This window comes from Emydura macquarii, unplaced genomic scaffold, assembly GCF_026122565.2.
Source record: "Emydura macquarii macquarii isolate MOO-44397 ecotype Brisbane River unplaced genomic scaffold, CSIRO-AGI_Emac_v2 contig_1363, whole genome shotgun sequence".
In the NCBI taxonomy this organism is placed as follows: Eukaryota; Metazoa; Chordata; order Testudines; family Chelidae; genus Emydura; species Emydura macquarii.
The window spans coordinates 13,842,168-14,418,883 of NW_027131500.1; the positions used below are offsets into that span (position 1 = coordinate 13,842,168).

Below are 576,716 nucleotides of genomic sequence, written 5' to 3' on the forward strand. Positions count from 1 at the left end.
GCACTGCTTAGCTGAAAAATAAAAGCAAGCACATGATGGTATGCTCTAATATTCAAAGCAAAAAATTCCACCACAGTATGTGCATGTGTTCTTGGCAACTTTAAATTGTTTTAAAATACTGCCTGCTATTGCTTTGTGTGAACTCCTTGGATAAAATCTTCCAGAAATATACATTTTCCATATACTCCACCAGGTTATATATTTTTGTTATTAGGGTTGTCCTGAAGAAATCAACTTAATAGAGAGACATAAAAAAAACCAGGCTTTATTCCTGTTGTTGGTCCTAGGACCAAGTTCTAAGTTCTAGGAGATGAACAGAAAAAAGAGCACTGTGGTAGAGAAGGATAGGAAATGCAAAAGTTGAATCTAGATTTCAACCCTCTCAAAGTTTTGGGAGTATGGCTCTCTCTGAGTCAATATAAACACATAGATTTAATCAGTATAGTACCTAGGTGCCACTGGGGTTCTATATCAACCCATTACAAAATTAAGGAGCAGTCACAAATTGAGGATGAAGGTATTGCTTCTGATTATAAACCCTGCGAAGTTTGAGGATGTTTTGATCCAAAGTATGGGTTCATGTTTATATGTAATTATAATTAAGGATAGGTAAGTTGATTTGGGTAAAAACTTCTAAATGATTTTTAACCGTAAAGTTGTGTACTGTGGTAGTGGAAATTTCACATGAAAGAAAAATGTTTTAATTGCACCTCCAGGCAATAATAGTTCAAATATGTAAAATACTCTGGAGTATGTATGGAATATTGTACATATTATAGGATTTATTTTAGGACAGAGAACTTGAGGCTTGCTGGCAATCCATGATGATTTGTTTGCCATTCTCCAAATGTCCAACTTCCTGGAGAAGTACTAAGTAGTATCATCATTAGAATTACAACTAGAGGGCATTCAAAAATACTATAGACTTAGCTATGCAATTTGCACAGAGCCCTAGTGAGAGAGTCTAGTGCGGGGGAAGACAGGGGAAGAGCCAAAAGCTCTTTGGCTTCCCAAAGCTATGTAAGTTGGGGCTGTGCGTTTCCTGTAACTCAAGAGAGAAGCCCATCTACCTTGTCTGTAGTGAAGTGAAGGATTAGATGAGACCAAATATGCATGTAGACTGTTTATTGTTTTGAAGTCTTTTTCTCTAATGCTTCTTTACTGTTTGATAATAAACATACTTGTTTTAAGAAAGTTGTTCATCAGAATATGACTAGTCAGATGCTAGTGAAGGGAAGAAATTATCCAGAGAAGTAATAAGTGGTTGACATAGATGGCGTGATGGTGTCCGGGATTTCCACTCTCAGAGTTGAGAGTTGTGAAATTCCATCCTCAAACATCTAAGGATGTAAAGCCTAATATCTGAGACCTTGTCTATACTAGAAAGCTTTGTTGAGGCAAGTTACATCGGTGATCAAATAGCGCTGTAATTATAGTGCTTTTGCCTGTCTACACAGCACTATCATTGTTTGCCAAAGTGTGTCCACACTTGGTGCTCTTGAATCAACAGTGAGAGCAGTGCACTGTGGGCAACTATCCCACTGTGCAACTCATCACCTTGTGACGCTAGCAGTTGTAGGAAGGAAGAGAAGAGTGCAGTGCATCATAGGTGCAGGCTCAACTTCTCGTAATACATTAATTTTCATCCCATCATTCCTTGCACTCCCGACTGCATTTTGCAGCATTTTGCAAAGGCCAACATTGCCTGAGTACCCGCCATTTCTATTTGAAAGGATGGATCTTGCACTGCTCTCCACTGTTGCTGTCAGTGTTCTGAACACATCATGGATGATCGTGCAGTATACCATGAGCTCACAATCAGAACAGGAATCTAAGGCGCATGACCTGCTATGTGCCATGCAAACAAATAGCACTGGATTACTGCTTGCATTCATGTATCTTCTGCACATGATGCACCGCTGCTTTTGGTCGCATGAAACAAATACTGAGTGGTGGGATCACATCATTATGTGGGTCTGGGACGATGAGCAGTGGCTGCAGAACTTTCAAATGAGCAAAGACACCTTCATGGAACTCTGTGTGGAGCTCACCATTGCCCTGTGGCACAAGGACACATGAATGAGAACTGCCTTCTCGGTGGAGAAGCGTGTGGCGATCGCCGTGTGGAAGCTGGCAACTCTAGACGGCTACCAGTTGGTTACTAATCAGTTTGAAATTGGGAAGTCCACCATTGGACTTGTGTTCTCGCAAATGGGCAGGGCCATTAACTGATAGATGGCATGCATATCCCAATTTGAACCCGGACCATCTTGCGACAGAGTACATCAATAGAAAGGGGTACTTCTCTATAGTACTTCAGGTGCTTGTAGATCACCATGGGTGTTTCACTGGCATCAACGCGGGTTGGTCAGGGAAGGTGCATGATGCACACATCTTCAGGAAAACTGGCCTGTACAGGAAGCTACAAGCAGGAATTTTCTTTCCAGATCAAAAGATTTTAATGTGGGATGTTAAGATGCCCATAGTGATACTAGGAGACCCAGCCTACCCACTAATGCCATGGCTCATGAAGCCTTACACGGGCAACCTGGATAGCAGCAAGGAGTGCTTTAATAGGCTTATCAGGTGCCGAATGACCATTGACTGTGCATTTGGCAGATTAAAGACTCACTGAAGATGCCTTTATGGCAGGCTAGACCTAAATGAGGACAATATTCCCATGGTTATAGCTGCCTGCTGTGTGCTTCATAATTTATGTGAAGCTAAGGGTGAAACGTTTGCCCCTAGGTGGACCACAGAGGCAGATCGCCTTGCATTTGAATATTAACAGCCAGATGCTAGGGGTATTAAAGGAGCATAACGGGGAGCCATTTGGTTCAGGGAGGCATTGAGGATCCATTTTAAGAATGAGAACCAATAAGGTGTTTTTGTGAATAGCACTGTGCCATGCTAAAACTGCTATCCAATTTGAACTGTGTATCAGTGACAGGTGAAAACACCGTGTGCAACACAGAAATAAAGAGTACTTATTGTTCTTACAGCTTGTCTTTATTAAATGAAAACAGCTTACAACACAAACAAAACACCAGGCTGGAGGGGAGAAAACAGTGAGGGACAGCGTGAGCTATGAGAGCTGGGTGTAAGTCCAGCTGTCGCTGTCGTAGCTGTCTGAAGAGGTGGAGTGAAAGGGGTAACGAGATGGGCCGGGTGTTTGGTAGGAATGGGGGGAATTTTCTGGAGTGCATGGAAAGCAGTTCTGTAGTGGCTGCAAGAGGGAGTGAGCATGCATGAACTCTGTCTGCAGTGTCATGATCGTCTTTAGCAGCTCCATCTAGTCCTCCATGGCCTTGATCGCATGCTTACGACCTGCTAGCACCTAGTCGTGGTTTTCCCTTCTTTCCTGTCTATCAGTTTTCTGACATTCGGACACAGATTGTCTCCATGACCTTTTTTTCTCTTTTTTCTGCCTGGAGGTGTTTTTGAAACATTTCCTCTTTGCATCTCCGAGGTCACGTCCTTATCAGCTGGAGGGGGGTTTTGCTGTGAAGGCACATCTGTAGAAGCACAGGAAACAATGCATTATTGTGGGTGCCCTAACACTATAGATGCATTACAGTTAAATACACCTCTTTCTCACTGTCCCCTGGGAAGAGCACAGGTCCATGATCAGCCTGGGCATGGTGAGTTTTGCCAGGGGGGCATTTTACTGGGGAAGAGGTTCTGGGTGGGTGGTTGCTTGGGACATAAATGCAAGTACATAGGGATAAAATTTCAAATTGTATCACTATTTTCCACAGGCAGGGGCCATAGAAGCCGATATCTCACTCCTGAGAGTAAACAGGGATGCTAGGGTGCATCTCCTCCATGTGAGCAACTTCAAACCAGTTCCCTATGCCTCTCGCCTGTGTGCTGCTTTGGTCCCTGCACAAGTGATTGCCGATTGGTGCAGGAAAGTGTCCTACAACGGGGGAAGAAACAAAGCAGTCAGGATGGGCATTGTGGGACATTTCCGGAGGCTGTTTACCATGACATAAACAACCGCGGTGTCTACACTGATGCTTTTTCAATTTAAGTTGTGCGAAGAAAGCTCTACACCTCTCGTCAAGGTGGTTTTATTTTGTTGAAAAAACAGGGCAGTTTTGTCAGTGGGGCGGGCAGTGCGGGGAGAGGGGGAGGAAGATGATTGCACTGTGTACACCCATTCTGTTTTGTCAAAAAAAGCTGACTTTGGTTGACAAAACGGATTAATGTAGAGCAGGCCTGAGAGGGTACATTCAGGGAGACCAGAAAGGCGACATGAATAATGATATTTTGTAAATAAAGAGGAGAATAAGTTTAATTTACCTACAGTAGTTAAATAAAAATCACAATTCCCTCTCTGACACTTGTGAGTATGTGGGGAAAGCAACAAGAGGCAGATACAGAAAGGAAGAGTGTGAAGGGTAGAGGTTGTTATGGTATTTCCCCACATAGATACCAGATACGTAGAACAAGGCCTGATACTTTCAAAGCATTAAGCTGAAATTTAAGCTGCGTGTATTTCTTTATTAAACATGGTAAATCAACTCTTCCTGATTAAACAAAACACTACTAACATAATTAGTCACTTTAATATAGGAGAATTAGTTTAATCACGAGTGTCAGCAGCCAAAAATCTGGCTTTGGTAACTGTTGTAAATGCATAGTTACCAATTTCATGGCAATTGATAAACTATTCTGCCTATGAACAGAAGAGATCTGATTCATTTGTGTCTCTGCAATGTTAACCTTCTGAATATGAGAAACCTTACAACCCACATTTTTATTTTATTTAGATTAAGCAGTTTAACTAAAATTGTGCTAATTACAAAATGCATGCTGTGTAAAAAAAGGTAATGTGATTTTTTTAGGTAGAAAGATAAGGCTAGTTGTAGCTTCAGCTGAACACCTGCAGAGTACTTAGTGAATTTAACAGTTGGAGACTTAGCACACATTTCTCTTCTTTGAGTTTTTGATCCTTTCTTCCTGGTCACAGACTGGCATAATGTTGAAGCAAGACCATATCATACTACATATATACTTATTCTCAGGCCTCCAGCTTCAGTTTAAATTTTAGGGTCAACATTTATAAAAAGAAACAAGGCAACCAATAGGTTCAACATGTTTGAGCTGGGACAACTGATCTTATTTTCTCAAAAATTAAAAAAAAAAAAAAAAAAAAAGGCTGTAAATATAATACCAGTTCCTTTAATATCCCAAGTAACTCCATCTTTTTGCAGTGTATCACTACAGATAATTAACAATGGGATACTCTAATTTCATATTATCTAATTACTTAACTCCATGTCCTGAAAGACTAACTCCTGTGAGATTATCCTAGACAATTAAACTATCACCTATATAAGATCCCAAAAATTCCATGGTATGCCAGACTTAGGTTCTGCCTCAAGTTCCTTAAAACCTTAACAGTGACTTCAGCTGTGTAAAGGTAGAATATCTTCCCAAACCTGGAATGTGGGAGAGTCAGATATGCTGATCAGTTGAGATAATTGATATAAAAGTACATGACATCATTGTTAAGGTTTTGCACATTTGATGAAGCTGTGGTATGTATTGTTTTGGGGATCCACTGTAGATGGAAATGAAAGCCTTGTAGAAAGTTGGAGTGAACTATCAACAGTGTTGTATGCAGTATAAAAGTGGAAAGGAATGCACAAGTCTTTCCCCATATACTTAATTTCATGCTTTTAAGATTTTGGGTGGATGGGGTTTGCCCTGCCAAACCCTTGATGTTCATTAAATGCTAACGTTTGTTTGATAATATATGTATATGTATAATTAGCAATGTGAGACACACTGTGTTCATATAATAAAACCAGAAAATATTAGCCTATATACAAAATCAGAAGAACACTTTTAGCTAATATATTAAATGACAGTTAGACTGCTGAGTGCAGTTCAAGAGAAAACATATAATTGAAAACATCTTTTCAAAATAAAACCAAACAACCATCTAGAAAAACTTCAAGCTGTGGAAAACAAGACAAGGTCACATAAACAATTTTGACAACAACCTTAATTCAGTTTATACATATGTTCATGCATGTGAGTAGTTTTTATCATTAATAAGTGAAAAATATGAATCCTAGAGTTAAAAATCTTTAAAAAGAAACCTTCTAACTTACTTTACTGACATTTCCAAACAAATCCATTACACAGAACAAGAATTACTGGTGAAGGGCAGGGACCTCAAAAAAAAAAAAAAGGATACAATGGAACTCTTACTGCCATCTTAACCATATTAGTCACCCCTTGTCTCCAACATAGGAATCTATGTATTTATTTAGCAAAATGGCTGTAAATCCTCCAGGCTCCTGTCACACAATTTCAATATGTGCTGGGCTCTCATCAGAGTAAAAAAAAAAACCAATGGGCTGTTATATATTAAGGATGTGGAGAGAAGATCCTGAGGAACACAAACCGTATATTGCTAGCTCAATTCTTCACCCCTGTTCAGAAAGTGACTTGCCAGATTGACAGGCAACATGGTAGTAGATGGCTGAATACTTCCTAGAAAGAAGTCAAGGAAAAGACCTGAAAGATAATTCTAATAAAAAAAAATCTCAAAGTGCTGGAAAAGGTCATCTCTCTGTAGTCACCCAAGAACAGATCTCTGTATTTAGCAAAAACTTACTATACATCGGATCCGAATATCCTGATCTGCAATGAATGAGGAAGTTGTTTCACATACAATGCCAATATACAAGGAAGATGGATGTGTCACTTAAAAATTCTATCAAATAAACCACCAAGAACAACATTATCTGACCCTGAGGGTGCTGTTGATTCTGCTACACAGAGCAGCAAGTATGATCTCGACTCCAAATCAATCAGTGAGATTGATGATAGCCATAAGAGGCAGTCAGCAGAAAATGCACTAAGCACCTGTGGCATCAGCAACGAAGACCTTATATAAAAGGAACACCAGAAATGACTGTATTTATTTTAGCTCTGTGCTATAATACAGGAAAATATCTGAAAATGAGAAATGCAAAAGCTTCCTGCCAACCTAGAATGGCAATGAAAATTGGCAAGAAAGTTTCATAGTCATTATGCTGTTTCCACCCATTATGTTCTCCATAATGATCATGAACAGCTCCCTTAACATTCCATAGTCCAGAAGAAGGCCTGAGTAGGCTGGATTTCTACATTATCATTTTATGGTTGACCAGATTTTGATGCGTTATAACAGCCAATGGAGAAGCACTGCGAACTCTTCCAGTAGCTATATCCATGCTTCATTAGTTTTAAGGCTACCTTCAGCTACATAGAAAATGCTTGCTTGTGAAAAATTCTTATCCTCTGCGCACAAATGAAGAAACTCTTAGATCTTCAAGCATTTGTATTCAGTTCCAACAATATATCCCGTTTCTCAGTTGCAACATAGACATTTGTGATTTGCCTCTGGAGTCCAACAAGGTTGGTTTGTGGCACACAAACTTCTAATATAAAAGTAATTTATATAATTAGAAAAGTGGCAATGAAACTACCGGAGGTAAACACACAATTTACAGCCAGAAATTTCAGTGATTAAATAGATAGCATTATCATTGTCACTTTTAGTGAAAGCACAGTTGTGATAATGAAATTAGTCAGATCTTCATGAAGAAACATCCATGTTTGGGTTGTGATTGTCTAGTGGCAGTATATGCACATCAGGGGGATAACTAATAAAGCCTCAACAACAAAAAAACCCACCTAGGATTTTTGCATTTTAGTAGAGCTCTGTTAATTAACAAAAACAGTCTTCAAACTGAGGTGGCCAACAAAGTGTAAAAGCCATCTGTGTAGCTGATCATCAAGTTTCCCACATGACCTGTAGGAACCACTTTTATGACAGAGAATGAAATTCAATCCAATGCACATTCAAACACTGGCCTCTCTACAAATCCTTTCAACAAAGATGTCAGTTACTTTAAGTTGTCATGATATTTTTGTGCTGTGGATATTGATCTATGAGCAACTAGCCTGAAACCGCAAATTCATTTCACACAGGCCATCAGAAGGTCACAGTATTCCTGGACTGTATCTGAATCTCTTATCTGGCCGTGAAGGTCTCTATAATCTCAATACCTCTGGAGTCATCCAGTCTCTCCTAAACAATTTTCTGAGGAATTTTATTTTTAAGCTAACCAATGACATATTGCTTTAATGAAACCAAAAGACGTAGCTCCTATTTTACCACAATCTGTTTTGTTTATTTTGGTTTTCATTACTCTATAAAAAGCACCTGCCCACCTACACATTATTCAAAATGAAAAGCTGAGTTCTGTGCTGGAAGGAATAAATCTTTATCCTGATGAAAATGCATGATATTCCAGGTCCAATAATTTACCTTAGTTACCACTGTATGTAGGTGATGGTTTGTTTAACCACTTCGGCTGCTATTTCAATCTTGAGGAGCTATAGGGAGAACTGGTAGCCACCCCCTATATTTAGGTTATAAAAGTTCTTCTGACCTTTTCTTTGAGAAATTGTGCCCACCTGCTCATTGAAGCAGGCCTTTTATGTGTGTCAAGGGGAATCCTATTAGGCTAGAGAATTGCCTTTTTTTTTGTCCAATGATTTGTCCGAGATATAAAGTGTTAACAATTGCCACTTGCCTTCTCTTGTGTGTGTTAATTAGGAAGATGTTTTCAGCATGCCAAAAATTGCTGAACATTCTCAGGTTTGTGCTGTTACCAGAGCAACAGCAGGAGCAGCCTGCACTGGGCGTGGCCAGAGTTTAGGTGGAGGGACAGAGAGGGGTCATCGAGTCAGAATGGCCTGCCAACTCCTGTAAACCTCTGGATCCAACACGTGGCTCAGTGGTCCATATAATACCCCCTTCCAGAGGGTCCCCACATGAGGCAGGAGAAGAGAGAGACAGATGCGTGCTGAACTTTCCCCAGCTACACCCTGGACCCAGCAACCCATCCTGTCACAGGAAAAACAGACATTTTATGCTGGCAGCCAATGTTGTTATTCCTTATGGGGAAGCTATTACATTTGTATATTATAAAAAATATACAAACAATCTTTAAGAGAGTTACACACACAAAGAAAGTTAGACTACAAGAATGATATTCAGGTTGCCATGGATATTTGTCATGGGTTGCCATAAATGTGGCATTTCTAACTTTCAAATGCTTGACTTTGCTAATTAAATAACATTCTTTTAAGGGTGTGTGTGTGCGTGTGTGTAATTTAATATTTAGACTGACAAAATCTGGTCTCTGCTTCAGCATGTGCATGCACATTTCAAGCATTAGTAAATTCTAACACCTATGCACAGGTGTTTAAAATTTGCAGGCACAAAACAAATTTTTATAGCCTTAGTAGGTTACAGATTGTTGTAATAAGCTATAAATCCAGTGTTGGTTCACTCTATGATTTTTAGGGTCTAGCAGAGTAATGAATTTAAGTGCCCAGGCTCATATTTTGAAAGCGTTGTGCAGGTTTCCTTTGAGGATGAGGACTGATAGGTCAGATATAGAGAGATGGCTTTGTGAAAAGTGTTCACACACAGGTGATAGGGTGTTCTTGTCTTTTATCATTTTCCCACGTGCGTTCATTCGAGACCATAGTGATTCATTACTCTGATAGACATTAAAATCATGGCCTGAACAGAGACACTGGATTTATGGCTTATTACAACAATCTGTAACCCACTAACACCCCCTTTTTGTCCTATGACTGCAGAGGTGTTAACAAGCCACTCTATCTTGAACATTCACTTAGAATGCTCACTACTTATGCTAAACAACCTGTTCCACCTTGCATTTTGCTGTGATGCTGGGAGTATTTTTCTCACACCTAAAGAAGAGCTCTGTGTAAGATCGAAAGCTTGTCTCTCTCACCTGTACACACTGGATCAATAAAATATATGAAGTCACCCACATTGTCTCTCTAAGGATAGAATATGAAGTAACTGAACTGTAAGGAATAGATCCTTTTGGTTTTGTTGGGTTTTTTTGTTTTACGTTATTTACTTAGGAAGTTTTAACAGGTTTATAAATTCTTGCCATGTAAATACCAGAAATAAAACAATCATTACAATAGTGAACTTTTGTTTTAAGAGACATTATACAGTAATATAGTCTTCTGGATGTTTGTTTTAAGTACACCTCTAAACAAAGGCACCATCCATGAGTAGCCTTTGGAGGCAGTGTGCCTCAGAGACTTATCTCTGAATCCTATTTTCCTCCCTTGTTTCCTCTTTGCTCCCACGGGTTAGTAATTTACTGCTAGCATATGTTGGCTATAATATGTCATACATATATGTATATAGTGTGTGTATATATATATATACATATATATATATGTATATATAATATATAAGATAGTCAATAAATGCCTAATCCATGCCCTGACTCAGCTCCTTTAGTCAATGAGTGGAGGAATACAGCAAAAGCTTAGCCCTGTCCATGCCTCTCACCCTGCCCTGCTGTTTCTGGGAGAAAGTAGGTGAGTAGCCCCATTTACTTTTAGGTACCCTGCCCATGTAGACTTGTACAGGGATATCCTTGCTTCCAGTTCCTCCCATGCAGGTGTGTAGACTGATTCATAATCTGGCATTAAGTTAGCAATGTCACCATTTTATTCACCATTACTCAATGGGAAAATTTAGGACCAGTGCTAATTTTTCCTGTATTCAATATGGTCATTTTTATGTACACATTCCATTGTAATAGTACAAATTGGGTGCATAATTAAGCACCTAAACTGTTTGAAAATCTTCCTCTTGAACTATCATTATTAGGTTTAAGAATAACAGCACACTAAGAATAGGACAGCATGAACTTCTCAAAGCTGTGCTTTCAGGCTGCCTGCAGACTCAGGAAGACAGCTATATCAGTTTGGCATTAACTACACTTGATTCATAACTGGAAGGTTTCTTCACAACCAAAAGGACTAGAAACTTTTAAAAATTAAGATGATGTTGATACCTAGCTCTGCATCTGTAGCTCTCGGGAAGATAGACTGCATTCTGAAGGGACTAAATCTGTCATGGGGTTGAATAATTAACATTGATTTCCAGCATGCAAGGCAAGAGTTTCACACCACTCTATTAATATCTATTAACAACAAGCGTGAGAGCAGGAAAATGATAATTTTTAAGACTATCTTTCCTTACTCTCTTTTGTGGTACTCAGTGCAACAAGAAATAACAACGTGGCCAACCATTTCAATTGATCCTAGAGAAAATTTTAAAAACCCAGATAGTGTGTTTCATGAATATGAAGGCACTTACAGTCGAATGCTTCATTGGAATTCTGGGTTCACAGTATAAGGAGAAAAGTATAGCAATTATACCAGCTGCATGTCTAGCATTCTGTTGACTGTAAGGTTTAGCCTTCTTAGTTTTGCATGTTTAATTGTTTTAAGTGGTTCTATATCTATGAAAAACCCACTGTTTATATTTTTGCTGATGCTTTCTAGAGTTAAAATGACATGATATGCTGAAATATTTCAACAAGGGGAATAAATGCTTTGACACCTGCCTCACTGCACATTCTGCCAAAGAGCAAACCATAATCACAATGATTAGACTAAATTTTTCCTGTCTGGGTTGTACAGATTTCCTTTCACTAATTGTGTCAGAAGTATTATCTGATGACATTGAACATAACTGCAACTGTTATTTCCATTTTGTTTAATGCATCAAGCTATAAAACAAGATTTTAGCAATCCCAATATACTCTAGTCCAGAAATCTAATTACATTTATATAGAGGATCCCTTATGGATAGCAAGAGGTTTTAAATCACCAGTTACTTTGCATCTTTGCATCCACACACTACAGATCAGAGTGGCTTCATTCTGATATTTTTTTGGTCCCCAAAGTTCCTGGTAGTACATCTTTGATTGCACTGAAATTTGTTTCCTTGACAGAGTGTGGCTCTGTTAGCAAAAAAGGATGAAGTATGAAACTCTAGTGAGCAGGTCAACACAATGGGTATCTATTGCTTTTGAGTCAACTTTGGCCTCTTTTCGCCAATATATGGAAGGATGTAACCTACCTCGTTGTTGGGTTTTTTAGCCATTCCAGTACAGACTTTTCCTCCCATGCCCCATACTATTTTATTGCTCCGATGGGGCCCCATTCCCCTTCTGTTGATGCTGGTGACAAAAATTCCATTGATTCCAGTAGTGCAATATCAAGCCTTTAGTGATCTCTACATTCGTATTGGTGTATAGTCTGATTCTCCACTTGCTTGCACTGTATTGTCATTTCCACCTGTGCAAAGTGAGTGTAAAATACTATTGTTCTGATCGGTTACTATCTCACACCTACTTTGAGCAATGGTAAACATCCACATAATGTCCAAGGCAGCTGAGAATGCCCTCAGCCAGTAGTAGTCCCACATCTCAGCTAGGAGATCAAGTCCTTAAAGTGAATCATAGAGTCATAGAATATTAGGGTTGGAAGGGACCTCAAGAGGTCATCTAGTCCAACCCGCAGCTTAAAGCAGGACCAACCCCAACTAAATCATCCCAGCCAGGGCTTTGTCAAGTCGCACCTTAAAAACCTCTAAGGATGGAGATTCCACCACCTCCCTAGCTAACCCATTCCAGAGAGAACCTCTCTATCCATTATTGTGGCTCTCTACGTGGAAGATAAACATCTTATGGCATTGTTTGAAAGAGTAGACGTTCTGGTCAATATTCCCTTTCTCAACAAAACAGGTTCTATTTTCCCCACGACGGTGTGCTCCACTGAGTGCATAATGATGAGTGCTCCTGCCTACATAATCTCTGCATTGCCAAAATCTAACTATTTTATAAAGTGCTTTAAGAAGCTATCGTAATTATGAAAGGTGCTATATAAAACAAAATCTGTTATGATCTGTATACTATAATCCTAGATTCTGCCACATGCTGTTTAAAAGTCCCCATTAACATCATGCAAAATGGCTGTATAGTAAACCAAAATCCAACTAAAATGGGGACTAGTCACATGACTTCGCTTGTTTCCTGACCCAGCACATCCCTTCTCCCATTCCTCAATCTCTCGGATTTCATCTTTATCATTAGACTTTTAAAATGGGGTCCCATGCTGCCTTTGGGGCCTTCTAACAATTGCACACTGGAAATTGTGGGTCTGTAATGGGGTCATACCTGGTCTGGTTTCAGACCCAACTGCTGCCTCAGTTTCCCATCTCAGCCAGAAACCATCAGCTCCCATGCTGGGTAGGTGACTGAGGTGACTTAGCTCTCCAGCTATATCACAAAAGTTCACTCCTTCCCTATTTAATCAGAGCCAAAAAAGTACACACAACCCAGTCTTCCACCCCAAATTCTTGCCAGGAACAGCCCGTCATCTGAGGGTCTGTCCTCTTCTACCACAGCCATTACCCCTTCTCTTAGGTTCATCTTCCAGTCTTTCTAGGCTCCAGTCAGTCCCTTCATCTTCTCCTTTACTGGCAAAGTTAGCTCGACCATTTCACAAAGTGGCAGCATAGAGGGAACCTGCCCCCACCTTTGGTTACCATCCCTTGGACCCTAAATTATTGGGTTAGCTGCTCTATAACTCAAATTGACCTGTTTTTCCTTCCCAAGACTTCTTCTCTTCTCTTTTGCTGAGCACACACTTTCCTGATATCCCCAACAGGCCTGGCACATGCTCCCACTTGTCACATGACCCCTCTCCTCATTCCCCTCATGTAGGGAGGAGGCTAAACTTGGCACAGATGGAACAGAGTCCTAACATCCTTAACTAGCCAACTCACTCTGTGACAGGGCTGCTTCTCCAAAAATGTTCTGCACATGCCACCTGTCCGTATTTAGATGAGACAGTGTCTACATTTTAACCAAATACGCAGATTTTTTCCTACTTTGGCCATCCAGAAAACTACACCTACTCCAGTGCATTTTAGTGTTGATACAAGGCATGTCTCTATTCATCTCCTTGAGTGCTTGAATTAAGGCTGTAAATTGAAATACGTGCCTTGTGTAGAGTAGCACAGAGGTACAGTGAAGTGACACATGCTAATTTCATACCCTTCATGAAATATAATTTGTCACCAGCTCTCAAGCAGCAAGTCGTCATTTGCATTGGGAATAATGGGTTGAAGCCACAGTAACCAGTGGTAATTCACAATATAAACTCTGCAAAATTTCATGGCAGGAGTGAAATTAATAAACTCTTGTCACCACTGTGTGCTACAGTATCAAGACATAGCAGACAGTATCGGCTTTACAGGGGGGGAAAGCTTTTTATAGCAATACCATCATGTCCATGTAATCAAACAAAAATGCAATAACAAAGGGCCTTAGAACAAAGATGATGCTTTTTACATCCAGAATATTTAATTCAGATCTTTAGGATGTTAAGAGTTGATTTTTAATTAAATATGGGTCACTCTAAATCCCTTCTTAGAAAACAGGCATGCTACAGTGATTATTTAAATAGGCAAAAAGGAGGTCTGTTTCTTCTATAATGGAATAAATATAACTTTTATTAATTATCATACCTCTTATCTGTCCTCTTTTAAAAGACATTTTCAAGTAATTAAAAATCAAGAGGCAGATTTTCAAAACCTCTATTTATGCACTTTCTAATTTGCATGTGCTTTCACTTAATTAAGCCATTTTATGCAGCTGATTGTCTGTGCAAATGATAGTTTACATACACATACAAAGCAATATGAGATTTACACATATACATTCTGTCATTTGTGCTCACTAGATAGTGTGCAAAAAACCCCAAAAGCATGTGCTAACAATTACAGGAAGAAGGATATACACATACATAGACCCCAGGCCTCTTTGAAAAGTTGCCCCTAATAAGGTGATCTGATCAATTGTTATTATGCAGTTAGTGTTCACACTAGTAGATTTTCAGATCATCTAACTGATAGTATTGGTGATGTTTATGAAGTATAGAAATGTGACTGATACAAATAAGATATGATTTTATTTCTGAGGATTCTCATTTGTTCTTATGTGGAAAGGTTTTCTCAAGGAGAGAAAGATATATTTTTACATATACTGGATTTATATTAAAGACCCAAATTAACTGGTTTAGCATCATACCTCTTTAATATTCATACTTGTATTATGTTTTTCTAATTGCAGAAAATTCATTAGTAAATAATACAGATTCCCCAGAAATCTGTTACAGCATAAGGCAGTACCATTTGGAATCCCAGTTCATTAGACTGTAGACTCACTCGTCAGCTGGAAGTGGCCATTGGGAGGAAGACTGATTGAGCTTCATGTCCCTAAGCAGTGACATCTCTAGCTGATCCAAAGGCAGTGTTGATGGGACCTAGAGACTGTTTCCTCCATTCCTCCTTGACAAGAAAGAGTCTCCACCATGTAGGACCCTAAGTGGGGGGGATTCTTGAGATTCTTTAAAAGGATCCCTTCCTGTAAATTAATCAAACTGGTCCATAAACACTTGATAGACCTCCAAACAGTTCAGAAATTCAAGTTGGTTAAAGTTCAGATGACTGGCTCAACAATCTGAGCCTCATCAGCCTTAGGGTGACCAGATGTCCCATTATTTTTGGGACCATGCCGATATTAGGGGCTTTGTTTTATATAAACAACTATACTCCCATGTCCCCCGGAAAAAAAAAAGTGTCCTGATTTTTCACACTTGCTATCTGGTCACCCTAATCAGCCTACAAAATAGGGCTGGAAATATTATAAAGAAAGATATTCTTATGAGGTTTCTAGCACTCCTGTTTGTGCTTGAAATACTATGAGATCAGGTCTCTTGGCATCTCAGTTCTGGTCTTGGCAGGAACTAGGAAGTGCAGATGAACAAGAAAATGAACAATAATTATAATAGTAATAGCATCAACAACAGCATTAATCATTCTTGTTCAAGCTTAAATAACAGGAGGTTGGACAAGATGACCTCCTGAGGTCTCTTCTAACCCTAATTTTCTATGATTCTGATATTAATTTTGAGTGGAGACTGGGGTACTTATGTTTTCTAAACAACTTTTCCCATCCCTACCAATACAATTGTACATGTTCTTTTAAAGCAATAGTAGATGTGATGGGATCTGTTCCCCCTCTCTGTCCACTCTTAATAGGCATGTACAAAATCCCCTTTATCGTTAATGGAGTTTGGAACAAATTAAGGGGAAAATATTCCATTAAAAATCATCCACTCATTTTCAAATCAGCATTCAGAATGATGCCAGAAGTGGATAGTAATAAACAGAGAGTGCTTCTCATCTTACCCATGAAAGTATTAATTCATCTTAGCAGTTAGATATATCAAGGGCAGCTTAGCTTGTATATTTAAGATAGATTTAATTAAATATAAAAATACTTTTATCTTCATCCAACCAATTTAAACTGATTTCCTTCCCCACCCCCGTTATCTCCCTCATTCATCCTCCAATAAGTACAGTGAAAATAGGGATAGCTTTATTTATTTTGGTGAGCAGAGTTGAGAGATGGCATATGGATGTGACTCCAAAATGCCCAACTGCCCAGGCATCCAAAGCCATACTCTAATTTAGCATAACAAGATACAAAAAGCATTCACAATATCTGAAAAACCAGTAGAATATTAAACTTCACAGGATTTACATCAGCTGAGGATCTGGCTCTAGATGCGCTGCTCAGAACTCTTTTAGAGAGATCTTATCAACACAATTTGAAGACCTCTGGTTTAGACTTAAATACATGCAAAAGACAATTGGAAATGTATTTCACAAACAAGAGGACAAGAAACAAATGCTCAGATGTATTTTGGCACTGAGTATGCAAGGAGACTTTGGAGGGGGAGTTAATATAAAGGATTATATAACACTAAGTACTCTGAAAAGTAAAGTCCTAGGCTTCTCAGATTGGGCACCCAAAATTAGAGAATATTTCTGACAGTTTGACTATAATCTCGGTGCCTCAGTTTCCCATGTGTAAAATGGGGATAATAACACCCCCTCATCTCAGACAGTTGTCATGAACATTAATTCATTAATGTTTGTAGAGAACTATGAAGCTGTGATGAGAGCACCACAGCAAAGCCCATGAGAAAAGTAATACCTCTGTATTCAGTGTAATGTCTGGATGGTATGCAGTAAATAATGCATGGGCCACAGTGATTGAGCATAGAAAGAAATATTTAATAGCTACCCATTCGTTGTGCACCATCCATTCAGTGCACTGAATGAATCAGGGGCCTTCTGGCAAAAATTAATGTGATCACGTAACTAAAAATTGTATCAAAATGCATACACACAGGAGGGGAAAACTAAGATTTCATGATGAAATTTAATTCTGACATTTCTTAATTTTAAGTTCTTTACCTTTAATATTCTTCTAACATAGCTTTTTAAGATGTAATATACATTAAACTAAGCTGCTGGTAACTGAAGAAAAGTAGAGGGTTAATGGCAGCAATGCAGTGGACTTATGACACTACAGGTGCTTGGCTTAATTGGCAAACAGGTGCATATAACTAAAATTCTAATGGAAACAAAGGATTCAGGCACACAACTTAAACTGAATATACAGGTGAATAAAATAATTCACCCTTATTACAGCTAGTGTTGCAGTTGGTGGGAATGGATGGTGGTGGCTTATATTATGTGAAGAAAGCTGAAGGAGAGCCCAGTGAAGTGTAAGCAAGACTATTGTTTAGTGGTTTATTTAACAGCAACTGTTTTTTCTTATGGTGCTGCACTGATAAATAGTCAGTACTAGACATTGCTGTCTTTTGTGTGGAGGAAAATCTGAGGAGAATGTGGGGTAATGGCTGTGCTAAGCTTGGGAATCTTTTGCTTCCAAGTAACAGAAAAGTAGATAGTAATGTAAGTCAGTGCTGCTTTAGAGGACCTGTGTTACAATGGTGTTAGCAGTGGAGAACAAGGGCTTCTGTAAGGAGCCTTTCAAGGGCACTGTTTTACCAGATTTGCCTGCCTGTCACCTTGGGGGTTACTTTCCTTGGGGTGGGGGTGGTGATGGTGATTGTAATTCTATTAATGTACTACTTGTGTTTTCATATGCAGCTTTATTTCTCCCTTCTGGAAGTCCCCTCCTAATGGAGAGACCCTGCAGAACCTAAGTTTCCCAGGGCTGGGTTCCTCCAGTCCCAGACTCAAATAATCACCTACATTCACACACACATTCACAGATTAACAGAGCATGTCTGAGTGAACTGGGTCAAAAACAGCACTTTCCAGCTGTCACCCTTATATGCCCGTGGACTCCACAGGTTGGGCAGAGCAGCAATTTCAAGCTGCCACCATTTTATGCCACAGGTTTAGCACATCACTAGCCCCACTTTCATTCTACAATTATTGTGGTAGTAACCCCCTTAATGAGCAAACCACACAGGATTTTTGGGCATTACAGAGATCTTTGGCTTAGGTAAAAGAAGTGTTGCTGCAGAGCAGGATAGGGAAGCTGAGAACACAGAGTAAATGAAGTTTGGAAAGAATTAACCAGCTTGATTATAAATGTTAGTTTATTGCCAGATATATATAAAGTAATAGCCATACAAGTAGAGACCAATAAACAAAACAGTTACTCTATTACACAGTTTCAATTGGGGTATTGAGGAAATCGACCAAGTTTGATTACAAGTCAGATTTAGAAAGTTATACTTGCAGTGAGTGAGAGAGAGAGATCAAATAAGGTCTGAGGGGGAAAAGTGGGCTTAACTGGAGAGATAGGGAGCTGGAGTCTCACCACTCAGTGCAGCTTGAACCAGTCAAAGGTTCCCAGGAGACAGGCTATTCAGCTTAGGGTCCGGAGTGGTTGAGACAGGCAGAGCCGCCACATGATCAGTCAAGAAAAGGTGAAGTCCCAGTGGAATTGAGTGGAACTTTTGGATCCAGGTATCAGAACTGAGTTTTGAACTTGGGTAGGAGTTTTTGTGGGGAAGAAACAATGGTTCAAGGGAGAACACTAGATTTGTTTATGGGTAAATGATAGCTCAAAGGAGTGTATCAGAGTGGTTTTGTTTAGGCTGGACAATAGGAACTGATCATTCCTGATTATGGGCAATGTTATTTCAAGGGAGCTCACAATGCAATCAGGCAGATTCAGTATTTTGGATATCAATAAAGGATCTATAACTAGAATAGGTCTGATAACTGCTGAGCTGGGTGTGTGCAGGCAAGGGTTCATTAACACCTGGAGAAGAGATCTCCCATCATGCCATGCTTCCCTGCTTCTCTGATCCCAGAGTTCAGTGAGGTTTCTGCTTTGGATCGTGGTTCTCCATTTGGTATGCTAATGGAGATGCCCCTCTCGTTCCATCTTTGTACAAATGAGGCTCTCTGTTTTCCATTCGGTGTGCTAATGGAGATGCCTCCTTGTCACATCTTCGATGAGGCTATGGGAGTTAACTTAATCCTGTCACCCTTGTCCAGAGGGATTTAGATGTCTCCTACTGGCTTTTCATTGCTTTTGGTGTCTTTCTTCTGATCAGTTCTGGTTCAAGCAGAGGCTGGGGGCAGGGGTCCTTCGTGAGTCAGACAGGTTGGGTACTGTGCCCTGGTTTCTCAAGAACATAGAGCTGACAGGTAACAACTGCTCTGCACAGAAAACAGTAAGGCATTTGAACCACTATACTCAATTTGTGCTAGAATAAAGGCTTTTAAACGTTGAACTAATAGCTGCTGTTCATGAGGATGTTTATCTGTTATTGTGGTAAGCAGAAGCTGTTTGAAGAAGTGGCATATTTCTTGGCTCTCTTGTGTCCTATACTCAAGCTTTGATTAAAGTGCCTTGCTCTGCTCTGTCATCTCTGGGAAGAAAGACTCTGTGTTTTAGCTAATAATGATGATACTTAGCACTTATATAGTGTTTTTATCCACACCAGCAAGAAGGACATATTGTGAGAAACTACTGGCAAAAAATACAGAAAACTTCTTAAACTATAAAGCAAGGAAGAGCCTTTCTGGACCCAAGAACAGTCCAAGCAGGCGCTTTTGCCTAATGTTACCTTTTAATCGGGTTGATTTGGGATGGGTGGTATCACATTAGTGACTTGGCACTCTTCATTTAAAAAACAAAACAAACTCTCTCAATCTTTTGGTTGAAAAATATCTGCAGGGAGCCTGAAATAAAAATTCTGGGAAGTGTGAACTCCCCATTCACCTCAGTGGAATGTCAGTTCAATACCAAAGATGATGACTAAAATGTCAACGTTAACTTTTTTTTCACTACTCAAAAAGTGTGCAGAACTGTGATTTTTCCCCCCCCCACCCCCCAACCTTTCCACAACCCCTAATCTACTGTAAGTGCTATCTAAATGTGGTGATGTGACCGGATGCTATTTGGAAGACACCTCTGGCTCCCCTCCCACCCTCAACTGAGCTGTGAAACCTAAAAGGCCAATCCCACAAAACTTAATAGTTCGCTTATTCCCTGCCGAAGGGAGTTAAATCTATAGATCTTCCATGACCAATTCACCTACACTTTCTGAAAGTATTGGGGTTCAGGTCTGCTCTGGGGAGGAGCTGTGGGGCCAAGCATTTTCTCCCTTACTTTAACAGCTGCTGCTCCTCCTTCTGTTAGAAGCTCTTTGCAGGCTCTGACAGATGTGACCATACTGAAAGGTGTCCTGGGTATAACCAAACTGTTTCTCTTTGTAACTATGATGGCTAGAAGTGTATAGCTGTATAATGCTTTAAATTAAAACTGATTCTGGAACCTTACTTATTTTGGATGTGTGGATAATGATGTGAGTAGTGTCTTATTTAGCATTGCAACTGGGAGTGTGGCTTTGTGGATGGGGTTTGGGAGAGAATAGCACTCTTTTGCCTAGACTATCCCCATGCTAGTTTGAGACCTGCCTCCCATCATACTGATTGCACTGTTGACTCCTGAGTCTCTGACCTGTCAATAGATGAGTAGGAAGCTTTGTAGGTGTGGAGTTACAAATACAAACAAACTTGGTTTTGGTGACTTCACAGTTTCCACCATGAAGTGAATTAAGTGAGTAAATGTACAGAAAACTTTCTTGATGACCCTGTGAAGAGTCACAGAAACAGTGACTGGGCTTCTTTCTGTTAAAACTGAGCACTTCCCATGTAGTACTTTGAAAAACATGACACAACTAGCAATAGGCAAAAGTGAGTGTCTGAGCAAAGCTGTCCAACTGTGTACTGTGGTGAATTATTATGAGGTGGGAGTCATTCAACGTAACAAATGCTGCAGTAGTACACCAAAATTCTCTTTGAACAAGTGGTGAAATAGGAAAATATTTTTATAAAACACTATTAATACATCTGCAGTAGCTGTTCTGTGAAACTTGACATGGATACTCTACTCCAGCATCAGGACCTTAGTTAAATATACACTTTTCTACTGACCTGCCTGTGAGTTGCATCTCAATGCCCCATAAATAATGCTTGTGAAGTCTGACCTATTAGTTTCTCCCACCCCCCACCTTTTTTTTTTCACAGAATGAGTTAGAGTTCTGTGGACTTTGTATTTAACTTAAAAGAAACTGATCTGGTCACTCTTTGTTTCACATACTATTTGTGCAAAGAGGAGGTCCAGTGAGGTGTTCCATCCAGTATAATAGGGTAAGGGATGGAGAAAATCTATTGGTTCATCTCCCTGACTTTTTTTAGCCACTTTATATTTCCTAGTGTTTTGTCTCTACCCAGTGTTAGGTCCTGCTATGTCTCTATTCTAGAATTGTCTATTGCTAGCCTCTGAGTTGACTGGAACAGTCATGCATCAGTCCTGGACAGATGACTGTAGATTATTTCACCTTGATATCCACTTTATTTCTGAGTCTGTTCCTCTAATCATATGAAACAATAGTACTGGGAATGTGGGTTTTGTTTTGTTGTTTTTGTTTTTGTTCTTTTTTTAAATCAGCTGTCTCAGACCTAAAGTTTAGCTATTAACTAATGAAATTCCATTGTTGGAAATGACAGTCACGGGATTTCCTTCCGCAGGGCTTGTGTAGATGGTCTTAAAGTCGGCACTCTACAGTAAGCTGTATTGCTGGGCAGCAATTGTTAATGTAGCTCTGTCTGGTCTGTTCAGAAACCACGATCATATGCTTCTAATGGCATGTATTTAAACAAAAAAATCAAGGGCCAAATTATTGGTGTAAACCATGTCACTAATGGAGTTATACCGGGGATTGATTTGCTTCCATGCCTGTATCTTAGACCTTGTGAGAGAATGTGTCTATGCTGAAGTTTCCCTGTTGGCTCTTCTAGGCAGTTGTGTGTGTCTGAGTGCATTCCAATCCTGGTTAGTTCTCCATAATAATTACTCTGCTTCAGTCTATACAGCAAAAAAAAGATCTATGGCAACAAGTCTGAGTCCGGGTCAATGAACTCAGGCTTGTGCTATGTGGCTGAAAATAGCAGTGTAGATGTTCCTGGCATGGGCTGAAGCCTGGGCTCTGAAACCTCGTGAGGGTCTTGGAGATGAGGCACCGGTCTGGGAGAGATGGGCTACAGAGCTAAACGTAGTAGTTTAGACAAAGTTAGCTGACCCGTGCTCTGAGACTTGCTGCAATGTGTGTGTTTTTGTTTGTGTAGGCAGTGAGCAACAACAAGTTCATCTTCCACTATGCTAGTGCGAACATTGGCTTGGAATAGTCCGGAATGCAAAGCACCTAATTGCTAACTTGAATAGAATGTTGATTATTAAAATAATTGTGGTAATATCACCCTTTCCAGCTGCAATGGCAGATTGTTACAAAGTGATAATATTAGCCTGGAGTCCTTGAGAGCAGACATTCTCTGTGTAGGTAAAAATGTTGTGTATGTGTTACACTGTAAAGCTTAACTTTTTCTTCTGGGCTCTTCCATCGGAGGCAAAAGGAAAAGACTGCACTGAGGGTCAAATGGGCTTCCTTTTTCCCTACTGAGAGTTTCTCCCTCAAAAAAACATGATATATTGAAAATAATTACACGTATATTGCAATCAGTATTTTCAGAAATAGATCCCTAAAGTTAAGCTTTTCAGTCCATGTTTAGATACCTTGAACTTTGAGTATCTAAACCCTTGGTCTTGCTTATCTGCAATTTTCAGAGGATTTGTGTATCCCTGATTAGGTGCTAATTTTAGTAGCCTATATTTCAGAAGTGACAAGTGATTTTGAGTACCATTGTGTGTGTGCGCCGAAGTCTTGAGATGACATAAAAGGGACTGATTTTCAGAAGCCTGTTGGTGAGTCCCATCAAGATGTCTGAAGTTCAAACCCTGCCCTCTCCCCCCACAACAAAAAAATCATTTTTTAAAGTCTATCACCATGATTCATAACTTTGCTGTTCTTAAAAAAAATCCTCAGTCATAAATGCAATGTGCTCTACTTAGGTCTTACCATGTCCCACATGCTGATGCAGTGTTGGGCTTGGATTGTTTCTAAGGGCTTGGATTGACCCAGGTTTTTGTTTAGCATGATGTGTATTTCACTTGCTGATTCCTATTGTTCCCCTTCTTTAGAATTAGAAAATCTGAATCTCCCACTGGGTTTTAGTGAACAATCAAGGGTCTTGGTCTCCCTGTTTTGCATCTTGTGCAGTCATTTACCTGGTCAAAGATGGTGAAAAAGCATTAATCTGATTTTTATGCACAGAAATCCGTTCTTCAGACTAACAAAATGTTAGAATGTTTTTAGACATCAGCTGGTCGAGTTAGAGAGAGTCTATTTATGTGGCATATTTTATTAATTTCTCTTCCATGTGATTTTTTTATTATGGACATTTTTCAGGAAAACAATGTCTTTCTTTCTTAAGCATTTATCTGTTCCTGCTGCTTATTTCTGATGGAGAATTATGTCTTCAAGTGATGAATAAGCAGCAGAAAACAGATAAACTCCTCAGAGAAAAGGCTCCAGTTCTTAGATAAATATTTTTCTATATTTCTCGTGTGTGTGTGTGTGTGTGTGTGTTTTTAAATATTGTGAGGAGATCTGCTATTGCACAGAGCATTGCTTTTCAGTAGACTTTATTTCAAAGTTTCCCATGAGGTGTTAGTGGGCCTTTCAGATCTTTGCTCTTTCATCTTTAAAACTGGAGTTTTAAATGTAACATCAAGCCTGTCTTTCAAAACCACAAGAAAAGTGTGTGGAGTTTTACCATGTTCCCGTGACTGTTTTGGGTAGATGCCTATTTCACCTTTCTATTAAAAACTCATTAAAATAGTACTTGTGAACTGGATGTGTGTTTTGGTGTCTTTTTTGTTTGAAAGGAGATCTTAAGACTAAAATAGCTAGTGGCCCCCTGGGCTAAATTCTGGCCTGTGTATTTCACAGATGTGTAAACAAGAAGATAAGTATAGTTGTAAGAAATACATTTATCCAGCTATGCAACTGAAAACATTGCCCTTCCTGATCCAGCAGAAAGTCCTCACCAATGACATTGCACAAGTGAGAGCACTTAGTATGCCAGGAAAATCCAATAGCACCCCACTCCCAAGTCCCACAACCTATTTTGGGTCAAGTGGTATGGTATATGCAAACCATCGTGGCAAGTACATCATGGCTCAGACCCTAGGACTAACCTATACAGTCCATGAAAATGATCTGCCTCAGAGTGAATCAATTCTATTAGTTGGTCTACTTGTATGCTATGTGTGGGTGTTAAGCTATTGTTACCCCTTCTGACCTGAGCGGCTAGGCAGAAATTTGGGGTCTAGTGAGTGGGTTGTTCCAGTTAAGGAGTAGAAATCCATGATGGCTGGGTATTTCTTTGGTGTAATCTTGTTTATTTACTAGAAATGCACAGTACTGTGACTCTGAACACAGAAGGAATCAAATAGCAGAAAACAGTTTTTGCTCATAGCACCAAGAAGATGCAGTGTGTGTGTAGTTTTTGTTTGTTTTTTTCAGGCCTGAATCCCTGACCCAAAAACCTCTCCCCAGGTTTCTTCCAGGGTCATGCACCAGACTTTCAGTAGCTCTTTCAGGCTGTCTTTGTTTCTCTGGTCCTCCAGTTCTGCCTTTCCTCAGATACACCTCTACCCAAAACAATACACAGCAAAAGTTGCTGAGTGGGTGTATATATTCCTTTTATCTTAGATGGAGCTTATGCTTAAATTTTGTTAGGTAAGAACATGCTCTTGAATTATCAGTCTCAATGCAGGGTCAACTCTTCTGATAACAAGGTTTCATCCAGCTCATAACACGATCTTTGGAGCTACATCTCCTCTTACCAGTTTTTACGAGACAGAGAGACAGGTTCTTACATCCATGCAATCTCTACTAAAATCCCACTGAAGTGAGGGAGATTGCCTGTGTACAACTGAGAGTACAATATGCATGATTCTGAGCTTCATTAATAACTTCATACTTCGCATCTTTTTTTTATATGCATATTTTCACAGTGGGAAGCAAGAATTTGGCTTAAAACCCGATCTCTAGAATTTTCTGCAGATGAAGGGAACTATATACCAGATGCTTTTCAAAGTTTTTGGTGATTGCTGCCTGGCTCAGCGTGAGAGAGTATTTATTTGTTTGTTGTTTAATTAATAGCAAGTAACTAGATGGGGAAAGTTGGGATATAAAAGCTAGAGATGGATGAGGTCAGTATTTGGCCAGCTCTCACTATGCATGCTCAACTCCTGTTGAACTCAAGCCCTTTAGATGGGTACATCTTTGATTCCATATTTGTGTCCCATTTACTGAATGTCTGATGCTTAAATAAAGGGTGACTTGTTTTATGTGTGCCCTCTCTCTTCTTTCCTCCAAGATGTGGGTATTCACCAAGTATTATAGGGTCAGATCTTCAGCTGGTGTAAACTGCTGTAGCTCTATTGACTTAGACTGGCAGAGAGTCTGTTGGATAAAGGTTTCATTTGGTATGCTATATGGCTATGTATTACGCTGTATTTCTAAAATTGTTTTTTAACAAAACTTCAGAGTGACAATTTTCTATAGTATTTTTGGTAGTCTCTTCCCATGGAGTCAGTCTGTGGTAGTTTACTAGCAAAGTGGTTTATTTTGGGTTCTGGGACTTTGGGAGGCCTGCAGGGGTGGTGGGGGTGGTACTTCTGGGTGAAGGAAGTGACCTTGAGCAAGGAAGTCATGCATACAAGAAGCCAGAGTTAGCCATCTGCTTCCTTTTAAGGGCTCAAGGTTGTAGCTTCTGCCCAACTTCTACTAGAAGATTCCTGTAACCGAGTGCCTTTGCTCTGAACTGCCAGGGGTTCTGGAGCCAGCCAGACCTGTTTGATTATCAGACACAGCTGGGAAGAGGTCAGGTGGTTCCTATCAAAGGCTGAGAGCGCTCAGGTGAAGAAGAAACTGTTGAAAGCAGTCTGCTTGGGTTAGTAGAACAGTTTTTTTGCATTTGTGCTTTAAAGACTAAGCTCTGCCCTGAAGGAAGGGCCTGATCAGACTTTAGAGAGGTGGTGTTTAGTCTTTCCTGGGCTGGGAAGATAGGCCCTTCACTGTAGCAGAGCAAGAGTTAATTGTATACCTCATTGGAGAGCCTCTGACTGAATACTGGACCAGGTATTTATTCAGCCTCTCTGTCTTGAATTCTTACTTTGCTTGGAGTAGGTGGAAAGGTTTTTTTCAGCAGAGTCAGAGAATTAAACCAACCAAGTTATCAGGGAAAACTTAGGCAGGGCAGAGCCGAGCACTTGGGAGGCAAGCAAACTATTAGTGTTTGGTAATATCTGGTAACTTACTTTGGCTAAAACCACTTTGCTGTACTATTTAGAGAAAGAGATTCCCAACTTCTTAATGGTATATAGCAGGGTTAGAAACAGTAGCTGGGTTATGAGATGTCAGTCTTTTAAACCTGTCACTGATTGAGGACTTAATGGTGCTTGTTCTGAGCTTCTAGCCAGTGTAACTTTAGGGAGAAATTTTGCATGTTTGGAGTGGTTAAGGAGGGAAACCTTTATCTGATGCTATTTACCCCTGCCCCTCCAAAAAAGGCCAGTGTGAAATTGAGGTTCTGAATGTTAAAAGTAGTCCTTGGAAGATGAATCGGTGGATAAGTCAAACCTTAGTATTTTGGTTGTGAAACACAGATGGGAAAATTATTTCCTGCTTCTCAGAGATCTTAGAGCTTAGAGTGAGTAAAAAAACTGCTTCCTCTCTCACTATCACATGAACAACAGCAGGGGACATAATCACTCTTCTTACTCTGCCCTGGCAGGATCTGCTTCTCCAGGTGCTTTTCCTAACTCTTGGGTAATCCATGCATTGCACAAAACATGGGCCCACGTTGGCTACTGAGAGCAGTTGGTGTTTGTATGACCATCACCTCAGCTGTATATCTATATAAACAATACACATCCTTACATGTAAAGTTACTCTTTTTTACAGACTTGTATGTAATCAGCAGTGCTTAATTTGTGCTGGGGCTTGCCCGGCTTGGCAGTTCATTGCCCGAGCACCTCTGGACTTGCGGCATCAGTTATTAAAGTAAAAAAAATTGCTTGAGCCTCAATACCTCTTTTATTACAAGTTAAACACCAATGATCGGGAAACAATGCCCCCATGGGTAGCACTCCAGTGAAACTTCCAGTTTACATGTGCTTAAACAGATGTGCTTCAGGGATGAGTGCTCTTAATGCTACGTTGTGATCACAGTAGTGTCACACAATAGATGATACACAAAGAACAAAAACAGACTCAGACTTCTTGAGGGCATAAAGATCTAGAGTTTCCTGCTGCTTCACAAATGACTAGAATGGAGCTCCCATTTTACTAAATGAGGCTTCAAATGTGATCTAGTCAGACAGCTCCTCCACTTAAAAGTAAATACAGCATTCTCTAACTGTCTAAAACACTACAGCTTATAATACTGTTCCAGTCACAGTCTGGGCTGTTACTGTAGTTACCCTCTGCTTCTCTATGACTCCACAAGATTAGCAGACCGTGCTCATTTTATGTCCATGAGCACTTCCTATGGAGGGCAGCATGGGGGGATAAAGTCCTCAAAGAAAACCTCTTTTTTGGAGGGGGTAGGGGAGAAGGAAAACATTTGCTGCCACTTGGTTTATCTATTTGAATGCCCTGATCTGTGTGGCATAGTCTGTCATCAAAATATGCATCAGCCCCAGGAATACTAAGTGCAAGCTGTTCCCTCTAAAAATACAGTGGTTTTCAGTTGCATTGTGGAACAGATTTCATTCTCTAGAGGTAAAAATTGTAGCTGGAATATGTAGTTCAATTGATATCCAGTATTCCCTGCACTTGGTTAAAATAATAAGAGTTGTTTTAGGAACAAAGTGAAAGAGAAAACAAGGTTTGCAGTGTGTGAAACTCGATTCTTCTGGAGTTTGGCTCTTTCAGGTAAAAGTGATTAGTAAATATATAGCATTCATGCTTCCATTTTACAAAGCTTGCACAGTAACACCTTGAGCATGCAATAGGACTTCCCCAAAAGGACTGCAGTGGTATAAAGTATTAGTCAAGAGGAGTATGGGTGTTAGAAAAAAAGTCCTTAATCACTTGCACCTGTACCTCCTCTGCTACACCCCAAAAGTCTTTGCACAGGTTATTATAGTGTTTCAACGGACATAGAAGTCCCCCATGCTACTAAATGTTTGGGGCAGTAGTTATAGTGAACTTGTGCTAGTGATATGTTCTCCCTTCCTACCTGGAAATTGCTGGGAATCTTTTTGGGGTGCAGAGGGCAGAATGTCCAATAGCTGACAATTGATATAGATAAACTCGGTTTATATTGTGAGAGAGCACGAGACCAATTAGAAGAGGGATTTGTTTGCTGCTTGTGTTTGGTAGTTTGGTTGCTTTTGTTTTTGGTTTGGTTTTAAAGTAGACAGCAAAGCTCACTTTTTTGGAGGCTTATATATGCGACAATATCTAGGATTCAGAAGGAAGTACAAAGCCTTCATGTTGCAATAGACGCTAGAGATTAAAGTCCTCACTTCAGTTATTGAAAGTGTTTCATTTTTAGAAAATAATGAGCAAACTGCTTTGAGGAATGTCTCCTAAACTCTATTTCAATAACAATATAATAAAATCTCATAACTTCATACACAATTATATGCATATTTTAGCAGAACAATGAGTTTCAGCAGATCATGACTTTTTCATATGGTACCTTACAAGGCATGCTTTGTATGAAATATCACACCCATATACAAATGATGAATATGGGGCTCACAGGGTGCTATTTTGAGGTATAGCATGTCAGTGTGGGTGGGATAAGAACTCAATTGGCCCCCATTAGCCTAGGGCTGATTAAAAGAAGCACAGGCAAGAAACAAAAGGAGGAGAGAGAGGGATAGTCACATAGAGGGCTCAGAGTAGGAAGACCTCTGTTCCCCTGGGGTCCTACTGAGAGCCCAAAGCCTCTTTCAAATTGTAAATAGATGGTGTTGCACAGGGACTGTGGTGATTATTGGTGAAGGGAACTAGAAATAAAAGGTCAGTAAGTGCACACCTGGTGGAGCTTGTGTAGTTTCTGCAGGGAAGAAGATGGGTGGAGTGGGTCCCTGTTCCATGCTCCAAGACAGTGATTCAAAGACACTGAATATTTAACCTGATTTGAAAACCTGAAACTAATTATGGCTCTTTCACCATTCCTTTATTTGTTGCCCCTTCTGAACTCTTGGGGCCTCACAAGTCAATTTCCCATTTGGAGGAGAAATTAGTCATGTAGGGTTGTGTTTCCTATTGTAATTTTTATTTATTTAAATACAAATTCTGTTTCCTTGAATACTTTCAAAAAATAGATCTCGAAGGCATTGCTGCATTGTCCCATGAAGCAGCTGCTTGGGAGTGGGAGAAGTCTCTCTCTAGTACATATCCAACGGCTTAAACTGTCTTATGCCCCTCTTCACTTCTCACTTTACACCTGGGAAACATCAAGTCCAAGGCTGTCCTATCAGACTGCAAGACCTGGAAAAAGGTGATCTAGCCATTAACCCTCCTTTTTGCAGATACTCTGACACACAAAGGCAGATCAGAGGTCTAATAACTCAGACAAAGAAGTGTGCTCTAACCTACTCAACACACTTAACAATAATGATCACTGGGAGTCTGAAAATACAACTTGTCAGAAAATGTGTATTTATCAAATCCAAAACTTTTCATGGAAACAGATCTGTTTTGATAAAGCTTCCTCATCTGAGGGAAACCCCATTATAATTTAGGGCACTTCTTGGGGTATTAAACCACCCACATTCAAGTCTCAGCTCTGCTAATTTATAGCAGAGACTTCAACCTGACTCTCCCACATTCCAGCCAAGTGCCTATCTGGGTTATGCACTCAGTCTCTTCTGACTCAATGAATATGTCATTATTTAGGCTATGTCTAAACTACCACTTATGTCTGTATAACGTATGTTGCTCAGGGGTGTGAATAAGCCATCCCCTAGAGGGATATGAATTACACCGTCCTAAGCGCTGTCCACACCAGTGCTTATGTTGGTGGGAGATGCTCTCCTGCTGACATAACTACCACCACTCGTTGGAGGTGGATTAAATAAATTGACGGGAGAGTTCTCTCTCCTCAGTTTAGAGCAGCTATACTCAGAACTTACAGTGGTGCAGCTACAGCTGTGCTGCTGAAAGCTCTCTAGTGTAGTCATAGTCTTATACAAAGTGGAACAGCCTCAACATGGAAGAGACCTACCCTAGCATATCCCATTGCATGGCAGTTAGGTTTCCCACCCAGAATGTGAGAGGCCCTGCAATCATTGCTCCAAATCAGGCAGTCTAGGGACTTAAACTTAAGTCTCCCACATCCCAGTGAATGCCGCAGCCACTGTGGTGTTGGTGACCGTCTCATGTCATTTCATGGAAAAACTTCAAAAGGTCATCTTGTTCCAGTGCAGAACAAAAACACACTTCGACATCAATTTTTTTTCAAAATAGTAATCTTGTTTTCCTGACAGCCCTACTTAACAGTGCACTCTCTAACTTTTTTTAAAAAGGAGAGTCTCCTCTGGCGTGCTTGTATGTCCATTATTCCTAACATGCAAACCATTAAGACCTTTCTCCATAACACTGTTAATGAGTCGTGCCCTGTCTCCACCATACAGTTGTTTGCAGTGCTGTGGCCGTCTTGGTCTCAGGATGTTAGAGAGACCAGGTGGGTGAAGTGCTATCTTTTCTTGGACCAACATCTGTTGGTGAGGGAGACAAGCTTTCAAGCTGTTTCTTTTGAAAAGCTCTGTGTAGCTTGAAAACTTCTCTATCACCAACAGAAGCTGGTCCAAGAAAAGATATCACCTCACCCACCATGTGTCTCCACCATCTAGTTCATTTCCTTCTTTCTTTCTTCCTTCCTTCCATTAAGCTGCCAAGATGAAACTGTTCTTTGGTCAGGAGGCCATATGACTTAAGTTCAGAAGAAGTGGCTTCTGGTCAAACGCTGTCCTGACAGAATCGGATTACTTTATTTCCTCCCTGGGTAGCTACAAGTCTTAGAGTTTCACCTGTTCTTCAGGAAAACAGTGGTAGTCAATGGTATTAAGTATATAGGACTGAGGCCCCTGCAGGACAATGGACATCTAAGGCTTGAGAACTGTGGCAGTAACATGCCTCATTCAATGAAGCATCATGGTTGCTGTTAGTCCATTGACCTCCAATTTTGAAATGAGTGGGGTTCATGAAGGAATCATTAGTGTGTGTATATATAATAATCCATAAAGCTGTATAGTTAAACCCATGTCTTGGAAACTAAAACAATAGTTTATTATACATCCCTATCAGTAAGAGGGAACTGGGCTGCTTCCAGTTTATCTAGTGGATAATCCTCTCATCCAGATGGTTAAATATTCTCTAAAACTGATACCAAGACCACTGCTACCAGCTCTGTTCAGGGGGGAGGAAGAGCTGTGGAAGGTTAGATAATGCCTTTGCTGCAGGAACCACCAAAAGCCTGCACCATTTTATTTCACCAGTTGAGCCAGAGGGCAGGAAAATACACCATGGGCATTACAATAATAATAATGATATCTTTAAGTATCATTGTAATATAGTTGTGTTCTGTAGTGCCTGTAGAAGGGAAAAGTAGAGAAGATGGGCCAAATGTAAGTCTTGATTACACTACTTTGCATCAAGGGAAATGAGTCCAAATTTACACTGCAGTAACTGCATTCATAATTTGGCACCATTTCAGGGCAATCCCTGCCTGGCACACATACAAGGGGCCACAAAGGAGATCTGACTAGCTGAATCTGAGGTCTGGTCTATGCTACAGACTTAGGTTGATGTAAACTGCCTTGCATTGACCTAATTATGTAGGTGTCTACTCTAAAGTCTTGCTCCTGCTGATATAATTGGCCCGCAATGCTGACTTTAACTCTATGCCTCTCGTGGGGGTGGAGTTATGTTGATAGGTCGATGCAGTGTCAATGTTGACATTGCATTATTTACATTGACTGTTACTGGCTTTCAGAAGCTGTGCCACAATGCTCTGCACCGACAGTAATGTCTGTACAAGCACTCCTGTTGAGGATGCGCACCCCTGACCCAAAGAGCGTAGTGTGAACACGCAAAAGTGGTTTAAAAGGGCAGTAGCTGTATGCTGACATAACTTAGGTTGACATAATTTTTTAATGTAGACATGCCCCGAGTCAGAGAGAGAGGTGTTACTGAAAGTCTGTTCACAAATAATATTCTTTGGGAAAGAAGATTGGAGACCCTAGAGACTTGAAATGTTTTAAGTGCTCTGGCTCCTCCAAAGGACTTGTCTGGATAGGTAAAAGGCTTAACTCAAAAGCTTTTGCAATTAACTTTCTGTGTACAAAATCAATCCTACGTTAGTCAGGTACATGGCATTGTTTGCAGGATCAGAGCAATTGACTGTAAACTCTTTTGCCCAGTGGCCAGCACACTGGAACCCAATTCTGAACGGACCCTTCAGGTGCTGTCAGAATACAGTAGTAAAATACCTACAGCCAAGCTTGGTTGGGGTGATCCTTCCTCCAAATGAAACTTAAAAAAAGCAGCAGCATTCAGCTTTCTCAAGTCCTTTATCAAAGAGACCCAGTTTGAAAAACTGGACAAAACCTTAATAAAGTCTTTCCTTGTTCCCCACCTCATTGAATAGCATGTGGCTTTAGCAATGCTCCTATTCACCGCTAGCTTTGGGACTTATACCCCAGGCATGAAATCTTATTGTGGTATCATTAAATCAAGTCTGGATATTGCTTTCAATTTTTACAGTTGGGAAACCTTTAGAAGACATTAAAAATGTAAGAACAAATCTTCCTGGCTAGACTCCAAGTTCTAGAAAGCGTAAGAGGCTAGGAGGGCTACTTTGTGCAAACTTGCAAGATGTGAAATAGATTAATTTGCACAGACTTGCTGTTAAATCACCCATTCTGCCACCTACTGTGCACCATCCCTTGCCACATCATTAATCTCAACTACAGTATGGGAGCTGGAATCTGTAAACAGACTGCCTACCAAAGAGCTGTCCCTGGGCAAATGCATAAAGAGAAGAGCTCTCATGTATTCCACTACCCTGTTTGGTTGGAAAACAAACTTTCTACAAAGCAACAAAAATATAGATTATGGGGGAAAACCCATTAGCCAGCCATGGGTATCTAGATGAAAAAACCCAGTACCACTGGGTATATACTATTAAAGTCCTGACAGATAACTGCATACACAAAGTGCAGGCTTGATGCTTGGTATTACAGAAAACATTACTACCTGTGTTTAAACCACTTCACCTTCAATGATGCCTTAGTTTAGCATAAGTAGGTAAAATATATTCTATCTGTTGATCTTGTATTTAACTGTGACACCGAGTACCTTTCCCAGACCTGAAGAAGAGCTCTGTGCTGTTTGAAAGCTTCTCTTTCACCAACAGAAGTTGGTCCAATTAAAATATATTGCCTCACCCACCTCATCTCTGTACTTAAACCAGACATTCAGTACCCCTGCAATAACGTGTTAGAGCAGTTTTGTGTCTGCAAACTAAGACCAATGGGAGGTCCAAAACCTACCTTATTCTGATCAGAGCTTTCCAAAAGGTATTTCCTAGCTGGTGGGTAGAGTTTTCTTTTGGAATGCAATAGCCTGTCTAATCTATTTTAGTTTTTATACGCTTCCAATTGCCATCTTATCTCTAAAGCTAACTCAGTCTGCTATTATGCCTAATGTAAAGAATGGGCCACAAGTATAAATCCTGCAGGTCAGCAAACATGAGCCCCAGGCTTAATTTGTGCCAGGGCTTGTCATGTCAGTTATAAAAATAAATTGCTTGCACCCTGGCACCTCTTTCCTTACAAATTAAGCACTTCATGAGCTGAGGCTATATCATAACTGGACAAGGTCTTCATTGCGACACCTCATGTTGTGATGCCAGCCTTTAAGATCTGTGTTCTAAAAGCCCATTTTCCCAGTTTAGATGTTAATAGAGGGATGACTATATGGGAGAGAATGGCCACCCATTTCCTGCCATCCTGCTGTTCAGTCGAATTCTACAAGTAAAAATATTAGGAGCTGGCTTCGTAATGTGATGTAAATACACTATTTTACCAGAAGCTAGAGCTTGTCTTTCAGACTTGTACCAGATCAATCTGGTTAGTGTCAGAATGTTTTTTCTCGGAGTTCATCCATTACAAGTTCACTGCCAATTTAATTTATAATTCTATCCCAGGTCAGTATTCTAGTCAATCTTGTAAGTTAGGTGCTTGAATACCATGCTGATAGCTAGAATGTCTAGTCACTCTTCCCAGTTACTCCCATCACCCAGCTATGGAGTCAGGTAGAAAATTTGATAGTATTTGGAGGAACCGCAGTCTGGGACAGTGTATCTTTAATCTAAAATTAAGTGCTGGAGAAGAATTTAGGGTTGGGAAGAATGCAGCTCAGTAAAAGAAAAGAAGGGTTATAGAGTAATTGGTGACTGGGTATGGAGGTAATGGAAAGGACAGCTGTGAGTAGCAAGAAAGTGGGGGCCCTGCTGGGAGCCAGTTGTTGAGAAGATGCTTGTGAGGATACATATGATGGGATGGGGTGGAATTGTTCCTTGAGCATTAATGTTGAGAGGTGTTCAGGGAGGAGGTAAAGAGAAGGATATGATGACATTTTTGAAAAGGCTTGGATAGGTGTGTATATACAAATCTTCCTGAGCTATCTCCAGTTTAGGCTGAGATTGGCCCATCTACAGAGAGAGGGGGTGGGTGGGGGTGGGTGTGTGGCTACTGCTTTCATTGTATCTGAAAATGGTATTGCCTCTGGATTCAGTATGGGGAGCTGTAAACGATGTATATGGAGGAATGAATTAATTTAGCTGAGGTTAGTTTATTTAGCTGAGGTTAGTCCTGGTTAGCCCTGCTTTGAGCAGGGGGTTGGACTAGATGACCTCCTGAGGTCCCTTCCAACTCTATGATTCTATGAACCCCCCCCATCCAATTGACGTTCATTCACTCTCGTGCAGAGGGCCTTCGTAAGGTGGCCCTAATCACCAATGAAACCCTTAACATGGGATTTAAAAGGGGTAAAACGGTGCGTATGGCCTTGTGCAGGTTCTCTGCACTGGAGTAAATTTTTGCATGTAGCATTTTATTGGAATAAAAAAAGTACAAAGCTGACGTGTGTTCTTACTACATGATAAATGATGTGTTCTGTGGCTGTCATATGGTCATAAGTTAAGACAGGGGAAGATTCAATTACACTGGGTGATTCAGAACTCTATAGTAGTTGCTTTGGAATAAAGACCTGTGAAGAGTTAATCCTTTGCTATTGGTAGCTTTTATGAAACTACATAATTGGACACCATAGCATACTTGTCTTTGATACTCACAAGTACTTTTTTCCCTGTTCAGCTGCCTTCCGTTCCTCCTGCTGGATAAATTATAGAATTTGGGGATGGCTCCTTCACCCTCTGTTCAACTCCCTCTCTCTCACTCACCTGGGGGAAAAACTTGCCTCCCTCCAATTCCCATGACCAAGCTTGCTAAAAGTAGCCGAATCTAAGGCATGAAATCTTTCAGTCCTGAACTTTAATCCCCTTGTGGGGAAGTAGGGGAGATAAACAAAACCACAAAGCTTTCTACTTCCCACCACAACTCACAAAGACTTTCCCACCTCACAATGCGAAACCAACTGAAATAGCTGCTCAGAGCTATCAGGGAGTTTAAAAATAAAATCTATAACCCCAGACTTCCCTATAGTATAATTGACTTTTTGTGGAGTTCAGATTTTTGAGCAAAAAGCACATTGAGTGTAAAGTATTACTGGTTATGTGCTATGTGACCTATGTAAGACGTAAGGTAAATTCCTCCTAGTCCAAACAAATATTAGCTAAAGTCACCTAATATTGCATGGAGGGTAAGATACTTACACTGCCTAAAGGTGGGGAAAGGCTGCTAATTTCAGTATTTTGAAAGTGCTAGAAATTTTGGGGGGGGGAGGTTTCGCCGAACTGTCTTGATCATCTTTTATCAAAATGATTATTATGTATGAGCCATATTATACAAGAAATGTAGTTTATGGCATTCATTCTAACGGTTGTCTATGTGAACAACTGATTATCAAACTAAAATGATGGAGTATCTTGGCAGCAAATTCTACTGTTCCCAAGAATTTCAACAACAATGGATTAGAGAAGGCAGAGATGTTAGGCATTTCCTAGCCTAAAAAATAGACTATTGGAGATTATCATGTTTGGAATTTGGTTGAACCCCCTGAAAATTTGAGTATGTGCCTATTAAAATGTCTGTCAGGGATGGCTGAAATGTCTTTCCTTAATTGGAACATGCAGTTTCATTAAAATTAAAATATTTCACAGAAATGTATATTTCGAAGGGCCTCTTTTTGGGAAGGCTTCTCAGAGAAGAGACAACCCGCAACCCAGAATAGCTAATAGCCTACATCAGCCTGATATGGAGGAGTGATCTGCACCAGGGTCTCCCACATCCCAGGTGAGTGCTCGGGCCACTGGAGTGGTGGGGGTCTCGCTGTTTTTCACTTTTGAAAGTCTAGTTTTTTTCCAATGCAGAACAAAATAAATAAAATTGAAAACTGCTTCCTCCCCCATGGAATTCTTGTTTTTAGGCTATCCCTACCAACTTTAAATGACTTCACAATGATGGTATAACTTAGCCATGCATGTAAGTGAAATTCTTAATTCCCCGTGAATGCTCGTTCTCTCTCCATAATAGCATAGATGTTAACTAAATCTTCTGTAACAGTCTACCTGAAGCCAGAGAATGAATGTGTTTTTTAGTTCCTGTATATTATCTTGTGTATCTCACAGATCTGTTTCTATTTGAACTTGACCAGTATGTGATGCTTTCAGAAACAGCTGGGCAAGGTTTGTGCTGATGCTTTCTGATGATTCATATTGAATTTAGCAGCCTTCAAAATTTTTCTGTGGTAGGATGATGTATTGATTGAACACTGGGTTTCAGCATAACATTTGTTACCTTTTGTACATAAAAAAACTTAATTTTCCCTGCAGGCAATGTGATTTAAGTGTTTTAGGATTTTCTGGTCACTCAAGTAAGAGTAATTATTGTAATTGCAAGCAGTAACTGTGTAAGCATGAGAACTTAATCAGGTTACTTGATTGATTTGGGGACAAGATTTCATATGTCAGGTGGCTTTGTAATGACCTGTGATTTGGTGCGGAGGAGGTGTCAGAAATCCAATGCAAAGCCCTGCTAAACTGCCTTGCTGCAAATATTCTAAGTATGTGTGTGGCTTTTTTGTTTTAAAATTCATTCAGTCAGCACAGGATTTCTGGGAAAACTTTGTTCTAGTTAAAACTGCATCTGTCTAGGTAACATTTAGCTGATGCTGATCTCTTGAAGCCAACTATACCCAATGGGCTTTGGAGTGACTCCATGCTGTTTCACACTTTGGGCAAAGGGGAAAGATTCATTTCCTTCCTCCCCATTCGAGATATCCAGCACCCCACTGAGTCACTCAGGATTTGTCTTAATTTAAGGCAGGACCCTTCCAGCACACAGTGGTGAGTAGTTGCTCTCCTAAGTAGTCTCGCAGAAGTCAATGAGGTGAATTGGAGTCACAATCTAGCCCCAAACAAAAAAGCCTGCTCAACATTTGGCTCAGTTTGTCTTAGTCTTATTTTGAAAGTGAACACTGGGTTTTCTTTTTTTTGAATTTGTATTTGAGAGGATGAGACTAGCTGTGCCTCAGAATAGAAAATTCATCCAAGAGCACAGGTTGCAACAGGGGTGGCCAAACTTGTGGCTCATGAGCCACATGTGGCTCTTCTACAGTTAAAGTGCAGCTTGTGGAACCCCCTTCCCCACCCTCTCACCCCCCATTCTCTGCTTAAGAGATTGGGGTGGGGAGCTCGGAGCTTCTGCTCTGCAGCAGGGTCATGGGGCTAGAGAATTCTGCCCAGCAGAGAGGGGGACCTCGGTGAGTCAGTAAATTTGGCCATCCCGCTACAGAACCTACTACAAAATTGCTTGAATATACTTAATTTACTGAGTGATTTCCTTCCTTCCTCTGTATTGTGCATACATTGACTAATATATTCCTTCTGTGTGTTTCTATATTGTATGCTTTGACAACACTTTTATCTGCAAGCAAAAGTCTTCATAATTTGTGTATGATGCCATGCACTTAGCTGAGCATAGACTTGCACAAGGGGAGACCTTTTGTCCCAGGCTGGAAAATGCATTGAAAGAAAACCAGTGTAGGAGCAGTGCATTTCTTCAAATAGCCCTTCCCATTTTGTGCACTGTGGTAGTACCAAAATTAAAATATGCAATATAGTGTTAAAATCTGAGAAAAGAACAAAATACTTAGTACAGCAGTCTCTTTTTTTTTTTTTTTTTTTGGTGAATTACACTGAGTGCAGACAGCAAATCAGGAGCAGAAACAAAATGAGAGATGCACAAGTAATATTGCAGAGTATAATCAGTTCATTGAATAGGTGCATTCCATGAATTACCTCTAATGTGAATAATAACCTAAAACACTTGTTACTAGAAGCCAGTGTAATGTCCTGAGAACAGGTGCTGAACAGGAAGCCATGTAAATCTGAGTTTAAAATCCTAGCAGATATAATATGAAGTACCTGAAACTGAATTAAGGCTCCCTGTTGTAAAACTTCCACAGAGAGTTGTTCTATAGCTTTATGGGTTTTTAATAGTGCATTCACCCCCAAGCTCATTTTTGTATCTTTATTACTGATTTAGGAACTCTTCAAAGTACTATCTTCACCTAAACAACTAAATATGAAAGAGTGGGCCTGTTTCAACATGACAAAGATGACTTGCTCTTCTGCAAAACAAAACTCACTGCAGTGTAAAGCAAATATTTCCTAACAACCAGATACTTGTAGTCCCTTAGTCTTTTGCAGCTTCATTTCATATCAGATGAAAGTTCCAATGTTTTTGCCCTGGGTCTTTTACTGAGAGATAACTTTGTATATGCAGGGCTTTTGTTTTTCTGTTTCTGTAAGCTAACAAAAACAGATGGTAAAACAACACAATGTGTCCCTATCCCATACTTCAGTAGAGCCATTGTGGGATTTTTTTTAAATATGGGGAATTTTGTAGACTGGATAAACACTACATTTAAAAGTAAGGTGACTTTCTATATAAATTGCCTCTTTGAAAGTAATCCTTTAAAAAGCTGCTTTTTTTAAAAATTTGTGATCTTGTTTAATCAATATATTGATCATTACGATTTTATAGAAAGGCCCTCTTCGCCCCACACAATTTTTTAAGCATAATGTCTAGGTAATTGGGCATTAGATATGCAAACTCCTAGTCCTATTATCATTGATGATCATGTGTAGAAAGGACGGTATAGTGGGTATCTCTAGGTTTAGTTCCCAGCTCAGCCACAAACTTCCCCTGTGATCTTAAACAAGTCAATTTTCTTTGTTTCTCAGTCCATAAAATGGGATTAGTAGCTGACTACCAGTGTCACATTTGGCACTAATTGGCATTCTCAGCAGAGGGGCCAAGGATTATCTGAGAATGAAGACTTGATCATTTTCTAGAGGTGGATTTCCCAAAAAAGGGTTGAAGTTTGCAGGAGGAAGTGTGTACTGTTGCTTCACTTGTGCTGTGGACAAATGGAAGCCTTCATTTTTACCAGGTTTGTCAATCTGGCACTGTTAATAAACACTACATTTACAAAAACAAGTCAAAAATGGGGATCTAGGCAGCATGTTCATAAGTAGTCCTTTGATTGTTTAATTTCTTTTATCAAACTTGTCCCAACAGGTAAATGATGATCCCCCAGAGTCAATAATGAATAGATTGAAAAGTTAAGGATTTTATTAAAACAGGAATATAAAAACTAATTACTTTTTACTTATACAGTTGGAGGGGGGGGAGGAGAACGATTGCTTTCAGAGCAAGTTTAAAACTGAAACTAAAAGAGAGAGAGGGTTAGCATCTTACCAGTTGCAGAAGGAAGAGTTGCAACATGACAGCCAGAAGCTAAACAGCAGTAACACAGAGTAGGCTTACACATTCACGCTCAGAGTCGGGAGTGGGAGAGACAGGGACAGGCCAGCTGATCAGTCTAGTGGACAGTGAGTTCTCTCTATCGGAGCCTGCGGCGTGCCCCAGCTTTATACTAATGGCTTCAGGTGGCCGTGGTTACTCCTGATTGGAGGGGAGACATTTGAACCAGGACAAACCTTTGGCTGGGTGATGAGCCGACCGTTAGGGTGGCTGTGCTACAGGTCACCTGGTCAGTTTCAGGAGGGGCAAGGAAATGGCCTAATAAGGTCAGGTCGAGGTTTTACTGATGCACCAGGTGTTTAGGTGGGGGCGAGAGGTGGACATATCAGGTACTGTGTTGCAACAAAACTATGGAGATCTTTTTCTTTAAAGATGAGTTAATGCCTGTATGACACTGCTGTTTTTCATGAGTTCTCATATGACACATGGTTGATGTGTGTTAATAGTCCCTGTGGAAATTTTTTTTGAGGTTATCATTTGCTTTTTGCATTTTGTCTATTGCTTTGTAGATCTTTATTTTAGGTCTTGTAAATAATAATTTTAAATAACTCTACTGGAGTGCTCAGATTGTGTCACTTGTGATGTTACCTAACCTGTTTAACCTTATAAACTCATTATCAGTCAGAGCAGAGCATGGACATGAGGAGAATTCTGTAACCAAATCTCTCATACTCTTAGCCAATCTAGTTCTTGTTGAAGGGAATGCAAGAGAAAGTAGTCTTAAATATAATTGGTTGCAACATGACCAATTTTTGGGGGGGAGGGGAGTGAATTAGTTGTTTTCGTAAGTCTTGGAATCATAGAGATGTAGGGCTGGAAGGGACCTTGAGAGGTCTTCTAGTTCACTCCCCTGCAGTCAAGGCAGGAATAAATATTATCTAGACTATCCCTGACAGGTGTTTGTTTAACATGCTCTTAAAAATATCCAGTAACACAAATTCCACAACCTCCCTGGGCAATTTATTTCAGAGCTTAACTACTGGAATTAGGAAGTTTTTCCTAATATCCTTCCTAAATCTTTTGCTGCAATTTAAGCCCATTGTTTCTTGTCCTGTCCTCCGAGGTTAGTGAAAACCATTTTTATCCCGTCTCCTTGTTACAATATTTTATGTTCATGAACACTTCCAGATTTTCAATAAAAAAAGAAAAAACTGAAATCTCCCAAAAGTGTTTTTTTTTTTTTTTCAAAACTGTTTTCAGTTAAAGTATTTTGGATTTTAGTTTTTACCAAAAAGAAAATTTAGCTGGGAGAAGAATTGGGTGTAAAAGAGAATTTTTCTATTTTAACATTTTCCTTTTTGACTAAAATGTTCTGAAGAAAAGTTTTTGAGCAACTTTGGTTATGTCACAAATGCCCAGAGGAAGGGGAAAAGGATGAAGATAATACGCACTGGCTGAGTCTAATATGATCAAATAGCGAGGAAAAACTGAATGCGTAGGGTGGCTTGATGTGTCCTGCTGTGGAAAAATTATCTCCAATGTGTGATGATGCTCCATTTCCTTATCTCCTGTTCACCATTAAAATCATGCCAGTTGTGTTCGTCTCAATGAGCATTTTTTCCAAACCATATCAGCCTGTAAGTTTTGAAAACGTTGCCCCTGGCAATCGTGTGGGGTTAATGTGCCTATTGCAAAAATAGTTCTGTCTTTCTGGAGTGGGCCTAGGCACCAGCTGGGTGAGGGCAGCTCCTTTGCAGGAGTGCTGCCTTGTGCATATAGGGACAGGTGATCTACCCTTTTTTTTTTTTTTTTGAATGCAAGCCCTAGTTTCTCTGCAGCCCACGTCTACCCCCTACAGCTCCCTCAGTAACTTTGGTTGCCTCCAGGTGCGCTGCTTGTGTCTGACATTTACCGCAGGAGGCTGCTGCTTCTGCTCTGGATTATTCCAGCCTTTGAGCGTGGCAGATTGTTTTCCCCCCCCCGGTGGATGACATCATGGGAGCAGTGTGAGAGCCGGCCCAGAGAGGGGGACGCGGCGAGGGGAGGGGGAGAGCCGGGCTGCCTGCCACTCGGCTGCTCAGCGGCGAGCTCTGGAGGAGCGCCTGGCAAGCGGCGGGCAGAAAGGGGAAGATGCCAGAGCCCCGGCGTGCTGGCTGCGAACTGAGACACTTACACCTCCGCTGGTGAGTGCTTTCTGCTGGCGCGCCAGTCACCCAGGCGGCGACGGCGAATGCACATGGCCCTGCACGGGGCAAAGTAACCAGCCTCGGCGTCCTCGTGCTGGGTCCCTGCTCCCCCTCCCCCCGCGTGCGTGGGGAGCCCCCGGCACCCGGGCTAGTGAGAGGTGCCCCACGCTGGGCCCTAGCGGGGCGGGGGTGTGCACTGGGAGGCTTCGCTCGGGCCAGTTGCTCCTTCCTAGCGCGACTCTCCCGTGCAGAGGGCGGCTTGTTTGGTGTTAGTTGCTGAAGCTCGTTTTTCTTAGGCCCGGGCTGGTCAGTTAACGCTACTGGTGCAAACTGGGGGCACCCGGCTCAGCAGGGGTACGGCACCCGGCTCAGCCGTCTGGCAGAACGTGAGGTGGCTTCAAGGACCGGTCTCAGCGCCTGCGAACCGTGCCGCTGCGCCGTTTAAACTCCCTGCGGCGGCTGGGGAGATCAGACTTAACAAGCATCTCGCTTTCCCTCTCTCATTCTTGCTGCCCATTTTTCTTGATCTTGCAAAGCCGGTCAGCGCGCCCGCAGAGACAAGATCTTGCAGCTTCAGTGAATGGCAAGGGAGGGTGGGGTGCAAACACAATCCCTGCCTGCAAAATTGGAGTGTTCTGGGTTTATTCTGTACTTGCCACAACAAACGTGCCTGATGGTTTGTATTGAGTCGTCTTCAGCTGCCTCCTGCCCCACTCCTGCAAGCTATTTGTGTTTGCACTTTTGTTTAGAAACTCTCTTCTCTGATTCTTGTTTCACAAGATGGAGCCCACTGAATTCACACTTGAAAATTTTGTTATTTTGCTCCCATATGAATTCTGTTTTCAAAATGAAAAAACAGGTTATGAGGGAAGAGGTTCTGTTTGGCTTACATTGTACTTGAGTTTTCAGATATGCTTTTTTTTGTAAGGCTTTTTTCCCACTCTAATTTCAAACACATTTATAACTAGTGAGGGACAATTTCATATGCCTCAGTTTTTACGATATACGTGGCTCTTGAATGTTATGGGGTTTTTGAAAAAGGGTAGTAGTCTGGCAACAAAAATGAGCCTGGTAACTTGAGAGGAAAAAGATGGATTACTAGATACCAGTCTCTTGTTTTCATAACTTCTTTTCGTGTGTGTGTGTGTGAGAGAGAGAGAGAATTTGATTACTTGGTGCTTGCAAAAGTATGACTGAAAGTTATGGGTACTGAAGAGAGGTATTCCGCTTAGCTCACTCAGGTCTGTCAATGAACCTTATTGTAGTAATCATTACCTAGCTATTTTAGTTCTGGATCTCTCTTGAGATATCAGAATTCATGTGGGAGCAAAATATGTGACATGTAACCGATGATATCCTACGGAACTCGATCTCCTTTGCCCTCTGTCTTTTGTTGACATTTGAGCATTCAGGGAGTACAAGGTGCAAACTCGGCCACACTTTCCCATTTGTTTTCTCTGTCACCTTGCAGCCATGGATGAGATGAAAAGAAGGGAAACCTAACTGGCTAATTCTCTAAATTGCTTTTAAGATTATATGGATTTATTAGAGAGTCTCTCCTACGTTGGGAGTATGGGCAATATAGTATACACATTTAAGCTACTGCGAAGACCAGCCTTCAGGCCTGTAGACTGATGTCTGGAAACCTGATAGCTATTTTGACTTTCTTCCTTACATCCCTAATTACCTCAATTTTAAGTGAAGCATCTCCAGTGCAGCTGAAAAATAGTCTACTCTAATGTACTGTCTAAGAATGAGCTTCCTGTGCAGAAAACTTCACTTTTAGTTCTGAACAGCGACAGTTGACCGTGGCATGATAGCCAATTAGCTCTCAACTATTTAATTAAGTGTTTTTTACCGTTAGCATCCAGTTTATAATTAGGGTTTCCGGATTAAAGCTGCACCAAAGCCACTTCTCTTACTTCATTTAACCAAAACAAAAAAACTATCACTTCTGATTGGGTTATGCACCTAGATCTATTGCTGTGCAGCTTCTTGGTTTTTTACCTACAAATAAGAGGGAGCTGAATAGTGTTGAAATGTATAGCTCTTCCTGTGTTAAGCTATTCCCACGCTCTGTAACATGACACTTAAATGTCACTCCTAAATAGCATGTTCTGCAAGACTTATTTGCAGGACACTAGAAGTACCAAATATATTTGAGGCAAAATATTGTGTTCTGAGCCTGATATAGCAGGACATGAGGAAGTTTGAATCATGAGGTTATGCCATGTATTTTTGTCCTGCAATGTGTGTCCAAAGCTAGCAATCTCATAGCCATGCTCAACCAATGAAGAGGAGGAAAGACCAGATGTCCATTTAGGAAAAAAAAAGCCTCCTGATTTCTACTTCAAAGAAGATATACCTACACAGGAGGTTAATACCTGAACAGTTGCTGTTTTTGAGAGGTTTTTTTAGGTATTGGGTGTAGTCCAGTGATGGGAAGAGGCCTCTGATAGCCGGCATGTGGGCAGGTTGGGACTCCTTCTGGATCTTTTCCTGTTCCACTCTGCCTTCCTACTGTTGGATCACTCCCTAATTCATGGACATGCATTTCGCATACAACCCATCTTTTTGTTGATTCTGCTTGACTGTTGAGAGGTTTATTGGCTGTGAGCATGTGTATATATGGACAGGAAAGGTGGTGGCAGGATGATGGAATGGACAAGTTTGGAGAAGCAGGTGGGGAAAGGGAGGAAAGTGGTGGTTGGGAGAAGTGCTTGGTTGTCATGACTTTTGAGGGGGTGGGATTACAGGACAGTAGGGAAGCTCGGTGGGGATCTGGTCTCATGGGGAATGAGATGGAGGGATCAATAACTGCAGGGGGGGTTGGAACTGGAGCAGGTCAACTTTTTCAACAAAGTTTCTTCTATTAAAAATGGGGGGGGGGAGGGTTGAAAATGAAACTTTTTCACCAAAAACCTTCCATTTCATTTAGTATACTTGGGTTTTCATTTAATAATAATAAAATAAAAAATAATAATAAAAAAACCCCACTTAGCTCTTTTGGCAACCCCAAACAAATTTTGAAAGCTAAAAACAACCCACAAAAATTTTCACAGAAAAATTCCCACTTTCTTCAAATTTTCACTGGGAGCATCAGGATTCTTGACTAGCTGTGGGTAGAATGCTTTAGGGGAGAGGGCATGGCGAACTGCAAAAGTGATTCTCTCCTTCACTTCACAGCAATTTACTGAGGTCCTTGGAGCTCTTAGTACTCATGCTGTATTATAGAGGAGGGTGATTGATGGCTGCCAGCTAGCAAGTCTTTGATCTTTAGACAATTGCAGACCTCACTGAAGCTTAAGGGCATGCTACCCACCTTTCATTCAGGCTAAAAAAGAGCGCAATTATATGCCCCTTTGTTTCTGCTACCACTAAACAAGAGAAGCTGCTGTCTGAGGCATGGACCAGCATGGCAAAGCCTGAGTAGTTGACCCATGTGGCCTGAAAGGTTTCCTTGGAGGCTGATTGCAAATGTAGGGACTGGGGCATTGATTTGGTTGTGGGTGAGTGTTTGTTTGTGAAAGGAACCAGAAAGCCAGGAAAAAGCTGGTAGCGGGGTCATGAGAGAGAGCAGACATAGCTCTTTTGGGCACAGGACTTGCTGGAAAGTGGGCTAAGATTTCTGAACAAGGAAACTGCCTCGGGTTTGTTCCTACTGTGTACAGGGAAGCAGGGCTTTGTGTACATCCTTTTATAAATCAGCAGGATTGCTTCAGAGATGTCGACTCAATCAATTTTTTCTTCTAATGGAAACAACTTAGAAGAGCCACAAATATTGGCTAACTGCTCAGGCCAACAAACAACTCTTTGTGAATCTGTAAAGATATGCATCGTGCGTGTGTGTGTATGTGTGCACACGTGCGCAATGAAAATAAGGAGCATAAAGAGAGTCTTCATTGATCCAAATGTCTTTTCCTATCTCCATGATTTCTTATGTTTTGAGAAAATAATCAACTGGTAGTCCCAGTTGTTTCTAGAGGCAGTAAAAACTGAGATTAAAGCAGGGCTCGACAAACCCCGGGCGCCAGGTCGCCATGGCGCCTAGAAATTTAATTCTGGCACCTAGTATTTCTCCTGGGGGGGAATGGCTGCCGCTCTTCAGCCAGGGTGCCACTGCATCCATGTGGCAGGGCCGGGAGGGGGAGTGCTGCAGCTGCCTTGCTCCAGCCAGGGCGCCCTGCCGCTGGGCCCATGTTGTGCGAGAGGTGTGGGGGGGGGGGGAAGAGCGCTGCTGCACTCCTGCCAGGGTGCCCTGCCGCTGGGCCCACGTTGTCTGGCTCCTTAATTTTAGGGCTGGCTCCAAAGCAAATTTGTTGAGCCTGGATTAAAGAACTTTCTGTTCAATGTAAACTTTTAAATGGCGCATGCTAGCCACTCAGTCTCAAATGAAACTTTTATTTATGAAACGTGAAACTAGAAGAATAGTGTGAGAGGAAACATGGAACTTGACTGCATATTGGCTCCACGGAATCCGATGTAGCTTGACATTTCTATCTGATTTGTAGCATCCCGTGTTAAAGGACTGTACAGAATGGGCACTGCTACTTTAGTTTAATAGAGAGAGAATTGAGTTGTAATTCATATTGGGGGTAGTCAACCCAATTAGCGCTCGGCTTTGCGGAAATGTGCATGTCCTTCCCTGAGTCTGTCATATTACTGTGGCTCTGTTACTAAAATGTAAGTCTGGAGCTACAAATTTACTGAAAGTATAAAGAAGATGGCTGGCCGCAGTGGTGCTAATTGTGGGGAGCAGACAGTCTACCAAGGTTTTTGCATTTGCTCAAAGTTCCATGAGCCTCAGAGCTGAGGGTGGCGCATGACCAGCCGGTTATTTTTAAGCAGTGGTTTTATGCTAAATCTGTAGGGGTGCTGCTGGAGCAATCTGGAGCATCGCTCCAGCTGCATGGTCTCAATGCCACTGAAATTTGACAGAAGAAGGGGCTGCCAGGCCAAACTTCAGTGAGTGGTTTGTGATCAGATGCATTTGGTTGCAATGCGACCCAAATTTGGCCTGGCTGCCCCTCTGTCCTGATGGAGGGTGGCTGGGCCAAATAGTGCTGTGATCTGGAGTATGGGAAGTCTATTCCTGTACAGCGGCATGCAGGAGAGCCCCCTTTTTTTGGGGGGGGGGGGGGGTCAAAAACTGACTTTTGTCGACAAAACAGTGGAGGTATACATGCTATAATGTTCCTCCCACCGATGTAACTCCGTTGATACGCTGACAAAAAACTACCTCAGTGAGAGGTGTAGGGTTTATGTTGGCATAGATAGGGTGACGCAGTGTTCCCTTACATTGTTAGTTATCTGTAGTTCTTGTCAATTTGGGGCCCTGAAATTGACAAGGAAATCGACTGGGAGCCAGGATGGGAAAGCGCAGGACCCCAGCTCCTGGCTGGGAGCTGAGAGGGGAAAAGCTCCAGGCAGTCTTGTTTAATTTCAGGGCTGAGCAGTGAAATTGATAAGGCTGCCCCAGCTCCTGGTGGGGAGCAGGTTTGGGGGGGGGCAAGAAGCAGCCCCTGGGGCTCTAGCAGGTAGCTGAGAGCCCAGTCTCTCATCTGCCCTCACTGCCCCTCTTAGATCGGTGGAAGTGCTCCTGGTGAACATGTTAGGTCAACTTATTTTTTGAATATAGATGAGGCCTTAGATTCTCCGCTGAAGTTAAGTTAAAAGGCTGTTGTCACATTTTTCGTGCCCTTGAGTTGACTTCCTTTAAACACAGTTAAATGCCACACAGTCAATATGTAATATTTATTTGCACTGATACGCTGGATTGCTGGGGACCCAAACAAATGAGAATTGTGGCTGCTCAGCACCTCTGAAAAACAAAAGATTTTATTTAGGGCCATAAATAAGAATTTACAAGTCTAGCTTCAGGTTCTGGAGTTTGAGCATCTTGGCCTTTAATGTTTTGGGTATACCTTGATATCCATATATGCTTCTTAATGATACCCTAGCAACTTGATATATTTTTTTAAATTAGAAAACTACTAATATCCTCAAATTGTAGCCACATGACATTTAACTTCCGTATTAAGGAAGGTATATTTTGGAGCCCAAGCATATTCATTGTCCCTATATGAGAATTAGAATTAAACACTCCTTTTGGCTAGGTAATGTGAAGGGGCACAAAGCGGTGCTGAATGAGTGGGAAAAAACAAAATCAGAGGAAGAGAGCTGGCAGGGGCAGTGAATCTACAACGCACCCCTCCCTTTCTCCAGTATACTGTGGAAGTCCAGTTGTGTTGATGCCATGTGATGGGGGAAGTAATTGCTGCATGTGGCATAATCCCTTTGAGATACTTTGGATTTCTGATAGGAAGTCTGCGTTGGAATTGGTGGGGCATTAAGTCCCATTTCTGTTCTTCGTGGGGTACCAAGAATGGAAGAGAGAACAGTGGCAAAAGGTTGGAGATTCAGGACAAGAGAGGAATGAAAAGAAAGCAGGTCACTTCCAGGGATGACTCCAGTGCTTATGATTGGGAGCAGCATTCTTTGTGTATTCTCAGGACTATGCCAGCTGTAGGTAGCTAGTTGTGGCTCCCTGATTTAAGGCTGCCAACTGGTCCTGGTCTAGGAGCAGGACTTCTACTGCTCTAAATGGCTGCAGGCAAAAAGACCCTCACACTAATGCAGGAGCATGCCGCAAGGCTTAGTTCTGCTACATGCCTTTTCTTGATCCTAACACATTGCATCAGCTCTCTTTATACTGCAGCTGGCAGGGGTGACTGCTACTTTCACCAAACAAGACGTTCCCTTACAGCAGCCTAAGTTTGAAGCTGGCTGAAGCTTCCATGCCTGCAGTTAGTGAACATTTAAGGCATTTGTCTTGGACAGGAAGCTGAATAGCTGCATAGGCTTAACTTGCTAGAAGAGCATTTCTGAGGTCAGCTGGCAATGGAGCTAGTCCGAGGTCTTGTCTGTAGTACAGATGTCTGAGGAGAGGGAGTGGTGCAGGGGATGGAATAAGCCATATTAGTATAAGAGCAGCTTCTCTGGTATAATTTGCATCCATTGCCAATATAGCATGCCTATATTGATAAAACATTCCTACTGTAGACATGACCTGAATGGTGATGAACCAAGTTCTGCTCAGTGACCACGTGCAACTGAATTGAAGTTGATAAGGCAGCACGTGTAATTGAAAATAAAATATCAGCTGATCCTTTTTTTGGTTTAATAATAACGTGAATTGTGTGAAAACAGATCCTTTTTTGCAAAAACACTGAAGAAAGCATCCAGCAGTTGGAGACTGAAGTTTCAGTAGCACGCCTCTCTAGTGGTTCTCTATTATTGAGCCGTTTCTGTACATAGTTTATCGGGAAATGTAGTCCTCTGAGCTCATACTCCTCCCTTCCCCCCCCACACTCTCTTCTGAGTTGCTGGTATAATGGTAGTCTGCAGTTTTATTCTGTCACTTCATCAGAAAAAGTAACAAAAGCTGTGCTTGTCAGTAAAAGTTGAAAACAGGATAATCTAAAACTGTGGTGTTTGTTTTTAGGGTGCGGAGGGGAAATTAACTTTTTAAAAAGAAGCAAAGACTGAATGGAGATAAGCAGAGAAAGAAAGATGAGAAACAGCAGTGAAGAATAAGGGGATAAAGACTGTCCAAATGAAAGAGTGGGTGAAGAATTTTGAGAGAAAACATAAAGGAATTGCTTGAAGAGGAGGAAGCGTGAAAGATTTAGAAAATGGAAAAAGGCCTCAGGAGATTAAAGGGAACAAGAACCAGCAGAATAGGGAGGAAGAAATGTCTTGGGGAAAGCTGATGAGATGAAAATTGGAATAAAGAGTAGATTTAAGAGTGAAAAAGAGCAGTAGAATAGTATATCAAAATCAAGATCCAAAATATGGAAGAAAGATGACTGTGTGGATGTAGGATGAAAGAAAACACAGAAAACTTGGTGTAATTGGTGAGTGAATACCTTAACAATTATTCATGAGACTTTGTTCAATTTTAAAAGAAATTTTGCTTCAACTATTTGCAACCCCTTTGTTCGTTTTCCATGAATAGTCTAAAGAACTACTTTACTGGCAGGAACGGTTGCTGAAGTAGCAAATTTGAAGTATACAGTATTCAGGAATGGTGAATGTCAGTTTGGCACTTTCAAGTATTTATACAGAAAACCTTATTTTACAGTCATCCTGCAATGGAACATAAAATGTCACATGACTTCAGTGTCCAAGTAAGTCTGAATTTTGATAGCAACATTGAAAGAGAATTCCTATAAAAAGGGTAGTAAATAATCAATAGATTGCAATGCGTTCAAATGCTTGTTAAATATTTTTGAATAATCAATAAATTTAGTGGTAATTTTATTCTGTTCATGGGGCATAGGGTGGGGAGGAAGGGATTGGGGTAAATTTGACTAATGGTTCACTGATTACTCCGCAGTTCAGCTCCTAGAACTGCATTCCAGAACTTGTTTGAGGGAAAAAGACTAGCAGTTTGTGTCTTTTGTTGTTTCTGTTTTGCTCCTTTAAAATACTCATTTTTCATCATTAATACAATATCTATATACTCTAACAAGCTCTCATACAGGCAAGCTTGAATCATGGAAGAAGGATGTGTGGTCTTATCCATCAGCATAGTCTTTCCAAAGTTGTGAGGGCACCAAAGACCAAGAGACCAATGACAACAACATACTGCTTCTAGAGTTCCACTGGTTCCTGAGATGATGAATGTGGTATAGTGCTTGACCAGAGGTAACCTTTTAAATTTTTTAAAGGACCACACACTGAAAACCTGAAGTCAAGCAAATGTGAAACTATCAAAAAATGAATCTTGTGTGAAATATGGTGTGATACACAGCCAGAAGTAAAATAAGCTTCATGTGATGCTGATGAGTAAAGACTGCATGCTATGCCATGAGAAAAATGCTCTGTGATAGGGTACACTTACAACTTTCTCTATAAGAAGATGGGGAGCTGATTTTAGAAGTCTTTAAAATAGTGGCAATAGTTTAAAGAGTTGAGAACAAAACAGTCAATAATATTAAGGACACTATGAAACTTGGAGAACCTGAAAAGTCTAGATTTTTAAAAAGAAATGGCAGCCGGAGGGGCGGGTTGGAATGAGAAGTTTGTTGGTATGCTCATATAAAGGACTGAGATGAAGGATTTAGGGCTGGTCTACACTACAGAGTTTTTTGTCAGCAAAGGTTAGCTTTTGTTGACAAAACAATGGGGATGTACACGCTGAAATGCCCCCCCCCCGGTAACTCCTCCTGCTGTGCCGACATAATAAACCCTACATCTCTCGTTGGGGTGCTTTTGTGTTGGTGTATAGTTAGGGTGACAATGTCAGAGTAGACCTTGTGTTCCTTACATCAGCTGTTGCCTGTCATTCTTGTCAATTTCATGGTTCTGCTGCAGCTCTGAAATTGATGAGAAAGCTGGGCAGCTAGAGCCCAGCTGTCCCCCCCACTCTCCTGGAGAGCTGAGCAGCAAGGAGTGGGACAGGGAAGCCCCGGGGGACTAGAACCTGCTCCTGCTTGAGAGCAGGGCAGGAGGGGAGGGGGCAGCCCACCGGAAGCCTGTGGGGCAGCCGGGCTCCTGGTAGGGAGCTGCCAGCAGAGCTGCAAGTCTGGTCTCTTAGCTCCTCACACTGCCCCTCTTAGATCGATGGAAGTGCTCCTGGTGAGGATGCACTCCATCGACCCGAGGAGGGTAGTGTAGACATCGGCCACTGCAGTAGTATAAACAAGGCCTTTGATGCCTTGGAGAAACAAGTATGTTTCAGTATCAGGAAGATGGAATTAAAAAAATATAGTGACAAGTTGAAGTACAAGAGTGGATGAAATTTGTCCCTGGACAGAGGGCTAATGCAAGGCCTATGTGCCTCTTAAGTCCTACTTCAACCTTGTTTTGGTGGCTTAAATTTGTGTTAGACTTCTGCCCAAGAGTGAATTTCACCAAAAATGAATGAGCTGCCTAGCACTGTATTATAATGGCAAACAGAGGATTTCTGATTCCGATCAGATGAGAAGTTTGGAAGGGATGGGGCAGAAGAGTCTGTACCCATTACAGCTCATTCCCTGCCATAGGTTAGAATAGGAACCCAAGCTCCTTGGGTCCTCTGCTGTCTGCAAATATATGTGGAAATCCATTGGCAAAGTTTGTCCCACCCAACGCAGTGCTGGTCCAAATAGATGACAACCTGCTACTGTTATCTATTACTCTGCTAGCTGAGGTGGCAGAAGTCTATGTGGTGAATCTAAAGACCTTGTGTGTATGCATTATGATGGAATCTTTAATTATGTGATCACATACTATTTCCCCCACCTCCACCACCACACACACACAACCTCTGCCTCATTTAGTGGAAATAGTTTGTTTGTGAAGCACTTGGATACTATCGAGGTAAGTGCCATAGAAAAAGCCATGAAGAAACTAATAATTCTGCCTTCAGAGCAGGTTTTGAATATTGTGCAGTAGATGGTCAGCGTGTGACCACAAGCCTTAATCAGAAAACAAAATATTGAATTAAATGAAGATCAAATCAGTGCATTGAATGGTGCAGGGATTCTGGGGAGAAAATAGTAGATGATCATATACATACAAGACTGAATTAAGGTTACACAGACGACATTAGTTATAGCACTTAACTTTTGTGTTTGACTTTGCAACCTGAATATTCTTTTTAACAGATTTTGTGTGTAACGTCACTAATATGATGTAGCTCTTGCCCCCAAATAACATAGTGTATGTCCCTGAGCTTACAACTTGAATTCATGTTGGTGTACCCCACAAAAAAAACCACATAGTTGAATCATATTGCTTGATGTCTTACCGGATAGTATTCTAATCGATTTGCCAGATCAGCTTTATGAACTGCCTGAACTTTTACTTGTCTAAGTTGATTTGTGTATTATTAGATTAGTAGAGTCTGTGAAAACATTATTTTTCTAGTGGTGAGATATATCAATATATACTTCTACACCAATGCTCCTGTACCCTTGATACCTGTATATCATCTAGGAGATCTATCCAAGTAACATGCAGATTGTCTTGGAACAGAATACCAAGAGACCTCAGAGAGAACTGGGTGAAAGATCTTGAAAACTGTTGTCTTACTAGGATCTGTTGATATGGTGCTAGAACTGGAGTGACACAAGAAATCAGTTTTGTCTTAACTTGTTTGTGTTCTAAAGACAGCTACGCAAATTCATTCTGTGACTAAATTGAAATTGTGAGCATCTTTTGGTGAAATCTTACCCTGCTTGTGCAGTTGCATCTCTTCCTGTGTAAGACCTCATGCTCCCCCCCTTCCCCCCTTCGAAATTAGTGACATAATCCCATTGCCTTAAGTGGCATAGGATCAAGTCCATAGTGCACCTGCATAACGCAGGGTAGGAATATTCCTCAAATGTGTATAGCTGGATCCTTCAGTGGTACATCTTGTTCTTTCAGTGTTTTCTGTTGTGAAAATATGGATATTAGAGCACTTATCTCTTGATTCCACTCACTACGTCACCTCATGTGCTAATCTACTAGTTTCTGTCATAGAATACATTCCATATTGCAGAGAATAAATTCCTCTAGTTAAACCTATCTGGAGATAAATAAATGCCTGTATTGTCTTCAAGGGTGCTTTCATTTCTTCAGCTATAGTTAACATTTTTCAGTGGGTCCTACATGCTTCTGTTGGCTTCCTAGCATGAAGAAACTGAGTTGTGTTCTCCATCTTAACCACTTCAGCAGTGGAGTCACCTTGTTTAATTTACAGAAATCAGGTTCCTTCCCAGGGAGGTGAAATATTGTTACTTTTCAGGGGGGAAATGTCATTAGGGAAAAAAATCGAACAAGGAACTGTTTTCAGGCAGATTGTCTGTCTTAAGCCCGAGGGAAGGAATTTTGAAAAAAGTGTGTTTTATGCTTCAACCCACAAGCACCAGCATTCACGGGAGTCTTGCCTTAGTAATGACTTCATAGGAATTACAGAACTGGATCATATATGTGTGTTTCTGGTATTCTTAACTGTGACTTTCCCACTTACCCTTAACACAACTGCTGAAAGAAGAGGGTGCTTCAACTGCAGAGGAAAGAATACTCTAATTCCAGTTTGCCACCTTTTTTGTAGGATTAAATAGCCACGGCTGTGTGTATGAGTCATGTACATTGATAGTCTTTCTTGGTTAGTTTAGTGATGCTCTTCCACGTCTTGTGGGAAGATATTTTAGTCATACAAACTAATTATTCTGGTAATTTAAAAAAAAAAAAAAAAAAAAAAATTCCCTGATGGTGGTGGTTGTACCATATGAGAATTAACTAGTGTTAATTTATTCCCAGTAGCCTTAAATTAAGGAAAGGAAAATATAGACATATATAGCCAAGAGCTTTTGGAAAATCTTTAATAAGATGGGCTTTCATAACAGGTATACTATAATACAAAAAATTTACTCTCCTTAATTAGCAGCTATATTGTGACTACAGTGTGCTGTTTTAGCTCAAGATGCAAATGCTCATGCTTCCACCAATGGATGTGGTAGATTTTCCATCACTTGAAGTACTTTTCAAATAAAGACAACTTTTAGAAAGCTAGCCATTGTTCCCGCTCAACCAGATATTATGGGCTCATGCGTCAATTACTGGATAAAATTCTATGGCCTCATTTTATGCAGGAAGTCAGACTAGATGATCATAATGGTCCCTTTTGGCTTTAAAATTTTATGAACATATGAAAATCAAGAATGATATCGAGAATTCTACTCATTCTAACTTTTCCTTTAGTGCCAAATAATGCTCTTGTTTGTATCCTTGTAATACTGTTCAAGTCTCTGTGGATGTTACTCAGAGTAGTTTCACTCTTAGATTGAAACTCCATCCCACTGCAAAGGGCCTGTGAAAGTGCCCTTGCACCACTGCAATCCTTAATGCTGTGCAAACCATGTACGGTACATCTGCAGTGGTGTAAGTTTCACCTTTACCGCTTTAAAAGTGAGATTGTAGGGTTTGGAAAGTGCAGTATACGTGAATGCTATTCCTCACTGTTGAACGTAAGGGTGATTTGAGAGGAAAAAAGTATATTCTACTTGGCAATGAACATTTTCTTTTTTTTTTAATTTCCCAGAGTATCTTTTGGCTGTCTGAATTATTCCAGTGCATCTCACCCTCTCTATAGTAATGTTTGTGAAGTGTAGAAAACTTTTCCTTGTGACTGCAGGACCAATAAATTATATTCTTCCATTGTACTATAGTTGGCTAACTAGCTATTAAGGATTTCAGCAGACAGTTCTGCCTTTGGGGCTAATAATTAGAGGGTTTCTTGTTTCCACCAAAGAGCAAATGGGAACACAGCAGAGATCTATTTCTCAGAAGAGTCTAATTATTTTATTCTTAGAAAATTCTGCTCATTGGTGTAAACAAAAAGAAAATTAGTAATAAAAATGCTCAGCGCTGTTAAAGTGAATGCACTTGCTATCATGAATTTACCCTGGGGAGGAAATGACTTACATCACTCAACTCGTATGTGGGGCGGTATGTGTGACAGGAATTAAAAGGAGATAACAATTTGCATAGAGAGTGAGGGAGTAACTGGCTAATTTATGGCAGTTATTCCTGATTTGAAAAACAATTGGAATGACCCCTTCAACTCTCCAAAAATGGCAAATGTGTAACTGTTAACCATGACAAATCTTTAGAATGTCAAGTCATTTTTAGTTCTATCACTTTCAGCACAACAGATAACTCATCTTTTGACAACAAAATCTGATGTACTGCAAGGAGTAAACATATTCGAGGGAGGATGGAGTGTATGAGCTTTATTGCATCCTTCCTCAAACTCCTCTAAAAAGGCTTTGAGAAATCTTTCATACTCTTCCTAGCCTTGAATAAGATTAGTGTACAGTACACAACTTTCCTGAAGATGGCGCTCAAATGTTCACACTTGTGTATGATTGGCATGTGGGGAGGTGAGATTAAATGGAATGCAATTTAAAAAAAAAATTCTACTTGTTTAAAGATTCAGTGCCAAGTTCTGTCTCTGAAATCAATGCATTTGTATTAGGTGACAGTCTCTATGAAACTTAGTTTTTCCGAGATGGAAAGCTGAAGTGACCCATGTCACATACAAAGGAAAATAAATGTTATAGCCACTCCTCCTGAATAAGCTGAAAAGTTTAAAAGAGCTAACTGTAGCAATAAATGTCTTACTGAGCAAAGATATTTGTTTAATTCCCTAAATTGTGTTTAATAGCCATATGTAAAGTGCTTCATTTAGTGTAAGATTACAAATTTGTAATCTTAAAGTGAACAAACCCCCACTTAGCATCTAAAATGGAGTAGTATTTGCAAAATCAGAACAGTTATTTAAAATAGAATATCTTGAGACAAAGCTCGGGGTAAGCACTGTGATCTTCACTGAGACAAAATTCCAATTTAAGTGAGTTGGCATTTTGCCTGAGTGTAAGACTGGACCATTACATAGTCATAGGCTCGAGTAAGCAGGGGCAGTACGCAATTTAAAGATGAAATGTAAAAAGGGAAAAATCTTGGTGGTTGGTGTTGCAATCCGTAATTTTCCTTTGCAGTGTACAAAGATGGATTCAGTTCGTTTTTTCTTTTCAAAATCTTTAGGGTTTTTTAAAATATTTTTGCAGGGAAACTGGCATGTGGTGATGAGATCATCAAACTGAAAGCTGAGCTGCAATTTTCCTTGCCCTTAATAAATAGGTTAAATAATCATTATGGCAAAAGTAAGGCATGTTATTAATCTGTTTTGTAAGTATTTAGTATTGCCAACCCCAAATGTTAAAAAAATCATGATTCAGTTAAATACAGAGCCTTGCCCAAAATCCCCCACAAACTTTGCTCCAGTAAGTATACGTGGACTGCTGTCAAGTGAATTGTGTAGACTGATCATACTTTATTTCAATGGAGGTCTGCAGAGAAGCTAGCTTTGAAGGTCAGCAGGTATAGTCAGATCTTGCAGAGAGTTTTTTTGTGTTGCAAAGCAGCTCAGCAGAAGAGAGGGGTTTTAATGCTATGGCTCATCTGACCTAGCCTAAGCTTTTCATTGAGAACATTAAGGGCAATATGACTTGTGGCTGAGAGATTTCCCAAGTGAGGGTCAGAGAGCCTGAAATGTGGCCCTGTGTTAGCTGCTTTTTGGACTACTGGGCTGGTCCCAAGTGGTATCTTAGCTGGGGCTATGTGTGTAGCCTTGCCATTGATACTAAAGTTAAACAAGACTGTACATCTTGTGAATAAAATAAACTAGGACCCTGAGTGATTACATTTAATCATCCAATGGAAAATTGACCAGATGCAAAACCTGCTATCCTTTTTGGAAAAGGGAAAACAGACTATTAAATCTAAAATTCCCCATCCCCTTTGTGATGGGGTATACTTCCCAGCTGGGTCCCAGAAAAGATAAGAAACTGATGAGATCAGACTGTCCCAGGGCTTTGTACCAGGTTCTTGGCAGGGAGGCAAGAGTTAGCTAGCTGGACCATAAAACAACAAGAAACCACTAGTTTCCTAGAAAGCCAGTCTGGAGAACATAACTGTAAACAGGCCTGCTCCTTACAGATAAAGAACAAAAGTAAAGGACTTGTGTATAGATAACGCAGGTCCAGAATAAGGTAGGACATAACAGCTATTCTGGAATAACTCCATGTGTGAACACTTTCATTCCACAGTTTTCTAGTTTAGTTTCATCCATTCTGGAAACGGATTAAATTAATTGGGAATAAGCAGTTTTATTTTGGAATAAGAGTGTCTACACACTGAGTTATTCTGGAAGAGCTGTTCCAAAATAACTCTCTATATAAACAACCCATATTCCAATTTTTGGGTTGAATGTTGGAGACTTTCTTTAGTAGACTGTCTAATGTCATTACTGTGCATGTTTGTTTGCCTGTTGGAAGACTTTTACTTTTCTCTTGCTCAGAAGAGGGAAGAGCATGCTTTGTTTTCAGCTTCTTTGAAGGCTTCGCTCTTGGTCTGTCCCAAAGAGCAAAAGAGAGAAGTGAAGACCTTGTACACTGCAGGGGAAGCAAGGGCCACATGGAACAGGTTCCAGCCATAAAACAAGCTCTGTCCATGTAAACTGCCAGAATGATATACTGATCGCAATAGATTGCAGATGTTCAAAATACAGATGTGCAAGCTCACTTAGCTCCCCATTAATGGGGCTTCAATAGATCTCTTGCCGTTTATTCTGACTCCAGTGTCACCCTTTGACAAGCAATTGAAGATGTTGGGGCCTTCCAGGTTTGGTTCCTAGTGCAGGAGAAATCTGAGAGACAATCTGGGCACATTCTAAAGGTAACTTGTTTTATTTACAGACTCTCCTCAGTCCTGGAATAGAGATGTAGGAAACCCCTTCTTCCGGGAACTTCAGCCCAGTGCTAGGTTCCTAGGGAGTAAATGCCTCAAGAATTCTCTTTAATTAGAGACCAATGCAGAGAGCAAACCCTTTTATGCTCCTGCAGCTCCATGTACCTAGAACACTTACAGCAGCACAAACATTTCTTCCAGGACTGAAAATTCACTTTGAATAATATCTGTAAAAGTGCCACCGAATGACTCCTGCTATACCAATGCCCATGGAATCTGCTAGGTTTCTTGGGCGTTATCCTCTTTGCGTGGGGAATAAAAATAAGTGGTGGGGTGTCTCAAATACCACAAACTTCTTGTACAAAATAAGATGTCATTCAAAGTAAATTCTGCAGATCTGACTCCCTTTTCTTTCTTACGTGAGATATGAGATAGTTAGAAATGATATTTAAGTGTTAATATTATCACTGGGTATCTAGTGAATCTTCTGTTGGGATGAATGGGGAACCTCAAATCTCTGAGAGCTATTGTTCCAGGCTCTCTGAAGTCTCCTATGTACATCTCTGCATCAGTTATCCCAACATTTTGATGTCACCTATGCAACTGTAACAATTAGAAACTTTTTTTTAAACATAAACTGAGACTTTAGAGAACAAGACAGCAGCTGAAGAGAGAGAGAGATTGGAGCCATAATGAACATAGTCTTGCAAAGGTATGAGAGTTTGGGATGCAGACCCAAACTACTTGCTTGAATTCCAAGCTGAGAACTCCAAAGGTCATGGTGAGTTATAGTTCCCTTTTATCCTCAGCACAAAGTAACTCTAGGGAGACTACAAAGTGGTACCCCTGAATTTGAAGACTGGAAATGTACCAGCTCAGGCTTCAGGCTTGTGATAATATCACTATCCTGCTCCTGTCCAACAAGTAGGGGATGTGGGGGGAAGGGGACAGGAAGGGTTTGACTCTAGTCTAAAAGCGTTCTTGTTTTTGTTTAATACAGAAATAAACCCTGTGGCTCTTATGTATTGTGAAGAAGCAATAAAGGGTACAACTACAGCTGGTCAAATTTTCCAATGGGACAGTTTTCCACTGGAAAGTGCTGATTGGACAATCTCGACATTTCATGGGAATTGTTGATTCTGTCAAAGCTTCCTTTGGAAATAAGGCAGGTGGGCTGGCTGGTCGGTCAGCGTGCTTACTTGACTTTTTGTCAGCTAGCCAGCCTGACTTTCCCTCTGCCTGCCACCTGGGCTGACTGGCAGGCTGCCCAGCTTCTCTTCAGGCTGCCCAGCTTCTCTTCCACCTACCTGATAAGCTGCCCTGAGGAATGGGGTAGTATGACAGCCAAGCAAGAAGGCAGCTGGGGAGTTGGGTCAGCCTGCTAAGAGGGGAGGGAGGGAGGGAGTGAGTGAGTGAAGTGTCTCACTCCATCTTTTCTGGGTCAGAAATTTTGTTTCCTGGCCAGCTGTAGTACAAACATGACAGTTTCACTTTGTAACTTACCCTTTAGACAAAAACAGTTGTTTTGAAAACACTTTCCCTCCCCCGGTGCCCCCTCCCCCCCCAAATAGTCTTGATAGCAAAAACAAATTTGATGAGACAACTGATTTACATGATCAATGCTGGTAGGGAGCTGTGCATCCTTTGAGGATATGCTGATTTCTTAGAGCAGCTACTGAAATTCTTCCTCCACACCAATATAGCTGTAATGTACACGCATCAATTCACTCATTACTTGTTTTGATACACTGCTACTAAGGTTGATCTGTGTCTTTCTGCACGTGTATCATCAAAAGAGTGAGATGCCATTTTTTTATTTTATTTTTTTTAGCTATTGTCCACACACCTATGGAACTTTTATTTGTGGAGTTGGTTAGTGTGTTCTGCTTCCTTTTTTGTGGATCTGACTTGTAAGTGTTAGTTTCTGGTTATGTGACACTGCTTTCAATTACAGTTCTGGACCATAGGTCTGATAACTAATAGTACTGCTGCATGTAATGGCTGCAGCCCTTTAGTTCTAATTATTTCTACAGTAGCTATTCCTTTACAGCCATTCAGTACTGGAGGAAAAAGGGGGAAACTTAAATGGTCGGTATATCACTGGTGTCACTGCAGTGGTCGTTTGACATTTTTGAAACACACAGACATATTTAAATAATGTCTAGGTATTCACATGCCAGTTGGGGTTCTGTGGCATGTCACAATAGTTACACACTTGGATATTGTATATCTAAGTATATACAACAGTAGGTACAGGTAACACGTTACCTTCTAAGGTTTGTAGACTCTTCTTTCTCTTGTAGTATGTCTACTCAGCAAAAGCTGTGCACTGGCTAGCTTACTTGAGCTAGCTTGAATCCAGAAGCAGTCATGACAGTGCAGTGTGGGCTCATGAGCCAAATAGGGACCATACCAGGTTTTTGCTCTCTATGCTGAAGCCCGCACTAAGTTACCTTAGCTGCTACTGTTATCTGCACTAGCTGGATTCAAGCTAGCTCAGGTAGACTGGCTCAAGCACAGCTTTTGCTGCGTAGACAGACTGTTAGTCTGGGAGCAGGAGGAAGCACTAAAAGGTACATTTTAAAAATTTACATCTTTCCTCATTCCTTTTGACTTCGCCACCAACCCACGCTCATTCATAGGCTGTCCTTGATCATTTGTGGTTACAGTGAGGTGGTGAGATCAGTTCATCAGTTGAATAAATACCATTTGCTCATGTCATTCCATCAGCTCGAATGTTGTACATACACATTGTTTCATATAGATAACACTTCAAGTTTGCAACAGTGAGACACTACCTACTGTGTGGATAACGCTCTAGAGCATCAGCACTCAGCTTTGAAAGCTAAAGAGCCACTTTGCCACTCCGTTAAATGACAAAGAACCCAAAGAACTAGACACACATTTAAACATGGTTTAACAAAGGTACTACTAAAGAGTTGTGGTCTGCAAACAGAACTAAGCCAGGATTTCCTGAATTCTAATTCTGACTAATATTACTGGCTGCTACCTCTGTGGCTGTGGATAAGTCATCTGCCCACTTTGCCTCAATTACCCGATTTGAAAAATCTTGAAGGGATGCTGAGAGCTTTGACTGATGGTTTGTAAAGCTCTCTGCATATGACAAATGCTAAGTTATTATCTTCCCCATTAGACCAATCTTAATGCAGACAAGCAGACATTTTCACTCAGTATTTCTGATCTTGTGCCTACCTTAGTTGGCCATCATTGTGAATAGAGCTTTAACTCGTCTCTGTGTGACTATGCCTGTCTTGGTTGTTTTTAAATTGCAACTTTTCCCCTAGGGCAATTGCAGCATCCTTGCTAGGTCACCACACAATGTCTTCTTCAAGCTTGAGAAGAGAGACACGTAGGCTATAAAAAGCCCCACACAGATTGGGAGCCATGGGTCAAGTGCCCTATAACTTTTTTCGAGGGGTTTTGAAAGTGGGGTGAATGCCTTGCCATAGCTCTTGTTACTGCAATGTCAATCACTATCCTTGTTTGAAGCGCTGAAATTCGGAAAACATTCTTCCCACCGCAGTCCTTAACTCATAATGCTAGGAATCGTACCACAGCCTCTGTCAAATTTTTAAGCTCTGACTTGATGTTTTCCCTTGTAAACACTATAAAGACATCAGAAATGGCAGGCACTGTGTGTGCTGTGAAATACATTCCAGTTTAGCCAGTGAAATATTTGACAGCCATTAGAGGTTCTGCCAGGAGGAATCCTTAATTGGAAGTTGTTCTGTGACAAGAACCCTCTGAATAGTTTTTTTTACTCCAGTGTGGGGAAATGACTGTGATTCTGACACCATACTTCACAAATAATGTGACCATGAACACATTATGATAACTTACATTAATTAAAACGGTCCCGCTGGAATCGAAGAGCTAGTTGCTACTCTGGACACCAATGTTGCTGTATATTCAAGAAGATCTGAGGAACGGATTGGTGTTCAGTGTGAGAGCGCACGTACCTTCTTGGCCTGAAGAGTTTGTGGTTTTAAAAATGAATCTTCTTTAACAACTATATCAGAATGCTTAAATACAGGTTAGTGGAAAAGAGAATTTTAAGGAGAAGAGGAATTTAATTTGAGCAGCATTACCCAGGTTGGAGGACTGGGCCTTAATACTCTTCAGACTTCATTTTCTTGAGGTAAGGGCTACCTGTGAGTAAAGGTTGTATGGTCAGACCCTTAGACTATCCCTTTGGAAGGGGGTGATAAAACCCAACATAAAACAAAAACTGGATTTAGCTACTCATTGCTCCCACTGTTTGGTAAGTAATGCTGAATATAGTAACAGGAATCCGGTTAGCTGCGAAGGACTATCTGATCCAGCTTTGCTAAGTGTCCCGGACAGTAATGGAGAACACCGCAATCTGCATTTGTGATCTCTGTATATTTCTTGATAAATAGCGAGCTTATGCTATGTCTGCGCTTTTCATAGTTTTGAAGTAAAAAATGAGCAAGTATTCTATGCCTGTGAAAAACAGCCAATTAGAAGTCTGTTGGTGCACTCAGCTTGTCTAGGTTGCTCAGATAAACACCCACCTTACTTCCTCACTCCATGCTGCCTCCTATCAAATTCTTTACAGTATATGTGCATAGTGTCACTGGCAATTGTATAATCTGTAGCATTGGCTATAATGCTTTTAGGAAGCCCTTAGAGATGTGCATGCATGGAAAGGTAAATGCACCTAATCTGTATGTATTAGGATTGTGCCTGGAGGCCCCAAAGAGTATTTGGGCCTTGGCCATTGTAGGCATACATAGTTAATTGACAGTCACTGCCCTTAGGCGCTTAGTCTTACCCCTTGATCCTGTAAAAACAGCCGCCTAGTCAGGTACCCACACTTCTGAGCAGCTCCATTGACTTCAGCGCAGGGATCCACCAATGCAGTTGTCTTTGCAGGATCAGGGCCCAACTAAAGATAGAAGAAATATGTAATCATCAGGCTATATTTAAAAAAAAACAAAAACCCAACACATTCTGAGAGAAGCAAGTGTTGTCTGTTATAAAATCAGCCACTATCATGACAGATACAGTGCTTTGGCATTTTGTTAGTTGTTGGAAGCATGTCTTGTGATGTCTGCATCATATCATGCTATTCTGATGACTAGTTGGATATACAGCGAAACATCAAGAACTGTATCCGATGCCTGTCATTATGAGAGCTGCTATTGGTGTCCAATGGGGCAAAACACAGCAGAATTAAAAAAAAATTCAGGATACACAAACTGACATCCCTCTGGGTGGCTACAGATCAGGGTTTTCTGAATCTTCATTACCAGGCACTGACATGGGAGAAATGGATTTCAGGGCTGAAGATCCCCTTTATGTTAGAAGCAGAGAGAGCCCCATCCTTTCCCATCTGCTGGCTTGGGAAAGCAGCTCTCTGCTCCTCCTTGCTGATAAGAGCTCCCTCTACAGTTTCGATCCACTCTAAATTGATTACTGATTACCATGTGAAAAGAATATTTTACAGAGCCCTGTATGCTTTGTAGTTATGTCACAAATTGGCATACTGTGGCAGTGAAGTTCCTGTTTCCTTTTCTAAGTCAAAAGGTGCTAGAGAGACTCTTCTGTGCTACTTCAACATTTTCCATAAGATGTCATTGTTGTTGAAAGTTAGAGACCCATGGAAATACTACTTACTTTTGTTCAATGACTCCACTCCAGTGCAAAGCTGCAGTTTGGCTTCAGATACTTATTGGCATTGTTCACCCTGTTTTTAATGAGATCTGAAGTGTTTTATGGAGCTGTTACAAGCCTACAGCTCAATGCATAAAAGTTCTTTGGCCATTTTCCAGAGGAACCTGGCATACTTATGTAGATTGTAGAATACATTTTCCTTTGTTGGCTTTATCCACGTTTAATATTTTTAAACTGAATTTCAGCTGTTGTGAAAGGGACCAGATTGGCAGAAACCAGAGTCTTCTATTCATCCATAGAACTAGCACAGTGTGGGCAGCATCAGTGTGAGCTGCCCCTCCTGTGGACCTCAATTGTGTAGGGACCATCTGTAGACGTGAAAGGGTAACACTCTCCATGGCCATCAGTCCTTGTTTCTGCTGAGACTGTTAGGAATGCCAATTGGTTCTGTTTGTGATGACTGGACTTTTCCTATTAACTAATTTTGTACCACACTGACCTGAGGTCACAGAAGAACCAGCAGAAAGGGATGGTGAAGGTTGTTTCCATCACTTTGTTTCATATTCAAACCTGTAACCAGGAGGTGAAATGCTTTGTATGTGGGTTATTTCTTTAAAATGCCACAATTGGAGCCCATCCAGGCTTTTTGCCCAAACAAAGTGACACCCTCTCCCATATATGCAGAATGCTCATTTGTAAAGATGGGAAAAGAAGGGATTCAGCTGGAAAAAAGTGTGCCCCTGAGCATGTAATGTAAATTCTGTGTGTTAAAAGAAGCACAGAATGTTATCAGAATAGAAGTGGGTGATGGTGTTACATTTGAAGGGCAATTATTCCTACCTTTGCGGCTGTCTTAATTTGTATGGTCTGAAGCTTTGAGTTTTGACATTTTCCCCCCCAATACGTGAAACGTTGCATGATAGCTTTAAATAAGTAATGAACTAGTACAAACATCTTATATGTGCTACCACATATTGGAAATAAAATTTATATAGTGCTGTCATGGTGACACAGCTAGCTGCGCTTCACACCCTTTCAATCCCTCAGAAGTGCACCCCTCAGATGACAAGCCTGGGTTTCTGCACCTCTCTCTAAAATGGAACCATGCGGTCCCACTGTTTTTAAGCTGGATATATGGGTAACAGCACCCTTGCTTCCCAACAATGTTAACATGGGAGGCCCAGCTGGTTTGGAACCTATAAGTCTGTTTTTCTGAGGTGTGGTGGATTAAAGTGACTCAAAAACAGCTTTTTTAAAAAAAAACAAAATACTGTTTGTTCATTCACCCAAAAGTACATAGGAAAAAGGGTGAAATCAAGAAAGGCCTATACACCTATTTCCTCTTACCTAAACATTAATCTTTTCATGAAAGCTTTACTAAGTTTAATTTAGCTCGGCTACCTCCATTTCTGGGTTGGGGGAGAGAGCCTGCCTACTGCAGTTTCTTTCTCTCTCCCATCCAGTTGCTACTGGCTATCCACTCAACCCTCCTTCTCTAGGCCAGAATTTTTAAGGTATTAGTATCCCCTTTGAATCCTAGGCTCAGCTCTGGGATGAAAAACCCATGCCAGCTTAGTTGGAGTGAGGCAGGGACATTCCCCAAGTCATAGCTCATTTCCTCAAGGACCCCAGTATTCTCCAGATTGTACCTTTATTTTTACCATTATTTCATTTCCTGTTTGTTTCCCCCACCTGCAACAAAGTCCTTTGATTTAACACCTGGCAGTCAGGCAGGATAATATCAAGCAGGTGAATGGAGGTGCATGTGATTTTATGTGGGGGTTTTTAATAACTCCCTAACTTCTCCACAAGCTCTTTCTTTGTACTGTGCTTTGAATCACCAAAGGGAAAAAGATCTCCATTTTCAGATGGGGGAAGTGAGACACAGAACTTAAGTCACTTTATCCTAGGTCTCGCAACAGATCTGTGATAGATTTCATGACAAAGCCCAGGTATTTTGACTGTTTGTCCTGTATATTAGCTTCAAGGCAACTTTGCTTTTTTTTTTTTTTTCCCCCCAAAATGCCGCCTTGAAAAATATAGTGTTCACTACAGTAATCTGATATATTTTCAGGTTTTGAGACTAATCATAGAACCGTGTTTTAACTATTTTTTTATTATAGTAGTTTTTCAACTTCATTGGAAAATGAGAGAAAAATGAGATTTTTAGCATTATCTAAGGAGGCCTTTTGTGCCTTATTTTATTAGGGGGACTCCTTGTACATAGAATGGGGCGGAAGAAGTTACAAATTCTGCTGTGTGTGTGTATGTGCTCACATGCTTCACCTACAAATCTAAAAATATTTAATCTTCTAGTATTAATTTAAAGAAAAGGTAGGAAGAATATTTAAACTGGAGTGGGGAGGAGTAAAATAAATGTAGAGCTTTGAAGTTGTGACAGTCACTCCATATTTAATGTTAAGAGATTCATAGAATTTAAGGCCGGATCATTTAGTTCATTGGTTCTGAAACGGGGTACATGTACCCCTGGGGGCACGCAGAGGTCTGCTGAGGGTACGTCAACTCTAGATATTTGTCTAGTTTTATAACTGGCTACATGAAAAGCACGACTGAAGTCAAACTAAAATTTCACACAGACAATGACTTGTTTATACTGCTATATTTACTGTACCAATGTTTCTCATCCTGGGGTTACAATTTATTTCATAATTATGGTAAAAATGAGAAAGTGAGCAATTTTTCAGTAATAATGTGTTGTGACACTTTTTTTTTTGTATTTTTGTCTGATTTTTGTAAGCTAGTTTTTAAGTGAGGTGAAACTTGGGGTACTCAAGACAGTTCAGCCTCTTGAAAGGGATACAGTAATCTGGAAAGGTTGGGAACCACTGGTCTAGTCTGACCTGTAATAACACAGGCCATTTAATTTCACCTAAATATCCCTATGTTTAGCCCGATAACTTGTATTTGGATTAAACATATGTTCCAGAAGACATCAAGAAATGTGGGAAACCCATCACTTCTCTCAGAAGTGGTCAATCAACCTAGTTTGGTGGGGTTTTTTTGTTTTTGTTTGTTTGAAGTGCAGTTTTCTAATTTGAATGTCTGGCTTCAGCTTCCAGCCATTTGTTCTTGTGATCCCTTTCTGCTCTAGATTAAAAAACCCTTTAATACCTGATATTTTCTTTCCATGAAGTCACTACTTAATCAGTATGCAGCTGGGCTTCCATTATAAACCTGACTTTAGAGGGAACATTGTCAAAAACTGTTGGATCATCCTTTAGTTGGGTATAGGGGCAAGAGGAAGGGGTCTGCTGAGTGCATCTCCCCATGATGGGACTAATTTGATTTGTGTTCCACCTTTGTTCCCCAGAAGACTGGTTCCACTGTGAAGAAGCTTAGGTGTGCATTAGTAAGGCCCTTCTCTTCACACCTTGGAAAGAGTCAAAAAGGAGTTAAGTGAATTTGCCCCTCCACCCCCCAGGACTGCCCCCTGCATCTCACTTGGGCCCCATTCCCATTGCAGGACTTCCTTTAAAATTCCCAGACAAAGATTTGTTAAGGTGGCTCTAGGGTTGCAAGCACTGTGGTATGAGTATACTACCTTCAAGATCCTAAACTGAGGCACTAACTCTTGAATATTGTGCTCAGTCTTTGGCTGTATGTTTTATTCAAAAATTTAAAAGAAAAGAAACAAATTCAAAATGGTGCTTTTCTCAGAAAAAATCATAACTTCCTTTTAACTATCCCATTATCCAGGAGGATTCTGTAAATAAAATGAATGGAAAAAGGTTGTAAAATGTATGTAATCTACTCCATGACTTAAGAAAAATAAGTGCCTGCATGGCAGGCTTGTGGCATGTTTTGGGACTATGTACTTTTAAATGAAGGCCCATAAACTTGGAATGCAACACCACAGCCCCACTGTATTAGTGCTCCTTGGATGAAGTTTGACTGTATAATGTGTAGAGGCACTCCAGATTTTGTTCGGTGCTCATCAGCATGCTCAAAAACAGTGAAATGTGAACCAGTTATGCCGGGGGTAACAAGAAAATTAATGCCATCTTTCATGTCTGTGAAAGTGATGCCCCAGGTGAAACTGCCTTTTAACTTGCTTGCTTGCTGAGCCAAGTGATGTGATACAGATGCCAACCTTAGAATTAAGCTTGGGATCAAAGGTTAGTGGATGGAAAATCCTTCAGAAATGAAGGGCTATAGGATAGTGAGCAGTGGTTCAAAATGTTAACAAGAGTCTGTTAGCCCCTTTGGGAAGAGGTTCCACATGTTTGATTTTCTGTTGACATGTCTAAACAGTGTATACAAGATTCTCATCATTTCCCTCACCCTGTGCTGCATATATGATTAAGCTCTTATTGAGAATCTCCTTGCAATAAGGTGCACCTGACGTAGAGCACTTCACTCTCACACACGTGCACGCGCACACACACTTTACAAATGGGATCTTGGATTCCTTATGAAATACATCTAATCGGTTCAAGAATCATCTCCCTGAATCAATTCAATTCCATCTGAACTTGGATTATTATTCTCATTCCTGTTTCTTAGCAACCAGAAATTTTTCTGCAAGATCACTACTTGAAATCACTTATTCCATCTAAAGCTCCAATACCTAATGAGGAATAGATGGTCAGAGAAAATGTTTTCTGTAGGATATATAGGGAATGTCGATTAATCTTTCCATTTTTTTTACTGTAATGCTCTCTGGCTATGTATATACAATTCCACCATGGCAACAGGCAACAACGTGCATAAAGAATAGAAAGAATCTTCTGCTCCCAAAACATTGGCTTCTGTACTACCTGGGCAACCGATTAATCCAGTAAGGCTATGTCTATGCTACAGTTTGTTGGCATAATTTGAATAAGCCACACTCCTGAGCAACACAAATTACACCAACATAAGCGCCACTGTGGACAGTACTATGCTGCCGGGAATGCTGCTCCCATCAACATAGCTATTACTGCTTGCGGGAGATGGTTTTATTATGCTGATTGGAGAGCTCTGTCCTATCGGCATAGAGCATCTTCACCAGGTGCACTCCAACGGCGCAGCTGCATTGATAGACAAGCCCTAAGTTATGCATCCTCTTTCTGGATTAGAGTGTAGATGGCAAAATCATTATGACCTAGCATACAGTAGAAATTTTCTAATTCTCACTTTACCAATAAGAAAAGGTGATCACTTTTCGAGCATTCCGCCTCTCACCAAAATATCATTCCACCACTCAGGACAGATATATCTAATGAGAGAAAATATTCAAATATAGACTTGTATTACTCATTACTTTTACAAAATATTCCAGAATACATTTACTAGTATTAAACTACACTTATCAAAATAAATGAAGAAAATACCTTCTGTGATGGTGTAAGTAGGATTGTTTTGTTCATCGGGTTTTACTTGGATTTTTTGTTTACTGCCTAATTTCCAATCTACACTGGTCTCCAAGACATCTAATGTGAATGTTAGATTCCTGTATACTTCAGCAGACCTAATCTTTTAAATAAATATTTTATGTGAATTTAGTGTTTGTGAAAAGTGCTGGGTACAAAGCTCAGGATATTTAAATCTAGTAAACATGTGTCTCAGGGAATGGCAATTCAAGTCTCCCCTCTAGCGTGCCCCCAAGATTAGGGCGGATAGAGCTGCATGGATGGAGAGGAAAGACCTGCAAAATGAAGTGGTAGGATTTATGCATGACCTGGATGTGAGCAAGGTAAGGGAAATGCTCAACATTTCCCAGGGGTTCACTGCTGATGACAATTTGTGGGAGAAGGGGGGAAACTTATGTTGGGGCAGGCTTGTGGAGCAATTAAGTCTTCCCAATATTGAGGGAGAGTCCCAGGCTCTGATAGGTGCCTGAGAAGAGATCTAGGGTGGATTGCAAGTCAGTCTCAGTGTGTGTGAGGATAGCACAGTAGTCAGCATACTGAAGGTCAATGATAACAATCCTGGTGACTTTTTAGTTTTAGAATGGAGGCACCACAGATTGAGTGTCTCATGGGTGGCTAGTTTTTCAATTCCAGAGGAAAGGCGGTCATGAATAGAAATCGAAATTATGGCAAGGTAGATGGAGAAAAGGGTTGGGTCAATAACACAGCCCTGTGTAACACCAGTACAGATGGTGAATGGGTCTGTCTCTAACCCATTACAGAGGACAGTGGTGGTCATTCCGTCATGAAGTAACCTGAGAACGTGAATTAACTTCAAGGGACAACCAAACCTAGATAGCACCTTCCATAACACTTCCTAATTGATGGAATCAAAGGCTTTAGTTAAGTCAACAAATGCCGTAAACAATGGCTGGTGTTATTCTCTACACTTCTCTTGGATCTTTCATGCAACAAAAATATTGGCGGTACCCCAAGATGGTTTGAAACCACATTGGGGTTCTGGAAGGATGTCTTCGACAGTTCCAAAGGATGCAAGCAAGGATCCTCTTGGCAATGGAGAGGAGGGCAATACCTCAGTAATTCCCATACATTGGCTTGTTCCTTTTATTAAAAATGGTCACAATGTTAACATTCTCTAGGTCAGATAGAATTTGGGTTAATGAAGAAATTCCAACTAGAAATTGATGAAGTTTTTGCACGAGTGCTATTCCACCACCTTTAACGCATGAATCTGTACTCCTCAGAAAAATCTGCAGAGCATGAATTGGACTCCTCAGCCATCTTAAGTCTCATCAATGATTTTCCCCTGGCAGATACCATCCTCATATCGAGAAATAGCTGATGATGACTGATATGTTTGAATACAAAGCACACATTTAAAATAGCAATAGTCCAGAGGACCCCAGAATATAATTACCCAAAGTCTGAGGTGGTGTTGAGTGGCAGCGGGAGATTAATATCACTGTCGTCTTGCTCATAGAAAATCCAAACTTCTCCAAAGCAAATGCTCTCACTAACCTCTCTATCGTTTTCTCCAAACAAAGCACATAACTCAAAATAACTTCTGGTAGGCTGACCATTTCCCTACGAACAGTAAAGCAAATCTAGCAAGAAACTTACACGCAGGCTCCCAGACCAAGATCCCTTTGCTTTTTCGTGAATCTGTAACACTGCAGCTGTGCAGTTATTTTCGTCTGCCTTAGCAACGGGAAATTCTTATGTCATGTCCTCGCTTCCAGCTTATGGTGGCTAGATTCACGAGATGGCTGTGGGTTATGTCAAGTCCGGTTTTCTCATAACCGTGGTTCCAGAGTGGAGGAGTCTTCCCAAAGAAATTCAAGGTTCCTGAAAAGAACCTGGATAACTGAGTCACAAAATTAATACATGCTCCTGAAGGCATAAGTTACCTGGCAAGTTCCCTGAGAAATGGCATCACTAGAAATATGGAAGCTAATTGTTTATAATGTTCAAGGCAAAACAACAAATTGCTTATGTGACCAGCCTATCATAAAAGAACAAATACATTTTTTAGTATGTGACACGTCTCATACTTACACGTAATGGCATTTGAGTGCCATTTACATCCTATATCTCATCTATGCCTCATTATGAAGGAAATCATTAATTTCAGATAACTTTGTCTAACAAAATTAGCAAAATAGTATCATGTGAATAGTCACATTAGGCCAAATTCTCCATTGATGTAACTCAACTAAGTTACATCCAGAATTACTTTAGTCAGCTGAATCTTAGAGAGAGGAGATTAGAGCTTTTACTTTTAACTCCTTCCGTTAGGGTTTTGTACAGTTTTTAAATGTTAACTTCACCCCCTCGGGGTTTCTGTAACTTGAGAGTGGGTTATGCTTGTCACAACTTAGCATCATAGTTGGCACCATTCTACAGATGGGGTGCATATTAATTTCTAAAGAATTCTTTTATGAAGAACCATTTGAAACAGTCATGATTATACTGTGCAAACAAAGTCCATAAACTTAGATCAATTCGCAGATCCTAATATTTAAAACGGCTTTATTCAGTACATTTTCACTTGGCTTAGTCCAGAACAGTTCCCATAACTGACTGTTCTTCCATCAGGATAGTAAAATTGTAGATGTTTTGTACTAATGGATGAAATAAACCTACAATAGTTGGGATCTGAAGTTGTTAGCCAGGAATGTGTTAGTACATGTGCTACCCTATTGTGGAATAACTTGAGAATTAATTCACAGACTGAAATAAGATAAGGACACCTTGGATAAATTACATTTGATTTTTGCCTCTAAAACAATACAGGTCCTTTTGGATAGTGTTTGTTCTGTATGCGAAAAAAGGGGTTGGAACACTAGTTTTGGTGGTTATCTATTGTACTATGTAATACATTGACTTGTTACGGTTACGTGAAATCACCAGTTTTGGTTTGAATGGGTGTTTGAAAGCAGGACGTACACCCCTGAGAGTCACTTGGAGATGGCCTATCAAGTTTGTGATTAAGGACAACACCAGCGTGTATTAGAATCCCTTCTCATTTTGCAAACAGCACTGACCCCACCCAGAAATCTGGGAAAAAACGTTTATATGGGTGCCCTCATCTAAAACAAGTAAAGGCTTTATTAGGGGACAAGAAGATAGCAGAAAAATTGGCCCAAACTACATCTGCCATAACTACATCTGACAGGGAAATGGAGTTTAATATCTTAATGAACTGTTTCATAACAACATTTCAGGTCAGTTCCACAAAAGGCTATATTGTATTTTGGGTCTAATAAACCCAAAATGAACTTTTATTTTTATTTCCCCACCCCCCCAAATTTCTTAGAAAACTCAGATTTTTTTCATATAGAAAACCTTGATTTTTGCAGAAACTGTTTTCTGTTGAAAAATCATTCCAGTGAAAAATTCTAAAGCTGCTGTTAGCAACTTGTGAAGCAACTTTAGCAGCTCCTTCCCCTGTTCACTAGTGGATGGTGGCAGAGAACTCCTTTTATTATGGAGCTTCTGTCTGCTTCCCTCCCTTCCCCTGGTTCACCAACCAATGGTGATAGGGAGCTCCTTATCTTCGGTAGCCTTTCAGGCCACAGGGCTTACACTTAGATTGTGAGTTCCTTGAGTCAGGGACCTTTGCTGCATCTTTACTGTGCTAAAACAATGAAACCCTGATCTATGACTGGGGACCCAGTAGAAACTACTGCAACACAATTAAGTCAAACTTGGGCCCACGTCTGACAGTTGCATATGCCCTTTTTATGGCCAGCTTTGGTTCAGACCATCCAGATTATTTTAAATATCCAAAATGATTGGGACCTTCTCAGATTTGTCATGGAGAAAGTGTTCAAGGCTCAAGCCACTTTTTATACTAGTCTGCTCAGTCTGGCTACTCAGAACATGCTCTGGCTCTGGTTTTACTACTGAAGGCATACACCTTGCTGAGCTCAGACTCTCTCCACCTGAGAGCACATGGATGAACTCGTTACATTGGTATTAACAGCACAATTATTTTCCAGTAGTTCTAAAGAACTGTCCAAGCTACTTTGAAGAAAAATGTATGTAAAAGGAAAGTCTACGTATACTGCAAGCTGCCAACTAATTCATCATCGAACTTGCTGCCTATGGTTTGTTTTAGGCAGTCAGGAGGATTGCCATAATCATAGTTGCCTTCCTGAAGCTTACTTCACAAACTATAAATGAGAACCTGTCAAGTACTTTTTCCTCTAGTTGCTCATTCCCCTTGCTCTCTATTGTGTGGATTTTAAGGGCAGGTTGGGAAAGGTCTTTTTCTGTAGTGACACAAGGTGCAAAGGTCAATTTCTTGGAGTTGTCACTGATTTTTCTGCTCCATTCCTGTTGTTCATTAGTGTACAGTTGCTCTGTCTGGCACAGATAACAATGGAGCTCTATAATAGTTTTAAGGAATTGATGTTGGTAGACTCTAAGGCTTCTACTATGATGGAAACTAGTATAGGGCAGTGATTTTTTACATTAAAAATCATTTTAAAAGAGGACCCCATGCATGGTTTCAGATTGGCTATTGCTACAGATATCCAGCCATCTCAGGATTATAGTTTTTTTGTTTTGTTTTTTACTTTTAAATTAAGACTAAATTAAATTTTATTCTGCAATAAAAAGTACTCGTGAATGTTGGCCCAGAAAATCTTGTAGGCTTCCTCATAGGGTCTTTGGTTACTTAATGTGCTATTAGGCATGCCACTCAAACACCTCTTCCTCAGTGGAATTTGCTAATTCTGTGTCCAGAACTATATCTGATGATTGGATGTCTGCTAGTGATGTTAGGGAACCTCAGAGCATTGCCAGGTTTGAACATACCGTACTTTGTATAGAACCATCAGTGTACATGTTCTGCAGTTATATCCCCTCTAAAAGTGTAAGATGGTTCTGTGGGAGACGAACATGTGCCTTTCCTTGGTTGGCATTGAGAATGGATTACAGTCATCCAACTCTGCCTATCCTGCTAATACGGTACAGTACTTGGTTTTATGGTATTGGTGTCATTCCTTCACCTCTACCCCCCTGCAGAGTTATTAGGTATAGTAATAAGTGTACTAATTAAGTGCTGTAAATCAGTACTGTCTTCTAATATTAGACCCAATCTAAACTACTTGTTCTTCCACTTTTGCAGTTGAAATCAGTAGGTCTGAATCTGATCTTCCTTACACCAGTGTGTATCAGGAGTTGCATCTAGTGAGGTCAGTGGAGTTAGACTGATTTTAAAACAGATTCAAGGGCTGGTCTACGTTAGAAAATTAAATGTACCCAATTATGTCACTCCAGGATGTGAAAAACCCACACCCCTGAGCAGTAGTTAAGCTGACCTAAATTTTCCATTGACCTAGCTCCCACCTCTCAGGGAGGTGAATTACCTTACACTGATGGGAGAACTCATCCAATCAGCATAAGTACTGTTTTCATTGAAGCACTACAGAGATGCAGCTGCAGCTGTGTTGCTGTAGTGTTTTAAGTGTACTCAAGCCTAAGTAATATCGGAATCAGTCCCACTATTTGTTAAGCACAAATGATCAGATAGATATCACTATGTACTGACTTGCATTATTGTGTCTGTCACTGTGAACTGAGACGTTCTCATTCTTTTGTTACACTATACACAAGAACATCCTGCTTAAGAATGTTTTTTACTCTTGCAGGCAGCAGATAGGCAATGCACTTAATTAGCTGTGTCTGACCCAGTAAAGAAACAAATGGAGAACACATGTAGAGGTAGCCAGCCTTCCATTTAATGATGGCAGAATGATGAGTCAACTTAGTAGAAGCTACTCTGGTATTCAACAATGTTTAATATTGCAAAATTACTATTAAAAAATAAAGCATGGTTCTTTTCTCAAATAATTGATAATCTGGGTATAGACATAACATAACAGATGATAACAAAAAACAGGTAATCAGTAAAGAAAAGGAATTGACAATGCCTTCAGTTTTGCACATGTCATGGTTCTGTTTTTATAAAAGAAAAACACTTTTTTTGGTATGTAGTTGTAAATTAAAGTGATCTGATAAGATACTTTTAAAAAAAGACACTTTAATAAAGTCCCACTTTATTGTCTTAATGATTTCTATATGAAATTAGTTCAGCTTATGTGTTAGATGACTTCTGTCAACTCTACACACTGAACTTGAGACCTGAGAGTCAAGCTGGGATATTTTCTTCGAATGCACCAGGTAATAGAGTCTCTACATTCCAAATGGTGCCCTTAGTTACATCTGTGCAATCCCATTGCCTTCAAGAGCTTGTTTGCCTGACAAAGGATATTGGAAATGTGGATTTGTTGTTGTTGAGAGAACGGGAATGGTTAGACCAAGCATGTCATTGCAGTAGGAGATGAGCGAATCCCTTAATTGTGAAGGTGGTTTGCAGTGGGTTGAGAGAAGATACTTGGGCTAAAGCTGATCAGGAATACTTAAATGAAACATTTCTTTTGCCAGAAAATGTTGATTTGTTAAAACAAACTGTTTGTGAAAGGGAGTCCGTTTTGAGGAATTTCAAAATGTTTTTCAAAAAACTTTTGCTGGTTGGGGATGTAGTTTTTTGTTTTTGTTTAGTTTTTGACACTTTCAAACTGAAAAGCTTCATTTGCTTTTGAGGCAAAACAACTTTTTGTTTAGAAATTTTAGTGTAGTTCGACTGAGTGGCAGGTTGAAATCTAAATGTTTTGATTGACTCAAACAAAATTTGTTTAGGTTTGTTGGTTTGTGACGATTAAACTTTGAATTTTTTTGGTCCTGATTTGGAATGGGGGAAGAATTTGAGATCTCCTCCAAATACTCTTTGGGGATAGACAGGAAATGTGTTTTCTGTCTCTCCCTCATCTCTAAACGGGACTGATGTAGAAAGAGGAACAAATGGTGAGTGTCACAGGGCATCTCTCATGACCAACTGTATTCCACTACCTGCCCAGTTGATGTGGCCTTGAAGTTGCAACCACACCAGGTTATCTTTTTCATTAAGGTGTTTGTTCTTTTCTTGTAAAGTAACACAGTATATTGCAGGCTAACAGCAAACGGAGACTGCCCTGCAGCCTTCACTCCTCAAGCCCACTTTCTGAGCTTTCCTTTGCTTCCTGTTCCTCCCACTTATACCTTCCAAATTACCTTGTTAGCCCCGTGATTACCACTCAGGTGCTTACAATCCCCTAAAAAGTATGATTGGCTTCAGTTAACCATGCACTCTTCCCAGTGCTGCCCCAAACCTGGTGACCAGGAGCTACGAATAGTGTCCTGTCACAGTAGGAGAGAAGCTTCTTGTGTTTAGTTGGTGTTCATCCTATTTTAATGTTAGGACAGTTTTACTTCTAGAATTTATGGTGGCTCTTTAAGTACCTAAATACACAAATTGCTTATTACACACTCCTAGCCTCAGCATGCTTCTCCTAGCTTTGAGAGAGAGCTCCCTCAGTAAGAGTGCAGCTCACAATTCTCTAGGCTGCCAGCTACACAAAAATGTTTGTGTCTTTGTTACTCAAATGATAAACTCTTACGATTAAGTACCAAACTGTCTTCAGTTTAGATGGGTAGAAAGTTGAAGAGAGTGGAACAGTTGCTTTTGGAGCAGAGACTGCGAGGTTCCCTAGACAATGTCTTCCACAATGGAGTACACAGAGAATGTTCTGGGCCTTTGAAAATAGGCCTTTTTTTTTTAAGGTTGTGTGAATTGAGCAGTGTTTGAGTTCCCCCTACTCCCTCCCCTCCCCATTTCTCTTCAATATCTGCAAGATAAATTTCACTTTCCTTCATATCCAATCTTACCAGAAAACGTCTATATTTTTAACAGTAAACTGTTTAAATAGAACACGGCAATTTCATTCTCTGCCTCTTTTCTGAGTTTGTGTGTGTGTGGTGGTTCCATTTGCATGTTGCTATAAAGGTTTAGACTGACAGTTAATTAGTGCCCCAGTGCTAGCTTCTTACCAAAACCTCTCAAACAAAAGGCTCAGTTCTTTTAGTGAATATTGTGACAAAACACCTATTTAACACAGTGGGTGTTCCTGCCTGAATAAAAGCTGCAGGAGTGGAAGTAAAAATGTCATCATTCTAAAACTGGTTGTAGCTTGAGTTATGATTCCTTCATTGACATAGTTTATAAACCAGATTTGGCTGGAACCACGTGACTTGCAGGGCACAGTTGACCTGTATTATAACAGAGCCAAAAACATAAGTACACAAGTGTTGTGTGTTTGGTATGCGGCTTATTTAAATTATCAGTGTGAGGTGTGGTTTTTTTTTTTTTTTCCTGAGTAAAGGAAGCAAGTTTGGGTATTTAGGAAAGTATGTGCACTTGCATGCAGGCGGAAGGGAGTGGATGGGTTATAGAAAAGAGGAGGAAGAGAGTGTTGGAACATAATTTCCCATTAGTTTAAGATGCTTCAACCACAATTAAAAATCTGATGGATGGATTACTGATTTATAGTTCATGCTTTAGTTTATTTTGGCTTTCTCCCTTAGATTGTATAGATGTTTTTATGGTCTCATTATTTGAACATCTCTTTTGAGGCTTGTAAAGTTCGTTGATTTCTCTTGAGGGCCCCCCCCCCTTGTAGTAAAAGCAAACACTACAACAGTATATTAGAATATTTCCCCCCCCCCCCCCCCCCATTTTTGCTAATGAATGAGCTTAACTACATGGCTTATCATGTGTTATGATTTAAACTCCTTTCACCTGTATATTGTGCTAGAGCTTTATTATAAATTCGTCTAGATTGAAATATTTCAAAGATAAAGTTTTTTTTTGTCTTACTACAGTGCTAACAGTACCATATTATCTCTCTGGCTCTTCTGTTTTTTCCTGAGGTTTCTTGAATTATGATGGCATTTTACTTGTTGAAGAAGCTGCATAAATTAAGTTGACACCTTTTATTTTAACGAAGCTGTGCTTTGGTGTTAATCTTTTTACGTCTTAATCAGAGTTGTAAAATTAACTTTAGGATAACTGATCTATTTTATGTGGTGGTTCAAAATATTTCATGTTGGAAAACTGAATAGCTTATCATGCTATCTCTGTCTCTCCTGTTCACTTTCACTAATATACCTGGACATCATTTGGATGTTGCTGTGATAATTTACTGAGTGTGAGCTCAACTGTAAAAGTATGTGCCAATAAAATGTCCCAACCTATAATGTTGATTGGAAGAGGTACAAAAGGCACAAGGACTGTGTTAAACTCGTAGTTGGTAGACAAGAAAATATAGATTCGAAATATCTGTAAACCAAAACAGGCGTGTTTAAAAATTAGGCCTCATTGGTGAGCAAAATAAGGGGATGGCTATTCCATCCATACTATTCCATCCTCCCTTTTTTAAGCCCTTAAAAATATTTTTGGGGAAAAGTATGGAAAAACAGCAGGAGGCTACTGGAGCAATCTTCATCATCATGGGTGACACCCACATTGTCTCCTGGGATCTCAGACCTCCTTTGCCCTAAGCCTGAGGGATGTCCTGACCAGATCGGGCCAGAGAAAGGGATCCACATGACATTACTACCCTGACCAACTCTAGCTGATTCCCAACCACCTGAAATGAAACAGGATTGGACTTTAACAGCAGCAGCAGCAATAGCTCCAACCTATCTCAACTAACTTCTTTTACCCAAAAGGACAATTATTACTATATTTGGTACCATCTAATAGACTGTCAAGCAAGGGGACTTTTCCTTCTGAAATGTGCTCTAACGAAAGGGAACAAGGGATGCTTTTAAAATAAACGGTTTATCTAATACCTTGCTTTAAGGCGGGTGGCTGTCCCTCCCTGTCAGTTTCTGAGGGAGGCCACACCCACTTCCTACCCAGTTCCAGCAGGTATTGGCCTAGTCCGGGGCAGGGAAATAGTCCAGTGCCCCTGGTGGGGCAACAAATAATCCAGGCACTCCCGGGATGGTCAGGGAAAGGGGGAGGAGGGACGCAGGCCCACCCGACTCCACTGCGTCCCAGTCCGGGGCCCTGTCAGTGACAAAGTGTTCTGCCACTGAGTCAGCGGGGATTCAGCTGCAACACGCTGACTCATCTTCTGGTCCTATAGTCCCTGGCCCGGGTTTCCCCTCCCCTGGGCTACTTCCTGACCCCTTTCCCTTGCGTATCTGGTGGGTTACACCCCAGTCAGCCTCGTTGGGGTAGTCACCCAGGGGTTGGTTACAGAACTCCTATCTCATTGGGGGGTGGTAGATCAGGCAGCTCTTCGGGGAAGCCGGTGTAGGGCAGTTCCTCCAGTTCCAGCCCCGTCAGGGCCCTCGCCCCATCATCAGCCTCTGGCACCTCCTCCAAGGGAAACTCTTCCAAGTCCAGCCCAGTTAGGACCCCCTCCTCGTCGTCCACATCCAGCAACTCCTCCAGGTCCTGGCCCATGTGGATCACCAGGTCCTGTGGGGTGCTCGGCTCCGGGGGTACCTCTGGGCCCCAGGCCACCTGCCTGCCCACCATTCACATGCCAGCACCTAGACCCAGGCCCTGGTCTGTTCACCCTGGTACCAGGCAGCTCTGGAGAGTGGGGAGAGACATCCTTCCCTGCTGGGAGCTGGCTGCTGACTGAGCTCCTGGACCTTTCTTTTATACTTCCCGTCTCTCTCTCTTTCCCCCCCCTTACTATCTTGCCAGTTGGTATTAAGGAGTTGTTGGATCTCAGTACATTTGCCTTTTCACTCCTTAGTGTGCTCTCACACACCTTGTTTGAGACTTGTCAGTACAATTCTGTGCGCTTGTGGCAATTCACTTTGCTTCTTAGCGGAAACATCAAAACTTCTGTTCTCTTCTACTTTGAATAAAAAGACAATCACCTCAGAATAAGTTTTGTGGTTTTGTTTTGTTGTTTTTTTTTTTCTTTTGCCCCAATTATTTGGCTTGGTGATTTTTTGATTTTTTTTTTAAACATATTTTTTAAGTTCAAATGTAGTGCTGTCTGGTGATTTTTGTTTGGCTGCTGCTAGACCATAACTGTTTCTTGGCTCACTTTCTGTGAACACTCACAATAATCAACTTGTACTTGATTTTTTTAAGATTGGAGAAGGTTTGAGCTAGATTATTTGTAATTTTTTGAACATGTCGGAATACTCACGGGCGCTCTCACAGCCTTAAAAATGTGGTGACAACTAATCAGCCTGCTCAGGTTTTACTTCCATCTACTTCAGGATCTCAGTTATTTTTCTGTTTTTTCACTCTCTCATGTTCCAGTGAATATTGATAGAAGGGGACTTAAGATGAATTTATAGCAGACAGCCTGATTTTTCTGATAATAGTTAGATTCTGGGCTCCTGAGTTCTGGCTCTGCAACTAACTCATGTGGTCTTTAGGTAAGTCTCTGCTATAATTTCTTCCTGGTTTTAGTTTTATCCATCTTCAAAACAGGCATTTGCAAGATAGATGTTCCTATACCTATGTCAAACTTAAGTATTTAATGATCTCTGAGGTGCCCAGATGAAAAGTGCCAGTAGACACAGTTGATAAACCTTAATTTGCTACTCTGAAAGTAATATAGCTACTAAAAATTTCCAAAGCCAAAATGAAGAAGGAAAATAAATCCTTAATTCTGGATTTTCATGAGTGTTCATTTCTCAATATTTGGACACTTTTTTTTTTTTTTTTTTCATGGGGTGTTGGCCTCCTTTTATGATGTTTTTGGTTGAGCTTCAAAAACCACTAGTCAGTTTTGAAACTCTTGGATTAAGCACCTACTCATTTATTGCTTCTATTTCAGATAGTGAGGATGTAAATAATCAATGAATTTTTGCCTCTTGCAGGTACTACATAGAATTGTAGGCCTTGAAGGAACCTTGGGAGGTCATTTAGTCCAATCCTCTACACTTATTGCAGGATTAAGTATTATTTCTAGACCATCCCTGACAGGTGTTTGTTTAACCTTCTCTTAAAAGTCTCTATGATGGAGATTCCACAACCTCTTTAGGTAATTTACATACACATAAAAATACCAGAATTTACATGAAGATGTAAATTACCCATGATCTTTCTTTAAACATACTAGTTATTTTAAAGGTGACATACTGTATATGCTTCATGATTTCAGTGATAAATATTCTTACAGTGTAGTGTAAATACTGAGAATAAGTGCACACCCCCTAGTGGGCTGTAGGTTGGTGATCTTTGATAGGTTTGTGAGAGTGGGAAGGAGAGCTTCTGATAGGCTGTGAATTGGTCGCAGGACTGCTCTAAGGTTGCTATTAGAGTGTTGAGGCTGTGGTAACTTTGAATTGCCTGCAGCCCTGGTTGGCTGGAAGATTGAATTAACCTTGTCATGCCCTAGAGTTAACTTGCATGGCCATGCAGGTGTGTCTGAAGAGCTGAGATTCAGTGTGTAGTGGTGTGCCTGGACAGTGATACCAGGCTGCATCTGTTGCTTGCTGTGGTTGCTGTAGTACTGAGGAGGGAGTCAGATTTGCCCTTCGCTGATTTAATGCATTGGACTAGTTTGTTGACAAGATGAATAATGGGCCTGGCACTTGATTTTTTTTTTTTTGCCTATTAAGTTATGTTGTTGCATGTGTGATATTTTCTATTCTGCCGTATGCCATGGTCTATTTTCAGTGGGTTCTCATATGCATGCCCGGCTTCCATACTGTATACCTGCTGTAGTGATTATTGCTTGTAAACCCATTTTTATAAATTATGTCTGCTAACATCTGGTATGAGTCTTCTGATCTGACCCCTGTCAAAATAAATTAAGCCAAACAATCTTTGACAAGGCCTTCTAGTCAATGCGTTAAACTGTTGCATTTTATGCACCACAATTTCCTGTATTTGTCTGTACTTGCTTTATACTAGTTTGTGTATGCTAATTAAAATGTTGATTCAGTAGTTACTTTTTATCATTGTATAAAATGATACATATTCATTTGACAATCAAACTTATTATAATGAGCCAACATTTGGCCTTGTGGCAGATTTGAACTCAATGCCAACTTAGAATTTTCCCTGAGCTATAAATATTTTTTATCATTATCTATCAAGCCCTGTAAGTTGACATGTTTTGATAGCAGTGTCTTTCCTCTTACCAGATCTGACTTTAAAAATGGAATTTAAAATTAGGGTAATTGAATATAGATTGAGACATTTTCATTTACCTTGGATTTTTATACAGAGACCTTAGTACTATATCTTGTAACATATAGCCTATTGTATTCTCTGTAGTGTTTCGTAATCTGGAATTCTCTTTGAACTACTACAAAAATATTGCTTCCCCCTTCCCCTCCTCCCCCCAATGTCTCTGCTCTGCCTGCAGGTACTCAGAGCTACTTAAATCAAGGCGCCAAAGGTGGGATTTTCTAAAGCAACCAAGTTACTTAGAAGCATGTATCTGGTTCAAAGTCTCTGGGATTTATCCTCCTAAATTAGTCACGTTGGCTTCCAGTTTGATTTAGGTACTTTTTGAAAATCCAACGCTGAAACTCCGTAGGTGTGTAACTACAGTATAAGCTATTTAAAAAAAAAAAATCATGTGTGAACTGTATCAATGTCTGTGAAGCATCCATGAAACTCAGTCCTGTCCCACTATGGATTAGGCCAAATTTTAAAGCCTGGTGAGGAATCTGGTGGGGATGTTCCTAAGACACTATCTAACGTTATTGATGGACTTGGCATCTGAAAAATTATTAATTTTTTTTGCTAATTGTAATATCAATTTGCTGAAAGACCAATAAGCTTTCAATTTTGGACATGGTAATAGCATACTCTGTTTGCTTTCTCAGATAATAGCCATTACATCTAACACACTATCCAATCTTGTTTTCCCCAAATCCGTTTTGTTTTCCATATAAATGGCTTCTGCTCCTAAACAGTGTCCAACCCTAAAGATGGAGCAGCTGAGCCAGTGGCTGGCATCCTCGTGGTGAGAGGAACAGTAGGTGCCACATTTTAGCCTCTCTCCTCTGATGTCTGCTGGTTTGAAAGCTGGTGGGATACCGTGGTGTGATGGAAGGTGCAGGTCTCACTTAGGAATGATGTCAATGGGGGACTGGGCTGGAAAACAATGGTAGCAATAGTTTCTTGTAGGATAATTGTTTTTTATATCTGGTCCCACTCTAGTTGAAGTTATATCAATGTGGGGGACCAGACTGGAGGTGAGCAGCCATGTTTGTAATTAATTTTAGATAGATCTGGCTCAGGGAATTATTATGCTAACAAATGTTATCACTGAATGATGCTGAGGGTCAGGAAACTTCCTTTTTTCACCTGCATTTGAAACAGCACAATAAATATCTTCTCACTGGTCCATCTGCTTGCTGAGAGAGTGCTGAATGTGTGTCTGGATTGATATATGCAATTAGCAGAAACCCAGTTAGCAGATAAGGATATAGTATCCTCTTAGTTTTCATCTATCTATTTGACTTAGACTCAAAATACTGGCAACTTTTCTAAAATCTATAGTTCTTTTTTTTTTAAGTTATTGATTTCAAGAAACCTGTCACTTGCATTTTAATGAGCAGTTTCCCGGTCTATCTCTATTTGTATACCAGCATCTGAAAAAATAGATATTTTTGTCAAGTCTAGTTTGACAGTTTTGTGTTGATTTCCTTTCCTCCTTTCCTGTGCTTATTTTTCATTCTAGGCTTTCACTAGTGAAAACTATCACACTTCCTTTTTTTCTTCCTCTCTCTCCCGTCACTTTCTCTTCTCAGCAGTCTGTACAATGACATGGCACAAGCTCCATCTATTTCTTTCTCCACCCTCTCTTCTCTGCAGTCTGCATAATGACGCAACCTAAGCCTGTTTTCCCAGATTGCTAAAGTCCTTTCCCTGTTGATTTTATATGGCTGAGACTGTTACTATTAATACCGGACAGACTTCGATTTTCTTCTGTTTTCATTCCTCCGAATTAATACCTTGAGTGGTTATTTTTGAGATGTTAAAGTTAGTTAGCATCTTAAATGGAGTCTAAACATATTTTGCTTTATGGATTTTTTTTACCTCTTTGGAGATGTGTATACTAATATTCTGGTTTCATTGCTGCTAAGAAATTGTTCCGTGTCTCTCCCATCTCCCTGCCTTCCCATGTCCTTTGTGCAGCAATATAACTACTCCTGCTGTATCTTTTTAGCTTTCCAAACCATTGGGCAAAAATCTACAGTCCCTTATTGTGAATACTGCAATTTGGCTATGCAGAGTGGTCGAACATACGGCTCATGGATTTAATCGTTTTCTGTGACATTTTATGTTCCGTTCTTCCACCCACATAGCACTCCTTTTTTAGACACTCTTTTAAACCTTCTATAACATAGTTAGCTTAAATTGCAACTTTGTTTCTGGACTAGTTTGAATTTGTCAATTATACAATTCATGTCACAGTTCTCTAATTTTCTGCTTACGGATAGGCACGGTAATACTGCAATACTAGCTAACTTGATCATGTTTAATCCCAAAATTCTATGAAATTTTATCTGATAATCCATAGAGAGGCTTTAATTCTGTTTGTTTTTATTCAAATGGCTTCAAAGTCAGTCACAGGAACAATGGTATAAATTATGACAACTCAAGAGTATCTGCTACAATGGTTTCAGTGGAAAGGGGTTTTGTAGGGAGCTGTTTGTCTCTTGAGATGCCAAACGTAAGGGGAGATGCAAATCCAAAGTTCAGATAAGTGGAAGTAATGTATTCTCAAATGAAAAATTGTTGCTTGTACTGTTCTTCAGCATGTTCATACTCTTTGTCAGGAAATGAATATTAATACAAAAAATCATATATGATCTGCTAGCCTTCTGACTTCTTAACAAATGGCAGAAATTCTTTAGTTGGCTTTGGCCACTTCTTTATTCAGTACCCATCTCCCTATCATTCCTTTAGTATCTTTTGGAAGCCACTTCCTTGGAGGATTTCAAAGGTTCAGGTCCTCAAATTATCTGCAGGACAAGGCATTCTATCCCTTATCCCTTTCCCACTAAAATTACACCTAGGACAATTTCTGCCTTTGGTGTATGCATATTTCCTATTGAGCTCAATGCGAGTCATATGCATCCAAGGGCAAAATTTGGCTCCTACTTGCTACCAAGCATGAGAATCCTGAATTGGGCTCACAACCCAGTTTTCTCATGTGTAAGCATGCTTATTTCTGTCAGGCTACTAGTTTAGTTTGCTTGGCTTTCCTATCCCTGCTTTGGTGTGCTTAATTATTTCATAGTAATGATAAATTAAACCTAGTTCACTTTTGGGATTCTGATCCTAGACATGGTTAGATTTATTTGAAAGATTTTCTTTTCTTAAGGACAGATTATTTTAAAGAAGCAAATTATTATTCATTATAATAAAATGCTGACAGAACCACAGGCAACGATGCCTCCATCCTCACCACAATTGACTGGCTACTGGAATTCAATCACTTGTTTACAAATGCAGTAAATCAATGGGCTTCATCTATAGCATCAGCAATAATCATAACCTTAGAGGGATGTTTGTTTGTTTGTTTGTTGACATTTTAAGGTTAAACTTGAAGGCTAAAGGGAAGTTTCTTCACAAGGTATATGTACCTTTGAACAACATTCTACATACCCTTTCCAAATGATTTTTTCAACCCTCTAGTGTTGAATTACATGAGCAGCTTTTCCAATGAACAGATTCTGTGGCATTATCATTTTAACCAATATTTAAAATTCTAAATACTCGCTTCTTTGTAGTCTTCATTATAAATAATATTGTGGTTAGCAGATATGACTTGAATATAACTTGGGTGTTAGAATCGAAGTGGTGGTCAATTAGCTTATCATTTAGGACAAGACAGTAACTTGTCCTATGTGCTTGTACAGAGAAGGAATGGGGTTGTGTACAACACCCCCTACTCCCCGTGTATGGGCTGCCTAGACTGCCTGTGTAGGGATAGTAGGCTCTATGGAGCTGCTATTTAATCTATAACCATGCGGGGGGTAGGAAGTGGGAAGAGGCTTAGTTTTGCTTCCCTCTATACCCCCTAAAATGTGCTGTCCAATGGAGCTGAGCTGGTGCTGGTGGGAGAAATATCTGTGCTTGATAAAGGAATGGCACAGATGACTTCTACCTTCAAACAAAGGGGTGGGGATGTGAAACTAGGGAAAATTTGTCATGAGCTATGGGTCACAAAGCTAGATCCACAGGTTCCTGGGTCATCGTGGTCCAAAGCTCCACCCAATGGCTTATGGACATCAGCTAGAACTGGGACTTCTCGAAGCCCAGCTCAGATGGAAAGTTTCATCCCTGGACCCCTGGCCAGAGCTTCTGACTCATCTGCTTCCCATACATTAAGCCAGAATGAGGAACAAGAAGTCATCCATGCAACTGGGGTCCATCCTGCTTTGGACTACTCACCCAGTGCTACTTCCTCCTGTCTCCTGATCCTGACCTTGTGGTCCCCTGACTTGGCCTGATTTCTGGTATCTAATTCTTGGCTATGTGAGGACCCAGACCTCTGCCCTATGCTAACTACTAGGCCTGGCTACCTATGTCCTGGCCCTGACAGAATTGTGTCCTATAGACTCTCAGACTAAGGCCAGAAGAGACCATCATTATAATTTAGCCTGACCTGTACATCACTGGCTACAGGAGCACACCCATTCTCTTCTGTAATAGATCCATAACTTCTGGCTGAGTTACTGAAGTCCTCTAATCTTGATTTAAAGACTTCAAGTTCCAGAGAATCCATCATTTTGTCTAGTTCAAATCAGCAAGTGACATGTACCCACACTGCAGAGGAAGGTGAAAAAACCTCAGGGTCTCTGCCAACCCGACCTGGGGGGGAAATTCCTTCCAGATCTCAAATATGATAATCAGTTAGACTCTGAGCATGTGGGAGAGACCCACTAGCTAGATATCTGGCAAAGAATTGTCTGTAGTAACTTATTGCCGGCCCCATCATTGCTAAAACGATCATGGATGGGCCATATGCCACTGGAAGCTCTTTCATCATACTATCCCTTCCATAAACTCATTAAGCTCAGTCTTGAAACAAGTTGCGTTTTTTGCTCTTCGTCTCCTCCACTACTCCCCTTGGAAGGCTATTCCAGAACTTCACTCCTCTGATGGTTAGAAACCTTTGTCTAATTTCTAGCCTAAACTTATTGATGGTCAGTTTTTATTTTATTTTTTTTCTTGTGCCAACATTGACCTTGAACTTAAATCACTCCTCTCACTCTTTGCTGGTTATCCCTCTGATGTATTTAAAGTGAGCAAGACTGATCCTTAAGGAACTCTACCAGTAGCCTCCCCCAGCTTGACAGCCCCTTTCAGTATGACCCATTGTAGTTTTCCCTTTTATCAGTACCTTACCCACCTTTTGATTCTTCAATTTAACTTATAATTTCCGAAGTGGAACTGTATCACATGCCTTACTGAAATCCAGGTAGATTAAATTTACTGCATTTCCTTTTGTCTAGAATGCATTTTCTTCTCACAGAAAGAGATCAGGTTGGTATGGCATGATTTATCTTTTGTACAACCAGGTTGTACTTTATCCCAATTATTGTTTACCTCTGTGACGTTGTAGCAAGGCGCTGTGTACTTCCTCAAAGCCTGGGCCCGAGGAAGGGCTGTGACACCCCTATTGTACCTATCAGGGAACTGCAGTCCTCAGACCCTGGGAGCAGAGGGGTGGGGCCAAAACAGGAAGAGGAAGTGCAAAAGGCTGGCTTAGTAGCTCAGTTGGGGGAAGCTGCTGCCAGAGAAGGACACTGCTTCCCTGGGGCTGTGTCTGAGCCCGACTCAGACCCCGCGGCTGGGGAGTGCGAGCTATACGCTGACCGGAGCCTCAAGGGCTTGCCAGGGCTAGCAGGCCCTAGTGACTGGGGAGAGCCACTGGACACAATTGACTGGGAGGGGCCTTCCGAGGACAGCCATGACCTAGAGGAGCTGCCTGTCATGTGGGAGCTGCCTGAGCCCTGTGAGTTGGAGAAGCTGCCATTTGCTGACTGCCCTGAGGGAGTTTCTTAACCTGTTGCCGGCCACTGGCGAGGGACTGGTGAGACTCCTTCTAGCCATCTACCCCGGAGAATCTGAGGAAGACCCCTGGCTCCAGGTACCTAGGTTCAGGGTGGGAGGAAGTAGCCCAGGGGCAGCCGACTAGTCTGACTGAGCTTGCACTCGCACCAGTGTCAGTGCATTACAGCTGGAGCCCCGCTGATCCAGTGGCAGAACACCTTGCCACTTGTAGGGCCCTGGGCTGGGATGCAGTGGAGTCGGGTGCGCTTGTGTTTCCCTCCCCTCTTCCCTAGCCACCCCGGGAGTGCTTGTCTCCTCTGGACCTGCAGCCACAGAGGATACCAAGTGTTGTGTCTACAGATTCCTTGCCAGCCCCACTCTGCCTGGGAGCCAGGGGCTACAGAAGCCTTTCCAGCCTGCCCCGCCTGGGGGCTACAGACTCCTTGCCAACCTGTTAACTTTCCCCTTGTAGCAAGGCGCTGTGGCCTTCCTTGAAGTCTGGGCCCGAGGAAGGGCCATGATGCTCATACTGAGTGGATTTGCCAGCCTACAGTCCTTAACTACTTTCTCTTGTAAAATTTGTCTCTCCATATGTGAAACCTGAAGATCCAGAGACTTAACTAAAAGAGAGACTCTTTTTCTGTCCTATACTTATGTGAAGAAAAACAAAGAAACCTTCTATTATGACACTTTCAGCTGTTTAAGGTAGTCTCTGACATCATATGCCATACGGTAATGTAGGCTTTGTGCTACAGCCAGTAGATTTAGGATTAGATGTTTTGCCCACAATAGACATTCCACTCTGTACTCTTAAGTTAATGCCAGACTTGGTCCCATGGTTCAACTCCCAGAACACACAATAAAGGGTTAAACATCATAGCCACTGACAAGTTGAAATGTGTGAAATGGTAAATTGATAAACGGGTGTATTTATGTCATAGGCCATGTAGAATTAGGAGTGATTGATAATTGCATTAGAAAATTTTAAATGATAGTTCTAGAGTTTTGTTCAAAATTGAAGAATACTGAAGTTTTTGCGGCATAAAGTACTTCTTTAGCTTTTGTGTTGCAAATGTAGACTTCAGCTGGCTGTTCAAGTGCCCCTCAGCCTTCAATTTTTGCTTAAAAGGAATTTTAAGATTTTAGTGTAGAATATGCAGTATGAACGTTTCTGGATGAAGTTGTACAATAAAGAGTAGATTATTTAAGTTTAGGCCACAGTCTGCAAATTTGTTTGAACACATTAATTCTTAGTTGTAGAATGGGTTCTCTAGGGACCATGTCTAGGAATTGTTTAATTTGTAGATTAATTTATAAAATAGCCATTGAAGTGGCTTAAATGCTAATCTAAGCTGTTCAAAATTTGGTAGTGGTTGTACTTTGGAGATTTACCAGTGGTAGACAGTGTTTTGACATCCCATCTTTGAAAGCTGCCATCCTCCTGTGCTGAAGGAGAATTTAGTAGCCCACATATTCAATAATTCAATTTGAATTTTGGAACTATATCAAGCTACCTGATTGCCTTTTCCCATTTTTGTAGACAGTTGCCAAAAATAGGATGTTGTCTGATCTCCTGTGGGAGCAAAAGTGGCTTTGCTATAAATCCGGTTGGAATGGAGAAAAAGATTAATATGATGCTTCAGTGCTCTTCCATGTGGGGTGTTTTGGAGTTTCTCTAAAATGTAATCAGTTCCAAAAATGTCAATTACAGTTGTTCATTTATGAAACTTCCAGGAAGAGAGGCACTTTCTATTTAGGTTCCTTCCCCTCACCCTTCCAATGCTAAATAGGTATGAATAGGAAAATTTGAAGAAATTACAGCATTTGGGGATGGATTGTTAATGTTGTGCCAGTAGACTCGGTTAAGTGTAGGGTAAGGGTAAGCTGTCACCTTTTGAAAGTCTTGAGATAAGGTGTGCAGAAGAGGTTGCATATTTAGTGTTGGTTTAGCTCAATCAAGTGAGAATTGTATCCTCATATTCCCAAATGGAAAAAATCTTACTAGAGATTCTCACTGGATGCATACTTAAGGGCATTACCTCTGACTTGGTCATATTTACACAAAAGCTAGACGTAGTACTGTATGTCCCTATGATTTCTTTCAGCTTTTGAAAGAAGGCTTCTTTTTCAATGAGAGAAAGCTGGTGTCATCATCTGCATAAAGAGTAGTTTTGGTTTTTATAACTGATTGTGATTCTCCATGCTCTCCGCAACATCTCTGATAGCAGTTTGCAAGCAGTTCAATGGGTCGGGCAAACAGAAAAGATGATAAAGAACACTTACCCTGTGCCACAATTTAGGAAGAAAGTCTCTGATCACAAACCACTTTAAATGAAGGATTGGATATGTGGAATTGTGGAGTAGTTCGGAGTTTGTGACCTGAAGTCTGAAATTTAATTTCTTCAGTATTCCTAAAGGATCCCTAAAGAGCACCCTCTCTGCAGCTATTGCTGGAAGAAAGCCGCTTGTATTAGTTTATTTAACGTGAGACTGATGATGATCACTGAATGTCATAATTTTTGGCTTTCCCTTGAATAAAGGCAGACTGGTCAGTATTGGAAAGAACGGCTCAGGCTGAAGAGGAGCCTGTTTGCCAAGCTTCTTGGGGCAGTATTTAATTGTGCAAACTGATGATACTGGTCAGCATGATTTACATTCTCCAGGATTTTTATCTTTTTGCATTTTGTCAGTTCAGATCTGTTTCAAATTACACTTTCTTTGGTAAGGTATGGGATTTTTAGGCTTCAGAAAACTGTTGTAGTTTTGGGAGTTCCTGAGGCCATGTCAGATTTATATTGGTATAATACATTGCTCAGGAGTGTGGAAAAATCCACACCCCTGAGCCATGTAATTATACCAGCCTAGGCCCTGGCATAGAGAGTGCCATGTCAGCAGGAGATCTTCTCCTGTCAACACAGCTATCACCTCTCATGGAGGTGGATTAATTACGCCAACAGGAGATGCTGTCTCATCGGCATAGGAGCACCTTCACTTAAGTGCTACAGCGATGCAACGTGTTTTAAATGTAAACCTGCCCTGAGTCTGCAAGGTGGTTGGTTTGTTTTACTTTCTGTTTTTTCTTTTTTAATGATTTGTTTTATTTTCTTCGATCAGTTAAGGATGTATTAGTTGGAGCATTGGTTTGAAAACCTATATATTTTTAAAACATTCAGCTGCCTTTATTTCCCAATTTAAAAAAAATAAAGGTGTGGCGCTTATGAGTGCTGTTTGTGGTGTAGAAGCAATGCTGGCAAGTTGTCCATGAATTTCTTGTACGTCACCTTTTGTTTCTCATGAAGCACCAATGCTTAGCTGTTTGAAGACATCAAAATCAATTGCTCTTAGTTTGTATCGTATTTTTAGATAAAGGTCTCCATTTTATCTATATCTAAGAGGCCTCAGCAGTGATTAGTGAAGTTCAAATTAATGAGTGCTTGCTCAGGCAAAGCCTGTGCAAATATGGCTCCATTACCATCTATTTTTATGTACACTATGTTCACCGATTGAACAGTTTTTTTTTAATGTATTATAGGAGAATCTTCATCTGCGTTTCTGGTTTCTGACCAGATATAAATTGGTGTGTGATTTGTAATAGATATCATACCTCTTTTTAAAAGTGAAGACCACTGCAGCAAAGATCTTTAGCCAAAATCAAATTAATATACTGGAGGGATCATGAAGTTTGGAAGGGGAAGCGAGGAGCAGTGATTTTTAAATAAATCTTGCATCAAAAACACTGTAAGGTGGTTGATCTTTTTTTGCCAGAGATATTTAGCATGGAAATTTTAAGCATGCTTTTTTAAAAAAGTCTTTAAGTTAAAGATTTTCCTTCCTACAGAGATCTTTCAGCAGTAAAAGCCAAATTCTGACTCTTTTTTTGTGCCGAAAGTATGTGTTTCTCAAATAACAGTGGAATTCAGTGCACATTAATGTCTGTTCGCTGAGCTGTAGGTACAATAAACTATAGCACATGTGGAACCCAATGAATTTGGAGCCTAACAGTATGTTTGTTTTCTTCCTCCAGGAATGATTGTTTGTTTGAGACATTGTCTCAAAACCTTTTTTCCAGCTCATGATCTTCGTATTCCAAAACTCCCACTTTTCATCTCTGCCATGATGTATTTCACTTATGCCAGCTCTAAGCTCAAAAAAATAGTCTCAATAATGCCAAATCCTCTGGCTCAAGTAATGCCAGAGAAAGTTGTGGATACTGAACCTGGGACAGGTTTGCTTTGTGGGGCAGAGCAGGTTGTGTGGTATGTTTACATAACATAGTGATGGGTGTGGTATGAGTGCCAAGACACAAAAGTAGATAGTTTTCTTGGGGGTCTTTAAACTCACTGAAGTCTATTGTGTCCTCAACAAGAAGGCCATGTAGGGATGAGGAGCAGGAGCATGACCAGTGGAACTGCAACTACATGAATCAGCAAAACAAACCTATTCTCTGAGTGGGAACAGCACTGGCTACAAGAAGACTGCTGTTGTCATCTGCTGTCTGGTGGGGAGGACTTTGTCCCACTGACCCTACAAAAGAACTTTGTGCATCTATTTGGGTTTCGTGCAGGAACCATCATGACCCATTGTGACCCATCTTGAGTTTTGTGCATATTTTGACACTACCCTACATGGCTAGTGATGTTATGCTTTTTATCCTGCCTAGTCAAACATAAAAGGTTTTTGCTTGTTTTACTGCTTACTAAGATTCAGGAATAACTGTGCATGTCGGGGACTGGGTAATGTAATCATCATAGGTCAGACTGTGTGTTTTGGTCTTCTGTTTCGGCATAAGGTAACTAAATTTGGCCCTATATGTGCAATTGAATTCAGAATGAAAATTGACTTGATACCAACTGAGGACTTACGATACCCAAGGAAAAAAAAATGTTCAAATGCTAGGTATCCATATATGAATGCACAAGTATCACCTTTCCCTTTTTATACTGTGATTCTACATACAAAACATGACTTTGTACGTTTTGAGTCCTTTGCTATGGGACTGTCAGGTTGTGACAGAGAGCACGAAGCTTAGCTCTGTTAATTTACACTACTAATTAATAATGTTCATGTGTAACGAATATATACCAATTGCATGTCTCTTTTGATTATTTGTTCTTCAAGTTATTTGATTCCTAACCAGGGATAGGACCCCAGGGGCACTGTTAGCATTTTATTTTAACATATGCCTATCGTGGGGAGGGAGGGTGTGTGTGTGTGTGTGTGTGTGTGTGTGTGTGTGTGTGTGTGTGTGTGTGTGTGTGTGTGTGTGTGTGTGTAATATATTTCCCAGACATGATTGGGTACATTTACAAAAATGATTTAACTTCATGCACAAACCTGAATTTGTTTGTTGGCATAGATTAATTCTGCATGAGTGTTCATTTAAGATGTTCTATTCTTAAAACATTAACATTTTTTATGCTCTTACCATGAAGGTGGGAAGATGAGAACAGTATATCGGAGGGCTATCTTAACTGCATTTCCATGCTTTCAAAGATTCAGGTTTCTTATACATTTAATTGTAACTGAATTTTCTGGGTTTCTGACTTATTTGAAAGAGTTTTTGAAAGAGTCTTCTAGCGCAAAATCTTAGCTTCACATTCAGAGAGACTTTTGTCTGGAAATTAGAGAGAGGCAAAACATTTTGTCTAAAATTTTTTCATTGAAAAATGTTAGTTCAGGTCAACCAAAACATTTCATGAATTTGTCGGTTTTGGCAAATTGTTTTGATTTGAAACAAAAAATTATTCATTTTGACACTATGAGAACAAAACATTTTTTTTTTTTGGTCAGGCTATATTCACACGGGGACTTAAGTGACATTCACAAAATTGAAGAGGAGGTGCCACCCCCCTCCATATAATCATTAGCCCAGTGGTTAGAGCACTCACCTAGGATGTGAGAAATCAAAGATCAAATCTTGAAACCAGGTCTCTCTCCCACCCCCCAGGTGAGTGCCCTAAACTACCAGGCTACATGCTATTCTGGGTGGGACTCCATCTGTGGAAGCTGTTCCACTCTGTATAAATACTTAAATATTCATTGGAGCAGAGTCTTGAGCTTGGGTCTCCCCCATTCCGGCTGAGTGTCCTAACCTCCAGATTCTAGAGTAATTCTCTTTCTCTGACCCAATGACTGTTCAAATATTTTATGCAGGGTAGATCAGCTTCAACAACTCTTCAATTCCTTAGATTTTATTTAAAAGGTTGAACATGCCTCAAAGAAATGTTTTAGTTCAACCCCAAACAACCTTTTTCCCCCCCCCCCCAATTTCACCAAAAATTACAAGTTTGGTTTGACCTGAACCCAAATATTTTCTTTCATTTCATTTTATTTTAAGAACAGCCATCAAAACAAAGTATTCCATGTAGTTGTAGCCTTGTCAATATCAGGATATTAGAAAGACATGGTCGGTGAGGTAATATCTTTTGTTGGACCAACTTCTGTTGGTGAGAAACTTGTCTCGAAAGCTTCTCTGTCTAACCAACAGAAGTTGATCCAGTAAAAGATATACTCTCAGCCAACTTGTGTCTTAGCAGACAAAAGAACGGTTATTTACACAGCTTTATAGAGGATCAACATAGATAACATTGACTCAGCAAAGTGTAATATGTGAAGGCCGAAAACTATCTCAGTCACCCCTCCCAACCCACCATTCACTTCAAGTTCTTTGCCTGAACACTTAGGAATCAAGAATAATGCAGCATGGAAGGCTAGGAGCTAATTTGCAGGTGCTAGTTATGCTGCTAATATATTCCAGAATTGCAGAGTTCTACTTGTCCACTTCACTGAGTCATGTTTATGTTAAATACATTGTATATATAAATTGTTGAGATGAGTAAAACTTTTTTCCCCCCACTATTTTTTAAATGATGGGCATGATACAAAATTCCCCAGAGAATACCTAAGAGCGACTTAACTTATAATCATGTTATGTACGTGTGTGCATACACTTATCTTTTCCCTTTATTACACCTGTTTTACACTATTGCAAATCTACTCATTTCTATTATTTTATGTATTATTTGGATTACTTTATTACCTAAAGTCCTAAACTGCCATTGGAGACCCATTGTGTTATGCACTGTGAGAACAAATACAGTAGCTTCTGTTTATCTGAATAGCCTGGAAGTGCTGTTAACTAATATAGGCCTGCATAAGAGATACTAGGGGTGGAAGAATGAAAGTAGTAGTATTCTCATTTTGTAGATCGGGGACTCAGGCACAAAGAGAGAACATAACTCTTCCAAGGTCATGCAGGAAGTGTATGATACTCTCAAGATTTGAACCTAGATCTCCTGAATTCCAGTTCAGTTCCTTAATCCCAATACCATGCTTTGTCTCTGACAGTGGGGTTACTTCAGTTTTACATCACTGTAAGCAGAAGGGAAATCAGGTCCACAATGTCTTACATTCTGATATTGGATAACTAAATATGTTGCCTTGACTTTAAAAGAGAGTGTTGCAGGTGCTCTCCAGTGTTACAAGGGGAAATTTGAAACCTAGGGCATTAAGTGCTTGTAATGTGCTCTCTGCCTCCTCATTGAAATATATTTTAAAGGAATTGTTGCACAAAATGGGAGATAAACCATTAATAACAGCTGGTCTAATTTAAAACAAAAACCCATTTATCTTCAACCTGGAATGTTTTTCAGAAGGAGCTGCTTTTAGCGTTGTTGCATTCCTTTTGCATTATCATGTAAATGATCAAATTCAGATTCTTTTTCAAGTTGCCAGGCCTTGTTCTGAGAAAATAAGAATGATGACTTGGAGGTAGTACCAGAAACACTGAACCAGGTGCTTCAGTTTGCTGTTTTTCCTGTTCAGAAACAGAAAACAGAATAAACATTTTGCAGCTTAAACTCTAGCTAGCCCAGCTAAAAATAGCAGTGAAGACATGGCACCAGACCATGGTATAGGGTGAGTACACAAGTTCATGCCCTGAGTTCCAGGCTGCCTTATCCAGCCTGTGCTGAAGATCATGCTGCATGCATCTTCTTTGCTATTTTTAGCCATGGTAAGTACATTAAAGCTATCACCAGACTGCAGTTACACCTCTGATTGCCTTGTAGACACACATGAAGCTGGTGATTGGTTGTCTCTTCCTAATTTTTTAGAATACTGAAAATGCTAAATGGAAGAATACCTGTCTCCATACAACTGCCTTAAATTGCCCTAATCACACTTACTACACATGCCTAAGTATTATATTTATATTACATGGTCGATTACTCTTAATTTCTTGTTATGGTAAATGCAACAGAACTTGCTGGGAGGAAGCTTTTATTGTGTGACTAGTTCGGTGAATTTAAATACAGTTATTGAGCATTTAACAGCTGTGGGTGTTGAAGTTGAGTCTGTTTACGTGTGTGTGTGTGTGTGTGTGTGTGTGTGTGTGTGTGTGTGTGTGTTCCTGTTGAGAACAATAAAAGGCAGCAAAAGTTATCTTCATGTGATTGTAGAGGAGCCACTAAATATGTGTGAGCCCAGCTATTTGCAGAGATAAAACTTCATTTAACAACCTGTCAACTGACAATGGAACACTCCAAATGCTCAGCATCTCTAAATTGATTAAAGACTCTTCTAATAAACAGGGATGATATTTATTTCAGTTCAGATCTATTCCCCTGTTATTAACTCTAGTTGTTTACCTAGAAAACTGAGCATTTCTATCCATTTACTAAGACATCCGTGTCACTTTATTTAAATAGAAAAGAGTGTTAACTTTTCAAGGCAGCATATGCTCTCCAGCAAATCGCTTGCAATTGTATATTTTAGATCTGAATGTATTTTTTAAGCCACCATATAATAGTGACAATTGAGGAAAAATGGACTCTTTTCTGTTTATCATTCATGGGAACCTGTTATATTCATTGATCCATTTTTGCTTTGTAAAAGCTTTATTTCCCATTTCCCTGGTATTTTATAACACTTGTAGTTGTGTAAGGCTGAAGGTCTGGCTTGTCTACATGCAAACCATTGAATCTTTGGAAGTTCTTTGATAGAAGCCCTGCCAGGGGAACATCATTAAATTTTAATTGCTAGGAGTACTGAAACATTACCTTGATTCTTACTGAGAAGTTTGCTTTTTATGAGAAACACTGGATCAATTTTCAGGATCAACGGGGTAAACCTTTCTTAAGGTTCTGTAGGCACTTGGAGTTATTAGTTATTTTCAGGTCAACATCTCATTTAAATCTTAGGATGTTTCTAAATTAATAAATTTGGTGTACCAGAGAATTGTATAGTCTACTTGTATGTGAACCTGCAAAACAAGTTGTTAAAGCATTCTCGGTAAGGGAATGATTTACCGTTACTTTTACACTCTTTCATATGAAAGACACTTTCATTAATGTTGTTTTGTCTGGTGTGTGAAATTGAAAATCCAATTATTTAAAACAAATAACCCAACTAAAAATCATAGTTCTGTTTGAAAATCTCTTAACTAATTTTCCAAGGAACCTACCACTTCTGTAACTGAAAGGGAGAACCCAGGGGGGAACTAGTGAAGCTTATTTTTCAGTTTTACTTTCCACGTTTGACAGCATTTTATGTATAGTCAGTCTTAGGTTTTTTTTTTTTTTTTTTTTTTTAATACAAATTTTTTAATTTTTTCCCCCCATATTCTTTTTCTTACACAGTAACAAGGGGGTGGGGGGGAGAATCATTACTTTGTTTCTCCCCCCTCCAAGGAAAATGTGACTTAAAAGAAATTCCCAGGGAACTCAGAGGCAGGGTTAGTATCCATAACTGTGTCTTTTTAAATTTTTTTTTCTAGATTCCAAGTTGATAGTAGCTCTTCTTCAAATTTAATAGATTTCAATAAGAGTGATTATTTCTAATGAGAACAAAGGCAAATATTCCCAACACTTTCCCTCCATTATTGTGTCTTTTTAAGTTCATGAAGTGTTCATGAACAGTTAAGATGACTTTTTTTCTTCTTGAAAATATTCAGCCTACAGTTTTGGAGGAATGCATGCAAGAAGTTTGCAGGAAATAATACATGTTCAGGAAGAGGACAATGGTTATGTCTAACAGGCAGTGGTAGTCTTGAGTACCTCAGGGTCTCTACCATTAAGCTACCAAACGTGCCTACATCCCTGCAGTAACAAGAATCCAAATTCCCAACCCAATATCAAAATTCTCTACATGTACCTTTTAGCCTCCTCCCACCCATCTGACTTTGGTTACAGACATCCCTATTGTTACAAAATTGTCATTGATCCAGTACAGGGGTAAATCTTGATAATTCATCATATAGAGTGTTTGTTTATTAAAAGTTCCAGTGCTTTTCAAAAATTTCAGATTTCTTTGTGTTCTTCTAATAAATACCAGTGTGTGTGGAATATTCCTAGGAACTCTATACTGCTGATTTTGGGAAAGGACACATTAAAATGCAGATCAGTTTTCTAACAATGTCTAATCCATTTGACTGTGCTACAGAATAATATATGGGTGAGAATCTTACAGGGAAACTTTATGAAGAGACTAAGTTTTGAATTACTGCCATGTTGCAAGAGCAGCAGAGCACAGCTGAGACCGCACAAGAGAACTCCCAGAAGGAATGATACCTCAATACCCCTCCTGGTTCCTGTGAATTTGTCTTTTGACAGTGTAGGGGGGAGTGCTGTTTTTCCCCGACTACAAGATGTAACATATTCACCCTCTAAAGAGGGTAAAGAAAGAAATGAGTGGAACTAATGGAAGCATTGCATACAGAGGAAGAAAGAGCCATAATCAAAGATGACCCACAGGCTGTGAGGTTGGGTGACGCTGACGGGAAGGATACTGGGATTGTTCACAGTGACAGAGGAGAAGGAAGAGCTTAGATGGAAATATTTAAGATCCCAAATAAATATTTCATGGTTACATAGGGAAGATAACTCTCTGGATTTTATTTTTGGCATTCTTGCCTGAGGGGAAAACTGTTCTGGAAAAATTAATACTACACAGTTCTCTAGATAACTTGTGGTGCAGAAAGACAAGTAACAGTTGTGAAGGGTTGTGATTCATTACAGTATAATGGAGTGGATTTGCTCTTTTAAACTTATTTTCAGACCACTCAATCCGTGGGCAACCTGGGTTCTGCTACCAATTTGTCTTGAAATAACGATATTGGCCTATTAGTAGTAAATGTATGTGTCCTACAGAATAAGAGCTCAGGTCTAAATCTGAGAGAATAGTGGTTCACGTACAATACAGTGAGAACTACAGTGTCTTGAACTAGCAAAGCTGGGCCGTTAGTGCTCTGCAGATCACTATTCTGTGAAGCCAGAAACTGTTTCCACTTCATCATTGACTCTTCTCTATACCAGGTTTCATTTGATTACTGCGCACTAGCCCTCAAGCTGTATGTAAATGTATATACAAATCCTTGTGAAGCTGCTTCTTTCATGTGTTAGTTACATCACTTTCAACACCAGCACATCGATCACATTAACAATAGCTTGCTGACTTGTGTAAGGGACAGGATTATCAATCAGAATGCATAATCTTGGATCAAAACTTTAAACACTTCTCCCTCCAGTGGCTGAAGCCTGGATGCTTGGGTAGAGCCATGTTATGGCCAAAAAAGAGAGCCAAAAGAAGCATTGTTTTTAAGTAAATGAAAAGCATCCTCTTAAGTTCCCATCAGCCTAGTTAAATGCATTATATTTTTCCACATTAATCACTTAATGTTCTCATGTTTTGATTTATCTTGCGTCTGAAGCCAAGGAGCACAATGTCTGTCTGTCTTACTCAGGCAAAGGTTGGGAGTGCTACTTTATGTAAAGGACATGCTACATTTGTTTGAGACCCAGTTAAGAAGTGGCAACATACTAATATTTGATGTAAAATATCTAGATTAAAAGTAGAAAGTTTAAAACCTATGAAAATGAGTGTGGTGCCCTCTGTGAGATAAGTGTTGGCAGTTGTAGGGTCTCTAAATCTGCTAGAATATACTAGAAACTGTAAAACAAGACAATAAAACTTTAACAATAAAAATGGAAAACATCTAAGAACTTTAGAGGTTCAAAACGAGAGAAAATATCAGCTTTGAAAGAAATCTGTATATGGTGGAAAATAACATCAGGGCTAAGAACTGGAGGATGCTGGGTTTGCAGTGAAGGAATGGACAATTTGGATGGATTAATTAGGGTTAAATTCTGTAACCCTTACTCATGCTGAACAATGCATATTCACATGCTAGCTGGGTTGGGAGGTCAGTATTATAGTGTCAGGTTTTTAATTTTCTGTTCTGCCAAAAAGTTCTCATGGCCTAATTCAATATAAATGGCATAATAGGGATAGGCCTACATGTCCTTAGTAATAGCTTACAGATATTTAGATGATGGACAATTTATAATACTTAGAAGCAACAATTTAAACTAAAATAAGAAAAGGAGACAAGTGTTAATAGGCTTCAAGACTGATTTAGGTACAATAATCTTAATGTTACCTCAGCCACTTTATCTATGTCAGTTAACACATACAGGGAATAAAGAACAAAAGAAAGCATAACCAAAATCACAAACCAGCAGTTCCAAAGCTAATGGAGTGTTCATAACCCCCTCAGTATACTACTGGCTACTGAAATATAGTGTATACACAGCAATAGGAAACTCTATTTATTGGGCATTAAGCAACTGAAGTGACAACTAGAATAAGGCAAAAGTGTATTATGTCTGCACTATTGTATGCATTGGTCCTTGACCATGTCATGAGGAAAGTAATCTCAGAAGGCAACACAGGAGTTGTATGGACAAATGGATAAAACACAATTGAGTTTTTGCTGATGACACATTCCTGCTTAGTTCAACACATCACTTAATGGAAGAAAAGACCCAGCGTTTGGCAGACACAGCAAAACAAATTCAATTGTTTTTCAACAAGGGGAAGACAAAAGACAGCCATCAGTGTCCAATAGAGGAGAAAAACATGAGGAAGTAAGTAATTTTTCCTCTCTAAAGAGTGACATACGCAATGATGGTGAAACCATGCTAGATGTCAAACAACAAATATCGAAAGGGGCAAACAACTTTTCATAAGCTTGAAAATATTTGGAAACGTAATGTGATTCAAAACTGACACAATTTTGAATTTTTAACATCACTATCAGTCCTTTTATGGAATAGAGCTCTGGAAATCTGGACCTGAAATTGATAATGATCAGCTCATTCGAAAGCAAATGCCTGTGAAAGATCTTCAGTGTGGAAAGAGGTTTTTGCAACATCAGAAATTGTAAGTAAAGCAAACTAGCCTAACGCATCAAACATGATAAAATGACTATGGGCATGTTAGGTTATGCTTTAAGGCTGCCACCAACACGACTTCCCATAATAGGGATACTAATTGGAAAGAAAGAGAGTGACCAAGAGAAACATTATACAGAACAATAGAAGAAGCCTAATACATCATGACACTCAGAAACCTGAACAGATCAGCACAAGACTGAAATAAATGGCAGAAACTGGTGGACACTCTACTACCCGAGGGTGCATGAAGATAAAGGAAGAATAAGCATCTAGAACCAAGGTATCTAATCAATAAAAGTGAGTTTTATGATGAAAAATACCTCCAAGCAAATAATGAATTAATAATCCTTATGTAACCTAGACCAATTAGTCAGTTTTCAGGCAACTCTAATTCAAAATGTCATATTATTATTATAATGGATGTTGTGTTAGTTATTAATTAGGATATGCTTTGAAGTGAGAAACTAGAAGTGTGTACGTTTTTTGTTTTTGTTTTTTTTGTGTTTGTGTTTTTTTTTTTTTCTCCCCCCTCCTCCCCTTTCCCCTTTATTTATTATCCACATCCTGGACTGGAATAAAAGAAGACATTGAAGATGATAGATCATACCTGTAAAGCAAGCTTACAAACACAGCCAAAATAAGCAGCATTTACTGTAAGGTCATCTTAGACTTGACTGCAGTGTAATTTTTTTCAAATGATGCCATCAATATTAGGTTTTAAGTACTATTTTTCTTCTTAAAGGCCAAAATTTTGCTTTTGAAAATAGGATAAGAAAAGACTTTTGGGCCCCCTCTATCAAATGAAACTCTTGAATGAACTGGAGTATAACTTGGATAATTACATGCCATTTTCAGGACAATATATTTTTGTGGAAAAAACATTTTGATCGGTGTTTGAAATAAATGTCTTGTTTTTAGCAACAAATAATGCCCCAAAGCAGCGAACTTCAGCAAATTTTAAGAGCCAAAAGTACTATGCTTACTGCACTTCTTATGCTATGGGTTTCTATTTTTGGGAGGGGCAATTCAATACAAAATTAAAATAAGTACTTGTTGGTAATCTCATAAATGCATGCTGTGCAACTGATGAACTTCTACATTTGTGTTCTAGAAATGATTTGTAAAATCTAAGTTTGCTCTACCCAATCAAAAAGAGAGAGATCTATTCAAGACATCTAAATTATTTTTCTAGACTCCCAGTGAAAGGGTAAAATACATAAACTGAGTTTCTCTTCATAATGTATATTGTACACTTTATAGTTTCCATTTCTGTTTGTTGCCACCACTTTTAGGCTCTGACTTCAGTTCTACCTTTTGAGCAAGCTTCATGTAGGTAATCTGTCCAACTGACTAGGTAAAATGGCTCTTCAGAACTTGTCAAATTGATAGTTAAATGGAAGGTTTGATCTAGTTAATGCTGGTACAGTAGATATCTCATTCATTCCGGATAGTAGAGTGTCTCTGTGTTAAGTAAGTTCTAGAAAGTATATAAAATATTGCTTCAAGGATTTATCTCTTTCTGCTTAGACTTATATAGTCTAACCTGCACCTGTTTGAGCAACCTAAATGCAATACAGGAAAGATAATTACTTTTGACTTAATTCCTATTTCAAATGTGCATTAGTCCCCTTCAAACATGGTCCTTTTTACCCTGTGTGACATGGGGTGAACTGCTTAATCTCTCTCTGCCTCTGTTTTTACTTGTAAAATAGTACTTTATAATGGTGGGGTCAGGATAAATTAATATTTGTGATATCCTCTGACACTGCAGTGATGGGAGCCGTGCAATGATTTGGGTAACACAGTTCAAATTTAACAACATGGAAAAATACAGTGGAACAATTATAATTTCACTGCTTCTACCATTCTGGATATATATTAGTTACTTTAAAAAAAATACTTTTATTGGTGGTCTGGTGGAAGTGAAGGACATGGGTAGGGAACTAGGAATCCTCCTTTTAAGAGTAGGAACCCTTGCCTATATAAGAGTTTTAGTTCGGTGTTAACTTCTACAATCAATCTCACAGATGTGTTCCTTGGAGCACATGGACAGTTGGTGATATAATTTTACAATCAAAAGTTCCAACTATAGACCGTAAACTCTACAGAGTCCATGAAACAAGCATAATACCACATTAATGGTTTCACTGCTCAGGATCATACAATGCTTTTAAATAAAGAATAAATACAGGAGGTGATAAATGGCCATCAGTGGAACAAGGTCCCTTTCCACAATAATATTTAATACTGAAAAGGTTTATTTTTAACGTGCCTGTAAATGTATGTATGTAAACTTTTTCTTGAATAATATTACATAATTTTGAATGTGGCCTATGGAGAAACTTTAATGAAAGACTTTTGAATGATGGAAATACATTCTTACTGACAGGAATACTGGTATATTGTTTTTTTTTTAAAGGTCAGAATCTGGTCCTCCTGAAGTCCATGGGAATCTTGACATTCATGTCCATAGGTTATTTCATCCTGAGTAGACACATTAAGCATTCGTTACTGCTTTTTTTTTATATTGTTTTTAATGTGCTGCTTTTTTCTTGAAATAAATCGCTACTTTCAACTGAATTAAAACAATAAACATTTCAAAGCACCAGTAAAGCCAGAGTCTGCTGTTTACACAGATGCTTGAAGCCAATAAAGTTGCTCTGGATTTACAGCAATGTAACCAAGGGTCCATGGAATTTTAAGAAAATTACTATAAAAAGGAGATATGTAGAGTTGTTCCAACTCTCCTCTTCCATTTCCCCCTCCCCCCCCCCCCAAACAAAAAACCCAAGAAACAAAAACAAGACCCTGACTAATTGCATGAAGTTTATATGGATTGCTCTATAACTGTTTTCACATTCTGGGCCAGATCTTCAGCTGAGTAATTTGGCATCTTTCTATTCTAGTAAATGGAGCCATGTTAATTGACACTAGCAGAGCATCTGACTCTATATCTGCTGTATTTAATATTATAAGGTAATATAAGGTTACTAGAATTTCACCTTAGCCTTTGAGGCCACATTTTAATAGTACTAAGTATCATAATTTAGGGTGATCAATTTTTAAACCGCTTCTGAAGGAAAAGCTGTATTATATAAAAGGAAGCATTTTGACATCTGATTTTCATGTTTTCATGGGGAGGACAATTTTTCCCTTTTTAATGATCATTTCAGAGCAAGTTGGCTCCACTGTGTGCATAACTTTCTTCATGCAAAGTCTTGCATTTGCGGTGCTATAAACTACTAGGCAAGCTTTTGACTAAGCCTCATCTTTTGACTATGTTCTGTAAGGGTACCAATAACCACTTGGCAGCACGAGGCCTCTGCACCACTTTGAGTTCTCACCTATATCCTCAAAAAAGGGCTTTGTGCTGTCCTCTTGCACAGGGGTGAATGTTGCCCAATGGGAATAGTGAAAAGATTTCAAAATGGGTACATCTTACACCATTTTTGTCCAAACAGAAGCTGCTTCTCCTCTGTGAAGTAACCAAGAGCAGTTTGGTTAGCATTGGGAAAGTTTAAAAGAATAGATACCTACTTTTGCTTTAATATTTTCTCCTTTCTCATGCTTTATGATATTTGTGGCTAAGGTCAAAGGACTCTGAAGAGCATCCTATCACCAGAAATGAGAGCTTAACATTCAGTGCACCAGAAACAACAGTGCTGACTCAATAAGGGCCTGTTCTAAAGCCCATTAAAGCCAATAGGAGTCAGGCCCTAGGTTAGCCATGGCTGCTTTGTGGCTCAAAGTCTTTGAAGACAAATCCTAAAACATCAGTAGAACAGAAAAGCAGGCCTGTATGTGACAGTTCCCTATGATAGCTGCGGTGCCATAAGTGAGTCACTGAGGAACTCAAACACAAGTAGGGAGTGAAATTTTTTATTCATGGATCTATTTCTTTTGGGAAACTAAAATAAGAAAAAACCACAGTATTTTTCCTGATGTTAGAGGAATGCCTGTTAGTGCACTGTAGGACATTTTATAAAGTACATAAGATGATTGCTAGCTGGGGAAAGGGAACACAAAATGCACGCCAGTATAAGAGTCTTAATTTTCCACTGTTTTTTGTCTTACAAGTAGATCTTGTATTTCAGTGCGGCTTAAATATATATTTGATAAGTTTGTTGTTATACCGTACATCAGTAAAAACATGTTGGCTAACATCAGTTTTATGTAACTTATTCTGGAAAAGCGTGTTACTGTTTTCAAACACATAAATGAACTATTTTTGACTCATTCTGAAAACACGAGGTGATGGCTCTAATAGTGATATTCCACAACCCTGATATTTTAGAATCATCTCTCAATTTAAGTTCCAAATTTAGCCATGATACCACATTTTTATTGTAAATTATTTTATCTCAGAAGTACTGAATTAGAAGAGTGATCGTAGAAGTTTTTAAGCTAAAGATATGAGTTGCATATAACTAGAAATTTTTTTTATTTTTGTGCTTCTAATTCTGTTACTCCCACATAGCATTCCATATTTGTTCTCTGATATGTTGAGAATTACCATGCAATTAGGAACACTAATACTTTAACAAAATAATGTATCCACTTCAGCAAATTGATCTGTATTTTGAACATCGTGGCTGTTAAAAGCCTGATGAGATTCGTAGTCACTGCTTTCAAACAGCAGCCTCATATCATTTGTCTCAGCAGAGTCATGTTAGTGCCAGAGAAATGAACCAAGCAAGGAGCACTTCTCTTCTTCTCCCCATCCCTCCATTATTGGAAAACTATATTAAGTGGCTTTTGAGATAAATAGGAGCAGATTTAAAAAACAAATGAGACACTCTATTGAAAGGGCATCTAAATATGTATAAAGCATTGATCATATTAAGATTTCTGCCACTACTTTAGAACATTTTGATAATGCATCATCATTTAAATGCCGTTAAGAGATTTAAAAATATATATATATCTTTAGCTCTCTCAAGTTCTGACACTCCAGACAGTAGGATAAATTAAAAAGAAGAGAGAGAGAACAGAAAGCTAATTATTCACAATGTAGTAATATATTTTTAAATGCCAAATGTTTTATCTAGTTGTCAAAAAGACTTTCATCGGTGTAAAGTCAGTATTAAGTCATGACAAATTGTTAGAGGTTGGAGAATTGGAAAGAAGACAGAGCATGAATCACAAACATTTTATACAGTTAAGTTCAGGAGACTGTCTATTTTAGCATCAAAGATGGCCTACTTAAGAGGTCACTGACTCACCCCCTCCAAAATCCTGATATGTATCTGAAATCAGTGGGTTTAAGTCAATGGCTATATAGATCCTGTACTTTGAAACTTTGTCAAAACACTTATTTTAATTCTGGGAAGGAACATAGAATGATCAAAGTGTGCATAGCATATTGCTGTCAACAAAGAATTGTTACTCATGAATAGAAAGAAGCAAAAGTGTTAACACATTCCACCATACTTAAGATCTTTATTGCAGTGTTTTCCCTGACCAGTATACAGCTACTGAATTTGGCTCCAAATATATTCTCCTAATAATTACTGATGTTGAACATAGCCCCCTAAGCGCTTGCCTCGTTTACCTAGCAGATAGATATTCTTGTTACAGAAACACCTCTTACAACATGTAGCATGTTTTCCCTTAAAGGACAGAGTTGCAAAGAGGCAGGCTAAAATTTAAAGTGACTGACAAATTTGAAAATAAGGCCCCTTTTTGAGGTGTTTCAAGTTTGGAATCTGAAGGCTGAGTGCTCAGCGTGTTGTGAAAATCAAGCTCCAGCAAACAGGTATGTCATGTCAGTAGTCTTCGTAGGCATATTTATGATTATTGAAAGCAGGGGGAGAGAATCTGAACACAGGATTATGAAACAAATTCCTGAGTTCTCATTCTGCTCTGAGTCTTGGGCAGCTAATTTAGGGCTTGATTAGACTTCCACAGCAGTCTATCAGATTAACTCTGTTTCATTCACAGTCTGCAGATTAAGTTGAATAAATGGGTGTATCCCTGTCAGTTTTACAGGACCCTGCTGGTATATATGACCAACTGCTCCTGCCAAAGTGCTACACCCAGTTCTTTCTTCAATGCATTACACTGGAGTGTCAATGGCTCTCCCGGCTTGTAGTACTTCAGGACGGGGGCATCAATTATCATTTTTTTTCAGCATAGGATCATGCCCAATCTCACTCTCCCTTGTGAGTTGGTATATGGGTTCTGCTATTGCAGCCAGTTATGGACAGAACTTAGACAGAACGTTTAGCATTCCCATAAAGCACTGAACCTCAGCGGGTGGCTGGGTGCTGGCTTCGAGCCAGGACTGAGGAAGCCGCAGGTGGCCTTGTCAGTTTCATAGCTCAGTGATCAAATGTACAAGGCTGCTGATTCCTTATGCAGAGCAGGTGGGGGAGGGGCGGGCCGGGGACGAGAAGCTGGGGCACCTAGACCCCACTCTCCGGGGTGAGAAGGCCTGGGCTGCTTTCCCTTGGGAACGGGGGGGGGGAGGGGGTTCCCCTGGCTCCCGGTGGGGAAGGTGGATGGAAGAAGCCCGGGGCTGGCTCCTGGCAGGAAGGGAAAGGAGGGACAACCAAGGCTGTCAGCTTCCACACTGCCCCTCTTAGGTTGGTGAAAGTGCTCCTTGTGAGGATGCACTGCACTGCTGACCTAAGAAGCGTAGTGTGGACATCAGGCACCACAGTAATTACTATGGTGGCTGTAAGTTCACATGTTATGTTGACTTATTTTTGTTTTTTAGTGTAGACAAGGCCTGAGTTGCATTTTTTTTTTCTGAGCTAAGTTATTCTTGTCCCTGCATTGCTGTAGAAAAGCTTGTACCTTCCTTTCATGGTCTCCTTCAGATTTTACATCATTGCTCCCTTCACCTACGGTGAGGATGATGATTGCAATTATTTTCACCCCAGGCAGTCCTTCCAGCACTTTGGCGAGTCTGCTCTGGAACACCTCTGATGCACACCCATTATCATGCACATCTATCTGTAGTGACCAAATGGAGTTGCAAAGATAGTCAGCATGCTGGACACTCTTTATCCAGACTTGTGTCAAAACCCATTCATCTAGCAGACCTGTAAAAATTTTAGCTTTGTAAAGTTCTGGCAAGATATTATCAGTTATGAGCAGCTGATAATAGTATCTTTTTAATGCCTAATGCAGAAGCTTTGATTCTGTGCAGATGCATAACATGCCTAATGGCTTCTTTACAACCACCATGCTTACTCAGGCTGTACTGGCCTCTGTAGGTGCTATGATACCCCTACTCTGTAGATTTTGTAATCCAGTACACAAGGAGTTCAGTAGTGCCAATGGAATTTTACTTTGTAGCAAGCACACAGGTTCCACATGGGATATATTTCCAGTCACAGTTTTTCTTTGAGGCACCGGTTGCCTTTGAAAACATCCCCATGTGCTTTTAAAATAGTCTCCAGTATCCATGGGAGTCCTGTTTTTTGCACTGCAGCTATAAAATTCTGATGCTTCACCCTGATCAGATCCATGGCTTGCATGGCTGTATTCCCCAAGAGGGGTCTGTGGTGCTTATCCACCACCACAAACTGCAGTTGGTATAATCTGTTACTTCTAAAATTAGTTACATGTTTTCCTCTGGGCTGCATTGTGCTCTCCTATATTATTAGAGCATGCCTACTTTTGTAATGGGTGTGGCTGGGTCCAGTTCATCCCAACAAATCCCATTGCAGCAGGTTCAGCTAACCAGCTTGAAATTGCACAGGGCATTTCCCTGTTAACATTGTTGGCATTGTCCCTTGTTGCTTTCCTTCAGTCCTAGAGCATATTAGGTTCAGACTTTTGGGACAGGAGAGTCATGAAGTCATCACTGCTGTCTAACTTGCCATCTTTCTCTTGTTCATGGCAGACTAAATCTTTCTGGGAACTTTCTCTACTCTTGCATACACTGCTAATGTAGTTAAACTTGCCACATTCCTTGCAGTGGTATCCTAGTGTGGGGCACTTCTCCTTTATCTGCTCATGCTGTCTCCCATAGTAAATACATCTCACTAGGGGGCTGGAACCCCAGCGTTTCTAGGACTGCTGTGAGGCCTGATGCAGTGATGAGCTTCAGAGTGCTGCTGCCTTGTTCATTGCTAAGGTAAAATAACAGTTTCACTTTCCTGCCGCTGTTGTCCTACCGCAGAGCGTACAGCTCAAGCTCCCTTTCCAACCAGGTCCATTGCTGGGCTAGGTTTGTGTCCACAAAATCCAGGGCAGCTTCAGACAGTTCCATGGCTCACGCTGCCAGCTGCCAATAGTGAGAGAACTCACAGTTTAAGACACTGCCGCCATTCACAAGGAGTTCAGTAGAATGCAGGTTAAGTTGAACAAGTGAAACTTTATCAAACCCTCAGCACTGCTCTGTCCATGTGGCTGGGTTGCTTCCAGCCTTACTCTGTTTCCCTGTTCCACGGTTGTGCTGTCAGTCATAGTCCCTTCAGGGTTGGAACCTTTTACATACACTGCACAAACCTCTATCACTTGAGCTAATGGAGTAACCAGTAGCAGTGATGTGTTATCCTCTCTGTGGATCCGTGCTAGAGGTGGATGGAAGTCTTTGCCAGTGGATTTTGCTGATAGCAAAAGAATAGGGAAATGCAGGAATTTTGGGTTCCATTCCAAGCTCTTGAGGGGAGGCTGCTCTGGTGGGCACAGATTCTTCTGACTTCTCCTTTCCCTTTAATCCCTTTAATTTGTGCTAGTCCTGTCTCTTCCGTCCCATTCTCTTCACCTAGTCTGTCCTAGTCTCCAGGTTTCAAATCCCAGTCTGTCTCCTTTCTGGATGTTAGTCTCACCTCTGCAGACTCCTCATGCAGTCCCAATCTTCCATCTCCAGCTCCCATTCCTTGTCTGTGTTCACGTGCGCGCTTGCTCTCCCCCTTCCCTCCCACCCCCCGGTGCAATGTTCCCCATTCCAGTCTTCCTTCATGGACTCCTTGTCCAGTGTGTCATGCTTCACTCCCCCCACTTTTTGTCCTGGTCTCTTTGACTAGCCAGTCTCAGTTCTTCCTCCTATATCATAGCTCCTTGTCCGATCAGTCTCCCTCCCCCGCAGCCCCAAGGATCACAGTGTCACTCTCCATTGCTCCTCGCCAAAACTCCGTTTCCTTACAACCACTAGTCCCTGCTTCCCCTCTTACTTTGTGGGTCCATTTCTCTCCCTAGGCTTCTTGTCCAAATCCAGTGCTCTTTCTCTTCCCTGAGCTCTTGTCCCTTCTGCATCTGAATCAGGCTGTTTCTTCCTCCATGCTGCCTGGGACAAACAAAAGAGAGTCATTTGAGTGCCCAGGAGAGACGGGCTCACTGTTGTCCATTCCAATGCACAGCCAGGGCCTCAGCCCAGACCTTAGTAGCCTAGAGCAGCAATTTCAAGGAAAATCATAATCAACCCACAGCTAGAGAATGCCCAGTGTGGATGGAATCTTCCTAGAATTTTAACTTTCATGCTGTAGCAAGTCTGTACTGAGCTTGAGTGACATGTGATGTTTTAAAAAAAGACTTGTTGAAAATCCAATGACATTTCACAGGGCTGGCAAACAGCACATCACTGACACAAGTACCAACCCCCTGCCAAATTACAAGTCTCTGCTCCAAAGCATTGGGGAGCAAGCACTAATCAAAGAAAAGGCTTTTGGAACGTTTTAACATGGGCAAACCAACATATTTCCACCTCATCTTGTTCTCTGATTCCACTGAACCATTTTGGTTGAAACAAACAAAAAAATCCAGTCTGAGTCCAACATCCAGCACGCACAATTTCAGCCCAACCAGTTTAATTTGGCAAAGTTATAAACAACTGAAAACAGGGTTTTATGGGAAGTGTCAGGCAACCTTAATAATAGGCAGTGTTACCAACCCACCTAAAGTATCTTGTTACTTTTTCCTTGTCCCTGGACAGGGAGCCAGCATTGAAGTTGGACCATAGTTTTTCTGTCATTTATGGATAAATGTTAATGCTAATTAAATTCATGAATCTAAATTCTCACAACTCATTGAAAACTCCGTATCAATCAGGGCACAATCTAACCCCTAGATTTAACCTAGATTTAAGTTAATGTTTATGTATCATATTACATATGTAATATTACAAAGTAATACACAGTCCTATTAGGAGTTGTATTTTGACTGCGAAGCTTTTTAATTATTTATGCAGTGCTGACAACAATGAAATATATAATCTAATTGAGAAATTGTCATAGAGTTTACAATCTATTTTATGTTCAGTTAATGTTTTATTAGCAAAACTAGATAGTTTTCCAGAATAAAACACAAAATGACACGGATTCCTTTATTAAGTGAAAATACTTGATTGCCTTCCTTTGTTACAAATTTTGTACAATGTTAAACTCGTGTGGAACATAAGTAAATATTTGTCTGCAGTGGTGATCAGTTCAATATCCATAGAAACCCAGGGCTGGATCCCCGATGTAGATGTTTGACATTCCGGGGTGCAATCCAGACCAGTGAAGGGTTGTCACCTTTTCTCTGCAACCTGAGGTGCTTCACATTGCTTTGCTTCTGTAGGTCTCAACCTGGGCTTCTCACAAACAGCATGCACATCACAGCCTGAAAGTGTGTGTGTACCCTTGGTTACCGCTTGCAGGGTGACCCCAACACATTCCCAGTCCTGAATTTTCCTCCAAAACGTGTTCTGTGCTGTCCAGCCCTTTCTTGGACGTTTCAGATATTTTAGGTCCATTAGAGAGGCTCAGTATCCAACAATTTACAACTTTAAATGGAGTTGCCCATATAACTTCAATTTAAACACAGCCCTGGATTAGTTCTGATTAAAGAATAAAACAAGTTTATTTAACTGCAAAGAGAGGTTTTAAGTGAGTACAAGTATAAGGAATTAAAATTAGAAATGGTTACAAGAGAAATAAAGATAAAATGCTTTCTAGTACTAGAACGTAACAAACTAGATTTGGTTCAAAATGAAGTCCCTTACCGCGTGTTCCCAGTAACATTGCTGACAAAATTCTCTGAAAGGCTGTTTCTTTTGTCATCTTAGGTAAGAGAGAAAGAGACCTTGCTCCTCACTTCATAGTCCACCTTCATTTGAAATGCATTTTCCCAAGGGTTACCACTCAATAAAGTTCATTGCTGCTGTGAGGATAGAAACAAGAAGTCTTGGGGTGAAAGAGATTCTATGCTGTTGTTTATGAACATGTAGATAAGTTTTGTTCCTGCCCCTTTTTAATGCCAAAGAATAGCCACTTGACAGGTGATTGCCCATTAACTTTGACACCTGGCTAGAGGCATCAGCTTGTTCTTGGTCTTTGAGAAACTGGTTTATTCAGAGGTGTCGGGTTTAAACCAATTCAGACCTAATTTCAGCTTGTGTTTAACGTCACATATGATGTTCCTACATATATTTCACCATCATATACTGATCAGTGATTTATTAGTTTTCAAATACTATCTCACAAGGCCTATTTTATACAAAGATGATTACAATAGCATGTAGGGGGTGCATTTGGGAATGCTGTGTAATACTCAGCATTACAATGCCTACCTTTTTAGATGCCTAGAATATCACTGGGATACACAGTTTAAGTGCCTAAGGTACCTATACAATGCATGGGGAGAAATAGGCACTTGAGAATGTGACCCACAAAAGTCAGCATGCTGGGCAGCATGCTGGGCAGGGTCATAGAATCATAGCTGAAGGTCATCTTACCCCTGCTCAAAGCAGGACTAACCTCAGCTATATCATCCCAACCAGGGCTTTGTCAAGCCGCAGCTTAAAAACCTCTAAGGATGGGGAGATGTTGATATGAGGTGAGTCCTAAGCCCCATCTCTCTTGTGGAGTTAGGTGCCTCTCTGTAGCCTAAATTTAGGCACCTAACTCCACTTGTAATAAATAACTGGGAGTCCTGCTTCTGGAGCACAGTGGCTTAAGCAGCTTGAGTGGTTTCTTGGGTGAATGAGTCAGGTGGCAGCCTAACTCCATACAAGTGGGGAGGGGGAAGAGGAGGTGGTGCTGTTACTACTGCCGCCCACCTTAAACTTGTAGCCCACTGGTTAGAGCACTCAGGTGGCATTTGGGAGATCTGGGTTCAATTATCCCCTCTCCTTAAAGGGGAGAAGGGATTTGAAACTAAATACCCTAACCACTGGCTGTAAGATATTCTGTTGTGGGACTCTATCAGTATATCCTGTTGAAGCCATTCCACTGTATGGAAATATTTATGTAATCTTTGGGCCAGAGAGGATGAGTGAGAATGACTCTCTAATCCAGTGGGTAGGGCACTTGCCTGGAAGGTGGGAGACCCGCTGTCCAATCCCCCTGCCATAATGACTATTTCATGTATCCAAAGTGGAACATCTTCAACAGGAGAGATTGAGGGAGCCCAACAACAAATATCCCATAGCTCAGTAGTAGGAGAGCACTTTTCTGAGAGTAGGAGAGATTCTTGTTCAAATACTTTCTCCCCAGCAGGCAGAGGGGGGAATTGAACTTGGGTCTCCAACATCCTGGGTGAGTGCTCTAACCACTGGGTAAAAGTCCTCATCCTCCAAGGGGGGGCACACCCCCACCCTCTGATATTGATTGTGGCCTGATCTGAGCACTCTGCTGGACGTGGCCCTGCAGGTGAAATAGGCTCTACTCTACCTATCTTCCCCCAGTCTGTGGATTGTGCAGGGGGTTAGATGGGAGATGAGCATCTGGATGCCTAGAGTGAGACAGCAGTGCATATGCTTAGAGGCAGAAACTTAAGTGCTCAGGGAAGTTTTACCCTGCAAATGTAGGTGTTGAGTTAAAGTAGGTGTCTACAGGTTCTGCAGTCAATGGGTTTTGCCTGAACAGTAATGAAGTCTAACATTGAGACTTAGGCACCGGAATCTGGATTTTAAGAATCTAAATACTTCTGTGGATCTGAGCCTCAGTTATTAGCAGTCAGTAGTGATCATTTATTGGCAGATAGCAGAACATTATCACTTGTTGAAAATCACCTGTGCGTTTTCTGATATGCAGTGTAGTGGTATCTGTATCCATAGCTGATATGCAGTGTAGTTGTATCAGTCCCAGGATATTAGAGAGACAAGCTGGGTGAGGTAATACTAACTTAAAGTGGCACCAGACCCTGCCAGAACAACAACAGATGCAGAACAGATCAAAACCAGGAGACCTACGTCCACTATTACAGTGATCAACCTACCCTCCTCCTCCTCCTCCCATAGCATTGACATCTTTCAAGATCCCTGGATCCTACGCATGCCTATCACAACATGTGGTATATTTCATCCAGTGCACTAACTGCCCCAACAACAACCCAATGTGGATGAAACCAGACAATCACTATGCTCTCAAACACACACGAAAATAATCCGACAGAAACACCCTATCACGTGTGAGTGAACACTTTTCTTCCAGGAGAAATGCACTTACATCTGACCTCTCAGTCCTCATCCTCCAAGGAAACTTGCACAACACTTTCAAAGGATGAGCCTAGGAGCTTAAATTCAGAATGCTGCTAGACCCTGAAAAATCATGGAGTGAACAGAGACCCTGGATTTATAGCTTATTACAACAATTTGTAACCCACTTCCCTGCTTCACAGACCTGAGAACTCTGTGTAGTAAAAGCATAATTGTCTTTTTCACCAACAGATATTGGTCCAATACAAGATATTACCTAACCCACCTTGTCTTTCTAGTTTACTGATAAATTATTTTATGCATCTGACTAAATGGGTTGCAGCCCATGAAAGCTTATGCCTGCAGAAATTTGTTAGTCTTTAAAGTGCTACAGGACTGTGTGTGTGTGTGTGTGTGTGTGTGTGTGTGTGTGTGTGAACTGAGCACTGTAATGTGATTTGTATGTTCCTGGTATATAACACCTTTCATCCCAAAGAACTCCAGTGCACTTCATGAACTAATAATTACATATATAGACAGGAATTCTTCTCTTCCAACCAGATACCTTTACTTACTTGGGGTTTGTTCAGCATCTAGTATATTATCGGCACTATTAGCAACATTTCATAATCTATCACTGAAATGCAACATGTCAGACTTTTCAAAATGTCATGCCATCTACGGCACACAGCCGGGCTTTGCTCATAGATCACATTCCAGCTACAGCAGCTACCAAACTCTGTCCACCTTTCCCATAGCATTGACTCTGTGATTCCATCTTCTGGGTCTTTTTAGGGATGAAACTAATGGACAATTTCTTCCTAGCTCTTCATGAGCAGGATTCAGGAAGCTGTGCCTCATGATTAATGTAAAGCATGAGCTGCACATTCACTAACCTTCATTCTTGGTTGATCATTCTGAAGTGGATCTGGCAGCTGAACAAGGGATTGGGGCCATTGAGCCAGCGTTCTTGCTTCCAGGAGAAATGCCTTATTGCTTGGTGTGGTGAAATGATTTGATATCACTCCAATCCAACAGCTATCCTAGCTTCCCAGACTTTTTTTTCTGGGAGAAAACATAGCTACAGCCTCTTTGACTGTCTTCCCCCATTCCCTGAACATATTTTGTTCGGCTGGAGATGGTTTTCCTCTACCGTTGCTGATGAAACAGTGGGTTCCCTCTTCCATGCTATGAGCAAGGAGTTGGAATGGTCTTCCTGTAACAGGAAGTAAAGATGCCCCATAATATATCAGGGATTTTTAAAGTTAAATAAAGGAAAGGAAGTCAATATATATCTAATATTCTACTCTAATCCCTTGACTAATATCAAGTGTATTGCATTAAAGTACAGTCATTCTTTCAAACACTTAAAAGAAATGCTCAGTTAAGCAGTGACGTATAGAGATAATGTATAGATGCAAGGTGAGCATTTGTGTGTGTGTGTGTGTGTATCTAAAATATATACACACACACACCTGTTTAGGTATGGGGAGACTTTGGCTGAAACTTTTGCCAATAAAAGAAATGTACTAAAAGATTAAGAAATCACTCAGATTGTGCTTCACAGTATCCAAAGCCCTGAGTCTGTGGAGCACTAGTGCTTCTAACACTTGCTGTGACAGTTAATTATTTTGCATTATAGTTTCAGGAAGGTGGAACCCTATCTAACAGCACATTCTCATCTGTTTTCTTCATGAGAATGCGGAGAGCATGATTAATGTAGCTTGATTCAGATCCACAAACTGTTTATTATGTTTCAAACATGCAAATTATTTGTGTGTGGCATACTTTCTCTTATTGTGCTTGTGTATCTGGAATCTGATTTGAACTTCAATTTAGTCAGCACAGCATTTCAATTTAGAGAAAATTGGACACTCTTATAAAATAAAATGGCAACAGGATTATAGATTTCTGGAAATGTATATAATTTATTTTCTTGTCATGCAACAAATTGTAGAGTAACATTTTGACTTTGTCCCTCAGAATTGCTTTGGAACTCTAAAAAAATAAAATAAAATTACTCAAATTTTTCAAAAATATTCAGGAAGGTATTCAGTGGATAATGTCTGACTCACAGGGATGGCATTTTGAAAGAGGCTTTTGTATATTTGACAAATGGACAAGTGACATGACATTCCAAGTAAAGACAGAAATTTCCCCCCAACTAATGGGTTGAAAGTGACCTTAGTTAAGTTAAAGATGAAGTTTCAGCCTTCGTTTTGAATTTCTTGGCTTTGAATTTTATCAGGTTTTTTTCCTGAATTCGAGAGGTCTTAGGTATAAGGTAAGTAGGCAGCTGCGGGAGGCGCTACATGCAAGTGGCATCAAAACCACCCTGGTGCGGCAGAGATTCCTGTCCTGAGTGGTTTTTTCCTCCTTCTCTGGCAGTGGTATTGGAACTGGGGAGGCTGCCGCACCCTCTGGCTTGAAGTAGTAATAACAAACACCAGATACAGAGTTTCCAAGGTTTCCATCATCTGCACCCCGACTATAAAAATTATTCCAGCACTCCTGCTCTGTGGACAATATATTCACCAGGCTAAGTGATTCTAGAAGCTTGTATTTGTGCATAATAGTTAATTTCTTCTCAAATGGGCTCCAAGGGAATTGTCTGTATTAGCGTCCTTTCCCTGATGAGGGGGGTGAAGATGCGTAGTGGTTTGCCTGCTATAAGGAGGGTGTAAAAATGTGAATGTGGGAGAAGAAATTATTGTTTGTAATCTTTTAGATGTTACCGCAAATATTCAAATTAAAGCAGAAAAAAAAAATCATTCCCCTGAAACAGTGCTTAAATAAGGTCTGATTCTACTTCTATCAACATACAACCCTTGTACTAGGGGGGCTTGTATTGAAACCTTGAATCCAAATTCACCTAACTGTGCTGGGGTGGGAAGATGATGGGTCAGAATCTAATACACTTTTGGATCTAGAATTCACCGTTGGGTCCCTATGTCTATAAACCATTCCATCCTCCAGTAGAACACCCTGAACTTTTTAATTGGTGGGGAAGGGCTAGGAGCTCATTGAAAGTGACTCAAGCCCATTTTGACATTTCATGCAGGTATATATGGGTTCCATGACTTGAGCTTTGTAAATATTGCTGGTTTATGAAACATCTAGGTGAAGACAGTGATTAGAACCAAAGGATGTTGAACTGAAATGCTAATGATGCTGAACGATTAAAATTAGGTTATATTAAAAATTGTTTTGACTTTGCTCTTTCTGAATTAATTAAGCTTGTCATGTTGCTGGTTGTGTATTTTTTCATTAGCAGAAAGTCTGCACGAATCTGATAGGAATGAATATATTTTCCAAAGTTTACTACTGGTCATCTGTTCAATCTATAATAGTCTCACTATAATAACTACATTATTATCACAGTACATTAAAAAGGAAGCGAGTGAGTGAGTGGAAAAATATCTTTGACTGTTTCTTTATGCCAGGCAAAACTTGTATTTAATTTATACACATGAAAAAATAATTACAATTAGCAAATTGAAGTAATATACATTTGCTTCATAATTAGCCAAAAGAGTTGTGAAATATACCGTGCCATATAGCAACTTAGAAGTCTTCAAAGTATATTGCAATAATGTGTGGAAAGCAGCAAGATATACTGGACTGATGACTGATAGATTCCAGGTTTTCAGATCTCCCTAAAGAATATTTAAAGCATTTTCCAACATCCTTTCAACAAGGAGGATGTTTTCGACCTCTTTGTAAACCTGGGCTCATGAGCTCCCTGCACATGAGAAGCTAAAAACTCCGTGTAGTAAAGGAGTTGCATCAATACAGTGTGTTTGTTGAAGAGTTTAAGGGACACAAGTGTGCAGTTAGAACGATGATCTGGCTGTGGTTTCACTACCTAGGTAATTCATGTCTGTTCACAGTAAATCCTTTCCTCAGTGATGGTTTAGCTGTACAGATGTGACTTCTATGAGCCTTTTAAGATGAGCTTTAAGTAAATCAAAGGGGTCATTTAGAAGGCCTGAAAAGAGAGAAATATAAGGCTTCTAAATACGTGTTTTTAGGAGAACATCTTACTAGCCAGTAGCACATTATTTCCATCCCAGTGGGGTAAAGCAGTGTGCTATTCTCAGCTCTGCCAGTGGCCTGCTGGTGAACTTGAGCAAGTTGCGTCACCTTGCTTTGTCTCCTTTTATCCTCATTTTACAGATTGGGGGGGGGGGGGGGGAAAGATATTGACCTCCTTTATAAAGCGTAATTTTTGTAATTAGTATTATATTGTCTGATAAGTTGAGGTTTTTGTTGCATCTATCTAAGATTTTGTTTTTTCAAATTCAACTCCCTACCAGTAACGGAGGGTAGAATTTGAACATAAAAACTAAAAGGATCTTCCATATGCAATGCTACAAGAAATCTGCAATTGGAAGTAGTTGCATAAGATTTTATATGCAAATCTTGTATATGGCTGAAATGTTCATTATGGGACAGCTGTTTTTGTAGTGGCCATATAATAGCATCGGTATCTGTTTTGTAATACAGTAAATGGGAATATTTATGTGTTTAAAGTTTCATGCTGCTCTAGGGTCCTATATTAGGACTGTAACCATGCTTAGGAATTGGACTGACTAGTTTACATACATGCACACCTGTTCAGGCAGGTGTTTAAGTGCAGTGAATGTCAGATCGTATGAGATGGTAGGTGTTTGTTACCTCCCAGTTGAGGATGGTTAACACTTTCTAGGAGGCATTCAGCATATTCCAGTACTGGATCCTAATGATACACATGATGCACAGGTGCTATGATGATGGGGAGGCCACATAAATGCATGTGCATGTGTGTGTACACGTACATAGTGAGTGAGGTGTCTGTTTTTTGCTTAATTCTGTATAATTATTTCATCCACCCCTATGGCATTTGTCTGCTTTGTCCCTTTGTGTCCTTTCTGATGACTAGACAGAAACTGTCTCTGTTGTTTGTACAATGTCTAGCACAACAGGGCTGTGATCCTTGATTGTGAATCAGATGTCCCACCATAATAAAAATATTAACACTGAATTTGTCTTTGTAAATTAAGAAGCCAGGTGGAGATCCTGTAGACGCTTGCCTCTCTATGTGCTATTACAAGTTTTTATTTTAAATTGTGTAACTTTATTGTGGGAGATAACCTTAAATTGCCTCCTTATGTGCCACTTAAAAATCCCCAAAGTTCCGAAGAGCGGTAGAAATTAATTAATATGGTGATCCCTGAAAACTTTTGCCTCTGCCCTATGTAAAACTGGGGAGTGGGGGGGAGAGAAAAAGAAAACTTTATGGACAACAAATAGCAGGTAAGAGAAATTTTAGAATATTTAAAAAAAAGATTTATCTCTAATTCATTTCACCTTTGTAGACACTTCAGTCCATGTCTGGAGTTGCCATTGCCATTTGCAGAGTTCTGCACATTGATGGAGGGTAGTACATGGCCCTTAATGAATAAATTATTTAAAAAAAAAATGCAGCTTTCTTTAATCATACACAAGAAAATACATGTTGGTGACAAAGTATCCATTTGTTTGAACGGAAGAGTAATTTCAATCTTACAAAGTATTGCTAGCAAGACTCCTACAGACAAGTCTCATTTGTCAGAAAAGCAACCTCTGGCGTGGCAGTTGTCTTGCGAAGATGGGGAGCTCAGACAGCAGGTTACTTGCTTGAGGGAATTGTAGCTTGATGGAAACATTGCAGATTGAGACCGTAGCGTCTCAGGAGAATTGGTTGTCAAGGCATTTTTTATGTTGACATGGTGTGTAACATTTGACAGTGAAAAGAGAATTGATTCTTAGAAAAGCTTTTATTTTCTTCATCTGAAAGATTAAACTTTTGAATTCAGGCTTAGTCTATTGTCTAACTTTTCTTAATGCTCATATTTCAGAAGGCAATTCCTCTACAACACTTGTGTTTCAGACCCAAGATCCAGATTTGAAAGATGGTTTTTCCCTATACTTATGACCTCCAAATGCTCCTGTTTACACTGCAGTTTATCTTTCAGTTAATCATGACAGTCCCTTCCTGATTTAAGAATATTATCCTCTGTAATGCATCACATTAAATTGTGTTTTCATGCAAAGTGCTGCTTCTGCCTAGCTATAAAATAAATGGACATCAGGCCTGAGATGCTTGGCCAGATAGCTACAGTTAATTTTCTAATGACAGAAGAGAACCACAGAATGCATGCTTATGTATGATCATGAAGTATTTGGATAATGAAAGTAAAGGCCATTTCTTGATCAGTACAGTAATTAACCTAATCCCAGACTCTGTTCCCTCAGATGAAAGACTGACAGAGAATTTCAGTTTTTCTTTTATTTGGTTTAACTTTCCAATTAACTAAAATTTATACTGTTTGTTTTATTCAGATCCTTTTTTTTTTTTGGTAAGGCAAATTATTGACTCCCTCACTGCATTGCATTTTTTTTTCTGTTGTGGATGCTTTTTTCACTCCAAATCAGAGGATCTAACCAAAGCGCTAATAGCATCTTTACATTTAATGGATTTTTTTTTTAAATAGTGTTCTGCAGAAATTGGTATAAGCAAGGTTATAATTCCATGTGTCATTTTTCTTTGCTTATTTAATGACAGCTTTTTCTGCAGAATAGACAAGTCACCCTTTGTCTCTCTACAGCTGTATCATGACTGTTTTGGTACTTAGAGCATATTTTTTAACACAAACTCAATAGTAGGCACAAATGGAAATGACTTGTTTAAAATTTGGCTCAGTCTAAATAAATGACTCTCTTGTCTGACTCAAGATGTTCTCTGTATCATAAACATCCACCCCCTCTCCACTCGAGTTTATTGCTTACCATATTCTTAGTGTGATTTTACCAGTTCTGACCGTCTGTTCTGCCCCAGCTGAGATTGCAAAATCATGCATGATATACAAGTATTCCAAAGCAAGAAGCTCCAGTAAAATGGAGAAGTCTAGTGAAGCCACAAACTGGGGGAAAAGGTGCCAGTCCAAAAGAGGACTCTAGCACTATGATAACTAAGGTGGGCCATAAACAAAAATTCCTGTTTGTGAAATATTTTGCAGTTTTGATATTTGTTTTCCTTCGGCAGGGGAACAAAAGGAGACCTCTTTTGAACACTTTCACGCACAAAAAGAGCATCACTGCAGAATAGCCAATAGCCTGGTGGTTAGGACATTCACCTGGAATGTGGGGTCTACTTGGCCTGATTTAGAGCAGGGACTTGAACCTGGGTCTCCCACACACCTGGGAGTGCCTGAACCACTGGGCTATTGGCTATTCTGGCATGGGTGTCTGTCACACTGACCAGAAATTTCATTCTGGACCTGAGAAACCTTCCTAATGAGAGTTTAAATGAAACTAGTATATTTCCAGTGGAAGTATCAGCATCAAGAAATCAGCATTTTCCAACAAATGTTTTGTCAAAATCCTGCTCAGCTCAACTGGTGACTCTAAAATGGTTTCTGTATATCTGCAAAAGGAAGGAAACCTGGGAGTAGAATTTGATACTGAGCAGACTGAGGCGAAAGAGAATCATGGGGAGCTAAGAAATGAAAGGTGGAGTTGCTCAGAGCTGATCTTACTCAATAGCAGAATGAAGAGAATAGTGAAGCTGGAGAAAGGAATAGAAAGGAAGGGCAGAAAAGGAAGGAAAAAGGGAGAAGACTTGAAAAAGATTAAAATACCCCTCAGTTACATTTCATGGCCAATTCTGCTCTCTGTTGCATGTGGGTAACTCATACTGAAATTAAAGGGAGTTGTGAGCACATAAACAGACAGCAGAACTTGGCACCCAACGTATGGGGGTCTATCCAGTCTGAGACTTCAAATATTTTGGGGATTCCTGATCACTAATTACTCTCAAGGTTTTATGTTTTTTTAATAATTTGAGACCCCAGCAAATGATTATTCACTTGGTTTCTTAATTTTGTGAAGTCCAGTTAATTAATGGTAAACAGCCAAATACTGCTGTTTATCCTGCTCTAAACCGAAGTAATGGAGCCCGGATTTCATCCAATGAGTTCAATGATAAAATATATGAATGTAGTGGAATCAAGATTTCATCTACTGACTGTGTTATACCGGTATAAATTCAGAGTCGCTTAATTGAATACAATGGACTTATTCCAGTTTTACACCAATGTAACTGAGATAATTTATCACCGAGGCAGGTGTTGATGTATCCAGATTCTTCAGTAATTTCCTTGTCACTAATCTTAATTATACCAATGTTTCACCATTTCCTGCCCAAAGCTGTGAATTCCAACTCTCATCATTGTCTTTTCATGTACCTGGCAATAAATTTAATCATTTAGAATATTGTACTGTGATGGGGGTCATGTAACTACCTAGATAGGACCAAAATGACCACCTCGAAAAACTGCCTTAAAAAAAAAAATTTAAATGTTCGTGAGTTTCAGAGAACTTATGTTAAGAATTGTAGAAATTATGCAGGGATAAAGAATCTTCTGTCTCTTAGGGAGAAGATTTTTTATTTAAAATGAAGGGTTTAAATCATAGCCTGTGGTGGGCTGATTCTTTCTCTTTTGTCATTTCTGGACTCAGATGCCTGCTTTTGCATAGCATTTTAAAATTTTAAGAAAAATTTTGGAAAATTAAAAATTAAGAACATTTTTTGACTTTGTAAAGCGCCAAAAATCTCAAAACAAAAAACTCGGAATATGGCCACAACAGAATGAACTGAAAAATTGAAGTGAATTACACTGTTGCACAAGTGTTTGGTCAACATTTTTCACGTTTCTCTCTCTCTCTCTCTCTCTTCTCTCTCTCTCTCTCTCTCTCTCTCTCTCTCTCTCTCTCTCACACACACACACACACACACACACACACACACACACACACACACGTACGTTTCACATCAAAGCTATATTTTCTGCTCATCCATCTCATGAGAAGCATCAGCAGCAAGGCATTGGACATGGTGCCCGTTGCCTTGAACTGAGTGATTAAAAAGATTCTGGTTTCAAACTTGATTTATAACAAAAAGTAAAAACAACTTCATGTTTTTTCAACTTAATAGGTATTGATGCTGAATGAATGAATTCTGTCTCCTCTGGCTGAAGGGGAGAGGTAGTCACATCTAAGTGCATCTTGCATATCGTACCACATCGTTCAGAAATGTGGAAATTTAAAACCTAGTCAGTCTCCAAATTCCATTTAGGCTTCTCTATACAGATGGACTGATGTTATAGTGTTCTTTCTACTACAGCTGTCTTCATGTATATTTTGTACACCAGATAATATAATGGGATTCTGATCCTTATCAGAGCCCCTTGTTGCGTCTGCATTACAAATGTTAATTAAAGCCAAAACCCCTATGTTAAAAGAAATTTAAGGTTGAAAAGTTGAGCACTGAAAAGTATAGCTGGTCAGGAATCTTTCAGCAAAACACTTTTTCACTGGAAAATGCTGAATGACTGAAATTGAACCTTTTCACAGGAATGTAGCAATTTCAGTGAAAAGTTTGTCAAAATGTTTCTCAGATCCAGGGTTGAATTTCTCAAAGGGAGGGTGTGTGTGAGAGAGAGACCACCATGACAGAACAATCCATTTACCATCAGTCTGTGGGCTATTTTGGGGTGGGTCCCTCAGTTCTTCCTGTTGGAGTTATTCCACTTTGTAGAAGTAACGTTCTTTAGGACGGAGAGTTGGACTCTTTCTAGCCCGGTGCCTAGACAGTCTGCTAGGCCATGGAATACTCAGCTTCAAGTCTCTGCTTTTAATTAATATTTAATTATTTCTACAAGGAGGAACAGTTACAACCGGGGACACTGAGCGAGGCCTACATCAGAAGAAATAGCCAACAGCATTGTGATTAGTGCTCTCCCTGGGATGTGGGAGTATGACAGATCAAGGACTTGAATCTCAATCTCCCACATCTCAGTTGAGTTCCCTGACCCTAAGGCTATTTGGACATGTGGCTTTTTGTGAAAAACTTCAAAAGGTCTCCATTTTGTACTGCTGCGGAATGGATAAACCTCGGAAATCTCAAAGGTTTGTGGGACAGGATTACAGTTTCCCACCCAGCTTTATTAAAAAGTCAGAACATGCCAGAGTTAAGGTTGCCTTGCAACCTTAATTTGGCTCCCTCAGGCATATAAATGCCAAGTTTTAAATACATGATCAGATACTATATTTTCCACAGGATCCCTGTCTTATTCAGTGAATTGGTAGCTATTCAATATTTCTTTTTATTCTAACCATTCAATGTGTGGCCCCACTGAACACAGCATTATTAATTTCCTCTGGGATTTTAGTTTTTTGTTTTTTTTTCTTCCTGAAAGATAAAATCATAAATCTTCACAACACCTCTATGAGGCAAGATGCTAGTATTATCCCCATTTTACACATGGAGACTTGAGAGAGGTTAAAGCCAAAACTGTTAGAAATGTCAGTTGTTTTTTTGGGAGCCCAATTTGAGACATTTAGGGCCTAATTTTTCAGATTACTTAACATTTTAATAGCACGTGGCATGTTGAGCTGAGTTGCAGCTGTGAACATTTAGCAATTCTGCAAATTGGACCACAGGTGTCTGAAATTGGGCACCTAGAAAATGAGGAAAACTGTGTCCCCTTGTGAAAGCTTTGATTTATGTGATTTGCCCAGCAGCACATATGAATTCTGTGCCAGATTCAGGAATAGGATCCAGTTCTCCAGGGCAGCAGTGAACTGTCTTAACCGGGAGACCGTGCTTTCCGTTCCTGCAGTTCCCATCTTCATTCGCTACACACCTGCCAACTTCTGCCATGAATGAGGGTGGGATCCTGCTGACAACCTTCTTTAACACACAGCCCAGATTTATCCCCAGATCACATCCCATACTGGGCACTGAATGAGGTAGGGGTCGTGTGGGAAAAATAGCATGTGATCATTTAATTAAAGACTGTATCGTCATAACACATAGGTTCAAAAGGGCCTAATTGAACTTGCATGGGCAACCTTAGTTGAGTCATTTTCTAATTTGATTTCTTGACTTAGCAGCCTTAATGTTCTTTTAACAGTTTTTAAATGTAATTTACCACTTTTTAAAAAAAATGTAATAATTGTAAATACAAATTCCATCATGTGGATCCACATTGACTCCTCAGACCGTTTAGTAACAGAGTTTGGATCTTTAGATCTAGAGCACAGTCTTCTACCACTTGAGCTAAGGGAGTACCAGGCAGCAACACAAAACTGTTCTCTTCTCTGTGGATATGCTACTAGAGGAGGATGAAGACACATGCTTTGCCAGTGTTTTATAGCTATCTGCTAGACAGCAAAGGAATGTTAAAACTCAAGAATGATGGTCTTAATTCCAGGTTCTTGAGAGGACTGTGCGCTAGTGATTACAAGCCATTCTGCCCTGTTCATCCGCGCACAACCTCATCCATCCTCTCTGCCTCTCCCTTTCTGCTCTCATGGTCCCACCTGCTGGGATGCTGCCTTTCAAATAAGGCATCTGTAGGCTAGGGGAATAGAGTGGAGGGAAATGGTCAGAGCAGTTAAGTAGAATATCCCCTTTGCAAAAGGCCTATCCAAATATTGAGGGCCTTTCTTTTTGATAGAATTACAGCAAAATGTAGGTATGCAAATCATGATTCCCACCACACAATCTGAAACACAAAAATGATTAGTATTTAAATATAATGAATGTGTGTGTGTAATATATTTTGGTTTTTGAATTAAAAACATTCAGATAGAATGAGATCATGTGAAACCTTATCCTTACCTTATCCACCAGTTCATAAACATAGCAGTTAGAGGTGTTATGTTAGTCTGATTCACATACATTAAAATCTTGACATCTTATAGCAGAAATAATTCCAAGATGTGGATTTAGAATTCTGATTCATTTCGAAATCTGAACTTTCCAAAACTAGGAAGAGTTACAGTATGATCTCATCTTTATGTAGCCTAAACCTATTCTTTGACTGGTGGTGGTAGTGGTACAGTATTTGACTTGTTAATGACCCACTTAACACATTTCAGGTTTTCAACTTGTATTTGTGTAAGCAGGATCTGAGTGTCTGAGTGGCACTCTCCCTGCTCAGCCGCTGAAAGGGGGGCACGTTATTTGCATGGGTTTTGTATTTGCATGAGTACAATTAATTATTCAGCATATTGCATAAGCACACTAGGTGTTGAGCATGATGGGAAATGGTCAATGTGTCTGGTATTGTGTTACAAGTCACTTTTGTGTTAGCTGCAGGGGTAATGAAATTTTGTCCTTCGATTGTATGAACAAATGGCATCAGATCTGTGTTTAGCCTGTTATGATGATAAATTCACCCTCACCCAAACAGAGCCAAAAAGGGTGGCGGACGGATGTTTCAGCACTGCAAGGGGGAGGGAGGGGTGAGAAGCCTCCTGGTGAGATTGCACTACCTCAGGCATGGATTGACAATCTCCTCCCACTGTTAAAAGGTAGAATGAATGGTTCCTCTCAGAGTCTTTTGTTTGTTAAAAGCAGGGACATTGCTTCTGTATCAGCAGAAGGTTTTCCCATGAGCTGAAATTCACTAAGAGCTGAATCACTAGAGAGACTGGGAAAACTTGACTGACAACAATCAGAGAGGTGCCAGCAGTGGGCAGCACCTGCAAACAGCGGATCAGTCAGCGCCAGTAGATGGTGGGATTGGTTGGCGCCAGCAGACAGCGGGAGCCAGGAGCGGTCAGTGCCTGCAGATGCCAGGATTGATTAGCATCTGTAGACAGAGGGGCTCCAGCAGATGGCGGAAGTCAGGAGCAGTTGGTGGGAGCCAGGAACGGGGACTCAGTGAAGCCCAGAAGTGGTAGTAGGCAGCAGTGGAGAAGGCCTGGTCAAGCCTGCATTCGGCAGGAGTTTGCAGAGGGGGACTGGCTGAGCCCCAACCGAAAGGTGGACATGGCAACTACGATGGTCAGTACAGGGGAAAGCAAGAAGGGAGAGATGAAGGACACGCCCCATACTCTGGCGTGGGTTTGGCTCATTGAGTTCATTAATTCTCTTTGCACTGTTTCCCAAACCAGTGCTGTGTTACTTCTCTTCTGTTATTAAAGGGTTTACTTTCAACACTCAGATTCTGTGCTTGTGAGAGGAAGTGTTGCCCCTTGGGGCACCCAGGGGATAGTGTGTGATTTCCCAGGTGACTGGGTGGGGTCTCGAGCCAGTTTGGTGAGGTATCATTGCCAGGGACCCCTAGATATAGAACCCGGCCCTTGCTGCTGCCGACTCTGTCTGGCAAAAGGGTTACATTTGAAAACCCTTTAAAAGTCTCTTACTATCTGCTTCCTGCTTTTTCTGGATTTTTAAAAAGGCATTTTAGAGAAAAATATATTCAAGTTCCTCCTTTCAGACATACCTTTCCCAGCCTCAGTGCTGGGGTAAGGGAGGATGCCTGAGATAAGAGGGGCTGTCATTGGGCGTATAGCTTCTATGCTCCCATTGGATGTTTAGCAGAGGAGGATCATGGAGCATGAGTCTGGGAAATAGCCTTCAAAAGAGGTATAGTAGGAAGCAGTCATAGAAAGCAGTAAGGGATTGGGAGAAACTGGTCCCAACTGCTTCGTACAGGGTCCCTGGAGGGGGACCCTGAGCAGTCGGCAGGTCTGGGTTTCCCTACCAACTTCAGCAGAGGGCTGGAAACTGTTGACCCTTCACTGAGGTTTCTAGTTCTCTGACTCGCTAGACTCTGAACCCCCCGGAGAAGAGAGAGACTATTGATCGCCTCTCCAGAGGCCTAAAATCATAGCAAGAAACTTCCAGGCAGGCAATTCAACAGTGATTGGCCAAAACAAAGGGGGAAACTGAGGCAGACTTTCCCTAACTACCTGTTTAACTGTAGGGCAACACCAGTAGCTGAAAGCAGCTCCAGACAGAGGCCTTCCTGAACTTGGAAGGAACAGCTAATGTTTAGGTAAGACAATGTGTGTAGACCTGTTGGTATTTTAAGCCTTTTCTTCTGTTACATTCCTATGGATAAATACATAATACGTTGTTTTAAAAAAGCTCTTCTTTGTTGTTTTACTTTAATCTTTCTCATCAGTCCAAGGTAGAAGTCTATAATCAGGGCCAAAATCCAGTTTGATCTGCTGAGTAGATGGTTTGTGAACAGGAGTGCTGAGATGTGAGAACCCAGTGTAAAAGTGGGCTTAATTGCAGGATTCCACCCTGAGGGAAGTACAGCTGCCATTTGGATAGGGTGTCTAAATACCAACTGTGAAAAATTGGGACAGTGTGGACGGTAATAGGAACTTTATATAAGATAAATCCCCAAATATTGGGACTGTCCTTATAAATCGGGACATCCGATCACCCTACATTTGAAAAGGGTACCCATGGAAGAGACTGAGGGAGTCAAAGGTACATCACACCCTTAACCATAACAGCATACAGAGTTACAAACATCTCTGGAATAGAGATTGTTCATAACTCTGAAACGTTTGTAACTCTGAATGAAATGTTGTGATTGTTCTTTCAAAAGTTTACAATGAACATTGACTTAATACAGCTTTGAAAGTTTAGTATGCTACTTTTAGCCATCTGAATTAAAATGAAACAAGCATAGAAAAAGTTTCCTTACCTTGTCAACTTTTTTTTTAAAAAAAGCTCTTTATTCTTTTAGTAGTTTACGTTTAACACAATACTATATTGTATTTGCTTTGTTTTGTCTCTGCTGCTGCCTGTGTACTTCTGGTTCCAAATGAGGCTTGTGGTTGACCGAACAAGTCATAACTCTGGTGTTCATAACTCTGAGGTTCTACTGTACTTTCTGTCCCTTTCTTTCTCCCCTTCTAAGGGCTTATGACAAGGAATAGGGACAGTATGTGCCAAATTTTTCTTTGAGCTTCAATTCCTGGAACTCTGCAGGGAACTACCACTCTACTACCACTCTCTGTTTTGCTAAGTGAAAAGCAGTACTTCTGTGGCAAAAATTGCTGACTGCCTATGGCCAAAAAAAGGTGTGATTTTTTGGTGACATTTTTCATTCAGGTCTACTGTACAGGATGCTTTTCATTAATTTCCCTGACAAAGCAATGAAATGGTTCTTGGTACCAAGTCATTTTTACGGCTCAAACTTGAAGTCAATGGACCTTTTCTACTGACTCTTTTTAGTGGAAACCTAAGGATTGAGGCCCTTAGGTTAGTGATTGGTGATGGCTTTATATGGTGGAAGCACTCCAGTTGACTAGTTTGTTCCCAAATTCTAACCATCATAGGATTTAGAATCCCCTACTCACCTTTTAGTAGTCCAGAGTGTCTCAGGGAATGTCTACACTGCGGAGTGAAGTCGATTTATTTTAAATTGACGTTCACCCTTTGAATTTTAGAAGTTGCGGGAGCACGATCACACCATGCTCATTGCGTCGGGTCTTGCATCCGCATTAGCTGTGCTTGGGTCGACAGTCAAAGCAGTGCATTATGGGCAGCTACCCCACAGTGCAATTAGATGCAGTGGCTTTTGGGAAGGTTGTGGTCCTAACATGATGCAACATGTTCCCTCCCCCTCCCTTCTTGTCCCAAAAAAACGGCAAATGCTTTTTTGTGCTGTTTTTTTTTCTGCCACACTCATGCTGTTGCTGGAGAGGCATAGAGCCCCCTCATTGTGAGCGTCACAAATACCTCTCGACTTATCCTGCAGTATTTTCAAGGGTGAGACAGGAGCCGCAGCAGGTTGAGTCGTGGAGGCTGATAGGCTGGCTGCAAATTTTGAGCAGCCAGATTCCAGTGCTATGCTGAGAGCCAACCGCGGAGCGCTGCGCCTCAGGGAAGTATTGAAAAACTGTTTTTGGAATGAACCACAATAATGTATATCTCTGTCAGTGCTGTGCCTTTCTTTCCTATTCCCCACCCTCGCACCATCAGCCCCCTCCCCTTCATTCCCCATCGACATTCCCCAAACTATGAATGAATAAAGACAGATGTTTTTTTTTAAAGCAGTACAGTTTATTTGTGATCTGTTTCAGTTGGCGGGGAGAGGGGGGGAGGAAGGAAGATAAGTTAACATGGTCATCAGGCTGCTTGGTTATCCAGAGCAAAGTGTGACTGTACAAACAGCAATGGTTGCATGCAGTACTTAAAGGGGCCGTCGCCTCTCTCTGCTTGCCTTCACTGACATGGAGTGGAGCATGTACTGCATCCTGCTCAACCTCCTCCTACAGCGCTTGGGGGTGGGGGATGATAAGAAACTGCTTGTTGGTTGAGCGTTTTGGAGGGGCTGCAGAGAGAGTCTGTCTTGCCGCTCCTCTTCCTGGAGCTCTGCCAGACTCCTCAGAATGTCAGACTGGTCCCTCATAATTCGCAACATCTCCTGTTGCATTGCATGCTCCTGCGCTGATTTTCTGTGCTCCGTGTCCATGTCTAGTTTTTCTGACAAGGACATCCTCCAGGCTCTGAGCTCTGTGTCAGCAACCATGGAGGCATTCATTAGTTCGTTGAACATGTCATCCCGAGGTCTTTTTCCCCCCACTTCCTAATCTGGGAAAGGCGCTTTGCGGGAGAACAAGATGTGGTGAAGGCCGAGGTGTCTACTGTAAGGCAAGCAAAGCACAAAGTTGCCATTGTTAGCTGATCCCATGGAGTAAAAGAAACGTTACAATGTGAAAAGAACTCCCTTTCATATTCACAAGGCGAAGCCAGACCCACATTCCAATCTGTATGTATCGCACGGGTCAGAGTTGTGTTCCCGACATGGTAAATAAGGGACCCTTGCATCCACTATAGCGAGGTCTCAGTAGCACTAAATTCCCCAATCCACAGTTAAGGAAGGAGAAGGATCATTGAGCTCCACTTTACCATCCCAAAGACCGGGTTGGTAAGAGGTAGTCAAAATGGATTAGAACAGGCTGTGTGTGAAGTGTAGTTGGAGAAAAGATAGGGCAACCAGTTCGCCATAACGCCCAGGACTCATAACGCCCATATTAACAATACCATGACTAGGAATTGTCGGTGTAGGGGCCCAGGGATACCGTCCTCGGCAGGGGAATAAGACATAGTGACTATATTGGTCGGATACTGTAAACTTGCGCCATCTTCCCTAGGTGACCATATGTGATATCAGTCTCCTGAGGGTAATGCAGGTGGAAAGGGAAGATTTACTGCAAGCATCAAAGTACAGGCCCAACCCTTATGCTGCTATGTGCTGTTCTGCGATGATGCCTGCTCATTTAATAGCAGAGTGGAGGGGTAAATTTTCCTACCATGGCGGAAGAAATAAGGTTGCCCTCCCCAGAAACCTTCTGCAAAGGATTGCAGAGTACCTACATGAAAGTTTTCCTCGAGATATCCACAGAGGATTCTTGGAGCATCCCTTTGCACATAAATAGTCTGTTCCAGGGATAATCCTCTGCTGAAGTTTACCAACACCCAGGAAGCCCATCCCATCAAAAACACAAATGCCTTTTTTCCCAAAAATAAGAAGCTGGACTGGGGACATAACCACATAAATGAGATTTGTTATACACACACTCACCAGATGTGCCTTCCCCGGCATCTCAGTCAGTACCGCTGTCCTGTGTCCGGCTGGGCTGCTATGGGGTAATGAAGAAGTCCTGGCTCTCAGGGAGAATGGATACCCCGCTCTCCTGCCTCCTGTTCTCCTCCTCCTTCCCCTCCTCTTCATCCACAGAGTCCTCTTCATTCATCCTTGACTGGGATTCTGCAGAGGTATTGATGCTGCATGGTGGGGTCACCGCCAAGAATCTCATGCAGTTCCTCATAAAACTGGAACATGTTCGGTGACGAGCCAGAATGACTGTTCGGCTCCATAATTTTCTGATATGCCTGCCTCAGCTCTTCGATTTTAACGCAGCACTGCTGCGCGTCCCCTTTGTGGCCCTTCTCCACCATACCACACGATGGCTTCTTGTAGATATCTAAATTTCTTTTGCTGGCTCAGAGCTGAGCCAGAACAGACTCTTCACCCCATAGGCTGATGAAATCCAAGACCTCAGCTTGACTCCATGCTGGAGTGCGTTTGGGGTGTGTAATCACCATGAGCAGTTCAGCTATGAAGCTCTCTCCACGCTGACCAAACAGGAAATAGGAATTCAGAATTTCCAGGGGCTTGAGGGAAGGAGCTATTTCCTCTTTATGTGGCCACAGTGCAGCAGAGTGCGAATGTCCAGAGCAGTCACAACAGAGCATTATGGGATATCTCCTGGAGGCCAATGACGTCAATTTACCTTGCACTCTGCCTAAAGTGGTGCTGATTCGACCCATAGAATTCGACTTTAGCGCTACGCCACTTGCGGAGGTGGTTTTATCAAGTCAAATTTTATCATGATTTCGGTCGGCGGAACTGACATGCCAGTGGAGACGCATACTTTAGGGAGTCGCCGTAAACGGTGTCACATCGACCTCCTTTGACAATGTAGACCAGGCCTCTGTTGCCTTCAACAAACTTTGGGGAGAGATGTATTTACCCAAAATGATTGCAGCACCCAATAACTTTACCAGTGATATTGTGGATGCGACGGGAGAGAACCCCATTAATTAAAAGCATTAAATGATACTGTGGAAACACTAAAGCCTAGCTGTTTAAATAACAAAAGAAAATTAACTTAAACAATAAGCAGGCAATATTATACTATCCCTGTGACTTTAGTCCTTCAGCCTCTGATTAGGATTACCTTCACATGGACTATTCCCTCTATCTGTGCTAGATCCTATGACTTTTATGGAATTTAATATTGCAGCTAAGGGCCCAGTCCTCCAACTCTAATTTTGAACCTACAACAAATTGTAGGTAGCAAGTGGACAATTAACTAATTAGCTGTGAAGAGCATAGTTATTTTTCATCTTCATTTAATCCTTGATCATAATTTTTTATGTACATTTTTCTCCTGTAAGATCTGGGCAAGATCACCAAATAGTTCATGTAGTTGTATTTGGACCAGAAATATAGAAGTGAAAAACTCTGTGTCCCATTACAAGTGCTCTCAGCCATCCAGTTCTAAATGTGGGGGAAAAGGTCTTTACTTACCAGATAAGTAGAAGTGTAAGCCAGCACTGGTTGCAATAACTCTAAATGAACAATCTTACATCTTTGATTGACTGCTTTGTTGAATAACATGTCTTTACTTAAAACAAACACAACCAAAGAACTCCTTATAGGACATTTAAAAGAGCATTTTCACTTGTGATAAACAGAGATTGTAGTGTAAAGGTGAGGTAGTTAATCACTTTATTACCCATCAGGAGTTTGAAATGACACAATTCATTTCTGTTTTCTTTGGACTTATTAACTGGTCAGAAATTATTTAAGAACTATTTACATTTTATCTCCTATTATAATATATTGAAAAAGTCATATGGAACACATGAATTATTTGATAAGATGGTGATTCAGTTGCGTTCTAGTAGGATTTATTTTAGGTTGACAGCAGATAATTAAAAGGTGCAAGCCATGGGTGTGTGCAGTTAATTAGCTGAAATGTAGTTTGACAGACACCGCGTATTAAATTTAAAATCTTTTTTGCATTTTAATTAGGTTTTATTTAATTCTTTGCTATCAGCTAATAAAGAGATTCTTGGTATATAGGAATCTTTGTTCCTGAATTCTTTTCAGAGATGTACATCAAAACTCTCTATGTACTTCCACCTGCAGTGCTCTTAATATGTTTCTAAAGTGATCTCAGAGATTAGGATGCTATTGCTGAATTAAAATATAATAAGTCTTTGCATGAGTCAGTGTAGACAACAAAGAGAAAGAAGCCCAGATTACAGATACAGTTATATTGCTTTTATTCTTGTTTTTACTCTGTGGGTTAGGAGTGTGAATGGTGTATTAGTGAAATATAGCTATAGTAGCTGTGGTTTCTTTATCTGTGCCCTTAGGTAGGTCCACCCTTCTGGACTGAAGAGTAATACTTCTCCCCAGTACCGTTATTTGGATGGATAGCAGTAACAGTAAGGGGGAGAAAAATGGAGCACTTGTCTCCCTTAATCTTTTATTTTTCCTTTCCCCTACCAAATGCCCAGTCTAAGTCTCTGCTGTGCTTGAAGCTTTTCAGTTACAGCAATTAAATATTTTCCCATATATTCTCAAAGTGCAGAAATATTTCATTAAAAAGAAAATGAACATCCTACTGGGGACTCATAACTCCTAGTCTGTCTGGAGCCCTGCAAATGTTTGAGCATCAGATTTCCAATTCTGAGGGAGCTAATGGATAGGAAGGCTAATGAATTAGGTTGTCTTTCCTAGAGAAATTGTTGTAAGGTGAGCAACACTGAGAAATAAATTCCTCTCAAGACATTATAGAGGTGATGAAAAGATATCCTTTAATGGTCTTCTCCCCCATACTATCCGATTCACTTTTGTGTGTAGCGTTCGCCACACACAATTGGCAAAATTGGCTGAAGGAGAACAGTAAAGCTACAAAGGATGGAGGGGAAGGCTATAGTAAGAAGAGGTGGACAGGCACAGAGATCTGTCAAAGATCAAGAGGATGAATGGGTGACGTACTGAGATGGGGAAATATTGATGGTATTAATAAAAACTATGTTCAGTGAAGCAGGTGGTGGTAAAGGCAATTGATGATTGGAATCCTGCAGTTGCTAAAGGAAGAGTGGGCTGGAGCAGGGGCTGTGATCACCAGGCAGCTCAGATGGAGTTTTTGTGGTGAGGAAGAGACGGGTAATTGACTAAACCTCTTGGCAGGGCTGTATATAGGAGGCTTGAGATGTGAGCCACTGTTTAGGGATGGTGGGGAAGGGAAGGCTTCTCAGTTCTCTGAGCAGTACTTGAAAAATGGGTCTGGAAATTGTAGCCTTTGTACTGGGCTGGTGCTATGATTGAAGGTGGTGAGAGGGGGAGCAAAACTGGAAGAAGAGGTGACCCTGGAGGCTCTGAAAGTATATTTCCCTTTTTCTGGCTGGGCTAGTGCCACTGGAAGGTATTGCTGAGGGAAACGGGGGCTTTACAAAAATCTGCTGTTGGAAAAGCCAGCCCTATTGGTGCTGGGAGGGTGCCCATGTGGAGTTTGTAAGAGGAGCAGGTCTCCTGAGTCTTGTGTTCCTGAATGGCTCCTCTGGATCGTTCCTGGATTTCACACTCCTCTCTCTTCATGATGTCCTAGTTACAGTGGTTCCACATACTAGTACTCCTCTTACAGCGGAGAACAAGGTTTTTGTTGGGACCCAAAATAACCTCAGTGCTCACATTTATTTTTCCAATCCAGTATTGTGAAGTTGCTTTGTATTACAGCTACCCTGTATCTATCTAGACACAGAAGCATCACAGCACTAAGATTGTGATCTGGGATTTAGGAATGAATAGTTTCAACTTTGTTTATTGATCTATCATCTTGCTCCAATATGGATGGATTGCTAGAAAAATATTAATTCTACGCTGGACATACAGAAGCAGTTATCTGATCATGTGCTCAGAAATCCATGGCACCTTCGTTGAAAACTACTGGGTTTGTAGAAAACAAAATAATATGGATTGCTAAGGGTAGTGTATCTCAAACAAAATCTCTGTATAGGGGAATTAAAGAGATTAGCATGCAAAAGTCTTCCATACAGAAAGTTGCACTTACCACCAGCAAAGAGGAGATTTATTTCCCATATATATGTTTGTGGTGAAGAAAACTCTATGGTCTGCAAGAGAGTGGGTTTCCTGGCTAAGAGGAAAAAGTAATACTACTGCTGGCTTGCTCGCTTTATTTGCTCTGAGGTTTCTAACAGAGTGATCCCTCTGCAAGTAAGTAGAAGAAACTCAGAAGTACAGAATATAATTTTAAAAAGCAAAGCAAACAAATGAAAACAGGGCCTCTACAAGGAAGTGTGTTCCGCTATTTATTTGTATTTTTACATTATATACTTTTCTAGTAGTTGAGCTTTTTACCAACTTAGTAGCAACAGGTCAACTGTGATTTGAAGAGAGATGCATGCAGTCATACAATCTCCATTCTCAGCACCTTCTATAGCTATTACATTCTGAATTCTGTCCTAACATGCACCTCATATTGCATGATTGACATTAATGGAATCAAGTAAGTTTGATTGGAGCTACGGGGAATGTAAGGTAATGGCAGAATAGTGTAGTGCAATGGCAATTTAGGAGAGAAAATATGGTCATGTGGCTACAGAGATGGAATTATGGCTACAATTAACATCTCTAAAACAATATTTTAATCTTCAAACAGAGGGATCTAACAAGAGTTAGTGTAGGGAGGCTTTTGTTTATAACATCCAGGGTCTGAAATTCTGATGCTAGATCAGGCTGTAACATACAGACTTCATGTGTATGAATGACTGTGACATTGCCTTATAAGTCCACCGAGATATTATGAGACTTGCTCTTAGGTAATGGCTTTCTTCTTAAGTTAAGGAAATAGAGGTCTGTAAGTCTGGAGTGAAAGGATGGTGGTTCTAATCCCAGCTCTCTTTGCATGTATGAGAGAGAACTTTATTTAGTAATTCTGTTTGTTGACCTGGATTTGGTACAGGGCCACTATTCTTATGAAATACACCATCTAGTATTGGTAATAGAAACAATTATTACAATGTAGCTGCTAAAAGTGTAGAGATTGTTGCTCATGAGACCTTCTGTATATCTTCAAATTGTGATTCAGAGAATGTTAGCTTGCACAGATTAATGCTGGCATTTGGGAGCTGGGAAAATGAAGATCTCAATATTGTTGGTTTAGAGAATGACAAAAAATCCAACACCCTGGGCATATTTAGTTACTAGAATACTTGTTTTTCTTTTATCCTAGAAGTGCAATTAAGAAAAATGTAGTGTATATAAGAAGGGCAATGAGACATTAGCATCTCATCTGTGGGGGCCATGGTAAGAAAATAACTGTTTTGCATGTGGGTGGATGGATGGATGGGATGCTAACTTAATTTTTTGCCTCCGTATCTTATGATGTTGCATTTTTCATACAACTGACTTCTGTATTTATGATGAGACAGTCCAAGAGATCAGAGTAGCTGTCATCCACCTGCTTTCCAGAATTTATCTGCTTGAAACTACTTACCTAGAAAGATATTTAACTCCATATTTGATACATAAATTCATCTTTTTAACATACAGGTTTTGCATGGCTATGTAGTTTCAATAAGGGCATCAGTGATGAGAGTGCTAGCTTATTCCAGTCTAACCACCATGTCATATCTTGCTTTGAGTAGGAGCATGGTGAGATGACAAGGTGGCTAGAATGCTGGCAACCAATGGTGGCCTATCTACATTAGCATTCCCACTAGCACGCGTGGAAGTGCAACACTGGGAAATTTTAAGGAAAATACAGGCACGGGCAATATTACATCAGTTCTTTCCTTATAACAGGCTTATTTTTGTACACCAATCTGGGCAATTTCTCACTTTAATGTCTGAAAAAATACTATTAAAATAAGCCATGTTTTTTCATTAAATGTTAGAATCTAGATCTTTGCCAGCCATTCTTTCTTCATTTGAGCTATATTTCACACTCAGCAACACAAGGACTGTCTGAATGTTAAAGTTTTGGTTGACAAATGCTGTTTTTTCAAGCCTAAAAGTCCCCAAAGACTAAAACATAGACTTTTAGACTTTTTAAAATAGAGCACATATTAGTAACAGCTAAATTCCATGCTAACACTTCAAAATGTGGATAAAGCAAAAATGCCTTAAAAAGCTCTACGTTGTTTTTTTTGGGGTTTTTTTTTCCTAAAGGACATTATGTACAATACGTATAACAGACATACCACTTCATGCGGTTGGCATTCAAGTTTTGGCCTGCTGGGTGAACAATCAGTTTTTCAAATTGGATTTGGATATTAGGAAAATGTTTTTCACTAGGAGGGTGGTGAAGCACTGGAATGGCTTACCTAGGAAGGTGGTGGAATCTCCACCTTTAGAGGTTTTTAAGCTGCGGCTTGATGGGGCCCTGACTGGGATGATTTAGTTAAGGTTAGTCCTGCTTTGAGCAGGGGGTTGGACTAGATGACCTCCTGAGGTCCCTTCCAACTCTAATATTCTATGATTCTATGATTGCTGGCTGTGCTGAAAAAAAGAAATAAAATTGGTGTGGGTTGAACCAAACCCCAAACTTTTTTTTTGCTTTAGCGATTTGTTTTGGAGTTTGACAAAAATTTGTTTCAGATCAATCAACACATTTCTTTTCCAGCCATTTTTAATATAAAAAACAAAGGAAATTATTCACAAAATGTTTAGCTCAGTGGTGAGGGCACTCATCTGGGATATTGGGGTCCTGGGTTCAGTTGCCCCCCCCATGCCCCATCTACTGTGGATCAGGGATTTGAACTTGTATCTCCCACTTCCTGGGTGAGTTCCGTAACCACTGGTTTGTATGGTAGTTTGAGCTGAAGTTGGTGTCTATTTCCATCCTGCAGAAGCTGTTCTACTTTGTATAAAATACGTAACTAATATGATGGGATCCCCAAGATACAACCGGGAAATGTGGGACTGCTGTGCCCCCTTAACTCTCTAGCCTGGGCTGTCTCTTTCCATGCTTTGCCAGTGACAAGCAGCAAACCCCTCTAAACACTGTTGTCACTCAGCCACCAGCCTGTAGAAACGCATCCAGCTAAGTTTCATGAAGGCTCCCCAAACCACTCATGAACCCTACACAAGGAAACACCAGCAGCTGTTCAAGTTCAATTCCTGATTCAAGTTCAATTCCTGCTCCATGGACTAATTAATAACTTATATACAGTGGGACAGCTTGAACATGGGAGACTGAAAGATAGATAGATAATTATACTCTAGAATATTCTAGAGAATATGACTACAGCACTCACCTACAATGTAGTAGATTCAAAATTCAAAGCCCTGCTTCACATCAGTCAGAGGAGGGAACTGAACTCAGGTCTCCCACATCCTAGGTGAGTGTCCCAAGCGCTGGGCTAAAGGTTATAAGGGAGGTGCTGTGGTTTTGTGAATTCATCTTGAAATATGTTTGTTATTTTGGCTTAAACTATTCAGTGAATTTGTGTTAAATTCTTGCACAGTTTTTGAGTCGACCAAAACTGCATTTTTCAACAAATAAACTTTTTGTCATAAAAATTTCACCCAGCTCTTCAGAAGACTATATACTGAGAAGTTAGTCATCACCAAAATGGGTTAAATTGTATCTCCCCCTTGTTGTTGTGATGTTCTATGAAATATGGGTGACCATTTATTATAATATTGACACCAATATTACAAGATATGCCATGTAAGGTATCAGTGAAAAAGCTATGATTTGCTAAGTATAATGATCTTGTTTATATATATATCATCTTTGTATCATTATAAATGTGTGATATATCTGCATCTCATACCCGTGCTGTGTTTCTGGGTGACACCCCCAGACAGATTGGCATCAGCACTATCTAAGCTCTTTGATGGCCCATCGGGGCATTCAACTGTATAATGAACCAGCTGAGGGAAGCTGGGGCTATGCCTATGAGTCAGCGGGACATGCCTGTGAACAGGGGGCCAAGAGCTTTTCCATTGCCCATGTGCTGTGAGCTTGTGTTTGGGACAAAGGATGTGATGCACAAGCCACATGGCAAAGGATATAAAAAGGCAGCTGCATCTTCTCTATTTTGCTTTCAATCCTGCTTATGACCTCTGGAGTAACTTCTGTACAAACTGAAGCTTTGAACAAAGGACTGACAAACCCATCCAAGTTTTGGATGTGCTCCAGGGGGACATTGCAAGCCAGCAAACTCACCAATGGCTGCTAAGAACCTGATATATAGACTCTGAAGTTCTATGTATATGTCTGATTGTTTTGACCATTTAACCACTCTTTTCTCATTCTTTTCTTTTATTATAAACCTTTAGTTTTAGATACTAAAGAATTGGCTGGCAGTGTGGTATTTTGGGTAAAACCCAAACTAGTATTGATCTGGTAATGTGGCTTGCCCTTTGGGGATCAGAAGAACATTTTGTATAGTGAATAGAGTGTTAAATAACTTCTCACTTTACTGGACCTATTTGCTGATTGGAAGCCAGAGACTGGAATGCAATAAAGGGAGCAATGTGATTTATTTTTTTTAATTTCTTGATAACCACCATCAGGGATCAGGAGCACAGTTTGTGACTGATTGGTGAATCTAACTACAGTGTTAACTACTGGTTTTGGAAGAATCAACTCTTTTTTGCAGCCTGCCCTGATCTTGGCTTTTCAGTATGGGCTACCCTAAGCACCTCAGGTCACAGTTATCTTCCTTGACATAATAATAGGTCAATACTGTGTAATTAGTTAGCACAATAGAGAGCTTTTTATGCTTTCTGTAATGCTATCTATACATCGTGACTTGTAGATTTAGCATGTCTATTTCTGTTCTTCCATTGTTGCAGAATATTTGTTTTGAAAAAAGCCCTTTTCATCAATAGATTTAAAGAGCAGTAATGTTAAACACAAAGTTGAAATGAGTAATATAACAAAAGTCTTTGACATAATCATGATATATAATAGTGTTGTTTTCAAACTGAGACTCAATGGCTCCTAGATGGCGGGTATGGCTCCTAGAGTGGATGGAAGCAAGAGCCAGCTAGAGGGCTGGATGGGGATGGATCCTGTGATGGGTTTTCCCACTATAAATGGGTTGAAAGGGAGGTAGGGCCACTAACAGATATCTTGGTTGCAGTAATCTGGTAGCTCATAGCACCTCTGGGTGTAACTTTCCCCCTACCCCACCTAATTTCTATCCTATTTCTCTGTCACGTGCGACATAAGAACGACAGTTAGAGAATTTGAATTTTGTGTGTTTTTGATCTGGTATGGCTTGATAGTTCTTTGACTTTTTTTCCAATATATGTTTTAATTAGGTGGTGATAATATTACTCCTGTTGGAACCTCAGTGATATGAAGGACAACAAATTAAAAACTGAAGTAGAATAGAAAGGTTATTACTACAGCAAAACATTAAGCTGGCTGAGGATGTTCCCTCTGACCATTAACAATACCAGTTACTCATATAAATGATGTCTTGGGGGGAAAAACAACCCTACAAGGAGAAAAATTCTTTATGGGATACAGCAATGCAAGATATGTTTAGTACTAAGAATGGGAGTCAAAAAGGATTAATTTAGCAATCTTCTAATTGTCCCATATGAAAGCAGTAAGCAACTGCAAGGAATTTTTAATGGTCTCTCATTCTTTTTCCTCATCTGTGCCACCAAGTAGCTTCATGTGCTGATGACCAGGTTTTCCTTATACCTATGGATAAGTTGGTAGTGTTGGTGTGGTACAGTGCACACAGTTCCTGTGTGCAGCTGGCAAAGAAGTTATGTCCTAAATTAACTGCAGTTATTTGGATAAAACATGATAACATTAATACAAGTTATTGTTCAATTATTATTGGCTCAATGAGGTTACCATAGGTTTCATTAATATAATGAAATAACATGCATTATTTAATGAGAACTATGCAATTTAAAATCATGACAATGCAATAATTAGAATCAGATCATTAGATGGATCTTAAAGGGAATAGGCAGTTCAAACATAACTAGCCTGTGTGATTTCTGGAAGCCTATCAAGTTTGTATAACAGGTTAACAAACCTCAATATTTTCCCAAAACTAAAAATCTTCCCCTTGAGACAACAGGCTTTTTAAAAATGCTGTATCACCCCAATCATTTCCTTCTAGAAACAAAGAATAATGAAATTGCCAAAATATACCTCTTTAACAAAGTAAAATAAAGTATTGTTTTAGTCAGTCAAGCGTTACAGTATGTAAAGAATTGTAATTGGAAACCACTATTTTCTAGTCTTAAATTATCCTGAGAAAACAGTGTCAGAATTTTATTGCACCTTTTATATGTACTGTGAAAATACAGTCAGATACCACAGCAACCTTTTCATTGTTCTATATTTGGATTGGCTGATAACCATCCTGCTGCTTACCAATGTGTCAATGAGACTCTAATCTAGGAAAGGCTTGAAAACTCTGTCACATACAAGGTATTTGCAGAGCTTACAAACCTTCCTAAGTTGCCAATGTCAGATCTGCATTTTAGCACAGAGTTCTGAATATAGGACTGTGCAGTTGGCCGATTCTGTACAACTGACACTTAGAGTTGCGTATTTTTATGTTGTAATAAAGAAGTATTGTCTAGCAGTTGCATGGCCAACTCTGAAGCACAAGCACAGCAAGTACGATTTGTAGGCTCATGCACTAAGCAAGCCCTGCAATTTTCAGACTTTCTCTCCAGGAGCAGCACTGAAGAGGAAGCAACTTTCTGCTGATTTTCCACCCTTGGGGTCTTACTCTTGCTCTGGAGCTTCCCAAATGGCAAAACTTCCTCTCACTAGTTGCTTCTATAGCTCTGTTTTTTAATTATTATTTATAGATGTCATTTGACATTCTCTTGTAGCAGAACCATACTGGTCAGATCTATGTCTAATTTGCACAATATTATGGGTATCCTAAATGCAACCAAAGGCATAAAAACTCACAAATTATGCAACAAATTTTGCAATGATTGTATTCTCCCTCTTGTCTTGTGGCATGCCAAGAGTTGTGTGTTAGCTTTTTATCACCTGTGAGAATTTATTGTGAAGTTTAGCATTAGGTCTCAAAACTGGATCTCATATTGGACAGGGAACCAGTTCAGAGCATAAAGCACTGGGGAGTGATTTATTCAACATTGAGTATTGGATGTAGATGGTTGCTGCACATTGTACAATACCGTCTGCCTCTCTCAAAGGGCATAGATTGTTGCCTAGCCAAGGTGGTGGGGCTATTTCACATTGCTAAGTCCATTTTGGAGGTGCAGGATCAAGAAGGATTCCAGAAAACCCCCTAGACTGAAAATGAGGGAAGAAGCTCACAATTTGATAGGGAGGTATACATTTGGTAGTTCTCCATGCATCATATACTACCCACAAACATCAGTCCTATCTTCCTTGAATTAAATTCAGCAAGCTACTTTTCTTTCCCAGAAAGAAAAGTAGTTACAGGTGCTAATCTCTGTCACCTTCAGAGCTCAGTCTCTAGCCTTCCACCCGCCCCCCATCTATTTACCTATTTTTCATTATAGGTTTTATTTCAATTGTCTAAAGAGGAGGATTTTTTTCACCAATCAGTAAATGAGAGGTTCTTTCAGGATGATATTTTTCTAAAATTGTAATACATCACTGTAATCCACTACTCTAAAGAGTAATCAGATGGTATTATATCGTATGCATTACTCTCAGCTCCTTTAACGATCATGGTCTGCTATTTTAAAATATTCACACTTTAATCTATGGCCAATTATCACACACTTGGATCTTCCAGTTACAGGGCTAAAAGGATACATAGAACGTCATGATATGCAGGATGTAAGCAAATTACAGGTGTGATAAAGGTAATACCAGTCACACAATCTTCTTGAAATAGCTGGTTAGCATCCACATTCAGACTCATTCACATGTTAAATCAATATGTTCACAGATAGTATCCTATGAATGTGTCCATTCGTTCAAGGTATTGAAGTACAGCTAGTGATAACTGGCTGATATTTGGTACTAAGCCCTATAGTTCGGCTCTTGGGTTCTGTTTCTTACTTGAGAGTGTATGAGGGGATATTGGTTTTTTTTCTAGGTTTACCATAGAATTTACCAGATTACATAGTATACTGGACTGCTTAAAATTTATATTGGCATTTTCTAACCAAGAAATACAAAACTATTTCTGTGGTGTTGGCTATTTATTTTCACTCAGTTTTGCAGTGAATTAACCAGCTACATTCTTGAGCAGTCAGCCTTTTCTTTGCTTGTATTGTTGCTCCTTAACGGATGCAAACAAAAGGTTAATTAAGTAAGAAACACTTTAGTGCAATGAATTAAAACTCATCAAAAGTTAATGGCAAAATTCTTTCTTCTATTAAAGAGGAGCTCTCGTATTTCAGATAGACTATACCTATTTATAATATATCTTTTGAATATAAGTGACGCACGTAAATATATTGGGTCCTCTACAGAAGACAATATTAACCTCAGCTACAACAAATTCAATCCATAATTTATAGTAATTGCTCTCTTACACAATTTATATTTTTCAGCGGGCTCAATCTCAATCCAAAGACATTATTCAGCCCAGACTTTAGTGGAAGATTTGCGCAAGTAGCGACTGATGGAAAAACTTCAGGATTGGATCCACTGAATTAGTTTTATGTATCACTGAGAAATTTAATACCACTTATTGATCCAAGCTTGTGGCATCAAGTAGTAAGAATGTTTTGCATTCTCAGATAAAGAAAAACCAACTTTTAAAAAATTAAGATACGAGGAGAAAGGGAATTTTAACTAATTTAGGAACTTGCATTTAGTAACGAGAGATTCGTCAGTGCTTGCTGTATGGTAAACGAAAAGAGTAATAATACTTAGGGATCATTTAACATTAGAGCTATTTCATATATCTGAAAATCATCAACATTTTAAATAAGGTTTGTTTGTAAATGTAACTAAACTTCTGTCTCATGTACCCACTGTGAGTAACCTGTCTAGGCACTGGAATTTCACAGGGGCAAAGGGAGGAAGACTAATCTTACCACCTCAAGGAGGTGGAGCCAGCATCTGAATTAGCCTTAGTGTCTAGGAGCTGCATGGCATGAAAAACCGTCGAATCAGTGGTGTGGCAGGCTTTTTGCCCTGCCCTAACCCTTTCCACTTCACCTGTCTAGCCTCCAAAATGAGGCTGAGCACAGAATGTTTAGGATTGCTCATGGAGTTGTATGCTGCAATGTGGAAGGGATGTGGACTCCCTTCAGACTTCTGCTGTCCTGCCCTCCTCCTCCTTCCCCACACCTCCAGTAGCCTGCAGTGGTTCTGCTATGTCTGAGCCTTCGACATCTGTGGAATTGGCGTATGATAACTCATTTTTACCCCATTATGGATTTTATCTGTGTGTACAGTCCATGTGTAAAGGGTCAGTTGGGCATTTTTCATTTGAAAGACAGCATATATGGAGAAAAATCTGGTAAATGTGGTCATCTAGTACTGCCCATAATCAGAGAGATTGTACATTCTCTTTTGACAAAGTCTGACATCTTTTTAGCTGTTTAGACCTCAGATCTGCCCTGCTGATAGACACCTACCCCCTTAGTAGTATCTTAGAAGATGATCATTCTTGTGTACCATCTTGTGAATACTGTTTCTTTTTTGTTCTTGGCATCTCCAGCAATAGGCAGATGTTTGTTTTATGATGCATCTTTGTGAGTATGGGTGGAACGGGACTTCCAGCTGTCAAGCTTTTCCTAATAATATTTATTCTATCTCAATACCTAACACTAATCTTACACTGTATCCCCGTATTTTATCTGGCCTAATAGCCTTTCCTGCATATTTGAAACACTGAGTGTGATTTGATCCTAGCTTAATTGATACAGGGACGAATGGAAAAAACTACTGGACCAAATGTATCCCTGCTTGTGACGTTCCCTTTTTGCAACCTGGACTGGTGTGTAGCTGTGTCACCCCAATTCTTCACTCCTGGCACCCGACTTACCCCGCTTTGCTGTGTGAACTACCCACTCCTGGACTGGCCCATGCCCAGCCTCTTGCATGTAATCGGTCCCTCACCTAGTGAAGGAGTGCTCTGGCTAGCCATTCATGAACTGCCATCTTGCAGGGTTCCATTCAGGAACTGCCATCTTGCAGGGTTCAGCCTGGAAGCTCATTTATGTTTGTCTGTCAGTTTATCAAAGAAATTGATATGCACCAGCTCTGTCATTCTAAGTGAGGTCTCTGCACACACTCAATCCACAGGCATTGTTTTAGATGTGACAAACAAATACATTTATTGATTACAGTAAGATTTTAAGTGATTCCAAGTCAGATTAATATAAACCAAAAGATTAATAAATGAGTCAAGGAGTTAATCACAATTAACTAAAAGATAACTCATATTCTAAACTATGATTAATATTCCAGTCTCTTTTAATCCAGGACGTTAGCTCCTATGATGTCAGCTTACCACACAGGCTAGTTGCGATACGTCTTGCAACCAGGCCCCCCCCTCCCTGTGGATAGGTGCCAGTCCTTGATGTTGCTTGGAAGGTAGATTCCAGGGGAGATGCTGAGACGAAGAGGCCTCAGCTTTTAACAAGTTTCCCGAACACCCCCTGGGGTCAGGTGATTGGCCCTGTTCGGCAATGGGCGTGATTTCTTCCACTTGAGCCAGAGTGCTCACAGGTGCTTAGGCCAGTCCATTGTCCCTGTATGCATGCCTCTGCTTGCTGTGGAAACACAGCTTTGTGTTCTTATTCAAGCCATGTGAGACACATTTGGGGATATGACACAGCAGAGTTTCATATCTGTACATGTGTGTGACATTGCAGGAAACATGCTACCATAACAATAATGTTCAGTATGCCAAAAACACCTTACATGACGTACTTTGTATCAGACAATTACACTGTAAGGGTGTACATGGGGTACAGCATGTCACACTGCTGTAACGACATTTCTATCATTGGAGTTACAGCAGGGATGTATTTGGCACTAACTAATATCTACAGGCTTCTCAGTGAAAATCAGAACCTTATGGGATGTTAATAGAAGAAAGACTGTTACAACAGTGTGGTATAATTAGTCTTGGCAAAATTTTATTTATTTAAATTGATGGATAATATCAGTGTTTGTTTTTTTAAGCATTTTAAATTTTCATAGTTGTGGGACTACTTGTGGACGATTATTTAATGACAGTAGATGTTGAGGTTCAAAAAATTAAAACTTCAGAAACTATTAAAACACAAACTGTCAACATCACGTCAAAATATACAAAGTAAATATCTTTAAATCAACAAAGTATACCTGTTACTATTTATTTACTAGTCCATTTGTAACAAGCCTAATTCAAAAGTTTAAATAATTTTTTGCCTCTAGGTTTTCAAGCAGCGTTTTTCTTATTTTGCCTATTTGTAAATTTTGATTATTATTGATGGAAATAGTTCTTGTTACTGTGTATACCGTGAAATCAATATTTACTGACATTTACTGATGATCTAAATCCTTCCAAATCTAGGTATAATCTTAAACAATAACAACAGAATCAAGTGTACCAGCATACAAACAGAATTCAACCTGATGTATTATGCCTGCTTACAATAGGTTGGCATTTGGCCTTAAAATTTTACAGTGTGTATTTGACCTCACAACTAAAGAGAATTTGAAGAAGGAGTGATGTGCTAAGCCAACAATAAGTTCTGGTATAATACAGCCTCTTTGCATGTTTATATTCATGCTTATGTTACTGAAAGGTTGAGAAATGCTGATGAAATTTTAAAAATAATTTTAAATTGGAACTGAATTTATCTGAAGTTAATGAACACCTGAATTGGCTCAGGGAGAAAACTGAACAGAGTGAACTTGAACTTCCAACAGAATGAGTGACTAATTTTGCTTGATGTAATTGCTTGAAGTCATATATGTTGTTGGTTATCTGAGTGATGCACCTGGAATTGGTGCAAACTCCAAGACAAGTATTTATGCCATGTAAAAGGGACTGTTCCCATTCGATCTTTAATTATTTTGCTAATTGTCCCAACAAGTGTAATTGGAAGTTGTCGCACACAGTCTTTGTCCTAGCAGTCAGGGTGAAAGCAAAATGCCACATAACTTACATACATACCCTCTTTTCCCAGCTAGGCATACAGATATTCTAGGAATTTTTTTGCCACTGTGACACAAATATAGTAACTTAATATCCTTCTCCTATAGCTTTAGACTTCTACTAGCAAAGCAGGCTTTTTAGTCACCAAATGTAAACAATGAAGCAATACTATACAGCTCCTATAGTGTGAATAAATAACCATAGTTCCTGAAAACATTACCTCTCATTTAAAGCAAAAAGCAGTTTGTGCACAAAATTGTTAGTTTGATCATATGAATAATTTAAACCATGTGCAGGTTTAAAAGTCTACATTTATATAAAATATCTATGTTTTTGTCCTTGGGGGTGAGCACAGGCATCGACTTAAAGCCAATGGGAATCATGCATGTTCATTTAAGGGAAAGCTTGGTAGTTCCTAGAATTTGAAGTCCAGGGTTGTGAAGACCCAGGTGAAGAGGGTTTGGACACTTTCTAGAAATGGCTGTATAGTACAATTCATCTCACTGTCAGAGAGTTCTTTTTCTGATATATCTCTCCCCTCCCCCCCCCCCCGGGCTTAATTTCATCCTGTCACTCCTAGTTATACCCTCTTGTACAGGTCTATATTATTTCTCTTTCAGGTGAAATCCTGACATCACCACCACCCCTCCCGCCCAAGTAAATGGTAAAACCCCTTTGATTTCATCAAAACCAGGATTCACCATTGGTGTTATGCTCTTCAAATATCTGTAATTTAGCATTTCTCCCTTAGTTGTCACTTAGCCTAGTGATGCACAGTCAGTGCTTTATTTACCCAACTTGCACGATTTTAAAATGTATGTAACATTAGAGAACAACCTATTTTACAGTAACCCTATGATTTATTTTTTCTGTGCTTATTCATAATGCGTCACATGACCCAGCATATCACAAGATCTAGCTTTCAAAAAGAAATGCTGTGGCTTCATTTTTTAAAGGTTGACAATCTTTTCTTTCCAAACTATAGTTGCTTATATTTTAGTAGCAAATTAGTAGCAAAGAATTTTTCTTTAAAGTTCTCTTTAAGCCATTTTGAATTTTACGTTTTTACAGCAAAGATCGAGGTTAACAACAATTGCATTACCTGAACACTAAACCCTACATTTTCCAGGTGTCTATGTGGAGTTGTGATGCTAAATCCCCATGAACTACTTTGAAATCTTAGGAGTAAACAATGAGATTCATTATTTTGTGGGGGTGAGGAAAACTAAATCTTGTTTGTTCTGTCAGAATATTCACTATAATAGAAAATGGAAAAAACTCTATTAAATTGGACATTCCACTCCCCCTCACAGATAGGATTATTTTTTATGCTTTCTTTGCTTTTACGTTTTAACATCAGCTATTTCAGTTTCTACCACTTCCCTTGAGACTGTTTTCGCAGACATTTAGCCTATTTTTTCTTCTTAATTTCAGCCCATTATTCTTAGGTATGCAATTTTGAAACATCCTAAATAATGACTTTCTCCCTACTTGCTGTGTACTCTTCAAGCATATGTAGAAGGCTATTATATCCTTCTTTAATCATTCTATTTCCTGAGATTCTCTTGGTATGTCACTCCCTCAGGCTTCCTCATAATTTTTGTTACTCTTCTAACTGAACAGAGTACTGAGCCATCATTGAAGTATTTCATCAAGATGCAACATTTCTGACATTCATTTACTAAGTTAAAGCATAGGCAATAGTTATATTCAGCAGCCACTGTCTTGCTAACAATTGAGGATTGTTCCTTTGAAACAAAAAATGATCATATGAGTGTGTTGTCACCTACATTTTATAGGTACATTGTTTAGAGCTTGGAGGACATACGTTGAAGCTGTGATGCCTGGAGAAAATTATATAGTTTCTTGAAAGCACCAGAATTTTGATTAGAGCAGTTTTTGGATGATTGGATTATAGAATTGAAAATTAAAGCTTTTAACTGAGCTTTACGCTTGATTTGGGCTTTGGCAAAATTTTATTAGACAGAAAGAGCTCCTTCAACATGGGAATACATTGTTATAATTTTCTGTATGAAATAAAGATATCAATAGAAAAAGCTTGGAAGACAAACATAAACACTTCAAAGGGTAGAATTGGGACTGTTATGACAGGTCTATCTATTCAGTGATTTTTTTTTAAATGCATAATATAAAATGTCTTTATTTTAAACCCTTGCTGAATATTTTTTGTGTGTGAGGGTAATTTAACAATTGGAACAATTTACCAAGGGTTGTGGTAATTCTTAAATCAAGATTGGATTTTTTTTATAAAAGATGGGCTCTAGGAATTTGTTTTGGAGGAGTACAATAGCTTGTGTTATAAAGGAGGTTGGACTAAGCCCTGGAGGATCACAATGGTTCCTTCTGGCCTTGAAATATATGATTTACTCAACTTAGTCAACTAAGCTGTGTTTCTTCGTAGAATTCAGATTGCTTAATACTGTGTAAAACAGATGCTTATGATTCACCAAAAATGTACAGTTTAATGTGTTTGTGCTTGGAAATTCAATGTTGGGGGAATAGAATAGTTTTATTCCACTCAGTATGATTCTCATAAGTTGGGCATGGTTCCGTATAGAAACTAGCTAGCATGAATATCTCTTTTAGGCTGGCTAGGCACTTGGAGCCTGATCCAAAGCCCATTGAAGTCAATTAAGATTCCTACTAACTTCAGTAGGCTTTGGATCTGACCCATGTTAGCTCGGAAAAAGTTACAATGGGGAAGTTCTTTAAAAATTATTGATTTTTTTTTTTTTTTTTTTTTGGTTGCCCTTTTCTTTGGGTGCTTGGCACTTTATGAAAATCAGGCCCCTTTTGACATACTCAGCTTGGGGACCCAAAAATTGTGGTACCCAAAGTTCCTATTGACAGAAAAACAAAGCTGTTAATCATTTAGAGGATCCTGCAGAAATGAGAAATGATCTGAAGATGTCTGACCTAACCATTAATGTCAGGCTTGCTATGAAAAACTGCCTAAACCTGTTGAATATATGCCCAACCATAATAAAATATCTTCATAGTAATTGAATCTCTCTTGGCTTCTTGCAGAAGTTGGTTCCTCTGTGTATTCACTATCAAGCACAGCTTGGCATTTGAGGTTTGCGTGTAGTTTGGGCAATTTTTTGTTTTGCCGTTTTGTTTGCAAGGGCTCGTGCTCCTTGAATTTTGCTTTTTACTTTTAAGAACCCCAAAATAAAACTGAAATGAAAACAACATATTCTTCGTTTTAGTCACCATAGACGATACTAGAACAGAAGAAATATTGCAGCAAAAATACCAAATAGTCATTCCATTGCAAGTAGGAGCAGGAATTAAATTTCAAATAATGTGCTAGGCAACCTGCTGAGGTAATAGCTATATGATATACACAAATTGGTTGCATATCATCCCACCTATGAAGGTCAAACCTACAGGCAGAACAGAAGACGGCCAAATGAAACCCAGGATGATACTGAATCTTAGTTTCTTGAGAACGTGGATGATTCTCTTGGTAGTGCACCTCTGTTGACAGCAGAGACGTGCCGACCCATTCATGAGAAGTAAACGCGGCCTCCAGGTAGTGGGTGTATCCCAACAGCTGAACAGAACACTGCACAAGAAACCTGTGAGAACAGGAAGAGATTACGATCAGAAAAGCCTTGAGATTTTGGGTGTGGTTATTGACAAATTATCTAGAAAAGGGAGAATAAAAATGTTAAGTGGTTCAGATCATCTTACGCCAAACAGCCAGTGGAGTTGGTATATACAAGCTTCTTTGATGTGATGGTAGTAGTAAGTTTTTGTAACCTTGACCCATGTCATGTGATTAGGGCCAGGAAATAAAGATCTGTCACTTATTGACATTTGTGTGACACCTTCATTTCAAGCTCCTCTGCATAAAACACACTGCCACTGCAGGCAGCAAAAAACTAATAATAGAAATAGAAGAGCTTTTCACTCTGCTTAATGCTGACTAGCATTACTTCTCTGATCCATGCTTGGCTTCATGCTGTGGCCTTGTTTTTAAGGCAATGTAAAGAGCTGATGATTGCAAGAGTGACTGAGACAGAAGAGCATGCATGCTGCTGACAGAGTTGAGATGAGGGCAATGGGGAGAATTGGAAAGAGACACACACACAGGATGAAGTAAAGGCAGTGTGAGACAGAGTGCTGGAAGCTAACAGATGAGCCAGCATGCTAATTGCTTAGGAACCAATGAGATTGCCTAGGGAAGGCTGACTGGTGATATGCAGTTAAGTAGCTCATCAGGCTGGGAGAGCTGATGAACCAATTAGCCATCAGCTGAGGGATATAAGACACAGGAAGGAAGTGAAGAAGGAGGACCTGGGCTAGCTGAATCTAGTATGTGCTAAGATCTCAAGAAAGGGAGAGCTCTGTTCCTCCCTGGTCCTGTGGAAAGGGCTAACGGGCAAGAAACACTGTAAATACTTGGCTGCATGAGATTGTAATGATGACACTAAGGTGCCACTTACTGGGGAGCAAGAGATTTCTGGGGCATCAAAAGATAGGGATGGAGCCTGCCCTCTTACAGGCAAAAATAGGAATAAAGGGAGTGGAAAATTCTAATCTACATCTTGCCTTTGAGTTCAACTTTGCAGATAGAGCTGGCTGGAATTTGGGATTCTTGTTCTCTGGGAAATTCCAAAATCTCATTATTCTTCCTGTTCTGAATTGGAACAGAAATAGAAATTTCTCAGGGAATGAAATTCCAGAATTTCATTTTGAAAAACTCAAAATGACACTTTGTTTTGATAAGGTCAAAATAGTTTCACTCTGAATGTATAGCCTTGACTAAATTCTAATTAATTGAAATGTTTCGATTATTGTATTATCATGTCTTTTACCAATTAGAATAACAGTTTCAAATGACCAGTTAGAATACCAGTTGAGCAAACCAAGTACCAGTTGCCACCTACCTCCCACTATTATGATGGGGTATTCATTTAGTGTACTATGATGCCTTGCATTCAATTCAGACAAGTAAGGGATTTTGTCACCCTCTGCCCTTTAACCCTCTGTGTCTCTTTGCTGTACAGCTTTGGTTCAGAGCCCTGATACCAACAGCATTGTCAGAGCACAATAGCTTCATCTTGGCTTCCACCAACCTTGTTACTCCTTGCAGGATGACACCAACAGTCCTTCCAGTTCCAAGGTCTCCCCAAAAACATTTTTCTCTTCAGTGCTCAGCCCTTCTTACTGTCTCTTTAAAGAGACAGCATACAGTACCAGCCTGTCAGGCTGAGGATTTTACTCTTTGGTTTGAAATACTGCACTGAGGTGTGTAATAAAACAAGATTAAGTTTATTAACCAAGAGCAGATATTTAGGTGATCCTAAATAGCAGGGATTGGGCTAGAAATGAATACAAACAATCAAAAGTAAAAATAGACTTCAGTCATAGAAACATATCTTAAAAAACTAGAGTCTTTTGTTCAAGCAGGTTTCTCACCTATATTCAGTTTCCAAAGACTTTTTGGTTGAAAGGTTCCACTCTTCTCAGATGTACAAGAGCTTTGGCCTCTTGTATCTGCCCAGTAAAGGATGCCAGAATGGCTTTTGGTCCTTGCTTATATCTTCCAAAGTTCAATGACCTCACTGTGGGAGATAGGAAGGTTTCCTGGAGCTGTAGCTTCCATCCCGTACTGAGTGTGTTAAGTGGTCATCCTCCATTCTCGTTTGGCTGATGACTTTGTCTACCTTGCATGTAAATGTAACTTCATTATCTCTCCTTGTTGATTTATATTGGAGATGCATTCAAGCAGGCGGTACCACATTCCTTTGTTAACATGGGATGACTTAAGCCCTGTCTGTCAAACATCTTTTAGGAATATATTTCTGACACCTATTTAATTCTTCATGTAACACTGATATGGACATTACACAATAATATGAACTAGTGTTTTACCAGTTTGCATTTGATACCTCACATGATACCTTTTTAGTTACAGATTATGACAACAATTGAGTTGCGTAACACTGAGCTGCTCAGTTCAGCTGAGACTCACTGATAAATACCAGGGAACCTCTTCCCCTCTGGCCCTGGGATGCTCTTAGGTTCATACATGCATGTTGAATTTCCTACAGGGCTTATTGTAGCACCTAGTTTTTCCTAATGGAGTCTCATCTAAAGAATGAGGTTGACCTGACTCTTATCACTCTAAGCTTGTGAGACCTGATCCGATCAAGCACAAGGTGACATGGCTGCAGGCTACAGATTGACCAAACTGAGGAAAATAAATGCAAACCTTCCAAACTGTCCTTAACTCACTGATATGATACAAACAGCACAGAAGACACAGATGTGAGTTAAGTATGAAACGTTGTCCTTTGTTTTATTATGCTCTAACATTTTATAATGTCATTCGTTCTTGCCAAAATAAGCCTGTTTTTCAAATTTGGTCAAGCTTTGGTTTGTGAAAGGAAAAGCCATTTAAAATAAGTTGGTTTTTGTGTTTTGTGGTTTTTTTTCAGTTAATGATGTTTGTGAGATGCTAGGTAGACTCTAGAGTTCTGTGAAATGTTCTGTATCTGAATGTGGAGCTGCTAACAAAATGTTGTATCCAATCCCAGTGTCCACTGATGTGACCCAAAGCTCTGATTCCCCTGAAGTGGAAAGCTCTGATAGCATGATGAGTTGTGGTGTCAAAGGTTCTTGTAAAACCCCTGCTATATTTAGTGAATGGAAGAGCACAGCCAAGGAGCGTGGCCAAAGTTCCAGGAAGATATGCTAATTCAGCCTTGTCCTGAATTTAAAGCCATCCTTCCCAAAGTGGGACCCCTTGGAAGAGTCAGTCCCTACTGGGACCTATGTGCAGGTTACAGCCACTTGTGTACTGCAGGAAGGCCAAATTCATCTGTCATTCTACTGCAGTTCTCAAAACTGAAATAAATGGAGTGACAACAGGGATAAATTTGGTCCTGAATTTTTGTGCTGAATCAGCTGCCTGCAGTGGTTTGGATTACTAATACAATAGCATCTACTAAAGAGTTACAATTAAAGGTGACAGTTTTTCTTTACCTTTATGTGGAACATCATTTTTTCATTATTTTAAAAATAAACAAAGGACTTTCTGTGTTGGACGTGCTCCTTGTCACAGATGCTTTCTGTAAAAGTTTAGAGCGTAGGCAAGGGGAAAAGAGTAAAAAGAAACATGTATTTCCAAATTACTGAAAAAAGAAACGTAACATGGCACCTTTTTGTGGCATTGCTGTCTGCCCATTGTGGGAACCAGTGGTTGGATTGCATCAAGATATTGTGTTGTTCTACATAATACTATGACAATATTATGAACAATTTGAGCTTAAAAATAAACATTGGGTCAACTTGGGCCAGCTTCCAGCAAGGGAGCAGGATTTTTCTATACATTAGGCCCTCAACTGTTTTTATTTTAAATCCTTCTAGTGATGATCCTTCAATTCACCTGCGTAAGCAGATCATTCTATTGCCTAATTGTCTTTTCTGTTAAGAAATTTTCCCTAAGGTCTTGTCTACACTAGCACTTATGCCAGCAAAATTTTGTCACTCAGAGGTGTGAAAAAACAGACCCTCGATTGACATGAGTTTTGCTGGCATAAATGTTTGTGTATCCGTTTCAAGTCAATGGGAGAGAACTCTCCCGCCGATGTAACAAAACCACCTAATTGAGTGGTGGTAGCTTCCTGAGCAACAAAAGTTTTGCATAAGTGCTGGTATAGACAAGGCCTAATTCTAACTTCATTTCTTTTTAAATTTCAAGTCAGAACCCACATAACCAAACTTTAAGAACTTTTCACTGTCTAGACCTTCAAGGTTTTTATTTTTATAGCTACTAAATGAGATTTTCCTTTATGATGTTTTTAAGCATCAAAATGAGTGCAGGGATGTGAGTGTATATGTGTGTGTTTCTGGGGTTTTTTTGGTCGTCTTATTGTGTTTGGTGTGCTGAAAAATTAAGGACTTATTTATTAATATAAATTTTAATACTGAAGAAAACTTAAAGATTTTTCTTTTTAAATATTGTACAAGAGAAAAGCATAATTATTTTTTAAAAACCACATAAGATATCAGATTATTCTGAGTATTACTGATTCTAAGGTTCATGAGAAGGTTTTGTAATCAACATAGTAATTTAACTTCTTAATGAGACTAGTCCTTTGAGACTTCGGCTCATATATAGTATGTTTCTGAATCTAATCAACCAGATGTTATCAGAAACAATTAAAGATAACCTCTTTTTTTTTAAACCCACAAGAGAGCAAGAACTGAAATATTGGAGGTTTGTTTATCTGATAATTAAAATGTGGATTTGACTGAACTGAAATAAAGATGTACAGTGACAAAATCAAACACCCACAAAATGAGCTTCTTAAACAAATCTCTGAGCCAAAACCATTGATATAGCAAAAGCTCTGGAGCTGTGCTTAAGGCTAAGTGACAATCATATTCCATATGTGTTTTTTATAGGGATTTATTAAGCCACAACAGGATTTTCATTAATTGCTTCAGTTGCATTATGAGACATGAGAATGAAAGTGGAGTGCCTTCGCAACCCAAGAGGTACATCAATACTCTACTAATGTTCTCTCCGCCATGGCTTATTACCATTGCGATATGGCTCACTAACTTTAATTTTTCATAAAATCATTATTTTTCCACTATGAATAATAGTTTCTGGTGGAAGTACATGAGGAAATTGGTGGGGGAAAAGTTAACAAAAAAAATCCTGTTTTGTATTTATTTATTGTTTTTAATGTTTTACTAAACTTTTTGGGAAAAAGAATTGCTTGGGCCATATAGAGCGATTCTTACTCCTCCTAGTCTTCAATAACCCAGTTGCTCTTCTTTTAGCAGGGATTTGTGGCCTAACAGCCATTAACAGCTCACTTTTACTATTAAAACCTTAGGCCCCAGTCCTGCAATGATCTGTTCTATTCTATAGAAGTTCTCATATAACCCGCCTTGCCATAGTATCTGAGTTCTTTCCAGTGGTGCATTAAGGAATGTGGCCAACATCTGTCTTGTTATTCATTCTTCCTCTCATCCTCTCTTTGGGGAGAATTGTGTATACAGTGGAGTGTTTTGCTTTTACAGGGTCGTTTTTGTTTTTTCATTGTTGCTATAGGTTTATTTTAGAGAAGGCAGGTTAAAGAAGTGTGCCTTATATTAGGGATGGAAACTGGTGAGGTTTATGATGGGCCTTAAATCCTGTGAGTTCATTCCATGGCTTTGGACTGGCCTATGAGAAAGCACTGCCTCCTTCACAGATGAGCTGCATGCACCCTTGTGATAGAAAATTCCATTGTGGAGCGGGGTTGCTGACCCCATTTCTTCTCCTGGAGTTTTAGGCAGTCTTTTAGATGTGCTGAACACCGATTGAGTGCCTTGATGTTATGGGCTGAAACCTTGAACTTGACTTGACTTCTATGGGAGGCCAGTGTAGAGTGAAGGACAACTCTGATGAACTTGAGGGAGTCAGTGACTTCTATGAAGCTATGACAACTTACACCATGTGGGATTGCCTTTGAACATTTCCCAACTTAGATTTTACACTGGAAATTGATTGAGAGTGGCTAGAGCTCCACATACTGTACTGCTAAAAGGGCAGCTGAAAGGAGAGAAGTCCTTTAAAACTGTCACTTTTCTTCCAGCCTTTCCCTAAAATTTCCTCTCTCTAACCTCTTATGCCCTGAGGTTGTCTCTATTATCTTTGTTCTCCCATTAACTCCTCCTATTGAATGTAATGAGCATAGGGATTTTGTGAGGCTGGGACCTCACAACTGTGCACCATCCAAAAGAAAAAAAAAAAAAGCCCAACTCACCAATCATGATATGCCTTTGGATGAGATGTGTCCTCTGCCATGTCTAATCAGTTTCATTACATAGTGTACTATAGTACCATTAATCAGCTGTGAGAGTCATGAAAATTTCCCAGCCAAAGCAAAAAATCCCAAAAATCCTGTCCTGCACCTTACTACGATGAGACTGATGGTGTTGAAAAAACAAACGATATTTGATTGATATGGGGGGGATGGTTAAAGTTACTTGCACTGGGTGTGTAGAAGGATAACATTTGGCAAGTCTGCCTTGAACAACAAACTCTGCCTCATGTAAAGAGAGTACAGTAGAAACTCAGTTACGAACACCTGAGGAATGGAGGTTGTTCATAACCCTGAACAAAGTTTTATGATGGTTATTTCAAAAGTTTGCAACTGAACATTCATTTAATGTGCTTTGAAACTTTACTATGAAGAAGAAAAAATCCTCTTTTAATCATTTAATTTAAATGAAACAAGCAGAGAAAAGTTTCCTTCCCTGGTCTAATCTTTTTTTAAACTTTCCCTTTATTTTTAGTAGTTTTCATTCAACACAGTACTCTACTGTATTTGCTTTATTTTTGGTCTCTGCTGCTGCCTGATTTTGTGTATTTCTGGTTCCAAATGAGGCGTGCGGTTGACCAGTCAGTTTGTAACTCTGGTATTCATAACTGTGAGGTTATACTGTACTTTTTAAAAACCCTACAGTCCTTTTTTTTTTAAAACAGAAATTTATTGCACAGGACAGGTGCCAGACTGACCGTCTCAGAGACTGAAATCTTCTCTTCTATCAATATTACAGAACTGAAGGAATGGACTTAGAGGGAAGGGGATGTAAGGGGATGTTCAGTCTTTATGCACATTGAGCCCTTGGACTCTGTACTAAGAGAGCTGATAGGTTTGCCTGTCAGTGGCAATTACAGTGGTTGCTTTTGTGATGTTTCATGTAGGAACCGGAATGAGATAATCAGCTCTCTTTTTAAATAGTTCAGATTTAATTCATGTGTGCCAAAATAGGAAGACAACTTGCAGCCTTTACAAATGACATAGAAAGAGTTTGTTCAAACATCTCTGTGTCACATTATCAAAGTGCTGCACAATGTTTGAGTTGTTACATGTAGGAATTGATGCTGAAGTAATTATTAATGTAGTAATCTCAGACCTGTCAAGCCTGACTACAGCGTTCTTAAGGACGTGGCTAGATAGCATACAGTACTGCAGTACTGCGATTCTGGAAAGAGGATACCGGAACCTCTTTGGAGGGTTATGAGCAGGCACTATTAGAGGATTATGGGTCGGTATCGAGGCTCAAACATTTGGATAAGCTTCTTACAACAGCCAAACCCACCTTTAAAAAGCTACCTATTTCTAGAGGTAACATCCTCCTTTTATATAAAGTGTTACTATGCGCTAATGAATTTATATGGGAGGAAATTCACTATTTTAGTTCCACTGAAGAACTCATTTCCATTGATCTCAGTTGACACAGTAAAGTTACTTCAGCTGAAATCCTTGATTGCTTTCACAAATCAGTCCCAGGAAAACTTTGAAAAAAGAAACCAGATGATAGCATCATATGTCTTCAGTGGCTGAACAAAACTTTAGTTTAGAAACTTCAGAATATATATATATATAGTACTGTCACGTAATGATAGTTTGAGGTGTTTGCTTTACTAGCAAAATCTGTGTCCCTGGAAAGGATGAACAGTATCTCAAGATGAGTAATGTACATCTGTGCTGCACTATATCAATATGCCCTTTGCATAAGTACAGTGTTGTTGTGAGATCATGTGTGAAATAGAAGCAGGTGCTAAATGCTGTCTTTTTCATGGTGATTTTCTTGAATTTATTCTGAATTCTCTATATGGATGACATTTGATGTTTAAGACACGCATGGTAGCTGGCTAATTTACTACAGCAAATTATATAATCTATATAGCAGCGATTTAATATATTACTTACAGGTGTTTGTAAGAGGCTGGCGGTGTTTACCTGAAACACCCTATGCTGTTAACCCTTTCCTATAAGGATCAATACTTATTAAACTGATTCTACTGCCTGAAGGAGTCAGGTGCCTTAGTATCCCACTTGGGGTTTATGAGACGTGGGAGTGGCTTTCTGGAGGAGAGAGGATTGAGGATGGGCTAAGAAATACAGAGGGCAAACCCTAGGTTCAGCCACGCCTGGAGAGAAGGTTTGAGTGGGTCATTATGCTCTTACTGTTGCTTTAAAACATAAAATAAAAATAAACCCAACCCCCAGGAAAGGGCTGAATTTGGACTTTTTCAACTGTATGGATTAGGTGTGTAGAACAGATTGGGAAAGGCACCTGGTGAACCAAAACTTCATTTTGCCATCTGTAGCAGTTTAGGTTGTAATTTGAATTCTGCAGTTTGGGCCCATCTCTGCTATCATTTAGACCCTCTCCTTTATCATTAAAACAAGACACCGATTGACTGAGCAGAAGTCTCATTCGGTTGTTTTGTGTAGATATGATTTAAAAAATGGTCACAACTGATCCACACCGCAGCAATAGCAGAAACTTGAGACAAGTTCATTTCAGCACTGAAGTACAATACAGTACTGAGAATATACAGTAAAAAGACAGCTAACAGTTACCACCACACCACACCCCCCACCTCTCCCGCTGATGATCTCACTGGCTGTGACTTCAGGGGAGATTAAATCATTGGGAAGTGAGAGAGGAGAAAAAAACCTTAAGAATTGAAAAGAACGGTGACACTCATCTCTCAACCAACTTGAGCAATGAAAGCTCAGTAAGCTAAAAGATCAGTGAACCTTCTTAGTAGTTTTTTTCAGTTACTTACAAGACCACTCCTAGCACATTTACAAAGTATTGGTAGGTTGATGCTGGCTATTGAACTATGTTTATGGAGTTTAATACTACCAAGAGAGAACTGCTTTTTTGCTCTTTTGGAAAACAAATCCCCCCCCCCCCCCCGCCCCCGGGCAGGTGAATTACAGCCCAGCCATAACTATACTTACCTTTTCAGAACTTTTTAAAATCAGAGTGCTTGACATCCATAGCTTTGTTCTTGTTTTTGTTTTGTATGTTAATGGTATTCTTCCAAGTAATGGAGGTATTCAAATAGATGTGAAATAAAAATTCATATCCTAGATTCCAAAAATGAGCACTTCATTATGATTCCTGTTAAAGGAGATACCTGATTCATTCTGTAACCCATGTTTCTGGACATTGACTATAATAATATTTAATTCTGCATCACTTAGGTACAATTAGTAATCTTTACACAGTTGAGTAGTTGCTACACTTGTGAAAAAGGATTGCAGGCCTGGATCTTTTGTCAATTATATCTTATAAAAATGGACATAAGGATTAATTATGGTAATTTTCTTATAAAGTTCCTTCAGTTTCAGTATGCTACCCACTAGCTCAGTATCCAAGCGCTGATGGTTACTGTTAATGATGGTATTATAGATATTTTTAGGTGATCGCATTTGTTCGTTTCTCTTCAGTTTATGAACAATTACCAGGCCTGCTGATTGGGAGAGGGTGGGAGGGGCAGAGAGGACAATTGCCATGGGGCCTGGTGATTTTTAAGGAGGTCTGGTGATTTTAAAAGGAGCCTGGACCAAGGGTGGCGGGGTGAAAGCTTACCCTTGGGGAGGCTAGCTCCCTGTCCCACCTCTTCCGCCTCAGGCCCTGATCACTGCTGCGTCCCTCCCCACCACCAGCCCACCTCCTCACTTGACCCTCCCTTCTCTTCCACACCCCTCTTTGCCTGCTTCACCTCCCCGCAGCTGAATCTCCCCGCTCAGCCCCCCCCACCATTGCTCGCCATGTGCATCCCTGCTCTCCTCTCCCCGTTTGCTCCCTGCCGCAGCTCACTGTGTCCCTCCTTCTCCACTCAGTGCCCCCAGCTGTCGCTCGCTGCATGGGGAAAAGGGGGTGTGGAAGAGAGGAGGGGGACAGTGATGTGGGAGGGGAGGATGCAGCGGTGAGCGGGGGAGAGGGGATCTGGGGTGGGATAGTGAGGGGCCTGGGGCAGACTCTGGGCAGGGGGAAGAGGCTGGGCAGGACTGTTCTGTCCTGAGGCCCAAAATTCCTGTCGGTGGGCCTGACAGTTACACTAAACTCAATAAAATGTGCCCAACTACTCTTTTGAAAGGGCTTTATTGTAATATTACATCCATTTATAGGTGCCTTTGCCCAAATTGTTTTAGGGAGAACTCTAGGGTACATCAACCAAGCAAAAGGCATTGTAATGCATCCATGCAAAGAGAGAGGTTGTAGTTAATAGAAATTAGTTGACACTTTTAGATCTATTTCTCTAGTGTGGACAAGCATAGACAAAAGGATGTGCTCTTTCAGGCTCTAAATGACTCCATATAATAGGTACCAAAAAGGGAAACCATTCACTGGCTTGAACACAATGATTCACTAAAATCTCAGTTAACTGTTCCTTCCATGGATAACGAATGAATTCCAGTCATGACAGTTAATGTCTGTTGTTGTTTTCATAAATAAATAAACTAGGAAAAACATGATTAGTCTTACCCCAGAGGGAAAATCAACTTCTTTTCTGCGTGAAGCAAAGTTTCCTGTTTCTTATTTGCACTGCCCATCAAGGGGGAGGTGAACACTAAGATTTACATGGTTAAACTGGATTAGACAAAATGGAATCTGCTCCCAGAAATATCCTTATTCATAAATCAGTTTGATGGGCTGGTGATTGACCTCTTTCCATCTGGAAACAGCAATAGAGTGCCCAGGGGCTGTTCTTGTGTCAGGACCTGGGATGGGAGATAGTGAATAACATCTTGCTAGTCTGGGCAATGTCTCATTTATATCCCTGGCCATATTTTCCACTGCTTCCCAGAACAATACAAAAGATAGGAAGAAGAAAGCAGCTGTGATACTGTTTGCTTTCTGACTGAAGAGGCTATGGCTCTCAGGCCTCATTAATCTAGCATTGGATCGTCAGATGCCTCTATTTCATAGAGGAGCTGGCTGTTGCTTTTTACCTCTTCTTATTTTGTTTTAAAATGAAATAACACAACTCTTCCTCTCTCTCCTTTTTATCCTCCAAAACGCTGCTCTTGAATTTCAAGGGTTTTGTTTGTTTTAAACGGGACTTCAGTAGAATAAGGTGCCAGAATTTAGTAGTTTGATATCGGGATTAGAGATTCACCACCTCATATTTTACAAAAAATCTATGTTGGTGGCTGTGGAGACATTAAACTGAATATCTTTTATGAATCACTTTTCAAATGTTTTTTCCCAAAAATGACTCTCTTAAAATTGAAACCATCTCTAGGTTTAAAAAAAAATGACATGCAAATATCTCAAAAGGATGTGTACATTTTTGATACTTGGAAATATTTCTGTCCATATTATTTTTTAATATTAAACATACATTGAATTTACCAAGTTGCCTTTGTGCGGGCACAGTATGTGGATTTATTCACATAGGACTTAACATTGTAATGCTGCCTAAGGGCGACAAGCCTTTTGTTGTTGTTTGTTCTAGAAACATGCCCTCAATGGAACAAATTTCATGGAAGGTATAATTGCAAAAATGCAATCCTACAATGATGGTTCACTTTTTTTTTTCCTGTTTAAAATCATGATTTACATTACTTGAATGGAGAGCAAATTCAACTGTTAAATCAAATTAGCAAGAGCCAGACAAGGCTAACTGTGAAAATGACTTTGTTGTTTGATTGCTAGGAAGTCAGTGAAAGTTTTACCTGCTTGAGGAATATGGCATCAGGCCAAAAAGAGCATGATTATTTCTGTATTTTTATATTGGTGGTGGTTAAAAATCCTATTCCCAGATTTTAGACTCATCTGAAATTGTTAACCCTATAACAGTTAATTAGGGTGAGGGGTCTTTATCTGGACGCATCTATCAACGGCATACGATGAATGACAGGACAGATGGTCTCTTCCAAAACAAAACCAGGTCAATTTATTGGGTGACAAACAAATAAAGGCACGAGGATCTATACAAAGGGGATGAACCCCGGACCCAAGTTCCACAACTTAACCCTGGGATAACCCCCAATAGTCTCTAGGCACTGGATATTATAGGCTCACGGTATGTATTCGCCTCTCCTGGCGTTGTTATTACAATCTGGTCTCGTATACTTCGGCTCCAGGTCCGATGCTTGTCTTCTTCTGCTCCAGGTCCGAAGAGGCCTACCCTTAGCAACCACAACAGATATACCCACACACACTGCCATTGGAATGGACAGCAACTGTCACTGGGTGCTCTGGACTTGTATAGCTTTTGACCGATGTTAAAGGTCCAATCCTAGGGCTGGAAATTCCCGCCCTGGGAGGGTGTGCACATGGCACTACCCTTTGCACCCGGCACCATACCATGGTGCACACGGCACTCTTCAGTGGTCCACCCGGCATCATGACCTACTTAGAGATGGCTTTCCCGCCTTTACTGATGTTGTCAGGCAGATTAAGGGACTTGGCTCTGTGCCAAGGATCTGCTGGTGACAGTGACTGCAGCTGGAGACAGAAACTCCATTTTGTTTACCCTAAAGTCCAGGCAGCCTGACTTCAACTATATACACATAGGGATACCTATACCCTATACAACTATGTACATGATCACTTTGGGGTTATCCAGGCTTACAAAATCACTGAGTGTCCAGGGTTGGAAGAAACAATGTAGGTAAAAGGTCAATTGGGCAGATGATTATGTCAAGATGCAAGGTTCAATCTTGCATTAAAGTCAATGAGAGTTGAAGGCATTCAGCAAACTAAGGAGGCACTCAGAACCTCCCAGTATTGTGTTGTGGATTCTTTCAAGGACAAGTTGTCTTCTACAATGAATTTCAAATTTGTGGACACTGGGGGAAATACCGGATAAGTATATTGGCCTGTGTATCAAATGTTCTAAGCAGTCTCTGTGGAATATATATTTTTCATCTATCACCAATATAATTTTATATAGTAATGCCAGAATAAAGGTCAGACTATAGTCAACATCTGCAGAGATGTACAAAAGAGGATATATGGCCCAAGGAGTTTCCCTTTGCCTCTTGTACCCCCTGTGCAGAGGCTGGTCAGAATCCCACTAAAGATTACAGTCTACTCCTCTCTAGTATTCACATGTCTACTAGCTGTCTGAAAGGGAGTGGAATCTGGTGGGGTCAGGGTCTGGCTATGGTCCTATTCCCATCCATGCCAACTAGTGGTGGTGGCCTGGTTTAGAGAGGAGAGCATGCTGCATCTCTCCAAGGTTGTTGAAGATACCACTCTGGCATTGACACCACAGGAACCCGTAGGAGGAATTTTGACTAAAATTCTTGCTCAGTGGAGGTGGCACTGGGTTTCAGCCACCATCTGTCTCCTTTGCACCACTCTCTAGCGCAGGTCCAGCATCAAGGGCAGAATGTTGCTGCAACTAAATTTGAAAATAAATAAATGCACATCGGTTATTGGAGGAGATGGTTATTTTTCCCCTAGTTTTCAATATACTATACTTTATATACTTAAGGTGACTTGCAGCTTAGTATGTGCATAGATTATATTTTCAAACATTTGTACCTACAGTCTAGTAATCCCAAATTTTGCATTGACAAAATGCAGAATCTAAGTGGACAGATGGTATTTGTACATGCAAATGTGGTAGTTAGATGCTCTGGTTCTGTCTAATGTAACTGTAAATGATTGTGCATGCAGAATTGTGGCAGAAGCTTTAGGGGACAGTTTAAACCTCCTTTCAGTTTGGCCCAATATGTGCTGTTTGAATGGAAAAGAAATATATCTGTGGTGAACAGGTAACTGTCTCTTTGGGAACTGAAAGAATGATATACAAACTTGTTTTAGAAAAAGTAAAGGTGGAATTTCAACCCTGCTCTGAACACCACAAATGTACATGTTCAGTATACAAAGTCCAAATTTAGCCCTGGCCTGGGGCTGGGCTTAATTGGTAATTGAAATAAGAACACAATATAAACTACAGTTTAAACTTTCTCCCCAAGCTTAGCTATTGCAGGTCTTCTCCAGATAACTAGGGTCTAGAACTAGTTGTTCTCCAGACAGATGTTGAACTTCTCTTTGACCTTATTGGAGAACCCTTAATCTGTTAGTATAATTCAGAAATAATTACAGCATACCTTCATCTAAGGCTCATGTACCTGACAACACAAACATTCAACTAAGACCTTTGCATAAGGATGCAGAATACTAGAGCTTGCCTTCTTGTTAGAGTGCTTTCTTCTAACAGGAGTTGATCCAGCAGTCCTTCCATATGTAAATTCCTGTTAATTAAAGTCGGGATTACACATTGATCAGAGTTGAACTCAGGTATGTACCTGATTCAAATACAGCATACACTTCTGGAAAGTGCTATCCACTAGTTTGTATTACTTTAATGTGTAGTACGGACTAGATTTTCAAAACTTTGTCTAGTGAAAACCATGTTTTCAAATTTAGTCTTGATTTGGCTTTTTATGCCATTTAACCTTCTGGTTGCTGTTGCTTACAAAAGAAGCGTTAGGATAGATGGATGGATGGATAGATAGATAGATAAAGAAATGCTTTTCTTCAGCAATCTTTGTTACCATTTTTAAAAACTTTTTTTTTTAATCTCTGGCTTTGATTTTTATGGTAGTATTGAAGCCAGCTAATGGATTTCAGAGCAAAAAGACTGAGTTACTATGGCTACACAGCAGCCTGAAAGCTTAAAAGGACAAAAGGATAAATGAATACGGTACCGGTTGCTTAGCCATTCCCTGAATGGCTTCTAATAACTTGAGAATTTTAGTCTTTGACTGAAACAATGTAAAAAAACAAAACCAAAAACAAAACCCCCAAGGGTGTTAGTCCTTTTAACAATTTATTTTTCATTTTCGGTTCAAACCATTGCTTTTGGAATTTTATTCAGTTAATATTTTGATTTGAATATATTTTTAATATAAAATAAGCACAATACTACCAATTTTCTAGATGCCAGTCATTAATTTTAGCAATGTAATTAACTTGCAATAGAAAATAAAATACCCCTCCTCAAATATTTATGCAGTAGTTATGGATTGTTAGAAATACTTAATTACATGTTTCAATGCATTTTCATAACCCTTCTTACATTTCATTTGACTGAGATATGCATGTAAAGATGTGTTACGGAATCATTTTACAAACAAAGTGCTAAAATGTATAGTGCCTATTATAAAGGTAGCCAGACAAACATCCTTTTCAACTCAAGAACATATTTTGATAGCATGTATATAAAAACTAGCTCAATTCTAAAATATTAAGAATATGAAATAGTATGACTATAGACCATTATCATGTATCTGTTTTTATACATTATATTTACTATGAGTTACAGGACCGGATTTCTTACTTTGATCCAGCACCCTTTTACCACTCTGGTGGCATAAAGGGGCCAGGAAGCCTGTGGATCTCCTCTGCTGGGGATTCCCACACATTGGGGGGAGACTAAGCTGTGAGATGTAGTGGGAAGGAGAATGTCCGAGTAGAGTGCTATTATGCTCCAGCTATTCTCAGTTCATGTATCAGCCCTGAAAAACCATAACAGCTGGTGTACTTTAGAGTAGCCCTCAGGCAGCTCTGAACTATATTGGGGCTGGTGTAGAAATGGGCTCAGAGTAGAGGAGTTACAACTAGCTCCTTCTGAATCACTCCCTCCACCTGCTCCCAACAGATATTGGGTGCATCTGAGAATCTGGCCCGTATTCTCTACTACTCATTATTTTGGGTTTACCAGGGCAATTCTTCTCGAACTCTCACATGTGCAACACCATTGAAGGTGCTCCAATGTCAAAGTGGTGAATGTAATACTGAACACACAGGTCAATATGTTCAAAACTAATCAGTGATGTTCAGGTGTTTCAATTTTGGGTGCTTACCTTTTGACTGATTTTTTTGAAGTACTTCGCATTCCCATTGAGTTAAGAAGGAATTGCACATGTGCAATGCTTCTGAAAGTCAAGGTCCAAGGTTTCTCAAGTTAGGCTCCCAGAAATAGGGGCACTCAAAATTGCTGCTGGCTTTGGGAATTTTAGATGACATGAACAGAACAAAGTCAGTGGGGTTGTGTGGCGTATACCTCAATGCATAATGCTCACTATTATAAAAAATAAAATCTCGCCAATATATTATATATATTGTGAATTTCCCTCTAGAACAATAATGGGCAGTCATGTGAATATGAAGGCAGAGAACTGGGATGGTCTGTATGCAGTTTAAATAATGCTATACTAGGAAATAATTACAGGTTTTAATTCTGGACCCTGTTATTCACAGCTTAATAGACTTTTTTTTCTGTATAGCTCTTTGTTTTGCCAAATATGTATTACTACATGTATAGTTAATATTTTGAGTGGTTTAATGAAGTGAAATCTACCAACATAGCCACAGTTGTTTATAATATAACCCTGCTAATCCTGCTTTACAGTATTTACATATGATTCTCTCACAATACTTTTCTAAAATGAAACCATTTAATTAAAAAAACAAAAAACAGAAAAAATTTAACAACTAAGACTCCCATTTTCCATACTGTTATTGATCCTTTATGGAATACAATGTCTTATACTAGACTGTTTAAAACAACAACAACAAAAAAGCAAAACTACTACAGAAACGAGACTACTTAAAATTCTGAAGTGGATCAGTCAGGAGGAAAGTGCTTCAACAGAAGATAGGGAACTGCATGATATTTAGTGTTGCCATGGGAGACTGCTTTACAAGAACATTTGCAGAGCAGATGGACTGAGGCTAAATAAAACAGACACAGGTATTGAATAAGAGTTATGTAATTTTCTGTCAAACAACAAGAAAACATGATCACTGAGCAATGCAACAAAATTGATTGGATAATACTGTGCACATTTTGGATGGAGATGTCTGTAGTTTAAATTTGAATGGTGATACTTTGCTATAAAGTTGTTTGCCTGCCTTTAACTTTAGTAATAAATTTTTAATTTAATAATTTAAGATAAAACTACTGTATGTTGAAGGTTTAGTAGGGGAAGAGCCAACTAATTCTTTGGCTTTCAAAAAGTCAGTGATCTTCAGGGTTTATCCTATTTCTTCTTCTGTACACATGGGAAAACAAGTGTCCTTGATTCCTCTGTCTGTAAACTATCTTTTCTGTAGCTCTTAAGGCTGCAAATTTATCCATCTAATGAAAGGAATGGAAAATCCTTTTAATTTCAGATTTTCTGGTCCTGTTTGCTTAACTTGTTCTTTGTTGCTAAAAGCTCTTCCGTAGCTTTACAAATAGGTTTTATTGAGAAAAAAACCCCCAGTCATTTTGAAAATTAGTTACCCCCTAAGACTATGACCAACTCATTTTCTGCATAAAGTCTACCAATGTGAAAGTGAAGATATATGCAACCCACAATTCAATAGTGAGTATTTATAGGCAAAATACACATAGAATATCTATATTATGGTATATCTATAGTGAGATATAATACTGTGTGTGTGTGTTTCTATTTCAATGTTGAATACACTCTCTGTTCAGTGGTTGGGATCTCTAAGACAGTTACGGCTGTAGAAGGTGTTAATATTCTTCTTTCTCCCTTGGGAAATATTTTGTTGGAGTATGAAAAGTGTGTTTTGCCCCTGTGTGTTTCTGAAAAATTTGAATTCTTAAGTGTAAACTTGTAAATTCTTTTCAGAAATTCTGATCCCTTTTTGAAGAAGTATAAATTATAATGCTGAAAGAATTTTTTGAGTCTAAAAGATTTCTTTATATTGTGTCTTTTGTTGGGTCTGTTTCCATGCCTCTGGTCTCATTAAGATATTCAAAATTCACTACATAAACATTTTCCATGGACCTATTCCAAGGAATGTCCTCTGAATGGTGGGCCAGATCTTCAGTTAATGTAAACCGGCATACTCCACTGATGTAAATGGAGTTATGCTTTGAAGGACAATTCACAAACACTGTGTGAGAGCTGCGGGTATGCATGTTCTTTTGTTATCATACAGTAGTTTAGTCATTAATTGATTTCTGTTGTTTTTAGGAAATGTACCCAGGAAGAACCTTGACGGGACAGACAGACCTCTGCCGTAGCAGCACTTTGCTAAGATATTGGTTTATTCGTAAGTTCCTTGTTGTCATAATTTAATAGGAAAATAGATTGTCACAAGTAGAGGGTTTATTTACCTTAGGAACATCTGCATTTTTACTGAGTATAAAGGAAACATCAATAAGTCATTTTTTCCTCCACACTCTTCTTATTCTTACATTGATGAATCATAGTTATTTTGTTTCTCTATTAAGGCTCTATGTTGACAATGCATTTTGTCCACCAGTTTTATATGTTACATCAAGACAGACTTTTATATGTCTCATGATGTGCTAAATTGTAGTTACTCTTTGTACAATGAAATAATCTTTTTTTTAAAAAGTGAATTTAGTGCTTGGAAAAAGTGATAAACACCAGTCTTTATTTTCCAAAGGTGTTAATGCACCAAAAGCTTTTGTAATATAAACTAGCAATGCAGCTTCTAGTGTGCCTTAGTCCTCTTCTGGAGTGGCTGCCTCTCTTCTGTGGCAGCCAATAAAAGTATCGATGATGGTACAACTGGCTGAATCCGCAGGATGGTTCCATCTGGCTCCTGAGTCATCTGTTCCCCTAACAGCAGTTACCTGGAACAGAGATCATTGCAATGAGTGAAATGAGTCCACATGTGGAGACAAAATGATGTCCTCTGCTTAACGTGACCTGGTTGTGTGTGTGTGTGAGGTCGCACTGCATTGAGGACACCGTGCATTGAGGAATGCACCATGGAAGATGCCATGTTGTAGAGCTGGTCTTCTTCTGCCCATATGCAGCACAACACTTCGTTATAGCAGCGGAGGGTGAAGGTAGTTGGTGAGCACTGATAATCTTCAGAATCACTCAGCTATCAAGGTAGGGGAATCCTTATTAAGAGGGAACTGCCCTAACCAGCCCTGCACTCTGTTCTTCTCCAATCCTCACACCTAGAGCCCAGTCTCCTGTAGCACTCAGTCTGAGAGAGAGGACTGACTAGTTTCTCTCAAGTGCAAGGGAGCAAGTAACTAGTAAGAAGAGAAGTTGGTGTGGAGAAGAACAGAGCATTTCAAAGTTAATTGGAAGAAGATGACTTGTTCCCTGAAAGCAATGGATAAATACAATGCCTTGTGTGCTTTTAATATCTTTACATATGGCTAAATTCTAACTTTAAAAGTCTGATTCTAGAATCTGAGTGTGTATTTTTGTATGTGGCCCTCAGAGGTACCCCAAAACTAGCATCTGGCCAACAGCATTAAAAAGATGTGGACAGCCAATAATGCTGTTTGTGTTGACTTTCTTTCAACTAGAGTGAAACCAACTAACTTCATATAGACCACAAAACAAACATTGGTTAGAAATTATTTGGACTTTAATACTCTACCCAAATCTATCTCTATAGACATTTATATTGCCCCCATCACTGAAGTATCTAAGCATTTCAGAAATATGAATTTTGTCCTCATAACATGTCCATGGAGGAAGGATTAGTAGCCTTATTTTACAGATAGATGAATTGGATTGCCCATGGTCACCTGGTTTGTGGCAGAGCTGCCAACTGAACCCAGATTGTCTTAGTCTTAGTTCAATGTTTTAACTGCAAAACAAACTCTAAAACATAGAGATGAAAGGGGCTTCATATCCTCTTACCAATCACTTGATTTGCCCAGATCTTATATAATCAAATATCAAATCAAATCACATCATGGGGGAAATAATGAACTCTCTCTCTGTTACTTATAGAGTATAGAAAGCTAGCTGGCCAGTAAACGTTATCTATTGAATAGCCTACAACAAACATGTAAATCTATTTAATGCATTGAGACTTTCATGGTGTCTCCATTTATATTGTGCTTCCCCTTCAATATAGTGTTAAGTTTTAAACTGCTGACTTACTAGCTAGACAAATTGATTTCTTAACACACAGTGGTTTCCATGACATTGTTGGCATTTAACATTTTAAAGTAATTAGCATTACTGCAGGATCAGAGGTATTCCCTGTACTAAATACTTTCAAATGGAAAATACCACTGTACCTGATATCTTTAGATAATTTGGAGAAATTGATGACTTAGATTAAAAAAAACCAAACCCCTACCTTGAACTTGTGAAGGCTCGTCAATCTTCCATATCAAACCTTTATGGAGTTTATTTATGCTTTTTTGTGTTCTTTATATTTTTTGTAGTAGCACTTACTGGTTTTATGTAAGGCTAGGCAATACTGAAATAACCCCAGAAACAGTTTTCATGGTATTTCCAACCTCCTGGCACAGAAACCATCACAAAGTGATAGAAATTTCATAATCAATTTTTTTTTATATTTTGAAACTTCAACTCCATATGTGGTGGTTTGTCCCAAGCCAGTGAGATTTCACAGTAAGTCACGCAAACTGTGAGCTCTGTTATCATATCTTCACTGTATTAATATTCACACATAACTGACTAAATGCCGAAAGCCTTGTTCCATGTCACCCGAGACTAAGTGTAAATCTTTGCCTCCATATAATGCCATCTCCTGTTTGATTGTGCCAAAATCGTGGTTAGGAAATTACAGATGTTCCAAGCCACTTCATGCAGTCTTTCATATCTAGCCAGGAAAGGAGAAGGGGAGAGTGTTGCTTGGTATTTCAATATGTTATGTTTTTAATATTGCTTGGTGAGTTTAATTACTTAATGCAAATTGGGTAAGTATAGCTCCAACAACATACTACTAGCCTAAAAAAGAAATAAGGTTGAAGTTAGAATCAGCTGGTCTATTCCAACTCCCCTACCATCTGTTATAATATAATTGCACTCTTCTACTGAGGGCAACAAATTAAGGAAAACATATTTTGTAATTGATAAGAATAAAAATAGAGAAAACTAGGACAGACCAAGGGATGCCTTCAGAAAAATCTATATGGTGTGGGGCAAAAACCATGAAACCCATTTTGTGCAAAATACCTTTATGGCATATCAGACAACAAATACACAGCAGTTGCAATATCTGGAGTACTAGAGATTGGTGGTCTTGTCTAATTTTTAAATAGCTTGGTCCATGTTTGAGGGTGAGCAGAAAATGTTTGACATGTTCCAGCTGGATTTTTGTGAGAACAGTTTTCTCCCAATGAAATATAAGCAAAATCCTTCAGAAACACAGCACATATTATATGAGAACTGCACATGGCGTTTTCCACATTCCAGGTGAATGTCTGAACTACTGGGCTTTTCTGGAGTGTCTTTGGCTCTGGTTTTGACCATCAATTCAATTCTGGACCTGAGACACTTTCCCAAATAAATTTGTGTCAAAATTGGATATGTTCCACAAAAAGCTTAGATGAATTGGCATTTTCCAACAAAAGTTTCATCAAAAAGTTCCCAACCAGCTATGTTTCCAATCTCCCTGCTAAGTGGGCTACTTGAGAGTCTGGGGAACCAAGCTGGCAGGAAACTAGGTAGGCTGGCAAGCTTTCAGATCAATTGACACATTCTTGTGGTAAGATTAGATTATTCAGATCAGCATTTTTCAGCTGAAAACTCTTCTGTTGGATATTTTTTACCATTTCTATTCATTACACTCCCCCCAAAAATAATCTCAACATCTAGGGACTCTTAATTTATGTGTTTATGGCAAAAGTCATTTTAGCATTTAAGTTCCTTTAAGGATGACCTGAAAAGGTTTGGAAGAAAAAAATCAGACAGTGGAAGCCCATATTGTCAAGCTCTTTATTGCTAGATAGGGCTTTGTCAAGCCCTTTAGTTACTCATTTTAAGGGTTATTTTTTATCCTTAGAAGTATCAGAGGTGTCACTTAGTCTTCACTGGTTTGGAGCATGTGTGCTGTGAGATTTCTTTTCTTGTTTTGGAGAGGCAAGTGGTGTCCAAATGCCATGATGGAGAAAGATTGTAGTTAAACAGGTATTAACACAGACAAAGGAAAATCAGGAGTTGTAAACAGTTTAATTAAAAGCCTATACCTTTGCAATTACTCAACTTGTGTTCTCTTGATTGGATGTCATAGTTTGACTAATTCTTCATTCACCATTGTCTTATATCTTATGCAAGTCCTGAATTATTAATGGAATATCACTACCTGGCTTGATGCCCACAGAAAACTAGGAATCTTTAAAACAGCAAAGTATGTCTTGTATGGTTGTGAACAATTTCCTGTGGATTTTAATAATTATGGCTGCTTGTTGTTGGTTACTGAATACATTGAAGTCCATGGCATCTTATGACTGGTCGGTTGAGGAGTAGCAAGTGCCCACTGGGCCACTGACTTTCTCAGAGAAACATGTGGAGCCAAAGAAGTGATGCTCTGTTCATTCCAGCTGCATCTTGCATTCATGTTATTAGCATGTAAACTTAGATGGTGCTGAAGGATGATTAGGGAGCTAGCAGTATGGAGGCTGTTTTCTTTATAAGACCAAGATGAAGAAGAACATGCACCCGTGCAGCAGGGCTGTGCTCTGACCTGATCTGAAGCCTGATTGTAAATGGTCCAGGATGTTGACAGAGGACAGATATTTGTCAATAAATTACAAAGTTGCATACCACAATCCTAAATGTTGTTGCCCATTACTAGTCCTTTCAGAGCACACACTTCCATCCGTGCTCAAGTGTATGAAAACATGTGGTGTTCTGCTGTGTTGCGTGTGCACCAACATACATTTAAAAACATGGTACCTGATTCTGCAACTCTTACTTCCATGAAAGAAGCAGTTCCACTTAAAATCAAAAGTCCACAGCAAAAGTGTAATCCCCATACAATCAACAATCCTACTCACGTGGATTGCTAATGTGAGTAAACAAGCATTTTTGTATCAAAATCTTGGTGAGAACTCTCAAACTGTTGAATCCCGTGCCAATGACATCGGCACCAAATACTTTCATGCCATTAGCATACCACTTGCTTTGCCTCTCTCTCTTCCTGATTCCACAGTTATTCAGGAGCATTCAACTTCCAGGTCCTCATCAGTATTGATGGCACCATCTGGAATGATTGCAGTTCCAGTTGTCGGTACTGTCTTTGGCACTGACTAATTCTGAGTGGACAGTTGAGGTCGGCCGCCTTCTTATCGGTACCATCAGCAGTAGCGAACTTCAGTCCTGACAAGGATTGCAATATAGACTACATCTTCAGGATCAGTACTGACCCTGGCGGTGGTGCTGTCCTTGGTATTGGTACCGAGTGGGAGTCCTCAGGGTGCTAACTCCTCTACTGTCTACGTTGCCAATGCAGCTGCCATTTTGGATGAGGCTGGACACTTGTTCGCTTCCTCTGGGGTGGCTCCCCTGTTCCTTTCCGATGACTTTGGGGGTTCATCAGGATCGAGCTCAGGGTCGCCTTTCCCCTCTACCTCGCCATCCAGACACTGTTTTAGGTGATGGTCGAGACCTCCTTATGGACCATGATCAGTGCCAGGATCGGCACTGTTCCAGCAGTAGAGACAGGAGCGGTTGGCCCAGTGCCTACTGGCCACCAATCCCATATCTTAATAGCCTCCGTGTAACCCATGGGATGTTTCATGTTTAGTAAAGTCCCAATTCTCGACACACTCCAGGGTGAGATTGCCTGACCAACCTTTGATGCTACCTGCTCAGCTGCCTGTGTTACAGACTGACACAGAGGCTTCTTCCTCAGAGCAAGTTCAGATGGAGCCATTTATACAGGAACTTGTACGGCAGCAGGCAATTCCAGTGGTTCCACTTCTGTCATCATGCTTATCACTTGGTGACTCCTTGGAACTGGAGTCTTCCTCCCCAGTGCTTGAAGATTTTAAGGAGTACCAGGAGCTGCCTAGCCTAATGGCTTCACCTTGGGTATTCATGCTGAACAAGAAAATATGCTTAAGCTGGTAGATATTCTTGTCCTTGGCCCGGGGGACGATAGCTTCCCCCATCAATGAAACATTGTTAGAACCTGACAAGACTTTGTGGAGTATCTCAATTTCATTGTTGCTTACAGCAAAACATGCAGACAAGCATTACTATGTTCCTATTCAGGGGCTTGAATGATTTTACTTGCATCCTGTGTCTGTATAGTCCCAAAGCTTGATCCCGTTATATTTGATTTTGTTATTAAGGGCATTGAATTGCCAGGCCCTTTTTGGTACTTGATAAACCACTACAGCAGTTTTTCTGAGGCCTTGCATTTTAGCCTGGCCTTCCAGTTTGTGAGACAGGAATCTGCTAGCTATTGATAACTTTGTTTTTGAAACCACCGTCTGATCATTGATTATCCTGTTTGTGAAGTTACCAAAGATCCTGGTTGTAAAACTGTTGCTGAGTACATGTTCTAAAGTTGGTTGTGAAATTAACATCAGCATATGTCCTGGAATTGAGAAATACTCTTGTTATAGTAGAAAATGTTTTAGATAAGGGAAAGATGTTATTGTTTCTGAAGGACATCTGAGTCTTTCAGCCATAAGTTTTAGTTGAATGTTAAGAGATTAGTGTATGAATGGATGAGTGAGTGATGTGTGTATGTGAGACTAGGGAGTGACGGAGAAAGGCGCCAGCCTCAAATGATTAAGGGAAAAAGAAGAGAGTGAAGATAACTACTTTTACGACCCATCTGGCCGAAGAATGCCCACCCCGATAACCTTGGGGTCCACCTCGAAGAACAAAAATAAGATGGACTGTAATAGATTAAAAAAAAAAAATGGTCATGCTTACAAAATATGGGTGATTGACAATCACACCAGGATGCAGTTACAGCATGACAAAGCAAAGCCCATAGAGTGGCATAAAAGCTTACCCCTATAAAAAGGGGATGAAAAGATGAGGACTTTGGGTTTGGTTCTACAATTATCCTCTAGGAGCATCGGTGCACACCGGCAGACCCCTGCTCCCTCCTTCGTACCTTAACCACCTGGTCAGTGGACTAACACAAGCAACTGAGGCTGATAACTATACTCCATCTCTGTAGAACCGTGTGTGTGTGTGTGTGTGTGTGTGTGTGTGTGTGAATTTATTAGAAGAAATGCATTTTAGAAATAGATGAAAGGACAACAAAAATTTTCATCAATTTTGTTCCGAGGTGGGACTCAGCCCAAGGTTTCTTCCATCCAAACTGGGTAGAAGACCTAATGTATGCCTTTCCCCGTCCCCCTTGTTCCTCAGGTTATCCTCAAATTAGACCATGCCAAACTGACACTTATTGTGCTGGCCTGGTTGAGGCAATGATGGTTCTCCAACCTTATTAGTCTGTCAGCTTGACTTCCCAAATATCTTCTTCTCTTTCCCAACCTGCTGACTCAACACCATGGCCAGATTGTTCATCCAACAGTCTTCACCTCATGACATAATTGGTAAGTGGCTACATGAAAACAGTGAGCGGTGCGTGGAAGCAGTTCAGAACATCCTACTTAGTAGTAGAAAACCATTTCCTAGGTCTATTTATTTGGCTAGGTGGAAGTGTTTTTTGATTTGGTAAACATAGAAGGGAATCCAACCCGTGTCTGCTTGTGTTTAGGACATTTTGGGCTACCTGCTACTTTTCAAGTCTTTGGGTTTAGCTTTTAGCTCATTGGAGGGTTCACTTGACAGCGATCTTGGCATTCCATCTTCCCATCCAAGGAAAGTCAGTTTCTTAAGCTCCATGGTGTTACCGACAGGTAAAGGGATCCCCTGATTACCAAGCACAACACTGAGAAAACAGTTTCTTAACTATTTACAAGTTTATTTGGGGCCAAGGGGATGTGGGGTTTTACGAGGGTAAAAAGAATAATACATATAACATAACTATCTACTTTCCTTAACGGGGGGATTTAAGCCGATTAGAAGAAGAACAATAGACACACAGTACATTAAATAACGATTATATGTATTTCAAAATTATAATCAACTTAATATTACTAATACCTGAGAACTATAACAAGAGTACTATTTAAAATCTTACCACCACGAGGAACAGGGTCATGACGCCTGACCAATGGGGGACACGAGAAAAGCTCGGGTTCAAAACTCGGACCGGTTACACTCGACTCGACTCTCGCCCAGCAGAGGACTCGGGGGCGGGAAGAGGTAGCAGCTCCAGCTGATCAGTCTGGTGGGCCGACAGCTCTTCTGCCAGACCCGCCAAAATGCAGCAGTATTATACACTTGGGCTATGCTTTGTTCATGAGAGGTGTTCAATATTCGGAACAGCGGATGGCTACTCTAGTTCGTGAGAGATGTGCAGTATTCGGAATGGCCAATGGCTGCCCTTGGCTTTTAGCAACATCCCATTGTTTGCTGTTTCAGATGTGCTATCTTAGGTGTGTCAGTAAAGGTCCCGATAAGGTCAAGCCTTGGGTTTACTGTAATTGCTGAGCGGGAGGGGGAAGGGACGAGCAGGGGCGAGTGCCAGTCACTAGATGTTATATTGTTGCCACACATGGTAATGAGATTTCTGAAAGGTATTGTTTGCCTGTTTCTTCCTGTAAAGGAAGTAGTTCTACTGTGAGACCTTAATACTGTACTGGCCACACTCATGTGGCCTCAGTTATAGCTGAAAGCATCCTTCCTGTGGTCTTTCCTTTCCCAGAAGACAGCCTTCGTTGTGGCTGTAACTTTCAGAGGAAGAGTCAGCAAATTACAAGCCTCAATGGTAGAACATACATATACCCAGGTCTTCAAAGACAAAGTGTCCTTAAGATGACATCCACAGTTTTTGTCCAACATTCTTGCTTATCTTCTTTCCTAAGACATACCCAAATATAGATGAGCAGCATCTCCATACTGTAGATGTCAGGTGATGCTTAGCATTTTATTTAGAAAGGACTGAATCATCCCATTCATCTCCTCATCTTTTTGTCTCCTATGCAATTGGATGAAAGGTCAACCAGTCTCCACATAGATGATTTCCAAGTGGATAATTTCCTGTATTACTATGGCTTATGGAGTAACTTAAACTACACCCCTACAGATGTTATGGGCTCATTTGACAAGCTCACAAATGAGATTGATCACAGTTCTCAGCAATTTTTCAGTATGGGACATTCACAGGGCAGCTGCATGCTCTTCCATGTATACTTTTGCTATACATTATGCTATCACATTGACATCTAGATCAGATGCAAACTTTGAGAAGGCTGTTATGCAGTCATTATTGAAGTAAACTCCGAGTGCCACTGCCTATTCCAAGCCCCAGAACTGCTTGTGAGTCACCTGAGTGGAATTCACATCTACCACATCTTGAAGAAGACAGTTACTTATATCTGTTCTGAAAATGTTGTTCTTCAAGATGTGGGTGCCAAACTGTATTCCATAATGCACCCACCATTTCACTGCATTAGTCTCCAGCCTTTGATTTTAATGCGAAGGAACTGAGTGGAGTCAGGGAGGGCATAATATTGTTATGGGAGGGGCTAGGCGGGCCAGAGGGCATAAGCACCACCTTGATGGGTACTGCTAAACAGCTTTGGTGCGCTGGGCATGTGCACACCTGACTAGAATTAATGCAGCACCCACATCTTGAAGAACAACCATTACAATATAGGTAAGTAGCCATCTTATACATGCAATAATGACAACTTTCTGGATTTTCATGAGACCAGTATTGTGAAGCTGTGACCTTACCCAGGATACAAGCTGGACTGTTGGCTGTGTCCCCTCAACTCTTTAACCTAGGGTGCCCTTTACACTGCTTTGCTGTGAGAACAACCACTCCTGCTCGGTTCACACACAGCCCCCAGCATGTAATTCACTCCCAGCTATGTTGTATGAGTGTTATAGCCAGTCACTCAAGAATTATATTGCAGAGTGACACTAGCAAAATCCCAGTCCCAGACTTGTCCCCAGAAATGTGTGCTTTGTACTGCTCAGCCCTTTCCTTCTGGACAGTACAAGCTCATAGAAAATCTGTCATTTCATTTATAGAAAATGATATGCACAAACTGTTACCTCAAATGGAGGTATCCAAGCACATCAACCAAACACATTGGTTTAGATAAAACAATAAAACAAGTGTATTAACTACAGAAAAAAATATTTTAAGTAATTACAAGTAATGAGGCATAAAAGTCAGATTTGGTTACAAGAAAATAAAAGAGAAAAATGCAACTATCATCTAATTTAGTAACTTTGAAATGATTTCAAAGGAAAGTATCTTTCTCACCACACATTTTTTCAGTCTTGCTGACTATCTGCATTTCAGCCAGAACCCTTCCCCCAGTTCAAAGCTGTTTCCTTCTTCAAGTGGTGTTAATGTTGCGAGCAGAGCGAAGGGAGGAAGAGTGATGCATGTTCTCTATTTTCACTTCTTATAGCTATTTTACTCTGAAGATCATCTCCAGCTGGGGATCAGAAGACAGGAGATCTGGGAAATGGGAACCCCCAGCTGTTTCTTTGCCAATATGTACATTTCTCACTCACACCCTTCTTCCTTCCAAAGGATGGCCACTTAACTGGGTGATAGTCTATTTGATTATGTTGATACCTGGCTGAGACGTCAGTTTGCCTTTTGTTTCTGAACTGGTTTGTGCCTGCTTTTCTAACTTTAGTAATGCCATACAGTATAATTTTATAACTTCACATACAATGTTGCCACACACATTTTACCAGGACAATAATGTTCAGCAGATATACAAAATTTGTCATAGTCTTGTAAAAAGGATGAACATAATGGTACAGATTGTCACAGAAGCCTGCCCAGTTACAAATCTTTAATTTGTATTCATTTCACAGAATAAAGTCAAAAGGTTCTTACAAATTATAGGAATGATATTTGCTTCTGCTTCTCTAGTTATAAATACTATCATTTTGGCCACATGTTTAAAACTGCCCTTAGACATGTGAATTAGTGATTTTTGTAAACCTCCTACATTTAAGCTTTTTACTTGATAAAGTGCATTTAATTCTCATGTACTCTAAATCTTAATTTTAATTTAGGTTTCCAGTATTGTAGGAGATGTTTGTGAATATGCTCCTTACGTTTTAGAAAACCTCAAAGGACAAAAAATTTTAATTAGCTATCTCAGTAGTAACCTTGTTTTCCTTTACATTGGTTTAAGATTGTGCCAGATTCTGCTAATCAGATTACTCCAAAGTCTCTGAATTCATTTGGACTGTGGACTATAATTTGAGCAAGGGTGGCAGAATTTGGGCCATAATCATTAAATAGATGTACAGTGAGATGTATATGTGGGACTGTATTGAGCCAGGAGCAGAGCTGTTAAGGAATTATTTCTCCCCACTCCAATTCTTCAAAGACGTGTTAATCTGTCACTTACTTTACCAATAGCAGATTACTAGTCTCTTCTCACCCACAAACACTGCACCTCCTCATTTGTACTCCCTCATCCATTGGTGGAGTTGAGCCTTCTCTGAGAAGTATATAGGAAGTTGTTTGATTTGATTTGAGACATTTGATTTTGGACATATTTTTGAATTTGTTCAACTGCTTGACTATTGGAATTCCATCAGCTTTTGACAACTACCTTTCGTAAAGTATTTTGCGTAGGTGTTTTTATTTCATGTATATTTTGTGAAAAATCACTCAGTGCTTCTTGGGAAATATCCTGTGTTATGCAAGTCCAGTTGACCAGTTAGATTTTCCAGGGTCCCTTTGATATTTTTGGTACTCGTACTCTAGAATTTAACAAAAGAATTGTGGTTCTAGGGTGTTTTGCTTAGTGTAGACCGCAGAGCTATTACCAAGTACCATATTCAGGCTATAGAATTCTTAGAACACAGATGGATCCATTGTTTCAGATGGAAATGGTAGTGCTTCCTATTATTAAGGGTGCCTGACATATCCCATTATAAGACCCTGAATTCAGTTAGTTAAAGTTAGAGAAATTTATAAGCATTTCTTTGGGTTGAAATTTTACATGCTGTGTGTCTGCTTCAGGCTGAATTTTCTTGGAAATCTTCACCTGAAACAGTTCAGCTGTTCGAGAATAGGGTTAGGGAAAAATCTTTTTTAGTCATTTAAAAAAAAAAATCTGAGGACCTTTTCTTTTGAGAAGCTGTATCTTGAATCTGGGAGTTAAAATTTTTCATAAATGTGCCTTTTGTTGTTCCTGTGAAAACCTGTCCAAAAGTGCCAAGTTTTAAGCCTTTGAAAAATTGCAGTTCACACATACACAGCAGAGACTTCCTAGAGTTCAGCAGGTGAAATCTCTGAGGATTCCATCCTCACTAAGCATGCTCCAGCACCTTATGTGTGACCAGATTGCATTTGTACAATCCCTACAGAGCCCCTGGCTACAGGAACGAACCAGGACTTTCCATTCAAGTGCGTCTCCTGGCTGCTTTGGGTTGGGGTTGAAGGTGAGCATGAGAACTGTGAGCAGGGAGCCTGTCTTTCCTGTGCTTTCATTAACTCCCTGCTGATGCCCAGATTTGACTGCAGAGAGGACAAAAGCTGTGGGGAGGGGCAAAGGGTAAAGGAATAGATTGAAATTAGGTGAGATTGGGAGCTGAGGGAGGGAGGGAAGGCTAAAACTCCTTTGTAAAGGAGACTAGAGCTGGGAGCAAGTGAGGAGAGACTGGGAGCAGGTAAAGGAAACTTTGGGGGGATAATGACTGGGAGTCATTTAGGGAGCATCACTGAGATTAAATGATGAGCTGGGAGTAGAGCGGGAGACTGGCAATGGCTAAGCAAGGAAACTGGCATTGGGAACTAGTAGCTGTAGGAAGGGTGCGAGGAGAGGCAGATCTGATGAAGGGGTGGAAGGAGAACTAGGGCTGGCTGGATAAAGGGACTGGGACAAGGAGCTAGGGACAGGGTGAAGATGGAGACAGAGGTTGGATGAGAAGCCCAAAGAGGAAGACTGAGGTTGGAAGATGTGTGGGGGAGGAGGGAGGAAACAGGAATGAAAAGGGGACAACTGGATGATGCGGGGGGGAGGGAGGGAGTGATTGGACAAGGAGCCAAGAGTGGGGAGCTGGGCTTGGCTGACAAGGTGACTGGGGACATAGAGTCAGGGCAGGGGGACTGGGAAAGTAAGTGGGGATGGGGGAGAGCCTGGGAGTTGGGGCTGAACATGGAACTTGGAGAGGGAGCTAGGAGGGGAAGAGTAGGACTGATGAAAAGCCTGAGGATTGGAGAGTGGGATGGGGAATGGGGAGACAAAGGTGTGGAAGAGACAGGACTGGGAGAGATTGGAAGAGGTGGGGCAGAAGGAGTTAACTGGGGGGCAACAGCCACAGGATCTGTGATTACTAGACCACATTTCCCTCGAGGGCATGAAAATGGAACCCAAGATTTCTGAGCCTGGCTATTCCTCTGCTGTCAGTAAATATGTGTAAAACCCACCAGGAAAGTGTGTTTTTCATACTCCTCTATTGACTGGTTCAATGAAAGAAATAAAAGATGACAACACGTTATTGCTCTCAGCTACTCCATTACCTCAAAAGGCAAAGGACGGTGTAGTGGATCTAAAGGTTTCAGTCCTGCTGATGTCCTGTGTTGGTGTCAATGGGATGTAAGGTGATGAAATTCTGGCAGAGTTTTTTTTTTCCAGTTTGCTTTAAAAAAAAACTAGGGAATTATGAAGACACAAAACTACATTAAAATAACATTATGAAGGTTGCAATTTCAAGCACTCGAAATTTAGACTATGACAGAATTAAGGTTGCCTGTACATTCTTAATTCTTCCCTCTTGCATGTATACAATCTTTAATTACATGAGCTCATCATATTTTATTTTTCCGCCATCCCCTTGTCTCATTCAGTGCAAAGAATGGACTTGCTCTAGGGATGGAGGAGGACTGTGCGGCAAAGGAGTCTGTTGTCTGTAGGACCCCTGCTTCATTTGTTGCAGAAGCTAGAAGATGTGTAGTGAATGAGGCACTGGGAATTCTGGTATGGGTCGTTCTCAATCTGTCTTGTTGAAGTTGTTCCACTTTTAATTAATAAAAAATTAAATAGTCATTGGAGAAGGGATTTAAACTTGAATCTCCCACCTACTGACTGAGTGCCCTAACCACCAGGCTACAGAGTCATTCTCATGCTTACTCTGGCCCAATAATTATTCATTACCATTCATAGTCATTCATAAACCATTCACCAAATTTTTTTTGCCCTTGTGAACTCAACATGGGGTGAAAACTAATCAACCCAGCTGAAAATTCACCGATGTACCCTAAAAACAGAACTGAAATTTTAACTGACACAGAGAGATTGGGGAAAAAATAGTATTTTTGCATTTCTGTAGAAGTACTGCAAACTCAAAAAGCACAGATGCATTCTGTTTAATTTTATGACAAATATTTTGCAAAGCTCTAGATGGAAGGTTTTGTTGTCTCAGTAGAGATGATGTTGGGATCTTGCATCCAATTTTTATGTCTTCATGTCCTGTTAAAATTAGATGTAGAATTAAACTTTCAGATGACATAATATTTAGCCCAGGGATCTTATGTTGGATATTGTAAATGAATTCAAGGGGAGACAAGTCTTAATTTTGCCCTTTTTTGCATACAGTAAGCATCTTCCTGATCATAAGCTAGTACAAAGCTGTCTTCCAGACCAAGAAAAAAAATGAATGATTGCAAAGGTCTTTCATCTATTGCTTCATTACTTATTATGTAGATTTTTTTTAATAAAGGGATATAATGGGGAATATAAATTGATATATCTAAACTGATGACACTAAGAAATGCAACATCTGTCCCCGGTGTTCCTGAGGATAATTTACTTCACTCGGGCATAATTTCATGCTTTGTTAAAATGAGAGAACACTATGACTTGCTGAAGGTGAAATAAGGGGACAAGCTCCACTAAAGAAAGATAAAGTTTTGTGGTGTTTAGAGGAGTTGATGATAACAAAATGTCTACATAAGTAGGGGGAGAGGAAATATCTCTTGCATGTTAGCTCTTTTAGTTACTTTTTTGGGAAAAAAGTATTGACATATCTCATTCACTTTTCAATATGCTGATAATCATTGCTGTTAACTCAATGCTTGTGAATTTATGTGCACTATATAGGCCACTTTTTATAGGCCACCCTTTGTCTCTCCATTAGACTCATACATATGGAAATTTCAGAGACTGCCCCCGGAATTAGAGTTGTGTTATGCGCATATTAAACTGTAAAAAGTGTGAAGAGGTACCAATGGAAAGGGAGCAGCAGGAGGTGAGAAAGGATGGTTACAAGGAACTGCACAGCAAGTGGTGATGAGTGGGCTGCTGTTTTGATGAATGAGCTAATGTTTTGAGCTCCTCTGAGGGGAGGGGTAGGGTATGATATATAAGTGATGAATACTAATGTGTGTTTACTCCTAATTTTTAATGTTGACAGTTTCTTAGCCGCCTCAGTAAAATGGAAGAGGATTTCTTGATTTGTATTTTCAATATTTTATCCTTTGTTTGTTTTTAAAAGGTCATTGGTAGATCGTTGGATGTACCTGCTGCACATGTCATTGCTGCGCTTGGTGAATGACACTTGGCAGTTGATCTGGATGGCAGGGAAGGCCGGTTAGAAATAACAGCCAGCAACAAGATGCGTTTCACTGTTTCTGGAAGTGCAATGCTTGGCTGATACTGCATACCATTAATTATAGCCTGGCCTGCAAAGCTTTGGGAACTAGGCATACTTTAGCAACATTAGTCCCAATGGACCTAGAGAATATTGCAGAGGGAATTTGTTTAGCCTAGACCATATAACTTTAAGAACTCCAGGTGTGATTGTTTTGTTCAGTACTTAGTTTTAAATTGGTGCATCATTTGGAGGTTTGAGAGATGGGAGAACATAGAAATGGAGATGATGATGTATATGTTGTAAGAGACACACAAATATCACCTAGGGCTTTGTAGAGAGAGGATTCGATTATTCCACACACGAGAAAGGGAAGGGAAAGTTCCTTAAATCAGATGTATCTCTTTTGCCAAGAATGCAGCTGAATTCTTCTAGACAAGGAGATAGATGAGCTGAGGCCAGCAATGAGTGAAGCATCAGAGATCAATTAAAAACAATTGACTCATTAAGATGAGCAAGGAGACAAGAATATTTCCACAGATTTCCTTTTAAGAAGTCTGCTACATTCTGCTTTACCTGAAAGAAACAAAGCCTGAACTGTCCTGTAAAGCTTAATGTAGGTCAAGTTTGGATCAACCTCTGCATCAACAGATAAAGTAGTTTTATCATAAGGTAAAACTCTGAAAGTTGCTAGGAGATAAAATAATGCAATTTGGTATGGGGAAGATATTAATTTACACTATGTAAACTTGAATTGCTTTGAAATGTTATATGGGATGATGTAATATGGTCCATCATTGGAAAGTTCTTGCAACTTTGGGCTAGATGTTGGCCCCCATTTCATCTCCTTATAGAATCATAGAAGATTAGGGTTGGAAGGGACCTCAGGAGGTCATCTAGTTCAACCCCCTGTTCAAAGCAGGACCTTATAAGCTGCTTTGGAGGAGCAGTTGGAACAGAATGATGATAGCAGGGAGGTCAAAAGGCAAAAAGCTAGCTCCTTCTATTTCAGGTGCAATGATCGTAACTCAGGTACAACTGAAAACTCTGGCCTTTTGGGTTGAAATCTGGTGACTTTTGCCCCATTAATGTGCACCTATTTGGGGGCCATTTCCATAATGTTTCAGGATTTGGTTCTTAGTTTGATTACAGCATTTTTATTTGTGCTTCCAAACATCGTTATTTTTTATTTATAAGGCCAGAAGTGAAACAACTGTCTGTGAGAGAAGCTCTGACGTCATCACTCAGTTTTACTCAAGCAAAACTCCTATAGAGTCCTGAGTAATGACCTCTGGATTTGGCCCTATTATTTTACAGCAAAAACTTTGCTGGGATGTAGAACTTTGAAAAGTTCTGCTCCTTTTTAACTCTAGGCTATAAAGTATATTTATAATATATCTTATTTCAGTTACTTTGTTACATACAAGTTCTGACTAATGTCTCAGCTCCCTTTGGAGTCAGATTCCATTATTCTAATGGTTTTCCAAATATATATATTTGACTTTTGACATTTCTTGGGCTATTCTGTGGGGGCAGATGGGATAGGAAATGATGAAACACACCACTGAAAATGTGGAGAACAACAAAGTTAAGTTCTGGCTGCCTGTTAAGCTGGTAAAGAAAAGGAGCTTAACAACAAAACTAAGGCTACATTTTTCCAAAGCACCTGATTCCCATTTTAAAGTTTATTTAGGCTTTTAAGAGCGTAAGGTGTGGTCTAGGAATTTACATCGGTCTAGCTATTTCACTCAGGTATGAAAAATCCACACCCCTGAGGGACGTAGCTATACAGACCTAATGCCTAGTGTAGAAAGCACTAGTTTGATGGGAGAATTTGTCCATCAACCTAGCTACTGCCTCTTGGGGAGATGGATTATCTAAGCCAGCAGGAGAACCCCAACCGGCATAGATAGTGTCTACACTGAAGTGCTGCAGTGACACCGTTGTTGTATTTTAGATATAGACATACTGTATTAAAGAGGAATGGATCTTAATCCCAAATATAATTTTGGATAATATAGTAATTTAGGAATTGCTGTACAGGATCTGATCCATATAATCCAGTATCTTGTTTTTGACAAGGACAAGCACTAGATGCTTCAAAGGAAAATACCTTGCAGTAGGAAGACGTGGGGTAATCTAAGGAAGTCTCTTAGGCTGCGTCTACATTTACTGCAGTGTAGGGTACAGACACTGCAACCCCACTCACATGGGTATAAATAGCAGTGTAGATGAGGAGACTTGTCTTAGGTGAGTAGAGTGTCTGACATGCCTGAATCCCCAGGGTATGTACCCTACATGTCTCTGTACATCCCCAAGCAGTGCCTCCCACAAGAACACTGCTATTTTTAGTAGCGTAAAGTCTTGCTGCTTCCTGCTGCAGTGACAGGCTCTGGCAGCAGGGAGGAAAGGTTCCATCAGTTTGTTGAGCCTTTCCTGCTGCTGCCTCCCCACTACCAGAGCCTTTCCTCACTGCAGTGAAAGGCTCGAGCAGCAGGGAACTACCAGAGTCTTTCCTCACTGCCTCCCTGCCTATAACCCAAGAACCCCTCATTGTCATCTGGCAAGGGGGTCATAGGAAGGTCCTGATTCTGGCATGTATTTTGTGCTTCACCAAAGAATGTCATGTGAGGTATTATATGAAAGCTGGGGTCACACTGGTCATTAATATCATTTGTGAAATGTCTGTGCAGGTATGAAGTAAGGAGTTATGTAAATACACGCAGAAAATACGTCCTTGGAGGCTGTATCAAGGTATGAGTCACCAAAAGCACTAAGCATTGTCAGCTAACTCTGTGGATAGCCATTTCACTGTGAAGTTATTGAAGACGTGAAGTCAACAGGGCAGCCACACACAGGGAAAATAAGCCACAAGTTGTTTTGCTGTCTGAGAGTACAGATTATAAACTCTGAGGGGGTTTAAGTAGAGGCAAAGAAGACATCACCTTGTCCTGCAGTAGGGAAACAAAAAGGGAGTGCATTTACATTCATGAAAACAGTATCTCAGCCAACTTTGGCTGAAACACTGCAGAGGACTTCAGGGGGTGAGAAACTTCTTTAGACAGGAGGTTAACCAGTTGTTAAAGTTTAGTCTATCGAAGAATTTTAAAATGCTTTTTTATATATGTAACAATTTGTTTCCAGTAATCTTACACACTGTTCCTATCATTTGAATCTTGAGTCTTTGATAATAAATGTATTTGCCATAAATATATCTCGGTGCTGTGATATTAAGCAAGGTGCTGATCCTGAGTTCAATCACACAAGTTCTTTGGGGACAGCAGACCTGGTGTTTCTGTGAGTGTAAGTGAGTTCTGTGAGTGTTCAGTGGAGAAGGGGCTGGACACTAAAGAGAGGGGAATGCTTTAAAGGGACTTGGGACTGGGGTGCATCTACTGTTAACCTGAAAAACAAAATAAGGGTCGGCAGAGCCCAGCGGGGAGAGCTTGGGTAGTTAATAGCTGACACCCAGTTAGGCATAGCAAAGACTCCTTCATGCTGGAAGCAAGGGATAACAAGGTGACACTATCCTGGGTACCCTGAGAACTGTCACTACTGCCGGAGCCTTTCACTGCAGCATGTAGCTAGCTACACACTACACGATAAGTGTGGAGGCAGCCTTCCTTTCACTGTGGCGTGTAGCTACACATCTAATGCCTGTACTCTACACATCTCTATAAGTGTAGATGTAGCCTTCCTAACTACTGTTAGACATAAACTTAAGCCTTGAACAATCCCATCCAAAGTCCACCCAAAACTCTATTTTTAGACTTTGTATCTATAATCCAATTAATATACAAGTCCAATTTCTCTTTGAATCTTACTAAATTCTTGCTCTCAGAGACATCCTGTGGCAATAAGTGACACAGTCTACTTGTATGTTATGGGAAAAAGGATTTCCTTTCATCGGTGTGGCGACAGTATAATATCTAGTGACCGGCACTTGCCCCCGCTCACCCCCTCCCGCTCGGCAATTACAGTAGACCTGAGACCTGACCTTATCGGGACCTTTACTGACACCTAAGATAGCACGTCTGAAATGGCAAACAATGGGACGTTGCAAAAAGCCCAGGGGCAGCCATCGGTTGTTATGAATACTGCACACCTCTCACGAACAGGGGCAGCCATCGGCTGTCACGAATATTGCACACCACTCATGCACCAAGCATAGCCCGAGTGCATAATAACTGCTGCATTTCGGTGGGTCTGGCAGAAGAGCTGCCGGCCCGCCAGACTGATCCCCTCTTCCCGCCCCCGAGTCCCTACTGGGCGAGAGTCGAGTCGAGTGTAACCGGTCCGAGTTTTGAACCCGAGCTTTTCTCGTGTCCCCCATTAGTCAGGCGTCATGACCCTGTTCCTCGGGGTGGTAAGATTTTAAATAGTATTCTTGTTATAGTTTTCGGGTATTAGTAACATTAATTTGATTATACTTTTGAAACTCATATAATCGTTATCTAGTGTACTCTGTGTCTTGTTCTCCTTCTAATCTGCTTAAATCCCCCCGTTAAAGATAGTAGATAGTTCTGTTATACGTATTGTTCCTTCCTTTTTCCCTTGTAAAACCCCACATCCCCTTTGCCCCATATAAACTTGTAAATAGTTAAGAAACTGTTTTCTCAGCGTGGTGCTTGGTAATCGGGATCCCTTTACCTGTCTGCAACAATCGGTTTTGAATTTGCCAACTTCAAGTTATACTGAACTTTCCCTTGTTCTTGTAATCTCTCTCAATATAAGTTTCCAGTCTACCTTCTGTATACCATCAATTATTTTATATCCTTTTATTCTTATGCATCTCTTCTCGAAGGCAAACAATCCTGATCTTTTTAATATCTCTTCATATAGAAGTTTTTGTAAAGATTTCAAACTGGTCAATGAGACAAAAAGGGTTGAAGTGTTCACCATGACCATCACAATCCCCTGCCAGCCATCTCTACTACAAATCATTGTGCAAGATTCCAAAAAAATGAAAGGGAAATTATGACTTTTTCCCCAAAAATTGTTTAATTTTTGCCATAAACATTTTGGACTTTTCACGGCTTTCTGATGAGCTCATTCTTTATAGCAATTGTATAACTCATCAGATTTAGTGTATTAGATTGGGTAGGTAATATGCTTCCTTCATTTGTGTTTAAATGATCCATGGTAACAGTCTGCATGGGTTGTTATAATAAATATACCCCAAGACCTGCCTGTTCAGTGTTGTTTCACTGGAACACCACCACCACTCTCCTTTCAGATCATGTTTTCAAAATTATTCTTGTGCAGAGAGTGGGAAACAGGAATGGCATGAGGCATCAATCTTCTAGTTATATCCTTTGAAATCAGTGTATTCACTTTCCTACTTTGTAATACTTACAGAATATGATTTTATTTGTATTATGGTACTACTTAAAAGTTCCAATCGAGAATGGGATTTCATTATGCTAGTCGTAGCATATATGCATCAAAAGAGACAGTCCCTGCCTAGAAGTGCCTACAGTCTACAAGACACACAGAGGGTGGGAACAAAGAAAATGAATGCCATTTACATAAAATCTAAATTCTGTTGGAATAGGTCACTTTCAATCTGACTCTTTTTTTCTCCTTTGTGCTCCAGGTTAAATTGGTGTAAGTGGGAGCCAGGGTCAGTTATCTGATGTAATCTTCATTATATCTGCAGACTCCAGCTTGTTTTGGGAAAGCAACTGTGTTGTATCTTGAAGTCTTTTCCTGCAGGCGCCTATTACAGCAAAATGAATCATCTAATACAATAGTAATTACAGCTCATTTTGCAAAAGCATGACAAATCTGACTACTTGACATAAGAGAAAGGAAGAAGTAGGGAAACAGGAAATCGTGCGAACAGATGTTGCCAACAGTTTGTGCTACACACTATTTAGATAACTTGCCACTTGTGCCTCATCACCATGGTAACCCACCTATTAGGCCTTTCATAATTTTTCCTTGCCTCCTATGAACCTTTGAGTAGGCTCTCATCTACTTAAGTAGCTATAAATTACATTCAATTAAATACTCAAATATACAGAAGTTGCACATGTACATCTTGAGGATGATTGGAGTTTGGACAAACCTTCATTTTTAGGTTTGGTTTGTATATAAATACAGTGCCTTAGAAGATACTAGATATGGTCAAACAGTGTCCTCCAAACTGTGCTGAACACTGGGTGTGTCAGATAATAGGTCAGCACAGGCACAAGTTTTATAATTGGACAGCCAACACCGAAAACAGCTGGTCATGCATGTGCACTGTGTATAATCTAAATGACAGCCATAGTGCTGAATAAATTTGGATATTTAATCTAAAGGATAGGGCTTTTCACAATTGCAGTACGGATTTAGCACCTGCAGTGCTGGCAATGGGAATGAGTTCAGTGGCTGGTGAGGAAGCTCACCATTCTCTTCTAATGCAAAGAGCTCCAGCAATGTATCACTGGGACTGGGAGGCACCCATATAGTAGCTGCAAGGTATACAATTGGAATATGGATTCAAACCCAACTATTAATGGGACCCAAATGTGATCTTCACGTTGAACAAATGACCAGGAAAAATCTTACTTTGTCATTACGAGTATAATGAATCTTTCTGACCCGAAGTCAATAATAGCTGTGCTTGGTTGTTATCATCTTTCTAAGCTAGTAAGCCAGTGATGTCTTATGGATTTAGAAAGTAACTACTTTATTTCAGACTTAGATGAGGTATAGCACAAAGCAAACCTGCTTCATTCATTTCATTGGGCCTTGTAGATATGAGATTTCTAATCTTCCTTATAAACATGTGTTACTGTATTGTTATCAGTGGTCTTCTCAGGTGTATGTATCACTTCAGTTCTTTTTGACACTGGTAAAAAAAAATTGTTGCTAGGAGTTATTTTTTAGCTGAGAGATTTCTGTTTCAGATCAGAGAGTTGCAGTGGAACAGGAATATGTGTGAATTTTCCTGGCTGTTGGAGTGTGTTTATACAGCATGCTAGAAAAAGCCAGTAGCATAAGAAATTTAAAAAGCAGTGTGTACCTTTAGGAAGCTGAGGACTGTCAAAGATGCAAGAAAGACAACAAGAAGAGAGATATAAAAGCAGGAAAATCTATTTTTGAGTGGTGAGGGAAATATATTTTTAAGCAAAATAATTTTCAACAAGAATTATAATTTACCAAAATATTTGTCCTCTAAAAATATTATTATTGCAAAATGTGATAATTAATGAAGATGAAGTGAAACCAGAGCGTGTCTTTTAAGCCTCTCTGTAAATATTTACTGTTTTAATTTCAGTCCCCTCCTGAAAACTATTTCTTATGACATGGTTAGTCTGTGAATATTGAAGCATGTAGTTAACAGTAATCAGATATTTCTTTTCATTTATTTTTTTTCAGTGACTAAATGTGTTTGCCAAATATATGTGATAGGAGAGCAAAGACCAATGTTTATATCCAATCCTGTAAACTTCTATCACACAGAACTTCAGGGAAGATATCAATTGAAAGCTAGGTCCAGAGGGGAAAGGGTATGCTTTTTTCATTAATGTTACGTATTTCTTAATTTTTAAAAAGTTTTCTCAAAAGACATTTAGTGATGGGCCAGACTCAGGACGTTCAGGAATTTAGTTTGCGTAAGCACCTGGGAGGTATCCAAACTTCAAGTCCAGAAACATGGACTTGTAATGTCATGGAAATATCCTTTTTGTAATGTTTTTGGATATCCTGCTTCCGGTCAGGCTGGAAATGCAATGTACATATTCTTTCTTTGCAGTAATTTAGCATTTCCACTTTCAGATCTTTCAGGAGCTAGAAAGTACAGATGTACGCATGAATATGAAAATGAGTAGGAGCGAGTAGAGGAGCTAACCAAGCTTTTGCAAACCTCAAAAAAGATTGTTTGAGTTTTGAAAAAGGTTTTGGTTACTTACTGCATTTGAATTGGTTCTTTCCATCACCAATACAAAAAAAAATTTCAAACCAGGCAAGCTGCATCTTATCTGTCTTTCCGTATTGTTGAGAAAGCAAGATTTCACTTACCTACCTTTAGAGAAAGCAAGCTGGCAAAGGAGCTATTGAGGATAACACTTTAGCCATATCCAATATACAGGGCTTAAATTCTACTGCAGTATTTCCTGGATGGGCCCTTCCCCTAACATGCTATAAAAAATGTCCTCCCACATGCCACCTCCCCAACATGCTATGAAAACTCCAGGGGGTTAGAAAATATTTACTGGAACTCGGCTCCAGACAGCTCCAGCTGAATTGAGCCCTGCCAATATATATTTAATCCTGCAGCAAGTAAATGTAAGTGTCAACATTTTCCAGTTTGGGGGGAAATTAGGCACAATGGATTTTCAACGGGGTTTAAAAAACTTAGGCACCTGTGACATTTGACGAGGGTTCCCAGCTTTGGGGATTCTATCTTCGAGTGATTGCTCATATGCATTCCAATGTAGGGTGTGTGCGCGCCCCGTGCACAGATTCCCGGAACTTTTTTCCCTAGCAAGCCCCGCATGGCCAGCCTAGGCGCGTCCTGGAGTGCCGCGTTCATATCGCGGTATAAAGGGCGCTGCTGTCTCCGCGGGTCCCCAGTTCCTTCTTTCCGCCTGTGACGGTTTGCTCGAACTATCGCCTCTTGCTGCGTGCAAGTAGCTCATTCCCTAGTTATTTACTGGTTTCAAGTTTGTTGTATATAGTTGTTATAGAGTTAGTTTAGTGTAGTTATAGTGTTAAGTTAGAACCCCGGACGGGGTTCCTTCTAAGAACTTGTGGAGTCATGCCGGGCTTCACAGGCTTTAAGAACTGTGTCTTGTGCACTAAAGCCTTTCCTATCAGTGACCCGCATGACCGCTGTCTCCGGTGCCTTGGAGAAGAACACGGTCGAGACAAATGCAGAATCTGCAAGTCCTTTAAGCCTCGCACTCAAAAGGAGCGGGACGCGAGGCTAAAGGCGATTCTTATGGAGTCGGCGCTCCGTCCAGCCTCTGGACAATGTCATGAAGATTGCAAGGAAGCTCTGGCAGCTCTCGGTCCCGAGGGGGTAAGCGGCATCACAAGTCCTCTCGCCGCCAGGTCCTCCTCTCTGCCCTCCATTTCCAACCGGGGGTGGAACGTTGGGAAGTATTATGTTCCCAAGGAACCATTTGAGTTCCTCTATAAACACCCCACGCCGAGCTCCCTCAAGAACGTGGTCGATGCACCCTTACCTTTCTCTTCCTCCTCACCCGGCCAACCAGAGGGACCGTCAGGTGAACCAAGGTAGCACTCCCAAGGATAAGGAGGGTCGTAAGCTGGATTTATTTGGGAGGAAAATCTACTCTACTGCGGCGCTGCAGTTTAGAGTAGCCAACCACCAGGCCCTGTTTGGGAAGTACAATAAGAACCTGTGGGCCTCAATGCAGAGGTTCGCCTCCCAGCTGCCCCCCGACCAGGAGGCGGATTTCTCCACTATCCTCCAGGAGGGGGCCGCGGTGGCTACCGCTGCGCTACAATCGGCCAGTGACGCGGCGGACACCGCCAGTAGAGCGATGGCCTCGGCGGTCGTGATGCGCCGCTGTTCGTGGCTTCAGGCTTCTGGCCTCACCCAAGATGTTCAGCAGGCCATTCAGGACTTGCCGTTTGATGGCCTGGGTCTGTTTTCTGAGAAGACAGACGACAAACTCCACGCACTCAAGGACTCTCGGGCCACCCTGAAGTCCCTCGGGTTGTATACCCCCCAGGCCTCCAGACAGCAGTCCAGACCTCAGGCCCAGAGGCAACCACCACCCCCGCCCAGGCCGGCTCCTCGACCCGCCCAGCAGAGAAGGGGTCGTGAGCGCTACCGTGGTCCCAGCAGAGGAGGCCGCCAGGGGTCCTCTGCGGGGGGCCAGCAGGGGCCCGCTAAAGGGGGTAATTCTAATAAACGTTTTTGACCCAGAGCAGGAGGGTGGTACTCTTCCTTCTATCTGGGATCTTGACCGGCCGTTTGCGGATAGGCTTCGCCCTTTTCTTATAGAATGGGAAGCCATTACTACGGACCGGTGGGTCCTGGAGGTGATTGCTAAGGGGTACACCCTCCAGCTCACAGCCTTCCCCCCCCAACACCCCTCCGAGGCTGTCCCCCATTGGGGATCCGGCCTCGGTTCAACTCCTAGTACAGGAGATCAAGTCACTCCTGATGCTGGGGGCGGTGGAGGAAGTCACAGTGGCCGAAGAGGGCCGGGGATTTTATTCTAAATATTTCTTAATCCCCAAGGCGAAGGGAGGCCTTAGACCCATTCTGGACCTACGTCGCCTAAATAAGTATATTAGGCGTATTAAGTTTCGTATGGTCTCACTGGCCACAATCATTCCGGTCCTTGACCCAGGGGATTGGTATGCCGCCCTTGACTTGAAGGATGCATACTTCCACATCTCAATATTGCCTGCCCATAGGCGGTTTTTGAGGTTTGTGGTAGCGGGACGCCATTATCAATTTCGGTCCCTACCCTTTGGGCTCTCCTCAGCACCTAGGGTTTTTACTAAATGTATGGCCGTGGTGGTAACCCACCTGCGCCGTAGCAGCGTTCAAATCTTCCCCTACTTGGATGATTGGTTGATCAGGGGGAAGTCGAGTTCTCATGTGAGACATAGTCTGCTCCTCACACGCGAATTGGGCACTAGACTGGGGTTGCTTGTTAATGAGCAAAAGTCCACACTCATTCCGGTGCAATGTATAGAGTTTATTGGAGCCAGGTTGGATGCGGTACAAGCCAGAGCCTTCCTGCCTCAAACGAGGTTTGAGGTGATGGCAGCCATCATATCTGATCTCCACCTGTCCCCCATGACGACAGCCAGGCACTGCCTGCAGCTGTTGGGACATATGGCGGCTTCTACATATGTAGTAAGACTGGCACGATTGAGGCTTAGACCTCTCCAGAGGTGGCTGGCTTCGGTGTACGTACCGCACAGGCATTCTCTAACTAGAATGGTCCTGGTTCCCCCACAGGTGCTGTCGTCCCTCGATTGGTGGAGGGACCCGAGGGAAGTGATGATGGGCGTCCCCTTCAGAGAGTTTACCCCATCTGTGACGCTCATCACAGACGCATCCGATCGGGGATGGGGAGCCCACATTTCTCACGACCAGGGCACCCAAGGGCTGTGGTCACAGGAGGAGAGAGCTCTGCACATCAACGTACGCGAGATCAGAGCGGTCCGATTGGCCTGCAAGGCCTTCCTCCAATTCCTGAGGGGCAGGGTAGTCCAAGTCCTCACAGACAATATGGCAGCCATGTTCTATGTGAACAGGCAGGGAGGGGCACGCTCCTCGGCACTCTGCCAGGAAGCTATTCGCCTATGGGACTTCGCGGTGAGGCACGGGTTTCATTTATCTGCCTCTCACCTCCCGGGGGTACGAAACAGCGAGGCGGACCGCCTCAGCAGATCTTTTTCTCCCCGCCACGAATGGTCCTTACACCAGGACATAGTGGCTTTCATCTTCCAACAGTGGGGTACTCCCCGTCTGGACCTGTTCGCTACAGCGGGGAACAGGAAATGCCCGAGGTTCTGCTCGCTCAGGGGTCGCGAGCCGGGCTCTCTGTCCGATGCCTTCTTAGTTCCCTGGACAGGGGATTTAATGTATGCATTCCCCCCATCCCGCTCCTGCCCCAAGTCCTCCTCAAAATCAAGAGGGACAGGGCGAACATCATCCTGATCGCCCCAGCGTGGCCGAGACAGCAATGGTACAGCATGCTGCTCGACCTCTCCATCACTGAACCGATTCCGCTACCCAGACGATGCGACCTGATCTCCCAGGACCATGGGAGATTGTTGCACCCCAACCTGGACTCCCTCCACCTCACCGTCTGGAGACTCTGTGGCTGACGGAGGAAGAGAGAGCCTGTTCCATTCAGGTTCAGCAGGTCCTCCTGGGCAGCAGGAAGTCGTCCATGCAAGTAACATATAGAGCTAAGTGGCGGAGGTTTTCGGGGTGGGCAGAAGCGAGAGGGTTGCACCCAAGCATCTCACCTATACAGGCTATCCTGGAGTACTTACTGCAGCTTAAACTGCAGGGCCTGGCTTTGGCCTCCCTCAAGGTACACCTAGCGGCCATCTCGGCCTTCAACCAACCCATGGAGGGCCGCTCCCTATTCTCTCACCCCATGTCGGTGAGGTTCCTTAAAGGTGTGGAGAGGACTTTCCCTCAGGTGCGGGACCCGGTGCCACCCTGGGACCTCAACTTGGTCCTCAACGGGCTAATGGGTCACCCCTTTGAGCCCCTGGCCACGTGCTCCCTTCTCCTTTTATCATGGAAGGTAGCCTTCCTGGTGGCTATCACCTCAGCCAGAAGGGTCTCTGAACTAAGGGCGTTGACCTCAGAGCCCCCCTACACAGTGTTTTATAAGGATAAGGTTCGGCTGAGACCTCACCCGGCTTTTATGCCTAAGGTGGTGTCTCAGTTCCACTGTAACCAGGACATTTTCCTCCCTGTGTTCTTTCCAAAACCCCATGGGTCGGAGGAGGAAAGGAGAGGACATTCGCTGGATGTCAGGCGAGCCTTGGCCTTCTACATCGAGAGGACCAAACCTTTCCGGAAGTCGACACAGCTCTTCGTAGCTGTGGCGGATAGGATGAAGGGCTCACCTGTCTCCACCCAGCGCATCTCCAATTGGATTACTGCCTGCATTAAAGCATGCTATGAGCAGGCAGGAGTACCCCTCCCAGGTGCGGTGAGAGCACACTCCACTAGGGCCCAGGCCTCTTCCGCAGCCTTTCTGGAGCGGGTTCCCCTGCAGGACATCTGCAGGGCAGCGACCTGGTCGTCAGTCCATACGTTCACGTCGCATTACGCCATCGTGGAACAGGCGAGGGAAGATGCAGGGTGCGGCAGAGCCGTGCTTTCAAGAGCAGGTCACCGATAACTCCTACCCTCCTCCAAGGTATGGCTACTCAATCACCTACATTGGAATGCATATGAGCAATCACTCGAAGAGAGAAAACAAGGTTACTTACCAGTAACTGTTGTTCTTCGAGATGTGTTGCTCATATCCATTCCAAACCCAGCCCCCGTCCCCACTGTCGGAGTTGGCAGAAAGAAGGGACTGGGGACCCGCGGAGCCAGCAGCACCCTTTATACGGCGATATGAGCGCAGCACTCCAGGGGGCGCCTAGGCTGGCCATGCGGGGCTTGCTAGGGAAAAAAGTTCCTGGAATCTGTGCACGGGGCGCGCACACACCCTACATTGGAATGGATATGAGCAACACATCTCGAAGAACAACAGTTACTGGTAAGTAACCTTGTTTTTTTAGTGTGAGCTTGCCTTGTCTGTGTCTGCTGTGGATCCAGCTCCTTGAAACCACCAGTCTCTGTCCAAACAGGTACTGAGATATATTTATAATGCAAACATTCATACAATCAAAGGCTAAGATTTCAGAGTGTGTGAATAAGGATAATAATGAAAAAGAATGGTTACATATGAAACAAAGTATAACACTCTTCTTAGAATCTAAACTCAATTTAAACAGGCTAAAAGTTCTAAAGGAGCTTATCTAAAGCATTCTCCTAGCGATTCCAACCCACTTGGCTGGGATCCTCCTTTCATGAATGCAAAAAGCACTGTTCTTTTTGTTTCCTCGGTGAAGCATAAAATGGTGTGCTGCTGCCCTTCCTCTTAAACTCCCCCAAATTCATTATTTTGCCCCAAACTCAGGATTACCCTCCCCTCCCTTTATTTTCCAGTGTCTTGTCTGTTGTTGACTTTCCTTGCCCCTGTTGACTAATATGTAAATAGGGCTTCTATTATGTTGGCCTACAAAGTTTAATCTACATGACCAACTGAGAGAGAGGTGAATCAACAGCCTTTGTCTGACCCAAAACCTGTTTGTCAACTCTGCCTTGGACACAGACTTCAAAACTTTTTCAGTACATGTACACAGCTCCTTAAATATCATCCACTCATGCATCTCTCAGAAATTATGACATAAGCTTTTATTAGATACGTCATTTGACCCTCTTTGGATAGTTTCTTTGAAATCAATGTGTTTGGTGCAGTGACTTTGTCAGGCCTCTCACAAGTTACTGTTACAAAACAGTAGACCCTTTGCCAATTAGCATTGAGAGGTTCTTAGGGTCACAATATCCAACTCCCACTAATATTTAATAAGACACGGGCATCTAACTCCCTTAGTTCTGTTTGAAAATCCAACCTCTAATTCCTTACCCAGGCACTTAATAAGTGGCCTGATTTTCACAGGTATTGAGCATCCTCAGCTACTGAATTGAAAGGGACTACTCGCATGAATAAGGACTAGAGAAACAGAAGTTAGACCCACATGGACATTTTTGACATTTGACTTATTTGGCTGTTTCTGTTGAGTTACTAAACTTATTTTTCCTGCTTTTATAAATGTGTTAGTGTTGGTGGTGTCCTAAGGCATCATTTTCCCTTTGAACAATTTTCATTTCAGTTGGTGTTCAACTGTCTTGTGATTTCCTTGTCTGAAAAAATAGCTGACATTTTGTATAGTAAGTTGGTTTGCCTTTTTTTTTTTTTTTTTTTTTAGCAGAAGATTATGCCATTGATACGTTTTCAGAAGTCTGCACATCAAAGTGCCTGCTAGTTTCTCCAGGCAGTTTGAAATGATTTTCAGCTGGTATATTTGATCGCCTTAAAGCAGCACCTATGTACATCTCTAATTGCTTAAGACTACACAGTATGTTGAGGGAAAATATAAACAAACCTCTTCTTCCAGAGATGAGCTCTATCAATACAGAGTTCTTGAAATTTGGTCCCTTAGATGATCTATTTTAGGTAAATGTCACTGGTATTACGTCTCATGTTGTACATCTTGGTGATGACTACTAGCTTCTGGATGCAATGTTTATTACTGCTAATAGTAATTGTCTATAAATTGAAGCAGGATATAGAATAATAGAAATCATAGACTATTAGGGTTGGAGTGGACCTTAGGAGGTCATCTAGTCCAATCCCTGTTCAAGCAGGTCCAATCCCAACTGATATGATACGATCCTGAAGTGCGCAGCTAGTTGTATATCCAAATTAGGTACTGCATACACAAACTGTAGCTTTCACTTGACCCCACATTAACCATGCAGCTTGTACAAAATGGATGTCACATTTTTAGATAGTGGAGCCCTTCATTAAAGAAACTCACTATCTATATGCTCCTATAACATGATTTTGCCATGATGTGTGGTTTTTTTTTTTAGTTGTAAATTTTTAAAAATAATTGAGAACTAAATAGATCATAATTACTTGGAGTCTGAGAAAGAAAGTGAGGGTCCTAGCTTCCCAAGAGAAAAACTATTTTGGCGAAACTCATGCAGATACAGGAAGAGATCAAAACTACAGTCTCACTGTCTTTTGCTCAGAATGTAAAATCAAAGTCTTCACTTTGCAAACAAACAAAAATGTTCTGATTGGTGGATGGAGATACAAAAAGACTTAACATTTTCCAGTTACCATATTACTTAGCTACTTACCATCTTTTAGCCCAGATACCATGGTGATAAGTACAGCCTAAATAACTGGATGGAAAAGAAAAGTAGTATTTTATCCTTGTTTTTGTAAAGCTGAGTTGAAAGTTTCATGTCAAAGGCAGACTGTGGACTTGTGAGTGTAAATAAAGTCATTCCAATAAGTATATCTAAATCACTCTTGAAATTCATCCCTGTGCAATGGGCCAGCGCACGGCTACTCACTACTTAAGTCCCACTCAAACTGTGTATTGAGGAGTCAGTGGCTCATATGCTTTTGTGCAGGCCTCTGCACAGAGGTAAACTTTACCCTAAAGTGAAGAGTGATGATAATATGAAGTAAAGAACCTCTAGTAAGTCCAGGATCTACTTCTCATCTGGTGACCTCCTCTAGGAATTTATTTATAATTTTTTAATATTATCAAGTGATATTCCATATATGCTGACTATAAATACACTGCAACAAATATTTTCATGATAGCTAAACTTGGTGAGATATTCAACAACAAAAAGGAATCTTAACTAGTACACAGTGTGTAGCAAAAGGCTGAGTTCATGGCATAGTATGAAGTAACAGTCTTAACATATTCCACTCCTTCTAATGATCCTGGTTTACCCCTTCTAATTATCTAAAAGATGCTGCTTTCATTTTATGTTGTATTTTGAGTATTCATGAATACTCTCAGGAAAAATGGAATGGGACCTATTAATGCTAGAATATTCTTTTAAAGGTCAACTTTTGTTTTTTCTAGATCATTTTGGATTGACCTGAACAATAGATTCTGAGTTCTGCTCGCCAAAGGTGAAGCTTCTGTTTAGAGAGTTGGTGCAAGCCTTTTCAGCTGGGCTTTAAATGAGACTTAAAGGATACATAAATCCTGATATGAGTGCTCTGCTTAGGGTGAATTTCACTACCTATCTTTAAGTTTTTATGTTAGCTATATGCCAAGATATTTTATATTGTCTTTAAGCAAAAAACATTCCAATAAACAAAAATTGTTTGTGAGTAGCGTTTGAAATCCTCAGAGCAAATTACTGTCAGATTTGTACACACGTAATTCATTCAGCCAAACAAAAGCAATGTTCTTGTATGTCGTCATTTCTAAAAAGGCATTGCTCCAGTTTATGATGTATAGATAGATTTCAGTATTCCAAGCACTCTATTTTTTGAGCACAAAGAATGGCTGCTGGGAGCCAGTTTTATGCAAAATCAGATTTGTGAGCCACTTGTCAGCCCAGTATCTGTTGTAAAATTGGGCTTAAATTGGGTTTTACAGCCATTTTGAAAGTATTTATCTTTAGGGCATACTCACAGGAGATATGCTAGGAATTCTATTTCCAGCATATGTAACTGAACTGGAGTTCAATGTGCTTGATGTACATATTTGAACTATATACCTCTAGATTTCAGATTCAGAGATCTCTTTTGGATAGTTTTGAGGGTTATAGTCTAATATAGCTCAAAATATCCCATATGACATAATGCTCCCAAACAATTCTCAATTCAAAATTTAGGAAGGGACATGGGAAGTTTCTGTAATCAATCTTTTTATACATGCTGGAAACTGGCTGACTATTAAAGTGCATCATTGTCCTTGACAAATATATATAGTACACTAGATTCTAGTTGGCTAGAGGGTTGTTTAGATAAATATGTCATTAAACTGGGGATGTAAAATCCTATGAGTAACTGTTGACTAAATTCAGATTCTCTCACTTTGTTCTCAAACAAAATTTGAAGATATGAAACTGGTGTTCAGACTTCTCAGAATAGGACTTTGAAAGGTTTGTTTCCTAATCCTGACTGTGCTTCCACTACATTTTTAGATGATATAATGATTCTGTGAAAACTACTGAAATTTAACATTGCAACATCCCTGTATAGGCAGTGTTTGCATAAGAATGTGGAGCTGTTGATGAACATTAACAATAGGAATTGTGGCAGTGGTGGAAAGAAACTGAATAAATACAGCTGGGTTGGTTGCCAGGGTGTTGGGGAAAAATTGAGGGAAATAAGGAAGAGATTATAGTGACATGAGGTAACTGAAGTAGGGAGATAATGAGACAGAAATCTTGTGGGCAGAAAAGAGACCAGAAGCAGATTCAATTTAATTGCCTCCTTCCTTTCCCCTATCTGAATGTCTTGTACATTTTTGTCATCTGGAAATTCTGGTATACAGGCTTTTGTTCAGGTGATATCAGAAGTCTATTTCTTGCTGTTCAATTTACGTTTAGAAGTTAAACGTGTGCTTAAGTGCTTGCTGGATTGGGACCTTTTGATATTCATGTAAAACAAGACATTACAATACTGTAATGAACAGTTATAAAATGCAATAAAAATTGTAGCTATGAGACAGTAATCTAGATAAGAATAGTTTTTCTTAGTAGCTATGTAGGTTTGAACATGATGGGGAAATCACACAGTAAACATTGGAGTGGTGTTTACCATTATTGTATTAAATATCAGACCAGAAATGATTTGCTAGTTCTGCTAGTCATGGAGAATATGTAGTCAAAAGTAGGAACACTTTTTCCCTTATGGTTCCCCTCCCCGCCCCCAGTTTAGTTCTCAGAAGATGCTGTGGAAATCTGAATTTGGAGTCAGGGATTGCATCTTGTTTATGCTCTAATTCTTGCAGTAGCGGGGGGAAGGGTCTTGTTTTTGTTTTTCATCAATATTCTTCTATCAAATTCATAATTTTTTTTGGTGAGCTTCCACTGATGGCTTATTTAAAAACCTATAAACTTCATTTGGAGAGACAAGGTGAGTGAGGTAATATCCTTTAGTGGACCAACTTCTGAGACAATGTTTCAAGCCACACAGAGCTCTTCTTCAGGTCTAGGAAATGTACTCCCAATAAAATGCAAAGTAGAACAGATTGTTTAGCATAAGTAGTTAGTACATATTCTAAGGGACCATTCAAAGTAGAGGTAGTCTGTTAATGCCTCTGCACATATAGAACAAAAAGGGAGGGGATAGGGTTACAGACTGTTGTAATAAGCCATAAATCCAGTCCCTTTGTTTAGTCCATGGTTTTTGATGTCCAACAGTGTAATGAATTTTAGCTTCCAGGCTCATCTTTTGAATGTATTGTGCAGGTTTACTTTGAGAATGAGGACTGATAGGTCAGGTTTAGAGTGGTTGCTTTTTGAAAAATGTTCACCCACAGGTGATGTGGTGTTTTTGTCTTTTATCATTTTCCTGTGAGTTGATTTGAAAGCATAATGATTGTCTGGCTTCACCCATATAGTTGTTGTTGGGGCATTTAGTGCACTGGATGAGGTATATCACATGTTTTGATAGGCATGTGTAGGATCCATGGCTCTTGAAATGTGTGTTGTGAGAGATGTTGATCATTGTAGCAGGGAATATATCTGCAGGTTTTGCATCTGTTGTTCTGGCAGGGTCTAGTGCTGCTTTGTGCTGGTGTGTCCTAGTGTGTGGGGAGCTTGCTTCTGATCATGAGTTCGGAGGGATTGGGAATTGTTTGAAAACTAGAAGTGTGGGGTCATCCTAGAAATGATATGGCTACAGCTACATTGCATATAAACTTCTGTAGCTGTTAGGCAAAACTATATAAACTTCAAAAATATTTAGGCATTTAGCAATTTAGAATCTTTTAGGAACCGTATCTTCATTTTTAAAAAGTGTGTATCATTTTTTGTGTGGTATAAATCACAAATGTCTCAACTTAATTATCACCCCAAAACATGTTTCACTTGACTCAAACATTTTTCAACAATTCCTTTTGTTAAAGAAACAAAACATTAGGAATTGGATCTGTATATAGCGTTTGCTAAGAGCTAGGGAATGTGCTTTGAACTCAGTTAATAGCCCTTATAACAAATGTCTAATCAACTTTTTGCTATTGTCAATGTTTCTATTACACTCATGCGGCTATATGAGCTCCCTCTGGTGGCTTACTTACATTAAAGTTCTTCGCTTTCTTTTAGTTAAGTATCTGTGTAACAGCGTGAATAAGGTTGCTGACCCTCATGTAGAAGACCACAGTCAATACCTTGTGGACTTGTGTTTTCATTGAAAAACATCATTATTTCTCTTTTTAAAATTGCTATGGATTCATTTAAATTCTCAGCTCTTTATTTGCTTGGAGAAATAATAAGGAAATGGTAGTGGATTGACAAAAGTCTGACCACCTTTGGACTTCTGTATAAATAGACACAGGTGTCTATTGCAATCACTGGAGTGCACCCATTTCCTCTAGGTCAAAATTTGTCCCTAAATATTTTTGAAGTATCCAAGCTGTTTTTAAGGAAGGGAAATCAAAAAGTTTTGAAAAAGATTGTGCCATTTCTTTGGATTAGTTATAGAAATGTTAATTTGAGGTAATTTGGCTTTGGTTCCTAGGATTAATTTTCCCGGTTAATAGATCTACAAGGAAGGGTTATGTAGGCTCAAGTTGTATCTTGTTTTTCTTGACCCAGAGATTGAGTTTGTTTTGGCTCAATAGCACCAAATTGTGTTTAAAAAATAAAATAAAATGTGTATTCTATATTGCATATCTTATTCCCTGATATTTAGAATAAGATGGACAATTCCTTTCAATCCCAGTCCCATTTTAATTCGCTCCTAACCAAGTCAGTGGTCACAGACTGACCTTTGAAGGGATAGCGGAGGCTGCAAATCCAAAAATGATCATTATTCAGTCTCTCCTGATGATTAAATAGTGTTCTTTGCAGCTGTGTAGTCTTTGTGAGGTGCCCAGCTACTAAAGTGATCTTGGTCCAAATTAGAACCAATACTGTATAAGTATGTCATGTAAGTTAGAAAAAGTTTAACCCTTTGGCTACGGATTTCTGTTTTTGCTGAATTATTTGGACCATGGGGCCAAATTCTTTCTGAGATACAACTGCCACTGAAGATTATGAATATTATGCACCATATCTGAGGACAGAATTTGGCTCTTAATTCTTTTGTGTTTTAGTATATAACATACTGTGTATTCAGATCAGATGTAGCCAGAAGGAAAGTGAGCATTTACTGTTCCTGCTGTGAAGTAAGAAATTATCTACAGACCTAAATTTATTCTTAAACTAATAATATAATTATAATTAGCAAGATCTACAGTAAGTGAGTTACTGAATATTATCTTCTCTTTGTCCAAAGTGTTCAGAACAGCATCCATCATAGTAATATTTGCCATCACTTGTGCATTAACAATGAGAACTATAATAGGCTAGTGGCCTAATTTTCTTTCCTACTTTCTATGAGACAACTGGAGATGATGCTTGTTTAGGATTTATTTTCTTCTTCACTTTTGCCTTTCTCATCTTACTGATCTTTTTCTTCCGGCCCTCAGATCTTTCTCCTCCTCTCCTTTGCTGATTTTGGTTGAAACTATAGGAAAGCTAAATTGAAGAGGCATGTTCTGCACTTGGGTCTGAAGGCAGTGAGATATGTGATCATTCTAATCTCGCACAAATCATCAAGAATACACATGCATATTTCAGTTCTGTAATTCGTATAGAAATTATTACCACAGTTACAATAAGCACAAATCACTTATTCACATAACTTTTCTTCAGTGTTACAGAGTATTTTGCAACCACTATATTCAATTGGACAACATACCTCATAGACTTATAGTAATAAAAATCAGGTACAGAATTACATACAATATAATTTTATGAAAGACACATACACTATGTATTTATCAAGATTGCAACAAATCAACAAAGTGGGAGTTAATGTTGTTCAGGATGAGGATGGAAATATGTGAACTGGAGGTGATAGAAAGGATGCAACACAGATTGAAATGGGGAAATGATGAGCCCAGTATACTTATACTATATACACAGTGGGGCAAAGACTGACTTTGTTGTTATGAATTTGTACAGTGTCTAGTAAAATGGTGTCCTAGTCAGTAATACATAATAATGTGGAGATGTTTGAATGATTTAACTGCATATTTGCTTGCTTGTTGTGGCTTGAGTTGGTATGATATGTAGTCAAAGTTGACAGTTTTGGATTTTTTTCTGAGATATATATGTGTATACCGTTACAGATCATGTGGATCACCAGTTGTAATTCCTCTCATAATATATTATGAGTAGAAAAAATATTATTTAATTTAAAGACAATTAGTACAATTTCTACCTAATACCTCTCATTTATAAATAGTATTAGAAATCTCGTCCGTCATTCTCTCACTCCTTTTTGGGGACTATGGTACAAAAGGGGTCAAAGGGTACAGTACAGTAGATGATAAACACATACTTGTTTAGTTGCATCAGCAACCTATAAAATGTGTAAGTTAGGACAGAATTTCACATGACAGCAAATTTGGTGCTGTTACTGGATTGTATGTGTTCATCATCATTTACATGAGTGAACTCCTAATAGTGAACTTGAAAGGTGCTGTTAACATATGCAATTTTTGTTAATGTTTTTAAACTCTGTTGGGCAGTCAACTGATTTAACACCTACTGCTTATGTTTTATATGATTTTAGCACTGTTTCATCATTAACATTACTATCACATCAAGGCCAAACTACAGCGAAGTAAAGGTTTGTTAGACTTTTTATTATTATTATTATAATTTTGATTCAATGTTTTTACAGGAAGTTTAGCTTTTTTGTAGATTAACTTGTAATGCATATAATTGCTGGACACATGTCCTTCAAGTAGTCTAATTTTATTCTTTTAATTACATGATATGTTTTAATTAACTATTGGTGTTAACTTCAAATATTTCTGGCTTGCTTCATTTGGAAAGATAACACTGATTTCCCAGGAGGCCACTGGATTTGCAGGTATTCCAAGACCCCTCCAAGCAGTTGCAGGTTAGGCACAGATTTGATTTGTGGATCTAGTTCCTGGTAGATGGGGACTGGAGGCTGAGGGCTCAATGGAACTTAGATCCATCTGTGGTGAGGCCCTCATCACTGGAAATAGCACAGGAGTTGAGGCAATCTCAGAATGTCCTCTGTTGCCTCTGGTGTTTGAATTTAGAATCTTGTGATATTCGTTATTGACCTGAGACACAGCATTTGGTAGGAGGGCAGTGAATGTGGCAGGTCAAGCACTGAGGCAGCTGGGTCTGCCAGAGAATCACAAGTTTAAATGCAGCAGTGGCATTTCCAACCCCACCCACGCTGGAAGGTGAAAAGAAAATCCCTATCCACCCGTGCCAGAGCAATGATGGTGGATAAACACAACCGCTACTGCATGAGTGGAGGCCCTTCATTGTTCCTTTTCTACAACTCTTTGCCACTCCAGTGTGCCATTGTTTAAAGTAAACAATGGCTGCCAGTTTTTTTGCTTTGTATATAAGGCACCAAATGAGCCTATAATTTGTTCAAAATACTTCCTTGTCACAACAGCTTAAATGTAGATAAAGGGAGTCAGTCTAGACATTGTGTGGTACAGTTTAAACAATCATCCTGCACTCCCAGAGCTGCATTAAAGTAGATATGATCCTTTTAAAAGTCAGAGGATGGCCTCTTCCTCCCCAAAAAATTGTTTCTTAGGGAAGTTCTAATGAAAGTTTTGTCAGTGGTTTCCTAGCATGATGCCCAGACTGACTGAAAGACATAATGTGCCATTGAAGTTTTATTGTTTCATTGCTGAAAATTACATCAGGGAGCTTTTATCCTGAATCAGTCCACTCTCATCTTTCTTTGGAGATACAGTTTTGAACTGTATAGTACTTAAACTTGTAGATAATATAATGGGCCATTATATCATGCAACACATCTCACAAGTGGCAAGTGTATCCTTCTTCTCTGTAATTGCATTGATTTCCTTTTTAGCCGCTGTTGAAGAAGGGAAAGGAAGAACTGTAAATAAATTGGTAATGAATTGATGTGGTAGTAACATACAGTACATTATGACTGCACAACAGAGAAAACGGGAAAAAAAGCCTTTCCAGACATTCATCTCAGTTGATTCCCTCATTTGTGTCCATGTTTTCAAACACCCCCCCCCCCCCTCCATACTGTTCTCATTCTTAGTGGAAGTAAATAATCCTAATAAACACAAGTCAAGTTTGGTTGACCTGATGTTGGGAACATTGATGATATGCTTGGACCACACCAATCTCTGATGTCATTTGGTGGCAGCAGTGACAATGTACATAAGCGAATTATGTGGATAGTAGCTGTGAAGATATTTTAAAAACCCAAACAAAACACAGTGTACACTGGCCATACAATTTTTCCTCTGAGGAGAATATGAGAGAGGGAAGAAACCATACATGACAGATGTTAGGCCTGGTCTACATTGTTGCTGGCGGTCAACAGGAGATACGCAAGCTACATAACATAGATAATGTAGCTTGCATATCTCCCATAGATATACTTACGTTGCTGTACCATGGTGTCTTCATGATGTTGCATCAAAGGGAAACACCCTCCTGTCAATGCAGCCTTACTACTTTGGGGGACATGGATTACTGGCATTGGCCAGAGAGCCTGTTTGGATCCCGCTGAATCAATCACTACGGAGCTGGCACTGAAGACATACTCTTATACATTTTGCTTAATGCCTTACTGGGTGGCACTAAAATACCATGTTGATGAGAGTGGTACAAGAACCTATCTAGCACAATCTCTTTAGACCAGTTTAGAAGATTGTGTATGTTGCCGTGGGAGTTGAGAATTCTGCAAAGGCTAGGACCACAAAGACGATGGACCAAACCCTTCAGACACTTCTGTTGTCTGCCAATAAATAACTGAGGAATTTGAAGCCTCTGATGCTTTAAGTAGCTATGCTTTATGAAGTTGTCCATCATCTAGCACGAGTGTTTAGTTCAACAGCTCCTGCAGTGTCCATCATGCAGACTTGCTTCTCCACACATGCTGCACAAATGTGAGAGATGCTACAGCGCACAGCAGATAGTTTGTGCTCTGGCATACACGGAGATACCTAGGTTTCTCTCTTGTTCTCCCCCTTTCTCCTTTTTGTTTTATGTAGCTGAGTAAGAGTTGTGTCCTCTTTTTCCCTTTAGATACAAAAATCATCTGTGTTTGAGAGTAATCTTTCTTTGCTTTGATTCTCATTACTTTAATTTAACATATAGGTGACATAATCAGTTGTGGTCTTAGTCAGGCAAGTTTTACTATTTAGAACCAAGCAATAACAACTGTGGGTAGGAGTCTCTTTTGGAGAACCTGGCTGGGAATTCTTTCTAAATCTGCTGCCACTAATGTGGGCGAAGCTTATTTTCTTATACAGTATTATTATTGGTTTATATGTGATCCTGTGGACAGTGTCCTTGTCTGATTTGCCAGAGGTTTAGTGCACCCATTATTAAAATGAGTGTGGAGCAAGCTGGGAATCCTCTATAACTTGCTTTTTTTTTTTTTTTTTTGCTGTAACTGGTATTAGTTCTTGATATTCTACAATTTACTCCTTTGTAATTTTGAAACTGCTATTTGTACAGATCGCAGGTTAAGATCAGTATTACCTTGATACACACACTATGGGACAGAGGTACAGTGGCTGCTTTTTATACAAATTGCTATTTTGCATGCATATTACTTTACACATAGCACAAGGGATATCTTGGTGATCTCACCCTTCAAAGAGAATGTACTGATTTGGAAAATAAGATTCCAGCTACAAAATTCTGAGGGCACTGCTTTTTTTTCTCCTGCTGTCCAGTCAGAGTAATGCCCTAGTTTCACTGGTCTGAGCTGCACTCTCCCTCTGTTGGTAGGTTAGTCAGCCTTCTGGGTTAAACTTTAGAAAGTCCTTCCCTGCATGATTAATTGAAAGCCCAAATGTTGTGGGGATCGGGGTGTGGGGAATCTCTCTTATAGTAGGAATTCTGAAAGATCCTTTCACCTGCTTGGGCCTTAGCCTTCTCCCTGGAGTTGATATGTCCTCAGACCTAGCAGGGAAGCAGTTATTTCTTCCAGTATTCCACTTCACTCTTTCCCTGGGCTGCCTCCAACCCTGGCTCACCTGCCTTTCTCTTAGGTCACCCTCTCCATATCTACTGTACATCTGAGAGTCTCTTAGGCTCCTTTCTCCAGATCCCTTACAGTCTGGAACCAGGCTGATCTGTAAACCCAGACTACTTGTCATGGGAAAGACACAGTAGCAAGCTGCTGCTCTTTCCAGGTTCATTTCTTCTACTGAGGACCAGGGTCTACCTTTTGATTTCCTGCTTTCCTCTTCCCAGAAGTTATAGCCCACAGTCTCCTGACTTGGGATAAAACCAAACACAGGTGAGCTCTTCTTGAATGCTCAGTTCATCCCCAGATAAAACATTATATTTCTTGTTGATATTATTCAATAAATTTATGAAGACAAGTGTTAAAGGCATGATAGATCATGAGTTATGCTGTTTCTTCATACATATCTTGTTCATTCCATATTAATTACTTTGTTTTTACTGAGTTTTTTAGGTCAGTGTTCAAGGCTAGATGGAAGAAGTGTCTCTTGAGGAAACTTGAGGGCAAAGATTAGGAGTCAGGAAGGATATTTGAGTATGTGAGGGAGCAGCATAATAAAAGGTCTGGAGTCACTTATGAGAGAACAAGAAGATCAGGGGAGCACCAGTTCACAGTAAGCTGGAAGAACAAAGGATATAAGTAGCAAAGGAGAAATGATTATGAGATTAAGCCTGGGCAGAGAGAGCTGTGCCTAGTCGTGAAGATGAGGATAAAGAATTTGAATCTGATGCTTATAGAAAATGGAAACCAGTTCAGGAAATGAAGTATGAATAGAAAGGGGAATTAAGGGGTGTTACGGTCAGAGCAGTGAGAAAAGAATATTACTTTAGCTACAGCACACTGAATAGGTTTGAAGGAAACAATTGAGGAGGCTAGTGAAGGAATGAATTGAGGAGGCCAGTGAAGGAGATGCTGCAGTAGCTGAAGGAAGAAGTGACTAAGGCACTGACCCAGGGTTTTAGTGGTAGAGATGAAGAGAAAGGAATGGATTTGGAGATGTTATAAAAGAAGTACTGCTGTGATTTAATGAATGCCTGAATTGCAGGGAATAGGAAAAAGGAAGAGAGAGCAGTGTTTTTAACATGATTTCAAAGTCTCTCTCTACTTATCTAACCACCCCCCTCCTGCCCAAACAGAATGCCCAAACTGGTTGGTTTGGCACTTTCAAGTGAAATTTTGGACTTAGCTTTTTTCACATGGAAAAAGAAGTGATGTTGCCAAAGTCTCATAGAAAAGCAGCATTTAAGGGAGATAAAATAGTAGAGAGCAAAATGAGGAGAGTTTTGGTAGTTGTGCATAACTTCTATTTTGCAAGTAGAACCTGGGTATTTATGGAGCATCCACAGATTCCCTGGAACACAGAGCTCAGCAGGTGTTTGCTATAAAATTTTGGCAGCAGGTTTTCCAGTCAAACCCTGGAAACATCATCTGGGCTACATTTATCCAATGCCTGTAGAGATGTTACTTAGTTATTACAGAGGTTTTAATAAAGAGAAGTGAATGTGAATAAAGTTTTCTGGCATTTGTGAAATTTGCCTAAAAAAACCTAAAAATAAACAAAACCCAACAACCCTGAGAATTTATGCAGCCCTTCTGTGCAGTTTTTGAGGGAGATGAAACTCATTCCAACTCAGGAGCACAGGCTGTAAGGCTGCACTACAGCCTTTTCATGTGTCATATTCTTGTCTCATTACCATTGTTCCCTTCCTGGAAAAAGTTTCAGATATATTGCAGAGTCCATGTCCTTGGGACACAGTAAATGTCTAGGCCTCTGTACCTGTGTGCTAATCTCAGCGTTAAACATTACATGGTTTCTGTGGTGTGTAAGCTGTTATGAAGAACTTCTTCTGACTATAAATTAATTTAACTACTATTAACAAAAGAGGCCAGATCCTCCTGTGATGTAAATCAATGTAGCAACAGAGCTGTGCTGATTTTCACCACCTGAGCATCTAGCCCCAAATCTGCAAATCCAGTACATCGTACCTAGCTTTTACAAAAAAAAAAAAAAAAAAAAAAAAAAAAAAAGCAAGGAAGTAGAGGAAAATAAAATTGTTTTATTTATTACTACTATAATTTACTTAGTTCTGAAATCTTTTATTTACATGCAAACCTAAGCTGTTTTATAAATAATAGTAATTAGATAAAGCAAGAAAATAACCTTTCAGGAAAGCAATAGTTGTAATGTTACCTTGCAAATTACGTTTTAACTAATTTAAAAAAGCTATTAGTTTAGATTTTGTAATTTTTCATTGACATTTAATATCTTGATCATCATGAAAGATAATAGGCTTAATTCTCCTCTTATTTCACCAAAGTTATTCTTGATGTAAAGGGGTGTGAGAAGAAAATGTGTTTTTTACAATATAAAATAGAAACAGTGAGAGAACATAGTTATTAGAATTCTAGCACCTTCTTTTGTGCTCTCCAACCAGGTGTAAATTAACACTGAAAAATATTCAGGCCACCCAAGAGTTCCTATAAATCTGCCCATGCAGATTACTTGTACTAAGAATGTAGTTGATCCAAGCATGGAAGTATAAGTAGTTGCCAAAGGAGTATCAGTCACATCTAATCATATGAATCTCAATCATATGAATCATACTTCTTCTCCATAAGCCCTGACTTGGCATTCACCTTCCAAGGCTCAATGTGCAGAGGAATGAAGCAGACCCTCTGGACGGTGAACCATACTGGTTTCCAGGGAGCTAGGATTGAGGTTGTGATCATTTCTCGTGATTTTTGGTTCCCTTTCTGTTTTAAGGTTTTGTCCCGTGGTGACTGGTCAGTTTAACAAGTATATACCCCAGCATACTCTTGAGAGCATTGGACAACTGGAAATTCTAAAGCAGATACTTTGGTCCATCAGAACTAGGCATAGAACAAGTTGAGGGAGGAATGTTGTATTTACCTGCTTCTTAGGCTACTGAGTGCAGGGCTGGTCAAACCCAGCTACAAAAGGTTTCAAGAAACTGCTACCCCAGCAGAAGCTTGGAGAAATATAAGAGCACCCTAGTCATGCCCCTCTCCTCTAACTACACCTTCTTTGGCAGCTCCATCCTCTTGCACTAGCATGGCCCTTTAAGTCTGGTTATGGTGACTAAGCAGCCAGAATCTCCCAGACGGTACGGCACAACCCACAAAGTGGTGTGTTCTTTTTTTGTAAAAGACATGTTGTTAATTCCAACCTTCTAGCCTAGTTCCAAGATGGGAAACTAAGGACCAAATTCTGATAATCATACTAACATCATCTTTCTCTCAATGACTTCAGTGGGCCTGTTCATGGCATAAGGATCTATTCAGGATGGGGAAAGGTTTCAAAATCTGCCACACAGGTTACATACCATCTAACTAATAATTCCCTTGTAATTGCACTTCCTATCCTGCACTCCTCTTGTGTAGTATTTAACCCCACATGAAACTATGTTTCGGTGAGATGTGAAATGATTCTTGGGTGTATCTGTAAGTCTGTAAATCACTTCAGAAAATTTGGGACGTTCTGGCTAAAATATGCTATAAATGCAAACCAATATTCTCTTTCTAAGGGAATGTTTCAATAGGGTATTGGTGTTCAGAGATCAAGGAGTGTTTTCAGAAATAAATATTTGATGTATTTTAAAATATTACATTTTCAAACTGTGAAGAAATACTGTACATAATGAGAAAGCCAGGTTGGACCAAAGGATTGTGATTTGGGATAGAACCTCAGCTCTATATCCCACAACAGCACACATGGCAAAGAAGTCACAATAGTCTTCCTCTTATTAATGGGACAGTCACTGAAAGGGTATGATATCACATCCTAAAATCTGTCATTTACATTTCAGGAAAAGAGGAGGATGTGGTGTATTGTAGTTGCAGTAAAGCAACTAACCTGTGCCTATAAAAGGTATCTGCCTTGATTTAGAATGACTTTCTGTTTTAGAATAAACTGGGGATTAATAAACTAAATAGGTTGACTTGAGGGGGGGAAAAAAAGTAGTCAAGCTTATAAAGAACTGCTTGTCATGACCTGTAAGCTCTTTTTTCTGGCTAACTAGAGAGACCTGGATGGGCTTAAATGGATTATTGGTTAACCTAGCAATCTCTGACTTGAATCTCAATACAGATTCTTTAAAATGAAGAATTAATGGTACTGCATCAAAGGTGAAGCTGGCATTTTTTACTTTAAGAAGCAGATGTGGACTCTGCTCTTTACTGGAAAGTTCATTTTCAGATCCCTCATCCAAATAATAAAGTTCTGCCATTGCTTTAAGAAAGAGGTGAATGACTATCATGACAAAGCAGACCTAGATTCAGAGCTTTCTAATCCTGTAGATTTTAAGAGCAGGAAGATAGTTTAAGGCTTAAAACTTTCGACAGGCTAATAAGGATTTTGTTAACCTTAGATAACACTATTACTTAATATGAATAAACTAAGCACAACAATATGGTATACAGTATTGTCTCAGAATGCCATTGAAGTACTTGATCAGCTTATAGAACTGTTTTGGTAAACTGTTTCTAGTTGTGCTTTGCTTAAACCCCAGCATTTTTCTAGTTTATGTTCAAAGTTCAGAAAAAATCCCGCTTTGATGATGTATGTATTTTGCTGTCAAAGTTTTTCAAATTAATTTTAAAATGTCAGATATGTGAAGTGGATGTAAATAGAAGTGGAAAATCCAATAAAGGAATTAAAAGTTTAAAGGAAATATGTGAGAGCAAATAGACTTTGTTTGTAATTAGTATAAATCTGTCTCCCCTGCACATGCAGTTGCCGCAGAAAGGATGTAACAGATATGTATGCCTTCCAATCGGACTGCTATAAGAGCCTTTTATCTTCATGTTGTTCCAGTTTTATGCCAGTTGTTTCTTATACCTTAAGAAGTTTAAAAAAAAAGTTTAAAAATAAATATGTGCAACAAAACACTCTTAAAACGGAAACATTTTGAAGAACAGCTTTACTTTCCATACCCTTTTGTGTAATATGGCACCTGTGATGGCGTCTATTGTTTTGTAGTTTAAAGAGGGGGGGGAAAACAGTTCCTTAGGTTTTGTTTCTTGAACTTGAGGGGCGGCAGCTATTGGATGTGATAAACTTAGGCAAATTATAGTTCAGAATGCATGTGAAATTGTAAAACGCTCATGTGTGTTTTGCTCTGTGCCTTTGACTTATCCTGCTGAGCTTGCTTCTGGTACTGCCTCTGAGAAAGCAAGGTGTAGGAAAGGGTTAACTACTTACTACCAGCCATTGAAAGGCACATTTGCAATTGCTCCCAGTCTTGTCTTCCTTTTTACACCTCATTCGCTCACTGCTACTCTTCATTTCAAGGTAGATTCTTTGACCTAAGCAGATTATTGTAGACGCTTGAAGGACACAGCAAGCTATCCGTGCTTTTCAAGGAGGAGATTTGGCTCCAAAATAAGACACTAAGCCTTTCAGACTTATGCTTATTTAGCTAGTCAGCTCGATGCAGTGTCTCTGGGTGCTTTGTGGACTCCTGTGGAATCAGTCGGGAAACAAAAACAGAAGTGGCAGCCGCTGCAAATGTGGGAGTCTGTGCCATTAAAGGGAGGCAGTTGCTAATAAGGGCCTGTGAGACTGGTTTCCATGACAGTTATTAGGTAGCATAGAAATTGAATTGTCTCCCACAATGCTCTAGAGGGGAAAAAGGGGTGCTCCAGTGACAAGGCAGAATAGTTATTACTTGCAGTAACTCGTCTGTCTGAGAATGCAAAACTCTCTGGATTATTATGTGGTGCAGTTTTTTTTTCTTTCCCAAATGTGGTTTGCTTTACTTTTTTGCTTTACTTTTTACTCTGGCTTGTGCTACAGTGTCTCTAATATTTTCCCCTTTTTATTTAGAAACTGAGCTTGGCAAAGCAAGGATATGAACAATTATACAGGTGGGCTACTCAGGGGGAGTGAAGATATAAGGCATCCAATCAGGTATTGGCAACCTGCAGCATTGTCAAAATGCCCCTCCAACAGATTTCTGTAGTCCCAGCGCGGGAGACTGCCAGCAATGGGAGAAGTTCAATGGGCAGAAACAAAGAGAAGAACAAGGAAGTCGAGGTAAGAGGAAGGTTTGATTTTCTACAATAAGAAAAGCCAAGTCCATGGTAGCTAGTATTGCTGTCTGCTCAGCAGGATGTACTGTGCCGTAGCTTTAGACCAGCACTGTCCATGGTCACAGCATGCTTAGTAGACTGAAATGGAATTCCTATGATAATTAGTAATATCATACTCAAATGCATCTTTAAATTATGAGGGAAAAAGGATGATAAATGTTTAGGAATTATTGCTGAAAGAGGAGCTTGCGAATTGCAGTGCCAATAGCATTTTTTTTGTTGCATTTCATTTAAATACCTCTGTGTTTAAATCTTTTATGAGAGAGATATAGCCCACTAGCACTGAAAGACAATTCATATTATTCCTTATACATGTTCAGATTTTCAGATGTTAAGGCAGTTTGAACATTTGAGTTTCTTGTTCATGGTTTTTGGACAACAAAGAATAGCTTAGAAAAATTCTTTCTTTCAAGGAAAACACAGTAAATAGGTTAATGCTAAAAGTCTGTCTCACTAATATGCACATACTCCCTGTATTAAATATAGGCACAAGTTCTATAGTCTACAAACTAGTCTACATTTTCATTTAAAATGCATCAGTTTGTTTTGTTTTTCATCCATTGTCCCCTGCCTTTCATGAAAAAGATGATTAAAAAGCAGCAAATATTATTTCACCAGTATTAATAATCAGGTTTCACCTATTTAAGAGAAAATTCTTGGTATAATGAAAAAATGCACAAAAAATGTAAAAATCTACAGAATTGTTTCTAAGTTTTGAAAAGTGTTTTGTGGGTGGGCAGCAGAAATTCTAGCTTAAAATAGCTAGACACCTTACAAAACAAAGAGAAGCTGAGAGGGTATCAGAAGTAAATACTGTAGCAGCTAAGGCTGCCCAGCCCTCTTAAACATTTTTTGCCTGGTATATATTCCCAATTAATCTTTAACAAACATTTTTCTGTTCTGGATGTTAATCTTTCTATCTGGAAAACAAGTGTGGCTGTGGAGAAAACAAATGAGAATATTTTAAGCATTAACTGGGAGAAGAGTAATAAAGTTCACTGCCTTTCTAAAGAGCAGTGGTGTTTACAACCTCTTTTTTAGTCATTTTGTATGACTTAGTTTTCAATAAATCATTTTAGAGACCAACAGACGATTGACGTTTCTACAGTTCCTGTGTGATGGTGGAAAATATTGGTTGATTTATTGGCTGATTTTAGACTGAGACACTCTTTCAGTCTGGTAATTGGGTTAAGACAAATGTAGTAGTCATTGTTTTCTGATTTTCGGCTAAGAATATCCTTGACAATGTCCTTCCCTAGAAGTGAAGAAAATATATATTTTTTCTAAATGCACTGTGCTAATCAGATTTGATAATGCCTAGTGTTTCGTGCACTTGGAATAAATTTTAAATTTTTCCATAAGAGTGATAAAGATTCAAGTGTAAAGTGTTCAAATTAAGACTTTATATATGAAAATGTAAAATGATACCTAGAATAAAATGGCTTTCTCTAATTTTGATTTAAATTATTTTTGACAGAATAACACATTTGTTTAATATCCCACACAGAGTTTATTAGAATCAGTGGAATTGTCTTATACTCCACCATGGGTGTTTTTTTGTCTTGTAAAGGAGTAAATCAAATCATTTTTGGAAAGAATCAGATACCTCTGAATACAAACATTTGCAGGATTTTCATACAGATGCATAGTTGGGAAGAGCAGACTGGTTTGGAGAATTTATTAGGTTAAAAAAAGTTGGATTAGTTTTTACTTTTTTTTTTTTTTTTAAATTGTGCCTGTTGCAGATTACTTATTAAAATGCATATGCAAAACTGCCCTCTGGTGGACAACATATCTGATCTGTTCCAGTGTGTGGTCATCTCTCTATCCCATGGTCGCAATTTACACAGGATAAAAGACCTAATACTACTAACAGTTAATGGAGATTTTCCTTTAGATCAAGTGATAGAGATGTGTCTTTCCAGAGCTGAAGGCCCTGGAACAGGGCAATTCAAACTGTTCACATGGATGCTTCTGTGTTTGTGTTTATCTGACGAGGTTCACCAGCATTGTGCCAAAGTGTTCTGATGTGTGGGCTCACAGAAACAGTCCTTTATCCTCATAGCTGTTCTCTCTCTTTATCCTCTGTTCTCTCCCACTCTCACCTGTAGAAACCTTCCTCCATCTCATCCCACCCCACATCTTATTTCTGTCTCCAGAAGCAGCCTTCCCCTCCTGCTAGGCTCATGAGGTACACTGATACCCTCTGTTTCCCCTGGATCTTTAGAGGCCTCTAAGTAGCTGCTTCCCCTCCTTTTCCACAAGCAGGTTGTGTTTTTTATTTGAGGGGAAAGTTTCTTATGAGAGCTATTTTCCTCAAGCCATTAGAAAGATCTTTTGGGGTGGAAAAAGCATAATGCTAGTACAGTAGAACGGAGAAATGCTCCCTCTCCTTCCCTGAGTAAGATCTGAAAGATGCTCCATAGTCCCTAGCTACCATGTGGAGGTAAAAGGTGTATGTCCTCTAACAAATGGTTAGTAGGGAACTCCCTTGGTTTCCCCAATGGGCAGCATTGGAGATTACAGAGAGATTTTTCAATCCCTGTCTATTCACATAGCTGGCTGCAGTGAAGGAGTGTTACTAGCCTCACGTTGTGGTGTAGTATGAAGGTAGGTGTATACTGCTTGAGTCAACAGAATGACCTCAAAACTATGCTAAGTTCAAGACCCGGCACTGCTTAGTGTTTTTAGACACTCTCCTGGGAGCCCTTCCCCCAAATGGTTTATTTCGGTAAAGACTTTTGCACTTTTAAGACAGATGATTGACTAATACTAAGACACATTCTCAAAAATATCATTAAGTGCAGGATTATTTAAATCCCTAAAACACATAGATATTCTAGAAATGTTGGGAGTACCAACACAGTATGCACATATAAGGGTATGTTTGCAAAGTGGCCTGCCTCTTGAGAGTGCAATGTGCAATTTCTTTGTGGGAGTAAAAATGTGGGTGCAATTCAAAGATGCTCAACTTTTTTTTAACTACATAACACATTTTCTGACCAGCTTGTCTCACTGTGTATTATTGTAAGTCATGGATAAAAGTAAGGTTCTACATAAAATATAATCACAAAAAGCTAGGTCCATTCTTTATACACACTGCAGTTCAGGAGGAAAGTGGAGGACAGACATGGCTTTGGACCACTTTTGCGCTCCTATCCCGATCCTGAGGCCATGGGGCACTGATATTGTTATGAGAAGCAATTTGAGAAGCAAGTAGTCTGAAGACTCCTCAAAGGGACCGTTCTGTCAGCCAGGGATTTTCACATCCTCTTTCTGATGGCCAATCCCATGCACTTAAGGCATGGAGAAATAGCTGTTACAGGAGCTACTACAACAGCTGTGCACTACATTTCCCAAGGCCAGGAGAATCTTCCAGCTTTATGTGCTATATGTGCGTCCACATGTATAAGCACCATATCTCTTCCATGGTTTATTATGGAATATATCAGCACATACATTCTGTGGTGCAAAGGGGATGTTGAGTCCCCATTTGTGTCCCATCAATGCCTCTCCCCTCTCCCACGCCATATAATCTTGTATGTAGGAGCAGGTGACAGATCTGCAGCTTTTTAGGCCTTGCACATTAGCAGGGGTAGAGTTGGCCCATAGTGAGCCAGACACAGTATGGTGTTTGGATTTGACTAGGTTATGTTTTCTATAAAGTCTATATCAGTATAGTAAAAGAGAATTGTATTCTAATAAGTCTGTTATTGAAATGTTTTTCATCAGTTTAGTGTAAAAGCATATACTATTTTTCTAAATTGATCTCTTCTGTTCAAGTGAGAAATCAAGATGACATCTAATGGTGATTGCAAATGCCAACCTAGAGTAACTGCTAACATTTATTTGAAATGCCAAGCTAGAGTAACTGCTAACATTTACCTTAAAGCTCATAAATAGCTTAGACATTATTGACCTGCTTTGCGAAGAGCATGCTGGTAGCTGAATGTTCTTCATAGACATAAATCGGGTTACCTTTACATAAGCTACAATTACACAAATAAACAGGAAGATTTCTTAAAATAAATACAATGATAAAGTTTGAAAAGTTGCATATATTTAGCTGCAAGTGACATGGTGATGTGCATCTGTATAGTATTTTCACTGTTAATTGTGAACAACATACAGAACTATTTCGTACCTGAAACCTGTCAAATGCTATTTACAGCATTAATGAAAACAAGTACAGTAGTAAAAATAAAATCATACATATATATACTGAGAAAAAAATCCATATTTTTGTCTCATTTGCAATATTAAAATGATGTTTAAATGTATTTTTTTAAGATGAGAAGGAGCACAGTTTTACTTACATATGTAATTAAGTGTAACAGCTATTTTAATCACTACGAAAGGGGAAAATCAGAGCAACTGCTAATATGCATAAGTGAACTTATTGAGAATTGTGGATGCAGTTAAGCAGATGCTAATAAAAATATGAGATATCAGAGTACCATGGTCTTCCCCTCTGCTGGATGGAATCAGGCCTGCTTAATTGTTAATGATTGTCATCTTGTATCATGTGGGCAAGAAGACAAAAGACCTACTACTACTAAAAGTTAATGAAATTATTTTTCAGTTCAGATGGCAGATGCTTGTGTTGTTGTTGACGTTCTTAAATTCTGTTCCCAGTGCTGGTATCTGTGTAATTCACAGGCAGTCTTGTTGCCTTCCTACATTTATTGCCTGCTAACCCATACAAATTAGTTACCAGAAGCATTGGGGTTTTTATGGTCTTTGTAGACCAGCTGTTCGAGGGTTACAAAATCACAAACACCTGAAAAGATAGTGATATTTATCTAACAGAAGATAGAGCAAAAGTCCTCAAACATACCAACTAGGCTTGCAGAAAATGGTGTTGGCAACTTTAGGTAACACTATTTCTTTTTAGTCTGTAGTGAGCAAAGGCTCCAGCCTGGTGTAGAACATTCTATACTGCTGGAGGTGCCATTTTTTGGATAAGATATAGAACCGATGATCTGACATCTACTGTTGTTGTATGGTACTTCTCCCAAGAGTCAGAGTTAGCTCAATTTTCTTGGCCAAATTCCAATTTCAATAATTATATTGTTACATTGAATTCCACCTGTAGCTACAATTGTAAGCTATTCTCCATTTCTTAACCAAAATTTTATGTAGTTTTATGTAGCTAAGTTACAGTCACTTCTTGTATTTAAAATGATCCCTATGTATAATTTATAAATTAGTTTGTGAAGTACTTGGGGATTTATCTTTACAAAGCATCTTAATTCTAGAAGAAACCTATCATTTAAACGGTCTGACTCATGTCCTGCAATCTTAGTATTAGTACAGTGTTGGTCAGTTCTGTGGGCCTGGATGTCAGCAAATTTCATGAAACCAAAAAAAAGAAAACGTTGCTCTTTTTTCTTCTAACCCCTTTTTAGGCTCCTTGTTGCTGTGTGATATTCCTTTGAATAGCAAATAGTTCCCCAGCTAGCAGCAAGGAAATAGGAGATTGCTTGCTGTGCTTTTATTAGCTTGCTGTAGAACTATAACAATTCCTCACTGGCTGCTTTGCCTGATAAGACTACATAAATGCCAGGTACAGTGGCTGCCAGGTATGACAGTCAAGCTCCTTATGAAAAAGAAGGTGATAGTAGCACATTTCAGCAATTTGAGTTACCATGTATTGGCTCTGTCAAATAAGAGTTTTGATTTTAAAATTGCACGTCTCACTGATACACAATTTGAAGCTCTAGATCCCATATCTTACTAGCCTTCTTCTTTCTTACCTTCATAGCCAGTGTTTAAAATCTGCTGAGGCATATTTCTTGCTACTGCAAGCCTTGTGGAGTAAGCCTGTAGTTATAACTCCCGATAGCTCTGGAACTCCCAGTAGCACTTGCTTGAAGTGGGTTTGTTCAGTCTGAGTTAAAAAATTAGGAAGAAAGCTTTACTTTGGATTTACTTTCATTTAGATTTCACTTTAACATTTATCTGATATTTTAAATAGTTTTAAGATCAACTGGTATTTTCATGTTTAGTTGGAGATATAGTGTACTTCAGTGTTTTGCCTGAAAAACACTATAAATTGGTCAATGGTAGGAACAACAATAAAAGGAAAAGTTTGCTTGTCCAAATATGTACAACAAATACTTGTTTTGCTAATAAATGGTGGGAACTTTTCCCCCTCTTTAGCTAATAAATATGTTTTTGTTTGTATTGGACCATGCACTTTCATTCACTTGAGCTTCAGAGAGGTGCTTGATTATGGCCTGAACAAGGTCTAGGCAAGGGCATAGTTGAGGTCTCCACCAAACACTGTTTTAGTTCATAAATCTGGTTCTTGAGTGGAGCTGGTTTGATTGGGTTCAGTTCTAGTCATTGGAAGGCTTGTCATCTGCTGTCTATGCTATCTACAGTGCTTCCCCATTGTAAACAGCTGTGTTATGGAAACAATAGACTTGAGCTTTGGGAATAAACTGAAAGGTTTGAGTCCAGGTGTTTGTTTGCTACAGAAATGGTGAAAGGCTTTTCATGACTTTAGCAAGAATATCACTTTAAAGTCTTTTCTATTATTTAATTGCATAAATTGAAGCTTTCCCATTAGAAGTGGGAAATTATATAGATAGCAATTATGTATGTATTTTTTTTTAACCTCTTCAGTGTTGAATGATGTACCAACAATATAAGGGATTCTTGAAGTAACGACTCAAACCTAGTACATCCTGATATTTTGTGAGGGTGGAAAGTGTAGCTAGAACACAGGAATGTCCCAGAGAAACCAGAGTAAAGGGGGGGAGGGGTAAAAGAGGTTTTTCAAATTAAGGACTGGCTCGCTGGTAAGATTATTTCTGGTGGCTTTCACTCTGTTCAATCCCTTCTCCATTTTCTGCCAGCCCCATTCCCTATGTTTGCAGGTGCTTTTTCTAGAAAGGGTAGGCACAGCCTTATCTTCATTGTAATGTTCAGTCAGCACCAACCCCTGCATTCGAAGACTCACTTTGGGATTGGTCTCAGATCTGGGGCTCTTACCAAGAAGCAACTGCCTGCTTCAGTGGCAGGTTTAGTAAATCCCAAAATCCAGTTCTGGTTAAAGGCAACTGTTTCAGCACTGGCAAAGTGGCTAATTTCAATCACGCAATTAATTAAATATCAGCTTCTGAGAATCCCACAAGGTGCACATTTATAAATAATTTAAAAAATACCCACAACCCCTCAAAACATACTACATGATCCTCACTTCTGGATCTTCCAGAGTGTCCCTTCTTCTATGTAGCTATTTCCTAGACTGTAAGATATTTCAGTCAGGAGAAGACTTTATTTTGTGTACTATATAGTGCTGAGCACATTATCAGCACTAAACAAATTGATAATGATAATGTACTAAAAGCATTTTAAGACTTACAGAAAAATATCTGTAAGTGAAAAATTTGCAAGGCAAACAATTAATTGATCACATTTTATTAAACACCTTACCATATGTAAATGAAAGGGAAAATCACACTCTCTTGTTTTGTCGTCTGGGGTTCTATCCTCTCCACTGTAGAAATCAGATCTGATTCTTTACTGCCTTGCACCTTGTCATCATTTACACCTATCCAAGTGTGTGTGAAACACCATAATTTGATTTGGTAGGATTGAATACCTCTTTGCACAGATGTTGATGACTATATAAGGTGCAAGACAGTTTTGAATCAGGTCCCTTTTGCCTAAGGGGACACAGACTTTTCCAGCTTAGTGTTTCTCTTACAGTTAATTTACAATTCTTCAAAGATCCCTTGAGTGGAGCTCATCTGGGATATTTATTCTTAGAGCAGAAGAAATCTCTGGAGTAAACTTCCACTTCTATACACTGCAGTTTAGAACTGCAACTTCTATTACTAATAATGGGAGGTACAGGTCTAGTCCCCTGAGCTTGGAATTGAAAAGTTTGTCTATATATCTAATGCATTATCTCTTTCAAGTACAATGATTTAAACACAGAAGTGTGGTATGTGCGTTTTTTTTGCAGTGGAAGCTACCAATATGACCTGCAGCTTCCTATCACTTAGTTGGTGATTTTGTTGTGGGTATTTTTTTCCTGCCTATTTTATGAAGCTTCATTTATTGTAAATCTGCCAAATTCTAAACTAACATTTACTATTGTATGAATAATTTCAGCACATTGGACAGCAATCAAGGTTTATCATAGTCAACCTCCAATTCCCCCAGCCCTAGTCTATTCTTATCTGTACACTTTGAAAAATGGTATTTGTAAAATTATCTGTTGGCACATTTCATACTTGCTATTTAAAATTTCAAGTATATTTGCTGTTTTTATTAAAAGCTAATATTTTGTGGTTTCAGCTTAAATATTTCACATTTACACTGTCTTCCATGGGCAACAAAGAAAGGAGCTAAAAGTAGAAGGGCAACAGGGATGAGGTGAGGAGGAGAAGAGAAGAGAGAAACTGCCATTTTTCAGTGATAATAGCAATATTTTGCCTGAGACTTTGAACTTTGTTTTGACCCAGTGATCCAAATCAGAAAACCTAATGGTGATATATTAGAACATTATTTTTTCAATTATGGAAAAATTTGTGTGATATTAAAAGAAGCTTGGGAAAAAAGCAAAGGGAAAAAAAGTTCAGACTTTCAACAGGAGGTGAATATAACTTAGATATCAGAAGCAACAAGAAAGGAATCTCCTTATACTTAGCGGCATGAGATTACACTGCAAGGGCACATAAAGTAATGCTGTTCAGTTGAAATCTAATCATTTTCAAAACATGAATTAAAGAGCTACTCCTTTCCCTGGGCACCTGCTAAATGATGTGGCTTGATGATTTCAGTTCCCTGTTTTTAAAAATATTTTTTCTTTTTCCTGTTGCCACGTGACAGGGCCACACAAAAAAGAGGAGATAAAAACTATACAGAAAAAACATTGAAACTGCTGACTGTGTACAGAATGTTGGCAGGTTCACAAAGTAAACACATTTTTAAGAAGGGGAAATATTTTCCTCTAATTTTTTCATTTACAGTAATATTAGTGTTACTTGTAACTGTAAGGATGTTTTCCGGCCCATAGGTTACCTTACAAACCAAGCAAAGCAGAGAGTAACTGCTTGTTCTACCAGACAAAAAATCACTGCTAACTCCAGAGCTCAGATCCAAGGAACAGGTTTATTTCAGCATAAGTACGAAGAGCCCCACCAAGTTATCAGTAGAGGGTGATCAGCCAATAATCTAGCTGAGTATATACAGTCAAGGCTGTACTCAAACACAGGCAAAGACTTAAGTCTCAGTACACTGTTTGTTTTATACAAAAGTATCCATCTTAATATTTGACAGGGACTATTTGGGCTTTGGGAACTTTATTTATTTATCCTGATTGTATTTGGCTGGCTCATCAGAATCTCTCATTGTTACCTCATCCTCATCTTTGGAACCTCATTCCCTAATCAGGGATGTTCCAAGAAGTGAAATAACAGGATACTTAGTAAGCCAAAAATGTTGTTAGGCACTCTTTCCAAAACAGGGTTATTCAAAGGTTTGATGAACCAAACTAAACTAGGCCTACATTTATATTGATTATGCACTTGCTTATGTATATTACTAGCTAGTATGTAATAGATGTGTCTATATATGATCCATTAAATACATGATTAAGTACACTTAGGCCTTTTCCATTTTATATGAGGTACATTCACCAAATCATTGTCTCACCTCTTTACAATACTAAGTAACCTTTTTTGACAGAGGTGTGATTCTTTTTTTTTAAAGTTAAATGTGTCACTTTAACTTTGACAGTAATATGGGCAAAATAATAGTAACTATCCTAGGGTAATAATGCTGAAGAACAATACAATTGTTGGAGTATGTGATAGGATGTATAAAGCTCTCACTGGGAGAGAAGGAGTTGAGAAGCAGTTCTGGGCCCAGGTGGCTCCATCCTGCCACACCTGCAGAGCCTGCTCCAGTTGGAGTAGGAGCTTTAAAGAGAGACCGACAGCTCAGAAGGGAGGGTGGGGCAGACAAGATGGGACCTATCTTGGAAGCTCCTAAATAAGGTACAGTAGGAGTCCTGGCTGAAGGCAAGAAGTCTGCAAGTGGAGCTACCCCAGGCCCTAGCCTTTCCCTAGGACTAGGAAATGCTTCAGTCTAACTTCTGGTGGATCATTCTGCAGGGTAAAAAAGGAGGAGGTTTTGCATTATACATCAAGAATACATACATCTGTTCTAAGGTCCAGAAGTAGGTGAGAGACAGGCCAGTTTAAAATCTCTGGACTGGGAAAGTAAGTAGTAGGAAGTGGCCCATGGAGGCAGCCCCAAAGTACCCAGGGTGTTTGACCTCCGTGCCTCTTATAAGGCCCCAAGTTGGAGCCCAGTGGTGAAGGAAGGCTTGGGCACCCTTACCAACTGTCCTTGTGGGAAGGTGACAAAAATGCCTTCTCCCATCCCACCCCAGAGATCAGGGGGAACAGAGACACTGTAAGCCATGAGGTAAGGGTCTGCAACCCACAGGGGCCTGTAGCTGGGCTAAAGAATTTTCTTTTGTGGGGATGTTAGATTCTACTATTTCAGAAGAGGGCGGAGTCAATTGGTGACATGGTCAAAGAGCCAAGTCACTATCTACCAAAAGGGGGACCTCCACAATAACTGTGTAATTGCTAGTAAGGGATGTTGGAGGGGAGGAACAACTGGGACCCAGTGACCTAACTTGTAGGTGGCACCACTAGTAAGTCCAGCCTTGTAATAAGAAAATTATATATCAAAACAAGAATAGACAAGTCAAAGGACAATGATGGCTCATTTAGAGCCATTGACTTTTAGGAACTGAGATGTAGTTGGTCTGGCCTAAGGGTTGGAGCAGTGACTGTCAGGTCTAGTAGTTAGGGCAGTACCGAAGACCCAGAGTCAGAAGTCGAGCCAAGGGTGAGAGCTGCAGCCAAGAGTCAGAGCCAAAACTGGAGCTGATGGTTAGGCGCAAGGTGTAGAGCAAGAACCAGAGATGAGGCAAGGATCCGGCACAGAGCCAGAAGCAGGGCAGAAACTGGAAACAAGCCGAGAAAGCAGGAACCGAGAACAGGATGGGAGTGGAGCAGGAACAGGGTTGGCTGTGATCATAGGAGATGGGCAAAGAATGGGGCCCGATGCAGCAACAGATAATCTGCACAATTGCTTGAACCATCCACCTGGGTCACTGTCTGGCTCAAGTTGTGGGGTGTGAGACAAACTGGCAACCCCAAGCCAGTAGGATTTCCGGTGGGGCCTGACCTTCCAGGATTAGTGTGGTGCTGCTTCGTCTGTCTCCCTTGGTGACAGTGAAAGAGTGTTGAAGATCAGGGTCCTCCAGAGCCTTGGGTTCTGGACTTGCACCCTCAGATCGTTACATTGACATGGGGATATAAGAATATCTAAGGTGCCTCTGTGATTACAGCCATGTCATATATTGGATGAAGGGACTATATTTGACCCCTCAACTAAGGCAGGATATCTTTCGGATACTTGTGACAGCAGTGCAATTTAGAGATTTCATTGCTTGGTATTAATTATGTGAAGAGACATTGTGCCTCTAGCTCCTGCCCTAGCTAAGGGGTAATATATAATTGCATGCCTTCTGCCCCAGCAGGAGCTCCAGGAAGCATTATGGCTTAGGCACACCCCTCAGAGACCCAATTCCCTTTGCTCTCGGGGGTAATAATTTGCTGCTGGCCCATACCATATCTATCATGTCAACTCTCTCTCTCTCTGTGTGTGTGTGTGAGTGTGTGAGTGTGTGAGAGAGAGAGAGAGAAAACAAGAATGGAGTCAAGGCTCCACCCATCCCTCCACCACTCCTGCTTCAGTAGTATGTGCCTGCTTATTCCTGCATAGCCAGACCCAAATTCCAGGCAGTGTGCACAGGGGCATAAAGGAAGGGGGTCTTTATTCCCTCACGTGAACATACTTCCAGTCACAGAGTAGCCAACAGATACGCTCTTAGTATTACAGTATTTGCTGTATTAGATACACCAATCTTTTTTTTTTTTTTTTTTTTTTTTACCAATACCTACAAAAGTGAAACAAGATGTTGTTTGGTGGTTTTCATATTTGATGGACATTTCTTGATTGGAAAACAAAACTAGTCTGAAGGTGCATTGACTGAGTCCCAGGGGAAAAGCAGCATGCTCTGTTAATTAAGGCCCTGATCCCACAACGTGTTGCTTGGAGGCATGATCCTGCATCTCCAGTGAGCCAATTGGGCAGTATGCAGAAATAAGGATCCACCTTCACCAAGTTGGTCACAAGGTTGCGTCCAGATATGAATTCTTCTTGAGATACAATTGTCATCTGATATGGTAAATTGTAATATTCTACGCGTTGACCAGACAATGCATAGACATTTTTTTTTCCATTTCTCTTTTTCAAAGTTCATAGGCCTGTTCTCTAGATTAGTCCCTGGAAGACCTGGGTTCTGAGCTGTGCCACTCACCTGGTACCTGACATTGGGCAAAATACTTCCCTTCTCTTCACCTGATCTGTATAAAGGGATAATGATACCGACATCTTTGTACAGTGCCTTGATATATACTGATTGAGAGCTATAGAAGAGCTAAGTAGTGTTCCTGTGATTTAAATGGACAGCTGAGATGAATGAGGGTTTACAGGAGCAGATTCTTAAATTTTAAAAATCTTCGCACAGTGATGGATTTTTAATGCATTCATCACAAATCAGCTTCATTTATTTTCTTTTGTTGTACAGGCTAATTGGTGTTACCACTGTCATCTTTAGTTTATCTCTTTATCCAGGAATTACTTTTCTTTGTGGCTGGTTTGTCCTGCCAAGCATGGCAAAGGACTCTCATTTGTGCTGCCTTTGTTTATTTAAAATTTGTGAATGCATAGAAGGCTCAGCAAAATTTTAGATTTTGCTCTTGGGTTTGTGCGGGAAATCTAATGTGTTATTGTAGGACTTGCAGCATGAGGCTACTCCCTTGAGTTAGCATTAGCTTGCAGAGTCCACAAAGTTCATGGAATTTGACACCAAGTAGCCATGGAGAAAGCTGGTAAGTCAATTGAATCTTAGTAAAGAATTCCTCATTCCTATAGAATTGCTATAACACAGATGTCATAGGAAAAAAATGTGACAATCAGTTTTGTCTTTGAAATTAATATAATCTTTGTCAAGATATCGAAACTCAAAGAAATACAATATGACATAGGTGGAAAAAATTACCCTGCTGTAGCTGGGTATAACTGTAATACAGTACACAACACCGCAAAGTATACATTGGCTGGCTGCACACCTCACTTGCTGTTATAAAGATTTCAGTTATCCCCTTCATTTCAATTTTAAAGGTTAATATACCTTTACTGTCAGTAAAATATGATTAATCCACGTCAGTTTACAAAACTTTTTTTTCTGGATTTATTAAAAAAAACAACTTCAGGTTACTAAATCAGTGGTGCAGAGAGTGGATTTTGTAAGACTGATTACCATATATAGTACATATTCAAGTACACTAACCTAATGTGCAGATAAATCAAGTACAAATCAAACAGGACTGACTACAACATAATTGAACCTTTATATCCTCTGTATGACGCTCTATTTTTTTCTCTATGGACAGCATTGTATGGAACCTGACAATGCTCTGAGTCATAAATGCTTTATAATGAACTTCATTGTTTCCTGTTCCAAATAATTTTATCATGTAAAATGTACATTTTATTTTTATCTAGGTACATGAAAGAGATACATGGGAAAATTGTTTATACGCGTCTCTAAATGTCACCTCATTAGATTTCACTCATTCTGATTATGTATTTTTAATGATTGCATAGAATCTGTACCCTACTTCCCAATACTCTGTTTTAGAAGTGGAACTTCAAAATACTGACTAAACTCTAGATATAGGTTGCAGATTTGGAAACAAATGGTTCAGGAAAAATAAGTAATGTATATTTATTTCATATTACTAGTCTCATAATATCTTCTCTTATATAACAATGTGGTAATTGTAAATATGTTCATCATATTAAGTAATTGCTGGCTTTGAGTTTTGGATACTGTGATAAATTTATATATGTATTTAACTGTACTAATTACAGTGAGAAATTTATAGAGGATGTAATGTACAGGGACAAATAAGGAAAAAGAACAAGATTGGGGGTTAAGAGATCTGGGTTCTATTATTCTAAAGTTTGCCATGGAATTTCTGTATAGCCAGAGGCAAGTCACTTTACATCTCTGTGCCTCAGTTTTCTCATCTATACAATGGGAATAGTAATCTTTTCCTATCCCAGAGGACCTTTTAAAGCTAAATTCCCTGGTCTTCATGAAGTGCACTGTTGTCCTCGGATGGAAGGGAAAAGTTAGTTATTAAGTGTAAAAGTTATTGCTCGTATAGTAAGGTGAGAACGTTTCTGCACAGAAGTGAACAGTGCCTCTAAAAGAGAAAATACAATTTTTTTACAGAAGCCAGAAAATTCACACACAGGCAGTGCAGCTAGCAATGCCTATTGTTAAGGCTGCCCACATGTTCCATTATAAAGATCCTGTTTTTAGTCGCTAATAACTTTGCCAACTTTAATTGTTTGGTCTGAAATTTTTCACGCTAAGTGTCTGCCTCAGGCTGAGTTTTTTTGGGGGGGGGGACGGGGGTAAAAAGTCAGCTAAAATGGTTTAGCTGTTTCTCAGATTGAGGCGAAGCAGAAATATGATGTTTTGTCCACATTAAAACAAAACAAAAAAAACAAACAAAAATGTACAACTGTTTTGTTGAGAAGCTCTAGCAACTCTATGCTTTTGAGTACGGGAAACATGGACAGGAGCAGATGTAGGGGGATGAGGCAAGAGCCTGGGAGAGTGGTGGACAGTCAGAAGCTTGGGGTGGGGCTAGCAGCAGGGCTCATCATATGTTTAATTTTTTAAAAATCTTAGAAAATTACATTACAAAATACCTTAAAGGACTTACGGTTGCCGAAGTCAAGCGTTCAAAAGTTTGGAAATGCTTGAATAAGGATTACCTGTGCGACCTTAATTTAGTCCCTTTGTGAGTGTGCATTATGATACAGACTGAATTCATGATCAAGTGCTGTTTTTTCTACAGGACCACTGACTGATTCAGTGCAAAGGATGGACTGGGCTCTGATGTGATTCAAATTAATGTAGTGAAGGAGGCTGTTGTCTGTAGGACCCCATCTGTTGCAGAGGTTAGAAGGTGTATAGTGAATTAATCTGGGAAATATAGGAAGAGAAAAGATGGTTAAAACAGTTGTGATGCTCTGGAGAATTGGATTCTATCCCAGCCTCTGCCACAGAGTTCCTATGGGATGCTGGGCAAGTCATTTAAGCCAAAATTTTCAAGGTGACCTTGGTGTGTGCTTCCTTTTCCAGGCACCCTATTTGAGACCTCTGGCATCTGATTTGCAGAAGTGTTGAGCACTCACAATTGCAATTGAACTCAGTGGGAGCTCAGCTCTGATTAAAATGCTGACTACTCAGAAAAATGAAGCCTTAGATATCTCAAAGCGGACACCTAAAATTAGTTGCCACTTTTGACAAATTTGGCTTTAATTTGTGCCAATTTCCCATGTGTAAATGGAGGTAACATCACCTTGCCTTAAATGGATGTAGTGAAGCTAAATTAAGTGTTTGTAGAGAACTAAAATGAGTACCATAGAAAATGAGGAAATTAATAATTCTATATTCAGTGCAGTGTTTGGATGGTGTGCAATATATAAGGCATGAATCCATACATTGACTGAAGATAGAAAGATATACTGATTACGTACCCATTCATTGAGCGCTGTCCATACCGTGCACTGAATGAGGCTGAGATCTTGTGAAAACATGGTTATCATGAAATTAGACTCTCTCATAATGCATATTCACAAAGGGGCCAAATTAAGGTTGCATGGACAACCTTAATACTGGCATTTCATTACTTTTTAGTGCTGTACTTTGCATCCCTAATGCGGGGGGGGGGAGGGGGGCGCGGTGAGAGCGTGTGTATAATATGCTATAGAATACCAGAGACTTGAAGCTGAGTTGGTATAGACTTTTTCATTCTAGCCTTTTCTGAGTTTGTGAATGTATCATATAGTTAAGCATGGCTGTTTAGCTTTCCATTGTAATATTAGTTGGATATGACAGCAGCTGAACACCAAGAGCCAAAAGACCTGAAAGATTTGTTAGGATCCATTTCCATATTTAAGAAGCTTTCTTAAAATTTCTTATAGAAGAAAAACTGGTGGACTGCTGCCTCCCTGGGGCAAAATTTGGCTTTGTTCCTAACTTTTTAAATACTCTCCTGAAGCAAAATGCTCATTCTTCAACAGATTTGCATTCTGTTTTTTCACATGCTGATATTTTTAAAGTGGATTTTCTTAACTTTAACAGCAACAAAAAGTCTCACACACATTGTGCAGTTCCAAAGTAAATTGATGACAGAAGCAAGCTATAGACAAACAAATGATTGAGCTGTTGATTCAGGATTTCAAAAACCTCTTTATTCAAATCTGACATACTATTGGTAGTCCACTTAAATGTGTTTTTGTTTGTTTCTTTTGTTTTGTTTTTGGTTATATTTTTAAAAGGTTAATTAACATAGCATCTTCATATGACCTATTAGTCTCGGGGAAGCAGCTGTTAGGTGACCACGCCATGCATTTGCCACTTTTGGTGCATATTTTGGCATCAGTTTGTTGATTTTACAGACGTTGTTGGGGGGGGGGGGGGGAACATGCTGATTGTAGACAGTTTTGGCTTATTTCAAGTATTTCTTCTACCATTTTCAATAATGGGAATATTCAGGAGCATACTCTTTACCAGATGTGGTTAAAAACATATGAAACCAAATGCATTATAGATTGTAAACCTTCACTAACTTGTAATGTTTTATGCAGATCTCAAAAAAAACCAACCCACCACCAGAACACATCCTACAGTTAAATAACTCCTCACTTCACAACACATTATCTAATGTTAATTATATGGACACTTCTATAGCATAAGATATGATACCAAACAATCTCTGAACTGCTTGAACTGGCTTCAGATGTCCTGGAGATGAATACTACTGTCTAGTCCTTCAGTGCTAAAAAACTGATATTAATTGGGCATTAACTTATTCCTCCAGCAAACCCTCATTCTGTACCTTTTGTAATGTGATTTCTGTAGCTTCAGCTGCTGCTTCTCCAGTATCCATGTACTGTATAATCACTAAGTCTGAAGCCTAACAACATTTATTTGGTTGAGGAAAAAAAGGATAGGACCCGTCTTAATGGACTTGGAGTTCTGTGCCTGGTGTAAACCTAAAAGGTAAACACAGGATCTGTTGCTGCACAGTGTTTTTCTCCTAGCTTATCGGCATGTTGCTGATGGGTTTTTTTTTTTACATTTAGCATTAAAATGTAGACACCCTGTGCTGCCTCAAAACTAGAAATGGGGATAACGGACACCGAAGGTATGAAATGAAGGGAAAAATAATCAAGCTCAGCTCAATCAGCCAGATGCATAACAAGAACTTATTATACATCCAGCTGCGAAACCCCATTCTGAGATGGACTCTTGAATGACAGTATTGTTATGTCATAACCTCTAGGGAAAGGATCTTTTGCATAGAAGAATAAGTGTGATTCATGTATTAATATTTTACTTGATTCCTCAAGTTTAAGGAAGTCTACTAAAACTTTACACAATTGTAGCATAAAAGAGTATTTTGTGTTGTCAGTGGTTTTAATCCAACCTGTATGATATATGTTTCTTGCTTATAACCTCCAGATTTCTTTTGGATCACAGTTATTTGAAGTCATAATTGGCAGAGGGGGAGCTGAGGATGGATGATGATGATTTGGTAACCTGCACTTCAACCCTGTAAAGGCCCAAGATCGGGGGGGGGTAACTTTAACCGTGATTCCAGGGGCTACTTAGGCACCTGAAAACTAGGGGTTTTTTTACAGATAACTTAGAAAATAACTGACATGAGCACTGTATCTAATTCCTATATAAAGAAAGAAAATTTAATTAATGTTAGACCCACTCAACTCTAATACTAACATGTTCTGACATCTTGTGTTAAATCACTTAAGAGACACTGGTTAGGTTTAAAATTTAAATGCATGTTCTTACTTTGTTACAAACTCTTCAGTATAACAATTGAAACAATTGTAGAAAAATCTAGATTACTTTTGATCATTTAGGCTACTTACTCTTTGCAGTTCACTAAGCCTGGAATAGCTCTTTTAACTTTTGGAAACATCCTACTAAGACAAGGCCCCGTGAGTTTATGCTGCACTTACCTGGGGCTCTAGGGGTGATACCATATTACGAATAATAGACTAGAAACTGACTTTAAACGAGTGAAACTGACTCTTTCAAATCACTTTCACAGTATTGCCAACCCCAAATGTTCAAAAATCCTGAGTCAGGCTCCACAGAAATCATCAGATTGGCTTAAAAATCATGAGATTATATGAAAAATGATAGACTTGGTGTTTTTTATTTCCCTTCTGCTTTTTGAGCCTTTAGGGTGCACTGGGGTCACATTTTAAAGCTTTCTGCACAGCCACGAGGGCTAGAAACTTCATTTTGTTTAAGAATGAAGGCTGAAATCATCACATAGCCACTTAACTCCAGGCTTTCAGGAAAACAATAATTATCGTGAGACTCATGACAAAATCATGAGAGTGGGCAACGCTGCTTTTCACTTCTGTTTTAAGGCTAGTTTCTTTCCATAAACTCTTAAACACAACACTACGGTGATTGAGTTGTGCTTCTCACAGGAGAATATTTAAAATCAAACACTCGGAAAATTCCACTTTTTAAAGCTGAGAAAAAATTGAATTTTCTGAGGTATATCAGGGCCACTGCAGGCAGGAAAGGAAAATAAACAAGCACAGGAGTTCTGGGCAGCTGTCCCTCTTGAGAAAAGTTGGAGGGTCAAATCTTGCAGTGCTTAATCCGGTAAAACTTCTATTGCCGTCAGCACTTCCGTTCATAGATATTAACGTGCTCAAGAACTATACGCTTCATAGTTAAATATCTGAACCATCTTATTCAGAGGTACATATTTTATACTTGTTGGCTCAGGGGCTATGTTTTCTGGTATGTTGTGAACAGAGCTGAGCACACAGATGGTGCCAGCAAATAATAAAAATCATGACAATTGTCAATTTTATGGACTCTGTGGATGCAGTTTCTATTCTTTGTTCTGGAATTGGCCTGAATACAGCTGGAACCCTAAGAAGTTGAGGCATAAAAACATCTGATACTCCTACGGCACTTTCTCATGCCTTCCTTTTCTAAAACTCAGAACGAAAAATGACAAATGAAAATGGTTTTCAGTTCAAATGTAAGATTGCACAGCAGCTATTGCTCTACAACCCAGCAGGAGGCAGAAACTACCACCCTGGGGGGTTAAGTGATCTCCTCTCATCTGACTCTTGTCCCTCTCTTTCTTCATCCTTCCTGACCTCTGTGCCGCTTTTCATGCTGTCAACCATGACATCCTTCCCAATTGCCTGGGGCCGTTTGCTAGACTTTCAGAGAGAACTGGCCTTCTTGGTTTTGCTCCCATCTGTCAGAGTCCCCCTTTTTTTGCAGCATGAAGCAGAGAGAGAGGCTGTACCAGTGGATAGGGAGCTAGACCTGAGAGTCCTGTGTTTTATGTCCCCATGGACTTCCTGTAGGACCTCAGGCCAGTGCCTTAGGGACAAAGTTTAAAAGATTTTTAGGCACCCAAAGATGCAGCTAGGCATCTAATGGGGTTCACAAAGCACCTAACCTTCTAAGCACTTTTGAACATCTCACTAGGTGCCTAAATACCTTTGGAAATGTGGCCTTTAGTTGCCCTGTGCTTCAATGTTGCATCTGTACAATGGGGATAACAGAAGGGCTGTGAGGAGAAATAAATTCAACAGTGTGAGGCGCTCTGATGGTGATGGGGCCACATAAGTACCACAGGTAGAGTGGGAACTTCTCTATACCATTGCTATCCCTTCCCTTGGTTTTGGCCCCTTCTTTTCACCTATCCTCATATCTCCCTTTCTTTTGAATGTAACCTTTGCTGCATTTTTTCTCAGTGTGCTGTGTTCTCTCTTCAACACCACCAGTCCACCCTCCGCAGAGGATTCCTGTTTTACAGGCTCACCTAGCAACTTCCAGATCCTTAATTTGGTCACCGGCTCTTTCTTTTCTTAATCTCTCTGCCTCTGTCTGTAAACAAAATACTGACTCCCTGCCCCAGGGGCATGAGCTGGGAGCAGCACTTCTCCTCTGCAGAACTCACATTCATTCCACACACAGGCCATGCTGCAGCTAAAAGCTTTTCTTGGGGTTAGGATGAAAAGATCTCCTGTACAAAACATGGGGTGGGGGGGGAGGACAGGGGCGAAGCCTCCCTGCTCCCCCTAAATGGTGCCCCCTGCTAAGAGGCCAGGGGAAGGTGGGACAGGTTTTATGCACCCTCAGGTATAGCTGAGGCCTGGCCTGACATGAGTGATTAACACATGGAGGGAGGTCCCATTTCTTGAAAGAGAGAATTTGGGAGGAAAACAAATCATTTGTCTAAAAAGACAGAATGTCTGGACTAGCTAAGATAAAAGGGAGAACAACCAGGGAACCATTTACTACAAATAAGGTAATGAACAAGATAAGGTAGGAATGTAGAAAGGTGGTAGAGAGGTGGTCAAGCATGGACAATGCTTGGACAGAGCATGCTGCACAACGATTGGTCTGATGCAATGTATATTAAATGCAATGAGATATGTAATATATAAAGGAAGAGGGTTTCTTTCATGGTAACTTTGGAGCTGTGATGTACCCTGCATCCACCTCTCCTGCGTTTGAGCCTGATCAACTCAGTGAAGCATTAGTGTTTGCCAAATAAAGATAAATAAATAAATCAAGTGACAAAGTCTAGAGTCTGAGTGCTTGGGAAGCCTAGTGGAGAAAATCCCAATATCAGGACATGAGAAAATCCACGGGAACTGGAGTATAGTAGTATGAGCTGGGAATACAGAGGTTGGAGAGAGGTTGCTTCCATGAGTTTGGGGCCCTCGATCGCTTGTGATGGCAGAAGTAAACAAGTCAGGAACAGATTATTTATGGGATGGAGACCAGTTTGTGGCATTCACCACTGGTCCCATCATTCAGACACACAACGTATTTGGTAATCATAGAATTACAGTACATAACATTTACCTACAGTCTAGAGCATACATCTAAAATAAGTGTACAGTTTCACAACTCATCTTCTATAGTATTTGGAAGGACAATAATTTCTAAATTAATACATCATTTGTGACTTTCTTCATCCACACACAATTTTGCGTTTTTAAGTTTCATGTTATAAAACTTTTAAATCACCTATACAACATTAATCACTTTTCAATCTAGTGCTGTTTTTACTTCACCATTTTTTTCTGTGATTTAGACTCTCTATGGAGGTATTTATTTTCCTTAAACATCCTTGAAGTCCAAGTATTCACTTACTGTTCATCCTTGGGATTCACCAATGCATCCCACTGTAACAAAACATTATGTTCTGTCTTAGCTGTTAATTGTTTTTCACTCTTCCAGCATGTGTATAAACAAACATTGCCAATGGATAATGCACAGAGTAGGGCTTAATGGTCCTTTGGCTTCACTGTATAGTGACAAATGTTAATTCCATAATGAATTATACTGTGATTATTCCAGTGATTTTAAGTTTGCTAAATGCTTAAATCATCAGAGATTGTTTAGATAGTAAACCTAGTTAAAGAAAAGTAAAGAGAGTACCCAGGGAGTCATCTCCATTACTACCAAGAATACTTGGTTTTCTGTTTCTCCTAAAAAACATTCAAACTTTATTGTTGTCCCTCCATAATTAAAAATTAATCCTGAAGTAATCCTAAATCATGTTTGACACATGTTTAAAAATAAAAAAAATCCAGAGACAATGTAGTTATTTGTTAAAATCCAGATAAAGTCCATCTCTTTAATTTGTCTTTTTTCAGCAAAATTCCACAATGTCCAATGTACATTTTTTGCTGAATATGGCAGTGTTGGTATATCCATATTCAACTGAATGCTAGTTATACTTCGTGCATTTTTCTAGTGAGTAGTAGTTTAATTTTGTTCTCATGCCCGAATTTTCTAAGTCTAACCAAATTTCCATAATCTTCCAGCTTTGGTTATTTCCACATTGGTGTCTCACGTCACATGTATTGAGTGTTATCTTCTAAAGATAAGTTCATGAATTGTGGCAGGATTTCATGATTTGCCTGAGTGAGAATATAAGCTAAACGCTGTTGGACTTTGGGAATATTGGGAGATGTGGATCTGAACTTCATGTTTTAGACCTATTTGTAATGTAGATACATTTTAAATGACTAAAACAATAGGGCTTCCATTCTTGAGAAACTATTGCAATTCAATGATATGAAGTTTAAATTCAGTAGCTACTGAATGTGCACAGAATTTCACATTTCCATTATGAATGCCTTCCTTGAGGGACAGCCTGTGATTATAACAGCAGCTGGACACCTTGAACTATGGACAGTGGGATGAAAAAAGTTGGAAGTAATTCCCAGCCAGTGTTCTGCTGCTGTTGTCTCTCTTGGCTGTTGATTTGGTGCCAGAGGAATTTCCAGATGGTGAAATGTCTTCTCTGAGTGACTGTGCCAGTTTAAGTTGGCATTCCCTTTAGGAAGTAGAAGCAGTTCTTAGCAGCCAGTGAGCTCCTTGTGGCTACTGCTGGTGATAGATTTTACGTGGCTTTGATCCTTCTGGGTTTTTTTCTCTTAAAAAAACTGATATCCCTGACAAAGGAGCTAGCTGGACAAGCATATTCTATCAGACTGTAGGCGTTGGAGAGAATCCGTCTCTAGATTTCCTCATGCCAAACTTGTTTGACCTTGGAACATAGTTGGTGAAGACAGTGGGTCTGGATTACAGAGACTTGCTTGGGGAAATGAACTGTAAACCATTCATGTTAAAATTCCATGTGCATAGAGTAATGTAGAGTGTGTAAGCATGCATCATTGCTTTCATTAAAGACAACGTCCTTTTACACAAAAGTTTCAAATGTTGGGAAACTCTTTTTCAAACGCTGCTGCCTTCAAATTTTAGGGTTATCTATGTGAGCAGAAGGAGTTAATTCTAATGAAACATTTCAATCTTTTTTGGAATGCATTTGGATACATTTGAATACAAATTGCAACTTATACAAATTTTTTGTCCCCCTCTAAAATGTCATAGAGTTTAACTTGTTGAAGCACACATTCTTCTTCTGAAATACTTGTGATTAAATTCACTCCACTGGCTCCATCAGTACAAAATGCTCAATTAATTGAACTGGGAATGGGGGTCTTTGCAAGGAAGGTAGTCACACAACCTAGAAGTCACACCACAAGGCATCAGTGAAAGCTATACATGGTTGCTTTACCAACCCCTCGCTGGAATAGAGAGAGCCTACTGTCACTTCATATACATGTAGGTGTGCACATGCCCACTCGAGCTTTATTCTATTTTTCATTTTTTTCCCTTTGGTTTAAAAAGAAAAACTCAAAAGGCAATTATATGAGTGACATGTAATAGTCCAAATTTAATCCCAGGAACACAAGTCGGAAATGTATGGCTTCCACACGCAGTGAATTTCAGTCACTTTGCACTTGAATATGCCCACGTACATATACATGTATATGTATAAAAATAGTGTACAATAATTAATCATATAAGTATTTATAATTTGGAAATAAAATGTAAATATGTTAATATAATGTAATACTTCAGGTTTCCATGTACTGTTTCTGATGTAAGCACATAGAAGTTGATCTGCATTGCATAAGATACAAAATGGACATTCTCCAAATTGCTCATCATCAGAATGCTCAGTCATGCAAACTCTTACTTTCCATGGGTAGACCTATTGACCTCAGTTCATTGGAAGCTTGAATCACTAAGGCTAATAGGACTACAGAGATAGTAAGCATTACCATTGTTAGTAAGTGTAATGAAAGATGGAACTCCAGTCTCAGTCTCTCTCTTATAAGTTAGAGTTCGTTGAAGTTAATGGGATTTCTTTGCATGGCACAGCTGCATATTCAGGTCCATAAATTATAACCCAGTCATATTGCTTAATACTCTTTTTTTTTTTTTCCTCACATCAGTTAATTATGTAAGTCTCCGAGACGTATTTACTTTGGCAGGCCCAAAAGTAGCCTCCCCAGCCTCTGATATTCTGAAGGTGCTTCATACATTCATTGTATAAATAAAATAAAAAGAAGAATGCATATTCATAGATTCTAAAGCCAGAAGGGACCATTGTGATCCCCTTGTATGTAATCTGAAATGTAACTTAATTCATCTTTTATAGGCTCAGTTGTGTGATCATTTCATATGAAGAACACCTATTGCCTTAAATGATTCCTCACTCCATAGATAAATTATAGAATTGGGCTATATTTGGAATCCTAATTTAGATTTCTTGGGTGAAAATCCTGGCCCCTGTGAAGTCGATTAAACATGGTTGCTATTGACATCAATGATACCAGGATTTTGCCCGTTGACTTTTGTGTTTGGAATCTGTGAATCACTACCCTTAAAAAAAAAAAAAAAAAAAAAAAAAATCCCCCCACCAACTCAAACAGAACAGAGAAAAAGGTGTATTCATTTAGCAGTATACAATCAAAAATACATTTAGATAGGTGATCTTGCAAGATTTACAGATATAAACCTACTGAAAATAGTTTAATAGACTGACATAGCTTTTACTTTATTATTGGAATCATTGAAAATATGATACTGTAAACTGTTGTAGTTTCTAATCTTTAATCAGAACTGCAAAGAAAGACAGAGAGATGATATTTCTTGATAAATTTGCTTCCTTGAAATGACCAAAAGGTGGACCCTTGGAAAAAGATAGCTTTTAAATTGTGGATATAATTTTTAAGGGTAATGTAATTATGTTATAATAGATCTGACAGTCAGTAGATACATATTTACCAGCTAATTTATTACGGCTGTATAGGGAAAACAGTATGTGTAGCAAAAGTTCTAAGTTACTGTTTCAAGGAAGCAAGTGCTGAATTATGGAAGTAGCTATTGAGAAAAAGAAGTTAAAATGGGAGGTTTTATATCTTCATGTATTATTGAAACAAAAAAAATATACCCTCTGACTTCATCTGACTGATACCAGAATCAAATTAAAACCTGTAATTTTGTGATATGTACATTAGTAAAGGTTATACAAGTAAAATTTCTTAAAACTCAATGCAACCACCAGGTTACTCTGTAAAATAACCAGTGAAAAGTAAGACTGTGGTGACAAGGCCCAGCAGTGATGTGATATAGATATTTCTCCACCTTTACTTCTTCTCAAAACCTCCTTCAGTTGTCAGTCGGCATAGCCAGAGTGTTTCTGCCTCCTGACCAACAGTGTCACTATGCACATCCCTCGGTGCAAATTGCTGTAGTATGCGACTACTCTCAATCAGAATGTGGACATGTACAAATTCTGCTTTTGCAGCTAAATTGTGCACCCATTTGGGGAACACAAACCTGTAAAGATAGAATTTTGCCTATTGTTTGTAAAGTGATCTGATATCTTTTTGGATAAAAGTTGATATATAGATGTCAGATTATTAAAAATAATTTTGGAATCTAAAATATATGTATTGAGGATATACTTGTGATTTTCCTGTCTTGTCTGTTTATACTGCAATAGTGTCTTATGGCTCCAGTCAGGATCAGGGCCCCACTGTTATATGCTCTGCATACAGTTAAGCAGACATCTTCTCCTGCCTTGAGCTTAGTGTAAAATAAAGGTGTGGAAAAGGGGTACAACATACAAACAAAGTAACCAGATAGCAATAGGCACACATCATATTACTTCTATGATTTAACAAAATATTATACATCTTAGTTATTACAAAATAAATATTCTTTTCTGCTCAAATACAAATGTGCAGTTTCATTAATAGGATGTGAAAACTGCTTCTGCTATTATTTTATGAAACTTGATATTCTCTCTAGTCTGTTTTAAAATTGAAATGTTCTCAAGCAACATGACCCGACTCATGACTACAGTTACTACTGTCATATTATTTCAAGACCAACTAAAATATGAAATCTCACTGGCAGTTGAGACTGGCACTATTTAAGCGGAGAAAACTAATGGTGTCAAGTTCAAGAGTGCCAGCTTACTTCGCAAAAGATTGAAGCGTACTCAAAAAATCTGCTTGAAAATGTGAATATTTCATTTACTTAGAAAAAAATTAACCCTAGTTATTGCTTCCTTGAATTATTATTCAAATGCTTCCTTTCTTTTTCACCACCAGTTAAAGATGTAGATGTGTACCAATCAACATCTCCAGGAGAAAACAATAGCAATATAACTTTCTCAGCCCATCCTTGAATATCAGTATGAATTTACTGAGGATGTCTTCCTCTAAGTGAGCGAACCCACGGAAGCAAAAGAGCAGGGAATGCACAGAATTTGGAATAGATTACCTAACAAAAAAAAAATCATTCATTTCATGGAAGAATAGAAATTCTGGAAATTATTCCCTTCGTTTTACATTAGCAATTGTACTCTGCAATATTTTTTTCCAACTCACTCTCTAACCTCTAAACTATAATGTATATTATTTGTTCCCAATTGCTATCTTCTTTGGCAAATTCTATAGACTACAAATAGTGGTTACGTTTCCTTTTCTGTTAGCAACTCGTATGCTGTGCCATGGACATGCATGGCACTTACAAAATACATTCTTAGATAAGATCCATGCTTTGTGGTAAGGTACTCCTTACTTCCCTGCAAAGGCTAGTTATAGCACAGAGTGTACCACAAGAGGAAGCAGCCTTCATGGCACCACTATTCCCCATGTCCGGCAAGAAGGGCTAGGGAGTGAGTGAAGCTTGGACTGCACACATACAAGGCACTAGCCAGTACAGTTGAACTGGCATGGAAGTGAGAAAGGGGGTATAAGGCTAACACAGATTACTATCCCACTTCCCCTTGTGGCAGGGATAGCACCAATGTCCAGATTGTGACTCAAATGTTTGTAGATACACTGCCCCTTACTCTTTGTGTGGGTGGTGAAACCACAATTTATCCCTAAATTGGACAGGTAAAATACAAACCAATTAAAGTAAGAGATGTATTATTGAGAGTAGACAGAGTTTTAATCAACAAGCAAGAAAGGTGGGTTTTTGTGATTGGGGTTCCATGGTGTTAAGCGCTCTACAGAACAAAAAATAATTCCTGCCTCAAAGAGTTTGCAGGGTAAATTTTTTTAACATGCCGAAGTCCCATTTTCAAAAGCGGCTTAGGCATTTAAGCCTGGATTTTTGATGGTATATAGATGTTACTTCGCTCACTTCGCTTACAAGGTCCAAGTGATTTACGATCCGAAGTCTCATTTTTAAAAGTAGCTAAAGATTGTTAGAAATAACCAAACAGGGTTGTTCCTGGGGCAGATTGGGGAGACGGAACCCTTTATTGCTTGCTCGTTCCACTTTGATGCCGCGAGTGAGCAACCGGGGGGGGGGGGGGTGGAGGGGGTTACTTTACAATTCTTTTATCCATGATGGTATGTAAATGTATACATTTCCAGCAACTCCCCATAGACCCTTATTTGGTTACATTCACCCCTATAAAATGAATATTAACAACTACATGATGAATATAATTATACCCGGTCCTGTTTGTTGTTTACAGGATTACCATACAGAGGGCAGGCACATCACCTTAAAACCTATTAATTTTACACTAACATTCTTTGAAGTAAAGGCATACCAGGGGGTGGGGGGAAGGAAGATAATGCCTTGTTCCCACCAAAGGCCTTGTGCGGGAGTGGCAATAGTTAGCCTCAGTCTCATCCCCTGTGCAAATGGCCAGGAAGAGAGAGAACAGACTCTAACTAGAATTCATACCAATTAGCAGAAACAAGGTTTGCCTGTGCCTTGACCCCATTCCCTGTAATTTAGGCCTGACCATTTGTCCAGTTTTTAACTCTTTATTCTCCTACAAAGGTCCTAGGACCCAGATCCCCAAAGGTATCTAGACACCTAAATCCCACTGATTGAAATAGGAATTAGGTGCCTTAGTGGGAATCTGGGTTTTATGCACCTAAGTCCCCTTGACTTTCAGTGAGACTTAGGCTCCTAAGGGCCATATTTTTAAAAGTTATTAGATACCTAAAGATATAGCTAGGTGCCTAAGTGCTTTTGAAAATCACAGTAGGCAGCTATGTGTATCCTTTGGTGCCTAGATACCTTTAAAATCTGTCTTTAAGTGCCTAAGGATATGTCTGCAATGCAGCTGGGAAGTGCGATTCCCAGTGCAGGTAGACAGATTCACATTTGCTCTGCTTAAACTAGCATACAAAAAGAGCCGTGTGGACATTGCTGCTTGGGTAGTGGCTCAGGCTATTTACCCAAGCTTCAACCCATGGGCTTAGACTTGGGTGGCTAGCCCGAGCCACTGCTGATGTCAAAACATCTACACTGGTATTTTTAGAACAGTAGTGTGAGCAGAACTAGCATGAGTCTCTCTACCTGGTGTGGGAATCACACCTCCCAGCTTCAGGATAGATATATCCAAAGTCACTTTCACATCATAGTTGTGGGGGTTAGCCCTAAGGATTTGGGAAGAGTCAATACTCCTGGGTAGTGAATATTTAGACTTCAGTTCTGCTTTGATTGTAACAGAGAAGCAAATATTTTCATAAAGAACTGTCCTACTGAATTAATTTGTTCAGTACACAAGATATTAAGTACATTCCTATTTTCAAAATCTTTTAAACAAACAAATATATAGTATTATAGTAACTGTGGTCAAGATTTTTCTGTCATCATTTCAAGGGAGCAAGCTATGTTAAAATGCTTTCTGTAGGATCTATGCTGGGGAAGAAATTATAATAAATGAGAATGTACAAGCTGAAAAAGTAAAACGAAACAAACATAAACAAAAAACTCCACATCCCAATTTGATTCTATTTCTAATTGGTTCACAGTAATGTATTTCCAAGAAATTAGATTAGATGTCATTATCCTAGGAGGTTAAGCAACTCTATATCCCCATTACTATACTTATATAATACACACTTTAATGCCATCTCTCAGTAAGACTAACTTTAAGTCTTTGAGATTTGAGGACACCAGGCATCACCTTTGCCTACTATAATACCCTGAGGAGATATTAGTTGCCATAGCTGCAAATATAGTTATCCTTCCATTTCCTATTTTTTCTCCAGGGCTTTTTATGAGCAGTTATAATTTCCCCATTGGTTTAGTTTTACTCTGCATCTGATCTACAGATGAGTACTGAAGGAAGGAGGGGAAATGTTTTTTATTTTGGAGGGAGCGGAATGAGGAGGAAGGTGCACTTGGTGGTAGCTAGAAAATGTATCCCAGTAATACAAAGAAATTGACTTTGAACTTTGTGCAGTAAAGGAAGGCTTCTGAAGATTTCATGGGGTTAAAGGCTGTATGAACAAATTGCTGGTGTAGGTACATTCCCTCGCTGGGTCTCAAGAATCTCTGTATGATGTTATCCTGTAAATATTATTAGAGAAATGCATAGAGGAATTCCAGCTGATGTTAAAAAACCCTGCAGTAATTCCATAGCTCAGCTATCAGTCATTCACCGCATTACAGATTTGAATAGCTGTGTATGTAAAGAATAAAAGAAGGCTTATTACCATCCTCTCAGCACAGTACTCAGTAGACTATACTCAGTGGCATGTTGTCAAAAACATGTGAGCTATGTGAAACGCACCCTATAAAAAGCTCAACCGAAATATTTTCTTTTTTCTTTCAACTGAATGAAAATCCCAAAATTTAGTTCAGGTAGTTTTCTCTAATTTGACACACCCAGGATTTTTTCAGGCATCTCCTTTTTCATATCATGTTGGTCACAGACCCGAGCTGTCTGAGTTGTGGGTTTTTTCCCCCTTTCCCTTTATTTCTCATCCTAATGATAAAAGAGATGGGTGACACCTTTTGGATAAAATAAGAATTGACTAGAACCACTGCCCCAAATGCAAATTAAATGTTTTGTTGAGACTGGAAAAGTTTGATTAACTTTTTATCTTTATTTTCCATTGCTGTGCTGCCTTATGCTTCCTGGTTATGGATGAGGCCAAAATACCCAAAGTAAGACTATTCATACGGTATTTGCAGCCTGTCCAGGGAGTACCAGAATTTTTGAAGTAAACCTGTTCTCATGAAATTTCCAGATACAATTTACTGATTCTCATGTAGATTCAGATGGATTGATAACTTCCAGATAACCTTCTAAAATCTTTGGCTGTTTGTCCAAAGCTAGGATACACACAAGCAGCTGTTCAACATGTGGCCTTCTAAGACAGATTTTCCCAGTGTGAACTCAAAATCTTAAGAACACTCTCATGTCCTGCTGTATTATCAGTATCCTACTATGAGCTGCAGACAATTCCAACAATCTTCTGTAACAAAAATAAATAGATAAGTGTCTAAACAATTGTTCTGTTCCAACTTTCATAGTTCTAAGATTCCAAAACACCTTCAACTTCACAGAATTAGTCCATCAGGGAGTACTGTGATCATGCATAGATAACATGAGTGGGTGATTGATAACTGTCGAGAATGAGAGACTATGACCACCACTGGAATATTATGCTTATTTAGGGTCCAGTCCATCTCCCATTAACTTCACTGGTCCCTTAAACCCAGTTCTTTCTCAACATCTATGAAGTATCATAAAGTATAGACAGTTTCTTTTAATAATATCTCAGCTGCTCGCTGCTCGAGAATTATTTCATGGGTCCTACTTTGCTAATATATCCATCAAGTTGTTTTGCACAGATAAATACAAGTCAACATAATTTAACCTGGAGATAACATGATTGTCTCATCACAAATACGTTAGCTTGAATGACACTGGTGGAGATTGCTTGTTTTTTCAATCTGTCTCTTTGTCTGATTTTATCATAAGGTGCCTGGGACTATTTGTATGACAAAACATAATATTTCATATTGAATTGCTAGTAGTAGAGGAAAAATAATATTCTGTTCTATTGTTTGCGAGTGAGTAGCATATTACAGTTGGTCTTTGGGCAGAGCTGGCCCTAGACCAATTGCACTCCAGGCGAGACACATCTTCTGCCCCCCTCACCCTCCGCTCCATTTGTTTAATTTTTGACTACCTTATTTTTATTGCATTTGTAGCCCATTTCATGACTTCAGTGCGTGATTTGCATGCACGATCTATCCCCATCATATAAGACAATACATTTGCATGCTAGGATCTGTATTCTGTTTTCCCTTTTGTCACTAACAACAAAAACAGCACTCTGAACCCCGCACACCAGGCAGTCGCCTGCCCCTAAATCCGGCCCTGTCTTTGATACTCCCATATTTGGAGCTACAGTATTCAAAACTTCACAGAGGAATACTTTTTTTTTTACCATCACTAAGCTTAACACTACAGTGTTCTTCTAATTTAACCTGGAGATAACATGATTGTCTCATCACAAATACGTTAGCTTGAATGACACTGGTGGAGATTGCTTGTTTTTTCAATCTGTCTCTTTGTCTGATTTTATCATAAGGTGCCTGGGACTATTTGTATGACAAAACATAATATTTCATATTGAATTGCTAGTAGTAGAGGAAAAATAATATTCTGTTCTATTGTTTGCGAGTGAGTAGCATATTACAGTTGGTCTTTGGGCAGAGCTGGCCCTAGACCAATTGCACTCCAGGCGAGACACATCTTCTGCCCCCCTCACCCTCCGCTCCATTTGTTTAATTTTTGACTACCTTATTTTTATTGCATTTGTAGCCCATTTCATGACTTCAGTGCGTGATTTGCATGCACGATCTATCCCCATCATATAAGACAATACATTTGCATGCTAGGATCTGTATTCTGTTTTCCCTTTTGTCACTAACAACAAAAACAGCACTCTGAACCCCGCACACCAGGCAGTCGCCTGCCCCTAAATCCGGCCCTGTCTTTGATACTCCCATATTTGGAGCTACAGTATTCAAAACTTCACAGAGGAATACTTTTTTTTTTACCATCACTAAGCTTAACACTACAGTGTTCTTCTACTGATGAATGAGTAACTCATTAAAATTTGAAAGTTATGAATCATACACTCTGAGCAACTGGAAGTGTATCTTACTCTAGTTTATGAATCTATAGTTCTGATATGTCATGCCCCACATCCTGCAATGTCTTTCAGCCATTTTGGTAAATTTATATCTGCTATCTGCTATCCCAAAAAGTAAGTAGCACGTACTTTGGTATATTTTATCTGCTCAATTTCTTATTTTGAATTCAGCAGATTCCCATAGTGCTGCTGATAATGAACAGCAGAGCTTTGGTACAGAAGCTGCTGCAGATAAACACATAGCATTGCCCATATAGCAATTTGATATGAAACACTATATTGCTGCATTTTTCACCTTTGATAAATTTGGTTTGCAGGTATTATGCAAGTTAAACAAAGTAAAAACCTATAATCCTCTCAACCCAAATGTATGTTGTTTTAGTGAATAATCCTCCTGCTTCTTAAAGAGAAAAAATGTTCATTGTGATTGTATTTATAGGGAGAAAATATAGTTTCCTCAAAATCATGTCTTACTAAGATATTTACTGCTTTTTTTCTTTGAAAAGGTGAAAAAATAGTTGCCTTGAGAAAACAATTTAGGTGGTGTTTGAAGTGCCTTTAATAAGCCATTTTAAAATAAATTATTTTAATTTTTGAGATCAACATTTTTTTAATAGAAAAATATCATAAAAGCTGCCACAGCAGGTCTAACTTACAAGAGACCTTTTGGATAATGATTCCAGGGGGGGGGGAAATAATTTGTTTCTAGTAATACATTTTTACAAACAAGAGTGTGGCAATCACTCTGGTACGTTTTACTGTTATCACTAAATTCTTTTTAACAGTCATGACTAATAATGACAGGCTATCTCAAAATGACAAAGTCTCATAGCTCTGAAATACAAAAGTAAGTTAGAGGGTGCACCGAAATATTTGAGGAGGACATCCTGTGTTGTTAAATATTTACCACAGGAATCCCTGCTTAGCATTTCATTTAATTATTTACCCACTACTATGATACCTGGGTGCTGTCTGAGGCTACCTTCTATGTACATATGCAGATATGTGCATATACACAGTATGAATACAAACTCAATGATTATCTAAGGTTGTTCATTATGCATATATAAAGAAGGATGCAACAATTTTTATTTCATACTAAAAACTGTGTTATGAAAACGTTAATGTTACATAAGTAAGCATTGAAGAACAAGGAAATGCCAAAATCAAGATTACAAATTCAACATTAATTCTGCCCCCTTGAGCATATAAAGTTTAGAGGTTTATTAATATAGTGTATTAGCCATACACCATTGTGCATAATACAATATTTTTTTAATTGACACAACTCCAAAAAAATTTAAAAAACAAGATTAACACTTCCCTAAAATCAGTTATATCTGTCAAATCACATCTATAACAATATGCAAAAATAAGATTAAAAAATATAAGGAGTATATTATTCCATTTATGTCAAAAGTATCCTCTCTTTATGGCCAACCAGGCAAATAGGATGACAGGCTGTATACCTGAAAAGTTTTCACAATGCAGCAAGTATTCTGATTTCTGAGGTGATGTGGTAAAAGGCATCTGGGCCAGGAATAATTTCTTTGGTGGCAGTACAGATTACAAAAAAATAAGTAGTGTGGTAACTCTAGCCAGACCCACATGGGCAAAGTCAATTACGACTCTCAGTACTGGCTCACCTCCTTTCCAAATAGGCTGTCTGCATAGTTTGGAAATGGAGATCTGTAAAGGCCCTCCTTAACACACTGCTGTTAAAAATATACATATATTTCTCAGAACTGTGGATATTCTTTAAGTGAGAAAGCAGAAGAGATACTTGTTATATGAACAGGTGCCCTATTGAGTTTTTTGCATGTATCTTCTGCAGTGAACTTAATTCAGGTTTTCATACTTTTGCCTACAGTCCTAAATCAAGTTCCAAAAAGCCCAAAGAATGGAGGGAACACTGAACTTGCAAAAGCCAAGGGAACTTTATGGTATATATATCGTTGTTCTGTTATTCCAAACATAATCTTGGAATGTGATGTTGATTCATATGCGGAATATAGAGCCAGTAATTAATATAAAGGCATTGGAGTTTGGTTAAAATAGCACATTCCCCTACCTCCACCCTGAGTAAAGGAGCTGGCATACAATTTGGGAGGCCAAGTAGTCTCCTTAAAAATTTGTTGTGCACAATCTCTACTCACTAAGATTCTTCTAGCCCCAAATTTCCACACCATAGCTTTGAAAGCTCTTGGAGCTGGAGTGATTAAATTGCACTCATGGACCCAAATAAAATACAGAAAAGCTTGCATAGAATTTAAGGCTTTCTGATTTACTACCTCTCTATGTTTATCCTATTAGCCATTATATGTAAAAACAAATACCAGAATAGGAGAAAAACATAACCTGTTCAATAAAATGTCCATCAATCATCCATTTAGGCAGGCTGGGTCTGTGACCAAAGATAGTTACTTTAGTTTTCTGATAGTTTATGGTCAGGCACTCCTTCTGGCACTAAGATCTAAAGTCCTTTAATATTTGCTGCAAGCCTAGTGGAATTTGGGACAGCAAAGCCATGTTGCCTGCAAAAAGTAGGACTGATTCAAATTGGTTCAGAATTTTGGGAGGGAGATATTGCACCCTTTCTGAAGCCCTCATCTCCTCAATAATGTAAAAATTGATAAGAAAGGGGGCCAATAAGCAACTCTTATGGACACCTTTTTTATGATGGATATAGGGTTAACTAGCCTTACTGCCTGTCCTTGGCCACTATTTGCCTTTGAAGAGCTCTCAGGAGGTAAAGTAGCCTAGAGTAGCTAGCCTTTTCAAGTTTATCTCAGAGATGACCTCTGTCAATAGAATTAAAGCTGATTTCAGATAGACAAAGCTTGCATACAAATTTTCCCACTTGGGGGAATGATATTTATTAATCAGATAAGTGGACAAAGCAGTTATCAATGGTAGATTGGCCATTCTGGAAATTGGCTTCTTCCTCTGCACGTAAATTATAATCCTCTACCTAATCATTTATATCATGTATTTGGTGTAAATTTTAAAATCTACATTTAACAGGTTCCCTTTGAGCATATGAATTGTGACAAATTTCTGTCACATAATCATTTAATAGTATTACCTCATTTAGGTCCTGATTCTACAAAGCGCGTAACTTTAAGCATACGTGAAGTGACACCAATGGAGTTACTCTGAATTTACATTTATGTAATTACGCACAACATTTTGCAGAATTGTCTGGACCCCTTGTCTGTTTCCTTACATACTGTCAAATCTTCTAATTGAATGATGCATGTTTCTTTCAATATAATAGTATGTGATCGTGTAATTAAAGGTTATATCATAATTTGCATGCACAAGAGAGAAGAATGATTCTATTCTGAAACATGATTTACAGTGGGATCCTCTTACTCCTCAGAGGTGCTCTCTGCATGCATTCAGAGTCGCATCCATTGTCTTTAGTGACAAAAATACATTTTACTCCTGTTTAAAGTCACCAGGAGCTAAAAACACGAGGGGCGGAGCTGGTTTCTATTCCTTATTGTAGATTATTAATGTACAGGTATCACTAGGGGAAAAAATTCCAGCACCCGTGCATGTGGCACACGCACACCTAATTGGGAATAGACACGAGCAACACATCTGGAAGAACAACAGTTACAAAGTAACCAACCATTCTTTCAGCGCTGAGTTTGAATTTGCAGGGTTAGCAGTTAGAAGAGCGGTCACATGGAAACTGAACACATTGCATGGCAAGTCATTCTGAAATAAGAAGCATAGAATCCCACAATGGAACTTCACTGAGTCACAGTTCAGAAGAGAATCACAGGCTAACTTTGGCATTTCTTAACTTTTGGTCACTTAATCTTGCAGCTTTTGTGGTCATTTAATATATATTCAGTATGGAATATCATAGGTTTTTTTCTTTTTAAGGAAAGAGACAGAAAATCAAAAAGATTGTCCATTTGCTTATACATTTTGACTTGACACCACCACCATGCCAGAAGTGAAACCACGAGGACATGTCACTGTGAAAGATATAGACCACGCACCATTTTCAATAGCACTAGGCACCCATGTGAAGTAGCTCATAGAATGCCTGACCCTGCACCATTGAAATCAGTGGGCCAGTGACTTGGATGGATGCAGGATTAGGCCCTGGATGAAAGAGTGCATGCTAAATTGTGTAGTGAATTAGTCTATTTTTCTGTCTCTCTTTCAGAAACAGGCCATGTAACCATATCTTGAATTAAATGGAATTTACTACAATTTTTACTATGGTTTAAAATTAGCTGTGCTTGAACACAGTGAAAGCTCTTCCATTTATAATGTTGAGTGGTCATTGATCAAAGATATTATTGTTAGAACTAGCTGGAAAACAAATATAGTTAGTGAAATTACATTTTAATTCTACTCAAAATTTAATTTTTGTCAACATTTTCTTCTCCCCCTGCTCTAGCTATAATAGTAAAAAAAGAAACTAAATAAATTGTCCTGTGCAGTCACTAAGAAACCATAAATCGGCCATTTCAAGACTAACATTTCCTCAACAAAGAAGCATTCTCCTGCCAAACTTTAAGTTTATTTCATTGTGTGTTCTAAAAAATGCCATTTTCTGCAGACTTAAAAAAAAAAATCTGTCAGAAACTTTGAATAATATCACCTCAAAAGGTAAACATTTGAGATAATTATGTGCAACTGAAAATAGGTGTTTATAATTACTTAGGCAGTCTCAATTATAGCTGTAGCTAAAAGTTCGGCTACAATAATATGGATGTAGAGAGCAGGAGTGTGTGTGTGTTTTAAATGTCTGTTTACAGATGTCAGAGCATTGACCTCTGATCTTATATGTTTCTCAAAAGCTATCAGAAAGACAATGTTTTTAAACTTACATTACCAGAGATACTCCAACATATCTTCTACTAGTGTATATTTTATTTTATTTTCTTAAGGACTGGAAGTGTGAAAGTAATTTTGTAAGCAGACCCATATCATGCTCTATGTAAAAATAGAGGCTGGCTTTATCTTCTATCTGTAACAGAGATTTCACAAGACGATGCCCAGAAATGTATTAATGGTGGCAATTTAATCTTGTCCCACTGTGGCACAAGCTTCTTTGAAGTGATTTAATCTGAATTATACATACACAATTTTATACTTTGTTAGAAGTCCTTAATTTTTCAAATGCTTTTCAATGAGTCAATGATCTAATGAATTACATTACAGAGAGAGGCCAACACAAATCTTTTTATCTGAGTTATGTGATTCCAACATCTGATCAAATACATACATAATGTGAAAGAACTGAGATTGGGGAGCTGTGCTAAGTTAGATGCTACTACGTGGGGCCAATTCACTTCTAATTAATACAAGAAAAAATGCTAATTTATACAAGAACTAAATGTAACTGTTCCCCCTGGAAAACACTTTATTGTTTGAAGATATGCTTTCTTACTCATGTACAAGGATGTAAGTGTATTAACAAAGGAAATATTATTTGCATTGATTAGTGGGATGCAGCTCTTGGATGTGCCATAACAAAAATATTTATATTGTCCACATGAAATCTGTATTAAAGTTAAAGCTCTAAAAAGGTGATTGTGTGCAGATAGAGGTTTTATTATTTCCTCAAGATTAAATACTTATATTGTTGCTAGGACCACTGTGTTTTTAAATGTAGCAGTTACCAGAAAAGTACACAATACAGTGGAGTTATTTTACTTAAATCTGTTTTGTGTTTTTATAGAAGGGTTATGTGATCAATTAGGGTTTTCCCCTTTGCATTACAGAATTAGAAGTTCTATCAGAAATTATCTGTGATGCTCTAATCCTAAACAGAAAGTTGTTGAAGTTAGAGAGAAAATAATGAATGGGTTATAGAATTTATTTTTCTCCTGCTATACTAAGAAGATTCTTGCTAAACTCCACTGAACCATATCTTAATTGTAGAAGCAGATGTTCTTGTCTTCTGTGGGGGAGTTTGGCATAATTTATAGGATGTGCTGGAAGTGGTGAAGTATACACTTTGTTAGAGCTTGTAAAAATTGTCATAAAATCACCTAAGTAAAGTGTGTGTGTGTGTGTGTGTGTGTGTGTGAGTGAGAGAGACAGATTTCATCAGAGTCAATTCTCAGATTGGATAACATAGATTCCCCTTATTTGGCCTAATGTGATAATAAAATATGACGTTAAATAACCTTTTGCTATTTCAAACCTATAGAGACCTTTACTTAAATACATAGGCCCATATGTTCTCTCCTTTTCCATGGAAAAAATGCATGGAGGGGAAAAACCTAATTAAAACCTCAGAAAAGGCGTGGAGCCACAGAAATACTGCTTCCTTCCCCAGCGTCTCTGTGACTGGTGAGGGTGCAGAATAATCAGGGGCAGGACCAAGAACTTCAGTATAGGGCCAAAGATCCATCGGTATTTAAGCCCACAAATTTGTACTTCCTAGACAGTCATAAGAAAGGATGCACACATTACCAAGCATGACGGCACGGATAGAATTGTAGTCATTCTTAATGGAAGTCGCTTGTCTGATCTATCGCTGTGGTATCTAAGCATTGCTAATCCTTTTGGAGTCTAGAGATATTTATATTTTGAAGATACCTTTAATACCAAAGAGGGATTCTCTCCATCCTGGCCTAACACCTGGGCACTGCTGCAGCAGCAAAAAGGGACCAAGAAAGCCCCTTTGTTAATCAGGGGAATAATTCCTCAGACCAGACACTGGCAGCCTTACACAGGTCACCTCATGGGGTATGTCTACACTGGAGCTGGAAATTCCAGCTTGGGGAGATGTGTCCACGCTAGCTCTGATAGAGCTAGTGCATTAAAAATAGAACCGTAGAACTCTTTAGAGCATCACAGCTAATATCTCTGAAAATTCCATTCATACTGAGCATGCTCCAGCTCAGGATTGAAAAGGACTTTCCCAGCAATTGTGGTTCCCTGATGTTGTGTGCTGGGCTCTGGAACTGGGAACATGGAGTCTGTCTCAACTGTGTTCTCAATGTGCTCCCTCTGGTCCCAGACAGCATGAAGGGGAAAGCTGTCTGATTTGAATGTAGAGGGAACAAGAGCCAAACCTCTGGGGATGACTGGAACTGAGGGCTGGTAACAAGGAGAGAAGAGGGGAACTGGAAGTGGGAGTTGGAATAAGAGGGGAGACTGGGACTGACTGGGCAATGCAACTGGGACTGGAAACCAATAGAGTAGGGGTAAAGATGTTGAGGGGCAACAAATCTGACAAGGAGCCAAGGTGCAAAGGGAGAACAGGAATAGCTGGGAAGAGAGATTGGAAGGAGCCAAGTGCATGTGTGGGAAGAGTGACGTTGCAAAAGGAACCTGGGAAGGGAGCACTTTGGGACTGGGAACCAGTGCAGAGGAGAATATGAGCCAGTGTGTGACTGGAGGCGGAGTAAGTGTGAAGAACGTCAGCTCAAATGAGGAGCCAGGGTGAGGAAAGGGGCTGCCTGTGTAATGAGACTGGAGACAAGGAGCTGGAGATGGAAGAGGAGTATCAGGGCAAGAAAAGTGAGATTGTAAAGTGAAGCACTCAGAAGTTAGGAATTGATAGAATTAAGGTTACTTGTGTGCATATATTATAATTATGATAGAATCTTTAATTACGTGTTCACATACTATTTTTTTTCAACAGCATCCCTGCTGCTTTCAGTGCACAGAATGGACCTCTCAGGGGATCAGTCAGGGTTGTATAGTAAAGGAGACTGTGGTTTGTAGGACCTCTGCTTCATTTATTACAGAAGTTGGAAGGTGTGTAATGAAAGAGACAGGATTACATGAAGAAAAAGGATGATCTCATCGCTAAGGCAGTTGAATGCTGCACTAGGGAATTGGATTCTATCCCTGCTTCCACCACAGAGCTCCTGTATGATGCTGGGCAAGTCACTTAAACCAAACATTTCATAAGCGGTAATGAATTCTGTGTTCATTTTCTGGGTGACTGACCTGAGACTCAGGTCTGATTTACAAAAGTGCTGAGCATTCACAGCTACAACTGAAGTCAATGGGAGTTGTGGTTTGAACATATTAACAACAAAGCAATGCTACATGCTCTGAAAAATCAGATCCTAGGCATCTCAAATTGAGCACACAAAATTAGTGGATATTTTTTTAATATCTTAATCTCTCTGTGCCTCAGATCCTCATCTGCAAAATGGGGACAGTATCATGCTCTTCTCTCACAGGAGTGTCGTGAAAATAAATGAATTCATGTTTGTGAAATATCCAGTTACTATACTGATGACTGCCATGTAAAGCCCCTGAAAAATTAATAATTCTGTCTTCACAGCAGAGTTTGAATAGTATTCAGTAAATAAGGTTCAGGGCCACACACCAAAGAATGTGGGGAAAACAAAATATTGAATAGCTGCTCGTTCAGTGGGTCTTGTGGGGAAAAAAGGGTGTTATGTAATTAAAGATTTATTATAATGCATACACAAAAAGAAGTTGAATTAAGGTTGCATGTTAATGTTCTATTAACATAGTTATTCCCCCCCCCCCCCCCCCAATGTAACATACTGAATAACAAATACACAAATAAAATTGTCCTAGTAAAAATTCTTTATGCACCCCTTGGTTAACCTTCTTTCATACTGGAAATTGACCATCTGTTCCTATTTATTGTTGCCTGTCTCTTAAAAGTTTTCTATCCATGACAGAACTACTTCTGTCACCCATGACTACTTGCTTCAATAGCCACTTGAGGAGGATTTTATCAAAGGCTTTATGAAAGCACAAAGATCTCCCCTTCTTAATCCATTATTTTCTTGATTTCGTCAAAGAATGCTAGGTTGGAGAAGCAAGTTTTGCCTTTATAGAACTGTGGTAGTTTGTCCCTATCATATTGTGGTCTATTGTATAGCTGTCTTGAATTATTTTTTCAGATAGTTTACCTCCGATTGAAGTAAGGTTCACTGATATGTAATTCCAAGGTTTACCGTTAGCACCTTTTCTTAAGGATAGGTACAACAATAGCTGTCCTCTAGGATGTAGTACATTGTTTTAATGATAGATTACTGTTCCTGTTTGATGAAATTCCTACTTCTGTGAATATTTTCGAACACTGAAGTCAAAGTTAAACATGGGCTTAAATTCTTTGCTGGGCTGATGCCTAAGGCACCTAAATAAGTAGCTTGATTTTCGGTGGCCAACTACACTACTCACTGACAACATGTAGGTGCGCAGCACTTCTGAAAAATGAGCCATTAGTGGTCTAACGTTCATTTTCCAACTGTTGGACACAGTACTTGTATACTCAGCTTCCTCTTGTGAAGCAGGCTGATTTTGTTTTAGTTTAACTAAATGCTGTTCTTCAAAATCAGAATGCAAAAATCTTTATCATTCAGTGTAATAGAAATAACCAGCATCTGTGTTTGTAGCAACAGCACTTCTTTATTTAATCTCTATTTAACCAACAATGCAAAGGGAAGTATCACATATAATTAGACATGAGGAGAAAATATTCCCCACAAGCCCTATATAATGCACTCAGGCATCCAAAGGTGGAGGAATAAGCAACAGCCTATGTAATGTCTAGACTTAACAAAATATAAAAAGGAGGCAAAACAGCTTAGTAAGGTATAAAAAGAAACACTGAATACCATGTTCATTTTTATCCACAGTGATCAGAAAAGTGGATAAAAAGAATGAAGAATATGTTTTGGTCACTTACCTTTCTGGGTAGCAGAGCAGTTATTCTCCTGGTCCCATATCTGCTGAGTCCACAACAACTTGGCTTGAGATGAAAAATGTATGGTGAAATTTATAATATGAACTATATATGATAAATATTTCTGTAGCAAGGCACATACATGTAATTAATTCTGAATCCAGGCTTCCTTAAAGTTACGCCTGGGAGGCATTTGGCCAGTTATCTCAGTGAAACTGAAAAATTGAATGGCTTTATACCATGTATTTTTTTAAACCTTTAAGTGAATTTAGTACTTATTAAAGGTGCTAGATTGGCAGCCTTTGGAGAATAAAGTTCTCTCTCAATCCACAGAACAGATACAGCAGAGAAACTGGTAGAGCAAGCTTCCTCACGCAGCCTGAGTGCTTCAGCTCTGTCTGCAAAAACACCTCTAGTAGCAAGAGTCGATCATTCTCCAGTAACTGAGCTTTCTACTGAGACTAGTTCCTTTTGTGGGGTTGATTTTTGTTAGTTGCTCCCCAAAAGAGGCAACATAACTGCTCCTTAGTGCTCAGATACCATGATGATGTCCATAGTATAGGAAACCAGGTAGATAGAGACTACTATGTATCTCCTAAGTCACTGGAAAGCCTTTAAGTACTAATGACATTTAGTCACTACAGTCCTGGGACAGATTTTAACTTAGAAGTAAAAACCTCTGTGTGCCATTACCAGTTTTTTAAGCTATTCCGCTCCCCTCTTAAAATGCATTAAACAGTATACTACCGTTAATTTGCAATCAGTTATTAAATCAAATGTAGATGATTCAAATTAGCTTTGTACTGTGGTGAACTGGAATTTATCTCTGCCCCTTCTGTCTCGGAGCTTTGCACAGAATGATGTGGAAACAGTAGAATAGCCGTGATGCATTGTGATCAATTAGAGCTGCTGTTGGGGAATCAACCTACCTGCATCTATCAGATCCCATGTCGTTTCTAGCTAGCTAGTTCAGACCAATCAGAAACTAGACAGAGTGCTTCATTTTGAGAAGGCTATTTCAGCAGCATGACCTGGTGTTTCACTGAGGAAACAAGGTAATTCTTGCAAATAAAAAGACCCAGCAGTCAGTCTGAACCATCAGCAGGGGGTTTCAAACCATCTGCAAGTTGTGAGAATGCCGCTGTGGGCTGTTACCTGGTAGTTATCCCTCTTGTTAGAGGGAGATTAGTAATTCAAGAGGTGCTTTTACAAATGCATGCAAATTGCTTTATGGTGGAAATTGTATTTCAGAGATTTTCTCATTGAGAAGGGCCAAAAATTAGTAAGCATAAATCACTTCAAGTCCCAGCTGATACATTTACCACTACTAATGCCATGTACAGTGCTTTGCAAGCCCATGATAACATTCTGCTGGCCTGTTAAATTGACTGCCCCAATAAAGATTGTCAGTAAAGTGGCTATATGCTGCTGTCTTAATATTTCATTAGATTTATATAATCAGCATCCTCTGGCTTTAATGTAATTATTGTATAGCTGTTGAGCCTAATTGGTGAACCCCCATCGTGTCTGAAGTTGTGCTTGACATTAATCTTGTATGTTTTGATGTTTGTTTCGTTAATCTCTGAACATTTCAGACACACATGCTAATACTTCTGAGAAATGTCTCCATTAATTTTAATGGACTCTGTTGTCTCCCTTTTTTTTTTTAGCTGGGGGCTGTTACTGGCACTAGCAATGAGAATTACATGTTCTTTTATCACTTGTGATACTATGCCTCTTTGTGCTTGCATTGCCTTTACAGAATAAGTTTCCGCTCTCCTTAAGTGAAGCAGGGCATAGTCCATTATACAGTGTGGCTAGTATTTTAGCACTTGTTTTTAATCCTTTTAAAATGTGTTTTATTATAAGGAACATCTGCTGCCTTGTGGAAAACTCTGAAAAAAAGTATCGTTCTTTTAATAGAGCAGTAGCTGCATGTAGATAAGGTTGAGATAGCATGTCATTCTAAGCCCCCTTTTTCTGGCTCTTATAACTCAGTGAAACTTTCTGGGCTGAAGTTTGGCATGCATGGACTCAACTTAGAGGTGGTTCTCTCCCTCTTCTTTAGTCAGACATATTTTTGGGGATGAAAAGGTTGGTTGTTGAACTATAAGAACTACGAATTATGATGAAACAACCTGATAGGGAATATCTGTGAAAATTTAACTATATTCTGATAACTTACTTTAAACATATTAATCACCATAAAATATCAATATAAGAAATGTTTTATAACTTTTTATTCTAGCTAACTCATATAGTTAAGGTTTTATATTTTCCCATTAATCTTCCCTATTGCCTAATGTAATTACATCCTCAATCACAATATTTATGTGCATAGGAGATAGAGGAAAGAATGCAAAGATATGGTTGGTTTGACATGGGAGTTGGAAAAAAGGATATGAAATGAGGGGTGTAAACATGTTGCTCTCACATGTTAGTGAATTGCTGTTTGGATGAAGAAGAAACTAAGACAAAGTGCCTATTCAAGAAGACAATGTTTTTTACTTTCTACAGTTTATAAATTGGGTGGAAAATCCAAAGCATAAAGTTTAGAGCCTCTGCTGTTACAGGTCCCAATCAAATTTGAGGCCAGTATTTCCATTGATTAAATTGAGAAATGGATCCACCTATTTCCATATGGTTTGAGGATCCTGATCTGGACTTGTTATTTTTTAGGCAACAAGACACATAGAAACAGGAATAGGGACTAAAAATATTTTTTCCTATCTCTAAGCTTTTTTAAAAGTAAATACTTTAGCAGCCAGGAACTATATACGTTATTTTAACCCATGCATCCCTTCTCCCCCTCACTCGTCATGAAATGTTGTGTTTTCCAGGTGGCTGGGCTGCAGTTAAATTTACCTTTTACTTTAAAAATTCAAATCTCTCAGTTTAGTTTTTAAAATACATGTTAAAATTGAATGCAGTCCAGCCACCTACAGATATGGTGATTTTTAATCCAAAATTTTGCTTCAGGTCCATTTTGCAATAGTTCATGTTCCCAAATGTAAATTTGATTTTAATGGGGCTTCTCACTGAGTAAAGGCCGTTTTCGGCAATTTATAATTTAGCTGATTTTTTTCCTTTTCAGACAAATATTTAGCAAGTTGGTTCTCAGCCCATTGGCTCAGCCATTTTTAAAAAAATGAAAGCAGTGAAGAAAAAATAAGATTTTGGTTTTCTCATTTTATTTATATATGTATGTGTGTGTTTGCAATGTTTCCTTGAATAGCTCCAGTGCCTCACTGGTATGTGACAGAGGCTTGAAATGTGGTGGATATTCCTAGGTTGCTCATGTGCCTTTTGGTGGTCTGGTGAAAATGGGTTGAAATTTGTCCGTTAAGGGTTTAAAAGTATGCTTTGTGTGTGCTCACTTAGATTTTGCAGTGTGGTCTCAATAGTCTAACAGTGTGTATGTTCATGTGTATCTCTCTTAGGAAAGTTTGTTGGAAGCATTGTGTATTTCTCTGCATAGTCTGAAAGAAACAGGGCTTGAAAGACATGCCCTCTTGCCTTAGATGAGAGAAGTTTTCAGACAAAAGTTTTTTATTGAGTGAATGTTTCAAAAAATAACAAACAGGTAACCCATAGAGTTAAAGGGGCAAAGTTATAAAACATCCAGGGACAATATGCAGGTTATCGGGGGGCACGGGGAGTGATTGGAAGTCTGGGGAGAATAACAAGCGATAAGCTGCGGGGTCCTGGATGGGGGGTGATGGTGTGTGCGCTAAGAGATACAAGGGGATATATGGGATGGGGGAACGTTACTAAGTATGCCTATGGGTTACTTTTGGGGGTGTTTAACAAAGAGAGCAAATAAGTCCATATAAAGTGGTGCGTCCCTCATTAGGTCCGATGCTTTAGCACTCGCTGCGTCCGTTGGTGTGTCCCCCGCCGCGTCCGTCGTGGTGCTGGTGGGTTGGGTCCGTCGGTTAGGAAGAAGGGTCCTGTGGTGGCGCTCCGTCCCTCTCCTCGTGGTATTGTTGGTGGCCGGTGATGTGCTCGATGTAGATGTCCCGAGACCACCGGATGGAGTCTGAGACCATGAGGCGACGCATGAGCTTGGCGTAGCGCCGACCCACACCACAGGCCCAGAGCATGGACTCGTTGCGGGGGTCCCAGGCGCCCAGGGCCCCGATGATCAAGGCGTGGATCTGGACCTCGTAGCCCTGATCCCTCAGGGTGTCGGCCAAGGGGGAGTATTTCTCCTCCTTGTGGGCTCGGGCGGCGTGGAAGGCCGGGCTGCGGTTCTCGAAGGGGACCGTGACGTCCACCATGACGATCTTCTTGTGGTCCTCGTCGGTGATGACGACGTCGGGTCTCAGCTGGCTGTCGGTCCCGGGGATGGCGGAGTTCATGGTCACCGTGCCTCAGTGGGCCGGGATGGCCTTCGCCAGACGGTCCTGGATGGCGTTGTGCCTCAGCTGCCAGGCTCGGGAGTGGGGCTTGCAGCCGCAGAGGACGTGGGGCAGGGTCTTGTTGATGTACCCACACCTCCTGCAGCGCTTGTCCCGGTTCCCGTGGCGGACGGCCCTGTTCAGCGGGAGGCAGTTGCGACGGGCCCGGTGGATGAACCGCCAGTCCGCGAATCGGATGTAGCCGCCGCCCGCCAGGAAGTGATAAAATACTACATTGAGATGGAATCCTCTGAGGACCTGGCCAGTGCCTCTCCCACAGGCCGGCATCTGGGGGCATGGCCCTCTCCCAACCTTCCTTCGGTATGCCACTGTAGCTGATGATTTACGCCTTTACACCTCAGCAAGGTTCTTAAGCACAGGGCTAATTTCAAGCGTCTGAGTAGTCCTACTTCAGTCTTTTTGCTGAATTGTAGCTTTAAAGAGGGAGGTAACTTGATCAGAATGACAGGTGAGGAGGCTGAGCTTAGCAGCCACATCCTGTATGCACCAATGGATAGCAGGGAGGCTAGAGAAGAGAAGATTGCAACTGCACTACCCCTGGGCAGATTGCCAGCAGTGGGGATGGAAACCAGGGCCTCTGGATCTAAAAGCATGAGACCTCCACTGCCTGATGTATTAGATTAAGGCTGTAATATGTTCATAAACCTGTGTGCGTAGCCAGTCACTAATGGGAAACAGAGTTCCATGCCGTGTAAGTGTGGCTTACACAATAATCAGGCATTAAAGTTGTTAAACCATGGTCTAAACTTTATGGTTTCTGTTATTGCTAGTATGACTAATGTCACTTTTACTGAAATGGTCATTGTGAGATGTTGCATGGGTTTAAAATTATTAGCTGTAATTTAAAACTTCATTTTCAAATGTGTTGATGTCAGACATATTGGAACTTCTGAGAGGTTTGTCTTGCTTGTGCTTAATTTAGATTTTAGGAGGACTGTCCAATATGAATGGCTCAAAGACCATTCTATACCTTATTTTTGGGCTTCAGTTGGCAATAGCAAGTAGTCATCTTGCTATGTGTTTTTCCCCCCACCCAAAAAGTAAAAATATTTTACAAAAACATTGCTTGTTTGGTTGATATTGTAAAATGATTTATGCAAGGAATGGCACATGCTAGGGCATTCTGGTAAATGTGAGGCCTGCCCACACACCTCAGATGGTTTATGACTAAGGAGTATGCTACTCTTACAACAGCCACATGCTGTGGCTTGTTTTAATCTGTCAAAACAAAAAGGTAAAATTGACATTTAAAGTGGAAAATATTTAGTAAAGCATAATAGGCTGGAGCTATGCTGTTTTTGTTGCTTAATTACATGGATTGGAATATTAGATATTCAGATTGCTCCCTCATCCCTTCAGTCTATTTCATAAACCATTATCATGGCAATAAATAATGGCTACTTAGCAGTTCTTTTATCCATAGTAATTAGTAGCTGCAATGAACTTGCCCCTAAAAATGAGCAATACTGAGGTTGTGCGCTAGACATTTTGTGGGGCATGTATGCTAGTGAAATACTTTATTTGAATGTTCATAGACAAAAAATTCAGAGAGACAAGCGTAGGACTCAGCAGATATAAACACCTTTTACAAATTATTAACAACAACAAAACATGTGAAGTTAGTGAGAAGAAAGCAATGCTGTTTGCAATCCTGCTGAGTTCTGGTGTTTATCACATTTATCATCTTTACACAACATATTTAATATCCAGAAACACCTCCATAAGGAATTTTGGAAAAAAGGTCTTATCGTATTGCCATCAAGGATTAACTGGATACATCAATTAGCTGCTAATAAATAGAGTGTTGAGCCAAGTTCTCTGCTGGTGTAAATTGATGCAGATCCACTGAAGCCATCGGAGACTTTGGTTCTACATGTCTAAAGTTATGTATTAATTCAACTCAAATAACAGATGTTAAATAATGTTACTATTTACTGTAAAATGGCAAAATGACTTCCGGTTAATATTACAAATGATATGTTTTCCCACATCTTAAGTTTGAACTTTAAGTGTATGCCATGCCATATGCAATGTAAAGGTCACTGCTCAAAACCTGATCACCCCTAGCAGGAAATCATGCCAGATGGTGAAGTCTACGTTTTTTCCAGGATAAACGGATTCCTGTTATTTAAGCTGTTACAGGCAATTACTGTGTTAGCCCAGTAGCCCACAGTTCCCTTACATAATAACTGGGTTCCCTTACATAAGTAAACTGTTTGTTTACATAATTGTTGTTTTTAGGTTAACTTCTGAATAATGTGATCATGATTATTTTCAACCACAGTATGTAGAAAACCAAATGCATGAATTTTACAAATACTAGACAGGAAAAAGAAATATTAGGGAGAAAGTAGGCCAGTTAATGGGTGAGAAGGGACAAGGGTTATATGTGATTCTAATGGCTGAGGTATTGACAGTTACTTTCAAATTGGTCTTAATTAGAGAAAAATAAAAGGGGTATGGACAACTTGAAAGTAATAAGGTCTTGTCACTTAGCTGTTGTTAAAAAGCAGGCCAGGGAATACTCTGAAAAATGAGTGTGAACAATCGGGTAGATTTGGATGCTTAGTCAGCATCTCTGGGTCTCACAAACTTACCAAACCACTGGCAATTATTTCTGAATAGCCATGGAGAACTAAAAAGGTACCGGAGGATTGGAAAAATGCAAATATGAAACTAATTTTTAAAGGGCTTATCCAAAACCCACTGAAGACAATGGGAGTCTTTTGAATGACTTCCCGAAGACTATGGGTCAGTCATTAAGCCTTTCATTATGGTACTGATCTTCTAAAAACAAGCAAAACACTCAAAATGAAACTCCAAATCAATCAACCAACCAACCAAACCTGTAAAATAATTGTCCTGGGTGGCATATAGATACCTGTATACTGTAAATAGTTTCAAGTGAAATAATGGAACAAATATTGAGAACTATGAACACCTAACTGAAAATAGTAAACAGCATAGTCTTTTCTTTTAGAAAAAAATGATTAGAGAAATGCATAGAAGGAATATGGTGGATGTAAAATAATCAACAGTGTCCTGATTAAGGGAAAAAGGTGACTGTCACTTAGAAAAGACCATCATTCCAGAATCCTAGCCCTTCAAAAATACATTCCAGTTCTAGGTGAACAGCAAAACTGGTACATTCCCAGATCTGCCATTTTTCAGATTTCACTTATCCTAGACAGAAAAAAGGAATGAACATAGGAATTATTGATACATTAAAACCTTTCAGCTCCTTCCAGCCTTCTCAGTTCATAACTTATTCCAGCTATCAATTGAAATTAGCAAGTGTAACAGCAGACCCAGTGTCACAGAGTCCAACCTTTGCGCATCTTGGCTTGCCAGTATGGGAAACAGTATGTGAAGAGATCCTTCACCAGGATTTAGCAAGGGTGCTAAAGAGAGGCCCTTAAAGGAAGAGAAGTGTGAGGCTGAGAAACGGCACATTCTGGTGCACAGTCCATAACCCAACATTGTTCCTGTTCTTCATCCACAGCTCCACCAGATTCAGATATCCATTACCATTGACCCATAATATGGACTCTTTTGCACGCTCTTTGTTTTGAAGGGTTCCACTTCTGCCAAAATTAATTTATAAGCACCTGGGAATGTGGGCCACAATATTGATGCATTTCACACTGTGCCTCACAAAATCTTAATTCAAATTATTGACACTGTCAAATGGATTGAAACTGGCTGAAGGACACTTAAGAAAGACTAGTGATAAGTGGCCATGTACCAAATTGTAGGAGGTATCTAGTACCACATCTTTATTAATGATCGGCAAGAAAGGTAATAACTCTTAATCTGTGAAAACAAGAATTAGAATATAACAAGAATAATTAACGATAAATTCCTTTTTACTTTCTTCTCCAAAATGCAATCAAAATTGCATTTAACAACACACAATTTTTAATACTCCAGGATTACTTGCAGCTGTGTATGTCTTGGGGGGAAAGAGCAAAACGGAAAGGGAATTACTAAGCAATTTTTTACTGTGAGATGTTCAACTGATTCTGTGCAGTTCCCAAATAGATAATTTTGTTTAAACTAAAAAGTTCAGACTCGCAGTTGCTTACTATCTTTAGCTTTCAAAATTCACACTGCGCAATTCAAAATACCCCTTCCTTACAGACTTAGTGTCATCTAGATAACACCTGAGGAGGGGACATCAGTTTACTCTCTGCCTTTCTTCAGATGGGATGTGGCAAAACATTACCAGCTGTTGAGAATTACCTATCAAAACTGACACAATTATATCATCTGGGAGGGAAATTCTTTGGAGGTAGCTAGGCCTCTGCAAAGGAGCTTAGTGCTTCTGCTGCGTGGCCTCCAGCTCAAAATCAGCCAACACCTCGAGTCAGAAGGAGCACAAAGTTCATTGTCAAGTCTAGTTGCATGCACAAATGTATCATGTCACAGGCCAGGGTAATGTCCTCCTTGATACATCACTGATCAAACCTAGACTATTGCAAGCTCTAGACACTTCAGTGTCAGAAATATGTTGGTAAACTTGAAACAATCTAAAGGAGAGCAAAAACAGTGAATATGGGGCTAGGGTGATTTGTTTAGTTCTTGACACTGTACAAAATAAAAATAGACTAACCCTGTCTATAAGCCCATCTAGTTAGCTTGCCTGAGTGTATAGTATTTATAAGTCTATAAGTATTTATAATTTCCATGATCTTTCAGAATTTAGTAGTTTACAGTGATTGATAAAGATTCATATTCTCAGAAAATCCACATTCCTTTTCTTGTTTAAAATCTAATTGCGGAAGTCATATGAACTTGTTATGCCCTGATTTGCAACTGACTTTGCACATATTGACTTTGTACAGTCAGTGAGTTTCTTCACAGGCTGATCCCTGCACCTCCATAGTGCCCCATTGAATTCAAGGAGTCCATCTATGTAGAGCTATCTGCAGAAGCAGGGCCTAAGCACTGATTTTAGAGCAATACGCTGTTTCTCCACCTCTTTTGAGGAAAAAATACAAGAATATTTAACAACAAATTCTCATCTATTATAACCAAGTTTTGATCTCATCTGAAATGTCTTAAAATGAAATATTATCTGCAAGAAAATTAAGTTCAGTCTCTATAGGTTTTTCAGCTTGTGACAAATACGTTTTTGAAACATCCATTCATTGGACCTGAGAGGTGCAGAGCAGCTAGGTCTTCCTATTAACTTCAGAGGAATGGACTCAGCATCTGTTAAGTCAGGCAAATTATGAATGAACACAATATTATGTCCAAAGAATGGGCATTAAGCAGGAAGTTCTGTCTGATGGCTTATTCCAGAATAGTTATTCCTGATTAATTCTATGTGTGAACACTCTTTTTTTTTTTTTTTTGGTTCTGGAATAAGAGTGTCCTCTGATGGAGTTAATCAGGAATAGTTAATCCACTTTAAATTTACACTTACCTTACGCTGGATCAATTTTCATGTGTAGACAAGCCCTAAGAAATTTAGTTTTCTGTACTTAGTCTATGAGTTTCAATTAGATGAACAGAAAAGAAAAATTGTATCTGTTATTGTTAGATACATTGAAGTGAGTAGGAACAATGACTGTGAGAAGGTTTTGTAACATATTCTTAATTTGCCAATAGTGTTTCACCCACATCCATCCCCAAGTTCATCCATATATGGATTACAACTATCACATTTGCACATACTAATTGGATAAATGTGCACCCATACAGCCAATAAGAACCTAACTAACAATTTCATGGGCAATTGTGATAATTTTACGCATAATTGCAGGTTAACTTTGTATACATATTTGTACATGCAATAATTGTACCTTGAAAATAAAATTGGACTTGGAATGACCATTTTTCAAACTCTTTTGTCTCACTGCTGAAATGATTGTCCTTCCTGAGGGTAAGCAAGTCATCTGAAGATAAGGGGATCATGAGATATAAACTTACCTCCTGGAAAAGGAACTGCTGACTTGGGTACAGTACAGAGGTTGATAAGTGGCACAGGGGAAATGAGTTGTTGGTAGTTTTAATTCCTTTTCCATCAGGCGATGATTTGAAAAATTAGCCTTGAAGATTATCAGAAAAACAATGTAGAAATAGGCAAATAACCCACCCGCATTATATATGTTTCTATTGAGAGAGAGAGAGAGAGTGTGAGTGTGTGTGTGTGTGTTTTAGTAGCTGCTTAAATTTAGCATAATGGGCTAAAATCAGCTCTGCCATAATCAGATACATCTCTCATTGGTTTCAGAGGTGCAGCATCCATATACATTAGGGAAGAATTTGGTCTGAAACCCATAGCCATTAGGTTGTCAATATTAATTTTTCTCCTTTTAGCTAGGCAACATTTCATTCTGGGGGTTTGCAGTAAAGTTAAGAGTGAAATAATGATGCTAGAGGCTTTACTGGGAAAGGGAAAAAACCTGAATAGTTTTTATTAAGTGTCACATGTTTTGAAACGGACACCACATTCTAATTTAGAATTTATTTGTCATTATATAAAGAAATATGTGTTTAAGAAATCTGAAGACAAACATGCCCACATTTTAATGTCCCCATGCCTTCATTTTACTGGGTTACATAAACTCAGAAGTAAAGGCTATTTCTCTCTGAATAAGATTGCAAGAAGACTTATAAGAATCTCTTTTCTTTTCTGATACAGTGATTTAAACATATTTTAGAATGTAGGAAGGTAAGGAAACAAATGAGAATTAGCTCTATATGTTAAATAATTCTAACTGCACTAGTCCCTCTGTGTATCGCTGCGGTTCTGCTATGTGTGTTTTTGCATGCAGTATTCCTCCTATACAGACCAGTTTTAAAAATCTATTTTAGTATGTGTTTAAATGTATGTACACACTTGTTGGCATGTTTGGTTTGAACCAGAGTACCACTGATTGTGTCCTTGGCATGAAGGAGCCACTCATTTTCACTTCAAGGTGACACTTGTGATCAGAAAAAAAGACATTGAAACAAACAAGAGGTAGAGCCAAAGAAAATCAGAAGAATCCTGAGATTATTTTTAACCATAATAAATATAATAATTCTTTCCTCAAAGTTTTTATTTTGATTTTGGTTTCACCAAATGAACTGTGTCAAGTAATTAATAGATTTCGTCCTGTCCTTAGCCAGGTCTCGCTCAACAATTTTTTTCTTTCTTCCCATCTTCTTATGAAGTTGTTTTGCCAAAACACTAATGTTAGACTGTGAAGATAAGGAATTAAAAGTATTTTGATTAGGCTATTGTTTTGCTCAGTATGGTACTATATAGCGTGCATATACTTTGTAAGGAAAGACAAATATAGGGTAAGATTATGCCTCATTGACACGTATTTGAAGCAGCAGTAATTCCATAGATTTCTGTATAATGTAATTGGAATCAAAATGTACCTGATAGTCTGATTAATCAGACACAAGCCTTATTATTTTAAGATGTGAGATAACGCTGACAGTGTCATGAATTGGAGTCTTTAGATAGTGACCCTCCCAACCTATTTCTTATGATCTGATCCCAGGAAAACCCCTGCCAAAATTTTCATCTTGTCTTAGTAATAAGAAAATGTATTAGATAAATCTATACTTATACTTTGGTTTGAAAAATGGTATCAGACTGACATCCTAAGACAGACCAGGATAAGTTTAACATTAAGTTTCTTAGTATAGCTTATTAAAAATAAGTCCTGTTAAAGCTTAATTTCTGCGATCACTACTTATGAGTCTCAGTGCTGCTTTTCCCAACCCACTTTATCGAGGTCATTGGCAAGATAGTAATTAACTTCAATGTTTAGATACTAGCCTTGTAGTCTACCTTTGAGAGGGTGACTAATGTATTTAAACTGTGTGCTTTCTTGGCTGTTATAAATTTCTGCACCCAATGCTGCAACCATGAATCTATCAAGCACGTAGGGTAAGATCATGAACCCTGGCAAGCAGCTACTTATTTGGGTAGTTCTATTAATTTCAGTGGGACCATTAATATGAGTAACTCTTCTCCGCTGGGAATAAGGGATTCATGATCTGACATACAGTGAGGGAAGGCTAGTGCGACCAGTCATTTTATTGCTTTTAAACTTTTTTCAACTAATTAAAGCAGATCATATAAGATCTACTTACTGAGCTCTCTCACCACTATGTAAATATGTTCATTTTCAATAGCTCACTTTTTTGTTTCAGCTTTTCAGGATATCACCATGCACTCAAGACTTCTTTAGAGGCATTGCTATTGCACACACAGCTCAGTACACATGGCCTTTTATTATTTGAAATCATGAGTAACTTTAAAGTAAGATCTTGATGGAATGGCTATGGGAATGAACAGCTTTGCAATTTCCTTTCTACTAGTCAGATAATTTAATTACTCAAGTTGTATATGAAGTCAGTGGAGTAAAGCTTTTCTTCTTTTTAAGTGGCCATTTAAACTTCTGCAAAAGGTCAAATGCTATTTAGACACTTGGTAAATAGGGCTTTATGGATACAAATCTTGCTTCAAGTTTTCAATTACACAAAATAAGTGGAACAGTGAACATTTTGGAACTGTTGAAAACGTTAAAAAGAATTGGGCTAGCTGGAACGTAAAATGTCTATGTACAAGTAATTAGGAGACCATATATCTTCAGTGATTGTAAATGGAAAGTGGAGATTTCTATCACTATCAGTCACTCAAATCCAGTACAAGTCTGTAGTGACTAGTTCAGATTAAAAAGGAATATTGAAAAATTCTGAATTTTTAAATCATTTTTGTCACGAAATAAAATATTTAAATTTACATTTACTTCTTCCACAAAAAAGGAAAAATTTCAACAATTTCAAATTGAAAACTGTCAAAAGCAAAAGTTTTGATATTTCTAAATGAAACAATGAAGTAATTTGAGGAGCAGATGCTACATTTCAGCCTAGAAGAGGAATTTTAAGAAAGGCCACTTTGTTTATTTTTTCAGTGCATCTCAGTGGGTAGGGGAAGGAAAGGTAGTTCCTAGGCTCCAAGCATGCATGCATGCACATGAGCACACAGACACAAAACAGTTAATCAGCCAAACAAACAAAATCCATATTCTTGTTAGGAGGAGTATGGCCCAGAAGACCTACATGGGAACCTCACTAGCAAATCCCACAGTGTGTAAGATTTGCCCAGAATCCCAGAAAGACTAGCCAAGGAGCAACAAATGTTAATGATCAGAGGAAGAAAAAACAGCCCCAAATCCATTCGCTCTCTCCAGAGATTGAGGTGGAAGGGAGCTACAGCTCAGCATCCGTATCGGAAACACCACAAGCAATGATCAGTGACACCATGCACCCCAGGCCAGCCCCAAGCAACATCTCACAGAGAGCACCGATTTATCTTCTGGGATTTGTTGGTCAACGGAGTTAATCTCACTGTCATCCAGTTTTTATATGTAAACTCATGCAATCATGTGACAGCTCGGTCATTAATCACAGGGAACAAAATGGCAAAACACGTTTTTAATTACATTTTTTTAAAACAAATCTTAAAAATTATACTGAAAAAACAGAAAATGTCAAAGAAATCAAAATGTTTTCATAAAGCAATTTTACTTTCTTCAAAACAGCATTTTTTGACTAAATTATTATTTGTCTGGAAATTTTTGACCAGCTCTAGTAGTGATAAAAATTTGCTGCCATTCCAAAGTTGCTTGGTGGGCTGTGAGACAAATACCTAGAACACCAGAAAATGCCATCACAGTTAGCAAAAATTATTAGCCTTATTCAGTGAAGGCTGCAGAATGAACATGAACATAACGGATGGTCTTCTCATATCTAGAGATAATTTTCCCAGACTACAGTTTGGGGCATATTGACAGGGTACTATGGGGATATTTTCATTATTACTGCTCATCCCAAACCTTTTCTGTATATGAATCATTCAATTTGGTCTTTGAATGGGCACTGAAAATAATTTTTTTTTTAAACATGGAACTTATTTTTTTTAACTATCTAATGCTTGAAGGACAGTAGCTGTTTATGCACTCGTAAACTGTTTTGTTTGTTACATATTTTATCCTTTGGATTTTGTAATAGTTTGGGTAAATTGCTGTATGTTTGCATGTTACTTTAAAGACACAAAACTGTGCCTATTTCATGTTACATTTGACATAGTTCAAGAAACATTATTAAAAACTGCTAGTTTTGGTTATAAAACTCAATCCTGCAAGATGCTGAGCACTCTGACCCAACAAAACTCTTAAGTAATACTAAACTATAAGCATGTGAGATTAACCAGTGCTTATATTTAAACAAATGAGTAAATCATTTGCTGGATTAGGCTGCTTGTACTATGAAGGATTAAACTCTAAAGGAGTCTACAAGACAGATTTTTCTCACTAAGGTTAAAATGGATTTGACTAAATGTAAGTTACATTGATTAGATGAATATTTTATACTATTAATACTTTGCATTTCATATGATGATCTCAAGACATTTATCAAAGATGGGTAAGTATTAATCAAAGAGATTAAGTGATCATTTACCCCATCACAAGTAGGATAGAACTGCAACTATTACCCAGGTGTCTTGACTTAATTCCATACTCTAACCAATAGGAGAATGCTGCCTCATTCATTTAATTCTTTTAATTAAACATTAAATAAGGCAAGAGTTTGGGAATGGTAATATCAGGATATGTGAATGTCCATCAACATATTAGGTCTTGAGATTTCTTCTTGGATTACTGTACATCTGATTTACTTATTCATCACTTAGATAGTATAGTGAGTAACATTATACGGAAACCTAAAATGAATGGAATTACACCCAGACAGAGCTTTCTATGTTGTTAAGGAAGTGCGGTTCTTTTAAACTTGATTTTCATGAAAGGTCTTTATCACTTCCCTATTTACATTGTTCAGATCCATTTAATTCAAATCTTTTTTTATTTAGAGTAGTAGTAACTCATCAATCTGTTAGCAAAACCTTTTATGTTACATTTCATAATGCTATAGAATGGACTAATTTAAATCCTGAAACGTTATAAACCACAGATTGTTAATTGCTTCAGATGCTGTGAAAAATAATTACTGCCAACTATTTTTTATATTTAATTGGCAGTGTAATGCATTTAACTAAAGACTTACACTATACCATTTCAAATTATGTAGTATGGTGGAAAAGTAGATTGTAAATTTTTCCAAGAGGATATATTACATTTCCTGTAGACTTTGCACATTGAATAGAAAACTACCACTGATGAATCTCCAAGATAGTGCCAAGATAAAAATACAATGTTTAATCAAACAGCTCCTAGCTAGCTAAAACAAACATGAGGTACAATTTCTGCTTCATACAGGTTATGTATTATATGTAGCTAATGTATCTAAAAGAACATGTGTGTTGAATTTTTTGCTATTTGCAATGAAAATTCCCCTCCCTGTCTGATGCCAGTAGTTCAGGCTGAGAAAGCGCATGCATGTATGTGTGGGTGTGTGTTTTCACACAGTGGATCTGAATTCGCTTTGTTTCACACCTTTAGGGCTTCTGGATGAAATTTGATATCTATTGATTGTTTCAGGCAATGTGGGAGCTATTATAAGTAGCTGTAGGGGTAATACCATTCTCGCAGCTAGGCTATAATGTAATTTCTGAAAACAACCTCTTTTATAAGGTGGCATGTTTTAGCAAGAAATATTTTTAATTTTGGGTGAGGGAATTTGCCGGCACTGAAATAGCATTAGTGCATGCAATACATACTATAAGTATAGAGCTCTCTTTCTGTCTGCATGTTTTATTTCAACTACACTTTTTTCTGTAAGAATGTTTATTAACTTGTTTAGATAGTTTAAAGTGCTGTTTAAAGGCATGCACGCAACAAACTTAAAGTGTCAATGTTTCAGGGAATTTAAATTATTTTCAGAATTTCAGAAATTGAGAAGGGATAAGTGGAAGGAGAAAATGTTGGGCTGGTGTCAAGCGATAGCTCGTAACCCTCACAGACTCCCAAACATCACAAGAACACCCGAGGTCTCAGGTGATGCTTCACATACCTCTACCTTGGTGAGTGAAAAGTTACATTTCATGATGGTGTTCAGATGAACCTTGAAGCTGCTAAAATAAATTTGAAGAAAAGTAGTGTTTGCCCTTCCTCTTTCTGTATTTGAACCACTTTGGCATCATGTGCTATTTTCTGTTTTTCATTTGCCAGTTTTCCCTCTATTCTGTCATGCCTTGTCCATTCCATTTTTCATGCCACAATTTTCATCTTGTCTTATAATAAGAAAATGTATGAAATAAATCTGTACTTTTACTGTCTTTGGTTTGAAAAATGGTATCAGACTGTCAATCTGCCCTCTGTGACTTGATTAAGGCCTGTGTTGCAACTGTTACTCATACAAGTAGACCCATTTAGGTCAGTGGACTAGTCACATAGTAAGGACAGCGTGTATAGGTTGCAGCGTGTATAGGACAGCGTCTATAGTCCGATGGCTCTAGCACCAATAAGAATAGTTTCTATATTCAGTTCTTTAAAACTGTACTGAATATTGTCTGTCTAATAGAAGCATGTCAAGTTGAATATGCTGTTTGATGCAATTTGGATGAAATTTCAGAAGTGCTTTCTCTTTGCTAAAGTGGAAAGAGGACACTTACTGTAAACCCAGTTCCTGATGTAAAACAAGACCTGGCTCGTGCCGGATATGAATGGTGTTCTTTGCTGACAATGACATCTGTTAACCCATCTTATTTTTCCTCTTGTTTATTTTATGAACTGTGGTTGTTGGCTTATTATTCAAAAACTCTGTAACAGTTAATTAAGTTTAAAATGAACATTTTAAGACTTACAATTGTGACTCTCTCTCTCTCTCTCCAAGGTGTTACAGTATGGTAAATACATTTGCGACATGAAACTGAGTGTTAAATAAGCCTCCTTTAAAGTTTCAGTCAGTCTTTGTCACTTGTTTTGACTGGGGCATTTATTCTGTGAAGACACTTTTTTCTTTGTATTGAAATTCCTATTATAACTTTTGTATTAAGGTGATGGAGAATTGCTACTTAAGCAAAAACAAATGATCTGTCAGTTTTCTCACTTATTTTTCCCCTTCATGAATATTTAACACGAGATAGGCATATCAAGTCAAGCATTACTAAAAAGTTGTCAAGAACAAACGTTAGAATAGGGAACCTGAAAGAAGGGACAGTTGTCAAAACATGTACCTGACATCAAAACAGAAAAGCAAATAATTGTTTAAAACCACATTCCTTTGTAAAGAAACCTGGTAGTATGGAGAGATGCTGGAGAAGGAAAGGTAACATACAGAGCTGCAGAAGCTAAATAACAGAGGTTCAAACTCTGATGAAAAAGCCCCTCTAGTGTTACTTAACACGGCAAACCTCATTAGTTTCTTGGCATTCATGTACTGTATTCTGTTGTGAAGAAAAGCAAGCCAGATAATTTCAGATTGTTATACTTAATGTTTATATAATTCCAAAGAATTTCAGATAGTTATATTTGGAGATGAAATCTACTTTATCTGGAAGAAAAAGGAGAGAGGAAGTGATAGTGAGATAAAAAACAACAAAACTTATGAACCCAAAATCCTATTTAAGCGTGTTACCCCTTCACTTTGGTGGCAGTAATGTTTGGTGAACTCCAAGACCTAAAGAGAATTTACTCACCACATAACTTAAATGCATGAAAATCTGTATTTAGAACCAAATTGTGTCCTTAATTCCTGTTACAATTCTCATCAATTTGAGTGTCTCAGAGCAAAGCACTGTGGTCAAGCAGATGGGTTGGAACTTGTAATTGGGAAGTCTTGACTATATTTTTAGCTGAGCCAATTAATGATAGCTTGAAGGGCTGTTGAGGCTAGCTGGCACTTATTTATTCTATGTATCTATTTATAATTATAACAAATTACAGTTGATTATATCTATGTGAGAAATGTATGTATCTGTAGATCTAATTGTATCCTAACCTTCCCCATCCTTTTGTGGCCCTAGGCACCCTATACTCACATCCTACACACTGCTGCAATGATCTCTGTACAAAATATGCCTTGTGCATCTGAAAACCAATAACACACTGGTCAATAATATTGTTGTAAAATATGTGTAACAATGCTGTGTGAAATTATGGATCCTCACTAATAGGTGACTAAAAGGTGTTTAGACCAGACATGTCAGGGGGAATTGGTAAACAGGCTTCTCCAAAAAAAGAAAAGAGGCCGACATCTCAAATTGGGGGTCCAAATTCAGTGGGCTATTCATTTGATTCAGAGATTCCAGTAGGCAGAGTTAATTTGCATAATAGTAGCTACCAGCAAGGAAGGAACCTACATGGAGACTTATCTTCCAGATCTTCTTTACTGAGCATGGACTTATCTGAGAGTACCCTTCAGAAGAACATATTTCAAAGATCCACTGAACTGAAAAAGAGGTGGGGGAAGCAAATCCCTAAGTTATCCTTCACTTTGAGACAAAGAAACCCAGCAATTTGATCTCTATGAGGTGTCCTGGTCAGGTCAGCCAGTAAAAAACTGGAGGGAAGACCGTGGCTGAGAGAGAACCTCTTGAACAAAGACTGTATTTTACTATATTAATTTTTAGTGTTTTCACTTTTATTTGCTTGGAACTAACCCTACTTTTATTTCTTTAACTTGGTATAGACTCATAGACTTTAAGGCCAGAAGGGAGCATCATGATCATCTAGTCTGACTGCCTGCCTGCACACTGCAGGCCACAGAACCTCTCCCACCACTCTTGTAACAGACCCATAACCTCTGGCTGAATTACTGAAGACTTCAAGTTACAGGGAATCCACCATTTATATTAGTTTAAACCTGCAAGTGACCCATACCCCCATGCTGCAGAGGAAGGTGAAACATGCCTCCCGCACTTTCTCTGCCAGTCTGACGCGGGGGGGAAATTCCTTCCTGACCCCAAATATGGTGATCAATTAAACCTGAGCATTAGGACAAGACCCACCAGCCAGACACCTAGGAAAGAATTCTCTTTCGTAAATCAGAGCCCTTCCTGTCTAGTGTCCCATCACTGGCTGATGGAGATATTTGCTGCTAGCAGTCTCAGGTCGGCTACATACTATTGTAGAAAGTCTCATTATACCATTCCCTCCATAATCAAGCTCAGTCTTGAAGCCAGTTAGGCTTTTTGTCCCTACACACTCCCCTTGGAATGCTGTTCCAGATCTTCATTTCTCTGGTGGTTAGAAATCTTCATCTAATTACTTAATCCAGGCTCTTTTGTCAATAAGCTAGTTTTGCTTTCATTATAAATAATCAGGGTGAGATAAGTTCAGTAACGTGTGTGCTTCTAATAAGCTGACACTGGGGCATGTTTTACTGTCTCTGTAGAAGCAACAAATCTAATGGTTTTTCTGTGAGGGCCCGGTGAGAGGGTCTGGACACTACAGGAGGGCAAATTCAGAGCTGGAAGGGTAAAAAGGTCAGCCTGCAAGGAGTATCCAAGTTGAGCAAAGCCAGGGTGAGACTTGTGGGCAGCTGGCAGGCTGCTGGGGTCAGAGCTCTGAATCGCAGCTGCACACTCACAAGACACCAGGGTTACAAGGCCAGACATTCACTAAATCCCTTACTGGCCTGGGTGGAACCCCATGGTATCACAGTGGTGTATTCAGCAGGATTTACATACAGTGTGTTGGCTAACTGTGTCTCACGCTTCCAACACCGATAAACTGGATTTAAGTGATTCACAAGTTAGAAGGTTGGAAACAGGTTAGAGAGATTACAGTTTTGTTATTTTTTGTTTTTGGGCGAGGGAATTAGAACAAGAGTAAAGCATAAATATGAGCATCTGTGAAGCAACCGCAAAGTTAGAGCTGACTAGGATGGATAATAAAAGAAGAATGTAAACACCAAGAATGGTTAGCTGAGCAAAAGGTCAAAGCGCATGAACACCAAAGATGGGAAGCTGCCTGGAGAACTAAAGAACAAGCAGCAGCACATAGGTGAGCCTTGGACGCTGAGAGGCGGAGAAGGAAGCAGCTGCGCACCAACAAGCCATGGAGCTGAAAGTGAAGGAAACCCAAGAAATAGAGAAGGAAAGCCTGCATGCCCAGAGCATAATGGATATGCAGGGTTAGATCCCACAATCCCCAGGTCCTCCCACCATCCAGGGAATGCTCAGCTGAGACAAGCTGTGCCCTGCATACAGAGAAGCAGATTGTGAAGGTCATGAAGTTCCAGAGGACAAGAAAGCTCCAGCATTGATTAGTAAAAATAAAAAATTAGGACCCCTGAAGTGCATAGATTGAAATGTAGAGCTCTCAAAATGTAAGACAATAGGAGTCATAGCGAATATGTGTATAAATTGGGTGATTTGACCAAAAAAAGAAAATGGGCCACATGAAAAGGAACAGGGAATTATGAACAGTTGCTTGATCTTTGTGCACAGGAGCAGTTCCTGAGCATATGTTCTGAAGAAGTCAGATACAATGTTTGGGTTAAATCTCTGGACTCTGTCCAAAACGCAGCAGATTTGGCTGATTCCTATGTACAAGCCAAAATATCACACTTCTGTAAATTACTTGTTTTGCTAGATTGTAGCATTCCCAGGTTAGAGACTGTGTATTTGCTTGTATTCATATAGTGGAGTTCCACTCTGGAGAGGGGCCCTTGGGTGTTACTAAAAAATAACTATTAAATAATCTGCCAAGGATTTCCTTTAACCTCTCTGCCCCTCTATTTCCTATCTGTAAAAGGAGGCAATTGATCCTTACAACACCTTTTAAAGATCGAAAAATGATGACAAGTGCTAGTTATTATTACTTATTTCATTCTACTATTTTGAATCTTGGGGTGACATCCTAGCTCCCCTGAAGGCCATGTAAACTTTGCTAAAATCAACTCAGTGGTGCCAGAATTTCACTCTTGTTTTGTAACTGATAGTATAGTTGTTCCTTTGCGAGCTCCTTCTCTACCTTTTGTCGGAGAATGTTTAATTTTTCTACTTTCGTGGCAAAGCTATATAATGTGGGCTCTATGCAAGGGATGGGTTCCCCCCTGGAGTCTGACACCTATGGAGACAGTCTGGACCATACCACCCAGATACAACTGCAAAATGGGAAAGGATAATCCATCAGGAGAAAGATAATTCTCAGCAGCTAGGGAAGGGAGATGGGGTCCAGCATTTCCCACAAACCCTTTGGGACCCATCTCCAGTTACACTCCTCACCTACATTTCCCAGATATTCTTCAGGTGTTCATGCAACTCTAAGGCTGCAATATCTTGGGGTCCCAGTGGGTTAGATAGAGCAAGGCCCATTGAAGAGCTTTTGGTGAGTCATGAGCCTCATATCTAAATGGGCTCTGTTCATTCTTCAGCAGTGTGAATCACCTGCATGTGCCCATTCCCTGCTGTATGTAGTAGACTTTGCTATTTGTAGTGTGTGTTTTTTTTTTTTTTTTTTTTTTGGGGGGGGGGGGGGAGGTGTGGCTGGTGTGGGGGCAGGTTTTGTGGCAGTAAGAGCCATTGTTCCCTTTCATGTACAGTAGGGAATGATCTTGCTTTGGAAGGGGGATTGGATTAGATGAATCATATGAATCATATGATGATTGGATTAGATGAATCATATGAATCATTAGATGATCCAGTGCGTCTTTTCCATCTCTAATTCATATGATTTTGTGATTCTGGTGTGCACATGTGGCCCTCTGTATTTAAAGCCAATGTACCTAAAAGCTCCTAGCATTTTCTCTTTTAGAATTTCAGGATTGTGACCATGCTGAGAGCCAGCACTCTGGTCACTGTAAATCCAATTAGCTCCCCTGAAGAGGGCCTGATTGAGGGAAGGAGTGGCTAATTACTAGATCAGCCTGGGCTGTGGAGAGAGAAGGAGATAATTAGTCCATTAACTGCAAGAATAGAAAAGAAGCACAGGAAGGAAGTGCATGGGAGAGAGAAAGAGAGGTCAGCAGGGCCCAGGTAAAGGCAGATCTCTGCATGTAGAGATTTCTTTCCTCTCCTGTCTCTGGTAAAAAAAAAAAAAAAGAAAAAAAGAAATGGGATGATGAATATATGTCATTGTAAATAAAATTGTTGCACGGAGCTGTAAAGGGTGGTAGTGGTTGGTATAACAAAACACAAATAAACTACATGGCGGTGATTACAAACTGGAGGTGTGAGAGCCATTTGTGCAGGAATACAGGAGCGGAAGACCCACACCCTATCACAATGATCATGATAAACATTCATTCCTATGCCTTGTTTGAGGAATTACTACAAAGTGGGAAGGTCTGATTAAGAGCGTTATATCTTTACGAAAATGAATTGCTCCAGCCCAGCTTTTCTTCTCCGGTGCCTCATCACCACCATTACCCAGCTAAATGCTTCTTCAGTTGGGAACTGGACCACTGGTGGTTTACTGAATTTCCATCCAGTTCAACAAATCCTGTAAATCCATTCATCTCTCTGTACTTTCACTGCTCTGAGTGTTATGGATTTTCTTCCATCCTGCAAAAGATCGAGTATGCTTTAAATTGCTGATAGCAGCTGTAAGTACTCTCCCCAGAGACAACTATGGTACCGTGCTCTGTGTGTGTGTGTATGTGTGTGTTTGTATCCACCTATATGTGTGTGTGTGTGTGCATCTATGTTTGTATATTACGGAGTGGCAGTTGTTTCATACAAATTAAATGTAGCTTCCATTTTTAGCCCTATTTTAAATCCCCCAAATTAATGGTTCCACAAAAATTCTGCAAGCAAAATTTCATCACAGGAACTTGCTAAAATTCAGAAAGTTACTATATTTTGAAATAATATACTAGTCCTTCCCTTTTTAAACAAATCTTGAATTTATTTCCCCAAAAAGGATTGGCCTTGAAATTCCAGATATGTTCTGTTGGCCTTTCTAAGTAGAAATACCTTTTAGTATTTTGAAAGGGGTTCATGTGGAAATTACAAATATATAATAAACATAAAACACCTGTGATACTTTTTGTGACAGTCTGGTCCAGGTTCAAGGGTGCAATCTGGACCAGTGTGAGGTTGTCATCACTTGCCCTGCAACCGCAGGTGCCTTACAATGCCTTGCTACTGTAGCTCCCGTCCTGAGACTTTCACAGTCAGCAAGCAGCATGCAGGTTACAGCCTGAGAGTTTGTGTGCTTAGACAGCCCAGGTTCAGCAGCTGTGACCCTGTTGTTGCCAGGTGTCCGGTGTTCGACCAGAAAGTCCAATCAAAAAGGGGACCTGGCAGGGTCCAGTCAGTTGTACTCACCAGACACCAGAAGTCCAGTTACTGCAAGAGGAGGAGTACTGGGTCATCAACCTGCATCAGCCTCTGCTTAGCTGGGGCTGCCTCCTAACTGCATCTTGTGGGCAGACAGGCTGGCAGGTGGGCAAGCAAACTCTGTTGTTAGGCTGCAGCTCCTGTCTCAGCCCAGAGCAGAGGAAGCCCAGCTGGACAGTGGAGAGGATTGAGCGATGGGGTATGGGGAGGGGGCATGAGGAGCAAGCGGGGGGGCAGGGAAGAGGTGGGGCAGGGGGGGGGTGAGGCCTCGGAGGGGTGGGGGGCAAGAGGCCAGTTAGAAAGTTGGCAACCCTAGCCCACTCCGGCTTCCATCAGCCTTGTTACTGTTGATACTAGACACTTAATGGTCAGTGTGGATACCAGTGAGACATGGTACGTCCAATTTGCAGCTCAATAAGGTTTAATGTGCAAGGTTTTCTATAGATATACTAGTTAAATACCTAAAATTAACTACAATATATCAAACTCACTAAGCCTAGAGAGCTAAGCGGTTACTCAGAAGGCTGTATACAGGAATGACTTTCTTCAGGTTCCCCACCAGGGAGTCAGTGACTTCTGTTTCGACCGGCAGCACCTCCTGTGAGTCAGGTGTTGATGGAGCGCACCCCTTTGTCTAAGTTGTAACTTCTTATACCCTTCCATAAACAGCTTTCACCTAATTACCTCTCTACTCATTATCATATGTGCTAATTGCCTACATTGGGTTTTCACCCTTAATTACATTCCATTCTCAGCATGATAATTGGGGTCGTCAAAACAACATCTGGTGATAGGAGGGGCGGTGTAAAAATATGCCCCTTGGTAATAAAAAAGTGTACCCCCAGACGTTCAAGGATAACTTGTTGTTCCCATCACCGTTATCTATGTGCAGCTGCAAGCATACATGTTGTGTATTTTGTCTTGTTATGTGCTGTGATATGCAGAAACTGAGACATCTATAAGGTTACTCAGTAGTCCTATTCATCTCTGCCAACTGGAAGATGTCATACTACAATGGTTATCCCCCACCCCGCTGTCAGGCTGGGAATTGTTCCTTCCTTTGATCGACCACACACTTGAAAACGTAATATCAGTGAGTATCCATAATTCTTCCTGTAGTGTTAATATACCCATTTTACAATTATATTAATCACCACTGTGTTAGAGGCATTTGTAAAAGACCTTACATGATACACTAATATTGTATTCAATCAATTGACTCAGTTGGTTATTTGAGGTTTAGATCATTCTGTCTTGGTAGCTCAGATAAAATTTCTCTTCCCTGCTGAGGTGTAGCCAAGCTTTCTCTTCCCCCTACTTCTTAATCTGATAACTTTGTTTATCTTGTGCGTAAATGTATTCTCATTACCTTTCAAAGTAGTCTGAAAGTAACTGTCCAGTGGCAAAACCACATTTCTTTGTTTAGGGTGGGGTAACTCCTCTTCGAGTGGCAAACATATTTTAAGAATTATAATTTCAGTTCATGTCCATACCTTTGCATCAGTTGCTTGCACCTATATTACACAATGATACCAATAACTGGTGAATTAAGAGCTTTCCAGTGACATATTAGTGACATAGATTTGATTTTGATGAATAGGGAGGAACTGGTTGAGAATTTGAAAGTGGAAGGCAGCTTGGGTGGAAGTGATCATGAAATGATTCATGATTCTAATTAATGGTGGGAGGGAAACAGCACAATAAAGATAATGGATTTAAAAAAGGCAGACTTGAGCAAACTTAGGGAGTTGATAGATAAAATCCTTTGAGAAGCAAGTCAAAGGGGAAAAACAGTTCAAGAGAGTTGGCAGTTTTTCAGAGAGACATTATTAAGGGCACAAGAGCAAACTATCCCACTGCATAGGAAAGATAGGAAGTATGGCAAGAGACCACCCTGGCTTAAGCAGGAGTTCTTCAGTGGTTTGAAACAAAAAAGAGTCCTACAAAAAGTGGAAAATATGTCAAATTACAAAGGATGAATATAAAATATGGAGCTAGGTTGTTCTCAGTGGTGGCAGAAAATACAGAACAAGGAGCAATGGCCTCAAGTTGCAGTGGGGGAGGTCTAGGTTGGATAGTAGGAAAAACTTTTTAAGTAAGTGGGTGGTGAAGCACTGGAATGGGTTACCTACGAAGGTGGTGGAATCTCCATCCTTAGAGGTCTTTAAGGCCTGGCTTGACAAAGCCCTGGCTGGGATGATTTAGTTGGGATTTGGTCCTGCTAGGAGGTTAGACTAGATGGCCTCCTGAGGTCCCTTCCATCCATAATGATGATTATGATTCTATGATAAACAAATAACACAAATATGTAGGGACAAAATTAGAAAGGCCAAGGCACAAAATGAGATTAAATTATCTAGAGACATAAAGGGTAACAAGAAAACATTCTACAAATACATTAGAAGCAAGAGGAAGACCAAGGACAGGGTCGGCCCGTCAAGGAGGGGGGTAAAATCTATAACAGAAAATGTGGAAATGGCAGAAGCACTAAATTACTTTTTTGCTTCAGTTTTCACCAAAAGGTTAAGTTGCGTTTGGACATCTAACTTAATAAATGCCAGTGAAAATTAGGTAAGATCTGAAAATAAGATAGGGAAAGAACAAGTTAAAAATTACTCACCCAAGTTAGATGTCTTCAAGTCACCATTGCATCATGAAACACATCATTGAATACTCAAGGATCTGACTGATTTGATATTTGAGCCATTAGCGATTATCTTTGAAAAGTCATGGAAGACGGGAGAGATTCTAGAAGACTGTAAAAGGGCAAATATAATGCCCATCTATAAAAAGGGAAATAAGGACAACCCTGGGGAATTACAGACCAGTCATCTTAACTTCAGTACCCAGAAAGATAATGAAGCAAATAATTAAGCAATCAATATGCAAAAACCTACAAGAAAATAAGGTAAAAAATAAGTCAGCATGGAATTATCAAGAACAAATCAGACCAAACCAACCTAGTAGCTTTCTTTGACAGGATAACAAGCCTTGTGAATGGGAGGATGCAGTAGATATGGTATATCTTGATTTTTAGTAAGGCTTTTGATACTCTTAAAGGACCTTCTCATAAAGGACCTTCTCATAAACAAACAAGGGAAATATAACCTCGATGGAGCTACTATAAGGTGGATGCATAACTGGTTGGAAAACCATTCCCAAAAAGCCGTTATCAGTGGTTCACAGTCAAACTGGAAGGGCATATCAGGCGGGGTCTCTGAGGGATCAGTTCTGGGTCTGATTGTGATCAATGGCAGAGAAGTACACTTAGAAAGTTTGTGGATGATAACAAGCTAGGAAGGGTTGCAAGTGCTTTGTAAGATAGGATTAAAATTCAAAATGATCTGGACAAACTGGAGATACGGTCTGAAGTAAATAGGATGAAATTCAGTAAAAACACTTACGAAGTACTCCACTTAGGATGGAACAATCAATTGCACGCATACCAAATGGCAAGTGACTGCCTAGGAAGGAGTACTGTGGAAAGGGGATCCCAGAGGGTCATGGTGGATCACAAGCTAAATATGAGTTAACAATGTAACACTGTTGCCAAAAAAAACAAAAACCAAACATCATTCTGGGATATTTTAACAGGAATGTTGTAAGCAAGACACAAGAAGTAATTCTACTTCCCACTGATTAGGCTTCAACTGGAGTATTCTGTCCAGTTCTGGGCACCACATTTCAGGAAAGATGTGGACAAATGGGAAACAGTCCAGAGAAGAGCATAAAAAATTATTAGAGGTCTAGAAAACATAATCAGTGAGAAAAGATTGAAAAAATTAGCTTTGTTTATCTGGGGAAGAGAAGACTGAGGGGGGACATAGAAAATTTCTAATACAAGGAGGAGGGAGGAAAATTGTTCTCTTTAACTTCTGAGCATAGGACAAGAAGAAATGGACCTAAATTGCAGGAAGGACAGTTTAGCTTGGACATTAGGAAAACTTCCCAACTGTCAGGGTAGATAAGCACTGAAATAAAATGCGTAGGGAAAATCTCTGTCACTGGAGATTTTTAAGAGCAGGTTGGACAGACACTTGTCAAGGATAGTCTAACTCTATATAATTTTGGTCCTGCCTTGAGTGCATGGGACTGGACTAGAAGATATCTTGAGGTCCCTTCCAGTCCTACGATTCTACAATTCTATGATTACATGACACCTTTTAGATGCAGATTATAACAATAGTGAGTTGGGGTACACTGGGCTGGTCATGTCAGCTGAAACACGCTGCTAGATATCAGGGTGTCCTTTGCTTTCTACCCTTGCGCTGTTCTTAATGTCAGAACTTCACACTAAGTTAGGCAGGAAAGAGATTTACTAATGGCCATTAAAACAAGTCTAGGAAAAGAAGAGTGGAATACTGCAGAGGGAGCTTAGAGGGGAAAAGGCAGAGAAAGAGTTTACCCAGCCAAGAGGTAAAGAAGTATGGGGGAAGTGTGAAAATACTGCTTAGAAAAGATTTTTAATTATGTTAACGACTGTTTTTACCATTAAGTGAAGTAACATTAAGCTCTGCATTAGTTGCTTGGTTTGTTTGGACCAGGCTGCAGAAAGCCCTGACTCCATGTAAATTAAACCAAATTAGTCAAACGCTTTCCAAGAGCTGTATGTGTGTTAAAATGGCAGGATGCAGTATTTTGTTTCTTTTTGTCCTTGTTTTCCCCGTCTTTCTGTTTACAATTATTTTTAAACATTTTATTGGGGGAAATGGCAGCTTTGGTTGCCTATCACTCTCCACTATATATATATAATATATATAATATATATAAAATCTTATGACCTTTTTTGAACATCATTAAGGCCTCCATGATTTGCAGGATGACTTTGAAATTTAGCAGACGGATAGATCTGGGGTCAGGGAGGTGCCTTTGCTGGCCTTGTGGAAATCCATTCTAATATGGCAACATCATATGCTGTTGAAAATTGCCAGTTCCTGTCTGCAATCCATAAAGCGAAACTTGTTTCTGCCTGCATATCAAAATCTCTCAATATTCCGTTAGCACTTCACATCTGCCATTCTCACATATCACTTCACCAGTCCTCACACAGAGTGGAACCTCCAGACAAAACAGACAAAAGAGGCTGATGCTACCACCTCCCAGTCAAAATACCTTTTTGGCCTAGGGGAAAGTACACTGCACTGAGTATCAGGAGCCCATGAGTTCGAAACTTTTTTTTTTAACACTATAAGTCTGTGGCCTGTACAACCCTTATTATTCAGCAAAATCTCATACACTGCTGAGAGGCTACACCAACGGGGAGCACAACCCAGATTTCTAAGATGGCAGGCCCACCTCCCAGCCACTTACCTAGGGTGACCAGATGTTCTGATTTTATAAGGACAGTCCCAATATTTGTAATATATAAGTGCCTATTACCTCCCAGTCCCAATTTTTCACACTTGCTGTCTGGTCACCCTACCACTAACCCACATTACCTCTTGAAAGAATATGCTAAATTCTTCTCCATGGCTATGCAGGCTGAAAAATGTGTCTACTCATATAATGGATAGGTCACAGAAAATAACAGCTCTCTCTGTTGCTAACTAATGTGCTTGTACCTTTTGTTCAAGTGGAAGAAAACTGTGCTGAAGTTTTAGTTTTCAAATCCTGCCAGAGGAAGAGGGCATTGCTAAGTGGCTTATGAAGAAATAGAACCCAGGATTCCTGAATTCTAGAAATCTACTAGACTATGAAGTACCTCCCCCAAACCCTCAGGAGGCACAGTCCACATCCTACATAGGTGTAGGTGCCACATATTTGTCTTCTGGATCTGGGCTCCTCTGGGGGCTGGTGTGGACCCTGGTGTAAGTGACAGCCTCTTTGGGGGCCCAGACTTTATCCCATGCCACCTGTTTGCCCACAGCACATCCTCCGAGTGTGCCTGTGTTGGAGGCTGTAGTGGAGATTGAGGACAATGTGCTTTCTGTATTGCTTTTTACTGGGGGTTCTTTGCAACATCGTGACCCCTTTATACCATCAGAACAGCATAAAGGGGCAACAACAGGGTCTGTAATCCAGCTATCTGTGTATGTGAGTAATAATATGTTACTGTGTATTTCTCAATCCTTGAAAAATCCAATGGCCATATATCCTTTCATTTATTTGCTACGTAAGAGACTTCAGGACTGTGTAGCTATATAGGTGCATCTCTTTAAATAATTTAAAACTAAATAATTTCTAAAAGAATCCAGCAACATTTTGTCTTTGCAAGGGACCCCGAGTCTTCCTCCTCGCTCCTGTACATGATCTTATCATGTAGGACTAGCAGAATAGTTAGGAAAGAACAGTGTGATCTTTACACAATAAAACACGTCATGATTATCGTGTGCTGTGGGAATTACATGAAAGTGGGGAGGAAGTTGAGATAGAACTGGAGTGGGGGTGAGGTAGTATGAAGAAGAAAGGCTTTCAGATTAAAGATTTGCACAACAGTTCAGTTGGTTTTTTGCCAAACTTGTAAATAGGTCTATGAAGAGATAATTAATGTAAAGATAACTGTTGAGCAGATGTGACATGCAGGCTGCGCAATGCACTGTGCCGTGGGAGACCGATGGAGGACAGGTGCAACATTAAACTACTCCAGAAACCCCACAAAGACCAGGGACAGATGATATAAAGCAGTACTTTAACATGGAATAAAATGGTGAGTTATTCGAAATGCATCAAAAAGCTTTGTTCTAAGTAAATGGATCGTATAAAATCTTATGGTTGGTATAAAAATTTAAACTAAAACTATGTCTAAACAACATAGTGAGAAATGGAGACTATTAAGTATAGGTCACTGGCACAATGTAGCCCAAATTCGTAGTAACTGCCCAAAGTAATCCATCAGCTGTCTGTCCATTCAGCGGTTCTTAGTTGTCACAGAAAGCACCTCCATACTTAGAACCCTTCTGTAATACACTTGTCAGAGATCACAAGAATCCAGTGACTCTGGACCCCAGTGTGGACTCTTTATGTTGGGATACAGGCACCCTGTTTATGCAAAAGGTTACAAAGTAGCTGCCTGCCCTGGAATTAGGGTGAAAATATGGGGAGGATTTCAGTCTTAAAGAAGTTAATATTTCAAATAAGGAAAAAGTAGCATTAAGGGAGTGACCGCAAAGAACTGATAGGAAATTCAAATGAAGGTTAAAATTTCCTTTAACTAATACTGTTATAAAAATACTAGACTGAATAGTGCAAGTTAAAAATAATGCCTCAGCCCTATCATCAAGTTCACTGAATTGTGTTATAATTGTAATGTTGTTCTTTTAAAAACCACATTGAGAATGTTACATTTACATGGCCAAACACTCAAATGCCAGGAACCCTCATGCACATGCATTATGATTCATGTTATAATTACAGGATTGCATACAGTTTCTCAAAGAATACAATTATAATAGCCTACAATTAATTTTTATAAAACTCAGAACAATACTGTCTTAAAGTGGGAGAGAGGGTGGGGCAAATGTTTGCAAAGCCAGCAAAAAATAAAAAAAAAGTTGAGACACTGAGGTTGCAGTTTAAGCACTCTTTTACCAAAGCAGCTGCTCCCATATTACAAGAGATTGTTGTTTTTCACCCCCCCTTAAGCACTGGATATATATTTGGTATATCTTGTACTTACACTAATCTCATTGTTAGAATGGTCCATTAACTGTATTGATTTAGCGTAAAATTTTCTGAAGTGCCCAAATGACTTAAAACCTTAAGCCTCTTTTCAAAAGGGATTTAGGCCTTTGGGAGCCTAATTCTCATTGAAAGTCTATGGGACCAAAGTTCCTAAGTCACTTAGGTGCTTAAACAGCAAGTACTGCGGTGGGCCAAAGGAAGCCATGAGGTCTTCAGATTCCTCCAGTAACTCTAACAGAGACAGCATCTGATTAGCTACTTCATTTTCTTATCTTCACCTCTCCCATCCCTTCACACACTGAGCGTGAGTCTATTTCTGTGAGGCGGAAAAGGTGGAAGAAGGGCAGAACGTGTCACCATTGTTGGAGCATGTTGGCAGAGCCACCTGGACAGACATGTAGGGTGTGGAGTAGAGCTGGTCAGAAAAAAAAGGGACAACATTTTTTGTTGTTGAAATTTGCCAGTTCATCAAAATCAAAATGTTCTGTGGGACTGTGTGAGTTTGAACAAAACTCCTTCAGAAATGATCCCACCTGCCCAGCTCCATGGCAACCTGCTTGGGAAGCTGGGAGCCTAGGAGACCCAGTTCTCAGGGTTGCATCTCCTTCACAGCTCAGCTCCCAGGGATTTAGAGCACCCAGCTCCTTGACAGCCCAGGCTCCTAAAGTTTCCAGGATCCCTGGTTCCAGTGCTTCTTCCCAGAGTAATGTCTCCCAGCAGAGCTGGGTGGAGAACAGTAACTCTGTTCTGTGGAGTATTTTTAAATTTGGGGGGTTTGTTCCAAATCAGAATGAAACCAAATTTTGAAATCTCAAAATCCTCCATGAAATTAGTGCTCTCTGCCCAGCTTTTGTCTGGAGGGTGCTTTGAGAATAAACTTTAAAAATGTAATTGACAAGATATAAACCATTGACATTTTGCTTATATACTGTCTGTCCTCTGTCTTGTCTATTTAGACCCTGATTCTGTAAGCACTTGTGTGTGTGAGTGGTCCAATTGATTTAAATGGGAATATTCAGATTTGTAAAGTTACTTGTGTAAGTTTCTGCAGTAAGTTCTTGGGGCCAAAAGAGGCGGCACCATGTCTTCAGGTGTATTTGCAAAGCACGTAACACAGCTGGGTTCCGGATTCTGATTCAGGCCTTTGAGCATTTTCACAATAAAACACTAAATAATAATATATGATAAGTTCTCTTCCCTCTAAGGTATGTAGTCTAATAGTCTGGGTCTTGATTCAATAGGGCAATTACACATATGCTGCCATCCCATTCCCATCAAGTTCAATGGGACATAAATCTTAATTGTTTTGATGAGCTGAGCCTTTGGATCCGTGACCTATATATATATTTTTTTTTTCTACCAGTAGCACAGTCTTTCACATACATAATTCAGGGGATGAGCCAGTTGATATCTAACTTATCTATGCAGGCCAGCCTTCCTTCAGTGCAACTGGGGATATTCTATACTATCCACCCCAATTCTGATGCTTAGTGTATAAGCAACAAAGATGGATACATGCGTGAACTGAAAGGTCAGATGAGGGTAGTTTAAAGTACAGGTCACACATCACCATGCAAGCTGCAGAGCTTTTTTCAATGTATTAAGTGTGATCTAATAAATGATTCAAGAAACACTGAGGGAAACAACACAGAACCATTTTTTTTCAGTAGGATTAGAATAGCAGGCATGCTGTAAACTGTTTTGTTTTAATATGTTAATTTGCTCAGCCTAGTTGTTTGATTAGTGTAACAGTGATTCGGGTTTACAAAAAGTATAAAATTTAATTTCAGAATAAAAAAAAATTCTCTTGGTCTGTACGTGAAATAATTGGCTTACTGATTTCTATCAGGCATATTGTAATTACTTCCTGACTTTCCTGTAGAATAGGCTGATGTTAAGAGACTATAGCTGTTCAAGACTGCTTTAACTCTTTTTAAAACTCTTTTTAGCATAATACCATGAATACTGAGTGTGCTTTGATATAAGGAAATTCTGTAGGCTAAAGCCGAAAGGTAGTGCTTAGATGCTACTGTTAGGAAGGCCGTATAATTACCTGGACAGATAGAAATGTTTTGTGTTAATTACTTTCTCATTTACATAATTAATTGGTGAATGTAATTAGGTTAATTAGGCAGCAAAACAAGCTTATGATTCCACTCTATTAGGAGATCCACAAAATTTCATGCAGAGACTGCTGCTTGAAATCCAATATGGGCAGTGCACTGATGGTGTGTAGGAGCTTTCCTACAGTACATGCCAATTTATCCTAGGGAAATAAAATTGAATTTAACAATTCAGTAAATCTCTAAGGATAAGAAAACAAATACCTTTCATACCCCACACTTTCCAGCTTGCCAATTCCCACACAACTTGCCATTCACTCTGAATCACATTTTCCCTATTGCTGTATACAAATAACAAATAAAATATGTCTTATTATCAAGGGCTGAATGATTCCACCTATGGAAATCAAACAAAACAGCATTATTCAACAGACATAATAAATTGGACACTGTTTATCACTTCTCACCATCTGTATGTCTGAAAAATGCAAAATTCAGTTGAGTGCATATGCATAATTGGGTATTTTAGAAACCTTGGAGCCACCCTATATTATATAGTTACTGCATGTTCCTAAGGTCAGCATCATTATTGCTGGCTTATGTTAGGTAGCTTTTAGAATAATATGTGGAGCATACATATACACATAAGACTAAGAAAGGAGATAATTTAACTTATTCTGAATGCCTCATGTTCTCTGGAACTACAGGTTCACACCTCAGCGGGGTTGATTCACCCTTCGCTTTTCTGAGTCTGGTAAACTGAGTTTCATGCAGTTTACTGTATGTGAGTTTTGCAGAGAGGATCTTAAAATTGAGTGCTCTCAGCTTTACAGACACATTAAAAATTGTTGCCTGATCTTTCAGTTAGATATTAGCTGGAGTTTCCAATTAACATGACGTGGTTTGACAGGGTTCAGCTGCCTTGAGATCAGCCACAGTATTACAGTTAGGTTGGGAGCGAGGACCCCAGTGTATGCAGGGGAGACACTCACACTTAGGGAAGACCGTCTGAATTTGTAATAGTTTATTAGCACAATCAGCAATATCACAAACACTACAATGTAGTAAAGTAGACAGAGAGAATAGAGGAATCAAGAACTTGCATACTCATGTCATCCTTTGCAGAGAACCTCCTACTAGGTGAGATGACCCAGGAGCAATCTTTGACCTAACAGGTTCCAGGAAATCTCCTAGGAGTGCATTGGTCTAGTGCCACCTTTTAGCAGAGGTTATGCTGATAGTTATGCCTAATGCTTATTCAGAAGTGGTTTCAGCCCCTTTTCGTTATGTGTATTTTCTGATTTCAGCCCCTTTTCCTTGTGTGTGTTTTCTCACGCTTCTAATGTTGGGGTGCTCTTCCATAAGTTACTAGGCCTTTTACTTCAATCTTATTAGCATATATGTCAGTAATTATCAAGGCATTCTCGTGGTCAAACATCTGCTGATGTTCCTAACTTAAAATATCTAAAGCTGGTATAAATTGGTATCTTGTGGTTACATGTCAGCACTTTAGCAACACTTGCCTATATCAGCACTCTATCTTGTGACACCTTGTGATATAAGGTCACTTATTGGTTAGTTGCTTATGTCACGTCTTTAGACCTTAGGCTTTAGTTGGTTTGGCTAAGCTATTGTTTTATATGCTCGAGACCTGTGTGCTTTTGCATTATTACCTTAGTCTAGACTGTACCTCATTTAGCATAATAACTGGATACAAAACCCACACCATGTCTCAGTAAAAATAAGAGTTTGTCCTGGTACCCTTGGCCAAAATTTTCCTCTCTTCACTGTTGTATATTTTGATTCACATTGCTGCCAGGTCCACCCCTACGTGATTTTGTCAGTATATAGGACCCAGTCTTGGAAACCTTATTCAGATGGTTGATAAAGGTTTCAGTTCCTCCTTTCTTTATTTGTAAAATTCTTTACCACTTATCAGTGATACATTACAGGCACTTTGGGCTTTGGAAATGTGGGTGGAGTCAAATAAGAATCCAGCCCTACTGTGCAGTGTAACTTTCTTCAGAAGATGTATTTTTGTGTGCCAGCTAAGTTTGCAGCATTAAGTAATATCTAAATCTATAAACAATAAAATCCGTAAGGTTTCAGCCAGTTTTACTTCACTCATGAAAAGGAACACATCTCTGCTGTCTGAAAACAAGTGTGTGGCTCAGAAAAGAATGCTGTTACTTTATCTTTGTGCAGGTAACAATGACCAAAAGGATTATAGGTGTCGTCTTAGCTAGAACGTTGAGGGAATAAAACAAGGCATTCCCAAGTGGCTCTTCCTTGCTGCTCAGCTTACAAAGAACTGATGATGTTACTGTAGTACACTGTGTACTTTTACTAATCCATTTATATTACTACAGTGAGCTCACGTTAAACAGAGATATCCCTTTCGTGTCAGATATTACATTTTAATCAAGTTGAAAAACCAGACTAAAGAAGCAATGAAGTTTTGTTCAGCTCTACAACCTTCCAAAGTACTTGTGTGCATTTGACCTAATTAAATATATATTTTTAAACAGGCTTTTGCAGTCTGGAGTATTCTTAAGGAAATGTATTCATTGAATCTGGCTGCATACAGTTAGTTACAGTTACAGGAAAAGTGTTGTCAAATGTTTGTTTGATTTCCATAGGGCTGTTTGGTTAGACCATGTTTGACCATTTTTCATTTCCTATTCACAAATGTTCACATGAATCGCTATTTGAGGAGTGGCTATTCCTCACGTGAACACTTGTATTCACATGCAAACAAGGGTATTTGAGCGCAAACCAAAATATTTGTTATGTATTATTTTCTGTTTGTTATCTACTACTCATCATTTGTTTTCCTTATTCTCTTGTTTAGCAGGGACTATAAACACTATGTCACTTAAATAGATACAGCTAACATCTTTGTTTGTATATTGTTTTAAATGTGTTATCGTAGTTTTGTCAAAGAGAAAAAGGCTAGGCCATCTCAGCAGAGTTTAAACATTCTCACACTGAACCTTCAGGGCTTAAATTAATTTTTGAACATATCCATAAAAATCCTGGGTTCTTTTGAAAGCCGAGTAATTGAAAGCACACACAGCTCCAGGTTATTCAGTATAGGATTATAAATGATGAAACAAAGAGGGGGTTACCAGATCGCAGTCTACCTGCTATCTGTGAAAATGAGTTCTAGAAAATTAGGAAGTCAGGCAGGGCCAAGCAATTAACCTGCCTGTTTGAAAAGGTGAATGAGGTTATTCTCATTTTAGCTCTGTGAAATCTTTTGTCCCATTGTATACAATTAATTTGAACACATGTATTGTCTTCAAAGCTCCCCTATTATAAAGAGCCATAAAGAAGCAATTTGAATTCACATTTTACATTTACACTCCCAGAAGTAATTCCAGCAGGCAAATTTGCTAAGGTATAGCATTCAAGTAAAGGGGGCAGGTACTATATTTATGAAATCTTGTAAAATATCTCAGATCATCCTGAATGCTTCCATTTAAATCAGAAACTTCCCAAGTTACTCTGTCCTTCACTCATCCTATTGTGCGTAGGTATGAGAGAACATTCTATTATATTTTTGTGTTATAGCACTTTTTCTACTGCAGTAGCACCTAGAGGCTGCAATCAGGATCAGGTCCTCATCGTGCTAGGTGCTGTAGAAAAACACATAAGAAGATAGTCTTCATCACAATCCATGGTCCCAACCAGTCCTGCTAGCGTGTATGCATATGTTTACATTGATTTCACTGGACTACTCACGTGTTTAAAGTTAAGCATTTCAGGGCTTAAGATATGGCAGAGCATGTAAAAGGTTACACAGCATTTGAAGGCAAGGGTCTGAGTCTCATCTTACTTATTGCAATTTTACACCAAGTTTACTCCATAAGCTTCGGTTCAGTTACTTCAAACTTGCAACAGAAGTACTGGCTATAGTACTTATTTTGCTAATGCAAGAGGATTCACTCTCTGTTAATCACATTTTACAAAATAGTTATTACTGTTTCCAAAAAGTATTTGTATGCATTTAGCAGAAGGAAATTTAGCTAGTCAACAAAGCAGAGAGGCCGTTTTATGCGCTATAATAATTGAGTATGTAAGGGCTTATTCATGCAAACACTTAGTTTGTGGCAAGCTTTGGTGTACATCTACCTTGCACTAGCCTATTGGGCACCAAAAGTTCCTTAGTGTGCTTTAATCTACTTCCATTTCAAAGCGAGATAGATCAAAGCACACTATGGAACTTTTAGCGCATTGAAACAGGGTCCACATTGACAGTTAATATGTGGCAGGCTACTGCAAGGTAGATTTACATCCCAGCTTGCCTCAAACTACATGACTGTATAGACAAGCCCTCTATTTGGCTATTGATGGTAATGGAAGTGTAAGGAAGAAGAAAATCTCAGAGAGAACAATATTGTAAAGTACAGAGGGTCATCCTATTGGCATTTGGCAATTACCTGATCTTTGACTACTAGCTGTAAATATGCCCAATGGCCTGTGATGGGATGTTAGATAGGGTGGGTTCTGAGTTACTACAGATAATTCTTTCCAGGTGTCTGGCTGGTGAGTCTTGCCCACATGCTCAGGTTTAGCTGATCACCGTATTTGGGGTCAGGAAAGAACTTTCCTCCAGGGCAGATTGGCAGAGACCTTGGGGGTTTTTCTGCATCATGGGGCATGGGGTCACTTGCTGGTGGATTCTCTGTACCTTGAAGTGTTTAAACCATGATTTGAGGACTTCAATAACTCAGTCATAGGTTGGGGTCTATTACAGGAGTGGGTGGGTGAGGTTCTGTGGCCTGCGTTGTGTAGGAGGTCAAACTAGATGATCATAATGGTCCCTTCTGACCTTAAAGTCTTGAGTGTATTGATAGTGCTTAAATTACAACAGTATAGAGTACACTTTCCCTTCAAGCTCTCCACAAAAATAATCAGTAGTCCACATGCTCCCTGATGTTGCATCTCTTTTGAACTGTTCCAGCCACACACAGAGGCTATAAATGGGTTGGGGATTCCTCTGATGTGGTGGAGTCCCCAGCTGACCTTGACCTGCACAGCCAGCCCATAGAAAACCTCTTGTCATACTCTAGTGAGTCCCAGCTGGTAGATTGCACTTTGCAGGCCATTGCCAGTCTGCATAAATAAGAGTAGCCCCAAAGATGCTTTAAACTATGCCACACTTAGTACAGATCATGGAACTACAATCAGGATCAGGGGACTGCAATCAGCTTCTTTGCAGTTCCTTCCTGTGTGCAGTGGAGACTGGGAGAAGCAGGCCTAGGGTTTGTAGACATCTGCAGAATGGCTGGGCCCATTTAGTGAAAGCTTCTGGTGGAATCCAGAGCAAAAACGCGAGAGTTTAGGAGCAATAGAATGTTTTGAGGATAGGGGAGAGAACAGGCCATCACAGTCCTTCCTCTTTCAAAACTACTGCCTCAACAAACCCTGAAAAGCAATCAAAAGCTAACGGTTAGCTTTTCTGAAATCATTGGTTACTATCAGTGGGGGATTCTACAACCTGATTAGTATCCTTGGGCTGTTTTCTCATCTACAGCATTACACAGTGCTATAATCACTTATATTAAATAGACTTGGCCAAGTTGGGGCCCTGGTACTGACTGAGTTTTTTAAATATTACCTCAATAGAAATAATTTTAAAAATTAGGAATGAGTTTACCATGCAAAGTGGTTGCAAAAAAAAGCCAGTGTAACTTTGGGATGCATATACAAAAGCATTCAGCGAGGAAGGTGGTAGCTGAGGTATTCGTAGCTGTGGTGTAAATGCAGCTGAAATAATGTCTTCGGTTCCGGATACCCCGTTCCCAAAAAGACTGAGTAAAAACTACAGGCAGTTGAGAGAAGAGCAACAGAAAATATAAAGCAGAAGAGAGAGTAACCGAAGAGAAGGAAGGATTATCTTGTATTTAAGGCTCTTGACTGGGGTTTGGTAGAACTCTGTTCAATTCCCAGCTTTGCCATTGACTTCAATCCTGTGAAACCTTGGAAAAGTTACCTGATCTAACTTGTGCCTCAGTTTCCCATCTGTAAGATAGAAAGAATACAATTGTGAGCATAAAATCCATTCATGACTGTGAGGAGTTCAGATACTACAGCGGTAAGGACTATAAAATTACCTGGATAGATGATGGACAGATAAAAAGAACTAATGTATAGCTTAGCTAAGTGACTAAGGGGGTTGAAAAAGAAACACGATAAAAGTCTAAAGCTTCAAAGGTATAAACAGTAGTGATGGAGTAGAATTATGTAGTGCTTTACATGAAGTAAAAAAGGAAGAAGTAACAGTAAAACTAAGAAAAGAAAAATTAAGCTGAATATCAAGAAAATGTATTTGGCTGTGGAAAATGTACAGCAAAGCATATTATGCTATGGAAATAGTGAAAGCTCCATTACTTGGCAGTCTGAAAACTAAACTAGACAAAATGTCAGAAAAGCAATGACGGGAACAGTTGTGCATTGGATTTCCTAATTCAGTGTTTCTCAACCTTTAGCAAGTACCCCTAACTTCTGAAGATTTTAATAAGTACCCCAACACTCAATTTTCCATGGGATTTTATATTTACAGACTAATGTGAGCCATATGTAGGAAGAAGGGCTGAGTATATAAGGCTGTGATAGGACAGATGTCAGATCTAGTGTGGGTAGGGTTACCACCTTTACACCAGGGGTGCACAACTCAAGTATGTACCTGGGCTAGAGGTGATGTTGGCCAAAGCCAGGAGGCTTTGAGCGGCATGCCAATGCTGGGAAATATAAAGTGCCACACCAAATTTTTTGCCATAGATTTGAGAGGAGGAAGGTGTGTGAGAGAGAGACAGGAAAGAGGGTAACTGGTGAAATCTGGGACTGTCATAGTTGTCAATTTCACTGCTTAGCTAGAGCAGTGAAATTGGCAAGTTTTCTGGGCACTGGGCTTTGAACCAGGGAAGGGGGGCTGCCACCTGGGCAAGTTGCAGGCATCTGCCACCTGGCTGCCAGCCTGGGAAGTGGGCGACTGCCACCCAATCCGAGCTGAGGAAGAGGAGGCATCCACGCCGGCTGGGACCCGAGGATGTGGGCAAGTAGCTACTGCCCATCTTTAAGCCAGGGCGCTGGAGGATGTCCCTCAGCTCAGAGCCGGGGAGCAGGTGGCTGCCACCCAGCTGTGAGCCCAGCTCGGAATACGCAGGCCTGCCACCGGGCTCCCACCTGGGGACTGGGACCCGGCAGGAAGCAGGGGGCTGCTGTCCGCCTCCCCCAGAAGCTAGTGACTGCCACCTGACTTCCAGCTGGGAGCTGTGACCGGGTGGGAAGTGGGTTGCTGCCGCCCACCTCCCCTTCACTCTGTTTTTCCCCAGGTACCCCCTGCCTGTGTTTCACGTACCCGCAGAGATACACGTACCAGAGGTTGAGAAACTATGTTCTAATAGATCTCGAACTTAGAAGGGCAGCCTTTTAAAAAGGAATAAAATGGGTATTTGGCATTGTTTAATACTGAATGGACTTATTAGGATTTAGCCAAGTGCTTAATTATTGGTTGATAGGTTCAACAAGCAAATACACTCTAACCTCACTGTTCTTTTGTGAACGGGTGTGTGTGCATGTGCGCACACCTTCCTTCCTTCCTTCCTCCATTTTTGAAATTCCTTCCCCTGGGTCACCCAAACTCTCCTCAACAATATGCAGTTTAATGCAGTTTTGGAAGTGGGCTAGAATGTGAAGGATGTAATGCCAATTTTTCACAGGATACTTCAAACAGGAGTTGTATCTTGGGCTCCATTACTCCAAGTAAGGATAAACCCAACTGTAATTATGATTTCACATTTTTACATCTAAAGAATAACGGTGGAAGCTTTCCTTTTATACTGAGAGAATACTAAGGATGTTTAGCAAGGCACTCCTGAATTGTGAACAGTCATTTTTTAAATGTATTTTGGATTTAGTAAACACTGATTAACATGAATTTTTGGAAATTAAGAAAAGATTTTATCTAAGAATTAATTTATTCTTTTCTTTAGATGGTGTCATGAATATAGAGTAGGGCTATATTTTTAATCACAGTAAGATATCCTAAGACACAGCAGATTGCCACTTGTCAGGCAGTTGTGCCTTGTCCTAACATACCTAAGGGTATTGTGAGATCCCAGACTGACATAAAACCTAATTTAAGTATTACTGGTAAATTAGAATATCTAACCTATTTCTTTTTTTAATCTCATTGTTGCTTTTCTTTAGGAAGCCATAGAAATCCCCTCCACAAACTTAGTGCAACTTTGTTCTGTTTTCATTATTTACTCTTTGTCCAGCAGTAGTGCTTCAAGCCCTGTTTTGCTAGGAGCTGTCCAAGCAAACAAATAAGAGAGTCCCTGCCCCTAAAAGCTCACAGTCAGATTTGATCGTTAGACACAACCTGTGAATGAAACATACCAGTGGGGGAGTGGAGGGGTGCGAAAAGAGGTAACAGTGGAATAAGCGCATTTTATGTATAAGGTATTAGTCTCAGCTTGCCACCTACCTAGCCAATAAGAACTGAAGGGGTTGCAGATTCTATGGCCCCTGTATATAATAAAGCTTGGCTGTACATAGGCCTCTGTAGCAGAGGTTTAGCTATAGGTTGGGGGAGGGGAGCAGAGTAGGGAGGCAGTGATGTGGCCAGTGAGTCTGTGGTCAAACAGAGGCAATGGCTCTCAAAACCAAATTATGAGATGGGTGGGAGGGAAGATTTAATCCACTATCAAATGAGGACTATACTCTTCTTGGCAAATTTGACTAATTTAGAGCACAATATTTCCTTAAAATGAAATAATATGATTGATGTTTTATTACGAAAACCTGAGTTTACGTAATCATGTTTGACATTTGTTTTCTCCGTAATATTATTTCAAAATGTGCTAATTGCTCCATGTAATCTCTATAATCTATAAATATTAATGTTCAGGCAATGTTAATAACAGCTGATAAAACAAAATGCAGAAGAACAAGCAATTTAATTAATCAATTTAAATTGATTTCATGACTGCATAGAGAATTACCAAATTGTCAAAACATCAATAATGATTCATGTTGAAATATAATATAGAGTAGATGCAATATTTTGTGTAATATAAATAAGATCTTCATGTGATTTATTTAATGAAATAGTTTAAGGCCATTTTATTTGAATTCTGGGAGATAATAAAAGTAAAGAAACACTTCAATTAAAAGCAATATTAGAGGTCCAAGATGATTGGCAGACCCCAAATATGACCAACCTTTTAATCATCTTTCTTTGTAAATCACATGCAATTATTCATATACATTTGCTTTTTCTTAAAACAAATGCTAATTTGTTTATATTAAAAAAATTAAAATCAATGTCTGCATCCTAGTACTCTTGAGCAATCTTATAGAAATGAAAATGTAGGGCTGGAAGGGACCTTAAGAAGTTACTTAGTCCAGCCCCAGGCAAACTTAGACCATCCCTAACAGCTGTTTGTCTAATGTGTTCTTAAAAATCTTCAATATGATGTGGATTCCACAGCCTCCCTTGGAAGCTGTTCCAGAATTTAACTATCATTACAGTTAAGAAAGTTTTTCTTAATACCTAGTCTATATCTTCCTTGCTATAGATTAAGCCCATTACTACTTGTACTTCCAGTGGCATGGAGAACAATTGACCACAGTCCTCTTTATAAGATACCCTTAACATATTTGAAGTCTGTTATCAGATCCCCGCTCAGTTTTCTTTTCTCAAGACTAAACATGCCCAGTGTTTTTAGCCTTTCCTTGTAGTTCAGGTTTCCTAAATCTTTTATCATTTTTGTCACTCTCCTCTGGTCTCACTCCAATTTGTCAACATCTTTCCTAAAATGTGGCACTCAGAAATGGACACGGTACTTGAGCTGAGGTCTCACCACTCACCAATACATTGGGTCAATTACCTCCTGTTTCTTATGTAAAACCCTCCTGATAATACACCCCAGAATATTAGCTTTTTCTGCGACTGTATCACATTGTGGACTCCTTCAGTTTGTGATTCACTATAACCCTCCGGTCCTTTTGAGCAGTACTACCACCTACCCAGTTATTTCCTATTTTGTAGTTGAGCACTTGGTTTTTTCCCATCCTAGTTGTCATACTTTGTACTAATACATATTAAAGTTTACCATCATGATTTCAGAGCAATTGTCTAAAATTGTTAAGGTTGTTCTGAATAATAATCCTGTCCTCTAAAATGCTTGCAATTCCTCCAACGTTGGCATCACCTGTACATTTTATAAGTATACTCTCTGCTCCATTATCCAAGTCATTAATGTGAATAGAGAATAATAGCAGACCCCAGACTGACCCCTGAGTCACCCTCCCAGTCTGAAAGCAAACCATTGAGTATGGTCTTTGAACCAGTTGTGCACCCACCTTATAGTAATTTCATCTAAACCACATGAGAATGTCATGTGGGACTGTGTTAAAAGCACTAAAATGAAGATAGATCATGTCTACTGTCTTTCCTCTATGCACTAGCCTTGTCAAAGAAGGAAATTAGATTTATTTGGCATGATTTGTTCTTGAGAAATCCATTCCGACTATTCCTTATTGACCCTATTATCTTCTAGACACTTACAAAGTGTTTAAATGATTTGTTCCAGTATCTTTTCAGGTATCAAAGTTACACAGACTGGTCTATAGTTCCCTGGGTTCTGTTTGTTCCCCTTTTAAATATGGATACTATGTCTGCCCTTCTCCAGTCCTCTGGAATCTCATCTGAACTCAATGAGTATTCAAAGATAATTACTGTCGGTTTCAAGATTGCTTCAGCCAGTTCCATTAAATACCCTAGGATTCATTTTATCAGGTCCTGCCAACTTGAGAGATCTAACTTATCTATAAATATTCTTTAACCTGGTCTTTCCCTATTTTGGCTTGTGTTCCTTCCGCCTTGTTGTTAATAGTAATTGTGATGAATATCTCATCACAATTAACCTTTTAAATGAAGACTGAAGCCAAGGAGCATTAAACACCTCAGCTTTTGTGATGTCATCAGTTATTAGCTCTCCTTCCTCACTAAGTTGAGTACCTACACTTTTCTTCATCTTTCTCTTGCTTCTAATGTATTTAAAAAGCCTTTTCTTATTGCCTTTTATGTTCTTTTCTAGGTGTAACTTATACTGTGTTTTACCTTCTCTTAATTTGTCCCTACATGCTTGTACTTGTAATATAACCGTGTGTGAGTACACATTTTAAATATAGGAGTCAGATATCATTTTCAAGCTTCCAGAAGGTGACGTTATAATTGATGTAATCTAAAGGATATCTGAAAATAATTGAACCTATATTTTGAAGAGCGAAGAACGTATTTAATTTGTCAGTTGGACATTGTATAGCACGTAGGACCTCCTTTTTGCAGAGCAGTATAATTTGTAATTAAGTTCCCACAGACCTTCACTGTGGAGCACAGGGGAGTAATCTTGTGCCTATTAATCACCTTCTTCAGGTGTTATACTCTATTCTACGGTGATTTTTTTAGTCAGTTTCTAACAGTTTATATGTAACTACTAACATCTACTCCCACTGATTTTTACATCTCTTTTCCTTGTACTTACAGTGGTATCATTCATGTTCCAGACATTCGGTTTAAAACTTGAATTTTATTGCTCATTTAGTAGAAATGAGATGAACCTGATGCAATTTGGTTACTTGAGAACAAAAGGTATCTCCAAGCTGCCTAAAGATAGAATGGGCATGGTGATGATACCCACACACATTTCTACTTATAATGGGGCTCAGGTAGAGAACAACTTGCAGATAGACTTTTGGGGTGCAGAGAGAGAGAGTGGTTTCAGCTTTCAGGTTTACAGGGTTATTGCTAAGGTACAGATGTTCCTTTTTAATATTCTGGTTTCTAATTTTGTTCCTGGATTAATTATTAAGAAACAGAATTCCAAGGTCTTTTCTGTGAGCCATGTCCTTTCATAGTTGTGTAATGAAGTTGTAATGTGCAGGTGCTTTTCTAGTATACCACATGCAGATATCCCTATTGTCATTCCAGTTAATAGTATGTGTTACAAATCATAGAGAAGAGAACTCTATGCACAAACTAGCACAACTAACCTTTTGCATATCTCCTTAGAGATGCCCTAAATTCTGTGAATTAGTAGAGAGCTTGAAGAGCATTCTGGGTATTTAAATATAAATGGGCATGCAAAGCATCCAACTACTGCATCAGAGTAGCTCTTAAGATTCAGTAGCATGATGCATTCTGAAAAGCAGTTAGACCCTTTTGAATAGTACCTTCAGCTCTCAAATACTTCATAAACAGGAATGAATTGAGCCTTTCAATACCCTGTGAGGTAGGTGACTTTTATGCTCTCCCCGTTACAGATGAACAGAGTCACAGAAAGTTTAAGGCCCATATTCTCCGATATGACCTCCTACTTTGGGTGCTCCATTTTGCATATATAAGACCTGATTTCTTTTCAGAGATGCTGAGCCCCCACAACTCTCAGTGACAGCAAATGACTGTTGATGCTCAGTATCTCTTAAAATCAGGCTCTGGGGCCTAAATTTTCAAACTTGGATGCCTAAAGATAGACACTTAAATCCATAGCTAGTCCATTTTTATGTAGGTGCCGGATTTCCTGTGGAATTTGGGAACTAGTGCTTAGCACCTCCAAAAATCAGAAGTCTTTGATGTAGGTGCCCAAATATCAATTTAGGTGCACATATTTGGTTCAGACCAGGACACCAAACCTGCAGCTGCTGGAAACTTTCAGGCCACTGGCATTCAGCCCCACCGGGGATAGGCTGAAATAACAGTGGGATATATGATCATTCATGATCCAGTGTTGCCCAATCTGGGTTAGAAACTACTCTGTGCTCACTGAGAATGCTGCGGAGATTGTGTGTTCCCCTGAAAAATAACACATACAAGTTTAGACACATTCCTTATCGAATTAAAATCTCCCACCTAGAGCTCATTAAAAAACTTTCATCAACATTTTTCACCAAAAAATTATTAGAAATTTTTTCTTTTTTCATTGAGGTGAAAATTTTGTTACAATTCAAATGATTTTTTTTTTTTTTTACAATTCAGTTTGATTCAAATTGAAACAACTTTTGTTTATTTGTTTGTTTGTCCCCCCCTCCCTACCTGTCCCAGAGAAGAAAAAGGAAGAGAGGAGAGGAAGAGAAGGCGAAAAATACCCAAAGCAAATAAATGAGATTCATTTTTAATCTAAACAAAACAAATGTTTTCATTTTGATGAAAATTCAGAAAACTGTTTGATTTCCTTCAAAGTTTTTTCACATAAAGTAATAGAATTTTTTTTTCAACTAAGTCTACATGTCCACCATCTACCTTGGCATAATTGTGTAAGGAAGTTGTGTGGGAGAAGACTGTACAGTGAATCTCTTGGGCCATGCTAATGGGGTCGGGGGCCCTCCCAAATGGATTTCTTGAAAAGGCTCTTGTAAGCGTGCAAGTTTTAGAATTTTTAAAATTGTGTGACTAGAGCTGAGGGGCCAAAATTTGAGACGCCCAAAATTAGTGGCCACTTTTAAAAACGTGCTGAAGGTTCCCCAGGAAGTCTATAGCAGGGCCATAATTAGCACAAAGGTCTTCTGATTTCCAGACTCTGTGCTTTAATTACAATCAACCCTTTTCTCAGCTTCACTTGCTCTCTGATCCTACTTTGTTTCTAAACATGAACATTATTTATATATATTGTAATATAACTAATATAAATGTATTTCTTGGAAAAACTGTCTCTTTCTTATGGATCATAATCAATTATTTAAACCCAATGAACTCTACAAAGTGCAGTAGCAAAGCTTTCCTTTAGTAAAGAAAGTGGTCAGCATGAATTTTTGTGCACACCTACAAAAAGCAGTTATATAACACTTGACTCTGGGCAGGAATAAACCAAGAGGTGCTAATTAAAGCAACCTAAGATCTATTTTTAAATAATGATCTGTTATATCGCAAGTAGTCTGGGTATCAGGGGATGTAACCTAATGCAGTGTTTGAAAGAGACCCTGGCAAAATTTTAAAAAGTAAAGGAAGATTACTTTAACATCCACTTCTTCCACTGTCCTTTTGCATTCCTCTCACAGCTTTCCCCCTCACATACACCATGCTCCCAAGAGTTATAACAACACATTAGATAAATTCTTCCCTCAGATACACACATTTCACTGTCCTAGATTTCAGTGGAACTTGGGAGATTGCATCCCTTATCCAGGACAGAGTTAGGACCAAAACTCGTATTTTCAAATAACTGTATAAAATATTATTGTTATCTTCAGTATTGCCTGTAAAAGTACTCTTATCTGGGGCAAAACCTGCCTCCCATCTCTCAACTCCTCCTGGCAAGGGCCAAAAAGTAGCATTTCTGAATGGATGGGAGGAAGGAACACCCCCATCACCCCGGGACCTTGCATCCTTCTTTCATATTCCAGAGTCAAATTCTGTATGTTAACTCCACACAGGAGTGTTGAACAGGGATGTGATAGGGTTGGACTGTGGCCATTCTGTCACTGAATAGTGCAGAGGTCGTGGTCTGAAACAGTATATTGGGCTAAGAGGAGAGATTTGGGATGAGAGATATTGGGCTGCTACTGTTCTCTGTGAGCTGTAATTGCAGCCACTGTATGGCATCATGAGTGCTTTGTGCCACAGTTTTGGACTGGTAGCAAAGATTTTGGCCACTTCAGCAACTGTCCCCCTGCCCGCCTACCCACCCACCCCTGCAGTTCATGTGGGTGTTGCTCACAAGATGAGGATTTGGCTTATTTTAATGGAATGACATTTAAATAGTGTAATTCTATAAATGCTTCATATTTAGCCCAAATTAATCTTTTGCAAAGAGATACTTCTTAAATAATGCAGTAGGTAGTGTTACATGAGTCAACACTGTATTCAACTTGTGGCTGGCATTGGAAATAAATTATTTATTGGCTTCTAGGATGTATGAGGTTTTCAATTAGTTTAGTCATTTTATGTTTATTTTCCATTCCACTGGTGCAGTAGATTTGAAAAAAAAATTAAGTGACTGGAAGCAACTTCTGTTTTCGTACATGAGAAAATTCAAGACAATTTGGTTTTCTGTTATTTTATCTACGTGTATTTTTTTAATGTAACTGACTGCAGAGAGGCCAGTAAAAGTTGAATACATATTGGTTCATCAGCATTCAGAGGTGATTAATAATGTGGCTATATTTAATCATCAAGGTTGGTGTCTAGAATGTATTGTGAATTTAAAAAAAAAGTGTGTTGCTATTCAAATATTCTACACTCTTTATAACTTCCCTTCGGTTTTTGTTTGTTTGGTTGGTTTAAGGTCCAACTGTCCAACCCTTTTTTTATGATGCATGATATGTTACTATTCCACAAATTTAGTTGTACTGCTCCCAGAGTAAAGATCAGTATACAGATAGAACAAAGTTCCAAACTTGACTCTCTCCTACACCAGTGTAGACCTGATTAACACCACTAAATTCAGTGCAGTTATTTTATATTATTACAGCAGTGTAATCAGAAAAAGAATCTGGTTTCATGTGCAGGTTTTTTTATTCTGCTGTAAAGAATTATGAATTTATCACTTGCATTTTCTTAGCAATATACTTATATTTTATTAGAATACAGATTTTTTCCCCAGAATAAAAACACTCAGATCAACTTTCAGACAGTTCTCTTCCTATCAGCTCTTGGCACAGCTTTCTCTTTGTATAAATGAGACATCATTTCCAACTTGAATTCTATTTTATAGATGCTTGAAAAAAATAAAACAGGTGAAAAATATCACTAACATTTCCTCCTTATTTGGTTAATATTTCAATTTTTTGAAAATGTTCAGTATGCTCTCAATATTTGTAAGAATGTATGTCACTGGGACTCCTAGTTGATTGGAACAGAAGATAAAGGAAACAAACTCTGTGAATTAGTCCTAGTGTTGGATTAAAATAATCTGTGAAACATATAATTTTATTGCTCCTCTTTCTACATGATGGCATTGTTTTGGATATGGGAAGACTGTCAAACCTAAAAGCTACTTTTATTTTCTGTATTTTTTTCCCTAAAACAATTCCGTGCTAAATTTGAGTGTACTGTATTTCATTTTCTTCTAAATACCTACAACAACTCACTTGCAAAATAATAACTCTGTCATATGTTATGATCACCTCATTCAACTAAGGTCATTGAGACCCCTCCCCATTCCTCCAAAGGCCTTTGTTACTCTTTCTTTGTTGCAGCTCCAGAAGTCAACATCTCGGAAAGGCTGCCCACCATCACAGTCTATATATATGAGTGCTTTAGATTTCTTCTCTTTTAAAACTGTCTACATTAGAACTGTGCCAAACTTTTGTAATGAGAGCTGAAAATTGATGAAACTCCCTATGTCATTCTGCAGCATGAGTTTGGCAGAGACTTCACTAATGATCAGCTCCATGGACCACTTGGAATTGCTCCAGAGACCACAGTTTGCTTGACATGAACACAAGGGATTACACAGTTCCCATTTTTTATCTGCTTGTTTATAGAAGTAATCCAAAAAGATCAGTATCTACGTGCCACATATAAAGGTTTAGTTGTTTTTGAGGTTTCTGTGTTGCAATAAAAATATTGGGGGGGAGAGAAGATGATGTTTTTGTTTTGCTTTTTAACCAATAGGAAAAATTTATTATTTTTCAGCTTCACATAACTGAAAAATAGAATAGATTTTTTTCACATGTTCTCTTTGCCCTCTCCCCCAAGTTAAGGCCATGATTTGAACATTTCAGATCCCAAAAGGAATTAAGAAAGTTGTGTGTGTGGAAACATGGAGGTATAATTGAAATTTCTTTGCATAGGTATTGTACAGGTATTGTAGATACCAACAACAATATCAAAGAGTAGGAGGCAGAATTAACTGTCCTATTTTGGCAAATACCATGGTTTTCTAGAACCCATGTGCAGTGCCTAGAAACTACGGTGGTAGGCAAATGAGAAATGCTGATAAAGAGATTAGATGCAGAATGCTACTTTATTATGCTGGGATTTAGCCCTTCAAGAGTATAATAGAAGCATACAACCTTCTAGAAGTATACAGTGTGTCAGTAATGAAAGTTTGTCAGTAATTCTAGGGATGTGGCAACAGATTGTCATAGACTAGAGACTGATAAAATAGCCCAGCTTCTTTAGCAGTAGGCTGTGGGAAGTTTAGAATATGTTGACGGCAAAATATATTGTATCTGCTGAAGATTATTAGGATAGTGTGTTGTGAAAGAATGCAAATTTGTTTTGAACTGTCAGAGTGCTGAATGTAAGATGTTGTCTCAAGACTGAAGACTAAAGTTGTTTCTATGAATGCAGAATATCTCAGATATACACAGATGCTAAATATTAAGTCTAAAAGCAATTGATATTCCATGCTAAGCCTGATCGGTTGTTTCTAAGTGTTAGTGTTTATAGTATACTGTAAAATTACCTGGAATGAAATGCTACATTCTAATGTAAATGAAATTATTAATCTCTTGACTCAATGGGGCTGCATAGGTGTAATAGAGAATTGAATTTGACCTGTAATGCATGCAGATCCCTTTGCAATGGGCTAAGGGCTGATGGGGGCAGAAAGTGAGGTGAGGGTTGGGGAGAGGGACAGAAGGACAGTTGTACTGGGGGCCCCAAAATCAGCCCCCCCTCAAAAAAAAATTCTGAGACTGTGGTAAAATGGGGGTGAAATGAGTGGAGGTGGGCTCCCAGGGAATATGATGTACTGGGCCCCCAAATTTCTCTAACTATTGCTAACTAAGGACCAACTTTAAGTTTTAACTCTGAATTTCTTGATGTTTGTTGATCTAAATCTGACCCTTGCTATTATTTCAAAGTAGTTATTTGTCTGCGTGGAATATTTACAGGGGAAGCAGACAGTTCATCTGCCTTCATGAATTATTCAGATAGCTGAGTTATGATACAAAGATGGAAAAGGCTTTATGTTCAAAGGCTTAACTAGAGTCACTTAACATCGTTAGAAGCAGTGTCACTGGAAAATAATAATTACAATTTCCAATGTGATTTTAATGTGATGAAAGGCAAAGAGGGAGAAGAGTGAGGCATGCAGCTGTAAAGGAGGACAGGACTGGATACAGGCTAAAAGTGAAAGCAGCAAAGTAGTACTGTTAGGTAGAAATAAAGCCCTGAAGATGACCTATTTATTTTTACACTTTAGATTCTTTATCAATCAACTTGCAGGCATGGTATTCCTTATTCGTTATTAAAAGTACATAAGCATCTTCACATGGCACATTACTTTACAATCAATAGTATTACCAATTATTAATTTTGGTCCTATGCTCTTCTAACTATACAGTACAATCCATTAGTTCCTGCGTTATGTTTTCATTAATATATATGAGGTTCTATCTTCGAGTGATTGCTCATATCCATTCCATTATAGGTGTGTGCGCGCCCCGTGCACAGATTCCCGGAACTTTTTCCCCTTAGCAGGCCCCGTAGGGTCGGCTCAGGCGTCCCCTGGAGTACCGCGCTCATGCCGTGGTACATAGGGGGCTGCCGACCCCGCGGGCCCTCAGTTCCTTCTTTCCGCCCGTTGACGGTTGCTGGAACATTGCCTCTTGCTTTGCAAGTCGCAGCCCTTTAGTTCTTAGTTGTTTAAGCAAATCTTCAGTAGTTAGATAGTTAGGAAACCCTCAAGGGTTTTTTTCCTTGCGTTGGGCCATGCCTGGCTCAACGGGTTTCAAGCCCTGCACCGAGTGTGCTAAGCCTGTCCCTGTGAGTGATCCTCACTCTCGCTGCCTCCGATGCCTCGGGGAGCAGCACCACAGGGACAAATGTAAAATCTGTAGAGCCTTCAAGCCACGCACCCAAAAGGAGAGAGAAGCGCGGCTGAAGGCTATCCTGATGGAGTCCGCCCTCCATCTGGACTCCGAACCTGCGCAGTCACCTGCGGCACCGAGCGTCTCCTCGGTGCGGAGCGCTCCACCGGCACCAGCATCGTCGACAAAGGGCCCGGCACCGAAGTGCCGCAAGGACTCCGCGCATCAAGACTCCCCGGCACCGACCCGACCCCGGGGGAGTCAGGAGATGCCCCAGCCATGTGCCGTCGAGATTACTCCGGCACTGGCATCTCCACGCAGGGAGCCTTCCCCGACTCTGCGGAGTGGGGTAGTGCCCTTGCAAGGACTGTCGACGCCGGAGGCGTTCGCCGCGGCACGCGCCCTCATGGGCCTGCCCACGCCTCCATCCCCCCTCGGCCGAGGGCTAGGGGATCTGCGTCCCGGGGTAAACCCGCGCTGGGTGGACCTGGTGGGTGGTTGAGACAGGAATCCAAGTCTCCCCCCAGACGGCCAAGGAGGGTGGAGAGTGCGGGCTCCCCTCCCAGCTCCGGCACCGAGTCCAGCTCCTCGACACCGCGGCACCGAGGGAGGTCGAGGAGTTCACGAAGGACTACCTCTCAGTCCTCCATGGAGAGCCCGGCTCAGCACCACAGCACACGGCACTGGTCCCGATCCCCGGCACCCAGCCCGGCGCGGATCCCGGTGCCCTACATGGCGGCACCGGCACCGCCATCGGCTCCGGAACCCACACCGGTAACGACACCGCTGCCTCCGGCACCGAAGACGTGGGGTGGGGAGCTCACATCACGGGCAACCTAAGCACCCAAGGGTGCTGGTCACCAAGCGCGATGTCCCTACACATCAATGTCAGGGAACTCAGGGCAGTCCGTCTGGCATGCAAGGTCTTCCTCCGGTTCCTCAAGGGCAGAGTGGTACAGATCCTAACGGACAATACAGCAGCCATGTTCTATATGAACAGGCAGGGGGGAACGCACTCCTCGGCCCTATGCCAGGAGGCCATACGACTTTGGGACCCGGCGGTGAAATACAATTTTCATATATCTGCCTCTTACCTCCCGGGGATCAGGAACGATGAGGCGGACCCCCTCAGCAGATCGTTCCTTACCCAGCATGACTGGTCACTGCACCCAGAGGTGGTAGCCTCCATCTTCCGCAAGTGGGGTGTTCCCCAACTGGACCTGTTCGCATCATCCTGGAACAGGAAATGCCCGAGGTTCTGCTCGCTCCGAGGTCGCGAGCCGGGCTCCATCTCTGACGCGTTCCTTTTGGATTGGACGGGGGCCCTCATGTATGCGTTTACCCCGATTCCCGTGATTCCCAGAGTCCTCTTGAAGATCAAGAGAGACAAGGTAGACATCATATTGATCGCCCCAGCTTGGCCGAGAGTACTGGTTCAGCATGTTGCTGGACCTGTCCATAGTCACGCCCCTGCCGCTCCCGAGGCATTACGACCTGCTCTCCCAGGACCAAGGTCGCCTACTCTACCCGGACCTGGACTCCCTCCACCTGACAGCGTGGCTGATGGAGGGAGGGAGAGAGAGTCTGCTCCATGCAGGTACAGCAGGTCCTGCTTAGCAGCAGGAAACCTTCCACCCAGGTGGTGTACCAAGCCAAGTGGAAGCGGTTTACCTGTTGGGCCCAGTCCCGGGGCATCCTACCATGCTCCTCGCCAATACAGGCGATTTTGGAGTATCTCCTACACTTGAAGCTGCAGGGCTTAGCCCTGGCCTCCCTGCGGGTGCACCTGGCAGTCATCTCGGCCTTCCACCAGCCGATGGAGGGTAGATCCTTGTTTTCACACCCCATGTCACCTAGGTTCCTTAAGGGGGTGGAGAGGCTATATCCCCAGGTCCGCGACCCGGTGCCTCCCTGGGACTTAAATCTGGTCCTCACCATGCTGACAGGACCCCCTTTCAAGCCCATGGCGACATGCCTGTTGCTCGTCCTCTCCTGGAAGGTGTCCTTCCTAGTGGCCATTACATCAGCCAGGAGGGTCTCTGAGATAAGGGCTTTAACCTCAGAGCCACCCTACACGGTTTTTTATAAGGATAAGGTGCGACTGAGACCCCACCCGGCCTTCCTGCCGAAGATGGTGTCTCAGTTTCATTATAACCAGGATATCTTCCTCCCCGTGTTTTTTCCCAAACCACACGGTTCGGAGGAGGAGCAGAGATGGCAGTCCCTGGATGTCAGACGAGCCTTGGCCTTCTACATTGAGAGAACCAAGCCGTTCCGGAAATCAACGCAGCTGTTCGTGGCAGTGGCAGACCGGATGAAGGGCTCACCTGTCTCCACCCAGTGCATCTCCACCTGGATCACCGCCTGCATCAAGACCTGTTACGAGCAGGCAAAGGTGCCGCTTCCAGGAGCTGTAACAGCGCACTCAACCAGAGCCCAGGCCTCATCAGTGGCTTTCCTGGGAGGAGTGCCCCTGCAAGACATCTGCAGAGCAGCGACCTGGTCGTCGGTTCACACCTTTATGTCCCACTACGCCATCGTGCAGCAGGTGAGAGAGGACGCGGGGTTCGGCAGAGCCATCCTGGTAAGGGCGGCGCAATGCTAACTCCTACCCACCTCCAAGGTATGGCTTTTTTAATCACCTATAATGGAATGGATATGAGCAATCACTCGAAGATAGAAAACAGGGTTACTTACCAGTAACTGTTGTTCTTCGAGATGTGTTGCTCATATCCATTCCAAACCCACCCTCCGTCTCCACTGTCGGAGTCGGCAGAAAGAAGGGACTGAGGGCCCGCGGGGTCGGCATGTACCACGGCATGAGCGCAGCACTCCAGGGGGCGCCTGAGCCGACCCTACGGGGCCTGCTAAGGGGAAAAAGTTCCGGGAATCTGTGCACGGGGCGCGCACACACCTATAATGGAATGCATATGAGCAACACATCTCGAAGAACAACAGTTACTGGTAAGTAACCCTGTTTTATGGTTCTGCACAGTGATGTAAATATATAACTATTTCTTTTTTATCTTTTTGTGCTATTGACCTTAGAGTACTTTCAAAGGCAGATTTCTCTGGAGGGTTTGTATACTTCAAAAGATGTATCGTATATTTTGCTTTTGGAATGTTCTTCCAAGAATCATGTATTGAGAGGACTGTGTTAAATCCGCTTTTGCTGATTAGTGCTTTGTTGCCCTACCACTGAAAAGCACTTGGATATACAAATGCTGCATGTAACTGGTTAATAATAATTACATGTAGTTATTTGTCTGGATTGTTCTGCTATACATTCTTTGGTAATAATTGCATTTTAATTTTTATCAGACAAATAATAGGCAGTATAATTCAATATGAATTAGGATTTGTCAGGGTTTTCTTTTCCTATAACTGTAATTTGATTAGGTGATACATCTCAACAAGATATGGAATTACATTTGTTTTAAAAAGCTTGACAGATGAAGCATAATTTAATTAATTATAATGAGCATTTCCAATTAAGATCAATGATGGACTTCAGGCAGGCACCTAGTTACTGTATATCAACATAAGTTGATTAGTTAGTTGTATCTGAATATGGGTTTAATGTGACTTTTAACATGAGTAAAGTTACTTGTGTGTTTACAGGATCAAACCCCTAATTTTAAGGTCAAGAAAAGCTATAATCCTTGTCAATAAATAAAAAAAAACAACAAACCAATAAACAAACAAGCCACCTTTTAAGGTTGCTAAGTAACCTATTGCATGATTTATAAAATTCTGAATTTGAAAATCAAGAAATGAATAGTTAGGGCAACCATGGGTTTTACATTGCCCACATAATAAATAAAAACACAATGTCTCTGTAAAATACAGAGGCATAAATATTATATCACAAGAGAGGTCAAATAAGCCTAAAATGTGGAATGGCTACCAACTCTCAGTAATAAATCATACAACTCCATAGGCAGGATAGAATAATAGTGTCACAGTTCCAAGCCTGCAGTTGATCTTATGTTCTTTCTGCAAGCCAACAGAGAGCATCATGCTTGCACAAATATATTGGCACCTGATCTTGCTCTCATGATAATACATGAATAATACTCCTTTTGACATCAGCAAGAGCCATAGCACAATCCACGACAAAAGCCATAACTTTGATTGATTGAACACAATTTTGTTAGAAAGCCAATGCAGGAGTGTGCAAAGAGATTCAAGGATATGGAAAGTTTGAAGGGGCAGTAACAAGCCATTTTTGAACAAGTACAAGACTAATTTTAACCAAAGGTTAAAATTTCAAATTGAGATACATTTTTAATGGCCTTTTATTTCAAATTGTGCCTACAAAATAAAACTGACCATTTCCAGCCCAAATTGGTTTTCCGCGCTTAAGTTACTGTGGGGTTGAAATAGGGCTTGTAATAAAAATTGGTTGCAAGTTTGTCAGTGAAGGCTGCTGTCTCTTATATTGTCTTGATGAAAACACGTGCTTGCTGTTAAGTCACATATTTCCATTAGTATTGTGCTATAGTTTCAGATACTTAAATCAAGTCTAGATTGTAGCCCTTTATTTACAAATGGAAGAAATGGAACACAAATAATAGATCAGTCAGACTGTGCAAGCTGAGCCTTTGCATTTCAAGCATAGACCTCTCCACATGCAAACTGTTCTTTAAAGCTTTTCTTTGTGTTCCTACCAAATGGGCTATGGTTCCTGGCTTTATTTTTTAACCTGCACATCAGGTGTAAATGATATGGCCAGTAACACCACACTACTGATGTCAACATCAAGTAAATATTGCGACTTTAAGTTTTGTATATTGCCCCCCTTCTAATGTAGCATTGTTATCTAGCAGGATAAGTCTGTAATAAAACATGAAAGTGGATACATTTTTAGTGTTACATGCATTTGAACAAGTCTCCCAGAAAAAGAAGGAATTTACCCACTGTCAGTCTGTCACTAAACTTCTTTCGCTCCTTCTTCCCCTCCCCAAAGAAAAGTATTACTGTCTGCATATGGGTAACCTAAAGAAGAAACATGGTCAAAATAAAATAGGACACTGTTTTTTTTAAGGCACTGGCTGTCCTTTAATCTAACAATCTTCCTGCTCTGGCCAATTTATAGAAGCATAAATCATTGCTCAGTTCTTCAGAGTCTACTGCAAAACCCCAGAAAGTTCACTTCAGCTGTGGGAAGTCAAATTAAGGAAAAATTACTAAACTTAACTGAGAGTCTCTGACAAGTACTACAGTCCTATAGCAGCTTGAATCAGTCTGTGTCCCAGGTTTTACACGCCACCTGGTCGGAGGATGGTTTGGAAATTTCTTTTGATTGTTAGAATTCTGCCCTTCTGTCTCTCATGGAGCCAGGAACAAGAGGTGGATTTAGTCACATTGGCAGGGGATAGAAAAATCTTTGGGTCCTGCTGGGAGGGTGGGGAGAAGAGGCATTTGTGTTCTTGTCTCTGGCCAACAAGAAGTGGATGGGGGCAGCTCATCCCTCTCCTCATGAGACTGCCTGAGTACATGCAAGGGTTGGCTATCCCTCTTTGAGTAGTGCTCTGATTGGTTAATTTGAGGAGAGTCACTAGAGCTAATTGGCTTGGCTCCAGCATTATCCCCCTCTGGGCAAAGAAGACTTCTCCCCACAGTGGGCAGCCATTCGGCCCCCGCTGAGTTGCACCTACTCTTTGCACTATTACTGCGTGTCGTACCCTGGCTAGATCTCCAGCTATGCTATTGGCCTTGCTATATCACCTTGTCAGAGATTTGAAAGAGATTTTCCAACTGGAGAAAATAGGCTCATGGAAAGGAAAAAGGGAAAAAAACAAAAAAAAAACTTAATTGCAACCTGCACCTGAGGTCCAGTATAATAGACAGAGTTAAGTGGGTGACCAGATCCTGGGGTAAACCTGAACATGGCACCATCCTGGACTGGTTGCAGATGAGTGGTTTTAAGTCTCATGTAGACTATCATTCTTGTGGGCACCCTCATCTCTTTGAGGGGATTGTGTAAGGGATCCCAGCATGAGCTGAATCCCAGGTACTGAGCATAAGACTGACTTTTGTCTCTCCTCCCTCTTGGTTAAATTGGATTGTCTAGTCACTGTGGACCCAAATAATTGCTTGATAGTTAAAGGGATTGAGGGAATGGGGAGTTGGCACACGTTTCCCCCTCCCCACTATTTTGGGATTAGTTTAATAACATTGCAGCATGCTGAATGTAACCCATTCCTATTCTAGCTTAAATTTCCTGCATGTCAAAATCAAAGACTCAAACCCCAGTGCAACTTTCTGTGAAGATTACCATGTTCCAGCAAATTGAGTTCTCTACATCATGCCAGATATAATATTTCCTGATAATCATCTATATTGCTTCTTCAATTAAAAATTATATAAATAAATAGGGTAAAGTATAAGAAGTCCTCTTCTTAAATGGTTTTAGAATACTGAGTGGACATGGAACTCCCTGGCTAGCTATACATGCAGCTGAATATTCATTTCCTTTCCCCCTCTTTCACTGAAGTAAGCAATTGAGGCTGAGTAATGATAAAATGTCCTGGCATCCAATCGGTGCCATGATTTAACTTTTGACATGAATGCTTATTGTGTTTTAAAAATTCTCCTTGCATTTTGGACTGCTTTTACCAACTTGTAAATTTCATTTTGGAGGAAATGCTAGTGATAAAGAGTTTATGGATTACATAATTACAGGTTTAATTCTTCTAAAAATAAGTTCTGGAGAAAACTTACTCAAAGCTCAGTCTTGTATGTTCTGCAGTGTTAATTAGTACACAGAAGATGTTTACAGGGACAGAAATAACTTCTTGGGTTCCTATACATATTTTGCCAACAGAATTTTTAAACTGATGACTATTGTGCACAGCATAACTCTCAATTTAACTGCACCTTGACGTATATATTACCTTTTGAAATGTGTGTTGAAGACTAAATTGAGGGGTCACAGAAACAGCAAATAGCAGAAGGCAATGTTTGAATTAATATGAAACTCTTTTCTTTGATACATGCAAAGTGTTTTATATCCTCGATTATCATGTTAGCCATTTCTGATGTCAGTAATAAAAAGGGAATATATAAACATACATCTTGCTGAGCTAATTCCAGCCAATGGTTTTCCAAGGGCTGTATTCTGCTTCTAATGTTTTCCTGATGCTTCAGAGGAAAACAAGCACTTCTCCTCACCAGGCAAATCATGAACATTAGTGATGTAAAGGTTCTAATGTATTAGGGTATTTAATATTTTCTCCCTCCCCCTGCCAGTGCAAGATTGCTTTTTACAGCACATTTTCTAATGCTTTGTCCAATCTATTTTTTTAAAAGTCCCAAGCAAAAGGGACTTCCTCCTCCTTTTGGGAAACTACTCCACCATCTAGTGAATCTCATTTATTGAGTGTCTCCTGATATTTGACCTAATACTTTTCCTTTCTTAATTTTTACCCCATGCTATAGTCTTTCATACTATCTTAAATAATCCTTTGCCCTTCTTGGGGTCTATGCCTTTAAAGTTTGATTGTAATCTGAAAAGTGACTCAGTTGACTGGTTTCCTGGAATTCCATTCGTATTGTGTCTATATGACTCCAGATTAAATATGCTCAGTTTTACTCATTGCAGGTAAAAGTATTTTTTCAGTAACTGCCAGCACTGCAAACTGAAAGTGTGATCTGAAAGTCAAAATGGATTCTTTCTAGCTTGTGCATCATCTCCTCAGTTGCAGCCTCATTATCTTCAAATTATTCAAGGTAGTTGCACAAGTGTAACTGAAGACAAAATTTAACCCTGTAATTGAAACTTAATTAAGAATTCTGTTGATAATACAGGAATAAAATCCAGTTAATTCCCTTTTAGTTACTTTGGCCACACATGGGCTTACTGGAGCAAACTCATTCTTCTCTCCCTCCCCTCCTGCCCCCCAAATTGTTGATGAAGTTAATGGATCTGACTCTGAATACAAACAGGTAGCTAACATCCTCCATAAATAGTAAACTGCAGTTTAAAGTATCTGTAGAGTTGGTCCAAGAATGTTTTCTTCTGTCTTCCTGTTTGGAAGCTCTTTAGCAGATGTGCATTGTAATTAATTTTACCACTCTAGTTATGCATCTTACTATTTGTACAGTGTTGTAACTGGGGAAAAGGTGGCTATTTCCTGTCTCATGTGACAATCCCATGATGCCCTGACATGATGTTTCATTCACACATATAACTGCAGAAGTTGTTATTGACCATAAAATGATTCCATATCTTCAAAAAGAAAAGTTAAGCCCTCTGTGAAGATTAACCTGCCCCCAAATAAAATCAACTTGGGTTTAAAATGAATAAAATGCTTTTTAATTAAGGACAGGTTCATAAATTGATAGAATCGAAGGTCAGAAGGGACCATTGTGATCATATAGCCAGACCACCTATATAACACAGGCCACAGAACTTTCCCAAAATAATTCCATTAGCATAACTTTTAGAAAACATCCAAGTTTGATTTACAAATTGCCATTGATGGAGAATCCACCACAACCCTGGGTAAATTGTTCCAATGGTTAATTAACCTTACTGTTAAAAGTTTATGCCTCATTTCCAGTCTGAATGTATATCGTTTTAACTTTCAGCAATTTGACTGTGTTATATCTTTCTGTGCTAGATTAAAGAATCCATTATCAAATATTTGTTCCCCATGTAGGTATCTGTAGATTGTATTCAAGTCACCTCTTAACCTTCTCTTTGTTAAGATAATAGATTGAGCTCCCTAAATCTATTATTATAAGGCATGTTTTCTAATCCTTCATTTGTTCTCTGAACCCTCTTCAATTTTCATTTGTTCTCTGAACCCTCTGCAAGATTCTTCTTGAATTGCGGACACCAGAACTGTTTGCAACATTCCAGCAACCTAATACAGAGATAAAATAACCTCTCTACTCCTACTCAAGATTCCTCTGCTTTTGCATCCTAGAATATTATTAGCCCTTTTCCCAATCTCATAAAGGGAGCTCTGGTTCAGCTGATTATCCATCTTGACACCCAAATTTTTTTCATAGTCATTGCTTCCCAGAATAGTGTGTCCCATCTAGTGAGTACGACCTACATTCTTTGTTCCTAGATGTATATATTTACGTTTAGCCATATTAAAACACGTATTGTCTGCTTGTGCCCAGCTACCCAAGTGATTCAGATCACTCTGAATCAGTGTCCTGTCCTCTTCATTATTGACTACTCCACCAATTGTTGTGTCTTATGCAAACTTTCAGTGATGGTTTTATGTTTTCTTTCAGATCATTGATAAAAATGTGGAATACCTTAGAGCCAAGAACCAATCCTTATGAGACCCTACTAAAATCACACCAGATTGATGATGATAACCTGTTTACAATTACATTTTGAGACCTATCCGTTAGCCAGCTTTTAATCCATTTAATGTGTGTCTTGTTAATTTTATATCATTTTAGTTTTTTAATTAAAACATCACATTTTACCCGTTCAAACACCTTACAGAAGTCTACTTATATTATGTCAACACTATTACCTTTATCAACCAAACTTGTAATCTCATTTGAATATCAAGTTAATTTAACAGGATCTATCTGACACGATCCCATGTTGATTGGTATTAATTGTATTACCCTCCTTTTAATTCTTTATTAATCAAATCCAGTATCAGCCACCCCATTATATTGTTCAGGATTGATGTCAGACTCACAGGCCTCTACCTGGGTCATCCTCTTTACCATTTTAAATATTGGCACATTAGCTTTCTTCTAGTCTTCTGGAACTTCCCCAGTGTTCCAAGACTTTGAAAATCAACATTAACGGTACAGTGAGCTCCTCAACCAGTTTATTGAAAACTCTTGGATGCAAACGATCCACATCTGCTGATTTAAAAATGTCTAGCTTTAGTAACTTCTGTTTAACATCCCCCTGAGATACTAGTTGTCACGGGCAATGGCCTCGGGTGTTATTGGGATGTTAAACGAAGGGCCCCTGAGTTGCCGTGCAGAGAGGACTACCTAATGAAGGGTGGGTCCTGTGTAGTGTGACCGACTCCCCTCGCTCAGTTCGCCGTGGTCCTGACCGTGTTACAGTGACCAATGGTTTCAAGCCCTTCAATCAGTACCAATACTCAATGTCTTTGTTACAATCCGAGTCTGTATTCAATACACAATTCCGATGAAAATATAAGAGAGATAGAAAGAGAAGAAATCCTGAGCAATTCAGGATGTAAGCGATAGGAATGCGTGCCTAAACTGTCACGAGTCCCCCGATAGTACCTCAGTACCCCTATCGTGGCTCCAAGCGAGACCTCTACAATAGCTGGTCCTCTGTTACCTCACTTGCCATGTTCAACAGCGACCAGTAACAGTCCCTAACTATACTTCTCGTGCCTTAGGCCTGCTATGCCTGCTTCCTGGAGATAGCCCCCAGCCTCACGGTAACCCTTAACCGTGTCCTCAGGATGTTTCAGTCTCACCTAGTTTCTGAGCGAAAGACTTTTCCCCTTGAAGCAATCTTAACCTAATCTTCTGTTACTTGTCTAAAAGTATCAGAGATTCCCTACTTCCACGAATGGCTATGCCACTCGGCAAAGAGCCCTTTTGTCAGGAAGGCCACTCCTACTAGGCCTAATACCTAATCACCATACTCAATCGCAGTATACTTACTCAATCTTTGATTCTTAATCTGTTCTGCTCTGGTTCAAGCTGTTTCTCTTTCGGGTGAAGTCCAGAAGTCAAGGGGTCAAGAAGGGGGATGTGTTGACTATCAGCCTCTGCTGTGCTGATTACATCTGAACATATCACATTCCTGACCCGTTGGACTCTGTCTTTTATCTGATGTGGACCTTAGTCAAGCCAATGCTTGGTGTTACTGGTTGGTTAGAATTTTGGTCTAATTAGACTGGCACTTGATGGTTCGTTAGAATTTTGGTCTAATTAGACTGGCACTTGATAGTTGGAACCAACAATTGGCTTCCATTGGTGCATTTAGCATACTGGTTTGGTGATAGGCTTCTCATCTGGTTTATTTTGCTAGTCTAAATAAGCTGGTAATATTTGCTTAATTTCCCCCTATTTATGCTAATTATATCCTATACACAAAATCAAAATTTAACTCTATCCAAGGAAACGAAACTTATCTGAAGACGCGTGCTGAGAGGGTGATGCTCACACATCTCTCATCCGTTACACTCGGACGCAACACATTCTATTATTCTACTCTACAAGCAGCCATTTGGCTGCATGTGAGCCGGGCGCACAGCGCCGGGCCTCACACTAGTGGAATGAAAAGAGTGTTATCTTACAATGAGACTATATCATCTGTTTTTCCCCATATACACAACAGAAATGCTTACTGAATACTTCTCTGTTCTGCATTATTATTGATAATTCTACCATTTCCATCTAGCAATGGACCAATACCATTGTTAGGGTTTTTTTATTTCTTAATATACTTCAAAAAATCCTTATTGTCATTAACTTTGCTGGCCATAGATTTCTCCTTGTGTCCATTTGCTTCCCTCATCAATTTTCTACAATTTTCTGCAATTCCTAGCTTCTGATTTATATTCATTACTAGGTGAGGTGCTGCAAGAGCAAAGCAAAAGTGTAGTTGATAGTACTTTCTCTGGGTGTTGCAATATCTTTAAGTATTTAAATATAACTTATCTTGGGCTACTAAAAGGTGGAAGTTGTTGTAAGTTTGTTTTCTCAGTGGTTCCACAGCAACTTTATTGTCATCTGGCTGTTGAATCCTCTGTGCACTTTTTTTTTTTTTTTTTTTTTTTTTTAAAGGGTGGGGGTATGTGGAGGACGTAAAATAAATCCTCTGACTTCTTACAAAGTAAAACCATCATGTTTCACATTGGATGGACAATCTCTGTTCAAGTCCACTTTCAAAAGCTTTTTACTAATTTGTCCCTTCCAAGAAGGCATGGATGAAATGGGACACAGTGCCCCCTTTAGGAGCTTTTCAATGGTATTGTTTTTCCCCTTCTCTAGTTATACAGTCCACTGTCCAAAATGGTGTCAGTATCGCATAGTCAGATTGGCTGGAAGGATGGTCTTAAAAGATAAATACTTAAATAAACAAGCTCTGGTCAGTCATAAACCATCCAATTCATAAAAAGTCCAGAATAATATTAAAATTTGGATGGCAAAATAAGCTGAGAAAGAGAAAGATTGTTGTTTGTATTTCGAAGTACTTACAGTTCGGTATTACAGTGGTGGAGACAATAGCTATAACCAGATAAGTGTTCAGGAAATCTTGCTATATATTGATGTCATGCCATTGGTAGGAATAACACACTTTCCCAACACTGATTATATTTTGTCAATTTCTTGCACAAAAACGGTTATATTGGCAGACTATCCAGAAAGAAAACCTCAATATGCAAATGTTTCCAGAATTTGAAGAATAAATAGAAAACCCGTTTAAAAAGAAATGAATTTATTTCATTTATTATATTGAATGACAAGTATACCAAAAATACAATACAAGCAGAATACATTTTAGAATATTAGTAATAAACCTACACTCCACTCCAGTGTTGTGATTTTACCAAAACCAAAAGAAGCAATGTAGAAGTAGAAGTACTGTAATGAATTATTAGATTTATGTGTACAACTGGAGTGCTAATTGTACAGTGTAGCTGCCCTGAGTACATATTTGTCCCAGACCCTGGGCACATATTTGGTGCTGCTAAGTCCTCGTGCCACTTGCTCAGCTGTGTCTAGCTCTATTTTTAGCAAGCTAGCTGGATCTGACTTAGTGTGGAAATCACACCCCCTGCTCAAAATATAGACATACCCTATGTCATAGTCACTGTATTGCTAAAAGCCAATGAAGATATTGTAGCTCAAGTAATAGGAGTCAACAGTACTTAGCAAAGAGTGTTGACATGTAGGACCAGATTGACAGATGTACATTTTTGTAGCTCCACTGACTTAAATAAATTTACACCCTCCAATCATCTGACCCTGGACAAGGATACCAATATGACTTGGAGGCTTTGTACCTTACATAGCCCATTTTGCAGGCTATCCCATTTTAACTGAATTACTGAGGAGTGTTCATGCTTTTATAGCATAATATGTGGCTTTGTTTTGTAATATTGGGGACAAATGCCTCTTTCTATCAGTTGATATATTAAAATATAAGTCACTGTATTAGTATGCTTCAAATTCAGCGTCTCCCAATTTGAAATAACCTCAGTACCAGGTTCACACTGACTTTTTTCCTGCAGAAGAAGACCACTCTTCTGTGACAAACTGTATCCTATTTATGTTATATATTTAGTTTTTCTTTAGTCAGTGTAACCGGCGTGAATGATATATGGAGATTTTATGATTAATTGTGTAATGTTGCTTTACAGTGTTGCCACTGAATACTGGCGCATAAAGCTGTTGGGAGAGAATTGGTTTTCCAGGTCAAGTCCTGGTTGTATAAACCTGTTGGCATGCTTTTAACTACGCAGCAGAATCAAACATCCAGAATCTGTGAGTTTGCCATTTCTAGCAAAAATTTGCCACAATTTACACCATATTATTTACCCACATTTAAATACATTGAATAGGTTAATAAATCCAATTTAGAATCCTAATCCGGCCACAAAAATTCAAGTTGACGGCATATTCCTGAATGTTATTGACCTTCTGAGTAGTTAGAAAAAATATTGATTAAGAACAGGAAATATTTCATGGATAAGACCATGACCTCAGATTTAGAATCGAAGTCTGATCATTAAGGATTTGAATTACTCAGATAATTGTAATAAACATGTAGCACGCTGAGATGCTGGTAAGAAACTTAACTTTTTTTCTGGCTCCAGTCACTTTACCCCAGGTCAGAGTTGCAAAGGCTAATTCCTCTGTCACCAGACAAGAGTCAGTACCCACTGACTCCAGGGATTGCAGTTACAGTAATGAATCAGGTGGAAACTGAGATGGGCAATACTTTGTGAGGAAGCAGTGAAGGATTTTGTTTGGAGCCTAATCCTGCTCCCACTGAACTCAATGGGAATTTTGCCATTCATTTTAAAGGGAGTAGAACTGACCCTTACTTAAGATACTATGTAGAAAAGTTGAGTGAATAATTCACAGTAAATATTTTATTTGGCAAGTTAGCCTTTTTTTCTGTTCATGAGTTGTCTGTAAAGACTGATTATTTTCCAATTTGTTTCATAATTTAAAATTATTTTCCAAATAATGTTGGTGAATAATCCTTGGTCAATCTATTATTCAGCATGAAGTTCAGTAGAAGTTCAATATGGATATTCAAAATTCAAGCTGTATTGGTTACTTTTGACTGGACACACAGTGATATGGTTCTGTTCCCGGATTTGGACATAATTGTTTTTGGATCAAATTGTTTATGCAAATACCAGATTCCAAATTAGAAATTAACTTTCCAAAAATTTCATGCAATTCACTGCCTACATACCTGCTGAACATATTTGTTAGAATATTTAAAGAAAGTGGACATCATTCAGCACAGCTGAAGTGAATTACATGTTTTTTTGTTGGAATGAATAATCATGAACACTTTTTCAAGTCATTTGCACAGCTTTCCTGTACCATAAGAAGCTTTCTAGGAAATGAGTTTTGATGTGCAAACTTCTAAAATGTTATAGTCTGCTCATTCAAAAATTCCAGTGCTTATCTACTCAAACTGTTTCAAAGAGTCCCAGATGCAGGCTCTCGCAACATTTACCTGATCTTGCTTCTAATCCTGACTGAAAATACTGTAAAAACAACATTTTTCATCAATCCTATTTTCTGTCATAGTAGTAACATAGAGATGAAAAGGCAAGCACAAATGAAATTAAAAGCCTGCACAGACACTGCAGAAACTCCAAACATTGGGTTTTAAAATGGGAGAAGTTTGGATTGTGAGGGAAGTTAGGGTTCCTGCTATTTCTGATGAACCAGTTTGATCATTTCTAAAAGTCAGTCCATGTAAGTATAGATGTGATATATGATGATAATGATAGTAAAACTTAGCGTGTGTATAGTGCTTTCAGAACACTTTCTAAAACTTTTAATTACTACTTAGAAAAAGAATTGCATTTGAGGAAGTATGAGACCTAGTAATAACACCAGAAATAAGTTTGGATAGTATAGGAAATATAAACTATCTAGTAATATGAAAGTACCCATCTGAATGGACATTTCAGTAACCGGACTTATCCCTCAATAGCTGTGGCAACATTTTCAGTACCATCATTAATGAAACCTCATATGTGGTACTTCCAGAACTGATTTTGCACCTCTGTGAATGTTCGGTGACTATCGTTGCTCCTAGAATTCTATAGGTATCTCTTTCTAGAAGTGACATCATAGAATAGAGAAGCCTGAGGATATTAAACATAACAGCAGATGAGCTGGAGATCAGTGACTTGGTTCTATTCCACATAGAATCATAGAATATTAGAGTTGGAAGGGACCTCAGGAGGACATCTAGTCCAACCCCCTGCTCAAAGCAGGACTAACCTCAGCTATATCATCCCAGCCAGGGCTTTGTCTGGCCTATTTCTCAATAACATAATTAAATTTGAGAGATTCCCAAGAAGAAGCAATGGAAACACTTATGACCATATGAGAGTTCACATTAAGGGAATAAGAAATGGCTTAATGCATTTTATTTAGAAATTTTTGTTTGAGGGAGCTATGGCAGTAAAGTTAAACATGTCTAAAACAGTTGGAGAGATTCCAAATGCAAATTGTTCCAGTTAAGTTTTCAGTACAAAAAGCCATGCAGTCAAATAGGCTATAAAGAGTTGTACAAGTAATAAGTAAAAGCATGTTAAAATATAACTCAGGTAGTATGGAATGTTAGGAAATGTATATATATATATTTAAGTATAAGTGAGTAAAAATGATAATTAGATGAGCAAAGAGAAATACTCAATATAAAATAGCATAAATATTTCAGCTAACAGTAATAGGGTCTTCAATTATATTTTCATAAATTGATTATTAAAAAAGTTATAATGAGGACACTGGAAATGGGGATTATGCAAACAGTGTTTAATTGGTTTGCTTCTGTCTGAATAAAGGAGGGAAAGAAAACTGTCTAAAACAATTATAACTTTTCCAAATATCATATTAGAATTTGTGAGTTAAAAAAAAAATTGGGTATGGAAAGTCTTGATCCTAGTCTAAATTTGAGACATAGTACTAACTCCAGACCCCAAAAAGGACATCTTTACAAGTAACACAACCTATACAGTGTTTTTCATAAAAAATACAGCTAATTTGGGTGGTGGAGAAAGTGCAGGGGAGGGAAAGGTGGGGAATTCCTCAGGGAAAAATGTTGATTTTTTTGGTGAAAAAATGAAAACTGAAAATTATTGCCCCCAAACTGAACAATTTTGGCCAAAAACTTTCAGTTGAAAAAAAACATTTGGATTTGGAAGTGTCATCATGGTACCTAATAAGAGTTGTAGTTCATGTGTCTGATAGCCTGATTCTCCTGTATGGGCTGGACATAGAGTAAAATTAAATGGTCAGTTTTTTTCATCATGGCAAAAGTTTACGAAGGATCAGTATTTAAAATATTTATTAATGAGCTACAAAAGGACAGAAACAATAGGGTAGTAAAATTTTTAAATGATACCAAATTTTTTAGATTAGTAAAGATTACACTAAAAGTAATGAGGGAATTTCCAAATGATTTAACAAATAAAGATAAATGGACAACACAAAAGCAGTTGAAATTCATTGTTGACAAATGCAAGGTAATGCAAATTGGAAAGAATTATATAAACAACTCATGCTCTGCTGACTTCTAAATTAATTGTCAGTACTCAAGAAATTGACCAAAGTGTAATTGTGGACAACTCAGTGGAAACTTTTGATCAATGCATAATTGTGGCCAATAAAGCTAACAAAATGTAAGTATATATAATGAATGGGATTGAAAATAATACTGAAAACATGATGACACTGTCAAGGTATGCAGACCACCTGGGATATGTCTGGGAGCCGTGGAACCACATGGTACTATTATCAACTATTTAGCTTGAGGTGGGCTCCCCACCATGCTCTTGCTGATGATACACAGTGTCTCCAGAACCTGTAAGCACCCAACATGACAGCAGGTGGCGCCACACTTACCACTAAATTACTCCCTAGAATGTTCTTCCTGAGCAAATATGGATGCAAACCCCAGCCAGTTCACCCCAGCTCTCCAAGCCGAACCAAACAGGAATGCACCCTAAGATAATACCATTTTGTGCAGGACAAAGATTTGTTCAGAACAAGCTCATTAATGAGTCCACTTCCCCCTCAGTGTGAGGAAGGCATGCATCACTGTTAACAGAGAAAAGATTGCCTACACATTTCACTGAAAATCACACTGGTTAAGATAAAATATTAAAAAAGTTTATTAGCTACAGGAAAATAGATTTTAAGTGATTATAAGTTGTAAATGTAAAGAGAATACAAATAGTTACAAAAGAAACAAAAATAAGAACACAATCTAAACTGTAACAGGATTTGAATCTAGAAATGTCTCACCTTGAGAGCTGGTACAAGCAGCCTACAGATCTTCAGTTCACAGCCAGAGACTGCTTTCCCCGCTTCAGAGTTCCCTTCCCACAATCCAAAGTTCTTTGTCTTTCAGTTGTTTCTTCAGGCGTTGAGCTGTGGGGGAGTCAAGTAAAATGATGATGTCACTCCCCTTCTTTTATAGTCCGTTCCAGCTTGCTGGAACAATTGATGTTTGTGACCTGGAAAGTTGTCCTCATTGGTCAGTCAGTATCTGTTGTGTATGTGCTCCTCTCTGTAGCTCCACTGTAAATAATCCATGTTAGTGGACTCGATCCTTGAATGTCTGAGAGAGCGTCATCAGTGTTGTCTGGCCACTCCATTGTTGTGCCTGAAAGACTGTTTGTGGGAGTTTCCCACCTTGCAACTTGTTCTAGTAGCATTTTCAGCAATATTTTATAACTTCACATATTGGTAGCACATACAATCCCACAGATATTAATTTTCAGCAGATCAAGACTTTTAAAATAATATCACACAAGGCATACTTTGCACAGAACATATCAGAATTATATGACAGTGGTAGATATGGAGCTCTGGGGTGTTCAGACACAGTGTGTCACAGACACTATATAAATCAATTGTAAGTCTCTCATATAGAATATTGTGTTCATTTTTGGGCATGTTATCTCAAAAATTATATACCAGAAATAGAGGGTTTAGAGCAAGGCAAAAAAAAAATCATCTGAGTCACTGAAAAACTTCAGTATTAATAGAGATTGAAAAAACTGGCACTGTTTAGTTCATAGAAAAGACAAATATTAAATAATGAATGGTATAGAAAAGGTAAATAGGGAATTCATATTTAGTAAGGCTGTCAATTAATCAAGTAACTCAAAACAAATTAACTTGATTTAAAAAATTAGTCGTGATTAATTGCAGTTTTAATCGCACTGTTGAGCAATAATAGAATACCAATTTAAATTTATTATAAATATTTTGGATGTTTTTCTACATTTTAAAATATATTGATTTCAGTTACAACATGGAATACAAAGTGTACAGTGCTCACTTTATATTATTTTTATTACAAATATTTGCATTGTAAAAATGATAAACAAATGAAATAGTATTTTGCAATTCACCTCATACAAGTACTGTAGTGCAATCTCTTTATCATGAAAGTACAACTTACAAATCACTGCGCTCAAAAACAAAGCAATATAAAATTTTAGAGCCTACAAGTCCACTCAGTCTTACCTCTCGTACAGCCAATCACTAAGACAAACAAGTTTGCTTACATTTACAGGAGATAATGCTGCCCGCTTCTTATTTACAATGTTACCTGAAAGAGAATAGGTGTTCACCTGCCACTGTTGTAGCCAGAGTTGCAAGGTATTTACGTGCCAGATATATTAAACATTCACATGCCCCTTCCTGTTCCGATGTGTAGATTGCACTATCTTTTGTTTATCTCTTTACAGTGCAAATATTTGTAATAAGAAATAATAATATAAAGTGAGCACTCCACACTTTGTATTCTGCATTGTAATTGAAATCTATATATTTGAAAATATAGAAAAAATCCATAAATATTTATAATGAATTTAAATTGGTATACTATTCTTTTTAACAGTGGATTAAAATGATGATTAATTGTGACTACTTTTACCTCACGATTAATTGCGATTTTTTAAAATCAAATTTAAACCAAATAGTTTAGGTTTTTTATATTTTTTTTCAATTAAAATCCAACATTTTCTACAGGAAAAATAATAATTTCCTGACCTCCTCTAGAAACTAATGCTGGATAAACAGCTGGTGAAACAGTATTCTGGAGCAAGCCCATGGAGGATTTTAGTATCAAGGAGAGCAACTGGACTTGAAATAACCATTTTTCATGTACCCACTGTTTTTCATCCAGTCTCTCTCTACTCTGCCTCTTGTCATACGTTTACATGCCAGCTTACTTAGTCCACTTTGCAGGCTCTATGTTCTCTCATCAGCACTCCACATATTGAAGACTCTGTTCTGCCAGAGCTGCTGAAGGCCGGGATGGCAAAGGGGGCAACTGCCCAGGGGCCTGGTGATTTTAAAAGGGCCTGGGTCACATGCGGTGGGTGAAGCTTCCCCTCAGAGAGGCTAGCTCCCCATCCTGCCTCTTCTGCCTGAGACCCTGCCCACAGTCAATCCACACTCCACCCTAGAGCTCCCCTGCTTGGCCCGCTCGCCGCTGCATCTATTCCTCCCTCCCAATTTGGACCCCCTCCTCTCTTCCACACACCTCCTTCCCAATATGCCTCCCCACTCAGCCTTCCTGCTGTCACTCGCTGCTTGCCATGTGTGTCCCTCCTGTCCTCCCCCACTCATCCCCCCCCCCCACATCCCCCATTCTCCCTCAACGCTCAGCCCTGCCGCCGTTGCTCATTGCATGGAAGAGAGGGGGTGGGGAAGAGAGAAGTGGGAGGGGGGAGGGACGCGGCAGTGAATAGGGGAAGGGTGGGGTCTGGGGTGGTGTGGGGGTGCAGTGTTGACGGGACAGTGGGCGGAAGAGGTGGGACGAGGAGCTAGCCTCCCCAAGAGGAAAAAGGTGCCAGGACCTGGAGTATGGGTGGGCCCAGGTCCCTCCACCCCTCACCATAGGGGAAGTGGCAGGACAATTGGCTGCAGTAGCGACTGAGGCAAGTGGCTACACTGCAGCCAGCAAATCTCCCGGAAAGGAAGGGAAGAGAGTGTGGCACAGCTGGAGAGCTGTGTCACTGAAGAGGATGCCACAGTCCCAGGAGTGACATGGGTCCCGGAGAAGAAGTGATGGTGGAGAGGCACCACCAGCAGGGGCTGCACTTGCAAGCAAAGCTACTCTCCATGACAGCCCACAGGAGGCGCCAAAGTGGTGAGTTCACCCCATTGCAATATGGAACAAGAATATGTCCATTTTCTCTATCAGCTGAGACTCCACAGTGGTACTAACAGCAGATGTTACAGAGATCTTGTAGCTTTCGAGCAGGGCTTTCAAACCTCCAGCCTACCGGCTGGATACGGCCCACCAACCTTTTTGTTCCGGCCCTGGCGGCAGCGCGCGCTGCCATGACATCTCGCAGGGTTGTACTCTCTGGCAGCGTCTCGCACTGCTGTGAGATGTCACGGTGTCGCACGCTGCCACCAGAGAGTACAACGCCGTGAGATTTCATGGCAGCGCATGCTGCCACCAGAGAGTACAACGTTGCGAGATCTTGCGACAGCGCATGCTGCCGCCAGAGAGCACCACACCGCGAGATGTTGCGGCATCATGCGCTGCCACGAGATCTGTGTACTCTGGCGGCAGTGCATGGAGCGCTGAGTGCACGAGACACAGTGCTCCAAAAGGCAGGAGGGGGACAGTGTGGTCATGAGGCATTGCGTAGTACTATAATTCTTAATCATTGATCGATTCTTTTAATCGTAAAATAGTAGTAGTTGTAGAAGTGAATTTACTGCAGTTTTTATGTCACTGATATCTAGCAAATAAAATATAATACTACATAAAAATGGTTGTGCCTAGTATTTCGATTTATGGTATGTATGGCCCACTTGAAATACATTTAATTCAACTCTGGCCCACCACAGCAACTGAGTTTGACACCCCTGCTTTAGAGTGTCAACAATAGAAGCACTTGGAACTTTAATAAAATTAAGAGAAGGTTCTCCACCCTGATTCCCTGTGATTCTGTCAAACCATTCCTGCATTACCTGTTCACTGATAACTACCTGTTCTTTGTTAAATTCCTTATACTTACTCCTTTGGCATTAAAATAGTCACAGTCTATTTAAATTAATGCAAAAAGAGGATTCCTGTGACAAGATTTAAAATATCACCAAGCTGTGTCCTTCCAAACCTTCTCCTTTTCTGCATGACCTTTTCTCAAGTGCTGAATAAATAAAGTAGAGACATCCTCACCTACAAAATATCCTTGCTGTAAAAAAGTCTTAATTAGAGCCTTGTTCACATAAAACATATGTTCACAAATGATATTGGTTTCTTTATAGTTTGTTAAATTCTGTGTGGTTTACTATGAATTCTACTGTGCCAGTCCAATAATTGAAACAGATCTTGTTATCAGATACTCAGTAATGGATCACATTGTCAGAGATGAAGATCTCCCATGCAAATCCATGTAATGCATGTTTGATGGCAGAGAAAGAAAGATAATAGTCTGCTGAAAGCTTATACTCAAGATTTGACTCAATGGAAGACTGTAATCTAAATGACAATTAATCAACTAGTCTGGGGTTAAATCTGATCTCTTGTTTTCACTTTTTATTTTAGAACAAAGTACTCTACTTCATGCTTAAAGTATAGTAGTCAGCAATGACAATTTATGAATCATTCTGTGGGATTCAATACCCTCCTACGTGGATTTTTTTTTTTTTTTTGGCACAGCTATTGTAAATCAGAGGGTTTTGTTTCAGTAGAAATGGTAGCATGGGTTGTAACACTTTATTCAGCATAAAGTAAGGTCTAGTTGTGTAATAGTTATGTATTTTTTCGTGGGGAGTAAAAGATGACTTGCAAAAGCCATTTTACGAGGAGACCATTTCTGATTGTGTCTGATTTAAAGAGTAAACTGGATCAAGCACCAAACCCTGAAGTCCTTATTCAGTTTTTACTCAGACAAAACTACTATTTACTCAATGGGAGCATTGCCTAAATAATAACTGAGTTAAGACTTCAGGATTTCGCCATGAATTTAGAGCAGGAATTTAGAGGAACTCAAAATGAATATTTTACATCAGGGAGATCAAACTTCCAGGCACCTAAATCCATGACAGACTCAGATTCTGTAGCATGCTAGATTTCACATTTTAAAGAAATTAGGGACTTATAATTTGCAGAAGTGATGAGTTTCTAAAATTCCCCTTGATGACAATGGGAGCTGTGGATGTTGAGTTCTTCTAAAAATCAGACTCTGAAGATAATCTTCCATTAATGAACTAATGTGATGCTGTTTAAAAATGCCCTGAAACAATAGTGTTAAGGTAGATGCGAACTGTCTCCATTCACCCTAATGGGGAGCTAACTCAACCTCAGTGATACTTTAAAATGACGGTTTTTCAGAATGCAATTGTTTTTGTACTTTGTGTGCACAATTTTGCATGCAAAGTGAAAAACTATAGATACAAGTAAAAGGGCTGAAATTTTGAAGTGTCTTGCATCATTTTTCCCTACTGAGTGATGCTGAATGAAGCAACAATATTATCTTAAAAAAATTGGCCCAAGATTATGGAAGTCAGGTTCCTAAGATCAAATTAATATGTCCTCAGGCCATAAGGCACTGTTATGATGATCTAGTTTGACCTTCTGAGTAACACAAGCAATAGAACCTCACCCCGTAGTTCGGCATAGTAAGCCTTGAGAGCTAAGGAGGCTAAAGTAGCACAGAAACCTTGTGATGGCTCTTTGCACAGCAGTGAATTTTACTTTTCATCTACAAGTCTTTGAACATGCAAACATGTTTGAACATACGTCAAGCATAGTATTCTTATATCTGAGAAATGTGAATCCCAGGCCCAGGATGGGTGAGGTAATATTTTTTATTGGCCTAACTTCTGTTGGTGAGAGAGACAAGCTTTTGAGCTTACACAGAGCTGTTCAGGTCAATCCCAGGGCCAGAAAGAGCATGGAGAGGCATAGAGGTAGCACACTTCTCTCTAGCCAGGAATGAGTGCTTTCCTGAATAAACACCCCTCCAGCAAAATAGTGTGTCTACACTGCCGTCAAAGAGGTAATTTGCAGCTCACATAGGCATACCTGCACCTAGCTTTATCTAGCTAGTGAAACTAAAAACTACAGTGAAGACACAGCAATGCAGGCTGTTATAAGCCTGCCTGAAACCCGGGCATATGCTCATAGTGCTAGCGTGTGCCAGGGTCTGTCTCACTGACTACTGTGGCCAAGTGAGTTAGCCTGATAAAGACATCTGGCAGTGGATTAAATCTATCTCTTCATTGTAATGCAGACATCACAGACATTTGCTTCCTTCATTTAATTTCTTTTACAATTTGCAGACATGGTAGCAAAATAATTGGAATTTGTTCATTAAAAAGGGCCATGTTAGACACATTATCACACAGTCTGCCTTGCTGTTTTATTTTTAGCTGTGCTACTTAGAATAAAGCTAACATGGCATGCCTACCCAAACTGCAATCACATCTTTGAGGACGGTGTGGGTATACCCTTAGAGAACATGGATAGGCCACACAATATTCTAATTTTGTCCACTGCCGCTGGGAAGATGGTGGCCATAGTGTGATATCTCAAAAGTGACTGGATGGTAAAATGGAGAGAAAGAGGATAGGTGTGCAGTGGTCATTAGGGAAACACAAGTTTCTGGGGAAACTTAAATGTATTTGCTAAGGCATGGTGTGATCCTCTGCAGAGAGAAGTGTTCTCACTTCAGTGGGCAACTGTAGCTGCTCTGTGGGAATGATTCATTCTTCACAGGGTGGCATTGCTGTATCACAGAATAGATTTTCTAGGCACACATCATCATTACAGGCCTGGTTGTTAATGCTACATTACAGAAGGATTCCAGTGGCACTCCTGCTTATGCTCGTATGAATAGCAAGAGTCCCTTCATAATTAATGTAATTGCAATGACTATATCATAGAAATGAATAAGCACCTTAATACTATTTTTGTTGATGTTGGTTTTATCCATTTCATGATTAAAGCTGACCATAAAATAAATAGTCCATTACCATTTTTCAGTTCCTTTTTATATTGTTCCAAATTCTTGTGAACAGGAGAGAGAAAAGGAGGAATAACCTTGACTTACCAGTTTTCTATTTGCAGAGTTTATAACCCCGTTGCCATGGAGATCAGCATTTTACTTGCAGACGTGACTCATTGCTGCCAAAGCTCCTGTAAAGGCAGCACCTTAATGGAGAGTCAGGCAGATGTTTGATTATAATAAATAGCTTAATAAACTATGGGGGTAAAATCTTGATTTGCATTTACCATTCAGATGTTCACTTTGCGAGTAGGGGCTAGAAGAGGGAAGAAAAAGGAGAAGTTAAAAATATCCTGTCTCAAATTCCAGGTTAAAGCTTACAAAGAGTTGCATCTTTTCAGAGACACTTTTTGCCTGTTTTATCCCAGATTTCTATTTTTAGAGGATTTTGGTGGAGAAGAGATCCAATGCGTGCCACTGATCACTTAGTAAGACTAAGAAACATAAAACAATTATAGCCGTTGGAGGAGTGCTTTGGAACTCTGATCAGCAAAAGCTAATGTGCTATAGAACTTAAAGAACAGGAACTTCGTTCTGAGTACCCTGTAGAAATGAGTTGCTAACTATCCTGGAGTTAGTGATGGAATTTAAATGCTAGTGCTTATGTTCACTTGCCTAAAGTAGAGGGCTAGATTTTCTGCTGCCCATAGTAGCTGCTGGGCACCTGAGGTTGGAACAGGGAGAAACTGATTGAAACTTCCTGATCTGTTGGCAGCTCTTATGCCAGCCCAGTAGATTAGTGGAACATTGCAGCCCCGGTGCTGAACTTTTCTAGGGCAGAAGTGACGGTTTGACTTTAAAGGCTTGCTTTTGTTTCGAAAACAATGTTCCATAACTACGTGAGCTACTTACAAGGGGCTCATCTGGCTTTTATTTACATAAGCAAGAGTGTATGCATGTGCAAATACATGCACACTCTCTTTCTCTTGGCGCTGGAGTCCCGCTAACCAACAGCCATTCTGCAAACCTGAGCAGGGAAAAAGTCGCTAGCTGCTCCACTTCTTTCTTCCAGTTAGTTGCAGGAGCCAGTCATTTGGACCATATAGGAAAATTAAGGCAATGGGGCTTGGCCCCTGGATATAGAGTTTTAATGTACAGGAGATCTCCTTCCCACAAGCATAACCTGATTAATAGCCACTGTATTTAGCCTTCTGAATAATAGAGGGACTAGAATACTGACTATTGAATTGTCTCCAGCCCCTTGTCTTTGTCTAGTCTCTCTAGGAATAATTTAACCTGAGTTCACCAGCATGTATGTGGTGGAGAAGAAAGGTTGTGCACTCTGTGCCAGCCATGAATGGTGCAGATTGGGTTAGCTCCAGAGTGGGGCTCAGAGCATGGGACCTTGGTCCCATCTTCTCCAAGCCCTTTCGGGCAGTTTGCTCACTGGGGGAGGAAGGGGTGAGCAGTTCATGTTCATAGGGACTGTAATAGTAGTTAGACCTGTTATAGGCTAGGCAAGGAAATAAACTTCTTGCACTATTTTAAACCATCTGTCCCCAAAAGATACACCCAAGTACTGGGCTTAATCTAGTACTGAAGTGACCTTCTTGCAAGCCGACAAAACCGGCACTAGAATAATGAAAAATATTATCATATTCCTGCTTGTTGAAAGGACAACAATTGTCTGTCGAGTGTTCCTGTCAATCAAGCTCAGATGAGTAAGCGTGTAAATTTCAAAAGAGAAAATATGTTAGTCCTGCCATTATTGGGGATTATTTTATTTCTTCTTTCATTGTGCATAGAATGTATCCATCAAACCATAGGGCAAGAGTACCTTTTTCACTGGGTTAATTTGTGTCATAAGCATAAGATTTGTGGAAGTTTCTATCCTCATCTCTCCTCCTCCCCCTAACCCTGGTAGTTCTTACATGGGTGAGCAAGCTGATTGGAATAACGTGCAGTACTGCTTTGGCTGCAGTACAGTTCCACAGCTACATTTCATTGTCATCTTTGATTGTGAAAGGTTCATTTCACTGTAGATTATTAAATCAGGACACTAGATCACCAAATGGAACCACACTTCAGTTAACTTCCCAAGCAGTGTACAAATACGTTACTCTTGAAAGTTACCAAGAAACTATTTGTTGTAAATATAACACGGAAACATAGTTGGAGATTCTAAAACAGGGAGAATTATTAGATCACTTATACCAACTGTCATATATTGGCATAGCATAAGATTAGATTAAAGGGAAAGTGAATGTTGAAATGACTGAGCATATAATTACATTTTAAAGGGCTGGTAAACATCATGGAGTATTGAAATTAAATCTTCATACATCTTCTTAATTGTGAAATGGGATCATCAAAGAAAGGGCACACGGGAGTCACCAACCTCTCTTGTGATATATAACTCTTTCCCCTGTGTCTTCTGTATTCTTGACATTTTCTGTAAAGCGTCTAATGTGGCCCTTCTTAATAAATAATAAATTCCAATTGTTTTGCTACTATGTCTGCAAATTGTAAAAGAAATTAAATGAAGGAAGCAAGTGTCTGTGATGTCTGCATTACAACGAAGTGATCGATTTAATCAACTACCAGATGTCTTTATCTGAGTAACTCACTTGGCCACAGTAGTCAGTGGGACACCTCGCATAATTAAGGCCTGAATACTGGGCCCATAGTTCCATATCTTTATAGCCCACTTCTGAATTATGTTTCTCTCTATTACCTCACTCTTCCTGTGAAAGTCTGATAAAGTTATCTCTATGTAACAAACATAGTAAAATATGAAATTAGGGAAATGGATGTTCTTGTATAAGGGAGGAAGAAAACCCTCTTGTGTATGAATTCTAGACAAAAGTAAATGGTACAGCTGTGCAGAGGACAGAAATTCCATGTAGTCAAGCATTTTAATGCTTTGAAATTTGACTTTATTCCAAATCAGAAAAAAAAACTTTCGTTTCAATTTTGACTTTTTTATTTTGTATTATTATTAATTCATTATTTATAATATAATACAGAAAAAAAAGAAAGAAAGAAAGTGAAGTAACAATTTGTTTCAAAACAAAAAATCAAAATATTCCATTCCAAAAATGTCGAAACAGGATGCTTTTATCAGAAAACATTTTTTTTCTGATTTTCTTCCAAAACAAAATTCTGGCACAATCAACCTGGTTTTGTAAAGACGTTTGATGGAATAGAATATTCTGACAGAATTTGGTTCCATCAAAGTTTCTCCATTAAGCTGTAGTAAAAGACTTAAAAAAAAAAAAAAAAAAAAAAGTTGGATTGATTTTTCCATGTAACACAGAGCTGGCTGTGCAGGTTGCCAATTGTGACAGCAATCTACATTTGATCTATAGTGTATATCAATAAAAATAACACTGAGCAAGAAAACAATTGACTGTGCTAATGATGGCAGGAAATAGGGTTTTATGCTAGGATTTAGGGAATGTTCTTATGGTTGCACACAAAAAAGATGAAAGCCCTTATCCAAGGATCTAGGCACCCTTAAATAAAAATATTTAAAATATTTTTAAAATATCATTTTTATGACTTTAAGTTTATCAACTAATCTAACCAAAAATGGTCAGGAAAAAAAAAATCCAAATCCTCTCACCACTCTCATACCTCTCCTCCCTAATCATTTCCTAAGAGCCAGGAAACGTTAGACGGGCTTTACAGCATGCTCTAATGGTCAGCAGTTTGGGGCTGTGCAGACCCCAGTGTGAGGAGTGAGTTCCAAGGCTCAGGGAAACTGACAGAAAACTATGTAGGTAGCTGCCTTTTCTAAAAAGCTCCAGCATGAGCACCTCTGCTGACTTGAGCTGTGATGGTATGGTATGGTATGTTGCAAGCAGGCAGACCCTTGGGCATTTAAGGCTGTATAGATTAAGACAAGCATTTAAAACTCAACCTGGAAACCAACAGCACCAGTGCTGATCATAGATCACTGGTGTAATATGCTCATGGGAAAATGCCCTGCTTAACAAATGAGCTACTGTGTTCTTCACTAGTTCCATTAACACCATCAATTTATTACGTAGCTTCATGTGGGGTGTATTGCTATAACCTAATCTCAAGGTGACAAAGACATGGATGACATCATATGAGATAAAGGACCAGGAAGCTTTGATGGTAAGTAAATAGAAAAAACCTGCCCTGGCAATTGCTGCTGGCTGATTACCTAGCATTAGCTGGGAAACCAACCATAGATTATGAACTCAAACAGCAACAAAATGCAGACATATCTTTAATCAGACGCAGATATTATCTTCACCTCATATCCCAGTTGTTTCCCCTAATCAACTAACATCACTTCAGTTTTATCCTGATGAAGCCTCAGCTAGCTGTCATTCATGGTCCAGTCTTGGACAGACACTAGGTAAGACAAGATGAATGAGGTAATATCTATTGGACCAACTTCTGTAGGTGAGGGAGATAAGATTTTGAGTATATGCAGAGCTCTCTTCCATGACAACACTGCAGCCACTAGATAAGGCATTCAACAGGTTTGACTGGATCAAATGAGATGGAAATATGCAATTAGGTATCAGTACTGCACTGAATGCACTGCAATGCATGGGGTCATCCCTAATTCTCCAAGAGGCCCATATACTTCTTAAACAAGAGAGGAGATGAGAGTGACACCCTGCAGAACCGCACATAAGAACTCCCTCTTAAAGGAAAGGGCAATTTTCCATCACCTCTCTTGGGGAATATGCAGCAAGAAAGAAATGGAGCCAACCAAAAGCAAGCCCTGTTCATCCCTCCTGTGGCCTGCAAGTCAGTCACAACCTTTTAACTAGTTTTAACCCAGAATGGAAGATTATGAGATACAGAGAAGTACTTATGATTGCTTGAGCAGCAGCTGCATATATGGTTCTTTAAGAGAAGCTGGCCACCTGTCTTCAATCAAGAAGGCACTGCCAGTCTCAGTAATGAGCCCAGTTCTTCCCAGTGGCCTTCAAAAAACTGTGAAAAATGATAGTTATTTCACAGGGATCCAAGTAGACTCTTCATTCACATTTTAGTGGCATTTCTATTAAAAACATTATTGCAATTGTTATCAAAATGGTTCGAAAAAAGTTTCATTTATCAAAAAGCCAGTTTTCGGTAAACACAAATGTTAGTATTGGTTTTGATTTTTAAAAAGTTGTTTAAAATGATGACTAAGCTTTTTGGGTTAAAAAAAAAAAGTGGACAAAGTAATTTTGTTTTCTGAAAAGATCCTTTGCTCATCAAAAATTTGTCTGAAAGTTTTTGTCCAGAACTAGTTGTCGCACAAAGTGCTCCCAGCACATGCTGTATTTTAGAGTGACAGTGACTGAAACTCTAAGGAGAGAAAACTTGTTTCTGTATGATCCTGCTCTGCCATATGGAAGCAGAGAGCTCTTCCCAAATAGGCACAATTTTATCTACAAAGTAGGAAGAGATTTCCTTACAATGGAAGACATTTGATTTGGTAGCCCAGTGTAGACAGCTCAGGTGAATCAAGCCATGTCCACCGTCGTGTATTATGCAATGGGGGTTCTCAAACTTTTTTTTGCTGAGATCCCCTTTGCAAATATTTCAGGCTGTGATGACCCCCCTCCCCAAGAGTGATAACCCCCCTCCCAATGTCATGCCACCCTCACTGCATGTGCAGGGGTTGACAGCTTGTGACCCTCCTCTTCCATTATAACCTCATGATCCCCTGAGTTCGAGAACCCCTGTGCTATGCATTGGTTGACTGATACATTATATTCCATGAATCAGTCACTTTGAACATCCTCTGCATTTTGATTACAACTTGAGTCACATTTTCATGGTGTTTATGTAGGTATTGCGGCCAAATTCCCACTAATCCATTCGCCCATCTCACTGAAGATATGCTCCAACCCACATATTGCACAGTGTAAATTGTCTCATACCAATTGGCTGAGCCAGATCTACAGTTCATGTAAATTGAAGTAGTTTCGTTGATGTCATCAGCTGGGGATCTGGCTGGCTCAGCTACTGTAGGTGGAGCATTGCCCAACGTCTTATATTATTTCTGGACGCTAGAAAGCATACGTGAAGAAATCTGGTGTTAAACTGCAGATTAAAAACCTGGAGAATCTATCCCTTTAAGGTTGCCCTCTAATAAAAAGAAGAAAAATGTGATATCTATTCAGAATGGGAATGCTAATTAGAATACAATTTTATTGCTACTTGAGGGGATACAGGTTTCCTAAGTGAGGCAGCAGAGAAAGATAAAACGGAGCCAGCCAGACTATATGGTTGTCTACAGCAACGGAAAGGGGCAAAACATAGCATATTAACTGCTATTTAAAGTACTAATTAAAATGGTCCATGAATGAGTAAATAAATAATTTCAATGGTAATTTTTAACAGCTAGTGCCCAGAAAAACCAACAAAAATAAATCTATTGGTCAGCTAGATCCTGTAATTTAAATGCATAGCATACAGTGGGCAAATATTCAAGTGAATCAGTGTCAGGATGTTATTCCCATTACATTACTCAAAATTCTGTGCACTAATTAAGAGAGATGAATAAAATAAATATATTCTGTGCTAAAGATCACAACATCTGGTAAGTCACTATTTGTAGCCACTCAGAGAAAGGTTGTATGCTGTTCTGTTCTGATCATGCCAAGGACAATTTTCTCAAGCATGAAGGTGTGGTTAGATGGAATTAAGAATTGCCTGCAAGGCAATTATAGTCAACCAGTCACCTTGGCAGTGCCACTCTTTTACATGCTCTTTGGTTTCATGCTTCCATTAAAACTATTAGTCAGGTCCTGACTAAGAAATTGTACACGTACAAACGACTCTTTCCTTTGTTGAGGGTGGCTGTCTTCTCGTTCTACCAAATCATCCCCTCTTTTCTTTTCCCTAATATTCCATGTTTCATCATTCTTTCTTTGAACACAGAAGATGTCTCCAATATTGCTCCTAGGAGCTGGGGTAGAGGGAGGTCACTAAAGGGCAATTTGTAGTTTTCAGCTAGCAGTCCTTCTCTAACCCCATTCCCAAGACCAAATATGCAGCATTCCCATCCACGTCAACCTGGGCAGCAGTTACCATGAGATGGTAGAGTTTGGGATCCTGACAAAAGGAAGAAAGGAGAATAGGAAAATACAGACCATGGACTTCAGAAAAGCAGACTTTGACTTCTTCAGGGAGCTAATCCCCTGGGTGGTTAATATGAGAGAGAAGAGCATCCAAAAGAGCTGGCTATATTTTAAAGAAACCTTACTGAGGGCACAGGAACAAACCATCCCAATGTGCAGAAAGAATAGCAAATATGACAGGTGACCAGCTTGACTTAACAAGGAATTCTTTAGTGAGCTTAAACACAGAAAGGAAGATTACAAGAAGTGGAAGTTTGGTCAAATGACTAGGGAGAAGTATAAAATACTGCTTGAACATGCAGGAGTGAAATCAGGAAGGTCAAAGCACAATTGGAGATGCAGCTAGCAAGGGACATGAAGGGTAACAACTGTTTCTACAGATATGTTACTACAAGAAGAAGGTCAGGGAAAGTGTGGGCCCCTTATTGAACAGGGGAAGCAATCTAGTGACAAATGATGTGGAAAAAGACGAAGTACTCAATGCTTTTTTTGCCTCTGTCTTCACAGGCAAGGTCTGCTCCCAGACTACTGCACTGGGTAGCATAGAATGGGGAGGAGGTGAGAAGCACTCAGTGATGAAAGAACAAATTCAGGATTATTTAGAAAAGTTGGACATGTATAAATCCATGAGGTCGGATGCAATACATCCAAGGGTGCTGATGGAGTTGGCTGATATAATAGCCGATGACTCTGCAATCATCTTTAAAAACTCATGCTGATTGAGGGAGGTCACGTATGATTGGAAAAGGGCAAATGTAGTGCCCATCTTCAAAAAAGGGAAGGAAGAGGATCTGGGAAACTACAAACCAGTCAGCCCCACCTTAGTCCCTGCAAAAATCATGGAGCACGTTCTCAAGGGATCCATTTTTGGTGGTGAGCAGGAACAGTCAGCATGGATTCACTAAGGGCAAATCCATGCCTGACCAACCTGGTTGTCTTTTATGATGAGATGACCGACTGTGTGGATGAGGGAAAAGTGGTGGACATGATATATCTTGACTTTAGCAAAGCTTTTGATATGGGCTCCCACAGTATTTTTCCAGCAAGTTAAAGAAGTATGAGTGGGATGAATGGACTATAAGGTGGATAGAAAGCTGGCTAGATCATCATGCTCAATGGGTAGTGATCAATGGCTCGATGTCTAATTGGCAGCTGGTAACAAGCGGAGAGCCCCAGGGGTCGGTCCTGGGGCTTGTTTTGTTCAACATCTTCATTAATGATCTGGAGGATGGAGTGGATTGCATCCTCAGCAAGTTTGCAGATTACACTAACCTGGGGGGAGTGGTTGATACTCTATAGGATAGGGATAGGATACAGAATGACCTAGACAAATTGGAGGATTGGGCTAAAAGAAATCTGATAAGGTTCAACAAGGACAAGTGCAGAGTCCTGTACTTAGGATGAAAGAATTCCATGCACTGCTACAGACTGGGGACCAACTGGCTAAGCAGCAGTTCTGCAGAACAGGACCTAGGGTTTACAGTGGACAAGAAGCTAGATTTGAGTCAACAGTGTGGAATCTCCCTCCGTAGAGGTTTTTAAGGCCTGGCTTGACAAAGCCCTGTCTGGGATGATTTAGTTGAGGTTGGTTCTACTTTGAGCAGGGGATTGGACTAGATGACCTCCTGAGATCCCTTCCAGATCAGGATCTGTCCCATACTGGTGTAAATCTAGAGTAATTCCAGTGAAGTTACTTCAGGTTTACACTGGTGTAACTGAGATCTGGATCTGATCATTGGCTGTTTATACACTTATTTTGTATCTGCAGTGCTTAAGGTGCAGGGTTTAACAAGTCATTTGTGGTCTTGGTACATTTTTTTTATTTTGTAGTATCATGCTTATCTGTTAATAAATCTGACTTCATCATAATAGTCACCAGTGCTTTTAGAGGTATATGTAGTCTTGTTGTAGCTGTGATGGTCCCAGGATACTGGGGATGGGTAAAATATCTTTTATTGGACCAACTTCTGTTGGTGAGAGAGACAAGCTTTAGAGCTTACACTGATCTTCTTCAGGTCTGGGAAAGGTATTCAGAGTGTCTCAAATCAATATAAGGTGGAACAGATTATTTAGCCTAAGTATGAATATGAATATGAATTTTAAAGGACCTTTCAAGGTGAAGTGGTCAGTTAACAACCTTCCAGTCATGGGTGGGGGAGTTGATTGTGGGGGTTATTGTTAGTGGAGTGTCTTATCCAGTGTCTTATTCAGTCCATGATTTTTAGTGTTTAGCAATGTTATGAATTTAAACTCCCAGGTTCATCTTTTGAAAGTGTTGTGTAGGTTTACTTTGAGAATGAGGACCGATAGGTCCGGTTTAGGGTGGTCACTTCATTGAAGTGTTCACCCACAGATGATGTGGTGGTTTTGTCTTTTATCATTTTTCTGTGAGTTGATTAGAAAGCATAGTGATTGTCTGGCTTCACCCATATAGTTGTTGTTGGGGCATTTACTGCACTGGATGAGGTACACCATGTGTTGTGATAAGCATGTATAGGACCAGGGATTTTGAAAGGTGTGTTGTGAAGGGTGTGGCTCATTGTAGCAGTGGAGATATGCCTGCAGGTTTTCCATCTGTCATGTTATGATAGGCATGTGTAGGACCCGTGGATCCCGAAATGGGTGTTTCGGGGTACACACAGGGTATTGATCATTGTAGCAGCCCTCGCTCTCACCCCATCCCTTGTCCTCGCTCTCACCCCATCCCTTGTCCTCGCTCTCACCCCATCCCTTGTCCTCGCTCTCACCCCATCCCTCGACCTCGACCTAACCCCATCCCTCGCCCTCGACCTAACCCTAAACCTCGCCCTCGACCTAACCCTAAACCTCGCCCTCACCCTAATCCTAGCCCTCGATCTCACCCCATCCCTCGCCCTCGCCCACAACCTAACCTTAAACCTCGCCCTCACCCTAATCCTAGCCCTCGCCCTCACCCTAAACCCTAACCGTAAACCCTCACCCTAGTCTATGGATTAAGAGTTCAAAAGGAGCATGTGAACATTTTGATGGAACTTTGAATGTAGGTATACTTTTCTTTCTAGTGTTCTTTGAAGTTTAGGTATTAAATACCTGTGAATGGTTGTAAATGACCAATTATTTTCTACTAATATAACTAGTTACCAATGTGCTTAGGACATAGGAGATGATACTTCAGAGTTACAAGTAATCATCTATTCATTGTCCCTAAACCCTAATCCTAGCCCTAACCCCTCGCCATAACTCTCGCCCTCGCCCTGATCTTCACCCTCTCATTCACCCTCACCCTAATCTTTGCACTCAACCGAATCCTCGCCCCAACCCTCGCCCCTGCCGTAGCCCTATCCCTCGCCCCTGCCGTAGCCCTATCCCTCGCCCTCGCTCTCACCCTATCCCTCGCCCTCGCTCTCACCCTATCCCCCGCCCTCACTCTAACCCTATCCCTCGCCGTCGACCTAACTCTTGTTCTCGCCCTCGACCTAACCCTAAACCTCACCCTCACTCTAATCCTAGCCCTCGCCCTCACCCTAAACCCTAACCCTAAACCCTCACCCTATTATAATCTTCGCCCTCGCCTTCGCCCTCACCTTAAATCTCGCCCTCGGCTTCGCCCTCACCTTAAATCTCGCCCTCGCCTTCGCCCTCACTTGAAATCTCGCCCTCGCCTTCGCCCTTACCTTAAATCTCGCCCTCGGCTTCGCCCTCACTTGAAATCTCGCCCTCGCCTTCGCCCTCACTTGAAATCTCGCCCTCGCCTTCGCCCTCACCTAAAATCTCGCCCTCGGCTTCGCCCTCACTTGAAATCTCGCCCTCGGCTTCGCCCTCACTTGAAATCTCGCCCTCGGCTTCGCCCTCACCTTAAATCTCGCCCTCGGATTCGCCCTCACTTGAAATCTCGCCCTCTGCTTCGCCCTCACCTTAAACCACGTCCTAGCCTTCGCCCTCACCCTATTCTTCGCCCTCGCCTTCACCCTTACTCTAATCTTCGCCCTCACCCTAATCTTCGCACTCAACTGAATGCTCGCCCCAACCTTCGCCCTAGCCCCAACCCTCGCCCCCACCCATGCTCTCACCCTATCCCTCGCCTTCGCTCTCACCCTATCCCTCGCCCTTGCCCTCACCCTATCCCTCGCCCTCGCTCTCACCCTATCCCTCGACGTCGACATAACTCTTGTTCTCGCTCTCAACCTCACCCTAAACCTCACCCTCACCCTAATCCTAGCCCTCGCCCTCACCCTAAACCTTAACACTAAACCCTCACCCTATTCTAATCTACGCCCTCGGCTTTGCCCTCACTTGAAATCTCGCCCTCGCCTTCTCCCTCACTTGAAATCTCGCCCTCGGCTTCGCCCTCACTTGAAATCTGGCCCTCGCCTTCACCCTTACCTGAAATCTCGCCCTCGCCTTCGCCCTCACCTTAAACCACGCCCTCGCCTTCGCCCTCACCCTAGTCTTCGCCCTCGCCTTCGCCTTCACCCTATCCCTCGCCCTCGCTCTCACCCTATCCCTCACCCTTGCCCTCACCCTAACTCTTGTCCTCGCCCTCGACCTAACCCTAAACCTCACCCTCGCCCTCACCCTAGTCCTAGCCCTTGCCCTCACTCTATACACTCAAGCTCACCCTAAACCCAACTCTAACCTTCACCCTAACCCTAAACCCTCACCCTATTCTATTGATTCAGAGTTCAAAAGGAGCATCTGACCATTCTGATGGAACTTTGAATGTAAGAATACTTTTGTTTGTAGTGCTCTTTGAAGTTTAGGTAGTAAATACCTGTGAATGGTTGTAAATGGCCAATTATCTTCTGCTAATATAACTAATTACCGATGTGCTTAGGATATAGGAGTTGATACTTCAGAGTTACAAGTAATCATCTATTCATTGTCCCTAAACCCTAATCCTAGCCCTAACCCCTCGCCCTAACTCTTGCCCTCGCCCTAATCTTCACCCTCGCATTCACCCTCACCCTAATCTTTGCACTCAACCGAATCCTTGCCCCAACCCTCGCCCTCGCCCCAACCCTCGCCCTCGCTCTCACTCTCACTCTATCCCTCGCCCTCGACCTATCCCTCGCTCTCGACCTAAGCCTAAACCTCACCCTCCCACTAATCCTAACCCTCAAGCTCACCCTAAACCCTAACCCTAAACCCTCACCCTATTCTAATCTTTGCCGTCGGCTTCGCCCTCACTTGAAATCTCGCCCTCGGCTTCGCCCTCACCTGAAATCTCGCCCTCGGCTTCGCCCTCACTTTAAATCTCGCCCTCGCCTTCGCCCTCACTTGAAACCACGCCCTCGCCTTCGCTCTCACCTGAAACCACGCCCTCGCCCTCACCCTAGTCTTCGCCCTCGCCTTCGCCCTCACCCTAATCTTCGCACTCAACCAAATCCTCACCCCAACTTTCGCCCTAGCCCCAACCCTCGCCCCCGCCCGAACCCTATCCCTCACCCTCACCCTCACTCTCATCCTATCCCTCGCCCTCGCTCTCACCCTCTCCCTCACCCTTGCCCTCACCCTAACTCTTGTCCTCGCCCTCGACCTAACCCTAAACCTCTCCCTCACCCTAGTCCTAGCCCTTGCCCTCACTCTATACACTCAAGCTCACCCTAAACCCAACTCTAACCTTCACCCTAACCCTAAACCCTCACCCTATTCTATTGATTCAGAGTTCAAAAGGAGCATCTGACCATTTTGATGGAACTATGAATGTAAGAATACTTTTGTTTGTAGTGCTCTTTGAAGTTTAGGTAGTAAATCCGTGTGAATGGTTGTAAATGGCCAATTATCTTCTGCTAATATAACTAATTACCGATGTGCTTAGGACATAGGAGATACTTCAGAGTTACAAGTAATCATCTATTCATTGTCCCTAAACCCTAATCCTAGCCCTAACCCCTCGCCCTAACTCTCGCCCTCGCCCTAATCTTCACCCTCGCATTCGCCCTCACCCTAATCTTTGCACTCAACCGAATCCTCGCCCCAACCCTCGCACTCGCCCTACCCCCAACCCTCGCCCTCACCCTCGACCTATCCCTAGCTCTCGAGCGAACCCTAAACCTCGCCCTCCCCCTAATCCTAGCCCTCGCCCTCACCGTAAACCCTCACGCTCACCCTAAACCCTAACCCTAAACCCTCACCCTATTCTAATCTTTGCCCTCGGCTTCGCCCTCACTTGAAATCTCGCCCTCGCCTTCCCCCTCACCTTAAATCTCGCCCTCGGCTTCACCCTCACTTGAAATCTCGCCCTCGGCTTCGCCCTTACCTGAAATCTCGCCCTCGGCTTCGCCCTCACTTGAAATCTCGCCCTCGGCTTCGCCCTTATCTGAAATCTCGCCCTCGGCTTCGCTCTCACTTGAAATCTCGCCCTCACCTTCGCCCTCACTTGAAACCTCGCCCTCGCCTACGCCCTCACTTGAAACCTCGCCCTCGCCTTCGCCCTCACTTGAAATCTCGCCCTCGGCTTCGCCCTTATCTGAAATCTCGCCCTCGGCTTCGCTCTCACTTGAAACCTCGCCCTCGCCTTCGCCCTCACTTGAAACCTCGGCCTCGCCTTCGCCCTCACTTTAAACCTCGCCCTCTCCTTCGCCCTCACCTTAAACCACGCCCTCGCCTTCGCCCTCACCCTAGTCTTCGCCTTCACTTTCGCCCTCACCCTAATCTTCGCACTCAACCGAATCCTCACCCCAACCTTCGCCCTAGCCCCAAGCCTCGCCCCCGCCCTAACCCTATCCCTCACCCTCACCCTCGCTCTCATCCTATCCCTCGCCCTCGCTCTCACCCTATCCTTCACCCTTGCCCTCACCTTAACTCTTGTCCTCGCCCTCGACCTAACCCTAAACTGCGCCCTCACCCTAGTCCTAGCCCTTGCCCTCACTTTATACACTCAAGCTCACCCTAAACCCAACTCTAACCTTCACCCTAACCCTAAACCCTCACCCTATTCTATTGATTCAGAGTTCAAGAGGAGCATCTGACCATTTTGATGGAACTTTGAATGTAAGAATACTTTTGTTTGTAGTGCTCTTTGAAGTTTAGGTAGTAAATACGTGTGAATGGTTTTAAATGGCCAATTATCTTCTGCTAATATAACTAGTTACCAATGTGCTTAGGACATAGGAGATGATACTTCAGAGTTACAAGTAATCATCTATTCATTGTCCCTAAACCCTAATCCTAGCCCTAACCCCTCGCCCTAACTCTCGCCCTCGCCCTAATCTTCACCCTCGCATTCGCCCTCACCCTAATCTTTGCACTCAACCGAATCCTCGCCCCAACCCTCGCACTCGCCCTAGCCCCAATCCTCGCCCCTGCCGTAACCCTATCCCTCGCCCTCACTCTCACCCTATCCCTCGCCCTCGCTCTCACCCTATCCCTCGCCCTCGCTCTCACCCTGTCCCTCGCCGTCGATCTAAGTCTTGTACTCGCCCTCGACCTAACCCTAAACCTCGCCCTCACCCTCACCCTAAACCCTCACACTCACCCTAAACCCTAACCCTAAACCCTCACCCTATTCTAATCTTTGCCCTCGGCTTCGCCCTCACTTAAAATCTCGCCCTCGGCTTCCCCCTCACCTGAAATCTCGCCCTCGGCTTCGCCCTTACCTGAAATCTCGCCCTCGGCTTCGCCCTTACCTGAAATCTCGCCCTCGGCTTCTCCCTCACTTGAAATTTCGCCCTCGCCTTCGCCTTCACTTGAAACCACGCCCTCGCCTTCACCCTCACCCTAGTCTTCGCCCTCGCCTTCGCCCTCACCCTAGTCTTCGCCCTCGCCTTCTCCCTCACCCTAATCTTTGCACTCAACCGAAATCTCACCCCAACCTTCGCCTTAACCCTATCCCTCACCCTCACCCTCGCTCTCATCCTATCCCTCGCCCTCACCCTATCCCTCACCCTTGTCCTCACCCTAACTCTTGTCTTCGCCCTCGACCTAACCCTAAACCTCGCCCTCACCCTCGCCCTCACCCTAGTCCTAGCCCTTGCCCTCACTCTATACACTCAAGCTCACCCTAAACCCAACTCTAACCTTCACCCTAACCCTAAACCCTCACCCTATTCTATTGATTCAGAGTTCAAAAGGAGCATCTGACCATTTTGATGGAACTATGAATGTAAGAATACTTTTGTTTGTAGTGCTCTTTGAAGTTTAGGTAGTAAATCCGTGTGAATGGTTGTAAATGGCCAATTATCTTCTGCTAATATAACTAATTACCGATGTGCTTAGGACATAGGAGATACTTCAGAGTTACAAGTAATCATCTATTCATTGTCCCTAAACCCTAATCCTAGCCCTAACCCCTCGCCCTAACTCTCGCCCTCGCCCTAATCTTCACCCTCGCATTCGCCCTCACCCTAATCTTTGCACTCAACCGAATCCTCGCCCCAACCCTCGCACTCGCCCTACCCCCAACCCTCGCCCTCACCCTCGACCTATCCCTAGCTCTCGAGCGAACCCTAAACCTCGCCCTCCCCCTAATCCTAGCCCTCGCCCTCACCGTAAACCCTCACGCTCACCCTAAACCCTAACCCTAAGTCCTCACCCTATTCTAATCTTTGCCCTCGGCTTCGCCCTCACTTGAAATCTCGCCCTCGCCTTCCCCCTCACCTTAAATCTCGCCCTCGGCTTCACCCTCACTTGAAATCTCGCCCTCGGCTTCGCCCTTACCTGAAATCTCACCCTCGGCTTCGCCCTCACTTGAAATCTCGCCCTCGGCTTCGCCCTTATCTGAAATCTCGCCCTCGCCTTCGCCCTCACTTGAAATCTCGCCCTCCCTTCGCCCTCACTTGAAACCTCGCCCTCGCCTACGCCCTCACTTGAAACCTCGCCCTCGCCTTCGCCCTCACTTGAAATCTCGCCCTCGGCTTCGCCCTCACCTGAAATCTCGCCCTCGCTCTCCTTCGCCCTCACTTGAAACCTCGCCCTCGCCTTCGCCCTCACCTTAAACCACGCCCTCCCTCGCCTTCGCCCTCACCCTAGTCTTCGCCCTCGCCTTCGCCCTCACCCTAATCTTCGCACTCAACCAAATCCTCACCCCAACTTTTGCCCTAGCCCCAACCCTCGCCCCAGCCCTAACCCTATCCCTCACCCTCACCCTCGTTCTCATCCTATCCCTCGCCCTCGCTCTCACCCTATCTCTCACCCTTGCCCTCACCCTAACTCTTGTCCTCACCCTCCACCTAACCCTAAACCTCGCCCTCACCCTAGTCCTAGCCCTTGCCCTCACTCTATACACTCAAGCTCACCCTAAACCCAACTCTAACCTTCACCCTAACCCTAAACCCTCACCCTATTCTATTGATTCAGAGTTCAAAAGGAGCATCTGACCATTTTGATGGAACTTTGAATGTAAGAATACTTTTGTTTGTAGTGCTCTTTGAAGTTTAGGTAGTAAATACGTGTGAATGGTTGTAAATGGCCAATTATCTTCTGCTAATATAACTAGTTACCGATGTGCTTAGGACATAGGAGATGATACTTCAGAGTTACAAGTAATCATCTATTCATTGTCCCTAAACCCTAATCCTAGCCCTAACCCCTCGCCCTAACTCTCGCCCTCGCCCTAATCTTCACCCTCGCATTCGCCCTCACCCTAATCTTTGCACTCAACCGAATCCTCGCCCCAACCCTCGCACTCGCCCTAGCCCCAACCCTCGCCCCTGCCGTAACCCTATCCCTCGCCCCTGCCGTAACCCTATCCCTCGCCCTCGCTCTCACCCTATCCCTCGCCCTCGCTCTCACCCTATCCCTCGCCCTCAACCTAACTCTTGTCCCTCGCCCTCGACCTAACCCTAAACCTCGCCCTCGACCTAACCCTAAACCTCGCCCTCACCCTCACCCTAAACACTCACGCTCACCCTAAACCCTAACCCTAAGCGGTCACCCTATTCTAATCTTTGCCCTCGGCTTCGCCCTCACTTGAAATCTCGCCCTCGGCTTCGCCCTCACTTGAAATCTCGCCCTCGGCTTCGCCCTCACTTGAAATCTCGCCCTCGCCTTCGCCCTCACTTGAAATCTCGCCCTCGCCTTCGCCCTCACTTGAAATCTCGCCCTCGCCTTCGCCCTCACTTGAAACCTCGCCTTCGCCCTCACATGAAACCTCGCCTTCGCCCTCACCTTAAACCACGCCCTCGCCTTCGCCCTCACCCTAGTCTTCGCCCTCGCCTTCGCCCTCACCCTAATCTTCGCACTCAACCGAATCCTCACCCCAACCTTCGCCCTAGCCCCAACCCTCGCCCCCACCCTAACCCTATCCCTCACCCTCATCCTATCCCTCACCTTCGCTCTCACTCTATCCTTCACCCTTGCCCTCACCCTAACTCTTGTCCTCGCCCTCGACCTAACCCTAAACTTCGCCCTCACCCTAGTCCTAGCCCTTGCCCTCATTCTATACACTCAAGCTCACCCTAAACCCAACTCTAACCTTCACCCTAACCCGAAACCCTCACCCTATTCTATTGATTCAGAGTTAAAAAGGAGCATCTGACCATTTTGATGGAACTTTGAATGTAAGAACACTTTTGTTTGTAGTGCTCTTTGAAGTTTAGGTAGTAAATACGTGTGGATGGTCGTAAATGGCCAATTATCTTCTGCTAATATAACTAGTTACCGATGTGCTTAGGACATAGGAGATGATACTTCAGTGTTACAAGTAATCATCTATTCATTGTCCCTAAACCCTAATCCTAACCCTAACCCCTCGCCCTAACTCTCGCCCTCGCCCTAATCTTCACCCTCCCATTCGCCCTCACCCTAATCTTTGCACTCAACCGATTCCTTGCCCCAACCCTAGCCCCTGCCGTAACCCTATCCCTCGCCCCTGCCGTAACCCTATCACTCGCCCTCGCTCTCACCCTATCCCTCACCCTCGCTCTCACCCTATCCCTCACCCTCGCTCTCACCCTATCCTTCGCCTTCGACCTAACTGTTGTTCTCGCCCTCGTCCTAACCCTAAACCCTCACGCTCACCCTAAACCCTAACCCTAAACCCTCACCCTATTCTAATCCTTGCCCTCGGCTTCGCCCTCACTTGAAATCTCACCCTCGGGTTCCCCCTCACCTTAAATCTCGCCCTCGGCTTCGCCCTTACCTGAAATCTCGCCCTCGGCTTCGCCCTTACCTGAAATCTCGCCCTCGGCTTCGCCCTCACTTGAAATCTCGCCCTCGGCTTCGCCCTTACCTGAAATCTCGCCCTCGGCTTCCCCCTCACTTGAAATCTCGCCCTCGCCTTCGCCCTCACTTGAAACCACGCCTTCGCCTTCACCTTAAACCACGCCCTCACCTTCTCCCTCACCCTAGTCTTCGTCCTCGCCTTCGCCCTCACCCTAATCTTCGCACTCAACCAAATCCTCACCCCATCTTTCGCCCTAGCCCCAACCCTCGCCCCCTCCTAACCCTATCCCTCACCCTCACCCTCGCTCTCATCCTATCCCTTGCCCTCGCTCTCACCCTATCCCTCACTCTTGCCCTCGCCCTAACTCTCGCCCTCGCCCTAATCTTCACCCTCGCATTCGCCCTCACCCTAATCTTTGCACTCAACCGAATCCTCGCCCCAACCCTCACACTCGCCCTAGTCCCAACCCTCGCCCCTGCCCTATCCCTCGCCCCTGCCATAATCCCTCGCCCCTGCCATAACCCTATCCCTCGCCCCTGCCATAACCCTATCCCTCGCCCTCGCTCTCACCCTATCCCTCGCCCTCGCTCTCACCCTATCCCTCGCCCTCGACCTAACTCTTGTACTCGCCCTCGACCTAACCCCAACCCTCGCCCCCGCCCTAACCCTATCCCTCACCCTCACCCTCATTCTCATCCTATCCCTCGCTCTCTCTCTCACCCTATCCCTCACCCTTGCCCTCACCCTAACTCTTCTCCTCACCCTCGACCTAACCCTAAACCTCGCCCTCATCCTCACCCTCACCCTAGTCCTAGCCCTTGCCCTCACTCTATACACTCAAGCTCACCCTAAACCCAACTCTAACCTTCACCCTAACCCTAAAACCTCACCCTATTCTATTGATTCAGAGTTCAAAAGTTGCATCTGACCATTTTGTTGGAACTTTGAATGTAAGAATACTTTTGTTTGTAGTGCTCTTTGAAGTTTAGGTAGTAAATACCTGTGAATGGTTGTAAATGGCCAATTATCTTCTGCTAATATAACTAATTACCGATGTGCATAGGACATAGGAGATGATACTTCAGAGTTACAAGTAATCATCTATTCATTGTCCCTAAACCCTAATCCTAGCCCTAACCCCTCGCCCTAACTCTCGCCCTCGCCCTAATCTTCACCCTCGCATTCGCCCTCACCCTAATCTTTGCACTCAACCGAATCCTCGCCCCAACCCTCGCCCTCGCCCTAGCCCCAACCCTCGCCCTCACCCTCGACCTATCCCTCGCTCTCGACCGAACCGTAAACCTCGCCCTCCCCCTAATCCTAGCCCTCGCCCTCACCGTAAACCCTCACGCTCACCCTAAACCCTAACCCTAAACCCTCACCCTATTCTAATATTTGCCCTCCACTTCGCCCTCACTTTAAATCTCGCCCCTTCGCCCTCAATCTCGCCCTCGGCTTTGCCCTTACCTGAAATCTCGCCCTCGGCTTCGCCCTCCTTGAAATACCTGAAATCTCGCCCTCGCCCTCGGCTTCGCCCTCACTTGAAACCACGCCCTCGCCTTCGCCCTCACCCTAGTCTTTGCCCTCGCCTTCGCCCTCACCCTAATCTTCGCACTCAACCAAATTCTCACCCCAACTTTCGCCCTAGCCCCAACCCTCGCCCCCGACCTAACCCTATCCCTCACCCTCACCCTCGCTCTCATCCTATCCCTCGCCCTCGCTCTCACCCTATCCCTCACCCTTTCCCTCACCCTAACTCTTGTCCTCGCCCTCGACCTAACCCTAAACCTCGCCCTCCCCCTAATCCTAGCCCTCGCCCTCACCCTAAACCCTCACCCTCACCCTAAACCCTAATCCTAAACCCTCACCCTATTCTAATCTTTGCCCTCGGCTTTGCCCTCACTTGAAATCTCACCCTCGGGTTCCCCCTCACCTTAAATCTCGCCCTCGGCTTCGCCCTTACCTGAAATCTCGCCCTCGGCTTCACCCTCACTTTAAATCTCGCCCTCGGCTTCGCCCTCACCTGAAATCTCGCCCTCGGCTTCGCCCTCACCTGAAATCTCGCCCTCGGCTTCGCCCTCACTTGAAATCTCACCCTCGGCTTCTCCCTTACCTGAAACCTCGCCCTCGCCTTCGCCCTTACCTGAAATCTCTCCCTCGCCCTCACCTTAAACCACGCCCTCGCCTTCGCCCTCACCCTCACCCTAAACCCAACTCTAACCTTCACCCTAACCCTAAAGCCTCACCCTATTCTATTGATTCAGAGTTCAAAAGGAGCATCTGACCATTTTGATGGAACTTTGAATGTAAGAATACTTTTGTTTGTAGTGCTCTTTGAAGTTTAGGTAGTATATACGTGTGAATGGTTGTAAATGGCCAATTATCTTTTGCTAATATAACTAGTTACCGATGTGCTTAGGACATAGGGAGATACTTCAGAGTTACAAGTAATCATCTATTCATTGTCCCTAAACCCTAATCCTAGCCCTAACCCCTCGCCCTAACTCTCGCCCTCGCCCTAATCTTCACCCTCGCATTCGCCCTCACCCTAATCTTTGCACTCAACCGAATCCTCGCCCCAACCCTCGCACTCGCCCTAGCCCCAACCCTCGCCCCTGCCGTAACCCTATCCCTCGCCCCTGCCGTAACCCTATCCCTCGCCCCTGCCGTAACCCTATCCCTCGCCCTCGCTCTCACCCTATCCCTCGCCCTCGACCTAACTGTTGTACTCGCCCTCGTCCTAACCCTAAACCTCGCCCTCACCCTGATCCTAGCCCTCGCCCTCACCCTAAACCCTCACGCTCACCCTAAACCCTAACCCTAAGCCCTCACCCTATTCTAATCTTTGCCCTCAGCTTTGCCCTCACTTGAAATCTCGCCCTCGGCTTCGCCCTTACCTGAAATCTCTCCCTCGGCTTCGCCCTCACTTGAAATTTCGCCCTCGGCTTCGCCCTTACTTGAAATCTCGCCCTCGGCTTCGCCCTCACTTGAAATCTCGCCCTCGCCTTCGCCCTCACTTGAAACCACGCCCTCGCCTTCGCCCTCACCCTAGTCTTCGCCCTCGCCCCCGCCCTAATCCTATCCTTCACCCTCTCCCTCGCTCTCATCCTATCCCTCGCCCTCTCTCTCACCCTAACCTTAACCCTTCCCCTCACCCTAACTCTTGTCCTCGCCCTCGACCTAACCCTAAACCTCGCCCTCACCCTAGTCCTAGCCCTTGCCCTCACTCTATACACTCAAGCTCACCCTAAACCCAACTCTAACCTTCACCCTAACCCTAAACCCTCACCCTATTCTATTGATTCAGAGTTCAAAAGGAGTATCTGACCATTTTGATGGAACTTTGAATGTAAGAATACTTTTGTTTGTAGTGCTCTTTGAAGTTTAGGTAGTAAATACCTGTGAATGGTTGTAAATGGCCAATTATCTTCTGCTAATATAACTAGTTACTGATGTGCTTAGGACATAGGAGATGATACTTCAGAGTTACAAGTAATCATCTATTCATTGTCCCTAAACCCTAATCCTAGCCCTAACCCCTTGCCCTAACTCTCGCCCTCACCCTAATCTTCACCCTCGCATTCGCCCTCACCCTAATCTTTGCACTCAACCGAATCCTCGCCCCAACCCTCGCACTCGCCCTAGCCCCAACCCTCGCCCCTGCCGTAACCCTATCCCTCGCCCCTGCCGTAACCCTATCCCTCGCCCTCGCTCTCACCCTATCCCTCGCCCTCGCTCTCACCCTATCCCTCGCCCTCAACCTAACTCTTGTACTCGCCCTCGACCTAACCCTAAACCTCGCCTTCGACCTAACCCTAAACCTCGCCCACACACTCACCCTAAACCTCGCCCTCACGCTCACCCTAAACCCTAACCCTAAACCCTCACCCTATTCTAATCTTTGCTCTTGGCTTCGCCCTCACTTAAAATCTCGCCCTCGGCTTCGCCCTTACCTGAAATCTCGCCCTCGGCTTCGCCCTCACTTGAAATCTCGCCCTCGGCTTCGCCCATACCTGAAATCTCGCCCTCGGCTTCGCCCTCACTTGAAATCTCGCCCTCGGCTTCGCCCTTACCTGAAATCTCGCCCTCGGCTTCACCCTCACTTGAAATCCCTCGGCTTCGCCCTCACTTGAAATCTCGCCCTCGGCTTCGCCCTCACTTGAAATCTCGCCCTCGGCTTCGCCCTCACTTGAAATCTCGCCCTCGGCTTCGCCCTCACTTGAAATCTCGCCCTCGGCTTCGCCCATACCTGAAATCTCGCCCTCGGCTTCGCCCTTACCTGAAATCTCGCCCTCGGCTTCGCCCTCACTTGAAATTTCGCCCTCGGCTTCGCCCTCACCTTAAACCACGCCCTCGCCTTCGCCCTCACCCTAGTCTTTGCCCTCGCCTTCGCCCTCACCCTAATCTTCGCACTCAACCGAATCCTCACCCCAGCTTTCGCCCTAGCCCCAACCCTCGCCTCCGCCCTAATCCTATCCCTCACCCCTGCCGTAACCCTATCCCTCGCCCCTGCCGTAACCCTATCCCTCGCCCTCGCTCTCACTCTATCCCTCGCTCTCACCCTATCCCTCGTCCTTGACCTAACTCTTGTACTCGCCCTCGACCTAACCCTAAACCTCGCCCTCGACCTAACCCTAAACCTCGCCCTCGACCTCACCCTAAACCCTAACCCTAAACCCTCACCCTTTTCTAATCTTTGCCCTCGGCTTCGCCCTCACTTGAAATCTCGCCCTCGGCTTCGCCCTCACCTGAAATCTCGCCCTCGGCTTCGCCCTCACTTGAAATCTCGCCCTCGGCTTCGCCCTCACTTGAAATCTCGCCCTCGGCTTCGCCCTCACTTGAAATCTCGCCCTCGGCTTCGCCCTCACCTGAAACCTCGCCCTCGCCTTCGCCCTCACTTGAAATTTCGCCCTCGCCTTCGCCCTTTCCTGAAATCTCGCCCTTGCCTTCGCCCTCACTTGAAATCTCGCCCTTGCCTTCGCCCTCACTTGAAACCTCGCCCTCGCCTTCGCCCTCACCTTAAACCACACCCTTGCCTTCGCCCTCACCCTAATCTTCGCACTCAGCCAAATCCTCACCCCAACTTTCGCCCTAGCCCCAACCCTCGCCTCCGCCCTAACCCTATCCCTCACCCTCGCCCTCATTCTCATCCTATCCCTCGCCCTCGCTCTCACCCTATCCCTCAACCTTGCCCTCACCCTAACTCTTGTCCTCACCCTCGACCTAACCCTAAACCTCGCCCTCACCCTAGTCCTAGCTCTTGCCCTCACTCTATACACTCAAGCTCACCCTAAACCCAACTCTAACCTTCACCCTAACCCGAAACCCTCACCCTATTCTATTGATTCAGAGTTCAAAAGGAGCATCTGACCATTTTGATGGAACTTTGAATGTAAGAATACTTTTGTTTGTAGTGCTCTTTGAAGTTTAGGTAGTAAATAGGTGTGAATGGTTGTAACTGGCCAATTATCTTCTGCTAATATAACTAGTTACTGATGTCCTTAGGACATAGGAGATGATACTTTAGAGTTACAAGTAATCATCTATTCATTGTCCCTAAACCCTAATCCTAGCCCTAACCCCTCGCCCTAACTCTCGCCCTCGCCCTAATCTTCACCCTCGCATTCGCCCTCACCCTAATCTTTGCACTCAACCGAATCCTCGCCCCAACCCTCGCACTCGCCCTAGCCCTATCCCTCGCCCCTGCCGTAACCCTATCCCTCGCCCCTGCCGTAACCCTATCTCTCGCCCCTGCCGTAACCCTATCCCTCGCCCCTGCCGTAACCCTATCTCTCGCCCCTGCCGTAACCCTATCCCTCGCCCTCGCTCTCACCCTATCCCTCGCCCTCGATCTAACTGTTGTACTCGCCCTCGAACTAACCCTAAACCTCGCCCTCGACCTAACCCTAAACCTCGCCCTCACGCTCACCCTAAACACTCACGCTCACCCTAAACCCTAACCCTAAGCCGTCATCCTATTCTAATCTTTGCCCTCGGCTTCGCCCTCACTTGAAATCTTGCCCTCGCCTTCCCCCTCACCTTAAATCTCGCCCTCGGCTTCGCCCTCACTTGAAATCTCGCCCTCGGCTTCGCCCTTACCTGAAATCTCGCCCTCGGCTTTGCCCTCACCTGAAATCTCGCCCTTGTCTTCGCCCTCACTTGAAACCTCGCCCTCGCCTTCGCCCTCACCTTAAACCACGCCCTTGCCTTCGCTCTCACCCTAGTCTTCGCACTCAGCCAAATCCTCACCCCAACTTTCGCCCTAGCCCCAACCCTCGCCTCCGCCCTAACCCTATCCCTCACCCTCATTCTCATCCTATCCCTCGCCCTCGCTCTCACCCTATCCCTCAACCTTGCCCTCACCCTAACTCTTGTCCTCACCCTCGACCTAACCCTAAACCTCGCCCTCACCCTAGTCCTAGCTCTTGCCCTCACTCTATACACTCAAGCTCACCCTAAACCCAACTCTAACCTTCACCCTAACCCGAAACCCTCACCCTATTCTATTGATTCAGAGTTCAAAAGGAGCATCTGACCATTTTGATGGAACTTTGAATGTAAGAATACTTTTGTTTTTAGTGCTCTTTGAAGTTTAGGTAGTAAATACGTGTGGATGGTTGTAAATGGCCAATTATCTTCTGCTAATATAACTAGTTACTGATGTGCTTAGGACATAGGAGATGATACTTCAGAGTTACAAGTAATCATCTATTCATTGTCCCTAAACCCTAATCCTAGCCCTAACCCCTCGCCCTAACTCTCGCCCTCGCCCTAATCTTCACCCTCGCATTCGCCCTCACCCTAATCTTTGCACTCAACCGAATCCTCTCCCCCACCCTCACACTCGCCCTAGCCCCAACCCTCGCCCCTGCCATAACCCTATCCCTCGCCCCTGCCGTAACCCTATCCCTCGCCCCTGCCATAACCCTATCCCTCGACCCTGCCGTAACCCTATCCCTCGCCCTCGCTCTCACCCTATCCCTCGCCCTCGCTCTCACCCTATCCCTCACCCTCGACCTAACTCTTGTACTCGCCCTCGACCTAACCCTAAACCTCGCCCTCACGCTCACCCTAAACCCTAACCCCAAGCCCTCATCCTGTTCTAATCTTTGCCCTCGGCTTCGCCCTCACTTGAAATCTCGCCCTCTGCTTCGCCCATACCTGAAATCTCGCCCTCGGCTTCGCCCTCACTTGAAATCTCGCCCTCGCCTTCGCCCTCACCTTAAACCACGCCCTCGCCTTCGCCCTCACCCTAGTCTTCGCCCTCGCCTTCGCCCTCACCCTAATCTTCGCACTCAACCGAATCCTCACCCCAACCTTCGCCCTAGCCCCAACCCTTGCCCCCGCCCTAACCGTATCCCTCACCCTCACCCTCATCCTATCCCTCGCCCTCGCTCTCACCCTATCCTTCACCCTTGCCCTCACCCTAACTCTTGTCCTCGCCCTCGACCTAACCCTAAACTTCGCCCTCACCCTAGTCCTAGCCCTTGCCCTCACTCTATACACTCAAGCTCACCCTAAACCCTCACCCTATTCTATTGATTCAGAGTTCAAAAGGAGCATCTGACCATTTTGATGGAACTTTGAATGTAAGAATACTTTTGTTTGTAGTGCTCTTTGAAGTTTAGGTAGTAAATCCGTGTGAATGGTTGTAAATGGCCAATTATCTTCTGCTAATATAACTAGTTACCGATGTGCTTAGGACATAGGAGATGATACTTCAGAGTTACAAGTAATCATCTATTCATTGTCCCTAAACCCTAATCCTAGCCCTAACCCCTCGCCCTAACTCTCGCCCTCGCCCTAATCTTCACCCTCGCATTCGCCCTCACCCTAATCTTTGCACTCAACCGAATCCTCTCCCCCACCCTCACACTCGCCCTAGCCCCAACCCTCGCCCCTGCCATAACCCTATCCCTCGCCCCTGCCGTAACCCTATCCCTCGCCCCTGCCATAACCCTATCCCTCGCCCTTGATCTAACTCTTGTACTCGCCCTCGACCTAACCCTAAACCTCGCCCTCGACCTAACCCTAAACCTCGCCCTCACGCTCACCCTAAACACTCACGCTCACCCTAAACCCTAACCCTAAGCGGTCACCCTATTCTAATCTTTGCCCTCGGCTTCGCCCTCACTTGAAATCTCGCCCTCGGCTTCGCCCTTCCCTCCTCGCCCTCACTTGAAATCTCGCCCTCGGCTTCGCCCTCACTTGAAATCTCGCCCTTGCCTTCGCCCTCACTTGAAATCTCGCCCTCGCCTTCGCCCTCACTTGAAACCTCGCCCTCACCTTCGCCCTCACATGAAACCTCGCCTTCGCCCTCACCTTAAACCACGCCCTCGCCTTCGCCCTCACCCTAGTCTTCGCCCTCGCCTTCGCCCTCACCCTAATCTTCGCACTCAACCGAATCCTCACCCCAACCTTCGCCCTAGCCCCAACCCTCGCCCCCACCCTAACCCTATCCCTCACCCTCATCCTATCCCTCACCCTCGCTCTCACTCTATCCTTCACCCTTGCCCTCACCCTAACACTTGTCCTCGCCCTCGACCTAACCCTAAACTTCGCCCTCACCCTAGTCCTAGCCCTTGCCCTCATTCTATACACTCAAGCTCACCCTAAACCCAACTCTAACCTTCACCCTAACCCTAAACCCTCACCCTATTCTATTGATTCAGAGTTAAAAAGGAGCATCTGACCATTTTGATGGAACTTTGAATGTAAGAACACTTTTGTTTGTAGTGCTCTTTGAAGTTTAGGTAGTAAATACGTGTGGATGGTTGTAAATGGCCAATTATCTTCTGCTAATATAACTAGTTACCGATGTGCTTAGGACATAGGAGATGATACTTCAGTGTTACAAGTAATCATCTATTCATTGTCCCTAAACCCTAATCCTAGCCCTAACCCCTCGCCCTAACTCTCGCCCTCGCCCTAATCTTCACCCTCGCATTCGCCCTCACCCTAATCTTTGCACTCAACCGATTCCTTGCCCCAACCCTAGCCCCTGCCGCCCCAACCCTATCCCTCGCCCCTGCCGTAACCCTATCCCTCGCCCTCGCTCTCACCCTATCCCTCACCCTCGCTCTCACCCTCGCCTCACCCTAACTCTTGTCCTCGCCCTCGACCTAACCCTAAACCTCGCCCTCCCCCTAATCCTAGCCCTCGCCCTCACCCTAAACCCTCACCCTCACCCTAAACCCTAATCCTAAACCCTCACCCTATTCTAATCTTTGCCCTCGGCTTTGCCCTCACTTGAAATCTCACCCTCGGGTTCCCCCTCACCTTAAATCTCGCCCTCGGCTTCGCCCTTACCTGAAATCTCGCCCTCGGCTTCGCCCTTACCTGAAATCTCGCCCTCGGCTTCGCCCTCACCTGAAATCTCGCCCTCGGCTTCGCCCTCACCTGAAATCTCGCCCTCGGCTTCGCCCTCACTTGAAATCTCACCCTCGGCTCCTTCCTTACCTGAAACCTCGCCCTCGCCTTCGCCCTTACCTGAAATCCCTCGCTCTCTCTCTCTCCCTCGCCCTCACCCTCACCTTAAACCACGCCCTCGCCTTCGCCCTCACCCTCACCCTAAACCCAACTCAACCTTCACCCTAACCCTAAAGCCTCACCCTATTCTATTGATTCAGAGTTCAAAAGGAGCATCTGACCATTTTGATGGAACTTTGAATGTAAGAATACTTTTGTTTGTAGTGCTCTTTAAAGTTTAGGTAGTAAATAACTGTGAATGGTTGTAAATGGCCAATTATCTCTTGCTAATATATCTAGTTACCGATGTGCTTAGGACATAGGAGATGATACTTCAGAGTTACAAGTAATCATCTATTCATTGTCCCTAAACCCTAATCCTAGCCCTAACCCCTCGCCCTAACTCTCGCCCTCACCCTAATCTTCACCCTCGCATTCGCCCTCACCCTAATCTTTGCACTCAACCAATCCTCGCCCCAACCCTCCTCGCCCCAACCCTCGCCCCTGCCGTAACCCTATCCCTCGCCCTCGCTCTCACCCTATCCCTCACCCTCGCTCTCACCCTATCCCTCACCCTCGCTCTCACCCTATCCCTCGCCCTCGACTTAACTCTTGTTCTCGCCCTCGACCTAACCCTAAACCTCACCCTCACCCTAATCCTAGCCCTCACCCTCACCCTAAACCCTCACGCTCACCCTAAACTCTAACCCTAAACCTTCACCCTATTCTAATCTTCGCCCTTGGCTTTTCCGTCACCTTAAATCTCGCCCTCGCCTTCGCCCTCACTTGAAATCTCACCTTCGCCTTCTCCCTTACCTTAAATCTCACCCTCGCTTTCGCCCTCACTTGAAATCTCGCCCTCGCCTTCGCCCTTAATCTAATTTTCGCCCTCACCTTCGCCCTCACTTGGAATCTCGCCCTCGGCTTCGCCCTCACTTGAAATCTCGCCCTGGACTTCGCCCTCACTTGAAATCTCGCCCTTGCCTTCGCCCACACCTTAAACCACGCCCTCGCCTACTCCCTCACCCTATTCTTCGCCCTTGCCTTCACCCTTACTCTAATCTTCGCCCTCGCCTTCGCCCTCACCCTAATCTTCGCACTCAACTGCATCCTCGCCCCAACCTTCACCCTAGCCCCAGCCCTCGCCCCCGCCCTTGCTCTCACCCTGTCCCTTGCCCTCGCTCTCACCCTATCCCTCACCCTCGCCCTCACCCTAGTCCTAGCCCTCACTCTAAACACTCAAGCTCACCCTAAACCCAATCCTAACCCTAACCCCTCAACCTTTTCTATTGATTCAGAGTTCAAAAGGAGCATCTGACCTTTTTGATGGAACTTTGAATGTAAGAATACTTTTGTTTGTAGTGCTCTTTGAAGTTTAGGTAGTAAATCCGTGTGAATGGTTGTAAATGGCCAGATATCTCCTGGTAATATATCTAGTTACCGATGTGCTTAGGACATAGGAGATGATACTTCAGAGTTACAAGTAATCATCTATTCATTGTTCCTAAACCCTAATCCTAGCCCTAACCCCTCGCCCTAACTCTCGCCCTCGCCCTAATCTTCACCCTCGCATTCGCCCTCACCCTAATCTTTGCACTCAACCGAATCCTCGCCCCAACCCTCGCCCCTTCCGTAACCCTATCCCTCACCCTCGCTCTCACCCTATCCCTCGCCCTTGCTCTTACCCTATCCCTCGCCCTCGCTCTCACCCTATCCCTCGCCCTCAACCTAACTCTTGTTCTCGCCCTCGCCTTCACCCTAAACCTCTCCCTCACCCTAATCCTAGCCCTCGCCCTCACCCTAAACCCTCACGCTCACCCTAAACCCTAACCCTAAACCCTCATCCTATTCTGCTAATATAACTAGTTACCGATGTGCTTAGGACATAGGAGATGATACTTCAGAGTTACAAGTAATCATCTATTCATTGTCCCTAAACCCTAATCCTAGCCCTAACCCCTAGCCCTCGGCTTTGCCCTTACCTGAAATCTCGCCCTCGCCTTCGCCCTCACTTGAAAGCTCGCCCTCGCCTTCGCCCTCACCTTAATGCTCACCCTCGCCTTCGCCCTCACCTTAATGCTCTCCCTCGCCTTCGCCCTCACTTGAAATCTCGCCCTCGCCTTCGCCCTCACTTGAAATCTCGCCCTCGCCTTCGCCCTCACTTGAAATCTCGCCCTCGCCTTCGCTCTTACCTTAAATCTCACCCTCGCCTTCGCCCTCACTTGAAATCTCGCCCTCGGCTTCGCCCTCACTTGAAATCTCGCCCTCGCCTTCGCCCTTACCTGAAATCTCGCCCTCGCCTTCGCCCTCACTTGAAATCTCGCCCTCGCCTTCGCCCTCACCCTAATCTTCGCACTCAACCGAATCCTCACCCCAACCTTCGCCCTAGCCCCAACCCTCGCCCCTGCTCTACTCCTATCCCTCACCCTCGCTCTCATCCTATCCCTCGCCCTCGCTCTCGCCCTATCCCTCACCCTTGCCCTCACCCTAACTCTTGTCCTCGCCCTCGACCTAACCCTAAACCTCACCCTCGCCCTCGCCCTAGTCCTAGCCCTTGCCCTCACTCTATACACTCAAGTTCACCCTAAACCCAACTCTAACCTTCACCCTAACCCTAAACCCTCACCCTATTCTATTGATTCAGACTTCAAAAGGAGCATCTGACCTTTTTGATGGAACTTTGAATGTAAGAATACTTTTGTTTGTAGTGCTCTTTGAAGTTTAGGTAGTAAATACCTGTGAATGGTTGTAAATGGCCAATTATCTCTTGCTAATATATCTAATTACCGATGTCCTTAGGACATAGGAGATGATATTTCAGAGTTACGAGTAATCATCTATTCATTGTCCCTAACCCCTAATCCTAGCCCTAACCCCTCACCCTAACTCTCGCCCTCGCCCTAATCTTCACCCTCGCATTCGCCCTCACCCTAATCTTTGCACTCAACCGAATCCTCGCCCCAACCCTCGCCCCTGCCATAACCCTATCCCCCGCCCTTGCTCTCACCCTATCCCTCGCCCTCGACTTAACTCTTGTTCTCGCCCTCGACCTAACCCTAAACCTCACCCTAATCCTAGCCCTCACCCTCACCCTAAACCCTCACGCTCACCCTAAACCCTAACCCTAAACCCTCACCATATTCTAATCTTTGCCCTTGGCTTTGCTGTCACCTTAAATCTCGCCCTCGGCTTCGCCCTCACTTTAAATCTCACCCTCGCCTTCGCCCTCACTTGAAATCTCACCCTCGCTTTCGCCCTCACCTTAAATCTCGCCCTCGCGTTCGCTCTTACCTTTAATTCGCCCTCATCTTCGCCCTCACTTGAAATCTCGCCCTTGCCTTCGCCCTTACTCTAATTTTCACGCTCGCCTTCGCCCTCACTTGAAAGCTCGCCCTCGCCTTCGCCCTCACTTGAAATCTCGCCCTCGCCTTCGCCCTCACTTGAAATCTCACCTTCGCCTTCTCCCTTACCTGAAATCTCACCCTCGCTTTTGCCCTCACTTGATATCTCGCCCTCGCCTTCGCCCTTAATCTAATTTTCGCCCTCACCTTCGCCCTCACTTGGAATCTCGCCCTCGGCTTCGCCCTCACCTTAAATCTCACCCTCACCTTTGCCCTCACTTTAAATCTCACCCTCGCCTTCGCCCTCACTTGAAATCTTGCCCTCGCTTTTGCACTCAGTTGAAATCTCGCCCTCGCCTTCGCCCTTACCTTTAATTCGCCCTCGTCTTCGCCGTCACTTGAAATCTCGCCCTCGCCCTTACTCTAATTTTCGCCTTCGCCTTCGCCCTCACTTGAAAGCTCGCCCTCGCCTTCGCCCTCACCTTAAATCTCGCCTTCGCCCTCACTTGAAATCTCGCCCTCGCCTTCACCCTTACCTTAAATTCGCCCTCGCCTTCGCCCTCACTTGAAATCTCGCCCTCGCCTTCGCCCTCACTTGAAATCTCGCCCTCGCCTTCGCCCTCACTTGAAATCTCGCCCTCGCCTTTGCCCTTACTCTAATTTTCGCCCTCGCCTTCGCCCTCACTTGAAATCTCGCCCTCGCCTTCGCCCTCACCTTAATCCTCACCTTCACCTTAATCCTCGCCCTCGCCTTTACCCTTCCTCCTATCTTTGCTCTCATCTTCGCCCTTACTCTAATTTTCGCCCTCGCCTTCGCCCTCACCTGAAATTTCGTCCTCGGCTTCGCCCTCACTTGAAATCTCGCCCACGCCTTCTCCCTCACCTTAAACCTCGCCTTCGCCCTCACCCTAATCTTTGCCTTCGCCCTTACTCTAATATTCGCCCTCACCCTAATCTTCACACTCAACTGAATCCTCGCCCCAACCCTCGCCCTCGCTCCAACCCTCGCCCCCGCCCTAACTGTATCCCTCGGCCTCACCCTCACTCTCACCCTATCCCTGGCCCTCGCTCTCACCCTATCCCTCACCCTATCCCTCACCCTAACTCTTGTCCTCTCCCTAGACCTAACCCTAAACCTCGCCCTCACCCTTGCCCTCACCCTAATCCTAGCCCTCATGCTCACCCTAAACCCTAACCCCAAACCTAACCCTCACCCTTACCCAAATCCTTACCCTAAACCCTCACCCTATTCTATTGATTCAGAGTTCAAAAGGAGCATCTGACCATTTTGATGGAACTTTAAATGTAAGAATACTTTTGTTTGTAGTGCTCTTTGAAGTTTAGGTAGTAAATACCTGTGAATGGTTGTAAATGGCCAATTATCTTCTGCAAATATAACTAGTTACCAATGTGCTTAGGACGTAGGAGATGATACTTCAGAGTTACAAGTAATCATCTATTCATTGTCCCTAAACCCTAATCCTAGCCCTAACCCCTCGCCCTAACTCTCGCCCTCGCCCTAATCTTCACCCTCACCTTCGCCCTCGCCCTTATCTTCACCCTCACCTTCGCCCTCGCCCTTATCTTCACCCTCACCTTCACCCTCGCCCTTATCTTCACCCTCGCCTTCGCCCTCGCCCTTATCTTCACCCTCGCCTTCCCTCGCCCTTATCTTCACCCTCGCCTTCGCCCTCGCCCTTATCTTCACCCTCGCCTTCGCCCTCGCCCTAATCTTCACCCTCGCCTTCGCCCTCGCCCTAATCTTCACCCTCGCCTTCGCCCTCGCCCTAATTTTCACCCTCGCCTCAGCCCTCAACCAAATCCTAGCCCCAACCCTCACCCCTGCCCTAACCCGATCCCTCGCCTTCACCCTCGCTCTAACCCTGTCCCTCACCCTTGCCCTCACGCTAACTCTTGTCCTCGCCCTCGACATAACCCTAAACCTCGCCATAACCCTCGCCCTCACCCTATTCCTAGCCCTTGCCCTCACCCTAAACCCTCACGCTAATATTAAATTAGCTGTTACCACTCAAGAAAGAGATCTTTGAGTAATTGTGCAGTTGCAGTCAAAAAAGTTAACAAAATATTGGGAATCATTAGGAAAGGAATAGATAATAAGAGAGACAATATTGCATTGCCTCTTTATAAATCCATGGTGCACCCACATCTTGAATACTGCATGCAAGTCTGGTTACCCCATCTTAAAAAAAAAGATATATTAGAATGGGAAAAAGTACAGAAAAGGGCAACTAAAATGCTTAAGGATATGGAAAAGCTCCCATATGAGGAGAGATTAATAAGACTGGGCCTTTTCAGTTTGGGAATAAGGGGGGACATGATATAAGTCTATAAAATCATGACTGATGTGAAGAAAGTAAATGAGGAAATGTTATTTACTTCTTCTCATAACACAAAGACTAGGGTCACCAAATGAAATTAATAGGCAGCACGTTTAAAATGAAAAAAAGGAAATATTTCTTCACACCACACACAGTCCATCCTTGCCCAGAGGATGTTGTGAAGGCCAAGACTATAACGGGGTTTAAGAAAGAACTAGATAAGTTCATGGAGGAGAGGTCCATCAATGACTGTTAGCCAGGATGGGCAGGATTGCTGTTTGCTAGAGGCTGTGAATGGCCAATGGAATGGATCACTTGATGACTACCTGTTCTATTCATTCCCTCTGAAGCACCTAGCATTGGCCTCTGTTGGAAGACAGGGTACTGGGCTATATGGACCATTGGTCTGACACATTATGGCTGTTCTTATGTTCACATATGGAATACCTGAAACATTTTACTTCAAACATTCCATTTTCCCTTTTGTTGCAAACAACAAAAACAGCATCCCAAGTCCGGCACCCCTGGTTCACCTGCTCCTAAAGCCAGCCCTGTCTCCATGAGCTGCAATCACACCCTCTGACTACAATGAAGACCTACCCCCCTCTCTAGTCTATACAAGCATTTGTTCATGCAAGCATATGATTGACTGTATCAGGCTTCCTCATAAACTCAAGCATTCTGCATACAAACATAGTTCATAGGTTTCTTTCATGTAAGCAGGACTTCTGGAGAGAATTAAATGAGTGCTGTATGCATGACACTTTGCCTACCTAGTTCTTGGGTCAGACAATTAAGGGCCCAGTTCTGTCACCATTACACAATGAGTAGTATCTAACTCCATGAATAGTCCCAATGAAACCAATAGAATACTTGTAAGGTACTACTAACATGAGTAAGGATGGTAAAATTGAGTCCTCTGGGAATGCCCTTTATCTATATCCACCTTAGTTCGTGATTAGATCAAATTCATTTATATCTGTTAAATATTAATTTATTTACAGATTTGGGGCCAAATTCTGCTCTTATTTCTACCAATGAAAGTTCAGAGTAACTCCACTCAAGTAATCCCCTATTTTTTTAATCTCTCTGAGGAAAACTGAAAGCTTCTCATAACATGGGAACTTCAATCCTCCTAAGTGTTTACTCAGCTTGAGAACAGCATTGGCATGCTTCAGGGCTCCTGCAAGTTAGGTGAGAGGCTAGTGAATGTGACAATTTGCACGGTCTGCAGGGAATGCTGTGCTCTATGTTAACACAAAGATAGACACTGAAGTCAGTAGAGGTCCCCTGATTTATACCACCTGTGGACCATTGTACTGCTGTTTATGAAGCCTGTATAACAAATTACTTTTCTCTGGAACTATGATCTTACCACACTCTTATACCTTTCGTGTGTGTGTGTGTATTTTTATTACCTCTCACATTTTTCCTCCCTCTCTTCTGGGGCAAAAAAAAGGAAAGGACTTCAGTCCTATAAAAGAATGAGAAACCTCCCCCTAAACTCCATTAATGTTAGAGAAGTATAAGGTATTCTGAGATAATTCCCAGGATAACTCATCTAGCTCAGGTCAGCTATTTTTAAAGTTCTCTCAGGTAGCAAGTTTGGAAATGGTCTCCAAACCTCATAAGAACTGTCAGATTCATTTTTCATTCTTGCAGGGTTTTTTCTGCATGAACAGGATTTCTAAAAGTGGTGATATCCAATATGATAATGATGATGGGGAAATCTTTTATCTTGCTCATCGGTATCACCTTCCATGCTACAAGTGACAGCCTCAGGGAGGCCTTGCTTGGAGAAGAGAACACACTCAGCAATTATTAATTATGGGAAGTAGTGCACCCAGTAGATTAAACACTGGCTTAGGTAATAGGAGTTCTGGGTTCTATAACTAGCTGCCACAGAACTGTTGCATAGTCTTAAACGAGTCACTTAATCGCTCTTCCCTCAGTTTCCCCATGAGTAAAACAGAGGTAATGATACCTACCAACTTTAATAAAGTGCTTTGAAATATATAGATGAAGAGTACCCTCTTAGGTTATCTGTGGTATTATTTTAATTGTTGTTATTTTAATCAAGACAGAGGTTTTACTAGAAATTGTGTTTGAATCCTGTTTTTGGTGCCTTGGGTGGGGATGCTTAATTAAAATATATCCTTATAATTATAACAACATGTTTTACAGTTGTACATATCTTCAGCTTAATTTATACTGAAAGGAACATTGTTAAAGATAGAAAAGATTAAGAAAACATAAAACAGGCATCAAGCTTCTTAGGTAAAAGTTTCACCCTCATGAGTGATCCCCTGGAAACAACACGTGCCATATTGGACAATTCAAGGCAGGTAAGAGGTGCAGCCCTCTATCAGGTCTCTCTGCTTAAAAATAGGGAATTCTATGTAATAAAGCAATGTTTCTCTCACTTTCCCTTCTACATAAGAGAAACTTGATTTCATCATTTTCCCTTTAAAGAAAACTCTAGTCAGTCAATATGGCATGAAGAATGGCTTGATGCTACAGTACATAAATAATCAAATAAGATATTTTATAGCTCTATTGTAATTGAGCCACCTAGACTTGGTGTATTTAATTAATGTTCTTTCCTTTGAAATGTATTTTGGCTGTTAGACAAGTACGAGGCCACCCAGAGTCTTTCATCTCTGATGTTAATTGACTATTGTATGCCAATTACTATAGCGTGCTGGAATTCAAAGTAAATTTATTCTGGCTTCCAAAACAAAGTAATGTGTCTTCCAAATTAAAGAATGCAAATATACTGATAGTTCATAAAGAAAAGATGGATGTGTATCACACTCAGAATTAAAAGTTGGAAAGACGTGGAAAGACAATGAAAAAGATAACCTCTTTTCCTATGATTCCCTTTACTGTTGATCATGGATGGCAATTTGCTAAAGCTTATTTGTGGACCATCAGGAATAAATACAGGACAAGGTCAATACAGTGCGGTAATTATGAGGAGGGAGAAAAAAATCCATCAACTGCTGGGTTTTATGTGAGCCTTAAAATACATTAGACAGTGGAAGTGCACACTTCAAATAAGAGAAAACTAAGGAGAAAATACACTCCAGTGTGCAAAATAAATTGAGTACATGGCTGCATCCCAGAATATCTAGGGAACAAAGAGTTTAGAAGCCTTAGACAACTAGCTCAAGATTCAGCATAGTCATTTACATTTATTTTAATCAGAGTTCAGGATGCGGATGTAAAGGAGAGAGGACAGTCTGACAGCCAAAACTGAATCCTGTGGGACCCTGTGGCTATGTCTACACTGCAGCGCTAATTCGAATTAGCTTAATTTGACTTTCAGAAACCCATTTCTAGAAAGCGCTGCAGACTGTCCACACTACGGAGTTTTTGCTGTTTGTTTGCGTCCCCACTGGCCAGCCTTAATTCAAATTAGAAAGCAGTGCAATGTGGGAAGTGCAACTAACCACAGAGGCTGTTGTGACGAGTGTCATCGTCTCAGGATGCAGCGCTGCTTCCCCCCCTTTCCCCCACCACAAACAAACAGGAAAAGGATTTTCGCAGTGTTTTTTTACTTCCCCTGATCGCCATTGTTGCAGAAACATGGAGCCAGCTGACCTGTGCTCTCATTTTGACCATGACAAATACATCACATCTTATCCTGAATTACTTTAGAACTCGAGCAAGAATGCGAAGAAGAATGATCTATGCCTCCGTGGATGCCATGATACAAGAGATCCAGCAGAACAATGACCCTGTATATTGCTTGCCTTTGATTTTTCCCTCCACCAACCCACACACTGTATGTTGTTTGTTAATAATCATCCCACCACCCAAGCCCATTCGATATCTGTGCCCAAGAATTCCTGACCTACATATGATTTAATAAAGAAATGTTGTGGAATGATGCAAACCTTTATTTCTTTACATTCAAGTAAATGGAGGAAGGAAGGGGGTTCTTTCACTGTCTCCAGGCGTAGGGTGGTAGCTTGCTGGCCAGCACTCAGCATGGCCGCTGCAGCTTTCTGCTCACATCCGGGGTGGAGGTAAGCACGTAATGCCTCCTGGACAATCTCCTCTGAGACCTATTGGGGGCTGGGGAGGGGGAAGGCAGCATAGCCATCTGTTGAGGAGCATTATTGAGGGGCTGCAGGGGGACTCTGTCTACGAGATGCCATAGAATGTCTGACTGGTCCCACATGAGTTGCAGCATCTCCAGCGTGGTGCTGCGATCATTATCCTGCATTTGTCCCATGTTATGGGACAAGGTCAGCTACCTGTCTCTTTGCTCTGTGTGTGCGGCTGCTGAGGTGTTCACAAGGTCTGCAAACAGGTCATCTCTGATTTATTTTTTATTTTTTTCCTTTTTCTAATCTGAGACAGTTTGTCAGCAGCACTTCTTAATGGTGGGTCCACTGCCGACGTGTCTGTAGAATAAAAGATAAATAACAAGGGAGCCACAGTTAGCATATTAATACAGTGAAACAAATGTTTCCATTTCACTGATGGAAAGCATGATATAATGTATCCACATTTAGCTCTGAATAAACTCTTAAGAAAGTATCAATTTCCATGATTGGCCATTGAAACAATGTAGCAAAAAATGTCCTCTCACTTTTGGCATTTAAAAGGCATTCACCACGCGGGGAGGGGGTGTGTGTCAAATCTTTCAAACCCTTAAAGGGACAAACTGCAAAGGGTTTGCTTGGCATTTAAAACCCATTCACCACATGGGGGGAAGGGGTGGTGAAATCTTTCAAACCTTTAAAAGAGATGAACTGCAAAAGGCTTTGTGTGTGTGTGTGTGTCCGCAGCTTGGATTTTAAACCCATTCACCGCGTGGTGAGTGGGGGGGATGCTGGCTGCCTTGCCTGCAGAGAAGAATCCTACAGTGCAGTGAGGGACAAGGCAGCCTTCCCCTGAACACTTTTTTCAAGCGAGGGAGGAATAACAGATTACATACATTAAATTTTCAATGTGATATCAACAGATGATAAACATAATGTTTTTTAACACACAAAACAAACATTGAGCCCTGCATAAGCACCCATGGCAGTCAACGAAATGCGTGAGATTCCCCTCGTGCCCCTCCCCCCAAACTGTGCCAAGGACAGAAATGCTAATAAGAAAGAAAACTCACCAGATGTGCCTTCCACAGGACCATTTGTGCTGTCCTGTGTGCTGATGGACTGCTCACGGGTCAGGAATAACTGCCAAGACCTCAGCTCGACTCCATGCTGGAGCACGTTTGGGCTTTGCAGTAGCCATGATGAGAACAGTGGGAAAGCTCTCTCCATGCTGGCAGCAAACACAGGAAATGAAGATTCAAATTTCCCCGGGGCTGCTTGAGGGGAGGGGACTTTGAAATGCGGCATTATGGGATAGCTTCCCGAGGCCTATTAATTTGCATTAAGACCAATCGCGTCTACACTGACACTAATTTGAATTAACAAATTCGAATTAGGCGCTACGCCACTTGCAGAGGTGGTCTTATTAATTCGATTTTAAAGACTCCTTAATTTGAATTAACAATGTGCAAGTGTAGACATGGGAGTAATTAATTCAAATTAAGGGACTTTAATTCGACATAAGCTGCCAGTGTAGACCAGGCCTGTGTGAGAGAGTTCTGTGGAAGGACAGAGCAGCTATCCAACATGACACTTGGACTGCCTGGAAAGAAATGAGCAGAGCCATTTTATTGAGGTTGTATCAGTTCATGACAGGATGACTAGGTGGGTCTCTACTCAACAGGGACAAAAGCAGCTGACAAATAAGGTGTGTGGCAGAGTTAGGATAGTTGTTTCATCTCTCTGAATTGCTGTGAGGTCATCCTTCATCTCCAGCAACATTAATAGTATTCTGATGTTGCCCGAAGCCATAATGTGAGGGCGGCAGGTTATAGGTGGAGATAACATGTTGCTAAAACTGATTTGTGATCACCTATCCAATAACCTTGCCTTGGAATGAGGGTTTCTTTCTTGCCTTTATGCTTTGTATTCTCCACAATGCAATAGCCCTTGTATTTTTTCTCTACTGAAGACTTTATTTCACAACCTCTAGAATATTTGACTTTGCAAAGTTACTGCCTAAATCTTTGAATAATTCTTCTTGATAACAAGATCATCTTAGATCTGCCATAAAAATGTATTTTTGAGATATTAGATTTATATGGAATCTGTTAGTTTATATAATGTTTTGGCATCATGTCATGTTTTGTTTGCTTATGTGGTAAATCATGTAAGCAGCAGCTGCACATAATAACAATAATAATAATTTAGACAGGAACTAAAGCCCGCTAAAGTCAATGAAAAGATTAATTGATTGACTTCAGTGTGCTCTGGATCTATCCTGTAAGGCAATGGATAGAATTTACTGATGGTGTGCATAACTACCGAATACAGAATTCTACCAGAACTAAAATTCTCCAAGATTTAACTATACAGGAAAGACCTCTATAACACTATCTGTAATAGCTCCATTTGGTGATCCTCAACAATGTAACTGTGCAGTGTGCTTTATTACATTTCTGTTCAGCAGAGCAAGGAGAAAAATGGGACCTGAAATTTGATACCATAGTTGAGAAGATTCATTCAATTTGTTGTGCCATATATCAGGTCTAATTAGGAGGTGAGGTATTGTAGGCACAGCAAAGTCCTTCATACATAAAAATAAGAAGTAACTAGCTGCTTTACTTTACTGAATCAGCCTACTAATGCTTGATCCAGAATAGGGATGTGCAATGACACAAAGGCACAGCTTTTATGCTGCAGAGGACAAAATGAGGTTGAAGAGATGGTAATAAATTAGGAAAGTAGATTTAAGCCCGCAAACTATTTGTTACAGTTGCTACATTTTACTGAGCAATTGAATGTTTTTGTGCCTTCCAAGGTGTTGGTCTTGATTTTCTGTAGATGAGCAATGAAAAAAAGATAAAAAAACCCAGCAGTTGCAGTTTCATCAGCTATCAACAGACACCAAGCACCGAAGCTCCCCTAGCAGGTCTCCAATAATAAATGAATGTAAATCAAGTATTAGTGCAATCATGCAGGTCGTTTATAATTGCCAGGAATTTAGACATTAGCAAGCAAGTAGCAGAAGGTGGTTTTGACATGCAGAAATCTATCACAAATTATATTGCTACCTATTATAATAACTACAGTGCTTTGATTAATGTGAAGGGGATGCCATAGAGAAATAAAAGCAACTGTAGTTGGATGAATAATGAAGAAAGCTTATTCTTGTTGCAGAGAAATACTTTGGCAAATAGTGCTGTATAGGAAGACCAGACCATTGCTGCAGTATAATAAAAATGATGATGATCCACTTATTTAAATATCACTGTGATCATTTCTTGTGTGCCGTTTCCTTCTGTTAACCACTTTGAAAACTAAAATTAATGTATTGGTATCCTTCCTCATTTCCCTACAGTTCACTCCTTGTCTTAAGGAATTGTGTATACTACAAACTTTTAAAGATAGGTTTATATTCAAGAATGATCTGTGACTTCACATGTGGTTCTGCCTTTTGACATGGCATCTTCTGAAGGCAGTACAAACAGCTGTGATATTTAATAAGTTTGCTTTCACTTTCTCTTTCTTTCCTTCTCTCTTCAATTCCTGTTTTTGCTTTTCTTTGTCTACTCAAATCTATTCATCTAATCTTCTCTCTACTGTATTTCTCCATCTAATCAGCCTTTTCTGAAGTATCTTCTATTTATCTTCATCATCTTTTGAATATGTCCCATATGTTCAATCTGATAATTATCTTTTCGTTTATGCTTATTTATACTCTTCCTCTGTTTTTTCCCTTTTGAAATTATTATAGAAAAATGATGACAAAGCATTCTCTCTCTCTCTCTCTCTCTCCACTTACAATTTATAACCACCCACAATGCACATATCCAATTCCTCAACTTCACACTCCAGTGCACAACCTTAACTCTGACCTATAATACGTTATTAATGTCTTTAAAAATACTGAGGTTAGAGTAGAAACTGAGTTTTCATGAGACTGGGAGGAATTAAGTGTATGGTGAGAGGAAATCTTCGGTGAGCTTAAACACAAAAAGGAAGCTTATAAGAAGTGGAAGCTTGGACAGATGACTAGCGAGGAGTCTAAAAATACTGCTCAGGCATGGAGGGGTGAAATCAGGGAGGCCAAAGCACAATTGGAGTTGCAGCTAGTAAGGAATGTGAAGGGTAACAACAAGTGTTTCTACATGTAGGTTGGCAACAAGAAGAAGGTCAGGGAGAGTGTGGGCTCCTTGCTGAATAGGGGAAACAACCTAGTGACAAATGATATGGAAAAAAGTTGAAGTATTCAATGCTTTTTTTTTTTTTGCCTGTCTTCACAGACAAGGTCAGCTCTCAGACTATTGCACTGAGTAGCACAGAATGGGGAGGAGGTGAGCAGCCCTAAGTGCTGAAGGAACAGGTTCAGGACTATTTAGAAAAGCTGGAAATGCACAAGTCCATGAGGCCAGATCCAATGTATCCGAGGGTGCTAAGGGAGTTGGCTGATATGATTTCAGAGTCATTGGCTATTGTCTTTGAAAACTTGTGGCAGTCGGGGGAGGTCCCGGATGATTGGGAAAAGGAAAATATAGTGCCCAACTTCAAAAAAGGGAAGAAGAAGGATCCGGAAAACAGCCTCACCTTAGTCCCTGCAAAAATTATGGAGCAGGTTCTCAATGGATCCATTTTGAAGCACTTGGAGGAGAGGAAGGTGATCAGGAACAGTCAGCATGGATTCACAAAGGGCTAGTCTTGCCCAGCCAAATTGATTGCCTTCTATTAAGAGATGACTGGCTCTGTAGATGTGGGGAAAGCAGTGGACGTGATATACCTTGACTTTAGCAAAGCTTTTCATATGGTCTCCCACAGTATTTTTGCCAGCAAGTTAAAGAAGTATGGGTTGGATGAATGGACTATAAGATGGATAGAAAGCTGGCTAGATCATTGAGCTCAACAGGTGGTAATCAATGGCTCGATGTCTAGTTGGTAACCGGTATCAAGAGGGGTGTCCCAGAAGTTGGTCCTGGGGTGGGTTTTGTTCAACATCTTCATTAATGATCTGGATGATGGGGTGGATTGCACCCTCAGCAAGTTTGCGGATGACATTAAACTGGGGGAGTGGTAGATATGCTGGAGGGTAGGGATAGGATACAGAGTGACCTAGACAAATTAGAGGATTGGACCAAAAGAAATCTGATGTGGTTCAACAAGGACAAGTGCAGAATCCCATACACTGCTACAACCTGGAGACCAACTGGCTAAGCAGCAGTTCTGCAGAAAAGAACCTGGGGGTTACAGTGGAGGAGAAGCTGGATATGAGTCTACTGTGTGCCCTTGTTGTCAAGAAGGGTAAAGGCAAATAGGCCTACATTAGTAAGAGCATTGCCAGCAGATCGAGGGAAGTGATTATTTCCCTCTATTCGGCACTGGTGAGGCCACAGCTGGAGTATTGTGTCCAGTTTTTGGGCCCCCCACTACAGGAAGGATGTAGACAAATTGGAGAGAGTCCAGTGGAGGGGCAATGAAAATGATTAAGGGGCTGGGGCACATGATTTATGAGGAGGGGCTGAGGGAACTGGGATTATTTAGTCTGCGGAAGAGAAGAGTAAGGGGGGATTTGATAGCAGCCTTCAACTACCTGAAGGAAGCGTTCCAAAGAGGAGCTAGGTTGTTCTCAATGGTGGCAGATGACCGAATAAGGAGCAATGGTTTCAAGTCGCAGTGGGGGAGGTCTAGGTTGTATATTAAGAAAAACGTTTTCACTAGGAGGGTGGTGAAGCACTAGAATGGGTTACCTAGGGAGGTGGTGGGATCTCCATCCTTAGAGGTTTTTAAATCCCAGCTCGATAAAGCCCTGGCTGGGATGATTTAGTTGGGATTGGTCCTGATTTGAGCAGGGGATTGGACTAGATGACCTCCTGTGGTCCCTTCCACCCTAATGTTCTATGATGGTGGAAGTGATAGGACGCATCCTTTGGTGGTGGTGGTGTCTCTGAATTTGTTTGGATATTATAATGTGTAGGTGTTAAGGAATGGTGGTGATAATGCCCTAATTGGTGATTTCCTTGATTTTTCAGTCGCAGTCCTGGTAGTTGAGTAACTACCTGTAAGTTAACTAAGTTTTGTGTCCAACATATTTACTAACAGTATTAAGATATTGCAGTCCATTTGTTTCATGCAATAATGATTCAGTGACAGCAAATGGCTGTTATGTACCATTACACAACAACATGCTTTCCATCACACTTAACCTTTAAATTGGGGCATATGAGAGCTAGATAAATGTGGCTACGAATCCTTTCTGCTGTCATTGAACACACACTGGACCTGTGGCATAACATTTATCTGTGCCACAGCTGTCAAAGCTGTCTAAAGCTCAGAATGTAGATAACATTCCATGTAGTGTGGAACAGAGATTGTCATCACTAGGTGAAAAAATGTTCTGTTGTATTAGTTTAATCCTGAGATTTGAGGGTGTTGTGGTAGATGGTGACATTTGGGAATGAGGTGGAAGATACGAAGCTGCTTTACTTTTTGGAAAAGGACAACAGTACTAGTTAATCCCCATCTTTAGTTGCAATTACCAGTGCTGGCCTGTATCAAAGAAGGTAGAAGATACGCTGCTATCAGATTACTACCATGCAGCAGTGTGTTTAGATCTATCCTGAGCACATTGGAATTTTTGCATCCAAGGGACAAAAGGGGGGGAGGAGGGGATTTGTTAGGGATGCAGCAAATTGCATTTGAAAAATACTGAATATTGCTGCTGTTGTAATGTTTACTTTTTGTACATATTACATGTCCCCTGAATTCCCTTTTCTGGTGTTACTGATCTCAGTCGTTGGGGGTGGAGCTATAGCACTTTCACTACTGTCCTGAGTAGAGGAGGCTGCAGAGCTTCACTGGATCAGGAGGAGGAGCAGAGAGATAATTTTTCAGATATGCACAATCTCTCCTCAGGTTTTAACTTGTGCACCGTGGAGAGGGTGTGATGTGCTTCATCTGCTAGATCAGATTGTGTGCTGCTCCTACTCCACAAGCTAGTGCAGTGGGGGATAAGGGCCATGATTTCCGTACCCCTTCTTGGCATCCTGACCCTGTAGTAGCAGGAGCAAACTGTCCCTGCACTCCTCAGAATGGAAGAGAGAGGCCCAAGCACAGCTATGCAAGGTGTGTGTGTGTGGGGGGGGAGATTGTTGCTCGCCCTTCCACATCCATGCATGGGTCTCTTGCAATCCTGGCCCTTGGTATTTTCCCTTGGCTTTGTTCCTATAGTCTCACACCTGTAAGCAATGTGCATCGCTAGAAATTATTTTCCAATAAAAGCTTCTAACAGGCTTTGTATCTTGGGATGAGTCAAAAATACTTAGTTACATGGCATGTAACTAGTATCATGTTGATGTATCAAACTGTAGTAATTCTCCATGAAACATAATATTTATTTAGTTTGTAGTTTTGATAAGGACTGCTACAAAATTCCCATGAGGATAAAATACAACAAAACAAAGATGGTTCTTGTGCAGAAATGGCACATCTGATTTTTTTTTTTTTTTGGGGGGGGGGGGGGGAGACAATCATGTCTATTTCATGTCAGTGCATATCTGAAACTTCCTTATGTGCTGTATGTGATTTTTTTTTACCTGATTATATCATATAAAAGTATCTACTATGGTTAGATTTTTTTTTTTAATTTAAAAATATATTTATTCTGTTTTGAATGAAGTTTCTGACCTTGCGCATCAGAGTAATGCAGGGATAGTAACTGAATATTGTAGCATGAAAATTGTACTTGTAATTGCAGGTGAAGGATTACTGTGAAACCCTCACATAATCCATTGTAACAGTAAGTATACTAATGACTCAGCTTGGCCTGTGAAGTAAATTGTTCTGAGTCTCATTACATTGTAATTAGCAGCTTCAAATCAGAAAAATACTGGGTGTCACATTATGATCATCTTTGTTGATTGGTACCCCACTTTACAAATATGTCTCCTTTCACTAGAACTGTTTGTGAAGTAAGATATTATTCAATGTAAGATGATCAGGATCTGGCCCACTATTTGGGTTGTTGTAATGATAAATAAAATCAAGTGATGCGCTATTAATTTGGCACTAGTTTTCCCTTCAATGAAATACAACACTGTAGGTGTGAAATAAGATCTGCTTGGTAATGTGTTGGTTATGGTTGTCTTCCTTTACACGGTGACAAATCCTGTGGCTTCAAGAGAAGAGTGATGAGGGACTGGGGAATCTTTTCATGTCTCTCACAACCACAACAAAGCCCATATTTACTGCATATTTACTGCATTTGTTGGAAATGCTGTCACAGGCTGCTGGCTGAGAACTGAAGGTTAAGCCAGTCCTCTGCTCCTGGAACCCTAATCAAAGGGGGAGTGGAGCCAGCTGAGCAAGCCTGTGGGACTGGGCTAACAGGGAGCAGCTGTTACACTCATTAGACTGGCCCTATAAAGGCTCACAGGAAGGAGCTGGGAGGACGTAGGGAAGGCTGGTGCTGAGTCTGTGTGGCCCCTGAGCCTGGACTATATTTGTAAATGGTGGTGGGAAAAGCCTGTAAAAAAGAGCATTAGTGGGAGCGAGAAGCTGTAATCTGTGTGTGGTTTGTGGGGCAGAGTGAACCTGCTACAGTGCAGCTTGTTTCATACCAAAAGAAAAAATATTTACTCTTCAATCTCTATGAGCACCAACTGATAACACTACACAAGGGGTAAGCTCCCTCAGTGGTAGGGAAACCACCCATTTGCTCCTGGGGTTTTGTTAAATTTCTAACACATGGGGATCCCCTGTGAGCTCATCCCTGAATCTACCAACTTTATTTAGATTCATGGGAATGCATGTCATGCAAACCATGCACACTGGGCCATCTGTTTCATGTTGTGTGCAAACTGGAAGAGTGCACCAGAAAAGTGTTGTAGGTGTATTCTTCTCATACATGAATGGAGCTGGCAGGTTAAAGTGGATGATCTAAATTGTATCAAGTAAGTCACTGTGAGCTAAAGTAAAGCAATTTTGATTTTTTGTGTTCCAAGTTGTAATTTTATCTGCATTGTCGTTTTCATTTTGGATGGCAAATAGTTCCTATACGTAAATGGGACCTCAAGAGTTATCTTAGGCAGTTACCATCATTATATGTTATTTTTGGTGCTGATAATTTGCTGAATGCTGTACAGAGCAAAATAAGCAAATAGCCTTATACAGAAGACAGTATTTTAGAGTTGTAGCCCAATGACTATTGTAAGCTGTAGTGCTTTGAGATATTATTATTGAATACTGTATTATTTTTATAAGACACTTCAGATAAAATGACTAACCCAAACTTCACCCACAATTTGAACCGACCTATGAGATTTGAAAAAGCTTAGTTTTAAAAAGAAACCCAACTTTTTTTTACTATTTTTATTGGATTTCAAAGCGAAAATACCAAACAACCTTTTGTGAAAGGTTATCCTTAGACAAATCTTGTTGCCGCTGTAAATCTCCCATGAAGGCCTGTTCTTTTGAGATTTTCAACATCAGTTCTAGGTCCGTTTTAAATAAGTTCAGGTTTCAGATAAACGTCAAACAGTTAGATGTTTATATCCAAACTGAATTTCTTAAAATGTAGGTGGTAATTAGTGCTGAATGAACCCATAAAATTTTGAAGTCAGCAAATTGTGTGTTTGTGTCGTTTATGAAAAAGTAAAAGAGAACTTTTCTGTTTCCACTTCTGTTAAGATTTATTGAGGTGTAAATGATTTTGAAATGGTGCATAGTGATTTAGGGTCCTGGTGCATGTGAAGAATAGATAATTATAGGACTTAGTATGATGTACTTGATGTAGAGATACTGAAGTAAAATACTGAATAGCCACAGAAAATACTTCCTTGAAGAACTAGCAGAGTGAATTTGACATTTTTTATGGTCTTTTCCTTCCTACTCTTCACCTGCTTGGTCTCTCATCATTATTGTAGGATTAAACTCTGCCTCTCGTGCATTCCCGGGCCAAAGTTCCCCACTTCAGAGCTTTCTAGACATCTCTGTTCACTTCGGCATTCTTCAGTGTGAGACACTCTGGTGCTCCTGCTGGCAGGTCTGCCATCATTCTCAGTTTCTTCTTTAATGCAGATGCCTTTGACTCTGACTTCTTTTCCTACAGTCCTACACTGTTAACTAGAAAGGAGCTAAGGTCATGACAGACATAAACCAGCTTATGACCTAGCCAGCTCAGACTTAGAGGAGACACACAACTTTGAAAATATATTCTGCTTTATTTTTATCTACTGATGAGAAGTCCTCAAACATCTAGAAAGTTCTTTTTTACTATCATGCCTTCTATTTACAAAAGAATGAGTCTAAGGGGAGTCTTCAACTTTTTCCCACTGTTTAAAATTTTCCTTAATTATCTTTATTATCTGGTGTATCATGGTGAAGAATGCAAGTTTCCCACTTGGAAGTCCTATTTATTTGTGGTGGTAACAAAATCCTGGACACTGCCACTGTCAAGGGGTTATGGATGTTACCGAGCCCATTCAGAGTTTTTGTGAATACTGCTGTGTGAATTTCCTAGCAGAAATACTGAATCGTTGCCCCAATTTGACCATCCCAGAGAGCAATCATTTTTAGGGTATTTTTCAATGAAGGTCTGTGGCACTGAAGCTCAGCTTGTTGCCACTAGAATGATCTCACTAAGAGTTCCTTAAGCTAATATTTGCTTTAATAATTCAGGTTTGTACATGTTAGAAATTAATAATTATTTGAGCTATTGTATTTTAAAGTCTCAATTTTTATTTTTAATTGGAGCAAATGTTGCCAAATACTCATAAAGTATACATTATTTTACCTTGTAGTCAAAGATCTGTTAATTTTTTTGGACTCAAGATACTGAAAGAGGATATCCAGAAGATATGCTCAGCCTTATTTTATTACTTTTGCCTTAGTAGGTTATTTCAAATGTAAGAATTATTCAGAAGAGTTTAAAGAATATTCATGAATAATTCCTGTTCCTTGTGTTAAGACCTTTGTGTTTCTCAGGTCTAAGTAGTTTCTACTATGAATAAATTTCAGTATGTTCAGATTTCTGCAACTGAAAAGTTAGAAAATCACATTAATCCCTTCAAAGCCTTGGGACTTACTATACTCCACTGCAAAATCGTATTTTTCCCTTTTTGAGATGGCATCAACCTTCCTTTCTGTCCTCTCCTTTGAAGAAGGAACATATTAGGTAAAAACAAAAACCAGCCATGCTAAACAGCTTTTTTTTCTGGTGTGGGCAGTTGGGAGGGTGTTCTCCAGTAATATAATAACTACATTTAACATAAAATAATTTAAACAATGCTTAATGAGAAAGTGTCCTTGAGAGACAACAAAGCTATATATTCAGATTATATAGTTTTTACATCTACATAATCAACATCAAACATGCATAGTCTACTAAGGATTCTTGTGCCAGCCAGAGTAACTACAGTTGATGGCATTTCACCAGGCATTATGTAGTGAAATTCCCAGATCTGGCTCAATCCTACAAAACCACAATCTCTGGGGTGGCCCTGTGGGTGGCCCCCAGATAGGGTCAGGGTGTGCACCCCTGCACATGTTGATGGAAAGTTTGAGAGCACAGTGTCCTGGGGTGTTTTAGTTCATCCTGGCACAATGGCTGAAGAGCATGCAATGCCTCAACTGAAGGAAGGCCAGATCTTTATGAGATTGTCATACTTTGCATGAAGTCAAACCACTTTATGCCTAGGATATGGCTCTGACAGTGGATATGAAATGCCTTTAGCCACTCCAAATCTTCCTCTAAGAGAGTCTGGGTCTCTGCCCCATCTAGCAAAACAGGTAATTCACAGGTTTAATACATCCTGAACTTGGTCTCAATGCAAAAACGTCTTGTGCATCCATAAGTGAACATGGACTTCAGGCAGGGGGGGTAGCAAGATCTAGTCATTAAAGAACATCCTGTTTGCTGCAACTGTTTGGCCTGCTTGCAGCCTAGGTAGATGAACTTGTCAATGCTTACCACTGTACTTGTCCCCACCTGATCTGGGGGGGCGGGGTTCTGGACCTTGGTCTTCTGCCATGAGATGTTCAACCCCATAGTGTGGGTGGTATCTTGGAGACCTTGGAGGGCAGGGCTGAAGTTCTCTGACTTCTCCACAAGCAAGGCAGCATTGTCAGTAAAGTCTTGGTTAGTACACACTTCTTGATCAACCTTGTTTCTGGCATGTGGAGTGGCAAGTCCTAAAGTTCAGTTGATGGCTCGAAAGAATAGTGCCAGGGTGTGAATGCATCTCTGCCGCATACCTAAGGTTGTGTAGAAACATGGCAAACACTGTGAACAAACTTGCACTCTTGCACTGGTACCAGTGAAGTTCACTCACCATATTTAGCAGAACATCTGGAACACCAACTCTTTTCAGTGCTAGCCAGATCAAAAACCTATTATAATCTGATACATGCCACAGGAGGCAGGGGGTTAAATTCTTGGTGCAGTTCAGTCAAGAGCCAGAGGGGAAGGACGGCATCTATTGTTGACTACCCCACAATGAAACCATATGAGGATTTATAATTGGAAATAACTCAGTACAAGTAACCAGATACATGGCTCTAAAATTGAATCTATTATTTAGAAATTACTAAAACTAATGCAGGGGACTGCAGATAAATATAGTTCAGCTAAATGATGTGCTGGTCTAATGCCTTAGCAGAGCATGAGAGGGCCTTTTAGGCAGTAAGGTAAGAGCAACAGAGCAAAAGCATAGTAGAAAGTTGTATTCAGTTTTATGTTCTTCAGGCACAGGCTGCATGTAGTGTTAACTAGCTGAGATGGAAAGCCTATGTGAGGCAGACAGTCAGGCATATAAAATTGCACTTTTTCTGGCCAAATTTCATACTGAACCAAATCTTAAAAACTTCATCAAAATCTCTGATTTTGCAGGGGGAAAAAAGCACAATGTGAGTTTTTGGATTCTTTGCATCACTTCCAGAGCAGAACTGGATCTGTTCTTTTGCATATCTTCCAGTGTCACCTGGACATAATGAAATTCCTCATGTCACATGATATTTTATCATGGACACGTCTCCAGAATTATTTACAGGCCTGGATAAGTAAAAAGTGGCTTTTGTATACATAAATATCATACTGCTACTTAGCTTTTAAGAGTTGGACTTTACATAGTCAGAGTTATTTCACCAAGACTAATTAATTATCACAATGCCCCTCTGAAATAATAAAAATAGTTAAGTACATGTTATCATCCTATTTTTAAGGTGATTTAATTAATTAATAAGTTAACTGACTGAGACAATGAGGTGAATAAATAGCATGGCTGGAATATTCATGGCTCTTATCCCCACATTCAGCCCACTGGACCATGACATAAGATGGAAAAAGTGAGATGTCAGTGTCCTCAAATGTATGCAAGAGAGGAAATATTGCATAGTTCTTCGGATTGTGCTGTACAGTATGGCATGACCAGAGCTGGCTGAAAACTTTCCAGTGGAGCATCATTCTGTCAGAAAATGCCATTTTCTTACTGAAACATGAAAATGTGTCCATTTAGAGTTTTCATTTAGAAAAAATGCTGGGGGCAGGGAGGAGAAGCTTTTTGATAAGGTTGAATCATTTGCCCTCGACACATTTGGAAGGGAACACTTTGATTTTTTGTTTCAAAAAATTTTATACAATAAAGATTTTAAAATGTCTAAATCAAAACAAAACATTTTAATTTCAATCTAGATGAAATGTTCTGATTGACCCAAACCAATTTTTTTCAAAAATCGTTGTTTTGCAGGAAATGTCTAAATTCTTTGTTTTTGTTCTAATTCAGAATTAAAACAAATTTCAAAACCATCGAATTTCCTTCAAAATGGAAATTCCAGTCCCCCCCCCAGCTCTAATCTTGGCACTCATTTCATTAATTTTTAAATAATCCTATCGATGAAGATTGTGGCAACAAATTCTGTTTATGTGTACTGTTATGCCAGGGATTGGGTGACTGTAATAGCTACCCTTCATTAAAGGTAAGTGTTCGAATCAGTTAAGCTGGTTTTGGAGTAAGATAGTTGAAACAATAGGAGCCATCACCCGAAACACAGCTCAACACCTAACTGGCCTTGCATGTGGCCTATGTGGGCAGAGGGTGTTCACTAAGGGCTGAATGCAAACACAGAGCTGAGTATTGTTTTTGGTGGAGCTGTGTGTGAGAGAGCAGATGCAGCCCAAAACACCACAAAAGTGGACAGAGAAGGCAGCTGAAAGCCAGAGAAGCACTTGTGGAGTGTGGAGAGAAAGCTGAGAGAGCCTCTTGAGTAGATTGTTGGCTCGAAAAAGAGGCTTGAAATGTTGAGTAAGGAAACTGTCTCCTGTTGGGTTCCTGCTGTGTTCAGGGAAACAGGATTTTATTTACATCCTTTGTAAATAAACAGCATTGAATCAAAGCAATTATATCATCAGTTTCTCTTCCTATGGGAAGCAAGCTGCAAGGCCCTGAATGTTCACTCACTGCTCAGGTCAAAGGGGATATTATTATTGTTTATTTTACTGATATTGCCATAGTGTTGAGGTGCCCTAGTCATGGATCAGGGCCTCATTATGTACAAACATAGAACAAAAAGATGATCCCAAAGATCTTACAATCCAAATATAAAACAAAAAACAACAGCTCAGTACAGCCAGACACCAGGGGAGTACAAGGAAACAATGAGAGAATATCAGTAGTAGGCAAAACAGCAGCCTGACTGTTGCTGAGTTATTGGTAGGCATCATGGCAAATGAAAGTTTTGGGGAGAGAACTGAATGAGGACAATGAGAGAACCTTGCACATACTTACGGGAAGCACCTCCAAAACAGAGGGGGCAGCATGGGAGAAAGCATGAAGGTGTTTGAAGACATAACAGGTGGGTGATAGAGACTGGCATCATGCACTGATTGGAGGCAAGCAGTGACTGATAGTGTGAGAAATGATAGCTGGGGATAGACCTTGAAAAGTGAAGATGAGTAGCTTATGTTTTATGTGATAGTGAAGGGGAGAGCCAGAAGAGGGATGCAAACAGGGGGGTAATGTGGTCAAATCAATGGGCTAGGAAAATGATCTTTACAGCACTATTCTGAATGGATATGAGCAGTGCAATATTGCATTCGTTTAAGGACAGAGAGAAAGATGTTGCAGTAATCAAGATGCAAAGTGATGAGAGCCTGGGCAAGAGTTTTAGTCTTGTGGATTAATAAAAAAGTAAATTAGAAATTATGCAAAAAGAATCTTCATGATTTAAACATAGTCTGGATGAGAGAACCCAGAGAGAGTTCAAAGTCAAAGATGATACCCAAAATGATACCCAGAATGGTGGAGGAGTCCATAGCAGTAGAGTAAAGAGGTAATGAAGATTTGTGGGGGAAGGTTTGGAGATCTATATTAACCGTGCTGAACTTGAATGGATGGCTAGACATCTACGAGAAGATGTCTGACAGACAGACTGAGATTTCAGTTTGGACAGGAGACAGGTCTGGAGTAGAGAAGCAAATCTGTGATTCATGGAGATGGTAGTTGAATTTGTGTTTGTGAATGAGATGACCCAGTGATGAGATGTAGAGAGAGAGACCAAGGACAGAGCCCTGTGGAACCCCAACAGAAAGCCGGAGGGGGCATAAGGAGGATCCTCTGAAGGACATGTTGAAGAAGTGATTAAAAAGAGAGGTAGGAGGAGAATCAGGAGAGGACTGAAGCCATGGGAGGACAAGAATTTCAAGAGGATGAGCATGGTCAGTGGTGTGAAAGATGGTTGATATCTCAAGGAGAATGAGGATGGAGTACTGGTTTTTAGCTTTAGCTAGGAAGACATCATTAGGGACTTTGGGGAGAGTGGTTTCACTGGAGTGAAAAGGGGAAGAAGCTGGATTGGAGAGGGTCTAGAATGAAATTGGAGGAGTGGAACTCAAAGAAGTAACATAGGATCACACTTTCCTTAAAACTTGTTGACTGGCTTACTGTATAAAATACCACTCTGTAAATGCTTACTATTGAATTGCCACTAAAGGAAATTCAGTATAATTTACCATTGATGTTATGGAATAATAAAACATCTTAAGTGGTGCTGTATGGAACTTTTTATTGTAGCTACCTCCAGAACTAATGTTGCAGTTTTGTAATTGGATATAATATGCTTTTAAAGCCTTTTGTTTTGAATTTTTAAAAAAGAGAATGAATAAGTTTACACCTTTTAAAGCATTTTACAGACATTAACTAATTCATGCTATGAAGTCTTATAAAATTGTCAAATATTAATGCTGTTTTTATCACAGGAGACATATTAGGAAGAACATAACACACTTTCTTGATGTATGAAAATAATAAAAATTGATGCTTGAACATATGGTTGTTTCGTTTACTATAGCTTTTAAATGTAAAATGGTATCCAGTGTGCAGAGAAAAACAGCCTGTTTTTCAGCAAAAACAGCCCTTCCATTTTTGACTTATTTCAATAACTTAAACCATTGATTTTGAAATTCATCTTCAAAATTACACATGGAGTTACACAAGGAGCCCTTTAAGGGCAAATTTCTATAGCCATAACTTCATTGAAGCTCCCTTGTTCTCCTCTCCTTATAAGCACACACTACCTTGTTTAATGTGGATTTGAGTGAAGAACTGTGCCTTTATGTACATATCCTCATCCAGTTTAACTTTTATTTTATTTTATTTTGGTGTTCTTCTGGATAACTGAGTATTTCTTTGAAATAACTGATTTGCTCATGTTACCACAAAGCTTTCTCTTCTCTTTATGCATGTAAGGTAGACCCAGAGTTTTCAAGGATAGATGATTTAGTGGTTGAGTTGGTGGATAGCACAAGATTTCAGGTATAGGAATCCTAGCTCATTAGGGAAATGAAGGAGTGGTACTCACTTTTGTCAGATTGGCAAGAGGAAGCCTTACTGTAATGCAGTGTAGATGCTACTCACATGAAAGCAGTACGCAGTTCTAGTCCAGAGCCAGATCTTCATACAGAGTCTGTAATTTGCTCCTACATTTTTTTTATAGATCATTGTTGGTGCATAAGCTTTTGCACATCCCCAGAATGCTATGTAATGCTCTGTAATTCAAAATATAAATACTAAGCTTGAATGTGGATGTGCTGTTTGACTGCATAAATCTGAATTTTAGGGCTTACATAACTTGCAAGCATTGCCCATTATTTTAGTGTGTCTTATGTTACTTCATCTAGTGGTTGAGTTCACATGAAAGAAACAGAACCTCCTACTGCTACCAGATAATACAGTGTTCACTAAACGGTGGTTCTTGATGAACCAGTGGACTGCAAGAAGGTTCTAAACGGGTCACCACAACTCAGGATTTTTTTTAAATGAGTGCTGGAATGTAACAGCAATTCTCAATATAACACAGATTACTTTTCCTTAAACAGCACAGTGATTAGTTTCCTGGTTCTAAATTTACATATTTCAATTTTAATTGGGTTTTTAGGAATACATAAGCATACAAAAGTGTTCAAGGTCAGCTATTATTTAATCATCAGAGTAGAGCTCAACACTTTTTGCATGAAGGGTATAAAGTTCGAACTTTCACTTCAGAGTAATTGCATAACTTTGTTGGCATCAGAAATTAAATCAAGTATTAACAATGTGGCTGGGTTATCTGCGGCTATCTCATATGACACTTTTCAAAGATGTTGAAAAATAAAAATAACTCTCATATAATATCATTTAACTGTCTTAGATCAGCATAACACTTGTGACATGGTAGATTACACCTGATATTTACAGTAGAAACAGCAACATGGCCATAGTTAGAGATGAGCATCCATGTATATTATTTTAAAAGCTTGTATTTGTGGGAAAAAAAGGAATAATATAAAATGTAATACAAATGACTGTCGAGGTGAAGTGTTTATGCTGAACATAAACATGGGCCTGCAAAAAGAGAAAAGCCTGAGGCTCCTATGCCTTTTAGGATTGTGTGAACTACTGCACTTGCTCATACCATATCTAAGCACTGTTTAGCTAATGTGCCTAGTCATGTCTCAGGACTGTATGACAGTTCCAAGCAAGCAATGTACCTGCTTTAAAGGTTCTCTCCCAGTGTAAAGAATCAAGAGTGATAACTGCATTTAAAAATAGATACTTTTCTTAAATAAATATATACATGCTTGAAGTAAAGAATCCTGTGCAACAGTGAATATGGCAGCAGAGAACAAAGAGCCAAAATCTGTCATCAGGAGGTATGATAGAATTCTTGAAAATTTGGTTTTGGATTTGTAGGTTCCAGAGAAAATAAAAAAAAAACACAGGGCTTGTCTTGTTCTGACAAATGAATCCATGAAGCCATCAAAAATGTAGCATCATCTGAATACCAGACATCCTCGTTTAGTTGATAAACTGGTGAACTTCTTTTTATGTCAACAGTAAGAAAAAATGCAACCACAAAGTTGCTTATGGATCCCCTGTCATGACAGGGAAATACAGCACAATTGTAAAACACATTAAACGAGTTGCACTGAATGCTAAGACAGTGCACTGCATTATCCAGCACGAAGCACTGACAACAAAACAAATGGATGCGGAATAGCATGATTTTTAGTAGTGCCATTACAGTAGTAATCTTTGTCAAAGCAAGACACTTGAATTCATGTTTATTTGCTATTTGTGTTCTGATACTGACCTGCTTCATTCCAGAAATGAGTTGACTGTCTCATGGAGAAGTTTTGGAATGTGTTTTAAAACTTAGAAACAAACTGTTGCAGTTTTATGTCAGGAGTTAACTCTGATTTGGCAGATTACTTCAGAAATGGTGTTTGGATGGCCAGATCCTGCAGATATCTTTAATGCAGTAAATATCCTTAATTTATCTTTGCAGGATAATAATATCAATACTCTATTTTTGCAAGACAAATTGAAAGCTTTCCAGAGGAAATTTCACATTCATTAACTAATTAAGAATGAGGTGACAGACATGTTTTCACTTCTTTAAAAATACCTCATTAGTGCTGACAGCATCAAATAAAACACACTTATCAATGCTTCACCAGAAATTTTCATGTTACTTCCCCAAATTGGAATCTAACTGGATTTGGGGCCAATTTACAGTAAACTCAGAAAATCAGCATTCTCTGGAGAACAAAGAAAAGGATGAGTTCATTTAATTGTCATGCAATAGTTTTCTGAAGATGAGATTTCCTTCCCAGTCATTGGAAACTTTTCTGTTTGGGGATTAAATGTGAGTACCGTGCATTGTCAGAAAAAGCTTTTACCATTTTGCACCACCTATCTATGTTAGACCAGCTTTTCCATCCTGACAGCAATTCAGATTAAACAATACAACAAGCTTCTTGTTGAAAAATTATTTCAGATTTTGCCTCTGCAAAATTTCCCCAAGAATTGAAAGGTTGTGCAAAGCAGTGGGAAGCACATCATTTTGTGGTGGTGGTGGTTGGGGGAGGGGAGGACACGGACGGTTGTATTTGAATTAGTGGCTGATTTTGGTTTTACTGGTATGTTGGAGACAGTAATATTTTTGTGAAGTTAATACAGAATCAATATTGCTGTTGCACAGTTGCAGCTTGTGGGTCCAAATACAATTGGAGGGTCACCTTAATAAAAAGTCTGGGAACCACTGAAATAATACATACTCCTTTAGCTCAAGTGATCTAGTTTCACTTAAGGTCCTGGATTCAATCGATACTGCATTGACAATTCCCCACTTTTGGAAAGGAAGGTCTCTGCACAGGCCCATAATTTCCTGCCTGCCATTTTAGAGGTTGAAATGGGGTACCTTGAATGTAAGTCCAGAGAGTCCACAATATATTTGGCATGGATATAAAACTGATGTTTGAGACCTTATATTTTTAAAATAGGATAGAAATTATAACCTGATTTTAATGATGTATGACAACTATATTTAACCGAAGTTATAATGAAGAATATGTCACTGAAATCGTAATTGGACAAGACACAAAATTAATTAGTAATAAATTGGATAGATTGCTTTGGAAATTTTCCAGAGAAAGAAAAGGCTCTGGCACCCAAACTTTAGGCATACAAAGACCGGAGAATGGGCCGGCCTCCTCTTCTCTCTCTGTGGCACAAAATCAACTGCAAAATGATAAATATAAGTGATCACAAAGAGCACTAGGTTTTGCTGGAGTGCATGAATGTGTACCACTCAATACTGGTTGAGATAAAGCAGAGGTATTTATTTCAGTGAAAAGATGTTTACAGTGCAGACAATTCAAGGTGCTGAAAAGAAAAATAGCTCAGTTAGCCATAGTCTGAAGAGGGATAATGTAGATGTTGAATGACGAATAGAATGGGGAGGTTGCTGCTGAGTTGAATAGGTTGACATGACAGCGAGGATAGATTTTTAATCATTTCTCTTTATTCAAGAAGGAGTAGGTCTGAAATTGAAGAACACATTGTAGTGAACTGGTCAAGTCACCATATTAATCTGAAAATTGAAAAAACCCTTTTCTAGAGTAAATACCATAAAAACCTACAAGGATGGTGTCTCGTTGAAATCCAGTTCTTCTGGAAAGTATAGGTGCCAGCATCAATCCTGTTTATTATCAGTATGTCACATCAGCCTGTGAATCCACCATCTAGGGTAATAAGAAAACCATAGGTTATGAGCTCCATAAAATATGTATTTGATTTTCACCTGGATGAGCTCTGTGCTTCAAAATAAAATTCTTAGAAAAGGGAGATCCAGATTTGAGAAGTCACCTTTTATTAGACTAAGTGAAGCTGATACTAGAATGGCAGAAGTAGCCAATGGTAGTCTTTTTTTCTGTGAATCGTCTGCAAACACAATATGATTTTTACAAATACACAATGTATTAGTAATTATTGAACAAACACTTTATGCTAATATATTTAAGCCTATGTGGTATTTGTGAACTATTTGCCATGACTATTCTGAATAGTCACAATTTGTTATTCACAATGTGTGACTGGTCACATAAGCTACATGTTGTTGCCATTTCTTCTCCATAAATGGATGATTGAAATTTCATAAATGGAGATCAGTGTGAATATTGAATATTGCGCACAAAATATATTTGTTCACATGTGGCTAGGAGTATTCACATCAAACCCCAACATTAATTCATATTCAAACCCCTTCACTCAAGTTTGGAAAAACAAACAAAAGAGGCCATACTGAATAGCAATTCAGAATTCATGTTGTTAATTTCTCCCCTCTATTTTTTGAGCATTTATTAACATGCACAATATGAACAATTTTGGCAGCCAGCTGCTAAGTTGCTCGATAGTATATACAGTAGACTAACACAGAAGTGCATATACACAACTCAGTACATTCACAATCAGGCTTTAAAAGTTCAGTTTCTTCTCAGTCTGAGCTTGTAGTGTCTGGTTTATTTCTAATTCAGTAATTCTTCCAATTTTGTTTTCCAGAATGACAAATCCCCAGGGCGCTCTACAAGTCGATCAAGTAACATTTCAAAGGTAGGTGGAATATGTTAACTTACTTACTTTTACATAGAATTCCAAGTCACAGCAATTTATTAAATGTAATGCAGCACTTTATTCCACTACCCAGATATCCATATTCTGACATTTTCTTTGTGTTCACTGGCTTGTAATTTTAGGCTGCCTAGTGCTTTCATTGCAATGTAAAACACATGTTAAAATACACAGCAATTCCACTCAGTATAATACCTCTGGGAAATATGCTGTCATCTTTGGTATAAGGCAAAATTATTTCTTGATCAGTTCTAGAATTTTTGAAATATGTTGCAGTTATGATTGTATCAGCATTTGCCATATGAATCCCATCTACAGGGATTTACAACTCAGCAGAAATGGGCCAGTGCTAGGATCTCAGATCCCTTTCAATTTCTTTGGGTGCAGTAAAAGTGTGCCTGTTTCAGATTTGAATCCAAGGATTTTAACCAACTCTCATGGTGTTGGTTCAAAATGGCAGAAATCAAAGCTAAAAACTGAAATCTCATGAGAGCAGTTCAAAAGGTTTTGGCCATAGAAGCCAAATCCAAATACTAGTCGTAACTTAATTTCAAACCCAAACCTCATCCTATACCTAATTCAGATCCGGATCCGAACACTGTCTTCAGTCCTGCTGTAATGGTGACTCTGCTATAAAAGGTTTTATCCCCAGAGCAGTATTTGATTTGAAAATGCCCACTCGAGTAATTTTTAAGTGACATGATGGCAGTTCAGAGAAATGCAAGTTAAAAAGGTTTTCTGCTCTTGTATAACAAACCATGGCTTTAATAGTTAGTGTATAGTATTATCTAGTCTCTTGGTTTTTTTCAATGATTCATATGTCAAATTCATTTTTAATTAGTTTAATTATAGATTTACAGGAAATAATACAGTGAATAATATGTTGCATTCTATTATATAATTATAGATATCTGTACTTACCAATGGGAACCCTAACAGTGTATTATGTAAACATTATACAATATCAGAATTAGAATAGTGCCAGTAGCAAAATGCATATTTACCTGTGTGTCCTATCTGAAGGAGTAGAATTGTCTATTAAATATCGGATCTAAATTGATGTGACTTACTCTGATGTAATTCTGAAAGAACTCAACTGACTTTATCAAATTTCCTCCTGATTGACAATGGGGTAACTGAGATCAGAATCTGGATCTACTCCTTAAAGTATTAATAAACACACCGTCATTCTGTCCAAACTACATATGTAGAAAAGACAGCATAACGTTTTGTAATTAGTCTCATCTGCTTCCATGACACCTTTTTGTTATGTTTTAAAGTTTCATATAACACACAAAATTACAGATGAAAACCAATGGTTTAATGACTTTAATGCTGTGAGATACAAACCAACAAAACCCAGGAAATTCAAAATTGTGCCTCACTCTCTTGCCTTAACTTATTCTATTATGCCTTTTTATTTTACCCAATGGCATGAGATAAGGACCAGTTTTTAACTGTAGCAGGAGTTCTGTGAGACTTAATGCTTGTAAAAATACTTTGAGATCCTCAGATGAAAGGGGTGATAGAAGTGAAAAGTATTATTTTTAATAATAATAATGAGTGAGATCTGGTACCTCTCATGATAGGAGGTTGAACTAAGTAACAACAGACACCCTTAGTTCTGGTAATGAAATTACCATTATATATGTGTTGGCCCTAACTCTGAATTCCTCACTTTTTAGTTTTCCTCAAAATCTTCTTATTATTTAAACATAGTGTTATGTGTATAAATTTTAATAATTTCATTATAGAGGGGCCCAAACTGGTACACCGGATACAAAGACTCTTGAACTTTGGGAAAGTTGGACTCAAACTTCACTCTACCATATATTGAACTAAATTCAAAACCCTAATATCCCCAGACTTTAGGAGGCTCAGATTGTGGCTAAGTCCCTCTCCAGTTTTGAATCCTGTTAGTTATAATAACTGTAAATCTATGAAGATTTACAATACCTACTTGCCTGTTTTTCTAACAGTGTCAAAGTACATGAGTTAACGTTAAATTGTGACAAAGCCACAGCATCAGTGGTTCAGAAATAATCAGTGAGGGATTGTAGAAATATATTCAGTGTGTATTAGGGTAGAACATATCAGCTACTAACATTTCTCTTATAGTGACCTCTGTGGAGCCCAGTTTTTCCGGATGATGCTCTTTAAAAATGATGTGCACAGCTTACAAATTGGCTGTTGCAATGCAAAATTATCCAGATTTGCCCTTTCTTAAGCTGTCTCCTGTTCATCTGTAGCATGATGTCATTCCATTTGACCAGCTACATTATATATTCCACTAATAGGGTCTGTAATATGCTGGGGTATACTTGACAGATGATCCAGTGTTTCCAATTAATTTTCTGCTCCTGAAAACATTAAAATAAAACAAATAACCAAACACCTGGGTTTTAGATTAATTTAGTGTGGTACAAAACCTGATCTAATTAATAATGATTCCTAAAACATAATTGTACATATGCTTTCCAGGCATATTGTTTTCCTAGAGTGTTTTAACACTAAAAAAACAAGATTCTATTTCCATTAAGTATGCAATCCTACACCCATCAAAGTCAATTGCAAAGTTCCTATTGACTTCAGTGGTGCAGGACTAGACTTTGTCTTTATCTAGTGATATGAAATACAATATCAAAGTATGTTGCTTTTATTCTACAGGTTTCTGTCTGTATTATTTCTGTAGAAATGGGGGGTAGGGGGAGGGACTGGAGAGAACGGGCATCTATATCCTATGGGTCTGATCCAAAGCCCAGTGGAAAGATTTTCATTGACATCAATGGATTTTCAATCACACCCTATGTGAGATTCAGAATATCAAAGACTTAGCAAATACAGATTCATATTTCATTAAATTCATTTTCTGTGGACTAATCACATAACTTCTTTAAACCTGCATATACCTAGAAGTTGCTATGAATTGTTTTTACATTGAAAGTATCTGCTGAAAAGTAAAATAAAATAAATAAAATTGGTTGTGCTGGGAATGCTTCCTAATGAACTTGGGCTGAGCCTCTGAATCTCCATCATAGGTGTAGTGTATTCAGTTGAACTGAAGGCAACATCTTGGTGGTAAAATAGTTTAATTATATTAGTTATGTGTTCAGCAAAATATTTATATATTCAGCTCATTTTGGATGATGGGATCTAAAATCAGCTGTGTAGACACATTGCAGCTTGGGCTCGAGGTCAGGCTCTGAAGCATACAGGGTTGAGTTGGTGGGGTTTGGGCTTCAAAACCTGAGCTCCAGCCCAAGCTGCAACATCTAAGTACTGTCTTACACAGCTGTTTTTAGAGTGCTAGCATGAGCCTGCTAACCCCAGTCTAGACCGAGGCTGGAAGGCTTGCTTCCAGATACAGACCTACCTTTTGAGGCCCTGTTGCTATGCAAAACATGTGTAATTGGCTTAGCTCATCATGTATTTAACAGTAATAATTCCTTTTTTTAATTCACCAGATTCTCATTGAAAAGAATATGGAAGAAAAGCAGAGTTCTGGGGACTTTGAAAGATATATTTTTCCCTTTTAGAATATTTTCTGCTCAGAATCCAAAATGAGCTGAACATGTAACTATTTTGCTTATTTTATATATGAATCTCCCATAAGAATTTGCACACTGAAGTATTTTAACCAAGCTAGAGGAAAAAGCTTTTATTTATTAGAAGTTGATTTTTGTTCTATAATATTTATTTGTGTTAAAGTCCATGATTTATACATAAATTAAAACAGAGGTGTCAATTAACGAGAGGTTGAGTAGGGAGTGAAGTCAATAAATGCAATGAGCAGCAAGAGTCCAAGTTCTATGCAGCTCCATGTGTAAAACCTATAGAAATCATAGCACTACTTTGCATGTGACTCTAAAGGTCACCTTAAAAATGATGTAGATTTATTGTGGTGAGAGATGCCAATTTACAGACCTAATAAATTTGATTATCTAGAGCAGTGGTTCTCAATCAGGGGTACATGTACCTCTGGGGTATACAAAGGTCTCCTGGGGGTACATCAACTCATCCGGATATTTGCCTAGTTTTAAAACAGGCTACATAAAAAGCACAAGCGAAGTCAGTAAAAGCAAAAATGTCATACAGACAATAACTTGTTTATACTGCTCTATGTACTATACACTGAAATGTAAGTACAATATTTATATTCCAATTGATTTATTTTATAATTATATGGTAAAAATGAGAAAGTAAGCAATTTTTTCAGTAATAGTGTGCTGTGACACTTTTGTATTTTTATGTCTGATTTTGTAAGCAAGTAGTTTAAGTGAGGTGAAACTTGGGGGTATATCAGACAAACCCTGAAAGGGGCTCAGTAGTGTGGAAAGGTTGAGAGCCACTCATCTAGAGGGTAGCAGCAGGGCAAGCTTCCCACAAATCCTTGCCCAACAATATGCACAGCGCTGTACTAGGTGGGACTTTTGCTATGGGTAAAAGGTAGTAGTGGACCTTGAGGGTTGCTGAGTGCAGGAAGGGACTGAGTTAGTCTCACCCACTTTTCCCACTTTCTATTAAGAGTCTGCCACCTTTTAAGCCTCCACATCCTTCCACCCAGTTTTCCATTCCAGCTCCACCTTGATCCCCTGACCTTCTCTTCCACGTTAGCAGCTGCTGCGACTGCACCACTTCGGCCATTTTCCCACCCTGGGCTCTTGTGCTGGTCTGGCATTCATGGAAGGAGGACAGAGGAGAATTAATGAGGTGCCTGAAATGCAGTAGCCTGTGGTGGCCAAAAAGGAGTTACTACAACTTCTGAATGAGCCCAGCCAGATGTGTGAGGATCCAGCTGGCTGAGGGAATTAATGCATAAAGGGCTGCCAAATGCATGAGTGTCATGCACAAAGAGTGCCACTTAGCAGTCCCGAAACAGTTCCATTTAATAAGTGTTACATAGGACGTAAAGAGGGTTAGCTGCTTATTATACCTCAGATTTATTTTGTTTAATAAAAGGATACCAAATAGCAAAATATTATTCACTTTCCACCTTTGCTTATATCAGTACGTTTTCCGTGTCACGAATATCCCACAATCTAAAAAGGGGACTGAAGGGAGCAGAAAGCCCACTATGGGCATGAAAATGAAGTGCCAGCTCCTCAACTGGTGTAAATTGGCATAACTCCATTGAGTTCAATAAAGCTATGCTGATTTACACCTGCTGTTGATCTGGCCCTAACACTTTCTACCTGTGTTATAACTTCACTGAGAAGTCTGGTGAAAGTTACAAGCTCTGTTCTTCTTATGCTGAGCATTCATTTTAAAACAAGAAAAAGTCTCTAGTCTTTCAGTGTAGAGCATCATTTAAACCATCATCATTTAAACCAGTCACTACAGGCCACATCCAGAAGTCCTTACTTAGGTGAAACTCCATTAATATTAGAATGTGGGATCTTTAACCCTGAGATTGTTCAAATCCAGGTCATGTTGGTGACAGTTTTTGGTTCCTCTCATCTATTCATTGTTCTGCATACTATATGAAGGTTCAGTTTCAAGCAGACAAATGTTCATATCACAAAACTGCTTACCACAATAGGCACCCTTTTGGCAGGCTTTATGAGAGAGTCCAAGGAGTTTTTCCTTATTGTCTCCCCAAAGTAAACCACAACCAGCAAGATATAAACAAAGAAACTGTTGGTAGGGGATGGAAAGATATAGAAGACCTTTTTGTGTTCAGTTTATGAAAGATGATGAGTGTGATACTGGCTAGAATTCAGGAAAAAAACACTGGTGAAAATCTATCTGAGGTCACAGAGAACAGAAGCCAGTCTTTGGTCTAAGTTCCAGCATTATATTTTGGCACTTTCCAGCCCAAGCTAGTATGTACTATCATTAGACAGAAAGATAAAGAGATAGGTACATCATTTTTTTCATTGCAGTTTTTTATCAAACCTATGAAAATATCTCATGGTGTTTCAAAGATGAAAAGTGTATTTTGGCTTTTTTTTTTTGGGGGGGGGGGGGAAGAGGGGGAGTGGGTTAGAGAGGAATAGCCGTTCTTATTGTATCATAACCATTTTGCTCATCCATCTGTTTTCATTCCATGTTGATTTTTGTAAATCTGCCGAATGATGCTTTGGATGGAGCCACTGAGCTTACTTTAAACTTTTGAAGAAGTCTTCACATCATTTGGTGCACTCGGTCACGCGAGTCAGAAAGACTATCCTAGGCATTAGCAGGCAGCTCATCATTAATTTGTCCGTTTCACATGCTCACCCACATTTCAGACTCTTCTTGATCATTATTTGTTGTCCTTTATGACAGAAATGGAGCATTGATTTCTATCAGTTAGCATTAAAGTTTTGAAAGATGTTTCTATGACCCCAAACACTTAAAGCAGGCCAAACAATGAAGGAGGGTCTGATTTTTGCAAAAAAGTTCTTAAAAATCAAGTAAAGGAAACTCTACACATGGAACTAATGCTTTTAATGTCCCGTAATCATCCAGTTTCAATCTGTATGCTTGCACAGTATTAAGCCTGGCCGACAACTGTGGTTGGCATCAGTGAAAATCCATCAGGCAGGTTAGTTCACTTGTTGCAACTGTAATAGATTGGGCCTATCTTCTAGTGCTCTTCTCCTTTCAGACCAAGCTTTATTCTGCCAGGTCAGCTCACTCCCCGAGGTAACCCCCATCTGTGCTTCTCAAGGAATCTCAGGAAACTATCTTCAGCTGGGGTAGTTCCTGTAATTGAGTCTTACTAAACACACTTCACCCCTTGCACTCTCTTACTTCAAAGTCTGCAAACATAGCAGTCCTTTCCTGAGATCAGTCTCTCACACCAGTAATTCCCAGAACAAGATTTCCTGGCTCTTACCTTAGAGCCTCATTTGGTTGATACGGTGCTTCAGTTTTCATCACGTCTGCCCACTTGAAATACTTATCCAGAAAAGTACAACATTCTACAAGGGAATCACCAATGTTAATGATTTTAAAGAGGTAGTTTTAATTGTCTGTTTAGTTCTCTGGAGAAATTCCTTTCAACAGTAGCTCCAGTGCACTTCTTGGAGGATGTTGCAGTTGCCTCTCTCACTCATTCCTGCTGCTCTCTTTTATAAGAGTCAGATAACTAAGATCCCCCTCTTTCTTCAGGAGCAGGGGGAGGGCTAATCGGACATCCAAGCCAGCTCCAAGTATTTGACCCTAGAGGAATGTTATCCCTTATTTCTTGACACAACTTGCAAGTCATTAAAGTTCCTTTGGTATTGTAAGGCTATGTCTACACTTGTGATGGTGTGTAGAGTTCAGACATTGCACACTCAGCTAACATGGGTATAAATATCAGTGTAGGTGGTGAGGCATTGCTTAGGCAAATAGAATATAGATATGCTAAAACCTTTGGGCATATACCGCAGATAGCTCTTTACACACCCAAGCAGTGCCTTCCACTGCTATTTTTGTTTTGTCACACTGCTGGATTCTTGCTCTGGCAGTGGAGAAAGGCCTGGCAGGGGGAGGTGGAAGGGAAAGGTTCTGACAGCTCCATGCTTCCAGAGCCTTTCCCCACTGCCTCTCCCCTGCCAGAGCCTTTCATTGCCATGTGTACTATACAGTGCAGTGTGGTTGCAGCCTGCTTTTCATTGTGTCCTACATGCTGCTGAAAACATAGACAAGGACTTCCAGTTAGCTGACATTTTTTCTAACAATATATGACAATATAGGACAAATAATGAAATGGCTCAGTGTTTGATTTCTGTAGCACTCCTGAAGGAGGCTTAGTAATACTCTACATTTTTCTGTGTATTGATGGGGTCGCTACCACTGCATGGATAAAGAAAGAGAAGGCTTAAATTAAAGTTTTGTGTGGGTTTTTTTTCTAATTTTTCTGTTATCTGTCATCTCAGGGAAGGGAACCCCTTGAAAATCAGTCATGCATCAAGATGCTCAACCCATTTTGTCTCACTGAAATGAGTTTCAGTGCACTACTTGTATTTCAGTCTGTAGAACAGTGTCTCATTAGAGCTTGCAGACATTTAATGATTGAATACAGAAGAACAGTTAGATCATTCACAGCAGGCACAAACTGGAGCTACCTGACTTCCTTTGCAAGTAATGGCCAGGTTCAAGCAAAGGATTGCATATAATCTAATAGCTATACTTACGGGACTATTGCCTGTTCTCATTTTAAGCACATCTGTTACTATCACAGGATCTATGAGTCCAACTAGATTACTCAGGCTAAAGTCAAGTCTAGATGTACTGCTTTCTGTGAGCTATTTTAGTCAAGAGAAATTTTCCCGCCGCTCTGATGTGATACAGTTAAATAAAGCAGCAAGTTTCCACTCTGCAGTTCTGTGAATAGTCTTTTTTTTTTTTTTTAATTGCTCTGAGCAGTCCCATTATGAAAATAAACACTGCTGATTTAGGTTTTAGAAAAGAACATGTATTTTTCACAGAACTGGGGGTGTTATTTTTTTTTAAAAAAAGGTCTACATTGACATCCTGGAATTGATAAGAACATAAGAACGGCCATACGAGGTCAGACCGATGGTCCATCCAGCCCAGTAGCCTGTCTTCTGATAGTGCCCAATGCCAGGTGGTTCAGAGGCAATGAACAGAACAGGTAATCATCAAGTGATCCATCCCCTGTCACCCATTCCAAGCTTCTGGCAAATAGGCCTGCTGCATCTACTCATTATCAGTTGTAGGATTGGGGTCCAAGATTCTAATTATTTAATCCCGCATACCCGGGTACAGAGGCAGAATGTAGCTGGTAATTTGAATTTGTTTGTCATTCTTAATAGGCCCTTCCAAATTTTGCATTAATCCTTTAAATGGCTATTCTCTTCTGGATTATTGTGACTTTTCAAAGGGCTATGTTGTTCCATCTTTTTTTAAACATAACTCCCAAATTATTCCAATGGGGATAATGCATAAATCTGAGGTATAATAAGGCCCTTATTTCTTCAGATGTATAAGAGAGCAAGCATATCCTATACCTATGTAACAACTGTATAGGGTTTCTTAAAAACCAAAAAAACCCAAAATTTATCCATCTTAAAATGTCATCATGCTTCAAAAGCTATCTTCAATTAATATTATGTTTACAAAACCAACATTAAAATTGATTTGAATAAATATTATCTTAGTCATCTAAATGATAACTCATGCTGATAAACAGAATAATTAATATCAAAATGTAGGAGTAGACCTGTAGATTGGCTCATATCAAACCATTATAACTCTAAAACTCCAATACTGACAAACACATTTTTAGAAAAATAGGCTGTTCTTGCAAACATTAATAAAGCATTGGTAGTTAAAATTAGATTCAGCAGCATTCAAAATTATTGCAGTTTCCTATCAGAGGTAAATATTTGACTTATGTTTAGAAAACACACAGTGGCTGTTTGTAGAATGTACTGTTTACAATAAGTTCCCAAAGTGCATGACAACATCATTTGTTTTCCTAAGTCTCTGCCTGACATTTCAACTTCTGAATAAAATTGCATTGAATATGCCTCAACTTCAAGGGCCTAACAGTATAGAATAATACATTTTCAATTTATTCTTGGTTAAACGTGACCTGTTTTAAACTGCTGTTCTAATGAAATGGAGAGAGTGTGTGTGTATGTGACGAGAGAGATTTTAAAAAATTACTATTTACAGCATTCTGCTGTAAAGATTGTTTTATGTAATCAAAACCCACTACCAACTGTTTATCTTGAACATACAAATAATAGTTTATCAGTCAACTAAAGTTCATGCAAGTTGGTGACATGCACTCACATCTAAACTAGACCGTGGGGGGGCGGGGGGGGGGGGGAGGGAGGCGACACACACACACACCTTAAAATAATTTGCTTCTTGTCTAGATACGTTTAGAGGAAAAGATGATACATGAGCTATAATACTATATACCTAGCCCTATATATCAAGCAGTCCTGATAGCAATGAGTAACCATGATGCTTAAGTTGTTTGAGTTATGTAAAATGTCCAGTTTTCAAGCCTATCCCTAACATACTTTATTTTATGCACTTTTATAAGATTTAGCACAATGGCAAATTTAAGGCCCCAGTCCTGCTACGTGGTGGATAACCTTGTACAGAGTCCCTCTGACCCTGTGATGTTCCCAACAGTGACTCAAGAGTGTGAGTACCAACCTCAGGGCAAACAGTTAAAAACCAGGACACAAATCCCAAATTGTTTGAGAGTTCTAAAATTAGATTTCACTAACCAAGTGCAAACTCCTCAGGCACTTTAACATGGAGTCATAGACAATCCCCTTGTGTACTCTGGTCTGTCCTACCTCCACCCAGGTGAGCATATATCCATGATAGATGGCCCCTTATACCAAGAATCACAGCAGTAGTCTGGTTACTCCTAATCTCAAAGGATCAGTCATTTACCCCAAGTCAGCTGCTTGTTAGGTCTCACACCAAAGACAACACTTGTAGCCAATGCTATAGTAACAGCTATGAAGATTTTTTAAATAGGAAAAAGAGAGTCATTTACAAGGTTAAAGCAAGCAAACATAGACACACACATGAGTTACAGTTGTAGGTTTCAAAGGGTAATATAGGCTTTTGTAATCAGCAACTCTATTTGTCCTTTAGGGCTAATGCAGTCTAAACAGCTGGGGATCTGTTGCTTATGCCTAGAAATACCTTGTGCACCCAGAGTCTAAGCAGCATAGAGATCCTTAGTTTCTTTGGTTTGGAGTTTTTGTCCCCCTCCTGCTTTGTGCTCTGAGCTGCAAACTCAGCTGATGGGCAGAGTCCACTTGCATGACTCATCTTCATGGGAGGAGGAGAGAATCACAATAAGTGTCTTCAGTCTTTTTGTGGACGGTGTCTCAATCCGTATGTAGGGAGTTTCCAGTTGTAAGATCCAGCCCTAGTTCCTGGGTCTCCTCTTTCAGGAGGGGCATAACAATTTCTGTAGAAGAGCAACTCTTCACGTTAATTAAAGTCCCTCTCCTGTATGGTGATTCACAATACAGCAGCTCAAATATTGCATTACAAAATGGAACACAGATATTACAAGTGAGATTAATGCATGTAGCAACTTATAAACATTCAATAGTCTAAACATGCTAAACATTTTCATATCATTCTGATACCCACTTTATCAATATTTACCCAGAAGTGAGCCAGACTATTCTATCTATGTAGCTGCCTGTCCAGGTAAGACATGGGGACCTTTGTATGATCTGGCATCTGTCTAGCCAGTGTCACAGACCCCAGAATGTTTTGCTGCATTCTGGGATATTGTGCTGTCTCTTAAAAATGTGGCAGTCCCATAATTCTTATGACATTTTGCCTCATTGGCACATTGAAGTACTTTCACATAGTTATTTCCAAGATTTGGTAGCCCCTTTGCTCTCTCTTCTTCTTTTAAATAAAAGAATAAAGTATTCTTGAACAGAGACCAGATGTATTCTTTCATTTTTATAGCCCCAGATAGGGGAATGTCCTCAAGCTGCATCCTCAGAAGTACATAAGATTAAAAAAAAAAAAAAAAAAAAAGGTGAAATACAGGTTTCTGTTGTGGGGAATCCTGTGCCTGCAAGAACTCAGCTTCTAAAAGTATTTTGAGACTTTAAGAAAAGTCTTGCAAACAGAACTGTTTTTCTGAATAATACTTGCCCTCCATGGAAGAGAAAAGTCCTCTTGACTTTTTTTTTTTGAAGAATGGCTGTTCTCCGCATTTAACTAAAATGCACACAGAATCAGATAAAAAGAAAGACAGAATCTGCTCACTTAATATGCGTTATGAATAACTTGATGGCATACATTCAGTAGTTATACACTGGCGTGGGTGGGCTTGTGTAATTACAACGTAATGCCACTAAGAGAAATTACACCTAACCAACTCAGGTTAGAAAATAGAAAAAAAAAAAAAAATTCTCACCATTTTGATTCTGTTGGAGTGGCCAGGGCTGATATTGCTCTCATTTACAGGGATGTAGTTCACAAAACTCCATTGTTTTCTTTGGTATTACTCCTGATTTACATCAATGTACCCATCAGTGGAAACATGCTCAGGGTACCCTCATTAGTCACACTGATCCCACAGGCCACCTGCTTAGAGAAATCACACTGAAGACAATCACAGTGCTGTGGAAGGAGAGTTTGCCAGATAGGGCCCTCTGTTTCTATATGTACAATTATGATACCCCGTCATGGCTTTCAGAGAAGCAAATGCTGTTGTTAAGGTGCAAAACGGTTTTCATAATAACCCCATATTCTCCCACCTACAAATTGCCCAGAAGTGTTTCTGTTGGGCTGAGCCTTTCCATGCATAGTCTCTGTCCTTAGGTGAATTTGTGTTTTCAAAGGTCCAAGTGAAATCCTTGTGGCTGTTTCTGAGGAAGTGTGTCAGAGGGATGTTTCTGAGGCACATTGTCTCCCAAGGCCACTCAAAGACCTCGGGGGTGCAGTTTATGCATGATCCCTTGTCTCAAGGCAATGCCCAAAGGCACAATCTAGCCTAGGGGGTGAGTATTTGTAGAGTAAGGCACTATCCAGTGTGAGTAAGGATATCAAAATCTGATTCCACTCAAAACCTCAGGAGTAGCCATGGGAGGAGTTGTGCCTCTGAGGGAAGGATCTGAGGCACGACAATTCTTTCCTGCTCTTCTCTTTCTCTGAGGTGAAATACATTACTGCAGTCCTTGAAAGGCTGTGATTTACACACACAAATGCAAGTAGGAAGGGAATAGCCACGGCACTGCCCCCTCCCTGGCCCATTGCTCAAAGAAGAGAACCCAGAGAGTAGATTTGCACTCCTCACCACACCCAGATCCAAGATTCACGTAGGACTTATTAGGTCAAATAGGAGGGTGGGGAAAGAGTCTTAGTCCCCCTTACTGCCTTATTTGGCTTAGTAAAACAAGGGCATAATCTAGCTCACAGAAAGCAGAATCATGCCCCAGTTGCATTTGCAGAGCTCTCCCTAACAACTTTCAAGGAGAGGACTCCAAATCTTGCAACTTCAAATAGGGCTATGAACTTGAGCTGAGTCTATGAAATAACAAGGCAATGAGACTGTTCTTTTCATTTCTTTCTCAGTACATAAGACAAGCTAAAATAATTCAAACCGCTGTATCTTGTGATTGGGTTTGTTAGCACTTTGGCCTTTTCTTGCTCTCCTATTTTGGCAAGCACATTGGAGTTATGACCTAGGTGTGTTAATAGTCATTGATACAGATGAGCCATCTAACACTCATATCCTAATACAAAAGATAGGATAGTCGAGGTGGGAAGGAATGCAAGTGCGAGAAATAAATGCTCTTGACTTTAGATTAGAAAACATTACATGTTTTCCCAAATTATTTTTGCAGGATTAATTTACATATGTTGCTGCTGAGCCGGGCCTCAATTCTGCAAGCTGTTCTACATAGGCCCACGGGTCCACTCTCATGGATCAACCTGCAGGACTGGGGCCCAGGTTTGTAGCCAGCACAATTAGCACTTGTAGAGTTTTGCTAGGTCCTAGTATAAATTCTGACTAAGGATGCATTTTTTCTAACTATTTTTTCCCCACTACCAAGGGGATGTTCTCCAAATGCCTTTCATTTGCTTTTTTACAAACTGAGGAAAAAAAAGTCTAAGAATAGGGAACTAAGATCCCAGTGTTGCCTTACTTAACCATTTGGTTAAATAGAAATTGTTTATAGAAGCCTTTGAATAGCCCTACATCTTGGCTTGAGCCCAGTGGTTGTACGCTGCAGCCCTTTCTGTCTCAGCTCTAAGAGGTCAGTTGATTGGATACTCATCCCTTTAAATCTGCATTTTCAGCACAAGGCATGCTCATCTCACTCCCTCCCCCCCAAACTGCGGGTTAGGAGACATAAAAGCTATACAGATATAAAATAGCAAATAAACTTAGTCTGTAAATTCTTGATATATACATGTTTTACAATAGGTTTGTTTACTACCCAGCACAATGGCTCCTCAGTCTGACTGGGATTCTGTTATAATACAAAAATACATAATAATATTGACCTACCCCACCCCTCAGAAGAAAAGGCATTTGGCTTTACTTCTTAAACAATCTTTCAACTCCTTGTGAGAATTCTGCTTGGAACAAAATGACTTGTCACAAGCTGGTTCATTAGTTATGCAGTTGAAAGGGGAAAAGGAGATAGAAAAACAAAAATGTTGCTTGAGGTGGAAATTCAGGAATTACAGTTAACCCGTGGTATAATTGGAAATCTAAATTTGTGCTCACTTTAGCTTTTACTCAATTCCAGTTGTGTAGGATGCTGATTCAGGAAATGGAGTTCATTTTTCAGAGAGCTAGACAACATTTTTACTAACAAAATGATAATACTGAGAAATATACGTCCTAAAGAGTTAAGGAATCACAAATCAGAATAATTGCATTGCTGCAATACAAAGGCATGATGGAAACCTTAGTCTGGATAATTCCAAGATTAGCTAGCAATTTTCTTGATTTTTATACAATGAATAGAATTTTGATTTGGACCCCTGAGGAAACAGACTTACCCAAGTAAGAGAGAAGTTGATAAGAAATCCATTAAATACCAATGCCAAAATTTTACATACTGTTGGCTTTGTCTTTTAATACCTTTTAACGGATTGATAATGATACCACTTAGAATTTATGTTTGAATGCTGATTTGTTGGAAATAAACTTGGTGTACTCATTTAAGTGAAAAAGGCTTCTGATGACTCAATAAGGCTTTGATTTGCACAGGTGCTGAGCACTTGCAACTGCCATTGACTTTAGCTGGAGCTGTTGGTGCTCAGTGCCTCTGAAAATCAAATTCTTGTTCCTCAATCTTGCCTTCAATGCTCCTGTCTATATTTCTGCTTTCATTCCTTCCAACTCTCCATCCCCAAGGCTCTTCCCAAGGTTCCTCCCTCCGAGAACCTCATTTTCATTATTTGCCCACTCTTGTCTTTGAGCCTTCTTCCATATGGCACCTTGAAACACCTTCCTTCTCATTCACCAAGCAACCTTGCCGTATACATTCAGAGTCCTCTTTAAAGTGCATTTATTCAACCAGAGATACAAGGTGGGTCACGTAATATCTATTATTAAACCAACTTCTGTTGGTGAGAGGCAAGCTTTTGAGCTCATGCAGAGCGGTTCTTCAAGTCTTTTGATGACAACACACCAATACATATCAATATGATTGAATACATATGGTACAAGGATAGTCTTCCTGTTTGCACTCCACCTAGCACAATGGATCCCTTGTCCTTCATGTTGATCTTTGATTATAATACAAGCAATATGGTGGTGATTTATATTTAATGATCAATAATGATTAATGCATTGTGCTAGGTCTGTGTAAACAAAGAATAAAATTCTCTGCTCCAAAGCATTCGCAAGCTAGGTGGATAAAACACACAAATGGAAGAGTGGGAAGACAAGGTAGTAACAGTTTCATCATTTGGACTGGTAGTAAATTTTCTAGCAAAATCTTTTTTTGGTCAGAAAATGCAGTTTTGTCAAAAAAAAATTTCACAGGAAAATTTTGTTTTCAACATTTTTCTACTTTTGACGACAAATATTCAAAACAAAACAGCAATTTTTTGTTTGTTTGCAATCTGAAAAACTATGATTTTCAATTTTCAGATTAGGGTTTTATTCCCTTCTATCCCCTTTGATCCATTGGAAAAGATCTCTTGAAAGAAAGAAAGAAGGAAAACCTTTTCTGCTTGGAGAGAAGGGAAAGGGGAGAATTAAAAAATCAACTGTTTTTTGCTCATTCCTACTTTTCCATTCTTCTCTAGTGGAAAAAGGGGGGCATAAAAATGAAAGGACAAAGGAGTTTTCCCACTTTATCCCACACTTATATTAAAACAACTTTCCAATTGAAAAGTGTGAAAAAAGTAAAATAAATAAAATAAGAAAGCGATACTGTATTACTTTTTCTAACTTTTTAACCTTTTAACAAACTTTTTTTCCCCACACTTTTGCAGTTGAACAAAGGGAGAAAAAATTAAGTGTTTTCTTTTTACCTTTTTCCACCAGTGAAAAAAGGAAGAAAAAAATTGAAGTATTTTTTTTTTGTTTCTCTCGATTTTTTTTATCCTTTTTCCTCTCTTTCACTGAAAAGGAGAAAGTATAAAGGGACAGATAGTGAAGAAAAAATAAAATTAAAATGTTTAAGAATTTCCATAGAAAAATCAAATTTTTTCATCAGAAACTATTTTGTTTTAATTTTTGGGGGGGGGGAATGTATTTTTTCAACCAGCTCTTTTATAATTATGTAAAATAAAACAAAACATAAATAGCACTTACATGAACTTCTGCTGCTCAGGCTTTGAGCCATGCATGTTTTCTGTATGTATAATAATGTTGACTTTGCTGTCCATGTCCATTCAGATTTAAATTCCTTTTACACCTGTGCAGCACCAAACATGCTCTAAGTTTCAAACAGTGACAATGGATTGTGTAATGTAGTACATGTCTACCAGGATTTGGACTGAGACCACCAGCTCATTTCAAGATCTCTGAACAGTCAACAAATGATAATGACTTTGTGTGACTACTGATCTTAACAGCATTCAAATCAAGATATGTAAAGCTCCATAAACCATTGGTGATCTTCTAAGGCATCCATTTCCCAGAGTATCATTATTTTACTAGGACTTGAAGTTTCAGCTATTTGAACATGCCAGTTGTTGGGAATCTGGAGGATTTTATGATGAATCACCGCTAAAAAGTATACTTTGTATCTGAATAAGAGTATAAGTAATTTTAGGACCCGACAAGGCCATTTAGGACAACACACTTGCCATTGGTTCTGTCTTAGCACCTTCCTTTTCATCGTAGCCCCAAATACCATCCTGAACCAAGCATCCCTTGAAAATTCTTTTGGCATTCTTAAGAGGGAGGTTTAGGAGAATTTCTTCACCTATCCTGCCATATCTTTACCCTTTGTGTGAAATTATTCTGCATGGATTCTTCATTTATACCTGGCTTAATTCAAAGCTTAAAACTAGAACTGGATGAATAAGAATTAGGGAGAATACTGTGTTTGTTTCTGAAAATACTTAACACTTGTCAGCAAATTTAAAAAATCCATTTTGAGCCTGCAGACTTTGAATCAGTCAGACAGAAGATTTGAATCCACAACTCCTACCTGAGTGCCTTAATCACCAGGATATAGAGTCTTTCTTTCTTTCTTTCTTTCTTTCTCTCTCTCTCTCTCTTTCGCTCAGTGAATATTTAAGTAAAATATTTTTTGTAAAAGTGGAACAGCTTCAACAGGAGAGATTGAGAGAATAGCTAATTGGTTAGTCTGTCATCTGGCAGTAGGAAGTCTGAGTTTAACTTCCTGCTCTAGAATGGGATTCAAATCACACACACACAAATCTTTTCCAGATGAAACTATTAGGTCAAATTTACAAATAGCTTTGAGTCGATTGAAACTGCATGTTTTGGCAAATGAACTATTTGTCTGAAAAATATTGCCCATTCAGGTCTGAATGCTTTGCAAGTGTGAAACATGCATCTTTACTGAACACTTTTATAAGGTCACCTCAAAGTTCCTTTTTTTTTTCCAATTCGGAAGGAACTGTGCTTTCTGCTCATGACTTAAATTCTTGAGAACTTAAGTATGTAATATTTCAACAATAATTTGTCAACAGTACAGTTGAGTTACAGATGACTCACATTTTCTCTGGGAAGCTTTACTGGTCTGTAGTGTACAAACCAAAGACCTAGAAACAATTTGAAGGATGAGGGGAGGTTCTTAGGATTTCAGCAATGATAATACATTAATTCCACTACTATCTGTGCTATCATGAACTTTTTGTCTTTAACAGAAGATAATAGTTTACTGGATGCCTTTTAAAGCAAAGAGGGATGTTTACTATTACAGGGTTTCCTGCAGCCAGATGATGGTCCAGCCTGCTTTTTTGTTGTCCTGCGTGTGTGGTACTTACAATTATTCTGTTTGTCAAAACAACAAGAGTTCTGTGGCACCTTAAAGACTAACAAATTTATCTGGGTATAAGCTTTCATGGGCTGAAAACAGACTAACATGGCTACCCCTCTGGAACTCTGTTTGTCAAGTGCATCATCAGCTCCTGTTGGAAATAATTATGACTAAAATGTCTTGTCTTCTCTGTTAATTGAATTGCATTCTTTTGGTCAAGACATGAGAAGGTGGTGACTAGGGAACGATTTCTAACAATTTTTGAAATGACAAACCTAATCAACTGGAGTTAGCACTGTCCCTTAAACACATGCCTAGCCTTCATGTCATAGAGAAATGAGCTGACTTGCTTATAAATGGGTTGTCAGACAACTTAATTTTGAATTACCACCTTTAATTATGTTACTGATATAATTTGCTGTGATCAGATTAGTGCAGCTGGCCTCTAGTTTAGTTTTCCTATTTCCTATGTGCACCGTACAATGAAGCTGTCTGAAATAAACATCTATTAAAGGAATACATGCTTTACAAGAATTCATTATTCTACACGACAAATGAAACAGAAGCCAGAGTATCAATCTTGTCTCCATTCAATGAATACAGTAACTTCAAAATAATCGTTGTGTGCCAAATGGCAAATTAATAGCAATAAGATTTGGCATGCTGCCTTTATGTATTTGCAAAATATATGTTGTGTATATTTTCCCGTAAGGATTCATTATCTTGATTGAGATTGTATTAGAAAAATATGCACAAGTTATCATGCTTTCAGTTTAGAGGGGGTCCATAAATAATGATCTTTTGGTATTCTGCATGATTCTGTTACTGTAACTGTATGAAATTCTTAAAAATTTAGCTTCTCAATACAAAATCTTAAAATCTGATTCTACTGACCTGACAAGGAGTAGCACTTTACTCTGTACAATCTCAGTGGTATTACTTGCAAACTAAGGCTTTTATCCTGCAAGCAGCTTTGCACAGATGGACCCCTGCAACTACCTGTGCAGAACCCCATTGACTTCAGTAAGTTACAGCTTGTAAAATCCAAGTTCCAAGGTACAACTCAACCTGAGTAAGGGCTGCTCGCAAGATCTGACCTATTATGAATAATCTTGTGACCTGGGTGAAAACTTTCTGTTGTTGAGTTAAAACTCTATTAATATTGGCAGATATGAACTCACCTTTCAATTAACATGATTTAAGCTAAGCCCCACCTAACACAGAAGGTTTGGCTAAGTATTATTTTGTGTAGGGATGTGCATGTGTGGGAAGAGATCTCACAGAAATTGAGGTCAGATGGGGGAAGAGAGTGAGAGAGAGCCTGAAAGAGCAGCTGACTCTGGAAGAAATCTGGGGACAGGGTGGGGCTGAGGGATGCAGACTGAAAAGATGGCTATTGGTTCTGTAAGCAAAAGGAGGTGTTTTCTGCTGTTTTATTCCTTCTGAATTCAGAGATACAGAATTTTGTACGTTCTTTCTAAACAAATAAAATGGCTTCAAAGAAACACCTGACTATCACCAATTTCTGTTCCCAACTGGAACACCTTCAGGGCCAAACTTTGCCTAGCCATGCAGGTTGAAAAGATGTAATAATAAATAAATCAAAACAAATGTTAAGAACTCTGTTTTAGAGCCTCACACACCGCTTAAGTTTGAGATTCTGTTATCAGAGACACTGTTAAGTAGTATAAACCTGAAATTTGGGTTTCTGTTAAAAATTGTGGGGCCCTTGTTGGATGAAATTTACCAGCGAGGAGAACTGTATAAGGCATATGTTCTCGTTTTCTTGCCCCACTCCTTACCCAAAGCAATACTCAGGAAAAACCCATTCAGCCCACACAATCCAGAACTCCTGGGTGGATTCTTTGGTCTTAGGTGGTGGCTTGTGATTAACTTATCCTTATCTTTACAGTTATGTTAATTGAAGGGTGTGTTCACATTTATCAATCTCAATGAGGTTTTAACTCAACCCATAACAAGATTTAACCAAGCTTTCCTAGACCTGAAGAAAGGCTCTGTGTGGCTCAAAAGCAACATAAACCAGTCTAATAAGATATTTCCTCACCCACCTTGTATCTTAAATAACATTGAAGTCAATTAAGGGTTTCCACAGAGCTAGGAGACTAGATAATGCAAGTATGTCTACACTGCATTGTAAACATATAAACCTGGGACCCGAGCTTGTGGTCTCCATGTTTCCAAGCCTGTGCCTGATCATCCATGCTGCATTGTAAATGTGAGCTTACAGGTGCTGGACCCTGGGTCTCACAGCCATGCAAATGTGTCCCCACTGAATGGCACATACCTTCTGACTCAATTCTGCAGCTTGACCTCCATCCACAGGGCAAAATGACGAGGCTTGGACTCTAGTCAGTGGGACTTGGACTCTGACCCAGTCCACTAGCAGGGTCCTATGACCCAAGTCCTGAGTGCTCTCTGACCCAATTCAGACTGATTTGTGTGTGGACAGAAGAGGGGCTTGGGCTCAAACCTGAGTCAGAGCCCTGGTTCAGTGTGCTGTGTAGAAAGCCCCATCTTGAGCTGGCTCCCACCTCACAGCAGGAAATGTGAAAGTCCTAGTATCCCAGATTCCAAGGCAGTAAGCATGGCAGGTCTGCTCCAGAGCCCTGGAAGCATTGGTTTTCCATTAGCCCGCCAGGAAACTAGGCAAGATTCTCATGGCACCCTGTAAGTCAGGGTGTCCTTGGAAACTGGACTGTTTCCACTCATGTTTGTTTGAAAATAAAATGTTTCCATGAAACATTTAGGTTTAGAGGAATCAGCACTTTCTGTTGGCAGTGACCAGCTCTAATAGGAAAGTACTATTATCTCCATTGTATAGATAGGACCTGAGGCACAGAGACACAAAGTGACTTGTCTGTGGACAAAGAGAGCCTGTGGTAGATGAGGGAATTGAACTAGTGTCTCCCAAGTTAGTGCCCTAACCAGTGGGCTGTCCTCCTCCTCTGTAATTGAGAGCTGCTCTCAGTGCACCTTGGACTAATCCTGGATTAGGACCATTCTTGAAAAACATTTAGCTCATTTCTAAGTATAATCTTGCTTCAGTCACATTCACACCCATTTTTATTCGCATTTTACAAACTTTTCTATGAATGAAGTTCCTCTTACAAATAAATATTCACGGAAAGTAATTAGCAACTGGGATTTGTTCTATCACAAATTACAATTGCTTTGTATTTAAATGAAATTTATTTTGGACAAAAGCAGAATTATAAATAATTTTATCAATAAATAAATAATTTTATTTATAAATTTAAATTAATAAATAAAAATTATTAAATTAAATAAATAAATGTATTTATAAATAATTTATAATTCATTCCATCAGGTGACAGAAACAGTGGCATATGGTGAAGGTCATCAGTCACACAGCTCAACTAGTGAATCATGAAGGATTTGTTGCAGAAAACAGTTTGTGAGTGATCGACCAGCTGAAACGTGTTTGGAGACAAAAAATTCCAAACGGTTGTCAATATGGAACAAAATAATAAAGAGAGAACTAAATTAACTGAAAGCCAAATTCTTCCTGTGTAGAAGGCCTGCATGAGCTGTGTGTGTTGTTTAAATCCCATTTAAACCTTCTGTATATGAGTGAATTTCACTCTAAGGTTAAATTAGGATGTTGTGCTAGCTGATCAGTGGTCTGATGCTATCTGGTATATCTAGTGGTCCTACTCCCAGTGTTTCACCAGAGGGCACAGCTCTTTACGGCTAAACACATACGGAAAGGTGATTGTTCAAGCATAAGAACTGTCCTTAATTTTTTCTGACAATTCTTCACCACCCATCCACTCCTCACACCAAGCCCCTCAAAGAAAAGGCAGAAGACCAGGCAAGTTATGTCCACCTGATTCATGCCATTACTTGGTGTAGAGCATGGGTGGATCCAGTAGTACAAAAAGGCAGAGGATTCACTGCTATGTGGAATCTCTTTTTCTGTTATACCTGCAGGAAGCCTGCATAAGAGCCCATGGGGGCTGGGCTGGAGCAATCTCCAGATAGCAATTCTTTGCCTGCTTTTTGGTCTAGCTGGATTGTTCTCATGCCCTTATCCACTGCACATTTGCTGGTGCATAATTCAGCTGTTTGGTTGTGCATGGGGCCCTTCATTTTTTCCCTCTCTGACAATGCTGAATTAAGCAGTCATGCAAACTGCATGAGACATGAGTTATCACTTAACAAGGCTTACCACAGATGTCGAGAAGAGGAAGAATATACTCCACAGCAAACACCCACCAACTGTTTCTAACATCCTCCTTCCCCATATGTAATTGACTCTGTATTTTCTCCTTCTAAAATGTTGAATTGAGACATTTGTTTATATAGAAAGGGAGACAAAGAACATAAAATGTTTTCTCAATTGATTGATTTTGTGTGTGTGTGTGTTCAATGGCAGACACTTTAATGTGCCACATCTTCCTGGCAACACATCACACCCGAGTTTTGCAACAGGCAGAAGGGATCTATCTATAGAAAAACAGTTTTAAAATAATTGCTTTCTCAAAACACACCGTTATCAGGTTTAGTTTTCATTCACAGACTCATAGATTAGGGTAGAAAGGGACCTCAGGAGGTTATCTAGTCCAACCCCCTGCTCAAAGCAGGACCATCCCCAACTAAATCATCCCAGCCAGGGCTTTGTCAAGCCGGACTTTAAAAACCTCTCAGGATGGAGATTCCACCACCTAACCCATTCCTAAGGTTTTATGTTTTTAATGACTGAATACCTCACCCCAGTCTACCTTGTCTCCCAAATCTCAGTTGAGCCTACATTAAAAATCATCATAATACAGCGGTCGTCCTACTCAAGATAGACCCAGAAATTAAACATCATGGATGTTATGGGTCAGGATTAAAATGCAGTGGCAGGCAGCTCTCAATGTATCTATCAACAATTTTTAGCTTGGGCTATTCATTTCTTATTTTCATTAGTACAAAGGTCATACCTGATTGAAATAAAAACTGACATCTGCCCTCTGCAAAGTAATCAAGGAAAAATTTTGATTGAGAGGTCTATATAATATTTGCCTTAACTAGGTCCTGTGATTTATCAGTGCTAAGATTTGATATCTGATCCTTTGCATTCTCAGCTCCTATTTAATATTCATTCTTCTATATGTGATCTGATTTCCTTGAACGCTTTTCCTTAATGCTTAACATTCATGATACTGTGTCTCCTGCTCATTTGAAGGTGCTCAGCATCTCACAGGATTGCATCCCAAATCATAAGGCCCCATATCAGCCAGGGGGTGGGTTCTGATTCTTCAGAATGACATTTGCTGCTCTCTGTCCCTATAGAAGCAAGCATTCTGCCTGTACAACCCCCAGTCCCTGGTAAACCAGGAATCTCAGGACCTAAGGTTAGCTCCCCCACAGCTACCCTGCCAATAAACTATCAGGCAGACCAAAATAGTTTCCTGTCAACAACATTAAAACATGTTTCTCACTGGATGCGCTCAGCAACTTTGTTTGCAAATTGCAGTGACAACCTTAGGAAGGGAATTGCATCCAGTAGATGTGCATTGCATTTCTCTCTCCTGCTGTTTTTGAGAATCTGGTAGGCTCTATAGAGCTGCAGCCTGAACTTTGGACTTTCTCAGGCTCATCAATTTCACATTCATTCAATTCTCCTAGATGATGTGATTGCCTTGGAAACCTTTTTAAAAATGTTTTAATATTCATGCTGCTCGGTCACTCTGTGCCAGGCAGATTTGCCAACTGAGCCTCTGCACTCATCCTGACTCCGAATGTCAGTGTGTTTATTTCATTCAGACAAGGCTCATCATACTTATTTGTCTGCTTGAAATAGAAAACAACATTCTTCTCCATCAAACACTTACGGTAGATCAGAACTAAAATGAAATATCAGCTGGTGAAAGCCTCTTCCTGAAAAAAAACCATATCCAAGGACAAATGAGAGCTGCACCCTTTGGTTATATTTAGTTCCTCAAAAAGGTTTTACTTTTGTTCACTCTTCCTGTATTTTGTGAACTTCTGTGCTTGCAACAGAAGACCATGAACAACTGCAAAAGTCGTTTAAACTTTTTAATCATGTGGCAAAGCAGTAAAATATCTGCAATGTATTTCATGGGAAAAGATTCCAAATTGTCTAACTTTTTTCAACAGGCAAGCAGTCCTACAACAGGAACAGCTCCTAGGAGTCAGTCACGGTTGTCTGTATGCCCTTCCACTCAGGACATCTGTAGGTAGGTGCTGAATAAATCATTTAAATCTGTCGTACATTAGTTGTGTTCTTTATCTAACCTGCAAGCTCTTGCTTCTGCTTAGCATTATTCATGAATTACACACATCTGGGTTTTCTTTTGAGCTCTTGTTTTTGTTCTGTTTTCTTTTCAATCTCATTTTTTCTATTTAATCAAAACTCATGTTTCTATTTTCATATCTCTCATTATTTTTTGTCTCTCTTTACCATTTTCCATCCCTCTCCTTTGCTGCCGCTTTGTATAGATCTACCACTTTGCACGATGTGTCAGAAGATGAGTTTGAACATGCAACACCTGTCATGGTGCTGACCCCTGCTAGAAGGGAGTCCGGTAAGAAACAAGTGAAACGAAGGTTTAGGCGGAGAAAAGAGACTGGTGACAATGTAGAGCATTCAGAGAAGCAAAGAAAAGGGAAGGACTGCAAATTGTACCCAATGGTTGCAAACTCCAGATGCAATGCATTGCATAAGGAGACATCTGATTCTTCATCCTCAGATGAGAGTCAGTGGGCTCAAGCTAGAAGGAGAGCCCGAGAAAAGGTCAAAATGCCCAGGAAAGGGAGAAGGAGCAATAGATCGTGCAATAACCCAGATGGATCTCCAAATAACAATGCCATTGAACTTGTCACACTGGGGACAATGGGAAAAAAGAAACAAGAGGTGTCTGATTCTGATAACCACACTTTAAGTCACTGGAGGAGAAAAGTTTCAAGATGTAAAGAATCTTGCCTTTCGCTGTCTTCAGTATCCTCTCGGGAGGCGGGGAGTTCCTCAAGAAAATGTGGAAAAAACAGGGGAAAAAGCTACCCCCAAGATCTGCAGTCTTCATCTTACCTTAGACAAAATAAAGTTGTCAAGGAAGGCTTTATGGAGAGAGGCTCTGGCAGTGATGCTATGACAGTTCCAGATAATGGAGAACCTGTTGGGGCAGGGCCCAGTGTGACTGATGCGGTTCAGAAACCTCCTGTTTTATATGATGACTGGTCTGATGATTTAGAAGTATGCAGGTTAGTCTCTCATAAGAAAGATTTGATATTACCAAAAGGAATTGGTTATTGCCATGAATCATATGTGCCTTTTACCTGATTCTTGCTGTCATTTGGGTCTTTCTTTCTAACTACTGCTCAGTAACTATCTGTTAGGGGCTGTAATACATAGCACAAAATGACTGATAAAGATTTCTAAAGCTATGACACTTAACTCATTTAAAAACACTAGTACCACAGACTTAGATCCCCCGCCTGCAGCCCCAGCCCCAACCCACCTCCTGCTTGTTGACTTCTCCTACCAAGTTTGAGACACTGTGCACTCTGGCATAGTGCTGTGATATTTTAAATCTGGAAGAATGAGAATCAGAAAGTGAGAAGGAAGACCCAGATAGCTCAATGCTAATGGGATACAGAGACTTTCATTCTTAGGTGAGCAGTTCAAATCAAGCCCTGGTCTCTAGTGATTGAAATACGTTACTCTCGGTGACTGTTCATTAATCTACATGAAGTGAGCTGTTGGTCTCAAGTCAGTGCCCACTATATATGACATCCTTACAGCTGGCATTACTTTAGCGGTCTGAGCACATGTATTAAGGACTGTATCAGCACAAATACTGAACTGCCTTCCAGATCAAGACTGAGGTATGCTGGCATCCTGTGTGGGGGTTTGTCCTGCTGCTACCCAGGATGTGTTATGTGAATGAACAGAGGTCTTTGGTTTCCGAGGCTGTCAGTCTGGCACCATGCACAAGGACGGACCCTGGGAGGTCCATGGAATAATAATAAATTCAATATTTGAAGGAAAAATATATTGAAAGGAATTAGAATGGGATAAAGTAACATCAACAAGTTGTCCACTTAAGCAGAGAAGTTGCCTCAGAGGGAACTATCAAAGGCAAGGGTTTCAGATTGACATCACAACATTAAATCAGTACATGGCAGTGTGTCAGTGGATCTTAAAGCCAGATTGTGCTGTGAGTAAAGACACTCTTCAGCTTGCTGACCCCTCTAAACCAGTATATGAGTTTGGGGTAGTAAACTGAGTGAACCTGAGTAAACCAATTCATCAGTAATTTGAAAATATACCAGATAGGAAGTTATAGGGAAAATCAGGCATTAAAATTAATATTTCTTTACAAAAATGGACCCAATTCTCATTTACAGTAAGTCCCCTGGCAATGTAAATAGGCTTTACTGTAAATGAGAATCAGGCCTAATACATTGATACAGTAACTGAAAATGTTGCAAACTTCTTTCTTTTCTGGGAAGAATTGGTATGAAAATGTAAACAGAAGCAGAATGGGGAAATGAATACGCGCTGTGAAACTATATGGCGTGATACAGTGTACTCTGTGCCCTGCAATAAGCTCCAATGGTCCTAGTTAAGAAAATTGTCAGGCAGGAGAAAAACAGCCAGTATGCTTTTCCAGATTATATATGTAAGATATAATTATTAGTGGACCATGTGCTGTACACACCTCAATATGTTAGGTAAGCCACAACTCAGTGCCCTTTTTCATTATTCATTTTTGTATCTGCCTTTTGTCTCACCCTGTACTTACATTGTGAGATTTTGGGAGCAGGGCCCATCGGTTTGTTTTGTGTTTATACAGTGCCTGGTACAGTGTGGCCCCAATCCATGCTTAGGGCCGTGCCTGCTACTGCAATAAATGATGATGATGGTGATTTATATTACAGTAGCACGTTGAGGCCCAAACATATTGAAGCTCCTTTGTGCTAGTTATTGTACATACAGTAAGAAGATTCAGTCATTGTGAACTGAATATAATCTCCCCTTAACCTGAAATAAGTCTGTCCACTCAAGGGCTTGCACTAGTTTAACTAAATCAATTTTAAAAAATGAATTAAAGAAACTAGTGCAACTTTCTCATGTAGATTTTAGCCTCCTTGCTGCCCCAACTGGGACCCAAGCATAATTTTTTCGGGCCTAGTACAAATTTGTAACATGGGTCCACTCCCATACACATACCACAATCCCTCATCCCATACATACAAGCTCATGAGCCATGAAAAAAGTTTGATTTCTGATATTACTGTTACATATTCTACATTTCTGAAAAATGCCCACCCCCTCCCTCTTTGCTATTCTTGTTTAACATAACAACCAGCCTGAGAGTTTTACAAGTTTGCTGACTATTTTGTAACTTTTTGGTCATTATAAAGGTATTGTATCCTCTTGATTTATGGATTTTTTTATTCTAATGGACCAATGTGACTGCAAACATTTTCTAATTAAGCCAATTAACTTTAAAGCTTTATTTTTCTGGCCTTTTTCATTGCAAAATCATGAATTAACCCCCCAACTTCAATTTCTCTTGCAAGTTCACACTCAATAGACAAGATAGCTAGATGGCTTAACCGTTCTTGCCCCATTGCAGAACACCTGCAGTTTTTGATGAGTGCTAGCTTGCTGAAACTTCTTTCAGCTTCTGCCACAGTCACTGGCAATGTGCAAAAAATCCATAGGGCTATGCACACTTCATTGAAAATTGAAGTTGTTTTTTGTCAATCTCATTTAATAAGATACGTGGGGGTAGTTCATATTCTTTTCCAAAAATAGACTTGAAGATTTTTTTCAGGTGCAACATTTCATAAGGAAAATTCTCAGAAAGATCTGTAGGATACTTGTGAAGTAGACATTTAGAAGCCTCTTCCAGTTGCCCAGGGTCTAGTGTCACATATTTTAGGACTGAACAGAATGCCAAACAAATGTTATTGGTTGCTTTGAATCTGTGCTCTAATTCACAGATGACATTATTCAGAAGGAATGTTTTCGATGCAACTTTGGACAAAGACTCTGGTTCATTTTCAGAGATGATAGAACATAATTCCTCAGGCTCAGATGTCTCATCATGAAATTTTTTCTGTTTCATTCCTCTCTTCTTTGGCAGTTGTGCCAAAATTCCCATGCCTTCTGCTACAAGACATGTTTCCTGTAGAATTTTGGGCCACTGATCTCTAAGTTGTTTTTTTCTTCAGTAATATCAGCAATGAGATCTACCTCTGATTCAAGAGAGATTCCTCTGGCTTGTAAAATCTTGTTTCTGTCCTCAATACTTGAAAGAACTCTTTGTACCAGAAGCTAGCCATCAAAGGCATAAAAATGAGCTGAAGTACCTTTTCAATGCTTCTACTTGTGATTGAGCTTCATTTGCCACAGACACAGTCTCTGTATTGAAATCATTAGCATTTTGATTTTGTTCATCTGCTTCCCAAGTTAGTATATTGCCTGACTGCAGAAAGGCCTTGTCTGATTTGAAAAACTGAAGGATAGATTCGTGTTCCTTAGCTTCTTTTAGTTCCCTTTCTTTTACCTCCTTACGTTTCTGGCTGCCTGATTTGTATTTATAGCCACCACCAGACATGGCAGTAGGAGGTGTTTGTGTGACTGTGAGTGAATTAGACACTTACTCGCATGTATTTTGGGCCTGCAATCCTACCAGAAGCAGAAGCAGAAGCAGCAGCACTGGCACTCACTGTCTTATGGTGCTTTGCTTTGCCCCTCCCACCAGCTGTCCCTCCCTTCTGTCTATGCACAAGGAACTTTGGGACTTGTAGTTCTTGGTCTTGATAAGATCGACCATGTCACAGAGAGGAACACAAATCTGTCTCAGTCTCAAACGACAAGTCCTAGTTTAACTGCACAAGCACACACTCTCTATTCTACAAAAGGCCTGGCCCAGCAACTCACTATTCAGAATGTTCCTTGAGGTTGCTCTAACACCGCTTCTGATTGGCTCCAGCAAATCTCACAGGTACATAGATACATAGATAGATGGAAATAATTTTCTATAAATATCCTCAGGCATGATCTACAATTTAACCTCAATTTTTTCCTCATGGTAATAGGGGTTGCAGCCGGGGCAGGGGCCCCAAGGCCTGTAAAGTGTACCCTTCCCTCCCCCATGTGGAGGTCCTGGCCCCAACCCGTGAATTCAAACTGTTTTCAGATACAAGCATGGACTCCATTTTCCTCTTTATTTCTCCACCCACCCAGATTTACTATGACTGTCCTGGGATTCTATCTGCAGAACTGTGGCAGCTACCTAGTCCACATTTTGCTCATCCTGGGGCACAGAGGAAAGGAGGAGAAAGGTCATTTAGGGGAAGAAGGATGCCAAAGAACGGTTAAAGGAAATCTAATCTATCATCTTATGTGTTTCTCAAGCATACTTTCCCTACAGTGTGCATGCACCAAAATAAATGTGTGGTACATTAGATGGGGTCAGAAAGTAGGAGACAGGAACACCTAGGGAATTACAGAGTGGGGAGTAGAGGGAACTGAACCTCAAGAACCTTTAAGGTTCAACCATCATAGCTGCTTTTACATTTGCCTGGTTTGAGCTTGGAAATGAAACCTTCAAAGGTTCACATAAAACGCAGGCCCAGGCTCAAGCAGAGTGAAAAAAAGGGCTGTCCAGCTTAGAGACGGGTGTGCCCCACTTGACCTCATGGTAAACATTAACATGGAAGAGGCATAGGAAAGAATTGGGCACCTTTATGAGAAGTTGGCAAATTTCTCTACCTGACTCTTTGCCCCATCTTGTGCTAGTATTAGATACGGATAGGATAGAAATGGGCATCTTTTTACTCCACCCTGATTCTATTAGATATGGCCAGGATTGGAATGTGTAAGTGCCTTGGTTGAATCCAAGTGTTTTGTCCTGGTTTGATTATAAAAATAAGTAAAGCATGTTTTTTTCTTGTGGAGATTTCTTACTAATATGCTGTACTATTGTAATTTTGCTGCATACATTAGTTTGCTGTCTAGTTTATTATAAAACCTCCCTGTTAATATACTAACATCTAATACCTGCTTGACCCCTGTACCTACTTTCGGTATTCACTCTGAAAACACACACAAACACATGCAACGCAAAATAGAAATCAAAGTGTGATCAAAATCACTAAAGAAATCATCACAGGCATGTATAAAATTAGATAAATGCTTGAACAGAGTCTCAGCCCTGATTTTGCCAGCTTTGCATTGCTGAGGCAGCTCACAAATGCAAGTGGAAAGCTACCCTAAAGAAGTAGCCAAAATTCCCCTGATATCAAGAGGAACGAAGAAGAGGTGGGGCAGAGTACAGGACATTCCACCTGAGACCTGGGCAGCTATGCAATCTGTGTGACTGCTGCAGCCAGCATAATTTAAAGCACTCCTTATGCTTAGGTTCAGAGGAGCCACCTTTTCTGTGCCACTCTGCTCTGCTCTCAGGGAGTGTAAACTTGGCACAGATGAGAATCTGTCCTCTTCTTTTAAAACGCTGCCATGTTAACCGATCCATAATTCCCCCCTTTCCTCACTCTCAGGGTAAGTGCTGTATTTCTTGCAGTCATTCCTAGATGTATCACCTCTGGAAGATTGTACATCTAGGAAGGATGCTATAAAATCAAAGGCATACTAATTTTTCATGGCTCGTAAGTTATTTTACTTGTTAAATTTGCATACGGCTACACAGAAGGGAAAAGATTTATTACCCGATAATACTGATTCAGCTGAAAGAAACATACTAATTACTGTGGAACAAGCTGCTTAGCTTTAGTCACCAGCTGATTTGTAGTTTCTTTTCTTAAATTCAAATTTTTCTTTCAGGGGAAAAAACGCATAATTAAATATTCACTTTGGGGTAGGTGTATGTGCTCAGATTGTACTCACCTCTTCTGCACAGCATACCATGGCATGTAGCTCATACCACACATATAAAGGTAGAGTGTATTCAGAGTGAGTAAAGTGCTGCCAAAATATTAATAAGGCGCTCCCTCCAAATTTTCCACATCAGTCAGTGAGGCATATTTACTGCAGCGTTAGGCTGGGTGGCTGATTTGGGGAATGGACACCATAGCTTCTTGAGGTCGGACAAATTTCCCCTCATGAGTGGCGGTCTCCTTTAGCTGATGTAGGGGGTTAGTAGGAGAAGTGAATTTCTGCATGGTAGAGGGGCTCTCTGTTCTAGCTACTCAAATTCCAAGATGGCTGGGCAGGCAGGTAGTGACAAGGAGAAATGCAGGACTTAACTAATATCAGCAACTTACCTCTCTTCCTCGTGCAGTATTGGAGCTGCTGATGGCAGGGTGTATGTATGTACAGTATTAGGCTTACAAGTTTTGTCTCCCATGTGCTCCTAAGAAATGTGGCTGGGGATACAAGAAGAGTCATCCCTTTGCAGTATATGCAGTGGCTGTGGGAGTGGTTGGTGTACCTGTGATGTGGTGGCTACCTCAGCAAGTATTGTAAAATTCAAAGTCTTAGAGGGCTGAAAATTTTCAAAAGCAGCCCCAGGCTTAGCATTTTGGAGGGGGGAATGTTTTGCTTTCCCCTTCTTTTACCTCCGTGTAACCAGTTCCTGATCAGCAGGATCTCGCCACTGTGCACATGAGAAGCCTAGGGATTTTGAGAAGAGCTACATGTGTTTTATACATGGAAGTTGTGTGTAGTAGGTATTCTTTTGGTACTTTGACAGCATCCTGCTACAAAAATGGAGCTAAGTTTCTTGTTCATTTGTACCCTAGGAATTAGTTTGTTTTCAAGACTATATGAAAGTTGAGGTTTTCCTTGGTGCAGTTCAAAACTCAGCTCTGTTAAAAAGGGGGTCTTGTAAGCACCCACAGAGACCCTGAAAGTCAACAGTGTGCATAGTGTACGTATGTTTATCATAGGGTGAGCAGATAACAAGTGTGAAAAATCAGGACAGAACTGGGGGGTAATAGGCGCCTATATAAGAAAAAGATCTGAATAATAGGACTGTCTCTATTAAATTGGGACATCTGGTCAGCCTAGTACTGTGGGCACAAATTGGGTAATTGCATCCCTAACGACCCATTTGAGTATGTTGGATGGAATTTTTAGCCCTGCTTAGCATTGGTGTAACTCTGCTCCCTTTAGCATTGACTTCAGGAGAAGCAGAGTTAGGCCAAAACTAAGTGCTTTTGAAAATCCCATCTGTAATTGTCCATTTAGTACACCCACTTTGTTATTTGCATGTGAAAATGCACTGAGTTTCTTTACTGGGAATAGCAAAGTGGTAAGTGCCCAGGAGCTTTCAGACTGCAGCCAAGTTTGCAAACCAAATACATTACTACACTCTATTGATTGGCGAATGCAGGCTTTGCTGCTGATTTGTGGGCTCTTCCTTCGGCTTCGCAATGAGCTTGATCTAAAGCCCAGTGTGTTCATGGAACACTTCTCAGTGACTTTGTTTTGGGCCCTATATTATTCCTAAAGGAGGGAGACTGAAATCATGGGCTGGATAGTTTAAAACGCAGTTTATGCTACTATCATGGGTAACTACGTGGGCTGGATATGTCCCTAGTGTTACTCAAACAACCCTGGGGCCCTCCCTGGGTTGCCTTATGGGCCACAGCACTGTCTGGAATCTCTGCAGCCCAAGCCCCCAACACACCCTTATGCTAGGGCTTGTCCCTTGCAAGATCCTTGGAGGGCAATCCTACAGTTGTCTTCCTCAATGCCTGTGCTGAGGGACTTTTCCCCCTGGAGGAAATGGGGCTATTTATGTCTCCTTTACAGCTCTGGGGCCAAGGTGAAGATCTCATTTCTGGAATTTCAACATTGGAATTATGAAGACGTGCTAGTTAGAACTGGTATTAATTTAGAATCAATGACAGACTGTCGGTTGTGATAATATTACTGATGAAAGAGCACTGAGAGATTTTTTATTTTGACTGTGATTCTATTTTTGATATAAAAGGTTTTTATAAGATTGATCCAGTCATTTCAAATGCAGTTTCTATAACAGTAAACTGTAACTCGTTGAAAATATGCATTAGTTTAAAAGAAATAACAGTTTAAAATAAGACAGGATCTATCACCATAGCAAAATTAATTATATGCACAGTAAGATCCTGATTTTCTGAACTTCTTGAGTGACAACAAATATGTTCAGATAAATGAGAGTCAATAGTCAGGGAGTGAATGGAACAGAGAGATATGCTTAGAGATCATTAGAAAGGGAGGTTTGGATGGAGGGACTGGTAATGAAGTCTGCATAATCCACTTTAAACATCACTTTAATAAAATCAGCTTTTTAGTAGAAAAGTTTTGGTGAATATATTAAGTTGATTTGATTTCTTGTTTGTTTTTTAAAATAATCACTCTTTCTGGACTATATTATGAGTACTTCAGAAGAAATGAGATGAGGCATTATTGCATTCAACTGCAGAGATAACGAATTTAAACATCATGTAAATTATATTACATGGGATACATGAAAATATAATTATGAAATTATAAAACTTACGAAATCATTATTTCCCTACATGAAATCAAGTGTTTATAATTATGTATCCGCTATCTATAAAATTAACATATGTCTTATTGGTACTGAACTTTAATCATGAACTCATCAGGTTGAGATTCAAAGAGAAAATAGTCTACGGCCTGGTCTACACTGCTGGAAAAATTCGGTGGCAGTCGACGGGAGTATGCAAACTACGCAGAGTAGATTGTGTGATTCCCGTTGACTTCGCAACTTCTGTTTATCATGCCGTCTCCACTGCACTGTGCCAACAGGAAATGCATACACATTGACTCATTTTTGGGGAGGTGGTTTTATTAGATCAACTTCCGGATCGAATGAGCATGTGTTCACTGCCACTCAATCAAACTGGAAAAATCGATCTGTCAGCAGCGAATTTGCCACCGTCAGTGTAGACATAGCTCAAAAGTTGAGAAAAAGCCTGGGAAGAAACAGGCCTTCTAAGATTAGTCTTGAGACGAATTGGTTAACTAGAGATATATTTATTTCCCCCACATTCCGTCACATTCCCTCACATATATTTATTAACCCTCACATGAGGATATTAACATTAAAACCTAGATGCTTAGTGTAAATCAATTTAGAGCCATTTATTTCAATGGAACTACGCCGATTTACACCATCTGAGATTTTGACCCTAAATTCTGAAATGTGAACATCAGTGATGTACCTGCATTGGTTAAGAAAATATAGTTTGTTTATATCTCAGGAATATTTAGGACTAAGTTCACCCACTAAGTATGTTGTGTCATGTCTGCTGGCAAAGCTTGCAAATGTGTCAGTTACCAACAAAATGATGATCCCATTATAAAGGAGGCAGAATCTAGGGGCTGTTTCCACCCACATTAAGACCACCTTATTCTGCCTGATCAGTGAAATGAGTCCTTACTGTAACTGAGAATCTCTTTGAAAAAGAAAGCCCTTACTTCCTTTGTAATTAAAGCATGGGTCAGCGATTCTTTGACACACTATACTAAGTTCACAGAAGTTAGCATCCATAGCAACATTCCAAAGTAAAAAGTTAATAAACTTTTGAAATTAGACTTTAAGCAACAGAGTTTTAGTAATGGGCACAAATCGAAGCAGGGAGACTCCAGTAAACTAGGTAGTCCTCCAGTTTTAGCGGGAAATAGCAAAAAGTTAAGACTTTTTGAACCATGTTTAACAGATTTTGGGGGGAGGAGAGGGAGCTGGTGATGGTTATAATCAATGAATTACTTATCCAAATTACTTCAAATTTCCTAGAAAAAGCTACCCAAACTTGAGATTGATAGGACTTCTTTTAATGAATTTTATGGTGGCAGGGACAACTTTTAAGCATCAGGCTTATAATGGAAACTTGGTAGCAATCTTCAGTGAGAAGAGAATTCATTTTTTTCCTTTCATTCTGAGCTTCTTGTACGGCTCACCTGTTTGTAACAGCTCTCTATAAGAAATAGGGGCCTTTCCTGGAGGAGTGATCACAGCTCAGGCTGGTACTCAGAGTCGCAGAAATGTGGTGCAATGAAGAAGCAGTGTTTAGTATACGTAGATGTTGCTCGCTATGTTGCAGTTTATTAGATAAGTGTCCTGTATAGTAGAATTTTGGATGTCAGAGGCCTGGTCCACACTAGGAATTTACATAGGTATAGCTACGTTTCTCAGGGGTTTGAAAAATCCACACCCCTGAGAGATGTAGCTTATACCAATCTAACCCAGGTGTAGACAGCTTTAGGTTGATGGAAGAATCAACCTAGCTACCACCTCTCAGCGGTGCAGCTGTGCTGCTGTAGCATTTTAAGTGTAGATAAACATCTCTTGAACAGGGCAGGGAGTTGTTGCTTTCAGCATTTATCTCTGATTAATAGGGGCATAGAGGCTATTGGCTGATGTGTATATTTCAATTAAAGTTGTGAGTTTGGTTCCTTAATCCTAAATTTTGCTGTGTTATATCTTGTTTTGCCCCAATTTCAAGGGCACTAGCAGTGCATTGGGGTAGAATAAGTTGTAACTATTGACATGGTTAGGCTGCCTGTTCATCAATTATAACGGAAGATTAATACAAGAATTGTAGACAAAATAAATCGTTCATAGTCTGCATTCCCTAGTGCATTTTGCTCTTGACTCTCTTTATTCTGATCACGTTTTGAGAAATCAAGAGAGCACCTTACCAGAACCATTATGAAATTATGTTAGTGTGGTACAACATTTTCAAAAGGTGTTTTTCTGTATTCAGATAAAGACAGTTGACTATATAGCATAATGGAAGGGCAGGAATGATAGAGGAGAGGTACACAAATTGATTACATTCAATATGCAGAATTAATGTGCTTCATTCACACTAGGTTTAGAGGGAGAGGAAGACCAATTTGTCATTTAGATTATTTTATACTGAAAAACTGGAATAGAAAGAAAGAAAGTGCGTGATCAGAAGACAAGTCTGCCAAATGAAGGAGAGAGAAACACAACTTGCTGTTATCTAGTGCTGGGTGAACTATCCATAGAGAATAATTTATTCAGCAAATTTAATTCTTTTCCCTGTTGATAAATTATCTGAGCTGCGTTTGAGTCTTACAAATATGGTAATTTGCTGTGGGTTGTTCACACACTATTTGCTTTGACTAAACATTCAGTCATTCACTATTTTGTGGCGTGTGAGTGACACTGATTCTGTTCCTGACTGAAATTTTTATAATGGACTTTTCAAGATTGCCAAACTGTAGAGAGAGCACTGTGTGGATCCTGTTACAGCTGTGTATGGAGCTGGTCCCTTTCTGCCCAGTTAGGATAATCTGAGGGCTGCTCAGTAAATTATGCTGGATGCTAATAGCTCCAGGAATCCCAAATCACAGTCAGGGATTGGTGTGGAACAGTGCCTTTCCTTTGGCCATGCTCCCTTCCAGCAGCAGAAGGGATGGCACAGGAGTGTCTTTTCCACTGGAGATTCATCCTTGCACTGGAGTAATCCCTCCTGAGATGAGAAACATTTTACACTTTGGGGCCAGATTGCATCTGCCTATTTAAGTCTCTCTTCATTTAAAAAGAAAAATTGGGACAAGTGTATCCTTCTTGTTGGTAGGTGGGTGGCTTCACGTCCACTAAACACATGTACCTGGATAGGTTTTTTCCCTCTGGTCTGTGAAAAGAATTTAGGGCAAAATTCTTTTGGGTTACTTCTCCCCCAAGGAAGTACCTGAAAGTATGGCTAGTGTGTGATCCCCCTTCAGGATGCTGTTGTGAGGCCCCAGGAGCAGAAGCATCCTTCCATCGGACGCCTTTGTGCCTGTTTCAGAACAAATGCAAGTACAGCCTGATGCCACGATAGTGGGGATGGCCAGCAAGAGAGGGAAAAGACTGTGCAAAGAGCTGCTTTCTGTGGCTTTCTCACAAGGTAATGGGTCCTAATGTACTCAGTGAATTCCTTAAATACCTAAGAAATAGCAGGGATTTCAAATGACAATATAAACTGTCCATATTTAGCCTCATTTACAGCCATTCAGCTTCATGAAGGCAGCCATATATTCCTTTTTAGCTGCTCCCCATAGCTGGCAGCACGGCTGGTTTATGTATCATGCTATCACAGAATGCATCTGACCTCTCTTCGGTCTCTGAAGGTACTCAGAGGTGTGATGTGCAGCTCGCGTAGACATCGCCATGCTAGTTTTAATCTAGGTTGCTCACTAAAATTGAAGGGAGGACACATCCACACCTGCTTCAGCATGGGCTACAAATGGAAGTTATGTTCCCATCGGGTCCGGTAGACTTGTGTAGTCTGCACTGAAGCCCACACTGACACATCTTCACTTTTGTTGTTAGCAAGGTAGCTATATTAAAGTGAGGATGGCTATGTCTACACAAGCTACAGTTCACATCCCTGGCTGTGGTGACAGGTACACTGAGAGCTTCAGAAAGGCTTTTATGATGCCCAATGGGCTTGCACAGATGTAAATGAGGGAAGAATTTGGCCCTATGCAGTTAAATGAAATATAGTGACATCATATATCTTCTGAAATACCTTGATTTCTTATTTTCCAGACTGAGATATAGGAATGAATGTGTGGGAGATCAAATAAAGGACACATTCTCACAAAGATGCATTTAATTGGTGCATCCATGCTCTCACATGAGTGTGGAAAATGAGTTACTGCATGGCATTTTGTTCTTGTTTATTTCCCAGACTGCATGCACAATTAGATATTTCACATGTAGACTTTAGCTGTGCCTTTTTGAACATGTAGCCATCAGTGATGCAAGTTATAGGAAAATATGAATGTGGATATCTTGTGGATAAGGGATTGTTTTAAAACAATTTTAAATCTATATTACCTTTGGATTCTGGTGTTGCCAGTGTTAGAGTTTATATTGTCACTTGAAATCCCTGATGATAAAATTATGTATTCGGATATGGCTTTATACATAAACGTACCAAATGTACCCAGAATCTTTTGTGATGTAAAGTCCACTCGGGGTTCTGGTATGCAAAGTGCCTTCCGTCTCCTCTCTGTTGGGGGTTCTGTATGTGGCCAATGCCACCCTGAAAACACTGGGTGGAAGGTCATGTATGTAGAGATGCACTGATTCAGTGCATAATCCTAATTAGTCTCAGATGAGAAAACTCCTTCAGAACACTTTGCAGAGATCAGCTGATGGACAACCTAAGAGTGGACTACTCACCAATGGTAGTACAATCCCTACGATGAAGCAGGCAAGGCTGATGCAGGATAGTGGAATATGTTCTTTGCTGAAGCAGCAGGAATGAAATTGGCCTATTTTCTTAATTATTGAAGTGTAGAGATGATTAGTGAAAAACAGGTTAGGATAACTGCTGTTCTCCTTAATGAGGGCAGAGATTAGCAGCTAGTCCCCCTAATGAGGGTAAAATTGTTACCCTGCATGTGATGGGAAAAATACAAACCTATTGCAACCTATCTATATCTCTAAATTATAGGCAGTGCAGGTGTGACACTTATTATCAAGGTTGCCTGACAGTTTCTATTAAAAGACTGTATTTTCAGTTGCTAATAACTTTGCCAGACTTTAACCATAGGGACTGAAATAGCCCATGCCAGCTGTTTGCCAAATGCTGAATATATTTTTGTTTAGCTGTTTCAAAAACAAGATTATGGAAAAATACATTGTTTTGTCCATGTTTTTTTGTTTAAAAAAAACCAAAAAGCCTTACAACCCTTTGGTTAAGAAACTCTAGTGCCTCTATGCTTCGTAGCAGGGATTTGAAATTTGGTAGGGGCGGGGGTCAGCCTCATGTCAAGAATATGAATTTTGCTGTCCATGTGAAAATCCACACAAATATGGTCAAGTTATGAGTCTCTGAAAATCACAGTTCTCAAATTCCATCCTTTCCCTTCCTGTACTCCCCTTTTTCATTCACTACATATCCTTCCAACTTCAACAACAAATGAGGCAAGAAAAAAGAGGGGGAAAGGCATCAGGGGCTTTGTGGAAGGAAGTAGTGTCTGATCAAGTAACTGGAGATTGTATCATAATGCATAGCGCTAGGAGGATGAATTAAGATTGCATGGGAAACCTTAATTTGAGTATTTCCTAACTTTTGATGTATGACTGTGCAACTGTAATAATGTTCTCTTAACATAGTAATTTTGGATGTAATATTTATAAGATAAAACTAAGGTTGCACAGTTATGTACTCAAAAGTCAAAAGATGATACAGTTAAGGTTTCAGGTACAACTTTACCTCTGTCCTCTTCTGTGTATTCACTATAGTATTCATTTAATTACATGATACATATAATTTGTCACATAGTGCAATATGTTAACATGCAGTTTTTCTGCAATCTTTTAATGTAAATGTTAGAGGTGGTCAAAAATTTTCACACACAAATGTCAAAAATAGCTTTTTAAAAAAACATGAAACTTCATGAAAAATTGTCAACGTCACTGAAACTTTCCATTCTTCTCTAAATTTTAATTTTAATATTTTCAAACTTCTCTTTATTTAGTTTACTGAAAGATGTTTTCTGAAAAGCTTTGAAAACAGTTTTTTGAAAAAAAATTTATATAAAACATTGCAGAATATTTAATAAAATATGGAAATTAAGAAATGGAAACAATACTGAAATTATTCATAAAATTTTTTTTTTAATTTAAAAATTGTTTTCCTGGTGCATAACAAATAAATCTGGTCTCTGCAAATAAATAATATCCATGAGTTCTGACTTGCATACATGCAGAGTAGCATATAATTCTACCAGATGCTAAATGTGTGGCATGTATAAAGGTAGAAAGAATTGTATGATTGAGAAATATTATCTGATTATGTAATTATCAGGCGGTAATTTGATGTAATGTACTTAAATGTGCTCGGCATGTAACTGGGCGCTGGATAACATTTTCATTAAGAAACTAGAACAATGCAAAATCAACACTGCATGCATTAAATGGACTAAAAACTGCCTGATAGGACTCCTCTATTTAACGTTTTTATCAATGATATTGGAGGAAAACATGAAATAATCACTGATAAAGTTTGCAGCTGAAACAAAGATTGAAGGAGTGGTAGGTAACGAATAGGACAGGCTACTGATACAGAGCAATCTGGATCTCAGTATGCTGGGTGAAAGCAAACACTGTGCATTTCAATATTGCCAAATGTAAGGTCAGACATCTAGGAACAAAGAATATAGGTCATACTTACAGGTAGGGGCACCATCCACAGTGAGTCATCAAGGGTTAATGAGCTGCTTGGGCCAACTCAGCCCTGCTCTGCTACATGTGCACTCGCTGTCAGGTAATGAAGGGGCAGGTAAAAAAGGAAGAGGAGAGCTCAGTAGTGAGCTGATGAGGGAGAAGAATAGAACTCTTACCCTTTGCTTCCTGAGAAAGGACCAGCCCAGAACCTCTGCAGATATAGATAATTAAAGGTTGCTGTCCTGTGAATCTTATAAGATATTTATAAAACCTCTTGCACTCAGAGTGCAACTAACTCATTGAGGCATCTCCCCTGAGGAGCCCTGCCTCAGTTACTGTGTACACTCTATAGCCACTCTATAGTATACTATGTTCATGAGCAGGTATTTTTAACACATTGAACTGTCATTGTTTAAACAATTCTGTGCATGCTCAAATTGTGATTTTTAAATTGACTCTGACTCAACCAAATATCTGATTTTCCCCAGTACAGTCAAAATAATTCCCTCAAAATGAAGACTATTTCTCTGCCATATTTAAGTCAGGGGGAGCTGGGACTCCCGCTTTAGGCCCCTTTGAAGAGCTCAGCCTACCCTTTTGACAACAGTCAGTTCAGTATTAAAACTTGAAAAAAAAACAAGACTTTTTTTATAGTAGGGGGAAAGAGTATTTTTCCCCATTTAACTTATTCCAAAAGTGCCTAAACAATTGGTACTCAAACTTTTCAAGGGTTTGGTGGTAGGGTATGTGTGTATGTATACATCATTTAATGTTTGTTTATATGTATTAGGGCTGTCAAACTATTAAAACAAATAATCACGTTTAATCATCAGACTAAAAATATGGTTGTGATTAATCCCAATTTTAATCACACTGTTAAACAATAATAGAATACCAATTTAAATTAACACTCTAGAAGAAAATCTTTTAGGATGTGAAATTTACAACTCAGGATAGGTAGGCAATGTTACAGCAGTGAGGTAGACATGGTCAGTTACTATGCTGGTTCAAATCCCTCCTGAGACAAACATTCACATGGTTACTTTGTCTTTAGGCAAGACGCAATGCATCATTCAAAGCCAATCTTTTACGGGTAAATAAATTACAAATAGAACAAAAATACACAGAAGAGAAGAACACTTAATATGCTGAAAATTGTTTCTAGAATCATTTCCTCTGGACATCATTTCTATTGCTAGAATGTTTGCTTTCTCATTACATGTTTTTGATTTATATTTCAAACAGTGTTTTGTATTAAGTGTTTCTACTGAAGAATATTTTTGTTCCTTTCAAAGTAGTGCTGTCATTTTATTTGCAGATCCCAATGGAATTTTAGCTTGATATTTTAGCTTTTCCAATAATTTAAAATGATTTCAGCAACGACTGAAAAAGACTCTTGGGTCCCAATTTAGTTGTCTAATTTCTAAATGGCTTAAATGCTGTAAAATAAATTATATGTAACTGGAATTAAAATGAGCAAAGCCTTGTATTTTCCCTTTGGGAAATACCTTTAATTTAAAAAGAAAGTGATTTAGCTTTTTCATGTAACATTTTACACAGAAATAAAACTTTTATCTAAATTGGCAAAGGGTAAGACTTACAAATTACCATTAGCAAAGTGGTAAGACCATAACCGCATTCACAACACTTTAATCAACTGTTGGGAATGCACATGCTTTAGCAAAATAGCTATTTATTCATTTTTAAAAAAAATATGAATCCTATTTGAAGGGTGGTTTCAATAAAAAGTTAGTATACAGTGAGGACACATAATAGCCGAGGCTTCAATTTGTCACGGTTGGATGGGTTAGCACAGGCTGGAACATGGATGGATTTTTTTGTAGAACCTGAACTTACCTGAACATGTACAAAAACCTAATGTGGTGTTCAAGAGTGAAGATTTGTTCCATTGAGTAATGTGTAGGCACCATTATCAGATCACTGACACTGCGGAGACAGCTCTCCATTTCATGTTTTCTTTTTAAGTTGCATTTTCATTTCTGGCTATACATCTGGAAGAGTGATTCTGTTCTGCTTTTTCATTTCTGTAGACTTGTTTCTTTGGCTATGGACCAGGCTGTTGAAAGACAGGGAAGGGAGTTGGGTTTTTCCAATGGCACTTTTGGCATAAATCAACTCTTACTTGTCTTTCAAATGTCCTCTTTCTTCTGGCAATAAACTAGGCAGCCTATGCTACTGTTGTAGCCAATAGTTATAGCAACATATTTGCAAGCTTTTGCTCACCCTTCTCAGGATTCATGTCAACTGCTCATGTATCCTGATGAATACGACACTCCTTGCCAGCTTCCCCAGTGTAAAATATATACAGCATGACAAACCCCATAGGAAACAGACTGGACACAGTTGTCTGTATATTGCAGTAAGAGTTTTTCCTTAGGTTTACTCATATTCTTCTGCAAATTCTGTTGCTTGTTACACAGTGTTCCTTTTCTACATTCTAATTGCCTATTGCAAGCTTTACATGCCTCTGAAGGACTAAGTGCTGTGGTTACCACTTTTCTGACTTGAGGTTGATGTGGTTTGTGTATGGATGCATTGCTTGTGGCTTCCTCCCTCCTTCCCCCCTTCTCCGCCCCCACCCTCCAGTTTGCCTTTTAGGACATCCATTTAGCTTTTGTGAGTGTTTGTTGAAATTAAACTTCTTTTTAATGGGCAGCCCTAGAACAAAGTCCTCTGTTCACCTGCAGAACAATCCTTAGCCTTTCTAGAGACACTGTCAACAAAGGTGTCCGTAAGTACCAGTTCTGATTATTGTGTTTTTTGGTTTGATTTTAATGTGGACAGATGTTTACTAAGAACTGACTGAGATCACCAAGTCATTTGACCTAGATAAGACATCAGATAATAGCACTGGAGGGCTCTACTGACTTCAACTATGTTTGAAAGCGCTGTAAAAAAAAAAAAAAAAAAAAAGCTGTGTATCCCATTACCAGCTGGGAGTCAGTCTGTGGCCAGCCCCCACAAGGTGCATGCAAACCACCTGAGTGGCACATCTACACTGCTGCTGGGAGTGAGCCTCCCAGGGTGGGTAGACAGACCCAAGCTAGTGGAGCTTGCAAGTCTCTGCTGGAGCTGCAGTTCTCAGACTGCTACTTTTAGCATGCTAGGTTTAGCATGAATCTGTTGGTCTGGGCTGGGAGGCTCGCTCCCAGCTGCAGTGTAGACATAACCAGGCTGGCTGCTGTTGTAGTCTTTGCTCTCCCAGCTAGTGCAGCTACCTACCTCAAAAGGGACAGGAATGAGATGAATGGAAAACAGAGAGGGCTATGACCCTTCCGATCCCCTCTCACGCTCTCCCAAGGGGAGCATGTGAACCCTAAACATATTATCCCCCTGTCACCAATCTGTCCCCCCTTACTTCTTGGGCCATTTTCAGGGTAGGCTTTCTGTACCTTTCATACTTTGTCTGTTTTAATTGGGGTCTGATTCTGCCACCCTTGCTGAGTGTTACACTGGGACTACTCACAGAGCGAGGTACTACTCAACATGAGTAAGGGTGTCAGAACTAGGGCCTAAAAGTTTTGTCACATAAGAGGGGAGAAATGAGTATGGTTTCTATTGATTCGTCTCTAGATCACACAGCAAATTCAAAGTGTCAGAAGGGAATGAGGAATACATTTCTGGGCCCTAATCTAAAAGGTCACGTATCCTGAGTCTTCTGAATGCCAAGTCTGAGAATGAAAAGCAGTGTAAATAAACCAGTCTCTTTGCTTTGCTTTGCTCCTTGGAAAACTCCTTTACTATCTGTTGCTGTCCTCCCTGTCAGGATCTGTCACTGTGAGGGAGATGATGAAAGCCCCCTCATCACACCATGTCGCTGCACAGGGACCCTACGCTTTGTTCATCAGGCCTGCCTGCACCAGTGGATTAAAAGCTCAGACACCCGATGTTGTGAACTCTGCAAGTATGACTTTATAATGGAGACCAAGCTCAAACCTCTTCGGAAGGTATGATATTAGTCATTTCATTCCATTCAAGTGTTGAAAGGATGAGATAGCTGCACAACCTGCTGACATATTTAAAGATACATTTACATTTCCCTAATGTCATTTGATTTACTGTTGCAATAAACACAATGGGGCTGATGCTCTGCTCCACTGAAGATGATCGATTTACAGCAGCTGCGGATCTGGTCCAGTGTGATTCATGCCCTTAGAACACACATAGTAATAATGTATCATATCATATATTCTGCTCTTTAGATTTTTCTTTCTTAGTTTTGTTGTTATATGGGTGAGTGCATAGATTACAAAACCAGAAGAGACGCTTACGATAATCTTATCCGTTCTCTTGCATAATATAGGCCATAGAATATCACTCAGCAACTCGTCCATCAAGCCCATAATTTCTGGTTGAGATTTATGCATATGCTTGTGCAGAGATGGAAACTGGAGGTATCCCAGATAATGCTTCTAGTTGCATAAATGTTAATAGTTACATTTGTGTGAAAATTTATACTACCCGTGTGTATTAAGTTCCCTCTGTATATTAGGTTACATTAACTGATTTTGTATCTAGGAAGTCAAGTGTGTATAGTTTGAAGGTAAATATTCTTGCAGATGAATCTTTTAAAAGTTAGTTTAATTGACAATGAAGTGTCTGTATGCAGAAGGTGAAGAGATGTTAATTTGTTGCAAAAGGGGAAATATCCTTTTTTTCTCTTGTGATTTCCCTCCCCACCCCCAATACATAATTGTGTCCTGCTGAGGTTTTATCATCTTTGAGGTTGGAGTTTCACTGGAGCCAGCATCTAATTTAAAGCTAAACTTTAATTTTTATGTTAGGGTTTCTGATAAGTGATTATGTAAAAATAACATCTTACTCAACATACCTGTTCCGTGTGTGTATTCAGCCACTTTGGTGAAAAAAGATAAGTTTTACTGCTTTTTACTCTTGTTAACCCAACACAGTTAACACAGCCTAGAGATGCATGCCTTCCTGTGCTTCATTCACAGAAATTGTTTAGCAAGTTCCAATCAGTTAAACCAGTTAATAAAAAGCATTGATGAAGACAATGGGGTTGTGCAGCTGTCATGGAAAAGTCTTAAATTGATCTGCAAACACTTTATCACAGATGTACATTTATATTTTAAACTGCCAGCCCTGCAAACTCAAACTGGGATCTTAGAATTGAGCACATCTAAATAAGTTATTAATTATTATTTAAATTTTATTAATATTCAAAGGCAAATTGTATCTGATGGACCAGACAAGAGCATACTGTATAAAAGCAATTATCTTTAATCACACCCTCTAACATGATCTATACACATTGCTCACTCCCTTTTCAACATAGGTTTCAATTCTTCAATTGCCAACGTAACTGCTAAACTTACAAGTAAAAATTGCCATATTTCCCAAGTGAACATACTGAGAGCATGTTATTTAAACAAACAAGCTGCCTAATTCCACTTTACATTAAACTGTGTTTGTGTAAAGTCCAAGAAATATAAGCTCTTTGATGAAAAGGAATGAAAAACTAACATTACTATTGACATCTGAACAGGAAACTTCCACTCATTATTCTTTCATTCTGAAAACCATATGGAATAATGGTAGATTTCGAGTGGTTACACAAAACAGAATTCATGTAAGCCTGTAGCTTTCTTCGTTGAATGGCAAACGCTTTTACTTATGTCTTTAGTCATGTCCCCGTGATTCTTAGACATCAATAGTTTTTGGAAATATCTCTGATTTCATACAATTTAAAGTCTTCTATTTAGAGCCCTACCAAATTCATGCCCGTGAAATATGCATCACGGACTGTGAAATCTGGTCTCCCCTGTGAAATCAGGTCTTTTGTGTACTTTTACCTTATAGGATAGGTAAAAACATATAAAGTGCATACATACAATAGCCTTGCAACCCCCTTTTGGGTCGGGTTGAGAAATGCTGGATCTCAAGGGCTTTACATGTTTATATTTTGCCATTTTAAAATACATATTCATGCTTTGTTACAACGCTATGAAATTTAATACAATGATGACAATGAAATTTTTACAAAAACAATTTGCATGTTCCTATCTAATTCATCACAGAACTTTTATTTAATGCTGAAAAGACCATCGTATCGCGAATACCCCGTTAAAGCTTTCCTTTGAAAGAAAAAAACAATATGGCTTTGATTGTAAAGCCATTTTAAATAGGAATGATTTCCCCCCCACTCCAGCCCTCATTGGTCTCCAGAGCTTCCCTTGATGACCCTCCCTTTCTAAACCATCTGTAGATCCATCCTTTCCAGACCATCCTCCACAATGTAGACAACTGCCTCTAGCTAGTGGGTCTTAGCTGTCAGCGCTTACGGTGCCTTCTATTGCAAACCTCCATGTGCTTTTAACAGATGCCTCAGACTGTTAGGCCCCTGTCTGCTCTCCTAGATCCCCAATAGCCTCTTGCTCTGCACAGCTGTTGAACTTCACTAATGAAGGCAAATTATAAAACACAGAAGTGCCAACAAAATGGTAGATTTCTGAGTTGCACACAAGGAAATATTCAGCAGTTGAGAGCAGAAGGCAATTGTTTGGTAGATTTTGTGGTGACGTAGGACATTGAACCACGACTGTAACCTGATTTTGTGAGATATTGAGTTCCCTTTGGGAGTTGAGGTGCTTAGCAGCTATCAAGATCAGGTCCTTAGGGGACTCAGTCTTGCAACCATGCAGTTTGAGGGTTTAAGTATTTCTTGCAAAGTGTTGCTGAGTGCCATCAGCTTCCATTAGATCACACTTAATATACAGTAGGAATTGGATGCATGTCCACTGGGGACATAGATCCACTGATTTAGTGGGATCTGAGAATACTTGAAAGAAGTACAGTGGTGGGTGCAGATAGTGAGAAGTGCTCAAAGCCAGGTCAGATCAGGCTCACTGGTAGGGTAGCCGAGCATGGGGTTTGTTACTCACAGTCCAGTAAGTTGAGGTAGCAGTGGGCTCTAGAAATGAATGGATCAGCAAGAACACTGTAGACTGCTTATGAGGCACTGAACAGCTAGCTGAGAGAGATGCTGCTTCAGGGATACTGTTAGCTGACTCCCATGACTAACTGTAGTATGTAACCTCTCTCTTAAATCAGCCTCCATACCAGATGACTGGAGGGTAGCTAATGTAATGCTGATTTTTTAAATAAGGCTCCAGGCTGGTAAGCCTAACTTCAGTACCAGGCAAATTGATTGAACCTGTAGTAAAGAACAGAATTATCAAACACATAGCTAAACATGATATGTTGACGTAGAGTCAACATGGCTTTTGTAAAGGGAAATGATGCCTCACCAGTCTATTAGAATTCTTTCAGGGTATCAACAAGCATGTGGACAAGGGTGATCCAGTGAATATAGTGTACTTGGACTTTCAGAAGGCCTTTGACAAGGTCTAATTGGCCACAGAAGACCCAGAGAAAGACAGGCCATTTTAGGGCTGAGAAAGTGGCCACCACGGTGGGCACTAGAGGCAAATTTCCTTGCAGTGCCATGTCCAGGAGTGAGTGAGCACCATAGAGGTGAGGGTATGCCAAAACACCTTTCTTTCTTGTTTTTTGAAAGACATGTAATTCTGTTTATCCCTAATAAGAGCTCTGCAGGTCATGGGTGCTTCATGGACTCCAAATCTCAGAACTAATGAATAGAACTGGACTGTTCAGTATCTCTAATATTGATTAAGAAATTAGCCTCTTTTTGATTAGCAAGCAGTTCATGACTCCATCCTCAGTTTTCTATTTGTTTTTTGTATGTGTTCACTGAACAGTTTTGATGAATAATGCTCAGCATATAGATTATTTAACAGCTGTTCTCTTTGACTCTTTACTATTCACATAGTGTGGTCAGTCACCTAAGTGTTGTTTCTGCTCCGTATTGGATGACTAAAGCGTGTTGATCCAGGGAATAGTGAATAAACCATGGTCTGAATAAACATTTTGTGCTAAATACATGAAACTGGATTCACAAACAATGAATAATATGAATCTATGAATCATAGTAAACTGAACTACACAAGTTTAATCAAAATTATTAATGATTCAGTTTTTTAAAGTATTCTTCCAGTTCTGCTAATGAGCCCACCAAATAGCTGCCAGCTTAAAACAACTATTTTCATTACTATCATCAGGGCTGGATTTGAAGTGGCAATCTAAAGGTGAAGGGCTCAATATCCTATTACCAATCTTGCCACTAATTTTCAGAAACCCCTGTCTGATACCAGACTGTGGAGGTTTGGCTCTTGATTGAAGTATGATTTCATAATAGCACCTTTGGAACACTTCAAATGCCAGACTTCTAAGGATCGGAACTGAACCTATTTACAGATTGCCTACATTTCTATTTCTATGATACCATGAAACAGGATTGGCATTGTTTTAACTTGACTAATGAAGTACCATATTCAGAGGTTTTATGCCTCAGATTTCCATGTGCCCTTCATTTTGTATTAATAGTGTTTTCAACACAGTCTAAGATTATGTGATAAAGCCATATTTAAATACTTGAACTTTAGTAAAGCATTTGACAAGTGGGAAATTATTAGTTAAATTAGGGAAGAAGGGGCTCAGTGCAAGCATTATATGGTGGATAAGGAACTGGCTAAAGGGGAGGAAGCAACAGGTTATGCTGAAAAATGAATTATTGGACTGGAGGGAAGTTATTAGTGGAGTTCCTCAAGGATCAGTCTAGAGACCAATCTTATTCAATATTATTGTTAATGACCTTGCCACAAACAGGAGTGTGCTAATGAAATTTGATGATACAAAGTTAGAAGGCATTGTCAGTATAAAGGCGGATTGGAATATTATATAGGAAGATCTGGATGACTTTGAAGACTAGAGTTACAGAAATGGGATGAAATTCAATAGTACAAAGTGCAAGGTCATGCACTTAGGATCTAATAATAAGAATTTCTGCTACAAGCTGGGTTTCGTCAGTTGGAAGTGATAGAGGAGAAGAGAGACCCCATCCTGGTCGATCCCAGGATGACTGAGACACCAATGTGAAGCACCTGTAAAAAAGGCAGATGCGATCCTAGGATGTATCAGGCAAGTCATTTCCAGTAGAGAGAAAAGTATTAATGCCATTGTACAACACATTGGTCAGACCACGTTGAAAAAACTGTATGCAGTTCTTGTCACACATGTTCAAGAAAGGTGAATTCAAACTGAAACAAGTGCAGAGAAGATCTTCTAGGATGACCAGGGGAATGGAGGTCTGTCTTATGAAAGGAGACTGCAAGACCTTGGCTTGTTTAGTATAGCAAAAAGAAAGCTGAGAAGGGATATGATTACTTTTTATAAATATATCAGATGGGTAAATAGCAGATGGGGTGAAGAGCTATTAAAGTTCAGGGAGAATGTTGGCACAAGAATAAATGGATATAAACTAGCCATGAACAAATTTAGGCTGAAAATGAGAAGAAGATTTCTAACCATCAGAAGGGTGAGGTTCTGGAACAACCTCCCAATGGGAGTTGAGGGCAAACAATGTATTTAGTTTTAAGAGAGAGCTGGACAAATTTATGTTTGTGATTGTATGATGAGGTTGCTTGTGATGGTAAGAGGGGACAAGACTCAATAGCCCTGGAGCTCACTTTTGGTTCATGTCTTACGTTCCTAAAAGCTCATATTTTGGGGTTTCACCTAGCAATCTGCAGGGGTCAGGAAGGGGTTTTCTCTCCCACCCGACTCCTGCAATGTATTCTGTTGTGGTTTTTTTTAATCTCCTTCCTCTGAAGAAGGAGGCATGGCCACGGCTGGAGATGGTACATAGGACAAGGAGGGCCAGGGTTCTGAGGTGGCAGCAAGCGTTCTGTTTCACAGGTGCTTGGCTGGCTTGTTCTTGCTCACATGCTTAGGGTCTACCTGATCATTATATTTGGGGTCAGGAAGGAATTTTGCCCCAGGTCAGATTGGCACTTACCTTGGGGGTTTTTTGTTTTTTTTTCCGGTAGTTATGTCTGAGGCAGATGGGACCATGAGCCAGATTCTCAATTGATGCAAATTCAGTTGTCCTGTTGAAATCAATGGCCATGTGCCAATTTACACCAGTTTGCCTAGTCCAGCATCTTCCAGGCCTTACACAATACAAGATTAAACTTTGATTTGTCATTTTGGTTATTTATATTGAAGTAACCATTATTTTTTTTAAAAGCTTTAATACATGCTATGAAGTGCTGTCAGTACTCAGCACCTGTGAAAATGAGACCACTTGCCTGAACCTGGATTTAGAAGCCCAGAGGTGGTTAAGTTTAAAAGACTAGGCCAATCTGTCTAGTCAGGTTCCTTCCAACTGATGTTCATTGTCTGTTTAAGTTTATAAGGTAATTTTTTTTCTCTTGATGCTTTTCCACTCAGCATCTCCACTGTGTATCCCTCAGTTTCCCAGTTAGGAAGTCACCTTGTTTATCATGCAGAGGATAAAAGAAAGAGAAGAAAGAGTTCCTTATTGAAGTCTATCAGGTTATAGCTCCACCCCTGAGAAAATCAATTCTCTTTTAAAACGGATGGAATCTTAGTAAAGTAGCAGCTACAGTTCATAGATGCTCAGTCCAATATTTGAAGCGTGAAGCACAGTAAAAACATAAACTGAATCAACATATTACAATAATCCGTATGGAATGGATGAAAGCATCAAATTAAAATGTGCATAACACAGAGATGTATCTTCAAATGAAGATTTTCCCCAAAGCCTCTCACTATGATTATATTTCAAATTACTTTTCATATTTAAATCTGCTGTCTATTTAAAGATTTTTGGTCTCTGATGAGATATTTTCCCTTAATGTATTATCCCAACTGATTATTCTGTAGTGTCAAATATGACTCTCTTGCTCTCTTCTGGTTTTGATTTAACTTTGGAAACTTTTAAAATAACCCTTCATTTAGTAAGTATAAGCAATTTCACAAATCATTATCATGTAATAAATTCATTTTTAATGATTAATGGTTATCAGCTTTGTTTATGCAACAATTTCAGGCATCATTTTATTTCTGTTTGGAAGGGTAATAGAAGTTACGAGATGATCCTCCTTACAAAACATAGGGCATGTTTCTGGGTTTTCTTAAACTGAATGACTTTTCTGTCATTACTCAAATTAAATGCAAGTCTGTAACTATTAATAGTCAAACAAATGTGATCTTTTCTTTTGTTTATCTATTAAAGATTGTGGATGTAGATCTTCTAAGTGTTCACTAGTTTTGCAGTCTGTGTTTGTTTATACATTGATATTGTATACCAAATCAAGCATTACTACTAGACAGTTCTCCTTGGGCTACTGATTTTCATATCAGTGGACTCCATGGGACTATTGTAGGTAGCCCACTGATGCCCATACTGGGGCAGAAGGAAGCTAAGGTCACTCCCCAAGTGATAACATCAGCCCATAATAAGAATAATAAAATATATAGAAGAAATAAACTCATTTAAATAGGTTAGCTCATATTCAAGACTCTTCAAAGGAAGAATTTAAAGTCACTGCTCTCCTCCCAGTGCATCAATAGGCTGGATTAGCAACTCACTGGTTTAGGCAGATTAGTGGAGAATGAAGTTAATCAACGCACAGGTTCACTATTGGGTCAAAAGCAGATATTCCATTTCAATGCAATAGGTTACAAATTACTACCCTTGTCTGCAGCAGGGCTTGTCGGGTCATAGGGAAGGATCTGCTGACTAGTTAAGATCTGCTTACTATTTCTCTCTGTAAGAGGCAAACAAAAAAGACACAAAAGAGCCCCCTCAAGACATTTTAAGGCAAAACCCTGTTACAGATTCTGTATACAATATGTTGTTTGCACTAATAATAATCCAGTCTCTCTCACTGAGTCTGTCCTGTGAACACTTAGGGAAAGATTCTCACACTACTTCTTGTATTGTTTTGCCTTCATGGGTCCAACCATTTTGCTTCATATGTCTGGCAAAATTTTCAGTTTCAGTTTACCCACAGACTCTTTAGAGGCAGGAAACAGTGCAGAATCTAGCATATCAAAATGACATTATAACTATCCTCCAAATCTTTGTCCTCTATATAATACATTCTTCTCATATGAATTCACATGAGTTACATGGACACAGAGTTAAAAGGAAATGACTTAGGTATCGTTAGCAAAAATGTTTTCTTTGTGATGGAGTCTTGACATTGTGTAGTCACTGCAAAGCCATAGAAGGAATAATCTTTAGAAAGTGCATCTGTTTGGTAATAGAAATAGTATTTTACTGGCAGGATTAGTTCAAGGCTAGATGTTTTATGGATAAATCTCCTTTATTGGGCAATTTAATAATTGAAATGAAGGCAAAATATGTTGAAAGGTGTTGATTTCTTTTTGTTTAAAGGATAGTTTTATTTTGATCATTCTTATTTATGCTCATTATTTAAGAACATGCCATGTGGTATTCACTGCTGAAAGTGATACTCCCTGCAGAGAGAGCTTTGTGAGCTTCTGCTGTGAAATCAAACTAGTCCATTACAAAACACTCCTCCCAACAGAAGATTCTCTCAGAACCTGAATTGACCTGCAGTATCTCCTAGGAAAAAAGAAAACTTTTGAGCAGTCACTACTATATCCCTTGCTGTTTTCTTCCCTATTACGCTGAGCTGGGATGTAGTAACCACCTGGCTTTTTCATTATCTTTATAACAAGGTCCATGATAAGAAGTGATAGCTAATATTGCATGGATCCGGTAACACTGATTGCTGTGGGATTCGTTTTCTTTTAACCTAATTTGGTGGCTATGTTGCAATCCTTGACATAGCAGAAGGTCCTGCATTTCCCTTTGATTTCTGGTGCAGCTACACAGTGTCGTCAAGGCAACCAGTATCAGTGTTTTCTTTCCTACAGTAAACTATGCCTCAGACATTGCAAGCCTTAAGTCACACTCATTTCTTGTAATATGTGAGGTCAAATACTTCACCAGTATGCACAAAGGCACAAAGCTATTACTTTTTATTGGCTCTCATGTCATTATAGTGAACAACTTCGTGCTCAAGGGAGAACGTGGATATTAAAGCTTTTAAAGTTAAAATAATTTGATAGCATTTATGTCCTGTTGTGATGCCACAAAGATACAAGGGACTGTTTTGTGCAGATAGCTGTACGTCTAATCTTTTAGCAATTACAGTTGAGCCCTCTTGCTAATTTGTATGTAAATACATCACACACACTTGTTCTTACAGTGCAACCTTCTCATGACTTGTGCCACAACAAGAACAATAGGTCATCAATGGAAAACCTGGACTAGCCACCTCTCCCAGTATTTCTTTTTGTTTTATTCAGTGGAGGTTCTGCTGCTACTGTCCTAATTTACACTGACTTCACCAGCTGAGAATCTGACCCCCAAGCTTTTGCTGTGCTAGAAACAGCCCCAAGATAGCTTCATGCTAGCGAAATGTCATCACGTCATAAGATTGTGCTGTGACACCACAGTGCAGCAGCCTTCCTAATGAGAATACAAGACAGCTTTTATTGTTCCTAATGTCATTTTGTTGTTCATGGTAATTTGGGCTCTTGTTTTAAGATAAACAACCAAAGCTTTGAGTATCATAATATAACACTTCTTAAAAATACACTAATAAAATAGGTGAAAGCCATTTCCTCCTTTACTTATCTGCCATGCCCAAATTCTGTATTTTCCTTGCCATGGTGGCTGATGTCAATAACATACATGGAACTGTAAGGAATTCAGGAAAGCACCTTGCTTTAAATGTTAGTGATGTCATCCACTGATGCACAGAAACCTGAACCTGAGTCTGGCTAGGTAAAATGCCTTTTGTACGTTCCAAACTCTCATTGTGTGACACAGTTACTAAACACTTGGGGGCTGTGGATAAGCGCAGAGTCCCTGCTGAGCTCCCCACAGAAATGTTGCATTTCAGCAGCTGCTGAGATGATTAAAATTCTGCTCAACTGAGTTGTGTGGCCTGTGGAATGCAGAATGAGTCTAAACATTATATCCCCATCCTTTTTGGTGGAGAGTCCAGTCAAGCATGTCCTAATAGTCACATATGAAACATGGGTCTTTAGAATTCACTGAGCCATACTGGACAATCTAAAAACCTAAGAAGCAGAAAACATCAATTTTTTATTCTCAGCCCCAACCCTGACCTAAAATAAATCTAAGTTTTTTTTTACTTTTAATGCCAAAAATAGTTGAAACATTCAGTTTTTAGGGCTTGATTTGGAAGTTGATGGGCATTTTGCCATTGGCTTTATTTGGATTGGGCTGTTAGTCACCCTAATACTGACTAATAATTTAATAAATGACTAAATTTATCTAATGAAAATATCCAAACTTTACAGAGATTATTTAAACTAAAATTCCAAATCACGTGAATAGTTCTGAATGGAGGCCTTTATTTAGCTAAAAGGCGGCTCATGTGTAGAATCTGCCTGGATCTGCTTTGCTTGTTGTTGATGGAATAAATGTAACTCTTTCCTTTATAATATATATCATAGCTCTTCTCTTGTGAATGTAGCAGCTGATTACAGCACTGGGTCTAAATTACGTTAAATTAGGGAAATTAGTTATATTTAATTTCCTATATTTTACAACTTTCAGTATTGAGTTCATTTCTGTTCTGCAATGCTTTTAAAAATATAGTCTTTCAGTACAAGGATGTAAAATTTTCTACATATACCTCACTCCCCTGGCCCACGTTGTTCAGAAATTGGCTACGTGAAAAGTAAAAGCATAATATTAGATCTTTGCCAGATGACTTTGAGAACATAAAGCTTGCCTCAACTCCTCATCTATGAGTTATGACTGTACTTTTGTGAAGGACTCAATTGTGTACCTTTGTGAAGGACTCTTCTGGATTATTCAGCACAGATTGGTCCCACTTAGCATTTCTTTTTTCATTGGATAAAAGGATCATCTCCATGAAGAAAAGTACAAGAGACAATGAGTTAGGAGTAGCTATTTATGGACAAATTGGCACATTTCTTGAAAAGGGCAAATTTAAATAAAATGAAGCACCTACATACTTTCAGTCACTGAGATGTGCCAAGTCATGCATTTCAATCCGACATATACACTGCACATGCACTTGAACAGCAAGTGTACTGATCTGGCCCAGCTAAATGTCTGAGAAAAAAGTCAGACTGGCAGACCTTTGGCCTATAGAGACGCACAAACCAAGCCACACCTTTCTTATGATTCACATTGAGTTGCATAAGTGAAGATCAAATGCTGAGTTCTGTTTCCCCACCCACAAAAAGTTAGATTATTCTTCAGGAAGAAAATAATGGTCACATGAAAAATGGCTATTTTCAGAGTCACTTGCACTATTTACTGGATGGGTAGGAAGGAGCAGAATTGGCTGGGGGCAATTTTGTTTACATCTTAGAACAGAAGATGAAAATAAAAACACAGACACAGATGTGGCTTTGTGAGAGAGCTTTTAGAGGTTCATCCAACTCTATCAAATTATTCCTGAACTGAAGGTTCCTTAGTGCATGTTAATGTAATCAGATTTCAAACAGTACTATGCTAATACACACTAGGGAACTTTATTGCGTGCCAGCAGGGTCCACAAGGCTAGTTAGTGTGCAACTCGCTAGTGCACATTAGAATTTACATCCTTGGCGGTGCAATCTAAAGCACCATGTAGACATGCCCAGAAAAGTATTTGTATGTGGTTTCCTAATATGCAGACATGAAATTATGGACAGTGACACTTCAGAGTATTTAGAAAGAGGTCTGGAGACTGTATTTCAGCAAAATGTAAGGTTGATACTGAGGGGAAGAATGATTGTCTATAGCTAAATATATGTTTCAGAATATTTGGGGATTTTAACTCTGTCTTCCTCCTGAATCAGTACTAAAGTTTCTAATGAAATTACATCCCTTTTATCCCAGGATTCTCATGAGCTTTCTTTGGGATATAGTCTTTCATTATTGAGTGTCAATTTATCTGTGTACTGTTGCTTCCAATATACAGGGCTATAATTCTCTCAATCCACATTATGAAACATACATTGATGTGAAGGGAAGTTGTGTACATGGGCTTTAGGATTATATTGATGATAGAAAATGTAATACCATCAGGTCAAATTACACCATAGAATCTCCAGCAAATCTCAGATAAGTGGCATATAGTTTTGTCTGTAACACACAAGTGAGCATAAGGAATTTTCACTCTTTCTAAAGAGTAGTTTTACTTTATGATGGTAGGACAAATGGAACAAAAAGAAAAAAAGTGTATGATTTGGAGAGAACGGGACATTTTTAGCACAATACAGCACTATGTGCAATTCTTCATCTTATACTGACTTAAGACAAAGCCAATTCATGTGAAAATATTTTCCAGACTTTAGGGGAAATAACTAATGTTGTTGTACTGTAGCCATAGTAGCCACCACAATGACGGCTGGATGGATGATTTTGACTAGGACTGAATAAATATAGGAAAATATCATTTTAAAATATTTTATTAAAATGTCAGTAATTTTGAATAAATTATCTAATGAATATTGTTTGATCAGTTCTAATTTTGACATATGTACCTCAAGGTGGTTCTCCAGCTCTTCTAATGAAATATTGTGAGAGCCAAATAGTGTCATGAATAGAGAGGTAAAGGTATGGAGGTATCTTGCTAACAGAGCTATGGTCATTTATTAATAAGCACCGAAAAGTGCTCTAGGCACCTTATAGAACATAATAAAGACATAGTCTTTGCCTCAGGGAGATTTCAGTCTAATTACACAAGACGGAGGAAGAGACATATAGTACAGACTAGTTGAGTTGATGTTTGTAATGCTTCCCGGTGTTGTGAAGCAACTCGCTACTACCTGCCCTTAGCACAAGGAAGCCTCGTCTATGCTCACCAGGGGCCAGCCACAGGCAGCATAGGATGACCAGTGTGACACAGGCTATCAGTAGAGATCTTACATAACACTCATTGGTGACCTAGTATGCAAATACCAGACCCAGGGCATCCCCGTAACCCTTATGCATCCCTCTGCCAGCTGGCATCAAGAGGTCCTTGGGTCACAATGTTAAGCATTCATCTTGTTAGTTCCTTTCCCCTTTCCCCCATCCTCTTGTCAGTGCAAGTGGCTCATCTTCGCTTTTTCCCATTGCTCTCCCATGCTAAGTATGCCTTTGTTCCATATTCTCTGCACCATTATAGATTTAAGACTAATATCAACACGAAAATAATCAGCCATGTAGATCAGTGTCTCTCAACCTTTTAAGTAGCATGTACCCCCTAACTTCTGAAGATGTTAATAAGTACCCCAACACTCAGTTTTCCACTCTGAGAAATACACTCTTTTCCCCCTTTACCACTGGACGACTGTATTTCTCGTAAAGCAGGAGACTTCTGAGTTCTGCAGTGCTGTGTGGCTGTGGCAGATCACAAAACCCCCTGCTGTTTCTCCCCTCCTTCCTTGTCCCCTTCCTCCATATAGGAGCAAAGGTCAATGCCAGCCAATCACTATGGCCTGACGGTGGGATCAAGTGGTGTTCTCCTCACACGGGCAGGAACGTGTTAGGAATGAGCAGGCACTAGCAGCCCACCAGAGTGCATAGCAGCACTCCCCATGGCCGTCCCTAGGGGAGTGCAGGCCTGGGGCAAATTACTTTTTATACAGGTAAAATCTGGAGCTGTCATAGTTGTCAATTTCACTGCTCAGCTAGTAAGCCTGCGGGTAAAGCGGGACTCCAGGACTGGGCAAGCCACTGGTCACCACCTGGCTTTCTGGGCACCAGGCTTTGAGCCGGGGAGGGGAGCTGCCACCTGGGCAAGTTGTAGTCGGCTGCCATCTGGCTGTCAGCTCGGGAGTGGGCGACTGCCACCTGCTCCACTGCCATCTGGGGCGGAGGAGGCTTCTGCTCAGGCTGGGACCCGGGGATGTGGGCAGGCAGCAGGCAGCTGCTGCCCATCTTCAAGCCAGGACGCAGGAGGCTGTCTCTCGGGTCAGAGCTGGGGGACGAGTGGCAGCCACCCAGCTGCGAGCCCAGCTCGCAGGGCACGCGGGGCTGCCGCCGGGCTCCCACCTGGGAGCTGGGACTGGGTGGGACACGGGCAGCTGCCACCCAGCTTCCCAAAAAGCCAGCAGCTGCCACCCAGCGTCCCAGGACTGGGGCAGCTGCCGTTTACCTCCCAGCTAGGAGGTGGGACCGGGCAGGAAGCCGGCAGCTGCCGCCCGGCTCCCCCAAAAGCCAGCGGTTGCTGCCTGCCTCCCAGCTAGCACCAGGAGGGAAGCGGGAGGCTGCCGCCCGGCTTTCCCAGAATTCGGCGGCTGCTGCCCGCCTGCCTGCACTGGGTTTTTTGCTGCGTACCCCCTGCCTGTGTCTCGTGTACCCACAGGTTGAGAAACTATGATGTAGATGGAGGCCATATTACTTGGTGTTGAGCAGCAGATGCCATGGAGTGGGAAGGCATGCTCTGGCATGGTTCTGAGGAGGTGAAGAAGGGGGCCCTCATGGCTGCGCCTATGTCTGGGAACGACTTTCACAACATGTTCAGCCTTATTGGTGTGTCACAGCTGAAACACTGGGTATGAAACATACCAGCATATAATACATGCTATTAGATATACCACTGACATGCCATTAACATACAGTACAGGCCATAAAATGCAGCAGTCTCTCTCCTGCTTTGGTTGGGAAGCTAAAGTCTTGGATTAACTGTTGTGAACCTGGCTTTCCAGCACAAATGTAACTGTGACTTGTGTACTGACCTACTGTACAAATGTAGATGATTCCATTTGATAACTATCTTACCTCAAGACACATGCTGCTGAGACATTTTATGGGGGAACATGCCACAAAGCAGATACTTGCAGTAGATGTCTCTAATGCAGAGTGGTCAGGGAAAGGAAATGGCTGGGGAAGAGCCAGGGATGTGACCAACAAATCCATGGAATATACAGGAGGATTGGCCAAGCGTCAGGTGTAGAAAGAACAGGTGGTAGCAACAGCTGCTACTTCAGGCAGTGAACTGTAATAGCAGCGCTTGAGTGACTGTGAAGGTACTGTGTGTGGGGTAGGGTGTGGGTTAGATTTCATTCCCCCTTCACTCCTGTATGGGTCACCCACATATAGTCTGTCTTCTCTGACTTTGCGTGAATGATGGATTCGTCTGCAGCCAAATTGCATCCTTTCTGGATATTGTAATGAGTTGTGGCCATCTTCTAGCAGTTTGCCAGAAAAGATCACACCCTACTGCTTTGGAGTAAAGTCTTAGCCATCTTGGATTTCATCCTTGATATTCTCTGTGGTGTGACTGAGCTCCACTTAATAGTGATTGCTTCAGTACTGGCCTCGTAGTGCAGCACGGTCCCTATTCTGAATGTGTTTTGATTGCACTTGCACGAAGAGGCCACAGCTGGAGATGCATTGTGCTAGGCATGTAGAAACATGGTAGTGAGAGACTGTATTCCCCAGATTTCTTACAGTCTAAACAGACGAGTCAGAAGAGAAACTGATTCACAGAAAGATAAAGTGATTTTCACACGGTCACATGGGGCTAGATTCACAAAAGAGCATGGGTATGGCAATGCTGTGTGTCACCATGCTTACCTTTTACCTGCCTAGAAAATCACTGGGAGCCACAAAACTCCTGATTAGATGCCTAGGCTCCCTACACAGTGCATGGGAGACTTGGGCCCCTTACAATTGGATTCACAAAAATCAGCACGCTAGGCAGCTCCTACCCCCAGGTAGCCAATGGGAGACATCACGCCAAGGGGTGTGTGTTCAGACCTGCACCTCTCTTGGAAATAGATGCCTATGAAATTCATTGGAGCAGAGGGACTGCAGCCTGGGTCTCTGAGTGCTGTAACCATCAGGCTATAGAGTCTCTTTTTTCCTTCCCCATTGATTCTTTCATGATTAATCCACAGTGGAACAGCTTCAACAGGTGAGACTGAGGGAGCCCCACATCAGAATATCCCAAAGGCTCTCACTTGAGAAGTGGCAGATCCCAGTTCAAATCTTTTCTCCCCTTCAGGTGGAGTGGGGACTTGACTTGGAGGTCTTCCTACATTCCAGGTGAGCGCCAAAACTCTGGGCTATTTATGTGTAAGTTCACTGATAGGGGGCTGATCCGATAGACAAGGCGTGAGTTAAGTGGCCAAACACCTCTCTTACCTCAGTCGTGAATCACCCAGGGGCTTGGGCATCTGGACACTTGACGTAGGGTTGCAGTGCACATGCTCAGAAGCAGAAACATATGCACCTAAGGAAAAATTTTATTGCAAAACATGTAAGCACTCAGAGATTTTATGTTCCTAAAGGATTCAGGGACAGCTGAGCAGGAGCTTTGTGAATCCCAGTGGGGCCTGATTTTGGGATTTAGGCACCTAAAGTGGCAGCTAAGTGTCTCAGGCCTCAAGTTAATCTAGCCTTTTGGAGCTCAGTGGAAGAGCTGAGACTAGAACCCAGGTCTCCAGTGCCATGTCACTAGATCATGCAACTTCATACTGAACACAGACTGAATTAACTGCTGTTTCAACATGGGAAGAGGATACATAAAAGCTTTTTAGGGAGGAGGGTTTATGCATTGGAGAAGACTGCAAATATTGCTCTCTTAATTAACAACCATAATATGACAGGAGCTAATCTCTAATAAATGGGGGAGGTGGTGATTGTGGTTAGGAAGAATGTCCTACTGGGGGCAGATTATTCTGTAATTAACCACCATGGGGTTTCTTGCACTTTCCTTTGGAGCATCTGTTGCTGGACACTCTGAGACAGGACACTGAGCTAGATGGACCATTGGTCTGACCTAGTATGGCCATTCTTATAGTCTTAATGTTGCACGTCCTGCTTTTAGGTCTGTGCTGGAACGATGAGGATGCATGTACTGGGGTGAGGATAGTTAGTGAATTATGATTATTCTCAATGATACTTACAGATTGCAGAAACAGCTACTTCATTTTGCATTTTAGAGATGATCTGCTCTAATTACTTAATTTTCCTACTTCGCACTTTTTAAGGGTCTGTTAATTGATGACATACTAAGTTACCAATTCATAAGCTTACCAAATGGCATGCACTGACTATACCAACTACTTACAAATTTCAATTCACTGTCCTTTTTAAAGAGAAATGTATTGCTCTTTATTTTGAGAAAGCTGTATTATGAATTCTCTGTGGATAAAAATCTTATTACTAAGGTGTTTAGTAAACTGAGGTATTTTAATAATATAGTTCTTCAATAACCTATGCAACCATCACTGCAGAGGCCGTAGAATCTTAGGGCTTTTCTACAAGTAGAGTTGCACCAATTTAATTTAAGGTGTGATTAACTTCTTCAGTTAAATAGGTGCAAGACTATTTAGACACTGATTTCAGTTTAAACCGAGTATATTTTAGTTTAGCTTGAGTTGATGAGGGAAAGGTTTAAATTAAACTGAAATAAGAAGTGCCAACAAAGGAGTTTGCATCAAACTGGTGCAAATTTGTGTGTAGACAAAGCCCAAGATGATACGTTTTATGGACCATGTCTTTCTGTGTGTTTAGCCCAATAGGGGCCTGATTCTGGATGCATAGGAGGAAGAAGCGAGTATGATGAGCCTAACACACATCTCTTTTACAGCAACCAGGCACAAATATCTCCCTTGCACTTTATTGGGCACAGGAACTGCTCTCTTCTGGTGCCCTGAGGTGCTGTTTATCTCAAAGGGAACATCATTGCCCTGTCCCTTACTTTTCCCAGCCAGGAGAACTGGCACATGCTGCACTATCCTAGCAGGCAGTGCCAGAGACCCACTCAACATGCTGTGGTACTGCAGGGTATGTTGTGCTTCATTAGGGTACAAGGTCGTCTTTGCTACAGATTTGCACCACCCCCAACACAGTAGTGCCTGCTAGGCACAGCCTAACCCCTGGTGCCTCTTTAGTGCCTCTGTTGCATCTTATACCACAAAGGTTAAACTCTCCTCTCTGATCCAATCTCTTCTAAGCTCGTCTGCTCTGCCTAGGTGTGGAACCTCTGTTGTCTTTTATTAGCATTAATTTGTCTTTCTCCTTCCTCCCCCCACAGATTGTCTAGTGCATCCATTCCATTCCTGAAAACTATCACAGATTCTTTCCTCCAGCTGGTAGGTCGATAGTGAGTGGTTTGCTGTGGAGTCAGAGACAATTAGTACTTTGACAACTGACCAAAAATATATAGAAAATAAATGCCTCTATACTCAGATCACACTGAAATATTTTGACTGCTCAGTTCACTGAATCAGATACTTTGCTAAAGTCCTTATAATCATTTACCCTATATGTTCCAAAAGAGCTGCCACGATCTGCTAATCGTATTGTCGTGGAAAAGAATCACACTGCTACATTTTAAAGTTGGATCGGGTGCAGCTTTAATTGTGACACACACACAATCACATAACCATAGCTATGGGGAATACTATAGCCATAGGGAAAACCCAGGTGGCTATAGGGAAGTCAAGCAGCATGTCTGGATGCTGGGCAAATGTACTTCACCTGGCTACCAGATACAAAAGACTTATATAGGGGTTGCTTAGGTTCATTTACATGTTGATCGTATAGTGGAATTTGATTAACAGTTTATACTTAACAGGAAAGACAATCACAATGCACAGTGGGGCAGACCAGACGCCCTCACAGGAACACCCAACGAGTCATTTGATTATACAATCAGGTTTTCAGGGACCCTGGTTAACTCCTGAAGATGGGTGGTTACACAATACCTGTTCAAATGCTAATTTGTATGGAGTGAGTTTCTATGGGGCCGGTAAGACAAAGGGGGGCAGGTACTGGTACTTATCAAACAGGTGAAGTCTGTTCACAGACTTCAGTAAGACTTAAGGCTCAACAGAGAACTTGCCTCTGGGGTGTGGTTCAGAGACCTCTTGTGGGACTTTAACATCTTTATCCTAATTTCAGTTGAGGCATTCTGTTAATGGTTTAGCCTGGGCCTTCTATTTCAGTTTCAGGCTACAACTTCAGGCCAGGCCTTCTATGACCAGTTTCAGGCCAAGCATTCTATTAATAAATGTAATGCTTATTTCTTTGATTCCACAGTATTATGCTTATTTTGGAGAAGGGACTACGCTTTTCTGTTTGTAGAGCACTTGAATTAGCACGGTTTAGGTGCCATGATAAAATAATCATTTCAGACTCCCTTTGGTAGAGACAATTATTGTAAAACACAGATTGGGTTGGGGTAGGGAGATGGACACACACATACTTCCCCCATTTATTTACCTTCTTGAAAAAAACCCGAGAAACTAAGATAGCTTTGTATAAACAGAAGAAGCTTCATTCAGGAGTGTTTGCTGCTGCTTGTATTCTGTTAACTATTATGTTTATTTGCAGAATTATAGATAGGATACAACAAGAAAACACAACAAACAAAAAAGATTGAAGGCTCAGTCACTACAGAATTTCCTTTTCCAAGGCTGCTCTAAACAATCCTAGAAAACAAAGAGCCATAAAAAGATACAGTAGTTAAAAATAATGAGTTCTACAGAAGCCCTTTCTCAGCAGGATCAGACATTGCTATTCCTTTTCTCTTCTTTAGACATTCTCTGTGCTGCCACTTTGAAGTGGCAGAGCCCTCGGAGTGGCTGCTATGACACACTCAGGACACTAACTGACCTGAACTTTGAGCCGCTATCACTTCTTTGACGGCAGTACCTGAATTTCTAGTGTTCTGAGATTTATCTTCTTTTCTTTTGAAGCTCATTACACAGTACAAAAGGTTAGTTTCCTCCTGCTCCAAGCATTCAAAGGAGGACCTCAAAGCAGCCTCTTAACTTAGAACTTCAATTTTGCATGTACAGTCATTTGCTTATTGCAAAAGAGAAACGTTGGTGTATGTAAATGGCACATTAATTTACAAATTGGCAGCTAAATACAGAATTGTGGGAATAAATTGTTGTGGGCTAAACCTTTTGGCCCAGGTGAAGGTTGTGGGAAACCCTAAACGTAGTGAGGGTGTGGAAGGATGCAGAGAACTGCACCTTTAGCAGACTGCAGAAATATGCTCTTTTAGGGCTCCATCTGCCACACTATGGCTAATGCTTGAGGACAGAACAGGACAGCTCAGTGGTGTGTGTGGCTCTCTGAATGGTGGATCTGTGACTCTGGAGTAGGGGAAAGGGGACATGTGAGCCAGACGTAAATCTAATCCGAAGGGTACAGCCTGTTTGGGGGAGACTTCTGTCCCAGCAACCAACTGTCATGGAACTGCTTTGCATAAAGCCTGTTTACACGTTGTGGGTGCGGGGAGGAATCTGAATTGCAGGCATACTTTTATAGACCAAGTTAAGGTCCCTTGGCCAATTTGACCCAACATGTCTATAGTAAACAAGGCTGTAAGCAATCTTTAGAAAATGGAGCTGCATCCTTGGGCACTTCAAAGAACCTGGGTTTCAGAAATTGCTTGAATAAAACCAGCACAGTGATTAACCAGGGTCTCCTCAAAGTGACGTATAGAGGCAGTTTTGATCCAGCTTCCTTGGGCACATAGTCAGGCCCGTTATGGCTTTCCTATAGACTATCCAGCAGGGGTAAGGAAGTGATTAACTGCATTGGCTATCGTATTCTTATTTAGATACCCTTCCCTCAGTGAGCATAGGCAGGCTATTCAGATTCATATTTCTGTGATGACTCATGATGATTTAGTTTGTAATTACAAAAAATAAAATGGTTCCGGTAACAGCTTCTTTTAGTTTTCAGAGGAAGATCGGGTCTTTATCATACAGAGGAAGCAAAAAGCTTGAACAAGGAGCAATGTGTACAGTTAACTAAGATTATTACAAACTTTCTATGGCATGAACTAATGAAATGTTCTTTTCCTTTTTCCAAGGTTTTGGCATGTGTGCATAAAATCTCTATAGTGCAAATTATACCCATTTCTGTAGTTAATCTAATACACTTTTTAATAGTTGATTTTATTGTTTTTGCGAGGTTACATAATCTTACTTTCATTTCTTTGTGTCTTCAAATGCTCACCGCAGTAGATAGTGTTACAATCTTATTACAAACTTATAAACTTGGTCCATAGTCTTATTGCACCCTCTAGTGGCTAGCAGTCCTCATCTTCAAAGGAAACCTGCACAATACTTTCAAAAGATGAGCGTGGGAGCTTAAATTCGTTTTAGCTAGATAATAAAAATCCTGGTAATATTCTGGTGGATTTCTTAAGATAAAAAATTCTGTACCATGTCAATCTAATAATGCAAGTATATAAATATAGTGAGAGATTCAAAATCCCTTCTCTTTTGGTTAGCCTTCAATCACTCACCTCCACTGCTGTGCCATATTATTCCTGGTTTTGTGCTTGACCCTCTTTGCCCAAAATATAAAGAATTGAGAGATGTCTATGAAGCTTATAAAACACATTTCCCCAAGACAGAAAGCATCCCTGGTATAAACAAGTAAATCCCCAGTGATTTTACTGGAGTTGTGGCAGGAATAGATTAGAACCCTAATGTTTATTTGCTATAGCCCTCATTCCTTCCATCATCTTTTTATCTTCACTCACTCTGTTGTCTTATTTAGATAGATCTCTGCTCTGAAGAACTTACTATCTGCTTATACAGCATTCTGAAATAACAATATAAACACTTCTCCAAGAGTGAGGCTGGAGCACATGCCATCTCCACCAATATTGATACCCAGGGGTGCAATTATCAATTTTTGTATGCTTTATATAACAGGCCTTCCTCCCCCCACTCCTTCTCTTGCTGTTTCTCTGGCCTTTCCTCCTTCCTGCTGCTGTCTCCTTTTCTCCACCAGCCTCATTAGAATATCCCCCTCTTAGGCCAAATTCTTAGTTGTAGATTGACTTTCAAGGGAGCCCTTCACTTTTCTCTCTTTTGCTGACTGCTTCCTCATTCCTTTCCCCAAGGCCATACTGCTTGCCCTCTTCCTGTCCCCTTATGCCTCCCTAGTTAGATTCAAAAGCCTTGTGTACTTCAGGCATCAACAGCATTAGATACCCAGTTTCACTTTGAGAAAAGACTAATTGGAGTTTTTGTTTCTCCTAAGTAAGTGTTTTAAATGAAAGCCCAACGTTAAAGAAAGTGCTGTTTCTTGGTGTTACACTGTGAGCTCGATGGTTGTTTAAGCTTTGTGGTTGAGTCACTGGGAAGCCTAGCGCTGTCATAGAGGTCCCACTGCTGTTCCTAAACCATCCACTACAGTGCAGTGGGTGTGACCAGGACAAGTCTATGTTGCAATGATCCCCAGCTGCCAGAACAGTCTTTAGTGTAGCCTTGAGGCTGCTGTATCTTATACTGTGGACTAACCTAGTCTGTGATCAGCGAGCCAAAAAGAGATGATTGAACCCAGCATTTGCTTCCCCAAGAGCGGCTTGAAGGTAACCCCAGTCAAAGCAGTGCAAAGTAGCCAGCGTGGACTTGAGAATCTGACCTTTAGTCACAGGATATCTACACTGCAGTTAAACACTCCTGGCTGGCCCATGTCAGCTGACTTGAGCTTGTGGGGCTCGAACTATGGGGCTGTTCAGTTGCAGTGTAGATGTTTGGGCTTGAGCTGAAGCCCGGGTTCTGGGGCCCTCCTCCGTCAGCACAACTAAACAGCCCTGTAGCCAATGTCCACCTCAGCTGACATGGGCCAGCCATGGGTGTTTAGTTTAATTGTAGTGTAGACATACCCAGTATGGACATACATGGGGGGAGGGGAGATGCCATAGAGTATGCAGCCCAAAATTACACTGTTGACATATCACTTTACAGACTCGTTTAGTTGTGTCTCCTTTATAAATTCCTCATCTATTTCTGCATTACTGTTTGCCAGTTTTCTCTTCCCATCTGATATATCTATAGTTATAGTCCTTCAGATGTATTAACCCACGTACTGCCCAGTAGCAGTTCATTTGGTTACATTTTTTGCATTCTTTGTCTATTCTCACTGATGTTTGCAGCTCCTCCCAACGTTAATATCTTGTTAATTTCATTAACCTGCTTGTGATGGAGGTGTGTACTAGGCTCTTTGAGGCCCCTGCTGGAGGCCTTGCGGTCTGACCCCACCCTGCCCCAGAAAAAAGAGCAGTAGAGGTGGGTGCTCCAGCCCTGCCTAGAAAGGCTGCTGGGAAGCAGCCTATCAGAGCTCCACAGGCTCAGTTAAAAGGAACTGCAAAGCCTGAGCCAGGTCAGTTGCTGGCTGGGACCAGAAGGATGATGATGGGGGGAAAGTGGCCTGAGCCCCAAGGAGATATGGTTCAGTACTAAAAGCCACAGAAAGGGGCCAGAATTTAATCAGGCTTAGAGATGGGTCTGAAGGCCCCGGGAGAGGGCCAACCATTGTTGAACCTTTTACCCTGGAAGGCATTCGTTCATGTATTTAGACTGTGTGTGATTCGGCCAGAGGGCTGGGCCACTAAAGATCTGCCTGACCAGCTTAACAGCTGGCAGGAGGTGCCAGGAGCAGAGACAGAGAGAGTGAGTTCAGGTTCGCAACTGACTGACAGAAGGTGCTCACAAGAGGGGAGTGCGTCACACTACTGATTACTCGTTTCCAGATCATTAATGAAAATGTTAAATGAAATGGGATGTAATCCCTCACACAATTCATTACATTACTGTTTATCATTATTGGTTTATGAGCTTTCAGGAAGCTTTTAATCCATATTATTGTGTTTCCAAGCCAATTTGTATTACTACTGGGAGTAAAACATTGAATAAATGTTTTACTAAATGGTAATGTAGCAGGCCAAGTCTTCTCCTGCCTCAGGGCAACTTTACACATTACTGTGAACATACAACTGCCCTGATGCTGGCTTACCTGGCCAGAGATAGATCACCCCATTATCCTCAGGCAGTGGAGAGCCACCGTAATAGCATTGTCCTTTCTACAACGAAGGTAAAGTGTATGTCCCAGCTGTCCTAGTGGTCCATTAGTGCTATTGGCAGATGGTGGAGGGCAGAGCATCCTTCAGCTTAGACCAAGCTAAGGCAGAGGCACGTCAGGACTCAGATGGGGGCACATAAGCGACTTAAAGTGCTCCTCATTCTCAGCTAATGTGCTAGCCTGTTATCTCTACCATTTCCCCTTCACCTACTAATGTTTTAATTCTGTCAACAATCAAAAAGCAGCTAAGTTTGCCTGGTAAGATTTGTTCTTTGTAGACCCATTCTGCTATGTGCGCACGCGCGTGTCCATCCATCCATCTCCCCCCCCCCTTAGATGTTTTGTGATTACGCCTCTCCTCCCTCCCCCCCCCCCTTTTTTATTTTTTTTATTTTGCTAGTGACAATCGTTAGATTTATGAGGTCAATAGTCTTTGGATGTTTGATCAAAAAATCCTGTCCAAAATGTAAACAAAAATGTGCAGATCTCAACATGTAAACAATACCTATTGGTCGGACTAGCTGGATCATTAGACCTAGGGCTAAAATAGCACTGGAGGGCTGCTCAAAAAAGGTAAGTATTTTCCAGTAGGTGAAAAAGGGAGTGAGGTTTCCCCATGCTTCTCCCCACACCTTTTCTACTGGAGGGAAAGTAAAGAAGGCAGAGAAAGTGAGAAAAAGCATGCAACTGAAACATTTTTGAAGACCAAAATATGTTCAGGTTTCAGCTTATTTAAAATTTGACAAACTGAAGATTTCACAAAATTTCTGTTTCACCATAAAGACATTTTCTACTGAAAAGAAAATTGACAAAGTTTTCAAGCAGTTCTCGTCCTCAGTCTCAATATTTATCCAATGTGTCTATTGAGATAGTTGGTGGAGCAGCCTTCTGAGGGTTTAAGGCGGCCTCAATAGAGAACAAAATAGCTAGACAACTGAAAAGATACTAATGGCAATGGAAATATACCATGAAATACTGCTATCAGTAGGGCAAAATATGCTACACAAGAGAAAATGAGATGACAGAACACTTCGCTATAGGCAACACAATTGAATCATCTTTTACATTCAGCACTTATCCCAGACAAAGCATTCAAAGTCCACATCAATGATTTAAACTGAGGTGGAATCCTTCCCCTCCTCCCCCCCTCCCACCTTCCCTTTTCTGAAACCCAAACAGTTGAAGATTGCATTTTCAAGCTTAAATGGAAGGGCTTGAATGGAATTTTCACCTCCTAAGTGATGAAAAGTCTCCAGGTCTACTATTGTAAATTGTGATGATGATACATTCTATATATATCCTGACTACTGAATACTGTCATCATACATGTATCTACATTATCTTCGTTACCATGAACTGAGCACAATTTTGTTATGCATCTATTTGTCCACAGTCAATCTCAAACAAGAGTCCATCCTCAATATCACTGAATGCAGAGGTGACAGACTCTGAGAAAATTGAAAAGACTAAATGTTTGACATGTACCTGGCAAACAGACAGATAGCTTTGTCTCATTTAACATTGCTTAGGAGCTCTTTCAGCTCTTCCCAAGTATTATATGTAAGACTGCAAGGTTTAATAAAAGAGACTATAATGAAACCAGCCAGGCCAAGGCCCTGAATAGTGAATGCTCCTGAGACCTCAGAGATGAATCTACTGCAGCAGCTGTGAAACATACATACAAGCCTGGAAAATTCATCTAGACTACCTGCCGTAACTGTTAATTTGAAAATAATCCACGAACATCTTGCTCATTGACTGGGTATTTTATCTGTACTTCAAGAAATGCACCCAACTCAGAGTCAATTGTGGGAGCCTGACTGTAGACAGATTACTATGAAAGACTGAACATTATTTGGTCCGGCACACCATTTATAGGGTTACCAACTGATGGTACACAGTCATCTGAAACTGTGCCACACCAATGAGGCAGTGACATTTTCCAAATGTAGCCATCCATTATTATTATCACTGCAGAACTTACTACAGGCAACCATCAACCTTTCACTTTAAAGCCATGTGCAGTTTAGACATTCTAAAGCAGCATTCTTGAATTGAAGTTAAATGAGGAATGTAGAATAGGGATAGGGAGGTGATTTTACCTCTGTGTATGGTGTTGGTGAGACATACCGGAATACTGTGTCCAGTTCTAATATTAACAATTTAAATACGTGTTGGAAAACTTGGAGGGGGTGCAGAGAAGAGGCACAAAAATATTCAAGGACGAGTCTATGAACCTGAATGATGAGGCATATATTACATGAGTATGTTACACATCTTTGGTAACACTCTAGTGTTCATAGCCAGTTGGTTGCCAACATGCTAGTCGAAGCAGCAATTTCAAAACATGGTCTTTCTGCCTTAGCAAATAGGTGTTCCATATAGAGATTCTGATTGCAGTGTGGTAAAAGGAGTGAGATCTCTGACATACATATCCACACACACAAACTGAGGTTAGTGTAGGAAAGTTTGTAAAGAGATGAATCCAATAAATTGGTGGCAATTAGAGCTAGTCAAACATTTTAACATTGAGATGGTCATGACATTTTGAATTTTAACTACAAATAGTTACACTTTGGCAAAACTACTGACCTGTTTTCTTCAACCCAACTAGATATCTGAGATGGGATTCTGGGGAAATGATTAACAGCTACTGCAGTTAGCATGGAGCCAGGCTAACCGGGGAGGAGATCTGATGGCTGTTAACAGCAGACAGTTAGTCTGGATTAGTTGTTAGTTTAATTAACTCTAGAACTAATCATTTAGGAGACCTGATGCAGACAGAAAACAAAAAAATGTTTTCTATGGTAATCAAATCTTGAAGGTTGGCACATAACCAATGTGAACCACGACTATTAAGTTTTCTCTCTGTGATTCGAGATTCTGGGTTTCCTTCTCTTTCCTCTATCTGACATTTTCCTGACCTCTTCTCCACCTCCTTGTCCCCTAAGTATTCAACTTGGATTTGTTTTTAATGGTTGTATTTGTTGCTTTTTACACCAGCCTGCTATGATCACTGACTTGTAAAACTGTGGTATGAAGCCTTGAGGCTGAGGCGTGCTTTTGTAACATCCTTTGTGCTACCCACTAACACCCTAACCTTGAGTCCCAAAGGCTTACACTGTACCTGCATATTGCACCTTCCCCAGTATAACTCTTTCCTTCCACATTCAGAATTGCGTCACATGGAAAGTGGTGCTTTTAGCAGTTTTACTGAAGTAATGCATCATATAGAAATCACTATTCTGTGAAGGACACCAGCATGACCATAAAAATTGTGTGCAGGGCCTGAGATGGGGTTAAGTAGGAACTATTACTGGTATAAAAATTGCCTTCCTGCATGAACTGGAGAGCAAGTGTATGTCTGTCAGACAGAAGAAAAGTTGTCTTTAAATTTCATTTCCTGCTCATCTTTTTACTTTCTTTGCACTTCAACACTACCCTGTGCTTCACGGCTCTCAAGTTGTGCCTATATTGACAGCTGAACTTACCCTCTCCTTTGTGCCATTGCTTAGATACTTCATGTGAAAGAGCTACAAACACTATAAAAGTTGTCTCTACAGTTCCGTCATGTAGTAATATGACCATCCGAAAGGTGGCACTGTTGTATTATGTTTTCCACCTACTTTACTAATATTGATGAGTTGGTGTCTATGGATTCCAAAACTAGTCATCAAAGTTAGAGGCAATTTGTTTTTAAATAATACCCTAAACTTTTGTCTGTAAAGCATGTATTCTAAGTAGAATTTGTTATGATTTTAAGAGAGGGAACTGTGATAAAAGCAAATAAAAAATCTACCAACTATTAAAAGGAAAAGCCAGAGCTTGAAATCAGCTGAGTTACAACAAACCAAAGTCTCTCCTCAGCCATGCATCAACTCTATCCAGGATTAAGTGACCATTTTTTAAGTAGCCAACCACATTTGGAGTTCTGGAAGGTTAATTTTTCTTCATAGTTCCAGTTACTGGAGTTTACTGCAGTTAAAACTAATTCACTTTTTGACTTTCCTGTCAATGTTGATCTGCTACTGCTGCAGAGAGACAAGATGAAGCGTAACTCATAGGCAGGTGGTAAAAGATCACAGATGAGACTCCTTCCACAGGATCCTACATCCTTATGAATGGATGTAGATTTGTACATAATGTGTTGAGTAAGTTTGTGAGATTCACAGTGCTGTGCTAGGGACATACGTTGTAGGAAAAATATTTTGTAATTAACCTTTCTTTCTTCTTGTTTCAGACAGGAACACCTAAAATGACACGAGATGCTTTTTTTACAAACCCACTTTTTTCTAATTCTTTTCTGATTACAGTGGGAGAAACTACAGATGACAACAAGTGAAAGGAGGAAGATAGTCTGCTCAGTTACATTCCATATTATTGCTATTACCTGCGTTGTTTGGTCATTGTACGTTTTAATAGATCGGACTGCCGAGGAAATTAAGCAAGGCAATGACAATGGTAAGTGTCTTTATCTCCTTCATTGCTAACATAGTGAGGGACACATTAGAAATGCAAACAGATATCAAGGCACTTTTTGTTTGTAAATCATTGCAAAAAGGATTATGTGGAATTGATTTGATGACAAAGCAAAGGACACATAATTCAAATTACAAACCTGGTTTTTGCTGAATGTTTTCTTTCCTGTTGTGCAAAGAGAAAAGAGATCACAGCTCCGTGCACCCATCACAACAGCTAACCCATTCTTTTCATTTTACTTCAATAGCTGGACATTTTTTGTAAAGCTGCAATTAAAAATTGATGAGTGAAACTCAAAAAGTTCAGTGTAGGTTCAGTTCACAAGAGCATCAAAAGCCTTAAGCTGCTTACCTATTGAAACCTCTCTCTTCTATAAAACTGGGGTAGAAATCTTGCAACAGGCTTTCTTAAAAGATTTCCATCAAGTTGACTTCCAGACACAGCTGGAAACACTGCATGAAATTCACCCTTATGTATAAACATGACAGCCCTTAATGTGGGAATTAAGTGGCACAGAGGTCCTTTCCTCTGCACACAGCTGGATTTCATCCTCTGTTGACATCCTCTGACAGCAGCTTTTGTTGTGGTATTTCAGCACTTCTGATTCTAGTGGGAACTCAGATATGCAAAGATTCAGAAAAACAAGGGGAGGGAGGAGTTACTGGGTCAGTTTAGAACAAAGGTAGTCAATTATTGTTTGTTAAGGTCCAAATTTCTTCATCAAGGTACAGACAAGGTCCAGACTGTAGAAAAAATAATAAAAAATAAATAAATGGACCCTGAAATCCTTTTAAAAACATTTGGCAGTCTGGATTTGGCCTGTGGTCTGTCTATTGACTCTTACCCCTGGTTTAGAACCTTAAAAAAAGTTTTGATTATTATTTCAGTACTACCACTGCTAGTAGTATAATAGTCCTTTCCTTGACGCCACCGTCAGGATTGTGACATTGTTGTGCTTGAGCGTGTTTGGGATCTGTAATGAATGCAGCACTGGATTTACATAGATGATTTGTTTTACAGTACACTATAGTGGGTTAATGAACTAAGCAGATACTGCCAACATGCTTACAGTATACAATACTACAGTCACAAATGCTATGTTTCTTTTAGTTACAAGAATCCATTACGATAAAAATCTAACGCAAGGGAGCAAATCCTGGCTATGGATATGACCCTTGGCTCTCAGTGAAGCTAATGGGGAAATAGGGTAGCACAATCACAAACAGAATTTGATCCACACATAGTGGCATTTAGTTGATTGGCTTGGACCACCTCTTACTGCAGAAAATTGCAAAGGTTCCATTTGTTACAGTGATGCAGCAGCAGATCCACTCTTTTTCATATTGAAATTCAGAACTCTGATTTACTACCCAAAAAGTTGAATGCTAGTCAGGTAAAATGGGAAGATGGGGGGAAATGCTTAAAAGTATTGTTTTCCCTGCTGCTGCTTGGAATAGCTGATTTTTTAATTTGTTGTTTAAAATATTTTTTTAAAACCCTCTGCATAGCATACCCATTATCTTGTTACAAGAATGCTAAACTATGGGTTTAACATAATTAGGCCTCCTCTTCTGATCATGACTACTAGATATATGTATACATATATATCAGAATGAGATAATATATATATATAATCATAATGATCACATCTTTCAAAACCACAGGTCTGTGCATTAAACAGCTTCAAAGGCAAATCAAGTCAAGCAGTCTTGACTACTTATAGCACTTTATAACAAATGGCTTGTGGAGAAGCAGCTTTTTCCTCTTCAGTCTGAAATGACATTGACAACACAGCAGAGTCCTCTGTAATAGGCTGTAGAGTTTGCACCAAAACAAAACAAAAAACCACACACACACACACACACACACACACACACACAGAGCTTTATGTTGCAACAGCTGTAGATAAATATTTGATGATACCTCGATGCATGCCACACTCTTTTTGAATGAAATTAAGAGGCATAAGTAAAGGACTAAAGATGTGAATAAGTCCATTTAATTTTCCCATATCCCTAGCTGTTTGGGGTTTGCTTTTGTGTTTTTCCTCAAAAATATCATAATTCTACTATTAATCTAATCACTAATTTTTTTTAAGCTTTCACAAGCTATTGCTAAAAGACAAGTATTTTGTTGGTTGTTTATCTGAGGATAAGAAGAGCCTTTTATCTGTATTTAAGAATTCAAATTTCTGGCCGAAGAGAAACAATTATTTTCTCTTTGCTAACAAAAAGCAGTATCAGAAACAAGTGCTGCCGTGTCCGGGCAGTTATTACATTAACCATTCCTTTTGGGCACTATCAAGTGTGAATCAACACTGTATTTCAATCTAAGTTTGCTGATTCTATTCTACTCGTACTCAGCATTGGTCCAATTCAAACAGCCATAGATAATTTGGACAATTCTTTTCTTGACTGGAATGGCCAGGCGTGTTCCATTTCAGCTGTGAAGCGTATTGGCACAGCTGTGCAAGATTACCCTGTACAAAGCCTGCCACCCCTATAATTAATTCCCTATTCCTAAATTCATCCAGATGTCAGAATTATTGACAAATGGGAAGGAGGAGAGTGATTTAAGACTTTGCTTTGAATCAGATCCTACATCAAATCATTTAAGTAGTCAGCACCCAGGGACACCAACATTTTTGCTGACTTAGGAACTGAAAATTATATATTGTTTTCAAAATGTCTGCCTGTCTCTACCTCTACAATTTGCATGCAAAAGAGAATTTTCATGTACGAGCAGGTACATTCAAAGATGGGGCCAATCTGCAACAGTTCAGCACCTTTATAGTAGGAAAAAAGAAGGTAGGAGCTACAACTCCAGTCATAGAAGTTTTTATTTTATTTTTTTAAGTCCCTGTATTCCAGCTAAGCAACCTTACCTGACCGAAATGCACAACCTAAGAAAAGTTGTATTCTTTAGAGTAAACTCCAGTTGGGATGGCTCATCATCCATATTAACTGCTAAAATGCCAATATAGTGACTGGATTGAATAAGGGGGTTTGAAAGAAGATCATTGCCAAACTCAAGGAGTTAAAGTGCCACAAAAGGGCCAACTGTGGATCAAACTGAAAAAAGTTGTTCTAAAACATTCTGAGTTTGTTAGCTTTGACATACCACACCAAGGGGCCCTGCTATACCAATAATGGAATGAAACCACTAGGCTAGTGTAAATCAGCATAGCTCCATTGCCTTCACCCGAGCTACAGTGATTTACTGCAGCTGAGGATACTGCCTGGTGTGTAACTTTTCAAAATTAACTGCACCTGTCAGTGGTGATAGCAATTAGGTAGGATTTTCAAAAGCTCCTAAGTCAGTGTTAGAGATGGTCTCCTTATTAAGACAATGACAACTACTCCTGTCACTTAGGTTAGGAACATGTGCTCCTAAGTCACTTTGATATTCAAAAGTGCCACCCTAAATAAAGTTAGCACTTATCAGCAGTTTTCCATGATAGGGCAATATCTTAAAGACCAGTCTGCAGTGATTATTTTCATGATAGCACGCTTACAAATATTTTTCTAAGGAAAGCCAGTTGCAAAAGCAGCTAAAACAGATGGTTAAACTCAAATTACATCCCTAGTGGTTACACCTAAGACTGGCAGTTGAGCACCTAGGGCTGACGTATCCTTCATGGAGTACCTCTCTAATGACTCCCAGGTTCCTCAATTTCTCTCTGCCTCATTTTTGCCATGTGCAAAACTGACATACCTCACGGCATACCTCACTATCCTATTTCTAAAGCAGCTTGATCATGATTTGTACTTTAAAAATCCTTAGCACATTTAAAGATCTTTCATATGTGACTAATAAACTTATTTAAAGTCAAATATCTAGAAAGCAGCACTGATACAGAGGCTTATGACATGCATTCCAAAACCCCACACCTGCACATTATGTATTAATACCAACACTGTCGTCATTAGCTCTGATGCAGTAATGCACAACTTCCCCCATTTTAGTCATACTACAAGAAACAGCTGCAGTGATATTAATTATCCTGTGATTATAAAGCTGTTCCCAGTATAGTAATAATTGATTTTAGAAAGTTCTAAGACTATTCTAGACTAAAGTGAATCCTCTTAGTATTACTCATATCATTACTGAATTCAAATTCTCTGTTCTGTAGCTTCTTAGTTTCATCACCAATAGAGCCTTTTGTGCAAGTATAGCAAGACCTTTCAAGAGTTTAAGCTGACCGCAACGGGTGCAATGAGCAAAAAATGTACCAGGAGCTGTAATGTTCTTGTTTAACTCAGTAGGAAAATAGCAATTTATTGATTTAGGAGAAGGAAAAAGCACACAAAGAGGCATAAAGAACAAAAAAGCTGATTATTTACTAGATGGATCTCCCCACTAATTTTGCTATTGAGCCAATGCTACAGCACCATAGCAGGGGAACATAATGGTATTGCAAGTGCCATTGCTCAGTGAGACATAAAATAGGGTGTGCCAGGTATTCACTCAGGGCATATTTACATAGAGCCTTAGTGTGTGGCAAACGAGGATGTAAGTCTACAGTGCACCATCTTGCTGCAGAGGAAGTGGCCATGTGGACCTTGCTACTGCCCACGATGAAACTTTGTGCATGGTAGTAGGGTCCACAGTGCGTAGCAGGCTACACACCCTGGCTTGTGGCACACTTGGGTCTCCCTGTAGAAAAGCCATAAAGCTTCAAATCTAAAAAAAAAAAAACCAAAACCCAACACCCCCCCCCCCCCCAGTATCTTTCATGCTAAGTATATTTATTTTATTACAATAGTAGGGCCCAAAGCCCAGTGATCTGGCTATTCCACTTAATTCTGTTCTGCTTACGTAAAACACAAACTATGGACATGGGTAGTCAAGGGACACAAGAGTCTGCTGCTTGTATTAACGACACTATTATCTTTCTGTTCTGGGACCTGATCCTACATTCATTGTTAAACCTAAAATCACCTACATCTGCTAAATGTTTAGAGATATGATATTGTTTCTCTGCACATTACACTTATTCCTTGATCTATGGAACAGCTGCACTGCATGTGTGTGCTGAGTGTATACATACAGTACATAAAGCATTCAGGATCCTTTGAAAAGGATAATGTCATGTCATGTCACTATTATGCAGTACAGGGATGCATAAAGGAAACAGCAAGACTTTATGAAATGACGATGATACTAATTGTAACTTGTTTATTTGAAAGGTGTCCTTGAATGGCCATTTTGGACAAAACTGGTTGTGGTAGCAATTGGGTTCACTGGAGGCCTAGTCTTCATGTATGTACAGTGTAAAGTCTACATTCAACTGTGGCGCAGATTGAAGGCTTACAATCGAGTAATCTTTGTTCAAAATTGTCCAGACACTGCCAAAAAACTGGAGGAGAAGAACTCTTCATGCATTCAGAACTCTGAACTCAAGGATGCTGTGGTAGTGCCAGTATCACAGACAGGTATAAACTCACAGCAATCAGCTGAAGAAATGACCTCTGAGGTCATGCCAGTTTGACAGAGGTGGCATTGTTTCTTTATGGAAGAAGGTGTGCGTGTTTTCTACACCACAGCCACTACGGAGAGCAGAAACAATCATGCATTTTAAATAAAAGAACAAAAATCCCTGACCAGGGAAATGGATACAATGAAGCAACATGCATTACTTATGGAATGTGACCGTTTGTGAAGTAGTTTCTCAGTTAGTCAGCCAGGTGTAGTGGAAGTGTAGAGAACACAACAGAGAACAGTTCTAATAGACAATGTCAAACAGATATGACAAAATGACCTTTTTAAATTGGATGACTGACTAGAAGGAATTAGAAACAGACTTGCTGTAACTGTTCTGTTTACAGAAAAAAAACAACAACTTTCCATCTATTTGTTACTACTAGGGATCTATTTGCTGATCATCATCTTAAAGATACACTTCAAAGTGAAACCATTAAGAAGTTAAACTTAAATCAAACAGACCTGTGCCACAACATTCACTTTCTAAATCTCAAAGTAACCATTACATAGTTGTATGGCTACACGGGAGCCTCAATATTTTGGCAGCCATGTAAGCTGAGGATATGTGAAGTACACATTTAATGCTTTTGGACAGGTGTTTAATTTATTTTGCAAAATAAGCAATTTCAACAAGCAGCCTTCAAGTCCTCTAATTACCTCAAACCCTTCCTTGGTCCCATAAAATACAGGTATTATTTAGCCCCCAATACTAAAATTATTAGATCTACATCTTGAACAACAGCTTTAGTGCTGCTTATCTTAATAAGTAAAATAAATGACACTTGTTAACGGCTGAATTAAAATGAACTTACTGCCAATATAGGTAGACAAAGTTTTTCTCCGAAATGGTAAAAAACAAAGTGTAATCAGAGGCCTCACAAGTTGAAGCATGCAGTCCACCATAGTGAATTTAATGGTCATTCCTAGGGCTGTGAGTGTATGAAGCCGGGGAGTGGATTTTTTAAAAAAAAAGAAAAATCTCTCTATATATATTTTAGAGTTCATGCTGCACATGAAGGTAGTCACAAGAGAGCATATCTGGACCTATTAAAAGATGTCAGTATCACCCTGTTCTGATTTGACTGAGAAATTATCCTCTATTCAGCATAAGATTGAGGTATTAGGGATTCAACAGTTCAGTCGTTAATTTTGTGTTTTGATCATATTCATGTAAAACTGGTGTGAATAAAAGTGCAATAGATAAATGAATGTAGATAAAACGGTATCCCACAGAAGTGAAACAAAGAATTTTGTAATTCACTTCCAATTGCTGTGGTGTTTATTTTTGGGACAGGAGAGCCAAAGCAGTCAAGACGTACTTGTGCATTTGTTTGGGTGAGTCTGGAGCCTACACTAATCTAAGGCTCTCTTTGATCTTGTTTTTAGGAAATGGGGGGAGAGGGGAGGGAGCGAACAACTGGGGACAAGAAATCAAACAAATCATTTTATAGATGTAAAGTACGAAGCAGAACCTACCCTACAGAATGTAATTATCCTGAATGTTCTAACCTTGAAGCACTGTCTGGTTATGTCAAGTTGTTTTACAAGTACTGTTCAACTGAGGCCTAGCCGCAGTTCAAAATATTAGGAGACATACTTCAAATTAAATTGTCCCTTGAAGAGAATGTAAGGAATGGATGAGGGGAAAGGGAAGTATTTAATGTAGACTCAAAAGCCCATTCAACACAACTGTAGTTCTCCCATTGACTGCCGTGGGCTTGGACCAGGCTTTTAATCCCCTACAGCATAATCGAGACCCTTTGCTTTCAGTTTAACATTTTCTGGGAATTTATCAGTTTGTTAAATAAAATTAAAAGAAAATGAAAAGCTGCCCAAAAAAACCCCAACCTTTTCTGATTAAATATTGGGGTAAATATCACTTTAAAAAAAAAACTTTCAAAAAGCTCTTCTGGATCTGACGTGTATTCAGCTTATACTTTTCAACCCATTTTAGCATGAAACGTAATTCACTAACTTTTAGCCATGCTCCCTGTAAAGCTGGAAATATGTATGTGGTGGGCATGGGATTGACAGTAGTACCTAAGCCAATGCTCAAGTCATTCCCATACTTCTGTCCTCCCTCTTGATGCAGAGATGTTTGCTTTGTAAACTGGGCTGCCCACGTTTCCGTCTCTTCTTCTGGACAGGGCCCCAAAGTAAAAGAGATGGAGGCAGCAGCATAGCGATGATGACCTTGTCTCCGCCCCTTCTTCCAAAATTCAAGTGAAAATTGGTAAAAACCACATAATGGCTTTTGTAAAACCCAGAAATTTTTCAGTTAAACTGCTAAAAACTGAAGGGCTTTAAGCACTATCAAAGTCACTTCTCGTGCCCTCTGTCAGTTACAGATGATTTGATGACTTTTAGAGAGACAAGGTGGGTGAGATAATATCTTATATTGGACCAACTTCTGTTGGTGAGAGAGCTTTCGAGCTTACACAGAGCTCTTCTTCCAGTCTGAGGTAGAGATTTAGCTATCGGCTGAAAGCCACATTTACATAGTAGGACAAGATTGTTTCCAGTAAAAAACAAAAACATTGATTATTCACATTGAGGTGTTATGGATACGGGCTTGCATAAATAACTTCACATGAAAATGGGTTCATGCCTGTAAGTACCAGACATCTCATCTTAAAACATCTGCTATCCTTGTCCATCACATATCATGTTCTGTATTAACCCAATCACTACAGTCCACCTGAGAAGTTTATGCCACAAAACCCACTCTATTTTTCACTGGCAATTATTACTTCATTTCATAAAAGAAGCATTAAATTACTGTTATTTTGAGTAGAAGTTAAAGATCAGTATAAATCTACCTATCAATTAGTAGCTAAACCGCTGAGGCCGGGTAATAAACTGTAGTCCTCACTTAGGCAAAACATCATTCGCTTCAGTGGAATTTGGACTGACTAAGAACTGCAGGATCAGGCTCTGAGATGAACACTCATTGTGAGCTGCCCTTTTGTAGATGTGGTCAGTCCCAGGTAGACTGCACTGAACACAATGCATATGAAAACAAATTCTGCCTTCTCGCTTGAGCAACACCCTACTTACCTCCAGTGGCAGTTTTGCTTGGATAAAGATTGCAAAATTAGTGAGGAATTTTGGAACATAAACAAGCGTGTCCCCTATGTGGACATGGACCTCTTTTTTCCAGGTTTCTTAAAATTTGTTTCCATTTCCAGAACTACTGCTTTCAATTATTCAAACAGTTAGTGACTTTGCAGCAATTACCTTTGTGTTAGTATTTTTACCTAGTCCAATGGTGCTATCTCACATATCGCTATAGCTGAAAGCAAGTGTTTATTTTCCTGGCCTATACACAACAATACATTCCCCATCACCTTTTTATAATTCTGTACACTGCACTGACACTTCATCTCTGAAGAAAATATTTTACACTGTGTAATACTTGGAACCAGAGTTATTCGTTTAAACCCATTTTCTTTTCCAAAAAAAATAGTTGTTTTTTTGTGAGTGAATATGTACTGAAAGAGGGGGGGGGGGCCTAAGGAAAACAAAATTAATATAACTGCTAATTGTTGTAGAACAAATTTGTATTTGTATTAAACAAATGACTTCAAACCATAGCAGTTTTATATGTATTTTAAGTGGTATTATACTATATGTGGTAATATCATCTCTTAAGTTTCCAAAAGAAAAACCATTTTGGTTTATTGCAAACATAAAATCAACTGTACAAGCAAACATGCCAAATTTAAGTGTGTCATTCCTTCAGCAGGACAAAGAACATTTTCACATCCCATTTTTCTACATAGGCAGAATTCCAAGCACTGTTATAATTGAATTTGTTGGGATTTTAGGAGAGGGGGCAGAACGATGGAATCCTCTCCAATTATGCATCAAGGAAAAGCCACTTTGCACAGAATTCCAGCAAGCATGGGACCCATCATTTTCAAATGACAGATTGCTAGAAACACGCGCTGTTATAGTTTGGATAATCGATTTGAAACAAAGCAGTCCAATAGCTAATGACATCTAAGATGTTGGAGCAAGGATGTTCACATTAAATGGTATCAATTGCCTGCAAGACCAATGGATAACTGTGCTCCATGAGAGAACATGTTCTTAGGAGCTGCAGTAGAAATCATCTAAGTTAGTATTGCCAAAGCATCAAGAAAATGTCATAGTTAATCAGAAGATCTACTTGCCCAAATTTACCGGTACAAATGGAAAAAAGGCATCTTTTTTAAATAAAAAAGACTGAACAGCTTTTCTTAGTCATGATCATTTATATCAATTAATGTATACAAATACAGAGCTAAATTTATTTTAAAAGTAGAGGATTCTTATGTCTATGCGGGGAACTTAAAGTAATATTAGACACTAGTCAACGTCAAGGGTAACCTTTTAGTTCAAACACATTGGCCACTTTTTCTTCTAGCTTTTCAGAAAAATTGTCCTCTGCTAATGTTTAGGCGGCTAAAATAAAGCTTACCGTGGAACTTCGTTGTAACCTTAGAAAGGACCACCATTCCACCCTTAGGTAGATCGTCATATAACTTGGACTATGGGTTGTTCACTGTGCCTGAGAATTTATTCTCAGACCTTTTGGAAAGATGTGTGTAGTAAAAAGATGGAGCATCTACTTCTACAGTTACACCGAGGAAACAGGAATTAAATATTTTAGAACAGGCTTGTTTGTTTTTTCTAATTGATGCCACTGAAGCTCTTGGAGAAAGAAAAATTGACTAGTTTTTCTAGCTCAAAAATCATAGAATTGTGGCTCATTACTCCTTCAAACTTACCATATAGTTAAAATTCCTTAGGAGTTAGTGCATAGTCTGTAATTTGAAGAAATTAGGTTGTTATTAAGCAAATTTACACAGGAATTGTTGCATCAGAAAGGTTCCTATAGCCTGACATGCTAACTGTATCTCTCTCTCTGAAGAATGACTCACTGTAGTAACAAAGCTAGGTGGGTTTTACTAAAACCAATTTAGCAAACAATAAAAGCTCAGTAGCTCTCAAAGGGAAAACAGCTAGTACAGGCAGTTTTGCAGAGAGCAGCTCTAGAAATAAACCAATCTGAAAGGAAGCTCAGGGGGAAGGGTTTATGGAGTATTGTTAGCAATCTCACCTCAACGTTTGCTGCTTATCTTTCGAAAGCTGCAAAATAAATAACAATTTTGGACAAGACCACATTACATGTGTAGGGGGAGTAGCATGGTGACCCTGTCATTCTCAACTGCTGCCCTTCTTGATTGGATGTACCTTCAGGCATATAAATCAGAGCTGACAGCATAACAGAGATTCTTTTACCTCAAATGGCACAATAGTCCATATATATTAGAGCAAGGAATGAAGGACCAGTATTTTAAGTCCTGGCTCTTGCTTTAAATGTTGGTTTAGTAATTCTATTTGTTCATGAACTAATTACAGAATGACACAGTTTTTCCATTTATGTAGAAAATTGGTCAATGTATTTGAATTACAGGTAATTAAGAGTTACCCTGATTATAGAACTACTCAGTAGCAAATCCATAGTTAAAGTTGTAAGCAGAGTTTTATTATATGACTCATGATACTACACACAGGGTATTTTATACCAATATACACACATTTTTAAGGTAACAGTTTAAGTGTGGGTGCTTAAAGTACAGTTCTACTCTGTAGAATAGCTGACTAAAATGGTATTGTGAGACTCCCTCTTAGGAACTTTTTTTTAAAACCTTACCTTAACATTTTCTTTATAGTGAGAGTCTGCAGAGCTATTATCATGAGATGTCCAAAAAGAGTGGGGAACAAAGTATAAAGGATGAGATAATGTCTTACTCTATTTTTTTTTAAATATATCAGTTATGGGGCGAATACTAGCATGCAGGTCCCTTCCTCCGATCATGGAAACTAAGGCAGCCGTCACATTTATAATTTCTAAAACTTAATGAAGATGTGGGGGAAAAAAAAAAGACTAGCGGGGGGCCCCCCAATCTCCTTTTTGTATGTTAGATATCTTTCAGGAAGCTTCCATGGCTCTGAATGAATGAGCATGAATAGTTGAGGGGGGCAGGAGGGAGAGGACTCCTATCTTTGAGAGCTACTGAAATGTACCAATTTAGTCAGCTACTATTTGACGCCACAACCGCAGTTTCTTTTCCCCTGCTTGATTCCATGGGTGCATGCTCTTATTTCAGAATTAGCTTAATCCTCTTTGATTAAACTAATTCAGAATAAGGCACTCTTGTTTGGGGGAAAAAAAAAGAGTCCACACATGGCGTTGTTGAGGCATCATTCATTTGCTTTAAATTCATATCCTATCTTATTCAGGCTGTATTAATTTGTAGACCAGCCCCTTCTGAAGTTCTGTACAAAATTTGTTTTGAGTCCCTCTAGCTAAAACACTCAAACACCATTAAAAGCAAGTACCTATACTAAATTAAAAAAAACAAACAACCCTTAGACATTTGGGGGAGAGAGAAAAAATCAGCCCACACTGTGTTCTTTGAGTGGGGAAAAAAAAACTTCTTTTGCATTTTCTAATTAAAAGAGCGAGATAAAGTTTAGTTATAAACACAAAGTGCCTCCCATCTACTGCGGTTAACATTACAATATTTATAACCACTTTCTACAAGTAACATTTCCCTAGTATGCCCTATATAAAGCAGTCTATAACTAAGCATAGAAAACATTGTAGTAATTAGGCAAAATTTTCATGTTAATAGCAGCCACTGTATAGATTTTCATTTAAAAGAGAGTGTAAGTGCAACAGAACATCAAAGCATCCTTATGGCATTCGTCTGCATTAGGAGAAGTAATAGGCTCTTCAGTTCAGGAAACACGCCAGCTGGCTGTAAAGCACAGTAGTTGTCAAATATTACTGGAAAAATGACATCCGGGAATTCCATATTCATTGTCTCTCAATAATATTCTCAATCTGGAAATTTAAAGTCAGCCTGAGTTTCTCTCTTCCATTATTACCATAAAAAGATTCTGCAATCAAAACTTACCTGACAAATAGATGATGTGCAAAGCAGAATAAAATCCAGCTCATTTTCTTGTACTAAAACGTAATACCAATTTGTGTTTGTCAGTCAAATAGTCATGCTATCTGTTCCCTGTGTAAGATTCTTGCCATTTTTATAGTAATTTTTCTGGCTACAATCAATATAAAGAACATTTTCTTCTTAGGTGGAGAAATTTTCTTTTCCCTATGTAACTTTCTACCTATACAATGGTCTAAGCAGCTGAAGTCTACATGGTAGCAAAAAAGGAATACAGGGTACACGAGATTACATTTATATCTAGTTTCTCTTTAAAATACCTAACATATGGACAGCAGGTATGACCAATTATTCAAGACTGCTCAACTTTGTCAAGTTAACCTTACAGATCATACATTTGCTTTACATATTGCCTTGTGTCTTACTGAACTTGTTTCTGGAGAAAATTAGACAGTTAATCTAATATTCTCCATGACTCCAAATAGCATATATTTTTTTTTAAATGTTTACACGAATGCCAGTTTAATACAGTGCTATTAAGGGCACCACATCTTTTATAAGCTAGCCTTTCAAGTTATGCCAGGAAGAATAAGGCTTGTTGCCCCTTTTATTCATCCCATTAAACAAAATGCTTGCAGTGATTCTATCCCCAGAATGAAACATAGAGCTTGTCTATAAATGGAAGTTTCAACTAAAACTGGTTTAAAAAAAAACCCCAAACCTGCTCTGTGGACACACTTCTATTGATTTCAGATCAATTTAGCTTTTGCTTGGAAGGTTACCAGTGCAAGCTAAGCTGATAGGACAGGTTTAAATAGAGTTAAGAGCAATTATACACCGCACTGCATCAGTTTAACTAAATCAGTTATCACACATCTAGTTAAGACAATACAGGGTGTGTAGAGCAGGAAATAAAACCTTTAGCATGGATGTGCACATGTTCAGCCTTAGGAATGATGGGTTAACTAAGCAAAGGTGTGAAAGGCAACCCTTAGGGGACCCCCCACCTGTTCCTCCCTAGGAACCTTGCCTGCTGGCTCAAGGCTTCCTTGGAGAAAGGATTTTAGGGTCCTCCCCTCTCTGACCCACAGCATGCTTCATCCGAGACCCTAGGATGGAGTTGCCATCATAGTCCAGAGGGGGCAGGAGTGCACAGAACGGGCACCCCTCTCCCAGCAGCAATAACAGCACAGGCTCTTCCCCCTCATGCCCACTGGCTTTCTACTGGACTGGGTTGCTGGGGGGCTCATTTTAGCACTGCCAACCTTGGGTGTTGCTGCTAGCATGAGGGTCCAGCATCTCCACAGCTGGCTCCACGTGCCCTGAGTGGAGGGCACCAGGAACAGCTGACTCACGGCTTCCTGTGGCACTGAGAGGAGTTGTCATGGCAGAGCCTGGCAGATAGTGGGACATGGGTGCCAGCCGAGCTCCCTCACCTCACTACTCACCCTTCCTCCTTGCTGCATCTAAGGATCCTGCTGGTCCCCAGTGCTGAGAGGAGCGGCCATAGATTCTGGCAGGTTGAGAGCCCAAGTGCTGGCTACACTCCCAGCCGCCACATGAGATGTGCACTAGCTACCAGACTGCTGTGTGGCCATGGGTGCAGCTAAAGAGAACAACAGTGAAAGGTCATTCATACATCTTCCAGGCCTCTCTAATTTCTCCAGGTCTCTTCCTTGTAGCATTGTTTCATTTGAGTTTAAGAAGCAGGATGGTTAATTCTGAATTACTGACTAATCCAGTTTAGTTCAAACCATAACAGTGCATGTTCCTTCTGTCTGGCAAGAAGGAAGTTTTCCGGTTTTTGTTTGTTTTGGTTAACAATAGAAACTTACTGTTCTGCAAGGTAGCTCACTGCCCAGGGCAGGAATTCCTCTACCCAGACTACATACAAAAGAAAGCTGGTAAGTAACTGAATGAGATTTGTGGAGAATCGGCTGGGAGGGGTCTAACAGAACTGACACACAATTGCATAATGTACCAATCACTGGAAATGAGAGGCACATTAGTTTCAAACTATTCTAGATTTGCCTAATAGTTTCCAGCTTTCAGTGTTGTACCCAATATTGCCTCCCATTTCGTCATGAGGAAAGGAACGATACCTGTGAGTGGGGAGTCCTTACACCATGAGCCGTGCCCCACACACTAAAGCTGACTGAAAGCAAGAGGTTTCGTTTTGGATTGCATCTTCTAATAGCAGTAACAGCCGACTCTGGCCACGGCTGGTCCTCCCCTGGAGTCTCACACAGAGGAATAATCAAACCCCACATCGTAGAGGGAGACATGCCTAGCACCATAAATCCTTACATCTTAGCCTTGAGCACAAGGAGGAGACTTTGGTCATATTGTTGAGCCCCAGAAAGCCTTTTTGTAAACTGAAGAGAGAATGCATGCAGATGCAAATGGTACACAATATCCACTAGGCCCAAGAGACAAATGAATTCTGGATTCTATAAAGTAATCTTACCTTGAGTTTCTGCACCAGTAAATTTAGGCCCCTGAAAACATCCCACACAACTGTGACAGCATGGCAGGTGTTTTTCTGCAGATACCCGAACTGGTAGTTTGGCCCAACAGAACACAAAAGCATTTACTACCACACTTAATATTGGTCAAGTCCATGTACTTTATCCACTGGCTGAGCTTCCTGGCTACAAAACAGAGACACTTGGGCCTTACAGCATGAGAGGATCCAGGGAGTCCCCAGTCGCTTCCACAGGGATGGGAGCACGCAACAAAATGAGATTGTCAGGTCTTCTCCAATAGCCTTAAGCTCAATTTTTATGTATTTCCCCATGAATGAGGGATGGGCTGGATACTTGATCCATACAAATTCCTTTGACCTGAAGATGTTAAACTGCCCACCTGCAAACTATCACCTATTTGACAAGTCTCTGCCAGATCCAGCAGCATCTCTTAAGGATAAACCCTAGGAAAGCTCACTCCTTTTTGTGACTCAAGAGGCATTTTACAATGCCACAAAAGCATCCCTATGTAAATGTGTTAGCAATACAACAAATACTAATCACCTAGTTCTTATGCACCACTTTTCATCTGTTTATCTCAAAGTGCTTTACAAAGGAAATAAGTATCATCAGCCCCATTTTACAGATAGGCAAACTGAGGCACAGGTGACTTACTAAGTTTACACAGCAGGCCAGTGGAAGAGCTGGGAAGAGAACCCAGGTATCTTGAGTCTCACTCCAGTATTCTACCCAATAGCCCATGCCAAATAACCAACAGCGTCTCAGCTTAACAGTGATTACCTCAGTCTTTGTAATGAAGGCACTAAAATCTCTTACATAAAAGGGTTAACTGGCTATCATGGGCAACAGACAATGGTAAATATATGCACATAGCCTTTCGTGGTAGAAATACATTCTATCTCTACAGCCCTAGAGTTAAAGGCTTTTGTTGAACTCATGCAGTTGTTGACCTAGGAGCCCTTTTGATGATCAAGTTATGGGTATCCCGTATCAATAAATGGGGCATTATACTTCTAGTCTGACTTACAATTTTTAGCAACAAGCCAGGACCTGTGCCCTTAAAGGAAGTGGGTGAAGAAGATTCTTCCTGCTATTTTCTCCTTTGCTTTTTCCAAAATCTGACAAGGACTTTCCTGAATCATGGATCCAAGTTAGCCACAAAGAGAGGTGGAGGGATGCGTTACAGAAGGCTCCAAAGCCTTCCTCCAATTTTTGAAGCTCTTTTCAAGTGTGTTAACATGAGGCTGTATGAAAAACCTGCTTCTCTAAATGTCATTACACGAGCATCAGCCAACATCTGCAAATGCACCATTTGCTGAGGTCTGGTTGCTGGCTCAGTAAAGAAAACCTGGAGACGATTGATATAGGGACAAATTTAAGTTGCATATTTAGTACCATTTTCTCTTAACTTAAAGCACACCATAGGTAATGGACCACATTATGGGTAAAGATGGTCTGTTGTATAACAGTATCTTATCTACTTTGTAAAAATAAATGATATTTATGTTATTATTTTTATCATCCAATGAGTGGGTACTACCAGAAAAATCCAGCCCTCTATCCCATTTGCCAAAACAGGTGGTGCACTGTCCCACAGCCATTAGGGTAGAGATAACTATTCCCCACCAATCCATAATCAGAGGCTTGCACTTGGAAGAGATGCTAGGGTGGAAGAGGTAGTGGAAAAATGGGATTTTTTTTGAAGTTTTTTATTTTAAAGCCTTCATTGCTTTTTCTTTAAGCACCACACTGAGTCTAACATGCTGCTGGCTGAAATCTCACTCTCTAACTCAACCAATTAATCAAATATTCAACCAGCCAGGTCTTCTCAAATATAATTGAAAATACCAGCTTTATTCTTGCTTCCAGTGATAGTTAAAATAGGTTCCTGACAGTCCCTTTCAGCTGTTCCATCTCGTATCAGCTGGTGTTCATTAGTCTGTGTCTTTTGCTGCATCTAATTCCTCTTCAGCTTCCCCATTTGCCACATCAGTCCTACCGCAAACAGCATCTTTAGCAGAGACCTTCCTGATTTTAATGTTTGGCAGTTTCTTCAGATCACCATCCCATTCTCTTAAAGAAAAAAGATATAATGGAAAATAATTAATGTTTAACGTGCAGAACCCAGAAAAATTAACTACTGTTGGTTACTGAAAAGGTTTGGTAGGTCAGGTAGAGGTATCAGACTGGAACCATAAAGGATCTGCTGCATTGGCCTTAGCCTGACATGAGTCCCAACTTGCTCTGGCCTCTGTAAACTTTACTGATTCATGTGTGTGCAAGCAGGTGTGTACCATAAACGAAACATCTTCTTGCCACTTATTCTTCATTCAACTGCTGAACTCTGTAAGGGTTGGCAGCTAGGACAGCATATCAGCATATCTAAAAAAAGAACCCCAAGCCAGCAACTTGAGACAGGAAAGCAACAGACAGGGAGAAGGTGGTATATGATTACCAGGAGTGGGGTGCTGGGTAAGATAAGCAGATGGGAATGCTCAGGAGAAGTCAGTGTGCTTAAAGGGTTAATTAACCTAGTACTGACTATATAAGGCTGGGGTTCTCAATCTGGGGGTCAGGATCTCTCAAGAGGTCGTGAGGTTATTATGGGGGGGAGGGGTTGTCACAAACTGGCAGCCCCCACACGTGCCGGGGCTGCAGCTGACAGCCAGAGCCTTTCAGCACTGGGTGGCCAGAGAACAGCAGCTGCTGGCCAGGTGCTCTGATGGCAGCGCCACCCCCAGCAGCAGTGCAGAAGTAAAGGTGGCATGACATAAGGGAGGGTGGCACGGCATGGAGGGGGTTAATTACAGCCTGCAATATTTTCAAAGGTGGGTCGAGCAAAAAATGTTTGAGAAGCCCTGATATAAGGGAAGATTAAAGTTTGTTAAAATGCATGCTGCTGTACATGACACTAACTGCAGTGTGTTTAAACATCTACACTGCACTGGGCTGCAACATGGTAAGATCTCAGCCAAGAAGGGTCTGGTCTGTATTTTGATAGGTTATCACTAAGGAAATCTCAGGATTCTGCAAGAAGTGATGTTGGCCATTTATAGCAGTGACTTTCTTCCCTGTCAACACTTGCCCAGTGGCCAAGCATGGCATGAGGCGGAACTGTGATGCTGTCTTTTGGATGAGGCATAAGTCAAGAAACTTTTTAAAAGAACAGCAGCGTTAACATTTTCACAGGGGAGCTGGGTTAAGTCAAGCAAGTCTGCCTTCCTAACATACACTATCAATTTAAATTCCCACTGCAGTTTCAATTGGATACAATTTCTTCACTTCCTGTCCGGAACTTATTCAATGTTGCTGAGCACAATTAAAACACTTACGCTTTTCAACCTAGATATGGCTGTTTTTAGTGGTGAATTAAGTTTGTAACGTGCTCTAAGACTCTGTGGGATAAGAGATCCTGAAAAAATGTAAGCTTAATATATTACTCACTCTACTCCCACTGTCAAATTCTATTCTGTATCTTTCTGACTATCAACCAGTTGGTTTTAGATTTGACAGACTTAACTCCTTTTGCGCAAAGTAATGAGTGCAGCTGGATCAGCTTCCCCATTTGGGTGCTCAATGTGCAGAGCTAATATTCCGCCTACAGGAAAACAGTAGTTCATTATGATCTATGAGAAATGTTAAAATGTTGTATGACTGATTCCAAGGAGATACAATACATCACGTAATGAATGTATTACTTTCAAAAGGCTAGAGGCTGTATAAAGGAGGAAGGACTCATTTAATTATCACATCAGGCCCACTGTTGAAATTATACATGTTTGACTATACTAAACACACTTGGTGGATGATTTTTCTCATGGGCAATAGCTATGTATTTTTTTACGTGGACAAATCTGTTGTGGTTCTAAAAAGGTAATAAAACAGAAACCTTCTGTCAGAATTTTTATGGTATGATATGTCAGTCTATGCATTTCTGAACTCATAGCAGCTGCAGGTCTTTTGACTTTAAACTTAACTCCTAACACATGCATGAAATCATCCAAAGCCTTCTTCCTAATGGACAGAGCAAATTGATCTGTTGTAATTAATCCACTGCACTGCCTAATTCTTCAGATTTCTTATAGTTATTCCTAGATAAATGTATCTCGATTGTATAGTTTGCCTTCAGTCTGACTGAATTATTATTGTGGTTTTGCATTGCCATAGGAAAATGCTAGTTTATTATGCTCAATTTAAAAAAAAAAACATTTAAAATGTTGAGCACCTGTAACTGGCTGTTAGTCAAAAGAAGCTGAAGGTAATCAATAGCTTTGAAAATCCATCCTTAAGGATTTACAAATGGACATAGGAATTACCATATCAGATTGGACCACTGGTCCATCTAGTCCACTGTCCTGTATTCAGTAACAAAAGAAGGTCCAAGAAACTCCGATTATGGAATAGCCTGTTGTGGAGAAAAAGGGATTTACGTGTTGTATTTTTTATAAATATCATATTCCCATCAGGCTGTCTGTGATATTTTCCTGCCTCAATGCACAGAGTTAAATCGATGGGATTGTTAAAGGAATCAAGCAGGAAGGAAAAACTATGACACAGATAAGAATCCTTGCGGATTCAATAGGGAAACTGTTTATTGGCTCCATCCAGGCTAAGAAGAGCTTACTCTCCATGAGGCGAGGCCTAGTAAGAAAAGTGATCCTAAATCTTAAAAATGCTGGCTTTGGGAGGAAGATGAGACTGCCCAGGGGGTGTCACTGAGAGCTAAGACACACATTGAAAGAAACCATGCTGCGAGCAGGACAGTCCGCTTCTCCCCAGAGACAGGGGGTTAGCTAGACTGAATGGAACTTACAAATGCTTGCAAAGAAAGATTAAGATGTAGGTACAGGAAAATAGGTATACCTGACTCTGTTGTTCTAACCCAGTGGTTCCCAACCCCTGGCCCACAGAGTCTTTCAAAGTGGCCCATTGCTCCCTTCCCGCTGGCTGCAGAAGGGCACCGCTGCCTAAGGACCCAGAGGGAGCACATTGCCACGGGGCTACATACCAGTGCAGACTCCTTGCTGCAGCCAAGGGAGTGGGAGATCAGCACCCACCTCCCCCTGGCTGTAGCAGGGAGCACAGTAAAGAGCTCTGCCTGGATCCATGGTCGCTGGGGTCACTGCTGGAGCCAGAGGGAGGGAGCACTGATCTCCCATCCCCCTGGCAATTGCTGCAGAAGGGAGCCAATACCCAGGGACCCAGGTGGAGCACAGGGGGCTACAGACGCCTGTGATTTCCCTGCTGCAGCCAGGACGGGAGATCAGCGAGGAACACCTTCCGTCTGGCTGCAGTGGTGAGGGGGAGGAGGAGGAACTGCTGGCAGAGACTGGTGGTCCTTCAGGTTTGTAAAAATTATGTCTCTGGTCCTCGAGCCAAAAAGGTTGGGAACCACTGTTCTAACCCTTTGCTCGGCAAGCTCTGTACCTTTGGATGAAAGAATAAATAACGTTTTGTTTGGAAGATGCTGCTTCTGTCACTGCAAATTTATACTGTCACAAGCTCAAGAAGGGAAACTCTTACAGATGTCAAACCCAGTTGACCCTGTCACATTAACACAGTTAGGAAACAGGGCAGGGGGCTGCAGCAGAGATCCAGTCCAAGAATGGTTCCAAGTGTGGTTTCATCCAGAGTATGGTGTGGAAGCCAGGCCTGTCATCTGAGGGGTGCTCTCAAGAGGGACAAAAACCACAGTTTCACCTGTAACCAGACACCTGTCCACAGGGAAAGTTTGCCCAGAAGAGTCTCCCAAAATGACATTCAAGGTAAGTTTTCTTCAGGAAAGGAATATGCCTCTATAGTGCACCCTACTGAGCCTTTGCTGATCCATGGAACAAAGAATCAAGCTCAGCACTCTAACTCTGATCCCCTGAATCTCTCAACATAGCATGGTCCTATGTTATTTGCTGTAAGAATTGCTAAAACGTAGACAGGGAATTCTTGCCTTAAAAGTTTGTTTGAAAATAACCAAAAAAGAAGCCACTGAAGTTATATGAACTCAAACTTAACAGTCTAAGCACTTTAAACCATATAATATTTCAATAATTGATTGTTACTAGCTAGTAAGATACAATTTTTAGGCTGCAGTAGCTAAGAAAAAACTAGAACAACAACATATTAAGTGCACTATTAATATTTCATGTTTCCCTTCAAACAAGAGAACGCTGTCCTCCACCAACTGCTTGGGTAGAATACTGGGTTGGTTGGTTGTTTTATAAAAAACATGGGGAGACATGCATGTCATTTCCAGAGATGTCTGGCTGGGCACACACAGACCACAAATAATTAAAAACAACAAGAAGAAACCCACCTGAAAATTTTAAGATGTTTGCTGTTCACAATGTCAGGAATGTCTAATGGGAACAAAATTAAATACAATTAGATTACTGGCTATAAATTATCCACAGCAATTCTCATTTCAGAGTAAACATTAAACTAGGACTTCAAAATGTGTCAAGTACATGCTAGCTGAAGGACTGACCTACAAGGTCAGAGGTGGATACAGATCATGCTGAGACTAGCAAGGTCCAAGGGTAACAATCTAGCAAGAAGTCTATTTTTTCTCCCACAACTGCCATGAAGGGGGAGGAAGCTGGGATTTCTACCAAGGTGCTGTTCCTGGGCCCATTTGGGGGGGGGGGGGGGGGGAGAGGGGGCCGGAAGGAAACTCCTGCAATCTAATTTATCAGTTTTTTAACCACCTCTAGCTGCTGAAAGGAAGCTGTTTTTTGTCTAAAAGTTTGTGTGAAAAAACAGCAAACCTAGGCCTTTAAAAGAAAGCTGCAAATGCCTAACAATGAGAGTAGGAGCATAATTAAGTTATTATTGATATTACAGTCAGGCTGTAGGGTCCCCATCATGTTATACGTACATATACACACACACACAAATAAGAGACAGGCCCTACTCCAGAGACCTTACAACTTAAATAGACAAACCAGTTAATGTATGGAACGAGAAGAGTCTCATTTTCAAAATTGATTTAGGCACTTAGGCTCCTAAATTTCTAAGTTTCTTTTGAAAATTTTATTTGAAGTGACTTAGAATCATAGAGGTGTAGTACTGGAAGGGACATAGATAGGTCTTCTAATCCAGTACCCTGCATTCAAGGCAGGACTAAGTATTATCTATCCCATCCCTGATAGGTGTTTGTCTAACCTGCTTTTAAAAATCTCCAATGACGGACATTCCACAATCTCGCTAGGAAATTTATTCCAGTGTTTAACTACCCTAACAGTTAGGAAGTTTTTCCTAATGTCCAACCTAAACTGCCCTTGCTGCAATTTAAGCCCATTGCTTGTTGTCCTATCCTCAAAGGTTAAAGAGAACTGTACTTGAAAACTGTTATCATGTCCCCCCTCAGTCTTCTCTTCTCCAGACTAAACAAACCCAATTTTTTCAATCTTCCCTCACAGATTATGTTTTCTAGACCTTTAATCACTTCTGTTGCTCTTCTTTGCACTTTCTCCAATTTGTTCACATCTTTCCTGAAGTGTGGCACCCAGAATTGGACACAATACTCCAACTGAGATCTAATCAGTGCTGAGTAGAGTGGAAGAATCACTACTCCTGTCTTACAACATTCCTGCTAATACAACCCAGACAGCTGTTTGCTTTTTTTTTTTTTTTTTTTTTTTTGCAACAGTCTTACACTATTGACTCATATTTAGCTTGTGATCCCTAGATCCCTTTCCACAGTACTCCTTTCTAGGCAGTCTCTCCAATTTTGTATGTGTGCAACTGATTGTTCCTTCTAAGTGGAGTGCTCTGCATTTGTCCTTACTGAATTTCATCCTATTTACTTCAGATCATTTCTCTAGTTTGTCCAGATCATTTTGAATTTTAACCCTACCCTCCAAAGCACTTGTAAACCCTCCCAGTTTGGTATCATTCACAAACTTTCTAAGTGTACTCTCTATGCCATTATCTAAATCATTGATGAAGATATTGAACAGAACTGGACCCAGAACGGATCCCTGTGGGACTTACTTGATATGCCCTTCCAGTTTGAATGTGAACTACAGATGATTACTCCCTGGGAATCGTTTTCCAACCAGTTACGTACCCACATTATAGTAGCTCCATCTAGGTTGTATTTCCCAAGTTTGTTTATGAGAAAGTCATGCAAGACACTATCAAAAGCCTTACTAAAGTCAAGATATACTACATCTACCACTTCCCCCCACCCACAATGCTTTTTACCCTGTCAAAGAAAACTATTAGGTTGATTTGACATGATTTGTTCTTGACAAATTCATGCTGACTGTTACTCATCAGCTTATTATCTTCTAGGTGTTTGCAAATTGATTGCTTAATTATTTGCTCCATTATCTTTCCAGGTTCTGAAGTTAAGATGACTGATCTGTAATTCTCCGGGTTGTCCTTATTCCCCTTTTTATAGATTGCCACTATATTTGCCATTTTCCAGTCCTCTGGAATCTTTCCCATCTTCCATGACTTTTCAAAGATAATGGCTAATGGCTCAGATATCTCCTCAGTCAGCTCCTTGAGTATTCTAGGATATATTTCATCAGGCCTTGATGACTTAAAGACATCTAACTTGTCTAAGTAATTTTTAACTTGTTCTTTCCCTATTGTAGCCTCAGATCCTACCCCATTTTCACTGGCATTCGTTAAGTTAGATGTCCAATTGCTACTAAACTTTTTGGTGAAAACTGAAACAAAAAAGTCATTTAGCACTTCTGCCATTTCCACATTTTCTTTTATTGTTCCCCCCCCCCTCACTGAGTAACGGGCCTACCCTGTAATTGGTCTTCCTCTTGCTTCTAATGTTTTTGTAGAATGTTTTCTTGTTACCGGTTATGTCTCTAGCTAGTTTAATTTTGTTGTGCACCTTGGCCTTTCTAATCTTGTCTCTACATACTTGTGTTTATTTGTTTATATTCATCCTTTGTAATTTGACCTAATTTGCACTTTTTGTAGGACTCTTTTTTGAGTTTCAGATCATTGAAGATCTCCTGGTTAAGCCAGGGTGCTCGCTTGCCATACTTCCTATCTTTCCTATGCAGTGGGAAGTCAAACAGGTCAGTGCCTGAACTGGGACTCAAACCCAGGTTTCTCTGGTTTCTAGTTCAAATAATCAATTTTAAACACAGTTCTTAGAATTTAAAGAGTAATAAAACATTAAGAAAAAAATGGACATGTATAAGACTCTATCTTCATGAAAGGGTATTATCATATCTTGTTGTTTTAAACTGCCATATATCCAAATGAGAATCTCTCTTTGGCTGTGGAACACACCATTTCCCCCACCCAAGCAATTTAACCATCTTGGCCCAAACAAGAACATCTGAATTGCCTGGAAAACTTGAGATAATTCCCACTTGGGTGACAGGGCACCTCCACATCACTATCAATATATCTGCTTACAGATTAGTTGAAGTTTACACTGTTAATTATGTATCATTACTATAAACAGAACTCTTAGTACTAAGAAACTGTCATTTTGCAGTTATTGACATTTCTATTTTAAAAGATATGGCGTTCTAATTGTAATTACAATGTTATATTTACATGGTATGTTGAGATTTGTCTTCTTTCTCCTTAAGTAATTTTCCCCTCTAGCTTAATCATAAACAAACAGCAATAGCTTTTAACAAGAGCCTTTCATATTGATTGGTGACCTGCCTGAACCTAAATAAATAGGAAATAAATGGGATCTGGTAATACACTGATTATCCAACCTTTACTGCCTTAACATAATACAGAATATAGAATACAATCTTCTTCTATATAGATGTACAGGAGAGATGATTTTCTAGTTTCCAGTTGAAGTTATATGGCCAAATTCTGATCTTACTTATATCCCTGTACACTCCTATTGGCATCAACGTGATTGTGGCGTGTCAATCAGTGCACAATTTGGGGAAGAAACTTTAGATTGCTTTACGTGACACAAAGCCATTCTCTGTTTCTCGGCCATTTCTGAAATCTTACAGGTGACCTACATCTCATGTCATCAATAATAGTGAGCAATTTAGAGAGATTCTAATGCTCAGAAGCTTTGAAGTTTTAGCACAGCATGAAATGCCTCATTATTATATCTAGAAACAACTATATGGATTTAAGGAGCAGCGAAGTGTCTCAACAAGGAATAATGCTACCTCTGTAGCATTAAAATCTAATTTACTGCCTCATGTCATAAAAATGTCCTTGATTGACCCTGAACACATAGTGAAAGTTAAAAGCTATGCCTTATCTGTCTATCGATTTTCCTCAGACTCAAGATAATAACCAGATACTATCAGTACTGAGTTATGTTTATCATTTCTCCATGATAAAATACAGTATGTTACTTGTCATTCATCTCAGTTGTTATGGTTGGACTACCTATGCTATTTTTTAAAATGTTTTCCTTACAATAAATTATAAGATCATATAAATATATAAGTGCAAAAGTATATCAGATAGGACTTATGAAGTACTGACATTATCTCAACTGCTCTAACTATCCTGATTACTACAGCACGAGTATCTCGACAAACCCCCAACCCTTGTTTTGGGTCCTGCATCCTAGTGAATAGCTTCAATGACAGAGAGAAGTCCCTTAAGAAATCCCAACTGAAGCCTTGTAAATCTGACATATAGCCTTCCTGTCTTGTGAAAGAGTCATGAACAACTGCTGCTACTCCTGACTGAAAAGCCAATTTGTCATTTAGCAAAGAACTCTTCCTTTCCTTCTTCAAACATACAATATTCTGACCAACACTGGAAAACCCATCCTGGACATACCAGTTCTACCCAACTACTGCCCAGTGTCAAACTTCCTATTCCTAAGCAAGCTCACAAAGAAGCTAGCCAAGGCCAACTAAAAGCTCACCTAACTGAAACTAAAATTCTAGACCCGTTACAACCTGAATTCAGGCCAGGATATGGAACTGAAACCACTTGAGTTGCACTGAGGGATGATCTCCTCCTGTCAATGGATAAAGGACAGATCCAGTCTGATCATCCTGGACCTTTCTGAAGCATTCAACATTGCTGACCATGAGATAGTGCTGAATCCCCAGGCTAATGCAGTAAAATGGTCTGAGTCCTTCCTGGAGGAACACAACCGAGGAGTAGTGGTGAAGGAAAAATTTCCCATCACTGGACCCCTCACTTGTGGAGTCCCAGAAGGATCAATTCTCTTCCAGTCCTTTTCAACATCTACATGTAGCCACTAGGCAAACTGGTCAGACCACTTTCTGTTCCAAATGCAAGTTGTATTTATTTGATCTTGCCATCTCGAACATAAATACACAGGAACATGTATATCTAAAAAAAAACTCTGAGAAGAGGATGAGAGAACAAACACTACATGACAGATGAGTAGTCACTTCATGTAATGTATTGCTGGAATGTGCTCAGATACTACAGTGATGAGCACAGTGGAAGAATGGATATAGAACAGAATGACTGCCACTGCTGCTAGCTTAACCAGACAATAGCAAAGTGAAATTTACCCAACTCTTGTCATTTTATCTGCTGCTCACAGGATTCTGAATAGCACCAGGGAAGACTCAAGATTCCTAGTTAGTTTTAACTCCTCAGCTACTTGGCAGAACTTTGAGCAGCAGCAGAGACACTACAACTGCCAGCAGATTTCAGGTGACAGCTCTGCATCGGTTTACATTTGGTTCACATTTAGAAGATTTTCTTCACATAAGCGCTAAGTTGGTTTTGCAGGGTTTTTTTTGTTTTGTTCTTTAAATGAGAGTTTAGCTTCTTCAGAAGTTGACTGCATTCACATTGAGAAAGCTTCCAACTTTTCACAGGAAAGTAAATATGTCAAACTTTTCTCGCTTGTACAACATCAGTTAAGACAAGTTTTGACTTTTTCTGTGTGTTTCATGGTTAAGTCAAGTGCTTTACCCACATGCTATGCAACAACTGTTGTAACAATTGGGCCTGCAGATTTATCCTAATTGTGAGATCAACTGTAAAAAGTGAGTGAAAGTTTATAAAGTGTCGTCATAACCTGTAACAAATATTGATGGGAAAAGGTGCCGCAGGAAGACAAAAAGACTTAAAGAGTCCAAACAAAAACCCCTGATGATATAACTCAAGGACTTTATTAAAATCATGCCTGCTAAAGAAGAAAAGTGAGAGTCTGAAAATCAATAGACCAAAATTAGGCCTAACTGCTGGACAAAATAATGAGGGGATTGGCTATTCCGCTCATCACTGCCTAACAAAGATGAGAGATGGGGAAGGAGGGAGCTTCACCATCATGGCTGTCAACCCTATCATCTCCCGGGAGCTACTGTGATATTGTTGGGCCTTTGTAGTCCTAATCCTGACAGATGTCCTGACTAGATCTGGCCGAGAGGGACCCAGATGACATCACCACCTCCACTGGCTCCAGCTAAATCCCATGCATCATCTAGGATGTGAGATTTTGTCTCACACACCCTGTGTGACCTTTTCCTGCCCCCACCTCATTCCTTCTCTTTCCTATCCCTCTCCTTTTTCCTTCTGTCTAATAAAAGTCAGGCTTAGCCAGCCAGGACTGCATATTTTGCAACACTGCTGTCAGTCTGTGACCAGAGAGAATGATAAAAGCAATTTCTTAAAGTGCCCAAATCTGGTACAAGTTTATCAAGTCTCAGAGTGGCTAATAATATCATGTGCCATGTTGTTGTTTCTGCAGTAGTGAAGATGCTAGTGGTGACAACACCAGAGACAGGAACCACGTTTTCTATCTTTTCTGTTCTTTTTCTTCCCCTCTTGTGCGCATTTGTCTTGTTTTGTCTTGTAGGAAATGGGATTGGTCTTTAACAACAGTTCCAGCCCATCTCAGCTAACTTTTACTCTTTTCCCCAAAACAGGACAGTTACCACCTAAAAGACTGTCAAAATAGAAGGAAATCCCACCTAAAAACTCTCTCCAGCTAAAGGGAACAAGAAATGTTGTTAAAATGAAAGCCTTACCAATACTTTGTATTTCAAATGCTTTAACTGTTTTTCCTTCTTTTTCTGCATCTTTAATAAGATTTTTAATGGTGCTTGCCATGATACTAAGCAGGTTAAGGTTTTTGTATTCCAAAACACTGAACCTTGTTTAACACTGTTTAACGTTGAACAGTGTCAGGGTCATGCTAACACCTTTAACTCTTTCGGCCCGTATTTTCCATCTAACAATTCCATATCCACGGTAGAGGAATGACTCATTTTATTTTTTGGGAGAAATTCATAGGTTAAAGGAATTCTACATGTAGGAACCTGCCTACTGTTGTACTGATCATAGCTTCATGGTAGCAAAATTGCACTAACAATAGTGTATTAAGAAATTAAGTTATATTTGTACAGCGCTTTAAAGAGATAAAACACTATAAATATTCTTATATAGTGTGTCAGATCAGTAATTCAGGTAAATTGATTATGAAGAATTTGTGTGGCTATGCTATGATAATTTAGAGGGTCCCGATTCAGTAGTTTCCACACCAAATTTGTTTTAAATTTTAAGTACCATAATGTGGCAGTGGAAGTATTCTCTGGAAACTTAGAATTTTATTTATTTTATTAGTCTGTCACTGAGAAGTGAAAGTAGCCATTGTTGCTTTTTTCTAGAGGATACAATTTTGCCACCAGTCTGCATGGAGTCCTTGGGGAATTAAAATTCACCTACCAACCACTGGTCTGGGGTCCTTTTTCCCTCCTTTTTAAATTATCATAGAATTGTCCCCCAGGTTCCTGTTCTTCGTTAGGTTCTCTGACAAACCAAGATTTCATACCAGAGTTTGTAAATCTCTCACTGGTTTGTTGAACTGCTTTCCAATCACAACCAGCCCCATGTACCATTTGACAGAACTGGATTTGGGTTGTTGGATTTTGTTTGTTTGGCTTTAAAAACCTAATCTACTGCAACAGCTATGACAAAAAGTCCACATTTCAAAACACTGAAACTTTAGTATTTCCAGTCATCTGTAAAAAGGAAAAATTTAATTAACTAAATATGCTGCATTTGGCTGCTGACAGGCCCTCAACGTTAAGCTGAAGAATTTTAAGCACCAGTCCAATGGCTTGGAAATCGAAGGATGGCAGTCAGACCGCACGTGACCAGGAGTTGTGGCTGACCTTGGTCTGCTGGTTGGATCATTAGCTTCCTCAGCCCAGGCCGGGTACTGAGGGAAGCGCAATGTGAATGCTGATCCATTGCCCCATTATTACTGGGATTTTACGGGCATCTCTGTTGCCATGGCTACCAATACTTTTTAATATAGCACCGCCCCACATTCGCCATGAGAAGGCCTCTGTCACACTGCTGGCTAAGATCCATGAGACTAGCAACCTGCCGTGTACACAGAGCTCTTCAACCACCCACCCGCTCATCTGTCTTCTAGACGACCTTTATGGTCATTTATACCACCATAGGACATGACTTGGCATAACGAGTGGTCAACGATGACAGTCGTTAATCACTCTTTTGTCACTGACACAACCATCTGTCCACCAGGTTTTGATCTTCCAAAGCACCTGTGGTCATCTATGAATCGGTTTTGAACAGGACAGGACAGCTGTGCGGCCCATCTCTTTAAATGGGGTTTTTCTAATGGCCCACAATGCAGCTTCAGTCAATTTCAGATTATGTCGCATATCACTGTTGAGTGCCACTGACTCATTTCAATGGCGGGCTACAAGCTCTCCACCTGGCTGATGATGATGCCATTAAATGGTTGGGCACATTGTCTTTAAACGTAATGGATAGAGCAAGTTCTGGGAATGGGACTTGTTAATTGAATCATCAGCATGTAGGCAAAGTAACAAACCAGAATGAAGTGGACTTGAGTGCTATAATACACAGAGGTGGCTAGGGGCGAGAAAACCCCATATTGGCTAAATAAAGAAACAGGCAGGGGAAGAAATTTGACTCTAAGATAGAATCACTGACCAAATAAAATGCAATATGCCTTAGCATTTATAATGAGAAAAAAGGGCTGTGAGCAGCATCAATAATTTCTTCTCTGGTACAAGGATTTTTATATTCTAAGCACCAATCATGACATAAATTGGGGCTTTTTCAGCCCCATTCTATCAATTTTATTCCTATTCTTTATGGAAACACAGAATTTAAGAGAGATGGAGTTTCTACAGAAATTGTGCTAAAATCTATAGGGGATTTAATAGAAATTGTTAACCTTCTAAAGGTATTTCATACTATCTACAGCAGATGGATAATTTTCTTGGAATAATGGAATGGTTCAAAAAACTTTAGAAGTTTATTTTCTATTAAACTCTACAGGACAATTCCATAAGGGACATGGGAAATGTCTGCCTAGGATATATGCACAGGCCTCACAGGGAAGTCAATGGAAGCGATGTGTATGCACTTAAGGGCAGGATTTGGACTTGAATTACTAGTTATGGAAACATGAATAGCAGCTTTAATAAACTAAAACATGTACAACATGTTCAACTAATACCCCTCATCAAGCAATATCTCAACAGCAGTCGCAGAGTTTTCAAAGTGTGTGGGTAGTTATGACCTTAAAACAATCAGGTCAACCATGCAGTAAAAGCCACTGAACAAGCCCACACACAAATATTTCATAAGACTTTCAAGAGTGTTTAGTTCACAGTTAGGTACCTACACTAAGAACTATGGGAACTGCTAGATACTAAGTACTTTGAAAATCTGCTCCTTACCCCAATTGTGGGTGCTCAGCACAATGTTGTGTCACAAATCACCACAATGAACAGGTCAGAATTAGGATTGTGAACTGCACTGTGATTTTCAGGTTTTATATAGGAAATAAAGATAATAATATGCTGAATGGAAATTGATTTGTGTCAGAGTATTAGCATGTCAGTGGGGTAGAGTGTTGCAGTAAGGGTGACCAGATGTCCAGATTTTATAGGGACAATCCTGATATATGGGGCTTCTTATATAGGCACCTATTACCCCCCACCCCATCCTGATTTTTCACACTTGCTATCTACTCACCCTAGTTGCAGTGGTACTAAATTAATGCTTGCAGATTGTTATTTTGTTACGTGTGTTGGCTTAATTTATTTTTTCCTTGCTTTGTAGAGACTGTTCATGAGTATGAACCCAAAAATTAATTCTTTATGTTAGGGAATCTCTGAATTTCCTAGGTTTTGGGTTTTTCTTTTAAAATTTAATGTAAAGAAATGGGTGATCACAACACACAGATCTGGAGACAAACTAACAGCCTAGAGATAGGCTATGAAATGGTGCGGTATTGCAAAGCCATTAAGATAATCCGATTTCTTTCATTTAAAACTCTACTTGTCCAGTAGGAAAACCTTTAACGTTCTTGCTTCTTTTTGACTAGAGCTCAAAGCTTTTCATAAGAAGATAGAAGACCTTGGCAGCCTGAAAAACTCCAAGTACCAGTCAGAGAAAGCTTAAGTGAAATTTTTTTTGGCTTTTGATAAAATGTTTCATTCCAGAAAAAAATGATTTCTAAATTTTACTGTTCTAGAAGGTGGACTGTCTTGTTCTGTTTCGCAAGAGAAATACTTTGCTTCACTTCAGAATCCTCTAGCCATAGGGCCAGAGAATTCACAAGCGCCTTACAATTAAATTATTACTCCATAATTATTTGGTCAGATTAACCACAGAATCTATTATAATTTACAGTTGGATAAAATTATGTTTTAATCGGGAAGTTACCCAAATACAATGGTGGAATACGTCCAATTAAGGCTGAATTTATAACTGTAAACACAGACCACAAATCTTCGTTCTTGCTTTTGCCAATATTTGCAATCTCGATCAATTCATTTACTGCCCTGTCCAGTAAATAAACAAGATAATCCCATGTTTAATTGTGTTAAATAAAGACATTTCCTGAAAGACTGTGATAAAGTCTGCTTCATCATGAATTGGAGGGAGATTTGATCAATGAGGAGATTTAAAAAATAAAATCTTGATAATTCCATACTCCCGCTTAAAATGCTACTAAATGTTGTTATCTACCACAGCAATAAGAGACATTTCACTTTTGTAGAATATAGGGAGCAAAAATAATTTAGATCTAGCTAAACCTTATTCTAGTGCTGCAATATAATCAAAAGATTTATGGGCACATGTACACGTGGAAAGTTGGTTAAGATTTGCCAGGTTTATGTTAATTTTTTATCCAGCTCATATAGTGGCAGTGGTAGTACTGGGATTTATTTTTCAAATAAATGAAAGAGCACTCATCACTCAAATCTGAGTGTTACAAAAAGCAAAGTTTTATTCATTAACAGCTATGCCTCTTTAATAAGCCCATCAACATAGTGCCCAGGCATGATACCAGAACTATAAGTGCACCTTATTTCCTCACACAAAGGGCTTAAGCTTGAGACAGGTGTGAGAAATGTGAGACTGGGAAGCATTAGGTCTTCATCATACTATTACATTAAAGTGTGCCAGACAGACATAGATTTTTGTGACAGTAAGTTATAAACATGTTTTTGGGTTCATGGCTTGCGGAGATGTTTTTCTAGGGAATCCCTGGGGGATGGTTAATGCAAATTCTCCAATACAAGTTATGCAAAAACTCAGCTTCTGAAACTTTGCCTCTTGAGGAGAGGGCTACTGACTAGTGTCACCTATTAAAGGAGGACAGAGATCAAAAGTTCAAAATGCATAAAGAAACACCTGAACTGTCCCAAGGTTGTACTTGATCTGAAACCCGATATGAACTTCTAAACCAGAGAGCAAACTGGTCTGAGGGGTTTCAAAGACTGACACCTACCAGAGCCCTATGTTAGAATTGTGGGTGACCTCTAGTTAGCATTTAGCATGTAGTAGCGCCTTTTATTGTGTTTTATATGTTTTCTCTATGATACTTTTGCCCTAAGAATAAATGCAATTTGCTTTTTGAAGGCTGACTGGTAACTGGTGTATAATGTTGTAGCTCCTGAAGAAAGAAAGAGCAACCCAGAGATGCTGGACCCCAGTCAGACCTAATCCCTCCGCAGTTTCTCTCTCTAGTCTGGAGGAAGAGAGATGTGGGTTTCCATCCAAAGGAAGTGATGGCTATATCTGAAACCTTAAGAGGGTTAAATCTGAAACTGACACAACAGGCCTTATCCTGTACCTTAAGGATCACTGAGCAGTGTGCCAAGATGTGTATTGTCAAATGCCCTCCATCAAAAATGCCATGCCTCTAGCTCTTAGATGTTTAAATATAGGGTCTGTTAGCAAAAACACAGAATGCTATGATATGTAATCTTGATGGTAGTATTAACAAATATGTCTAATATTCTGTCTGTCTTCAAGATTCTTGAAAATGGATGTCTTAAGATTGACTCCTAAATCCATATTTAGGAAACTTAATAAATGGCTTTTTTTTTTTTTTTTTTTTTTTTTTAAATAAAATGCTGAGCGTCCAGCAGCTCCAACTGAATTCAATGGTTGCTCAGCATTTTTTAAAAAATCCATTATTTTGATGGATCCATTATTTAAATATTGATTTAAGAACCTAATTTTAGGCATCTGATTTTGGAAGTCTTGCTATTAAGCTTCTGTTATAAAGAGAAAGTATTTGGGGTTATGTTCAACCTACCATCTTCCCAAACAAAATTTCTGATCCCACTGGAATCACAGATTATAACTTGTATTATCACCATCTAAGCACCAACAAGACACACAGTACCGTACAGAACAGTTAATATAGTCCCTGTCCAGAGAATTTACATATTGGAAGACAAAGTGCACTGTAGAATCTAGAAAAAGAAGCTACCTCAGGAATCAAAACCAGAAAACACATCTAGGGAAGCAGCAACTCAGGTAAAAATACTACAGAAGTATTTTAATGGTGTTAATTTATAGGTATTAATAAGGCCAATAATTTTTACACATACAAATTTAAATTAAAAAATATACACATTCCTGATTGTGTCATCTCTTGGACCTCTGAATGAAATTTTTAAGATGAGCTCTTTGACAGGTACCCACCACACAGTGAATATTTCTCATTGGAAACTACTCCTAAATTTTTCTGTAGAGTAACCTTAATTCTGTAATCTTTGTGTGTGTGATGTAAATCAAAATAAGTTTATAAGAAGAATCTAACATTCTCACTTCTTTTTGGTCTGGCTTAGATGCAATATGACTGATTTATTTTTACCAGTTAATTTGACGTGGGGAAGGCTTTTCAAGATATTATCTGTTACACATAACCTACAATTCAATCAATTATACATGGAAGCTATTTAAGTACAATTTTAATGGCACACAGTCACCTCAAAGGGCAACCTTCAGATATGTGCAGCTCCCAATAAATTCATTTCCCCTAGCTTCCAAGAATATCTTTTGAGCCACTGATTTAGAATAAGGTGCCTACCCTTTGTAAATTAATCCACATGTCTGTATTTCATTTCCTTCAAATAATTTTTCAAACTGCTTAAATAAGTTATCAAATTCAACCTTTCAGAGATTCATAGATTTTTTAAGGCCAAAAGGGGGCATTATATGACCATCTGGTCTGACCTTCATAATATAGGCCATAGAACCTCACTCTAACTCTGCACCAAGCACACAGCTTCTGGTTGAGCTATAACATATCTTTTAGACTTCAAGTGACAGAAAAATCTATGACATCCCTAGGTAAGATGTCCCCATGTCCCCTTCGCTAAAAATGTGTACTTTATTTCTAGTCTGGATTTGTCTATCTTAATCTTCCAATCTTCTCAATATGCCTTTTCTGTTAGATTAGAGACCTACTATCAGAATCTCTTCTCCACGTAGGTGCTAGTTGGGAAGGATTAAATCACCTCTTAACCTTGTCTTGGATAAACTAAATAGACTATTCTTATGTCTTTCACTATAAGGCATGTTTTCCAGTCCTGGAATTATTCTAGCTCTTTTCTAAATCCTTTCAATTTTTCAAGTGAAAAACTTTTTGAAGTGTGGACACCAGAACCACATACAGTATTCTCACAAAGTTGGCTGGAAAATGAATATCCCATTCCTGCAAAATAATTTCTACTTCTGAAAAAATTTTGCCCCAACTCTGGACAAAACATCAAAAATGTGAAATGTTGAATGGGGAAGGTTTTCATGAAAAAATCTGTTTCAGGAGAACTGCAATGGAATTCTTCAGTTCCCCAGCCACACATATGGTGGGCTCTTCCCAATTTCACTCATGAAACTGACAAGAGCTTTCTACCCTTGCTGCCAGAGAGGAAGAGCGCAGGTTTGGGGCAGGAGGATGAGGAGGGAAGAGAAGGAGAAAAAAAAAAAAAAATCAGGAAGCTCAGACATGGCGGCCCACTGAGAAAGCTTCTGTCAATTTCACTGGCCAGAAACAAAAATTACAAGGCCTTCTGGAAAGCAGATGGGGAACTGTTGTTTCTATTTTCCCAACAGAAAAAAAAAATTCTGAAAAATTGAAATTTTCCTGTAGAAAACTTCAGCTTTTCAAAAATGGCATTTTTAGTCATTCTAACGAAAAATTGTTAACCACTTCTACCTACAAATGTATAAAGGGTAATGCCCCCTCTCAACCATTAATTGGTTATTTCCCTGCTTATGCATCCAAGAATTGCAAGAGTCCTCTTAGCTACAGCATAACACTGGGAGTTCACATTTAGTTAGTTATTTACCCTTAAGTCTTGTTCAATATCACTGCGTTCTAGGATACTGCTACTGCTCATTTTGTAAATGTGACCTACATTTTTTCCTAGATGTACACCCATGCATTTGGTTGTATTAAAAAGCATGTTACTCAAATGAGGCCACTTTACCAAGCAATCCAGATCAGCCCTTCCATTGCTGTACATGAGTCTGCATGGCAAGTCAAACAAAGGTAACTACATAGTGCTTCTGGCAAATAATCTAGTCTATTAACATTTATTTGTATTGTGGTAGCACCAGGGGACCCCAGTTGGGGAGGAGTTCTCCATTTTACTATGTTCAAACATAACAAAATGACAATCCCTGCCTAGAAGAGCTTAGAGTCCAAGTATAGAGACACCTACAAAATTTAAGTAGTATCAGGTTCTGTAGCTGCCAGCACAGAGATTCGTATAAATAGAACATTTCTGAAAATTAAAATTCAACTGCCTCTAATACATCTTCTTCCTCATTCTCTCAGACACACAAAGATTTGCACTAACAATTTTCACTAAGTCTTAGGAGGGCTGGACTACATTGTATTTGAACCCACATTCAAATCATGTATACATTTCCTCAATAAGAAATGTAGCAAAACTCAAGAGAACAAGACACAGGGTTAAAATCAAGGAGCCACAAAATAAAGTGGAAAAACTGCTGGGTATTAAAGGAGTTAGGAGTGATCTCTTTAGACATGGACCAATTCATCTGTACAATAGATTCTACCAAAAGCAGCAGCAGAAACTTCCAATGTATTGAATAAACAGCACAGACACTAGTTATACTGGGAGATAAACCTAAATATTGTAATATTCTGCCCGTGTGTCTTCCATCTGACCTTCCTTCCATCCCAGATATTAAAAAAATTAACACTTCCCTAGTCCTGCTCTAGAAGAAATGCAAAAGAGGAAATGAGGAGAGAGGATTCCCTTTCTGCACTAAGTCACATAGCTTAACGCCATGCACCCCTGAATTCTTTGCTATCTCATGCATAATAGGACATGAGCGGCTCTGGAGGATTGAGTACTGCTGAAGAATATTTTTAAAACCTTTCATTTCCCCCCCAGGAATATAGGAAACACTTGTTTCAAAGAAGCTAACTGGCCCAGAATTACATTCCAGGCAGGAACCAAGTGTTCATTTTCCATTTCTTTAATGACTTAAATATCACTATTAACAGCACTGACTTTAAACAATACTCCTTCTAACATTAAAGTTAAACTGGTTATTTGGCTCCAAAAAGGTTGTCTGTTTATAAAAAGTAATGTGTCAGGTCATTATATTTAGTATTACTTTCACCACATCCTCCTCACCACCACCACTGCTCAGCCTTCACCTTTCCTTTCCCCATCCCAATTAGCCTTGTTCCACTAGATTCCTGCTGTTGCCCTTCAGCCTCGTTCCACGTACATGATTTTCAGCCATTTCAGGCTCTCTCTCATGCATAGCTGGCATTTGCATACCACCATTAAAGAGAATATATTTTTAAAGGGATGCTATCAGTTCATTTAGACTCAAAAATTTCCATTCTTTAAAGTTAATCCCATGCAACATCCCTGAAGGATACCTTTCATTAGCAATACTCATGCTGAGGCTCTCAAGACACACACAGCTTTCCTCTCAGCTGTTTAAGACATTGTGAAACACTATGCTGGCAAAGGGGCGACTGCTATTTTTTCCCCTGTGGCAATTTAAAAATAAAGACTACTAATCATGTCTGGCAGTCTGACTTTATCTGTGTTTGTGATAACAACCAGTGAAAACTTCTAATTTGACATTTCAGCGTTAAGAATGTTGTTCTGAGCTAAGTGTCTATTGGTCTATTATTTTTGTTATAAATTGCAGAATTTTTGTATTCTAAATGTTTCAGGGTTCTGGGGGTGATTTGGTGGTTAAAGGTTACATGCTAGGGCATTTTTATAAACATACACTCTCAACTCTACTCCAAACATCCACTGAGCCAAAGATTCATCACCAGCTACACATCTGAAGGGTGCCTTCTGTGTACATATCTCCTCAGCCTGAACTGAACAGAACAGAAGGGAGTGTCTGTCAGTTAGGGCCTCACAAAATTATGGGGCGGGGAGGAGCAGCGTGAAGCAAGAGACATGTCACAGTGAAGCACTATTCCTTGATGAGCCCCTACATTTTAATGAAGAAATCCAGGAAAACCTAAGAAATTTAATTCTGTTTGGAGCAGTATTAATGCCCTTTTCACTCCACTGTGTCTACTGCAGGAGCTGTCTTCCATCGCAAAGAAGGGGAGTGTGTAAATCCTGCTGAAGGCAGGTCCAATTGGAGGACTATTCCTATGTCCATGGGCCAAGGGCTCTCTTCCCTAAAGATCCCCAGGATTTGTGGAGTGGGAGGCCTTGTGCTCTCTAAGTGTAGAGACTTCCAAAGCCCTCCCTCTTACGTGGACAACATACATTAAGCTATGCAACATAAACCTTGTAGAACTAGAATAAGTCTGTTCAGGCTAAAAAAATACCTTTTTTTAAAAGGAAATACATAGACTGGTACTGCATATGATTCATGCTCCTTTGATACATTAATATGCTTTAAAAACAGTAGTCAGACTTCAAAGGAACATCACTCTCTTATCAATTTTAGTAATCAAATTCTACATACATGTGCCTCAAAGCAACATAATACGTAAAGCACAATCACTGCTCAAAGGTGACCATTGCATTGCAAGGAAGTAAAGACCATTTCCTAACTAGGCTCTTTCTGCTTGATTTTACGTCCACCTTCAAAGTACATGGAAATCAAGAGAAGTAAAGGAAGATTTATTTCTCTAAAACGAGAAACCAAAATAAAACCTAAAACCTTCACTTAGGATTCAGGCCTTGTGAACAGGGGGATAAGTTGTAGCTATTGCAGTTTCCATAACAAAGAAATAATAAGGCAGTCGTACCTAACCCATATCCTTCATAGAGTTGTCTTTCATGCTCTATGGTCTGTTTGATGATCATCTCTCGGGAACTGTGCTGCTTTCCCTGTCTGCCTTTAATGCTGTTATGTAACTCAATTTGCTCCAGCTCACCAGCAAATCGATGTAAATATCTGAAAGACAAGTTTAAGCTATGAGATGTCTTGCAGTATTTTAATAAAACTGTACTGGTTTGGTCATTTGCCAGGGAAATATTTACCAGTTATCTTTTTTTGCCTTCTGCACCACGACTAAATATGCCACAGACTCATATCTTGAATTTAATGCGCAAACTGCAATGTTCTTCCATAACAGAAACTCTGTTTAGGCTGTGACCTCTAGACTCTTACCCCTTAGGCTTAGCAGAGTATAGCATGTCACATATTGTAGACAAGAATCTCTGGGAGAAAGGTGGTTAGTGCTGTACTGGGAGAGCTTCCAAAGGATACTGGATCATGATGAGAGAGCAGATTTTGCTCCTACGTGTTTGTTGTTATAGTCAGCTCTACTTGCTCCATCTATAGCAAAGGTTCATAGATTCGCAGGCCAGCACGGAGCACTGTGATTTAGTTTGACCTCCTGCATAACACAGGCCATAGAACAGGCCCAAAATAATTCATAGAATATATCTTTTGAAAAAACATACAATCAATTTAAAATTTGTCAGCAATGGAGAAGCCACTACAAGCAACTACAACACCATTACAAATTCACAGCTTATTTCCAGTCTGATTTTTGTCTAGGTTCAATTTCCAGTCATTGGATCATGTTATACCATTCTTTATTGATTGAAGAACCTGTTGAATATTTGTTCCCTATGTAGATACTTAAGTATATTCAAGTCACCCTTTAACATTCCCTTGTTAAGCTAAATAGATTGAGCTCTCTGAGTCTATTGCTATAAAGCATGTTTTCTAATTCTTTAATTGTTCTCATGGCTTTTTTCTGAACCCTCTCCGATTTATCAACAACCTTCTTGAATTGTTGACACCAGAACTGGACATAGTATTCCAGCAGCAGTTGCACTAGTGCAACATATCTACTTCAACTTGAGAATCCCATTTATGCATCTCAGAACTGCATTAGCTCTCTTAGCCACAGCCTCACACTCACATTCAGTTGATTATACACTATAAAACAAACATCTTTTTCAAAGTCACTGCTTCCCAGGATAGAGTACCCATCCTTTAAGTACAGTCTACATTCTTTGTTCCTAAATGTATACATTTAGTCACGCTAAACAGTGTTTGCTTGCACCCAGTTCACCATGCGATCTGAGTCAGTGACCTGTCCTCTTCATTATTTACCACTCCTTCAATTTTTGTGTCATCTGCAAGGTGAGTTTATCAGAGTTTATGTTTTCTTCCAGAGCCTTGATAAAAATATTAAATAGCGAAGGGCCAAGAACTGATCCCTGGAGGACACCCCTGGAAACAGACGATGATGATTTCCCATTTACAGTTACATTTTTAAACCCATCAATTAGCCAGTTTTAAATCCATTTAATAGATGCCATGTTAATTTCATATTGTTCTAGTTTTTTAATCAAAACGTCATGTGGTACCAAGTCAAACGTCTTAGAGAATTTTAAGTATATTATGTAAACACTATTACACTTATCAACCAAACTTGTATCCTCATAAAAAAAAAAAAAAGTCAAGTTAGTTTGACAGGATGTATTTTTCCATAAACCCATGTTGATTTCCATTAATTACATTACACTCCTTTAAATTCTTTATTAATCGAATTCTGTCTCAGTCGCTCCATTATCTTGCCCAGGATCAATGTCAGGCTGACAGGCATATAATTACCCAGGTCATGTTGTTTATCCTTTCTAAAAATTGGCACATTATTAGCTGTCTTCCAGCCTTCTGGAACTTCCGCATTGCTCCATTAATGGTCCAGCGAGCTTCTCAGCCACCTCATTTAAAACTCTTGGAAGCAAGTTATTTGGACATGCTGATTTAAAAATGTCTAACTTTAGTAGCTTCTGTTTAACATCTTCCAGAGATATAAATGGAATGGAAAGAGTGTTCTCATCTGCCTTTTTCCCCAAATACAGAACAGAAATATTTATTGAACACTTCTGCCTTTTCTGCATTATTATTGATAATTCTACCATTTTCATCTAGTAATAGACCAATACCACTGTCAGAATTTTTATTGTTCCTAATGTATTTTAAAGCTGCCTCCTTAGCAGATTTATCCTTGTATCCCTTTGCTTCCCTCATCAATTTTCTATAATTCCTAACTTCTGATTAATATTCGTTACTATCAACTTTCCCTTTCTTCCATTTGTTATATATATATATATTTTTACAGCTGCTTTCATTTCTCCTCTACATCAGGTTGGATTTTTAAGCAGTATAACCTTCTTTCTTGATTGCCCAACACTTCCCATTATAAGACCCGGTTTTCAGTTACTTATAACTAAGACAAACTTTAATCACTTGGGCAGAAATTTCTCAGGCCAGATTGAACTTTTCTGAATATTCAGCTAAAATGGTTTAGCCATTTCAGAGATGAGATTAGAGAAAAATGTTATTTTGCCTGTATTAAACATTTGTACTATCATTTTTCTGAGAAGCTCTGGAACAAAAACTTAAAATTTGGTGGGGAGAAGATGGGTTGCCCTATTGTCAGAAAAGTTACTTTTGCAATTCCTGTGAAACAAACAGCGAAATCTGATTAAGATATGAGCCTATGAAAAAAAAATCACAGTTGATATATGTTCATTAGAGATCTGTTAAGAGTTCAGAAGCTAAATTCTCCAAAGACTGTGTCAATGCTCCAGCATGCCCCAGTCCATGGGCTGTATGTAAATACTGTATCATAATGGTTATACACAAGAAGTCAGTCAAATTAAGGTTACACAGGCAATTGTAATTCTAGCATTTCCTAATTTTTGGGTACTTGACTTTGCAACCTTAATAATGTTATTTTAATGTAGTGTTTTCTATGCAAATGTTTTTTTACTTAAGTGTAACCTGTCTTAAGTGATCATTCTGCAACCCAGAAAAAAAAATCACGTGTTGCTTGCTGTAAGTGGTCTTTCACTAAAAAGTGAAACTAAAGTACTCTGGATACATTGAGGATCTCTTAAAGTCTCATATCATCATTTACTCTGCAAAAACTTTAAAACATAACATGGGGGCAGATCCTATAGTATACATCAGTAGTGAGTCTGTCCCAGAGCTCCACTGGAGAATCTCTTCAATAATGCAGGTTTCATTGAACTGTGTAGGAAATATGCCATAAATACTGAGGGTAAAAAGGAATTTACCATCATGAGATATGTATGACCTATCAAGAGATGTAGTTAACAAATGAACAATGTGGAAACCTTTAGTACATATATTCTTATGTAGCGTAATGATATACTCCACATAAAGATCCCCACTTTTGAAACAGCTGTAGTGCTGTTCAGCTGGCCTTTCTAAAACAGAATGTGACAAAAGGCAAGAAGTGGGGCTAAGGGAAATAGAACCTGTAAACTTCACTTTCACCAACCAATGAGACTAACACTTTAGATTTCCAATAGCCACATGATTGGCAAAGATAAAAATGTATCCATTTTAATTTGAGGTTGCCTTCATTACATATGCAGGATTATAACACTTGAATGGAAAAGTTCCTCTGGTTATACTATGACTTCATCCAGTAGTACCAGCATGGTTATAATCAATTTATGCTAATGAATATTATCTTCAATATTAATAAATCAATAATGAGATTTCTAATAATAAAATATGAAAGGTAAATATTTAGTATATGTAAGATTCATCTAATTTTACCAGTCAATCAATCTTATTTCCAACAACAACAAAAAAAACCCTTTTTTGCTATTTTATACCCCATTCTTACCTTTCAATTAGTTCACAGGCTTCTTTCTTTGAGTAGTCTGCTTTGCTGGGATCAAGGTGACTTTGAAACCATTGCAATTTTTCTCCTACAAGAACAAACTGGGTGTTAATTATTACAGTAGCACCATGTGGCAGTAGCATAGATCAAAGCCTGTCAACGTTCCCGCAATAAATCCCATTTTTCAGGGGTTTAAAATTCAGTCATAAAAATTTGCCTCACTATGGTACAAGTCCAAGGTCTTAGCCTAGGTATGAAATTAATACAAATAATAGGTTTCACCCAGCTGTCATTTTTAATTTGGGGGAGGAGGAGGAGGATGTTTTCTATCCTCCTTTACTAAAAAAATAAATTTAAAAAAATTGTTACAGTACTGGAAATCAGGAACAATGTTAAATTTCCTTTTTTTACACAACTCAATTCTTCAGCAATCAATAAACAAAGTATATTTTTTCAGGTAGTAAAGTGCAGAGGAATTAGATGAACATCTTAAAAGTGTGAAAAAACATTCTGTAAATACTGCTTGTGAAATGTTTAAAAGTACCAAAAATCATTTTCAGATTAAGTTTTATTACAACACGATGAAAAAATATCACCACGGTGGATCAATATAAAGACAATCAAACATGTCCTGGACAAACTGTCAAAAGTAGAAACTTAGAGCGGTGGTATGAGAACCTTGGCTGAGGCCTTTTCATTCCCTGACGAACAGATTTGCACACTTTAAGGTAAATTAGCAAGGTAAAACATCAAACTCTTAAAAATACTGTATCAAACTGTGGTCTGAAATTTACCAGCCTTCCAAGTTGCTGTGTGGCATCTCTGCTTAACAGTCCACAAACATCTACAGGAGATGATGCAAGTAAAAACTTTGGAATAGGCTACATCTAATAATATGGACTGACAAGGCTCAATTGTATTAATGAAACAGAGGTTTGTTCTGTAGTATGCCAAGTTGCGCAGTCCTACAGTCAGCCATGATGAAGTCCATGTGTGTTGCAAAGACTAGGCACAAGTGAAGTCAAGAGATCTCATACAATTCTTATCTCTGAGTTCACTGGCACTTGCCAGGTTGAAGTGAAAACATCCAAGATATTCTAACAGTTATACAGTTTTTAATAGATTATAAAGACAGTCCTTATCCCAAATATAGAACAATTGGATAGAATTCCTTTCCCAGAAAGTCTGTAAGACTGAAGTGATAAGGCAAACCTTAATTCTGATTTGAACCAAGTAGCTTATGATACTCACCTACAATACTCAGACGCAAGGCTTTTTCATTCTTCAACCTGGAAGACAGAAAGTGTACACACTAGTCAATCATTTCCCAAGAGAAAAATCAATGGAAAAGCTGAGTGAAAACATGTCAGCACGATTCCACTTCTAAAACCTGCCAGTATAACAACGTCTGATTTCCTTTTTTATGTGAGAGCTCCAGTTAATTCAGCATTTCTATTCTCTACTTCTAGCATTTCACTAGTGCTTTGTTTAAAGCAATGGCAGAGGGAGGAGGGGGAGGAGAAGGCAGAATAAAAAGGTATTTATTAGATCCTATCCTATAAATATTTTATTGTGGCAAGTAGATAGAAATAAGTGTTCTGATATCTTCACAAAGCCAGCCGATGTCTTTTACACTAAAATTAAGATAATCTGTCCCAAAAGAGTTTTTTTCTCTCTCATTCTGAAGCCTCGTCAATTCTGAAGGCTGCATATGTAACCTGTTGTTCAGTATTTGTTAAATGCCCCCACTCCAGTGGAGGGTTCACAAAAGATACAAGTCTCCTAGTGCTACTAGCTGAAGGAGTTGCTCAAGTGGTAGAAATTCATGGTTTAACCATTGGAGAGCTCAGTTCCACATTGGTCATCATTTTGTTTCCAGCATGTCTGGGTAAGTATACAAAAGTATTATAATTATTTGTTATTTGGGCACTGTAAAAACTATTATAATAATGGCTGGTTAACACAGTATTAATCAGTATTTAAAGGTTTATTAACTTTTTTACAAAGAGTGTTTCTTCGTGTGGAGGGAAAGAGGAAAGGAGTAGAGAGCACAGAATTGGAAGCACATCATGAGAAGCAAAGCAAGCAGAGGATTTTGAAGGAGGAGAACACAGAAAGGGCAATCTCATTCCATACACAGGTAACAGCTTGAAAAAAAGACAAGAATGAAAAGAGATGACAAAGTAAGCAGCATGGACAGATGATATAGATTTTACAAAATAAAATAGTGTGTTTCAAATATTTTTAATAATACAAGTCAGCTCATTATTTGTATGTATTAGTTATATCAGAAGCTTTGCATTTTTACTTAGTCATCTTCAGTGTTCGCCATACCTTACATGACAACACATGAAGACAAAAGTGCATGTCTACAAAGTGTTGCCATGAAGAAAATTGGGATGTCACACAGAAAAACAGCCTAACAATGTAATCTATGTAATCCCTCCCTGACTGTAAATGCTAAATACCATATACAAGTTAGTTTGTACTAAGTTATTGTTCAAAATCCACTAAAAGTTATTTGTTTTGGGGGGGTTCGGTTTCTTTCTTTCTTTTTTTTGGGGGCGGGGGAGTGAGGGGAGAACACGTGTTATTTATATGATTGGCACAGTACTCTGCAAGAGGAGATCAGAGTGGGCGCAGGTTAAAACCAGGTAGATCCCAAATGAGAACATATTAAACTCCTAAAAGGTCACTCTGTCATTTTGTGGAATCACTGACTGGGGAGGAAGGAAGTGGGGGCTCCTAGAAATTAAAGTAGTATGTTCTAGTCAAGAGCTGAACACGAGGAACTCTTCCAGTGAATATTAGGACTTGTGGAAATTGTTGCAGTGACAGCAAAGGAGCCTTTATCCACAAAACTAGCAGTTTTCTCAAACTGGCCCACCACTGTGGATGCAGGACTGAGCCATGCAGAACTCAACAAGTGAGAGCTTGTGGGGATGAGGAACAGTTGCCCATCACAATCGGCTGCAGTTTGATAAAAATACACAAGTCAGCCACTCCACCTATACCCTCCGATGTCTACACTGCAGTTAAACACCTGCAGCTGGCCCTGTCAGCTGACTCGGGCTTGTGGGGCTTGGGCTGTGGGGCTGTTTAACTGCGGTATAGACATCTGGACTCAGACAGGAGCACAGATAGATTGTATATAGCAGATGACTAGGAGATGAAACTGTGGTTCTACTCTGAAAATTGAGACTAAACTTTGGTTCCATGTTTGTATCTCAGGTTCCATGTCAAGTTTCCTCAGTTTATAAATTAAGAGAATTTTTTTCTTGATTTCCTCTCCTATAAATTTACAATTGAGTGGATATATTTTCCTGCACTTTCTGTTTCAGGCTGTTAAACACTTGCGGTGTTTCCCTTTACTCATGTCCATTTTTCATTAGCTGATCCAGCAACTATGTCTGCAAAGCACTTCAAGATCCTTCCATATGAAAAGCCCTTTATAAAAATTTAAATCCTCATTCTTTTTTTACATTTGGCATTTTGAAGTCTTCACTTTTGCTTATATAAACTGAAAACAGTTAATATTCTACAATTCCAGAGGGAGAGAATTTGTAAGCAAGAATAAACTTTAAAGTAGTCCTTCTGCTAACAGCACCTTGATGAGCTCAGGAGAAATTAAGATGGCAAGACATGAGACACGCTAGAGAAAAAACAAAATCACTTCTAAAAGGAGAGCATTTAAGATTGCTACACGCTTCCAAAGGGTCATTTCATGTCAAATCAAGAAGTACTGTACCATAAAAAGCCTCTCCATCTCAGGTATATTAGAATGGCAAATTTGCAATGGAAGCATGCAACGTATCATGAGTCTCTTAAATACTTTACAACATATGAGCTACAAACATTGTATCCTTACTAACGCCTGGTCTACACTGCTGATGGTGTTGACGGGAGATACACAAGCTGCGTGCTGAAACTTGCATATCTCCCCTCGACTTATTAACATTCCCTTACCACAGCGTCTCCGCTGCATTGACAGTAAACACCCTCTGGTAGACACAGCGTAACTCTTTTCTGCGGGGTGGGGGGGAAGGAGCGGGGGTGTTACTGCGTCGGCCAAAGAGCACTTCTGGGATCAATTGTGCGGGTCTCCACTGCCCGCTCAATTGATCCTGCTGCATCAATCCGTGGAGCCTGACGCAGCGCCCGCAGTGTAGACATGCCCTTAGAATGAGAAAAGACTAGCATTTAGTCAACTTTGATTATCAGAAGCACTATAGGCTAACACAAGGCAATATATTTGTATAATATAATTACAGTTACACAGCACTGGACTTGATATATAGCTACTGATACAAATTTAAAGGAATGTTCCAGTATGTTCTGTTTCTGCCTATAATGCAGACAAATGCAATAATTCCCTGGCAACAGTGAATGAACTGTCACTATCAAGCTAAATTATCTTTAGAATTATTCAGTACAACTGCCAAGCTGCCCAAGACCATAAAGGTCTACATATAGAGTAAGAGAAGTATTTTTAGCAGTACACAGAGGAAGCATTTTTTTTTAAAACTAAACTTAGGGGAGAGAAGAGGGTTCATGTGTGAGAGAGCACGTATGTGGAAGTGGATCAGATCTTTGTAGAATTTGGCAGATTCTTTGAAACCAACTTTCCTATCGGCCATTTTATAAAAAGTCTCCAACTGCTTTTGCTCCTAATGAGAATGAGGCAATTGCTTTGTAGTTTTTGCACCGTGTGTAAAGGTAGTCTCTAGTCAATGGAAGATTGTCAGATTCCCAGTCCTGTCACATTTCAAAGTGAATGCCTGCATAAAACAGAATGCATGCAGGAAGGTGTCTGTAATACACTTAACACAGTTACTTAGTAAAACTAGTCTTCTTTCCCCAAATGTTGAAACAAGTATTTGAGGTTGCTTAGGAATAAAGCTACATAAAGTTTCTCTAATTTTGTGCATGTGCACTCACAGCTAATTAATAGTGAATATAAAGATCCATGGGTCTAGAACCCAGGCCCATAGAGCTACTAGGCAATTGGCACCTCCAGGCTGCAACTAACCTGTGCTCCAATTCCCATGATCCCTTGCGGCACAAACCATGGGAAGTTCCGCCTCAAGGTTTTGACAGACAGCATCCCCATGGCTCCTGACTGGCTCTCTGCCCTACATAAACCACAGGGGCATTCCAGAAAGTGGCCAGACAACAGTGTGGGTCTTCTGTAACTGACACAACTGTTCCTGCTCATGAATTCCTGACTTGATCTTGGCTTGATTTGGACTTTGCCTCCTGATTTGGACCCTCAAACCTGACTCTGATCCTTGGTATCGACCCTGGCCTGGACCTGACTATGAACTCCTTGGTTACTTCAGCCTCAGGTTTGTCCCTGCTCCAACCCTTGAACCTGACTGCCCTTGTTGGGATCCTAACATTGTATTTAAAACTTTCCCCCCGTCCTTTTCTTGGGTGTGAGTATCCATCTTATAATTAACCACAGTCTATGAAATTATCTGCTCCCCTATGGGTACTCAAACAACATTTGTAGATCTCAATAGTTTTCCAGTGTGTCTTCCACTATGTGTCTACTAACAAGACCACAAGACTAGGGCTTGTTGAAAAACTTCCAACAAAACTTAGTTTCATCAGAAAATCCAATTTGCTAAACCAAAATGTTTTGTTGAAACATAGGCAGGTTTCCACTGGAGCCCTGGCTGAAGTAGGGGCTTTGCCTGCCTCAGAGCCTAACAGACTGTAATCTCCCAATCCCTAGAGTCCCAGCTAGAGCCCAGATCTCTGGGATCTGCTAGACCCTCCCCTACCCACTCCGCTGAAGACAACTTCCCAGCTCCCTTAGCCCCAACCAGGTGGTGGTACTCTTGGGGCTGGCGAAACTCCTCACTCAATGACAAGTCCCAAGACACCCCGGGAGCCCCAGATGGCAATGGGACTCTTGGAGCTGGTTAGGCTCCTCCATCCACAGCAGGGCACCAGGGCCTCCAGCTCTACCAGGCTGCCTGCTGCAGGGCAGGAAGTCTACAAGATCTGAAAGCCAGATCGGACTCCAGCTGGAGCTCCAGGGCAGCTCTGCCATGCCAGGACTTCCAGTCTCCTAGCTTGGAGCAGAGACTGAAAGCCCTGGGAGCCCAAGCTCGAGCCAGGGGTTGGCTCCTAGCTCAATAGCAGCTGGCCTCTTTCACTTAGGCATATTTGCAAATTTTCTCAAACCAACCTGAAGTATCAGTTTAAGTCACTGACTAAAGTTAATCTCTCTGTTTAATGAATCACTTAGTTGTAAATGTGAAAAATGTTCTGATAAAGAGTTTATGTATCCAAATCATAAGGTTGTTTAAATAAAAATAAACTTTATATGCTGTTGTGTTAAATTCCAGTTAGCATTCTAATGCAGCTTGACATAAATCATGAGCAAACAGTTAATTATCTAGTAATAAGCAATATCATTCACCATTTTCTAACATACTAAAATCTACAATTAATAATCTCAAAATAATTGCTTAAATAAATGTATAGAGTTATTCTTGTCATCTAGGATAAACTTTATGTACCAAATCTAGTGTAAAGGCTCTATTGTTGTAAATCAACATATTTTAATGGTTCTGTCAACCAATAAGAATGCACCTTTCTTTAGAAAATAACCAAAGTACAAATGGAAAAGTTAATTAAAATTGATTACTTAAATAGAGGCTTTCCACTTGGTGATTTAAATCAAGATTTAAATTGCTGATTTAAAACAGCTTGATTTAAATCAATCCACCCAGCTTGGCACACTGAGATACCTGCCCTTTGTGCACTGCACTTTGCATCGACCCACGCACTCCTGGTGAATGTGCACAGCACCAGCACAAGCTGTCAAGTACATACAAACAAATAATATACAAACTTCAGCAGCTGTATGCCAACGTAACTTTGTGGATCAAAGCTTGTAGGGTAGACATGGTCTAAATTAAATACAACAGAAAGAAGAAAAAGGCACCCCCAATTGTCTCAATTTGTTTTGCAAATCATCTTTAACCACCAATACATACTTTTTAAAATACGTTTACACAAATGCTTTCTTTTTAAAGCACAGGTCTGCAACTAATGTTTAATTAGATTAGTCGATGCTTATACAGCGCCCTGAAGATATAAAGTACCATGTAAATATTAAATGTTATTGTTACCATAAAATGCCTTGGATGGTCTAAACTGATCCTCTATTTACTCACATCAAATGGTGGTTTCATTTTGTCAGATCTCCAGCTAAACAATGTCCAAGCCAGGTCATTGGCTAGATAGGAACCACTGCAGGAAAACCCTTCAGAAATTCTGTAAGTGATTTTCTGAGTCAATAGTGAACCAACTGTAGAGTTGTGTTAGTAGGCATTACATTGCTGTGGGTATTAACGAGTACTATGCTAGTGGAAGGTGCCAGTTTTCAGATGAGATGGGTAAGATGGAGCTCCTAACCAACTGTAGTAGTTAAAAATCATAGAAGATTTCAGTTGGAAGGGACCTCAGGAGGTCATCTAGTCCAACCCCCTGCACAAAGCAGGACTAACCTCAGCCAAATCATCCCAGCCAGGGCTTTGTCAAGCAGCAGCTTAAAAACCTCTAAAGATGGAGATTCCACCACCTCCCTAGGTAGTCCATTCCAGTGCTTCACCACCCTCCTAGTGAAAAACTTTTTCCTAATGTCCAACCTAGACCTCCCCCACTGCAAATTGAGACCATTGCTCCTTGTTCTGTCATCTACTACCATTGAGAACAGCCTAGCGTTACAATCTTTGAAAATCTGATATTAATTTCAGAGTCTTGTGCAAATACCAACTCTGATATTTATGTACTACCCAAGTTCCCCCAGCAATTTTAACTGAATGTGTTATTCTTCTCTACTTCTCCTGAGATGTTATGGTTTATCACTGCACAGCCTTGTTTTGCCCCAGAAATCACAGCACTGCAGTCATAGACAAGGTTATCCTTCTATAGTTTCCAAAGAATTTTAAACGTAAGCTGTTTTCGCAATTTGAGCAAAATGTTTCTTTGGTCTTTTCCTAAGGTCTTGTCTACACAAAGTCGGACCAGTTTACCCTCAGGTATGAATTTACATCTATTTTAGTAAAACCAGTGCAATCCCCTGTGTGGACACTTATTTCAGTTTAGCGTGGATCATTTCAGTTTATCTTAACCTTGTTCCCAATCGACTTAAGATAAACCAAAATAAAAGTCCCCAGGCAGGAGTTTGCACTGGAATAAAATACCTTTAATACCTTTGATTAAATCAGTCCAACTTTCTCAGATGGACAAGGCCGTAAGCCATTCAGGTAACCAGATGGCATTTACATAATTCATGTATGAACTATTAACTTGTGTTTCAGGGAACATGTTAAACTAGTTTGGAGAACACCTGGTAGAAGTACAACAAGCAATAATCTTGCTCTGGCAGTTAGGAGGACTAGACAATCTAACAGGTTGTCCATTACCAGATTATATGAACACAAGTTTTTGTGCCAAATACTGCAATCAGAGGAATATCTAGATCCTCCAGAGGGAGGCTGTTCATTCCAGCATTACCTGTGATTGTAAGTCACAAATTCTGTAAGGCTGACCATATATTTTGAGGTATTTTAACTAGCGCACAGTTGTGTGCATATGGATGCAGTTGGAGACAATAATGAAGTGTTATGTGTACTACATGCTACTTAGTTGGTCCTTGGCTTATAGCATGATTCTGATTACATTCCTAACTGCCTGGAAGACCCACTCCTGAGCAGAAGGGTCTATCACTTCAGAATTGGGATTCCAATACATTCTGCCTGCACACTATAATACAGAGAGGCTCAAAAAGACACTTTAAGCTATTCAGGAGAATCAGCATTCACTACCATTAGGCATCAGAAGCATTTCATACGCTTCTATAAAGACACTTTATGCACTGTAGTCACTTCTGCACATCAGCCAGATAATACTTACCAATGTTTGTTGCCTTGGTAACGAGCCTTGGCAAGTACTGTTGTCTGGTTTGTTGAATTATGTTACAGTCTTATTATTCCCATTCCTATATCTTCCTCTGCTAGTTACAGAGGTGTTCTGTAGAAGGTGTGCTTGCAGGGATAAAATGACCTCTCATTATTGCAATATGAAAGGTGTCAGACAGATAGATGACTGGTTTAGAGAAGCTGAATTGTCTCCGGCACTCAGACACATGTGGCAATGTTTGCTACATCAGGTGCAGCAGAACTATGTACATGCAACCTTTATCAGGTGCCTAAGACTTCGTCTACAGCGTAAAGGTTTACTGGTAATCCTATACAACTCTGTGTGTGGGGGGACACATTCCCAGTGTGAGTGTCTTTTCTTGGTTTAGTTTAAACCTGTTTCCAAGCAACATAAGCTAAACTGAAAGAAGGCACTCTCTTATCAAATAGAGTGTCTATATCAGATTATATTGGTATAATTATCACTTTAAATTTACTCCTTAACTTATACCCAGATAACTTTCCTGTATAGACAAGCCTTAGATGGAGCCAAGTAAGTCTAAAATCATAATGCAGTTTCAATCTTGAATCTAATGGCAGTGGCAGTCTTGTGCATTACTTACAGTTCACTCTGTCATTCTACAGCATTTTTACTTCTCTAATATTTGTCACTTTCTCCACTGCATACTTAATTGATGATTGCAAAGCACTGTGAAATCCTAAATTGGAAGGCATAAGAGACAAGTATGATTTTAGTTGCATTTGCATGCACTGCACCAGATATTTATAAAAGTTCTGCCTGGAGCCTCCACTTGCAGATTTTCATATCCAAACCCTTATTATTAATTGGGTTCTTGGTTTTATGTAAACACTAATTAAGCACTAGAACGAAGATACCTGACACATTTTCAGAAAAGTAAAGCATATATTTTATCTATTTAAAAATGCTCCAGTCTCTGATTTCAGCCAGTTCTCATTTCACATCTATGTTGTCTCTACACAGGGCTTGTACAAACTGCCACTTATGTTGGTATAATTTATGCCACTCAGAGATGTGAATAAGCCACATCCCTGAGTAACATCAATTATACCGATCTAGACACCAGTATGGACAGTGCTAAGTCAGTGGGAGAAGCTCTCTCGCGGAAATGAAGTCATTATGTTGACAGAGCGCTCTCCCATCAGCACAGAGCCTCTTCACCAGAGGCACTACAGTGGCGCACCTACGCCAAAGCAGTGCTTCTACTGTAAACTAGACCATACTAAGTGCAGCATTATAGCACTTACTGCCACAGGAAAAAAAAACCCAGAAGTACTAGGCTGAAGAGAGCTGACTACCATGAGCAGGAAAGGGAGAAGCAGACAGAACAAAGCAGACAGAACAATGGAAGCCTAGGTAGAAGGCAGAAGCACAAATTCAGGAGACTGTTAAATAAACCTTAAATTATTTTTGAAGTGATATTTTATTGAAGTGAAAGTTTCACTTAAACCTGCACAATAGAATACTAGTTTCAAAATATTTTAGAATTATGTATTTCAAATGTCTTGCTCCTAACTTTGTTTTAAAAAAACCCACTAACCTACACATATATCCATTAATTCAAATCATGGTTAGACCATGATAATTCTTAACACCACAAATATTGAAAAGTGAGGAAATTCATAGTCAGAATTCCACCCTTACCTCATCCATAAAACCCTACCTCTGCACATGGTCCTGTAAGAAGTGTGGCTTCAATAACACTTGTTTCCAGAGTATCTGCTTTAAAACAAAACTAAACACAAGTGTAGTGTGTGCTCCTACTCTGGTTATTATTACTCTAGTTATTACCATCACTTAGAGCTGTGATGGGGCAAACAGGCGCCACACTGGCAAGGAGAGACTTAATGAGGGCCTGTAGTCCCAACTGGCCCTGCTCCACTACACCTTTAGCAGATGTTAGGAATGGAAAGGGGAATTAAAAGGAGGTGGCCCAGCTCAGTTTGGGGACGACCAGGAAGGAAAGCAGAGCTCTATTCCTGTTGGTAAAGGAAGCCTGGTTTCAACCAAGAGTCAGAGAGAGCTTACCCCATGGATGAACCTCCAAGCAGATATGACAACCAGCCTAGAAAGACTGACTAAAAGGACTGGTTGCATGAAGACAAATCCCAGGTAGGGTGGGGTTCTGTCAAACACTGCCCAGATTCCCCTTGTTTTGAGTTTGTAATAGTCCTTTGTTTTTGGAAGTGGGTAGATTTAAATTATGACCTGCCTGAAGGGCAGAGTCATGGGAAGAGGTAGACCACTGGAGGACAAGCGTGGCTGTTGGCAGGGGGTGCCAGATGGGAGAGAGCTGCCAGGAGGCATTCCACTGATGAGTCCACTCTTTCCCAGTGAAGTTTAATTTTCATGCTTAGTTATTATTGTCTCAACCCTCTAAAGAGGAAGGTAACACTTAAAGTAAATATAGTAGTTTGTGAAAAGCCAGATTAACTCTTTTGGTCACATCTAACCATGCACATAACAGACAAAATGTGCAGTGGCAGAGAGCCTCCCGATACTGTTTTAACAATATACAGTATAGCTTCAGGATTTATGAGCTGACCAGTCAACCACACACTCATTTGGAACTGGAAGTACACAATCAGGCAGCAGCAAAGACCAAAACAAATTCAGTAGTTTCAGTACAGTACTGTGTTAAAACTACTTACAAAAAGGAAAGTTTTAAAAAAGATTTGACAAGGTAAAGAAACTGTTTCTGTACTCGTTTCATTTAAATTAAGATGGTTAAAAGCAGCATTTTTCTTCTGCATAGCAAAGTTTCAAAGCTGTATTAAGTCAATGTTCAGTTGTAAACTTTTGAAAGAACAACCATAAGGTGTTGAACAACCTCCATTCCTGAGGCATTTGTAACTCTGAGGTTCTACTGCATATTGACATTTAGAATGCCAACAAGCAGACCTCTGAAACACTAAGCAGCCCTAAAGCAGAGTGTCCAGCTTGAGGAAAAGATTTGTTCCTAGAAGAGAGGCTTTCATGCCAGGAAATCAGATTACCATGTCACAAAGGAGCTCCAGCAGTAGGGACAATCAGAAATCTTCACCAAATGTCTTTTGGCAAATTCTATCCTTCCCAACACAGTGCCCTTTGCTAGCCCCACAGAATGGCACGGTGAGGAGTTTAGGCAGATCCCATAAAACAACAGGAAAAAAGATGCAGGGACCACCTCTAAAGAAGAGTTATTCAGGCTCTACTCTCATTGTCTTTCCTGCCTTTGGTAAGGCTACCAAATATACCAGCTATCTTGGTGTTATTCCTGATCTGGACACCTGTGCACGAGAAAAAGAATTCAAACCAACTCACTGTTAATATCAATTTGCAGTATATTCAAATCAGGTGAAAAGCTCCGTGTCAATTACCAGTCATGTGTCATTCAGAATAATTTTAGAAAGTACTTTGGTAAGAAGACTGATAAGTAAAAATTCCAAAAATCAGCTGGCAAAACTTGGCATTAGGTTAGTCTTGCGTAATGATCTAGGTTTACTTAATCCTGTCTCTGTGCAAGGGCATCCACTAGATGAACTCTTCAGTCCCCTCTAACCCTACATTCCTATGATTCTGTATCTTCACTTTCTAATAAATTATGTTGTCTAATTGAATTTTAAATTATTCCTGTACTGAAGCCTCTATTATCCAGAAATGTTATTCTATAGCCTCAGTTTCACTATTAGAAAATAATGCCTGATATTCAGCCTAATTATCCTTTTTTAAAATTCATCTTAATTACTTCTAGTTTTACCCACTCACCAAAAAAGATCCCGAATTTAGTATATCCCAATTTCCTGAAATTGAGACTCAAAATAATCCTTTAAGAAATACACTCTCCCTTTCCTCCATGTTAGACAACATCAGTATGAATGAACTCACTTTTCCTTTTTTTCTTGTTTGTGTGCTTCTCTTGTAAGCTGAGCAGCCTTTCTGCTATAAGGATGGATGACTTTTTTCTCTTCTCCTCCTCCTCTGCCCTTTGGAACTTTTGGCTGAAACGAAATGTAACAAGAATTAGAATGAGACACTTCAGTTGCTTCACAAAGTGTCTCATAAGCTACTGCAACTAGAGTAAAACACAGCTCGGGGCAAAGCCAGAAGCACCTTATCAAAAAGATTCACTCAAGAAAGAGCATGCAACAACACTTTAGAAGGTCCCAAATACATAAAAGGGGTTAGGTGGGTTAGTATAAACTATATTTCATGTCACTCCTTGGGTTACTGATAATAATGAAATGCAGACTCCTGAGCTCAGACTCAAACACAGCACATGCAATACGAAAATCAGGCATACAAGCTTTGACTGCTGAAGCAAGCATGCAGTTATAACATACACCAACTCAAAACAAAAAAAAATATCAAATTTGTTACAGGCTGCAACTCTTCTACCAACAGAAAATACCTTCCTTCTTACAGAACTCAGTGGTGAGGAAACTTTAAATTACCTGTCCTAACAAGGATGCAATTTCCATTATATCCTTGTTTAAACTTTGCCCAACTGAAGACTCCACAGACCCTTGTTAGGAGCCCAGCTAACTTGCACAGAAGGCAACAGATTGTAGCTGCCACCCACAGAGACTACATGTCTCAAAATACAATGCTTCCTCTTGATGGAGCAACAGAAATCCAATGGTCACTTCCACATGTCAGTGACTCAAGTGAATCTGTATGTGTTCTAAAGAGAACCTCTTCAGTAAGATTCTGGTTACAGGAAAGGCCTTTTTAAAAAAAAAAATGGATGCAGCACAAGCCTCTTCTCCACCCCACCCCATTTCTCAATTGTATATTTGAAACAAGATACTGCTCAAGATACAGTTAGGAATACAGTTGTAAAAGTCTACCTAATACAAATCAGAATAAGGTTTCAGTTGTGGCTAGTTCTTGTCCCAGCAGCTCCCATTATTTTTTGCGACTGAAGTTTGAATATTTCCCTCAGAAAATTAATGGAAAGACTACTAAGGAGTGTAACACTCGGGTGGGGAAGGGAAGAAAGAAAACTAAATTAAGCTTGGTCATAAAGTAGTGATCCAGCACAAGTGATCAGAAGTTTATTACTGATTTTATTATTGCATAGATTGCTTCCTCTAGCACTTTTTGAGCAGACATCCTGAGGCTACACTAATTTAAAGAAGGCATTAATAGCAAAATGTTGGTGCTCATGTGATTTCATTCAAATTACATGCCAAACAGTAAGCAACAGCAGAATGAACAAGGCACATTTTAAAAAAAATAAACATTCCATGCCATAGGCAGCAAGTAATTTTCCTCTTGAATCTTACACACACCACTGTGCCAAAAAAACTTCCTCCTTCTGGTCAAAGAGCAAGTTATATTGTATTCTCTTTGGTTAAATGTATACACAGAGCACTTACAAATATACAGCAATATGAAAATTGTTTTGTAACATCACAGTAAAGAAATATAAATAGAATGCTCTGTAGTTTCAGTTGTTGGTGGAATCACGGTGTGGACCAGATAGCATCTGTACTAATGAATTTCTGCATATTCATTCCAAAGCAATACATCTGGTCTGAGCGCTGCAACACCATCTACTACCACACAAGTGACATTAGCATCAGGTGATCAACTACACACTTGCATGCTTCTATTCTAAGGGACAGTGCTGGATAAAGGCCAATAGGATAAAATATAGGAGAAATTAAATGTTTAAAACCAGGAATTAGGCAGAACCCATGGTGCTGAACTCATTTTTGATATCTATTTATCAAAATATGGTTAAATACAGACTGGTTTTCTGGCTTTGAAGTGGACTTGCAATTTGATGGCCTTATTCTAGTTCACATCACAAAAATGTGATACAATTTGGCACAGCCTCCTAGCCACAAGACTGGAACAGAAGTTTTTCAGTTTAGGACTAGAGTTTCTAGCCAGAATAGCGGTGAGATGTCTAGAAAAACATAGGTAATTGCTCTAGTCAAGTCAACGTTAACTGTCCTAGACCCATGAATATCCAGTTCAGAAACACAATGAAAAAGTGAAAATCCACTTTTGGCACCATACAACTGTGAAACAGCAACACAGATACAAGCCAACTACTAGCTCAAAAGTTGAGCCAACAGTGTCCAGAAAGATGGAGAAGTTTTGGTTGATCAACACTGCAGAGAGCACAAATTTAAAGCTTTCACCATATATATATGTATCACTGTATATGGGTATCTTGACAACTAATTTATCCACAGAGGGCATGTCGCTCCCTGCAGATACTGCTTGAAATGGATTGATTCACAACCACTTTACATTTTATTGCCAACTAAATGTTACTACCACTAGTTAGTTTTTCATTCTTCCTTTAGTATGTGTCCCCTAAATAGGGAAGGCCTCTGGCTGCAATCCAGTTTGACAGGTTCATTTAACTTCTGTTTGTTTATAGTCTCTAGAACAGAATGATTTTCTGTCCTGTTGATTTGATACAAAAAAGGAAGCTTGTGATTAACTACCTGAGCATTTAACAGAACACTGATTCTATTCCAACTTGTGCACCAAGTTTCAGATTGCCTTTTCTGATGATGGAACAGCTTTAAAAAAAGGCCTTGCTAAAGAACCTGCAACGAATGTCAGGAAGAGTTATTAAAGTACACTCTGCTGTACTATAATAGATTTTATTCAGAGCTAGAATTAAAAAGTACTTGTATCTTTAAGTTGAAAAACCTAAGTTTGCAAATTTGGAATGTATGTGTAGTAGACATTAAACATGGACAATGCAGTATTTTACTACAGTAGTTTTCCTCCCACTTAGAACAGGAAAATCTAATATACCCTGGTGAATTTGCACATGCCAAAATATAGATACAACTTTGGGGACGGATTGAGGCTATTTTCAGTATTTGGTTTTAAAAGCTAGAGCACCTATTTTAGAGGAATTCCCCATAAACATATAAATGAAGTAGATTATCCTACTCTGACAACTTAACCCATTTTTACTGCTTATATAAGGCATGTAGAAAACTCACAAGAGTAGACTTATACCTAAACTTTGCTCCCTTTTTCCTTTAATAAAAACACTTGCATATATATATATTTTTAATTATTATTATTAAAGGAGCAAAGGTTTTTTAAGAGAACATAGTCCTAGGGCACACTAAATTAGGACATAGATTTCAGTTCTCTGATAATGTGGTATGTTGAGGTAGAATATTTGTATGGATACCGCTGGAATTATCTGTTACAAAACATGTGGCTTGCACAGCTTTGTATATTAAAGATGGGCAGACTTTGCAAGTTTGTATTTTTAATTATGAGCTGCCAAATCCATCTAAGCAAATTGGATATTTAGTTCCCATTAGAAATTGATGGGGACTGGATCTCCAAAGCCTCTATGTAACTTTGAAAATCTCATCTATTTTGAGATTCTCTCTCATATGCTCTCATTCATATTGAGTAACACTATGCTATGTTAGGGTATTTGAATACATTGGAAGTAGATCACTTGAAAAGGAAACTGAATTGTATCATCTGCTAGTAACCTGTTATTTGGGTCTTTGCATATATTCTTGCAAATTTCAGTAAGCAAGTTTAAGAATGGGTCTGCAGGGTAAGACAGATGCAGCCATAGTGAGTAAGGAAGGACCGTTGTGACTTTTTTTCAGACATTTCCACGCTTGAATGATGTAAAAGTGCAGAATAATTGCAGGAGGAAGTAGATTGTTGCGGGGCACTAGCTGTACGAATGAGAGACACAGAGACCACCAGCTCCCCAGACCCCCACCCCCGCAAACTATCTGGAGCCAGGCAAGGGCCGTGCCAAAGCAGCCCCACGGCCCCGCTCTCGCAGCGCCCTTGCCCCACCACTGGCCTGAGGCTTTAGAAGCAGGCACTGGGCCAGGAGCCCGTGAGGCAGGCGGTGGGGCAGCCTGGGCACCTGCCCCCGGGGGACCTTCCTCGCTCGCTCCCGGCCGCGTGGCGACTGGCACCGGGGCTGCTGCGCCGCCAGGCGCTGCGGGGCTTCCAGGTTTCCGCCCTTCGTGCACGTGGCTCCGCACGGGCGGGACGGCGGGTTCCCCGCAGCAGCAGAGACCAGGTCCCTCCTCCGGCCCGGCCGTCACCTCGCTCCGTCTCACGGCGACGAGCGTCGCGGGCCGTGACTGCGCAACCCCCGGCGGAGCCCGCAGCCCCGGGGCAGGGGAGGAGACAGACGGTGCCGGTGCCAGCCCCCGGGCGGCGGCGGCGGCTGCTGCTGCGTCTCGCACAGACTGAGCTGGGGCCCGGCGGCGCGCGACCCCCTCCTCGTCCCCCGCACTCACCATGGCGAGCCCCGCCCCACGCGGCCGCACTCCGGGGCGCCAAGCGAGCGGCGCAGGGCCGGGGACGGCGAGTGGCGCAGCGGAGACACGCGGGGGCAGCCCACCGCAAAGACCGGAACCGGGCGGCCGCTCCACCGTGTAAAGAGCCCGGCTCGCTGCCCCGCTCCCGAGCGTCCCGTTCCGCCTGCTCGCGGCGGGGCGGGGGGGGATGGCCCGTCCCTGGCCCAGCAGCGCCGAGTCCCCTTGCCCGGCCGCGGGCGTTTCTTCCCCAGTCTCCTGGTGCTCGGAGGTGGCCCCTGTGTCCGCCCGCGCGAGCGGCGCGAGCCGGTGTTTGCCTGCGCGCGGACGTTCGTGGGTCTCGGGCTTGGGTCCCTGCCTGGCGGTGGGCGCCTCGGCCGTTCCGGGGCGCGCGCGCCTCTCCAGCAGCTGCTGGTGCTGGCTGGGGTTAGCCACGGGGCAGCAGGCCCACCCGGCCGGCCCCTTCTAGGACTGCCAGCCACGTGGGCTGTAACACACTAACCAGTAACTCTACAGAGGGTAGCAAGCCACGGGCGCGGGTTTGACAGCCCAGTCCCGGCCCCTCAGAGCCGGAATTTCCTAGAAAACAAATGTCTTTTAAAAAAAAAAAAAATTTTTTTTGTGAGGGCCAGCGGGGGAAACAGTTGCCCCGTGGCTGACCCCAAAACCGGAGCAGTAATCAATAATTCAGTACTGGTAAAAGCATGTGTGTCCTTAACACTAGCAAACAGACCTAGGCAGTAATGAGTGCTGCCACACAGCAACGCAGTTCAGTGCCCCAGAGTCAGTCCGGGCAGCCAAACCTTAACCTCTTCTCATAGCTGTCTCCAGCTCATTTCATGAGGTGACCCTCTTGTCTGTAGATGTGGGATTGACAGACTACTAATGTCACTTCTCAATCCCAAAATAGCAGTCACTGGGTTATAGACCTCTCCACCAACCAGTGGATGGAGTCCAGGACTAAAAGTGTGGAGTAAGATTATAGACTTTAATTTCTCAGAGCCTTAATTTACCCATTTGTAATATGAGTTATGGGGATGATAATAATACCCATCTGTGTAAAGTGATTCAAACATATAGTTTGAAAATGCTATTTAAGTGCTACTATAAAATTCCTCAGATATGTCAGAAGAACATCCTGATAGGTTACCATGGCAACTGCATTGTGGTAGGTTACTTTGGCAGCATTATGTCAGGACACCATTCATTTATTCTGTCACAGAGGTCACTTTTATCACATGAAGATACTATAGCCTCAGTATACATATGACGTAACTACTTACACAGCTTCTCTAAAGGAAACTATAGTAAAATATCTTGAACTAGGTCAGTGTCTGTTACAGTGTGAAAATATAGAAAGCATTTTTTACAGGATGTATGTGCTAAAGATGCCATTCCTTCAATTACTAAAAGAGTTCACTTTAAAAAATTCATGGTAGCTCGTCAGCTAGGGTAAATTAACATAGTGCCATTTAAGTCAATGGAGCTATGCTGGTTTATTATACCTGCTGGGGACTTGGCCTCTATTGTGAACATATTTCATCTACCGATATTATGCCCTACTTTGCCATTCTTTTCTATTTTGTGTTGGGGGTTTTTTCCCTCCCCTTTACTCCCACAAACTGCTACCTTCAAGACCAACTCAGAACATCTGAATACCTGGTTCTGCAACCCTTATAAGAAAAGTCCTTAATCACATGAGTAGCCCAGTGGAAATCAGTGGAACTAGTTGGGCATGAGGACTACAAGGGTAATAATATAATTTAGCCAATGTGAACAATTATATTAGAAATAAAATAGAAAAAGTGTTTGGTTACAAGCAACTTCTCCCAGACATAACCTGCAGGGTCTGTTTTTCTGTGAGACAAAGAAAATGTATAAAGATGCAAATTTTTATAGGCATCAAAAGTGTATATTGGAATATTTTTGTTAGTTTTTTAAAAGAAAACAATAAGTATGGAAAGGAAAAAAGACTAATTTGCTTCGTTATATACATTGTTTCCAGAAACTGCAGAAAAGCACTGAGTCACCTTTGGACTTCAACTTGGCGAGATGCATTTATTTCAATAATAACTAAATGTGGTTATTCTGAAGAAAAGCAGAAATGAATTTTTAAATAATTTGTTTCTTGTGAAACATAAATGTTGCAGCCATATTAATACAAAGAATATTCTGAACATTGACTTCACACTGTTAATTTTTCAAATTATTGTTTTTAACATATTGAGGAATTAAAAGTCTTCTCTCAATTAACATTTAATGACCAGCTACATGGGCCCATTTACACTACGGACAAGCAGTTTAGGAGATCAAATTACCCAGAATTGTCCACCAACATAATTAAGCACAGTGCCATTTTGTAGTGTAGACTGATCTTAACCATGCCTGATTCTCCACTCTGTCACACTACCTTTTGCTAGCATATCTCCATTGATTTAAGTGATTTTTACCAATATTACACCAATGTAACTGAGTTGAAAACCAGGCCCAGCTGCATTTTAATTCTGTCCCAAATTGTGATACAACCTTGAACAGAACAGGCTACAGGACATTTCAGGGTCACGATTGTGACCTAGGGACTCCTTGGTGCCAGTTGGCAGAGGGCATAAGGGATGCATAGGGTTTATAGGGATCTCCTAGGTTGGATATCTGCATGGTAGTTCACTAAAGGATGGGATGTGATGTCTCTACCAAAAGCCAGTAGCCTACTGATCATCAACATTGCAAAATGTATGTATGGATAATATTTAAGGCATTAGGTATCTATATTTAAAATTATGTGCTTAAGGTCTTGGAGTTACGGCAGGTCACCAGAAGGGAACATTCTTTGAATTTCCTTTCAGGTAGGAGGTAACTGACACACATCTCCCTGGCTGACCACCTCTGTATTATATGCCTATTTGCATATGGAGCCAGGTGTCAATTGACAGACTATAAAATCTACAAAAGAGGAAATCTGTAGGAAGAAACAAACAGCAAGGGGGAAGGCTCCTTTTTATAAATCAAGACAAAGGATTTGTCTGATATATTGGAATGCAAAGAGATACACTGAATCCTTCTCTTAGGAGTCAAATTGATAGTGTGCATGTCTCATGAAAGAAGGGTCACAGCCTATCTGTCTGTAAAGTGCTGCAAGGATTTCAGGTGAGTGATTCTTTATTAGATATCAGATATCTTGTTAATTAAGTCTAGGCTCTAGAATAAGTGTTTATTATTTTATATATAACCATTCATTTTCAATTCTTCTACTGGCTACTAGTTGAATCTCTGTACTTATGTTAAATAAACTTGATTTCACTATAAGCAAACCTAAGTGCTGTGAGTTAAGTGGAGCAGTGATATGAGGTGGAACTGGTAAGATGGAGTCTACTGTTTCTTCGGAAGCAGTGAATCGGTGGATGTGGTGAGCATCCAGTAGACCAGGGGCTGGACATTCCAGGGAGGTGCTCTGAGGGCTGGACTGTGCCTATTGTTAACCAGCAAAGTGACAGCAGGGTCTGCGAGGCATAGAGTGGCATGCTTGTGTTGCCAATGGGGTTGGGGAGCTGAAAAACACAGCAAGCCACAGAGAAGGCCTCACACTAAGGGCAGGTGATAGTGAGCTGCTTCACAACCCTGTGTAAGCCCAAGAAGCATCACAACAGTCATACAGCTGGATGCTAGCCATGCTGCAAAACAGAGCTGCCTGTACTTTAACCATATGAAGAGCCAATTGCAACCCAGTATGTTGTTTGTTATTTGTACAGCGTGAATGGAACCAAAAGGAACATAAGCCTCTCTCACAGGATGGGGAGAAAAGAAGAGAGTGGACAACTCTATGAAGAAAGAAGGCAATTTTCTATCCATATCTACTATACAAGAGAGAAACTCTCAATCCTTCCTTCCTGTTTTTCCTGTTCTTCCACCAACCATACTTTATTATTGCAAAAGCAGACCAATGAACTCCTTAGCCTAATCACTTAGCAGGCTTTTGGAATTTCCTTAGTCATAAGAGGCCTTTCAGCGCTTTGCCCATCCCACATCTTGCTTGTAGAAAAGCTTCTTTTCACAAGAAATACACATCGGCATGCACCAGAGACTAAAACCTAACACAACGTAATTTCTGCTCTTCTGGCAGAAGCCTGCTGCAGTGATGAGAAGGGTAGCCTCTTAGGCTCTTCTAAAACTAAATAAACAGAGATTTTTGCAATAAATACTGGAGGAGGGATGGTCTTGTGATTAGGGATCAGGAAAGTTTGAAAAGAACAAAAATGGAACAACTAAAATGAGTCAGGATACCATTATGTTATCACTTTTGCTCCTTCGTCCAGATTTTTAGGATAATTTAAACAGAGTTGCTTAACCTCTTGTTTTAATAAAATGCATCTTAGGCCACATTGATGTTAGATAAAGGTGGTTACAGATCCACCAAAATCCCAATTCCTTGTGTAACCAAACCTGACATGGATCATTCTTAGTTGGAGTTTAGGTGTACAAGGAATGCCAAAGGGCTCCCAGAGATGAAATTGCACATATCTCCCTCTTGAACTCAGGACACTTGTAAAAGTTGCAGTACAACGTAATATGGAAGAGATTTTTTTAACCAAATAAGAGTTAAGAGTCTAAAAGAAATAAAATAGTTGTAGTAATAGAAAAGGAATTCATGGTTCCAATATTAGGAAATTAGTTTAGGAAACAATGGGTAAACCCTCTGCTAAAGAAAGGGAGTCTGTCTTTCTTTTCGCCCTCTGATAAAGAAAGGGAGTTTTTCTCTCACCCTCTGCTGAAGGAAGCACTTATCTAGTCATAAATTCTGGCTTCAGGAATTTCACCAGACAGGGGTAAAAGGGAGGGAAAGTTTTCTTATCTGATAAGTGAAAGAATGTCACCTTGAAGAAAACCATTAGAAGAGAGCAAGAGGTAAAGTTTTTTAGAAAGGCGCATGCTTAAAAAGGTAATAGAATATTAGCACACACCTTGCATAGAAAATTCGCTTATTAGCATGAACATGGATCTATATATGTTGTATGTGGAAGAAAATGTATGTAATAGGCGGTCGCGAAAGTTGTAAACCTTTTATTACCCAGCCAATGGGGAACGAAGGGAGGGATTTTCTCGGCCGGGATAGGGAATATAAACTGTTAAACAAAGAAAGGGGGGTGCGCTCCTTACAGAATAGATTTTTGTTCTGGAGTTGTGCCCAGCTTTGCAAACCTGTTAAAAAATAAAATGTAGTTCTTTTTGTTACTCTTTACCTGTATCCGATGTTCTTTATTAAACCCTTTTAGTCAAAGTTATTATTTACAGTTTTGGGGGCGTCCGGGATTCAAACCAGCCTTCAGAGACGGTTGCCCGACTATAGTCTTGGATGACGCGTCCTGTTGAGTTCAACAGTCCTAGGCTTATCTCGGGGACGACGCCTCTGTCACGGCTGCAGGAATCCGACAAGGACCGGATCGGGTAAAGACTAATTGTAAAGGATAAAAGGCCGTAGAGGGCCTAAAGGTTAATTGTAAAGGACAAAAGGCCGTAGAGGGCCATAGGAAAAAGGAGCGCGCTAAGACCAGGCAACTCTGTGCACGGATCAAGGTAAGAAAGACAAAAAAGGGTTTGTCGTTTGAGTATTACCTTGTTGGTCGAGTGGGTAGATGGTCTAAGGAGGTGTTGTGTGAGACGTCCATAAGGGGACGAAGTGAGTGTGGAGACCTGAACCGCAGTTCCATACCTCCGCGAGGAGATTGGTCGGTGACGGTCGAAGCGTGTGATAAATACTTACACATACGAAAATAAGACTCCTAAAGAGACCTCTACCATGGGAAGGGAGAGAAATACTGAGTGGCAGGTTTCTCTAAAGAAGTACTGAGTGGCAGTCAGACTTCTCTTATGTGGTATAATAAGTGTGTTAAAAGGATCTTGAAGACTGTTTGTAATTAGGTGCTACCTTAAGTGTTTCAGGAAGCAGCTTGAGAGAGGAGAGAGAGAGAGAGATGTTTTTTTTTTTTTTTCTCTGTTTCTCTCTCCTTCTCTCTCTCTCTCCATTTCTCTTAAAAACCTTTGAGAAAGGGGGAGGGAGTGGGTAAACATAATGGGGAGTGGAGGAAGTAAGGGTGGTAAAAAAAAAAAAAGAAAATGCAAATAGGTATGTTAAATCCAAAATAAAAACAGCAGTATATAATATGTATGCTAAAATAAGAAAATTGGAACAAAGTTTAATGCAGTGTGGTGCATTGCAGCACCAAAGAAAGGGAGGGGAGTTGTAACAGTAAGGATTAAGCCCTTAAGAATTCTGGTTCGAACAACATGGTTTATGGCCAGAAGGAGAAAGGGGGGCTAAAGATAAAATGCAGACAAGGTGAGAACTCTAAAGAAAGATTGCATGAATCCCGGGTAAGGAGTCTAAAGGACTCCAAAAAAAGAAAAATTGAAAATTATTAGGACAGCCTGGGGAATAGTAACTTCATTAATGCACCCTCTTTGTTAATAGATTAATCAGGTCTTTATGTGTCTTGTCTTATTGATGGGAAACCAGTAAAATGTTTTATAGACACTTCCCAGACACTGGAGCCAGCAGATCCACCTTAAAAGTTTAGGAGTTTTCTCTATTCCCTTATCAAGGAAGAATGTAAACCAATTAATGCTGCATCTGGTGTCTAAATCACTATCTGTTTCTTTGAGAAAGATTTATTCTGTAAAATTTGATTGTACTATTTATTGTTTACCAGATGGGATTAATTTGTTGTTTACCTTGTGAAAATGAAAATTCTGTTTTGGCTGTATTTCTTGAACAAGGACAGGATCCTGAAATATCCAGCATACAAAAGGAATACGTCCTGTGATTATATCTCTCCTTGAACAAGAAATTATTGTGCCTACTTGAATTCTCTGTGACACCCCAATTTTTCCTGTTAGGAAACCTGGAAAAATATTTATTGCTTTGTGTAAGATTGTGTGGGGATAACAGTAAGCATGCCATTGTTGTTGTGAATATGGGGGGTGCACACCCAAGGAAACTTTGTCAGTTTCAGCAGTGCAAGCAAAAGTGCTTGCCTGTTGAATCCCCTGCTTGTAAATTTCAACAATGCAGGAGCCTGTCTCCCTAGTGTAAAACTTAAAATCAGGCTTGGTGGCTGTCTCAGCCAAAAGCGTTAGAAATCCGCTGTGCAATTAACAAAGTATTCTTGCAGCCTTAAAAATAGGCTGCACCACTATAGTTGTCACATTTAAATGAGTTTGGGAAGCCGGGTGACAAAGTAAAGGTTCAGGAACCTATGGTAAAAGATAAATGGACGGGTATGTGTAAAAGACAGTTTGTTGTGGTGGTCTGATAAAATAAAAGAAAAGCTTAAAAAAGGCAATTTTGAACTATAAATTTAAATTGAAAAAACTCCAAACTGAGAACAGTGCTTTAAGGGTTAAACTAAAAGAGTGTAACTCCTCTGCACATCACAGTACTGCTATCATGCAATGGGAGGAATACACTGATTTTAAATGGAAAACAGCTCAGCATGTTCATAAGTATACTCCTCTCAGTACAGAGGAAATAAGGGGCTTATTAAAAATCTCCCAAATATAAAGCCCAAAGACCCAAACTTAATGTTTTGAAAATAAATGTGTGTGTAAAACAAGATAAGCCTGCTGCCAAAAATTGTAAGTAAAAGTAGAAAAAAAAAGTAAAAGATTAACCCTATAAAAAGTTGAAGGAAATGAAACAGTTAAAAGTTGTAAAATTGATATAAAAAAAGTAAATTCTTGGTTTCATTGCAGCCATTCTGAGGGAAAAAGGGCCCTTCTCCTAAAGGAATGGTCTGTAAATAAACCTGATTAAAGTGACTTAAATATAAATGATTTAGTTTAAATCAAAGTATGAAGGGGTGATGGATATTGGGAGTGAGGTGGAATTGCAAATAAATAAATAAATAAATAAATGGAAAAGGATTGAAAGAATTATTGAGAGAGGCACAGAAGGGTATGTCAAAGGAGGGATGAGAAAAGTGTAAACAAAAGCAAAAGGCTAGGTTAATGGTTCAAATCATTTAAAAGGTTAGGCAGCCAATGAAAGGAAGAGGGATGAGAGGAAGGGGTGAAGGGGGGTATGAGAACCGAGGAAGAGGGAGAGGTCAGGTAGTTAACCGGGACAGGTTCAGACTTGGACCAAATCAATGTGCCTGGTGCAAGGAGGAAGGACACTGGAAAAGGGAATGTCCAAAACAAAAGGGGGAGGAAGAAATAGGAAACCTGATGCTGTTTGAAGAATAGGGAAGTCAGGGGTTTTTGTTTTCTGGACCAGCTTTCCAGGAACCCTTGATAATCCTGAAGGTTGGTCCGTATGGAGAAGAGGTGGATTTTCTGGTTGATTCTGGGGCTACACGGTCTACTCTAAATTATTTACCCCGGGGAGTAAAAATTGGAAAGGGAACTATACAGGCGCAGGGAATTGGAGGTCATGTAATACAATCCCCAATTTGTGAACCTATTTTAGTGCAAATAAAAGAGGAAGGAGGCCCTAAGGTTTGGTGTGACTTTGTGTATATAAAAGGAAATGTAAATTTGTTGGGCAGGGATTTAATTGGATCCCTGGGATTAACCATTAAAGAAGTCCAGGGATGGGTGGAAGTAAAACTGATGCAATTGATCAAAGAAGAAAGTAAATCAGTATGGCTAACTAAAGGACTGGCTAGAGAAGTGTTGTCCTATTTACATGAGGGAAGTTATTGGGGGATAAAAGGAATGGTGCAAGCCTATTTAAATAGCTATTGCACTATTGGAATTTATGCCATTGCTAAGCATATAGTAATGGGATGTATACCCTGCCAGAAAGTAAATCAGTCTCGAAAAATAACGAACACTGTGGGTGGAAGGGAATTGGCAGTGAGACTGTTTCAATTTGTTCAAGTGGATTTTACAGAATTTCCCCGGTCAGGAAGGATGAAGTATTGCTTGGTATTGGTAGATCATCTAACAGGGTGGATCGAGGCCTACCCTACCGTGTCTGCCACTGCAGGAACGGTGTCTAAAATCTTGTTGGAACAAATAATACCCCGTTTTGGAATGATCCAAGCAGTGGACAGTGACCGCGGAACACATTTCACTGGCCAAGTACTCCAGAGAGTAAGTCAAGCCTTGGGAATAGAATGGAAGTTACATACTCCCTGGCATCCCCAAAGTTCAGGTAAAGTTGAAAGAGCAAACAGGAAACTTAAAATTGCTCTAAAAAAAACTAATTTTGGAAACCCATTTACCCTGGACCAAGGTCCTTCCCTTGGCCTTACTGAGACTCAGGACAGCACCCAGGCAGGACATTGGGCTGTCTCCTTTTGAGTTGTTATATGGAATGCCTATGTATAAATTTTTAGAAGGTAAAGGAACTCAGTTAATCAAAGACCAGGCTGCAAAAAGTTTTGTTATACAGATACTGTCGCAGTTGTCTTCTCTCCGACAGGAAGCCTTGATACCACAAACTCCTCCCTTGGAATTTCCAGTCCATAAACTCGCACCCGGACAGTGGGTATTGGTGAAGGTGTGGAAGGAAGAGTCCCTGAAACCAGCTTGGGAGGGGCCTTATCTAGTATTACTAACCACTGAAAGCTCCATCCGGACAGCTGAAAGAGGGTGGACTCACCACACCAGAGTTAAAAGTGTTCCAGCACCTGAGGAACCTGAAAAAGAGTGGACTGTCAAACCAAAGGGAGATCTGAAAATAATTTTGCAAAAGAAAAAGCCTCATGTGTAAATTCTGCGACTGTTTGTGTGGATGCTGTAGTTGTTCTCATTGTTGTGATTGTGGGGCTATACATAGTGACTGTCACTATGCCAATGGCAATTGTCAGGGTACACAGGAGGTGGACCTGGCTAGTGTTAAAGTGGATTCTTCTTTTGACCTTACTGAAGGGGGTGAGTGGGAAAAATCAGAGCCAGGGAAATCAAAATTGTGAATCATGTATTGTCATTACTAAGCAAGGAGCACGAATAAGTCACACACTTATCTATCATACATTCTATTCATGTACAGGAATAATAACAAGTTGTACAAATAATGGTGCCATATATTCCTATTGTGAGAAAGAAAAGAAATGTTTTAACCCCAAGACAACACCTAGAATGGAATATACGGTAACATTGTGGAGGTCGCCTGATAACAAACAAATAGTCCAAAATACAACAACCCTAGACACGACAAAAGTGGTTCTTTTAAAGTTTGACATGTGCAAGGCACTCCAAAATTGTGGCTCACTCGAAAAGGAGCGGCAATATGGGTCGTATCACAAGGTTCTGTGCTTAAGTGAAACCCGTTGTTGGGATGAACAGTCTATTACCTCTGCTACTTGGCAGAATCAGTCTCCCAGTGGAAAAATAACCATACATAGAAAAAGAGGATTGTCAACCTGCCAGAGTGGTAGCTGTAACTCCATGGAACTACGAATTAAGGTTGATACAGAAACAGCATTCCCTCATTCTTATTCTATTGGAATGCGATTTTAAACCCTGGGTTGCAGACCTCAGGGATAGTGACTGTGGGGAATACATTTCGTATACATATAACTGCTCAACCCCTGCCTGAAACAGAAGTCAGATCTGTTTTTCATTCCTACTATAGGGAAATGGAAAAAGACATCCCAATCCCAATAGTAGTTAAGAATATGTTTGTAAATCTTGCTGAAAAAGTGGCACAAACCTTAGAAGTTAAAAACTGTTATGTATGTGGAGGAACCAATATGGGGGAGCAATGGCCTTGGGAAGCTAAAGAAATAAATTATTCTATAGCCAATGTAACTTGGACTACCAGAATGGAGGGAAAATGGGTATTGTCCACTAATTTAGTAGCAAAACTCTGTTGGTCTAGAGAGGGAAAAACTTTTACAGAAAACGTAGGACACCTAAGATGTGAATCTGCCTATCAGTACAATGAAACTATCCGTAGCACTAAATGGTGGACAAATGGGCTAAGTCAGCAGATTAATCTTACTGGGACTGAGTTTGAAAAATGGATTTCTCAGTTAGGTACCCAAACCATTTCCCCTTGGGAGGCCCCGAAAAATATTTATTGGTTATGTGGAACTTTTGCTTATGCAAAATTACCTCCAAAATGGAAGGGGTCCTGTGCATTAGGATATATAAAACCAAGTTTTTTCTTGTTACCTATAGAAACAGGTAACTGTCTAGGTGTTCCAGTATATAAAGACCTAAATTCACGAGTAAAAAGGGCCCTCATAGGTACTGCAAACCTTAAAATAGGAGATTGGAAAGATGATGAGTGGCCTCCAAGTCGAATAATCCAATATTATGGGCCTGCCACTTGGGCCGAAGATGGTATGTATGGATATAGAACCCCAATATATTTGTTAAACAGGCTCATTCGATTACAAGCTGTAATAGAATTATTAACAAATGACACGGCTATTGCTTTAAACTTAATGGCCAAACAAAACACTCAGATGCGAACGGCAATTTATCAAAATCGCCTAGCATTAGACTATTTGTTGGCCCAAGAAGGAGGAGTATGTGGAAAGTTTAATCTGACCAACTGCTGCATTCAAATTGATGATCAAGGAAAAGCAATTGAGGAAATTACAAATAGAATGGTCAAACTTGCTCATGTCCCAGTACAAAAATGGACTGGGGCCTTTGAAGAAGAAGGTTGGTTTAGATCTCTTTTTGGGGATTGGAAGAAAATATTGTTTGTAATAATTTTGGCACTGGGGGGATTATTATTCATTCCTTGCTTAATACCTCTCATACAAAGATTGGTAGTATCAAGTATAAAAGGAATGACTTTGGTAACTACTCCTACTACTAAAAAAAGTAATACTACTGATTTATTAGTAATGTCAGTAAAACCCACCACCCCAGTGGTATTTTCAAATGAAATTGATGAAAAGCTAGAGCAAATGATCAGTAAATTCAAAAATTGAAAAACAACATATTTTATTTTAGGATAAAAAGAAAAAGGGAGGACTGAAAGAGTTAAGAGTCTAAAAGAAATAAAATAGTTGTAGTAATAGAAAAGGAATTCATGGCTCCAATATTAGGAAATTAATATAGGGAAACAATGGGTTAACCCTCTGCTAAAGAAAGGGAGTCTTTCTTTCTTTCACCCTCTGATAAAGAAAGGGAGTTTTTTCACCCTCTCAAAGAAAGGGAGAAGCACTTATCTAGTCATAAATTCTGGCTTCAGGAATTTCACCAGACAGGGGTAAAAGGGAGGGGGAGTTTTCTTTTCTGATAAGTAAAAAATGTCAACATAAAGAAATCCATTAGAAAAGGGCAAGAGGTAAAGTAGAAAGGCGCATGCTTAAAAAGGTAATAGAATATTAGCACACACCTTGCATAGAAAATTTGCTTATTAGCATGAACATGGATCTATATGTTGTATGTGGAAGAAAATGTATGTAATAGGCGGTCGCGAAAGTTGTAAACCTTTTATTACCCAGCCAATGGGGAACAAAGGGAGGGATTTTCTCGTCCGGGATAGGGAATATAAACTGTTAAACAAAGAAAGGGGGGCGCGCTCCTTTCAGAATAGTTTTTTGTTCTGGAGTTGTGCCCAGCTTTGCAAACCTGTTAAAAGAATAAAAGTAGTTTGTTTTTACTCTTTACCCGCTTATATCCGATGTTCTTTATTAAACCTTTTTTTTTAAAATCATCTTAGTAGAGCCCTGATTTCCTTTTCCCATTGCCTATCTCCTTATGCAGTTATTTACACCTGTGCAATGTGTGTGTGAAATACTACCAGAGCAGAATTATAGCATTTCATATCCACTGTGCACTTGTTCTGTTTAGGTATACATGACTACAGACACAAATAGCCAGAAACAGGCCCACAGATGTATGTTTGTATCTGTCACTATCATTTACATGAAATACTAAGCACTTATTTATTATCATCTTAATCTGTAATATGATTATGTGTAACCTCACAACACTTCCATGTATCAGCAATCTATATAAGGTTGAAAGGTGTGATAACTGATTTGATATAGTTAAAAGATATCTATTCATTTGCATTGCAGCAGTTGCTAAAAGCTCCAATCCAAGTCCCTATGTTAAGGGGTTTGTAAATGTACATGGGTTTTAATTTCCCTCTCTATACAGTGGGGCAACATCATCCCCTTCCTCTAGAGCCAAATGAGTGTGTTGTAGTGGAGGCTCTCTTGTGAACTGGGGATGGCCAAGTAAGCCTGAGAGGGACTGAAGATGTAGTTACTTTTTATATTTGTTGGATAGGTTAAAGAATTCTGTGATCCTGAAAGGAGTGAAAAGAAATCATGACCTGGCTGGAATGCTGAGTCACAAAAAGAGGTGGACTACTGGTGTGACTCCTGTGTGTGTGTGTGTGTGTGTGTGTGTGTGTGTGTGTGTGGGGGGGGGGGGGGGGGGGGGGGGAGACGACTATATGGGAGTGGTAGAGGAGAACTGCTCCTGCATGCCTGGCCACAAAAAGGTGCCCCAGCAGTGATTCCACCCTTTCACATGAGAAGCCCACAATCTCCCGTGGTAACCTATTCTAGTACTTAATTGTCCTTATAGTTAGAAAGCTCTTCCTAATATCTAACCTAAATCTCCTTTGTTGCAGTCTAAGACTTGTCCTATCTTCAGTGGATCTGAAAACCAATTGATCACTGCCTTCTTTATAACAGCCCTTCTCATGTTTGAAGACTTTGCAAGCAGGGGGGAAAGAAGGGACCTGATAAATCATCTTTTCTCAAGACTACAAATATCCAGTTGTTTAATCTTTCCTCGTTGATCATGTTTTCTAAAGCATTTATCATTTCTGTTGCTTTCCTCTAGACTCTCTCCAGTTTGCCCACTTAAAATGTGGTACCCAAAACTGGACACTACTTCAGTTGGCGCCTCACCAGTGCCAAGTAGAGCAGGACAATTATCTCCTGCATCTTACATACCATACCCCTGTTATTAAAACCCAAAATACTAGCTTTTTTTGTGCAACTGTTGCCTCATATTCAATTAATGATCCACTATAACCCCATATCCTTTCCTGCAGTTCTAATGCCTAATAGTGATGTAAAAATTAGTTTAATTAAAAATCTGTTTAAATGTTCTAAAAATAAAATGGTTAAACATTGGGGGTGGGGGAGCCGTGCTGGGCTCGACTTCTCACTGCCCTATGAGAGCTGCCTAGCTGCAGTTCTCCCCTGCCGTGGCAGCTGGGCAGCTCTCACTCACAGGAGCTGAGCTGAGCCCGGTTGTGGCCACCCCCACCATGCTGGGCTCTGTGCCTCCCCCGCTCGCAGGGAGCCGAGCCCAGCTGTGGTTGGTCCCCTGGCCTCCTTGCTCCCCTGCCAACAAAAGGCATGGAGCCCAGCTGCAACTACTCACTGGGCACCACGCCTTCCCCCCTGCCATTCGTTGGGCTCTGAGCTTCCCTGCCAGCAAGAACTGCCCAGCTGCTCTTGCTGGTAGGGATCTAGCCCAGCTGCAGCTACCCCTCTTCCCCAGCGCTGGGTTCCGTGCCTCCCCCACCCTCCTTGTGGGGAGCTGCGCCCAACTGCGGCTCACCCCCGGCACTGGGCTCCCTGCCTCCCCCCCGCTCCTGGGGAGTGGAGCCCAGCTGTGACTACCCCCTGCTGGGCTCTGCACTTCCCTGCCAATAAGAGCTGCAGCTCCCCCGCCCCAGTTTAAAGGGTAATCAGCTGTTTAAAACATTTAAACAGCTGATTACCATTTAAATGTTTAAATGGTTAACCTTTTACATCCCTACTCCTAAGCTATTATTCCTCATTTTGTATTTGTGCACTTTGGTTTTTTTCCTTCCAAAGTGCAGTACTTCGCATTTTTCTTCATTGAATTTCATCTTGTTGATTTCTCCAATTTAACAAGGTCATTGTGAATTCCAATCCTGGCCTCCAAAGCACTTGCAACCCCTCTCAGCTTGGTGTCATCTACAAACTCAATAAGCATATTCTCCACTCAATTATCTGAGTAATTAATAAAAATATTGAATTGTGCTGGACCCAGGACAGACCCCTGTGGGACCCAACTAAAGACAGCCTCCCCGTTTGACAGCAAACCACTAATAACTGCTCTCTCAGTATGGTCTTTCAGCCAGTTTTTTACTAACCATTCAGTAATTTAATCTAGACCACATTTCCCTAGGTTGCTTAAAGAATGTCATGTGGATTGTGTCAAACCTTACTAAAATTAAGATATATCATGTTTTATAATTCAGAGAGGATTAAAGGTGCAGATAGAGGACATCCTTAGTTTATTGAACTGTAAACTTCCTCTATCCCAGAGCATGAAACTAACACAAGGTCAAAACAATTAACAGTTCTGGGATAGGTGTGATACTATAATACCAGGGAAAGAACAGTTAGTTATCAGACATAGCACTGACAGGATCTGTCATTGTTTGGAATATAACAGTAAAAGTTGTGATGAAGAAAATGTGTGGGGCATGCTGCTTACAATCTAGATGTGGTAATAAATATAAGCAATATAGTTCTAGTACCATTAAATTAATTTTCACAATCACTTGAATAATAGCTTTTAAGCTAACCTAATTGACAAGTAGAACTTGGCCATATCTGCTTTTACAGTAATTAGGGTAACCAAATGTCCTGATTATATAGGGACAGTCCTGATTATTCAGGGCTTTTTCTTAGGCCTGGTCTACACTAGAGAGTTTTGTCGACAAAAGTCAGTTTTTGTTGACAAAACAGTGCTGGTGTACACACTGTAATCACCCCCCCTGCCAACAAAACTGCCCTGTTTTTTCGACAAAATAAAACCACCTCAATGAGAGAGGTGTAGGGCTTTTGTCGGCATAGGTAGGGCAACACAGTGTCAGTGTTGTAGACACTGCATCCCCTTACAGCGGTGAAGGGACTGTCATTCTTGTCAATTTCACCTCTCCAAAAACAGGGTAGCTGGTTGCTGGCTGCGAGCCAGGAGAAGCCCCAGCTGCTGCAAGCCCGGATGGCTGGTTCCCAGCTCCTGGCTCCAAGCTGGGACGTGGGCTGCTGCAGCCTGGCTCCCAGCTCCAAGCCAGGACACAGGCAGCTGCCACCCAGCTCCGAGTTGGGATGCAGGCTGCCGCCAGGCTCCCACCAGGACCTGGGAAGGTGGAAGGTAGAAGTCCCTGTGCGCTTGCCCCCGGGTCCTGGCTGGGACCTGAAAGTAGGGACGAAGCCCACAGGGAGCCCAGAAGCCTGTGGACTCCTGGCAGGGCGCTGAGAGATGGGTGTTGTATATTTTGTGTCTTACCTGATTGTCTAGGTTGCCGTAGCAACAGAGCTTAGCTTGTTGCCATAGCAATAGAGTTAGACTATTAGGGGATAGCTCAGCCACTCCTGGTTGGTTTTAGTGTAGTTCAATAAAGACTTTTCATGGGTTTACATCTCTCTGTGTTCCATGCTGATTTCTTTCTGAATACAAGTACTTTCCAAGGATTTAACATAACAAAAGTGACGATGGAGGATGGGATTGACCTGTGCTGCACCAGCAAAAAAGTAAAAGTCGGTGTAAGAAAAAAAGCTTTTTGCTGTTTTAGGGGCTGGGCTGTTTACATTGACAGTTCAAACTGAAGCTAAAATTGGCTCTGCTTTGTTTTGACTGAAGTGAAGCAGACAGACTGGGAATGGGGAAGAAACAAAAGCAATGCTAGTGAATGGAAATCACCAGCAATTATGTGTGAATGACCCCAACCCACATGAATAAAAGACAAGAGAAGGGGGGGAAGAAAGAGGGACAGCAACGGCTACACTTACAGGGCCCCTGGGACCTTTTGATGAGACTCTAGAGGAATGGAATTCATATACTGAGCGTTTTCAGCTTTTTGCTATTGCAAATGAAATTACAGATGCAAAGAAGGTGCCCATTTTCTTAAGTGTTGTAGGAGCTAAAACCTATACATTATTGTGCAGTTTAGTGCACCCTGATAAGCCATAAAATCTTACAGTGACATTGTGAAAATCCTGGACGCACATTTTTCTCCAAAACTGCTGGTAATTGCACAGAGATTTAGGTTCCACAAAAAGAATCAAGAAGGTGAAACAATTGTGCAATGTGTATCAGCTCTGAAGAAGCTTGCTGAGCACTGTGAATTTAATGATGTGTTAAATGACACCCTACATGATAGGTTAGTGTGTGGTCTGCACAATTAAGCAATACAGAAGCGCCTATTGACAGAAGCCCAGCTCACCTGGCAGAAGGCCATTGAAATTGTAATCTCTGTGGAGCTGGCTGCCAAGGAAGCCCAACAACTCAGTGCATCGACCAGAGTGCATAAGATGTCACAAGAACCTACCTGCAAGATAGTGGAATGTTACTGCTGTGGAAAACCGGGTCACTGTGAATCAGAATGCTGGTGTAAAGACCTAGCACGTCGACAATGTGGCAAAAAGGAACACATTGAGTGTGCCTGCAAACAAAAGAAAGAAGAGTCAAACAGAACAGGCAAATCAGAGAAAAAGAAGCCTGCTGTCTGGCGGACCAAAAAGGAAAATCTCCATGCGGTAGAGCAGACTCAAGATGATCAAAGTGACAGTCAGTCAGAAGAAGTGCCACTCCATGTCTTGTCCATGGCAGTTGGCTCACATGAATGCTGGGTAACTCCGCTGTTGGAAGGTAAACCTGTAGCATGGAACTGGACACCGGCACGGCAGTTTCGCTGCTCTCAGACACTGTGTACAAGGAGACGCTAAAGCATCTCCCGCTTAAGCCGACAAAAACTGTTCTGAAGATGTACGCTGGAGAAGCTGTACCTATGTTGGGCACTACTGATGTTAAGTTGGAGCTCATTGGACAGACTGCTAAATTGCCACTGTTTGTGGTGGATAGCAATTACCCAGCCTTAATAGGAAGGTCATGGCTTAGGAAGATCCAGCTGAACTGGGCAGAAGTGCACAGGATGGCTAAAGAAGAAACAGGTCTGACCACTGTATTAAAGAAAAATGCTGCTGTTTTTGGAGAGGACCTGGGAAGTATGAAGGGAATCATTGTGAAATTGAACATTAAGCCTGACAGCCAACCAAAATGTCTGAAAGCCAGAACTACCATATGCCATCAGGCCAAAAGTTAAAACATACCTGCAGCGCCTAGTCAAAAATGGAGTCCTAGTACCAGTTACAGTACCACAGCCAATGGGCAACCCCAATTGTTCCAGTATTGAAGAAAGATGGCTCCATTCAGATTTGTGGGGATTTTAAGGTCACTGTTAACCCAGTGTTGTGCGCAGAGCAATAACCTCTTCCCTGCATCAATGACCTCTTCACTGGCTTGACTGGTGGCCAAAAGTTCAGCAAGATTGATCTGAATCAGGTGTATTTACAGATGAATGTCAATGAGAAGTCCCAAGAGCTGTTGACTATCATGATACATAAAGGGCTGTACTGATACTGTCGCTTGTCCTTCGGAATAACATCTGCTCCAGCTTTGTTTCAGAGGGTTATGGACCAGATCTTGAGTAGCTTGCCAGGAATCCAGTGCTATCTTGAGAACATCCTGGTCATTGGCAAGAATGAGGAGGATCCCTTAAGAACTTAGAAGCTGCCCTAGAAAGACTGGAAGAGTATGGCCTGCGAGTCTGCAAAGACAAATATGAATTCTTCCAGCCCTCTGTTGAATATTTGGGACATATCATAGATGCTTCTGGCCTTTGTAAGGTTCCTGCAAAAGTCAAAGCTATTGTGTAAGCTCCACTCCTCAAAACATAAGCCAACTTTGCTGTTTTTTAGGGCTATTGAACTATTATGGAAAGTTTATTCCACTGTTAGCAACACTACTGAAACCACTACATGAACTCCTTGGCCAGAACAAGGTCTGGAAGTGGACTGAAACCTGTGATGTTGCACTTAACAAGACTAAATGTGCATTGCTAAATTCAGAGGTTCTGATGCATTTTGATCCATCCTTACCTCTACAGTTGGCCTATGATGCCTCCCCTTATGGAATGAGAGCAATTGTGTCACACATTATGCCTTCGGGAGAGGAGACACCCATTGCTTTTACTTCACACACCTTATGCAGCGCAGAAACTAACTATGCCCAAATCAGACATGAAGCTCTGGGAATCATTTTCAGAATTCGGAAATTTCACCAGTACCAGTTTGGATGGAAGTTCACACTTCTCACCGACCATCAACCTATAACATAATTTTTGGTCCATACACAGGCATTCCACCACTGGCTGCTAATCATATGCAGCAATGGGGATTGTTGCTTTCTGCACACACATATGAGATCAAATATCAGAAATCCACTCTGCACTGCAATGCAGATGGTCTCTCAAGACTGCCTTTACGAGTTAAACATCAAGATATTGGCCAGAAACAAATCTTCTACTTTGAACAGGTAGAGAACACACCCATCACTGCTACTCAAGTAAAGAGGGCAACTCATGTTGACCCAGTACTGTCCCAAGTTATGGCCTAGTGATGCATGGAACATCTCTACGGGACTCTCAGGTCTCACCCGACCTTCTTCCCTACATGTCCAGGAGGATGGAGTTATCAATCCATTTTGGTTGCTTGTTGTGGGGATGCATGTTATTATTTTACCACTACTGAGATCACAAATGTTAAAACAGCTAAATTCAGGTCACTGTGGAATAGTGCGTATTAAAGAAATTGCACAAAGCTACTTTTGGTGGCCTGGCCAGTGCTATTGAAGAGATGTCAAGAGCTTCTACTTCATGTCAGAGTGTAAGGAACGTGCCTCAGTTGGTGCCCCTACACCCATGGGACTGGCCTGAAAACCCATGGCAGCATATTCACATTGATTTTGCTGGCCTATTTCAAGGAAGCATGTTCCTGGTTGTAGACGCCCACTCTAAATGGCCAGAAGTCTCTGTAATGCCTTCCACTGCTACTGAAAGTACTATCCAAAAACTGTGTGAAATCTTTAGTCCTTTCAGTCTGCCAGAACAACTTGTGAGTGACAACGGACCGCAGTTCGTCTCTCAGGAGTTTGAAAATTTTATGAAAGCAAATGGGATACATCACATCACTTCAGCACTGTATCATCCATCCACCAATGGATTAGCTGAAAGGTTTGTGCATGAAACATGTTTGCACGTTTGACCATGAAACAAACATTAAAATCTGCAAGGGGACATTCGTCCATTCAAAAGCATCTGGACACCTTCTTACTATTCTATAGAAATACACCTCATGCTACGACCAAAGCGTCCCTGGCCTTTCTAATGATGGGATGACAGCTGTGCACTTGCTTTGATCTGCTGAAAGCTGCCAAAGTACGACAAGTTTTGCAACATCAACAGCAAAACCAAGTCATCAGATGTGCACCCAGAGTAAAAGACCGAATCTTTAGTCCTGGACAGCCAGTCCTAGCTCGGAACTATGCTTCTGGAGCTAAATGGGTCCCTGATACAGTCATAGCCAAAACAGGACCTGTTTCCTACACTGTCCAGACTGCAGATGATCTCACCTGGCAATGGCATATAGATCAGCTGTTGCCAGGTCATACATGTCCCAAGGACACATCTCCAGTTGAACTGCCTGACCTCACCATTACAGGTGAGATATCATCTAGTCAAGAGTCACCTGTTCCTGACTCCCCTTCATCCACCTCTGCAGCAGATACAGCCCCCTCCTCTGTTCGAGCAGATATAACTCAAACAGATGAGGATGTTGTAAGTCCTGAGCCCATTGTTAGACCCGCACCAATACCACCTTCCAGTGCAAGAACACCAGAAGTCTGCCGTAATCCACATTGAGAGAGAAGGCCTCCTTAACAGCTGGATCTTAAAATAGGGCAAAATCACGTTATGGGACCGAATAATCCCCAGGCTTTAGCCGGGAACTGAGGCAATCTATCCTCATTCCCTAGTTTAGTGATTGTTCTGTTAAATGGGTGTTTTCATTAAGGGGGGGAGGAATATGTTGTATATTTTGTCTTGCCTGATTGCCTAGGTTGCCGAAGCAACAGAGCTTAGCTTGTTGCCATAGCAATAGAGTTAGACTATTAGGGGATAACTCAGCCAGTCCTGGCTGGTTTTAGTGCAATTCAATAAAGACTTTTCATGGGTTTGCATCTCTCTGTGTTCCGTGCTGATTTCTTTCTGAATACAAGTACTTTCCAAGGATTTAACATAACAATGGGTCTCTCAGCTCTCCACACTGCTGCTTAATAAGGTGGAAATGCTCCTGGTGAGGACGCACTCCACCAATCCAAGGAGAGCAATGTGGACATCAGCCACTGCTGTAATTATAGCGGTGGCTGTAAGTAGACATATCTTATGTCGACATATTTTTCTAGTGTAGACAAGGCCTCATATAGGCGCCTATTACTCCCCATCCCCTGTCCTGATTTTTCACACTTGCTATCTGATCACCCAACAGTAATGCGCTAATATCCTATCATGTTGGGGGCTGGACTTGACTTTTCGAGGTCACTTTCAGCCCTACATTTCTAGGTTTCTGTGTAGCCACAAGACGATATTTCAGAAAGCATTAAAATAATTAAATACACCACTAACTACATGCTATCAGTATGCTCCTCTGAGTTGTCCTGTCTTCGTGTAATACACACAAGATAAACTGAATGTGATTGATTGGAAAAAGTCACTCAAGTGTAATCATGGGAGACATTGCAGAGTAATGGTTATTCAAAATTTCAGAAATGAAGTTTGCTACATGATCTAGGTTTTTTAAATGTAACACCACTGCTTTTAATCTAACCAACGTGTAAACTTTTATGTGAAACTTGTCAACTTCAGTGCTAAGTTCTTCATTAAACATCTTGCATATTATAGATGTAGACAGGTTTGTCTGCATAGCAGAGATGATATAGCTAGAAATGTGGCTCAATGGAAAAGAAGAGCATATTCTGAATATGTTAGTGGAGCTTTGATGTAATGACAGCAGAATTTTTACTAGATTGGGTGAGTTGTAGAAGGTGTTTTGCAGAGCCAAAATTTAAAAAACACATCATCCATGTTCTAACAGTAGTTAGATTTATGCCTGGAGTTAGATTAATTAGCTTTTTTTTTTTTTTTTCCACTTGAGATGTTATTGGCTTCAAACTATGGAAAGAACTATAATTAAAATTCATTAACTCGTATAAAATACCAAGACGCAAAATTAATGGAGAATCAGAGAGTGTCTGCAGTCAAACTGATGGCTTAATAAAATCTAAAACATAGAGTCCTACTTCTAAATAATAATCTAATCTTTGCCCTAGTTTCCCTTCATTTCTAAACTAATAACCTAACATACTACCTTAACACTCTACTTTGCGCTACCTATCTCTTCTTACTTAAGCTTTTTGGACCTCTGTGTCTTTGTTTCCTTTCCAATTACATTACAGCCTTGATTGATTGCCTGTCACTAACAGGAGAAGCAGAAGAACATTTATGCTTCCTGTGAAAGATTTTTAGGCTATTGTAAGTAGCTGGCATGTCCAGCCACTCTACCATTACCTTTTAATATATAAAATTAGGGAACTATTCCTTAACTTATTTAGATTTTATTTTAAGTGGCTCTCATGTTCTAGCTGCTTATAAATATGTTTTGAAATATTTAAATATGATTTTAAAATATTAAAAAAATGCAATAGCAAAAAGCAATACCAGTGCACACAAACTTACCCATTCAACACAAAACCACCTGCTTTCTTTCCCAAAGCCACCTAAGCAATCTCCTCACAATAAAGTAGTAACCTCCCACAGCAAACTGTCCAAATCCTTCTATTTGTCTCATCTGTTTGAAAAAACAGATGAGCCTTTCAGCAACCCTAAAGATTGCCCAATCTTAGGCTGTTGGACTGATAGGATCCGAGAACCCTCTCACTAAAAAGGCCCTGCAGCTATGGGATACTGGTGTGATATTGTGGTGTCACTGCTTAATCAACTCAGGGGATCTCTAGCAGAGGAAACCTAGGGGCTGATTCTCCTCACATACACTGGTTTTCCTCCAGTGTAACACCATTGATTTAAATTGCACTCTTCTTGATTCCCATCCATGCAAGTTAGAGGAGAATCACACCTATCATTACTTGTATTGTGTCATAGATCAAGTCCCCATTGTGCTAGACTCTGTACAAACACATAACAAAACGATAGGCTCAGCCCCAAAGAGCTTAAAGGTAGTAATTTGTCTAAACGTACTGACCTACAAATATAATGTTTGTGTGTGTTCATTATTTGTTTCATTCCTCCAGGGCTCCCTGCAAGGCAGAATGAAGGCAGGGGGTTGTGTAGGAGCAAAGGCAACTCCAAAAGATCTGCTCTTCTCCCACTCTCTCCTCCCAAACCACTACCTTGGAGTTGCATTGGATGTGCAGGGGTCAACAGGGAAGCCACCCATAGTTTCAAGGAAGAATATCTCTTCATTCTGCCTGTACATATACCCAGCCCAGGCTGAAGATTTTTTTCTAAGGCTATTTCTACACTTAAAATGCTAGCTATGCTGCGGTAGTACTTCACTGTAGAGACACATTACAGCAATGGGATGGATTCTTCCATCGCTATAGCTAATCCACCTCCCCAAGAGGCAGGAGCTAGATCAATGAAAGCATTCTTCTGTTGACCTAGCATTGTCTATACTGGGAGTTAGGTTAGCATAGCTATGTTTCTCGGGGTGTGGATTTTTCACAGCTCTGAGAAACATAGCTATGCTGATATAAGTTTTCAGTGTGAACCAGCCCTAAATCACAATAAAGACTTCCCTCTCTTATGAGCTTTGATGGCATATTATATTTTGGGAATGAAGGACCTGACAGTGTTCATTTAATTTAGTAAGAATAAAGTGCAGCACAGTTTTCTTCATATCAGAGTAAATTGTGCCTGATAAATAATTCATTGACATATTCCTAGATGTTGTTCACCAGTAAATTGTAATAAGAATGGAAGCTGAAGGAATATTTTCCTGACAGATTAACTGCCTCATCCAAAAGTCAATTTTTATACTAAGATAATTTCAGGTTTCTCCATGGAACAAGGGAAAAACTGCAATGGGTCAGCTGTGCATCACAACACATTTTGTATAATTTAAATGTGATTGATCCAGTAGATAATTCCTTCGTCCTTTCTGCTCTGGATGTCTGTTTTGGATGTTTTCTTGGCGTGTTTTAAATCCCATTCCCTTCTCTATGGAGCAGATATCCGATTTACAGCAGTTGCACCTCTGTTTTATGAATGTACTATATAATACGCAGTATATTTTCTCATTTTAAATAATCAGTCTGGGAACTACATTTGCTAGAGATTTCTGGATCCAAGCTTCCTCGTTTGATTCCAGGATGACTTCATCAGCTGCTCACACGTGATTGTGAAGCCAGCTAAAAGTAATGCCGCTGATAACTTTTGTTTTTGAGGAGTCTCAGTCACAATAGACAGACTGAGATATTATTGACTGCAGCAATAACTGTGTACAAGATCACAAAAGATGACAACCTAAAAAGTTGAAGGATCAGCTATTCAGGTGGTTTAAATCAATGTAGCGCTCTAACTTCAATGTAGCTACATCAAATTATACCAGCTGACTATCTGGCACATGATACTTACTCTTCCATTTCATTAGATATTAATCTTTAGAGCTTAGTTGACTTTTACTTATTTGATCTATTGTTTGAATTTGACCCACAGACTCAAATATTAGATTTTAAAAAGAACTGGAGATGTTTGATTTCCAGTGCTTGTAGTTATGCAATCAAACTTATTGAATCAGACTGTAAACTGCTGCTTGTAGGGGTCAGGTTTTTGTAGGATTGTAAGGTTTTTTAAAAGCATCAAGTCATGCTGAAGGCAGGATAGTGGACATGATACTAGTGGTCCAATCTCGTATGGCAAATCCTATTTGTATGTTCCATTTATTTGTTGATTTTTCTCAGACTTCCCTCCTCACAACCTCTATTGTGTCAGACATTACCTGCTCCAAAGAGCTGACAACCTACAAAAAATAAAAGTAGGTCAGTATTTATATCTTTTTTAAAAAGCAGCACTATTTGTAAATACCAGAGAGTTGTCTTGGCCCCAGTCCTGACCAAATATTGCACAGTATAAACAGAGCACAAAAAGCACTAAAGTGTGGTGTAAACAAGTTGTATTCCAGCCCCAACAATTCTGGAGCAACTTATAGCCAGTGTGTAAGGGAAGCAGAAGGGAACTACTGTTGCTGTGAGAGTTGCTATAGTTGATTGCTTTGGGACTGACGTGCTTATGCACATACACTATATACTGCATTCTTGACTTCAGTTGAATTTGACAGGTTTACACCATCTGAGGATCTGGTTCTATCTATATAAGATGACCTTTCCTCAAGTCAAATCTCCAGCCACCTCCTCAAACCTGCAGCCATCTAACAATTTTTGTAATTGTCTACTATCTTTTTCCCCCCTCTGGTAATGAGGTGATCAGACTGGAAAACAGTATTGCACTGGTACTTTTTTTTTTTTTTTTTTTTTGGGGGGGGGGGGGGGGGGGGGAATTGCCTTTTGAAAAGAAGATAAACAGACTGAAAACATCTAAGCATTTCGGCTTCCAGAACCTGTAACTTCCAGTGTCTGAACTGTTTCACCCTCCAGCGTTTCACAAACCAAAGCCTGCTAAGTTTAGCCAAAGTAGATGCTATTTTAGTCCTCCCCCTGAGCACCCGTGCAAAGGGAAGGGGAAACAGAGCTGGAGTTAACCCCTTATTCACTGGGACCAGATATTGCTCCTACATAGGGCCCCAGAATCAATGGAGGGATCAGGAGTGTTACCTCTCCATACAGAATGCAGAGATGAAGAGTAGTAGAACCATTCATCCATCTGCAGGGATCAGGGCAGTGTTGGGAAGACACAGAGAACTCAAAAAAAAAACAAAAAAACCCCAAAACAACCAGGAAGTCACAGATTCTGCAACCCCATGACAAAACCAAACAACAATGTTAATAATATGGTTATTAACAGCCTGCATTTGCACATCACACTTCAGGTGGCTCTTTTCTTCCTAAAGGATGCCAAACAATTTTACAAATTTAAAATAATAAATATCTAAAATATTGATTTTAAGGAGGGAGAGCCTGCTTAATATGTAATTACTCTACAGGCAGATAGTCTTCTGGGTGCACAGTATAAATTCGTTTCCATTTATAAATACAGTAAAAAAAAAAACTTGCAGCTAGAGCCTTCTGGCTGCATCACCCATGTTTAAAATGTAATGGATAAAACTAGAACAGTTATTTTATCTTGGCTGGGTTCCAGAGACCACTTGATTGTGAACAAACAATTTTACAGGCTTTAATTTTTTTTTTTTTTTAATACCAGCATGTGGTAGAGTAAAACCTAATAGACAAACTATCTAAAACAACTGGCTACAGAAGATAGTAATAGAGGCCAGAGGAGATCTGGAAAATGTCTTTTCTGGACAATGAAAAACATCAGTTTGAATCATAGACTTTGAGATTGAGAAGACCTAATAAATCATGCAGATCAGGGCAGGACCAGGTCCAACAATGCTTTTGTCAGTTGACAGTTTTGTCAGTTCTTATTTAAATCACTCAGTTGACAGTGTTCCACCACTTTTCTCAGTCAATCTTCCAATGTCTAAAATGTCACTGATTTCATAGCCTCTGTCTCAATGTGAAAGAGAGGATGAGTAGACTGACATGATTCAGTAACATAATTTCAGTGTCCTTGTTATTTGTTTGAGTTTAGCATTGACACAAAACAGAGGAAGACATGGTACCTGCCTCGTAGAGTTTACAGTGTAAATGGGGAAAACAGCCACAAACTACTCTGGATGATGCAAGGAAGGTTGTTATGATTTTTTAAATGTATGCATAATAGCACTTAGTTATAGTAAAATTGGGAGCGTTAGTGGAAGATGTATATTTTAAGACTGAATTTCAAGGAAAAGAGTGGTTGCCTTGTGAACTGAAGGTGGGAGGGAGAGCCATGTCTGAGGGAAGAATGGAAGAAAGCTGAATATGGTTTCTCAAAATAGGGTTTTTAAGATAGCTCTGTGAAGAAAGCTAGTAGCATTGCTTTCTACTTTTGACTGTATATTTTCTTGTTACAGAGTCTGCAAGCCCTGATTTACACAAACTCCTTAAAGCCACCATGTGCTTTTTATAATGCCACAAAAAGGTAGAGGCTTCTTTTTTATAGCTATAAAAACATTTTCTGAATTATGCAATGATGGGATTGAATTAGAGTTTGCCACAGTAGAGGGATTTTAAATTGCACCCTAAGGCCCAACCCTTCAGCTCTTCATTTACTCATGCAATATTTCCACTGAAATCTGCAGGATTCTGCCCCAAGTTGATCTTTTATATTCTTGGTACTAGAGTGGCAACATAGGGTATGTACACATTGGCAGCAGCAAATTTGCCGCCATCAGATCAATCTATCCGGATCGATTGAGTGGCAGTGAAGACCCGCTCAATCGATCCAGAAGTCGATTCAATTAAACTACCCAAAGGTGTAGTGCTGTGTCGACAGGAATGCATTTCCCATTGGCACAGCACAATGGAGACGGCGTGCTAAAGAGAAGTTAGGAAGTCGACGGGAGTTATGCAAGCTACTCTGCATAGCTTGCATAACTCCTATGGACTGCCGCCAAATTTCCCGGTGAGTGTGTACTAAGCTATAGAGAGAAAGCATGGCAACAAAAAGCCTCTAAACATGCCTTTAAAGTTTAGGGGCCAGATCCTCAGCTGGTCTAACTTGGCATAGATCTACTGAAGTTGTAGTACAGTATCGTTTTTAGGAAAATGCTGTCATTGAAATCAATGGGGCCATTCTGGCCTTTTTTATGCCCTTGTACTACAACATCCATAGGAGACATAATTCTAGTGTTTCAGCTAAAGGCCTGCTGTCTTGTTAATTAAATACTTCCACATAGAACTGTATGCAAATAACTGTTTGCATTTTTCCAGTAATACAAATTGGCTCGTTTGCTACAAAAAGTAGACAAATAATGACAGCATTTCCTAAAGGAAGTAACTATAGTACAATAGTCCTAGCTCTTCAACCTCCTACTACTCGAAGTATAGAAGGAAAAATATTGAAACAAAGGAGGAGAAACAAATAAAACAACAGAGATGACAGCACAAAAGGTATTTGCATGTCTAGAAAACTATTTCAATGAAGAATCATACTGCACTTAGTTATTTTCTGTTGTGTAAGTAAGTGCATTGCATTAAATAGTATCATCTGGGATTTCTGAACACATTCACTTATTGGGTAGAATGTTACTGCTAATAGCTCCATTTTAGTAGCTAGTATTTCTGTATGTGAAACATTCACCACATACAGTCCATTGTAAAACACCAAATCTCATTCCACCCTTCTTTTGTCATTCTAGAGAAACTTTGTATTTATCCATTCCCTAGCATCATTAGAAGCCTGCTCAGGGACAGCCTTTTCTTAGTGAACACATTGCAGGGGGATGTGAACTGCTTTTTAAAATGTCTGTTAAGACTGTCTAGCAGCAATACTTATGTTTTAAAAAAAGGTTGCATAAGTGGAAGACATAAAAGGTCAAATTAATTTTTGGATGTAAGCTGTCATAATGCCCCTTATATCAATGCAGATGTTTACAACAGGTTTGAAGTTATCCCTGTCTTTGAGGCCATATTTATCCCAAACTACCTCATTCCCAAGCTCTATTCCTTGACTCACACAGCTTCCTTCCACCTGAAAACTGTGAGATGTATGATAGCAAATGGTGCCAGTGAGCATTTGCATGGGATTTCAAAGATTTATCCATGGGAGATGGTGGCCAAAAATAGAAATAAAAATTACTTCTATATTAGAGCTGTATGAAATGTTTACAATGCAACCTATAGAGTATGGAAATAGAGTAGTATCTCTCTTAATAGTCTGTGAATCCTCTAGTGTGTAGCCTATAGGATGGTTTGGGGCTTAAGAATTAAATAGAAATTAGGTTTGGGATTTAATTTAGCCTAAATGTAGAGGAGTACAGGAAACTGAAGTTGCTAGTGTGAGAAAGTTAGAGATAAATTGGAGAGCGCGTGTAAAGGGAAAGTAAGAGTTAGCAAGGACATGACTCACTTGTATTACCAGTTTGTTTATAAATAGTTTACGCAAGGTTTTAACAGCAATTTTGAGCATTGTGAGTTTTATTAAAATGTTAACTATTGATGGAATGAGAAGGACATTGGTACAGATGTTAATTTAAATAATGGGTAGTGTCAAGAGCTATTAAGAAGATAGTAGACATATAATAATGGTAAAGACAGTTTAATGTTAATTAGAATGATTAAGGATAGTTTTGCTAAATTGTGGGGGACCTCCAGTTAACATCAGAGGTACCATTAGGTTCCAGGATTATAAGGCTGTACTTCACTTTGTTAGTGGGCTGATCACCCTTTGATATGCGATTTCATCTTTGAGTGTAAGTATAATTGTAGTCTTGTTTGCGCTTAATTTTCCTTTTTAAATAAAGTTTGGTTGTATCATTCACAGTGTTGCCTAGTGGTCCTCTACTAAATAAATTATCTGTAACTGACCTAGTGGCTCAAACCTGAAAACTAATTTGGGTTTTATTGCACCCATATCTTTAAAAAAAATTATAATACAAATTGGAAACATTTCAACATAAGGAGGTACCCGCGATGCAGGGCCCAAGCAAAATTTTTTTGGGCCCAGAACAAACTTGTAACACGGACCCCATCCCACACACATACCCATGGGGGTTGCAGCCTGGGCGGGGCCCCTAGGGTGTCTGGGCCCCAGTAAAGTGTATCCTTTCCCCCACCTATGTGGGGGCCCTGTTGCCATGTTGTGTGTTTGGGAAGTTGCCAGAATGTAATCAGAGTAGCAGTGTTAGTGTATAAGTAGCTAGATCTTGCAGTTGTGTGTATTCAGTAAATATAACTACCTGAATCCCATTGTGTCTCGTTCGTATCATCTTTGCGTAAAGAGGAAAAGACATAGTCAACCCAAAGAAAACTTGCTCTTTTCCTTCTTTCTGACAATCCTAATTTTCAATTAGGTCCATATTTGAAAAGCTTGTTAAATTTTTCTAATCCTGGGCCCAGTTTTGGGCAAGACTCATTGAAGCTTCTTACATCAAAATTCATGTATTACATATGAAACTAATTAAAACTTGGCTATAATGTTCAGAGTCCAAACCTAAAGATAGTGGGTGTGAACTCGCATGCACTAATATGAAGAAAATATTCAGACATCTGTGAAGCAAAAAGGGATGAGTTGTATAACAATCACTTGTCTTCCAGAAAACTCCAAGTACTTCACAAAGATGGGTATCATTCTTCTTTGGGGAAACTGTGGGACAGAAGAGTTAAGTGAAGTACCCAAGGCCACAAAAGATTCCATGCCATGGTTGGAAATAGAGCCCAGAGCTCTTGAGGCTCAGTCCCATGCTCTAGCCACTGGACCACACTGCATTCCTGCACACTGCAAAGCATGCATGGTTGTAATCTATGGCTATTCTGAACCCCATTCACTTGTTTCCATGGCCAGGAGTGTTGTGGAGACCTTGGAGGAAGACGGGAAGGAATATTTCATATCACTCATCAGTGACCTCTGCCCAATAACAAAATAGTGTTGGTTAAAGAATTATGGCTGTGATGTAGGGCCCTGTAAGAATAAAGTGTAAAAGCAAAGGGGAATTTGGAAGTGACACAGAGGAACTCCCAGCACAGGATAGCATAGCAGCATCTGGTCAAAGCATTGTAAGCATCCTACTTTCTCTCATGTGGCCAAGTCCTAGCTTTTTGTTTGTTGTGCAACTTCCTGGTGACCTGATAGATGTCTAGTACCACCACTTCAGCAAATAAGATGCTAACCCTGCATCTTGGCAGAGGTTCAGACTAGATGACCCTTGCGGTCCCTTCTAACCCTATGGTTTTATGATTCTAAAATGAATTTAATATTTCATTGCTTAGGGAAATCTACTTACTCTTGAAATAACCAGTCTGCTTTTCTAGACTAGTAACATGACCACGTTTACCAAGACATTTGCCCAAACCCAATTTTTGCATTTGAATGCTGCTGAGCTTTGAGGAAGTATTTACCTTGTGCATAATGATTGTGCAATATTCTTTATGCCTCTCCAGCATCACTCCTCTAGCAGTTTGAAAGTCCTGATAAATAAGTCAGACTTGTATGATCCAAGTTCCATTGTGCCTGAGATGCATGAAGCCCAATATCTGTTCACATTCACTTTTTCAATTTGTTTTATTAAATATTGAATTTGGTATGTGCTGGTGTGGTTGCATGTACATGAGTTTGAATCTTTCCTATTTAGCTCTGATAGCTGAGGTTGAGTGCTTTGACTCATTCAACCCTACAGTAGACTGTCAGACAGCTGCTTCTGCCTAACAGGCATCTGGAAATGAGATTTACACAATATTTTACTTGTATAAGTGGATAAGCAAGAACAGATCAATTCATCACTGTCTAAGATCAGTAGGAATGAGAACAAACAGTTCTCCCCTTCCTGATTTTAATTTTTTTTTTTCTTTAATTTCCCAAAGGGAACTGGAAGGAGCTTAAAAGGGCCTGTGACATACTGTAGTCTCAATTAGTTTCTATTGAATCAGTACCAGACCAAGAAGAAACATCCTCCTAATAGGATGTAGTGAAATAATCTGGAACCAAAATTAATTTGACATACTTTAGCCTAACATCTTTCTTTACTAATGATTGAATGTTATCCCATTATGTCCTGCTGAATAATTTTCAGTTTTAATCACCTATTCTTTTTCTTCCTTAGTTTTTTGTTGCTAATGTAGCAAATACACTACCTATTATATAGTAAATAGAAACAAGTAGACTGTGTTAGGACAATTATTGTGCAATAAATTGATATGCATGCTTACCATGGTTTTCTTAGAATCAGAACTGTTGAACTGAATTGTGTCAAATCAACTACTGGGGATTTTCCTTAAGTTTGTGGTGGGGGTGTACAAATCCTGTGCCAGGCAAGGAGAAACCAGAGTAACTGTGGGCTCTGGCAGCCCTGCCCCAGATGTGAGGCATGGTAATCTTGGAGGAGGAGTCTTAAACGGGAGAAGTTCCATTCAGAAGCACCTAGCCTGGGGAAGTCCTTATTTTCAGCTCCCTGAAAGAAACACAGAAGAGAACCAAGTTACTTCAGATGGTCCGTTAGCACAAAGCAGGAGGATAGAGAAGCTGGTCCCACTCCTTATTTCTGTTAATTTAGTTTTCCTACCTTTGTTATCTTGAGTACTGGGACTAGTGGCTTGATCCTGGGGCAGACCCTCACTGAGAATAAGACTCCTGAGTAAAAGGTTACCAAACATAGGAAGTAGCCCTGGGAAGATGCGAGAGGCCTGACAAAATAGGCTTTAACCATTTACTACAAGGTTCTGTGGGCCGGAATCCACAGTAAAGGGAGGGAATTCTCTTTTAGCTTCAATGGGAAGATAAGCAGCAAACTCCCTCACAGCAGGGGTCAGAAGGACTATTGGGCCTGGACCAAGGCTATTGATCTGCTGGGCGGTCCTGGCAATAATGGATGAAAACCCTGGCTTGCCCTGGAAGTGGTGAGTCAAAAGGTGACCTGGCTGAAGGGCTGAGTCACAAGGCAAGGGGGGATCACCAGCAGACCCGGTTGGCAAGGACAGAGGAAAAATTGCTGCATGTAGCTACAAAGCAGTGTGCTGACTGGTAAGTCACTTTGCCACAATAAAGGTATATCTATGCTTTGAGCATGATTCCCAGCTCAAGGGGACGTATCCATGCTACAACTGAGCTAACACACAACATAGTATAGCAATGGCAGCATGAGTGGTGGGCTGGGCTAGCCACTCTGAATGTGTGTCTACGGTCTTGGATTGGCCTATATTTGGAGCATCTAGCCCTTTCCACTGCTTGTACGGCCTTGGCTACTGTATCTTGAATGTGCTAGCTTGATTAGAGTTAGCGTGGGTGGGTCCCCTCCATCTAGGAATCATATCCCCAGCTCAAAGTGTACACATAACCTAAGTGTCTAACCTGTGATTTGTCTGAGGAAAAGGGATTTGAATCCTATCCCATTGCTGCATGAATTTCCAAAAGACCCTGAAGTGTAGCATAGTGAAAACATTAAAACCAACGTGGCCACAGCCTTATTATAGTAATCTTATCTCCATTTTCAACCAGTCAGCTTTATTCTAAAACCAATCACATGGAACTATTACAAATGTTTCCTTGTGTACTATTAGTCTCTAGTCTGATATTCCAAAAATGCTGCCTGCTAAATACAAATAATGGTGATCATTGGAGGTTTGTAGAAATTGAGTTTTATCACATAATTAAACAACGGGCAGTATACATGCAAATGCAATTGGGTAGATAATTATTTATATATAAAAATACATGGATTATCTAGTCTCTACTGGTCTAGGTTCAAGTTTCAATTAATGTTCTAGTAATCATTGTCCATTCTGAACATAAGGAAAATATTACTTAATGTTGCATGATATTGTCTGCTAGTACTTTTTATTTAAGAACTGAATTTGTATTTTTAAAGGAATCTGCAAATAGATCCAAAGAAATTGCTAATTCATAACACAAAGGCAGATGTTACATACCAAGAAGGAAACGTCATCAATTACATAGCATTGTAATAGTACAGCATTTATATAGATTAGTATAATCAATCAGAAAAGATTATTTTGTTTTAGTTCTCTCTCTATTTTAATATTCACAAATCGCTACACAAACAAATGTAGAAATTATATAGCCAGGCATATGACAAGTCGAGATTCATTCTAACTATGAAGAATCAGTAATTATTTTTAGATTCTTTAAAAAGTAAATATAACAAATAGAAATGCCACTTACTTTATTCTAGTTAGAAAAGGAAAAGTACCTGACAATACTTCTCAATTGTATCCAGCCAAAAAAATCATGAGCCAGAGAGGTACTTTATAATCAACTTGTCTGTGAGGTAAGCTGTTGCTGTTTTTGTATTTTCTCCATATTTAGAATAAAACATGAACAAATTATGTGACTGGCTCCTGCATGTTTTCTCTACTGAATAAGCCTTACTGAAGAGGTTTGCATACTCCCCTACTAACTTGTTACTTTGCCCTGTGAAACTTGCAAAAAGACATGCAATGACAAGGGTATTTTTGAAAACCATAAGCTTTTTCCTCCCCACCACAAAAAAAAAAAAAAAAAATCTAACCATGCATGAGTGATGACATTATGGAGAACTGGTTCCTTGGTTTTTTTAGTTTAGTTTAGTTTAGTGTGTGTGTGTGTAAAGTGAATGGATTGAAAATTAGTTTTATAATGCTAAAGCTGTCTCATAGATAATTAATATTATCACTATTCAGTCATTTTAAATAATAATCCTGCTCATCAGCAACTAATACCACCAGTTCTTCCAACAGATGAGTTAAGTAGTGGTCCCCTAAGGAAGAAACATGATAAGCCAGTGTAAGAAAGACTAATTGATTCTACTAACACTATCTTGCCATAAAGGATTATATAATCATTCTGAATTAAAGACTGAAATTAAATGCAAAATTAGCAAATACCTTTCCCTTTCCCTCTGCAACGCTGTGAATAAAATATTCATCTGTGGCAGCATGGAGTGGGCAAGCATGAGCCCCTGCTAAGGCAGAACCCACACAGGAGGCCAGAGCCCACCAGAGCATTGCTTTTGGTGAATGTGGTGCTGCTATTTTGACTTTTACACACACAGATCTTCTCCCTACTCTCACATACAGCTCATGCCAATGAGGCTCTACTGGCATGACAAAGTAGACTAGTTTGGGGGTGCCCATAAAGGTCTTTTCTCCTCACATGTGCCCATATACATACAACTGAAACATGCACAGTGGCCCGCTCTTGCAGACTCACACACAACTTCTGTACCCCCAACAAGTATACACATGTATGACACCCACACACATTCATACACCTCTCACATATGCACACACTTACACATGCCTCTCAGATGTACATAACCCTTCTCCATGTGCACATACTTACAAATTCTCACACACTCCCTCTAGCTCCCCCACAAAGACAACTACCTCTCCCTCATGCACCCCATTTCTCACACATTCCCCCCCAAGTAGTGAATCTCTTCTGAGAAATAGGTGTTCCCTGAAGTCTCTCGTAGGCTGCAGTTGCTGGTGGGAGCCCTGCCCCACATCCTTGGGGACTCAATATTCCTCCTGCCTGGTGAAATGTGGCTCTTGGCCCTTTGCAAACAGGTAGTAACCTATTGAGCCTAAACTGAGCTGATAGGAGTTAGGCACTGGCTCTCTATCCCTCAGTGGGAGCAACAGGAGTCCCTCTGGCGACCTGTGCCAGATTGCCACAGGACTTCCTCCCCCTTTCCACTGTATGTCTCCCAGGGTTGCTTTGTCATCTGAGCTCACCATATAAAAGTCCAGTCAGAGGCTCCTCCATTCAGCTAGAATGAGTCAGCACCTGCCCTGCTTCCCAGTTGGATGTTAATTTACAGCTTCAGAGAGCTGCCTGCCTTGCTCAGATCAGTACTCGGGTTTTAGCCAGGAGTGAGGCGGGTGGAAAGAGGAGTGGAGGGTATAGGGGAAGAGGCAAATGGGCGTGTTGGCCTCTTTGGGCTTGGACTCATCTCCCCCATATTCTCACCCAGGGGCTGTTCCAGCTATAGGCAAACTAAGCAGCTCCCTAGGGTTCACAGATTCCTGAGAGAAGCGCTGTCACAGAGGTGGTCTATAGTGATGTGAATTGCAGAGCACTCAAACTGCCCTGTGTGGACCCTGCAGGCATGAACTGAAAAGGTACCTACTGTGCCTACCTAGTGCACATTAACATAATCCTGTTTCTAATAAGACTACATCAAGGTGTACTCTTTAGCTCACATTAGTAGGGTCTACAGGTTGAGCACTCTGCAATTCATGCTGCTGCAACCCATCATCTGTGGCAGCCCTTTTCTCAGATATCTGCCACTCTTAGGCAGCTATCTAGTTTGCCTACGGCGGTCTCTGAGTCTGATACACACTTACAGCCCTTTTATCTCACTCTGGTGACTGTGGTATTGATCTCATGTGGAGAATGTGCAACCATGTATGGGTGACTAGAAGTTGATTGGATGATTGGACAAAGGGAATCTCTTTTTGCCCTTGCCAAAGAAAGGGGCCATAACAGAGTGCAGTAACTATTGTACCATATTCCTAATATTGCACATGAGCAAAGTACTGCTCTTCATAATTCGGTAATTGCATGAAGCAACTGTTAGAAGCAGAACTACAATAAGCTGGTTTCAGAGAGGGTCAAGGCGCTTGTGATCAAATCCTTAAAAATCATCCTTAAAAATGTAGGTATTGTTTGTGGTATTGTATGCAGCCATTGTTTGTATTTCATTGACTACTCCAAAGCATCTAATACCATCCAACATAGTCATCGCTGGATGATACTGACAGATATTTGGATTCCACAATATCTCACTGAGGGTCTCTACTGTTAACAGACCATAATGTGAACAGAAGCAGGCAACAGCAAGTGGTTTGCCACTGGACAGGGTGTGAGACAAGAGTGTATTCTGTCTCCAAGTCTTTTCAACAGGTATGCACAATATAAAAGCCTTTCAGGGCCTGTCTAATTGGAAGAAACTGGGATTTCCATTGGTGGATGCCTCTTTACTGACCACAGATATATTGATTATATGACACTCTGCTGCAATCCCTAAAACAAAGTAACAAATATTAGTCTGTAAAAACAGTGAGTGAGGAATATAGACTATCCCTGAATATGGCAAAAACCAAATGCATGTACATTGACACAATCAGTCACAACAGGATGCAAGTAGACAATCACAATTAATGGCCAATGTGTAGAGGCAGTAGATGAATTTAATCTTCTGGAATCATACACCTCCAACCAAAGAAATTTGAAGACTAAGGAATGGCTCGCTCAGCCATGGTCTCCCTTACAAAAGTGTGGGAAAACTATGGCATCTCATTATTATGAAAGCTTGATTGTTGAAAAGCTCGCCCTCCCCACCCCCCATAGCAACTTATGGATGTGAATCCTGGGAAACAAATGCAGTTGACAAGAAGAAATTGAAGCCTTTAAGTTGTAGTGCTAGTGAAGATTCTTGTATGTTTCTTCAACTGAAAAGATGAATGTGGACATTAGAAATATTATTATGGAGAGAAGCAAAGTCTGCTCTCTAAAATCAACAGGTGCAAATGTATGTACTTTGTACACACTGGGGTAGAGATGGAAATAACTTTCTTGAGTTTAACATGGAAGGAATGTGATAGGTCACTGTAGTAGGAGACAAGCAATGAAGAAATGATAGATAGTGTGCATCCCGATCACTGGGAGGTCAGCTGCTGAGTGGATGAAGTTAGTGATGGATTGAGAAAGCCGATGAAAATTCTGCTGTGATGTCACCTGTATTCAGACATGAATGTATTGGATTTTACTTACCTCACTCTGCAAGTGTAAAGGGCCCCTAAAGTGGATGTGAAGAGCACTTTGTGTAAATGATGATCAAGCTCAAAGTCTTGATTATGATAAAAAAATAACTCTGAAGCAATTTTATAATGTAAAGTGCATCATCCAGTGTTTCACTTGCCTCAGCTTGGTTCTACATGCTACTTGCTATCAAATTCAGTTACCCCGTTAGCAAGACTGCTACATAGCTAACTGTATGGTAGCAAGTGCAATGATGTCTCATCTGTGAAGGAGTAGAAAGGCATATTACAGTTTCATTGGGATGCCAGAATTGAAAGAGCCAATTACAAACATCTATTGACTCACAATTGGAGATTTTAACATGGACAAGAAATTATGTAATGAAGAACATTCCCCGTCTTATAAACAATGATTAATCCTTTGGGAAATTGAGATCTTGTTTGTGTTTTGTTTTGTTTTTTAACATAGACTGTTAGGAAATTGAGCTGTCTTTTCTCATTCACACTTGTCCCTGAAAGAATTGTGTAATTTTCACAGACACTCTACCTAGGTCTTTGATTAAGAAATTTGTCTTAGAACATTGTTTTAGGAAACAATATGTAGTAATACAGAGAGAGGTAGGTTGGAATTTTCAAAGGCACCCATCTCTCATTAAAAGACAGACCTTCCAGACCTTTGAAAATTAAAGTCACAGTTAAACTCCAAAATCCATGTTAAGGCACCAACATAAATGACCTGATTTTCACAAGTTCTGAGCAGGCAGTATTTCCCATGGACTTTAAGGAGAGCTGGTGGGCACTCAGCACCTCTGAAAAAAAAAATCAGGCCACTTATGTAGGGCTGAGATTTTCAAAGCTTCCTAAAGGATTTGGATGCCAAATCCTTTAAACAGTTTTAAAACATTACCATAGGTGCCTAAATATGGATGTAGAAGCTTTCTATTAGGCTCCCACTTCTGAAAACTTGGCCCAATTATCTTGTGACTTCAACATCAAGACTTAAATAATAGTGTCGCTGATATTAAAAAAAAAAAAAAAAAAAAAAAAAAAAAAAAAATATTTTAAGTAAACTTGTACCTTGTGAGAGAAATAACATGCCAACTTGAGAAGCAGTTCTAAGAAGTGGTATACTGTACAATATAACTAGCACTAGAGTGGTTATGTTGTTACCCAGGATTCCTCGACCCAGTAACTTTTAGTCTCTGTAAGTCGGTATCAGGAAATAAACCACAGTACCTCTGCCTGCTACATGGCTGGCACAAATAAGTCAAAATCAAGTGCTTTTAACTTTAAAGCTTTATTTTATTGGTCTTCAGCAATTTCCATTGGAATGCTTTTACTGGAATTCTCCACTTATTAGTCTTAAGCACATACGAATACAATAGGTTATTAGAGTACCCAACACTGATAGTTACCCCACAAGTCTGAGGCAGTCTTCGGATGATTCAATTACAGATTTCTGGATGGCCAGTCCTTCCATCTGCATTTGGAGATCTTTTCAATGTGAAGCAATCTGCCTGACTCAGACTCACCACCTCCCTCTTATACCCTAAAAATTACAGTTACAGAGACATGTCAATCAAAAGAATATTATATAGCTGACCAAACAAATCAATCACTGGGCAGAAGCTGGAGTTACAAAGACATGTCACTAAAATAAATTGTTAAGCAAGCAGTTTTAAGCTATAAGTCTAGCAATAATTTCCCCATAGCTGCAATGCTAAAATATATCGACTTCCTGTTTTTCACAGACATCTCCCCCAGCATATTCAGAGAGAGAGAACACAGAGTCACATTCACTTCACGTATTCACTGTCTCCCTACCTCCCTCTCCTGGTTTACCTAGTTATGCCTACAGAGGCCTAAAAATGGCTAAAAGCAGCAAAAGAATAATTGGTAGTCCATCCCAATAATTGGCAGTGACTTGGACATCTGGCTGGTTACTAAAATGCCTCTGTACAATGCTACTGCATAGCAAAGCCAATAAATCTTAAGTGTCTGCTATTAGACGGGCAGTACCCCAACCAAAGTTCAGTCCTACATAGACAATAAGTGTCATAATTTCCTTTACATTAAAATGGCCATAGTGGGTCAGACCAATGGTTCATCTAGCCCAGTATTCTGTCTTTGACAGTGGCCAGTGCCAGATGCTTCAGAGGGAATTCAGAAGGCAATTTTGAATGATCCATCCCCCATTGTCCAGTCCCAGGTTCTATCAGTTGGAGCTCTAGGGACATCCAGTTCATGGGGTTGTGTCCCTGACTATCTTGACTAATAGCCATTAGTGGACCTATCTTCCTCAAATTTATATAATGCCTTTTAGAAATCAGTTATAGTTTTGGCCTTCACAACATCCAATGGTATTGAACTCCACAGGATGACTGTGCTTTGTGTGAAGAAGTACTTCCTTATTGTTTGTTTTAAATCTGCTGCCTATTAATTTCATTGGGAGTCCCCTAGAATCATTAAATATGTTGACAAAGTGTATTAGTTATACGAGTTGAAGAGACATGTTATATTGTGTCTTTATAAACACATGACATTCTCCTTGAAATGTATTGCACTTGTTATGGCAGGTTTTAGTCTAAAAATATTACTTAAGTCTTAGTGTATTAAAATTATTTTCTGAATACTATACCAACTCTTGCTTAGTGGGTATTGCAAGTCAGAACAGCTGTTCCCCCTCCCCCCCAGCATCTGTATTATTAATTGTAAATTAAATCTGTTCATAGAACAGGATCTGTCTAGCAGAAGGGGAAATATTTTTATACTAATTGAACTTCAGTTGTTAATGTCAAATAATTTTCTAGCTTACCTTCAGTGCTGTTTGCTTCCATTTTTATTATAGTTTCACGTGCGCAGCCCTACAGTTAAAACTGAAAAGGCTTTGATTCACTCAATTTTCTGTATAGTGTTTATAGTTTACAAATTTATAGTATTTCCCACCATGACCCCCCCAAAAAACCATTATGGACAGGGGGTGAAGTTTCCTAGAAATGTAAGAATTGCCAACTGAATCACATTGGTGATGTGTAATCCAAATTTCTGCCTGTGACACTGGCCAGAATCGAAAAACTTCAGAGGAAGGTGAAAAAAATGGACAAATAAGAAATAACCTTCCCATAGGGGAAATTTCTTCCTAATGCTTATGGTTGGCTTATGTTCTGAGCCAACATGCAGTCCTGAGGACTTGTGTATAGTTCCCCTCACCACACAACTTCTAATGTAATTGCTCATCCATATAAATATACTGAATCTTACTTAGATCTTGACCTCTATGGTATTTTGGCAAGGAGTTCCACAGATTAATTATGCATTGAGGGGGAGGGAGGGAGAAACAACCCTTTATCATTTATAAACTTCTTGCCTTCCAGTTGAATTGAAAATCCATTTGTCCTTGCATTATGAGAAAGGATAATTAGGAGTTTCCATTTTACCTTCTCTATGCATTCATTCATTCGTATTCTTCTACTATGTCCCCCCCACTATTCCTGTCCTCTCTAAATTCACGAGCCCCAATCTTTTCCACCTCTCCTGAGACAAAAGTCCTTCTGAGTTTTTTATCATTTTGGTGCTCATCGTTTTTGAGGTAGGCTGACCAGGATGGAACACAATATTCTAGGTAAGGGCACACCATCAATTTAAATAATGACATATAATATTTTCAGTGTTTTCTATCCAGTTCTTCATACATCCTTACATTTTGGGTCAAATAATCAACTGATGTAAAGTGGGGTGTAGCTCTGAAGTCAGTGGAGCTATGCTGATTTACAGCAGCTGAGGATCCGACTGTTTGCTTTTTTGATCACCGCTCCAGGGTAAGCAGACACTTTCATTGACTATAGAGTGGAATAGGTAAGAGCATTGTTCCCTTGCACAGCCCTATGTTGCTAAGGTGGAGATGGGGAGAGCAGGTGTTATGCACCTAATACTACCTGCCTTTGAAGTCTGTAGGGCTCAGACTCTATACAGCAGCTAGCAAAGCTTACCCGCAAAAGGTGTAAAAGTGACTTTCTCCCCAACACCCATGCAGACCAAGAGGAGCAAGGAAAGAATTACAACTCTGACCACTTATGTAGCCTTTTTCTCACTGTGCTTTTTGCAATTGAATACATTTGGATCTGCTAAATCCAATTCACTGCTTCTGGAAAATCAAGGCACTTACTTAAGTGCCTAAATGTGGATTAAGAGCCTAATTTTAGGCACTCGTTTTTGTAAATCTTGATACTGAATGCACTCCCCAGCACCACCACACTGAGAGACTGTATGGAATGGGGGCTTAAAAAATTGATAAAACAGAGCATGGATTTGTGTGTGCGTGAGCGAGCATGGGACAGAACATGGATTTTTGTATATATGGAAGAGACAGGGGCAGTTTAGTTAATACCGCCTACAGTAAAGCAAACTATATATACATAACATAACCAGGGCAAATAATTTTTGTGCATTTTCAGTCTCAGCCATTATGCTGCATTCACATAGTCTGTGCAATTAACAGGATGAAGTTATGACCAAGAAGAGCTGCAGTGAGCTGTTTGCCAGAGACACCAACACTGGCAGCCTAAACAAGCCTCTATAGATTTCTATTAAAACTACACATTTACCATGCCCAATTTGCTTGTTAGGCCGTGCTCAGCTTTTCACCTCAATGGTGTATCTGTTTAATTCAGGAGTGATATTCCTCTGAGGGCACTTGTTTTATTCTGAGCTGAAGCAGAGACCGTTAAAAATCAATGAGAAGAAGCAGCAGTATGTTTGGAAGAAGCCCTGGGAGACAGTGAATATTTTTGTTAAATAGTTTGGTATAAATGAGGTGCCTACATATCTGTACTGGGAGAGGGAAGGGGAGGGCTGGAGAGAGAACCAATTTGTATATTAAATTTAATGCAAGTCTGGCATTACTGATAGTACTCACCAGCAAAAGAGGGTGAATGAAGGGAAACAACGTTGAGTTCTTTATTGCTGTGTGAATATATTCAGACAATATGGCAATAGAAATGGGAAATATGGGAGAAAACATGATAATCTGTCCAACACATGTCTTCTGTTGTTTTCCTCTGTAACCAACAACATACTCCTGCTGACATTCTTTTACTGCAGCTCAATTCCCAGACTCTCCCATGGTACCATCGAGAATGTGATAGGATTTTCAAGCTGTGCTCACTCATTCATCTTCTGCCTGATAAATTTCAGTGTGTACTCACTCCTTGTCAAAACACATTTATAAATGAATAATTCATTGAGAGGGTTCATTTTAAAATAGTGTGCAGTATTCTGTAAGGGTTTCAGGTCAATCTCTGTAAAGTGTATGAGTCCTGCTATTTAGATTCAGAAACTCTTTCTACTTATACTTATTTCCACTTATTGTCAGATATTTATTGCTTAATAGATGAGTGCTCTTCTTGACTTAACTATTCATTTTGTAAAGTAGTCTTGGAGATATGAATCCCCTATTCTACTTAAAAGGTAACCAAAATTTGTTTCTTTTCCTTGTGTGGATGAGTAACTCATTCAGGTTTTTTTTTTTTGTTGTTTGTTTTTTTTTTTTTTTTTTTTTTTTTGAGTATTTGCAGCAGATAACCAATTTTTAAAAATTCCTTTGGTAAATATTTACGTAAGTGAGATTAAATATCACTTCCTCTGACCATTGGTGCTACTACAACTCGCCCAGTACTAAGGAGATTGCTGACTACTACTGCCTTTACAGGAGAAAGACCATCCCTCTTACAGGGGGCCAACAGAAGTGAAGTGAATTCATTAAAGAATTCAAATGAATATTCTCAGAAATCTATTATAGCATTCTGCCAGCTCTAATTGGGACCAAAACATTTATGGCCTGATTTTCCAGAGCTGCTGAACTCCTACAACTCCATCAGATGTCAGTAGGAACCTGTGAGTATAACCAGTCACTTAGTGACTTCTTGAATTCTGCAGCTGAAGTGCAAAATCAGAGTTTTGAAGAAACAATTGTCACAGATCAAGAAAAAAAAAGAGAAGTGACTGAATATGCCAAGTTTTTGGCAAAAGAGACCCAGGGAAGACTTCACAGACAGATTTTCAAGGTACACAGATTGTTCTCATTGATGAGGTTGCTTTCTATTTCATAAAAGTTTTAAGAAATAACTAATTTCTAATTACACTACTAACCTCACAGGCTCTAAACACCACAGTTTCAAATGCAGAGCAGGACTTTGTGACAATGGTTTTGGTCAGCAAGCAACAGCTGAAGATGGATGTGGTGTATCCACCAGCAGAGGGTGCTTACATTCTTCTATTAAATCGGTAGAAATACGGAGTCTGAAGACCAAAAAATAGTGTAAAAAATTGAAAAGAACTGCAAAGTTCAAACAGTGTTTCCAGATTCATGCCAATATCTCCATAAATATAAAATTTGATACTGGTTTTACTGTGAATGCTTCAACAAAAGCGTGAGAAGAATAAGAATGTTTCTATTCATTTCTTCACGTTAGACTTCTATTAAACTGACTTTGGGATGTTAGAGCAATCAGCTCTGTGCAAAACCACACAAAGAATAATGCGTTAGTGCTTTGTATTGCCAGGAGAATACCCCACATTCATCAAGATCTTTCTTGTAGTGATAGTTGCACTAGTCCTTTTTTCCTCATTTGGCTTTCAATCACTTATTCTCTATGGAGAATTCTAAAGGGGGTTATAAACTTTATGCGTGTTCTATATATCACTGTTGAGCTGATTCCCAATATCTGGAAAACTGGGATAGTCCATGTTGATATGAACAAATGTATAATCAGAATACAAATACAGAGGGACTCTCCAGGCCACAAGCACCCTGCCTGGTAACTTTTCTGCAAAACGTCGTAATGGTACATGCAATAAAATCTTGGTACATGCAATTACTGTGGAGAACAGGCTGCTTTTTCTGCAGTTAGGTTTAATTAACAGAAAAGCAAATTCACACAGTAAAATGTTTGTTTCTGTTTGTAATAGAATTTTATATCTGTTTGTTAGTTCTTCCTTAGTGCAGTAATACTGCAGAAATGTATAAAATATTTCCTTAAACTTAAGCCTTTGTCTAGCTTTCTTCTATTTCACCACTGTGGAATTCTAAGTATAGCTGTGTCCTCTGTATACACTTATCCAAAAGGACAATAAAAATAACATTTTACTTATATAAACTTACTGAACTACTGGTAAAAAGTTCCCTCTTTTCATTTAATAGAACAAGTGGCATTTAACTGTTATAGCATTCCCATCACTATTATTTGGATAGATTCGTTTATTTAATCATTCACTTTCTTTTTTTAAAAGTCAGTTTCTATTTTCTTGGGTTACTGTTAATAATTTATACTGCTGTAATACCCAAAGGCCTTTATCAGAATCAACAGGCATAGTGTCAATTACGGTACATACACCAAAGAGTGACTTTATTTCTGTCCTGTGGACTTTATGGAGTTAGTTGTTTTCTTCTCTGTACATTAATATCACGAGTGCTAAACCCTAGCATTGACTCCTATACTCTTACATTATTTATTATTTCAATTTAAAATAATGATCAAAGGTGCCTCTCCTAGATGCCCTAACACATCAATACAATACAATCTCAACATCATTAATCATTCTACAGGAACTCAGCCAGGTAGACCCAGACTCCTTTCCACCCCTTCATTGATCTGGGAGACAGACCCTCAGCTTTCTCAGAAAGGCCTCTCAAACAGACATCTTCTGCAGGGTACCCAGAGGGCACCATTCAGGCTATTGCAGACCAAAGAATGGAGGAGAGGGGGATCAGGCTCCAGTCTTGGAGCCCTCACAGAGAACACCTTGCCAGCTACCTCCCCTCTTTTATAGAGAGGAAGATCCAGCTCCAGTGTCCCTAATGACTGCAGCTGTGGCAATATGGCACAGGGAGAGACACAATACCTCAGCCATGTAGGCTGCTCCCTGCCTAGTTAGGGTTTTATAGGTTATGACCAACACCTTAACCTCCAACAACCTTAACTCCACCCAGAGACAATGCACACTCAATTCAGATCCTGGAGTACTGGCTTCATGTGTTCCCAGCAAGATGCCACAGCTCAGTGAACAATCCATTGCATTCTGTACCACCTTCAGTCTCTGGTCTTATGGTGTAGCCCCATATAAAGCACATTGCAATACAATTGGAGTACCTCTGTTCTGTTGAAAATAGAGTTCTCTTCAGCAATGCTACAGTGCGTTTCGGTAAGGATTCTGATTTTGTATTTTCCCAAATACTGTAAGACTGTAGTTTCTTAATTCAGATGAACAAGGCTTGAGACAGTTATCCCACAGAGATGTATGTTGGTGACGATGCATATATGTTCTGCCTGTAATGTAAGTAATGAGGTCCCAATGGTAATTTAAAGTAAACAAGATGAGTTTCACTGGAACAACTTGTATTTCTTCAAATGTACTGAAGATAAGTTGTATTTACAAGAATGTGGCTATCGGTATAAATCAACACACACACGCACACACAAAGTCAGAGTTAAGCCTGAGCTTATACCCTGACTTTCGCACTCTGCTCCAAGAGGCCAGATTCTAATACCCTTATTGATGCGGAATAGTATCCTATTCCACTAATAGTCTACTTGGAGCCAATGGAACTGCTCATGGAGTTAGGGGATCCTAAACTAGAGTAAGGTTATCAGAATGTTGTCCCTACTGTATTAGTATACATGGCACATAATCACTCAGGTAACTTAGTACCAATCTGTTTTATTTAGCTCAGATTTTATCTCCCTTTGTAAAACAGGTGCTTATAATTGAAACCAATAATTGTAATTAATTGTTGGATGTTTGTGCATGTTCTGGTCAGAATGAGACTTGCAATTGCTCTCTCTTCAGAAGTCTCTAGCTCCTGCTGATTCTGAAGAAAGGGACAACCATTAAACTATTGTATTTGCTAATCATTTGAACCAGATCATTCCACTGATGAAGTTGAAGTAAACTGGGTTAGGAAGAGCTGCCGTAGGTTCTGCTGCGCATAAGAATAGTAGTACACCTAAGACTGATGTTTCACAAATAATAATATGTCTGAACTAATATGTCCCTGATCATTCTCCCATTGAGATCAATGACAAAACTCCCATTAGCTCCAGTGGATACAGGATTGAGCCCTATATGAGTGCTGAATGCCAAAGTACTGTATAAAAGAGACCAGGTGGGTGAGATAATACCCTTTATTGGACCAACTTCTGTTGGCAAGAGAGACAAGCTTTCAAGCTAAACAGAGCTTGTCCTCAGGTCTGGGAAAGGTACTGAGAGTGTCACAGCTAAATATAAGATCAAACAGATATTTTAGCATAAATAGTTAGCACATATTCTAAAGGACCACTCAAGTAAAGTTTTGGTATCCACCTCAAGGAGGATTTCTACCTCCAGTTACCAACGGAGACCTGTCAAGAATGTGAATGAAAGTTGATGTGAGGGGAGTTCTTCATTTTGATCCATGTTTACTCAGAGCATGTTAGCTGAATTTAATTTCAGTATCCATAATCACAATATTTTCTCTTTAAAAGCAAGCATTAACAAGTCTAATTTGTCTAATCTATGTACTTACACTGTGCTAATAACCATAACATGATATTTAAGTGTTCTATCCTCAAAAATGTCAATCCAATTTTCTAATAAGAGCTTGGCCAATTACTGTTTTCTGTGCCAATATTTCCTGCTTGCCAAGCTTAACATTGTGACAAAAGATAACCTATATAACAGCCTTACTGAACCCTGAGAAGACATTCTATGCAAGGCTATTGTAGAGATATGCTTGTAGAAGATTCTGATTTAGAGAAGCTCCCTAGCATGGGACAGTGATGTGTGAATTGGGAGATGAACCCTACATCAGATCTAACATGACTGCTCCCAGCTGCACACCTGGGAATCACTCCTGTCTGTGTTATTAAAGTTCTATTCCTTACTCATTCAATAGTGTGGTCTTTAATGGACCCTCAAGATCATTACAGCTATTTTACTTTGACCAGTGAGACAGTTGTGTGGATGGAAGCTGGCGAAATCCCAATTTAGATTTAAAACAAAAACAAACTCTGAACCCTTAGGAGAGATTTAATAGCAGCTGCTATGATCAGACTATTTTTACAAAACATACTTTAATGTATTGGTAAATTTAATTTATTATAAATAGCTCAAAAACAAACTGGTTGTCAAAGTAAATGGTCATAAAATATTGTTATATGCAGTAGCCCAGACTTTACTGTGCTCATTTACTTAAGGACATCAAGAAAAATTAATCCCAATTATCTAGGTCCTGGTCTTCACCTAAAATTTGAGACACAAATTTGAGGTAATATATTTTATTGGACCACCTTCGGTAGGTGGAAGGTACAAGCTTTTGAGGAGCTCTATTGCTTGAAAACTTGTACCTTCCACCTACAGAAGTTGGTCCAGTAAAATATATTACTTCACCTACCTTGTCTCTCTCATAACCTGGAATTAGCATAAGTTACAACACCACTGCAAACATCTAAAACTTAGGCTAATCTAGCTACATCACTGGCTGTGAAAAAATTCACATCCTGTGTGACATAGCTAGGTCAACCTAACTCTCAGTATAGATGTAGCAAGGCTGATGGAAGAACCTCACGATCACCTCGAGGGGGTAGATTTTACTATAGGGATGGACACACACCTTCGGTCACTGTAGTAAGTGTCTACACTACAGCGGCATAGCTGCAGCTATGTTGTTGTTTGTTTATGTAGATGTACATTAACCATGTGGTTTTGAAGTGGATTACTTAATGCACATTAAGCCCTGTATGGACAATCTCATTCAGAGTTAGTGGTTTTAATTTGGTTTAGTTTAATTCACTTTGGCCAAATTAAGACTACATTAATTCTGAATTAGTGTGTCTACACAGGAATTTAATGCAGGTTAACTAATCTACTTCAAATTCACACTTTCAATCAATTTGGATTAACTTTCCTGGATGTCCCCATGTAGACCTGTCCTTAATTGTCAATTCCTATCATAGTTGTTTGCCATAGACTACCTAGTTAGTGTGATGAGCTAGGTTTTACCTTATAGTGAAGTTATTTGGCATTGATGTTACCCTGCCAAGGTATATTTCTAAAAGAGTTCATAGTCACTAGTATAACTGATGTGGAAATCCTATGTTAAGTGCTAAAAGAAAGTACATTATCAGTAAACTACTTTCTTCAGTGTTAGAAGTAATGTATTTTTAGTATCACAGCATGATCAAAAAGATCTTTATTGATTCTGTCAGACCTCCTAGTTTAGCTTTGAGAAAACATCTTTATATAAATTCAAGGTGGCAATATTCACCCAAATGAGATGGTTCCCTTACAGGAAAGGAAGAGAGTAGTACATGTTTTTGAGACACTATAGGGAACAGGTATAGAAAACTTCTGGTCACCAAGTAAGATGAGTCAGGGTTTAAGGAGGTTACTTAGAGCTGTGCAAATGTAAGAATATTGAAATTTAAGGAAAGTGATAACATAGAAGCTTATGTTTTAAGATGTTGGGATAATTTAAGAGCCTGATCCTATAGCCATTTCATTCATACAGCTCCCACTAACTTCAGTAGGAGTTCAACAAGCTAAGTTATTGCAGGATCAGGTCCAAAAAAGGTATAATGTAACTCTCAACTGGAAATTGGTCAGAATACCATAGTGAACATCCATAGACTTGTTAAAATTATCATTGTGTCTTTAAGAACATGTGACCAGAACTTTATTATATGTCCTCTTCAGCAATAGAAGAAAGATTTAGGAATCCACTTTCCTACTAATTCTTAATACTCGTGGGGATTTACTTGATCAATCATCTAGGGAGACATTTATCCCAGTGCTGAAGAGCCAACACAAAGCCTGTATCACACTTTAGCCCTATTTTGAAGGTTTAAGTGCCACTTAAGCCTTGTTCTTGCCCTCTGTACACTTGTTAATTTCACCCATAATGCACTGGGGAGACAATCACCTTACACCTACACAAACAAGGTTCAATATACTAAATTAGTATACTTAGTCAACTCTAAAGTTAAACTGAGAACTATTTATGTATGGACCAATTCTGCAACATGCAAGTGCCACTAACACTAAAGAATCTTGAAGCCATCTAATTAATACCTTGCAAGAGAGTGGATTGAACCCATAGTTCAATAGATGACTCTCCCATTTACATTTGAGGCCAAAGAAAGAGCTAGGGCCACAGATAGTTCTGCTGCATGGAGAAGATGTTTTGTAGAAAATAATGCAGGAGAACTAAACATTTCTTACTTGCCCCAGAGCTGAACTCTGTGAGCTCACATAGAAAAGTATGCATGGCACGAGAAAGTAATATGGGTATCAGGTCCATCATTACACTGATCCAGTGACTGCAAACACTAACAAGGGCATATAGGGGTCTGTTCTGCTATTCCAGCCTTCTGCATACTCCCTCACTCAAAGCTTGTTTATAGAAGGAGGCGAGTCTCTACATAAGTGAGCAATTCAAATGCTTTGAATTGGACTTTCAAAAGCCCTTTTGTATGCTTTCAAATGAAGAGGATATATGCTTATGACGATGTCCTTATATTCAGAGCCTTTCTATATCAAGTTTTGTGTTTTCACCCTTAAATACTGTACAGAGAAATAATGTTTGCTCCTATTAAATGTCAACAAATCTTGACAGCTCCAGCTAACCTCAGTGGTAAGGCAGCTTCAAGCCAATTAAAAATATTCATGCTAAAGATATCACACTGTTGGATTACAGTGGTTAACATTTTAAACTGTCTTGAGTTTTCAAATGACTGCACAGCCATGAATCATCTTCCTGAAGTCAAATGAAGCCACAAGAGTCATGACAACCACCTGCATAAGTATCAATCGTTTGTTTTATTTCTTCAGTTTCTATTAGTAGATGGATGCCTCGATCTCAGTTTTCTTACGCTTGCTCTTATTTTAACTTCAGCAAATGGCAGTTAGTGAGCGTGTATGTGTAGAAGTATGTGGATAGAACCCACAGGATTTATTTGAGAGAACTGCTTGTTGAATAGTTCTGCAAATACCCAAAACGGTCCTAGAATAAACAACCTTACTGACCAAAAAAAAAAAAAAAAAAATCATACATGACTATCTCTTGTGTTAGGTGTGTTTAATCATGAGAAATTGTTTTCATCTAAAATTTTCATTTGAATTTTAAATCAACAAGCTGTGTCATCTTTACTTGAATTGGAATGTTTCATGTAACTCTGTTGGGAAGGGGAAGAGATCACCTAACCACCTATAATTTGATGACTTCAACTGTGATCAGAGCTGTAGTTTCAACATTGGCTTCTGTCTCTGACATTTATATTTCACCCAGAGAGCTAATACAGTTGGCAGACTGATAATGCACTGTTACTTTAAGGGGTGGTACCTAAAGCAG

General features: G+C 40.3%; 3 protein-coding genes across 9 annotated transcripts; 2 read left to right on the forward strand and 1 right to left on the reverse strand.

Annotated features, from left to right (window-relative positions):
- Positions 1-217,183: 217,183 nt before the first annotated feature.
- MARCHF1 (membrane associated ring-CH-type finger 1) lies at positions 217,184-473,362 on the forward strand. Of its 4 annotated transcripts, XM_067551796.1 has the most exons (8): positions 217,184-217,306; positions 275,376-275,515; positions 394,112-394,162; positions 418,195-418,274; positions 418,537-419,298; positions 438,010-438,190; positions 466,323-466,470; positions 471,678-473,362. In XM_067551796.1, the coding sequence occupies exons 2-8, from the start codon at positions 275,414-275,416 to the stop codon at positions 471,977-471,979; spliced, it is 1,626 nt and encodes a 541-aa protein (XP_067407897.1). In that variant the 5' UTR covers positions 217,184-217,306; positions 275,376-275,413; the 3' UTR covers positions 471,980-473,362. The 4 variants fall into 4 exon arrangements, 2 of the variants coding, with proteins under 2 accessions (XP_067407897.1, XP_067407898.1); XM_067551797.1 differs by lacking the exon at positions 418,537-419,298 and having other exon boundaries at positions 471,678-473,356; XR_010920490.1 differs by lacking the exons at positions 217,184-217,306; positions 275,376-275,515; positions 418,195-418,274; ... (2 more) ...; positions 466,323-466,470; positions 471,678-473,362 and adding exons at positions 381,209-381,420; positions 381,534-381,691; positions 415,397-415,778.
- Positions 473,363-483,256: 9,894 nt separating this feature from the next.
- TMA16 (translation machinery associated 16 homolog) lies at positions 483,257-526,330 on the reverse strand. 4 transcript variants are annotated; one of them, XM_067551798.1, is made up of 8 exons: positions 522,203-522,244; positions 521,637-521,749; positions 512,757-512,966; positions 510,042-510,079; positions 508,794-508,878; positions 504,915-505,063; positions 487,734-487,776; positions 483,257-483,496 (listed from the first exon to the last, which is right to left on the reverse strand). In XM_067551798.1, exons 1-8 carry the CDS (start codon positions 522,227-522,229, stop codon positions 483,358-483,360), a joined length of 804 nt encoding a protein of 267 aa, XP_067407899.1. In that variant the 5' UTR covers positions 522,230-522,244; the 3' UTR covers positions 483,257-483,357. The 4 variants fall into 4 exon arrangements, with proteins under 4 accessions (XP_067407899.1, XP_067407901.1, XP_067407900.1 ...); XM_067551800.1 differs by lacking the exons at positions 512,757-512,966; positions 522,203-522,244 and adding an exon at positions 526,019-526,330; XM_067551799.1 differs by lacking the exon at positions 512,757-512,966.
- A 5,053-nt stretch (positions 526,331-531,383) lies between these two features.
- On the forward strand, positions 531,384-538,081 carry LOC137155390 (endogenous retrovirus group 3 member 1 Env polyprotein-like). Its single transcript, XM_067551587.1, has 2 exons — positions 531,384-531,475; positions 536,451-538,081. The coding sequence occupies exons 1-2, from the start codon at positions 531,384-531,386 to the stop codon at positions 537,922-537,924; spliced, it is 1,566 nt and encodes a 521-aa protein (XP_067407688.1). The 3' UTR covers positions 537,925-538,081.
- The last annotated feature ends 38,635 nt before the right edge of the window (positions 538,082-576,716 follow it).

Bases quoted from the DNA above. Each gene is read 5' to 3' on its own strand.
- LOC137155390 (XM_067551587.1), top strand. From the start codon at position 531,384: ATGACGCGTCCTGTTGAGTTCAACAGTCCTAGGCTTATCTCGGGGACG. The intron at 531,476-536,450 runs GTAAAGACTAAT...AGGTTGATACAG, and splicing joins TCCGACAAGGACCGGATCGG to AAACAGCATTCCCTCATTCT.
- MARCHF1 (XM_067551796.1), top strand. From the start codon at position 275,414: ATGTTGGGCTGGTGTCAAGCGATAGCTCGTAACCCTCACAGACTCCCA. The intron at 394,163-418,194 runs GTAGGTGGAATA...TTTTTTCAACAG, and splicing joins GATCAAGTAACATTTCAAAG to GCAAGCAGTCCTACAACAGG. The intron at 419,299-438,009 runs GTTAGTCTCTCA...CCTCCCTGTCAG, and splicing joins GATGATTTAGAAGTATGCAG to GATCTGTCACTGTGAGGGAG.
- TMA16 (XM_067551798.1), bottom strand. From the start codon at position 522,229: ATGGAAATTGCATCCTTGTTAGGACAG. The intron at 512,967-521,636 runs GTGAGTTCATTC...TCTCATTCTAAG, and splicing joins AAACAAGAAAAAAAGGAAAA to GGCATGTCTACACTGCGGGC. The intron at 508,879-510,041 runs GTGAGTATCATA...TTGTTCTTGTAG, and splicing joins CTTGCGTCTGAGTATTGTAG to GAGAAAAATTGCAATGGTTT.